Genomic DNA, 576,716 nt, shown 5'->3' with positions numbered 1-576,716 from the left:
CTAAGTTATGAAAAGGTTAAGAATTTATAAAGAAAAGACAAAGAAGCCTCTAAGATTGGTTATGAAATGGTTACTTTCCTCTTAGGAATTTTGGATCTCAAACAAAATGAGAAGAGTGGGCTTATGTATGCCAGGAGGTTTACAGGTCTACAACACGTGCAAGACACAGAGGGAAAATCTGCAGAAATGGGACCAGCTCTCAGTATTCAGAGGGCCAGTCCGATTCTATCAATAGCACAAATATTTCTGGACACATATCCTAAAGTGAATTAAACATATAATGACAAGGTATTAAGTTCCTTAGATACAAGCAATTTTGAGAGGAATGGGAAAGGGGAGGCATGGAGAATGTATCCATAAACACAGCTCTAAAAAATACAAAAGAGCTCTTTCGTTTCTAAGAGGTAATTATTTAATGGAAATATTCATGAGAACACAGCCCAAGGATTATTGTCAAAATATAAAACGTACATTAATTATCATAAAGAATCTATTCAGTGCCATGAATGCAAAATGGCTATTTTTATGAACAAAGCCAAAAGCAATTTAATTTTCCCTCTTTGAAAACAGGGATTGGTATTTGAGTACCTGATTTAGCCTGGGTCCTGAGCAAGCTGCTGAGAGAGTTGCAGTGGAATTCACGGGTTCATTAGAGATTGCTTATTTTAATAATAGGCATCCCCTTGCTTTGTTTGTACTAACTATTCTTAATATGTAAGAAGGCCAAAACATTACTGGATAATCAATTACCAAGCCTCAGAAACAAGTGAAATAGGTGAAGTATACAGTCCAATTTTTTTGAAAGTGTTTCCTTTACAAAATTGCTTTCTCTCATGCTCTGACTGATGTTTTTAATTCTGTAATTAGAAATATGCCACCTTGGGTTAACGTGTTGATGTTTATTTAAAAGTAAACAGAATAACTATTATAGTATATTAAGCCTTTTCTGTCAATTGAAATATGACTTAATGTATTACTGCAGTAAACTGTTTCAGTTACTGAAACTCAGGGGGATGAATTTACCAGATCCCTTCCTAAAACCAGGCTTTGACAGGGAAGGGGGTAGAGTGATCTTGAGGACCATGAATGGTGAGGAATTCCCAGAAATAGGAGGTGAGAACGTCTAAGGCCATCTTTCCTGCTTCACAGTATTTTTCCAACTGTGCTTATTATAAATAGTTTTGTGCCCTCTTTATAGAAGTTGACTCTAAAAATTCTGTAAGATTGCAGCGCAATTGTACATTTTCAGAGCCATCATATTCTCAAATCTTCCCAAGTAGCACCAGTATTTTCACCCAAGAAACTCTTTAGATCCCCTTAGTATCATTCTGTGCCCGGGGTTTTCCACATTTCTGGACACTGCCATTCATTCAACAAATTCAAGGACGATAAGACGCTGCTGTAGCCCTCCCGCCTGGAGTGTGGAAGACAGTGGGCAAGACAAACTCAATAGCAATGCATTGCTATCTTTATAGACCCAATATCTAGTTATCTCTGAAACTACAGTATGTGGCTCTTTGAATGTTCTATTTTGTCTTATTTTGCTTTGGAAGTGCATTCTTTCAAGTCTAATTAGACTATTTGTGGCTTAAAGAAAAATACAAAGCTTTTCCCAGGACACTTTGGGCTTTCATGTTTACCATCAAATTAGCAAAAAACAAACACACACAATTCTAAGGAATTTATTTTGAAATTTAATTGTATACACACTTGCATATAATTTCAACTTCACAGTGAGTTGTCCCATGGGCATTTTCTGCAGAAAAATTTTGGAAAGACCAAAAGAATGTTTGTGCCTACTGGCTAGATCCAGTTCCCTCTGGGAGGACATTACAGCCTCCAATTCATGTGAGATGCTAGGCAGGCTGGGACTGGGGACGCCCAGGAATCCTCTCGCTGAATTTCCTGGTTTGGAGCTCATTTGACAAACGTGGTTTCCATTTATGAAACTGCTTAGCAAACATTCTGAATTTTAAATTCTGCTAATGTCAAAAATCACAAAACTGAGAAAGAGGAGGAAATTTGAGGCTTGCTTGATTGATGAAGAAACCAGGGCTCAAGTAATTGCATAACCAAAACCATCAACTGGGCCTAAAGCTAACACAACTTGTTCATGCAAACCAGCATCAACAAACCCCAGAGCCACACAATTTGCCACCCAGACTTCTGGTTAACGTCCAGCAAAGAGGCCTTGATTCCTGAAGGTTGCAGGCTGATAACTCCAATAAGACCAAGAAACCTTGTGTAAGTACCACTCAGCAACTGATTGTATTGCTGGAGCTCCCAGAAACCATGTAGATAAAGAAATTCAACTGGCAAATAGCAAACTGCCTCAATGATATTTGAAAATTGATTTAGTGTTATTATCATTCCCTGAATAACCAAAGATCACCTGGTTAAGGGTAATCACTACAGAGGGAACATATGTTGTTTTAAAAGTTATGTCACAAGCTGTAATTCTTTTAACTCTGTTTGTAAAATTAGGTTATATCCCTGATTTTACATATCTTATTCTTCCTTTCTCCATGGGAACAAGATATCTTTAACTGTCCTTAGGACTGGAATGATTTTGGAATGATTTTGAAATGGAAAGGTTAGAAGAAGAATAAGAAAGAGGAGGAGGAGAGAGGAGGAATGGGAGAGGAGGAAGAGGAGGGAGCAGGAAGAAGGAGAAAGAGGAAAGGGAAGCAGGAGGAAGAAGAGGAGGAGGAAGAGAAGGAGAAGAGAAAGAGAAAGAAAAGAATAACAGCAACAACAACACTCAAGAGAAGAGCACTAAAGGATGATTGAACCTCCCTGCAATACTGAAACACTGGCCTTAGGGTAAGTAGAGTGATTTTTTTTCTTTTAATCCGTATTCTTCCATTTTTTCAGTCTTCACATCCTAATGCTGAGTCATCAGCATGGGTGAGGAATTCAACTGTGGGGTAGTTTCTATGAAATTAGGGTAATGTACTACTTGTCAGGGGTCTGTGAGAGAAGTAAATAGCAATCTAGATACTCTAATATTAATTAGAGGTGAAGATAATAGGGATGGATTTTGAATTTGATTTTTTGGGTCCTTTGGATAAAGATGCAAGAGAATCCCTCAGGCAATCGCTCCTTATGTTCCTCGAGGATTTTCTCACATGGATTCTAAATTAGGGTTTATCTTAGCAAGCAGTCTCTAAAATCTTGGATATTTAAAAAATGTTCTGTAAGATAATGTTTCCCATAAGTTTCCAGCAGATAAATAAAAGGAATGCTCCAGAAGACAGTTCAGGTAGTATGGAGCCAGCGAGATTTGGCTGTCCAGTCTTTTTTCTCACTTCCTGGTTTCAGACTCATTTCCTGGTTTCAGACAAAATTATTTCCTCTCTCCACTTAACTGAAGAATACTTATCACATGTATACATATTTAACTAACCTGCATGTTGTGCACATGTACCCTAAAACTTAAAGTATAATTAAAAAAAATAAAAAAATAAAAAAAAAAGAATCCTATCTGAGGTTGCTTGATGCAAAGTTGATAGTATCTTTTCATTATTTCCTTAGTATCTTTTATTTTGTTTTTGCTTTTTCTTTTTTGTTTATTTCATCTCTTAAAATTTGTATTAATCTTGAAATTTTTAGCATTTTAATAGTTGGCTTTTTTTTTCTTTTGTGGTGGTTTTTTGTAGAAGCACCATGAGAAATGGCTAGACATTGAAAGCCTTATCCCTATCATAGCCTGGTTTTAATCTTATTTACTCCATGTTTTCCCAGTGTGAATGCTCTGTTAAAAGACTATTTACAAGCAAGACAGGACAGTGGCCCACCCAGGAATGACACAAAGCCAGGGGAGCCTCCCCCACCTAGGGAAGCGGTGAGTGAATGTGCGACCCCGGGAAACCACGTTTCTCCTACAGATCTTCACAACTCTTGGGTCAGGAGATCTCCTTGTGAACCCAACAGGGCCTTCAATCTTGAGTCGGAGGGACAGAGCTAGGTGGAGTTTCGGCAGAGCTCAGGCATGCGTGCAGACCCTGGAGCCTTAGAAAATTCCGCTTTCCAGCAAAAGTAGCTGCAGCTCTGGCAAAGTGGAAGGTTAGACTCCCACACATATTTCTAGGAAAGAGCCTGAATCCCGGGAGCTGAGCAGCAACAGCCCGCAGATCCCACTTCCACAGCATCTCACAAGATAAGACCCACTGGCTTGGAATTCCAGCCAGCTACCAATAGCTGCATTGCAGCCCCATAAAAAGAAGCTCGGCAGGGGGGTGACATCTTTGCTGTTCGGATGCGTTAGTCATTCCAGCTTTCAGGCTTTGGAGAGTCTGACCCAATCCAGGGTGGAAGGGATCCCCCAGCACAGCACAGCTGCTCTACCAAAACGTGGCCAGGCTGCTGATTTAAGTAGGTGCCCGATCCCGTTCCTCTTCACTGGGTGGGACCTTCCAATTGGGGCCTCCAGTCCCCCGGCTCAAGGCCTCCAGCAGACAGAGATCTAAATTCCCCTAACATGGTACGCCCAGAGAGAGCGGGGCGGGGCCGCGGGGGTGGGGTGCTATCTTTGCTGTTTGGGTGACAGCCATTCCAGCCTTTGGGTTTCATAGTGTCTGAGGCGACCAGAGCCTGAATTTTTTTTATTTATCTTCTCTACTGATTTCCTATTTTAAATGCCATCTTCAATTTTATGATTTATTTTCTCCTGCTTATTTTGGATTAATTTGCTCTGCTTTTTCTAGTTTCCTAAGGTGGAAGCTTAGATGATTGATTTTAGAACTTTCTTCTTTTCTAATATATGCAATCAAGGCTGTAAATTTCCTTCTAAGCACTGCTTTTACTGCATCCTACAAATTTTGATAACTTGCATTTTTATTCTTATTTAGTTCAAAAATATTTTAAACTTTTTCTTGAGACTTCTTTGACCCATGTGTTACTTAGAAGTGTCTTCTTCACATATTTTCAGATTTTCCAGCTATCTTTCTGTTAGTGATACGTAGTTTTAATTCCACTGAGGTCTGAAAGCAACCGTTTTATGATTTGTATCATTTTAAGTTTCTTAAGGTTTGTTTCATGGCCCAGAATGTGGTCAGTCTTGGTGAGTGTTCCATGTGAGCTTCAGAAGAATGTGTATTCTGCTATTATGAAGCAGTCTATAGATGTCAACTATATGCAATTGATAGATGGTGTTGTTGAGTTTAGCTATATGTCCTTAGTGATTATCTGCCTGCTAGATCTGGTCATATCTGATAGAGTGATGTTAAAGTCTCCAACTATAATAGTGGATTCATCTGTTTCTCTTGGCATTTCTATTAGTGTTTTCCTCATGTATTTTGATGCTGTGTCGTTAGATGCACACACATGAAGGATTGTTATCTTGAAGAATTATCCCTTTGTCATTACATAATGCCCCTTTTTATCTCTGGTAAGTTCCTTGATCTGAAGTGTGCTGTATCTAAAATTAATACATAGTTACTCCTTCTTTCTTTTGGTTAGTATTTACATGGCAAATCTTTCTCCATCTCTTTACTTTTAATCCATAAACTTCTTTAATGTGTAAAGTGGGTTTCTTATAGATAACATATAGTTATAGATCTTTTTTAAAAATCTACTCTGATATCTTTATCTTTTAATTTGTGCATTCAGACCATTGATACTGGGGACTTTTTGTAATGGAGATTTCATTGGTTGTGCTGAGGGTCAGTACACAGGCATTTCAATTTGTACACAATTCTTAACATACATACTGAAAATCTAAAAAGCCGTGTATTGTAATTCTTTTTTAAACAGTTATTCCAGTGACTTTACAGCTTAAAATTTAAAGGCAAATAGTCCTTAAGAAAATATCAAGTACCAGTATCTTCGATGTTGATAAGCTGTTACATAAATCCCACCAATTCACAACTTGGCATCATATAACTACATACTCAAATTTTCAATCTGTCCCATTAACAAAGTTGTTATGAAAATGGGACTACCATAACCAAAGATGTTACAGAGGGCACACACTTCTGAGAGGGAGAGTCATAATCAAGGAGTGATTTTCTTTAGGAAACAATCTATTAAGAAACAACAGGGGAACGGAAGTAATTTAAAATGTTCAGGACATTAAATCAGGGTTGTGACTCCACACTGCCACTTGGCATGCTTTGTATTATAGAGTAAAAAGAAAAAAAAAAAATCTATGGAATGTTAAGCTGATACCGAAGACAATCAAAGCCTATGTAATTCAAAATCCTATACTATTTTCTGGTGGGATTCTCTCCTTCTTAAAAATGTCCCTACAGCTGCTAAAAACTTGCATTTACAAAATAGTTAATAAAAATATTTCTCTGGATTGTACAAGAAGGGAGACAGGGACCACTAGTAAGACATGGTATATGATGTTAATCAGACTGGGCTTCTTTCTCTAACGCTTCATCAGAGGCTGAACTCTCCTTGTTTAGTTTCTCCATTTTCTGCAGGTAAATCGTCTTTAGTTTTTAGATTAGCCTGTTTTCCCTTTGCTCCCCTTTTCCCTTTTGTTTGCACTTTTTTTTGTCCGAAGGTTTATCCTTTTCTGCTGCCTTTTTGGCCTTGTTTCCACTTTTGCAGGAGCAGGTTTAGTTGACAACCGCACCAATCTCCTCTTGGGCTCTTCCTTCACCATCCCTTCAGTTGAGCTCCCCTTCCTCTTGGGCATCTTGACATGGAAAATATATGCTGGGTGCCTGTGGGCCGAGGCATGCCTGGAGCCTTCCTGATGCTGGACTGCCCGGCTGCTGCCACTCCTCCTGCCCTAGGCCATTGATATTGAAAGTGCTTACTGATAGAACTGGATTAATATTTCCCATGTTTATTACTGTTTTCTGTTTGTTGCCTTTGTTGTTTTTTCCTATTCTTGTCTTATACTCTTTTTCTGCCTTTTCTGGTTTTAATTGAGCATTTTATGTGATTCCATTTTCTTGCCTTTCTCAACCTATCAGTTATACTTCTTTCCTTTTTTTAGCGGTTGCCCCAGAATTTGCAATATACATTTATGACTTATCCAAGTAGTCCACTTTCAAGTATCACTATACCATTTCATGGATGGTGTACTTTATAATAACAAAATAATCTGCCAGGCGTGGTGGCTCATGCCTGTAATCCCAGCACTTTGGGAGGCTGAGGCAGGCAGATCACGAGGTCAGGAGATCAAAACCATCCTGGCTAACACGGTAAAATGCTGTCTCTACTAAAAATACAAAAAATTAACCAGGTGTGGTGGCGGGTGCCTGTAGTCCCAGCTACTCTGGAGGCTGAGGCAGGAGAATGGCGTGAACCTGGGAGGCAGAGGTTGCAGTGAGCCGAGATCGTGCCACAGCACTCCAGCCTGGGCGACAGAGCAAGACTCCATCTCAAAACAAAAAAAAAATCCTAATTCCTCTCTCCTATCCCTTGATACACATAATACGTACATAAATAAATTGTTGCTGTTATTATTATTAATGAGAAAGATAAAAGGTTTTATTTTACCTTCACTTATTCCTTTTCTGATGCTCTTCCTTTATTCATATAGATCTAAGTTTCTGATCTATATCATTTTCCTTCTCTCTGAATAATTTTTTTTCTTGACAAGGTCTCACTCTGTTGCCCAGGCTGGAGTGCTGTGACATGAGCACAGCTCACTGCAGCCTTGACCTCCCAGGCTCAAGTGATCCCCCAACCTCAGCCTCCTGAGTAGTTGGGACTACAGCCATGCGCCACAATGCCCAGCTAATTTTTTATATTTTTTGTAGAGACAGGGTTTCATCATGTTGCCCAGGCTCATCTTGAACGCCTGAGCTCAAGCAATCCACCCACCTCAGCCTCCTAAAGTGCTGGAACTACAGGTGTGAGACACTGCGCCTAGTCTTCTTTCAATATTTATTACAAGGCAATTCCACTGACAACAAATGCTCTCAATTTTTGTCTAAGAAAGTCTTCATTTCTCCTTTACTTTTTAAAAGATAATTTCACATTGTACAGAACTCTACATTGCTGGGTTTTTCTCTCAACACTTTATATATTTCACTCCATTCTATTTTTGCTTGCAAAATTTCTGAGAATTCAGATGTAATTCTCATATTTGTTCCTCTACCGTCACCAGTAAGATATTTTTTCCAGTGACTTCTTTCAAGAATTTTTTTTTATCTTTGATTTTCTTCAGCTTGAATACAGTAAACTTCTAGGTCTAGTTTATTTTGACATTTATCCTGCTTGATGTTTTGTGAGATTTCTGGATTTTTGGTTTGGTGTTTGACAAACCAAATTCTCAGTCATTATTGGTTCAAATATTTCTTCAGTTCCTTTCTCCCTTCATTCTCCTTCTGGTATTTCCATTGCATGTATGTTATACCTTTTGTAGTTGTCCCATAGTAATTGGGTATTTTGTTCTGTGGTTTTGTTTTTTCATATCTTTTTCTTTTTGCTTTTCAGTTTGGACATTTAAATTGAGATAGCCTTAAGCTCAGGGATTCTTTCCCCAGCTACTTATGTCTTCAAAAGAGCCCATCAAAGACAGTCTTCGTTTCTGTTACAGTGTTTTTCATGTCCAGTATTTCTTTTTCATTCTTTTCTAGAATTTCCATCTCTGTGCTTACATTGTCCATCTGTTCTTGTATATTGTTTACTTTACCCATCACTTCCCTTAGTAGAATAATCATAGTTGTTTTAAATTCAGTCTAATTCTGGCATCTTTCCCATATCCAAGTCTGTATCTGATGCTTGCTCTCTCTCTTCACACTGTGTTTTTGCTTTTATTACGCCTTGATAGCCAGACATGATGTACTGGGTAAGCGGAACTGCTGTAAATAGGTCTTTAGTAAGGTGGTAGTAAGTTGTGAGGAGTGGGTAGTGTTCTACAGTTCTATGATTAGGTCTCAATCGTTTAGTGAGCTTGTGCCCCTGTGAACTTCACAAATGATCCTTAGTGAGCCCACCCTGCCCCATCCTCAGGTGGGGCAGGATGGGTAGTTGGGTTGATACTGCGTATTTTCCTTTTCCCACGTGGAAGACCAGAAGGGGCCGGAATTGAGTATTTCCTTTCCCCCAGGTCAGTTAAACTCTGCAAAAACAAAAACAAAAACAAACAAAAAAAACCAATAGTTTAGGCTCTCATAAAATAGGTTACTCTGAGGGCAGGCCTTGTTAAGAAAAACAAAATCCCCTGGCATTTTTCAAAATGGTTACTTCCTCCTTCCCAGGCTGGAAGCATGAGATAATTTTTTACTATTATTCACTGTGAAGACCTGTTTGAGCTCCTGGAGGTAAAACTCACAAAAATACAGGAGATATCTCTCTAATCCTCAGTCTCCCTAGACTTTTTAACTCTCAGACTTGTCCACACTGAGCCTCCAACAATTTTTCAAGTGTAATTTAGTTTTTCCTACCCTAGCACTGGTTCCCACAGTTTTCTGCTCTAAGGTTTTTGCTCCAATTAAATTAAGATTCTCAATATTTACCTGGAGAGAACATTCTGTCCAATTTTGAGAGCAATGATTTTCCCTGTGACCTCACTTCTCTGATGGATCTGAGGAGAGTTAAGGGTTCTTGATTTTTTTCAGTTTGTTCAGCCTTTTACTTGCTGTTAGAATGGAGTGATGACTTCTAGCTCCTTAGAGGACAGAATGGAAACAGAAAGACTTGAATATGTTCTTTCTTCCAGTTTGGATAGTAAACTCACCTGGTGATGTTTTCAAGATGGCTGCCTAAGGGGACAGTTTGAGGCCATGAAAGAGAGAAACTAAGAGACCCATATAAGCACCAAACTCATGACCCTTGACTTATCGTGGTCTAGCCAAATGAGTTTTCAGGTAAAAACAAAAACAAAATCTTTTTATATAGTGCCTTTAACAGTGGTTTATCATTAGAGATTCAGTTATTATGGGATCATTAGTTTCATCATCAAATTTAGTCAAAGCACTTGGTATGGCCTTTCTCTCTGGTTCAGCTGTATTGAACTCCATTTTGTTTTTCCTAATTAAAAAAGAAAAATCTCAACCGTGACTAGAAAAGGGGAGAGAGGAAGAAATCAACCACTGAAACTTTCTAATATCTGGGCAAAATTCAAATAACTTTTCAGATTATAAAATACATGTATATTGCTGGCTTGATTAAGGATGTGTGTAGTTTAAAGCCCAAAGACTTGAAGTTGTAGATGACAGAAAAAAGGGGTGGATGATAAGCCTGTCTCTGCTTGTTCCATATTGAGGTCTGATACCTGGCACTTTCTTTGACTATGACAAATTCTTATTATTCAGGCTTTAACTCAGCTTCAGAACATTTATGTTTCTTATGTTGGAAATGTGTTTCCCTTTCCTGTCTTCCTTTCCTCAGCTTCTGATTCCTACATTGTAGTCTGACAATACGGCAGGAATAATAGAAAAAAGAGTTACACTTTTGAAGCTCTGTTGCCTAACTATGCTTTACAGAAACTGGGCTGGCGACATATTCTCTAGACATCACCCATAACACCCACAACACTGGATTGCCTCTCCATGAATAGTCACTTGCAAAGATTGGGCTTCCCTAGAATTAACCAAAATGTGCCTGGAGCTTCTATGTGGCTTATTTGTTTTTTAATTGGGATAAAATTCACGTAACATAAGATTTACCATTTTAAATATTTTTCAGTGTACAATTCAGTGGTTTTCAGTACATTCACAAGATTATGCAAACATCACCACTATCTAATTCCAGAACATTTTTCATCACCATATAAGGAAGCCCAAGGCTCCTTAAGCAGTCACTCCTCATTGCCCCTTTATTCTAGCCCCTGGAAACCACTAATATGCTTTGCATCTCTATAGATTTGCCTATTATGGACATTTCATAAAACTAGAATCATACAATACATGGCCTTTTGTGTCTTGCTTCTTTCACTTATCATAATGTTTTGGAAGGACATTCATGTTGTAGCATGTATTGGTACTTTATTCCTTTTAATGACTGTAATATTCCTTTGCATAGATATACCACATTTTATTTATCCATTCATTAGTTGATGAACATTTGGGTTGCTTAGACCTTTTGGATATTGTGAATTGTGCTGCTGGAAACATTCACACACAAGTTTTTGTTTGAACATCAGTTTTCAATTCTTTCATATATAAACCTAGCAATAGAATTTCTGGGTCATATGGTAATTCCATGTTTAACTTTTTGAGGAACCTCTAAACTATCTTCCACACGGGCTGCACTATTTTACATTCCCATCAGCAGTGTATGAGAGTTCCAATTTCTCCACATCCTTGTCAATACTTGTTAATTTTTGTTTTCTTGATTATAGACATTTTAGTGGCTGTGAAGTAGCACCTTGTGATTTTGATTTGTGTTTTCTTAATGATCAACAATATTAAGCACTATTTTCATGTGCTTACTGGTCCTTTGTATATCTTCTTTTGGAAAACGTTCATTCAAGTCCTTTGCCTATTTTTTAACCATGTTTTTGATCTTCTTGTCGTTGAGTTGTAAGAATTTTTCATATATTCTGGATACTAGATCCTTAGCAGATATGATTTTCTCCTGTTTTGTGGGTTGTCTTCTTACCTTTTTGATAGTGTCCTTTGATACTTTGATACAAACAGGAGGCTAGAGGGCGGGGTCTCTGGCAAGGGCTCACCCTCAAGTCTGGACCTGCAGCCCTAAATGCGAACAGGCATTCTTGTTTTCATGCCCAAATGTTGTCTTTTTTGCCCACCATGTCCCCCTATCCTGTACCCATGTAAACCCCAAACCCCAGGCTCCATGAACAGAAGAGCAGCAGAAGGGCAGAGCAGCAGAGTGGCAAGGCAGAGAAGAAGAAAAGAGAGGAAGCATCTGAATGTCGAGAGGAGAATGTTGAGAGGAGTTTAGCTGGGGACAGTCATAGATGAGATAGGCCATGGGACAGCCAAACTCCAGGGGAAGATCATCTTCCCACTCCATCCCCTCTCCAGCTCCCCATCCCGCTGAAAGCCACCTCCATCAATCAGTAAAATCCCTGCATTTACCATCTTGATTCTTCTTGGATGCTGGACAAGAATTCAGGACCCACTGGGTGCAGGAACTCAAAAAGGCTGTCACACTGACTCTTCACTGAGCTGTTTAACACTTAAGCCATCCCTGGACGGCAGGGCTAAAAGAGCATTGCAACACCCCTAGTACTGCTGTGGGGCCAGAGCCCAAAAGCACTCACCCCAGCTCACCTGCATGTTCCTCCTCCCTTAAGGGGTTTGGGCATGGTGACCAAGTAAATGAGCCATACCCCTGTCCTACATCCTGTGATGGGGTCAGAGAACTTTTCCATTTCACTTTGATGTGTTCCTATGTGGAATTTGAATTAGAGTCTTTAGTCTCTTTTTCTCTCCATCTTTTATAAAAATGCCTTTGCCCCCTCTCATTTCTCTTCACTCACTTTAGGTTCTTTGATCTCCCTTATACTATATTCTCCAAGGGCCAGAAGAAAATGCTTTAGGATCAATTCTTTCACACTGGGGTACATTCACAACATGTAAATGACTGATAAGGCCTAATGACTTATTCTCCCATTCAAGGTATCAGAATCTCAGTAGTTGTCAAAGAACCAAAGGAATTTATGAAATCCCAGGCATGGATGAGCATAGTCAGCTGGAAGCACGGATGCCTTGCTGTTGCTTCTGCAATTGCACTAAGTTAACGCTTCCAATTCTACTTAAAATAAATATTTTAATCCTCCATCTAAAGTTTTAAAAGTCAATGATGCACTCTGTGAAACTTCCTATTTAGCCTCTGGAGTCCTTGTGGGCAGCCACTGTGCCAAGCACATTAGTAATTAAAACTGCACGTGTTCTGTTCTTAAATAGTCTGTAGTTCTGGTGCTTTTGGAAAATGAATTATCTCCCTGAGACTTACCTGTAGGACTCCTAAGATAACCTCCAAGGTATCAACTGTATGTTAGTCAGATATGCTTTCAGAGCACCATAAACTCCACTGAACATGATTGCTTTTTCCCCCCAATATTTTTGAATTAAGTTGTTCTGGGGTTGAAATGAATCCACTGCCTCTTAGCCTTCTATGTTCGCACAAGCATTCTTTTGGATCTTCTGTGTCACTCTCTAAATATGATTCTTCATTTTAGCGTCACTGATGCTGCTGACAGCTCTAACAGTTATGCTTGAAGACAAAAACCTTAATTAACCTAATCAGCCGGCCATGGGGCTGACAGGTATGCTATGCTGTCACTGGGGTTCACAATGTACAATCTGTCATGAATGGAGCACTTTTTCAGCTGCTCTGGCAGGGCCACCTGCTGTCTGTGCCCCATTTCCTGCCAGGCAGCTCTATGACCTTCAGCAGCCAAAGCCGAGTGATTAGCGAGGTGGTCACAGTTGTGCCAGGAGCTCAGTCTCCGTGGCTTTTGTGTGGATGGCAGAGAATCGGGAGGCTCCAGAAAAGAACCACATGGAAGTGTTGTCTTTATACAAAGATATCAGGAAAGGATTCTGCTTGCATGAAGGTAGTGAAAACAGACTCAGGTCCAATCTTTCCTTTCCCAGGCCCGAGCAAGTAGGATTTGGCCAATATGTTTCTAAAAATAAATAAGCACCCTTTAGCTGCTCACCCAGTAGTGATGAGAGAGGACACAGAAATATCTAATAAGACAAATCGAAAAGTTGAAGCCCAGACCAGCTTAGCAATGAATATTTGGAAATATAAAATTTTTTAATTGCCATTATTAGCATGAAAAATATGAAATGCATAAGGGTAAATGCAATAAAATATGTACAAGATATATGCAATAAAACCATAAAACATGGTTGAGAAAAAATAAATTTTGAAATAAATGGAGAGATACATCACATTCATCAGTCAGAAGACTCAATATTGGTAAGACATCAGTTCTTCCTAAAATGACCTATATATTCAAAGCAATCTCAATTAAAGTTCCAGTAGGCTATTTTTGTAGAAATTGACAAGTTGATTTTTAAATTTATATAAAAGTACAAAGGACCTAGAATAAGCAAAGCAACTTTGAAAAACAAGAACAGCATTGAAGGACTAATGGTCTCTGATTTTAATTTATAAAGCTACAGTAATCAAAACAGTGTGGCAATGGTGTAAAGATAGGTCAGCAGAACAGAATGGAAAGTCCAGACATAGACTCACACACATATGGACAACCAACTTTCAACAAAATTACAAAGGAAATTCAGTGAAGAAAGAATAGTTTTTTACAACAAAATATGCTGTAATAATTAAATAATCACACAAAAAATATAAATTTTGATCCACATTCTGCACAATATACCAAAGTTAATTTAAATGGATCATAGGCCTAAAGATGAAACCCACAAGTACAAAACTTCCAGAAGAAAACACAGGAAAAATCTTTGCGATCTTGCGTTATGCAAAGATTTCTTGGATATGGCACCAAAAATAGGACTCGTTTTTTAAAATTGATTGTTTGAATTTCATAAAACTTAAAACTTCTGATTTTTGAGTATGCTGTTAAGAGAATGAAAAGACAGGCCACAGACCAGGAGAAAATATTTGAAATCATATCAGATGTCATAAATCTGATAAAGGACTTGAATCAAGACTCTATAAAGAACTCTCAAGCTCAATAGTAAGAAAGTAAACAACCCAATTTCAAAAATGCACGAAAGATTGAATAGATGATAAAGCCCAAAACATTTAAAAAGAGGGTCTTTATCATAGTCACTGTCAAGAAAGAGCACACCCACACTCAGCCCTTTAGTACCATTGTCTAGAACAGCTGAAGCAGGAAACTTCACAAGTAGCTCTGACTTTGGGAGAGTTTTTACCCAAGCCATTGTTTCACCTACATGTCTTCAATCTTCCCAAAGAAGATACAAAGATAGCACATGAAAAAATGCTCAACATTGTTAGTCATTAGGGAAGTGCAAATTAAAGTTGCAATGAGATACCACTGCACACCTATTAGAATAGCTAAAGTTAATAAGATTGACCACACCCAAATGATGAGAATATGGAAGAAATGAAACTTTCATACGCTCTTGGTTGGAATATAATTTGGTATGTCCACTTTAGGGAAGAGTTTAGCAGTTTCTTAAGAAGTAACTGTATACTAACAGATATTTCCACACCCATGTTTATAGCAACACTATTCACAATAGCCAAGAAGCGAAGCATCCTAAATGTCCACTGATGGGTAGATGGATAAACAAAATGTGATATAAACAGACAATGGAATATTATTCAACCTTGTAAGAAAGGAAATTCTGTCACATGTTACAACATGGATGAACCTGGAGAATATTATACTAAGTGAAATAAGCCAGTCACAAAAAGACAGATACTGTGATTCCACTTATATGAGGTATGTAAAGTTGTCAAATTCATAGAAACAGAGAGTAGAATGATAGTTACCAGGGGATGGGGAGGAGGAGGAAAAGGAGAGTTGCTGCTTAATGGCTATAGAGTATCTGATTTGCACGATGAGAAAAATCTGAATATCTATTATATTTCACAACAATGTGAATACACTTAACACTTCTGAAGTATACACTTCAAAATGGCTAAAATAGTAAACTTATGTTATATATTTTTTGCCACAGTAAAAAATGCAAAAAAAGGTTAAACATACACTTACTATATGACAAAGCCATTCCACTCCCATGAGAAATGACAGCATGTTCATATAAAGACTTGTACACAAATGTTCACACAAGTCTTATTTGTAATAGCCAAAAACTAGAAGCAACCCAAATGTCTGTGAACAGATGGATGCATTAACAACTTGTGGTATAATGTATGGGTTTCTTTCTGGACTCTCAATTTTGTTCGTAAGTCTGTTATTATGCCAGTGCCACACTGTCTTGATGACTACAGCCTTGTAAGTTTTGAAGTCTGGGAGTGTGAGTCCTCCAGCTTTGTTATTCTTTTTCAAGATTGTTACCTATTCCAGGATTGCATTAAATCTATACATCAATATATAACCAAAGAAAGAAATCCAATAGTATCTCCCAGGAACCTCTCTAAGTATTAAATAAGCTCTTTTACATTGAATCGCTCTATTAATATGAGCCATTTTCTTTTTACTTTGTCCCTAAATGGAATTGAAAATGACAAAGCCCCAACTTCTGGATAATGCCCCTCATGGACTTAAAGAGCTTTCTTAAATTGACTTTTATCTATCTCGTTTCGGATGATTTATCTCTATTACTTTCCTATTTCATTGAAAACCTAGTCTTCGACTTTTAGTCATCTTTGCATTTCCCTTGTGTATTTGTTCTTTCTCGCACTGCTATAAAGAAATACCTGAGACAGGGTAATTTATAAAGAAAAGAGGTTTAATTGGCTCACTGCTCCACAGGCTGTACAGGAAGCACGGCAGCGTCTGCTTCTGGGGAGACCTCAGGGAGCTTTTTCTCATGGCGGAAGGCAAAGTGGGAGCAGGCATCTTACATGGCAGTAGCAAGTCCTAGATGGGGTCGAGGGGGCACACACTTTTAAACAACCACATCTCGTGATAACTCACTCATTCACTATCACGAGATCAGCACGGAGAGGATGGTGCTACCTTATTCATGAGAACGCTGCCCCCATGATCCAGTCACCTCCCACCAGGCCTCACCTCCAATGATGGGGATTACAACTGAACATGAGATTTGGGTGGGGACACAGATCCAAATCGTACCACCTTGGAATTGGTCAGAAAACAACATGTTAATAAAGAACACGTTAAAATAGACCTCTGAAACCCAATACCAGAGTTTCTTCTTTGTAGCTGTGTTGCCTTGATTTGAAGCCTTTAAAGAAAAGGATAATCTGAGAAGAGCTCTAGCAAATCCAGCTCAGATCTTGCAATGTTACTAAAGAACATCTAGAGAATACCATACTGATGTCTGCCAATCCTGGCCTTGCCCAGGCTGCTTTGTCTTTCTGGAGAAGCCTTTTGACAGCTTTCGGCCATAAAAGTCACTGGGCTGTAAAGGGAGTTGGTGAGACAAGGATATCTGCACTAATGGGGACATTCTCTTGAAGTTTTTGTTCTTCCTTCATCCACAAAGCTGCAGTGTCCTTACTATCTGTCCTGTGTCAACAGAAACCACAGGACAAAGCAGGCTGCCTAACCAGGAGGCTGGAGTAGCAGAGGGGCGAGCTCAGAGCTGGGGGAATGAAGGGAGCTGCATGGACAGAAAATGAGCCCTTGTGAAACAAGAATACCACCCCTGCCTCTGCTATGTGGGATTTCAACCCAAGCCATGAGGCAATTGTGCAGAAATAAGAGGGCTTGTTGTTGGCTAGAAGTCACCAAAAATAGAAAATTCAAGAATGATAATGTGCAAAGCATGATGATGAAGTCCAAAACATTTAAAAAGAGGCCCTTTACATAGTCAGGGTCAAGAAAGAACTCACCCACACTCAGCCTTTCAGTACCATTGTCTAGAACAGCTGCAGCAGGAACATTAACCACAAGCAACTCTGACTTTGGGAGAGTTTCCACCTAAGCCGTTGTTTCACTTGAAGGTCCTCAACCTCCCCAACCCGGAATTGCACCATCCCTTGCTCAACCTTCATCTTAGCCTTAAAGAGGCGAGCTGCAGTCTGGGACGTGGCCTGACAGCATTGCTTGGGGAAGATGCACTCAGAGCCCACAGAAACCTGGTATCCTTTCTTTCCCTGCAGGGGTTTGCCAGGCTTCCATGGTCCCACCACACCCTGGGCAGACCCTAAGCTAGTCTTAGGTGGCACGTTGCCTCTACTCTGGATCAGCAGGCCCTGAGCAAAACTTAGGAGTTTAATTTCAGTGCCTGTCTTGCTGCCCAGCTACTTCCCCCTTTAGGGCCTCAGTTAACCTAAGTCCGCTGTAAAGTGCATGGCTCATCATGTGTTCTGTGATATTTGTGAAGTGCCAGGCTATTTATTGCCTGGCTGCCCCAATCAGCTTGATTTACACCCTAAGCTTCTGACCTGCCCCCACTTTCCCTTCAAAACGTATTCCTCTTGTGGGCCTTTCTTTCAGAGTCTTATTTAAAATATCCCAGTAACTTATTACCGATGCCTTCTTCATCCTGTCAATGGGTTATCCAGACAAGAAGCAGATCAGAATATAGCAAATATCACTCTTTTGACAAGTATGTAGTTGAAATCCATTTTTAAGTTAGTTAAGGACTAACTTAAAAATACCTACAAAATCCAGGGAGACTGACTTCAGTATTTGTCATGGATCTTCAGAATACTGAATCCCAAATTTCAATAATCGCTTCTCAAACAGGGAGAACTGTTCTAAGGTGACCTAGGAATGCCAGCCATACAAATAGGCTCAAGACATAGAAAAGACATTAAAATGGATTTGCCGCAACTGATATTCTGCGTTCTGCAATGCTAGGTGTGCCCTTGTAGTCCAAGAACTAACACTGCAGACTGCAACTGGAATGTGGTCCCCGGTCATGTCACTTCCAAGAAATATCAGGTTTAAGAACTAAGCAGTATGTGTAAGCTGAAAAGGGATTAAGAGTGAGGGATGAAGGAAGGAGAGTATAAAAGGCACATTACCTCCTGTACCTTTGTGCAAGAAAGAACTTGCTGTTCCCCATTTCATTAATCTAATTAACAAATATTTCTAAGAACCTTCCAAATGCCAGTCTCTGTTCTAAGCACTGAGAATACAGCAGCAAAAAAGGAATAAAAAATCCTTCCCCTCATTGATCAAACATTCTAACTGGAGAGGTAGAAAATAAACACAACACATAAATAAAATACACAGCGTGCTGGCATTACCATGAAAGATATAAGGAAGGGTTGAGGAGATAAGGAATTGGGGGGCATCACCATTTTAAGTAGGGATGTCAGGGTAGGCCTGATTGGAAGAGTGACAATGGAGTAAATCCCCACGGGAAGGAGGGAGTAAGTTGTGTTGTGTGGACGTTTGGGAGGAAGAGCTTCAGAGAGAGGAATGTGCAAAGGCCCCGAGGCAAGAGCATAACCATATTTACGGATCAGCAAGGAGGTGGGCCAGGATGCGGCACATGTGGTCAAGAGGGAGCCTGGTAGTAGATGAAGACAGAGAAATAATGAAGAGTCAGTTTATGCAGAGTTTTAAAAGCCTTTGAAGGTGCGTGGCTTCTGTTGAGTGAAATGGGGGACCCTTGGGGGTTAAAGTAGAGGAGTGACCTGTTCTGACTTACATATCAACAAGATTAAACACCCCAAAGTGGGATACTTGCTATATTCTTGCCTTTGGCTGCAGCGCAATAATTGACTAAAGTGGGCAGGGGCAGAAAGCCCAACAGTGAGGCTGTTGCAATACTGCGGGTCGGCCCTGCTAGCAGCTTGGACCAGAGCTAGAGCAGTGGAGATGGCCAGAAGCAGTTAGATGTGGGATATAATTTAAAGGGGAGTAGCTGGGTGAAAGAGATGTTAACAAGAGAAGCCCTGGCATTAGAAAATTGAGAGCAGCCTCCACGACCACTTTAGCTGTTCTCTAAGGAGGGGAGAATTATGCCCAAGTGTTATGGAACTGAATGTATGTGTTTAAATTCAAACTCCCAAAGTGATGGAATTAAGATGTGGGGCCTTCAGCAAGTAATTAGGTCATGAAAGGAGTTAGTGCCCTTATAAAAGAGATCCCAGAGAGCTCTCACACCCTCTTTCTGCCATGTGGAAATATAAGAAGTCAGCAATCTGCAACCCAGGAGAGGTCTCTTACTAGAACCCCACCATGCCGGCACCCTCATCTCAGAGATCTAGCCACTAGAATGATGAGAAAGGAATGTTAGTAATTTAAACCATCCAGTCTACGGTAATTTGTTATAGCAGCCCAAATGGACTAAGACACCAAGAGAAGAGCACTTACTGATTTCCCACAAAGCAGAGGAAATTATCTTTAAAAAAAAAAAAAAAGTGCACCATCAGGCCAGGCGCAGTGGCTCACACCTGTAATCCTAGCACTTTGAGAGACCCAGATGGGCGGATCACTTGAGGACAGGAGTTTGAGACCAGCCTGGCTAACACGGTGAAACCCTGTCTCTACTAAAAATACAGAATTAGCTGGGCGTGGTGGTGGGTGCCTGTAATTCCAGCTACTTGGGAGGCTGAGGCAGGAGAATCACTTGAACCCGGGAGGTGGAGGTTGAGCCAAGATCATGCCATTGCATTCCAGCCTGGGCAAAAAGACTGAGACTCCATCTCCAAAAAAAAAAAAAAGAAAAAGAAAAAGAAAGAAAATAAATGCACCACCAAACAGAGGTGCCACTGCAGTGCTAATGATGGGCGGTGTATTAATACATAACAAAAGAAATAGATTTTTTGTTTCCCTGGATAGACACAGATCCATTTTGCCGTTTTTGCACATATAGCCACTGTGTTTGAGACTAAATTATTCACACTTCAGGACCCCTCAGAAAGATTGCCAATGACTATGATTCCACCTTTATTTATGGGTTTTCAGAAACAAAGCTAAGATCCTCTGGGGACAGGATGCTGGAACTATCACATAAAAATGTGTTCATCCTGAACAGTTACCCTCATTGATAATAAAAGACATTTTAAAATGTCATGTTATCAAAAACTGCAAGATTTAACTTTCATGTTACTAAAAACTTACAGAAAAGAACGGTCTTTATTACACTTTCTTGCATCTTCCAAGGAGCAGGGGCCATATCTCAGTAATCATTTTAACCCTTACAACTCTGGAACAGGGCTTCCTTTGTCCACAGTAAAATTACATTTGGGGCCCAGGTTGATTCGTGCTCACAACTCTCTTCCCTTAGTTCCAAACACTACTTGTTTATCTTCAGCTTTCATCCTCATCTTCCAATAGCTAATAGTATGAGGGAATTAATGGAACAGGGGATACACAGATTTTGTTTCTGAATTAAGTCAACTTTATGGTCTTCGAGAGGATATTTTTCCCTACACCATATTTATATTTTCCTCTTTTGCTGATGATGAAAAAAAAGTTGCTTGCCAGGAAATGCTTGTCTTCTCATATGCCTTATTGTAGTTGTAATGAAAATGGAAATTAGAATGACCTTAAATCCCTGTACCATATTGTATCTTTACTTCAACTACATATGGTATCAAGGGATAGGGGAGAGGGAGAGGAAAGTTGTTAGAGTGATGTGAATTTGGGATAGACTTTCCAATATAAACACCTTTTGATTTCTTCTACACTGACATGAATTATTTGAAATAAATTACTGTTATAACAAATGTTTATTTGACCAGGCTACATAGAAGAGATTTATTTTCAAATTGAGATAGAAATGTGGGGCCATAAACAAACCTTAGGAACGTTTGGTGCCCTTCAGAACATTGCTGATGCCACCTCTTCGAACTCCTATGACCAATACAATACAGCAAGTCCTTGGATAACATCATTTTATTCAATGTCATTTTGTTATAATGTCGATGAGAAAAAAAATCAACTCTCAGACAGGGCCACTGTTTGTGTGGAGTTTGCATGTTCTCTCCATTTCTGGAGTGAGTTTTCTCTGAGTCTTCCAGTTTCCTCCCAATCCTAAAGATGTGCCCGTGAAGTGAACTGGGAGTGAGTGTGGGTGCGTGTGAGTGTGCCGTGCAATTAATGGCATCCTGTCCAGGGCTGGTTCCTGCCTTGCACCCTGAGCTGCAGAGACAGGCTCTAGACACCCTTGACCCTGAACTGGAATTAGTGGGTAAATAATTATCTTACTTGGTTTTTTTCATCTTTCTTAAATGTTTGAATAGCTCACATTTATTTTAATGTTTAATATTGGAAACATTTTAGGTCTTTATTTATAAGTTTAGGGATGTTTTTGTGACCAGAAATGACCAGAACTTAACTCTTGGTTATATCAACGAGGCTATGGTAAAATTGGTTTCATTCTACCTAAGTTTTCCTAAAGTCACAGTTTCCAAGAACATATTGATAACGTTAAGTGAGGACTTACTGTATATATTGAATTCATATAGTCAATATATTTCAGAGAATCTTGCCCTCATATATACCTATATACAAGCATCCACTTCTAATCAGTTGCCTTAAGGCAGGAATGGGACATCTATGGAGCTGCTTTCAATGGAAAATATTTGCAAAATAACTTTGCTTTGGAAGTAGTAGAAAGAGAAATAATCATTTTCTTTTATTTAGTAAATATTGGGGTACCTATTATGAAATAGATACAGTGCTGGGATTAAAAAATAATAAATAAGACATGATGCCTGCCTTGAAGAACTGTTATCTGAGTTGGTCTTGGAAGATTGGTAGGAACTAACAGCAAGCAAAGAAGAAAGAGCATTCCAGATGGAGGAAATATCATTTTCAATGGCACAGGAAATGTAAAAAGCCCTAGAAAGCAAGGAAAATCTTCAGAATAAGTTGAGCACATGGTTCATGTAGGAAAACATAGAAGTTGAGGCCAAGATGATTCAAGAGGTACCTGAGTGTAATGGTCAGTAGACAAGAGCCTGGCCTGGGTTCAAAGCCTAGCTCCTTTATCAACTCCATCACTTAATTTCTGTGTACCTTCATTCTTCATCTCTAAAATGAGGATGATAATACCTCATGGGTGCTAAGAAGAGTTCCAGGCATGGTTTGCCAAGAAGAGTTCCAGGTATGGTTTGCTAGAGTTTGTCCTGAGAGATGATGAGGACCAGTGCTAAGAGTGTCAGTGGAGACCAATGGCTAGAGATGTCTCTCAGATGTATTTGAAAGATATATCACATGATTGGATTGGGGTAAGTGAGGAAGAGAACAGGGAGGAAAAGATCAAGCATGGTGTATTAGTCCATTCTCTTGCTGCTAATAAAGTCATACCAGAGACTGGGTAATTTATAAAGGAAGAGGTTTAATGGACTCACATGGCTAGGAAGGCTTCACAATCATGGAAGAGGATGAAGGAAGAGCAAAGGGACATTTTACATGGCGGCAGAAATGAGAGAGTTTGTGCAGGGGAGCTCCCATTTATAAAACCATGAGATCTCATGAGACTTATTCACTACCATGATAACATGTATGGGAAACTGCCATAACATGGGAAACTGCCCCCATGATTCAGTTATCTCCAGCTGGCCCGGCCCTTGACGCATGGGTATTATTACAATTCAGAGTGAGATTTGGGTGGGGACATAACCGAAACATATCACATTGCAATCATGTTTCTCACTTGAGAAAACCTAGATGGTAGGGGCTGTGATCAAGATCAGAATATAGGAGGTTCAGAATATTAATTTTTAATTTATTGTGTTTAAGATTCCCAAATGAAAATCAGGTAGAAGTCCCTGTTAGGCAGTTAGTAACGAGACTCATGGAGCTTTGGAAATAGCAAATATAAATTTAAAAGTTGCCAGCATAAAGATAGTAGTTGAAGTCAAAGAGAAATTTTAAAGTGAGAATATATAGAGCAGGATTTCTTAACCTTGGTGCTGTTGACATTTGGGGGTGGATGATTCTTTGCATGTGTGCAGGAGGAGGGGGGTGCTATCTTGTACGTTCTAGGATGTTTAGCAGTACCATGGCCTCTACCCAACATAGGTGCCAATGGCACCTTTTAGTTGAGACAACCAAGAATGTCTCCAGATAGTCCCAAACTTCCCCTGGGGGGCAAAATCATCTTTCCTTGAGAACCACAGGTATAGAGTGAAAACGGTAGAGAGGGAAACTTGGGCAAATCACACACACACACTGAGCCTCAGTTTCTGAATCCATTAATTGCAAATAATTCTAGAAATAGCACAGATAATAAGCAGTGGGGGGAAGGACTCCTTATTCAACAAATGTTGCTGGGATAACTGGCTAGCCATATGCAGAATAATGAAACTAGACCCCTTCCTTATACCATATAAAAAAGTCAACTGAAGATGGATTAAAGACTTGAATGTAAAACCCAAAACTATAAAAACCCTGGAAGACAATCTAGGCAATACCATCTTGGACATGGGAACAGGCAAAGATTTCATGATGAAGATGCCAAAATCAATCACAACAAAAGCAAAAATTGACAAATGGCATCTAATTAACTTAAGAGCTTCTGCACAGCAAAATAAACTATCAACAGAGTAAACAGAAAACCTACAGAGTGGAGAAAATTTTTGCAAACTATGTATCAGACACAGGTCTAATATCCAACATCTATAAGGAACTTAAACGAATTTGCAAGAGAAAAACAAACAAAAAAACATTAAAAAGTGGGCAAAGGACATGAACAGACACTTTTCTAAAGAAGACAGGCTGGGTGCGGTGACTCACACCTGTAATCCCAGCAGTTTGGGAGGCTGAGGCAGGGAGATCACTTGAGGTCAGGAGTTCAAGACCAGCCTGGCCAACATGATGAAACCGCATCTCTACTAAAAATACAAAAATTAGCCAGGTGTGATGGCACACGCCTGTAGTTTTGGCTACCCAGGAGCCTGAGGCACAAAAATCCCTTGAACCCAGGAGGCAGAGGTTGCAGCGAGCCGAGATCCCACCACTGCACCCCAGCGTGGGTGACAGAATGAAACTCTGTCTCAAAAAAAATAAATAAACATGAAAGTTAACAAAATAAAGACATACATGTGGCCAAATATCATATTAAAAAATATTTTTAAAAAGCTCAATATCACTGATCATTAGAGAAATGCAAATCAAAACCACAATGAGATATCACCTCACACCAGTCAGAATGGCTATTAAAAAGTCAAAAAATGGCCAGGCACAGTGGCTCCCACCTGTAATCCCAGCACTTTGGGAGGCCGAGGTGGGCAGATCACCTGAGGTCAGGAGTTCGAGACCAGCCTGGCCAACATGGTGAAACCCCGTGTCTACTAAAAATTAAAAAAAAAATAGCCAGGCATGGTGGTGGGCACCTGTAATCCCAGCTACTTGGTAGGCTGAGGCAGGAGAATTGCTTGAGCCCAGGAGGCAGAGGTTGCAGTGAGCCAAGACTGCGCCAATGCACTCCATCCTGAGAAACAAGAATAAAACTCTGTCTCAAAAATGAATAAATAAATAGTCAAAAAATAACAGATGCTGGCCAGGTTGTGGAGAAAAAAGAACCCTTATACACTGTTGGGGGGGGTGTAAATTAGTTCAGTCATCATGGAAAGCAATGTAGCAATTCCTCAAAGAGCTAAAAACAGAACTACCTTTCAACCCAACAATCTCATTACTGGGTATATACCCAGAGGAATGTAAGTCATTCTACCATAAAGACGCATGCACTTGTATGTTCATTGCAGCTCTATTCACAATAGTGAAGACATGGAATCAACCTAAATGCTCATCAGTGACAGATTGGATTTAAAGACTGTGGTACATATACACCATGGAATATTATGCAATCATAAAAAAATGAGATAATGTCTTTCGTGGGAACCTGGATGGAGCTGGAAGCCATTATCCTTATCAACTAATGCAGGAACAGAAAACCAAATACCGCATGTTCTCACTTGTAAGTAGGAGCTGAATAATGAGAACTCATGGACACAAAGAAGGAAACAACAGACACTGGGACCTACTTGAGGGTGGAGGATGGGAGGAAGGAGGGGGGCAGAAAAAATAACTATTGGGTACTAGCCTTAGTAGCTGGGTGATAAAATAATCTGTACAACAAACCCCCTTGACACAAGCTTATTTACATTACAAACCTTCACATGTACCATCAAACCTAAAATAAAAGTGGAATATAAAAGAAAATGTGATATATATATACACAATGGAATACTGTTCAGCCACAAAAAAAAATGTAATTCTGTCATTTGCAGCAACACAGAGGACATGATGTTAAATAAAATAAGAGAAGCACAGAATGATAAATACCACATGTTCTCACTCATGAGAGAGCTAAGAAAAAGTAGAGTACAATCGTGGGTATTAGAGGCGGAGAAGGGTGGCGGGGCGGGGAGGATGGGGAGATGCTGATTAACAATTACGGAATTACTGTTGGATAACAGGAATGAGTTCAGGCGTTCTGCAGCATCACAGGGGGCATATGGTTAACCAGAATTTATTGTACATTTTCAAAAAAGCTATAAGAGAGGATTTTTAACGTTCACAACACAAAGAAATGATCCAAGTTTGAGGTGATGGATGTGCTAATTCCGCTGAATTGATTATTATACGTGGTATACACATAAGGAAATACTACTCTGCATCCCATAAATAAGTACAATTATTATGTGTCAACTAAAAATTAAAGAAAAAAGTGGAGACAACTCAAATGTCTATCAACTGATGAAAGGATAGATAAAATGTGTTATATCCACACTATTATTGGGTAATATGATAAAGGACTGATGCATGCTACTATATGGATGAAATTGACAACATTATCCTAAGCAAAAGACAGACCCAAAAGGCCACAGCTGTATGATTCCATCTATATAAAAAGTCCACAATAGGCAAATATATAGAAACAGAAAGTAGATTAGCGGTTGCCTAGGAAGGTCTGAGTGTTGGACAGGTATCGAGAATGACTGCTAATGGAAAGGGCTTTTCTTTTGGGGGTGATGTAAATGTTCTGGAATTAGATTGTAGTGGTGGTTACACCACAAATATACTAAAAACCATGGAATTGTACACTTTAAATTGGTGTGTTTTATGGTATGTGAATTATATCTCAATTAAAATGTTTTTAAAAGTTGAAAATACAAAAGAAATAGCACAGATATCGTTGTGAAAGGCATTCTGAAGCAGTCAAGTGCTAAGCAAATGGTACTCATCACTGCTAGCCAAAGTTTAAAAATTTATGTATGAAACTGGTGAATGGTGGGATTTTTGAGATCCCTTCTAATTATTCGTGTAATACAAAAGGTATTCATCCATCTCCACTGATGTCAGCAGTCACTCCTCACATCACAGGCAAATTCTCAATTTCCCAGATGACAAAGCCAAAAATCCCATGCAGTTTTACAGGAGGATCCTCTGGCTGTTTTATGAAGTACAAGTCCCACTCACATTCTGATTTCTCTGTTCTTTCTGCTCTTTCTTTAGCCCCAAAGGGAGAAAACTGATGTTAATGACAAACAACACATTCATGGCTATTCATGAATCTTGGTTGTTACAATCATGTGAGACTTGAGGTATCATGTATTCTGGAGTTACTTGGAAACATTTTTTAAAAGGCAAACAAAAGCAAAGTCTGAACCCTGGGTCCTGTTTTCAGCAGCAGTAAATAATTCCCTGTATTCTCTATACTGTCTTTTGCACTGGGCCCTTTACTCATATAGTCTAACTGTATCTCAAAGGAGGTGCCTAAGCATCGAATGATTCCTGTAAATCAAGTGAACTTGCTTTAGAAAATGGCACAATCTCTATGTAGAAACTATTCCTCACAGCCCTTTAGGGAATAATCCATTCATGAAACTGAAATATTGTTGGGCTTATTTTATGTCTGTTGCTCCTCTTGGCTGTATCTGAGAGTTGGCTCTTGCTCTTGCTCTCTCTTTGTCTCTCTCTCTCTCTCTCCTCTCTCCCTCTTTCTCTCCTCTCTATTTTTCTCCCTCCTCTTCTCAACCAAAAGATCTTGAGAAGCAAAGATTTATTGCCTGGAACTGAGAGCCACTGCTCACTCAGCCAACAAAATCTGGTCTCCAGTTAAGGCTTAGGGCAACTGGCTGTGAGTGCCTCAACCTGCTGAACCTGCAAAAGTCCCCACCTCCCACACTACGGCCTGCTCATGGAAAATTCCTGGACACAGAAGGGTCAGCCCACGGACAAGGAGTCAGCCAACCATGCTCCCCTGGGCACAAGGACCTTGGCGCCTTTCCAACCACTGTCATTAAAAGTGGGGGCTTTTATGTTAGTTTTTCTTAAGTTCACGTTTCGGGCAATTCTTTATTATGATGGTGATTATTTTTTCTCCAAGGCCAGGCCTCCACCCTCACAACTTTGGTGGAATGTGTTAATAATTTGCTCTAGGGAGATGAAAGCCTCTTTGATACAAGTAGAATAAACACATGGAACGCTGCTCAAAGTTCTAATTTTCACAATAGGAGCATGGTTTTTTGGACTGAGAGTCGAATGGGGAGAGCAGTCTCATTCCTGAGTCACTTTCCATCCTGGTGTCTCTCCTCTGCCTCTGCAGCTCCTCCTCACTTGCACCCCTGAGGAGGCCTCAGGGTCGCTCCAGACAGCTGGTGGCCAAGAAAGACCGTCACTCACCATCATGGTGAACACTGAAGTCCTGAAACAGACCTGAAGGGCATTTTCCTTCTGGATGATATCGCTTTGTTTGGGCTGAGGATCTTTTCTAGATGCCAGGCAAAGACTTGCTTGGTGAAACCAGAACATATTAAAGCAGAAAAGACATCTTTGAATCCAACCTCTTCCTTTTATAGATAAGGTTCCGGAAGCCCAGGGAGGTTATGTAACTTCTCTAAAGTCAATAGGTTTTCCAAATCCCAGCGCAGCCTGTTCTCAAGCACCTGTGCTGCCATATTCTCCTGGTCCCCAAGGACTGACAGAAGTAAAACTCAAAAATGAAAGAAACCCATTTTCAAAATTGTTTTAATTTTCTTTCTGCACCTACTCTTATTTTGGGGTGCCTCTCCCTACCAGACTCCATTCTTAATCCCCTTTGCACTTGCGGCTTGTTCAAGTTTCATTTTAATATTCATTCATTGATAGATTTGGTTACTTCAGAAGAATCGGTTTGGGGGCAACTCATGGTCTGGTTTTTAGAAGAGGCCCAGTTAGGGTGCCCAAAGGTCAAGGTCCAGGGCCTGTCAATTAAGACTTGACCTCTGAAGCTGCTTCTCCCTCCCTCTGTGCTACCTGCTCTACTCAATTTCTGGAATGGTAGAGACATAAGTAAACAATAGATACTAAAGCCATTACTTTTGTAAGTGGATGATAAAGAGTCCTACATATTTAGAATGGTATAGTTTTCATCTAATAATTCTATGGATTTGTAAACAATGGATAAATATTCCTATTTACGGTGGCTAGTCTATTAACATAGACTCATGCTTACTTATTCCTACTTTAAACTTCTTTCATGCAACATAAATTAAAGGGTTTTATTTGCATTATCATAATTTTCTCTGTATGTATTTGCAAGATTCTTTTTTTGTGAGATACTCAAATCTTCACATTCAACCATGTGATCTAAAGATCATTCCATCATGTATTTTGCAAAACTTGAAACATGACAGTAGTGTTCTTTTCATCCAAATTGTGCAGCTTTGATCTTCATTATATCAGCATTCAAAATACATAGATTTTTTTCTATCATCAAAGTCATAAAACATGTTTTGGCCCAGACACCTCAAGAGATGGAGATTGGTTCCTAGGTCAGATTCCTCCTTTGTAACAATTTATCTGAGTAGTCCCAGGCCACATTCCTCAGACTCCTCCTCCTCCTCAGCTCCTCTTCTCATCCCCCTGCCTCCACTCAGTACATACAGTCCTTTCTAGAACACACAGTTCACAGATTACTTGAGAAAAGTCCTTCTTATTGGTGAATTGTCTAATTCCTTCAGGTTTCATTTCATCTCAAAGATGGTATTTAATTTGTGTTTCTAAACTGACACTCTTTCCAAAATTGAAATGTCCCTGAGAAAAACTAGCAGTATTTTTAATCCACTGGGAATTAGTGGCATCTTGCCCCTTAATACTTGGCAGTTACAACAGTTTGAAACTTCTCCCGGAAACTTCTTGCTGAAATCAGCTCCTTGGTCATTTATGTTCAAAGAATTATTAATATTCTTAGATTCTACTGTAAAATCATACTCTGGCTGCATGTCCTTTGGGAGGAAGCTTCCTTCCCCAGTTATCCCCATAGAGAGATGACCCACAACATGCTCTTCTGGGAAGGCACCATCCAGTCTGCATTTGGATGTCTAAAAAGAACACCCAAAAGAGATGGATGACCTCTTTTAGCTGCAGGATCTCCATTCAGGTTCTGGGGAAACCAGTCTTCTTTTTTTTTTCTTTTTTCTTTTTTTTTTTTTTTGGTAAGTCATCCCTACCTCTAACTGTCTGCTCCAGTTTGGTGAGCATCAAACTGTGAATTAACATGTGACTAGTTAGTGCTTTTCCACAGAAACAGAGAAATCACACTGACCTCCAAAGAGGCTGTGTGAATTTATTCTTGCCTTTTATCTTACTGAAAAGGATCAAAGCATTCTGTAAAATGTTAACACGGCTCAGCATTTGGGATTTACAGCTGTTTACCCAGCTCTGTTGCTGCCACTGCTAATACGTCTCGTCACTTGCCCAAGTCTTGCCCTTGTCTTGCTTTCCTCTGACCACATACAATATGGGAACATAAATATGATTTCTCTAATAATGGTTCCTTTGTGTTTATATCACTGCTTTTCACTCAGAGATGCTTAAGTGTACAAACTTGCAAAGCCAGGGGCTCAGTTACACCAGTATCACATTCCTGCTGGCTTCTGGAGCGTGGTATCACAGGCTTGTAAACTCACTGATAACAGAATATATTTTCTACATGTGGCATTGCAGGAGTTAAGTGATTGGTCTGCGACCAGGAAGGTAGTAAGATGTGGCAGAATTCAACCTGTTTCACAACAGGCTCTGTCTGTGAAGTTACCTCTGGATGTCATCCCCTGTTAAGCACTAGATAAAATAGTTGTTGATACTATTAATTGATAACTGACTGGGACTTTCCACTACCAGGAAATGGCAAAACAATAAGCATTCCAATGAGCTGTGTGAGCTGTATTTTCTCCTGAGTCAAATCAACTCTAGGGTTATCCCTTTGAAACAAAGTGCCTTCATCCATTCAATATGCATTTATTAAATGTCTGCTATTTGTCATTCTGCAGGGACTCATATGTGGCAAAACAAAATTACTTCCATGTAAGAAACCGGTTTTGTCACTGGAAAGAGAAGCTATACATACATGTAAATAATAAGTAATAGTTCAGGCAGTACACAATTAAATGCCAAAAGTAATGTTTCACTTAATAAGTGTTGTAGGTTTCCCAAGAAAGGGAAATGAATGGAAGCTGAAAAGGTCTGGGAAGATTCATGGAAGAGGGAACTAGGATCTGGGATTTAAAGAATGATTAAGGCCCGCACAGTGGGCTGGGGAACAAGATGGGCATGCTAGCCAGGAAGCGCCACTGTACATGGCATGTCTTTAAAAGAGGTTAGCAAATTTGGAAAACTTAGGTTGACAAAGGTAAAAGAAATCTGTAAAGCTGAGAATCAAAAGCAAAACCCTTTGCCTTGGTAATAGGAAAAGCTAAAACTGTCAGTGTTTGTCTGGAAACACTGGGACTCTGAGAGTCCAGACATTTTTCTAAATGCATTTTGGTGTATTTCTACTTTATCCCAGGTGAGTGATTTGGCCAAACCAAGTGAAGAGCATTAGTGGTATTTGCTGTCTCTTTGCTGGATTGCATATATTTTAAATTGATTATCCAATTTGAAATTTGTAAAATGTTCCCAGAGAGAAGCCTTATTAACGTACTGGAAAACCTTTGGTAAAGAGAAGGTAGTGTCTAATGACACTTTTCTTTATCAAAAACTTTATACCTAGAGATGGATAAAAATAAGACAGGTGGTAGAGAGAAGTGCTTCAGGATATTAGATAAGAAAATTGATACTTAACCAACTGAAATAAAGATAACTATACTAGAAAATATTAAAATATACCTCCATGGATCTTGAAGCAGAGAGGAAGGAGGGGAGATGCTGGCTTGCAGTAGGGCCCTGAGAAGATGAGGTGATGAAGGTTTCTCCTGTACCCTACACTACTGGCTGTGAGCCACATCAACATAGAACCTAGAAAACAGAAAGCCCAAAAATTGAACTTCAGAGATACCAGAAAGTTCTCTAAAAGTGTCATCTTCAAAAGAAGCTTGAAAATAGCATGGCGGAATGGAAAAAAACATGCATAGTCTTTGGAACTATTAATACATGGCCCTGATTCTTGGCTTAAATACTTACTTCATCTGTAAGCCTCAGTTCCCTCATCTTTAAAATGGGGATAATATTAGTATGGTTGTTGCAAAGACTGAATATGATCGTGTAAAGCATTTAGTAGAGAACACTGAGTACTTAACGTAGAGTAAGCTTAGTAGATGCTCGCTGCAAGTAATGATGGGGATGGTGATGGTGGTGGAGAGTGTGCCTTAGGTCGTTTTGCAAATCACATTTTGGGAGGTGGGTGTCTGTGTTCAGAAAGCACTGGTTAAGGTCCTCTGGTTTGACTCTGCCATGAGGAACCAGTGAGAAGTGAGATATTTAATGCTAAAATGTCTGATATAATTGCCAAATACATTTATACTTTGGGATGTTTCCTACAATTTCATTTTAGTGGGACTCATGTGTGACTGAGTATGTTCCCAGTGAAACTATATTTTATTCCTTTCCCCACCACACCTACCACATCTCACACACACACATAAACACACACTTAGCCATTCATGAAACAAGAAGCAAATGAAGCAAAATCCACTCATGCTACAGTCCATAAGCACAGCTAGATAGAAGGTAAGATGTGGCTTCTTTTCCTATAGCTAATCTGACAAGATAACTCATTTCTGTTGCACACCTTTAAAAATTTAACATTTAGCCCTATCTGATTTCGGACCTAGCCTTAACTTGTCATGTAAACCGTGTCTTTGAGTAACAGTTATTCCTGGGCACAAATTCTCAGCCTTCTAGAAGGCTTCCTCCTTCCTTTCCTGTTCCCACCACTCTCCCTCCCCATCTGTTTTTCCCCCTAAAGTGGTGAATGGAAAAGAGGGAGAGGAGAAGGTGGTTGTAGCTTAAGGTTTCCATGACCTCCTGGAGGTGCAGGGGGAGTCCTCTGGCTCCTGGAATCTCTGACACAGGGATCCTTGCCCACCTGGGGAACTGTGGTGCTGGTGAACTGGTGATCTGGTCTCTCCCTCAGGCTGGCCAGGGCCTGGTGGAGATCCAGAGATGCATGAGTACTACTCTACTCTAGATAGGGTGAAACCTATCACTTACCCTTCCGCCATGAAGTCATAGCCTTACTGTCCTGAGAAGCATGAGGCTTCTCTACTCTATGGGGAGAACCAATAGGGTCTTCAGTCTTGGTCTTTGGTTTCTTTTTTTTTCTTTTTTTTTTTGAGATGGAGTCTCGCTTTGTCACCCAGGCTGGAGTGCAGTGGCGCAATCTCAGCTCACTGCAAGCTCGCAGGTTCACACCATTCTCCTGCCTCAGCCTCCTGAGTAGCTGGGACTACAGGCACCCGCCACCACGCCCGACTAATTTTTTTTTGTATTTTTAGTAGAGACGGGGTTTCACCGTGTTAGCCAGGATGGATCACGATCTCCTGACCTCGTGATCCACCCGCCTCAGCCTCCCAAAGTGCTGGAATTACAGGCATGAGCCACTGCGCCCGGCCGGCCTTTGGTTTCTTGACGGAGAGATTTAAATTTGTTCTTGAAAATCCTCTCTCAGAACAATAGCCTAATAAATAGGCCCTATATTGAACACAAGAAGCTGAATGTTACCAGGGCTTTTACAATTGACAAATTCTAATTTTTTTGTCCAACCCCTCCCATCTCCCCACTCCCCCAGCTCTACTCACATACAGACGTATATACATACACCACTTGAGCCTGCCTATGTCCAAAGGGAGAAGGTAACAAAGTCTGAAAGCAAGAAAATAGCACGTTCATATTTTCCAGTTTTAAATTACACATGAAAGAAAAGTTAACAAGCCTTCTTCGATTAACCAAACCAGCCCCAGTGATATTTCTGAGATGATACGAAAACTTGGTCTACATAGTCATCCAAAATACCTATGTGTTTTCTCTAACATGAAAGCGACATAGGAAATTATGCAAACCACTTGGAAAGAATGTGTTCCTTCTGCAGAATAGTCCCTTTCCTTTCCAGATCTAGCTTTTACTTTTAGGCCCTGTTTACGTTTTAAAATGCCCTCAGTATTAGCAGCACAATAGCCACCAAGACTTATTTTTAGAAAGAACACCACCACCCTGTATTCCAAGACTCTGCTTTACCAAGGGAGCCTTATCTGTTACATTTCATCTGTTCATGTTCTACAATAAACACCTGATTCACAGCCCTTTGGCAATTACTGTTCTAAAGATGACCACATGGAAAATTTGAATGATTAATAAATGATTCTCTCAGATACATAGGCCCCAGCATAAAAACAATCCAGCCTCAGCCAATTTCTGTACACTGAACTGAACTCTGTACCCCCAAAATTCATATATTGAAACCCTACATTCCAATGTGACTGTATTCAGAGATAGGGCTTTTAGAAAGTGATTAAGACTGACTGAAGTTGTAAGAGTAGGTCCTAATCTGATAGGACTGGTGGGCTTATAAGAAGAGGAAGAGAGAGAGAGAAAGGTCTCTACATACATGTATTAAGGAAAGGCCACGTGAGGACATAATGAGAAGGTGGTTGTCTGCAAGCCATGAAGAGAGCCCTCAACAGAAACCAAACTGGCCAGCACCCTGATCTGAGGCTTTTCAGCCTCCAGAGCTGTGAGAAAGTGAGTTTCTGTTGCCTAAGCTACCCAGTCTGTGGTATTTTGTTGTGGTAGCTGAACAGTCTAATACACCAACCAAGATGAATAGCAACACTACTGGGTAAGACAGCTTTGCTCAACGCCACCTTCAAAGGCAGTTTGAACATCTGAGTTGCATTGTGTGTGTGTGCATGCATGCATGTTTGCATGATGCGTGTGTAGAGAAGAGATTATATTTTACTCTGAAGTATGCCCCTAGATTTGTGAACGAGTTCACGGAAAGTAAGCTTTCAATGGTTTCCACATGTTTATTTTAGTTGATTGAAAGTATAGAGCAGTTTCTTGAACAAAGCGGAGGGATATGTCCTAGCCTAGTATCAGATGTTGCTCACAGCTGTCTTACAAATAATCTCTATGAATTTTGAAAACTTTGTGTTAAAAAATAAAGAATACTGTGAATTACTTGTGCATAAGATGTTGATAACAGACAGAATCACTTACTTATTTTAAAAAGTCAATGGCAGCCGGATACCGTGGCTCACACCTGTAATCCCAGAACTTTGGCAGACCGAGGCGGGCAGATCACAAGACCAGGAGTTCGAGACCAGCATGGTGAAACCCCGTCTCTACTAAAAACACAAAAAATTAGCTGGTCATGGTGGCACGCACTTGCAGTCCCAGCTACTCTGGAGGCTGAGGCAGGAGAATTGCTTGAACCTGGCAGGAAGAGGTTGCAGTGAGCCGAGATCACGCTACTGCACTCCAGTCTGGGTGACAAAGTGAGACTACATCTCAAAAAAAAAAAAAAAAAAAAAAAAAAAAAAGGAGATAGCAATTGGGACAATTAGAAAGGGAATTCCCCCTTCCTTGTCTTTAGTTTGAAAAAAAAATAAGCATATATACTGTTGTACATTTACAGGGAACTAATCTCTTTAGCTGCTTTACCTTGAGTAAGCCTCATAACAATCTGAGGAGGGAGATATTTTGCTCCTTTCTAATTGCGTGACCTTGAGCAAGTTCCTTCAGCTCTCAGTGACTTGGCTTCCACACCTATAAAATGGAGACAATAGTACTACCCATATTTTAGTTTGTTGGAAAGATAAAATGAGATAATATATGTAAAATCCATAGATCAATGTCTGGTACAAAGTAGAAGCTTAATCAGTGATAGACATGTTGGCATTATCATTGCTGCTATTTTTTTATAATTGTTATTTTATAGATCTGAAAGCTAAGTCTCAGAGCACTCAAGGATCTTGCTGAAAGTTGCACAGCTAATAAGTGACAGATCCATAATTCCACTCCAGATCCATCTGATACCAAAGTTGATGCTTTTAAATCACCCACCCGTTTATCCTGTCTCCCAGCCATCTATACACAGGCACCATGTGATTACAAACACAGCTCTGTAAATACTCCGCACTTACTCAAATGAAGAGTCCTTTCTTATTAGTGAAGAGCTAGACCATTTACCCTTTCTGTCTGTGGGTGAGCAGCTTAGATCACTCCCTCGGGGGAGCAATGACTGAGCCATCCTAACCTTTCTTTGTCTCACTTAACAGTCTTTCTTCTCCTCACTCTACCTTCTGAATGTTGATAAATCAAAGAAATGTCAACAAAATGAAGACTAAATAAACATTTTCTGTAAGGATCATATGACAGGGGAATTTCCTTTTTCATCAAATATTTGATAACATCTTGGACTTTTTGATGTTCCTTTCTCATACTTGGGACTGAATGAAAGTGTATGAGTCATAGACATGACCAAGGGAGGAAAAGCAAATGAGTCACTTGCCTGTTTGGACCTTCCGGCCTGGATGCTCCCTGGGATCAGCATCCCCAGAGGGCTGGTCTGGCCCATCCCACCTGTTGCAGCTGCCGGCTGAATGGGAAAGGGATTTCTTCAGGAGACGCTGGGACTCCTGGAAAACAAGTGAGTCAGGAAAAGTGAAAAACATCAGAGCCTCAAGGAGTTGCCCTGTAACTCTTCCAAAAACCATTTTCTGCTATCAGTTTAGAGGTTTCTTATCCACATTTCGTCACTTTCCACTCCTGGGTGTACTCCTGCTACAAGCTAATCACTCCTTAAATGCAGACACACACTTCAAAGAGTTGCCATCCATCGTCCTCTCCTCCCCATTACTGCAAGCTACAAGTGCTTGGACTCATGCATCCTTTGACAGATAAATCTCTGTTTCCTTTACTGTTTTTATTGCTCTGTTGGAATCTGTCCAGCCTGTATCCTTCTGGTACCAAAGTGCCCCTGGTTGAAGCCCATGCTGCTGGACTTAGTCTCTGGGAGTTGGAGGGAGAAGAATTGCAGTGTCCCTCAGCCCACTGTGCTACAGACCTTTTGAAACTTCCTCTCAGTCAGCAGGTCATTGAATCACATTTAAAACCCAAGCTCACTGTCCACTTCCTTTCAATGGGTCTCTCTCTCAGAATGCCATTTCTCTATGTTCACTCTGTTTTTCTCAGTGAGGACTTTGGTGCCTGGAAGCCATGAGTTTGAATTCCTACATCCTCTATTATTTTGCTTATAGACCTTGCCAAGTTTATCAATCCATCTGAGACTCAGTTTCCCCATCTTGGCAAGGAGATAATTCCCATTTCTGGGTGTTGAGTGAGGATTTGGGGCTGGGTAAGACAGCCAAGAGTGCTCAGGTGCTCTTCAGTCAGCCTCTCTCAACCCACACGATCCAATGACTTATTTTTCCCCAGGGGCAATCCCCTTACCCCCCACCACCAAAAGTGATTTTGTGACAATTTTTCACTCACTTTTTGTCACAGGAGATCTCTCTATATTTTTTCCTCCATCTTCACCAGGATCATGATTCTGCTGATAGCCAATTCTGAATCATCAGCAAATTATGTCAGCAGTTTATTCCCCTCATCCAAATACACAATAAAAATGTAAAACAAAAGTTCTTCTGTAGCTTGTTTCACAAATGTGCTTAAAGCTTCTCTCCACAGAATTTTTGTCACTTGTATGTGTAGTTATGCACTGCATAATGACATTTTGGTCACTGACAGATCGTGACCCCATATGATATGACGGTGAACCCACAGATATGACGGTGATCCCATAAGATAATAACACTGTATTTTTACCTTTTCTATGTTTAGATATGTTCAGATACACAAATGCCATTTGGGTACTGTTGTGTTTCAATGACCGACAGTTTTCAGTACAGTAAAATGCTGTGCAGGTTTGTAGTCTAGGAGCAATACGCAATACCATATAGCTTTGATATTGATGTATAGTAGGCTATACCATCTAGGTTTGTATAAGTACACTGTATGAGGTTCACACAACGACAAAATCACCTAATGATGCATTTCTCAGAACGTATCCCTGTAGTTAAGCAAGGCATGACTACAAATCCAAACAGGTAAACTGAAAAGTGCTAGAAAGGCTGCCATTATGAGCATCAGTAATTTTACCAGAAACATTAAAATACCCTCAGGTGATTTTTGTTATTATTTTTATTTATTTATTTATTTTTGAGATGGAGTCTCGCTCTGTCGCCCAGGCTGGAGTGCAGTGGCGTGATCTCGGCCCACTGCAACCTCCGCCTCCCGGGTTCCCGCCATTCTCCTGCCTCAGCCTCCCGAGTAGCTGGGACTACAGGTGCCCACCACCACACCCAGCTAATTTTTTGTATTTTTAGTAGAGACGGGGTTTCACCATGTTAGCCAGGATGGTCTCGATCTCCTGACCACGTGATCCACGTGCCTCGGCCTCCCAAAGTGCTGGGATTACAGGCATGAACCACTGCGCCCAGCCCTGATTTTTAAAATTAACACTTCAAGCTCTGCTCATTTTTTTAAAAAAGCAAACAAAAAAGATAAAGCTGTCAGTATAATGTACTTTCATTTTATAAGTGTTAATTGCCCTTAGGTGTGTTCACATTTATTTTCTTTGCTTTTCTAGGGTGTTAAGAGATATTTTCTTTGCAAATAGTTTGTTCACTGTAAGTTTGATCCTCTATTTCCTTCTTTTTAGAATAGTGTACAAACTTCTAACACCAAATTCTTAGACATTTATAGACAGTGTTCTCCAACAAAACAAAACAATTAAATCTGTCATTTAAATTCAGCCAACCATTCCTCCCTCCACCTTCAATATAACTTGATTTTCCAAATTTCAGTTGTGGAACAGTTTCAAATCCAACTAAAAGAACTACAAGGGAACTATATTGGGATGTGTTTTTTATTTAAGTTGATTATTTTAATAGCCATGTCAAATCCACCTGACACCATTCCCAAAATAGCCAGTGGTCAACAACAAAGTAGAGTACGTCTCTATTAACTGTTCTGCTGTCAACCTAAGGATCATTCTGTTTGCTTAAGATCTTTGTCCATAAAAAGGATCTTAAAATTACAAGCCCAGCAAACATTATTAATCCTAGGAAGAAAAAAGAAAAATTTTCACATTCAACAGTATTTCTGATAGATTACCATTTTAGTTCAGAATATAAATTATGACTAAGCATACAATTAGGCTAAAAGTAAAACATCTCAATTCATTCATAATTGGACATTAGCCATTACTTCTACAGAAAAAGAGAGTTTCAGGGTTGGCAAGTAGTTTTCACTATGATCTAAAAAGTAATCTAACAAATACACACTGAATCAATCCATAGCAGTCAATTGTTGGTATTGACATATTAATGACAAGATCTAGAATATAAAAAAGAATAACGCCTGTAATCCCAGCACTTTGGGAGGCCGAGGGGGGTGGATCACGAGGTCAGGAGATAGAGACCATCCTGGCTAACATGGAAAAACCCTGTCTCTACTAAAAATACCAAAAATTAGCCTGGTGTGGTGGTGGGCGCCTGTAGTCCCAGCTACTCAGGAGGCTGAGGCAGGAGAATCACTTGAATCCGGGAGGTGGAGGTTGCAGTGAGCCGAGATCGTACCACTGCACTCCAGCCTGTTAGACAGAGCAAGACTCTGTCTCAAAAAAAAAAAAAAAGAATAAATCATCATGCAGACCAGAGAATGCAAGTGTAAGCATCTCCAAAGGCCAGGCAAATGAGTGACTGAAACAGGCTTCAGGGTGTAGGAGCCAGGTGAAAGCTTCCCTTCTGCCCTCTGAAGGTTTGCTGAAAATGAACTGACAATAAACAGATTAATAAGAGGAAAGGCATACTGCTTATTTAACATGCATAGCACATGGAAATCGCAGAATGATTGCTCAATAACCTAGTGAGGTCTAGATGCTTATATGCCCTTCTCCCTAGGGGAAGCAGAGATGGGGTGTAGCAATTTTAAGGAGTAGTAAATGATTTTTTGAGGGGCAGTATGGGAGACAGAAATTAACTTGTAAATTATTCTCTTCGTAATTTGAATGAGCCAGAGGGGCAGACATTATCTTGTGAAAAAGTCTTTCCAAGTGTGATTGCATTTCTCAATCTTCTTTTCTGGATTTTAGGGAGGGGATGGAAGGCAACTGTGTTTCCTTTGGCAAGTCTGGTCTTAAAGTAGATAAGGGAATATCAGAGTAAAGCCTCATCCTGTGCTTTGGGAGAGACATAAGGCTGAGAGACAGGGCAGAGTTGAGTGGGAGGGAAGAGGATCATAGAGACCTTGAGGCTATGACTTTTGAAACCACCTTTGCAAAGATTATGACAGTGAGAGAAGTCCAGCATGGCTGGCCCAATCTAGCCTCCCAGGCTGGCTGTCCTCACTCATTCCTGGGCATAGGCCAAGCTAATCATGGGAGAAATTTAGTTGATAGTTTAACTTTGAAGCAAGGATGATAATACTCCCTCTCTTAAACTGCGTCCTCCTTGTTTGGGGGCTGAAACTGCCTTTGTAAAACTGGTGAAAGGCTACAAGATTAGTATTATGGGAGGGGCCCAAATTCTGCTAAAATGTATGCATAGTTTCTATAATCGCTTACTATTCAGGAGTCATATGGCCAGAGGTCACAAGATTTGTGGCTTTCCCAATTGCTCCTATAGATCACTATTATAGAACCTAAGATTGGTCTTTTGAGATGTTTTATAGACTGTTGCATTCTGGCAATTGACTGACCCCACCCAGACTCGTGACTCATCATTCAACTGGTCCCGTAACCCCCGCACCCACCCAGAGGCAGACTCAGTGCACAGGATCATTTTCCACACGCTTATGATTACATCCTCAATCAGTCAGCAGCACCCATTCCCTAGTCACCTGCCCACCAAATTGACCATAAAAACCCTAATCTCTGAGCCTATGGGGAGACTGATTCCAGTGATAACTCCAGTTCTCTTGCATGGCCAGCCTTGCATTAATTAAACTGTTTCTTTACTGCAATACCATGGTCTCAGTGAATTGGTTTTGCCTGTGCAGCAAACAGGAAGAACCCATCAGGTCAGTACACTTTAGTTCAGCATATCAGAGCACCATATTTCGGGGTATCATTTTCTGAGCCCCAACAAGGGTGAACTGGAGACTGTAGACCTAAGCTGAGGGTCAGCTGCTACTTAATTTCAGCCATTTCGTGACAAAAGAAAATGCAGGCCCACAAGATTTTCTGATTTGTTGAGAGGAACCAAAAATACTAGATTTTCTTTTTATTTTTAAGTGTGAAATCTTCCCATATTAAAGTTTTTGAACAAAATTGACTTTTTAAACCACTTGATGCAGGCCAAAAGGAAACGCATCTGGGGACAACATTTAGCTTGCCTGCTGCTAATATGTGACCTTTAATTTAGATTATATGACAGAGACTGGATGAATACTTATCAAACCTATATGCTGTTCTTTCTGAGCACACAGCTAAATTATATTTCCCAGTCTCTCTTGCAGTTAGGCCAGAAGAATATTGGTGGGAACAATGGACACTGCTGCCAAGCCCGATCCTCCACTCCCTCTCTCTCCCTTCCTCTCTGCCAGCCAGATGCAGGGGAAGTAGGAGGACTCCAGGGTACTGAAAGGTGACAGAACCTCAAGGTGTAAGAAGCCTGAATGACTGTAGAGGAGAACTGCCCTGCCTACGCACCACAGCAGAGACCTGCACTGCCCTGTGTTGAGAGAAAGAAAGAAACTTTTTCTAAAGCCCCAAGATTTGGAGGTTATTTGTTACAACTGTTAGCAGAACCTGATTCGTACAGGTTGTTAGGAATTTCTTTTTTTTATGTTTTTCATAATTATGTTTTTCAGCCTCTTTTATTCTAAAGCAGTGAAACTTCAAAAATAACAATTTTTTTCATGCTAAAGTAGTAGGAAAATAATACTGACAGTATGTTTTATGTCCACTTTTTTTTTTTTGAGATCACAAATGGGCGTATGTTTCCAAACTGCTTTCATTAAGAAGCTTTACTGCTGGAGAAAGGAAGCCTTCCCTGCTAGAAAGCACTCTAACAGCAAAGACAGGGTGAGGTAAAGAGATGTCTGCATCCCACTACCATACCTTGGGCCCTTTTCCCCATCAGTCTATCTTTCATATTTATGGGTCATCTAAAAGCCTGTTTCTTCTTGAATAGCCTGAATGGTCATGCGTTGAGTAGAAATCACAGTGCTTCCTTCCTCTCCCTCTTACACTTTAGTTTTTCTGTCTATACCTTCACTTTTAGATGCTTGAAACTCCTGTTTTTAACATTCATTCACCCCTAACAGAAATACGACTACATTAGAATATTTTAACCATTTTATTTAAAATCATTTACTCTTTTGGAAACTTGAATAATTTCTAAGTCAGGAAGATGTGCATGAATAGAAAATAGAAAAAATACTGCAGAATGCAATTTTTATGACCCCCTGTGGTTCATCCTCAGAGTGGAGAATTCTGTTTTCAACAGCAGATACATCCATTGGGACACAATAAATTTTTCTGAAATAGCAAAACAGGCTTTGTAATCATGATAGACATTTTTCAAATGATTTAATATACAAATACTTGAATATCAGAAAATAAGATAGAAAAACTCAGGAGTAATATATACTTACAGTTAGACTGGGCACCAAATGGGATGCTAAGGAGGCTTCGTGGGACAGGAACAGCCTTTTTATCATGGTCACTGTGAGACCCTGGGGAGTGCATCCCATCCAGCTGTGGTCCACAGCATGGAAGAAAATGCAGTACTTGGAGAGAGTTCAGAGGAGTATCATAAATTTGATGAAAAGGGATGATAACCAGATCTCCTTAGAGAAATAAAATCTGTAAAGTACATAAGACACAGTTTCCAAGGACATAAAGGGCTTTGCTTCTTCTCTTTGGAGAGGGGAAAAAATACAACAACACAACAAGGAAAAGTTGACTCAGTTTCCATTCTTTGGAGACTCGATTAGACAGTGAGCCAGAGAGTGCAGGGGGAACATTTCCACAGCATTATTACCATGTCTGAAGAGGATACCTCTAGTGATGTGACCAGACGGTTCTCTGCTCATCACGCTGCCCACCTCGTATTCAGATTATTCTCTACTTCTTCTGGGGATAGGCCCTCTCCCTACACAGCTGAGTATTATCAGAAGTAACCTGCCTCCTCACCTATTCAGCGTTAACTCCAAAGTGGGCAGCACTGATAAACTAGGCTCGGAAAGAATTAATGATATTTTTTAAGTGGCAAATAAGTCTTGATTCCTAATTCTATTTTGTTTATCTTCCCAATGGATACTCATCATGACCTTGCAAGGTAGGATTTTACAAGGTAGGCAATATTATTATCCTCATTTTACTGATGAGGAGACTGAGGCAGGGAGAGGTTAAGTAACTTGCCCAAAGTTGTAGAGCTAGCAAAGGTAGAACTAAGACTTGAACCCAGGGTGACTGGCTTCAGAACCATTTCACCGTAGCTACCGTATCATACTGACAAAGCTAGGTAATGACTGGGAATGGAAGGTGTCAACCACCACTATGCTTTAAGTAATTTATGCACTAGGCTTGTTGCTCCAAATGGACCTTGAAGTAAGGGCAGACTCTACGATATCTGGGAGTTCGAGTCATGAAAAAGTTTAGTTTTTAAGGCATTGGGTGCCAGTCCTCGGATGGGGCAAAATACTAAGAAATGTCCGGGAAGAGCTACATCAGTTTCTAAGTATTGGAAAACCACCTGGAGATGACACAGATCAGAGAAAAAATATGGGTCAAACAGAAATGGAGTGTCTTGTTAATAATTTTGGCAAAATCGGATCAGAAAGCTGGGTTTTATAAATCAGTCAATCAGGGTTTTATATTTTCCTTGATTATGCTGATTTTTGTATTCCATTGCTTTCAGAAGAGGCCCTTTTGCCTCTTCTGAAATATGAAATAAGAAAGTTCGTCAATTTACTACTTTGTTTTGAGGCCAGAGGACTTAATTGGGTAGAGGATCTTGGGAGATACGGGAGGTAAAAGAAACAAGGAAAAGAAGGGGGTTTTGATTTTGCCCACACTTGAGCCCTAGGGGGAAAGCGGAAGCAATGGGGTCATAAATGGTTGTAGCAGAGGAGGTCAAAGTGGAAGAACCCCAATGGGAGAGGGACACTCTAGTCAGGGACCTGTTTGACCCACAAATCATCCTACAAAAGGCTTTGCCCAGAGCACTCATCTGTAACAACCTTCCTTAGAGGGCACCGAGTTTTAATAAGGCAAGTTGCTCTCTTCCACCTTCACCTGCCTGCAGCCCTTCATCAGAACTGAATTATGTCCCAGGAGCTGTGCAGTGAAGATCTGTCTCCTCTCCTCGTATAAACTCAGGAAGGAAATGAGTCTTCTGAGCTGGGACTTTCTCAAAGGTTAGGAGCATGAAGGAGGAGAAACAAAGCTTAGAAAAACACCACCGGATGACAGGGCCCTAAGCAGCCCAGCTTAAGTTTAAAAATGACAGTATTAGTTCTCGAAGATTGTTCTTTCTCAAGACTGTCAACTATTCTAGGTTCTTTGCATTTCTGTGCAAATTTAGAATCAGCTTGTCAGTTTCTACACACAAAAAAATCATAAGGATTTTGACTGAGACTATGTTAATGCATAGATCTTGAATTCACAAACTTTTTCATTTAAGAGTCAGATCATAAATATTTTAGGTTTTGAGAGCAAAAGCAGCCATAGGTAATATGTAAGTTAAGAGAAGGAAATACATTTTAAATAGCTTTTACTCCACAGAAAAAGCAGTAAACAAGATCATGTTTTAGGGTATGGCTGTGTTCCAATAAAACTTTATTTACAAAAGCAGGCAGTGGGCTGCATTTGGTCCATGGGCCATAGGTTTTTGACCTCTGTTATGGACTAATTGGCATATTTACAATACTGAATCTTCTAATCCATAAATATAATATATCCCTCTATTGATTTAGGTCTTTTTTTATTTTGACTGAACAATATTTTATTGTTTTCAGTATACAAGTATTGTACACTTTTGTTAAATATATACTTTTTTATGTTCTTGTGAATGGGCTCGAATTGACTTTTTATCAGTGAGGTCTATTTCAGGGAGTACAGGACTTATAATTTATTCTCTATTATCAAGGATACAACTAATATTTTGTTACTAAATGATGTTCAAAAATAGAACTAGAATAAAATTTAAAAATCAATCTGGACAATCTACCTTTAAAAGCACATTGACTTTTTCCCCTTCAATTTAGTACTTCCAAATAAAGACTTTTCTAAAAAGCAACTCTGAGGAACAGATAATGTAGAATTAAAATTACAGAGAATCAGCTCTCCACAAGTTACTTGTAGGTAGGGCAAGAATGGCTCTTTTAAGAATGGCTTACTTAAAAAAAAAAAAAAAAACAGGTTTACCATCATAATTATACCTTTCTTAGAACAACCTTAAGTTTTTGGACACCTATTTGCTTCTGGGTGGCCAAGAAATTAGGTCTGGGGTTAAAAATGCTACCACTAAAAGTTCTCAAAGTACAAAGCCATCAATAATGAAAAGTACCTGGTGCTGAGTGTGAATGTAAGCACAGAGGTGAAGAACATGGGCTTTGGTACTCACCCTGCCTCTTCCGCACTCTGAGACCTTGGGCAAGTCGTGCAGGCCTCCTATATCCCAACTTCCTTTGTGTGCAAACTGAAAACAGTACAACCCATTCTTGATATAGAAGCTGGAGAAGAAAGAAAGAGAGAAAGAAAGAGAGAGAGACAGAGAGAGAGAGAGAAAGAAAGAAAGACAGAGAGAGAGAGAGAAAGAAAGAGAGAGAGATAGAGAGAGAGAGAGAAAGAAAGACAGAGAGAGAGAGAGAAAGAGAGAGAGAGAAAGAAAGAAAGACAGAGAGAGAGAGAGAAAGAGAGAGAGAGAAAGAAAGAAAGAAAGAAAGAAAGAAAGAAAGAAAGGAAAGAAAGAAAGAAAAAGAAAGAAAGAAAGAAAGATGGGAAGGAAGGAAGGAGGGAAGGAAGGAAAGAAGGAAGAAAGGAAAGAAGGAAGAAAGGAAGGAAGGTAGGTTACCTATTTCACAAAGTTGTGGTGAGTATTAAATGCGATGTGTATAAAATTCTTCTGACAGCACTAGGACACAGCAAATGTTCAATGAGAGAGACTATTAGAATGTTTCTATTTTTATGAAGATAAAATTGGTGATGATTATGAGTTTTGTTATAAAGCTTATGTATGTAGCAAGTATGTTCTAACTTCCTTCATCATCAATATAAGCAAAAAAAAAAAAAAAAAAAAAAGAACACCAATCTAATAAATGGCTCAGCTTCCAGTAGTCAGCTGGAGAAGGGAGAGTAGAAATGGGAGAGATTGGTGGTGTGGAAACAAATAATAATTCCTCCTCACCAGGCATCAATCTAAGAAAGGAAGGACCAGAAAAGAACACTAAGGTCCAGCTCTGTGACTCTTTCTGTTCTATTACCATTGAAAGAATCTCCCTTAAGGGCCGCTGCTTCTGGTCTTCCAGATCCTAAATACGCTGTTCTCTGTTTCATGTCAAGGCCCAAAATGAAGACTCTGAGATTTTTCCTAAAAAAATACAGCACAGTGAGCTTCCCAGGAGGTAGGATCTCCCCAGGGGGAAGTGGTTCACCTTCCAGTAAGACCAACAATAAGCTGATTGTTAATATCCAGGGTCCAACAAAGACAAGAGGTGAAGTCTGAAAGAGTTAAGGGAAGGAAATACATTTTAAATGGCTTTTACTCCACAGAAAAAGCAGTGAACTAGATCATGTTTTATGTAGATAAATTTGGCCCCTTTTAGTATGAAAAATGGCCTGCCATGCAGCATAAACCCTCTTTTGTACCATTACTTTTAAAAATACACCCATTTATCTTTCGTTATGTTTTATTATTGCTATATTTTATTATAAACATTATGAAGAGAGTCATTCGTAGAGGAACAGAGTCAAGAAAGCAATACTTACTCATGACAGGCAGTGATGAAATTCTGATACAAACTGTGTGTGTGTGTGTGTGTGTGTGTGTAGATTTTCACATTTTTGTCTGCTTTCTCATGTTCTAGGTTAGTAGATTTCCTTATGTTAAATTTCTATTAAGAAGCTTATTGTTTCTTTAGAACTCTTAGAGTTCTTTACACTCTAAGTCAAGCAGTGTGCTAAGCATGGTGCCTGACACATTTATTTAAATTTTCTTTATCCTTTCGGCTTTCCATCATTCCACCTCATATGCACTCAGGTTCAAGTCAACAAAAATTTTGGCAATGGTTACAAAGCACTAGCTCTTTACATCTGCCACCCAACTTCCAGAGAACCTCAAAAAAATTGATGGTCATCTCTGAGCTCTTTATAGTCCTGCAGGATTCAAAGATGGCACTCCTGAGTGTGCCATGTCCACATGGTCTATGAGTAGCTCCACCTTCTGCTGCTCTCTGCAAGCCCAGTGATGTTTCTTCTGACTCACAGGCTGCTTCACACCTTTCAGAAGTCTCTTATTCTGCTCCAGAAATGTGGGACTTTCTCAGGAGAATCCTGAGAATTGGCTCCTAATCTGTTCCCTGCGAACCCCCACCATCACCATTGGTAGTTATTTACTGAATGCCTACTGTGTTGTAGACATTGTACTAAGCACCAAGAACATCATAAGACCTATTTCAGGCTCTCAAGGATATCACAGAACAGTGGGGGCACATGTGAAATCAACAATTGTGTGATAAGATTTGTTATGTAGGAGTACGCATCTAAATATGGGTGGAAAGGAGGAGGTTAAAAGAATGGTTCTCAGAGAAGGTGATGTTGAAGAGACAATGTATTGAAAGATTATACAGGAATTAGTTAGCTAGAAGAGGAAGAAGGAAGGAGGATGCTACAGGCAGCAAGATCAGTATGCACAAAAGCATGGAGTAACCAAACAGTGGGGTTGGTTTGAGGAAATGTAAGAAACTCGGTATGACTGAATGAAAAGGGATTTAAGGAGTGGATGGAGATGAGGATAACATATAACATGTTGATTGCATAACTTATGGGAAGTAATCATAGACAACTTCATTTTTCCGTACAAATGACTCTTCCAAATTTATTTAGTGTGGTGATTTTCTCCTGCTCATCAAACACATAAGATCTGAAATCATGACTTCATTGCCTACTTATTTGTAGGACACGGATGATCTTAAAGCCCCTCTAAGTTTCCAATAATAATCCCTATTAGGAAATTAAAAAGTCTAGTCCAAGCTACTTTCAAAGGCTTTAAAATTCATTGAAAGGTGGAACTTCTCTGCGCTCATCATGCTAAGGCCTGATTAATAGCCACCTGCCTCTGGCAACATGGGTGTGATTGACTTCAACTCTCTCTGCATCCCCACTTCTCCCCCATTTATTAGTTATGGTTTCTGCCCCAACCAGGATGAAAAAAGATATGGAAGAGAGAGTTAAAGGGATAAACCAGTTCTAACTTTGCCAGATAACATTGTATGTTTGCTTTTCAGCATATAGTTAAAGCTGACTCTGTCTTATGGGGCATCTTCATGGGTTATTTGGATGTTTATGTCCCTGGGGATTCCTCCCTATGTTTTCTTAATTCAGACAGATGTAACTCTATTCTTATCATCATTTGCAAATCCTTCCTAAGTCCTCAGAAATTCAGCGTTTAGCTTGAGCTACTTGCCAGGGTCCCTCCAGCCATGTACGTGATCTTATTGGACAGAACCTGAGCCAGGGCCCACTGGCTAGTCCATGAGGCATATTCATACAACCTTTGTTCCCACTCTGTGAGTGCAGGTCCAACCTATCATCACTGCTTCTACACTAACACCACTAGTTAGCTTTCCCTGGGCATGAGGGAAGCATCACCCCTTAGAGCTCTGAGAGAGCTCATGAAAAACATCCTATTATGGGTTGAATCATGTCCCCCCAAAAGATATGCTAAAGTCCTAACCCTAGTACCTCAGAATGTGACTTTATTTAGAAGTAGGATTAGTGCAGATGCAATTACTTAAGATGATGTCACACTAAAGTATGGTGGGCTTTTTTTCCAATAAGAGTGGTGGAAGAAGAAAGAGATTGAGAAGAAGACGACGATGAAGAACAGATGAAGAAGGAGGAGGAGGAGGAGGAGGAGGAGGAGGAGAAGAAGAAGAAGAAGAAGAGGAGGAGGAGGAGGAGGAGGAGGAGGAGAGGAGAAGGAAGAAGAAGAGGAGGAGGAAGAAGAAAAAGAGGAAGAAGAAGAAGAAGAAGACAGAGGAGGAGGAGGAGGAAGAGGAGGAGGAAGTGGAGGAAGAGGAGAAGGAGCAGGAGGAGGAGGGGGAGGGGGAGGAGGAGAAGAAGGAGAGGAGGAGGAAGAGGAAGGAGGAGGAGAAGGAGAAAGAAGAGAAGGAGAGAAACAAAGACAAAGGCAGGAAATTGAAGTGTTTCATCTACAAGCCAAGGAATACCAAGGACTGCCATCCATCACCAGAAGCTGGGAAACAGACATGGAACAGATTTTTCTTCAGAGCTCTCAGAAAGAACTAACCCTGCTAGCACTTTCATTTCAGATTTGTAGCATCCAGAAATGTGAGAGAATAAATTTCTGTTGTTTTAAGCCTCCCAACTTGGAGCGTTTAGTTACGACAGCTCTGGGAAATTAATACATATTCTCATACCCTTGAGTTGAGAAAAATTGCACGCATGCTCTCTCTCTCTCTCTCTCTCTCTCTCTCTGTCTCTCTCTCTCTCTCTCTCTCTGTCCTCTCCTCTCCCTTATTGGCAAGTGGAGCTTAGAGCATAGGAACAACTCTCTCCAAACTGCCCTCTTCACAAAATCCAATCTCTACCTTCCAGCCTTTTTTGATACTTTTAATCAGACTGAAAGGGTATAAGAATTACAGATCCAGTGGTCTTGAACAGATAAGAATTCAAGCACAGGTTGATTTGGAAGAAGACATCAGTGAGAAAAGGAGAAGTAAAATGAAAGAGAAGACAATAAAGGGTGTGTTGTCAGGCCAGCTCCTACTTGGGGTGACTGGAGCTTAATCTCTTAGGGAAGCTCTGGGAAAAAGTATAAAACATACATCAGAGTTATTTCAACCCACCTGAGGGTGAGGGAGCTGGGGTATTTATACATCAACTCTTTCTGTCATTGGTTGAGAGCTGCTACCTTGGGGAGTGGGATAGAACCATAGTTGTGCTGGTAAATGTTTAACAACCATAACAGGGCACTTTTCATGAGGCCTCTCAGATAATCTGTACCTGAGGGGCACCCTCTGGCACTTTTGTCCTGGGAGCAGAGTAGCCTTCTGCAAGGATATGTAGATACTGGTGAGGGCTAGAGCCAGTGGTCTGCTGGTAAATATTTAACAAACAGCTTTCTGGCTGGGCAGGTGGGGGAAGACTATCAATATATTTTTAAGAAATTAAAAATATATTAAAAGTATTTAGAGAAAAGTTTATTATATTTTCTAATATAAAGGTTCTGTATCACATAATTTATAAATAATAATAAGATATATAAAGCTCTTTATTATAAATTGGATAAAGCCAATTGATGTTCACAGAATACTTTCATTGCTTTTTTGCTGAATTCTTGTTTCTGTAGCCAACCAATGATGAATGCGTATAGTTCTGATAGGAATGTTGGTTGATATTTTTATTACGTTAACAAAGTGAAACTGTGAAGATGTGTTGTGGGCATTCATTAGGGAATGATGTCTTTGCTGAATTAGATAATAGTTACGGAATACTGGAAGAATTTTCCTCAAAGTTTTTGTGCTATTCACAATGTAATAGCTACAGACATACTTTGATTTTAATCTGCCTTACTAAATAATGATAAGGTTCAGTGCTGTAAGCCTGTAAATTTTCTAAAAATTAACCTGTAAGTTCAATGCAATTCTGATGAAAGAAGCAAGAGAATATATAATGAAACTAAACAATTCTAAAATTCATTTGGAAGTTTAAAGGTTCAAGAATAGACAAAACAACATTCAAAAAAGAGAACACTAAGAAGGAGACTAGTCCTGACATATAAATCTAAATCATTGAGACAGTCTGGCACTGACACAGGCATATGGATCAGTAGATTGGAAAACTAAATAGAGACGCATAAAGCACAAGTTATGTGATTTGTATGTGATCCAGGTGGCATTACAAACCAGTGTGAAAATGGTAGAAGTGACTGTCATGTAGGAAAAAAAATGAAGTTATGTTCCTACTTCATAATATTCTAAAAAATAAATTTTATATGGTTTGGATTTGGTCCCTGTGCAAATCTCATGCCAAATTGTAATCCCTATTCTTGAAGGAGGGGCCAAGTGGGAGGTGACTGGGTCATGGGGGTGGATTTCCCTCTTGCTGTTCTCCTGATAGTTAGTGAGTTCTCATGAGATCTGGTTGTTTAAAAGTGTTTAGCACCTTTCTCTCCTCTTCCTCCTGTTCCAGCCATGTAAGATGTGCCTGCTTCCCCTTCACCTTCTGCCATGATTGGAAGTTTCCTGAGGCCTCCCCAGCTATGCTTCCTGTATAGCCTGCAGAACCGTGAGCCAACTAAACCTCTTTTCTTTATAAATAAACCAGTCTGAGGTACCTCTTTATAGCAATGCAAGAACAAACTAATACAGTAAATTGGTACCTAGGAATGGGGCATTGCTATAAAGATACCAGAAAATGTGGAAGCAGCTTTGGAACTGGGTAACAGGCAGAGAGGTTGGAACAGTTTGGGGGGCTCAGAAGAAGACAGGGAGAGGAAGGAAAGTTTGGAACTTCCTAGAGACTTGCTGAATAGTTTTTACCAAAATGCTGATAGTAATATGGACAGAGATGGCCAGGCTGAGGAGGACTCAGGTGGAGATGAGGAACTTACTGGGAACTGGAGCAAAGGTAACTTTTGTTATGTGTTAGCAAAGAACTGGGCAGCATTGTGCCCCTGCTCTAGAGATCTGTGGGAAAGCCTGGATGTTCAGGCAGAAGTCTGCTACAGAGGTGGGGCCCTCAAGGAGAACCTCTACTAGGCCAGTGCAGAGGGAAAATGTGGGGTTGGAGCCCACACACAGAGTCCCCACTGGGGTACTGCCCACTGGAGCTGTGAGAAGAGGGGCCACTGTCCTCCAGACTCTAGAATGGTAGATCCACTGATAGCTTGTGCTGTGCATCTGGAAAAGCCACAGGCACTCAACACCAACCCTTGAGAGCAGCTATGGGGGCCAAGCCCTGCAGAGCCACAGAGGCAGAGCTGCCCAAGGCTGTGGGAGCCCACTCCTTGCATCAGTATGGCCTGGATGTGAGACACAGAGTCAAAGGAGATTGATTTAGAGCTTTAAGATTTAATGACTGCCCTGCTGGGTTTCGGACTTGTATGGGGCCCGCAGCCCCTTTCTTTTGGCCAATTTCTCCCATTTGGGATGAAAGGGTTTACCCAATTCCTATACCCCTATTGCATCTTGGAAGTAACTAACTTTTTTTTTATTTTACAGGCTCATAGGCAGAAGGGACTTGCCTCGTCTCAGATGAGACTTTGTTTTCGTTTTTGTTTGCTTTTTTGGTTTTCTTTTGAGAAGGAGTCTCACTCTGTCACCTAGGCTGGAGTGCAATGGCATGATCTCAGCTCACTGCAACCTCCACCTCCTGGTTCAAGCAATTCTCCCTGCCTCAGCCTCCTGAGTAGCAGGTATTACAGGTGCCCACCATCATGCATGTCTAATTTTTATATTTTTAGTAGAGATGAGGCTTTGCCATGTTGGCCAGGGTGGTCTTGAACTCCTGACCTTAGGTGATCTGCCCACATCAACCTCCCAAAGTGCTGGGATTACAGGCATTAGCCACCGTGCCCAACCTCAGATGGACTTTTCAGTTAATGCTGAAATGAGTTAAGACCTGGGGGACTGTTGAGAAGGGATTATTGTATTTTGCAATGTGAGTAGGACATGAGATTTGGCAGGGGCTGGGGTAGAATAATATGGTTTGGATTTGTGTCCCCTTCCAAATCCCATGTCAAATTGTAATCCCCAATCTTGGAGGAGGGGCCTGCTGTGACGTAATTTGATTTTGGGGTCAGATTTCCTCCTTGCTGTTCTCATGATACTGAGTGAATTCTCATGACACCTGGTTGTTTAAAAGTGTGTAACACCTCCCCCTTGTCTTCTCTTTCTCCTGCTCCAGCCATGTAAGATGTGCCTACTTCCCCTTTGCCTTCTGCCATAACTGTATGTTTTCTGAGGCCTCCTCAGCCATGTTTCCTGTACAGCCTGCAGAACCATGAGCCAATTAAACCTCTTTTCTTTATAAATTATCCAGTCTCAGATAGTTCTTTATAGCAATCCAAGAACAGACTAATACAAAGTTCTGAATAAATTAAAAGTCAAATGTGAAAAATAGGACTTAAAGACAGTGTATACATTTAATAGGAAAATCTTCATGAATTGAAGGTAGGCAATGATTTCTTAGACAAGACAAAAAAAGTATGACTTATAAAAAACAAGTTTGGTAAATCTTTAAACTTTTGATAAAACTTTAATTAAAAGTTTTGATGAAAACTTAATTAAAATGTAGAGCTTCTCTCCCTCAAAATACATCATTGTTAAAGGACAGTCTACAGACTTATAGAAAATATTTGAACCATAAGTGACAGACTGAGGATTAGTATTCACAAATGTAAAGGACCACTGAAGTAATAAAAAAACATAAACAACCTAACAAACATGGGTGGAGACTATGAACAGGAAACTCACCGAAGTGGAAATCTAAATGACCAAGAATCATACAAAAATATTATCAGCTTCACATGTAATAAGGGAAATGCGAGTAAAATAATAATGAAATACTACTTTACACACTTTGGATTGGCAAAGACTTTAAAGTCCAACAGTATCAACAATTGGCCAAGATGTGGGAAATGGAAAGGAGCATACACTGCTTTGGTGAGTGTAAATTAACACACTCATGACTAGGAGTGGTGACTCACCCCTTTAATCCCAACACTTTGAGAGGATGAGGTGGGAGGATTGCTTGAATTCAGGAGTTTGAGACCAGCCTGGGCAATGTGGTGAGACCCCCATCTCTACAAAAAATACAAAAATTAGCCAGTTGTGGTGGTGTGCACCTGTGGTCCCAGCTATTTGGGAGGCTGAGGTGGGAGGATCATTGAGCTCAGTAGGTCAAGTTTGCAGGAAGCCATGATCATGCCACTGCACTCCAGCCTGGGTGACAGAGTGAGACCGACCATGTCTCGAAAAATAAAATAAAATAAAATATTAACATACTTGCTAAATATCTTTTTTAAATTTATTTTGCACTCTTTTTAGCTCATTTTATTTTATTTTTAAAAATTTTTTTTTATTTCAATGGGTTTTTAGGAAGCAGGTCATGTTTGTTTACATGAGTAAGTTCTTTAGCGGCGATTTCTCAGATTTTTGTGCACCCATCGCCCAAGCTGTGTACACTGTACCCAATGTGTAGTCTTTTATCTCTCATGCCCCTCCCACCCTTTCCCTCAAGTCCCTAAGTCCAGTGTATCATTCTTATGCCTTAGAATCCTCATAACTTAGCTCCCACTTATGAGTGAGAACATATGATGTTCGGTTTTCCATTCCTGAGTTACTTCACTTAGAACAGTAGTCTCCAATTCCATCCAGGTTGCTGTGAATGCCATTATTTTGTTCCTTTTTATGGCTGAGTGGTATTCCATGGTATATATCTACCACATTTTCCTTATCCACTTGTTAATTGATGGGCATTTAGGCTGGTTCCATATTTTTGCAATTGCAAATAGCGCACTCACTAAATATCTAAGTAAAGTGGAAACTGCACATGCCCTGTGACTCGTAAGTTTAAATCCGTGGAGAATTACTGTACAATGTAATGCAGGACTGTATTAGCTTCTGTGGCTGCCATAACAAATTACCACAAGTTTGTTTGGCTTAAAACAACAAAAATTTATTCTCTTAGAGCTCAGGGGGCCAGACGCCTGAAATGCAGGTGAAGCAGGGTTGAGTTCCCTCCAAAAGCCCTAGAGGAGAATGCATTCCTTGTCTCTTCCACTTCTGGTGTCTGTTGGCTTTCCTTGGCTTATGGCTGCATCTCTGCTCTGTGCTCACATTGCCTTCTCCTCTGTATGTGTGGTATTGAACCTCCCTCTGCCTCTCTTTCTCACATGTGATTGTATTTAGAGCCCACCCAGATAATTCAGACTAAGCTCCTCCTCTTAAGATATTTAACTTAATAACATCTTTCACCATATAAGGTGATATTCACAGATTTTAGGCATTAGACATGAACATATCTTTGAGGTCATCATTCAGTTCACTACAAGGACATACACAAGGATATTTATTTTTTTAATTCTATTAACAGCAAAAAACTAGAAACAGCATAAATGCCCCACCCACAAGATAATGCATAACGTATAATGTAATAAGAGAATATTATATAGCAGTATAGAGTCAATTTCATCTTCATCTATATCAGCACACAGTTATCAAACACTTGTCATAAAGCAAGTTGCAGAATGACATATACAATATTATACCATTTATTTAATTCTTAAACAGGAATACATATATTTAGTAAAAGTACACAACATGAGCTAAATAGATATATACAAATATATGACAGTGTTGGAAACTGGGGAGCACCCATGGCATAGAAGATAGGAAGTAGAGCAAAGATGGTTCCATTAAAAGAGAAGTTTCTTTTATAATAATACACAAAAGAGAAATTCCAAAACGTGAACAGTCCTTAATCCTGGGTTATAGGCACCGAGGTGTTTGTAATTCTATGCACATTTTAAATGATTTTTAAAATATTTTATAATTTTGTTTTTTATATTTAAAGATGGAAAACATTTTATGGTTATTCTGAAAACAGTACAAAGGATAAATTAGAATAGTCAGGAAATAGAGGGAAGGAAACCATTTAGAGACTACTACAAATAAGAAATAGAAAAGATGTATGAAAATTGGACCTAATAAAGCGACCATGACAATAGTGAGAAAAGGATGATTATGAATAAAATTTAAAAGGTAGACTCTTTAGGGCCTGCCTACTGAGTCAATGGGGGCCAGGAGCGAGAATGAGAAGGAAGATTCAAGGTGATGCCAAGTTACTGACCTAAGAAACAGGTTGAATGGTGGCAGTGCAGTCACAGACAACTACTAATTTGCTTTCTGTCACAGTGGAATAGTTTCCATTTTCTAGCATTGTATATAAATGAAAGGCAGTAGGCACTATTTTTTTTTTTTTTTTTTGGTCTGGCTTCTTTCTCTCAGCACATTTATTTTAATATCCATCCCTGTTGTGTGTATAGCAACAGCTCATTGCTTTTTATTGCTGATTAGAATGGCAAGTTTCATTGACTGTCAGTCACCCTGTAGTGTCATTCCTGGCTGAGCCTCTCCCTGGCATGTGGACACCCAAGATTCATTCCCCCATCACCTGCCTACCTCCCTCCCACATCTGAATCTGCAGCTGTTTGCCTTCCCCAAATCCTCTTGTCACTGTCTGATGAGCAGTTACTGTTAGAGTGATTTCCTGGTGGACTGCAAAATGTTGCAATGTAAGCAAGTATTAAATAAGCAATACTCTCAAAAGAATTGGAGGAGGTTGTCTTCAAAGTTGAATCTCAAAAATTCTGATTTTTCTACGTTTCTGCTTAGTTCATCCTTCTACAAAGACACCGTCATTTCTAATATGGACTCACTAAAGACATAAAGATGGCTAGTACAAGTAAGCTAAGACTACTGAATGAACACTCCACTTACCTTGTTTGAGGTTGGTCCCAAATTTATCTTTTGGTTGGCCTGCACAGATAATAAATAAATAAGCAAACAACAATAGAATAAATACCAGTGGCCTAAGTTCCACATCATTAGCATTTTGTGTTCCCAGAGCTACCATATGGATCAGATTCAACTGGTGTCCTGAGGACTCCAGTGCTGCCTTAGAAAAATGATTAGTCTGGTGTACCAACCTCTGGGAAGTCTGCTAAAGCCAGATTCCAGGAAATAGGCACTTTGACAGAGTCTTCAGCATGAATGCCCAAGGGAAGGAGAAGCTCTGAAAGAAAGTTGTTTTAAATAGCTGCCTAATGATTGAGCGCCATGAAATGCTTTCACTTGGCAGGGCAAAATTGCACTACCTAGAAATGTCTGGGTGGCATTTAGAATTGACAGACAGTAATGAGTGCTGGTTAAAAAAAAAAAAAGAGGTATTTTAGTGCTCTAGTAATTGCTAGACCTTCAGAAACACATCTCCCTTCTATATTTACACCTGTATTTTATAAAGAAAAAAGAACAAAGAGAAGGAAAGAAAAAAAGGAAGGAAAGAAAAAAGGAAGAAAAGTATATCTATCCTTTTATCTATTTCTAAAGACTCTTACATCAATTTAAAAGCTAACCGTAATTGATCTTTTACTATGAACAATGTTTTGTGCTAAGTGCTTTACAAATATTAGCTAATTTCATCTTCACAACAACTGTTTAAGGCATACAACATTATTTCTCCCTTCTTACAAAGAAACTGAAGCTTGCCTAAGGTCATCATCTAATTGATAAGTCGGGGTTCAAACCTAGATGAGTCTAGCTTTAGAATTTGGGTTTCAATCGCTGTATGGCATTGCTTCTCTTTCCTAACCTGGACTTAGTGATTGTGCAAACAGTGATGTCAACCATCTCACCTTGCCTGTGTAGGGATGAAGAGAATTTCCTTCCCTCTTGCTTCTGAAGTTTAAATAATTTGAGTCTATAAAACAAACTAACAATAGGCAGATTAACAGGAAAAAAAAGTGTACAAATTTTATTCATGTGCATATGGACACAGAAGCCACACACAAAGTATGAGACTCAATGGAAAGCCAGATGGCTGAAGGTCATATACCATACAGCAAGGAATAGAGGCTTGGGGCATGGCAAGACAAGTTATTGGAGGAAGAGGGGAGAAAAGGCATGGTAAGCAAAGGCTATCTTGTTATGCAGATAGAGCCCCACGGATAGCAGCCCTCAGAAAGAACAGACAGTATCCTGCTCTTATATGGTAAAACTTTATCTATCAGACCTTTTGAAGTGTCAGAATTTTAGTCCCTCTTTCCTGTGATTTAATCTTTCCTAGGTCTGGATAAGGGAGGCCTTATAAAACCCTGTTTGTGTCTGCTGTTAACTTCATTTCACTAATGTAGATTTCCTTTGCAGATGCAAATCTCCCCGCCTCCCCAAAAGACAGCTTTTCAAAGCTTTTCCTGTGGTTTGCAGTTCCTGTGAATAGTCATATCAAAATATACCAAAGAAGTGTATTTTGGAGTGGCATATTTTTGTTTCCTTTACCTGAGACCCACAGGACCTAAAGTGCTAAAACCTGGAAAGTCCCAGGCTAACAAGCATGAGTTAGTCATCCTCCAAGAATGCAAAAATATGAAAGAAACCTCTCTCTACTCAGTGATAAAGCTTCTCCAACTTAAGTGAAGGGACATTATAGTGTGCAAAGAGACCAGGCCCTAAAAGAACTGAGTCCTTGTCTCAATCTGCTTATAGCCAGCTCCAAGAGACCTTGACCAAGTCAGGTGACCTCTCTGGGCCTCAGCTCCTTCCTTCTTAAAATGATGAAGGTAGGTTAAATAAACAGCTCTCCACTCGGCTGTACATGAGAACCACCTGAGGAACTTTCAATAAATGCCAGGGCTCAGACCCCACCCCACCCCTGACCAATCAAATCCCAGAATATCTGGGGTTGGGGAACTGAATTTACTGCAGAGAGCAAAGCATACATGTCCCACTTCTTAGAGCTAACAATTTAGTGGAGGAGCAAAAAGGCAAACTATGATTCATATACATATATATATATATATATACACACACATATATATGATCCTCCCTTCTATATTTATGCCTGTATTTAAAAAAAAGAGAGAAAAGAACAAAGAGAAGGAAAAAAGAAAAGGAAGGAAGTAAAAAAGGAAGAAAAGTGTTTCTAATCTGTTTGCCTGTTTCTAAAGACTCTTACATTAGTTTAAAAGCTAACAGTAACTGATCTTTTAATATGAATATATATATATACACATGAATCATACACACACATATAATTTGTAGTAAGAGCTATTAAGGTGAAAATCATGTTATGAGAATTATGAAAAATTAATAAGGGGAACATAATTAAAGGGAGAGAGTCTGAGAAGGCTTCTGTGTGTGTCGGGAGAACAAAAAATTGCAGTTAGGCAAACACATTACAGGGGAAAGAGATTTCTAGTCAAAGGGATATCTAACTTGGTTATCTGCTTCCATATATGTCTACATACATACATACTTATACTATATGTACACGAATGAATGACTTACTTGAAGACTCTGAGCCAGAATAGAGGGTGGAAAGGAGGGTGGAAAGTGATGGGGAGAGAGGCACGCAGAGTGCCTGGGGAGGTCGGCAACAGCCAGAGCATGTGGCAGACCATGCTAGGGACTTGAGGTTTTATCTTAAGTACAACAGCAATAGCAAGCCAGTGGAAGGTTTAGGCAGGGGAGTTACACTTTCAGATTTGTCTTTTTAAAAAATCACTTGTGCTTAAGTGTAGAGGATAGTTTGGATGGGGCATAAGGAAAAGAGAAGTTACAAAGTTATTGCAATAACATGAGTGAACGTTTTGTTCCTTGATGATGCCAAATTTTAGCAGAATTCTGGGTACCTGTGGAGACTCACTGGAGTAAAGGAACAGGAAATAAATTTGATAGAATGCAAGTGGCATAACTCATGAAAAATCAGGAAATCGCTTTATACTGAATGTAGATGAGTGAGTGCCCTTGGCTTACTGTGTGCTATTCTCAACTGCCCGAGTGTATTCTGTCCCTCATAAAAGCACACCAAGTTGCCCTCCCCCCATTCCTCTTCTCTCTCCCACTGTGTCTCTTCTTCCTTGTCATTGTTTATGTCTCTATTCCTAGGCTTACGGTGGCATTCAACCTTGGAGCTCCCATTTTCTATCCTTGCAAGGGTTCCCTTTGTGCACTAAAGCATGGTTGGAGGAGCACACTAATTGTGCAGAGTTTGGCCACGCATTGATTTTTTAGCTTTTTGTCCCCTGGTGGGGTGGCTGGTCCCTTGGCCTCAGTCCATTTCCTAATGGATAGGTGTCAGCTTCACAAAACCATCACCTCGATTAGCACTAATTACCACCTTTCAGAGCCATCATCACCCAAATGCTCTGGATTGAAAGGTCAGCAGGAAAATGAACTTCTACTCACACCTTCACGGGTGGTCCCTGGCTTCTGATCATGTAGAGGACAAGGGCTAATAGGGAACAGACCTTTCCGCCTTTCTGCTCTTAGACCAAATGTTTCTTGAGAAGCCAGCCTTGGGACCCCAAGCCTCAGCTCATGAGATGACTGAACCCATGGCAAAGCACAGTCTTGTTAAACTTCCTTCCCTGTCCTGTCTCCCAGTGGCCTTGGGCTCTCCACACCCAGCCCTCACCCTCAGCCTCACACCATGCTGGTGAAGGAGGTGGCAGAAGCATGCCCACACTCCCTCTAGGTGTGTTTATGGTGCCCATATCCTCTTCCAGGCAGTGAGGGAGCTGTCACCCAAGGATAGGTAAAGAGAGCTCAGCATCAAATACAACTTGTCAGTATAGCAAGTCCACGGGCATGTCCTTCCATTTAATCTTCACAGTACTTTGGTGGGGGACCCAGTGCGAGCATCATTACCTGCCTCATTTTACAGATGAAAAGATAGAGGCCAGAGAGGTTGATGACTTGCACAAAATCCCACAACCATTTCATGGTGGATCTGGGTCCCCAAACTAAACCATTAGGGGGTACAAATGAAGCCATGTGTGCATGCCAAAGCATTTTAGAAACCAAAAAAATACCATACCAGTATATAATATCTGTGTTAGTTTCTTGAGGCTGAAGTAGTAAATTACCACAAACTAAGTGGCTTAAAATAACAAATGTTTTCTCTCACAGTCCTGGAGGCCAGAAGTCTGAAACACAGCAGGGCCATTCAGCCTCTGGGAGGTTTTGAGGGGCAATCTGCTCTTTGCCTCCTCCAGCTCCTGGTGGCTGCCACCATTTCTTTACTTGTGGTCTTATCACTTCCATCTCTGCTTCCAGGGCCACATTGCCACTTCCTCTTCTCTGTGTTCTTCTCTTCTTTCTGCCTCAAATATCCCTCTGCCCTTCTCTTAGAAGGATACTTCTCTTTGGATTTCAGGTCTCCCTGTCTAATCCAGGATGGTCTCCTCATCAAAAGATCCTTAATTTAATTATATCTGTAAATATTCTTTTTCCAAATAAGGAAGGTCACATCCATAGGTCCCAGAGTTTAGAGCATGGACATATCTTTTGGAAGGCCATGATTAAACCCACAACAGTATTTAAGGCTGCTGCTGGTGAGGGTGGTGATGGTGATGCTGCCGTGGGGGTGGCAGAGCCCTGGCTCTATCCGCTAGTCCATGTTACCCCCATCCTTCTAGTTCTAGTGATCAATGTGAGGCAAAATAGAATGGTAGATAAGAACACAGACTGTGGAGCAGCCTGCTTACAATTCAAATCCTAGTTCGGTCACCTGATGACTCCGTGACATTGAACAACTTTCTTAACCTCCCTGGATCTTAATTTCCTCCCCTGTAACATGAAGGTAACAAAACCCTCTCTCATAAGGCTGTTGCAAGGATCAAATGATTTAATTATGTGTAAAGTGCATAGATCAGCATCTACACTACAGAAATGCTAACTGTAATTATCCCTTGGCTGGCATTGGGACTAATGCTAAGTTCTCTTCTCTCGCCTGTTTATCACTAAGTAATGATTTGGATAAACAAAGAATGAACTTTCTCCTCTAGAAGAGCACTCCTGAATCATTCATTAATTCCCAGGTATATTTTCTGAAATGCTCTAAATTCTATGTAAAAGGGGGAAAAACATGAAATGCAATGGGAAGGGACCACTGCTTTAAAATCTTCCATTAGCTTCCCGTTTGATCCTGAAGGTTTGGAAGTCTTTTGAACCCATTATTCAATCTAAAATTTTGGTTAGTTTTACAAGTACTTGAAAGAGTTCTGCAGGCTTGGTGAATAAAAAATCAAGTGTTTTATAGAAAGGACTAGGAGTTTGAGCAAAATGTTACCAAACAAGAATGATGTCAAATAGAGTGACCTTGTATAGCTGCAATCCAAACGAGTGACATCAGCTTGCCTGGGATAAGATTGAGTACTATTTTATTTCTTTTCAGTTTTAGCTTGCCTTAAACTCTGCTTTCCCTGGTATTTGTTCAATTGTTTCTATATCTCAACCAAAGACACAAATGTCTGTCCAACAGATTGAAGCCACAATATCAGAAGATAAGTAAAGTTTGGAGATTTTTTACTCTTGAAATTAGGTTTAGTAAGACAAGCATTACATTTGGCAAGGACATTAATGTAGCCAAAAGAAAATGATGGAAAAACACCCATCCTATCATCAAAAGAAATGTTGGCAGAACAGAAAAGCTGCCCACGTGCAGCTGGTCACACCTGTAATCCCAGCACTTTGGGAGGCTGAGACGAGAGGATCACTTGAGACCAGGAGGCCAAGGCTGCAGCAAGCTATGATCCCACCACTGCACTCCAACCTGGGTGATAGAGCGAGACTGTGTCTCCAAAAAAAATAAGGAAAATAAATAAATAATAGAAAAGCTGGATGTAACTTTGGATGGATGTCAATTTATCCAATTTCAATAACTTTATTTTTTATAACTTTTAAATTGTAAAGATAAAGTATATTCAGTAAAGATTTTGAAAATTATGGAAAAGTACCCAAAAAACCCCTAGAAACCTAAAATAAAATATCACTATCCCATGATAACTGCTGCTAACATTTTTGTTTATTTCTTCCTATGTAAAATGCAGTTTTCTTTCTACAGCTGAAATCATGCTACCAAAGTCAGGAATGCCTCCTGTCTCTAGAAATGCAGTACTTTTGGTGCTTTTTTTTTTTTTATCATAACAAGATGATAACTTTTATTACAAAACAGATGCAGCAAAAGAATCTCATTCTCCCTTGAGTTCTAGCTCAGTACAATGCTAAGTAATACTCAACTACTGTCAACACTAATGCTGTCCTCTGCCCAAAGACAGGACTATTCAACTATCCTACCAGATCTTTCACAGCTACCTCAAGTGAATGACACATACGTTGTCTTTTTTCTTTTTTTCTTTTTTTTTTTTTTTTTTTGAGAAAGAGAGTCTCACTCTGTCACCCAGGTTGGAGTGCAGTGGCATGATCTCAGCTCACTGCAACCTCTGCCTCCTGGGTTCAAGCGATTCTCCTGCCTCAGCCTCCCGAGTAGCCAGGATCACAGGCCTGTGCCACCATGCCTGGCTGATTTTTATATTTTTAGTAGAGACAAGGTTTCACCATGTTGGTCAGGCTGGTCTTGAACTCCTGACCTCAAGTGATCCGCCAATCTCGGCCTCCCAAAGTGCTGGGATTACAGGCATGAGCCACCTTGCCTGGCTGGTTGTCTTCTACTTGCAGCTGAGCAGCAATATCAGAAAGCAGACACAGATAAGTTTTTCCAGGAGAGTAGAAAACATTTTTAATTGTCGTAGCTAAAATTCACTGAGGGCTCACTGTTCTAAATGCTTTGAATCTAGTAACTTAATTCTTCACAACAATCCTGGGAGGTGATTCACCCTCAATAGGTGGCAGAGCTGGGCTGAGAAGCCACAGTGTGGTTCTGTAGTCTGTGCATTTCATCACAACAGGGAAACAGCTCTGAAGCTGCCGACAGGGTGATTGCTGATGCTGCAGAACATTCTAGTGCTATAGTCAAACTGGAAGAGATGCCCAGCAAAAGATTTGAGAGTGAGTTAGAAATTCACGTTCTATTCAAGTGTAAGATAAAATCATACTTAGAGAAAATGAGCGAGTTAATTACATTAAGTCCTCAATTTTGTTTTAAAATTAGTATCTTCCGTGGAAATGACATGACAATATTCTATAATGCTTAAGTTTACCTTTTTAATGGTTTTCGGTTGATAAAAAGTATAATCAAGTCAAAATGCTTCTTAATTTTGCCTCAGCTCATTCCCCCGAGGGAAGGCCATCACGAGGCCGTAGGCCGTGACCCATAAGGGAGAGTCAAGAGGTGTAAAGCCTATGGACTGCAGATTCAAATTCCTGCTCCATCATTTGCTAGGTAAGTTACTTACTAGGCACCTCTTTTGCATCCTTAATTTCTCAAATAGGGAAATGGAATTAAATCTCCTTTGCCATGTTTTTCTGAGGACTAAATAAGATATTGTATGTAAAGAGGCTGGCAACAGAAGTCACTTAAGAAATGGTAACTTCTTATCTGTGCCTCCTCATGGCAGTTTATTGAGTTCAAAGAGTAACACAAAGGAGAAAGAATATCCTCATATTCCAACCTTGCAAATGCAAAATTGGTCATGATGGATGTGTAAGAGCAAGATGAATACACAGGGGAGAGGGAAATAGCACAGGCCCCTGCCCTAGCCTGGTGCCCCAGGCGCCCAGGCAGGGAGTGACACTGGGTCAGGAGGCTGGGAGTCAGCTGGCCTGCTGAGGTCCACTGGGGCCAGAGGAGAGGAGAGCAGCGAGGAGAAGAGAGTCAGCTCCTTTTAAAGCCTCTGGCCCAGCCGGGTGCAGTGGCTCACACCTGTAATCCCAGCACTTCGGGAGGCCAAGGCTGCCGGATCTCCTGAGGTCAGGAGTTCGAGACCAGCCTGACCAACATGGTGAAACGCCGTCTCTACTAAAAAAAAATACAAAAATTAACTGGGTGTGTAGTCCTAGCTGCTCAGGAGGCTGAGGCTGGAGAATCACTTGAACCCGGGTGGCGGAAGTTGCAGTGAGCCGAGATCCCACCACTACACTCCAGCCTGGGCCACAGAGTGAGACTCCGTCTCAAAAAAATAAATAAATAAAACCTCTGGTATTTCCCAGGCCCACCATGAGTCTCCACTCTACAACCCCTGCATCCCTTGGTGATGCAAACAAAGACAGAATAGCTGGAAATATGGCTCCATTACATTATACTATTACAGATTAGAGGTCTGTAATCTGCAAATAGGCTGTAGGGTGGTTGACAATAAAGTAATTCCAATCCCCATAGAAACCTGCCTTTGATAGCTCTCGTTTGAGGGGTCCAAACAGTCTTGAAAATAATAAACTCATTATTGCTCCCAATATTGCTAAAAAAAAACAAAGAAAAGGAAAGGGAGAGAGAGAGACTGCTCCAGGGCCCCAGTTGGTGGACACAGTTATTGGGCTCTGTTGAGCACTAAAGGCCAAGGAGGGGTGCACACATTACAAGTGTACAAGGTGCTTGTGAGGGCAAAATTCACCTAACAACTAAATGGCAGAGATCAAGCAATAGTGAAGTAGTTGGGCTTTCCCTGAGGGTTAGGACTCCAGCAGGATGAGGGGAGGCTTGATTACTTTGTTTGTAAGCACTGCTTGAACTTTTCTGAGGGCTGTGGGGGCACGTTTACCTGAGGACCTCCTGGGGACCTTCTGTGAGGAAAGGGATTAAAAGGATTAAAGCCCCAATACCTCTTCCCCGAGATTCAAAGTTATTGAAATTCACTGAGGTGAACTAAAGGTGAGTGGGTGACCACAGCCATACCCAGGCACAAGAAAGGCAAGGAAGCCCCTGAAACAAAATCACCGTGAAGGAAGAATGTGACAGGACTAAAAAGAGAACAGCAGAGGAGCCTGTCCCCTAATGCAGGGGTCCCCAGCCCCAGCCCACGGACTGGTACCCGGTCCATGGCCTGTTAGGAACCCGACCCCACAGCAGGAGGTGAGTCGCAGGCGGGTGGGCATTACTGCCTGAACTCCACCTCCTGGCAGATCAGCGCTGGCACTAGATTCTCATAGGAGCATGAACCCCATTATGAACTGCGCATGCTAGAGGAATCTAGGTTGCACAGTCCTTATGAGAATCTAACTAATGCCTGATGATCTGAGGTGGAACAGTTTCCTGCCGAAACCACCCCTCCCACTCACACCCCACTCCCCTATCCGGGCAGTGTGTCTTCATGACTGTCAATGACTCTACGATGGTGTCACTAGGAGTCTGGCCCATGTCCATGGGAAGCCCTCCTGACGGCAAGTAGCACCTAAGTGGGTAGAGGGCCAGGCTGGGTGGGCATCCGCCTTTCCTTCTGAAGAGCTATGAGCATCACTGAGGACCAGAAGCAGAGCTTGAGCCATACCACCTCCAGCAAGCCCTCTTAGCTATGCAAGGAGAGAATCTCTCCGGACCCTTGGATTTCAGCTGCTTCTGGCATCCATAGGAGCACCTGACAGCTGGTAAGAGTTAAAAAGTCCCTGCCCCAAGGGGCACCCCTAACAGAAGAGCTGGTTTTCCTGCTGGCTTGGATGGGAGTGGGCTTGAGAGTTGTATATTTGGAGGCCATCTGGGTGGCAGGTATTTCTATTCCCAAACCGCAAAATAGTTTAAACATGAAAGTCATTCACAGAGGAAGACAGGGTGGCCATGGAATGGTTCGGAGCATGGTCTTTGTGGCCAGACATGCCTGAGTTTGAATTCTGTTTCTCCTACTTTCTAACACCTGTGTGTCCTTGAGCAGATGGCTTCTACCTTCTCAGCTCCAGTTTCCTCATCTGTTATCATCCTTAAATGGGGATAATAACAATCCCTACATCATAGAGCTGTTATGAGAATTAAATGAGATAATGCTGTAAAGTATTTGGCACCTAGTGGGCCTCAATAGATGTTAGATTAAACAAACAAGCCAAAACCCAAATAAGCACCAGGGCAAGTTGTGTGTAAGCGACGGGGCCCCCTATACTTAGCGAGCACTCAGAGATACTGCTGAGAAATGATGAGGAGTGATTTCTTACCGTAATGGAGAGAAAAAGGCAAGTAAGTTTGAGACAGGCCCAAAATAGTCCCAAGAAGAATTCTCATGGTGCCTGAATTCAGCCAGGCATCCAGGATTCCTGATTCCAAAACAACTATGCTGTTTTTGGTGTAATTTTGGACCCTCCCTGGTGATTTTCAGTTTTGTACAAGAACGGTTTCTATTTTAGTTTATCTCCACTTGGTTTTTCTCCCCCTCCAATTCTCTCCTGAGGGTTCTATTTCCATTACTTCTTTACATCTTTTGATTTAAATTCTCATTTGAAAATAATTATATGTGCTATTATTCATCGAGTGTTTCTGTTAAACGTGCTTGCCCTCCTTAAGACATGGGAACACGCTTCTCTGAAACAGCACAGAGGTGAAGCCCAGGCAAGGCCTCTAGGTTGGTGGTGGAAGGGACATAAAACTTCGTGTGTCAGGGATCTTCCTGACAGGCTTTACCAGGCCTGGGTCCAAGATGAAGCTGAGAAAAATGAAAAGGGATTTGGCTGACAAAGCAGATGACAAGCGGAGAGAGTCAGTAAAAGGGAATTGGCCAATGGCAAAAGGGGGAATTGGCAAGGCTTTGTGAAACCCCTTGGTGGAAAACCATAAACCTCAGCTTGTCCGTCTGGCGCATCAGTCCTTAGAGGCAAATCATTTTTGCCTGTGGAAGGTGCCTGCCAGGAAGCTGCCCCTCAGGGGGCGCCTTTGGAAAAGTGGATCGTGTCTGGCTGCGTGCCCAACCCTAAGTGCATGGGGATGAGAAGAAAATGCTCACAATGAGATCTCTGAGGGCTGGGAGATGGGGAGTGCTCCAGCGGCTGACACTCGTGAGTCACAGAACGATGGGAAAAAGAAGTTGAGAAACAGAGGAAGAGGACGCGGGATGGGAGGAGGTGGGAAGCCGCTTTGTTTCTGCAGTCCGGGACTGTCAGGGCCTGCCTGTCTCCCTCTTTGACCGGTCCCACTTGGAATTACTCATCGACGCTTTCGAAACTCAAGCCTGTCTTCTTCCAGGTGAAGAACCCACTTGTCTGGGTCTCCCAAATGAGCACTTACATTGTGAAAACTCTATTTCAGAAACCATATCTGTGTTTGTGTGCATGACCTTGACAGAGGCTGAGCTGCTGCCTGGGGCACCGGGCTGAGCTCTGGGGGCTGGGAGTTGGCAAGGGCGTGGCCTCCTCTTCCGTACCCTCCTAATGTCTGCTTTCTCTTGTCTGAGTGCTGTCTTTTGTCTCCAAGCCATCCAGATTTCTTCACCGGCTTCCTCCCACTCAAGTCTGGTTTCCCAGGGAGGGCCAGTTGATGACCTGTATTTTCACCATTTCCTCTACCAAGATTTGTCTGACATATAGTTCCCTTTCATAGAAAATTGGCAGAAAAAAAGTTTGTTAGAAAAATTCCTGAGGTGTTTAATAACTAGTCATAATTGAGGGTGATAGCCTCTATCAGAGGAACAATGCCTCTATCAGAGGACAATGCCCTAATCTGGGGGCTCCCTAACCTTTTCTCATGTCTGCAGACAAAAAGTCGCATGCCTATAATCCCAGCACTTTGGGAGGCCAAGGCGGGCGGCGGATCACTTGAGGTCAGGAGTTCAAGACCAGTCTGAGCAACATGGTGAAACCCCATCTCTACTAAAAATACAAAAATTAGCCAGGCGTGGTGGCACATGCCTGTAGTCCCAGCTACTTGGGTGGCTGAGGCATGAGAATTGCTTGAACCTGGGAGGTGGAGGTTGCAGGGAGCTGAGATCGTGCCATTGCAATCCAGCCTGGGCAACAGAGGAAGACTCTGTCTCAAAATAAATAAATAAATAAAATAATCAGCATTTTACCACACACTGTAACAAATCAAAGTGAGAGACAATGAGGCCTAGCCCTACCACCACCCCACTTGGACCCCCAAGCCACACTGCAGAGGGCTGAAGGGATCCATATCTTCCAACATCTCTAACCCTGGTGTGCACATTGACTGGGAAGCTCCGTCTTAACCCAGTGGAGCTTTTGTTTTGTTTTTTGTTTGTTTGTTTGTTTTTAGTAGAGATAGGGTTTCACTATGTTGGCCATGCTGGTCAATTCCTGGCCTCAAGTGATCTGCCTGCCTGGGCCTCCCAAAGTGTGGGGATTACAGGTGTGAGCCACTGCTCCCAGCCCCCGTGGGTTTTAAAATGTGCTTCGATGAGCCCTGGTAGTTTGCCCTTGTGCCTCAGAGGGAGTGGCCAGCTGGGCCAATGGGTCACCTATTTCAGCTACAGCATCTCTGCTTGTATCTATTTTATTTATTAGATCACTGAAAGAAAGAATGTTGTGGCTTAAAGGAGTTAGAAAATTACTATCTTAAGTCCAGCAAATAAAATCTTTAATGGCAGAAGCTCACTCAACCATGACAGGGTAGCGAAGGATGTATTCTGAGGACAGAGGGGTTTTCTGGTACCCTTCCACCGTATCATTCAGGAAATAGTCAACCACAGACAGACCTATGTTGGCCCTGTCAATAATCTGCACACATCCTGCCTCACAGGCCATAGGGGTTTTGTTTCTTTAAAAAGTCTGATCCTTGGGCAAGGCATTGTAGCTGATGCCTGTAATCCCAGAACTTTGGGAGGCCGAGACAGGACAATCGTTTGATCCCAAGAGTTCAACACCAGTCTGGGCAACATAGCAAGACCCGGTCTCTTAAAAAAAAAAAAAAAGGTCCAATCCTTGAAAAATGATTATAAGTAAGTATAATCAAGTAAGTAAATACCAGAGACCGCTAATGTCTTGGCTCAGTGAAACATAAACACAATCACCATCCTTGCCTTTGCTACCTTTCCTATTGTAATAGATTTATTTCTGCTATTTTTCAGACGGCATACATCTGGGAAATCAAAGCTGCTGAAAGAAAGCCTAGCAAAACTAAGTACTGAGATATTTCACAAGATTGAGGCATTGGTTTATTTACTATTATTATTATGTTATTGTGTTGCTATTATTACATATATTTCTACCCCATTTTGTTTCACAAAAGGCTTATAATGGGAAAGACTCATTGAATAGTGTTCCATAGAAGAGGTTTAATCTCAAAGTTCAGGTTATTTGGTATTTGCTGGGTGACACCATTTCAAAACTATCAAGGTTTAATGTGAAATTAATTTAAGATTTCAATGATCTGGTTTTTATTTTAAACCTTGTATTAAAATAAAGTATCAATCAGAGTTACTGCTTTGCGTGTGCATGTTTGTGCATGTATGCATGTTTAATTTCCATTCCACATTGTTCCATAAAGGATCTGAGGGCACAAGTACTATAATTTTGCAAGTTAGTGAGAATGCCTAAAATACTAGTAAAGGCTTATCTTTCAGTAGGGATTCACCAATTGTTGTCTGCCATTTTTCCACTGATGAATAGAATTTTGATAATATGCCTTTTTAATATAATTTCAACTTTTATTTTAGATCTAGGGGGTACATGTGCAGGTTTGTTAGTTGGGTATATTGCATGTGCTGAAGTTTGGGGTATGACTGATCCCATCACCCAGGTACTAAGCATAATGCCCAATAGTTTTTCAATGCTTGCCCCCCTCCCTCCTCATTCTAGTAGACCCCATTTTCTATTGTTGCCATCTTTAGTCTATGAATACCCAATATTTAGCTCCCACTTGTAAGTGAGAACATGCAGTATTTGGTTTTCTGCTCCTGCATTGATAACACATTTAAAATATGCTTCTTCACCCTTAGATGTTTCACTACTAGAGTTTTATTACCTTTCAGCACAACAGAGGAGAGTGGAGATACAGCCTTAGATAGAGGAGCAGACTCACTTCTGTGGCTCTTGCCTCAAATTTTCTTTTGAAGGTTCTGAAAGCTCCGAATACAGTTATCTGATTTATTCTAGGTACACTTGGGCCAGTGAAATTCTAGGCTTTAAAATAGAAAGTTTTAGAAAGAGCTCAATGAAGCTTTATTTCTTGTACAATAAATCCATCTCAGCAAAGACAGCCTGCCCTTACATGGAACTCAGCATCTACTGAGGCAAGCAAGATTCACGCTCCTGAAGACAAAGCAGGAAGTCAGCTCATTAAAGCTGTTATCTTGCTTCTGACTCTATCTTGCTTTGTGCAGTCTTCACTGTCTCAAGTGCTATATTGTCTGTGTGGTATTTCATTTTAAAATTCTTCCGTTTGCTGCTGATTGGTTGGTTTAATAGAAAAATAAATAAATAAAATTTTTCAGTTGAGACATTGTGATGTAGTTGTATATACAAGTTAACTCTAATCTAGCCTCCAAGAGGGGAGGCCAGAATTTAAAATATCCTGTTTGGGGGATCCAGCAGTTAACTACTGCTGGAGTTGGTTAACTCAAATGAAGTACCCTAGCCAGAGTCAACATCTTCTAAGATGATCCACTTAGCATTTGAATATAATTAACTAAACCTATGCCGGGAGGCTTACTAACATAATGGATATTTAAAATAGTTTCTAATTGGTGAGGTGAGTAGTAATCAAACCAGATGGTTGGTTAGGGGTGTTATACCAGAAACTCTGCCCTTACCTGAATGAAGCATAAGCATTGGCAAGCCCAGCTTTCTGAATACAAATGGTGCAAGCTTGCAGTCTAGACCCCCAAGTTGGTTCTACATCCTCCACTTCACAGAGCACCCTGTACCTGACCCTGTACAAAACTGGACACACCTGCCATCAGAATACGCTTGCCCTAAATTCAACTAAGCCTTTTATGGGGAATGCTGAACAGATGACTCGAAGGTAAAAGAGGGCCCAAGGATAAAGACTGGGACTTTCTTAGCTACATGCCATGTTTAAGACTGTTTTTGAGACTTTTTGTGAATAAATGTCTAGGTATTGTCAGAATATTTTCTAAAACCTGACTCCTGGTAGCCAGGTTGTGAAGGAAGGAATATACTGACTCCTCCAACACTCCCTCACTTCTGATGGTTGGAGGCTATTAATATATTTACCAGAAAAATTTTTATATTTGCCAAAACGATTGGCTTGGGTAGATTGCCATGCCACGCAAATTTCAAATTCATGTTTTAATATAGAGAATTAAGCTAAAGATGGTTAGCTTAAGGTTGTGGGGTTTTTCTTTGAATTTTGGGACTCCGATTGCATTCTGTAAATGTCCCTTAATGAAGGAACTATTTGGTGGGCCTTATACTTGTCCCTGAACACCCTTTAACTGTGACTTCTAGGATAATTTCTGAACCCATTTAAATTCTGGAAACCTGAGAGTTGCCTGTCTAAGCAGTAGCTGTGCTCCTTCTGTGGCATCTTCTTGTAAAATATTGGATTCTAAACTGGTTGCAGTGGAAACCCAGGGCCACTGAGGGAAGAGTGGAAGCCAGATAGAGTGTCGCCTCCTTCTGTGCTGGCTGGGACAGGCGATCTCAGCCCAGGGGTGGGGGAGAGGAACCGGGATTCATACTCGCAGGATTTTGTTTGAGATTTCATGCGTATCAAGTTCATCCTCAAAGAACCCAATGCCATTCTGATTTATTATTATTATTTGAATGAGAGTCAACCACTGACTAATTGTGTCTGGGATATGTCAGCCCGAAGCCTGCCTTAGGGCAAAAGGTTGGACAAGATAATTAGGACTGTGAGGAGGAGTTGAGAGACTTCCTGTGGAAGTATCAGAGTAGAAGAAAGCAACACAAAAATCTGGCATCAATAATGGTCTTTCTTTTATTCTCCTCTCAGGACGGTTTGGAACGTTGGGATCCTTGAAGGACCCCGTGGCCTAGCAGATGAGCACCCTGCCTGCGGCTGCAGGGCAATGTCACAGAGAACCCCTAGGGGGCAGCACTCAGGCACAGGTCTCAGTGAGATTCTCAGCGGCAGGGCTGTGCAGGCATCCAGGGGACACCATCTCCTGTTTCTCACATAAAGATTACTGCACATGGAAAGATAAGGAACATTTTCCTAACAGTAAGAAGGTTTTGAATCCAAGAAAGCAACAAACCAGAGCAGACTCATTTGAAACACGAACAGAGTGATGTGGCCAAAGGAATCCAAGCCAGGTTTCACCAGGTTCCTATTGTGAACACACTGGATGTTTATATGAGAATCCCAGTGTGTAGCAATTATAACTAGATAATAATTATGCTTAAGATTTGGTCCTCTTTCCATATATGGATTCAGTCCTTCTCTGTCATTTTGTCATTTTCATGGAATCTGGAGTTATGGAACCATCCAATGTTTATTACAGAGAATGACCATCCATAAGCCTCTGCATGCTTATGGAAGCAACAGTTCTGGGGCCGCTGGCTGAATATTCCTTCCAGGTGTTTATTTCTGAGTCTACATCATGCCCCTCACTCATCAATTTAACTCTATCCAGAGAATTCTCTATGGTCTTCATCAGATTAGGAAGTAAATCATCAGTCACTTCAAATATTTCAAGCTTGGTTTTCTCTGACATAAGTCAGTTCTCCTGACTACAATTCCTGGAAAATATTGTAGAACCCAGCAGCACTGCAGTATTTCAACCTTCATTTGAGTTGCCTGTGACCCAGATGTGAGCTAGTGCTTCCACGGTTTCAGATGTCTGGGTGAATCCACCAGTTCTACACCTGTGAACATCCCTGCCCTTGATTCTTTCTAATTGTCAGGAAACTTGCACTCATAATCCCTCCTGCCTCTGGCTCCTGGGTCCATATGTACTGACTCTGTATCAGCCTCTCTCAACCCAGGTGGAATACTCAGCCCTTTGTCATTTTATACAAAACAATTCACACTTTAAGCATTTCATGAGTAATACTTTGTACAAGTAATACCTTGGGATGCAGAGTGAGAGTGTGTGGGTGAGTCATGTTATATAGTTCCAGGCTTCCCAAGGTCCTCTAGGCTCTCTGTCCTCTCCTTCTTCCTTCCTTATTTACCCTGGGAGCTCCATGACCTTCTCCCTCTATCAGAGAAATTAGCCCAGTTCCCCTTAGCTCCTACCGCTAAGTGTCCATCAACGCCCTCAGCGGAACAAAGTGTGCTCTGTTTAACAAAATCTATGTTCCTTAGAAGATAGCTAGAATATAAATAACAACAAAAGTTCAGGTGCATATATGTATTAGTTGATGAAATCAAATATAAATCTCTGCCTCCATTGAAAGATAGCACAATGTTTTAGAGAAGGAACTGAATTAGGAATCAGTCTATTCGAGTTTGAGGTTCAGCAGCACCCTTCACTAGACAGGTGAAAAAGCCAGCAATTCATTTTCGGTCTCAGTTCATCATCTGAAGAGTGAAAATGTTACAAATATTTTGAATCATTATGCCGATTAAAGGAAATAACTTATTCACATGCACTCTGAAACATTAGAGCAGCGTTTCTCAGGACTTTCTTAGTTTTACGATGACTGAGAGTGCTGCTGGCACTTTGGAGGAGGTGCCGGGGATGCCAGGTGTCTGCCAATGTGGAAAAATTTTGTATAACACAGTACTGCCTAATTATCAATAACATACCCATTGAGAAATGCTACATCTGAACACAGTATAAATGAAAAGTACGTTACTTCTGACCTTCCGTCTTTTACACAAAATGCTGATGAATTTCTACAAGGTGTAGATCATTCTTTTAAACAATTCTCCTCATTCTGGATTATTTTAGCCCAATCTTTGTTCCAAGGTGATAGTTTCTCTGCCTTCCAATGATGCTGCCAACATTTTAATTACAATCTTGAGCTTTCTTCTATACAGAGTGCTTCCATTTAGGGTATCTTTGTTTGATCTCTCAGTTGAAACTACATTTTACCCTCCAGAAAACAAAAAGAAGAAAGACAAATTATGGGATAAAGGCTGAGAGAATTTTCCACATGGTGAAGGCAAGCAGTATGAGGAAGCAGGTGAGCTAAGTTCCCACGGGGCAGCTCTTCCGGCCAGTAGTTGTTTTCCCAAGGCAAGCGTCACCTGGTGTAAACAGCTGGTGGGCTTTTAATCAGGCTTCAAATCTCTTTCGCACCCCTCCTCTTCTGATTGCAATAAGCAAGGTAGCCCTAACTAGGGTCCAGGCTTCCAGACTGCAGACTTCCAGGAGCAACATAGTTCTATCCCCATTCTCTGACTCGCCATTTGCCCATGAAGCCTTGAGAGGGTCCATCATCTGCAGGCCTGACTCCTGATTTGCTCTCCTGGCTGTGGTGAAGCACTATGGTCACCCACATACACTCTCCCTTTATCCTCAGGCAAGGACTCAGGGCTGCTACTCCTACCACAGAGGTAGATAGACCCCATGAGGTGGGTTTGGGGGAGGATTAGCATGTACTTTCTTTGGGCCAAGAGCCAGATGAGCATTTACACTCATCTTACCAACACTACATCCTTAGGGTTTAGAGAGCAGTTTTGAAGTGCTTGATATAGTGAGGGTGCTCAGAGATATTTCATCACTTATATAAGAGCGGGGGATCCCTGCCTCTATAGGCTTATGGAGGAATGTGATTCAGATGAGAGTAGCAGGGCCTAACTGGCTGGGAAGGTATGGAATCTGTAAGCCAGTTATACTCCTATTTCCAGTCAACAGGCTGAACCCATAAGTTTTTGTTTTTAGATGGTATCTCTGATTATTTTGACAATGTCACTTCTCTGAAACTTTCAATGACTCTCTTTGCTGATAGAAAAATTCCAATTTCCTTAGCCTTTCATTGAATCTATCCATAATTTGGGTCCAACCTACTTTTCTAGTCTTCTATTTTGTAACTCCCCTCACAAATCTTACACCCCAGCAGTTTTGAATTAAAAACAAAACAAAACAAACTTTTTCTTCCCCGAAAACAGGTCCTCCAGCTGGTCCTACTATTAGTTAATGAGCAAAATGACCCTGGCAAATCATTAACATCTCAAAATCCCGGCAGCCTAGCTTGTAAAATCCAGTGGAAAGGCCTTGGCTGATGAATTTTTCACAAGTTGCCCAGGTGAATCTAACACATCAAACATCTGGACCTAAAACCCTCTTCAACTATGATTTTCCCACACATTCCCCATGCACTGCAATTCTCTGTCTCCATGTGCTTATTTATCAAAGTATCTTTTCCTAGAATGCTTCACTTTCTCTCTGGTTAACCCTGTAAACTCAGGTGCATACACACATGCACACCTGTGCACATACACACACACCAAGGACCTTCAAGATCAGCTCCAACACTGCCCTCTCCAGAAAGTCTTGCCTAAGGTTGGAGCTCACCTTTCAATGCCCTCTTTCTTCAAACAGCTTTACATAGCATTTATCATGATTATTCCTTGGTGGGTCTTAGCTCACCACCGGTAGACTGAAACTTGTTGAGAGTATTCCTTCTTGTTCACCTTTCATTTTCCACATTAATTGTGAAAGTAGCTTGGGAGAGTTGGTTGAATTGAGTTAAGTTAACCTGACATGAATTAATTGAGAGACATCTTGCTGAAGGTGACAAGTTGGAGGCTCTTGGGAGGATTACAGATAAGGGTGGAGGGCTTGTGTCTCCTGACCTATGTCTCTGCCTATCGTGGAACTCTTACCAGGCACAGCCCCTATCTGTCTCTATCCACATGTGATTGTGGACTCAAAATAAAAAGAAGGGCTGCAGCTGTTTTTTGTCAAAATCGGACAATTTTATATCTGTAATCTTGCAGCCAGAGCGGTTGAGCCGATATATTTCATGACTCACTCTAGACAGATTAAAGTCTGTCCCTGAGAAACGAGGAGGGGGAACCATTAATCTTTTCTAAAATAAACAGAGAGTTATAACAGCTCTTTAATCTGAAGAGTGGAGATCCTGAGCTGGAACACAGCACCCAAGGGCGCGCCAAATTCCACGATGAGTGAGTGAAGAGTGCCCAGATAATAATTGATTGTGGGATCCTCTTCCCTGTGGTCCCTGAGGGGTGTTCACAGTGTCACCAGCATTTAAAGAGGCTTTGGTGAAGTATCTGTCCCAGCTCCATATGAAAGAAAGACTTGTCATCATCTGAACCCTTTGGGACACTTGCTTTTCTAAGCTTGCATGGAAGCTTTGGGGTGCCTATGCAGTTAGTATTTCACTCTTGGTGGCCTACTACTGTGTCCCATCCATGCGTCTCCCACCCAGCCACCCCCATCCACAGGAGTTCTTGCTTCTCCCCAGGCATGGCAGAGTTTCTCACCTACTTTCCCAGTACTCCCTCACTAAACCCTGAAATTTGGCCAATTCCGCCTTCAGGGTCATCAAGCGTCACCTTTCTTTACTGCCAGTGAGGCTCAACAGTCTCTCTCAACTGCATCCTGCTCCACCTCCCAGGACACGGCAACCAGTGGATTCCCTTTCCTTCCTTGGCTTCCAACCTGATTCTCCTTTGCTTCTCCCTCTAACCTTCTCTGATGCCTCTTCCTTGTCTGTCATTTAATTATCAGTATCTCCAAACTTCTTCCTCAAGTCAGCCTCTCTTCTCCCTCTACATTCTCTTTCTTGACAATGTCATTTATTCCCACAGAACCTCAATGACAAAGACTCTCAAACCTATTACCTGTTCCCAAGCTACAGACTCATTCTTTGAATGGCCTGATAGACATCATTTGTACATTTTACTGGTATCTCACACTTACCATTTCCAAATCCAATGGATTACCTGTGATTCACCTCACCTCCAGCCCCTCTTCAAATAAGCTCTAGTGCCTATTTTCCTTATTTCCTACAGTAGCACACAATTACTCAGTCACTTTATACTTTAACCCATGGAGCATGTATAGCTCTTAGGTTCTTCTCCATTCCTCTCTCTGACATGCCTCTGTTTACCAAATTTTTAGAGTACAGTCCTATAGATTCTGTCTAAATTGTTTCTGGTAAGTATTTTTTCCTGTCCACATTCATGACCATAACTCAGGCTCTTACTATTTTTTGTCTCATAATAGCTTTGTTACTGGTTGTCCTGCTTCAAACATTGTTCAGTTTATCACATTCTTGCAGAAGAATTTTTCTAAACCACAGATAGGAACATATTCCACTGCATAAAAACTTTCAAAGACTGAGTACTCCCCATTGCCTGCTGATTGTATCAGAAAATCTTCAGCCCAGAATCTAATGCCCTCCATAATATGACTCCCACCTACTTTTCCAATCTCATTTCCCACCAGAGTCAAGTGTGACTACTCACTGTCCCATGTAAACACACCAACTTTCATGCCTCACTGCCTTTGCACCATTCTCTCATTCTGCACTGCCCCAAATATCCCTTTTCTGCCACCTAAGTCTTTCTGTGACGGTTTTACCAAGGACCAAGGCCATCTCCAAGCTACCTCTTTCCTGAGATCTTTCCTAATCTCTCCAACGTTGGAGAGCACTCTTCCTTTGAGCCCATGCCGTACTTTTCTGTGATTTCCTTCCTTCCTTCCTTCCTTCCATCCTTCCTTCCTTCCTCCCTTCCTTGCTTCCCTCCTTTCTTTCTTTTTCTTTCTTTCTTTTTTTGACAGAGTCTCCCCCTGTCGCCCAGGCTGAAGTACAGTGGTGCAATCTCAGCTTGCTGCAACCTCTGCATCCCAGGTTCAAGTGATTCTCATGCCTCAGACTCACAAACAGCTGGAATTACAGGGGTGTGCCACCATGCCCAGCTAATTTTTGTATTTTTAGTAGAGACAGGGTTTCGCCATGTTGGCCAGACTGGTCTCAAACTCCTGACCTCAAGTGATCTTCCAGCCTCGGCCTCCCTAACTGCTGGGATTAAAAGCGTGAGCCACTGTGCCTGGCCCGTTTCTGTGATTTTTCATTGTAATTTATGTGCTCTTATTTTATTCCCTTCATTAAGTGGATAGTTATCGACCTTTTTCACCTTTATGAAGGATGACAATCATATTCTCTTCTTTTTTTTTTTTTTTTTTTTTTTTTGAGACGGTGTCTTGCTCTGTCGCCCAGGCTGGAGTGCGGTGGCGCAATCTTGGCTCACTGCAAGCTCCGCCTCCCAGGTTCACACCATTCTCCTGCCTCAGCCTCCCGAGTACCTGGGACTACAGGCGCCCACCACCACGCCCGGCTAATTTTTTGTATTTTTGGTAGAGCCGGGGTTTCACCGTGTTAGCCAGGATGGTCTTGATCTCCTGACCTCGTGATCCGCCCGCCTCGGCCTCCCGAAGTGCTGGGATTACAGGTGTGAGCCACCTCGCCTGGCCGACAGTCATATTCTCTATACATTCTTGTGTCAGGGTCCAGCAAAAAAGCTGTAACTTAATCCTTTTCTATCCCAATCAAAAAGCATATCAAAAGGCAAGATGGGGATATGCTTAAATCTATTTTATTTACATAAAAGGCACATGCACTGGAAAGGGTTAATTCAGAATCCGTAAGTTGCTCAAACCCTTCACATTCCAAAAGAAAGCCTCTCTTCAGGACTGACCCTTGGCTTGGGCAAAACCTCTGAGCTCTTGGAATATTCTGCATGATAAGAGTGTTTTTTGTATGCCTGAGGCCTTGGGCCAGGCTGTACCAGTATAACCAGATAAGTTTATGCTAAAAATGTGATTTTTGATAAATGCCTGTTTTTGCTCTGTGGAGCTAGAGACTGAGTAGCTGAGGGCAGTCACATGGGTGCTGAATGCCTATGTAGCGGAACCCCAGTTTAAAAAACCCTAGATACCAAGGCTGGGGAGCTTCCCTGATTGGCAGTACTTCATGTGTGTTTTCTCACATTGTTGCTGGGAAATTAAGTATGGCCCCTATATGACTCCACTGGGAGGGGACATCTGGAAGCTTGTTCCTAGTTTCTCCTGGACTTTGCCCGATGTGCCTTGCCGTTTGCTGATTTCAATCTGTAAACTTTCACTTTAATAAAACATAACTATGAGTATAGCAGTTTCTGAGTCTTATGAGTCCTTCTAATAAATCATTGAAGCCTGAGGGTGGTCTTGAGGTCCCCTGACACAGCACATCATTCACAAACTTCAAAACTTTAGGTTGTAAATTGCTAGTGACTAACTTCACAACTGATTACAACCTACCACCAAGTCCTAACACATGGGTTGTCCTTTGCGGTAAGAAGGAATATGTCTTTTTTATCTTTTCATCCCCTGCTGTGCTTTGCACAGAGACTGGCCCTCAGTAGGTGCTCAGGTAACATTTAATTGCAAACATTAGAATCAAGATCTTGACCAAATATTAGAAAACATCTCTCAGCCAGGTGTGGTGGCTCATGCCTGTAATCCCAGCACTTTGGGAGGCTGAAGCAGGCAGATCACTTGAAGCTAGGAGTTCAAGACCAGCCTGGCCAACATGGCGAAACTCCATCTCTACTAAAAATGCAGAAAATTAGCCAGGCGTGGTGGTGCATGCCTGTAATCCCAGCTACTTGGGAAGCTGAGGCATGAGAATCGCTTGAACCAGGGAGGCAGAGGTTTCAGTGAGCTGAGATCTTGCCACTGCACTCCATCCTGAGGGACAGAGTGGAAAAAAAAAAAAAAAGAAAGAGAAAATATCTCTCAAGTTTGGGTATCATTTACAAGCCCAAGATGCACCATGTAAGGCTAAGCTGTGGTAACAAAGAGACCCAAACATACAATGGCTTAAATAAGCCAGGTATTTGTTTTTCTCATCAACAAGTCTTGGGGGAATGGTCTAGGTTGGTGGGCAGTTTTTTCCCATGTGTTCATTCAGGAACTCGAGTTCCTTCCTTGTGTTACTCAGTCATCTCTAAGAGCAGAAATCAGCAGACTACAGCCTGCAGGTCAAATCTGTCCTGCCACCTGCTCTTGTAAATGAAGTGTTGTTGGAACACAGCCATGCTCACTTGTTTATGTGTTGTCTATGGCTGCTTTTGTGGTCCAACGACAGACTAGAGTAGTTGTGACAGAAACTCTATGGCCCACAAAGTCTAAAATATTAACTATCTGGTACATTACATTAAAAGTGTGGTAAGCCTACAGGAAAAAGGAAGAGGGATAGAAGATATACATCAAATATTTTAAAGTCAAAGCATAAAAGTGACAGGTATCACCTTCACTCATATCTCCATGGACCAAGGCTAGTCATATGATTTCACATAGCTGCAAGAGAGGCTAGACACTGTAGTCTTTAGCACAGGAGTCAGCAAACTTTTTCTGTAAAGGGCCAGAGAGTCAATATTTTCAGGTTTGAAGGCTGTGTGGTCTCTGTCACAATTATCCGGCTCTGTCACTGTAGTGTAAAAGCAGCTATAGACAATGTACAAATAAATGAGTGTCACTGTGATCCAAGAAAAGTGTATTTACAAAGAAGGCAGAGGGCCAGATTTAGCCCACAGGCCATAGTTTGCCAACCTATGTGCTAGCTTGATGGCCATGTGTCTATCTTAAACTCTGGGGGTTTCTATCATTAAAAGGAAGAAGAAGAGAATGGCTATGGGGCAGGGGGCAAGGGATGTCAGTCTCCGATACAAATACTTTTTTGTTCCCAGGCAAATTTTGAAAACAGATAACCCCATTCTTGATTTATTTGTTGGTATATTGCATGCTGACTCTAATTGCAGAAGGCATATATGTTGGAAAAAGTTATCCATTTACCATTTTTAAGAAATGATCTCCACTGGGCCTGAGTTCAACTCCACACTAAAGAAACCTGAAGCCTCAACATTCAGTGTTCCCAGCGGTCTTCACTGATTCATTCTGTTTTACTAATTAAAATCCATGTAACCCAAGGTATAACTTTGCTGGGTATGGTTGATTGACACTCTCCATTCACTCTACCTCTTTCTATGTACTTTTCCGTACTGCAGAGTCTGGAAAGCTAAAATCTGCATTTCCCAGACTCTCTTGGATCTAGGGTTCTGGATGCACTTAGGCAAGACCTAAACCACAGCAGTAAGACGGCAGCTATCTCCCTGCTGCTACTTCTGTGGACATGAAAATGTGTCAGAGCAGTGGTGGCAGCTGGATTCCTGATTCTGTGATTTGATCACGAGCTTTGAAAGTATGAGGAGGCAGCTGTGGCTGCCATGCTGGGACCAGGAAGTCAGGATGAGGAAGCTGCTGCCGGCCCTGGCACAGGCAGAGTCCACCTCAGCAGACAGCCACATCACTGCTGGAGAGGCAGCCCGGGAACATTGCAGGTGGGAACTCCAGGATTCAAGGAGATAAGTCACCACAGAAAAATTACCAATTTGCAGGACGATAACTAGGCTTTCTTCCATGAGTACATTTCCTGGCCACAAAAATACAATCATGGTTTTATCTTGGCTTTATATGTAAGAATATGTAAGTAGAGTAGTTTGCTTCTGATGAAGTTCTGACCATATGCCTCACCCTCAGGTCATCATCCGATGCCAGTTGTATATGTTTAGGGATGTCACATAACATCTCTGGGCTTCAGTTTCTTAATCTGCCAAATAACAGCATATGATGAGATGACCTTTCCAAGGACATGTTCTGTTCTAAAATCCTGTGAGCTATTAGTGTAATTAAAAACAGATATCTGCTACATCCTTTTTTGCCCTGAAGGACTGAGCCAGCCACAGATTCATTTCAGTGCTATTAGTGACTGTTATTGCTGAACTTCAGGCCTCTCAAATTTCTTATGTTGAAGCCCCCACCCCCAGGGCCTCAGAATGTGACTGTATTTGGACACAGGGCCTTTACAGAGGTATTAAATTAAAATGAGGTAAATATGGTGGGCCTTAATCCAATACAACCGGTGTCCCCACAAGAAGAGGAGATTAGAAAACAGAGAGAAAATCATGCAAAGGCAGAGGGAGAAGCCACCCATCCACAAGCCAAGAGAGGAGACTCAGGAGAAACCAAACCTGCCAACATCTTGATCTCAGATTTCTAGCCTCCAGAATCATGAGAAAATAAAGTCCTGTCTTTTAAGCTACCCAGTGTATAGTATTTTGTTAGGGCAGCCCCAGCAAACTAATACAGTGATATCAAAATAAAACTTTCCAGAAAGCTTTCTGACAGCAAGAGAAAAAAGAACTAAGAAATTTTGCCAGCCAAGGTATTTGCTGTAGAATTAATGACCAGGAATGTAGCTAAATGTCCACAGGTAGGAGGCAGAATATCCTACCAGAGAAAGTGGAGACAAATACTGGACAATATTTGCATTTAGTAATATAAAATGTTGTTAGCTCTATAGAGTATTTGTAAAAGGTCCCTTGATGTTAAAGAATTGTTGGGATATCAGAAATAATGGCACAGTCAAAAAATATAGAGCTCAGAGAATATGTACATTTTCTTTGAGAAAATTGACAATCACTTTATTGGCTATAATTTGAGATGTAGTCTAAGTTACTCTGGTCACTGCTTCCCAAATGTGTGGAGTTCCTCCCTGGGCTTTCCACTGGGTAAGTGAATAACCAGCTCGTTGTTTTTGCCCTCTTTAAACATTGCTACCAGCCACTCTCCTCTCAGAGCCCCCCAAGTCTGACAAATATGAGCACCAAGAGGAAAGGGTCTGATTTCTGTTCATGCTATGACCCACTTGGTTCTCTGCATCTGCAGTCCAGCAGTTAGTTCCACACCTGGGACCATGTGGATCCCACTTGCAGGCCTGGCACTGCCTTCCCTCATAAGCTCATTTTAAGCCCAGGTGGATGTAACTTCGTTGATTCAGCATGAAATAAGCTTTGGCCCACCTGGCTTAGACACTGAGCTTCTGAGAGTACAATGACCTGCACAAGGGTGCCAACACATACATAGTGGTACCCTGATTTCCAGGGCCATTCCACTATCCTAGGGATTCTCAGCTTTTTTCATATTGTGAGACATCACTGTGGGGCAGGAATGACCTAAAGGTTCCAGCCATCTAGGACCTACCTGTGTTCCCCAAGGGTTGAGAGGATCAATTACTTGGACACGCCTGTTACCCAGTCCTATGGAAGCACATAAGCTGGGAGCTATGATGCTCTACTCCACTGCAACCATTAATGGCACTAAGTAGAACTAAGACTGCACCTTATTGTCTACACCAGGGGTCTCCATCTCCCAGGCCTTGGACCAGTATTGGAACCAGGCTGCACAGTAGGAGGTGAGCAGTGGGGGAGTGAGCATTACCACTGAGCTCTGCCTCTTGTCAGATCAGCCGCAGCATTCAATTCTCATAGGAGCGCAAACCCTATTGTGAACTACGCATGCGAGAGATCTAGGTTGTGTGCTCCTTATGAGAATCTAACTAATGCCTGATGATCTGAGGTGGAACAGTTTCATCCCAAAACCATTCCTTGCCCACCCTCTCCATGGAAACATTATCTTCCTTGAAACTGGTCCCTGGTGCCAAAAAGGTTGGGGACCACTGGTCTCCACTATAGTAGTACTTGAGGGTGACCATGAGATGCCTACCAAGAACTTAGAAAGAGTGACCTGGTATTGCCTTCTACACATTAAACAGTGAGAGCAGTTTATATTAGGCTGTAATAAGAATATACAAATCACTTTAAAAAGACAGCATGTTACCCAGGAAGCACTGTTGATTATAACTTGATTAAAAGCATAGAAAATGTAAAGATAGCATGAGCCATCACCATCAAGATCTAGAAAATGGGAGGGTGAATATTGGCTGAGACTGTTCAGGTGTTCAGGGACATGCAGCTTTAGCTGCTAGGCTCCAATTTCTCCCTTTTTCCAGACCTTGGCTGAGACTGTTCAGGTGTTCAGGGACATGGAGCTTTAGCTGCTAGGCTCCGATTTCTCCCTTTTTCCAGACCATCCTGATGGCAGGATGGATACGTCCAGCCATCTCATCTTGATGCTATGATACACATATACCTAAATCTCCTCATCTTGATTCCATGCACACAAAGCATCCTTCTCATTTTAGTTTTGCCTTCCTTGTAAGTCTGCCTTGGGAAGGGGAATGAGGGAATGTACTACTTGCAAGGACTTTCAAGAGTTCTGGTCCCCAAGATGGGGATGTCTCCTGATAAATCAGAGAGATGACTTCCGATTACAACTTGAGTTACCATGAAGATTTTTACAGGGAGAAAATTTTCTGGAACAGGCCAAGAGGAGCTTTCCTGTCCATGTGATGGCTATAGATTTCATGCAGATTAATTGTTTGACATTCTTAAATCTCATGCAAACTAATGTTTATTTTTATTGGCATGGATAACTTACCACCTGATCACCAGACACTGCCAATGATGAGAATCTGAGTATTTGAGGAAGTGAGCGGACCCTCACATGAAGGAACTTAATTGAGGGCCTGTAAAATGTGGCCATGCCCAGCTGCAGTGGGTACTTCCTTGGGCCATACCACCACTATTTCCATTTCTCTTCTGTCTCCCAGTTTCTGTATAACTCATGTCTATTTCAGAAGTAATATATAATCTTGAGGCAAGTGATTGTGCTGGGTGATTCTGATCTCCAAGTTCAGATGACTTTGAAAGAATTACATTTATTTATTCAACAAACCTAGTTTACCCCCAGATCTCCATAGCCAGATAAAAAGACAAAATGAGAATTTTTTCCTTGTGACACTGTGCTTTGTGAGCTATTTATCTAGCACTAGAAAACTGACCTTTTTTGTTTGTTTGTTTTTGAACTCCAGCAATTCCACATCCTCTGAGGCTGTGCTCCTCAAACTTAATGTGCATATGAGTCATTTGGAGATCTTTGTTAAAGTGCAGGTTCTGATCCAGTGGGTCTGGACTGGGGCCTAAGATTTCGTATTTTTAAAGGATCCCTGGTGATGCCAGTACAGCTGGTAGACCACACTTTGAGTAAGAAGGTTCTGGGGAAAATGTATAGGTAAACCAGCTAGTAGTTACATGCAGGCATTGAAGAGGCAGAAATCAAGGCCCCTGGCCCTCTGAAAAGTACTAACCCCAATATCTGTCATTCAGCCATTATAGTTTTATGCCTTTATCTCCAGGAATTATTTGTTAAAATCCAAGTATTCATTGATGAAATCATGCATTAAGTCCAGCTAATATCATGATCTTCAGTGGTACCTTAGCAGAGATCCTGGGCTATCAGGAAGGTTGCAGTATGGCACTTCAGAAAGAAATGCTATTCAAAAATAAGAAATATTAGATAAGAATGCTTTTAGTTGCAATTGACAGAAAATCAAATTATGAGTGATTTAAGCAATGAAGACATTTACTCATCTCACCTAATAAGAAGTCTAGCAGTTCAGGACTCTGTCATGTCATATCATCTAGGTTCATTACACCCTTGATTCTCCATCTTTGGTTCTTGGCTTTTTATCCTTGTGCTTATTGCCTCGTGGCCCCAAAATGGCTGCTGTGGTTTCAAGCATCACTTCTACGTTGAAAATGGAAGGAAAAGAAAATATTAAATAGCATTGCAAGCCACGCGTCTGTCTTTTAACAAGAAAGCGAAATCTTCAGCAGAAGATTCAAGCAGACTTCTCCTTGCATCTGACTGGTTGGAATTGGATCCCTTGCCTTTGGCTTAAAGTAACAATGACTCATTCTCTGGAGGTTACGAGAGGGACTTGCCCTTCCCAGTAGGAAGGAAAATCCTCCTGTTACAAAATCAGGGAGTGAAACATGGGGCAAATGCCACCAAGTAGGCCATGAACATTGCCTGCCCCAGGAAGAAACCAGTTCCTACTTGTAGAGAAGGCAGCAGAATGCCAAAGCCCAATTTCACCTATGCCATAGTGCAGCCAAGTCCAGCCCTTCCACCCACCCCCTAGTATCTCCCCATGATTTCTTCACTTTACAACAGGAACAGTAATTTGATGTTTACCTTGAGATCAGGAAGGCTGTGGGGGCGCAGAATGTGCAGTGGGCATTGTCAGAAGAATGATTTGAGGTGTTGAGAGAGAGGCAGAGACATAGAGAAAGATGCTCAGAAGCAATGGGTAATAAAGCAAAGTGTTTAATATAAACATTATTTCATTTAAATCTGAAAACAATCCTATGAAGTAGGGTCCTTTTCCACAGTTTATGGATCAGAATGCAGGGAGACTAAGTTTTGCCCAAAACTACATCGTTGGTTCAGTATGTCCTCACCTAATGTCATCAATAGGTTCTTAGAAATTGGGACGGGGCCAGGCACGGTGACTCATGCCTGTAATCCCAGCACTTTGGGAGGCCGAGGTGGGTGAATCACCTGAGGTCAGGAGTTTGAGACCAGCCTGGCCAACATGGTGAAACCCCATCTCTACTAAAAATACAAAAATTACCTGGGCATGGTGGCGGGTGCTACTCAGGAGGCTGAGGCAGGAGAATCACTTGACCCTGGAGGCGGAGGTTGCAGTGAGCCGAGATTGTGCCACTGCACTCCAGCCTGGGCAACAGAGCAAGACTCCATCTTAAAAAAAAAAAAAGAAAAGAAAAGAAAAGGAAAAGAAATTGTGACAGGAAGCTAAACGCTGTACAGCAGGTGCTGAGATAACATCATTTAGCTCAGTGTCATTTCATTATAACATTGATGAGGGAAAAAATGGTTATAGGCCTTATTGCTTAAAGTCACAATTTCCAAGAACTTATTGACCATGTTAAGTGAGGACTTTCTGTAATTGGAAGACTTGAGATTCCAGTGGGCCCATGGATCCCAAAGCTCTTGTTCCCTCACACCCATACTCGCACATTCAGATAAGGGTCTTGCTCAAAGAGGTCACCCCGTGAGTTTTGTGCACTTTGCTTAAGGACTCTGTTTTGCTGAGAAAGTCTTTAGACCCCTCCTGTGGAATTCATCTAAAAGCAGGTCACTGGCCACCCAGTCAGGGTAAAAAAATAGCCTTAAATATAGATATATATGGCTATATTACTTTATGACAGTCACATCTCAAAACATGAAGTTCCATATCTACATCATAAAACATACATCTCTAACTCAGAACTCATCCCTCCTCTCCTCTCTACCACCACCTCTGCTCCATCAGCCATTGTTATCATTCTCCTCTCACAAAAATATTACAGGTTTATTGGGGGAAACACAGCACTTTGGAACAGAAACAAAAGTACCACTCTAAGGCTACTTTAAAAGTTCTACCATTGTATTGTTTTCCTTAATTTTCTAGTAACTTTCCTGCACTGGGTCCCTATTCACTCCAGATACAAAAACTTTCACCCTCTCATTGGGTATCTTTTCTGATGGGAATCCAATTCAGGCCATTACAGAATTCTGGTGGAGGGCATCTTATTTGGGCCAGCTTGTCTACTAATTTGTTTCTGCCTCCATTGATTCAATTTCTTTTGAGTTGCCTCCAGCAACTAGGCATTCAGATCCTTGAGGCAAGGATCAGTGCTACAAATCCCAAGAGAAACAGATGTCTGGGAAACTTGTCCTTTCTTTTAACTTCTGGCCCTTTGGTTCTCCCTGGTGGGGAAATGACTTGGCTTCTGCTACTGCTGTTGACCTTCCTTGGCCTGTGTGCACCTGGCCTGGGCTGCCTTTACCCTTTTCTGAGATGCAGCGAGTGTTCAGCTAGGATGAGAATGTCCCATTCCTTGGCACAGTTCTCATAAACATCATTATCAAGACTCCGGATAATTATCTAGACTATAGATGCTAGATTTGTGCAGCCTTTTCAGAAGAAATGAAAAGCAGATATTACCTTCTCTAAAGTGTGAGCTACAGCAAAAAGAAAAAGAGATGAATGAATATGAGGGGGTCGAGAGAGGAAGGAAACCAGCTCTGACCACCTACTGGGAACAGGCCTAGGCATTTTTCACATATATTATGTCATTTCATCCTCACAAGCCTGGAAAGCAGGCATTATTTTTTACATTTTACAAGGATATTGAGGCTCAGGGCGGCTGAGAAATTTGGCCAAGGTCACCCAGCTTGTAAGTGGAAAATCTGGAATTCAAATAGTCTCTCTGAGTCCAGAGACTCTTTCTATAACATTTGGATGTTTTGGCACCTAGAACATTGTATTTGAAAAAGACATGGGAAGTGGAGAGATGCCATCCTGCTACTTTTGCTACAGATTTCAAACTGTCTCAGTGTCTCCAGCAATAACATGTAGATGATGCTTGTGGGAATAAAACAATTGCTCCACCATGCTGTGGAAAGCAGAGATGTGGTGTTTTTAATCCTTTGGCTACAAAGAGGAGAGCATGGAAACAGGCCTAAGATGAATGAAGATAGCCCTGGAGATCCCTTCTCTCATTGATAAGGAAGTCCATCTTAACAAACTTCCCAGACTCCAAAACTCTGAGAATCCCTTTTCTTGGCATTTGAGTGGTTCAGTCTCTGACCGGGCCAGACCTCTGGCCCAACTTCAGGCATCTTCCTACCACAGACAGGCCAAGAACTGGAGCTCTGTTGGGCCAGGCGTCACAGGGCCAAGCTGGGAACAGAGGCAGCCCCGGCCTTTCTGTCTACCCCTCACATGCCTGGAAGCATCCTCTTCTTCTTCTTATGTTACTTATATTACATCTTCTTCTTATGTTACTCCCTTTCAATTCTAACTTCTAACACTATGGGTGGAACCTTCAAGTTGCCAGCAGTTGAAGCTATTCAAGCAGATCTGGCTCTAGAAATGAGTTATTTGGGGAAAACTTTGATGCTAAAAATAATTATTGCTGTGTTTCACCTTTCTCCTCCTCCATGCTAGTACCTAAACTCATTAGCACCAAACATGGACCTGTATTACATTATCCAATTTTGGAAATAGATATTTCCTTGTGTTTCGATCAGTACGAACAATCTCAGGCCAGGTGAGTGCTCAGCACTCTGCAAAAGCTATTTGGTTGTGAAGTCTTATTGGATAAATGAGGTTGTAGGTGGTGGAAAGATAAGGTACAGAAATTAAAGAAAACTCATTGCAACACTCATTGAGTAAGCAGGGCAAAACTCCTCAAGGAAGCAGTGGGAGGAAGGGTAAAAGCATTGTGCTTTTAAGTTGAAGAGAGACAGGTTCCAATCCTAGTCCACCACTGATCATCTGTATGGCTGGGAACAAGCTCCATAACCTCTCTGAGCTTTAGGACTCCCACCTTTTAAATGGAAACTGTAATCTCTATACTGTATTGGGAAGATTAAATAGAATAACAGTTGTATGGCAGCTATGATCATTGTTATGATAATGAATATTTTATGTCATGTGACTAGAGGCAGCAGGTCACTATTGTCCTGCACCTATGGGTTTCCATTTCCCCTATAAAACCCTGAAAACAGGCTGGGTGCAGTGGCTCACATCTGTAATCCCAGCACTTTGGGAGGCTGATGGGGTGTATCACTTGAGGTCAGGAGTTTAAGACCAGCCTGTTCAACATGGCGAAACCCCATCTCTATTAAAAATACAAAAATTAGTTGGGTGTGGTGGTACACCCCTGTAATCCCAGCTACTCAGGAGACTGAGGCACAAGAATCGCTTGAACCCAAGAGGTGGAGGTTGCAGTGAGCCAAGATTGCACCACTGCACTCCAGCCTGGGCAACAGAGTGAAACTGTATTTCAAACAAAACAAAACAAAACAAAAACCTAAAAAGCATAGACAGTGCAGATATCTTCTTGGGTCCCATGGCAAGTGCCCAGTTTTCCTTTTGTGGGGAGAAAAGCCTTACCTGCTTTGCAGAGTTGCTTGTCAGAGCCTAGAATAAAATGATACTTGAGATAAAGTAGATGGGAAGGTGGGATCTCCTAGTGACTCGAAGCCATTCACAGTTCACGCTACCAGAGAGCATTGTTTTTCTATCCTCATCCTTTCTTTCCATATCCATCCAGTAAATGGCCTGTTGGTTGAGGTACAGCTCAGTGGGGCAGGACCACTGGACTTGCAGCAGGAACCGAGCTTGAGGCACCATCAGCACTCCTCCAACCCAAATGGTCTCCTTGGCATGGGGAGACCCATGGGGAGACCCATGGGCATGGGGAGGGCCCAACAGCATCCACATCCATGGCAAAATGAGGGAAGGGCCTCCTAGCCTGGACACAAAGACCCTCATGGAGATGGCAGACCTTACCAGGATGATCCCTGCTGTCAATGTCCAACACTATTCTAGGGAGTCGTAATTCAGTATCTGCTAAGTAGCTCCATGACATCTGGTTGGAAAATACAAAATAAGCTTATCTATGATTCATCCACACAGACCACTTGCAGCTACCTGGGACCAACACAAGTCAGTTCTCTTGGCTAGGTGAGGTGTCTGTTAGGGACTAGGAGCACACACAGAAATGACAGCACTGCTGGCTAGAAGTTGACTTGGGACCCATGCACCTTCCATTCCCAAAATATGGGAAGCTCTAAATGTCCAGGTAGGAGTGGCTAGGCTATGTTTCAAGGAGAGATGGTAACATCTGGAGCCCGACTCCTTTCTCTTCCACAAATGTGGGTTGGAATACATTTTCTGCTGTGCTCTGAATTGAAACAAGGAAGAATTGCAAGAGTAAAACCAAGAATAAATGCTTCAGAGGCATCTTTAAGACCATGCAGAAGCCCCTGAAAATAAAATTTGGGGTTATTCTGCATGGGGACATAAAAAACACAAACATAAATGCCCTCCGAGGACAAACATCTCCAAAGTAATATAATGAATAGGGAGTTCAAAAGTAAGAGAAGAACAAATCTCAGCCTCAACACATGGCAACTTTGCTGTAAATTATAACAAAGTGTGTTAGTTTTACATTTGTTTCACTAATTCTTTTAGGAACTAAAAAAGTTGCCATGGTCTCTTTGCCACCATCTCTCCTTGACACATAGCTTCCCATATTTCGGGAATGGAAGGTGCATGGGTCCCAACAGGCAAGGAGGCCCTTCCCTTCTTTTGCCATGGGTATGGAGGCTGTTGGGCCCTCTCTCCTCATGCTGAGGAGACCATTTGGGTTGGAGGAGTGCTGATGGTGCCTCAAGCTCGGTTCCTGCTGCATGTCCATGTGGTTCTGCCCCATTGAGCTGTACCTCACCCAACAGGCCATTTATTGCAAGGATATGGAAAGAAAGGATGAGGATAGAAAAACAATGTTCTCTGGTAGCATGAACTGTGAATGGCTTCGAGTCACTAGGAGATCCCACCTTCCCATCTACTTTATCTCAAGTATCATCTTATTCTAGGCTCTGACAAACAACTCTGCAAAGGAGGTACGGCTTTTCTCCCCACAAAGGGAAAACTGGGCACTTGCCATGGGACCCAAGAAGATATCTGCACTGTCTATGCTTTTCAAGTTTTTGTTTTGTTTTTTTTGTTTTGAATCCAGAATCTACAAAGTACTTAAACAAATTTCCAAGAAAAAAATCAAACAACCCCATCAAAAAGTGGGCGAAGGATATAAACAGACACTTCTCAAAAGAAGACATTTATGCAGCCAACAGACATATGAAAAAAATGCTCATCATCACTGGCCATCAGAGAAATGCAAATCAAAACCACAATGAGACACCATCTCACACCAGTTAGAATGACGATCATTAAAAAGTCAGGAAACAACAGGTGCTGGAGAGGATGTGGAGAAATAAGAACACTTTTACACTGTTGGTGGGAGTGTAAACTAGTTCAACCATTGTGGAAGACAGTGTGGCGATTCCTCAAGGTTCTAGAACTAGAAATACCATTTGACCCAGCCATCCCATTACTGGGCATATACCCAAAGGATTATAACTCATGCTGCTATAAAGACACATGCACATATGTTTATTGCGGCACTATTCACAATAACAAAGGCTTGGAACCAACCCAAATGTCCAACAATGATAGACTGGATTAAGAAAATGTGGCACATATACACCGTGGAATACTATGCAGTTATAAAAAAGGATGAGTTCATGTCCTTTTTGGGGACATGGATGAAGCTGGAAACCACCATTCTGAGCAAACTATCACAAGGACAGAAAACCAAACACCACATGTTCTCACTCATAGGTGATAATTGAATAATGAGAACACTTGGACACAGGGTGAGGAACATCACACACTGGGGCCTGTCATGGGGTGGGGGGAGCGGAGAGTGATAGCATTAGGAGATATACCTAATGGAAATGACGAGTTAACGGGTGCAGCACACCAACATGGCGCATGTATACACATGTAACAAACCTACACATTGTGCACATGTACCCTAGAACTTAAAGTATAATTTCAAAAAATTTAAAAAAAGAACTAAAAAAGAAACAGTCAGACAAATCCAACTGAGAATCATTTTGCCCAGTAACTGGCCCAGATGCTTTAAAAATGTTGATTTCATAAAAGATAAAAACAGCTAGGGAGTATTGTAGATTAAAGAAATCTAAAAAGACTTGATAAATACAATATTTGATTCTACATTTGCACCAAGATGTTTTTAAAAAGCTATAAAGGACATTTTTGAAAAGCTATGAAAGACAACTGGGGATATTTGAATATAGAATGAATAATAGATAATATCCTTAATTAAATATAATCCTTAAATTTTCTCAGTGCCATATTTACAATTATTTATAATATGACTTTGTATTTGAATGCCCTTGTTCATAGGGGAAACGCACTCAAATGGTTAAGCATAAAATACCACAATGTCTGCAACAAACTTGAAAGCTCTCAAATGGTTCAGCAAAATAATGATGATGATGACAATAATAAGCTCACCCCCAACACACACGTAGAGAGAGGAACTATTAAGAAAATGTGTAAAATGTGAAGATAAGTGGGAGTTTATTGCATTTGCCTAACAGCTTTTCCAAAAATGTTTGACATGTTTCCAAATAAAATAGGGTAAGAGAGAAAAGGGAATTGTTATAGACTAAAAATACTTAACAAACATATCAAACAAATGTAATATGTGGGCCATATGTGAATCCTAATTGGAATAAACCAACTATTAAAAACCGATATTTTTGAGGCAATCAGAGAAAACTGAACATGCATTAGGTATTAGATAAATATTAAGAATTAACAAGTTGTTAATTCTGTTGAGTGTGATAATGGTACATTGTGGTTATGGAAAGAAGGCTTTATCTGTTAAAGATGCATACTGAAGTATTGGCAAGTAAAACAATATGTCATCTGGGATTTGCTCTAACGTGATTCAGAAAAGAAACGTTTTAAAATGAGAGAAGTGAAACAAGAATGACAGAATGTTCACTGTTGAAGCTGGGTAACGGATATATTGGAGTTATTTACACTATTAGCATCTCAACTTTGTGTCTGAAAATTCTTCATAATAAAAAATTGTTTTAAAAAACTAAAACTCACTCACTCTGCTAGAGAATAAAAGAATTCTTTCTGAAGGTTAGGGATAAATCATTTATATAGATTTGTAAATTGCAGCCTTTATATCTTACCCTTAGGAGCTTAAGCTTTGGCATGCACGCACATACACATACGCATGCACAAACATACACTTTTCAAAAAAGTACTCTGAGCCACTGTTGGCCAAGTCCCAGTCCCAGAGGTGATGCTGTGATGAGTAGTTACTTCCCATTTGCCAGCTTATTTAGCAGGTCAATAACCTTCCAACTTCAATATCTTAAAATTCATTTTATGTTAGAATTGCTCTCCCCCTCACCCCATTTCTTCCATCTCACCCAGCATCAATAACGAAGTATGTAAATATCACTGCCCAAAGGGCCACATCAAAGATATTTTTTGCTCCTCATTAGCTAAGGAAGAATTTCAGCATGGGGAGTGAGTTATGGACAAGCTCTCAGTAAGTCTGTGGTTGGGCTAGGACTAGGACCTTGGACCTTAGACCTCTGCTCTAACCATTAGTCAACATGTCCTCTCTTGAACATCCAGAATAAAGGCAGCTCTAGTCTCTATAGTAACCAATCTTCTTAAAATAGGAATTATGTGGAGAACAAAACATTTAAAACCAATTGGATCCATTCATGCCTAAACAATGTCAATTTAAGGGCTGTTACCCAAGTTGTTGGCTTTTTGAATGGTCTCCCACCATGTGCTCAACTAAAGGAAGTGGGGTGGCTGTATCAAATGTTCCATTCCATACAGAATCTTGCATGCTTTTATCCCCTCTCCCTTCTTCAAACATTTCTTTATGTCTCTGAGTCATAGCCCTTAAAATAAACTTTTGGTAAAGGCAGTTTTATGGCCACAAGACTCAGACAAAAGTGGACATCTGAGAAACCCTTATAGGCAAAGAAAGCTTCCCAAGATGAAATGGGACTGAGTCCAAATCCCACACAGAAACCTTGCAACTTCATGCATTATTTTCAGTTTATAAGGTAGACCTTTGAACAACTCTCCTACCCAGTTAGCTTCCCCGTGGGTCTTTGGGGAGGAAGTAGAATAGCTCTTGAAACCAAAGCTAACAAGGCTCACCACTGGAAACTGAAATTATCCAGTCTCTGGTGGTGAGTACCTCCCTCATAGGGCTTTGTAAGGCTCTGATGGGAATGCGCTTAAAATATATTGGCACAAGTTCACAATAACTAATATTATTTCATTGTCATTATTATTATTACTCTATATGTTAGCCATAACTCTTGGGTTCCACAAAAGAAAATATTCATCTACTCTGCCTATATCATTTTTATCCCTTATTTTTGGAAATGCTTTTGATTTTTCAAAATATTGCTGGGGCTGGGCACTGTGGCTCATGCCCATAATCCTAATGCTTTGGGAGGATGATAAGCATCTCTTGAAGCCAGGAGTTTGAGACCAACCTGGGAAACATAGCAAGACCCTGTTTCCACAAAAAAAGAAGAAAAAATAGCTGGGCATGGTGGTGTATCCGTGCAGTCCCAGCTACTTGGGAGACTGAGGCAGGAGGATCACTTGAGACCAGGAGTTTGAGGCTGCAGTGAGCTATGATTGCACCACTGTACTCCAGCCTGGGTGACAGAGTGAAACCCCGTCTCTTAAAAAAAGAAAATGCTGGATATAGGGTGCACTATTACTTGGATCTTTCATGTAGCCTGACATTTTTTTTTAATTTTTCCAAATGTAAAAAAGACAAGTAGTGACATTTATTTATCTTTTGATCTCTCTCTTTTTTTCCATCTTTTTTTCTATTTGAGTAACATTTATCCCATAGGAGCTTGTAGTCTGGTTTCTCACTTGGACACAAGTGCCTTCCAGCAGTTCACAGCGAAGTGTAACAGACACGTACACAGTGAATTACAACACAGCTAGGCTTGCCAGATTTAGCAAATAAAAATTAGAATGCTCAGCTCAATTTGAAGTTTAGATACATAACAAATAATTGTTTCATATATGTTCTAAATATTGCATGAGACCTATGTGTAATACAAATTATTCATTATTTATCTGAAATTGAAAATTAATTGGGCATCCTCCATTGTACCTGATAACCCTAATTTACATGACATAGTAGCTACTACCCATGAATATAAATAGAAAGGGCTGTGGGAACACAAAGACCTGAACAAACAAACAACGACCTGTCCCCTTCTCAGGGGAAGGAAAATAAAGAAGGCCTTCAAATAAGGAGCAATGTTGCCAGGTAATGAAACCAGGAACTGCACCTGCCAGTGATCTGAATAAACCAGATCAGAATATTTGGGAAACTGTGAAATGCTTATGCAGGCTGGAGCATAGGGTGCCATATTGTAGGTGCCTTGAGATCAGCTAAGGAGGTTTGATACTATTCAGTAGGCCCTGGGAACCCTGAAAAAAATTTATGCAGGGGAGTGACAGGGTCAGACTTGTTTTTAGGGTAAGAACTCTGGAGTAGGGAGTGAACTATAGGAAGAGAGGAAGGTTAAGATGAGCAGTTAGCCTGCCTGCCTTCCTGCCTGCCTGCCTGCCTGCCTGCCTGCCTGCCTGCCTCCCTCCCTCCCTCCCTCCCTTCCTTCCTTTCGACGGTCTCCCTCTGTTGCCGAGGCTGGACTGTACTGTTGTGATCTCGGCTCGCTGCAACCTCCCTGCCTCGTGCTCCCGTGATTCTCCTGCCTCGGTCTACCGAGTGCCTGGGATTGCAGGCACGCGCCACCACGCCTGACTGGTTTGTGTATTTTTGGTGGAGACGGGGTTTCGCCGTGTTGGCCGGGCTGCTCTCCAGCTCCTAACCTCCAGTGATCTGCCCGCCTCGGCCTCCCGAGGTGCGGGGATTGCAGACGGAGTCTCGCTCACTCAATGCTCAATGTTGCCCAGGCTGGAGTGCAGTGGTGTGATCTCGGCTGGCTACAACCTCCACCTCCCCACTGCCTGCCTTGGCCTCCCAAAGTGCTAAGATTACAGCCTCTGGCCCGCCGCCACCCCGTCTAGGAAGTGAGGAGCGTCTCTGCCTGGCCGCCCATCGTCAGGGATGTGAGGAGCCCCTCTGCCCGGCAGCCCCGTCTGGGAAGTGAGGAGCGCCTCTGCCCAGCCGCCACCCCGTCTAGGAAGTGAGGAGCGTCTCTGCCCGGCCGCCCATTGTCTGGGATGTGAGGAGCGCCTCTGCCCGGCCACCCCGTCTGGGAAGTGAGGAGCGCCTCTACCTGACCGCCACCCCGTCTGGGAGGTGAGGAGCGTCTCTGCCCGGCCGTCACCCCGTCTAGGAAGTGAGGAGCGCCTCTGCCCAGCTGCCCCGTCTGGGAAGTGAGGAGCGCCTCTGCCGGGCCGCCCCGTCTGGGATGTGAGGAGTGTCTCTGCCAGGCCGCCCCTTCTGGGAAATGGGGAGCGCCTCTGCCCTGCCGACCCGTCTGGGAAGTGAGAAGCGCCTCTGCCCGGCCGCCCCGTCTGGAAAGTGAGGAGCGTCTCTGCCTGGCCGCTGTGCAGTCTTCCAAGTGTGAAGTGACAGCCTTTCTGCAGGTGTACCCAACAGCTCCGAAGAGAAGAGACAGCGACCATCGAGAACGGGCCACGATGATGATGGCGGTTTTGTCGAAAAGAAAAGGGGGAAATGTGGGGAAAAGAAAGAGAGATCAGATTGTTACTGTGTCTGTGTAGAAAGAAGTAGACATAGGAGACTCCATTTTGTTCTGTACTAAGAAAAATTCTTCTGCCTTGGGATGCTGTTAATCTACAGCCTTACCCCCAACCCCCTGCTCTCTGAAACAGGTTTCAACTCAGGGTTAAATGGATTAAGGGCGGTGCAAGATGTGCTTTGTTAAACAGATGCTTGAAGGCAGCATGCTCGTTAAGAGTCATCACCACTCCCTAATCTCAAGTACCCAGGGACACAAACACTGCCGAAGGCGAAGGCCGCAGGGACCTCTGCCTAGGAAAACCAGAGACCTTTGTTCAGGTGTTATCTGCTGACCTTCTCTGCACTATTATCCTATGACCCTGCCACATTCCCCTCTCCGAGAAACACCCAAGAATGATCAATAAATACTAAAAAAAAAAATAAAATAATTAAAAAATTTTAAAAAGAGATGAGCAGTTAGGAGGCAGTTACAGTAATTCAAGGAAAGTTCCTGATAAGGGCTGAAACTAAGCCAATGGCTCTGGAGATAAGAGGAGAAGCCAAATTTGAGAGATGATGTCTGTTAGACATGTCAGAACTGTTGACGGGCAAGGCATTTGGCAGTGACAAGCATGACTTTGAGACATCTAGCTTGGGAGATTGGGAAAACAGTGATGCTGTATTTGGCTATGAACAGTATGCTGCAGTGTGTATATAAATTAACTCTTTGCAGCAGTTAGCAAACATTTAGCAGTAGTTAGCAAACGTTTATCAGCAGTTAGCAAACATTCAAAATATCCTAATCAGGAATCTACCCCTACCCTTCAGGGGCAGTTCATTAGCTATTAGGAATCCCAATCAGGAATCAATAACCTTCAGAGGTGGTTATTTAGCACTTCAAATAGTTTGTCAAAATCTAACCCAGAGGGTTTGTTACTTGGCCTAAGGGATAGGTAGGAGGAACACAGCTCTACCACCCTGGCCGGCAGAATCTGGCACACCCAGCAGTTTATTACCATCTTCAGGTCTCGCTTCCCAATGGTCCTGCATTTTTAACTGCATGAAGATTTGATCATTTTCCTAGGCTGGTCCATTCTGCCTTCAAAATAGTTTTGCATTTGTTTTCATGTTTATGAATAAATATTAGTTTATGTGTCTGCCAAAATTCAATCCAAGCCTTACTTTCATTTTAACATGCCATACTCTCTAGTAGTGAGGTTGGGAATAAGGGGACATGTGGTCCCCCCCACACCTTTCTCTTGCCACTGGATGCTACTGTATTATTAGCAAGCATCAAACAAACATGAAATGTTTGCTGGATTGTTAGCAGTGGAATGTATCTGAGTCACATGGCACCAAAGTCTGTTACCATCAGTGAATCCCTACAGGTCTGCAGCAACCTGAGTTCTTGCTTCCTTAGAAGAAAGAATTCAACTGAGGGATATAAGGCAGAAGGAGAGACAGAGGCAAGTATTAGAGCAGAGTGAAAGTTTATTAAAAAGCTTTAGAGCAGGAAAGAAAGGAAGAAAAGTACACTTAGAAAAGGATCAAGCGGGCGACTTGAGAGATCAAGTGCATGGTTTGACCTTTTGATTTGGGGCTTTATATGTTGCCATGCTTCCAGGGTCTTCTGTTCCTTTTCCCCTGACTCTTCTTTGGGGTGGGCCATCTTCATGTGCAGTAGCCTGCTAGTGATTGGGAGGGGAGCATGCACAGTGTTTAATGGAGTCACATGCATGCTCACTTGAGGCTTTCTTCCCTTGCCAGTAGAATGTTCCCGGAAGGTCATATACCAGTTAAACTCCGCCATTTTACCTCTCAATCCACATGCTTGAGCCCACTCACCCAACTCCTGAGATCTTATTGAGAAGCTGCTAATCACTAGTTTCAGGGGTTTTTTGGTGTTTGTTTGTTTGTTTGTTTGAGACGGAGTTTCACTCTTGTCACCCAGGCTGGAGTGCAATGGTGCATTCTCAGCTCACTGCAACCTCAGCCTCCCAGGTTCAAGTGATTCTCCTGCCTCAGCCTCCCAAGTAGCTGAGATTACAAGCACGTGCCACCACAACCAGCTAATTTTTGTATTTTTAGTAGAGACAGGGTTTCACCATGTTGACCAGGCTGGTCTCGAACTCCTGACCTCAAGTGATCCACCTGCCTCGGCCTCCCAAAGTGCTGGGATTACAAGCATGAGCCACCACATCTGGCCCGGTTTTTTAAATCTATTGGGAGACTGCCTTTCCCTGGCGCTGGCTGCAACCAATTATTATTTTAGAGAGGCAGTTTAACAACCGCCAACCATCACCTGATGGTCGCCTGACATTCCTAGTGGGAGGTAGGGGGCCCTTTCCTGCCCTGCTCATATCTGACTAGCTACCTACTCCAACAGGATGACCAAACTGTTCAAAACAGAAGCCACTGGAAACTGACTCTAGGTAGAAATAAGGAGTTCCCTTTAAAAGTCATGGCACTCATCTGGGTGCAGTGGTGTGTCACACCTGTAATCCCAGCACTTTGGGAGGACAAGGTGGGAGGATTGTTTGAGGTCAAGAGTTCAAGACCAGCCTAGGCAACATAGTGAGACTCCATCTCTACAAAAAAAGAAAAAAAAAATAGCTAGGCATGGTGGCACACACCTGTAGTCCTAGTTACTCAGAAGGCTGAGGCAGGAGGATTGTTTGAGCCCAGAGGTTGGAGGCTGTAGTGAGTTGTGATTATGGCACTGCACTCCAGCCTGGGTGACAGAGCAAGACTCTAACTCAAAAAAAAAACAAAAAAAACAAAAAAAAACAACCTGGAACTCATACCTCTGCCCAATAGACACATCCAGAATATGCTGTTTACTTCATGCCTCCTGGGAGATTCCCCTTCCCCAACCCTCAGTGAGCCAGATTGAATTGACCACGTTCAGCTGAAGAAACATGATCACACATGATGACTTTCTCAAAAGTCTGGAAAAACTTAAAAAATAAAGTAAAATAAACCCAAGCATCCCATCGCAAATGTTGGCTCCAAATAGAAGATTTTATTGTAAACCTTCCAGACATTTAGACTCCACTGTTATTTTTGAAAAGACATTCCAATAACAGATGCCCCTTCAATTGGGGTATGGTTTGATAGAAAGCAGCAGGCACAATTTAAAAGAAAAAAAATAGCACTCTTGGGATGTCAAAATAAATTAGCTGTGATGCTGAAATTATTTCCTGTTAGGTTTAATGAAGTTAACAAGATAAGTAAATATGAAAAACAGCATTAGCAACCAGAGGCTAATCTCCTCCCAAACATAGAGCACTTCCAGACATTGATAACAATGTATGTGGAATTTCTTTCATTTATTTTTATATATCACAATGCCCTCATTCCATGTCTATTTTTCAAAATCTTTGAGATTTCTTTTGAGCTGAACTTATTTGTAATTCTCTTTTAAAACATAGTTAGAAATCTGTGACTCAAGCATTTTGCTATTTTTCATGTTCTGTTTCTACATTGTTGTAGTACCTCCAACAAACAGATAAATGATGATTAAAGAAAAGGTTGAAGTTGTTATTTAAATGGCATTTGGAGACTATATGGACTTTTCATTTAACCAAGTTTTCTTGGTCCCAATTAGCATAAATAATTAAGACTTGACAGCAAGTTAGAGACATGACCCCTTCCCGGAGGAACTTCAGATATAAAAATAAACCCCTCCAAAGATGGTTTTCTTACTGTTTCCAATCATTACTCCCTAGCTTATACATAAATTGCCTTAAAAAATGTAGGTAGGGCTGGGCACGGTGGCTCATGCCTGTAATCCCAGCACTCTGGGAGGCCAAGGCAGGCAGATAACCTGAGGTCAGGAGTTCGAGACCGGCCTGGCCAACATGGCGAAACCCCGTCTCTACTAAAAATACAAAAATTAGCTGGGCATGGTGGCACATGCCTGTAGCCCCAGCTACTTAGGAGACTGAGGTCGCTTGAACCCGGGAGGCAGAGGTTGCAATGAGCCGAGATCACGCCACTGCACTCCAGCCTGGGTGACAGAGGGAGATTTCATCTCAAAAAAAAAAAAAAAAAAAAAAAAAGTAGGTAGGCACACAGATCTTGAAGTCATCAGACACGTTTCTAGTCCCAACTCTTTCCCTGTTATTCACTTATCTCTTCAGTCATCAGTTTCACCATCTGAAAAATGAGTGGGTAGTATCCTTGATAATAAATATTATTCATTGAATATTTAATAAGTGCTAGGCCCTTTACTGAGGACTTCACATACATCATCTAATTGATGCTAACAATAACCTTTTAAGGTATTATCTCTATTTTACATGTGTGAAACTGAGGCACAGAGAAGTTAAGTAACTTTCCAAAGGCCACTCAGCAAGCAAGTAACTAAGCCAGCATTCAAATACAGATTGACCCAAGTCCACAGGCCACACCTGCCTATAGCCACAATGCCTCCCACTGTGAGATACCACCTCTGGGATCCCTTTCAGATGAACTTCTCCAAGGTGCTATGATTCTTTTAGAGTACAGTTATTTGCAAAAAAAAGAGAAAATACTTTGAGTGACAGGAGAACAATGGTTCCATGGATAGAAATATGAAACAGAGAGGGATAACAGGGGAAAAAAATGCATTCTGGTTTGCAACTAGTGAATTTCCTAGCACTGGCAGAGATGTCCAACAGGCACTTGGAAACTTCAACTAGAACAAGGGACAAAAGTCAGAACTGAAGATAAAGAACTAAATCCCTTGCAAGGAGGTAATGACTGAAATTAAGCAACTGAAAGAGAGTGCCAAGGGATGAGCCCTGGAAAGAGGAAGGGTCCATCCTTGGGATCAACTGTCTGAGGATGCAGGAAACAGAGAAGGACATATAGGGGCTGAGTAGGACAACCTCAAGGATGGCGCTTCTGAAGCAAAGTTAAGAAGAATCTGGGCCAGGCGCGGTGGCTCACACCTGTAATCCCAGCACTTTGGGAGGCCGAGGCGGGCAGATCATGAGGTCAGCAGATCGAGACTCTCCTGGTTAATGCGACGAAACCCCGTCTCTACTAAAAATACAAAAAATTAGCCGGGCATGGTGGTGGGCGCCTGTAGTCCCAGCTACTCGGGAGGCTGAGGCAGGAGAATGGCTGAACCCAGGAGGCCGAGCTTGCAGTGAGCCAAGATTGCGCCACTGCACTCCAGCCTGGGAGACAGAGCAAGACTCCATCTCAAAAAAAAAAAAAAATCTGCAGAGGTGATGGCCCACAATGCCAAGTGCCACTCTCTCTGAAGTCAAAGAGATCAAGACCAGGTAAGAAGCCACTGGGATGGACCATTTGGAGTCACTTGCAGTTCTCAATGGGCAGATAGGTTGTGCTGGGGATGAAAGCCTGAACACGATGGGTTAAGAAGTCGGACTGGGAAGAACTGATCTGGAGGCAGTAGGTGTCTGTAAACTGGGGCCCAGAGTGTTAAACCTGCCCAGGATCACAAGGTTAGTTAGTGACAGAGCCAGGACCATTATTTGCATATGTTAATCTTTTTTCCTTCATACCACACTCCTTGTAGATATGCAAAATTTTCTTTCAAGTTTCTTTCAAATAATAGATCCATTTGGTTTTGTGTGATATATAGAGGAAAGGATGGCTGTCTTAAGTATGTCTGACTTGGTGAAATTAATATTTCCCTTGGACATATGATGCTTAACAATCTCACTGAAACAACCTCAACAGGTTGTTTCACTGTCACCTGCCTCAGGCCTGAAAAACCACAGTAAGAAGCTTATTTAGTGCAAGATCTAATCAATGCAAAAATCAATCAAGACTAAACCGATGCAAAATCAATGCAAGACTAGCTGGATGATTGGATCCATGTAAGCCCTGGATCTCCTGAATACCAGGAACTCTACTGACCTTCAGCTGCCCACCCACAGGTATGGTGACACTCTGGGCTTGATCATCACCTGAAGCTTCCCCTCATGAACCCCTGACCCCCCATCTCATCTCCTCATCCCTCCATATCTGCTCTTCTACCCCACAGATACCACAAGCCCCTGCTCCTCTGTCTTCTCCTAATCATCAGCCTGCTCCAGCCTGAACTTCATTGTTGATCACAAGTCCTCTTCTCTCACAGATTCTTCAGCTCCCTCACACCACAATCCTCCTACTGCACCTGCCCAGCAAAACATACAGGCTGGGCAGCAGCACCATAACCAGCCTCATCTGCTCTTTTCACCCTGGCTGTGAAGGCCAACACAGCATCCTGGATCTCCAGCATCAATCTGCCCACTAATCCTTTGATTCATCCAGCGTGAACTCCCTCACCTTCACCAAGCCTCAGCTCAGTCTTCACGTGACCTCTCTCTCCTTCTCTTACATAACACCTGGCCTCCTAATGCACCAAGAGACACCAAGGTGATCAGGAAGGACTCCCTTCACCTTCCTGCCCGCTTCACTGTAAGTACATTTACATTCACACTCATCCATTTTTCCTTTTCCCTAGCTGCTGCAGCTCAGATCTTCCTCTTCTTGTTCAGAGTTAACCTTTGCCCTGAGCCACATTCCTTTCTTTCCAGGTGCTACACGCCCAGCCTCTTCCTCCCTCTGGGATACTTGCCCCCAAAGCTTATAATTATGAGAGCTTCTCCAGGCCTGAAACATCCACCCCTTGACCAGGTGCTCCTCTAGCTTCTATCAAATCCCTTTCCCCGCCTTCTTACCCAAACTTTCAAAAATGTAGCCTACACTCTTTCTTCTTCCCCATTGCTCATTCCTCAGTTGCTACAGCCTGGCTTCTGCCCTCCTTCCTCAGCTGAAACCAGTCTCCCAGGCTCCCATATGCCAGCTAATGGGCACTTCCCCTCCTTCCCTCACCAATCCCTCTGCTTTGTCTATGTTGTTAATGACTCGTTCGTACTAAAAACTCCCCTGGCTTCTATGACCCTACACTTTCATGATTCTCCTCCTCTTTCATTCATTCATTCATTCAAACAAAAAATCACTTATTGGCACTTACTATGTGCCAGGGGTTGCAGGGATCTAGGGGTGAGGAAAGCAGACACAATGCCTGTCCTTGTACATCACACTGTCTAGTGGGAGAGACAACAGTAAACAGGACAGGAAACAGACAGTCAATTCTTGTTATTCAGCCTAGTTATGGTCTAGTCCATAAAGTCTCTGCAGACAATGAACTAGTGAACACTGAATCACTGCTCCTGGGAAGAGCCAGGCTTCTTCCAGCCTCTGGTCACAACATTTCATAAATCAAACAATACATGACCTTGTTTTATGTGTGTTTCTTTTACAGACACCTTATTTAATGTATATTTATGAGTAATTAATTATATGCAGCATTTTTTAATAATAAAACACTAGCTGAGAAGAGTTTAACATTTTCCTGATCCTGAGTAACAAGATTTCTCCCAGGTCAGAGTCTCTCTGTTCATTATAATCACTTCCTGAGCTGCTTTCTCATCTTGCCCTAGCATTCAGGACCAGTGGTCTTAGATTGATGCTTTTATTAATTTGCTGGATTTATTTTCTCTCTCTCTCTCTCATTTTCTTTCTCTCTCTCTCTCTCACACACACACACATGCACACACACGCCCCAAAACACAAAATACACACACATTTAGCATTTTTCAACTCAAGTCATTGGAGCTTGTGTCTCATCTCATTATCATCTTACAAATCATCTTGACACATTTATTTCTGCTTCTCCAACTTTAATTTCTAGGATGCTGATATGGTTTGGCTGTGTCCCCACCCAAATCTCAACTTGAATTGTATCTCCCAGAATTCCCACACGTTGTGGGAAAGACCCAAGGGGAAGTAATTGAATCATGAGGGCTGATCTTTCCCGTGCTATTCTCCTGATAGTGAATAAGTCTCATGAGATCTGATGGGTTTATCAGGGCCTTCTGCTTTTGCTCCTCTCTCATTTCTCTCTCGACGCCACCATGTAAGAAGTGCCTTCCTCCTCCTGCCATGATCCTGAGGCCTACCCAGCCATGTGGAATTGTAAGTCCAATTAAACCTCTTTTTGTTCCCAGTTTCTCATATGTCTTTATCAGCAGCATAGAAAGGGATTCATACAGATGCTGTGTTTAAAATTCAACCTGACACATCATATTTTCCTAAGAATCAAGATGGAATTGCATTAGCCAGAGGTGAATGTGAAGATTACTGTGGATTCAGCGAGGGGCAGAAGTGTAGAAATGAAAGTGACTTCAGAGTCAGACAGACTGGGAAAAGATTATGACTGCCATTCACTAACTGAGGCCTCAGGTTAAGCACTTACCTTCTCTGAGCCTCAATTTGCTCATCCGCAAAGCGGTAGTTAAGTATCTCAAAAGAATGCTGTGAAGATTAGATGTATATTGCATGCAAGTTCCCTGGCACAGAGTTAGGGCTCAATTAATGCCACTTTCTCCCCCTTCAGACTTATTCAGTTCTCAGGATGATCTCTGTGCCCACTTGCCTGGAGGAATTTTTCGGGCCCACTGGAGTAGGAGCTGGTATTAAGAGCATCTTTCGGTACAGCAGAGAAGGAAATTCTCATGGCTTAAACACGGAGTGAGAGAGCTCGAAGAGGAGGCAGGAATCTTGGGAAAGAAGAAAGGGGTGGTGAGACAAGAGGCAGTTTCCAGCACCATGGGGAGGGGAAGAGGAGATCATAACAAGGCATTGTGATGGGGAAGAAAGAGCTAGGAGGAAAAGAAGGGAGCAGGCAGAGCGAGGCAACCAACCAAAGCAGGGAAAGCAAATGACTGTCACCACGTGGGCCACCGTCTCTACACGGTGGGAGAAGCCAAGCACCTCCTCAGACTCAGCTCACAAGAAGGTGACACTGCAGGGGAAGGCTCTGGGCAGCCCTCATCAGGGTCCAGGGCCCCCAGCCAAGAAGAAGGAGCTGCTATGAAGTCCATTCCCATGGCTAGGCTGCTGAACCCCTAGTGTGGAGACATATGGGGCAATAGAGAGCATCAAATGAAATAGGGAACCCAACTATCGGGCCTGGCTGTCATGTAGGTCTAAACTCCAACTACTTTTAATATAAGGACCCAGATTTAAGTAAAAAATGGACATACCTCCTGCATGATAGTACTTACACTTACAGCCACATGGCACACAAAAACTGCTTAGTGCAAATGGAGATATTTGAGGACTCCTTTCCATTATATCACCACTCCTCAGGGATCCACAGCCATGGGATTCAGAGCAACTCCATGAGGGAGAATGAAAACCCCAAAATTTTTCTAGGGGCTCTGTTTTCCAGATTTACAAAGGGAGAATTGGGGTCCTCGTGTCAATTCTTCCAAGGGAAAGGACCACCTCCTCCCTTCTCCCTCTGTGCTCCAGAGCAGCAGAATCTGGCCCTCCTAATTACATTCCTGCCTCACTTGGATTTATTCACATTTATTCCCCACCCCCATTCCCCTCTTTGCCAAATTCCTCTTCCTGATGAGTCAGGGATTAAAAATGCTTGGCATCCTTGCGGAATAAATAGTATTTGTCCAGAGTGACACTGGTCAGTGGCAAACTGCCTTTGTTCTGTGATGAGGAGCATGAGCACACAACTTGCAAGTTGTCTGTCCAGGACTCTGGTCCTATATGGGCATCAAACTCATGCCCTTGGCCTCGTTTATGTCATGTTCCAACTAGCTAGGCTGGCTTGCACAGAGGGAAGGAGTGAAGGTAGAGGGAGAAAGGGAGAGAAGGGGTGGGGGGGAAACAAACTTGTGCTGGTTTTATACAAATCTTCTCCAGTTTAATCAAACCTGTGATGTAGATAGAATTAGTCCCATTTTATAGATCCAGAGGAATTCAGTCAGTTGCCAGATTTGCAGGCGTTAGAAAAGCTAGAATTTGAACTCTCCTATTCTGAGTGGGAGCCTGTCATTCTTTGCGCCACATCAAGCCACTGATGGAAGTGAGCAGGCAGTTGACTGAAATTGATTGCCATTCTGCCAGCCTCCAAGCCTTAGGAAATGGCCTGCCTCAGACAGAATGGAAGTTGCAGTGGGCATCAGACAGCACTTTCCTCTTTCCCTTCGGCCTCTGGCGTCAGGCTGCCCCAGAGGGAGATCTGTTGTGTTTTCAGCGGCTCTGGAAGAGACATTTCTCCCGGAGTGGTGGACACAGCAGTGTCCTGTTGTTCCCCTGCAAGTCCCACTGGGGTGTGGCAGCCACAGCAGGAATTGCTTACTTCCCTTAGCAGCCCCTGACCATCGCATGTGCTCACATTAGCTCAGGAAACTCTGCCATATGGGCTTCTTATGTCTCCTGCCTTCCACAGCTTCAGGCACCTCTTCAAATGCTTTTTAATTCAGCCGGCGTGGTGGCTCACAACTGTAATCCCAGCACTTTGGGAGTCTGAGGTGGGCAGATCGCTTGAGCCCAAGAATTTGAGACCAGCCTGGGCAACATGGTGAAACCCTGTCTTTAGAAAAAATATAAAAATTAGCTGGGCATGGTGGTGCATGCCTGTGGTCCAAGCTACTCAGGAGGCTGAGGTGGGAGGATCACCTGAGCCCAGGAGGTCGAGCCGTGATGGTGCCACTGCACTCCAGCCTGAGCAACAAAGTGAGACCCCATTTCAAAAATAAATAAAATAAATAAACAAATTCAGACTGTCATGAGCCATTCATTCCCAAAGATTCCATTTGTGCTTAAGCCCAATATTTTACAGACAGGATGAACAAGACTCAGAGAAGCAAAGAGACTTCCTGAAGGTCACACGGCAAGTGAATGACAGAACTAGGGCCAGAATCAAGGTCCCTGACTATTCTTCAGTCACTCAGCAGACATTCATTGAGTGCCTAGAATCTGCTAGGCACCACTCCGGGTGCCAGGTGTCCATTGCTGTCCTTAGAAGCAAGCTGCACTACTCTGCTGGGGCTTCCCTGCTCCCCTCTCCTGGATGCTTTTCATTCCCAGACCCAGAGTCTAACCCCGAGACCTCCAGGGCCACTCACCACAGCATTCCTGAAGACTTAGAAGGGGTGCTTTTGTGTGCAGCCCTTTCCTCCAAGACCCTGGAATGCACGTTCGCAGGACTTGCTGATTTATAGCCATGTTGCCTTTCAAAGAATTCCTTGGCCTGCGTTAAGTCAACAGATTTGAGAAAAGGCTTGTTAAAAGTTCTGTCACGGGAGCCAGTTGTTCCTTGTGTTCGCAGGATGCTTTCTTTAACGCTGGGTCCTGCTCAGGCCAGTAACAGCACACCCTGGGCCTACAACTGCTCAGGATCTGTGTGTAAGACATGGAAACTCTGTCATATAAATGTATTTAGTGCTCCTCCCTCAAATAGCCCTAAGCCCTGTCATATAAGTGTATTTACTGCCCTTCCCTCGAATAGCCCTAAGCCCTGTCATATAAGTGTATTTACTGCCTGTCCCTCGAATAGCCCTAAGCCTCTATTCTCTCATTTATCCTTCTTTGTTTTTTACTGCCTTAATGGTTTTTGTGATCATATTAGCCTGTTTTCTATTTTTATCCTCTTGTCATTCTGCGCATCAACTGAGAGCAGTGGCCATATCCTGTTTGTACATGCTGACCTTTCTGAAAACCATTCATTCATTCATTCATTCATTCATCCACCCATCCATTCAACAATCCTGGCCCTGTCCTGGGAACTGAGGATGCAGCAATAGAGAAATAAAGATGGCTGCTGCCTGCCAGGTGCGCTGCCCAGATCCTTGTTCAGAGTCACTCTGCTCATTCCCCAGCTGCCAGGATTGTTACTGGCTGATGACCCACACTGAGTCCTCCCTATGAATTGCCCTTGGCCAAAGGGAGCCGTGTCCCCTTCCTGGGGACACTCTGCGTCCAATGACTGGCTGATTTGGGCCCCACCCCCTTTGTCTCAATTCAGGACATCCCTGAAGCACTTCCCCAGCTTCAGGGCTCCCCTGGGAATCAGTGGAGACCTCTGTTGCAACTGAATCACAGTTCAAGTCCTCTCTGTGCACAGTCTTGCTTCCTTCACACCCTATGGCTGCTGTGCCTGAGAGCACCCGCCGCCATAACCCTCCTTGCACACAAATCTCCAGCTCAGAGTTTTGTTCCCAGGGAAGTCATCCTATGACACCTGCTATTATGAAGTTTATATACTGGGAGCGATAGAAAATAAACACAATAAATAGTAACACAGTTATGTGAAAAGTGACATTGCTGTGGGAAGAAATAGAGTGGGGTCGGAGGATCAGGGATACAGAATGGGAAGGTGATTGATTTTTCATATTCAATAGAATGATTGGAATAGGCATCTCTGAGAATGTGACACTTGAGCAAAGACTTGAAATTAGCAAGCTGAAAGTCCAAAAGCTTCTGAATCCAAAATTGAGCCTGGATCAGTCAGGATTTCCCAGAGAAACAGCACCAATAGGATGTGAATGTGTATATGTGTGTGTGTACATACATGTGAATATGTACATGCATACACACTCAGATCTGTTTCAAGGAATTGGCTCATGGGATCGTGGAGCCTGACAAGTCTGAAGTCTGCAGGGAAGGCCAGCAGCTGGAATAGGTGGGAGTTGATGCTTTAGTCTTAGGGCAGAATTTCTTCTTCTCCGGGAAACCTCAATTTTTGCTCTTAAGGCCTTCAAGGGATGAGGTAAGGCCCAACCACATTATGAAAGATAATCTGCTTTACTTATAGTCTACTATTTGTGAATGTTCATCACATCCCCAAATACCTTCACAGCAGCACCTAGGTTAGTATTTGATTAAGCACTGGGTACTATAGCCTAGCCAAGCTGACACAGGAACCTGACCATCACACCTACTCTGTCCCACATGTACATATCCCAACACCTTTCCCTGCTTTACTTTTCTCCTTAACACCCATCAAGAGCTGACATTCTGTGTATTTTACCCTCCCCAGTGTCTTACACCAAGCCCACTTCATTTATTTATGTAGTACCTGTTTATTCTCTTGAAAACATATAAATTGGTAGCCTTCCAGTGTGAGTATCCCCAAGAGAAAATACACATCAAAAATTAAGAACTTAGAAATGATAGTTGAGGTGGAGGAACTTCCGGCAGTGGCAGCTCAAGTGGCCAGGACAAGATGGGTCAAAGTCAGGGTGGTGGTCATGGTCCTAGACGTGGCAAGAAGGATGACAAGGACAAGAAAAATAAGTACTAACCTCCTGTACCAACTAGAGTGGCGGAAAAAGAAGAAAAAACAAAGGGACAAGATGTTGCCAGTAAACTGCCACTGGTGACACTTCACACTCAGTGTTGGTTAAAATTACCGAAGTTAGAGAGAATTAAAGACTATCTTCTCATGGAGGAAGAATTCATTAGAAATCAGGAACAAATAAAACTATTAGAAGAAAAGCAAGAGGAGGGAATATCAAAAGTGGATGTCTGAGGGGGACCCCGATGTCAGTAGGAATCTTGGAAGAGATCATCGATGACAATCATGCCATTGTGTCTACATCTGTGGGCTCAGAACACTACGTCAGCATTCTTTCATTTGTAGACAAGGATCTGCTGGAACCTGGCTGCTTGGTTCTGCTCAGACACAAGGTACATGCCGTGATAGGGGTGCTGATGGATGACACAGGTCCCCTGGTCACAATGATGAAGGTGGAGAAGGCCCCCCAGGAGACCTATGCCAATATTGGGGGATTGGACAACCAAATTCAGGAAATTAAGGAATCTATAGAGCTTCCTCTCACCCATCCTGAATATTATGAAGAGATGGGTATAAAGTCTCCTAAAGGGGTCATTCTCTGTGGTCCACCTGGCACAGGTAAAGCCTTGTTAGCCAAAGCAGTAGCAAACCAAACCTCAGCCACTTTCTTGAGAGTGGTTGGCTCTGAACCTATTCGGAAGTACCTAGGTGATGGGCCCAAACTCGTATGGGAATTGTTTCAAGTTGCTGAAGAACATGCACCATCCATCATGTTTACTGATGAAATTGAGGCCATTAGGGACAAAAAGATATGACTCCAATTCTGGTGGTGAGAGAGAAATTCAGCAAACAACGTTGGAATTGGAACTGTTGAACCAATTGGGTGGATTTGATTCTAGGGAAGATGTGAAAGTTATCATGGCCACAAAGCAAATAGAAACTTTGGATCCAGCACTTATCAGACCAGGCCGCATTGACAAGATCGAGTTCCACCTGCCTGATGAAAAGACTAAGAAGCACATCTTTCAGATTCACACAAGCAGGATGGCACTGGCCAATGATGTAACCCTGGACGACTTGATCATGGCTAAATATGACTTCTCTGGTGCTGACATCAGGGCAATCTGTACAGAAGCTGGTCTGATGGCCTTAAGAGAACATAGAATGAAAGTAACAAATGAAGACTTCAAAAAATCTAAAGAAAATGTTCTTTATAAGAAACAGGAAGGCATCCCTGAGGGGCTTTATCTCTAGTGAACCACCGCTGCCCTCAGGAAGATGGCTGGGAGATTTCCCAACCCCTGAAAGGGATGAGGTTGGGGGAGTTGCCCAGAGGAATCCCTGTTCCCATTGATTTTTATTAGCAAAACATCGTGTGTGTATTTTGGAGTACGACGTGTACGTGCCCAATGGGTGGCCTTCATCTGTCGGTCACTGTGCAGCACTCTGCTTCCAAATAAAGCATGCTCTTTCACAAAAAAAAAAAAAAAAAAAAAAAAGATGGTTGATGCTAAACAAGAGGTGGTCTCAGGTGGGTAACATGAAAGTGCTGGTTAATGTCCCTAGTTAATGGGTTCAGAGATTTCAAAGGAAGATGAAAATTTGACTTGAGAAGGATTTTTTACCTTTCCAAGGTTTCATCTGACAGAGCAAGCCACTTGGACACAAAATGAGTTTATAAGAGCAGCAAACAGAACCAAACCTGAAAGCATCACCAGTCTCTGTGTTGGGTCTATTTGAGCACCTTGATGCCAACTCTTTAAGCCTGGGTGGGAGGCAAGACTACCTAGAGTTTCTTTACTTTTTAAGTATGTGCAATCTGATGACCCCTTCTCTCTCATCAGGTTCAGCTTTGTCTGACCAGTACCTAAGTCAAATGTTGGCCTCACAAACTTTTCCAAACACCAAGCATTTAATAAGAGTATCAACTCTGGCTCATGTAAAAGTGGGTGACTAGTAGAAATAATGGGGACAGAAACAGAGGTGTTTTTGTCATCTGATCATCCCTTTTCCTGGAAAATTTGAATATTTTCCATAAAATTATTATACAATTATTCACTTTAAAGCTGTTCTCAAATGTCCATAGAGGCTCAGTCATGAACGAATATTCATTGAGGCTTCACACTGTCTGGGCATGTCAGGAAACATCCATGTAATAAATAGACATGAGCACACATCTATGAAAACTTAGCTGGTTACTCAACGCAATGTGTGTCCAAGCATAACCTGGAAATTTGTCCCATGAGGACTCAGAAGCAGGAAAGAAAATGTCACTGTTAACTGATGTGCATAGAAAAGGCTTCACTGATGGAAGAAGAATAGAACTCAGGCAGAGAAGAGGAAAGAAGGGCCTCTGGGTGGGAAGGCACCCAGAGCAAAGGCACCCAGGTGGGAACGCGTATGCATATTAGGAGGCAGAATTCTCTCAGTTATACCTAAGGGTCAAGGAGGTAGGAGCAATGTAAGAGCTGAAAAATGTTTTCAGATGTAGAATTAGCATATATAAAGAAATAAGATTTTTTTCCGATTTAGAAAAGTATTCCTGAAGTTCTTCTAAAATTAAGCAACATTTAGTTTAAGATCTAACAAATCACTCTTTTAGAGAAGAAAATAATTATATGAGAAAAGAATCCTCTCCCCTCATTGTATGAGCTGTTAATTCTCCATTGTTCTCTGTGTGTTGGTTATTTATCTATTGTCTCTTGGATCCAAGCCCACCTTTCTATACTCTGCTCTTGGATATGGTAAGCCATCTGGTTCATTTCCCCTTAGATGCTGCTGGCAGAAGCCTTAGAGTGTGACTGGAGGTTGGGAGGAAGGAAAGGGACCCTCCTTCCTGGTCTTTGCACTTTCTGGGAGTGTCTCTCCAGCAGCAGTATTGCTCCAGCAGCATAGTTGGCTCCAGCTTTCAGCAGCCCCAGAACCAGCCTCCCATTCCCCCCGGCAGGCACTAGCAACAGCCAGGCGATGCCCATCTCCAGGGGGTTGAGCTCAGTCAATGGGTCCCCCTCTGAGCCACTTGGTTCTGCTAACTCTACCTCTTGACGGTTGTTTCCCCAGGCCTAGAGTATGTAACTGCTTTGTCAAATTTTGTCAAATTAATTTTCTTTTTTTAAAGATAAGTTCGTGTAACATAAAATTCACTGTTTGAAAGTGTACAATTCAGTGATTATTAGTTCATAAATTCATAATGTTGTGCAACCATTACCATGATCTAATTCTACTATGTCTTCATCACTCCAAAAAGAAACCCTGTATCTCCCAGTCACCACCAACTACCTTTTTTTATTTTGCAGTCAACAAGTGTTTCCTGGAAAGACACTCCTAGACTGTGTAAATATCCCATTCTTTACTCAACTTTCACCTCCAGCTTTCAAATCTATTGATACATTTTGCCTAAAATAATTACTATGGTTCTCAAATTGCTCTAAGTCCTTAATTTTTTCAACATTCATTAGCTGGCATTCTACTTTAGGAAAGAGCATTCTCTTTCCATTTATGTGTTCATTTGCTCATTATATCAGGATAGACTCATGGATATCTATTTTAATCAATGGGATATAATCTAATGCTGTGGTTACTTGGACACACAAATCATCCCAGATTGGGCTAGCTGGCACCGCTTCCGGCTGTCCCATGTCCTCTATGTTGCCATCATTATTTGATTACTTTCTTACCTTCTGGAACAACAAGATATTCTAAACTTGGCATATTTTTCCTGGTCCATCTGTGAGATCAGCCATTTCTCCAAGGAATTCTGGTCCATATTCATGGAAAAATAGTATAATATTTAGAAACTAAATTCTAGGTAGGATCTTTGTTATTGGATTTCACTACTCCCAAGCTGTCTCTAGTACAAAGCTAGGAAATGTATGTATTTGTGTGCATGTGTGAATGTGTATACATACGCACACACGAAGATATAAAGTGTATGCACAGACTCACAGAAATGTACATCAACGTTTTGTTTCTTTATCTAACCCCACATAGTGCAAACTCTAAATTTACACCAAAACTTCTCATCCTAATCCCATAGACCACAGCGTTCATTATAGCTTTCTCCTTTTCTGTATTTATTACTCTTTTCTTGCAGTGAGAAACCTGGCTCCCACCGCCTCATTATAATGACTTATTTCCTCAGCCCTCCTGCCCACAGCTTTTACTCCATCTCCCAAGCCCAGAGAGCTACCACCCCCATTTAGCCATCTTCCTTGCATGGCCAGAAACCCCATGGGTCCGATAATCTACTTGAAAACATTTCATTAATGATACAAATATATATCGTGATCTAATGACTTAAACCTATTTCCTTTGCAGAAAGTGTTGCAAATGTTATAATACAGCAAACTCCTTGAATGTGTGTGTCTTCCAGTAATTTTGATAGACTGGCCAGTGTGAAAGTTAGTCCATGAATGTGATAGAGTGTTTTTTCTGAGAAAAGCTAACCTTATGCCTTTAAATCCATAAGTTGTACATGAACATGACATGAGCAAACATGTCTTGTTCAATGGTTCCTGGTGGCCACTGTTTTTATTCTGGAGTTTTGCTTCATAAAAACAATAAATCTGATGTTATAAGCTTTCTAAGAAAGCTCACATTTTTCCTAAGGCTCAAAATTGAAAGGAAAAAGAGGGTGCATAGCTTCATGAGCCACTTAGTATTGCAATTCAACTGTTAAAAATTACAAACAAAAACTTTATTTAATTTCTTGCTTGCCCTTAATAGGAAAGGCATCTTTACAGGATTGTTGACTATAGTTTCTGGAATGGTCCATACTAGAAGATCCTCTCAGCTAATCAAACACTGCTCCGTTTTCTTTTCACTAGATGCATTGTGGCCTGAACATGAACGTACATGGGGCTAAGTAATTTTTTTTTTTTTTTTTTTTGAGACAGGGTCTTGCTCTGTCACTCAGGCTGGAGTGCAGTAGCACAATCATGGCTCACTGCAACCACAAGGGCTCAAGTGATCTTCCTGCCTCAGCCTCCCAAGTAGCTGGTGTGTGCCACCACACCCAGCCAATTTTTTTCATTTTTTGTAGAGACAGAATCCCACTATGTTGCCCAGACTTGTCTCAAACTCCCGGGCTCAAGTGATCCTCCCACCTCACTTTCCCAAACTGTTGGGATTATAGGCATGAGCCACCAGGCCTGACCAGCAATTTATACCTTCTCTGACTCTTAAACCTGCCCTGGGGTCATTGGTGTACTCATTGTATTTAACAACCAGCTTTCTGGGGTGCTGCGGGGAGAGGGGTAGTCCTGATTTGCAGTAAATGGCCATTTTTGTAGCATAAATACTCCCGCCATGGCCAACGTCAAGCCACCAACATGACATCACTTAACTAGGGGCAAGGAAGAGATTACACAACTGGCTCTCATGAGCTTGTGTGAGCCACCTCCAGCCCGGATGCCCATGTGTACCTATAAACCAACCAGAAGCACCCACCCACTTAAGCATTGTCTCCAAACTGCCAGTGACTTAAAAAAAGTTCTGTACACTAGAGAGATAAGGGTTCAGGAAACAGGCTATAGTCCTTGGTTTTGGGTGTTCACATGATTAACTCAGAGAGTTGACTGTCCTGTATCCATGATCAACAGAGAGGTTCTTGCTGGGAACAAGAGAAACAGGAAGAGAATAAGTGAAAGAAAAAATAAAATCAGCAAACTGTCTTGAAGTCAAAACTGAGCTTGTGGTAAAGCATATGAGATCAACCACCTCCTATGTTTTCACAGTTCTGCTCTGCCTGGAGGGAAGTACCAGCTCCAAAGGAGGTCCAGCTGGTCTCCTATGAGCAGGATTTGCAGGCTGAGGGTTAAAGGCGCTCTAAGCCATGGAGCACCTCTGCCCCCCACTGGCTGCTGTGATGCATTGCATCTCAGGGATGGCCAAGGCCCCTCAGTACATTGCCCTTTCCTAACCACAAGTGACTAGTTTCTCCTTTGCTGTAGTGTCAGGACTTTCCACCAAGTGCCATCTATTTCTCATCCATCTCCTTTGAAATATTTTCACTCTTTATCTACTTCTCCTCTGGGCTGGTAGATATTTCCAAGTCATTGTATAGTGCATGGATTTTATTTTCATTTTCGTTTGATTAGAAAATGAGTCAAGAGAAGATATGACATTGTTGCATATGCGGTTGATTTTCATTTCTCTTTTTCCCGTCCTTTTGGTGACAAACACCAGGAGCTGCTTCTTTTTGTATAAGAAGTCCTTCAGCACCTATACTGTGTCGTCATCTGAAGCGCATGCTCTCTTGTGGTCCCTTTGATAGAGCAAGAGCACCACCCACAGCAACAAAACATGCCCTGAGTCTCTGGAGGGAGCCTGGGCAGTTAATGAAACCCAGGGCCAATAGACCACAAAGCCCAGTCCCATAATCAGAGCGCTGCATCAATTGCGCACACTCAAGTGTCTGATTCCATAGGTTCACTTTGGTATCTGTATGGCGTCTCTCTATTTGTATGATACCTTGGTAATCTGACTCATGAATTAGACCAGACCAAAGCAAGCTGGGGGAAAGGCGGACTATTTGTGGATAATGAACATGCCTTGAAGTGGGTTTGCTCTAACCTTAGCAATCTCCACTGATTTCCAGCCTTGTTCTAAAAATCAAACATTAGTTGTACATTCCAGGTATTCCTCAAAGGAATTATTTTTTTCCAGTACCCTGTATTAAATTAATTTTGATTTTGCACTTAGTCTCACTGCTTTAGATCATAACCTGAGTGTGACTTCCCTTTGCTGAGCAGGAATAGTCTTGCCTCTCTACATCTCTATGTATCACTTTCAAATACAAAATTCTGGGTTTCTTATTCTAAAGAACTGCTTTCTGCTCTTGTTTCTCATGGCCAGCAGAGGGACTCCAGAGAAACCCTCAGATAGAGCATGAGATTAGGCCACTTTGTGGTGGTGAAAGATCCCCCAGCTCTCTAGAGAAGTGACATTTAACCCTAGGGTTTCCCAGCACACATACAAAAGGCTTGAGAAATAGAGCCAGGTCTCTCAGGACCACAGGTAACAATAATCTTTACCTGAGGCTGAGAAGAGCTTTATAATCACATCCACCCCTGGCAGAGAGAAAGAAAGCAGGTTAGCACTTAAAAAAAAAAAAAAAAAAAAAAAAAAGAATTGTGAGAACTGAAGGAGAAAACAACCAGAACCGTGGACGCGAGCCATTATTCCTCGTTGACCTCACAGCCCTCCAGAGCCGCGGAGACGGGATATTTGGGAGACTAGGGACCAACTCAAGTTTATTATGTTTTGTTGGCTGATAAACTTCACAAATGTCCTAGTCATCACTGAAATTATTTAGTCACTTGTCACACTTTTCTCCTTTATTTCCCAATCTTATATACAATGAGCAAATTGTATAGGAAATAAACTGTTTTGCAACAGATGCTGGAGAGCATGTGGAGAAATAGGAAAGCTTTTACACTGTTGGTGGGAGTGTAATTTAGTTCAACCATTGTGGAAGACAGTGTGGTGATTCCTCAGGGATCTAGAACCAGAAATACCATTTGACCCAGCAATCCCATTACTGGGTATATACCCAAAGGATTATAAATCATTCTACTATAAAGACACATGCACGCGTATGTTTATTGCAGCCTTATTCACAATAGCAAAGTCTTGGAACCAACCCAAATGCCCATCAATGATAGACTGGATAAAGAATGGATAGAATGGACATAGACACCATGGAATACTATGCAGCCTTAAAAAAGGATGAGTTCATGTCCTTTGCAGGGACATGGTTGAAGCTGGAAACCATCATTCTCAGCAAACTAACACAGGAACAGAAAACCAAACACTTTCATGTTCTCACTCATAAGTGGGAGTTGAACAATGAGAACACATGGACACAGGGAGGGGAACATAACATACCGGAGCCTGTTGGGGGGTGGGGGACTAGGGGAGGGATAGCATTAGGACAAATACCTAATGTAGATGACAGGCTGATGGGTGTAGCAAACCACCATGGCACGTGTGTACCTATGTAAAAAACCTGCACATTCTAAACATGTACCCCAGAACTTACAGTAAAAAAAAAATAAATTTTAAAAAGGATATAAACTCTTTGTTTTAAAAAAATGTATATTATAGCCAGGCACAGTGGCCCACACCTATAACCCTAGCACTTTGGGAGGCTGAGGCAGGCAAATCACTTGAGCTCAGGAGTTTGAGACCAGACTGGACAATGTGGCAAAGCCCCATCTCTAAAAAGAACAATTACACAAATTAGCCGAGTGTGATGGGTGTGGTGGCGCATGCCTGTAGTCCCAGTTACATGGAAGGCTGAGGTGCAAGTGTCATTTGAGCCCAGGAGGTCGAGGCTGCAGTTAGCCGAGATCATACCACTGCACTCCAGCCTGGGCAACAACGAGACCCTGTCTCAAAAAATTAAATAAAATGTATATTACAGTCAGACAGGCTACTCTGTGAATTCTGAATGGGCCACTGTCTCTAATCGGAAAGCTTTGTAGATATTCTTGGCACATGGCAATGGCATCCTCAATCAGTGTCTATGTGGCTTTACTAAAAATTAACTTGAAGATCAGTTTTATTTCTTAATACTAGACAAGACTGATCAAGCAATAAGAAGTTGTGGTGTACTTACCATGTTCAGGGAGTATATAAGGCAATGAATGCAAGGGTTGCAGCAAAGAAACATGGGACACGTACCTGAATATAAGAAGCTATCTACCTAGGAAGATGAGACCCAATCCGATACAAGCAATAAAGAAGTATCAAGTAATCTCTTTACTGATAATACTGATCAGGATAGTAATAGCAACAGTGTATTGAGTGTTTACTCTGTTCCAACCACTGTGCTAAATGCTTTATGTAAATCATGTTGTTGAATCTTCAAAACAACTTTATTAAGTAGGTACTATTACTATTGCCACTTTAGGGATAAGGAAACCAACCCACATAAAGTTTAAATCATTTGCCAGGATTTGATTCCAGGCTGTCTGACACCAAAGACCATGCCTTTAAATATCCAGCAATCTGTAATGCCTCATAAGAGCAAAGGGAGTTCAAAGTGGGGAGATCAGCATGGGCTGTATGAGACCTTCACGGAAGAGGGATCCTGGAGATGTAGATGTGGTTCGGGGTAAAGAGAGGATGGAGAAGACCTTCCAAGGAAGGAGGGAGAAGGAGAGGGAGAGCACACACAGGCTGAGAAGTGAAAATGCACAAAGCTCATCGGGGTCCCAAGAGTTACCCTGCTGCCACTGCACACCCTTTGTGCATGCATGTAAGTGAGTGGATAATGGTGGTTAGGTGAAAAAAGTACATGGAAGTTAGGTTTATGGAAGGGCCTCCTTGAGAAAAGCCTTCAGAAATTAGAGGGAAATAAAAACAATTGAAACCAAAACAAAGTTGATGAGTGGAACCTAATTAGACTAAAGAGCTTTTACACAGCAAAACAAACTATCAACAGAGTAAATAGACAATCTAGGGAACGGGAGAAAATATTTGCAAACTATGCATCTGATAAAGGTCTAATATCCAGACTCTATAAGGAAATTAAACTAATCAACAAGCAAAAACCAAATAACCTCATTAAAAAATGGGCAAAGGACCTAAACAGACACTTCTCAGAAGACATGCAAGTGGCCAACAAACATGAAGAAATGCTCATCTGGCTGGGTGCGATGGCTCATGCCTGTCATCCCAGCACTTTGAGAGGCCTGGGCAGGAGGATCACTTGAGGTCAGGAGTTAGAGACCAGCCTAGTCAACATGGTGGAACCCCATCTCTACCAAAAATACAAAAAAAATCAGCAGGGTGTGGTGGTGCACCTGTAATCCCAGCTACTTGGGCGGCTAAGGTGGGAGAATCATTTGAACCTACCTACTTGGGAGGCAGAGGTTGCAGTGAGCTGAGATCGCGTCACTGCATTCCAGCCTGAGCAACAAAGCGAGACTCCATCTCAAAAAAAAAAAAAAAAAAAAAAAAGTTCATCATCACTAATCATCAGAGAAATGGAAATCAAAACCACCATGAGACACCATCTCACACCATTCAGCATGACTATTATTAAAAAATAAAAAAAAACAAAAACAAAAACAGATGCTGGCAAGGCTGCAGAGAAAAGGGAATACCTATACAATGTTGGTGGGAATGTAAATTAGATCAGCCACTGTGGAAAGCAGTTTGGTGACTTCTCAGAGAATTTAAAACAGAGCTACCATTCGACCCAGCAATCCCATTATTGGGTATATGCCCAAAGGAAAATAAATTATTATACCAAAAAGACACATGCACTCATATGTTCATTGCCATACTACTCACAATAGCAAAGCCATGGAATCAACTTAGGTGCCCATAAATGATGGACTGAATAAAGAAAATGTAGAACATATACACCATGGAATATTCCACAGACATAAACAAGAATGAATCATGTCCTTTGCAGCAACATGGATGGAGCTGGAGGCCATAATCCTAAGTGAGTTAATGCAGGAACAGAAAACCAAATGCTGCATGTTCTCACTTAAAAGTGGGAGCTAAACATTGAACATACATAGACATAAACATGGGAACAACAGACACTGCAGACTACTAGATGGGAGAGGGTGGGAGGGAATGAGGTGAAAAACTACCTATTGGGTACTATGCTCATGACCTGGGTACAGTCCATCTATGTAATAAACCTGCGGATGTACCCCTGTATCTAAAATAAAAGTTGAAATTTAAAAAAAATCTTTGTAAATTTAGATAAGAAATTGTTAACTTTTCACCACTTAACAAAAGTAAATGTCTTACAAGAAAAATGTTACAAAGGGATAATCTACTGTCTAGAAGAAAGATGACAAAATTATATTTAAAAAGAGAAAGAATGGGCCGGGTGTGGTGGCTCACGCTTGAAATCCCAGTATTTTGGGATGCAGAGGCAGGAGGATCACTTAAGGCCAGGAGCTCGAGACAAGCCTGGCCAACATGGCTTTCTACTAAAAACACAAAAACTCACCAGGCGTGGCGGTGGCACCTGTGGTCCCAGCTACTAGGGAGGCTGAGGCAGGAGAATCACTTGAACCCAGGAGGTGGAGATTGCAGTGAGCTGAGATCATGCCACTGCACTCCAGCCTGGGCAACAGAGAGAGATTCTGTCTCGGGAAAAAAAAAAAGGAAAGAAAGAAAGAAAGAAAGAATGAATGAATGAATGAATGAACGAAAGAAATTGGAGGTGAAGAAGGCAACATTGGAGCCAGGAAAAACCATAAGTAAATTACTTCAACAATTATCCATGTGAAGTGACAAAGGTACGTACTTTGAGCAGAGGGCAGGAAATTCCAACCAGAGATGAGGTGTCACCAGTGGGATCTGGCTAAATTCTAGCCCCAGACATTTTATATTATAATCCCAACCAGGAGGTATCAAACACTAACATATTTTACAACTTTGGTCTGGTCACCTAAAAATAATAACCATCTCTGACAAGTATTATACCAAGTCCTTTTCATATGCCTTTCATTCCCACAACAAGTGAGCTTAGGAATTATCATCATGATTGATGTTACAGATGAGGAAACGGAGATTCAGAGAACATCTGACTTACTAAAAGCTTCCCAAATAGGAAATAACCAACTCAAAGCTCAAATCCAGATCATCTTACTCCAAGTTGTTCACTAATGCATTCTACAAACATCAACTGAGAAGTCACACGCACCAAGCACTATGCTACATAAATAATTCATACCCACCACATTAGGAAGCTTATGGCAATTGTACAGATAAACATCATAGATGTGTTAGCTATAGGTGCCAATACATTCCCTAAGTGCCTCAACATTTGTCATTGGGAAAAGTGTGTATTAAATATTTGAGGGCACGTTTCATAAGTAAAATTCCAATTCAAATGCAGTTTATTCCATCTTCTTGCATGGGGGTAGCTGAAAAGAGCCAGCTGCCCATCCTACAGAATGAGTCCAGAAAGTGATGCATCTGATGTCTACAGTTTGCCAACGAAGTCATTCTCCCCACTTTAGTCTCTTGGCAAGGAGGAGGCAAGCGCTGACTGGTACAAACCTGCCACCTGCAGGAGCCAAGAGGAACAAACCGAAATTCCAAGGAAGTACGGTGACCAGAGGGGGCCATCTAACAACAGACCATCCTGGGATCTGGCTTCACCCCTGAGTGTAAGCCAACACCCTGTCACTGCTCCCACCCACTTCCATTCTTAACGGGTGAAGCCTGGTGAAATTGAACACTGAGGAAGCTCTCAGGAAACGAAGGCATGAAGACTTTGCATGGAGTGAAGTCAGGCTGACCTAAGCACAAATCCCAACGTGGCCACTTACCAGCTATATCACTGTAAACATGTGAGTCAACCTCTGTAAACCTCCATTTTATTGTCTGTAAAATGAGATTACTGGCAATCAAATATATGTTGAATGAATGAATGAGAAGAACGCACCAATACATTTTTGTTGGTAGGATTAGAAAAACATGTATATGTAAAGGACCTACTGTAGTGCATGGCATAGTCAAAAAATAAATGAGTATAAAATCGTTTATTTAAATAATCCGAACTTTCTCTGCATCGAACACCCTGCAGTCAGCTCAGCTCATATATGTGTAATGCAGAATGTTTTTGTGACAAAAGCAAAACAAAACTTTGTCCCGAATCCCTTTCTCAGACTTATATAAGCCAGGACCAATCCAGCTTCAACTCATCCAAGACATGAAATCAAAAAATAAAAGGTATTATCAATATGTGATCTGAGATATTATCAATAGAGGAGGAGATCTATAGAAGAGAGGCTATTCTGCCAATTTGACTGTATAAACTTTGGTGAGATTTGCCATCCATTCCTATATATATGTATGTGGTACTCAAAGATTTCAAAAAGCAAGTTTTGGAGCAATTCTCCTTAATCAACTGCTTCTCATGATACTATCCAGGAGCTTAATAATAATGACAACTGAAATAATAGCTAGCATCATGTGCCATATAGGCAGATACTATTCTTACTCCATGTTGCAGGTAAGGAAGATGAGGCTCGGCAAACTTAAGTGTAGCAGACATGAGCGGTTTTCTACCCAATACGCTCTCTCCTCATTGACCAATCTCAAATTTTTTCAAATGTCCACCCCTCCCCAAGTGGCTCTGGCATGCATACAAATTAGGGAGGCCCATCACAGAAACCCACTTTCAATAGCTGGGGTTTGGCTTACGTAGGAACAAGTGACCTAGTTATGTTCAATAATTCATGAGATGAGGTCTGCTAGTGGAAGGGGGGAGGCTTTTGGAAAGGATTACTAGATAATAAAGAGACACATGGGAAGAAAAGTTCCTGTTTCTTCCATCAGATGTTGTGTCCAGACATGACTCAGGGCACCAAGAAGAGTAGCTAAAGATACTACTGGTATGTTGAAGATGGCAGAGTAGAAAGATGGCAAGAACCTGAGTTCTCCCTTATCGGGCCATTGAATTAACCAACTCTAATGAAATTCTACATCAGACTTCATAATATATGAGAAAATACATTGTTCTTCTTGTTTAAGGCTTTCAGGCTGGGTTTTTCTGTTTTGTTTTGTTTGTTTGTTTTGGCTACTTCCAATAAAAAGCTTCTTTCTGGATTCACTAAGTAAATCGGTGAAGGTCACAGACTCAGCAAATGGCAGATCCAGCTCTTAACCTTCCCACCCTCTCACCCCATCCCCAGCCCCAGCCAAAGTCCCTTGGCTTATGGCAGGCCTGAGATCACAGGAATGAAAAACTTCAGATAAAGAAAAAATCAGAAATATGAGTTTATCTGTCACAAAGCAAAGAGCATCTAAGTAGAAGTGTACTTACCAGCAAGATTGAAAGCTGCAGGAAAAAATATGAAAGCAAATATATTTCCCCAGAAACTATTTTCACTAAACTACAAATTTTTTAACCATTAAGACTTTCTCTACTGCCAAATAAGAATCAATAGTCATCTTTTCATGGATATTAAAAACCCCTTGTTTTTAAAAGAACAGTAAATAAATAAGTTTCACCAGAAAATTATTGACCAAGTATTCTCAAAGTGTGGTTTGGAAACTTTAAGCCTCTTTCAGGTCAAAACTAGTTTTCATGATAACACTGAGGCATCAATCACCTTTTCTATCTCATCCTCTCAAGTGTGCATTAGTGCTCTCCAGAGGCTACATGATGTGTGATATCAAACAGACTAGTGCAGAAACAGATATGAGAATCCAGCTGTCTTCTGATAGAAAGCATTTCTCAAAGAGAGATTTGCCAGATATCAAAAAGATTTGCAAACATTTCATAGAAACATACATCAGTGTCATTCTTTGCTAATTTTTTGTCTTGGAAAATAAGTCATTTTCATAAATATGTGGTATTTATGTTAATTGGTATTAGGTTTATTATTGGAGTTTTTTAAATTAATAAACTTTTTTAAGTCCTCAGGTTTTATTTCAAGTATAGTAACTATAGGTTGATATAACTCACACATACCAAAGTTCCTTATGGTCCTCAATCACTTGTAAGAGAGTGAAGGAGTCTTGAGACCCAAACACTTGAGAATCTCTGTTCTAGACCAACATATGTTGATGTTTCTTCTTCTCCCACTTAGACGCTTCCTCTTGAGTGGCAGGGTTTACATGCTTGAAGCATCTTTCTGCCTCCCTCTGATGAGGGACAGATTTAAGGTTTCATCCACAGACTATGGGCCTGAGGTCTGTACTGTCTTCAAACTCTGCCACTTTAAACTTTGGTAGAACTTGGGTTCCCCCAAGGAGACGTTAAGACAGGCTCTAGCCTTGGGAAATTAGTTCGCCTCTCAGCCATCCCTCCTCTCTTCCCATGGAACCCTAGAGCCAGTTTTCAATGCCAGTCTCTCAGAGACCTTCACCTCATTTTCTCTGCCGACACTTTTGCAGATAAGTCTAGCACTGACTAGAACACAGGTTGTAGAGGGTACAGCATAACATTTTTATGTAGAAAGATACCCACAACAGAATATTCAGGCCTTCCGCATGAACACCCAAGAACTCACCCTGGAATGGCACAGGCAGGAACATTCCAGAGCCCTTCACATCCATTTCTCAGAAGATCTCTATAATGTGCAAAATAGGCACAAACCCTCCAGTTAGGGCAGGCCGTCTGCTTTCATGCCTTGCTGCCCCAAAACTCACTCTAACCCACCCAATCCAATTCTCACCTCCGTGGCAGCAACTGTGTGACCTGAAGTTTCATCAGTGCATGCCAGCAGGCGGTCAGTAAAGGGCAATCCTCCTGCGGCTTTCGTGGAGGGACTAGAGTGGGCAGATATGGTCGCAGGTTCCTCTGCAGGAATTGCCAGCGATAATCTCCAACCAGCAGAAAGATGGTGATGGACCTCGATGGAGAGAGACTGGGCACATTGCGTATTCACACAATAGGGCTCCTCTCACCTTGCAACCAAACAAGGAATACTCTAGGAGGGGCAATTTTCTGAAAGGTTAATTCCTTCAGGAGCTCTGTCTGTGTTTACTGGGACATGGGACAGTGTTTGAGTGATAGGCTTCTTGCCTTTATCTCTCTGCTTTGTGAGAATGAGAAGGAAGAAGGAGAGAAGGAAGAAAAGGAGATTTTGTCAGGTTCTTCACAAAATCATTCAGAAAAGAATGGGAAGAGTAAGATCCCTTTCAGCTATATATAACATTCTATAATGTTACAATTTTACTCTTTATGTTACAGGAATCTATTGTTTAAATTTAATTGAGGCCAAACCCTCAACCCAAGAACACATCCCAAACCAACCCTCCACTGAGTAAGTTCACTGATTTGAGGAATGCTGAAAGAACAGCCTTCCCCAAACTATTGCCACTGCTGGCTTCCCATGGGGCTGGAAGCTTTCCCCATGACAGTCACACTGTTGGGACAAAGAAAGCATTACCTGGTGTAATCTGAAAGCCATTCACATGAATGATCCACATACTGCAGGTACTGTCCACAAGTCTAGGAAGATTAAAGTGAAAACATCTCCAGTCTCTGTATTGGACATAAACCTTGCCCTTTTTCAAGATTCCCTCAATTGCTGTCTTCTCTTAGTTGGTGCCTCATTCCCAGTGTCACAGATGAAATGCTACATAGTGGGGCATGGCACCTGAGCAGCTGAGAAGGGGCTAGATGATGCCACCCAGAAGTGTAAGGGGCCTTAACTTTCCATGGAGTAAACCTTGACCATTGGGAAACAGGAAATGAAAGAGAATCAGAGTCTGGCCATACCACCCTGAATAAGCCCAATCTCACCTGCTCTCGGAAGCTAAGCAGGGTGGGGCCCAGTTAGTACTCAGGTGGGAAAAAGAGAATCAGGCAGACATATGTCCTTCCTTTCATCCATTCATAGTATGACTTCTCTTTAAAAACTCTCCAAAAAAGGCAGGGCGCGGTGGCTCAAGCTTATATTCCAGCACTTTGGGAGGCCAAGGCTGGCGAATCACCTGAGGTCAGGCATTCCAGACCAGCCTGGCCAACATGGTGAAACTCTGTCTCTACTAAAAATACAAAAATTAGCCAGGTTTGGTGGCCCACACCTGTAATCCCAGCTACTTGGGAGGCTGAGGCACGAGAATTGCTTGAACCCAGGAGATGGGAGGTTGCAGTAAGCCGAGATCGCACCACTGCACTCCAGCCTGGGTGATAGAGTGAGACTGTTTCAAAAAGAAAAAACAAAACACACACACTCTCTCTCCAAAAAAGTCGCATGTGCCAAATGAAGACAGATGCCCTATATCTCTTTACAGCTCATTGGGAAGTTGAAGCCAGCATCCTGCATCACACCCCATAGCTTCACCTCTTTCCTTAATTAACTTCTATTTGTTTTCAACATTTTCACACCCCTGGCTTGCACCTCTTAAACCAACTGTCAGATCTTTCCCTTAGGTGTTGTTTTCTAGGAGATGAAGACTAAGACAGTCCATATTAAGATCTTTGAGAATATCCCAACAAATAGCACCCCTCTTTTCATCTAGGTTCTAAACAAGTTGAGGAGAAGGGGGAAAAAACACAATACAGGAAAAATAGCAACTTTTTGATAGATAAAAGCAAAGTTCTAAGGGTCTACATTGAGAATTATATGTTCCTGCTGAATGAACTCGAGGCTTGCACACCCTGTCCCAGTGTCAGATTCAAGGAGACTTTGCCACGTGGAAGGGGACTACCCAAATTTGTCAGTATTATTACTGACAATAAGTAAATTCGTGTTTTCTGTGGGCAGTATGAGGACAGAGTTGAGCTCAACATACACCACAATTCTTCCCATATTTCTCAAACAAATGAGTCATTCCACCTCCCCAGAGACACAGTGAGTAAAGAAACAGAGAGAGACCCAGAGTTGTGATAAATGGGCTCCCTTTAGAGGAAGAAACATATGAGTAGGAAAGAAAAATTCTCACTAAATAGTTCTCATTCCATGTGTGCTGGCAATGCACCAGCTCCCAGTAATCTGTGCATTTCTCCCAGGCAGTACTTGCTTTGATTTTCTGCTTTTGCTGCATTTTTGTCCCCTCATATCTCATCTTCTATGACTGGTATCTTCTGTTCACCCTGTGCCAGCCTAAACATGAAACAGTCATTTTCCTTTTAATTCTCCAAAAAAACTATGAAAAGGAAGCCATTAAGTTTAGAAGACTTACTGAAGATAACAGACAGCTCAAGGCTAGATACTTTAATACTTTAATACTTTAAGGCTAGATACTGAGAAGATTTAGGACTCCAGCTATGATAAAATAGCTTGCATCATCTAGCCCTTTCTTCAAAAATAACTATAAACGTTGCACAAAATACATAAAGCAATTGTCTGAAGGCACTGGAGACACCAAGCACAAGCAAGATTTAAAGAAAACCCTGTGGCATGAGGTCCACATACATTCCAGATATTCTCTTGAGGACATGTACACACTGCAGAATAGGGATATACAAATACAACAGTCTTAGTGGGCTGAGAAAGTAGAAGTAAGAATTTGGAGCTGCCAAAGCAGCCAGGACTTAGGAAAGTCCTGAAGAAGGGAAACAACACCTTTGTTGAAGGGAAACAACAAAGGTGTTGTTTCCCTACAATTCTGCCTACTTATTCTGCAAACTTATTTTGTCTGTTTGCCTACAATTCTGCAAACTTATTTCCCTAAAGTTGATGGATTCCTAAGCTGGCACACAAAATATGAAACAAGAAATAAAGAAACAGAAGGAGAGAAAGAGAGAAAGAAAGAGGGGGGAGGAAGGGAGGGAGGAGGGAGAGAGGAAAAGAAGGAAGGAAGGAAGGAAGAGAGGGAGAGAGGGAGGGGAGGAGAGAGAGAAAAGAAAGAAAGAAGAAAGAAAGGAGAGAAAGAGAAAAGAAAGGAAAGAAAGAAGAAAGAGAAAGAAAAAGAAAGAAAGAGAGAGAAGGAAGGGAAGGAGGGAGAGAGGAAGGAAGGAAGGAAGGAATGAAAGAAGGAAGGGAGGGAGGGAGGGAAGGAGAGTAGCTGAAGATCTGATCAGAGATTTCAGTACTAGGGAGGCAGAGGTCATAATTAAAGCCTTTCCAAAATAGAAAAACCTTGGCGAATGTTACAGGCTTTCAACCGTCCAGGCTTTGAACCAAATTATGGAAATCCAAGTGGAAATTTATTTAAAGTAAACAGATTTATAGGTGAATCAGACTTTGACAATAACTGACAGGGAGTTTTAAATAACTGTGATTAATATGGTCAAGAGAATGGAGAAAATGATAGACAAAGTGGAAGAAAGGTTGGAGAATTTCAATGGGGAAATGAATCTATTTTTAAAAAGAGACAAACAATTGGTAAAATTTTTAAAGCACCAAAAACATCAATTATGTAGAATAAATCTGATAGAAGATGTATAAGATCTCTACGATGAAAACTACAGATAGTTGCTGAGAGAAGTAAAAGAAGATCCAAGTAAATGACAGGTAATATCATGAACACGGAATTCAAAGATGCAACTTTCTTAAGATATCAAGTCATTCCAAATGGATATATAAATTCAATGCAATCCAATAAAAATCCTATCAATTTTTTTGGCAGAAACTGATAAGCTATTTGTAAAATTGATATGGAAATAAAAAGAACTCTGAACAGCTAAGGCAATACTGAAGAAAAAGACAAAACCTGATATCAAAGCTAGAGGAATTAAAACAGTATGGTACTGGAACAAGAATAGACAACAGGTCATGGAATAAATTAGACTTCAGAAACAGACCCACATCCATAGGATTTATGATAAATCTGATTTATGATAAAGACATCACAGAAACTCAGTGGAGAAAGAATTATCTTTTCAATAAATGGTGGTGGCTCAAGTATATATTCATATGGGAAAAAAAGAATCTTGTCCCTTACCTCACATTATATACAAAAATTAATTCAAGGTGGATCATATATCTAAAGAAGAAAAGTAAAACAATAAAAATTCTAGAAGAAAACATAGTAAATGTGTTCAGGGACCTCAGATTAGACCACAGTTTCTTAGAACACATGGAAATACTGATAAATCGGATTTAATTAACATAAAGAAATTCTGTTCAATGAATGACATGGTTAAGAGAATGGAAAAAGCAAACCTCAGACTGGTATAAAATATTTGCTATGCAGACATTTGCATGCACACACACATATGGCAAAGAATTTATATCTAGACTATATTCTTCTATAAAAGTTCTATAAATTGAAAAGAAAAAGATATACAGCACAATTTTTAATGTTGAGCCAGAATCCTGAACAAGCACTCCACAAAAGAGGATATGAAAATGATCAATATGCAAATGAGAAAGGTGTTCAGCATCATTATTTATGAGAAAAAAAACACATCTTGATACCGTGTGCTGCTTTGTAGTCTAGAAATGCCAATATCTCCCCTTGAAAAAGCAATTACAAAGCCACAGTTCTGAATACCAGAAAGTGAATTAGAATAAGTGTCAATTATTATAAACAGCCTTGTTTAATTTGGGGAATGGGGTTTCTGCTAGGGTTTTTCATCTTGCAGTGAAATGGATTTTGATTCTCTATTGCAGTTATTTAAGTCACTCTTGCCAGCCTAGTGCAAAAAGTGAAAAGTCATAACAGAAACCTTACTCTTGGAATTAAACAGGGCTGCTCACAATTGTTGAAATCCATCTGAATTCACATTCTCATATTCAAAGCTGTGGTTTTGCAATTGCTTTCTTACAAAGAAACTGGAAAAATAAGGCTGCAGGGGTTGAGAATTGTGACCATTTTTGCAATCTAGCATAATGGCTACAAGCACAGGTTGAGGAGCCAGACAACCTGGGTTTTAATCCCTGTTCTGTCACAGTAGCTGTGTCTTAGTTTCCTCACCAGATATTGAGGACAATGATGGCACATACCTTGTAAAGTTGTGGTAGCTTACATTCTGTCTCACTTTGGTTTTAGCCTAATTTTCTCATTACATTCTGCCTTTTGTTCTAAGCATGTTTTTTAAAATATCATATATTTGTATTTTGCTTTTTAAAAATCATTCTGGGAGTTTTTATACTTAATAGGGGAATTTAATCCATTTACATTATTTGAGAACACTATTATGTTTATTTTTATTCAGATATTCTGTTTTTGTTTTTATTTGTTTGGTTTATAGCTGTTTCTTTTTGCTGTTTCTTATTTTTCCTGGATTTTTGTTGCTTCTTTCTTTCGTATAATAATTTGGAAAATTGCTTACTCTTTCTATTTAACTAGTGAATAGGTTTAATTTTTTGATTATCTGACTTTGGGGATGCAGATATTGAAAATAATGCATTCTTTCATAAAAACTACCAAAAAAATAAAAATAATATAGAAAGGCACGAAATAAAATACAAAGTAAAAGTCTTTCTATTCTCTCTCAATTCACTTCCTCCATGTTAATATTGTGAATAATTTATCATTTTAGTACTTTTGATGGTTGCCATTATTACTCAGAATAATGTATTTATCAATATATTTTTAAATTATTCTTTATATTTTTTCTTTAATGGTAACTGATGGTACTAATTATCAATTTATTGCCTCTCTGCTCCAAATTTACTTTTCAATATACATTCTGAGGTAATAGAATTCCTTTAAGCATTTCTCCTTTAAAGAAGGCACTACAGGGACAGTGCAGGAGACAAGAGGCTCTCCTGAGGTTTCCGACTCTAGCATGAGAACCAGTAGTGTGGGTATGAAGACATCTGCACCAACCTTAGGACAAGAAAACTCAGACAACTCAAGAATCCTTGCGGCCTCAGACTGCCAATAACATTTCTGTGGCCCTCTTGACACGGAAATGAACATCTTGAAGGCCTTCTGAGCATGGTGACACCTGGATTCCCTATGCAGGCCCCTGTGCTGCCCGGCTGCAGCCTAAAGCACTCTCCTACCCCTGCATGTTCATACCACTGGTTACTGATGACATTATCCCACCTGCACTCTGAAAGGTGGCTTCACAGTGACTGCTGACTGGCACCAGCCTGAACATACCAGCAATGAACTTCTCTGCTATCCAGTGGGTTGAACTAAACTTTCTCCATTGAGGTCTGAACCTCTTTCCGAGTTTGTCTTTCCCTGAGTACTCTCCTCTAGTTTTCGGGCATCACAGAGAGTTTCCTTATCTCTTATAGTTACTCTTTTATGATACTTAATATTTATATTAAACTTCCTTATTCAATCTACTGCTTGGTTTCTATCTCGTCATTAGACTCAGACTGATATACTAATATAGGCTAGTTTGAGAGGCAAAATATAATTATTGTTTGAAATTTTAATGTTTTATTACTACCAATATTGCACCCTTTTCCTTTACTAATGAATTTCTTCATTTATTCAATAAATATTTATTGAATAGCTACAATGTACTAGACTAAAAAAAATGCATCTTTTCATTTCCTTATTGATGACTTATTTTTCTTTCTCTATAAACTATTCACTTGTACCTATTTTTCTGTTATGTTGATGTTTTTCTTATTGAAGCATATTATCTTTAAATATGAAAGATATTAATTCTTTGGCATATTTGTGGAAAATATTTTCCCAAGAGTATAGCTTACTATTTATTTTATCTCACTGTTGGTGTATTTTTTTAATTAGCCATATATATTGAGAATTGGATTTTGAAAAATGAGAAGTATACTATATAGGCAGCTATTCTTGTCAGAGAAAAAGAGATTCTATATGTTTATCTTTGTTCCAGCCAAAAACAATTTTGGCACAGGTTTGGGGAATTGAGAGTGCATCAGATCTGAGCTGGGCTGCTAATTTATGAAGCATTTTGGAATAACAAATAATGACACTCAGCATCGGGCCAGGCACTTAATGAGTGTTCAATACCTACTTCTTAATCAATGGTTGATGGATGAGTTGTTCTAATACACCATTCTAATTCAGCTGTTGGGTTTTTTACTAAGAGAAAAATAAGAATTCTGATTTGGATTCCTACTTGTGCATGGTAGCCATGAAATTTCATATACAGGAGCCTGTTGCATGTAGACAGAACTACATGAACATTTCTTCAAGCATTTAAACAGGCTGATATCCTGGTGTAGAGTTTATCATTGACAAAAGGGAATTCAGAGATTACCATAACAACCTTTATTCCCATCAAATATTATTAATAGCCTGATGTTGAAAATCATTTCTGACATATCTTAGTTTATCGAGCAAATAGCCAAAACCTTTCCTAGTATGTTATTTTTATCTTGAATTATAACAAAGAAAATATTACAACAAAAGAACAATTATGTATGTAGGTATGCCCATAGAATTTTAGTTTGTTTGTTTAAATGGATGAATGAAAGCATAAACCTGTTTGATTAGAGATGTAGAGATTAATTCAGATTTAGCTCTTCAAACTTGTTTTTTGTCTCCCTAAGCCAGTCATGCCAAAAATTTCCTGCTGCAAATTGAGATCTCATTTTTTTCTCCATTTTTCAATTTGGATTTTAATAGAATTTCTTTCCCTGAGGGAGAAAGAGGGAAATGTCAGAATATAAACTCCTGGAAGCTTAAATCCTACACATAGCTGAAATATTTCATCTAAACTTGCCTAAAGGCTGCCATATTGCTACATGTATAACTCATACATCAGATCTCTCACAGGCAAATAGGACATATTAGGCCAAAGAAAGATTCAGTCACCATTTCACCAAGAAACATACAGGCTGGGTCTATAACATACCAAAAAATGGTCACTTTTAGGGGCCCAAAGTGAATCAAACCAATTGTTTAGCATAATGCAGACCAAATAATATATACCATGGTTTTGCAAAAATTTTAATTTTCTGCTTCGTAAGCTTAATGTAAATCTGCTTGCTCTATTTCCAGCGGGAAGGAAATAGATTTTTTTTTTAATTCTGTCTTACAAAAAGATTGTGAAATCAAATAGAAAATGTGCTGGGTGTCACTCAACATTTCAAAACTGTTATCTGAAACAACCACATGTGAAAACATCCTTTGGGAGAGCGTGTAAAGGAAACCTCCCGTTTCTTGATGTCATTAAATTGTTGACACTGCATTCATGCAATGGGAGTGTCGCCTTAACCAGCCAAATGATAATTCAAACCTCCTTAATTTTCTTCCTACAAATGAAAGAAAATTATTTTCTCTGATGATTATTGGGTTAATTAGCAGCTCTCTGGGTCTCTGTGTAAACTGAAGGTGATTAAGATAACTTCTTGCTCTAACATAGTTTGTGATTCTCTGAATATTGGGACTTTTTCTCAAGACACATAACAAGAGGAATTCAGAGGTTAAAATTATCTTGAAATAAAAAAGAAACTGGAGGCAGAACTAGATAGTGAAAAGCTAGATAGATGATACCAGAGAAATACCAAGCTGGCTTAAAGCAGGAGAGGATTTTGCTTGAGCCCCATTTCTCTGCCTAAAGGGTCAGATCTGGGTCCAGCAGCCAACATCAACAACCCTGCATCTCCCTGTCTCAATCTTCCTTCAAAGACAAACTCCTTTCCAAGCCCCTGGGCTTACTAACTCCTGCCTGTGGACACCTAGGTTATAGGCCCAGATGCCTAACCTCCATTTAGGCTCTCTCAGTGTTTGACCCAACCTGGATAGCAGATGCATTAGCATAAAACTAAGTAGGCAAGAGTCCTGGGTGGTTTGCTGGGCAAATAATTATTTCAGTTAAATAAGTATTGATTGAGCATCTAACATATGCAAAGAAGAATGAGAACTTGAGCCTAGTTCTTGTGACACCACGTTCACGATTCTTCCCACCATTCTATACCACCTAGGCTAAAGTGCCAAGGCCCCATTCCCACCCCCAAAATAACAGTGAATGCTTAGATATTGGGAACTCTGAGATTTGCGGGAAATATTATTTAAGTCTGTATGTTTTTCATAGCAGGTGCTATCAATCAATTCCTCCAACCATTAAAAACTTCAGTGTGGCCCTAGGTGACCTGGATCCTAACAGTTCCATCAGAACAGTTGTCCATCAGAGCATCTGCACAGTAGTACTTGCTCTCAGCAGCTAGGGAGCTAAAGCCAGATTACGATGGATCAAGCAGAGATTGGATGGTCTGGAAAGGAAATAGCACATGTAGACTTTTTATTCCCAAAATCATGTCAAGAAATGAAGAATAAATCTGTTTGAAGAAACATCACATCATCACAGTTTTGTTTTGTTTTTATTTTTTTAAGGCCTGAAGAACGATGTATGTGTAGGCTAAGGAAAAGTATCTTGAGGAGGGAAAAAGATGAAGTTGCAAAAGAGATGGAATAACTTGGCCAGGCGCAGTGGCTCATGCCTATAATCCCAGCACTTTCGGAGGCCAAGGCGGGTGGATCACCTGAGGTCAGGAGTTCGAGACCAGCCTGACCAATGTGGCATGGTGAAACCCCACCTCTACTAAATACAAAAATTAGCCAGGTGTGGTGGTGAGTGCCTGTAATCCCAGCTACTCAGGAGGCTGAGGCAGGAGAATTGCTTGAACCTGGGAGGCGCACGTTGCAGTGAGCCAAGATCGCACCACTGCACTCCAGCCTGGGCAACAGAGCAAAACTTCATCTCAATAAAAACAAACGACAACAAAGAAATAGAATAACTGATGGAAATCGTAAAGGTAAATGTCTATCAGAATTACGATGTAAGGCATTGCCCTAAGAACTTGACATATTTAAGTCAATTTACTTCACTCAAAAACCTTATGAAGAAAGCACTAAGATATTCTCATCTTACAGATGAGGGAAATAAGGCGTAACTGAGATAGCATCACGTTATAAAACTGGGATTAGAATTTAGCCAGTCAAGCTCCAATGTCCATGTGCTTAATGGACTCTAGGTTGTAAATCTACCACTCTGGGGAAAGTTTTTGTGTCAAAGGAGGCACACTAATTGTGGCCTAGCATTCTCAAAAAAGAAAAGACACTTCTTTCTTTCCACCACAAGGCATTGAAGAGGAGTCAGGGGAAGGAACAGAGAAATGTAGGGGAATAGAAAAGAACAGTTAAAGAAGAATGAAAGATCTATACGTGTTGGAATGGCTAGGCTGATTGTTAATGTCCCTTATGTTCAAAATAGTAAGCCCATGTTTTCAGCACAAATGCACCAGAGGGAAATTACCCCCCTACTTGCTACGGGAGCTGCCATCTTCCAATTAATCTACCAGCTATGATCATTTAGAAAAATGTATGAAAGCTGTAACTGGGTCACAGGCTCATTTTATATTACCTATATACATACATTCTGTTCTTCCCCACGCTAATTTTGGCATATTCATTATAGTACAAACTTTAGAGAGACAATAATATCTTGGGATCTATCCTGAAACTGTACAGCTTGGAGTCCTGCTTCTTGTGATGGAGGTCAAAACGGATGGAGCAATGAATTCCCAAAAGTCTGAAATTATGCTCAGTGGTTTCCTTGGCAAGGTGAAAGAGCCAAGCATTGACCAATCATGGGATAATGACAGAATATGGTCACACCTCACGTAACATCCAGTTTGAGAGACCCCAATTTACCATTTCTTGAGAAAAACCCAATTACAAAATTTTTTGATAAGGAGGTTCTCTAGACAGCTCTACACAGTGCTAGTGAGAGGTAAAGCAGGCTGGGCTTTTGGGGTGGGTGGAGACTTGGAGAATTTTTCTGTCTAGCTAAAGGATTGTAAATGCACCAGTCAGCACTCTGTGTCTACCTAAAGGCTTGTAAACGCACCAATCAGCACTCTGTCAAAACAGACCAATCAGCACTCTGTAAAACGGACCAATCAGCACTCTGTAAAATGGACCAATCAGCTCTCTGTAAAATGGACCAATCAGCAGGAAGTGGGTGGGGCCAAATAAGAGAATAAAAGCAGGTCACGTGAGCCAGCAGCTGCAACGCTCTTGGGTCAGCTTCCATGGTGTGGTGGTTTTGTTCTTTGGTTCTTCACGGTAAATCATGCTGCTGTTCACACTTTGGGTCCACATGGCTTTATGGGCTGTAACACTCACCGGGAAGGTCTGCAGCTTCACTCATGAAGCCAGCGAGACCACGAACCCAGTGGGAGGAATGAAGCTGTTAACACTCACTGCGTAGGTCTGTGGCTTCACTCCTGAAGTCGGGGAGACCATGAAGCCACCAGAAGGAAGAAACTCCAGACACGTCTGAACATCTGAAGGAACAAACTCCGGACACACCATCTTTAAGAACTTTAATACTCACCATGAGGGTCCACGGCTTCTTGCTTGAAGTCAGCAAGACCAAGAACCCAGAAGGAACCAATTCCGGACCCACTAGCACACCACTGCCTTGTTACCCCATTTTATTCTCCCAACAACGTTTCAGAATGGGTACCATGATTATCTCCAGTATACATACTGGAGAAATACTTAGAGATGTTCAGTAATTTGTCTGTGTGTGTAGAGCTAGAATGGGGCAGAATTCTGAGGAAGCTCTGACATGTATGGCCCTGATAACATCTAGCCATCAGCTGACTCCATTTTTACCTGAAAATAGACACGGAGATTCAAGGTGGTCATAGTTGCCAGTAATTAACCAGTCTCCACCTCTGTTAGAGATTGATTTTTCTGAGGCTGTTTGGGAGCTTAGTTTCTGTTTATGAGTTTTTACTGTTCAGTAGTGAACGTCCGTGGAAAAGCCTGTAAGTGTATTATTTTTTATTCAGTAATTGAGAAATATTCTAGCTCGTTGCTGCACAAAGGATGGACCAACTACCAACATAATCTGGGAACTTGCCAGATATCCAGAATCTCTGCCCGTATCCTGGTCTGCTAAATCAGAAAGTTCATCTTAGGTTGATCCCCCAGATCACGTTTGTGCCCATTGAAATTTAAGAAGCATTGCTTTAGCCTGCCAGTGATCAAAGTGGGGCTCACGTATACCAAGAGTGTCACATTGTAAGTTGCTTTCCTTGCAATTGGGAGGGATTGGCATTGATGCAGCAACACAATTTTCTCCTGGACCTTTTTGGCTGGTAGGGGTACAGTCTGTGGTCACAAAACAGAACGACTCTACAGAGTGAGGCTTTTGCCCCATTAGCAACCATTTTAAGCAAACAGCCACAGGCTTCTCTTCCATTAACCTTCTTGGTAACCTCACGTTTTGTTTTCCTAACTCTACAAGAAACTTTGGAGAGGTTCAAACTTTGAACAAGTTCAATTAGATTCCTTGCAAAGACTTCCTCTCAGAAAAATTAATGCAAAGAATAATGTTATTCTAAACCCTCCAGAGTCTGCCAGGAAGGAGCAGCGGGGAGGAGTGAGATTGCTGGAGCCAGATCTCTATGATGTGCTAACTTAATTCAAACCACAGGACTGCATCTAAACTTGGCCAATCATTCACGAGTTAAAAATAGAAAGGATATGTGGTCCAACTTAGAAGTTTTCAAAAACAATTTTGAGATGTTCAGCAAATTCACCATTCACACAGACATTTAAAAGCATCGTGGGTTGTGTTTTTGTCACATTTGTCTCTGTTATTTCCCAAATCCATTGGATTGCCGTGGAAGAGGCCACAATCCAGATATGATTTAATACAATCCCCAAGGTTTCCAGTTGAGATGGAAATCTAATAAAGCAACAAATGCAGTTCGGAGGAAGAAACAAGTTCAAAACTATCTATTTGAGATTTTTAAAGGAAAGGCTAACATTATTCAGATCTGTGGATACCCCTTGTAATAGCAATGCCTACTAGCCAGTATGAGCCTAAATACGTCCAAGTGTAAGAGGATGAGGAACCTCTTTACATCTTTCATCTAGGCAAGGTAGGCTAAGAAAGTTGCTTGTAAGACAGCAGCAAGAGCAGCATTTGTTAGTGGGCTAGAGGGATGGGAGGAAGAGCCCTGTGTCTGCCCAGTTATGGGGAGGACTATTATATTCTTATAAAGGTAATCATTAAGAGATGTTCCCTCAGCATCTAAGGACTCTGAGATGCCAAAAGACCACAACAAGTGCCCACATAAGTTACCTCTAAAGTAAAAGCTTCTTGTGAATAAGGACGGCACGCTTATTCTAGTCACCACAATGTCCCTAGCACCAAGGCCGTTGCCTAGTACATAGTTAATTCTCATTAAATATTTATCATATGATTGAATGAATGACATCATAGTTCTAGATCAACCTAAGCAAGCTAGATATAACTGATAAGTATGATAAATACTCAAACAACTTTCTATCATTATATGCATAAAAATAAAGTTTCATAGAAGCCTAGAAACCAAAAACAAAAGGAAAATATATAACAAAGTCGTAAAGGGGTGGGTCTGCACTAACTAGGATGGGATCACACACACTGGGAAGGGGGCGGGGAAGAGGAGCACGCATTGTGGAGCCAGCAGGCTTCCATCACCTTCTTCACCATTTTTGCAAAAAAAAAATATATATATATATATGATTTTTCCATTCAGGCATTTAACATTTAGCATGTAACAAACCACTATCTATTACTGGCTGACTCTGTTACTGCTACTTGCATAGCACTGTTTTAGCACTGTGAGAGACAGAAGACCTCTTATTCAGCTCCTGCTTTCTGAGAACTTAGAAGTTCAGAATTCAGTTGTGGATATTAAGACTAACAAGACTAGCTGGGCACGGTGGCTCACATCTGTAATCCCAGCGCTTTGGGAGGCCAAGGCAGGTGGATTGCTTGAGCCCAAGAGTTTGAGACCAGCCTTGGCAACATGACGAAATCCCATCTCTACAAAAAATACAAAAATTAGCCGGTTGCCGGGTGCAGTGGCTCACTCCTGTAATCCCAGCACTTTGGGAGGCCAAAGTGGGCGAATCACCTGAGGTTGGGAGTTTGAGACCAGACTGACCAACATGGAGAAGCCTCATCTCTACTAAAAATACAAAATTAGCCGGGCATTGTGGCACATTCCTGTAATCCCAGCTCCTCGGGGGGCTGAGGCAGAAGATTCGCTTGAACCCGGGAGGCGGAGGTTGTGGTGGGGTCGAGATCACGCCATTGCACTCCAGCCTGGGCAACAAGAGCAAAACTCTGTCTCAAAAAAAAAAAAACAGTAGCCGGGAGTGGCGGTATGGGAGAATTGATTGGGCCCAGGAGGTTGATGCTGCAGTGAGCTGTGATCACGCCACCACGCTCCAGCCTGGGTGACAGAGCGAAGCCCTGTCTTAACAACAACAACAACAGAAAGACTAACGTTACAAAACAATGAACAATATCAGTAGGAAAGGTGTCTAAATATAATTTTTGATTAAGAGCCAAATAGGGCAACAAATGTTGAAATGGTCAAAAAATCTCTATAAAAGACATATATTTTGAGCTATCAGAGTCTGTAATGCAGAGTAGGTGCCAAATGTTTGTCTGTTGAGTAAATAAGTGAATGAATATTAAAAGGTAGGAATTGTAAGACCAAAGCAATATGAAAGTTGTCTTATGGGTATAACAAATATATACATAAAGCATATGGCATATTTTATAGGGAAAGAGTTCATAGTGTTGCTTCATGAAATGAGGTATAGGTATAGTATAAATAAACAGTTGGAAATCTGAAGTGACAGATGGCATCAATATTCAGTAGTGTTCTTCCAGGATTTTATACAAGAATATGGCTCTTAGTAAAACAGTGGGACCCTTAAGTATATGGGCTATCCTTAGAAAAAGTCCAAATTAGCTCATGAACAGTACTCACAGATTTTTAAAGGAATGACCTTGGAAGTAGTTTAGAAACCCCTTGATTTCAAGGATAACAGCAAGGACTCTTTTGTCATATTGTCTACAGTTCTGTTTTAAATTGATAATATTCTTGAGCAGCCACTGCTTTTTCATCTCCAACTGTGATAGTCTCATAAGAAACATCCAATCAAGGATCAGGTAGGGAAGGAGTATCAAGGTGAGAAGTGGTCTGGGATTGGAGGGGTAAGAGGTGAGCAGGAAGGGCTAAGAGTGGTGAGGAGAAATGCATGTGACCAAGAAGCGGCTCAAATTCCACAGGGACACAGACACATAAAGCAACTTATATGTTGATACACAAAGAAGGTGGGTGCTTGAATGATGGGTGATTGGCTTGAGTTATATAGCAAGGATAACAATAATGAAAATAATGATAATGATGACCTTCTAGTTTCCCTGGGCCCTTCAGTGTTTCTTTCTACATCAACCACTGCTGAGCCACTTCTTCATGGTTCACACTTGATTGAAAGTTTCTTCTTCCTCACAAGTACCAGGAGATAGATGAATGTAGAATAATCCAGAATTTTCTTTAAACTGTGTTCTGTTCTGTACATCATGACCTCATCCAAGCCTGTATATAAGTATGACACATTTGATTTACTAAAGGCTTGAGGCAACTAGATAGATAGACAGACAGACAAACAGAGAGGGAGAGAGAGAGACAATTAGATTTATTATAAAGAATTGACTTATAAAGTTATGGAGGCTGAGAAGTCCCACAATCTGCTGTCTGCAAGCTAAAGACCCAGAAAAGACAGTGATAGAAATCCTGGCACTAGTCCAAAGACCTAAGAATAAAGGGCTGATGGTATAAGTCCTAGTACAAGAACAGGAGAACACTTATGTCTTAGCTGAAGCAATCAGAAACAGAGAGAGGTTTCAGGTTTCCTCAGCCTTTTTGTTGTATTCAAGCTTTTGAGATTTTGCATGATTCCCCCCAGCACTGGGGAGGGCAATTTTTTTCTCAGTCTACTGATTCAAATGTTAATCTCATCTAGAAATGCCCTCACAGAGACACCCAGGATAATGTTTGGCCAAATGTGTTGGCATCCCATGGCCCAGTCAAGTTGACAGATAAAATTAATCATCACATTTCCACCCCTCATCAACCTGGCACCTATACACCTCTCCATAAACCATACTTAATCTCCAGATAGGACAATAACCACATCATATATGCACCTAACATGATACAGCCATCCCACATACAACTGAAAATGCACTAACTCCTTCCCTGGAAGAACATGTAAAGTCCTTAAGTGATGCTTACTCTTCTCCTTGATGTCATATAACTTAAATACTATGTGTAAGTTAATATGTAAGTACTATGCTATAAAGTCAATACATCTCATGTTGAATAATAAAAGCAGAAAGGAAACAAAAAAAAATAACAAAAGCTTAGTTTTCTTTAAACACACACACACACTTTTCTTTCTTCTTTATAATATATATATCACTAGGTATGTGTATTAGTCCATTTTCATACTGCTATAAAGAACTGCCCAAGACTGAGTAATTTATAAAGGAAAGGAGTTCAATTGACTCAGTTCAGCATAGCTGGGGAGGCCTCAGGAAACTTACAATCATGGCAGAAGGCAAAAGGGAAGCAAGGCACCTTCTTCACAAGGCAGCAGGAAGGAGAAGTGCTGAGCAAACGGGAAAGAGCCTCTTATAAAACCTTCAGGGCTGGGCACAGTGGCTCACGCCTGTAATCCCAGCACTTTGGGAGTCCAAGGCAGGTGGATCATGAGGTCAGGAGTTCGAGAACAGCCTGACCAACATGCTGAAACCCCATCTCTACTAGAAATACAAAAAGAAGATTGGCTGGGCATGGTGGCACACACCTGTAGTCCCAGCTACTCAGGAGGCTGAGGCAGGAGAATCACTTGAACCTGGGGGGTGGAGGTTGCAGTGAGCAGAGATCAAGCCACCGCCCTCCAGCCTGGGTGACAGAAGGACAATCCGCCTAAAAAAAAAAAATCAGATCTTGTGAGAACTCACTCACTATCATGAGAACAGCATGGGGGAAAGAGTGCCCATGATTCAATTACCTTCCTTGGCATGTGGGGATTATGGGGATTACAATTCAAGATGAGATTTGGGTGGGGGCACAAAACCTAACCATATCATTCTATCCTTGGCCCCTCCCCAAATCTCATATCCCTTTAATGTTTCAAAATCAATCATGCCTTCCCAACAGTCCCCCAAAGTCCTAATCATTCCAGCATTAACTCAAAAGTCCAAGTCCAAAGTCTTATCTGAGACAAGGCAAGTCCCTTTTTAGATAAATTGGGGGTTCAGGCATTGGGTAAATGCACCCATTCCAAATAGGAGAAATTGGCCAAAACAAAGAGATTACAGGCCCCGTGCAAGTCTGAAATCCAGCAGGGCAGTAATTAAACCTTAAATTCCCAAAATGATCTTTGACTCCATGTCTCACATCCAGGTCATGCTGGTGCAAGAGGTGGGCTCCCATGGCCATGGGCAGCTCTGCCCCTGTGGCTTTACAGGTTACAGTCCCCCTCCTGCCTGCTTTCATATACTGGCATTGAGTGTTTGTGGCTTTTCCAGGCACATGGTGCAAGCTGGCAGTGAATCTATCATTCTGGAGTCTGGAGGATGGTGGCCCTCTTCTCACAGCTTCACTAGGCAGTGCCCCAGTGGGGACTCTGTGTGGGAGCTCTGACCCCACATTTCCCTTATTCATTGCCCTAGCAGAGGTTCTCCATGAGAGCTCTGTCTCTGCACGCAACTTCTGCCTGCGCATCCAGATATTTCCATACATTCTTTGAAATCTAGGTGGAGGTTCCCAAACTCAATCCTTGACTTCTGTGCACCTGCACGTGCAACGCCACATGGAAGCTGCGAAGGCTTTCACCCTCTGAAGCAATAGCCTGAGCCGTACATTGGCTCCTTTTAGCCATGGCTAGGACACAGGGCACAAAGCCCTGAGACTGCACAAAGCAGCAAGGCCCTGTCCTGGCCCCAAAAACCATTTTTTCCTCCTAGGTCTCCAGGCCTGTGACAGGAGGGGCTGCTGTGAAGACCTCTGACATGCCCTGGAGACATTTTCCCCATTGTCTTAGCAATTAACATTTGGTTCCTCATTACTTCTGCAAATTTGGCTTTTTCTTTTTCTTTTTCTTTTTTGTTTTGTTTTGTTTTTTGTTTTTGAGACAGACTCTCACTCTGTCCCCCAGGCTGTAGTGCAGTGGCGTGATCTCAGCTCACTGCAACCTCTGCCTTCAGGGTTCAAGTGATTCTCCTGCCTCAGCCTCCCAAATAGCTGGCATTACAGGCATGTACCACCACACCTGGCTAATTTTTGTATTTTTAGTAGAGACAGGGTTTCACCATGTTGGTTATGCTGGTCTCGAACTCCTGACTTCAAGTGATCCATCTGCCTCGGTCTTTCGAAGCTCTGGGATTACAACCATGAGCCACCACACCTGGCTGGAAAATGGGTTTTTCTTTTCTAGTGCATCATCAGGCTGCAAATTTTCCTAACTTGTGTGCTCTGCTTCCCTTTTAAACATAAGTTCCAATCCAAACCATCTCTTTTTGAATGCATAAAACTGAATGCTTTTAAAAGCACCCACACCATCTCTTGAATGCTCTGCTGCTAAGAAATTTCTTCCACCAGATACCCTAAATCATCTCTCTCAAGTTTAAAGTTCCACAGATCTCTAGGGCAAGGGCAAAATGCCATTAGTCTCTTTGCTAAAGCATAGCAAGAGTCACCTTTATTCCAGTTCCCAACAAGTTCCTCATCTCCATCTAAGATACCTCAGCCTGGACTTCATTGCCCATATCACTATCAGCATTTTGGTCAAAGCTATTCAACAAGTCTCTAGGAAGTTCCAAGCTTTCCCACATTTTCCTGTCTTCTTCTGAGCCCTTCAAACTGTTCCAACCTCCACCTACTTTCCAGTTCCAAAGTCGCTTCCACATTTTTTGGTATCTTTATAGCAGCTCTCCACTCTCTGCAGTACCAATTTATTGTATTAGTCCATTTTCACACTGCTGTAAAAAACTGCCTGAGACTGGGTAATTTATAAAGGAAAGGAGTTTAATTGACTCACAGTTCACCATGGCTGGGGTGGCCTCAGGAAATTTATAATCAAGGTAGAAGGCAAAGGGGAAGCAAGGCACCTTCTTCAGAAGGTGGCAGGAAGGAGAAGTGCTGATCAAAGGAGGAAGAGCCCCTTATAAAACCATCAGATCTCGTGAGCACTCATTCTCTATCACAAGAACCGCATGGGGGAACCACCTCCATTATCCAATTACCTCCACCTGGTCTCTCCCTTGACGTGTAGGGAGTATGAGGATTACAATTCAAGATGAGATTTGGGTGGGGACACAAAGCCTAACCATATCAGTATGTTATTTGTACATCTACATATGAGGGGTCTTCAAATAGTTCATAGAAAATACGTTTTATGAAAAAACTATGTATGAATTTCAAGTTTTTTACACTAAAGTAAATTCATACTAACTTGTTATAACATGTCCGAACAAGATCTAGTTGAAGGCACTAAGAAGCTTAAGATTTCAGTTTGAAAAGAGCCTCTATCAGAGCAACATGAATTCTGCTAAAAACAAGAACAAATGTTAAATTTATAGTCAAGCTTGAGTGGAAGAATGGTGAAATCATTGATCCTTTATGAAAAGTTTATGAGCTCAATCCTGCTAAAATTGAAACAAGAACAAATATTAAATTTATGGTGAAGTTTGAGTGGAAGAATGGTGAAATCATTGATCCCTTATGAAAAGTTTATGAGCTCAATGCTCCCAAAGAAATCAGTCGTTTATCAATAAATAACTCATCTTAAGAAAGGACGAGACCATTTTGGAAATGAAGCCTGAAACAGCAGATTATCCATTTCAATTTGCAAGGAAAAAATTCAACTTGTTTATACCTTAATTGAAGAGAAATGACGATTAACAGCAGAAACAATAACCAATAACATAGACATCTCAGTTGGGTCAGCTTACACAACTCTGACTGAAAAACTGAAATTAAGGAAACTTTCCACTTGATAGATGCATCAAATAGTAGTTCTGTTTTAATTTATTTGAGAAATCTCCAAACTACTTTCCACAGCGGCTGCATTAATTTACATTCCCACCGATAGTATATAAGTGTTCTCTTATATACTGTATATAAGTGTTTTCTTATATACTCTTTTCTCCACAACCTCTCCAGCATCTGTTACTTTTTGACTTTTTAGTAATAGCCACTCTGACTGATGTGAGATGGGTCTAATTGTGATTTTTGATTTGCATTTCTCTAGCGATTAGTGATGTTGAGCATTTTTTCATATGCTTATTGGTTATGTGTATGTCTTTTTAAAAGTGTCTATTCATGTCCAAGCACAGTGTCTCACTCCTGTAATCCTAGCACTTTGGGAGGCTGAGGTGGGCAGATTGCTTGAGCTCAGAAGTTCAAGACCAGCCTGGCCAATATGGTGAAACCCCATCTCTACAAAACAGTACAAAAAGGTTAGCCAGACATGATGTCATGCACCCATAGTCCCAGCTACTTTTGGGGCTGAGGCAGAAGGATTGCTTGAACCTGGGAGGTGGAGGCTATAGTAAGCTGAGATCGCACCATTGTGCTCTAGCCTGGGTGACAAAGTGAGACCTTGTCTTGAAAAAAAAAAAAAAGTGTCTGTTCATGTCCTTTGCCCATTTTTTAATGGGATTTTTTCTTGCTTATAAATTTGTTTAAGTTGCTTGTAGATTCTGGATATTAGACCTTTGTCAGATGCATAATTTGCAGACATTTTCTCCCATTCTGTAGGTTGTCTATTTACTCTGTTGATAGTTTCTTTTGCTATGCAGGAGCTTTTTCATTTAATTAGGTACCATTTGTCAATTGCTTTGGTGTCTTTGTCATGAAAGACAGCATAGGCATAGGCATATTTGTCAGGGCCTATGTCCAGAATGGTATTTCCTAAGTTATCTTCCAGGATTTTTTATAGTTTTAAGTTTTACGTTTAAGTCTTTAATCCATCTTGAGTTGATTTTTGCACATGGTGTAAGGAAGGGGTCCAGTTCCAATCTTCTGCACATTGCTAGCCAGTTATCCCAGCACCATTTATTGAACAGGGAGTCCTTTCTCCATTGCTTGTTTTTGTCAACTTTGTTGAAGATCAGATGGTTGTAGGTGTGCAGCATTATTTGTGGGCTCTCTATTCTGTTCCATTGGTCTATGTGTTTTGGTACCAGTACCATGCTGTTTTGGTTACTGTAACCTTGTAGTATAGTTTGAAGTTGGGTAATGTGATGCCTTCAGCTTTGTTCTTTTTGCTTAGGATTGCTTTGGCTATTCAGGCCCTTTTGGTTTCATATAAATTTTAGAATAGTTTTTTTCTAATTCTAAAAATTTTTCTAATTTTTCTCTAATTCTGTGAAAAATGTCATTGATAAATTGATAGGAATACCATTCAACCTGTAAATTGCTTTGGGCAGTATGGCCGTTTTAACAATATTGATTCTTCTTACCCACAAGCATGGAATGTTTTTTCATTTGTTTGTGTCATCTCTGATTTCTTTCAGAAAAGAATAATAAAAGAATTTATTTGAAAGATAATTCTCATTATAGAGCTCTTTCACCTCCCTGGTTAGCTGTATTCCTAGGTATTGCTATGTGTGTGTCTGTGTGTGTGTATATGTATGTGTGTGTGTATGTGTGTGGCTGTTGTGAATGGGACTGCATTCTTGTTTTGGCACTCAGCTTGGATGTTGTTGGTATATAGAAATGCTACTAATTTTTGTACATTGATCTTGTATCCTGAAACTTTGCTGAAGTTGTTTACCAGATGTAGGAGCTTTGGGGCAGAGAGAATATGAGGTTTTCTAGGTATAAAATCATATCATCTGCAAACAGAGATAGTTTGACTTCCTCTTTTCCTGTTTGGATGCCTTTTATTCCTTTCTCTTGCCTGATGGCTCTGTCTAGGACTTCCAGTACTATGTTGAATAGGAGTGGTGAGAGTAGGAATCTTTGTCTTGTTCCAGTTCTCAGAGGGAATGCTTCCAGAATTCAGTACGGTCCTGCCTATACTGGGTTGCCGATTCAGTATGTTTTTGGTTGTGAGTTTGTCATAGATGGCTCTTATTATTTTGAGATATATTCCTTCAATGCCTAGTTTGTTTAGGGTTTTAAACATGAAGGGATGTTGAATATTATTGAAATTCTTTTCTGATCTAGTAAGATGATCATGTGGTTTTTGTTTTTAGATCTGCATATGTCATGAATCATATTTATTGATTGGCATATGTTGAATCAACCTTGCATGCTAGGGATAAAACCCACTTGATCATGGCGGATTAACTTTTTAATGTGCTACTAGATTCAGTTTGCTAGTATTTTGTTAAAGATTTTTGCATTTATGTTCATCAAGAATGTTGACTTGTCACCTGAAATAAACTGTTTCTGGTGGTCTTTACTAATAGGTATTGAGAGAAAAGCATTTGCCAGAGCAGTAACTGCATACTATGTATCAGAGAGTGTTTTAATTTGCTCAAGGAATAAAACCATATCTGAACAACAGCTGCAATTGGAGTTGCCACCTGGTTAAGCTTACAGTAATCCACTGTTATTCTCGAAGATCCACCTGTCTTCTGCCAAATTGGAAAGCATATTGGAGGGTTGAATGGAGACGTGGTAGGAATCACCACCCCTGCATCCTTCAAGTCCTTTATGACCTCTACAGTTCCTCCAGAAATGTTGTATTGCTTTTGGTTTAGTATTTTCCTAGGTAGACACAGTTCTAGTGGCTTCCACTTGGCCTTTCCCACCATAATAGCCCTTACTCCACAGTTCAGGGAACCAAGGTAGAGATTCTGTGAGCTGCTAAGTATGTCTATTCTAATTGTGCATCCAGAACTGGGAAAATGACCACAGGATGGCATTGGGGCCCATTAGACCCACTGTGAGATGGATCTGAGCTGAAACTCCATTGACCACATGACCTCTGAAAGTCCCTCCTCTGACTGGCAGTCCACAGTGATATTTTGAGTCTCCTGAAATTAGTGTCAGCTCACAGCCAATGTCCAGTAAGCCCTGAGAGGTCTGATTATTTCTCTTTTCTCAATGCACAGTTACCCTAGTAAAAAGGCCATACATCTCTTTTGGGGAAAACTGAGAGAAAGATTAACAGTATAATCATTTAGTAGGGTACCAGGGCCTTTCCCCAAGGGATCCAGCCTCCACTTCATTTAAGGGGTTCTAGGTTTGTAAACAGGCTCAATTCTGGGAATTAATTGAAGGATCATGATTCTCTGTTTTTATGATTCATGTTAGACTTTTGTCACTTAACCTAGAGCTTTTCTGCTTATACAGATTCAGAATTTCATAGGCTTCCTATCTATTTTACTTTGAGAAATGCCATGATCAACTAGCCAATGCCATAGGTTTCTAAGACTCAGACAACTCTGATTGCTGCTTGGACCATTGCTGTCCATTACAGCATAAACCAAAGAGTGACTGAGGTAGATCTCAACTGACTGCAGGTTTATTTTGTCAAGGTTGAGGATGCAACCAGGAAAAACAAACACAGGTCACAGTGGGATCTGTGACCTGAGATTTTTCCAAAGAGAGTTTTAGGAACTTCAGTATTTAAAGAGGACAGAGCAAGCAGAAGAGGAGGGAAATAAAGGAGAGAGGATAGGCAATGAAACAAGTGGTCACCTTTTTGTGAGGCTCTGATTAGCACTCAGTGAGTCCACATATTACATGTGGAAAGAGGGAATAGAGTTGGCCGGGCATGGTGGCTCATGCCTATAATCCCAGCACTTTGGGAAGCTGAGGTGGGCAGATCACCTGAGGTCAGGAGTTTGAGACCAGCCTGGCCCATACAGTGAAACCCTGTCTCTACTAAAAATACAAAAATTAGCTGGGTGTGGTGGTAGGGGTCTGTCATCCCAGCTACTCGGGAGACTGAGGCAGGAGAATTGCTTGAACCGGGAAGCAGAGTTTGCAGTGAGCAGAGATCACACCACTGCACTCCAGCCTGGGCGACAGAGCGAGACTCCATCTTAAAAAAAAAAAAGAGGGAATAGGGGAAAAAGCAATTACACATTCCTCTCATGCCCAGTAACTCTACATATGATAAAGTCAGCATGTGAAAATACAGCTATCTGTTTGGGGACGAAAGAAGACAGCTTTTTGCATGACTCAGTTCTCAAGCTTAAATTTCCCTGTGGCATAGTGAATTTTGGGTGCCATGATTCTTTTTTTTTTTCACAACAGTAACTATGCCCACCTTGTCTTTGGCAGTTGAGTACCACCACTTGGCCCTACCATCCTAGGATCCAATTATTCCCACTGCATTTAGGCTTCCCAATTCAATGACTGCAGTTCTCACCATCTGCAGAGAAGAGCAATCACAGAGCTCTTCAAAGATGCTGGGGTTCCCCTCACAGATTTATTCCTATTCCTCACAGTACTGCTAAAAGTATGTCTTCTAGACCCTCCCGTGTGGGTGAGTAGTTCTTAAATGACAAATCCACTCTGACATTCCAGTCTCCCTAAGCCTTTGAATCTCTTCCACATTAAACCAAGGCAAGTCCAGTATTTCCAATTTGCTCACCCTGGGCCACTTTGTGGTCCATGTTTCAACCAACTAACCCGACTGTTAGAACCCTTTATAACTGCCTGAGCTGAAACAGTGAATGCAGAATTTCTGCTTAATGAGTTAATATCAATAAATTCAACCTGATCTAACTTTATGTTCCTTTCACCATTATCTCACTCCCTTAGTATCCATTCCCATGTTTCCTGGATTTTTAGGAAGCTCAAGTAATTATTTTGGAATGTAATGTACTTCTTCATGGGTCACACTTTGCACCTCACCTTTAGGGGCTGCTGGGACTTGAGTCTAGTTATAGGTCTAGAAGCAGAGGAACAATGGTGGTGGCTCCTGAAGAGAATCAGCATTGTCGTGCATGGCAACGGTGTCAAGGAAGGCCAATACAGTTTCCTCAGGCAATTCAGGGTCAATCTTCTCAGACTGAGGTGAAAAGGCTGCTACTACTGGAGATGGGGAGGCTGCTTCTACTAGGGATTGGGAGTCCACTTCCACTGGCAAAGAAGACTCCTCAGAGTTTAGATGCTCAATGTCCCCCAGCTTCATCAGGGTCTTCTCACATGTCTCTATCCAATTTCCAGTATCCTCTACTTTCCCAATCGATGTCCTCACTTTAACAGCAGACATCCTGTGAAGCTGGGAGTTTGACTTGCGCTGTAACTCAGGAGTTCAATTTGCATTGTAATTCACGCAGTTGCAGCATGAGAGCCTGCATTTGATTTCAGCGTCCTCAGCCTCATGGCTACAGGAGGTAAGACTCTCCTTCAGGGTACACATACATACCTCCAGGTCATCTATATGGCACCTGAGCTGGGAATTAGAATCCGTGAGCTAATCCTTTTCTTTCATCACTTTGTCCAGTGACATTAGGAGCAACCAGCCATATTCAATAAGTTTCCAAAAATGTTTGAGGGTATCATCTACACAGTCACCCAACTCCTTGCCTGTTGTGTCTAGTGATTAATTAGGAATATTCAGTGCAGCTTTTTGCGTATCTCTGTTACCACTTCACACCATGGACAATCAATGCTCTCTTTACTCCTGGAAATAGAGCTACTAGAATCCTTAAATTTAATCCGATTTGAGAGCCAATTCCAGAAACCCTAGAACCAATCCTCAAATACATGGTTTCTTGTTTAGACTAGAAAATTACAAGGACTACAGAAGTTCTTGTCAGAAAGTTCTTACCCCATGAAGGATGGTTAATTGGGTTCCAATGTTACATTGTCAGTGAGCAAGTTGTCAGCTTGGGCAAGGAAAGTTCTTCAGTGAAGTTTCACTCATGCACTGAAATGTATTGAGCACCTCCTTTGTGCCCCTCTCTGTGCTAGGCTGTAAGGACATGGAGTGGACAAAGCAGACAAGGAAAGAGTAGACAAAGACCCTGTCCTTATGAAATTTACCCTCTTGTGGAGAAAAGTTTTAATTTGGGTTTCCCTAGAAGCAGACGCTGAGACAATGATTCCAATGCAAGTAACTTTTTGAGAAGTGCAGGAAATATCAGTAGGAAAGTGGGAAAGTAATACAGGGAGGGAAGAGCAGCCCATAAAAAGAATGTTATTAGACCTATTCTCACAGGTGGCAGTGGAGTTTAACCCTGAAGGAGTTTAATCCTGAAAGGGAAATAGCAAATGGAGTAAAACACCATGCCTCAGAATCATCCTGTCCAAGGGCAAAGGAAGCTGGTGTTTATAGACCAGCTCCTGAGAGTCACTTGTTGAGGATTGTTGTGGGCTGGGGAGGGGGTTGACTAATTCCCTGGCACTTCTTGCCCATCCTCAGAGCTGGTAAAGTGACCTTCTGCATTCTGAAAAAATACTCTCAGACCAAAATGTACATGCTGACCTTTCAAAGCCAGCTGAAGCACATTAACAGGTCTGGGGACTGACAGTATCTGCTACAGAAAGACAGACGTGAGTTCATGTCCTTTGTAGGGACATGGATGAAATTGGAAATCACCACTCTCAGTAAACTATCGCAAGGACAAAAAACCAAACACCGCATGTTCTCACTCATAGATGGGAATTGAACAATGAGAACACATGGACACAGGAAGGGGAACATCACACTCTGGGGACTGTTGTGGGGTGGGGGGAGGGGGGAGGGATAGCATCAGGAGATATTCCTAATGCTAAATGACGAGTTAATGGGTGCAGCGCACCAGCATGGCACATGTATACATATGTAACTAACCTGCACATTGTGCACATGTACCCTAAAACTTAAAGTGTAATAATAATAAAAAATAAATAAAATAAAAAGAAAGACAGACAATGAAGACACAATGAATTACAGATAGTGATAATTATAAGAAGGTAAAAATGAGGAGATTTTATTAACTATAATTGGAATTGAGAAGGAAGGCACTGACCCCTTTAGACAGAATAGGAAAGTCAGGGAAGGCTGTCTGAGCAGAGACCTGAATGGTAAGAAGAAGCCCACCATGGGATGAGTCAAGGAAAGAGAGATTTAGAGCAGCACTACTCAAAGTGTGGGCTGTGGCTGCTGCCAGTCCAGGAGATGCTGGTTTATCACCAGTTTGTGACAAGTTAAGTATACAAATTGAAAGAAATTTTAAATGTAACCACTTAGAGATGGTTACAGCAATTTGACATTGCCACAACCTTCAAGCCTCTGATGGCAGGCTTGTCTCATTGTGGTGTAGACCAGCTGGGCATTGTCAAATGTACATGAAAAGTCGTGCACAGTAGGACGGTGTTACATATGTGACGTTTTAGGGTTAGTTTGTCAACCATACTCTAAAATTATATAAATGTATGAGAAAAGTAAGCATTTATTCATTTTCTAAATCTGCTAGTTTCAATTTTTAACAAACAATTGTTCATTTTTTACAAACAATTATTTTAAAATCTAGGTTAAGAAGATTCATATTGCTGATTCAGGTTTATTGAGGTATGATTTACATTTAGTAAAATGCACCCTTTTGAGATGTTTAGTTCTATGAGTTTGACAAATGAATACAGGATATGTAACCATCGCCACATTCAAGATATAGAATATTTCTGTCACTCCAAAAGTTCTATCCCGTTCCTTTGTTGTCCATTCCCTCCCCTTGGAAAGCACTCATCTGATTTCTGTCTCCACTTTTTGCCAGAATGCCATATATGTGGAATCATGCAGTATGTAGCCTTTTGTGTCTGGGTTCTTTAACTTAGCATAATACACTAAAGATTTATCCATTAATTGCACATATCAGTAGCTCATTCCTTTTCATTGCTGAGTAGTATTCCATCATATAAATGTACCATAGTTTGTTTATCCATTCACCAGTTAATGAACATTGAGGTTGCTTTTAGTTTGGGGTGGTAATGGAGCCACTATAAACAATTATATACAAGTGTTCGTGTAAACATATGTTTTCATTTCTCTAAACTAAATACTTGGGGGTTGCATTGCTGGGCCATATTTATGTTTAACTTTATAAGAAACTACAAAACTGTTTTCCAAAATGGTTGCACCATTGTGTCCTCCTTCAGCAGCAATGTATGAGAGTTCCAACATCCTCACAAGCACATGGTGCAATCTTAGTTTCTTGTTTCTCTTTAAAGCTATTCCAATTGGTGCATAGTGGTATTTCATTGCGATTTTAATTTACATTTTTCTAATGACAAATGATGCTGAGCATTTTTTCATGTGCTTATTTACCTTTGGTATTTATTCTTTGATGAACTATTGATTCAAATCTTAGCCTTTTTTAAAAATTGGGTGCTTTTATTTTACTATTAAGTTTTAAGGATTTTATATATTCTGGGTGCAAGTCCTCTACTGGCTTTGTGTTTTACAAATATTTTCTCCCTGTCTGTGGCTTGTCTTTTCATGACTTACCAGCATTTCTCAAAGCACAAAAGTTTGCAGCCATAGGCCGAGTGTGGTGGTTCACACCTGTAATCCCAACAGTTTGGGAGGCTGAGGCAGGCAGGTCGTTTGAGCTCAGGAGTTTGAGACCAGCATGGGCAACATGGCGAGACCCCATCTCTATCAAAAAAAAAAAAAAAAAAAAAAAAAAAGGCTGGGCATGGTGGTGCACACCTGTAGTCCCAGCTACTTGGGGGGCTGGCAGAGGAGGATCACTTGAGCCTGGGAGGTCAAGGCTGCAGTGAGCCATGTTTGCGCCACTGTACTAGAGCCTGGGCACCCTATTGAGACCCTATCTCAAAAACAAAAACAAAAACAAAAAAACACTACTAAAAGCTTGCAGCCATGAAAAAGAATAAAATCATGTCCTTTGCAGCAGTATGCAGCTGGAGACTGTTATCCTAAGCAAATTAACACAGGAAGAGAAAACCACATACCACATGTTTCTGCTTTTAAATGGGAGCTAAACATTGGGTACTCATGGACATAATGCTGGGAACAATAGACGCTGGGGACTAATGGAGGGGACTGAGGGAGGGGACTGAGGGAGGGGAGCAAGAGTTGAAAAGCTATTGGGTACTATGCTCACTACCTGGGTGACAAGATCAGTTGTACCCCAAACCTCATCATCATATAATATTCCCGTATAATAAACCTGCACATGTACCCCCTGAATCTAAAATGAAAGTTAAGAGGAAAATATTTTAATCATGACAGAGTAAAATCACAGTGGCAACTGCGATTAAGGAATTGAATTTTTAATTTTATTTCATTTTAATTAACAAATTTAAATAGCCACATGTAGCTAGTGGCCATTGTATTGGACAGCACAGATTATTAATACTGAATTGCACTTTCAGTGAAAAATGTGCACAGTTTTTTGTTTGTTTGTTTGTGACAGAGTCTCGCTCTGTCGCCCAGGCTGGAATGCAGTGGCGAAATCTCAGCTCACTGCAACCTCTGCCTCCCAGGTTCAAGCGATTCTCCTGCCTCAGCCTCCTAAGTAGCTGGAATTACAGGCGTGCTCCACCAAGCTTGGCTAATACTTGTATTTTTAGTAGAGACAGGGTTTCACCATGTTGGTCAGGCTGTTCTCAAACTCCTGACCTCATGATCTGCCTGCCTTGGCCTCTCAAAGTGCTGGGATTACAGGCATGAGCCACCACACTCGGCCCCACAGTTTTTATAATTCGTTGTGTACTATGTTTGTTCTGATTTTCTTTTCTTTTCTTTTCTTTTCTGACAGAATTTTACTCTATCACCCAGGCTGGAGTGCAGTGGCGTGATCATGGCTCACTCCAGCCTCAACCTCCCAAATTCAAGCAATCTTCACATCTCAACTTCCCCAGTAGCAGGGACTACAGGCACATGCCATCATGCCCAGCTGATTTTTAAATTTTATTTTGTAGAGACAAGGTATCACCATGTTGCCCAGGCTGGTCTCAAACTCCTGGGTTCAAGCAGTCCTCCTGCCTTGGCCTCCCAAAGTGCTCGGATTACAGGCATGAGCCACTGTGTCTGGCCCTAATTTTCTTTATATATTTTAGAAACATGATCTCATTCTGTTGCTCAGGCTGAAGTGCAGTGGCGCAGTCATAGATCATGGCAGCCTTGAACTCCCGGGCTCAAGTGATCCTGGGCCCAGCCTCCCAAAATGCTGGGATTACAGGTGCAAGCCGTCATGCCCAGCCCGATTATATTTATTGACAGGTAATATTATGCCTGTTGAATCTAATAATAAAAATTAGGACTTGTATTCTGTAACTCCTACTTTTATGTTTCTATTATTAATTTTTATCATATTTTCAGAATGCATGATGCATGATGGTTTGGAAATTCAAAAACCAGATTTTTCACTACAGCTAGCCTCAGAAGCATTGGGCTAGACAGTTGTCACAGTATGGGCAAAAGCCCTGTTTTCCTAACAGGGCTATTTCTCATTGTAAATTCACAAAGCAGCATTCTGGAAAAGGGAGTGACTGGTGGGACATGAAAGTGGAGGACTATTTTGGATAATGTGGTCAGAGAGAGCTCAGCGGTGGCACCGAACAGGGGAAACAGCATTCCAAGGAGAGACACAATAGCAGTCTTTAGGGCATGGAAAAGGGAACTGTGTGTAAGGACAGACAGTGTGGCTGGATGTTGGGAAGGGAGGGAGAGTGGTGAGGAAAGAACTGGAAAGGAAGGAAAGAGTCGGATTTTGCATGACCACAGACCTTGTCCTCTCCTCCTCTCCTGCATTGTAGATCAAAGTTAATAATAATAATCAGAATAAGTGCTCTAATCAAAATGAATGTGAAGGCTGCATGCGGTGGCTCATGCCTGTAATCCTAGCACCTTAGGGGGCCAAGGTGGGTGGATCACTTGAGCTCAGTAGTTCAAGACTAGCCTGCGTAACAAGATGAAACCCCGTCTCTACAAAAAATACAAAAATTAGCCCAGTGTGGCACGTGCCTGTAGTCCCAGCTACCTGGGAGGCTGAGGTGGGAAGATTGCTTGAAGCTGGGAGGAGGAGGTTGCAGTGAGCCGAGATCACACCACTACACTCCAGCATGGGTTCCTGTCTCCAAAAAAAAAAAAAAAAAAAAAGCACTTGAAGAAACAACCATATCTTATTGTACACTGGCCTTGGTTGTATAGAAAGAACTATCTCGGCCAGGCACAGTGGCTCACGCCTATAATCCCAGCACTTTGGGAGGCCAAGGCGGGTGGATCACCTGAGGTCGGGAGTTTGAGACCAGCCTAACCAACATGGAGAAACCCCATCTCTACTAAAAATACAAAAAAAATTGGCCAGGCGTGGTGGCACATACCTGTAATCCCAGCTACTCAGGAGGCGGAGGGAGGAGAATTGCTTGAACCTGGGAGGCGGAGGTTGAGGTGAGCTGAGATGGCGCCATTGCACTCCAGCCTCAGCCTGGGTGACAAGAGCGAAACTCTGTCTCAAAAAAAAAATAAATAAATAAAAGAAAGAACTCTGTCTTATGTTTGCAGCCCAGGAAGTGGACTGAATAATAATAGTCAACTCTCACAAGAAGTTAGAGAGTGGGATTCCCATGCCACAGGTTAAGACACTGAGGCTCAAAAATTATATTACTGTGAGGTAGAGCAGCAGGACTTGTTTTCCAAGCACTGGTCAAGACCCCTGGTTGCAACCCTGCTGCTCAGAGCAGGATCTGGTTGAAACAGGGTGCAGTGAAGAAGCCAGCCAAAACCAGAAGACGGTAATGAGAGCAACCTCTAGTTGCCCTCACTGCTTAGTAGCATAAAGACACTCCCACCAACACCATGACAGTTTACAAATGCTATAGTAAGGGCCCAGAACTTACCTTACCTGGTTCCAGAAACTCCCTGTTCCTTTTTCAGAAAGTTCTGAGTAGCCCACCTCTTAATTAGCGTGTAATTAAAATCGGCCTAAATACAGCTGCCAGCATCCCATACACTGCTCCTCCGGGCACAGCACCCATGGGGTAGCCCTGATCCACAGGAGCAGTACCTCTGCTGCTGCTGCTGTAGTGTACACCTGCTGCTTCAGTAAAAGTTACCGTCTCCATCACGGGCTCACCTTTGAATTCTTTCCTGCAAAAAGCCAACAATCCTTCAGGCTAAGTCCCAATTTGGGGGCTCACCTGCACTGCATCAGCTTGTCCTAATCATACACCTAACAAGAGACAAACCCAAGTTCATGCCCTTTCCATTCTCTTTGACTGCCCTTCTTCAAAATGAGCCCAAAGCAACCCTTTTCAAAACATGAAAATGTCTGTGTACTTTAATTTGGTTTTGTAATCATTTTAGAGACTTTGCATTTATTTTGAGAGTTCCTCTTTTGTATTAGTTTCCTGAAGCCATTGTAACAAATTACCACAAGTTTGGCGGCTCAAAACAACAGATATTTATTCTCTCACAGTTCTGGGGACTAGAATTTTGAACTCAAGGCGTCAACAGGGCCTCCTCCTTCTGAAGGCTCTAAGGGACAGCCTGTTCCATACCTCTTCCAGCTTCTGGTGGCTGCAAGTGTTCCTTAGATTGTTGCTGCATCATTCCCCTCTCTGCCCCTGTGCCCATGTGGCCTCCTCCTCTTCTCTCTGCATGTCTCTTATAAGGGCATTTGTGGTTGGACACAGGGCCCACCAGTATAATGCAGGATGATTTCAACTTGACAGCCTTAACTTAATTATATCTGCAAAGACTCCTTTTCCAAATAAGATCATATTCACAGGTTCTGAGGACTAGAATGAGGACATTCCTTTCTGTGGGCCCTTCCACAAACCATTCAGCCCTCTATCCCCTCCATGGGCTGCAGCCTGGAAACTCTCCCCAGATAGCAAGCTGGGGACTCACACTGACCTCATTTGTTTATCTTCTGTCAAAGATCCCTGTCCTGTGCTTCCTGCTGTCCAAAAACTGTTCTACTTATTTTGCCCAATTTTCCAGTTGTTTAAGGAAGGAGAGTGAATCCAGTCCCTATTACTCCAGCATGGCCAGAGGCAGAAGTTGCGCCCATGAGTGTAAGCTCATTGAGTGTGGGAACATTTCCTGTCTTGCCTCTCTGGTGCCTGTAGAAATGATTGGAGCACAGTACTCCTTCCTTAACAGTTGATGAATTAATGAACAAATGAATGAAAGGGAAATTCATCTAAACCCTTTGTTTTTCTCCTGCTTGGGACTGAATGGCAAAAACCCTTTTACCTCCATCAGCCAGATGAGCTTGAGCCATCTCTCCTTAGCTGAGGATCTGCTGGTGTAATTCTCAGTTTCCTCCTCAATCCACTCGCAGCCCCTAAATCTGGCTCTCATGGTTAATGCAAGAAACTGGTGTTGGGAAATGTAAGAGATTTACCTAAGGAGCACATTTTGGGTAATGATTTGTAAGACATATGTTCTGCCTGTGTTTTTAAATAAAAAGAACGCAAGGCATGTTGAGGGGAGGGGCTAATGTGGGAAAGGAGAATGAACAGTATTTTTGAGTGAGTAGCAGTATTGTCACAAAGAAGAGAGGCTCCCCAATATGTTGATGGAAAATTAATGATAGGCACTGAGAAAATATGAGGCAGGAGAAAAGCAAGGAGCCTGCCTATCGATGAACACAAATTATACACTAGATCAGTCCATATCAAAACAGAGGTGGCCATATACGGAGAAAAATGATTTCTGCTTTTATTTCCACAATCACACACTAATTAAGTTAAAAAGAAAACAGTTATTACCGCTATCAATAGCATTTATGAAAACATCTACTATATGGCTGTTTGACTTATCCAAAAATCTGGTTGTGCCTAGAATATAGAACTTTGTTTGAATTTAGTATATCATATTTTTATTACAAATATAAGATAATAGATACTGGTTATTAACAAGCCAAAAATACAGAGATTGATACAGAACAAGTTAGAAATCTCCTACTCTAATCACAGTGGCCTGAGGGAACCAATATTAGCAGTTTAGTACGTATCTTTCTACATCTTTTTCAGTGTTCCTCTGAATATATAAAAATAATGTATACAGTGAGTGGTTTCTGGTTTTATTAAAATGTGAACAAATGAAATATATAACTTGTTTATTTCATTTAACAATAGATTAGTGACATGTCACCAGATAAATACACATAGATTTATTTATGTCAGATTTTTAAATCTAGAGTACGAATTTACTACCATTTACTTAGCTGCTCCCTGAATGAGGTACATGCGGGTGATTTTTCAGGTTTTACTACATGTAATGCTACAATAAACATCCTTGTGACTGCAGACTGTCTTAATTTTATCACCACAGACACTCGAGCCTTGACATTTGAAATGTCGCCTTTCAAATGACACCTTTCCCTATCCTCCCTGTCAATTGGAGAACGGAGCTGAAAGGGGAGTGAAGAAGACTGCCAACATGGATAATTACTCCACACAGCACATGGCCAGCAGCCTCCTGCTACAATATTTACGTCCTATTCCATTGAGATGGCACTTTCTGCTCACGTGACCCAAATGCAGTTCTCACTCCACCAAGAGCACAGCCGAATGCGAACTGCATTGGCAGCTTTGCACATGCTCTGTCTGGCCCTGTGAATCCTCACTCACCCATTCAGATTTCTGTTGGTGTAAAGCGACATTCCAGCCGCTGAAGCTCCGTGATCTGCTGTGTTTTCCCAGCCCAGATCCAAGGCAGGTGGCCCATACAATTTTACTATCTTTTTGGAGTTTGAGTAATTGTGTTTATTTATTTGGGGGTGGAGGGTGTATTATGCCCATGTACAGCTGATGAATGAGGCCATAGAGTAACTCTTTTCCTAGCAGGTATTTACAGGAATAGCATTTACCTATTTTCATCACCTTGCCTTGACAACAACCTGCAGCTCTGATGCATGTTTAATCCTGAAACAGAGGTCTTGGCAAACGATGCTGCCTCTGACTGTCGTATTGACTGTAATGTTTGAGATGGTGTTTTCTCCTCTCTAGAGACCTGGATGCTTTTTGCCATTCTGATGGTAAATGATGAGACAGGCTACCATGGATTTCAGCACCCCTTCTGTGTTTGATCAGCAAAGAGGTAAAATGCTGCTTTAACACATTCTTTGGTTGTTAGCATCCTTAGTCTCATGGTATGGATTTACAGTTGTAAGGAGAGAAAGAGAAGTGTGCGTGTGTGTGTGTGTGTGCGTGTGTGGGTGTGCATGAGTATTTGCTACGTAGGATATGGAAAGAGAATTTCACCTAGAAAACAAACCTGTTCAAAATGTTCACTTCTAGTTTGATAAGCATCTGAAACAGAAAAATAAGCTTATGATTTGTTGTATAAACTTATGATCTTGTTGAAGTATTCCTACCTTCAAATTTTAAAAACTGGATTTCAAGCACACCAACTATTTCAGATAGTGTCATCTTTATTCTGTTTTTTCCAAATCTTTTTTAAAAATTACAGTAAGCAATGTAAGAACACATCACATTTTTTTAATCATTCTATTAGCCCAGTATCTCATTGCTGTATCTTCATAAGCATTTTTTTATTCCTTTCAGGAATAGATGTTGCCTGTATTTATGTCGGGTTGATATGTTATCTCATCCAAGGTTGTGTAGTGACATATCCCTATGCTATTATTTGCAATGACAGGGTATATCTTCCTTACTTATAATTTCTGGAGTGGAGGTAATTTTCCACATCAAAATGTTGCTGTGAGATCAACTTATCCTTATAATATCACGTATTTGGCCATGTGGTCTATGTGTATACATTTTGCATATGCAATCTGTTTATATACATCTTCGTGTAATACTTATGTGTAATAGTAAATCTTTTTTTAGTATAAACATGAAATTTCCATTTTATAAACATAATAAATATTTTTTAGAATCTTTTCTTAAATATCTAATATTTAAACCACTTTCTACAGTCTCTGAATATTCTTCACGATCCTAAGTTCCTTTGGTGATTTTATCTGTTTTGGCTATAACATGAAATGGTGGTTTGAAAAAGCCTCATTAAGAAAATGTTCTGCTTCATTCTTTTTTCCCTTTTCCTGCTCTAGGCCATAGCATCTTTATTACCCCTCAAGCTACATCTGGCTTCGTGGGTGAATTATTTTGGCCCAGTGGGTTTCTCCAAAAATAAATTTATATTTAGATTCCTGAGTTAGCTAATGTAGATATGTATATAGTATGTTCTCCAGGTCTTAGCTCATTTGGAATAGTGTTTGTGTGTTTGTGTGTTTGTGTGTGTGTGTGTGTGTGTGTGTGTGTGTGTGTGCGCCTTCAGAACGTGCTGGCTCATACCGTGTTTGGATCTGAACACCATAGAGAAAGGGGTTGTCACAGCTGTACCCACCACCATCCTCTCCTCCTGGTACATTTTATATCACTGATGGCAGTCAGTGAAAGTGAAAATCTGCTAAGAACCAAAGAGCTCACACTGGCTGAAAAATGACGTTGCTGAGCCACAAAACACAAAATGGGTTTATTTTTGAAGACTAATTGGAGGGAGCTGGGACTGACTGAAGAACTAGCTCTTCGTAATGAATTTACATGTTCCAGTGCTGTACCTTCTAACAGGATTGAGCCCCAAACATAGTTAAGATACAGAATTACAAGACTGATTTTCTTATAACACCTTTCATGTGAGCAATTCACAGCAATTCCTCCACCTGGGCCAATTCTCTCCCATGGAAGTTAACCCTCTCCCTGCCATCTTTATCTCTATTTCTCAATCCTTTCTCTCTTTCTAGAGGTTTTATCATATGGTGGAAAGAGCATGGGATTTTAAATCTTATAGACATAGATCAGAATGGCAGATCAGCTACTTCTTAGCTGTGTGACCTTGGCAAGTTACCTAACCTCTCTGGGCCTTAGTTTCCCCAGGAATACAATGAAGGAAATGATGCTTACCTAGCAGGGTTGTTGTGAGGATCTAAAATAACATATAAAAAGCACCTGTTAGCAATGCCTGATATTCAACAAGTATTTTCCCATTTTGGCTGCAGCTGTTATTATTATTGCTGTTGTTATTACCTTGGACTGGGAGTTTCTGAAGTGCAAAAGACTACTCATCTCTCTACCTTCAGCCTGAATGTAGCAGTCCTCAGATCAAATGAGGGCTTAGTGCTGGATGACTAAATTACATTCATTATTTTTTTCAGAAACCTAGGATACCATTTATAGCAAGACCTAGAATAATAATTAACTAAGCCATTCCTGAATAGTTTTATTACCCCATTAATCCTTCCTCTTTCTTAAAAGCATGAAAGACCATGAGGGTTGAGACCATTATACAGATTTTAAATATTATATTGTTGGACAAACCAAAGGGAGGTGACTTTCTCGGGAAAAGTTGAGCGTGGGGCTTTAGTTGAAGGTTTTTCATGAATCGTTACTGTCTGGATAAGTGAACCCTAGTAGCACTGGCTTTACATGCAGATGGGGACAGAAGACATTGCAGCTGGAAGAACCTTAGCAATCAGGTAACCTGCTGGTTCTCACATTGGCTGTACTTAAGAATCATCTGGGCCGGGCGCAAGGCTCACACCTGTAATCCCAGTGCTTTGGGAGGCCGAGGTGGGCAGATCACAAGGTCAAGAGATCGAGACCATCCTGGCCAACATGGTGAAACCCCGTCTCTACTAAAAATACAAAAATTAGCTGGGCATGGTGACACACACCTGTAGTCCCAGCTACTCAGGAGGCTGAGGCAGGAAATCACTTGAACCTGGGAGGTGGAGGTTGCAGTGAGCTGAGATCAGGCCACTGCACTCCAGCCTGGCGACAGAGCAAGACTCTGTCTCAAAAAAAAGAAAAAAGAATCATCTGAAGAAATTCTGAAAATGCTGATGCTTGCATCCCACCCAGGGAGATTCCAGTTTAACTGCAGTGGTTGGCCCAACCAATACTCCTTGGGAAGTTCTCATGGACAGCAAAGATGGAGAACCAGTCATCCAACCTACCCCTCTTCCACATTTCAGATGCGGGAACTAAAGCACAGAAAGGTTCAAAGTTGGGTTCTTCCTAATAATAATAACAACAACCCACTAAATAGCAACAGAGGGGACTGAGGCCCAGGTGTTCTCCATCCATACAACAGGGCAATAGGAAGCTTCCTGTACATGGCCAATCCCAGGCCTAGCACTGACTCTGGGTCATGGTGGCCCAGAGAATGGTGGAAGAATATGATGCAGAAGGACCTTCAGGGCTCCAACAAGGTGGATTTGGTAAGCCTGAATCCCTCCACATGCATTTTCCTATATTTCTCTTTAGCTAGAGGCAATGAGGCATGCCAGGGTCTTGGTGACAGATGGTCATTTGCTCGAGTCCTGTCTCTGCCCTCTTCCTAGTTACATGAACTTGCACAAACTAGTTGATCTCCACTGGCTTCTGTCTCCTTGACTGTGAATGTGGATAATACTATATTACATATTCACAGAGCTGCTGGAAGTCCTAACAATCAGATCATTTGACTGGCCAGGGGCATGGTCTCTGGCTGGCTTTGCAAAACTGTGAGGGAGGAAGCCTGGGTCTTCAGAACTCTCGACTCTCTTTTGTGCTTTCAGCTTTCACCATAGCAACATCTCTTCTGGTCCCACGTGTGCTTTCTGGTTGTGTTCCCTCTCAAAGCCCACACACACAGGAAGCGACCTGTAGTAAAGCCATTTACTACAGAACACAGAGGTTCCTGCTAAAGTCTACATATTATGTAACTGAAGATACTTGCATTATAAGCTTTGTCACGACTTGTGGAAAGAAAAGTTTTGCTGCACCTGAAAGAATCCCAAACCTGAGAGAGAAAACAGGAAAAAAAAAAAAAAAAAAGGCGAGGGATCGGTGGGTGGAGGGGGTAGCCTCAGGGCCTCACCCACTCCTCTGTGTTGTTGGGGGTGAGGAGGGCCTGGCCCTGCCAGGGTCTCTGAGGAAATATGCCTGACCAGGCTGAGTGGTGTGTTTGCACGCACCTGTGTGGCCTGTGGACCACCCTCTTGCACAGGTCGTTTCTCTTGTCAAGTTGCTGGAAAAGGAGAGGAAGGGCTTTGTCTTCTAGCCCAGATTAATACAGTGTGTGATTGTCTCTGGGCTGCTGTAACCAATTCTCACAAGCTGGGTAGCTTAAAACAACAGAAATTTATCCTCTCACAGTTCTGGTGCCCAAAAGTCTGAAATCAAGATGTCAGCAGCAGGCCAGGCGCAGTGGCTCATGCCTGTAATCTCAGCACTTTGGGAAGCCAAGGTGGGCAGATCACCTAGGATCAAGAGTTTGAGACCAGCCTGGCCAACATGGTGAAACCCTGTCTCTAGTAAAAATAAAAAATTAGCTGGATGTGGTGTCACGCGCCTGTAGTCCCAGCTACTTGGGAGGCTGAGACACAAGAATTGCTTGAACTTAGGAGGTGGAGGTTGCAGTGAGCCAAGATTGCGCCACTGCACTCTAGCCTGGGTGACAGAGTGAGACTCCACCTCAAAAAAAAAAAAAAAAAAAAGTCAGCGGGGGCCTACTCCTAGAACCTTTAGGAAAGAATCTTCCCTGGTCCTTCCAGCCTTGGCTGCTGTGGCCTCATCACTCTGGTCTCTGCCACCATCTTCACTTGGCCTCGTCTGTGTGCGTCGCTCCTCTGTGTACCTGTCTCACAGTTCCTCTGCCTCTCCTTTAAGGATGCATGTGATTGCATTTAGGGACCACCCAGATAATCCAGGATGAACTCCTCCTCTCAAAGTCCTTGGCTTAATCACATCCTTTCAGATATAAGGTCATATTTACTCTCCTGCCATATAAGGGAATAGCCACAGGTTCCAGGATTAGAGGTTAGAACATATCTTTAGGGCCACCATTTAACCCACTGCAGGGAGTGAGAAGAGGTCAGATCCCAGAAAGCACGCAACACTGTGACTCGGTTTTTGGTAAAATCCATTCTCATTTAAGCTACAAGAAAAATTGGCAAGTAAGAGGTGGGGGAAGGGAGGGGAGCATCTGTTCGGTGCAGACTCTGTGCAGGGCTTTACATGGATACATATTGACAAGAGGGAATGTTTATGGAGCATTTAGCAGAGCCAGGCTCTGTCCTAAGGACTGCACACAGACTAGCTCATATAATCCTCATATCAGCTTCAGAGTATGACCCCCTTTTATCGATGAGGAAATTCAAAAAGGTTATGACCTACCCAATGTTACCACAAAGTAAAACAGCAAAGCTAGGATTCCAAGCTAAATCTGTTTCACTTAAAACCCGTATTCTTTCTACTGCAGAATGTCTTTTCCTTGGCCAGCAATAAGGTTTAATAAAAAAAAAGACATCAATGAAGAATCAAATTAATGAAACATTTATTTTCACAATCCAGCTCTTATTCCATTGTGTTGTGGATTTTTAAAGTTCCCACACACAGATGTGCAGGGGTTTTTCTGTTTGTTTTTTGTTTTTTTTATACTTTAAGTTCTAGGGTACATGTGCACAATGTGCAGGTTTGTTACATATGTATATACATGTGCCATATTGGTATGCTGCACCCATTAACTCGTCATTTACATTAGGTATATCTCCTAATGCTATCCCTCCCCCCTCCCCCGTCCCCCCACCCCACAACAGGCCCCGGTGTGTGGTGTTCCCCACCCTGTGTCCAAGTGTTCTCATTGTTCAATTCCCACCTATGAGTGAGAACATGCAGTGTTTGGTTTTCTGTCCTTGCGATAGTTTGCTCAGAATGATGGTTTCCAGCTTCATCCATATCCCTACAAAGGACATGAACTCATCATTTTTTATGGCTGCATAGTATTCCATGGTGTATATGTGCCACATTTTCTTAATCCAGTCTATCATTGATGGACATTTGGGTTGGTTCCAAGTCTTTGCTATTGGGAATAGTGCTGCAATAAACATACGTGTGCATGTGTCTTTATAGCAGCATGATTTATAATCCTTTGGGTATACACCCAGTAATGGGATGGCTGGGTCAAATGGTATTTCTAGTTCTAGATCCTTGACAAATCACCACACTGTCTTCCGCAATGGTTGAACTAGTTTACAGTCCCACCAACTGTGTAAAAGTGTTCCTATTTCTCCACATCCTCTCCAGCACCTGTTGTTTCCTGACTTTTTAATGATTGCCATTCTAACTGGTATGAGATGGTATCTCATTGTGGTTTTGGTTTGCATTTCTCTGATGGCCAGTGATTATGAGCATTTTTCCTGTGTCTGTTGGCTGCATAAATGTCTTCTTTTGAGAAATGTCTGTTCATATCCTTCACCCACTTTTGGATGGGGTTGTTTGATTTTTTCTTGTCAATTTGTTTAAGTTCATTGTAGATTCTGGATATTAGCCCTTTGTCAGATGAGTAGATTGGAAAAATTTTCTCCCATTCTGTAGGTGGCCTGTTCACTCTGATGGTAGTTTCTTTTGCTGTGCAGAAGCTCTTTAGTTTAATTAGGTCCTATTTGTCAATTTTGGCTTTTGTTGCCATTGCTTTTGGTGTTTTAGACATGAAGTCCTTGCCCATGCCTATGTCCTGAATGGTATTGCCTAAGTTTTCTTCTAGGGTTTTTAAGTCTTTAATCCATCTTGAATTAATTTTTGTATCAGCCATAAGGAAGGGATCCAGTTTCAGCTTTCTACATATGGCTACCAGTTTTCCCAGCACCATTTATTAAATAGGGAATCCTTTCCTCATTTCTTGTTTTTGTCAGGTTTGTCAAAGATCAGATGGTTGTAGATGTGTGGTATTATTTCAGAGGGCTCTGTTCTGTTCCATTGGTCTATATCTCTGTTTTGGTACCAGTACCATGCTGTTTTGGTTACTGTAGCCTTGTAGTATAGATTGAAGTCAGGTAGCATGATGCCTCTAGCTTTGTTCTTTTTGCTTAGGATTGACTTGGCAATGTGGGCTCTTTTTTGGTTCCATATGAACTTTAAAGTAGTTTTTTCCAATTCTGTGAAGAAAGTCATTGGTAGCTTGATGGGGATGGCATTGAATCTATAAATTACCTTGGGCAGTATGGCCATTTTCATGATATTTATTCTTCCTATCCATGAGCATGGAATGTTCTTCCATTTGTTTGTGTCCTCTTTTATTTCGTTGAGCAGTGGTTTGTAATTCTCCTTGAAGAGGTCCTTCACATCCCTTGTAAGTTGGTTTCCTATGTATCTTATTCTCTTTGAAGCAATTGTGAATGGGAGTTCACTCATGATTTGGTTCTCTGTTTGTCTGTTATTGGTGTATAGGAATGCTTGTGATTTTTGCACATTGATTTTGTATCCTGAGACTTTGCTGAAGTTGCTTATCAGCTTAAGGAGATTTGGGGCTGAGACGATGGGGTTTTCTAAATATACAATCATGTCATCTGCAAACAGGGACAATTTGACTTCCTGTTTTCCTAACTGAATACTCTTTATTTATTTCTCCTGCCTGATTGCCCTGGCCAGAACTTCCAACACTATGTTGAATAGGAGTGGTGAGAGAGGGCATCCCTGTCTTGTGCCAGTTTTCAAAGGGATTGCTTCCAGTTTTGGTCCATTCAGTATGATATTGGCTGTGGGTTTATCATAAATAGCTCTCATTATTTTGAGATACGTCCAATCAATACCTAATTTATTGAGAGTTTTTAGCATGAAGGGCTGTTGAATTTTGTCGAAGGCCTTTTCTGCATCTATTGAGATAATCTTGTGGTTTTTGTCTTTGGTTCTGTTTATATGATGGATTACATTTATTGATTTGTGTATGTTGAACCAGCCTTGCATACCAGGGATGAAGCCAACTTGATCATGGTGGATAAGCTTCTTGATGTGCTGCTGGATTCGGTTTGCCAGTATTTTATCGAGGATTTTTGCATCAATGTTCATCAGGGATATTGGTCTAAAATTCTCTTTTTTTGTTGTGTCTCTGCCAGGCTTTGGTATCAGGATGATGCTGGCCTCATAAAATGAGTTAGGGAGGATTCCCTCTTTTTCTATTGATTGAAATAGTTTCAGAAGGAATGGTACCAGCTCCTCTTTGTATCTCTGTTAGAATTCGGCTGTGAATCCGTCTGGTCCTCGACTTTTTTTGGCTGGTAGGCTATTAATTATTGCCTCAATTTCAGAGCCTGTTATTGGTCTATTCAGGGATTCAACTTCTTCCTGGTTTAGTCTTGGGAGGGTGTATGTGTCCAGGAATTTATCCATTTCTTCTAGATTTTCTAGTTTATTTGCATAGAGGTGTTTATACTATTCTCTGATGGTAGTTTGTATCTCCATGGGATCAGTGGTGATATCCCCTTTATCATTTTTTATTGCATCTGTTTGATTCTTCTCTCTTTTCTTCTTTATTAGTCTTGCTAGCGGTCTATCAATTTTGTTGATCTTTTCAAAAAAGCAGCTCCTGGATTCATTGATTTTTTGAAGGGTTTTTTGTGTCTCTATCTCCTTCAGTTCTGCTCTAATCTTAGTTATTTCTTGCCTTCTGCTAGCTTTTGATTGTGTTTGCTCTCGCTTCTCTAGTTCTTTTAATTGTGATGTTAGGGTGTCCATTTTAGATCTTTCCTGCTTTCTGTTGTGGGCATTTATTGCTATAAATTTCCCTCTACACACTGCTTTAAATGTGTCCCAGAGATTCTGGTATGTTGTGTCTTTGTTCTCGTCGGTTTCAAAGAACATCTTTTTTTCTGCCTTCATTTCGTTATGTACCCAGTAGTCATTCAGGAGCAGGTTGTTCAGTTTCCATGTAGTTGAGCGGTTTTGAGTGAGTTTCTTAATCCTGAGTTCTAGTTTGGTTGCACTGTGGTCTGAGAGACAGTTTGTTATAATTTCTGTTCTTTTACATTTGCTGAGGAGTGCTTTACTTCCAACTATGTGGTCAATTTTGGAATAAGTGCAAGGTGGTGTTGAGAATAATGTATATTCTGTTGATTTGGGGTGGAGAGTTCTGTAGATGTCTATTAGGTCTGCTCGGTGCAGAGCTGAGTTCAATTCCTGGATATCCTTGTAAACTTTCTGTCTCGTTGATCTGTCTAATGTTGACAGTGGGGTGTTAAAGCCTCCCATTATTATTGTGTGGGAGTCTAAGTCTCTTTGTAGTTCTCTAAGGACTTGCTTTATGAATCTGGGTGCTCCTGTATTGGGTGCATATATATTTAGGATAGTTAGCTCTTCTTGTTGAATTGATCCCTTTATCATTATGTAATGGCCTTCTTTGTCTCTTCTGATCTTTGTTGGTTTAAAGTCTGTTTTATCAGAGACTAGGATTGCAACCCCTGCCTTTTTTTGTTTTCCATTTGCTTGGTAGATCTTCCTCCATCCCTTTATTTTGAGCCTATGTGTGTCTCTGCATGTGAGATGGGTCTCCTGAATACAGCACACTGATGGGTCTTGACTCTTTATCCAACTTGCCAGTCTGTGTCTTTTAATTGGAGCATTTAGCCCATTTACATTTAAAGTTAATATTGTTATGTGTGAATTTGATCCTGTCATTATGATGTTAGCTGGTTATTTTGCTTGTTAGTTGATGCAGTTTCTTCCTAGCATCAATGGTCTTTACAATTTGTCATGTTTTTGCAGTGGCTGGTACCAGTTGTTCCTTCCCATGTTTAGTGCTTCCTTCAGGAGTTCTTGTAGGGCAGGCCTGGTGGTGACAAAATCTCTCAGCATTTGCTTATCTGTAAAGTATTTTATTTCTCCTTCACTTATGAAGCTTAGTTTGGCTGGATATGAAATTCTGGGTTGAAAATCCTTTCCTTTAAGAATGTTGAATATTGGCCCTCACTCTCTTCTGGCTTGTAGAGTTTCTGCCGAGAGATCAGCTGTTAGTCTGATGGGCTTCCCTTTGTGGGTAACCCAACCTTTCTCTCTGGCTGCCCTTAACATTTTTTCCTTCATTTCAACTTTGGTGAACCTGACAATTATGTGTCTTGGAGTTGCTCTTCTTGAGGAGTATCTTCATGGCATTCTCTGTATTTCCCCAATTTGAATGTTGGCCTGCCTTCCTAGGTTGGGGAAGTTCTCCTGGATAATATCCTGAAGAGTGTTTTCCAACTTGGTTCCATTCCCCCTGTCACTTTCAGGTACACAAATCAGATGTAGATTTGGTCTTTTCACATAGTCCCATATTTCTTGGAGGCTTTGTTCATTTCTTTTCACTCTTTTTTCTGTTATCTTGTCTTTTTGCTTCATTTCATTCATTTGATCTTCAATCACTGATACCCTTTCTTCCAGTTGATCGAATCAGCTACTGAAGCTTGTGCATGTGTCACGTAGTTCTTGTGCCTTGGTTTTCAGCTCCATCAAGGCATTTAAGGTCTTCGCTATGCTGTTTATTCTAGTTAGCCATTCATCCAATCTTTTTTCAAGGTTTTTAGCTTCTTTGTGATGGGTTCGAACACCTCCTTTAGCTCAGAGAAGTTTGTTATTCCCGATCTTCTGAAGCCTTCTTCTCTCAACTCATCAAAGTCATTCTCTGTCCAGCTTTGTTCCATTGCTGGTGAGGAGCTGCATCCCTTTGGAGGAGAAGAGGCCGTCTGATTTTTAGAATTTTCAGCTTTTCTGCTCTGGTTTCTCCCAATCTTTGTGGTTTTATCTACCTTTGGTCTTTGATGATGGTGACATACAGATGGGGTTTTGGTGTGGATGTCCTTTCTGTTTGTTAGTTTTCCTTCTAACAGTCAGGATCCTCAGCTGCAGGTCTGTTGGAGTTTGCTGGAGGTCCACTCCAGACCCTGTTTGCCTGGTATCACCAGTGGAGGCTGCAGAACCTCAAATATTGCAGAACGGCAAATGTTGCTTCCTGATCCTTCCTCTGGAAGCTTAGTCTCAGAGAGGCACCTGGCTATATGAGGTGTCAGTCAGCCCCTACTGGGAGGTGCCTCCCAGTTAGGCTACTCGGGGGTCAGGGACCCACTTGAGGAGGCAGTATATCTGTGCTCAGATCTCAAACTCTGTGCTGGGAGAACCACTACTCTCTTCAAAGCTGTCAGACAAGGACAATTAAGTCTGCAGAAGTTTCTTCTGCCTTTTGTTCAGCTATGCCCTGCCCTCAGAGGTGGAGTCTACAGAGGCAGGCAGGCCCCCTTGAACTGAGGTGGGCTCCACCCAGTTCGAGCTTCCTGGCTGCTTTATTTACCTACTAAAGCCTCAGCAAAGGCACATGCCCTTCCCCCAGCCTCGCTGCTGCCTTGCAGTTCGATCTCAGAGTGCTGTGCTAGCAGTGAGCAAGGCTCTGTGGGTGTGGGACCCTCTGAGCCAGGCACGGGATATAATCTCCTGGTGTGCCATTTCCTAAGATGGTTGGAAAAGTGCAGTATTAGGGTGGGAGTAACCCAATTTTCCAGGTGCCATCTGTCACTGCTTCCCTTGGCTAGGAAAGGGAATTCCCTGACCCCTTGCGCTTATCGGGTGAGGCGATGCCTCACCTGGCTTCGGGTCACACTCGGTGGGCTGCATCCACTGTCCTGCACCCACTGTCTGACAAGCCCCGGTGAGATGAACCTGGTACCTCAGTTGGAAATGCAAAAATCACCTGTCTTCTGCATTGTTCACGCTGGGAGCTGTAGACTGGAGCTGTTCCTATTTGGCCATCTTGGAACCTCCCTCAATGTGCAGGTTTTAAATCCAACTGCTCATCTAAAATGGGAATGCTAGACAAAAAGATCTGTGCTTTGCTGAAAAAGCAAAAGTTAAAAATCTGGCATGACAACCAGATGCATCCAAAGGAAGAATAAGCAAATTTTGAATGGTGTTTTGGACAAAGGAGTCCTCTGAAAGGAGTTTTGAAAGGCAAGCATAGGAGATAGGAAAGGAAAGGGAATGATTTGGGCTCAGTTGCTGAGTTCAGGCTCAGAGATCTTGAATGGGAGCCTGGAGTAAACCCAGGAACATTGAGGATAATTCTGTGATTGATTTTCAGATTGACAGTCCAGATAAATAAAAACTAGCTGGCAAACCAGCACTCGTTTAGAAGCAAATTATATGTTGCCTTTGAGAAAATGCTTAGCCTTCTCCTTCTCTTGGTCAAGAAAGAGGATCAGAGGGAAAGAGAGATGGGAGAAGAATCTTTTTTTCCTGTTCTTGACCACTCCTGAACAAGTCTAGGCAAGCATGTTTGTTTCAGTGTTTTGTTTTGTTTTGTTTTGTTTTTTGAGATGAAGTCTCACTCTGTTACCCTGGCTGGAGTGCAATGGCGTGATCTTGGCTCAACCTCTGCCTCCTGGGTTCAAGCAATTCTCCTGCCTCAGCCTCCGAAGTAGCTGGGATTACAGACGCCCACCATCATGACCGTCTAATTTTCGTATTTTTGTAGAGACAGGGTTTCACCTTTTGGCCAGGCTGGTCTTGAACTCCTGACCTCAGGTGATCCGCCTTCCTCGGCCTCCCAAAGTGCTGGGAGTACAGGCATGAGCCACTGTGCCCAGCCTCTTTCAGTTTTCTTGATCACTCCTGAATAAGTCTAGGCAAGTGTGTTTGACCCCCACCTTTCTCTGCCTCCTTCTTTGTGATGCTGCCTTCTTCCAACCAACCAACTCCTGAGAAAGTGTGTGATAGACCAGTCCATTCTGGAGTGTGCTGTGGCCTCCATCTGTTATCCCCTAGGACAGGTTGTGCCCCCAATAACCTGAGCATCCCTTTCCTTCCACCCTTTATGGCTCCTCTTATGGACTCTACAGAAGGAAGCCCCTGGCTGAGCTTATCCAAAAAATTACCCTTCACAGCCATCAGTATTCTTCACCACAGGACCACCTAACTGTCCTGGGGGAGGGGGCTTCTTGCCAGAGTATGCATCCCAAGAGGAAGGACCCTTGAGTGGTATCCGGAGAGAATAGAGACTCACTTGGGCAACCACATCTGAATCAACCCTGATGTTTCCCACAACTCATTGGATCAGCTTCAGGAGGCTCTCCCTCAGCTCAGCCTCCAGTGCAGCAGGCAGCTGGGCCACCACACTGAGCTCTTCCTGTCATCTCTACTCACTAACTCCACAGTTCCAGAACTAAGTAACTGTGCTGGGTACCTGATATTCATGGATTTTCCCTTTGATACCACTATTTTGATACAAGGATATTTTAACCAAAATGGATATGGAGTCTAAAAGAAAATACAATAAACTTGTAGCTGTTTTTTTATTACAAAATAAGCATGAGACAAACATCTCACTCATCACCAAATGTGGGACAAGATGAGAAGGTGAAGGTATGGATGCACTGAGGTCAAAGGTGGGTGCAAAAGGTGGCATATGGGTGGGGCTAAGACCACTAACCAGGAGTCACATGATTAATGCACTTGTAAATCTCTGTTGGTCATTTAATGCAGGGTCTGCTGAATTGTGTTTTAGAATTCCCTTATATCATGAATGATCTACATGTCAGATTTTCTGATTTATCTTTTAAAGTCATGAACCCTAATATTTACCTTCAATCAATATGTAGGTTTGTGTGCTTAATAAGGGCTCTTTGTTTTCTCTTTGTGAAACCTAAGAATGGCACTTGCTCATTAATGAGCCTATTCTTATTTTATCAGGTATATTGAGGGAGGAAGAGAAGGGAAGTCATTCCAGTATACATGGAAAGTACTTCCATTTCTAATTGTGCTCTCAGAACTTAAGATATATGCATATAATATTCAACAGTATTCAAATTATTTTAAATTTTTCTTTTTTTTTTTTTTTTGGAGGCAGAGTCTTGCTCTATCCCCCAGGCTGGAGTGCAGTGGCACAATCTCAGCTCACTGCAACCTCCACCTCTGGGGTTTAAGCGATTCTCCTGCCCCAGCCTCCCACTTAGCTGGGATTACAGGTGCCTGCCACCATGCCTGGTTAATTTTTGTATTTTTAGTAGAGACGGGGTTTCGCCATGTTGGCCAGGCTGGTCTCGAACTCCTGACTTCAGGTGATCCACCTGCATCGGCCTCTCAAAGTGCTGGGATTACAGGTGTGAGTCACTGCGCCTGGCCTAAATTTTTCAAAAATAATTTCAAACTTATAGAAATGTTGTAAAAATAAGAATCATATAAAAAAAAACACTTGTATGCCTTTTACTCAGATTCATCTAATGTTAACATTTTGCCCCATTTGCTTTATCATTTGCTCTTTCTGTCTCTCTCACTCCTTCCCTCCCTCTCTCTCTCTCCCTCTGTGTGTGTCTCTCTCCCTCAACATGTGTGTGTGCTTTCTATTAATCTAGCATGTGCATTCTAATTTTGTCTATTGACCTAATACAGGTATACCTTGGGGATACAGTGGGTTTGTTTCCAGACCACTGAAACAAAGTGAATATTGCAAAAAGTGAGTTATACAAACTTTTGGTTTCCCAATGCATGTAAAAGTTAGGTTTACGCTGTACTGTAATCTATTAAGTATGCAATAGCATTTTGTCTAAAAATGTGCATAACTTATTTTAAAAATACTTTATTGCTAAAGAAAAGCTAACGATCATCTGAGCTTTCAGCCATCTTTTTGCTGGTAGAGGGTCTTGCTTCAATGCTGATGGCTGCTGACTGATCTGGGTGGTGGCCACTGAAGGTTGGGGTAGCTATGGCAAGTTCTTAAAATAAGACAAAAATAAAGTTTGCTCCATCAATTGACTCCTTCTTTCATAAAAGATGTATCTGTAACATGTGATACGGTTTGATAGCATTTTACCCACGGTAGAAATTCTTTCAAAACTGGAGTCAATTCTCTCCAACCCTACCACTGCTTTATCAACTAAATTTATGTGATATTCTAAATCCTTTGTTGTCATTTCAACAATATTCACAGTGTCTTCACCAAGAGTAGATACGATCTCAATAAATCACTTTCTTTACTCATCCATAAGAAGCAACTCTTCATCCATTCAAGGTTTATCATGAGATTGCAAAAATTTAATCATATCTTCAGGCTTCACTTCTAACTCTAGTTCTCTGCTATTTCTGCTACATCTGCAGTTACTTCCTCTACTGAAGTTCTGAACTCCTCTAAGACTTCTTCAAAACTCCTGTTTGGAGAGCTGAAATTAACTTCTTCCAAACTCCTATTAGTGTTGATATTTTTACCTCCTTCAATGAATCATGAATTTATTTATTTATTTATTTATTTTTTTGAGATGGAGTCTCGCTCTGTCACCCAGACTAGAGTGCAGTGGCACAATCTTGGCTCACTGCAAGCTCTGCCGCCTGGGTTCACACCATTCTCCTGCCTCAACCTCCTGAGTAGCTGGGACTACAAGCGCCTGCCACCAGGCCCGGCTAATTTTTTTGTATTTTTAGTAGAGATGGGGTTTCACCATGTTAGCCAGGATGGTCTCAATCTCCTGACTTCATGATCCGCCCGCCTCAGCCTCCCAAAGTGCTGGGATTACAGGCGTGAGCCACGAATCATGAATGATTTTAATGGTATCTTGAATAGTGAATTATTTCCGGAGTTTTTCTTATTTTTTTATTTTCTCTGGCAGAAACTAATAGAGCAAAGGTTTTCAACTTACTTTGCCCAGATCCATCAGAGGAATCACTATCTATGGAGGCTATAGCCCTGCAAAATGTATGTCATAAACAACAAGACTTGAAAGTCAAAATTACTCCTTGATCCATGGGCTGCAGAATGGGTGCTGTGTTACAGGCATGAAAACAACATTAATCTCCTTGTACATCTCTATCAGAGCTCTTGCTTAGAAAAAATGATTCATTTCAAAATATTACTGCTCATTGACAATGTATTGTCCATATTGTTTTGAAAGGAACTTTTCTTTCTGACCAGTAGGTCTCAATAGTAGGCTTAAAATATTCAATAAACCATGTTGTAAATAGATTTGCTACCATCCAGGCTTTGTTATTCCATTTATAGAGCTGAGGCAGAGTAGATTTAACATAATTGTTAAGAGACTTCAGGTTTTGGAATGGTAAATGAGCACTGGCTTCAACTCCAAGTCATCAGCTGCATTGGCCCCTAACAAGAGTCCTTTGAAGCACTGAAGCTGGGCAGTGACATCCCTTCTCCAGCTATGAAAGTCCTAGGTGGCATCTTCTCCCAGTAGAAGGCTGTTTTATCTACATTGCAAATCTGTTGTTTAGCATAGCCACGTTCATCAATGACCTTAGCTAGATCTGCTGGATAACTTGCTGCAGCTTCTCCAACAGCACTTCCTGCTTCACTTCCATTTTTATGTTATAGAGATGGCTTCTCTCCTTAAACCTCATGAAATAACCTTTGCTAGCTTCAAACTTTTATTTTGCGTCTTCCTCATTTCTCTCAGACTTCACAGACTTGGAGAAAGTTAGGGGCTTCCTCTGGATTAGGCTTTGGCTTAAGGAAATGTGGTGGCTAGATTGGTCTTTTATCCAGGCCACTAAAACTTTCTCCATATCTGCAATAAAGCTGTTTCTCTTTCTTACCATTCATGTGTTCACTGGAGTAGCACTTTTAATTTCCTTCAAGAACTTTTCTTTGCATTCACAACTTGACTAACTGACACAAGAGGCCTCGTTTCTGGTCTGTTTTAGCTTTCAACATGCCTTCCTCATTGAGCTTAATCATTTCTAGCTTTTGATTTAAAGTGAGAGGCTTGTGACTCTTCCTTTCACTTGAATACTCAAAGAACATTGTAGGGTTATTAATTGGCCTAATTTCAATATTGTTGTGTCTCAAGGAATAAGGAGGCCTGAGGAGAGGGAGAGAGATGGGGGACTGGTTGGTCAGTGGAGCAGTCAGAGAACACATTTATCCATTTAAATTCATCATCTTCTGTGGATGTGGTCCATGGGACCCAAAACAATTACAATAGTAACGTCAAAGATCACTGATGACAGGTCACTATAACAGATATGATAATAATATATATTATATAGAGTATAAAATATTCATATCTATTTCCTTACACTTATTTGCTAATTATGAAATTAATACTTTTTCAAAAAATTCAAGCAATACATAAATGAATACAGCATAGAAAGTGGTACACTCCTTTAACTAGCAAAGAGCTATGTTGTTCAGCATCTCTTAACCCCAGCCTATTCCCAGCTTCTCAGCCACCAAGATGTATTCATGACAATTCACTCTCCATGCCAGGGTTAGGGAATCACCTCCAAAGAGAAACAGGAGATCTGGCCAAGAATACTAGCCAGTACTCCTAATTAAAAGAAGAGCTATCACTCTGGGTTATTGAGCAGCTCCCATATACCAGGCACTGTGCTATACTCTTTCTTCCTATTATCTCACTTAATCCGTGCCACAGACTTTGAGACAGATTCCATTTTTAGTCCATCTGAGGTTACATAACTTGCCCAAGGACACATGGACAAAGGACAAGGTTATCATGTTAACTCAGGCTTCTGACCCCCAAGCCCTCCCACACTCCTCTTCATACCAAGACATACTTTCTAGATTCTGACAGTCCACCTGATCAACCCCTTTCTGACATCTAGCATGAGAAGGAAAAGGTGATGTTGGCTAGAGTCCTCAGCAGAGTGCCCGACTCCCTCTGTGATTTGCTTAAGGTGGGCTGGCAGGGACAACAGCCACCACTGTGGCTCCACTGGGCTGGGCTTCCCTTTGGAATGAGCCCTGCTAAGAGGCCTCAGCTCAGTGTGACAGCCCCACCTCTTCCAGAGAGGATTCAGTCTCCATGGCAGTCTGCCCTTGGAGCAAAGAATGGCCCCAGCATCCCAGAAGGAGGAGAAAGAGGTTAAAAGGGTGAGATTACACTGGAATATAACCGGAGGAACTGATGTGATGGGAACTAGAGATTGCCAAGGCCAGGGCTTGGCTTTTACACGGAAGCTTCTGAAGGTAGGCTGTTATTTACCTACTCAGCCCATTTGTTCTATGCAGCAACAAGTGGACCTTTCTCCAAGAGAGTTCAGAGATCTCCAACCCTGTAAACAAGGTCACACAAAAACAACAGTTGATTAAAAAAAAAAAAAAAGAATTCTTTCAGCCTTGGCATCTTGCTCTTTGGTTGTGGGCACATCAACTTTACCCTTGAGACCACTCCTATGATCTTTAATTCACCACAGTAAATCAGCACACAGTCTGCTATTTTAAAAAACTGTAAGAGGTGCACCTGAAATTCACCCAGATTGACACTATTATCCTTCTGATCACTTAATATTATTTTTAAAATGGCATCCTAGAGTTATGGCCACAACTGGGCTGGCCCAGCAGGGGCCACTGAATATATAGTGGAGTTCAGATAGGTTGGTTGGTTTCAGGTGGCCACAGCAGGAACCAATTTAAGGATGGATCCTGGAAGTGTTTCATCTTAGAATAGCAGTCCCTTTAGAATTAGAAGGAGTCTCAGTGAATATATAACCCAGCTCCTTCACTGTTTATATGTGAAGACTGAAACACAAAGGGATTAGCAGTGGTACAGTGGAGTAAACCCTGTGGCCGCTGGAGCTGACTGGACGCTCAGATCCCAGTACTGCTGCTTACTGTGTGCTCCAGCTGGTGATATATTTATCCCTTGCTTTCCTTACCTTGTAAGTTAAGATGATTATACTACAAACGATTGTTTGAAACTGTTGGTGTGGGTTATAGGATCGTTATAAAGATGATTACAACCATCCTCAGAGGATTGTTATAAAGATTTAATGAAGTAATGCATACAAAGTACCTGGCACCATGCCGGGCCCACAGAATCACTTAGTAAGCGCTAGTGATTATAATAAATGACTCACCTAAGGTCACATGGATGACTGGTCTCCCCAGGTCAAGAGAACATCCCACACTCCAAGCCTTTGCTTCCTCTGTAATGAATTCATGGCAGAGCACCCTGATATTGTTTGGCTGTGCCCCCACCCAAATCTCACTTTGAATTGTAATAATCCCCATGTGTCAAGAGCACGGCCAGGTGGAGATAATTGAATCATGGGGGTGGTTTCCCCTATACTGTTCTTGTGGTAGTGAATAAGACTCACAAGATCTGATGGTCTTATAAATTTGAGTTCCCGTGCACAAGCTCTCTTGCCTGCCACCACGTAAGATATGCCTCTGCTTCTCCTTTGCCTTTCACCATGATTGTGAGGCCTCTCTAGCCATGTGGATGAGTCCCTCAAACTTCTTTCCTTTATAAATTACTTCAGTCTTGGATATGTCTTTATTAGCAATATGAGAACAGACTAATACACACCTCTTTTTCATTTGGAAGTTGGAAGAGACAGAATTGCCTGAGCAGGTGAACCACATCAGAAGGAAATTAATCCTTCAGGGACACTCGTAGGCTTTGCAGTGCTTCTGCTTTCCCTGCCCTCTGGTCCTGGTGTTCTATCTTCTGAGTCTACGATGCCTTCTGGATAAAACTCTCCCCTTGCTCGTAAGCCAGCCTATCTGTTTACTTCCATCTGCCATGCTAGTCTCAGGCAAGTTTCTGGGCTCTTTGCTGCTCTAGTAATCTATCTAGTTTTGAAGCAGAATCTCACTATTTTAATTATTACAGTTTTATATGTTGTACTATTCGATAGAGGAAATCTCCCTCAATATTGTTTTTTTTTCAATTTTATTGGATATTCTTACCTACTTTTTGTTTGCTGTTTTATTTGTTTTTGCTTTTAGAATGGTAATATAGTCACACGCTTTTAAGGTATTAAAAATGTCCGATGAGTAATCCATCCCCGCTCCTACCTTTAGTGGTCCAATTCCCTTCCCTGGAAGCAAAATAATGTAACCAATGTCTTATGCATCCTTCCAGAGAGATTCAGTGTACTAATAAGCAAATACTTAAATATATTCTTTTGTTTTCTTTAAAACATAATTATCTATTTATTTTTACAAATAAAAGTTAATGCTTTCCTGACACCTCCTCCCAAACAATTGTTGGAACTTTGATTGAAATGAGATTAAACATATTTTAATCTGGTAATAATTAAAATTGTATATACTCTTTAGTCCTCCTATCTAGGACTATGGTATGCATGTCCATAAATCCAACTTTTCTGTTATATCCCACAATAAAGTTTTTATCCAGAAGGCATCTTAGACTCAGAAGATAGAACACCAGGACCACAATATAGTTTTTCTCATTTAAATTACGATATTTTGGTGAGGTTTATTCCTGGGTATTTTATATTTTCATGTAATGAATTATTTTCCCCCTTATGTTATTTAATATAGAACTATCTAGTTTTATATTTATTTTTAAACCTGACTAACTTAATTGAAGCTTATTAATTCTACTTATTCTATGGATAATTCCCATGTGCTGTCTGATAATTAAATCATTCAAACCCTGACGGTCAGTGCCACATAGTGGGTGAGAACCCTGGCTTCAGGCCTGGTGGACTGCTTTCAAATCCTGTCATTTAATAGCTGTGCAACTCTGGGAAAGTTGTTGAACCTTTCTGTGCTTCAATTTTCTCATCTTTAAATGGAGCAGAGGGGTTAAATACTACCTACTTCATAAAGTTATTGAAACAAATAAATGGCCTAATTCCAATGAAATTGTTAGGACAGTGCCTGGAAGAGAATTCATCTGTAAAAGTTAGCTATTAATAAATTATTATTATTTTGCTCTTCCTTTATGATTATTACATTTCATTTCTTTTTGCTTCATATCTTACTGCATTTGTTAGAATTTGTCTTATTTCTTCCCTTCTCTATTGTTTCACTATTAGGTATTATGTTTGCAATTGGTTTGAAATAGATAAGCACTTTTTATCTGTTTATCTTATAGGGGTCAAATTTCATAAATGCCTTTCTGGTGTTTGCTCATACAATCACTTATTTTTCCTTTGTTCTATTGGTATGACATATTTTATTAATAGATATCCTCCAACTAAAGTATCTTTATATTCTAGAATAAACTGTATTTGGCCATGATGCATTATTTTATTTCCATACCCAACTGAAATTGATCCAGTAGAATTTAATTTAAAACTTACAATTTTGTACTCACAAACTGAATTGGTCTATAGGTGTGTGTGTGTGTGTGTGTGTGTGTCTGTGTGTGTGTATGTGTCTTTACCAGTTTATGCTAATCTTAGAAAATAAATTTTAAAAATTTTACTTTTTTTCTGTGCTTCAATATGAGAACTATTTGTCCCTTGGCCATTTGATATTTATCTTAATGTTTTAAAAGAACTTGTTCAACCTCACTTTAGAAAATTTGTCGTATTACCACTAGCCTTAATTCCCTCCCTGTTGTACAGCCAGCCAATTTTTCACAGGTGTGCTTCCAATTTTGGGTTAATATTTAAAGCTTATTTTTGCTACAGTGAGTATAAACTCTAGCACAGTGATGTGTCAGGCAAAACGCCATGCCACACAGCTTGTGCAACAGGGTGGAAAGAAGGGTACAAGCTGCCGTGAGTCAGTGAGAATGGAATGTGAAAATGTGGAATGTCCATCCAGCACCAAAAAGAGGTCACAAGTTCACTGAAATATATGAGGGCTTTGTCTCTGAGTGAAAGAGTGCTTCCAGACCACAGTGCACAGGGGTCAGAGGGTGGGATCCAAGGCCTGACAGGCTGCAGCCTTACCTGGGTTTTACCAATTGCCAGCTGTGCAAGTTTGGATAAGTCACTTTGTTTCTACTCTGTACCTGTTTCCTCATCCATAAAATGGGAATAATTGTAGTACCTACCTCAACCTCATACAGTGAGAATTAAAAGAGTCAGTTTCTAGGAAGTGCTTACACAGTGCTGGGCATACAGTGAGCTCTATGTTAAGTGCTGGCCATCATTAAGACTGTTACTCAGGCATTGAAACGGTCCTGAAAAGATCACATGAGCAATGCAGTACCAGTGGGTGCTTTTAAAGAGACTCAGAGATATTGTTGTTCTGTAGAAGTAATCGTGTGGCAGTCTTCACTAACTTTAGGGTAATTCTGAGTCTTTTAATTCCTTCAGATGTGCTACCAACAATTCTAGAAGCTAAGAACTTTGACTGGGGACCTACCACAAGACTTATGGAGTGTGCCTGAAATGGTCTTTGGCTGTACCCCCAAATTCATGCACACCACTACAGAGAGGGTATATCTGGGGTCCCTGCTCCCCAAGCCACAGTTCCAGTGAATAGGCTATAGGAGGAGCCTCCTCTAGTGAACAGGATAGGAGCCTCCTCTAAAGTGTCAATAATGATTGAGTATATATAAGGTTGCCATTACAATTAAGCAAGGAAAGGGAGAATTAACTAATAACTGACTATTTTGAAAAAAATTGATTGCAGAATACAAAAAGAAAGTTTACAAATTTATATTAAGTACAATTCAATATCAAATAAATAAGCACAAGGTTTCATAAAGTTATTTCTAATCATAAAAGCAATGAAATCAATTTTAAAATGCAGTATCCATAGATTTTTGACTATATAAATGCTGAAAAGATATTTTTTTACCAACAAAACCAAATTGAGAACTTCATTGGCAAACAGGGAAAGGTAACTGTAGCATTATAACAGATGAAGGGTTAGTGTCTTTACTGTACATAAAGCACTTTCTTTTTTTTTTTTTTTGAGACGGAGTCTCGCTCTGTCGCCCAGGCTGGAGTGCAGTGGTGCAATCTCGGCTCACTGCAAGCTCCGCCTCCCGGGTTCACGCCATTCTCCTGCCTCAGCCTCCTCAGTAGCTGGGACTACAGGCGCCCGCCACCGCACCTGGCTAATTTTTTGTATTTTTAGTAGAGACGAGGTTTCACCGTGGTCTCGATCTCCTGACCTCGTGATCTGCCTGCCTCGGCCTCCCAAAGTGCTGGGATTACAGGCTTGAGCCACCGCGCCCGGCCTATAAAGCACTTTCAAATCAATTGGGTGGAGACAATAGAAAGGATACCAACAGATAATTCATAAAATGGACATAAACATAAAAATACTTCTCTCTCAGGAATAAAAGAAAAAAATGACCATTTCGGGGGGTGGTGGCACACGCCTGTAGTCCCAGCTACTCAGGAGGCTGAGGTGGGAAAATTGTTTGAAACCGAGAGGCAGAGGCTGCAGTGAGCTGAGGCACTCCAGCCTGGGCGACAGAACGAGACTCCATCTCAAATTTTAAAAAAAGAAAAAAAATGACCATTGAAAATAATACACTATTCTCCTTTCACATCAGCATTTTTTTAAATTATAAAGCACACTATCACTGATAACGGGGTGAAGTGTGCTCTCAAGCCCTGCTTGGGAGTGTGTATTGGTCCAACCAACCTTTCTAGAGGGCAGTTTCACAAAGAGTCAAATCCATTGACTTCCAAGTTCTCTTCTAGGAATGTGTCCAAAGGAAATAATCACAAATGCACAAAAAGATACACATGTAGCCGGGCACGGTGGCTCACGCCTGTAATCCCAGCACTTTGGGAGTCCGAGGCGGGTGGATCACGAGGTCAGGAGATCGAGACCATCCTGGCTAACACAGTGAAACACCATCTCTACTAAAAATACAAAAATTAACCAGGCGCGGTGGCGGGCGCCTGTAGTCCCCGCTAGTCGGGAGGCTGAGGCAGGAGAATGGCGTGAACCCGGGAGGCGGAGCTTGCAGTGAGCCGAGATCGCGCCACCGTACTCCGGCCTGGGCGAAAGAGTGAGAATCCGTCTCAAAAAAAAAAAGATATACATGTAAAAATGTTTTGGTATTATTCAGAATAGCAACAGAACTTATAATCACAAAAAGTAAGCTATTGAAATGCCCAGTAATGAGAAATAATTATATTAGTAATGCTGAATCCAGTCCATGGGATTTTATGTCACATTTTACAGGTAACATTTTCAAATTTTATCTTATGACATGGGTAAATGTTTATAATCTAATATTAAGTGGCCAGCAGCGATGGCTCATGCCTGTAATCCCAGCTCTTTGGGAGGCCGAGGCGGGTAGATCACTTGAGGCCAAGAGTTTGAAACCAGCCTGCCCAACATGGCACAACCCTGTCTCCACTAAAAATATAAAAATCAGCAAGGCTGGTAGTGCATGCCTGTCATCCCAGCTACTCAGGAGGCTAAGGCAGGAGAATCGCTTGAACCCAGGAGGTGGACGCTGCAGTAAGCCAAGATCACACCACTGCATTCCAGCCTGGGTGACGGAGCCAGACTCTGACTCAAAAAAAAAAAAAAAAAATTAAGTGAAAAAGAGCAAAAAACAAAACTATACAGTCGTGTACCTCATAGTGACATTTCGGTCAACAATGTACTACAAATATGATGGTGGTTCCATAAGATTATGATGGAACTGAACATTTTCTGTCACCTATTGATATCGTAGCCATCATAATGTCATGGCACAACACATTATCCAGGTGTTCGTGATGATGCTGGTATAAACAAATCTACTGCATTGCCAGTTGTTTAAAAAAAGCACACACAGGACTGGGCGCGGTGGCTCGCGCCTGTAATCCAGCACTTTGAGGGGCCAGGGCTAGCAGATCACCTGAGGTCAGGAGTTCAAGACCAGATTGGCCAACATGGCAAAACCCGTCTCTTCTAAAAATACAAAAATTAGCTGGGCATGGTGGCGGGCGCGCCTGTAGGCCCAGCTACTCGGGAGACTAAGCCAGGAGAATTGCTTGAACCCGGGAGGTGGAGGTTACAGTGAGCCGAGATGATGCCACTGCACTCCAGCCTGGGTAACAGAGTGAGACTCTGTCAAAAATAAATAAATAAATAAATAATTTTTTTTAAAAAGCACGTACAATTATGTACAGTACATAATACTTTATAGTGATCTGTGCTACTAGTTTATTTATTTACTATACTATAGTTCTATCATTATTTATACTCCTTTTACTTTTTTTTCTTTTAAGCTAACTATTTTTTAAGCTAACAGGAAGTTCCCTCAGGAGGTATTCCAGAAGAGGTCATTGTTCTCATAGGAGATGACAGTTTTGTGCATGTTACTGTCCCAGAAGAGCTTCCAGTGGGGCAAGATGTGAAGGTGGAAAATAAGTTATTGAAGATCCTGACCCTGTGTAGGCCTAGGCTAATGTGTGTGTGTTTGTGTCTTAGTTTTTAATGAAAATATTTAGAAAATGAAAATAAATAAATCATTTTAAAAATTGAAAAAAACTTAAAGGATAAGGATATAAAGAAAGAAAATATTTTTGTTCAACTGTACAGTGTGTTTGTTTTCAGTGTTATTACAATAGAGCCAAAAAGTTTAAACAAATTTTAAGAGTTAGTAGAGTAAAAATGTTATAGTAAGCTAAGATTAATTGATTATAGAAGAAAGAAAACATTTGTTTATAAATGTAGTGTAAACTGAGTGTGCAGTGTTTATAAAGTCTACAGTAGTGCACAGTAATGTCCTAGGCCTTCACATTCAATCACCACTCACTCACTGACTCACCCAGAGCAACATCCCGGCCTGCAAGCTCTATTTATGCTATGTGCCCTACACTAGTGTACCACATTTTATCGTCTATACCATATTTTTGCTTTACCTTTACTATGTTTAGATACACAAGTACTGTGGTACAATTGCCTGCAGTATTCAGTACAGTAACATGCTGTACAGGATGGCAGCCTAGGAGTAATAGGCTGTACCATATAGTCTGGGTGTGTAGTGGGCTATACCATCTAGGTTTGTGTAGGTACACTCTATGATGTTCTCATAACAACAAAATCACCTACTGACAGGTTTCTCAGAACTATCCCTGGCATTAAGTGACTTGTGACTATACATAGTGTGATTATATTTTTGTAAATAAAAAATACATGTAACTCCAGCACTGTGCTCAGAACAGTTGGTGGTAGTTAAATGTTAAAATCTTTCTATGCCCTCAGATCAACAGGGATTTCTCCATTCTCGCTGCTCTAATCATTCCTCAGGAACACACACATAAGACCAGCAAGTACAAAGTCATCTACCCTGCCCAGATGTTTCCATCCTGTTCCAGGCCCCTGAAAAGGCAGTTGTTAAATGCTCATAATATCATCCTTGACCCAGTCCCTTCTCATGGAAAGGAACTTCCAAGCGGAGAAGGGGAGGAGAGGATAGAAGGGCGATTCACTTAGTAAGTGAGCAACAAAATGGCCTTAGTGTTAGCCAAACTCACACAGCATCTCCGAGACTTTCAGTCATTTCTTCAGGTTCTATCATTGTATCCCAGCCCATAGGAAGATCACACTGTGGGAGATTTAAGATTTGCACTGCTAGCCGGTCCACCAGCCCTGCCACCCCAGCAGACACTACCTGCCACTGTCCTAATCCCTGAGGGCTGTACCCACCTCAGGCAGTAGCACCTTTCAGAGCTTCCTCCTCTTCTTTGTTTCCTGGCCTTGCAGCTGTGAGGACCTTTTAACCATTTTGCCTTCTCCTCAGGAACTTGCCTTGTCCTTTTTGTGGCCTTTGGATTAGGTCACCACCCATTTTCAGCCATGCTCATTTGGAGTGCAGGATGGGGAACAAGAGACAGTTCAGATTCTGCTGGCGGGGCTTGTGGGGGTGGATGGAAAGAGCAGAGGTACACAACTATGCACTATGAAACAACCAGACCCTTCAGGCTTCTAAGCTCACCTACTGCTAACACTTCTCCCCACTCCTCCATTGCATGATGCAGGGGCTCCATAAAGGAGGTGGGGTAGGATGCAAACCCATCCTGCAGCATAAGTCAAGTGTATGCAACATACCAACATTTCAATGATCACTTTTGAGTTTATATTTTCTTCTTATCTGTGTTTTCATAATTTTTGTAATCCAGTCATTCGGGAACTACTGCCAATCTATGACTGTACAGAAACCATACTCATAACACTTTAAAGGGTCAGTAAAATTTTTAAGACAATTTAAAGAAGGAATGTGGAAATGCATCATTGAGGCCAGAAGCAGTGGCACATGCTTGTAATCCCAGCACTTTAGGAGGCTGAGGGAGGAGAATCACTTGAGCCCAGGAGTTTGAGACCAGCCTGGTCAACATGGTGAAACCCCATGTCTACTAAAAATACAAAAAATTAACCAGTCATGGTGGTGCACGTCTGTAGTCCCAGCTACTCGGGAGGCTGAGGTAGGAGGGTCATCTGAGCCCAGGAAGTTGAGGCTGCAGTGAACTGTGATTGCACCACTGAACTCCAGCCTGGGCAATGGGAGGGAGACTCTGTCTCCAGGAAAAAAAAAACAAAAAAAAACAAAAAAAAAAAAACAAGAAAGAAAAAAAATGCATCAGTGATGAAGAAAAAACAGAGTTCAGAAAAGGAAGGGACCCCTGGAAGACCAGCTGACAGAATGCAGCCACTACAGGGTGTCAGGGATAACTCAAAGCTCAGGGACTACAGGGCAATAGACTTGTTCGATCTCTAACATTTGAGCCAGCCACCCAAATTACACTTGTTTTCTTAAACTATTTTCAGGAGACCAAGGCACTACGGGCAGTTTTATAAGTGGGCACAGTAGAGGGCCACAAGGAGGGTGTCTTTTAAAAGATCCAAGGAAGACCCCCTTCTCCAAATCTCCCCCAGCCCAACAGTCTTTGTTCATGAATGATGGGTGATTCACTGTTTGGTTCTCCACAGATGTTAGCTAGACACGTGGAATATCAATCATGAAAGGAAACTTAGAGATCAACCTTCTACTCAATATAGCTGTCTCCTCAAGAACACTGCCAAGATGGGTTTGGTCAGAACCTGCTTAAACACAGATAGTGATAAGGAGTGCACTAGCTTGCAAGGTAATTGCCTCTGTATCTGAACAGCTCTAGTCATTCAAAAGTCTTATTAATTCTAACTTCTACCCACCAGAACTAGTTCTTCCCTGTGGATTTACAGAAAACAAGTCTAGCCCAGGTGCAGTGGCTCACACCTGTAATCCTAGCACTTTGGGAGGCTGAGGCAGGTGGATCACTTGAGGTCAAGAGTTCAAGACCAGCCTGACCAATATGGTGAAACCCCATCTCTACTAAAAATACAAAAATTAGCTGGGCGTGGTGGCAGGCACCTGTAATCCCAACTACTCGGGAGGCTGACGCAGGAGAATCATTTGGACCCAGGAAGCGGAGCTTGCAGTGAGCCAAGATCGTGCCGATGCACTCCAGCCTGGGCAACAGAGTGAGACTCTGTCTCAAAAGAAAAAAAAAGAAAGAAAAGAAAAGAAAACAAGTCTAAACTCTCCTCCAGCTTTTTCAGAATTGAAAACAGCTATCATGTTCAACTGAACATGAACATTCTGCTCTGCTCCAGACTAAACAAACCAATTCCTCATTTTCCAGAGTTGGCAGTTAAAATGGCAAATGCCTGACTCCAACACCTGCCATTCCTGGAAAGTAAGAGGTAAGTGGAGTCATATATTTGATTCAGAAGAAAGTAAGGAAGATTGGAGGAAGGATGGTTTCATAACAACACTTAACTAACTTTTCAATTTCCAAAAGCCAGCAAGGCTAGCATAATACTTCATAAAATTAAAGATTTCTACCTACCTGTATTAGTCCATTCTCATGCTGCTACAAAAAAAACTACCCAAGACTGGGTAATTTATAAAGGAAAGAGGTTTAATTGACTCACAGTTCTGCAGGGTTGGGGAGGCCTCAGGAAACTTACAATCATGGCAGAAGAAGCATCAAATGCATCCTTCTTCACATGGCAGCAGGAAGGAGAAGTGCCAAGCAAAGGGGGAAAATCCCCTTATAAAACCTTCCTTACACCTTATACAAAAATTAATTCAAGATGGATTAAAGACTTACATGTTAGACCTAACACCATAAAAGCCCTAGAAGAAAACCTAGGCAATACCATTCAGGACATAGGCATGGGCAAGGACTTCATGACTAAAACACCAAAAGCAATGGCAACAAAAGCCAAAATTGACAAATGGGATCTAATTAAACTAAAGAGCTTCTGCACAGCAAAAGAAACTACCATCAGAGTGAACAGGCAACCTACAGAACGGGAGAAAATTTTTGCAATCTACTCATCTGACAAAGGGCTAATATCCAGAATCTACAATGAACTCAAACAAATTTACAAGAAAAAAACAAACAACCCCACCAAAAAGTGGGTGAAGGATATGAACAGACACTTCTCAAAAGAAGACATTTATGCAGCCAAAAAACACATGAAAAAATGCTCATTATCACTGGCCATCAGAGAAATGCAAATCAAAACCACAATGAGATACCATCTCACACCAGAATGTGTGTGGCGATCATTAAAAAGTCAGGAAACAACAGGTGCTGGAGAGGATGTGGAGAAATAGGAACACTTTTACACTGTTGGTGGGACTGTAAACTAGTTCAACCATTGTGGAAGTCAGTGTGGTGATTCCTCAGGAACCTAGAACTAGAAATACCATTTGACCCAGCCATCCCATTACTGGGTATATACCCAAAGGATTATAAATCGTGCTGCTATAAAGACACATGCACACGTATGTTTATTGCGGCACTATTCACAATAGCGAAGACTTGGAACCAACCCAAAAATCCATCAATGATAGACTGGATTAAGAAAATGTGGCACATATACACCATGGAATACTATGCAGCCATAAAAAGTGATGAGTTCATGTCCTTTGTAGGGACATGGATGAAGCTGGAAACCATCATTCTCAGCAAAATATCTAAAGGACAAAAAACCAAACACCGCATGTTCTCACTCATAGGTGAGAATTGAACAATGAAAACACATGGACACAGGAAAGGGAACATCACACACCGGGGCCTGTTGTGGGGTGGGGGGAGGGGGGAGGGATAGCATTAGGAGATATACCTAATGCTAAATGATGAGTTAATGGGTGCAGCACACCAACATGGCACATGTATACATATGTAACAAACCTGCATGTTGTGCATATGTACCCTGAAACTTAAAGTATAATAATAATAAAATTAAATTTTAAAAAAACCATCAGATCTCATGAGAACTCACTATTATGAGAAAAGCAGCATGGGGGAACCACCCCCATGATTTAATCACCTCCCACGAGGTCCCTCCACCAACATGTGAGGATTACAATTCGGATTACAATTCAAGATGAGATTTGGGTGGGAACACAGAGCCAGACCATATCACTGCGTAATTACCAAAGTACTTCTTGACATAATATTTTAACATCAGAAAAGTTTCAACAAAACCCCAGTGGGTGAGAAAGCCCATCTGAGCAGCATATGTATACTAAATTAATCAATAAGTGTGTATATTGCCTCCATCCTAAAGGCCCCGTACATATTGAGATATTTTTAAGAATTAATATTATTAAAATAAAGATGCATTCTATAAAAGTGCATTCTAAGAGGCATCTTCACTGAATTTCAACACAGACACACTCCTTAAAACAGAAAATTCCATTCCCCAAGTCCTCTTCATGCAGGAGAGGCGCTCAACATGAAATGCCATTCACAGCTCAGAAAACCTACCCCCGCGAGAGCACAGAGATGCTAACATTCAAAGAAACACAACATGTGTTGCATCACAAATTTGATTAGGAAGAAAGATCTGATTGCAGTCAGATATTTACCCTTGAGATAATACTGTTGCAAGACTTCCTCCCCACAGAATGAAATCTCTTCTTTTCCACTCCCACGGTATGAAGGTCACTTTGCATATTTGTTCCCTCAGCTGGTACATGTGGAAAGCTCGGAGCTATTTTTCCCTTTAAAATGTTAGAAAGAAACTCTCTTCTTCTCATATGACTGACACTTTCTAAAACACTCTTATCTTCTCAGGCAATACACCCTGAGGGACTGGAGAAGACATGAGAAATGGTAAAAATGTTTCTGCTCACAAAATTACTACAGCCTGCGGCACAAGGCAAAGGGTCTCGTCTAAGAGCAAGAAGACACAAGTGCCTATCTATGTCAAAGTAGTAATTTGGATAATAATAACAGCAGACACACTTTTTTTTTTTTTTTCTTTAACTTTTATTTTAAGTTCAAGGGTACATCTGTAGGATGTGCAGGTTTGTTACACAGGTAAATGTGTGCCATGTTTGTTTGCTGCACAGATAATCCCATCACCTAAATATTAAGCTCAGCATCTATTAGCTCTTCTTCCTGATGCTCCCCCCCTCCCCACACCACCCCCTCTGATAGGCTCCAGTGTGTGTTGTTCCTCTCCATGTGTCCATATGTTCTCATCATTCAGCTCCCACTTATCAGTGAGAACATGTGGTGTTTGGTTTTCTGTTCCTGCATTAGTTTGCTGAGGATAATGGCTTCCAACTCCATCCATGTCCCTGCAAAGGACATGACCTCATTCTTTTTTATTGCTGCATAGTATTCCATGGTGCATAGTATTCCATGGTGCGTATGTATCACATTTTCTCTATCCAATTTATCATTGATGGGCATTTAGGTTGATTCCATGTTTTCGCTAACAGTGAACAGTGCTGCTATTGTGATATGCATGCAAGTATCTTTATAATAGAAAGATTTATATTCCTTGGGGTATATACCTAGTAATGGGATTGCTGGGTCAAATGGTATTTCTGCCTCTTGGTCTTTGAGGAATCACCCCACTAATTAAAGCACTTTGAATATTTACTCTGGGCCAGGCACACTGCTTTAAGCACTTCATATGAATTAATTCATTCAGCTCTCAGAACAGCCCTAAGGGGGAGGCACTATTCTTATCCATTTGGCAAGTGAAGAACGGACATAGAGATGTTAAGCAACTTGCCTAAGGTCACATAGCTAACAGGTAAGTGGCAGTGCCAGAATCAGACTCTACAGGTGAGGCCCCAGAGCTTGTGCTCTTACCATTTTTCTATATGTATGCTTTGCGTCACCTGATATATTTGAAAAAAGTCACATGAGACTAATTTTGTTTCAATGCCAGCCAGCTGTGTCAATGACCTTTAACTTGTTCTTGCATGGCCAAAGAGTTCCAGATTGACTCAGGGCCCAGGTGAAGGTCCACAGAGACTCTTCATTACCAGTGGGTGGCAATGTTGTCCCATGAAGCCATCGTGGTGCGGTGTAAGGCCTGGCATGCTCCTTAAAGGTGGAAAGACGCCACTTTGTGGATAGGTCATTCTGGGTACCCCTAAGAATGCAGTTTCTTCAAAGCATTCAGGATAATCCCGCAGGAGGAGAGAGGGAATTAGAGGAATGCCCAGAAAACTGTTCACTGAAGTGATTCTTCCCCTGTCCTGCCATAATATCTCCAGTATGTCTCAATCATAAATAAGACATTTGTCTTCCCACTAGGGCATGTCTTTCTTAGGGACAGAAAACTCTACAGCCTTTGTAACTACAATTTTACTAGCCTGTGGTAGATGAGTAAATGGATGAATGAGTTCTTCAGAGGCAATCAATTCTATGTCAAGGAACAATCTAAGAAAGATCTGCAGAGTCCTCTGTGGTTGTCCAAAATGAATCCAGACATCATTGGTGACCCTAGGATGTGTTTAGTCACCCAAGAATCCTCAGAATAGAATAAACCAAAGAAAGCCTCCCCAAATTACCCTGGTCTGAACTCTTGAAATTGCAATACCCAATGTGCCCTTCCACTGACCTGGCCCTTTTGCAAAAGGGTCACAGCTTAAGCAGAACAAGTGTCAAGCTAACTTCTGGGTAATTTCAACAAAATGGGCCCAGGAACCGATGCAGTCAAGGGCTTTCCCAAAGAGCTCCATAATAACCCAAGGACAAAGCCACCATGTGAAGCTCTAAAAAAGGAATCTTTTTGTAAAACCTGAGATACTGTAAGGAAGGTCCTCTAATCTAAAACATCTTTAATAGCCTATTACATGTCTGACATACCAGTATTAATGCAAAGCCCTTGACATTGGATAATTTATGATACATCCAGAAATCAGTTAGGTTTTTTGACCATGAAAAATGAAGGAAAGAAATGATCTTAAGACTGTTTATCTTTCCAATTTTTAGGTAAAAATTAATAAAAATTAAAATACATACCTGTTTTTTTTAAAAAACCTACTAGAGTATTTATAAAGGTCAGAATTAGCAAAATACATACTTTTTTCTTTTTTAGGATGTTATCAAACAACAAGGACTTGTTTTCTTAGTTATAGATATGCTAGGCTCTGTGTACCCCCTTAGTAATGGTTTATTAAAGCTAGTAAGCTTGACTTCTCTCTTACCATGTAAGGAAAAAAACTTGGTTTATTTTGACAGGTATAAAAGAACATAAATTCATTATAAAGAATTTGAAAACTATAGAAAGTTCTGAAGAATATCCAAGAGATTATCTCTATTGACTTTTTGATGCACGTTCTTCCAGGCTTTTACAGACTTTTACACATTTCATATATATATATTACAGTTAAAACACAATTGTAGAGATGAGGTCTTGCTATGTTGCTCAGGCTGGTCTCCAACTACTGGTCTCAAGTGATCCTCTCACTTCGGCCTCTTTATTTTTTTTTTTGAGACGGAGTCTCACTCTGTCGCCCAGGCTGGAGCACAGTGGCATGATCTCGGCTCACTGCAAGCTCCGCCACCCGGGTTCATGCCATTCTCCTGCCTCGGCCTCCCAAGTAGCTGGGACTACAGGCGCCCACCACCATGCCCGGCTAATTTTTTTGTATTTTTAATAGAGATAGGGTTTCACCGTGTTAGCCAGGATGGTCTCGATCTCCTGACCTTGTGATCCGCCCGCCTCGGCCTCCCAAAGTGCTGGGATTACAGGCGTGAGCCACCGCACCCGGCCCACCTCGGCCTCTTAAAGTGCTAGGATTATAGGCATAAGCCACCAAACCAAGCCACACCCAAGTTTTTTTTTTTTTAACTTTGAACATGGTAATTTATCTTATGCATTATTTAAATTAACTGTTTAAAAATGTTCAAAAGCCACTTTGAGAAACATTTAAAAATACGTTTTTCTGACTTAATGGTGATCACTTAAAATAAGCAAGTCACCAGACATTTTTAAACCATTCATAACACCATTACCTTAAATAATTTTTAGATTCCAAAACACAAACATTCACTATGTAGTACAACACACTGCTTAGCAGTAAGATTAGTTTCCCTCTGATAAAATACTTCATGTAGGTTATTAATTTGCCAGGCCCTGCAAAGTTATTAAAATTTAACTAATATAAACTGAAAACTAGAGAGGTAAGGGAATTGAAATAGAGCACAATTCAACCCTAAAACTTTAGAGCTGGTTTCTCTAAAGGGAAATTGTAAAATTCCTTATTCTACCCTTTGTTAAAATTTTTATTTCAACTCTTATATATAAACACGTGTTTGGGTTTTTTTGGGTTTGTTTGTTTGTTTGTTTGTTTGTTTTGAGACAGAGTCTCACTCTGTCGCCCAGGCTGGAGTGCAGTGGCACGATCTCGGCTCACTGCAAGCTCTGCCACCCGGCTTCACACCATTCTCCTGCCTCAGCCTCCTGAGTAGCTGGGACTACAGGCGCCCGCCACCACACCCGGCTAAATTTTTTGTATTTTTAGGAGAGACGGGGTTTCACCATGTTAGCCAGGTTGGTCTTGATCTCCTGACCTCGTGATCCTCCTGCCTCGGCCTCCCAAAGTGCTGGGATTACAGGTGTGAGCCACTGCTGCCCAGCCCCTAAACACGTGTTTTTAAATCAACAGAGGTAACATTAACATTTAGCATAGGATCTACCACAGATTGTCTCCCAGATTGCTTCAGTATGTTTCTGTCAGGCCTACTATAAAGCAGAAAAATAAAGCAAATGGGTTTTGGTTTTTTTTGTTTTTGAGAAAAGGGTGAGTGGAAGAATCCAAATAACTTTACTTCCTTTAATAATTGTAGATGTGGCTAGGCGCGGTGGCTCACGCCTATAATCCCAGCACTTTGGGAGGCTGAGGCAGGTGGATCACCTGAGGTTGGGAGTTCAAGACCAGCCTGACCAACATGGTGAAACCCCGTCTCTACTAAAACTACAAAATGAGCTGGGCGTGGTGGTGCATGCCTGTAACCCCAGCTACTCGGGAGGCTGAAGAAGGAGAATTGCTTGAACCCAGGAGGCAGAGGTTGCGGTGAGCCAAGATCACGCCTGGGTAACAAGAGTGAAACTCCGTCTCAAAAAAAGAAAAAAAAAAAAGTAATAATAATAATTGTAGATGTAGAATTAATTTAAAATTCTAGAATTTTAAGCAGGGCAACTATCTTGAGAGCCAGCAGGCATTATTCTTAGACTTTTACTTTCAATCTTATAGGGAAACCCAGTTCGTAGGTTTAAAATGATCAATTAAGTCATAAAAATTTTAATCACTATTAACAGCCAAATTAACCCTGTGAAGGCAGCATTTAAGAGTAACTAGAAAATGGGAATTAGTAATAAAACAAATAAAGAAGGGCAATAAATACAAAGCAGAAACTGTCAAAGAATATTAGTTTAATGAACTGAAAACAAATGGAGAATAAAATGTTAGATGTAATTTAATCAATCAAGGGATTCTTTCAAGTACAATAGTGCATCAACCTGCTAATAACTATGGTTTGACAGTCTCAAAGAAGTGAAAAATTAATACTCAAGAAAACAATTGTGAAAATAACCAGTTAGCAAATTTAATGCTCAAATCCAATTCCATATTCAAATAATATTAAAAGCCCATCAGTGGTTTATTTTCATATCTCATTACAGTAAGAAAAACTCCTCTGAATTTATGATATTTGAAAACAAACTGGGACAAAAATCGGCTTTATCTATTAACTTTCCACTAGAAAATACAAGCATACCATCATTAGAGAACATAAGACATCAAAAGCCTTATGTTTTAAAACCATACTAAAATAATTTATCTAAATAACAAAGATCTTAATCTAAAAGCTAGTGAATACATCATCATCATGAAATCTGGTTTTATGTGCTCTATGAAATACTCGGAGAATTGTTTTTGTTTTTGCTTTATTAGGTCACACAAAACAGAATGAATTGGCAGAAAAATGCTCTGTATGTTATAAAATAGCATTTACTACTTCAATTTAAATTTTTTTTACTAACAATTGTAGACCTTTTTGATGACACTTATTTTATGTATGCTTTTAATAAATTTGGTACTTATTAGTACTTAATGAACCCTTCCTGCCTCAATATAAAATTACTAAACTTGGAGCATTACAGATTTTATCGTGGGCCCTGATATTAGTCACTTTGGAGAAGCTACAAATTTGGCCAAAATGAATGATCCAATGACCCTTTAAATTATCTTTATTTCATATTTAATATTATGTGATCCTGGACTACACTGATTTAAAACATGCTTTTTGAAAAATGTCTTAATAATGGGGCAGTAATCTTCAGTGTGTTTCAAACACTATTTGCACCAAAATCATGTAGGTGTTGGCAGTGGTTCTCAAACTAGGATGAGAAAGACACCTGCAGAGTTTGCTTAAACACAACTGCTAGCCCCTGCCCCTGCTCCTAGAGTATCTGATTTAGTAGATCTGAGATGGGGCCCTGAGAGAGGTTGCATTTCCAACAGGTTCCCAGGTGATGTTGATGCTGTTTGTTGGGACCACACTTTTGACAATCACTGTCCTAGGGTATTTGGTAAGAATGCATACTCTTGGGCCCCATGCTTAAATTAGAATTTCTGAGACTGGGGTCTGCAGATCAGCATTTTAACAACATCCTAGGCAAGTATGCTAACCACAGTTTAAGAATCACTATGATAATTTGGCTGGGTTAATTTGCGTATTACTGGCCAATGTATCAGATGTCATATATCATATAAATAAAAATGGAAATAATACTAAATGACTAACCCTAACCCTGATACAGTTCAAATGAACACACAGGGTTTGAATATAAATCCTGCCTCTGTTACTTACTAGCTTTGTGAAAGTGACAAAGTGACTTTAATTCTCCGAGCCTCAGTTTCCTTATCTGTAACATGGGAATAACACCCAAATTTTGAGGATTAACACTATTATACACAGATTATCTAAGCACAATAGTTAGCACACAATAGGCACTCGATAAATACTAGCTATTACTTATTAAGAAATATATGAAATATTTCCTTCAGTATCTGGTCAAAGCAAATTTTTTATTCACTTAAATGCAATAGTTACACTCTAAGGTAATAGAATAATAATACAATCTTGTATTTATTGCTCCCTATTCTGGGACAGACAGTGTTCTAAGAACCTTACATTTATTTAACCCTCACAAAAATCCTGTGAGGTAGGTAGTATTATTATCCCTAATTTACAGATGAGAAAATTGAGACACAGAGAGATTAAATAAAATTGCTCAAGGTTACAAAAACAGTAAGTGTTGGAGCAAGAATTTAAACCCAAGCAAGTCTGACTCTAGAGCCCAGGATTTATCACAACATTCATTTCCTATGAGCAAATCTTAAGGTTTTTGGATATTTATAGTAAACCATTTATACTTCTAGTCAAGTAACACATATGAAAATTCATGTCCACACTATGGTAAAGAGTTGTTCAAAGAATAAAACTAATGCCTTGAAATTTTGGCAGATGATACTACCACGATAATAGGTAAAAATTGGTGCATGTTTTTACTATGTGGACAGAGTAATCCATGGTTAGCCAATGAAATGAACATCCTCTCAAATAAACCATTCCAAGAGTCATGATTTTGACATGTTTTGGCACAATAAATAGAAACTATTTAGCTAGCCAGGCGCTGTGGCTCACAACTGTAATCCCAGCACCTTGGGAGGCAGAGGTGGGTAGATCACCTGAGGTCAGGAGTTCAAGACCAGCCTGGCCAACATAGCAAAACCCCATCTCTACTAAAAATACAAAAATTGGCCAGGCGTGGTGGCGGGTGCCTGTAATCCCAGCTACTCGGGAGGCTGAGGCAGGAGAATCACTTGAACCTGGGAGGCAGAGGTTGCAGTGAGCCAAGATCACGCCACTGCACTCCAGCCTGGGGGACAGAGTGAGACTCTGTCTCCAAAAAAAGAAATTATTTAGCTAAACAGCAGAGTCAGTGGCATGACAGCCATGTAAAATTGGCATAATGATAAACATAAGAGAAATGTAAATCTTTTGTGCCATTAAAAATAATCTCATAAGGCTGGACCCGGTGGCTCACGCCTGTAATCTCAGCACTTTGGGAGGCCGAGGCTGGTGGATCACTAGGTCAGGAGATCAAGATCATCCTGGCTAACATGGTGAAACCCCGTCTCTGCTAAAAATACAAAAAATTAGCCAGGCGTAGTGGCAGACGCCTGTAGTCCCAGCTACACGGGAGACTGAGGCAGGAGAATGGCATGAACCCGGGAGGCGGAGCCTGCAGTGAGCCGAGATCGTGCCACTACACTCCAGCCTGGGCAACAGAGCGAGACTGTCTCAAGAAAAAATAATAATAATAATAATCTCATAGAAAGTCTGTAAAATATTCTGTTATGACACACTCAGTATTGCTAAAGATAATAAAAATTAAAAATTTTCTTTCCTTTCAGAAAGTCTTTAAACAGAGTCACTAAAAATAGAATGAAACATTTGTGAATGCTTTTGATGACAGCCTTGAATAGGTATTCTGCGTTGTTAGAATTTTCCATTGGCAAGACAATTATCCCAAAATAGTAAGTCAGCATCAACCTTCAGACTGTTATTTATAAGTTAAATATCTACTCTTTCAATATATAACATTTTTGTTTAAGCACTCTGCATTTTCCATTGTTTTTAATTAATTCCTGTGAAAATCTTGCATTCAAAATAATCTTGCCAGTGTAACTAATAGCCACCTTAGATCCTAAAAATGAATTTTAAAACTCTGCTTTAAACAAGTTATGAAAGGCACAAACACGTTCTCATCTGTCAACAGGATGAGAATGAAAGAAATCATAACTATGTAGTTAGAAAGAGTTTAAAATAATCAATTTAAAATGTCACTTAGTAATTTCTGAGAGTCGCACTGATACAAGAAAAGCATCCTCAAATAGCATTAAATTTATTATTAGTTACACATAATTAACAATGGGTAAATTTGGGAACAAATATTATAAAATACATGTTTACAGAATGCTATGAATACTTTGAGTAAATTAATATTAATAGTGGAGAATGGTATTCAAGGGTGGCTAAACATATTTAGAAAAGAGACAACAGAGATTCTGTAAAGGATTACTAATTAGAATCAAATATATAATACAGTCAAGGCCCACGATAATTTTAAAGCACAGTTTTATTAAGGTACTTCACGATAAGTGCCAGTCTTATTTTAGCTTCTTCTGGAAGAAATACTGCCAATTATAAATAATCACAGCAAAATTTCCATTAGACAATAACTATATGTGTTGGGGGGGTTGGATCATTTATATCATCCTGCAAATATAAACTCAACTCTTGAGCTGTATTAACAACACTGAGCAACAATATTTCTGTCTAAAATTTTCTTTTTTTTTCTTTTTTTGAGACGGAGTCTTACTCTGTCGCCCAGGCTGGAGTGCAATGGTGCGATCTCGACTCACTGCAAGCTCCACCTCCCCGGTTCAAGCGATTCTCCTGCCTCAGCCTGCCAAGTAGCTGGGACTACAGGCGCGCGCCACCACGCCCAGCTAATTTTTGTATTTTTAGTGGAGATGAGATTTCACCATGTTGGCCAGGGTGGTCTCGATCTCCTGACCTCGTGATCTGCCCACTTCGGCCTCCCAAAGTGCTGGGATTACAGGCGTGAGCCACTGCACCCAGCCCTAAGATTTTCTTTAAGGCAGATCTGTTTCTTACTAACATGGTGCAGTGTAGTTTTAGCAAATTCAACTGTTTTAGTTTCTCAGTGACAATAATACAGATGGTCAAAAATAGACAACAAAATCTCTTTTCTAGTTCCTCTACCTGGCCATCATTTTAAAAACACAAGTTCTTCTTATATATATAGATATATTTTTATATTACTGTATCAAAACACATTTTAACAGACTTCGCAGCTCATTTAAAGCTTCAGTTTATAGTCATTCAAGTGAAAGATTTCTATATGGAATGTTCACTTAGAATTCCTCACTGGGATTCCAGTGCTCTATGTCAGAAATGCAGAAGTCCTTCTTCAGGGCAATGCTAGACATTTTACCTTTGTTCATTCATGGTTTTCTTTCAAGGGTTTCCTAACTTCACTTTTGTGCCTTCATTTTTGTTTGCTTGACTAATTTCCTTTAGCATATTTTCAGGTAAGTTAGCTTGATATCTGTATAAATAACCATACGGACGAAGATGATAAACAAGGTATTCTAACACATACACAGTTGTAAAATCAACATAGTGAAAAGAAACTGCAAGATCAGAACAGCAACCAGGACGCTCTACAGAAGGATAATAGTTGTAATTCCAGTACCAAAAGCTTCTAGGTAGATAACCTTTATTAAATGGTGTTCTGGCACAAAGGGATGAAAAATTTCTTTTCCAGTGGGATCTCTGGAATCTCCTGCTTCTACATTTATAATTTCCATGCATCTCTCCAGTGCTAAGTCTTCAGTGGAGGAATTATGTGACACTTGTCTGTTTTAAATGCATCAAGAAATCTTTTCAAGGCTTTCTTTGCTTAGTAAATATCCTGCTCCTCCACTCATACAGCCTTGCTTTACAAAGGGCTTAAATCTTCTCCCAAAGTAAATGGGTTCTTTAGAATCATATTTTGAAAGAAGCCATCTCAAATTGTCTAGTATGAAATATGTGTCATCATCTGCTTTCAAAAACCAATCAGCATCTTCTAAATGATGTTGATGAACAGACTGAAAAGGTTTAATTGTTTTCCAGTATAGCTCATCTCTGCCTTCTTTGGTTTTCAATCCCACAGCAGGGAAGTCTTTATTTTCTTCTGAACTCATAAAAAATACTTTTAGACGACGCTGGGACCATGTAGCTTTGACATGTTTGGCCTTTTTCTCTAGGTTTTCAGAGCCTGTCATAACCCAGCAAAGAATTTTTACTTGCTGATAGAGGTTTTCAGCGATGTCTGTGTTCTCATCTTTACGTTGGCTAGAATCTGCATTGAAGTTCATTTGTCCTTCTAGATGATTCTGTCCATTATCATCTGAATGCCTCGCATGAGGATCATTATGAAGAATTCTAGATGATTCTGTCCATTATCATCTGAATGCCTCGCATGAGGATCATTATGAAGAATTCTAGATGATTCTGTCCATTATCATCTGAATGCCTCGCATGAGGATCATTATGAAGAACATTAGTCTGGGTGTCACCCTCTTCTCCCAACAAAATACTAAATAGCTGAGAAAATAAAAGAAATCCTATTGCCGATCCATAGAGGAAGGTTAAAAAATTCAGCCAGGATTTAGAGGCCATTTCCGAAAGTGTATTTCTGACATCGGCCGTGGCTCCCTCTTGCCCCTCCTGGGGGGCAGAGAGGACGACGACATGAGACCGGTGACCTTTGCTTCTCTGGGCACCCGTAGAAGTGGCTCCTGGCCGCTAGCCGAGGCCACCAGCTGCCGCCCAGATCATTCTCCGGCAGCAGCGGCAGAGTTTTAAATAAAATATAATCTGCGTGTCTTCACATGCTTCTTTCTTCCTATTTCTTCATGTTTCTTCCATTTTCTACCCTCAGAGTCTCTCACCCTGTGTGTATTCTGGAATCTCTCTTTATGCACCCGTACAGAAGTCTATCTGTTTAAAGCAGTTAGAGAGGCAAGACCATTCAAAACATGCTCCTCATGTAAGCAGTGTGGAAAGAAACATAGATGACGAATAGATGAGAAAGAGAGAGAGAGAGGAGCAATAGGAAGGAGACAAGGAAGGACTGAGGTGTTGTTTGTTTATGTAGATCTTTTAGACATCTTAATAAGTGGGTTTCTGATTGTCAGTAGAAAAAAACTTTCCCGCCCTCATTTTAGATTCCATTAGGACCGTAAGTCATCCTTTTCTTTGTACTTGTTATTTCTACATCATGCTTCCTCATTTCTATAGAAATTCTCTGTACAGTTTCTAAGTTTGTGCCCAATTATTTGCATTGACCGCAACTTAGATTGGCTCTTTGTAAATAACTTCTAGGGAAGCTCCTTCATTTCCTATTTCCTTGTTGTACTGTGGTTTAGCGTACATCGCAGGGCCAGAAGGAATTCTGAAGTACATGCTATTCTGCTTCACACGTCTTCCTTTTCCCCCTACACTGTGCTTCATTCTATGTCTAAATTCCTTCTAAACAGGTTTGGTGGTCATCTAGCCAAGAGAGGTCATCTTCAGTGACAGGAAGCTCACTACTTCTTGAGGTGACCCAGTCCATTTTTATAAGCTCTAATAATAATTAGAATACCTGTCTCTCTGTCACTCTCACCCACTGCTATTTCTAACTACTGGAGTCTCACACAGCAATTTAACCATAAAATTGTTTGCATAAAAGCCCTTCGAAAAACAATTCTATTTACAATAGTATGAGAAAGAATAAAATACTTAGGAATAACCAAGGTGGTAAAAGACTGGTACACTGAAAACTACAAAGCATTGCTGAAAGAAATTAAGGGAAACACCAGTAAATGGAAAGACATTTTATGTTTCATGAATTAGAAAACTTAATATTATTAAGATGCCAATACTACACAAAGCAATCTACAGATTCAATATAATCTCTGTCAAAATCCCAATGATGTTTTCTACAGAAATAGAAAAATCATCCTAATATTCATATTGAATTTCAGGAGACCCCAAAATAGCCAAAAAATCTTCAAAAAGAAGAGTTGGAGGTTTCACACTTCCTGGTTTCAAAACTTACTACAAAGCTACAGTAATGAAAACAGTGTGGTACTGGCATACAGACATATAGATCAGTAGAATAGAACTGAAAGTCCAGAAATAATCCCATACATTTATGGTCAACTGATTTTCCACAAGAGTGCCAAGACCATTCAATAGGGAAAGAATAGTTGCTATGACTTGAATGTTCCCACTGAAAGTTGTGTTGAAATTTAACTGTCATTGTACTAGTATTAAGAGGTGGGCTTTTTAGAGGTGATTGGAGCATGAGGGCTCTGCTCTGATGAATTGATTAATACTGTTATATTAGGAGTGAGTTAGATATCTTCTGGCGTGGATGCCTGATAAAAACAATGAGTTTGGCCTGATTTCCTCTTCTGTCTCACATGCTTGCTTCTGCCTTTCACCCTTCTGCCATGAGATCATCCTCACCACATGTTGGCATCACGCCCTTGGACTTCCTAGCCTCAAGAACCATGAGCCAAATAAGTTTATTTATAAATTACCCAGTCTATAGTATTGTGTTATAGCAGCAGGAAACAGACTAAGACAATAGTATTTTCAATGAATGATGTTGGAAAAACAGGATAGCCACATGGAAAAAAATGTATTTGGACCCTTACTTTACACCATATATAAAAGTTAACTCAAAATGGATCAAAGACCCAAACATAAGACTAAAACTGTAAAACTCATAAAAAAAAAGCCTAGGGAAAAGCTTCATGACACTGGATTTGGCAATGATTTCTTGGCTATGACATCAAATGCACAGACAACAGAAGAAAAAATCGAAATTAGACTACATCAAAATTAAAAGCTTTGTCATCAAAGGACACTATCAACAGAATGAAAAGGCAACCCACAGAATGAGAGAAAATATTTGCAAATCATATGCCTGATAAAAGTTTAATATTCAGAATATATAAAGAACTCCTACAACCCAGCAACAAAAAGCCAAACAACTCAATTAAAAATGGGCAAAGGATTTGAATAGACATTTCTTGAAAGATATGCCTATAGCCAATAAGCACATGGAAAAATGCTCACTGTCACTAATATTAGAGAAATGCAAATCAAAACCACAATGAAATATGACTTCACCCTCATTAGGATGGCTATTATTTTTTTTAAAACCCAAACAATAAATAATAAGTGTTAGCAAGGATATGGGGAAATTGAAACTCTTGTGCACTTTGGTGGAAATACAAAATGGTGCAGCCTTTTGGAAGACAGTATGGTGGTTCCTTCAAAAATTAAAAATGGAATTATCACATGATCCAACAATTCCACTTCTGAGTATATACCCAAAAGAATTAAAAGCAGGAATGCAAAAAGATTTGTAGACCCATGTTCACAGCAGCATTATTCACAATAGCCAAAAGATGGGAACAACCCAAGTGTCCATTGACAGGTAATGAATAAACAAAATGTGATGCACACATACAATTAAATATTATTAAATCTTAAAAAGGGAGACAATTCTGACACATTCTACAACATGGATGAACCTTGAGGATATTATGCTAAGTGAAATAAGCCAGTCACGAAAGGACAACGTTTATTGATTCCACATACATGAGGTGCCTTTAGTAGTCAAATTCCTAGACAGAAAGTAGAATGGTGGTTTCCAGGGACTGGGGACGGGAAAGAATGTGAAGTTACAGTTTAATGAGTACAGAGATTTGGAAGATGAAAAGATGAGTTTTAGTGATGGTTACACAACAGTGTGAATGGACATAATGCAATTGAACTGTAAGCACACTTAAATGGTTAAAATTTCAAATTTTGTGTATCTTTTACCACAATTTTTTTTTTTTTGAGACAGAGTCTCACTCTGTTGCCCAGGCTGGAGTGCAGTGGCGTGATCTTGGCTCACTGCAAGCTCTGCCTCCCGGATTCGCGCCATTCTCCTGCCTCAGCCTCCTGCACAATTTTTTTAATTAAAAAAAACTCTTTAACTATCTGAAAACTACTATCATGACCCCATGGAATAATCTTCAGAGTAGACACATTTATTTCCTTCAACCATTCTTCACGTGACATGATTAAAGTCCATTCATACCTCCAGTCACTCACCTCTGAATGTTCTCCAGCCACTATACCCCTGTTTGAGACCATAGACCTCAATATGACACTGACCAGTTAAGAATGGAAAAGGCCTATCAGTGCCCTCAGTATGGCTACTAGATTTGGTAATTCAGCCAGACTTCCTACTAATTTATTACAACGCTGTTTATTTCTATAGAGCTAATTTTCCAACTAAAACTCCAAGTTCTTTTTTAAAACGTTTTATCGGTCAGAACTTTTTCAGTGATTAAAAAGAAAATCCAAATGAATACACAAAATCTATGTAAATTGGCTTAAGCTGGAGGCATCACATTACTTGACTTCAAATTATACTACAAGGCTATAGTAACCAAAATAGCACGATACTGACATAAAAACAGCCACGTAGACCTATGGAACAGAACTGAGATTCCAGAAACAAGTTCACACATTTACAGACAACTCATTTTTAACAAAGGCACCAAGACATACATTTGGGAAAGGACAGTCTCTTCAATAAAAGGTGCTGGGAAGACTGGATATCTATATGCAGAAGAATAAAACTAGACCCCTATCTCTCACCATATACAAAAGTCAAATCAAAACGGATTAAAGATTTAAATATAAGACATGAAACTACCAGAAAACATTGGGGAAATGCTTCGGGACATTGATCTAGGCTAAGATTTCTTTTTCCTTTTTCTTTTTTTTAGGGGGGCGGGGTGCGAGGGGCGGGCAGAGAAAAGCTCTCCACCTTTCTCTGGTAAGAGAAAGATGTCACCAGGTGGCTTCCAGGTTCATGGGTGGTAGAACAAAGCGACAGTATTGTTCTCGACAACCCCAGTCAACATATCAAACGTATCATTGCTTTTCATGGGCTCTAATTGGGTCACATTTCTGAATCCATCTCCATGGCCAGGATAATGCTAGTGCTGAGTGGCTTAGTTCTAAGCCACATGTTCTGCCCCTGACCAGGGATATAGTCAATTCCATTGAATCAGCCTGTGGGCTAGAAGAGGAGAGGACGTAGTCCCTAGAAAATAATCAGGTTAATCTTATCAACAGGGAGAGGGGAAGTTGAGTGCAAAAACTACATACTTAACCACCCTTCAATCAGTTCAAGTGGATATTTTGTGGACTAAGATATTGTTACCGGGGGTCCTTGTTCTTAGAGCTCCCAAGATGGTGGCAGGGGGGCTTCCAAGATGGTAGCAAACCTCGTGTTATCTGACCTGGGGTTCTTGGCCTCACGTATTCCAAGGAATGGAATCTTGGGCCATGCAGTGAGTGTTATAGCTCTATTAGAAGCCATGGGTCATGGAAGAGAACCTAGAACCCGGTGACTAGCGTTCAGCTCGATTAGGACGAACCCAGGCAGTTAGCCGTGCAGGAACAATGGCAAGCCTTTAGCCCGATTGGGAACAGCAATGGGTGCCTCGCTGGATCAGGAGCACAGTGGACACCCTGCTGGATCCAGAGGGATAGAAGTCAGTGGCGGGTCTGCGACAGCAGCAAACAGCAGTGGTGGACAGTGAGCGAAAGCTCAGCTCGAGACGTAACAAACACGGACCAGAAGAGTATGTGCAGTTGCAAGATTTAATAGAGTGAAAACAGAGCTCCCATACAAAGGGAGGCGACCCAAAGAGGGTAGCCATTGCCAGCTCGAATGCCTGGGTTTAAATCCCAGTCATTGTCCCTCCCGCTACGCTCTCAGACAACAGATGATTGGCTATTTCTTTACCTCCTGTTTTTGCCTAATTAGCGTTTTAGTGAGCTCTCTGATTGGTCAGGTGTGAGCTAAGTTCCAAGTCCTGTGTTTAAAGGTGGATGCAGTCACCTTCCCAGCTAGGCTTAGGGATTCTTAGTCGGCCTAGGAAATCCAGCTGGTCCTGTCTTTCAATATGTTACTCTACCTTTAGCTCTATTAAATACCATCTAATTAGATTTCTGGCAAGATATTTTGGGGATCATAATTCTATCAGGCAATGCAATCATTGTTTCTCTCAGCTGTATGTGGTCTAGTGTGATGAATGTGCCTTGCATATTTTATTGCACTCAGTGATGAATGGATTGTGAATACATTTATGTCTGTTATATAGGCACATTATATAACATATGAACAGGCTGTTAAACACAGAGCTCCTCAGCCCACCACCAGGATCTTCCTCCTGAAGTAATACCACCAGCATCTTTGGATGTGGTCACACAACCAGATACCAGCTCCATCTTTGTCCTATTTCTGGGCCCTCTTTCTTGTGCCCAAATATACTGTGCGAAATCTTAACAAAATGTCTAGAGTCCTGGGAAGGTTCTTAATGGAGACTAATGTTCTGTGCAATGTACGGACTTTTTGTCTAATCATCATCAACAAGAGACTATTTTCTCTACATGTCCCAGATTTCTAATGCTTTCTAAACACATCAAAAAAAAATTTTTTTAAGTAGCAGTAGTCACAGCAAATATATAAAATATATACACTATTATATGCCAGGCCTTGTTCTAAAAGCACACAGAATTAAATAGTAACTCATTTTTTTCCTTCCAACAAACTTATAAGAGAGGTAGGTAGTTATCATAATTATCATCATGATTACCTTCATTTTAAAGACAAAGAAACTGGCCAGGAACAGTGGCTCATGCCTATAAATCCCAGCACTTTGGGAGGCCAACATGGGAGGATTGTTAGAGATCAGCCTGGGCAACATGGCAAAACCCCATCTCTACAAAAAATACAAAAATTAGCTGGGCATGGTGGTGCACGTCTGTAGTCCCAGCTACTCAGGAGGCTGAGATGGGAGGATCACTTGGGCCTGGGAGGTCAAGGCTGCAGTGAGCCAAGATCACGCCACTGCACTCCAGCCTGGGTGACCCAAAGAGACCCTGTAAACAAACAAACAAATGAAAACAAGGAAACTAAGGCCTGGAGAGGGGACAGCCCAAATCCACACAGCTGGTCAGTGCAAGCTGGGACTGATACTGAGGTTGTCTGGCTCCACAGTCCTTGTGCTCATCACAGGAGTGGCATTTGACCTGGACACCCCTCCTCTCTCATTTCTGGCCCCCAGGCAAATGTGCAAGTGAGTCTGCCTAAAACAAACAAACAAAAACAACAAAATACTACAGTGGGTAAGTTAAGGAACAACCACTCACTTTACAAAACATTTTGTTGTCATAAATGAATCATTTCCAATAACAAGTTCCTTTGCGGACAGACAGGTCAACCGGCTAAAAGACACTTATGACTTCCCAAAAATACTGGGACAGAGAAACCGAGGCAAAGGGTTAGGACCACTGCCAACTAAAGATCAATTAGAACTGAAAACTAAAAAGTACCTTTGACATAATGTCCACATTAGCAGAAAAACACAACTTAAAAAACCTTTTTCTCTTTTTTTACTTTTTTTTTTTTTTTTTGAGACGGAGTTTCACTCTTGTTGCCCAGGCTGGAGTACAATGGCGCCATCTCGGCTCACCGCAACCTCCGCCTCCCGGGTTCAAGCAATTCTCCTGCTTCAGCCTCCCGAGTAGCTGGAATTACAGGCATGCGCCACCATGCCCAGCTAATTTTTTGTATTTTTAGTAGAGACGGAGTTTCTCCACGTTGGTCAGGCTGGTCTCAAACTCCCGACCTCAGGTGATCCACCCACCTCAGCCTCCCAAAGTGCTGAGATTACAGGCGTGAGCCACCACACCTGAACAGTGGCTATGCTTGGGGAGCAGAGGAGGCGTGCATGGGAAGAACTGTGTGAGTCGATCAACACAGCCTCTCCCTGGAGGCCTCCTCTTGAGCAGAACTCACCTCCCAGTCCTCCCTGTTCTCCACTTGACCCACAGTTCTTTTGTTGTTGTTGTTTTGTTTTGAGACAGAGTCTCGCTGTGTCGCCCAGGCTAGAGTGCAATGGTGTGATCTCAGCTCACTGCACCCTCTGCCTCCCGGGTTAAAGCAATTATCCTGCCTCAGCCTCCCAAGTAGCTGGGATTACAGGCGCACGCCACCACACCTGGCTTATTTTTTTGTATTTTTAGTAGAGGCTGGGTTTCTCCACACTGGCCAGGCTGGTCTTGAACTCCTGACCTCAAGTGATCTGCGCGCCTCGGCCTCACACAGTGCTGGGACTACAGGCATGAGCCACTGCACCCAGCCCCACTTGACCCATAGTTCTGTTGTTGCCTTTTTTTTTTTTTTTTTTTTTAAGACAAGGTCTCACTCCATTGTCCAGGCTGGAGTATAGTGGCATGATCATAGCTCACTGCTTGAATTCCAGGGCTCAAGTGATCCTCCTGCCTCAGCCTCCTGAGTACCTGGGACTACAGGTACCCACAACAATGTCCAGCTAATTTTTAAATTTTTTGTAGAGAGAGGGTCTCACTGTGCTGCCCAGGCTGATCTCGGACTCCTGGGCTCAAGCCTTCCTCCCACCTCAGCCTCCCAAAGTGCTGAGATTACAGACCTGAGCCATCATGCCTGGCCTGATGTTGCCTTTGACCATGCTATTAGTTGGTTCAGTCATGCACAAGGCATAATGCAGGTGGCTACCAAATTCAAAGGAGTTGCCTACAGTTCTGTTTCTTCTGGGAATTCCCTCTCATGAAATCTCAGGTGGTTGAAATGAAGAGACTTTCATGAAGGGACAGCTTGCAGAGATGAAGCAGGGCTGAAAGAATGAACTAGGGATGCTGAAGCTCCACAGACTAACATCAGTGGGAAGCCAATCCCATACTTACAGCTAAAAAGGATGGGAGGGGACCGTTTTATCAGGGAACCCAGAGAGACTAACTCTGCAGAGGAAGAGACTGGCTCTGCCAAGAAAGAGCCTCCTGGTGGGAGAGAAGTGGCTCCTGCCGAACACTGCACTAGGGGAAGGCAGGAAGAAATGTCACATCTGTCTCTTCTCCCCATCAGGCTCCTGCCCGTGCCTCTCATGGGCAAGCAAGAGGGTGAGGGAGCCTGGGTGGAGCACTCGGCAAGGGTCAGTCCTCAGGGTACAGAATAGGGTGGGAAAGGCTGCCTCACCCTCTACATCTGGAGAACGGAGAATGGAGAGCACAATGTCTCTTTCAAAGGTAGTAAACTGAGTCATTGGGAGGACAAGGAACATGTTCCAGATCAAAAAGGGCAATGCAGAACCAAGATGAGGGCCCACTTTCCTCTCTGGGCTCACTGGCTTTGAGAAGCCTGAAAGCCTGGAAATAATCAGAAAATCTCAAATGACGTCCAATCCCTCAGGTTCCTTTCCAATACACGGCGGTGTTACAAACGGCATGAGTGATCCACCTTTCTTCAGAAGTGGTGAGGGAGTGTGTAGCCAGGATGACTCAGTCTTCTGCCTGGATTCACTTGAGAAGTTTTAATGAATCACTTGTGTGGGTGACTACTTGGGTATTGTTATTCTTTCAGTGAACTGGCTCCACACACTAACATTGTGTCTGTTTGATGCATGAAGGTGACTCATCTGAGGAAGTTGACCTGACCATGGTTTATCAAGCAGCCTCTAATGGAGATGTCAATGCTCTGACTGCAGTGATTCGGGAAGACCCTTCTATCCTGGAATGCTGTGACAGTGAAGGTGAGATATGTATGCATTTTGAATCCAGAATGTTCTGCTCTATTTTTTTAGAGATGGCCTTCAGACATGAACAATGTTAATAAATGTATATCTGACCAGCCATTTTGATACTGTGGCTATGTGCAGATACCACATCGCCTCTTATAATGAAGTCATCAGTTCGAGTTTGTTTTCAATATCCTTGTATGAATGACCAAAATAGATAGGTCAAGTAGTTAGGAAAGGGTACGGAAAGAGCAGACTACTTTTGGTAGCAATGGATGTTGAGAAAATGTAACTGTAAAAGGCAAAGAGCAAGGATTTCTGCTTCTGGGAAGATGGAGTAGATGCATTTCTTTCGTATTATTTCTGCTAAATGCAACTAAAAACGCTGGACGTTATATATAAACATAAAAAGACTCTGGAAGATGGAGATAAGATGACATATGAGCTGAGATCTTCTGACTCAAGGAATGACATGGTGTAAGTGCCCAGCGTTTTCTTTTTGCCTTGTCTCTCCCAGAGCTGATGCTGAAGAAGCTGGCAACCCAGAAATGTCAACAGGCACAGACTAAACAGCAAGAAAAACAACAAAAGCCTTCCCTCTCTGGCTAAAGGACCAGGAAAGGAACAGCCTAGAAAGACAGAACACTTTTTAGACAATAAGTCCCTACTCCAGCCAAACACCACAAAAAGCCATGGGGCTCCAGCCCCACTCATTCCAGCAAAGACTAAGTAGGAAACCTGGATTTCTAATGCCACCTTGCAATAATGAGGTGGCACCCATTTACTTCCCCTTTACAGCAGTGCCCATGGAAGCCAGCTAAAATAAAGGGTTTAAGATCAGGAATCTCATAATATAATACCCCAAATGTCCAAGTTTCAATCGAAAATTACTTGTCATACCAAGAAACAGGAAGATCCCAAACTGAATGAAAAAATAATCAACAGATGCCAATGAAAGAGATGTTAGAATTATCTCACAAAGATTTTCAAATAACCGTGACAAAAATGCTTCAATGAGCACTTTTTTCCATTGAAAACATGCTTAAAAGTAAAGAAAAAAATAGAAAGTCTCAGCAAAGAAATAATAAAAGACATAAGGAAAAAACAAATGAGAATTTTTAAAAATCAAAAATACAATCATCACAATGTTAAAACTCAGTGAATAAGCTCAGCAGCAGAATGAGGATGCAAAGGAAAGAATTAATGAACTTGAAAACAGAACAGTAAGAAATAGCCAATAAGAAACAGGTAATCTGAAGAGCCCTATAATTAGGAAATTGACTTCATAATTTTAAAATCCCCCCCAAAAAAGATATCTTCAGGACTAGATTATTTCACCAGAGATTTGTGATCCTCCCACCTTGGCCTCCCAAAGGGCTAAGATTATAGATATGAGCCACCTCACCTGGCAGATTTCTACAAACTTTTAAAGAATAACCAGCATCGATTCCACATAATCTCTTCCAAAAAAAGAGATGAGAAAACACGTTTCAGTTATGTTTATGAGCTAGTATTACTTCACTATCAAAACCAAAGACGATGTAAAAAAAAATAAGCCTATAGACCAGTAGTCTTCATGAAAGTAGAGATAAAAATCCTTAACCAAATATTAGCAAATAGAATTCAGTAATATACAGAAATAGGCTCGACACAGTGGCTCACGCCTATAATCCCAACACTTTGGGAGGTCGAGGCAAGCAGATGACTTGAGGTCAGGACTTGAGGTCAAGACCGGCCTGGCCAACATGGTGAAACCCCGTCTCTACTAAAAATACAAAAATTAGCTGGGTACGGTGACATGCGCCTGTAATCCTAGCTACTGGGGAGGCTGAGGCATGAGAATTGCTTGAACCTGGGAGGTGGAGGTTGCAGTGAGCCGAGATCACACTACTGCACTCCAGCCTGGGTGACAGAGCAAGACTCCATCTCAAAACAAAAACAAAAAGAATCACACACCATGACCAAGTAGGGTTTGTTTTAGGGGTGTTAGGGATGTAAGACTGGTTCAATATTTGAAATTCAATGTAATCCACCGAATTAACCAACTAAGGCAGAAAAATCACATGTTCATATCAATTAATACAAAAAAAGCTTTAGACAAAATTTAACACATATTAATAATAAAAATCTCAGAAAAATAGGAATACAGGAGAGCTTCTTCAACATAAGGAAGAGTATCAACAACAACAACAGCAACAACAACTCTAGAGCTAAGGTTTTACTTAATGGTGAAAGTTTGAGTGCTTTGCCCCTAAGACCTGGAATAAGGTGTGAATGTCCACTCTCACTACTCCAATTCAGCATAGTTTAATATGAGTGCAAAAGGGCAAGAAAAGGAAATAAAAAGCATACATCTTTTATTTTTTTGACAGAGTCTCACTCTGTCACCCAGACTGGAGTGCAGTGGTGCAATCTTGGCTCACTGCAACCTCCACCTCCCGGGTTCAAGCAATTCTGCCTCAGACTCCCGAGTAACTGGGATTACAGGTGCCCGCCACTGCGCCCAGCTAATTTTTGTATTTTTAGTAGAGACAGGTTTCACCATGTTGCCCAGGCTCTTCTCAAACTCCTGACCTCCCAGGTGATCCGCCCACCTTGGCCTCCCAAAGTGCTGGGATTACAGGTGTGAGCCACTGGCCCGGCCAAAAGCATACATCTTGAAAAGGAAAAAAGAAAACTGTTACTTTTTGCACAATTTGATTGTCTTCATAGTAACTCCTAAGGAACCTACCAACATACTCCTACAACTAAGTGAGTTCAGCAAGGTCACAGGGTACAAGACATAGATTTTATTTTTGTATACAAACAATGAACATGCAGACATCAAAATTTTAAACTATAATACCATTTAAAATCACTCAATAAAAAGAGACATTTAGGTGCAAATACAATAAAATATGTACAGAACTTGTATGTTGAAAACTATAAAGTGCTAATTAAATAAATCAAAGATCTTAATAAATGGAAAGGCATACCATGTTTGTGGACTAGAAGCCTCAACTTAGTAAACATGCAATGCTCTTCAAATTTGTATACAGGTTTAGCGCAAATTCTGAAGAGACATCTTGGCATGAGATGGAGACCACAATTTCTACCAAACCCCAGCAAGATTTTTTGTGCATAGAGACAAGATTAGCTAAAATGTGTACAGAAATACAAAGGAACTAGGATAGTTAAAACAATTTTGAAAAAGAATAAAGTGGAAGGAATCAGTATACCCAATTTCAACTACATTCAAGCTACATGCTATAGTTTGAATGTGTTCCCTCAAATTTCATGTGTTGGGAACCTGGTCCACAATGCAGTATTGTTGAGAGGTGGAACCTTTGGGAGATTATTGGGATTAATCCACTCATGGGTCATTGTGGGAGTGGGTTAGTAATCATGGGAGTGGGTCTGTTATAAGAGCTAGTTGGGTCATCTCTCATGAGCTCCCTTGCCATGTGATACCCTGTACCACCTCAGGCCTCTGCAGAGAGTTCCCACCACCAAAAAGGCCCTCACCCAATATGGCCCCTCAACCTTGGACATCCCAGCCTCCAGAACTGAAAGAAATAAAATTCTTCACTTCATAAATTACCCAGTCTCGTGTATTCATTTATAGCAACAGAAAACAGACTAAGGACAGTACAAAAATCAAAACTAGCTGGGTTAATCCATCTAGAGTATTCAGAGTTATGCCTGATACATAATAAACACTCAATAAATACAAGCTATTATTGTTGCTTTTGGAATTTCATAACCTTACTGTAACTACTTTGCACCACCCAGGACAAGACAATGAGTCTCAAAGTGGCTAAGTTTCTTAGCCAAAGTTTCATAGCTAATAAAATAGCTGGAACTGGAACCCAAATGTTCTGTGTCCTTGGTTAGTGCTCTTTCTGCTCCTTATCTTATAGTGCAGATGTCTTAAAGTTCTTGAACACTTTACCATGTGGCAAAGTGGATCATTTAAGGACACAAGACGCTGAGGCTACCTTCCTGCACAACTTACCTAACCAAGTTGCTCCACCCTTTATTTTGCAGAATTTAACAATTTTGACAATTTGCAATCTTTTCCTTGGATTTTTTTAAAGGAAAAAAGTTACAGAGCAGTTGAAGGCCCTTTTTATCCTTTTCTGATTCCACCCCTTTTCCCTTCATTCCTCTAAAATAACTAACCACTATTCTGAAGTTGGTGTGTATCTTTCCTTTTTCTGTTTTTGTGCTTTAACTGGGTTTATAGCAGCCTGTTGTTATTTTGATTTATAAAATTTACATAAATAATAGTGTGTATCTTTGCAATTGGCTTTCTTCACTCAAAATTATGTCTTCAAGATTTATTCAAGTGGATCTGGATTAATTTAACTCTGACATTTTAATTGCTCTATGACACTTCTTTGCATAAATATAACATAATTTATGTATTTCTCTATTAATGTTCATTTATGCCATTTCTTGTTAGTTTAATTCTTCATTATCATCTTTGATTCTATCTCTTTGTTCATCAATGTGAAATTTTCTTTATGAAATAAACTTGGAAGTGGAATTACAGGGTTATAAGGTATAAGCACCTATAATTTTATTAAATGTTGCCACATTTATCCCCAAAAATGGTTGTCCCAGCTTATACTTTAACCAACAGTATGTAAGAGTTTCCCAAATCCTTGACAACACCTGGCATTTCAGACATTTTATAATTGCTAATCCAATATGTATGAAGTGGTTTCTCAATGTCATTTCTCAATGACATTGAGAAATATAGAAATATGTATTCCCTAATTATTTGAGAGATTTATAATCTTTCATATGTTTATTGGCTTGTGTCTGCTGTCTCTCAAATTGCTCCTACATTGTTTATTTCTTTCTGATTGAATTGTTGATGTTATTTATTTAGTTAAGCTCATAATTTTTTCTTGGTTTTATGAATTCAAATAACCTCCCAATCTGTAACTGGCCTTTTCATTTCGTTTATGGGACCTTATGTAATACAGAAAATTTTAATTTGAATATAATTGAATTTAATAAAATGTTTTCTTTATAGTTTGCAGTTTTTATGTCTTCTTCAGTAAGGCCTTACTAGTCTTAATGTTATAAAATATATTCGTCTATATATTTTATAAGTTGTTAAATTTTGCTTTTCATATTTGGTGTCTAATCCATTTGGAAAATATTTATGTATGATGTGAATTTTAGATCTAATTTTAACGTATCCCTTTTGTATAACCAGTTTGTCAGCACCATTTATTGAATACCTTTTTTTTTCCTAGTGATTTGTGATGTCACTTTGGTCATATATTGAGTTCCTCCATAGGTCTAAGTATTTCATGGACTGTTTCTTCTGTTCTGTTGATATATTTATTATTTTAATTACCATGGCTGTATAATCTTGTTGGTTCAAAAAGCAATAATCCTCTTTCATTCTACTGTAAAATTGTCTTGAAAATTTTTTTGACACTTTAAACTTCCAGATAAATTTTAGGATTTTTTTCAAGTTTCACAACAGCTTTGTTGAGTTTTTATTAGACTTGCAATGAATGTATAGATTCATTTTCAGGAAATTGATAGCTCTACTATATTGAGTCTTTTCCTTCATAAACATAGTATCTTCCCATGTTTAGTTCTTCTTTTATGTCACCCAGCAAGTTTTATACTTTTTATCCACATATGTCTTGCTCTTCTTCGGTTAAATTTATTCCTAAGTACCGTATTTTTGTTGTTGTTGCTATTGTTTTTTGTTACTTTTCCCATTGCTTTTGTTTAAGGAAGACCTTTTCTTTTATATATGAATTTTACATACAGGAACAATGCTGTACTGTCTCATTTGTTTTATTTTGAGGGTTTTTTTTCTATTTTCTACAAGGACAAATGTACCAACTTAAAATAAATTTTGGAACCCCATTTGAGATGAATCTGTCATTCCTCCCTAAACCTCAGTTAGAGACACCTCAGGAAAATTATTTTAAGCTTAAGAAATATTTGGACCAGATGCAGTGGCTCACGCCGGTAATCCCTGTACTTTGAGACATTGACATGGAAGGATTGCTTGAGCCTGGAAGGTCAAGGCTGCAGGGAGCCATGATCACACCACTGCACTCCAGCCTGGGCAACAGAGCAAGATGCTGTCTCAAAAAAAAAAAAAAAAAAAAAAAAAGATTCGTTCAGTAATCATTTGGTTATGCATTTCAGAATTGCTGTTTAATATCTTCCCGGTACCAGGTACAGTGGTTGGTACCGAGGATTCAGTGATGAGCATGAGAGATGTGGTTCCTTCCACTTCGAATTTATAGCTTAGAAGAGACAAGTTTTAAACACATGATTATGCTCAATCAATACATAATTGTAAAATATTAAAAGAATTACTAGAGAAAAATGAAGGATGATGAAAAATTATAACATGGACATCCAGTTCACAATGGAGGGTCAGGAAGGTGTTCCCTGAAGAAATTTATATGTAAGCTAGGCTCTCAAGATAGATGTAAATTAGCCAGACATAGCATGTAATTTTATGAAAACAGTATCTAGGGATTCTGTTTTTGTTTCTCTGTGTGTGTGTGTTTTTTTTGAGATGGAGTCTCACTCTGTCACCCAGGCTAGAGTGCAGTGGCACAATCTCGGCTCACTGCAACCTCCACCTCTCGGGTTCAAGCAATTCTCCTGCCTCAGCCTCCTGAGTAGCTGGGATCATAGGTGTGTGCCACCACGCCCAGCAAATTTTTTTTGAATTTTTAGACAGGGTTTAACCATGTTGGCCAGGCTGTTCTCGAACTCCTGGCCTCAAGAGATCTGCCCACCTCTGCCTCCCAAAGTGCTGGGATTACAGGCAGGAGCCACCACACCCGGCCTATCTAGGGATTCTTTAGCTTTACTTACTGAGCATTTCAGATTCACAGATTGCTTCAATAATTGCCTTTTGCAGCATGTCCTTTTTTTCTCTCAATAGTTATAATTACCACTTGTTGACAGGAAGAAAGGAAGGGAGGAAGGGAAAGGAAGGAAATTTTGCAACTATTTTAAGACATAGCACTTCATTGCTGCTTTTTCCCAGTACAGATGACTGAAAGAGTTTTAGAAGGAAAAAAATTGGAGAGAAATTGAGTTGCCGACTGCAATTCAATTTGTGGTGTCCTAGAGACTGCACTGCAAAGCTCATCACTCCCTCCTGGCAATGTTCAAATTCAAATACTAAAGACAACTTTGGCAAAAGGGACACTTAGAAGTTAAGACTCAGCCACAACTCTGAACTCGGTGTTCTTTCAGTGAAAACAGAAATCTTGGGATTTACCCTTTCTCAGGGATTTCTCAGGGTCATAGCTTGCAGTTCATCTGGAGAAGAATCACAATCTCCAGTCCAAAGACATCTACACAAGTCTCGTCTGGGCAAGGGGTGAATCTGAGGTTTGATTTCTTCACCTGAAGGAATAAGAAGCACCTGGATCCTGCCTCATGAGGCTGGCTTGTTCCAACAGCCCTGCAAAGTTCATCAAAATGTGTAATTTCATCTCTATTTTTATTCAGGAAGAAAACACATAAAAAACTAAATGCCTTGACCTATATTGATTATGAAAACAGAGAAGCATTTCAGTACAGGTGGCCACTTTTTCAGCAAGAATTTGTACAATCCAAGGCTGGGTACTGTTCCTGCCCCTTAGCACCTGCCACCCCCAATAAAAGTGTGCTGAACCCATCTGCCCGGATAGAGCGGCTTTCCAAAGGCACTCCTAGATTCTACATGGTTCAAGCCAAGTCAAGATAAATCTGCCTGTTATGTCTTAAATTATGCTGATCCCTGACACAGTCATAAGCAATTTTTATCATCTACCCAAAATGTTTTACTCAGCCAATTATTGCAAAATTGCAAAAGATTGAAAAGAGCCAGTAAAAAAAAATACATAGTTTATAGAGATGTAGCAACAATCAGCTTCATCTCCCTTCAGTCCTATACAAACAGCTGGGTTTGTATTGCAAACAGCAAAACAAATGAACAGGCCAATAAAGCCTGCTCATCAGTTTCATGGGTCAAACATGTTTAAAGGCTGTTGAAATGTCTCATTCCAGGATGCACGCCCTTGATGCATGCGGTTTCTGGACGTCAGGTGGACACAGTGAAGCTGCTGTTGAAGATGGGAGCCAATATTAACATGCAGGATGCTTATGGCCGCACAAGTTTATGCCTGGCCACCTACCTGGTACTGACTTGTGCCTGTCACAGGGTCTAAGGAGCAGGGTAGGCTAAGGGTGTCATTATGGGGTCCCAGTTGCAAAGGAGCATTCTTGGATCTATGCAGCGGGCTAAAGGAGCTAGAACTTGAAGCTTTACTCCAATGATCTTCAACGTTTATATCCCCACTTAGAGTTGGTTTCATGAATTTGGGCCATTTTGGATCTTCCTAACAATCCTCTAAGATAGAGGTGATATGGCCATTAGGGAAACATTCTTTTCTATCTTAATGGCATCAGAATTTCTCTTGGGATATTTCTGGACACACTTGGGGCTTCTAAAAACAATCTCCCTAAATAACCCCAACATAGTGGGAATACTGTGAAGATCCAGTTAATATCTGTAGGGTAGGATTTGTTGAGTAGAAGCTTGAGGCTGAGGAATGTGGAGAACAATGAGAACTGGGGAAGGCGGTGGGAGGGACTGGAAGATAGAGAACAGGGGAGACATAGCAGGCTCTTAAAGGGACAACACCAAGCAGAGGACTCAGCCCACAATCAGGGCTCAATTTAACAACTGTGTCGTAATGCTAGTCCTCACCAGTAGAGATTTCAGTTCAGCATTTCCCAACATTAGAGCAAGCTTGGTTGTTAAGCCTTACTGAAAATCCTCAAGACCCTCTCCTCTCAAACTCTTCCTGCAATCCTTTTGGGAGGTCCTAGGGGTGCCTTGAGTCCATGTCAAACAAGTCCTAACCACCACATGGAGGTCATCCTTTTTCTACCTCTCCAGAGAGGTACCCAGAAATCTTCACTATGACCACCGTTGCTACCAGGGCAACTTCTTGCATTTGCTATGGCTTGCATTTGCTATTGCTGCCCACTGATGGTGGTGAATTCACTCTGACCAGCCCCATTGAGGGTGTCCTGCTGAATTAAATCACTTCCCTTTCCAAAACACCACCCCTTTCTGCCATGATCTATCAGAGATTGCAATGAAGCATTGCCCAAGTCTCACAGAGATTTCCTTTAGAGCCTACTTTTTCATTTTCTATTTGTGCTCTCTCTCTAGAACTCATATGCAAATCTGGGAAGAAATTTTCAAACTGTGGTCCACAGATCTTTTGCGTCAATACCCTTGGGGTGCTTGTTTCAAATGCAAGTGCCAGGCTGGTCTGATGGTAGAGGGTTATCAGAACTTATTCACATTAGTGTCAAATGCAGGTACCAGGGGTATACCCCAGACCTTCTGAGTCAGATACTCTGGGAGCAGGACTGGGGTAGTTGGTGTTGGGGGAGTCTGCATGTTGAAAAAACCTCCTTGGCAATTTTTTTTTTTTTTTTTTTTTTTTTTTTTGAGTCTTACTCTGTCACCAGGCTGGAGTGCAGCGGTGCGATCTCAGCTCACTGCAGCCTCTGCCTCCCGGGTTCAAGCGATTCTCCTGCCTTAGCCTCCCAAGTAACTGGGACTACAGGCATGCACCACCACACCCAGCTAATTTTTGTATTTTTAGTAGAGACAGGGTTTCACCATGTTGGCCAGGATGGTCTCGATCTCTTGACCTCATGATCTGCCTGCCTCAGCCTCTCAGGCAATTTTTAAAAACTTGCCCATCAGGTTTAAAAGCCACTTGTCTGTGCATATTAGCTGAAGTCCCATATCTCAGACAGACATATGGCTGTCCTCCTAGCCCCCTCCCTTCTAGCACATGCCTTAAGAACTGCTCTTGCTATGGACTTTTCCAGTGTCTGAGCTGAAGAAAAGAGAAAACTGGGATAAGGGGGTAGAGGAAGGGGATAGAAGGGGTTTCTAAAGCTGACTGCCGCTAGCAAATAGAATGTAGTGAAAGCAAACTGTCCCCCTTTCGAAGTTCAAAAATTCAAAATTTTACATTTCTTTGACTAGAGAGCTATGCAAGGGACTGGGAAGAAGTACTCCTCTAAATCACGGTGAATAATGATGGACACCCTTGGAGCCTAGAAAGTTGGCACCTTTGCAGACAACTCTTTCTAGGAATATATTCTAAGGGCTGCATGAGGACAGTCTGCCAGCAGGACACCATGTGGTGCCACCTTTTTAACTCTGCCCCCATCTCCGTGTGGCTCCCCAAGGCAGGCCCCTCCATTGTTCTGGTGAGGCTCATGGGAAGCGGTTGTCCTGGGGACTGCACTGTGAAGCTTATCCCTCCCTCCTGGCAATGTTCAAATTCAAGAATTAAAGAAAAATTTCGCAAACAGGACACTTAGAAGTTAAGTCTCAGCCACAACTCTGAACTCAGTGTACAAAAAAACTTACCACAGATGTGTCAAACTCAAATAAAATATGTAGAGTTGAGGCCAGGTGCGGTGGCTCACACCTGTAATCCCACTACTTTGGGAGGCCAGGAGGCTGGAGGATCACCTGAGGTTGGGAGTTTGAGACCAGCCTGACCAACATGGAGAAACCCTGTCTCTACTAAAAATACAAAATTAGCCGGGCGTGGTGGCACATGCCTGTAATTCCAGGTACTCCGGAGGCTGAGGCAGGAGAATCGCCTGAACCCAGGAGGCGGAAGTTGTGGTGAGCCAAGATATATATATATATAGAGAGAGAGAGAGAGAGAGAGAGAGAGATACGAATCTCTACATTTAACATATTATTTGATATATAAGAATTGCAGCTGGGCATGGTGGCTCACGCCTGTAATCCCAGCACTTTGGGAGGCCGAGGCAGGTGGATCACCTGAGGTCAGGAGTTCAAGACCAGCCTGGGCAACATGGTGAAACCCTGTCTCTACCAAAAATACAAAATGTAGCCAGGCGTGCTGGCGCATGCCTGTAGTCCCAGCTACTTGGGAAGCTGAGGCAGGAGAATCACTTGAACCCAGGAGGTGGAGGCTGCAGTGAGCTGAGATCGTGCCACTGTACTCCAGCCTGGGTGACAAGAGTGAGACCCTGTCTCAAAAAACAAGAAAAAAAAGAATTGCAATTCAGGGCATACACACAGACCAGGTGGTCCTCGATATGTCCAAAGAATGAAGAGGAAGTTGTAGGTTTTATTAGAAGGAGAAATGTTACATATTGTTTTTCCAGAAAGTTCATTGGCACTAGTCGAGTTTTGGGGAGCTGGCAAGCTCTGACTGGTGAGCGACCATGGTGGGTAAAATTTGTCTTTGAGTTGCAGCAGGTTTTTCGGAAGCCATTAGATAAAACTAGTTACTACGGGCAGTTTCAGCAGCCAGGCTCACAGATAATTGCATTTTGGGAGCAATGTTACTTGCCCTGCCTGCTTTTTTCCCTGACTTCTCAACTCTGGTTTAGTAGTTGGATACAACAAGAAGGACCCAATTCAAATGATCAGATTTCACAGGTGTGTGACGTTGGTTAGGCAAATCACTGTATCTCTTTGTGCTTTCTCCTTCATTTGTAACATGTAATTAAAAAAATGCTCATCACAGCTGACGAATAAACACTTGGGGAATCAGCCAGCACATAGTAGGTATAAAACTCATTTGTTGGTTCTTAATAGTGACTGACCAAGGGTTTCAGATAGTATATTCAATGGTTTTCTTCTTTTTATCTTCAGGAAAAAAAAAAAATCAGAAAACCATTGACACACACAGAGTTCCAGGAAATGTTGCAATATGATTTTTAAAAGTGTTTCAAACTTTCCCCCACCAAAAGATCTGCTTTTCAAAAACTGTAAATCTTTGGCAACTCTAAAATTTGCCCAGCATGCCTTTCTTTTGGGTCTCTGGGTCTCATTTCTTTTAATCTGAGAACTTGATGATTTAGACATTAACAACTAGAAACAGATTTAATGCATCAGTAAACTATGACTCAAGACTGGAAATGCCAGAAAAATACTTCCTTCTACTTAAGACTTAGATATTAATGGTCAATTCTACAAAATCATATTCAATATTTATACTCTGAGTTTTGATGCATTTTTGTTGATTTTCCTTCCAGACTTTTCAAAACCAAAAGGTTCTTCTCTTATGATTATCTTCCTTCTTCTCCATGCATTTATTAACATTTTGATTTTTTTTTTTTTTTCTTGAGACAGAGTCTCGCTCTGTCGCCCAGGCTGGAGTGCAGTGGCGTGATCTCGGCCCACTGCAAGCCCCACCTCCCGGGTTTACGCCATTCTGCTGCCTCAGCCTCCCGAGTAGCTGGGACTACAGGCACCCGCCACCACACCCAGCTAATTTTTTGTGTTTTTAGTAGAGACGGGGTTTCACCGTGTTATCAGGATGGTCTCGATCGCCTGACCTTGTGATCTGCCCGCCTCAGCCTCCCAAAGTGCTGGGATTACAGGCGTGAGCCACCCTGCCCAGCCAACATTTTTATTTTTATTGCTTTCAATAAAAGGAGGAAAAATCTTCAGTCATCTTTCTCATTTTACTGGATAATTTTGAGGTTTACCTAGATGCGAATGTAGGAAGGTGGGAAGCCTGCTTCTGAACAAAATAGAGGGTTATCCTATTATTCTTCATAATAATAATTTCATCTATTTTTAAGTATACTTATAATTGGGCAAATAACCCAAGCCATTCTGGATGAACGTAGGAGACATCCTCTTTAGCACGCGAGCCAAACTTGGTTATCAATAGGTATGGGTCAGTTAAAGTAGCATGGGAGGGAGGGCTAGCCTGAAATTACACCTGGCCTTTGAAATGGGAGAGACAATGAGAAGATGACCCAGCAGTAAATGTTGACCGAGGAGGAGACAAGCATGAGATGTGGCCATATCAGGTCTCAATCTGGACAATTGTAGACAGCAGGTTTCAGCAGTTCACATAAAGTTTCTTGAGGAATTTACAGGTGGATAAAACATAGCAATGGGAAACCTTTGGAAGGTGCTGGTGATGCCCTTATATTTAGGGATTCAAGCTTTCAGCATCAGAAAGATCAGTCAACAAGGTGGCAGGGTCCCAGCCATTGCAGTGAAGCTCAGGTTAGACTGCTAGGCACTGGGAGGGGGACTGACTTGAATAAGCAAGGTGCTGTCCTTGTGGTTACTAGAAAAGTTTTGCTTGCAATAGAAGACCAAGGCCCATTTATCATGCGTCTGAGCTTATACATGTAATACCAGTGAGCGGCCCTAGAAATGGGGAGGGGGAGATGGAGAGATTCTAAGGTCAGTCTGCATCTAAAGGGGAAAGGTTCTCCCATAAACCTGGGAATCTGTACTTCAAGACCTTCGGCCCTCTGTTGAGGCATCTAAGATGGAGTTGTGGTTCTTAACCACTTCAAGTCAAATAAAATATGTTTTTAGCCAAACCAGAGAAAGGGAAAAAAATCTAGAGAAAGTTTGTTGGACCATGTTACATGAGCTTCTGTTATATAATGATGTGGTTGCTCTTGTATTTCAGGGCTGGCTTGAAGGCTGTGTGAGTTTACTCAGAAATGGTGCCAAGCACAATATCCCAGATAAAAATGGCCGCCTGCCACTGCATGCTGCCACTGCTGAGCCCGATGTGAGGTAAGTGGCCAGGTTTACATGATGCTCAAGTTGGGAGTGACTCAACTTGTATGAGAAGGTCATCTAATCCATCCCTCTGTGGCTGATAAAAAAGAAAAAGAAAACCATCTTTTTTTTTTTTTTTGAAGTTGCAGCAAATAGGACCACAACAAAATATTCTAGAATAATCTCAAACTATCTCCTCCTACTTCGATAAAAGTTTTGTCTCCTAATCTTTAAGAAGACATGCTGTTTGTTATCATCAGAATTCATATATTCATTCATTCCATTAATCAGTCAGTCAATTATGCATTCAACAACTATTTTTTGAGCACATGTTATGGACCAAGGACTGTTCTAGTCCTTTGAAATTCTGTAGTAAATAAAACAGAGTCTCTGAGGTCACAGGGCTTATATTCTAGTGAAGCTCTTAAGCATACCAGTTAACACATAAATAAGATCATTTCTAATAATGATGAGGGCTATGAAGAAAATTAAATAGGGCAAAAGAGCAGTGACTGGGCAGAAAGATTAATGTCTAAACCCAGGGCGGCCGGACACAGTGGCTCACGCCTGTAATCCCAGCACTTTGGGAGGCCAAGGCGGGCGGATCACGAGGTCATGAGATCGAGAACATCCTGGCCAACATGGTGAAACCCCGTCTCTACTAAAAATACAAAAATTAGCTGGGCATGGTGGCGCGTGCCTGTAGTCCCAGCTGTTTGGAAGGCTGAGGCAGGAGAATCGCTTGAACCTGGGAGGCAGAGGTTGCAGTGAGCCGAGATTGCGCCACTGCACTCCAGCCTGGGCGACAGAGCGAGACTCCGTCTCAAAAATAAATAAATAAATAAAAATAAAAATAAAAAAAACCCAGGGCCATGCCAGCCTTTAGGAGCTGGGAGGAGGCAAAGGAGCCAGCAGCAGGAAGATCAGGGGTTAGAAGGAAACCAGAAGTGTGTGCTCCTAGAAGCCCTGTGAAAAAATACATTCAAGTAAATTGGATGATCAAGAAGGCCACCTTTTTGTAAGATAACTGAGCAATGAAGGAAAAGGTTTTGTCCATACCAAGGGTAGCTTCTCCATTTCTCTGTGTCTACATGGCCTCGATCCCCATTCTTTAGAAAGCCTCTCAGAGCAGCTGCTAACAGCATTTCTACTATGGAATCAGTAATAGGGTGGACGCTTTCTGCTGTGCAGAACATGCCTCTGACAGGAATTGAGCATTTCCAAGCCTAGGTCATAGGCCAGCAGCACAAGGAGTGTATTCTATATACTTCACCCTCTCAACTCTGTGTCCAGAACTAAAACCTGAAGCTCTGTCTAGGATGAGGAGCCCAAGGCCATAATCTTCCAGGCTGAGGAATAACAAGATTTCTTTACTTCAATCTCTTTTACAGTAAAATAAAAGGTCCTGGGAAATTCCAGGACTATTCCCAAGGCTTGACTCTTATTATATTGGACTATGTCCAGAAATAACAGAAAACTAGGATTTACCCAAAGCCCAACAAAACAAGGATGTTTAGAAAAGAAACAGCAAACCCAGACAGTTAACAATCAATAGACATCGTGAGGAGATGACTCCCTCTTGATGAATTAGGAAAAACAAAAAAAAAAGAATGACCCCACAAAAATACTTAGTCACAAAATCATACTGTTTTCCCAAAAGTGGTCTTTAGAAAATAACTTTAAAATGTACCTTTTCTGTTTCTTCTGTCTTAATTTACTCTATGTAATTGCTTTTACTTGCCTCACTCGGAGTGGTCATTTCAAAACCTATTAACTGATTCTGGAAGATTAAAAGAGCCCATTTAAGTTATGGTAATTATAGCTGTTGTAGCACATAAAATCCAAAGCTTCAGTGTTTTAACACACTAAAAATTATTTCTGGCCGGGTCCCATGGCTCACACCTGTAATCCCAGCACTTTGGGAGGCAGGTGGATAACCTGAGGTGAGGAGTTCGAGACCAGCCTGGCCAACATGGCAAAACCCCACCTGTACTAAAAATACAAAAATTAGCCATATGTGGTGGTGAGTGCCTGTAAGCCCAGCTACTCAGGAGGCTGAAGCAGGAGAATCGCTTGAACCCAGAGGTTGCAGTGAGCTGAGTTTGCGCCACTGCACTCCAGGCTGGGTGACAAAGTGAGACTTCGTCTCAAAAAAAAAAAAGTTTCTCAGACATGTAACCATCCAATGTAGGGGGGTGGTAGGTGGCTCCCTGCCACATGGCGATTCAGGGACCCAAGCTTCTTCCATTCTGTAGCACCTTCATCCCCTAAGAGCACAGAATGCCCTTCATTCAGCCTGCAGATGGGGAAAGAGGAGCACAGTAGTCCCCCGTCACCCTGGAGGGGATACGTTCCAAGACCCACATCGATGTCTGAAACCTCAGATAGTACCAAAGTCCATATATGCTATGTTTTTTTCCTCTACATACATACCCATAAAATTTAACGTATAAATTAGGCACAGTAAGAGATTAACAACAATAATAATAAAATAGAACAATTATAACAATATGCCAGTATCACTACTCTTGCACTTTGGGGCCACTGCTAAGTAAAATAAGAGTAACATGAACACAGTGCTGCGATACAGGGACAGCCAATCTGTTAACCGAGATGGCTCCTATGTGACTAATGAGAGTGGAGTGTAGTTAGCGGCAGATTTAATCATTCTACTCAGAATGCTGCACAATTTAAAACATGAATTGTTTATTTCTGGAATTTTTCATTGAATGTTTTTGAACCACAGTGAACTGTGGGTAACTGAAATAATGGAAAGCGAAACCGCAGATTAAGCAGGGACTACCCTATAGAGAAGCCACACTCAGTTCTTTAAAACCTCAGCCTGCAAATGACACAATTCATTTCTGCTCATATTCCATCAATAAGGACTAGTCATTCGACCGCATCTGGTTATAAAGTGCTTTGGGGAATATAGTTTCTAGCCAGGAATCCATCTCCCAACAATGCCTCCAATCCAGGAAAGGGGAACATGGATTTTGGTGAAAAGCTTGCTGTCTCTGTTCTTAACCCATTGCACCTGAGGGGTAAACTAAGCCTTGTCAGTCAAAATTACATTCAATGTCAATTGGATCAGTTGATTAGGTTCATTCTCTGAAATCACTGCAATAATAAATTGAAAATCAACTCAAGTGTACTTCCTCTTTGTGGACTTGTGTTTCTATTTCTTATTATGCTTATCAGTACTCCTCGACTCTTGAGGATCTACATTAAGTTGCTATAACTAAGAGAGCAGAGAGTCGTGGCTTCCCCTCTCTTGAAACTGTACCTAATGGCCCAGCCACCACCCTTGGATGAGTTGAAATAAGAAAAATAAACATCCTTCTGTGTGCAGATGACATAGTTAGTTATATTGTCCAAAAAGCCCTTAACTGATTCTGAAAGATAAAATTCTGCTTTAGTTATGGCAATGCTAGCTGCTTTAACTAATAATCCCAAAAAGTTAAGATTGACTATTCCAAAACCAAAATTGTTATTTCTAGTAAATGCTCTCCAAAGATTAACTGGGTTAAGTCCTAACAACAATACAGCAAATCAAATACAGTCACAAGCTGCATAATGACATTTCAGTTAATGGCAGACTGCATGTGTAATGATGGTCCCATAAGATGATTACATCATATTTTTACTGTACCTTTTCTATGTTTAGATACATAAATACTTACCACTGTGTTACAATTGCCTACAGTGTCTAGTACAGTCACATGCTGTGCATGTTTGTAGCCTAGAAGCAATAGGCTCTACCATATAGCATAGGTGTGTAGTAAGCTCTACCATCTAGGTTTGTGTAATACACTCTATGATGTCCACACAATGATGAAATCACCTAACGACACATTTCTCAGAAAGTATTCCCATCATTAAATGATGCATGACTGTAGCTTGGTTACCTACAGAATATTGGAAACTAGTCCGCCCTAAAGGATTCCCTATGGAATTACATTGTTAAAATTACATATTTTATAGTTGTTTGAGAAATTTTAGGTCCATGGCAGAGTTTGATACATCTGCATTAAATGTTTAAAGTAGAAACCAAATTTATTTTAATGGCCGTATTTTGACATTAAGCCCTTGGTCTCCGTTGAGAAGCCTTATAAGAAACAGTCTTACTGGCTCATCGTTCATTAGCACCTCCGAAAAATTCTATATGAGAAACCACAAGAAATATTTCTACTGAAGAAGGAATTGGTGTGCTGCTTCTGATAAATCATTTTTTTTTACTATACAGACACTGTGACTTCAGAGCATGTTTCTGTCTTTATATATTTAGAAAATTCAAAACTCAATTTGTGTCCCACCTCTGGCATACATGTAGGACTATAGATCATGTCTTTTTTTTTTCCTGCCCTTGTTTTCTCTTTGTCTTGTTTCTTCACTCGTTATCTTATTTTATTATATTTATCTGAAAACAATCTAAAATCCCTGAAGGGGCCAGGCATTGTGGCTCACACCTGTAATCCTAGTGCTTTGGGAGACGGAGGCAGGAGGATAACTTGAGGCCAGGAGTTCAAGACCAGCTTACGCAACATAGTGAGGCCTCATTTCTAAAAATGATTTTTTTTTTAATTAGCCAGGCATAGTGATGTGCTCCTGTAGTCCTACCTATTCAGGAGGCTGAGACTGGAAGATTGCTTGAGCCCAGGAATTTGAGGCTGTGGTGAGCTATGATCGTGCCACTGTAATCCAACCTGGGCGACAGCACAAGACCGGAAGGAAGGAAGGAAGGGAGGAAAGAAAGAGAGAGAGAGGGACAGAGAGGGAGAGAGAGAGAGAGAGAGAAAAGAAAGAAAGAGAGAGAGAGAGACAGAAAGAAAGAAAGAAAAAGAAAGAAAGAAAGAAAGAAAGAAAGAAAGAAAGAAAGAAAGAGGAAAGAAAGATCCCTGAAGGGTGGCCAGGAGTGCCAGCTCATGAGTATGAGTCAGACTGACTGAGTTTAAATCTGGCTCCAGCTCTTATTCTCTTGGGCAAGTTAACATGTCAAGGCTCGGCTTCCCCTTGAAATAAGTACTATTTTTTTTTTTTTTTTTTTTTTGAGACAGAGTTTCACTCTTGTTGCCCAGGCTGGAGCGTAAAGGCATAATCTTGGCTTACCGCAACCTGCGCCTCCTGGGTTCAAGCAATTCTCCTGCCTCAGCCTCCCGAGTAGTTGGGATTACAGACACGCACCACCATGCCCGGATAATTTTGTATTTTTAGTAGAGATGGGGTTTCTCCATGTTGGTCAGGCTGGTCTTGAACTCCCAACCTCAGGTGATCCACCCACCTCAGCCTCCCAAAGTGCTGGGATTACAAGAGTGAGCCACCACACCTGGCGAAGTAAGTACTATTAAATATATTATTCCTGCTTACTTCACAGGGAAGCAGGCAGAAGTAAAGGAGAAAATGTGTGGAAACACTGAACTCAGCACCTAGTACATTGTCCATGTTCAGAAAGTGAACATGGTGATGATGATGGGGTGATGATATGATAATGTTGATGGTCATCAATGATGATGATGATGGAAGACAGAAACACCATAAACATCATAAGAAGCTAAGGAATGAAACACTACTACTGCCACCCCACTGGTGCTCATCCTGGCCTTCTTCACCTCAGCACACTCAGGTCCACAAAAATGTGTGCACAGACACAGGCCCATGGAAATGCAGTCCTGCATCCTACTGCCGGGCACACAGGTTTACTGCAATGGTTGTTGGGGTGTGTTGTATGTGTGGATCTATACACACCTTTGTAAGTTGGCATATGTCTGCATTTTCCCCTAATCATAAACAGTATGTACAGGCCACATGGTGCCCTTGTGCTCAGGTTTTTATACTGATTTAAAATCTGCTAACACTTAGATTTCCAAACAGCAAGCTCCTTCTATTTGGTGCTCACTGGAGGTTATTCAGAGAGAAGCCTCAAACTGAAGCTGCTTATAAACAAGCCAAGGGACGCTTCAATTAGTCCTTTGCCTCCAGAGGGATTTTAGTGCTCGGATGGAAACAACTCCTGAACAAACCAAACAGTATGAATCTGCATCCTTAGCTAAACACCCGCTCAGTGGGGATGGAGGCTGATGCAGGGATAAGTGGTTTATAATCATGAACATGAGGGCACATTGGGTTTACAAAAGCAAAGACGCACAGGTTTCCTCTCATGATTCCCCTTCCTACTTTGAACCCTCTGCTTCTCAGCAGGTCCAAGTTTTCTCCCTTTCAGCTCCCCATGGCTTTTCTTGCTTCCTTGGCTGGGACATTCAGAGGGCGCTGGTGTGAAAGAGGGGGCATGATCATTAAAACAAAGCTCCAAAGAGAACAGAGTTGTGTTTGTACAACGCTGCACATGCTAGTGTTGGAAGGCAAGCAGCAATTTTCTCTGAAAGCAGCCACGGGGCTCTCTGAAGTTCTTTTTCGTGGTCTCCATGGCTACTGGCAGACTTTTTTTTCCTCCCTGTCAGAGTGCCAGCCACTCTGCCTCTTTTCATCACTCTTGACTGCAGCCCAAGGGAGGAAGAAAATCATTTCCTTGGGGTCCTGTTCTCTAGTTACCAGGTGGTGTGTTCTGACCTGCGGTGGTTGTCTCACTGCAGCACACTCTAATACAGGCAGCTCCAGGGACAGGAAGGGGAGACGGCTGGTTGCGGGACCATTTTTTCCCACCTGTCACTGCGCTGGCCAGCTCCAAGTCTGGGAGCATCCAGACAACTCACAGGGATGAGTTGTCCCCAGGATGCTTCTAGCTGATCCTTCTCTGAGACCCGCCATTCACCTAATGGTAATCAGTGGAGACCCAGAAAATAGAAGGTAGGAGCTATTAAAAAATTAATCATTTTATAGATTTTTTTGTTTGTTTGTTTGTTTTGAGACAGAGTCTCAAGCTCTGTTGCCCAGGCTAGAGTGCAGTGGCATGATCTCGGCTCACTGCAACCTCCGCCTCCCAGATTGAAGCAATTCTCCGACCTCAGCCTCCCTAGTAGCTGGAATTACAGGTGCCCACCATCATGCCTGGCTAATTTTTCTATTTCTGTTACAGACACGGTTTCACAATGTTAGCCAGGCTGGTCTCAAATTCTTGACCTCAGGTGATCCGCCCACCTTGGTCTCCCAAAGTGCTGGGATTACAGGCAGGCGTGAGCCAGCGCACCTGGCCATATAAAACTTTATTCTGGCATGTAAGGGCTATTCCAAGTGCTTTGTGTGCATGGACTCAAAGTCATGACAGATCTTGAGGAAGTAGGTATTATTCTCTGCATTTTATGGATAAGAAAATGTAGGCACTGGGAGCTCACCCAAGGTCACTGGCTGGTTGGTATGGAGCAGGGATTCTAACAGCGGCAGTCTGGCCCCAGCCTCGGTGCTCTTATGACTCACACACCACCTGTCTGGGACTGCTCTTGCTGGGGTCCAAGCCTGCTGTCCTGGCACCTGAGATGAGATGGGTCTTACATCACTGACTCGGAGATCCGAGGACAGGTGGGAGTCTGAACTGGGCTGATGGGGGTGTGGAAGGACTCCTGGGCCACGGTAACACAAAATGAGAGCTCGGGGGAAGCACAACAGAGGGCTGCAAATCATCTAGGAATTGAGAAAGATGCTGGACAAGTATCTCACAGGTGACCTCCGTACCACAGAACAGCAAGGAAGTCCCAGGCTGGCAATGAGACACCTGGTTTCTGGTTCAGGCTGTATCACTGAGCCACTGTATGGTGGTCTTGGCAAGCCAGGAAGGGCCTCAGGTTCTTTGTTCTCACAACATGTGAGAGAGGGCAAGAATGCAGGAGAGGGCCTTGATCTGTCTATTTGTGTCCAGCTTTGACGATCAATGGATCTCAGAGACTTCACAGTCAAATGGAGTTGGGCCACATAGATCATCATGTATCAGTCACAGCCATGACAGAGAAGACATGGGAATTAAAGGGTGGCAACTGGAGAAAGTCTAGGGAAAGACTATTTAAACTTGGCCAACAAGGCTGGATAGGGTGATTCTCGCCTGTAATCCCAGCACTTCGGGCGGCTGAGGATCGTTTGAGTTCAGGAGTTCAAGATCAGCCTGGGCAACATAGTGAAACCCCATCTCTACTAAAAACACTAAAAAATTAGTTGGACGTGATGGTGTACACCTGTAGTGCAAACTACTCTGAAGGCCGAGGCAGGAGGATGAATCGCTTCAGCCCAGGAAGTCCAGGTTGCAGTGAACTGTGATTGTGCCACTGCACTCCAGCCTGGGTGACAGAGTGAGACCTTGTCTCAAAAAAAAAATTGACCAAAAATTGACCAACAAGAGATGATGGATGATGTTCTAACCCCCTACCCCACCCCCACTTTCCCCAAAAGAGCAGGAAAATGTTATTCTCTAGACCTAAAGGGGCAAGGAAGGGGCTGTTACTGGAAACTTCTGAGAGCTGCAGTGGTAGCTTAGCTGTAGGAGAGGGGCCACCTGGCAAGAACTGAGGCCTTTGGTAGAGAAATACAATTATTGCCAGAAAGGGAGCTGGCTTCTCTCCCTTCTCCTGCCAGTTCCCCCATCAGCAAAACCCAATAGGAAGCCAAGGGAAAGGGAGCCTTGTTGATGCCATCCCTAGAGGTCAGCCTCAGAGCAGGGCAGTATAGAGAAGAGAATGGCTTTGAAAGCCAAATATCTAGGCACACGGTTCATCCCAGAACCTTGGGAGGCCACCCAGGATGTGACAAGAGGTCTTGCTCTCCCTACCCCCATTCTAATCTGGTTAGAGCCCCAGAAGATCCTGTCTGGCTACAGATAATCTCTGTCTGCTCAGGACTAACCGAGGATAACCACACTGGACCACAGCTGACCTCCTGCCTTGCCCTCCCCTCCTCCCCGAGTCCCTCAGACCAAATGGGCCCTAGAGAGTAAATAATGGCCAATAATGAGCCAGAGAAGACAGAAAGGAAAGAGAGGAAGGAGAAGCACAGTCACCAGTTAAGCCCTGCCCCCACTCACAAAGCAGCCACAGGGAAATATAACCAGTGGTGAAATAATTGCAAAGATAAAAATTGTGTGACCCAAAATGCAATTATTTTTATATGTCTTCCTACCAAAGGCTACATCTAGAATTCAGAGAGCATAAAAGAGATGTACTGTATGCAGTCATAGCCATTGTCCCTTTGGTGTATGTGACCCAGGGTCTCTCTGCCTGCTGGATCACTCAATCCTTTACACCACTGCGTTGCTACCCCTCTGATATACATGAGGATACAGAAACTCAGATCGTGCAGTAGTGAGGTCAGAATTAAATCTGAGCATTATCCTGGCTCCCCAAAAGACTATGATAAAACAAGATTGAAACCACAGGCTTCCTGGTTATTTCACCTCCACCGCAAATAACCAGCAGTCCATATCTATTTAAGCTCTCTGTGTATTACATTTACTGCTAAGGCAATATGATTAGTGGATCCTTCTTTTCTTCTATTGTAAGTAACAATTTAATACTTAGGGCTTTAGATGTCTTCCAATCTGAGAGACGATAAAGATTTGATTGGAGAAGAGACTAAACAATTTCATTTTACAAATAATTCTTCCAAAAGCAATTTCTGAATTTCCTCCATTGACTGCCCATACACTATTCTTTATCATCTTGATGAGTATCCATTGATTAATTCATTCAGCACTTTTCTTAATTGTTTCCAAACCTGGTTGTTTACCATAATTTCCTGAAGAGCTTTTTTTAAACAGTAGAAGCTGGGCTTCTCCAGACCTACTGAGTTAGAAACCCTGAGTACAGAGTCCAGGTATTTGTGTTTTAAAAAAAAAGTCTCTCCAGGCAATTCTGAGATGGAGCCAGGGTCCAAACTTCTGGGGTTAAGTGCTCTAGAAATAACAGCATGTTCCAGGCATGCTCTATATGTTGTATGCATATTAACTCATTTAATCCTCACACTGAGCTGTGTGATAGGTAGTTTTTATCACTCCTATCTCACAGATGAGGAAGTTTAGGCAGGAAGAAGGTAAGTAACTTGGCTGAGGTCACAGAGCTCATCAGTGGCAGGGCTGGGACGTAAACCCAAGCCATCTGGCTGCAGAGCCCGGGGCCCCTCTCCACTATGCTCGGCTGCCCCCTCTCCCAGATGGAGCGCTGACTTCAGTCAACTGAGCAGGAGATCCAAGTCAGGTAAGAGCCTGAATCTGAGAATCATTGATAGCTGTTTTACACTGATTACTGTCATCTTGTGCTTAGGCATGTGTGTATTTTACAAAGAATGAGCAAACTTGCAAATACTGACAACCTCCTGGTATAATCTATGCATTAAAAAGGCATGACATATGCAGCTAGGAGTGAAGCAGGTCGAAAGCACTCTGTAAGTTTCTATAAAGTGAATAAAGAATAAGTGGCCAGGCACGGTGGCTCACACCTGTAATCCCAGCACTTTGGGAGGCTTAGGCAGGCGGATCACGAGGTCAGGAGATCCAGACCATCCTGGCTAACACGGTGAAACCCCGTCTCTACTGAAAAATAGAAAAAATTAGCCGGGCGTGGTGTGGGGCGCCTGTAGTCCCAGCTACTCTGGAGGCTGAGGCAGGAGGATGGCGTGAATCCAGGAGGCGGAGCTTGCAGTGAGCCAAGTTTGTGCCACTGCACTTGAGCCTGGGCAACAGAGCGAGACTCCATCTCAAAGAAAAAATAATAATAATAATTGCTACATGATTTTGGATCTTAAAGGGCATGGCTAGGTGACAGAGGCCTGGTGAACACAATGAGCCTAAAGTTTCTCCATCCCCCTGTGCCCCTCGGGAGTGCTGAAACGGAGAGACGGTGGGAGAGGCAGACAGTAGCCCTCCACACAGGTGTCTTCTAACCTGTCACGCTCTTGCTTCTTTTCTGTGGATCTTTTTCCCAGAGAAACGGAAAGGGCCCTCATCTTCATTCGGAGCCTTTCAACTGACGCTTTTTCTAAGGTCATGATTTTATACTGATTCCAAGAGCACCGTGACTGCCTGTTCTTTTGAGCCATTTCTCCTATTTTTTCCTTACAGGCTCCTCACGGTCCTGTTGCAACAGTCGAACATCAGCGAGATTAATCACCAGGACAATGAGGTGAGCCACACTCTCAAGCAACAAGTGGTCATTTTGCACGTGAGGGTGAAAGAAAGGGGGTTTCTGAACCATTGTGCTCCCTCTTAAAAGCTACGGGGAGACATGAAGCATGGTTTTGTGTTCCTACCCTGAAAGGGAGACCTGTTTTCACTATTAATCCTCAGCAGAAACTTATCCCCACCAAGAGTGTGTGTAGCTTCTGATAGGGAAGGACTTTACTGCATTAAGTACTTCAGCATTTACCATATGACTGAAATTTTGTAACTTCCCTCTGGACATTGAGAAATAAATATTGCTCTCTCCTGTCTTCTCAAGTCCCAGAAACTTAGTAGCAAGCTATGGCTCAAGACATGCTCTCTCTCTCTATTTTTTTTTTTTTAAGATGGAGTTTCGCTCTTGTTGCCCAGGCTGGAGTGCAGTGGCGCCGTCTTGGCTCACTGCAACCCCCGCCTCCCAGATTAAAGTGATTCTCCTGCCTCAGCCTCCCCAGTAGCTGGGATTACAAGCAGGCGCCACCACACCCGGCTAATTTTGTACTTTTAGTAGAGATGGAGTTTCTCCGTGTTGGTCAAGCTGGTCTCGAACTCCCAACCTCAGGTGATCCGCCTGCCTCGGCCTCCCAAAGTGCTGGGATTACAGGCATGAGCCACCGCACTCAGCCTAAGACATGCTCTCTAGTGAAAGATGGCAGAGAGGTGAGTGTAGTGGCGTGTGACAGTGGTCACAGCTACTCAGGAGGCTGAGGTGGGAGGATCACTTGAGCCCAGAAGTTTGAGAGTCCAGCCTGGCAACAAAGCGAGACCCCCATCTCTAAAGAAAAAAAAGAAAGAGAAAGGAAAACAATGACAAGACTGAACACTGGCTCGTGCCTGTAATCCCAGTGCTCTGGGAGGCCAAGGTGGGAGGCTCACTTGAACCCAGGAGTTTGAGACCAGCCTGGGCAGCAGAGCGAGACTCCATTTCTACAAAAAGTTTAAAAAGTAGCTGGGTGTGGTGGCACATGCCTATAGTCCCAGCTACTCTGGAGGCTGAGGCAGGAGGATCACTTGAGCCCAGAAGTTCAAGGTTACAGTGAGATATGATCACATCACTGCACTCTAGCCTGGGTGACAGAGTGACATCCTGTCCCCCTCCCCTCCAAAAAGAAAAGAAAAAGATGACAGAGAGATAATATTAATAATTCCAGGTTACCTGCTCCAGGCATCACATTATTAATCCCAGTGATCGTAACTGCTGTTTAATTCATGTTGCAAGTAGAAGGCTTCCAGAAAGGTCGTTCAACATTCTTCAACAAAGTTCTTGAGGGAAGGTGGCTCAGACACTAAGCAGAGCTGCCCAAGAGTAGCTTAGAGTCTTGTTAGATGTGCTTAACTCTTTTAAAATGCAGTACAAATTTTCCTTAGCCAGGCTGATTTCCTTAACAAGGTTCTTAAAATCAATTTAAATACCTGGTTTTCAATGGAATTTTAAAGTAAATATGTGCTTGGTTTGGTTGCATTTCACTAAGAAAGTCTGATAACATTAAAAATGTACATACACAAAGATGCCGATTACATTATTTTCAAGGAAGCTAGGTGACCATAGGCAAGGGGGCAGGAGGTAAGCCTCCTAATCACTTTCTTCTGGGGTAGATGCCCCCGCATCTGTCTTTTTTTTTTTTCAAATAGACAGATTCTTACTCTGTCGCCCAGGCTGGAGTACAGTGGTGCGATCTCAGCTCACTACAGCCTCCGCCTCCCAGATTCAAGAAACTCTCCTACCTCAGCCTCCCAAGTAGCTGGGACTACAGGTGTGCACCACTATGCTCGGCTAATTTTTGTATTTTTAATAGAGACGGGGTTTCACCATGTTGAGCAGGCTGGTCTCAAACTTGTGAGTGAAGGGGTGGCCTGCCCCTCCATACCTGTGAGCGTTTCTCATCAGGTGGAATGAAAGACTTGAGAAAAGAAAGAGACACAGAGACAAAGTATAGAGGAAGAAAAGTGGGCCCACGGGACTGGAGCTCAGCATAAGGAGGATGCGAGCTGGCACTGGTCTCTGAGTTCCCTCAGTATTTATTGATCATTATCTCTACCATCTTAGAGAGGGGGATGTGGCAGGACAATAGGGTAATAGTGGGGAGAGGGTCAGCAGGAAAACACGTGAACAAATGTCTCTGTACCATAAACAAGGTTAAGAAAAAAGTGCTGTTCCTTTGATGTGCACATACATAAACATCTCAGTGCCTTAAAGAGCAGTATTGCCGCCAGCATGTCTCACCTCCAGCCCTAAGGCGGTTTTCTCCTATCTCAGTAGATGGAATATACAATTGGGTTTTACACCGAGACATTCCATTGCCCAGGGAGGAGCAGGAGACAGATGCCTTCCTCTTATCTCAACTGCAAAGAGGCCTTCCTCTTTTACTAATCCTCCTCAGCACAGACCCTTTACGGGTGTCGGGCTGCGGGAAGGTCAGGTCTTTCTCTTGCCATGAGGCCATATTTCCGACTACCACATGGGGAGAAACCTTGGACAATACCTGGCTTTCCCAGGCAGAGGTCCCTGTGGCCTTCCACAGTGTTTTGTGTCCCTGGGTACTTGAGATTAGGGAGTGGTGATGACTTTTAACAAGCATGCTACCTTCAAGCGTTTGTTTAACAAAGCACATCCTGCATAGCCCTAAATCCATTAAACCTTGAGTCGACACAGCACATGTTTCTGCAAGCACAGGGATGGGGGTAGGGTTACAGATTAACAGCGTCTCAAGGCAGAAGAATTTTTCTTAGTACAGAACAAAATGGAGTCTCTTATGTTTACTTCTTTCTACATAGACACAGTAACAGTCTGATCTCTCTTTCTTTTCCCCACAGTGAGTTCAGGTGATCTGCCCACCCTGGCCTCCCAAAGTGCTGAGATGACAGGTGTGAACCACTGCGCCTGGTCCACCCATCTGTCTGGAGCCTTCTGATTAAAGGCCTCCCTCTGACTGGCATTAATGACCACATCAGAAAGCCCCTGCTGCTTTCACTCCCCATATCTTCAGTGGTTTAAAGCAAAACCTCAGAGGAAAGAGGGTTGCACTGTTAGAAACTTCTGCTTTAAAGATGAGAACCAGAGATGAGGTAGCACACTCTCGTCACTCTGCCCATGGTGTGGAAGCAGGGAGCTGGAGTGGCAGAGTCCATGTCAGCAGACTGTGAACCTCTAGATTTCAGGGCAAGTTGCCAACTACTTCCTCCACCTCCAACCTCTGGGGTAATCCCTAAACTGGGTCTTATTTAGAAAGATGACAAATTTGCTCATTTATACCCTAAAGCTAAATTCCACTCATAGACCTACAACTCAAGCACTCCTCAGTAGAACTAGCAACCCCCCAGCAAAGACATAGTTCCCTGTTTTTCTCCACTCCAGGAGGCACCTGGCAGTGCAGACAATGAAAGCAGACATGGATCTTTCTAAGAGTGGTAATTGTAACACCTTACATAGAATATGTGGTAAATATCGGAAAAGTCCCTGGTTCCTCCTCGTGCAAACGGACTTCTGCAAAAAGATTTCTCCTGCTATTACACCAGCATATGGACCCGCTGGGTTTTAAGCCCAGAAAGCAGACTCAACAGAGTAAGGACCTCAACAAGGCACTTCCTACCCACGGTCACAGCTTCCTCTTTGGTCCATTCACAGCCTGCTGTCTGGAAACCATCTGAAACCATCTGCTAATGCTTGCCTGTGTTTTTCATACACATGGACTCCGCCACTCCAGCTCCCTGCTTCCACACCATGGGCAGAGTGACCAGAGTGTGCTACCTCATCTCTGGTTCTCATTTTTAAAGCAGAAGTTTCTAACAGTGCAACCCTCTTTCCTCTGAGGTTTTGCTTTAAATCACTGAAGATTTAAAACAAAATGTATGGATATATATGTGTATGTATATATTATGTATCCATATATGTATGTGTATGTGTGTATATATATATCTGTATATAGATATATACATGGTTTTGGTTTTGTTTTTTTTTTGAGGCAGAGTCTCATTCTGTGGCCCAGGCTAGAGTGCAGTGGTATGGTGCCATGTCAGCTCACTGTAACCTCCGCATCCTGGGCTCAGGTGATCCTCTCACCTAGCCTCCTGAGTAGCTAGGACTACAGGCAGACACCACCATGCCAGGCTAATTTTTCCATTTTTAGTAGAGGTGGCATTCATATAACTCTGAGGCACTCATATAATTTTGTTTTTGACTGAGCTCCTGTACTAGGTCAACAGACTAGGCCAAATATCAAAATGGAGTCCCTCATACTTAAATTCCAAGTTACCAAACTGAAACCGAGTTGTTATCTGACCTTCTGAGAAATCAGGAGAGAGATAACAGCCAAATTTCCCAAACGGGCCAGTTTTACTTAGCATAATAATGAAATTTCCTCTGCCTTTAATCCTGACAACAAAAAGTAACCTGAAGTAACCTGATGTTAAGCAATCAGTTTTTTCTCTGTTGTTCTGTTTCCCTGTTCTCATCTTTCATCTTTCAAGGAAAGTAACTTTGAAATAACCAATCTGCTTTTTGTTCTTTGCTTCTGCTTTTTTCAGTCCTTCTCTGTCTACAAAACCAACCTCCTCTGCTGGGCTCATTGGAAAATTTTTTTTTTTTTTTTTTTTTTTTTAAACAGTCTCACTCTGTCACTCAGACTGGAGTGCAGTGACACGATCACAGCCCACTGCAGCCTACTGCCTCAGCCTCCAGAGTAGATGGGACCACAGAAACCCTGCACCACAGGCATGCACAACCATACCCAGCTCATTTTTTGTTTTTCGTAGAGATAAGGGTCTTCCTATGTTGCCCAGACTGGTCTAGAACTCCTGGGTTCAAGTGATCCTCCCGCCTCAGCCTCCCAAAGTGCTGGGATTATAGCTGTGCACCACCATGCCTGGCCAGAACATTTTGGAATGAAGCCCAGTTCTAGAATTGCAAATGAAGCCAATTAAGATCTTTGAGGCCCGGCTCCACGGCTCATGCCTGTAATCCCAGCACTTTGGGAGGCTGAGGCAGGTGAATCACTTGAGGCCAGGAGTTCAAGACCAGCCTGGCCAACATGGCCAAACCCCGTCTCTACTAAAAATATGAAAATTAGCCGGGTGTACTGGCTCATGCCTGTTGCCCCAGCTACTCCAGAGGCTGAGGCAGGCAGTGGAATTGCTTGAACTTGGGAAACGGAGGTTGCAGTGCTCTGAGATGGCGTGACTGCACTCCAGCCTAGGCAACAGAGCAAGACTCTGTCTCAAAAAAAAAAAAAAAAAAATCTTTAAAACTAAATCTTTTGCTGTAATTCAGTTTTTGCCAATTATTTATTTTATTTAGTTATTGGTCATTGCTAGTGAGAACCAATCACGATAAATTTATAACAGCAAAAGCTCTTGGCATTGAGAAATAAATACAATTCTGAAATGGAAAGAACACAGCCCAGGCTTTCTTTTTCATTCATTACTTTGGTGGAGTTCCTGTATTTGGCTGCTCAATGTTTTGAACAAGTAATCTTCTCTCTTCTGTCTTTTTTCAATGACTTCCAAACATGATGTAGCCTCCATTGTATGAGGGGTAGGGGGGAGTAACAATTAAATTCATTTTTTAAAAGAAGATATCACTCTATGTGTTCTGCAACTTTTTTTTTTTTTTTTTTTTTTTTTGAGATGGAGTCTCGCTCTGTCGCCCAGGCTGGAGTGCAGTGGTGCGGTCTCGGCTCACTGCAAGCTCCACCTCCTGGGTTAATGCCATTCTCCTGCCTCAGCCTCCCAGTAGCTGGGACTACAAGCATCCGCCACCACACCCGGCTAATTTTTTGTATTTTTAGTAGAGATAGGGTTTCACGGTGTTAGCCTGGATGGTCTCGATCTCCTGACCTCGTGATCTGCCTGCCTCGGCCTCCCAAAGTGCTGCGATTACAGGCGTGAGCCACTGCGCCCAGCCTTTTTTTTTTTTTGAGACAGAGTCTTACTCTGTTGCCCAGGCTGGAGTGCAGTGGCGTGATCTCGGCTCACTGCAAGCTCCACCTCCTGGGTTCTGCCTCAGCCTCCCAAGTAGCTGGGACTACAGGCACCCGCCACCACGCCCAGCTAAATTTTTTTGTATTTTTAGTAGAGACAGGGTTTCACCGTGTTAGCCAGGGTGGTCTCGATCTCCTGACCTCGTGACCCACCCGCTTCAGCCTCCCAAGGTGCTGGGATTACAGGCATGAGCCACCGCACCCAGCCTAACTTAGTTTTTTCAACTAAAGCATTTGTCTTAGAATTTTTGATAAATATAGATCTGGCTCATTCCTTCTTTGTTGTTGTTGTTTTGTTTTTTCGAGACGGAGTCTCGCCCTGTCCAGGCCAGAGTACAACGGTGCGATCTCGGCCCACTGCAACCTCCACCTCCCAGATTCACACGACTCTCCTGCCTCAGCCTCCCGAGTAGCTGGGATTACAGGCACCCACCACCACGCCCAGCTAATTTTTGTATATTAGTAGAGACAGGGTTTCACCATGTTGGCCAGGCTGGTCTCGAACTCCGGACCTTGTGATCCACCTGCCTCGGCCTCCCAAAGTGCTGGGATTATAGGCGTGAGCCACGGCACCCAGCCTGTGGCTCATTCCTTTTAATGGCTTCATAATGTAACATAATATCAAAATACCTCCATTTATTTTGTCATTCCCCTATGAATGGATATTTAGGTTGTCTCAATTTTTCGCCATCATAAACACCAGTCTAAAGAGTGTTTCCTGTACAAGCCTCTTTGCATACTCTATACAAGCATTTCTCTTAAAAGAATAATTGCTGGGTAGTAGAGAGTGTATGTTTTTATTTTTAATACACACTGCCTAATTATGCCCCCAAAATAGCTGGGTGTTGTTGTTGTTGTTGTTGTTGTTGTTAGTGGAAGTACTGGTTTTTTCCCAGTTGTTGCTGGATTTTCTTGTTATTTGCATTTTCCCTGATTAATGAGATGAGCATCATTTCATAGATATAATGGTCTTTATTATATCTTCTTTTGTGACTTGCCTGTTTACATTCTTTGTCCATTGATCCATTGGGTTGTCATTTTCTTATTGATTTATAGGAGTTTAGTTTATATTCTGAATATTAATGCTTTGCTGTTGGGTTATAAATACTTTTTCATAGGCTGTTGGCTATTTTGAAACAGTTCATAGTACCTTTTCTTATTCAGAAATGTAAAAATCTGATATAATTAAAATGATCATTCTTGTCTGTTTCTGCTTTTTCTTTTGACGTCTTTTTAAAGAAGGCCTTCTCTACCCCAAGAACTGGATTACGTTATGTTAAATTATGTTTTTGTTTGTTACCAGATTTTTTTTAATATATGGTTTCATTTTTTAACTCTTTGTTCTGTTCCAGTGATCTGGTTTTTTTTCCTGTTTCATTAACCACACTGCTTAATTATAAACTGACTTATTTAGAAGCTGTCCACACTGCAGTTAACACTGAAAAAAGCAAGATAGGTCAGATTGTCCTTTGTGCTTTTGTTCTTCAAAACAGGACCTCAGAAGAATCATTAACATAGAGTGAGGCTTGTCTATTGCAGCTACCGGGAGTTAAATGGAAACTAACCTCTCCTGCTCTCATTTTAGCCTTGACAGGAAGAGTGTTCTATCAAGAGGGGCTCTGAGCTGTTGGCATCTGGGTTAGAACTTTGAATGCATTTATCCAGAGAAGCACTGTTATGCACAGCATTTAGGATATATATATTGTTTAGGATATATTAAATGCACACTCTTATGTAAGTAGATTTTTGTGAGCAGTCTGACAAACCAAACTTCAATTGTAGAACCACTCTGAGAAAATAAATTTAAGTTGCAAAAACAGATGTGACCTTTTGGACATAATTCTTAGCATCACTTCTACTTACCACATTCCTGAGATAGAACCAAAAGCAGAAAAAACAGTCCCTGACTCTTGAAATTTTTAACTTTACAGTTAGCAAAAGGTAAAATAACAAACAAAAGTTTTTAATGAATCAGAAGTTTTAGCCTAAGACCGAAGAGCTAAAAAAAAAAAAAAAATGGAGTAGGGTCACCACTACTTAGGAGCCCCCACTTCCCTCTCCCACTCTCCCCCTAACCCTATAAACTTCTAGAGGCAGACCATGCCTTTTTTATCTTTGTATCCCTAGGTTCTAGTTCAGTAGCTTGCACAAAAGCTTTAGTGAGGCACAAAAATTTATATATATATATATACACACACACACATATACACACATATATACACATAATATACACATATACACATATATACACACACGTGTGTGAGTATACACGTATACACACACACACATATGTATAGATTTTTTTTTTTTCCGAGATGTGGTCTCACTGTGTCACCCAGGCTGGAGTGCAGTGGCACGACTTTGGCTCACTGCAACCTCCGCCTCTTGGGTTCAAGTGATTCTTCTGCCTCAGCCTCTTAAGTAGCTGGGATTACAGGCGCCTGCCACCATGCCCGGTTAATTTTTGTATTTTTTGTGGAGACGGGGTTTCACCAGGTTGGCCAGGGTGGTCTCGAACTACTGTCCTCAAGTGATCCACCCGCCTCGGCCTCCCAAAGTGCTGGGATTATAGGCGTGAGCCACCACGCCCAGCCTAGATATATATTATATCTAGATATGTTATATCTAGGGAGAAAGAAATAATTAAATTCAAGAAAAAGTCATGTTATTTTATTTTATGGCCCTTTCTTCTTTTGTTTTGTTGACTCAGCTATCCAATTTATTTCCCAGACTTGACTCCAAGTGACTGTTATTTCCAAAACCTACTCTCAAAAAAATAAGATTTTCATGGTATTAGAGGTGTTTATGAGATATAAATAAGTAAATAAAATTTTACACCAATTAGAATTTTTAAAAAATGTCCTGTAGACTTTAGAGCAGGAGTCCTTACCCATATTTATGACATGGACACATCTTCATGTGTTTGTGAAACCTATGGATAACTTCTCAGAAACATACCTGAAATTAGGCTGGGTGCAGTGGCTCACACCTGTAATCCCAGCCCTTTGGGAGGCCGAGGCAGGAGGATTGCTTGAGCTCAGGAGTTCAAGATCAGCCTGGGCAACATGACTAAACCTCATCTCTATTTAAACTTCTTTTTAAAAGGAAAAAAAATCACAAAGGAAAAATATCTGAAATTACAGAAAATAAAACATATAAGATTGCAAAAGAAATCAATATATTAAAATACAGCTATCAAAACATTCTTTTATTTATTTATTGAGACGGAGTCTCGCTTTGTCACCAAGGCTGGAGTGCAGTGGTGCGATCTCAGCTCGCTGCAACTTCCACCTCCAGGGTTCAAGTGATTCTCCTGCCTCAGCCTACCGAGTAGCTGGGATTACAGGCACCCACTGCCACGCCTGGCTAATTTTTGTATTTTTTAGTAGAGGCGGGATTTCACCATGTTGGCCAGGCTGGTCTCGAACTCCTGACCTCAAATGATTCATCCACCTTGGTCTCCTAAAGGGCTGGGATTACAGGTGTGAGGCACCACGCCCAGCCTATTTATTTATTTATTGAGACGGGGTCTCACTCTGTGAGGCCGGAGTACAGTGGTGCAATCTCAGTTCACTGCAACCTCTGCCTCCCAGGCTCAAGTGATTCTCCCACCTCAGCCTCCCAAGTAGTTGGGACTACAGGCACATACCACCATACCCAACTAATTTTTTTTTTTTTTTTTCTGTAGAGGCAGAGTTTCACCATGGTGGCCAGGCTAGAAAACATTTTAAAGAACAAATTTATGATAATAACATATAAGATTGTTTATTAATGCATTAAATAAGATTTGATGGTAGGACCACAAACTACTACAATTGTTGAAGTAGTGAGACATATAGTGATCTGCAATCACTAATGTAATAGCACTGTACCTATAACTTATAGAGGTGGAAAGTCACAGGTACTGTTTATACTACTGTGGGTTGTTGCCTATATTCATAATTGAAAAAGATGTTAAATTTCAATTAGAAGTTAGTGAAAATAGGCCGGGCGCAGTGGCTTACGCCTGTAATCCTAGCACTTTGGGAGGCCAAGGCGGGCAGATCTTGAGGTCTAGGAGTTCAAGACCAGCCTGGCCAATATGGTGACGCCCATCTCTACTAAAAATACAAAAATTAAACGGGCGTGGTGGCTCGCACCTGTAGTCCCAGCTACTAGAGAGGCTGAGGCAGGAGAATCTCTTGAACCCAGGAGGTGGAGGTTGCAGTAAGCCGAGATGGTGCCACTGCACTCCAGCCTGGGTGACAGAACGAGACTCCGTCTCAAAAAAGAAAAAAAAAAGAAGTTAGTGAAAATAAAGATGTAATTATTTCTCTGATGAAACTCACATATCCTTATTTCTATCCATGGATAGAGCTCTTGCTCTAGTGGCAATTTCAAAAAAAAAAACCTCCCAAAATTATTTTGAGCAATGAGTAGAATAATTGTATAGCCTCCCAAGGTGATCTCCTTGGAACAGGAAGATTGTTTCATTTTAATTATTCAACAAATATTTGTTCAGTACCTGCCATGTCTCATGTGGGCTTCATCCCTGCTATGATGGAGTTCACAATTTAGTGCAGAAGAATGTAGATGTTCTTTTTTTGTTGAAAAATAAATCTATCAACTTAGGCTTCTATTCTGAAGGCTTTGTTTTGTAAGTTTGTTCTTGTTAGAATTGGCTCCTAGACTTCCATGGCCTAAGTTCGTTTTATTGTTTTTCTTGTCTGATTTAAATTATGAAAACTCCCATTCTAAAGTCTTTTTTTAAAAATGTCAGACATATTATTCTTATGATTATTACAGGGAGAAAGTGAGAGTTTTTAAAGAGTGTCATTATCAGCAGCCCTTCCTAGTGCCCTAAAATCCAACCTCAGAGTATTCTTGGCCTTCAGTTATAGTCTTTGGCTATTGTGATGCTCACTGTCTATCTACCCAGTTTAGGAAATTCCAAAACAAAGACAATGAATTAATTTACTAAGCTTTCTGATCTATAAGATTGTTTTCCAAATAAAAATGAAAGAAAATGGCTTTCATTACTGTACTTGTAACACCATCTAGTTTTTAAAACTAGATCTACTTTTAAAGTACATATTAATTCCAATTTTTTATCTAAGGGAGATCCTCTATCACTTTTGTTGGGGGTGATCATATATGATTAGAGGATTAAGTATGTTAATTTTTAAATGTCAACCAGAGCCAATCTGCTGGAAATTCTAGATCCTTCAAAGCATCTGGAATTGTTTACTGACCTCTCAGCCGCCAGACACCTGCTATAATTCTTAACCCTCCCCCTCCACCACCCCGCCCCGAACCGCCAACCAAGACAGAACAAACCAAGCACCCAGCCACATCAACATTTCTCTCTGTGTGCCTTTCAGTGTTGGCTAGAGACACTCTAAAAGTACAGTTCTGAAACATGAAACCTGCTAAGCACTAAAGCAGATTTCTGGTTCAGAAAACACAAAAGTGGTTTTGAAAAAAAAAAATGTTCTGAGAAGCTGATAGGACTTGTAAGCTTTTAACTGAAATTGTGGTGGCACAGGTTCAAGGCACAGAATTACTCATCAACACAAGACACTGTTCCAAAGCAACCCTACTATGCATCCAACAGTTAGAACATACATTTTGTGTTATCAGCAATCTAAAATCGGATCCCAAGTCAATCAAAACTTAACATTTCCCCTCAAAACATTCTGGAGAGCTTATATTTTTAACTGAATATGTGTTCCTCCTCACTCTTTGAGCCAATCAATACTTTCTGATTTTCAGAAGAGTAGAATTCTCCTGTCACCAGGGCCATCTGGGTGTTTGTTGCAACATGCCTGATGCTGACTGCTAGATCGTCAGCTCCTAGATGCTTCGAAGGCTCAGTTTAGCCCTCAATGAAACTCCAGGAAGTAACTGGTTGGAAAGGTCTCCATAACTTGGACACAGATGGCTGTCTTATCCAACAGACTCTGATTTTATATTCCCTATGAGTCCAAGTGATCTTTGATAAGCTGCAATTCACTAATTAATTCTTCCAGTAAGCTTTTTTTGAACACTTACTGTGGGCTCAGTGCAGGGAGCACACCATGGTGAATATGCCACAGCATCTGCCTTTATGTGCGTCACAGCTTAATCGTGATTTCTGTCACTGCTTAGTACAGATACCAATTGCTAAGCCTGATGTTTGCCCCTTAACTGGTCACCAGAAGTTTAACATAAGACAACTACAATTTCTGCGGGCCCAACAGAAGTTGAAGAAAGAAGAAGAAGAAAGGAGAAGGAAGCAGTTGTAGGAAAATGTTCCTAAATAAAGTGTGCAATACCAACCTCTGCCTTTGAGCTGCTTTTGAAAGTTTTGGTTTTCACATTATTAACTCTAAGAGGATTTATTCTTATTTCTCATCAGCCCAAATGAAAAAAAGAAAAAGAAAAAAAAGCAGCAGGAAATTTCCCTTTACTTGACTGAGTGTTCACAACCCATTTATATTGCACAAGTATTTAGAAAAGTAATGAAGTAATTTGGGTCTTGATTTGGAGCCATTCAGAGGATCACCAGTTATTTTCAAGATGTTCTCAAGTTTTGTGGTGATGGTGAACTGGGTGGGAGAATACGTATTATGTATGTGTATATATCTTATAAAAATAAATGTTTGCCAACTGCACTTTCAGGAGGACCCTTGAGGCAATGCCAAATGAAACAAAAATATAGGGTACCAATCCTTACACTAGTAAGAACCATCATTTTAGAAAGTAAGACAACCTTGAATCCAGCTACAATTACAAAGAAAGGAATTTTTTAGCATCTGAGCTCATTCCCAAAATGAAATTCTACCACCATGAAGTGTGGAAAGAGCATTTTTTTCTCCAGAGTCAGAGAAACAAGTACTGAACCCTACCTCTACCATGGACTCAGTCAATGGCCTTAGGCAAATTACTTAATCTGTATTTCAGTTTCCTTGCCTGTAAGATAGGCCTAAAACTACTAACCCCTTAGGATCATTGTAAAGATTCTATGAGATAGCATATACAAAGCTCTTGGCACCAAGTAGGTGTATGAAAAAGGATAGCACTCCTCCCACCCCACCCCTTCACCAAACTATGCAAGAGTTGGGTTTTGAGGGGGGTTTTCTTGTGGTTGTTTAAAGAGAATAACTCTTAAAGCCTGAAACTGTATTTAGGAGACAATAATTAACATTGCATTACCATAGTTTAATTCACAACCACTTTTTCGCACGGAATTCCCACATCTCTAAATCATACTTCTGCATATAGTCATTGCCATCTACCTCACTTTTGACAGTGCAGTGGTCTATGGCCAGAACCACCCTGAACGAACCTGACCTCAGAAGCTAAGCAGGGTTAGGCCTGGTTAGTAATTGGATGTGAGATAGTACAGTAGTACAAAGGACAAGATTGTTTGGAGCACTCATCAAAAATCCTGACAAGTTTCAACTAATGAGTTGGTAACAATGATCATATCAGACAAGCTCATTGTCTATAAAGGAGAAGTCATGTTCTGCCTTTCTTCTGTGTATGATTTTAAAAAGCAAAGCCAAATTTTTACAAAGAAATTCGGCCGGGTGCGGTGGCTCACTCCTGTAATCCCAGCGTTTTGGGAGGCTGAGGTGGGCTGCTAAGGTCAGGAGCTCAAGACCAGCCTGGCCAACATGGTGAAACCTGTCTCTACTAAAAACTACAAAAATTAGGCAGGCGTGGTGGCGGGCACCTGTAATCTCAGCTACTTGGGAGGCTGAGGTAGGAGAATCACTTGAACCTGGGAGGTGGAGGTTGCAGTGAGCCAAAATTGCGCCATTGCACTCCAGCCTGGGCAACAGAGCGAAACTCCATCTCAAAAAAAAAAAAAAAAAAAAATTTCAATGGAGCACAGTAAGTCATTCGTTCAGTTAATAAGTATTTACTCAGCATCTATAATGTGCCTGGCACCATTCTAGGATCTAGGAATTCAGACTGGCAAATAAAGGCCCTGCTGTCATGCAACTTACACTCCAGTAACTTGAAAAGTTTTGGCACTTTGTGATGAAGCCAATGACTTCGTTTCATCACTTCATTTGCAATGAAGCAAATGGGACTAAGAACTGGGAAACGGGCTATCCATGCATTATTTTTAAAGTATAATTTAATTTTAAAATGTAATTCCCTTGTGTTAGATTTCTAACCCCAGTGTGCCCAGTTAAAAATGAAGAGGACCAATTAGAATGTACTGAGGTATTCTGATTTCCAAGTAAATATTCAGCTATTGGAATAAGAATAAGAAGTTCCATTGCTTTTATACCAGCATTCTTTTTCACATGGAACCAATTTCTTGAAATATCCTCAAGAGTATCTCTGGAGGTTCACTGTCATATGATACTTGAAACTTGAAAGCAAACCATAATATAGGAATTTAAAATATGGAACTGGTTGAAGGGATTTTCTAATTCTAGTGTCCCACAAACCTTAAACCCTAGATTCAGTTCCATGCCTACTCACAAACTCAGGAATTTCTCTAGAGCTCAGCTTCCTCTTCTGTTAAATGAGAATTACAATCGCACCTATCAGAGCTGGCTAACTGCTCTAGCAAATGACTTGAAATCTCAGTAGCCTGACACAATAAAAGCCTATTTCTTGCTCGTATCATAGTCCAGTGCTGTTTGGCAGGGTGGTCCTATTCTCCCTCATTGATCAGAAACCCAGGGTTTTCAATCACATGGTTCCAGCATCTTCTAGAGCCTTGTCCTCCTCTGCATTCTGTTGATATATGAGGAAAAAAAGAAGATGTGGAGGACCACATGGGCTTTTTTTCTAGCCCAGGCCTGGGGAAGGTTTCCATCTCCTCTGTCCACATTCCAATGGCAAGGACTCATTCATGTGACTGCACCTATCTGCAAGGAGGCTGGGGAATGTAGTTTGACTGTGTGCCCTAGGGGAAGAGGAAACAGCTTGGTGAACATGTAGGAGACATCACCACAGTACTTACTCCAGAAGACTGTTTGGAGGATTAAGTGAGACAATAGATAAAAGAACTCATAAAGGTCTCTAGATCAATAAATATTAGCTCTGGGCTATTATTAATGTGCTCCTGTCTAGGCTGAGGCCCATCTTCTCCATGCAGCTCACCCTGGAAGGAACAGAGAAAGCCAAGGTGTTGTCTCCTAGCTTTATACTATCAGCAGAGTTAACTATAGGGAGTCTTCAAAGCTGCCCATGCCCTTTGCCCCCTTTATGAGGCATCTTCATTTCAATTCATTCTAGATACATTTCATGGAATTGAGATGAGTGAGCAAGGAGAAGAGCCAATCTTTTCATCATATATACTCTCAGATAATGCTGGCTCTTTTTGGCCACCATTTCTCAGCATAAGCTCACTTAATGTTAAATTATACCTAATCCATATGACCCTGAACTCTGAAAGAAGCTGGGATTCACCATTCATTCATCCAGCTCTGTTCTCCAAGCTGCCACAGTGATTTCTTCTAAACAGTGTACATCTGATCATGCCAATACCTGCTTAAAATCTAATTCATTGTCTCTCCACTGAATTAGAATAAAATCCAAATGTGTTATGCAGAGACAGTTATCCCCCATCCCACCCTCCCAGGATCAGCTCCTGCCTCCCTCTCCAACCTCACTTCACATTGCTGTCTTCCCCTCCTACCTCATTCATTCATTCAATAGCTATTTCTCCAGCCTTTAGCCTAGGCATTAGAGATAGAGGAAAACAGACAGCACCCCTGCCCTGGTGGTGGGGGATTGCACTCCAGTCACAGGGGCCTCTTTAACTTACTCTCTGCCTCTGTGCTTGGTGTTGGCTGTCCTCTTCCTCCATTTCTTCTCACAGAGGCCTGTTTAGAACAGTCCCTCCACCCTTGGTTACTCTCTCACCAGCATCCTATGTGCATTCTTCATAGTATTTATCAATCTGGAAGATTGTTTGACATGTTTTTGTGCATTTAATATCTGCCTTCCTTTACCACAGAGCAATTTCCATGAGGGTAAGGATCTCATTTATCTTATTAACTTTTGTATCCTGAACACCTGCTTGCCTGGCACAAAGCAGACGCACAATAAACATCTATTGAATGAATGGATTAATGAATGAATGAATGAACCAGCAGGAAACAACCAATGCATCTGGTGATGGCCCCCAGGCCTGAGGAGAAAGTGTGAGCTCCAGTTTTCTTCCTGGGAGCCTGTGCTCATCTCTGTCCTCTCTGACTGTTGTTTTGCAGGGAATGACACCACTCCACTGGGCGGCTTTCCACAATCAGCCTCAACACACCCAAATGCTGCTGAAGAAGGGGGCAGACCCCACCCTTGTGGATAAAGACTTTAAAACCGCTCTCCACTGGGCAGTCCAGGTGAGAAATTGACCTGTGGACTGGTCTCAGGTTTAAATGGTGGAAAGCAGTGTTAACAATTTTCTGAGTAGGTCAAACTTTAAAGATGGAGGTTTCAGCTCTTCATTCAGCTCCACCTCTTGTTGAAAAGAAACGCTGCCAAGATGCAAAGGGGAGTAGTTATAAAATATCAAGCAGAGCCTACCTTGGGTGTCACAAACAGACACACACACACCCCCCTCATTCTCTCTCTTTCTCTCTCCATCTCAGTGTTTGCTACTGGCTTACTGTGTCCCAGAGTAAACCTTCAAAGAATTGCTGGGAAAATGCCTTCAAAGTCTTTGGACCATGACTCTCTGACTCTCTTCTTGCTTCCAAATCCTCCCCAGCAGAGTTGTTTCAGGTGATCCTGAATTCTACACCCGACAGTGAAAGTAGTGGCTCATGACCCTGCATCACTATCACATAAGGGAGTCCACGTCAATACACACAACCAAACAAATCAGAATAGGCTCAAGAAATCTATTGTCCAGAGAGGGCAAAACCAAGAGTAAGGTGAAAGAATAATAATCACTCATGTGTAACAGAGTGCTTTCTATTTTCAAGGGGAATGATTAACTAAAAGTTATCTATTCCTTTTTTCAAGGAAAGCATCCTTTGCATAAACTTGCCAGCCCATCTCTGTCTTCAGCACAGACACCCCCACAGTTGATTTCTGTTGGCCCAGAAAGGGCGCCTGTCTGAGCTACTGCCAGGACCCTGTGAGAATAGTTTCTGCAGCCCTGACTGTGGTTTCAGTCAGCATTTCCATGTGCCAAGTACAGCAGAAGTGGGCACCTGGGACTTTCAGGATTGACATGTGTGCCTGATGTAAGGGGAAAACAGAAGTGATCTGGAAACTGCTCTGTTTTCATCCCTCTAACCTTGGCTTCAGTTTCTCTGCACCAGTTTCTCTGCAAAGCTATGCAGTGAGCAAGGCTTGTTTTGTCATCTCCACCTGCCCATAGCACCCTCCTACATACTTTCAGTATCTAATCACCTGCCCTGCCACCATCGCTGCCAGTCTCTGCCCAGGACTCCATGCCCTGGGGCTGGCCTCTGGCTGGTCAGGGGTCACCACTGTAGCAGTGGCCACAGAGGAACCTGGCTGGGCTCCCAGGAAGCTCCTCATGTGTTGGTTCAGCTGAGATGAAAGTGGCACCAGAAGCAGGCATTTTCTATATAGTCACCTCAACACCACTGCATTCTGATTCCCTAGATCCAGGATGCATGTGCATTTTGAAAAACCTCCCCAGGTAATTCTGACTGACATGCATCCCCCTTCCACCATCCCAGCCCCAGTGTAGAGCTGCTGTCTTTAGACCTGGCCTTGCAATGGAATCACCAGCAGTGCTTGTAAAACAACAGATTCCCAGACCCCCATTGGGCCCTCACAAGGTGGGAATCGCTGGGTTTTTGTTGTTGTTGTTGTTGTTTAGTTTTGTTTTGTTTTCTGAAACGGAGTCTCACTCTATAGCCCAGGCCGGAATGCAGTGGTGCGATCTCAGCTCACTGCACCCTCCGCCTCCCGGGTCCTGGTTCAAGCAATTCTCCTGCCTCAGCCTCCCAAGTAGCTGGGATTATAGGCACATACCACCATGCCCAGCTAATTTTTGTATTTTTAGTAGAGATGGGTTTTCACCATGTTGGCCAGGCTGGTCTTGAACTCCTGACCTCATGATCCGCCCCGCTCGGCCTCCCAAAGTGCTGAGATTACAGGTGTGAGCCACTGCACCCGGCCGGGAATCCCTGTTCTTATCCTTTAAGAGGCACTTTGGCAAAATCATAAGAACAACCTACTCAACTCTGAATATCTGAGTTTGCATTAATAGACTTGGGCTTGATCTAAGGCAAGTCAACACTTGCTTGGCTTAACTGATAAGGGTATCTTTGGTGTCAGAATGAGACCATGCATATGATAGTGATATGTAATGTACTATGTAATTGGACGAAATGGTCATTTTTATTAGGGTTCCTGATTTTCTCCACGGAAACTTAGTTATTATACCTATGCCTTCATATTCTTTCTCTTTTTTTTATGTTTACCAGTTCGTTATAAATTATATAGCAAAGGATGAAGATGAAGAGACAGGTAGGGCAAGGGTATGGGGGAACAGGCATGGATCTTCTATGTCCTCTCTGGGTGTGCCACCCTCCAGAAACCTCCACATGTTCAGCTACCTGAAAGCTCCCATACTCTTTGTCTCTACTAAATGTCACAGCTTTTAACCTACTACATTGATTTCAGCCCTGTATGCACAATGGAATAATCTGAAGAGCTTTTAAACAATACTCATGTCCAGGCCTCACCTCTTAGATTTTCATTCAGTTGTTCTGGGGTGGGGCCCAGCCATCAGTATTTTTCAAAACTGGAGCTGGGCATAATGGCATGTGCCTATAATCCCAGCTACTTGGGAGACTGAGGCAGGAGGATCACCTGAGCCCAGGAGTTTGAGACCAAGCTGTGTAACACACTGAGACCCTGGGCTCATAAAAAAATATATTTGTATTGACTGGGAGCTGTGGCTATAATCTCACCACTTTGGGAATCTGAGGCAGGAGGATCACTTGAGACCAGGAGTTCAAGACTAACCTGGGCAATATAGCAAGACTATATCTCTATAAAAAACAAAAACAAAAACAAAAAAACTGTGTGTGCATGCATGTACACACACACACACACACACACACACATATATATATAGATATATTTTTTTGAGATGGAGTCTTACTCTATTGCCCAGGTTGGAGTGCAATGGTGCGATCTTGGCTCACTGCATCATCTGCCTCCCGGGTTCAAGCAATTCTCCTGCCTCAGGCTCCTAAGTAGCTGGAATTACAGGCACGCACCACCATGACTGCCTAATTTTTGTATTTTTAGTAGAGATGGGGTTTCACCACATGGGTCAGACTGGTCTCGAACTCCTGACCTCAGCTGATTCACCCGCCTCAGCCTCCCAAAGTTCTGAGATTACTGGCATGAGCCACCACGTCCAGCCACACATACATTATTTAAAGCTCCCTCCTTTCCATAGAAGACTGTAATATGCAGCTAGGGTTTAGAAGCACTATGATAAATGAATTCATATTAATGGGTGCTAATACTTTACCTACTATTGGAGATGTTTGCATTTTGACCATGATTGTATAAGCATAATGCCTTGTTCATTTATTTACTCAATCACTAAATAAATACTTCTTGAGCATCCACTATGTGTCTTGCATTGGAGGTAAAAAGATTAAAAAGATAGGTCTCTCTAGAACCCCTACAATTGTATGTAATACCGTATATATGGTGTGTGAGCATGTTTGCATTCATTTTTCTGAGGAAGGAGTCCACAACTTTCTTGACCTCCTCAATGAGGAACAGTGACTACCCACAAAAGGCTAAGAACCCCGGCTCTGGAGAAATTGTGTATTCTCCTTCCCTATGGTTAGCAGTAAAATTCAGAAGTGGTGTATTCTGCCATTTACACTGCAAAGACTGAGGGTAATTCCAAATGTCAGCTGAAATCATTATTACACTTGCCTTCTTTAGACTTCTTGTTCATTTATAACACAGGGCTAGCATTGTGCTCGTTTTAGAGTTTTTCCATACGAATGAGTCTATTTCCCGTTGTCATTTATTCCTTTTTCTGAATTTCCTGCTTTTCTCTTGGACCATATAATGAGATCACATTTAAAGCTATAGTTCATTGAAATAATAAGGCCTTTGTACTTCACCAAAATAAACAAAGCAGTAAAGATTGGAAACAGTAGGCCTACTAGGTAAACTAAGTTTAATCCTGGGCTCAAGCAATTCTGCCACTCGGCCTCCCTAGTAGCTGGGACTACAGGCACACACCACCATGCTTGGCTAATTTTTTTTTAAGTTGAGACAAAGTCTCACCATGTTGCCTATGCTGGTCTTGAACTCCTGGACTCAAGAGATCCTCCCACCCAGGCCTCCCAAGTGTTGGGATTACAGGCATGAGCCACCACACTTGGCCTTCCAATCTATTCTTACAGAGCTCTCCCAACAAATCACAAAGACATGTACTAACATAGCTATTATTATACCAAAACAATTATGGTCACTGTTGGTCCTTGGTTCCCCACCCCTGACCTTTCCTCTCAAGCTCACGTAATCTTGGCTCTAATCACACTGGAATATTAGTAATCCTCACAATACATCATAAAGATTCCTTCTCTCTCCCCTGCTGTCGTGCTCTTCCATTTGGGTAAAATACTTCTTTCTTCTTGCACTCCCTGCATCATTCCTTCTGCCTACAGAATATCTGCTTATTCTTTCTTATTTCTCAAAGCCCAACTAAGTGTCACCTTCTTTGTTGAGCTCCCTTTCCAAATTCTTCCCTCCACATTACTTCTAGGACTTTGTTAAAATTGGTGAGGTGCCTGTGTCTTCCCTTCTGGACTGTGGACCTAAGGGCAACGTGCCTTATTCATCCAAATGTCTCAACACCCAGAACAGAGCTTTGTGAACCGTAGGTCCCTAAAGAGGTGTTCATTGAATTCACTCCAATAAATTTATTCATCTCAAGCCAATGGGGTTAATGGCTTATTGGGTTCTTTCTCTCTGTGGAAAAAAACATTTCATGTAAAGACTTTAGTTTTCTAGAGCAGCTTTCAGTTCCCAATAAAATTGAGAGGAAAATTGCAGAAATACGTCACCTATTAATATCTTCTGCCCCCCCGCCCCACTGACAATAAATTGCCTCCCCCGTTACCAACATCTCCCACTACAGTGGTACATTTGTTACAATTGATAGCCTACACTGACAGGTCATCAATGCCCAAAGTCCATAGTTTACCATAAGTTTCACTCTTGATATTGTACATTCTGTGGAATTGGACAAAGGTATAATGACATGTATCCATCATTAAAGTATCACGCAGAATACCTTCATTGCCCTAAAAATCCTCTGAGCTCCCTTTATTCTTTCCACCCTTATCCTAATCCCTAGCAACCACTGATCTTTTTACTGTCTCCATAGTTTTGCCTTTTCCAGAATGTCATATAGTTGGAATTGACTGTATGTAGCTTTTTCAAATTGTCTATTAATATGCATTTACATTTCCTCCATGTCTTTTCATGACGTAATAGCTCATTTCTTTTTAGCACTGATTAATATTCCATTACATGAATATACCAAGGTTTATTTATCCATTCACCTATGCAAAGACATCTTGATTGCTTCCCAGCTTTGCCAATTATGAATAAAACCATTATAAACATCTGTGTGCAGCTTTTTGTGTAAACATAAGTTTTCAGTTCCTTTGGGTAAATATCAAGGAGCACAATTGCTGGATCTATGGTAAGGCTATGTTTAGTTTTGTAAGAATCTACCAAAATGACCGGGCACGTTGGCTCACACCTGTAATCCCAGCACTTTGGGAGGCCGAGGCGGGCGGATCACGAGGTCAGGAGTTTGAGACCAGCCTGAACAATATGGTGAATCCCTGTCTCTACTAAAAATACAAAAATTAGCTGGGCATGGTAGTGGGTGCCTGTAATCCCAGCTACTTGGGAGGCTGAGGCAGGAGAATCGTTTGAACCTGGGAGGCAGAGGTTGCAGTGAGCCAAGATTGCGCCATTGCACTCCAACCTGGGTGACAGGGTAGGACTCTGTCTCAAAAAAAAAAAAAAAAGAAACCACCAAACTGTCTTCAAAAGTGGCTGTACCATTTTGCATTTCCACCAGAAGTGAATGAGAGTTCCTGTTGTTCATTATCCTCACCAGCGTTTGGTATTGTCAGTGTTCTGGATTTTAGCCTTCCTAATCAATGCACTGTGGTATCTCGTGGTTATTTTAGTTTGTGTTTTTCTGATGGCATATGATGTGGTGCATCTTTTCATGGGCTTATTAGTCATCTGCAAATTTTCTTTGTGAGCTATCGATAAAGATCTTTGGCCCATTTAAAAATCATTGTTTGTTTTCTTACTGTTGAGTTTTAGGAGTTCTTTGCATATTTTGGCAATAGTCTTTTATTAGATACGTCTTTTACAAATATTTTCTTCTAGGTTGGGGCTTATCTTGTTATTCTTTTGGCAGTGTCCTTCACAGAGAAGTTTTTGATTTTAATGAAATCTAGGTTATCAATTTTTTCTTCCATGGATTATTATTTCAGTATCTAAAAGTCATCACCAAACCCAAGGTCATCTCAATTTTGCTCCTGTTATCTCCTGGAATTCTTTTTTTTTTCTTTTACTTTTAATTGCATTTATTTTAATGCTGAATTTACTCTCGTGCCATAAGTTTGTGTTTCTTCAGTTTCTTCTGGGATATCTTTTTCTTCTGGGCAATCTCCTCTTCTGGTTTAGGAACATTTTGTTCCTTTTCAGTAAGGATCATCTTAGTGTGGCAGGGAGAGCTCATGTATGGGTTAATCCAACCATGAGCTCTGTAGGTCCAGCGGCACATCTTATGTGCTTTGTTCATGTGGATATGCTCAATGACCAGATAATCTACATCGAAACCCATAAGTTCAGCATTACTCTGCATTTTTAAGCATGTGCAGCAAAAATTCAGCACTCTTTTTGGGCCACCGACCTTGTGTCCAGCCCCACTGCTTGACCTGGGCACACTTGCCAACTCCACCATTGTAACGTCAGAATGGTACACACTGTTTCTGTAAAGTGACATCTTTCAGATACTTTATGGCTTTTCATATATGCCTACCCTGATGGCCTGGGCAGTTTCACAAGTGTTCGTAAAGTGAACATGAAGACTTGAACCTCTTGATTTGCATGATTTTGTGGGGCTCTCTGGGTCAAGTGAATAGCGAACCATTTTCACAGATTAGCTGAGGCCACTTAGGGAAAGAGCATCTCCTGGAATTCTTATATAATTTTAGAATTCACTCTGTCTCATCCAGGCTGGAGTGCAGTGACATAATCACGGCTCACTGCAGCCTGGACCTCCTGGGCTCAAGTGATCCTTCCACTTCAGCCTCTTGAGTACCTGGGACTACAGGCACATGCCACAATGCCTAGGTAATTTTTTGTATTTTTTTTAGAGATGAGGTTTCACCATGTTGCCTAGGCTGGTCTTGAACTCCGGGACTCAAGCGATCCTCCCACCCTAGCCTCCCAAAGTGCTGGGATTACAGGTACGAGCTGCCTTGCCCGGCCTAATTTTAGGTTTTACATTTAGGTCTGTGATCAGTTTTGAGTCAATTTTGTGAAAGGTATAAGGTCTGTGTCTAGGTTTATTTTTTTGCATGTAGATGTCCAGTTGTTTCAGCACCATTTGGTGAAACAATTACCTCTTCTTTATTGTATTGCTTTTACTCTTTTGTCAAATATCAGTTGATTATGTGGGTCTATTTCTTGGCTGTCCATTCTGTTGCATTGACTTACTTGTCTATTATTTTGCCAATATCACACTATCTTGATTACTGTAGCTTTATAGTAAGTCTTAAAGTTGAGTAGTGTCAGTCACCCAACTTTGTTCTCCACTATCTTGTTGACTATTCTGTGTCTTTTGCCTCTCCATATAAACTGTGGAATCAGTTTGTTGATATCTACAAGATAAGTTTCTGGTATTTTGATAGGGACTATATTGAATCTATAGATCAAATTTTGAAGAACTGATATCTTAACAATTTTAAATCTTCTTAGCCATGAACATGCAATATCCATTTATTTATTTTTTATAATTTTTATTTTGCTCTTACCCTTACCGTATGAAGATCTCCATTTATGTAGTTCTTTGATGTTTTTCATCACACTTTTATAGATCTTTTCATATAGCTCTTGTATCACATTTTGTTACATTTGTACCTAAGTATTTAATTTTGGGGGGTGCTAATGTAAATTGTATTGTATTTTTAATTTCAAATTCTATTTGCTCATTGCTAGTATATAGAAAAATCATCAACTTTTGTATATTAGCCTGTATCCTGAAATCTTGCTATAATTGCTTCTTAGTTTCAGAGCTATTTTTGTCTATTCTTTCAGATTTTATACATAGCCATGTGATCTGAAAACAGACTGTTTTATTTCTTCCTTCCCAATCAGCATTCTTTTTACTTCCTATTCTTGTCTTATTGCATTAACTAGAACTTTGAGTATAATATTGAAAAGAGGTTGTGGAACTGGGTACAGTGGCTCACGCCTGTAATCCCAGCACTTTGGGAGGCCGATGCAGGCAGATTGCTTGAGGCCAGGAGTTCAAGACCAGCCTGGCCAAATGGCAAAAACCTGCCTGTACTAAAAATACAAAAACTAGCTGGGTGTGGTGGTACGTGCCTGTAGTCCCAGCTACACGGGAGGCTGAGGCAGGAGAATCGCTTGAACCTGGGAGGCGGAGGTCACAGTGAGACACGATCGCACCACTGCACTCCAGCCTGAGCAACAGAGTGAGACCCTGTCAAGAAAGAAAGAAATAAAGAAAGAGAGAGAGAGAGAGAGACAGAAAGAAAGAAAGAAAGAAAGAAAGAAAGAAAGAAAGAAAGAAAGAAAGAAAGAAAGAAAGAAAGAAAGAAAGAAAAAGAAAGAAAGAGAACAAGAGAGAGGGAGGGAGGGAGGAAGGAAGGAAGGAAGGAAAGGAAAGTTGTGAGAGGAGACATTTTTACCTTCTTCCTGATCTTAGTTGGAAAGCTTCTCATTTTTCACCTTGAAGTATGATGTTAGCTATAGGTTTTCTATAGATGCTCTTTATCAAGTTTAGGAAGTTCTTCTCTATTCCTAGTTTACTGAGAGTTTTTATTATGAATAAGTGGTGGATTTTCTCAAATGCTTTTCCTGTATCTGTTGATACAACCATGTGATTCTTCTTCTTTAGCCTGCTGATGTGGTTGATTACATTAATTGATTTGAAAATGTTGAGCTACACTTGCGTACCTTGGATAGATCCTATTTGACCATGATGTATAATTCTTTTTTTATGTTGCTAGATTCTATTCACTAATATGTTGTGGAGGACATTTACATCTATCTTTATGAAAGTTATTGGTCTATAGTTTTCTTTTCTTATAATGTCTTTGTTTTGTTTTGTATTAGGGTGATGCTGACTGATAGAACGAGTTAGGAAGTTCCCTATGCTTCCATCTTCTGAAAGAGATTCTTAAAAAACCGTTATATTTTTCTTGAATGTTTGGTAAAATTTACCAGTGAATATATCTGAGCCTCATATTTCCATTTTAGAAGGTTATTAATTATGTATTCAATTTATGTCTTTTTTTTTTTTTTTTTTTTTTTGAGACAGAGTCTCTCACTCTGTCGCCCAGGCTGGAGTGCAATGACGCGATCTCGGCTCACTGCAACCTCCACCTCCCGGGTTCAAGCAATTCTCTTGCCCCAGCTTCCCAAGTAGCTGGGATTACAGGCGCCTGCCACCACGCCAGGCTAATTTTTTGTATTTTCAGTAGACACCAGATTTCACTATGTTGGCCAGGCTGGTCTTGAACTCCTGACCTCAGGTGATCCACCTGCCTCGGCCTCCCAAAGTGCTGGGATAACAGGCATGAGCCACCGCGCCCAGCCTATTCAGTTTCTTTAATAGACATAAGCGTGTTCAGATTATCTATTTCTCTTTGTGTGTGTTTTGGTAGATTGTGTCTTTTAAGGAATTGGTCCATTTCAAATATGCTATCAAGTTGTGAAAATAGAGTTGTTTAAAGTATTTCTTCATTATTCTTTTAATGTCCATAGGATCTGTAGTGAAGTACCTTTTTTCATTTCTGATATTAAGTAATTTGTGTCCCTCTGTTTTTTTCTAGCCTGGCTAGAGGCTTATCACTTTTATTAATCTTTTCTAAGAACCAGCTTTTGGTTTCATTGATTTTCTCTATTGATTTTCTGTTTTCTACTTCATTGATTTCTTCTCTAATTTTTATTTTTTCTTTTCTTCTGCTTACTTTGGATTTAATTTGCTCTTCTTTTTCTAGCTTCCTAAGATGTAAGCTTATATAATTGATTCTAGATCTTTCTTCTTTTTTAATATATACATTCAATGCTGTAAATTTTCTTCTGAGAAACTGTTTTTGCTACATCCCACAAATTTTGATGTTCTCTTCCTTTTGTTCAAAGCATTTTTTTAATTTATGTTGCGATTTCTTCTTTTGAACCATGTGTTAGTTATGTTGTTTAATCTCCACATGTTCAGAAATTTTCCAGTTGTCTGTTATTGATTTATAGTTGAATGCTACCATGGTCTGAAAGCATGCATTGTATGATTTCTATTCTTTCACTTTTGTTAAGGTTGGTTTTATGGCTTAGACTGTAGTCTATCTTAGTGAAGGTCCCATGTGAGCTTGTTAAAAATGTGTATTTTGCTGTTAGACGAAGTAGTCAGTAGACGTCAATTGTATCCAATTAATTAATTGTATTTTTTTTTTTTTTTTTTGAGACGGAATCTTCCTCTGTCACCCAGGCTGGAGTGCAGTGGCACAATCTCAGCTCACTACAACCTCCGCCTCCTAGGTTCAAGTCATTCTCCTACCTCAGTCTCCCCAATAGCTGGGATTACAGGCACGCACCACCACGCCCAGCTAGTTTTTGTATTTTTAGTAGAGATGGGGTTTCATCATGTTGGCCAGGCTGGTCTCGAACTCCCGACCTTGTGATCCGCCCGCCTCAGCCTCCCAAAGTGCTGGGATTATAGGCGTGAGCCATCGTGCCTGGCCAATTAATTGTATTTTTAAGTTCAACTATATTCCTACTGATTTTCTGCTTTCTGGAGCTGTCCATTTCTGATAGAGGGATGTTGAAGTCTTCAACTATAAAGTGGACTCATCTGTTTCTTCTTGCAGCTTTATCAGGTTTTGCCTCGCATATTTTGAGGCTGTGTTGTTGGGTACATAAGGATCGTTATGTCTTCTTGGGGAACTGACCTCTTTATCATTATGTAATACCCTTCTTTATCCCTAACAACTTTCTTTGTTTTGTAGTCTGCTCTGTCTAGAATTATAATATATAGCTACTCCTGCTTTCTTTTGGTTAGTGTTTTCATGGTAAATCTTTCACCACTCATTTACTTTTAATCTATATGTGTCATTATATTTAAAGTGGGTTTCTTATAGACAACATATAGTTGGGTCTTATTTTTCTATCCACCCTGACAATCTCTGTCTGTTGATTGGTACATTTAGACCATTGATGTTCAAAGTGATTATTCATATAGTTAGAGTAACATCAATCATATTTGTTACTGTTTTCTATTTGCTGCCCTTATTCTTTTTTTTTTTTTTTTTTTTTTTTGAGACAGTGTCTCACTCTGTCGCCCAGGCTGGAGTGCAGTGGCGCGATCTCTGCTCACTGCAAGCTCCGCCTCTCGGGTTCACGCCATTCTCCTGCCTCAGCCTCCTGAGTAGCTGGGACTACAGGCGCCCGCCACCACACCCGGCTAATTTTTTTTGTTTTGTTTTGTATTTTAAGTAGAGACAGGGTTTCACCATGTTAGCCAGGATGGTTTCGATCTCTTGACCTTGTGATCCGCCCATGCCCTTATTCTTTGCTCCTATTTTTTCTTCTACTCTTTTTCCACCTTTTGTGGTTTTAATTAGCATCTTGTATTATTCCATTTTCTCTCTTTTCTTAGAATATTAGTTATACTTCCTTTTTTATTTTTTTAGTGTTTGCCCTAGAGTATACCAAGTATGTTTACAACTAATCGAAATCCACTTCAAAATAACACTATACCACTTCATGGGTAGTGTGAATACTTTATAATAACAAAATGATCCTAATTCCTTCCACCTGTCCCTAGTATGATTGCTGTCATTCATTTTACTTATATATAAGCATATATAAGCTTATACATATGTATATAGATATAAAGATAGATGCATTAGCATACATTGTAGCTATTAGTATTTTGAACAATTATCTCCTGGGTTAATTAACAATAAAAAAATAAAAGTTTTTATTTTACCTTCACTTATTCCTTCTTCAGTGTTCTTCTTTTCTTTATGTAAATCAGAGTTTCTGGCCTATATCATTTTTCTTCTCTTCTAAGAAACTACTTTTTTTTTTTTTTTTTTTTTTGAGACGGAGTCTTGCTCTGTTGCCCAGGCTGGAGTGCAATGGTGCGATCTCGGCTTACCACAACCTCTGCCTCCTGGGTTCAAGCGATTCTCCTGTCTCAGCCTCCTGAGTAGCTGGGATTACAGGCATGCACCACCACACCTGGCTAATTTTTGTATTTTTAGCAGAGAGGGGGTTTCTCCATATTGATCAGGCTGGTCTCGAACTCCTGATCTCAGGTGATCCACCTGCGTCAGCCTCCCAAAATGCTGGGATTACAGGCATGAGCCACCACACCCAGCAAGAAATTACTTTTAACATCTAGTGCAATGCAGGTCTACCAGTAACAAATTCCCTCAATTTTTGCTTATCTAAGAAAGTATTTATTTCTCCTTCACTTTTGAAGGACAGTTTCATAAGGTACAGAATTCTTGTTGATGGGAGGCTTTCACTCCAGTCTCTTCTTGCTTGTATGGTTTCTGAGAAATCAGAGGTAATCCTTCTCTTTGCTCCTCTATAGGTAAGGTGTTCTTTTCCTCTGGCTTCTTTCAGGACTTTTTCTTTATCTTTGGTTTTCTGTAATTGGAAAATAATATGCCTAGGCATAGGGTTTTTTGTTTGTTTTGTTGTTTTTGTTGTTGTTTTTGGCATTTATCCTGCTTGGTGTTCTCTGAGCTTTTGTGTCTAACAATTTTTTTGGTAAAATTCTCAGTTGTTATTATTGTTTCAAATATTTATCCTGTTCCTTTTTCTCTTCTCCTTCTGGTATTCCTATTGCCTGTATGTTACACCTTTTGTAGTTCTCTCACAGTCTGTGAATATTCTGTTCTGTTTTTTTCAGTCTTTGTTCCTTTTGTTTTCCAGTTTTGGAGGTTTACATTGAGATATTCTCAAGCGCAGAAACTCTTCCCTCAGCTGTGTCCAATCTACTGATAAGCTCATCAAAGGCATTCTTCATTTCCATTACAGTGTTTTTTATCTCCAGCATTTATTATTGGTTCTCTCTTAGGATCTCCATCTTCCTGCTTACATCGCCCATCTGTTCTGACATGTTGCCCACTTTATCCATTTACAGCCCTTAGCACATTAATCACAGTTGCTTTAAATTATTTATCTGATAATTCCCATATCCCTGCCGTGTCTGGAACTGATGCTTGCTCTGTAGATATTGTGTTGTTCACCTTTTGGCATGCTTTATAATTTTTTCTCAATAGCCAGACATGATGTAGTGGGTAAGAGCAACTCCTGTAAATAGCACTTTAGTAATGTAATGGTGAAGTATGGGGGGAAGAGAAATGTACTATATCGTCCTATGATTTGGTCCCTGTCTTTTAGTGAACCTATGCCTCTGGAATGTGAATATTCCAAGTGATTCTCAGGATGTTTTTTCCCCTTCTTAGGTGGGACAGGATAGCTAGAGTGGGCTGGAGTTGGGTATTGTTCTGCTCCCATGTGGAAAGATAGAGCTAGATGGAGTTGAGCACTTTCCTTCCCTAAGGTCAATTAGGCTCTGATAAAACCTCGGTAGATTAGGCTCTGGTTAACTAGTTTCTCCGGAGGACAGATTTTATTAAGAGGAACAGAGTGCTCTGGTATATTTCAAAAAGGTTCCTTTTCCCCTCCTCCTGCCAGAAGCCCATGGGAATTTTTCTCTGCTATATACTGTGAGAAGCCGGTTGAGCTGCTGGAAATAAAACTCACAAAAGCATGGCACCCCATACCCAATGTAACTGGATTACTGAGTTTGTACTCTCAGATTTGTCCACACTGAGCCTTTGACAATTCATTAACTATAGTTTGAATTTTTCTACCCTGCAGAGGTAGCAATGATTCCCTCAGAGGTTTCTGCTCTAGTATGTTGTGAGTCCCTGTAACTGCCTGTCTGTCTGTCTGTCTCTCCAATTTGGGGGCAGCAGCTTGCTTGCCTTGTGACCTAACTTCTCTTATGGATTTAAGAAGAGTTCTGGAATAACACTGGCAGCTTAACCAAGCCTTGTAGGAGTACAATGCCTTAATACTAGGAGTGTTTCTAGCAATATGAATTCTAGGCTTTACGGCTGGTCACTAAGAGGGGCAAGCATCTACCTTCCCTCAAATTTCGCTACCCTCCCCAACTTACTAGAAAATGTGTTTTACTTGAGATCTTCTTCAGCAGCATACTTTTCAAGGAAGGTTAGAAAGAAAATAATTGCACTAATATAAAATGATTATTTCATGCTTTTTCAATATGGGGGGCAAAGAATTACACACACACTCACACACACTCGCAGTTGATCTGTGGTCAACTGTTTGGACTATGTCAAAGTCCCATGAATATATTTTAACTCTCAATGTATTCAAAATGCTAATGTATAATTATAAATGCTGTATATCAGTGGATCCAGCTCATAAGGTGAAAGAAGCTTAGAGCTGGAAGAGACCACAGGTCATTTTGTCTAATCCTGCAGTTCCTAGGTGGGGAAACTAGTACAAAAGCTTAGCATTTGCCCAAGTGCATCCAGCACCCAGGCAGGAACTCAGGCCACATGGTTTCCAATACTTGATAAGAGGACAACCATCAAGCTGCCTAAGTCCAGAGTAAACAATGAGAAAGTCAAATTTAGGAAATTAGCCCCTATTACCCTGGGAGCAAAGACTCTGACCTGTTTGGGAAGCTGGAGCTTCAAAGGGTAACCTAAGTTAAAGTGGCTTTCACATGTCAGGTCCTCAGTGCCTAATTGTAGAGAGAAAGGGAGTGGGTAGAATGAGGGAAAACAGGGACTCACCTAGGAGTAAAAACAAGTAGAGAAAGAAGAGAAAAGGTAGAGAATGGAGAAAGATAATGAAGAGAAGAGAGAGAAGAGGCCAAAAAGGATGGGTAAAATCCAACCTGTTTGGCTTTGCCATAGTTTGTAAGGTCTATTTCACTTATTTATTTATTTATTGCTCAGCAAATATTTGTTGAGAATTATTCTTTGCTAGGCTTCATTTCAGCAGAAAGATTCTTAGGCATAGGCTTAGTAAGGACAACACACAGATATCCTGGAGACTTCATCTTGCCAGACAGCTAGAAGCCCAAGCCAGACCCTTTCTATACATCAAAGCATGAAAAACATTTTCCCCCATTAAGCATTAGCACCTCTATGAAATGAAGTAGTTTGGGCAGGGTGTGGTGGCTCACACCTGTAATCCCAGCACTTTGGGAGGCTGAGGTGGGTGGATCACTTGAGATCAGGAGGTTGAGAGCAGCCTGGCCAACATGGTGAAACCCCGTCTCTCCTAAAAATACAAAAAATTAGCCAGGCGTGGTGGTGCATGCCTGTAATCCCAGCTACTCGGAAGGCTGAAACAGGAGAATCACTTGAACCCGGGAAGTAGAGGTTGCAGTGAGCCGAGGTCATTCCATTGCACTCCAGCCTGGGCGACAGAGTGAGACTTTGTCTCAAAAAAAAAAAAAGAAATGAAGTAGTTCAGCAGCAGTGGGTCACTATACCTCACCTCCTCCCACTATTTCTATCTTCTGCTTTCTCTCCAGAAGAAGCAGCCCCAGGCTTTTGGGCTTGGCAGCCTCTGGAGTCCAGGCCAACCAAAAGCTTGTTCCAAAGGGGCTAACCATGAAGGCAGTCCAGATTCTAAGCCAGGGATATTAGGCACATTTCTTTCTCTAGTTAGCCCCAGACCCTCAACCCTCAAACATTCACATGGAATAGACTCTAGATGTTCCTTTTGTCTCCATTCTAGTCTAACATGTCTGGCTCCAGCCGATGAGCCAGGATCATCTTCTCACATCACAAAAGCTCCCAGCTTTTTAGGAGGGATAAGCGGCTGCAACACGGAGGCTAAAGCACTGGCCTCTGCTTTATATGGTCACCATCACAAGACAAGCAATGCAAACACATCCCAGTGTTCAAGAGAAGGAAGGAGATTGGAGTTCCTGCCAAGAAGAAGCCACCATAGAACATATTCCTTAGACATATGTTAGCAAATGAGCAGCTAGTCCTAAATCGCCCACTAGACTCCTTTGAAGGTCACCTAGAATGTCTACAGTTAGGATATCTAGATCTTATTGTTGTTGTTGTTGTTGTTTTATCAATCTGCCTGTAGCAAAATTATTACACATTAACTCGACTTTCTTCTTGGCAAGGCTTCTTATGAGTCAGGCTTCCCCAACTCTCCCCACTCATGATGGGTAAAGAGAACACGACTAGGACTCAGTTCCCAATCATTTTCAGAATACATGAAGGCAATGTTATGGATTACTCATGAACAAAAACAAATAAATACAACAAAAACAAACTCACAATCATCATCTGGCAGCTCAGTGTAGAATTCTAGAGCTCCTTAAGAATAGGATACGTACAATACTGTTTCTTTCCCTATTTAATAACATTTCTACCCAATGTAAACCTACTCTCCATTCTTCCTAAGGACCCACCTGGACCACAGTCCCATTTCTTCTTGTCTAGTGTCTCCTGGTCTCTGTGACTTTCCCTACCTCCCAGGCCTAAGCATATTTTTGGCTGACACACAGTCTAGATTATTAAGAAGGGAATTCTGTCACCAGGAGGCAAGTGATCCAGGGCCTTGACTTACAAACTAGTGTTTTCTAAGGCTCCCTGAAATTCTCCTGAGGGTGCACCACGGAAAACTTACTAGGAGAAACTCTTAAAGTACCCGAAGATTAACTGTAAAGGAGGTCTCAGTTGGCGAGGCACACATCACTGGTACTGATGTAGGTCTAAACAGTTTTCACTTTAGTTCCTCCAGTATGAACATGCAGGATCAAATTAATAGACCACTCTTTTTAATCACAGACAGAATAGTATAGTGGTGAAGTCCAACACCTCCACAGTCAATCCTGGATCTGCTAATTCTTAGCTGTGACAGAGGGCAAATTTCTTAATCCCTTATGCCTTCATTTTCTCCTATATAATATGAGGACAATAATAGTACCAACCTTGTGGGATTGTTGTTCATGAGTTAGTACATGAAATGGCTTAGAAAGGTGCCAGGCCCAGATGATCACACAGTAAACACAGCTGTCACCATTCTTCCTGGGAGGATCTTCTTATAAAGAAAAGTAAAATACAAACAATTGTGCTATAAGTGAGATTCAGGTATAGAGACAAAAGAATTGTTTGGAGAATTTAGGACAAAAGGAAAAGAGTAAAGGTGTGGAGTCTGTCTTTACTTATCCAGAGAGGCTGTTGACAGTACCCCAGCTGCCAAGAGACCTGCTGCCTGGGACTGGCTGGCAGGATCCCAGAAGCAGCAGCCTCTATTTCAGTTTACCACTTCCAAAATGACTCCACCCCAGGGGCGAGGGAGGTGAAAGGAAGAGAGTACGAGTGTGGGGTTTTGTTTTCTCCATCTGCACTTAATGCTTCTTTTTCTACCAAGAGGGGAAACTATGAACAGGGTGTTTTGGCCTTTGAACCACCTTGACAGCTTGAATTCCTTTACTCTTCCAGGAAATTGTAAACAAAAAAGAATTGTTGTGCTGACACTCTTTTTGCTTCTATTTTCCTTATTGAATGGCTACTGCTTTTAAAAAAAAGTGTCTCTTGACTATCTAAAATGTATTTCAGACTCCTTCGATATATGTCTAACTAGCATGAAGTGAAACAAACATAGAAAAGTTGATAAAGGCATGAAAGCTTAGGTGTGCTTACCTAAGCTTTAGGTGACTTCTAAGTCACCTAAGTAAGCTTTAGGTGACTTCTAAGTCACCTAAGTAAGCTTTAGGTGACTTCTAAGTCACCTAAGTAAGCTTTAGCTGACTTCTAAGTCACCTAAGTAAGCTTTAGCTGACTTCTAAGTCACCTAAGTAAGCTTTAGCTGACTTCTAAGGACAGGCATCCCATAGAATATAAACAATTGGTCAAAGTTATTTAAAATCATTGTTAGACAAAGGAAAGATGGATGGAGGAAGAAGACGCAAAAGGGAAGATGATAGGAAGAGAAAGAAAAAGTTTGTAGCCAGAGATTACTTTATGTATATGTGACCAGTGCAGCCATAGAGGGTCTGGTACTCAGATGGGACCCTGTGCTTAAGGCATAATGTTCTGTTGTCCCCATCTGGAAATTCTCACTTTATCTTTTAATTGTTTTTGTAAACGAAGTCTGATACAAGATTGTAGCCTCTGCTCAGACAGTTCTGCTTCCCAGGCTCCCTGGGACAAATTCTCAGCCCCCTGCTCCTTGGCCCTACCCAGAAACAAGCTTTTTAAATGCATCATCGCGCCACCAATCAGTACTCATCATAGCCACTTCTTTAACATTAAGATGAACTCTGTCAGTTTCTTGGTGGTCAGCCTCTACAGCAAATGGGGACACAAATGATCAGACCTAATGAGCAAGTTGTTGTCTGGGTGGCCCATCCATCACTCTAGCTCTGATGTCAGTCCATTGCACCTGTATTTAATTTCAATCCATCCTTCATTCACTAGTTATGGAAGACAATTTAGCTCCTGTGGGAGACAAAAATCTCTGCAGTGACTTGAGACAAGTGGACATTTGTTGGAGAGCTTAGACAGAATGTATTTTTATTCTTTTTTTCCATTTCCTTTCCTCTTTTCATCTTTTTTCTTTCTTTCTTTCGTTTTTTTCCTTTGTATTTTTATCTTAACATGCCTAGACAGAGAAGAACACTGGATTGTACATAATGGGCTTTCTTTGACTCTCTTTTCCAGAGTGGAAATAGGATTCTGTGCTCTACCATTCTGAGCCATCATCAGGGGCCGTCCATAATCAACTATGATGATGAGAGTGGGAAGACATGTGTACATGTCGCAGCGGCAGCGGGCTTCAGCGATATTATTCATGAGCTGGCAAGAGTCCCTGACTGTAACCTGCAGGCTCTGGATGTGGATGACAGGTATCTATGGCAACCAGAAAGTGCTGGGAAACTAGTCATTTCCCCCTAACTGAATCTTAAAATAAAGAAGATGTTTAAGGAGGTGTCCTATACAGCTATATCCTTATTGCCAGTAATACACATGTGCTTGTGACAATAAAAATTGCTCTATTTTAGTGAGAGGAGAAAAAATTATTGTTATGGAGAGGAAGACTGCGACTGCACAGTGTTGTCAGATTTTCCACTTTTTGCTAAATGTTCTCCGTGTTCTCAGAAAGCGTTCTGTATTTCAGCTTCCTGCTATGTGCCCTTTTTGTTCCTAAAGGTAGGTTTTGGTTTTTTTTTTTTCTTCATTCTTGGATTATGTTATAAAGTCCACAAGTTCTTTTATCCAGAGAAGAACATAATAGAGACTTTGTATTCTGGACTATTGGGCTCTTAGAACTACAAGGAACTTTATCAGGTTGTTGTTGTTTTCGATCATCAAAGATGTATTGTCTGAAAAAGGAAGCTGGATCCAAAAAGGTAAAAAGACTTCTGTCAGAGCTAGTTAGATACTAAATGAAGATTTGTACACCTGTCTTTCAAACTTGCAGCTTTTCACCTACAATGCCCTGCTTATCTAAACTGTTTTGGTTAGGCATTGAGTCAATGGAAATGTAAGAAAAATATAACAACAAATAAGACTATCAAAAATAAGTATAGACTTGAGCACTCTGGTTTCTTTATCCTCTTGTATTGAAGTGCAAAATTAGCCCCTTACTTATAATTATTTTATTTTATTTATTTATTTTTTTGAGATGGAGTCTTGCTTTGATGCCCAGGCTGGAGTGCAGTGGTGCAACCTCAGCCTACTGCAACCTCCACCTCCCGGGTCCAAGCGATTCCCTTGCCTCAACCTCCCAAGTAGCTGGAGCTACAGGCTCCTGCCACCACGCCCAGCTTACTTTTGTATTTTTAGTAGAGACAGGGTTTCACCATGTTGGCCAGGCTGGTCTTGAACTCCTGGCCTCAGATGACCTGCCCGCCTCAGCCTCTCAAAGTGCTGGGATTACAAGCGTGAGCCACCGTGCCCGGCCTACTTATAATTTTAGATGCCCCAAGAAAGCACCTCCTACTCCCAGATACCTGAAATTCTTTTTTTTTTAAATTATTTTATAAAATATGGAATACTTCACAAATTTGTGTGTCATCCTTGCACAGGGGCCACGCTAATCTTCTCTATTAATACCTGAAATTCTTTTAACTCGGGGAAAAAATGGGGAGTTCTACATAGGTCTCAGAAGTTGGAGATGGTTAAATGACTTTAAGTAAAATTAAAGTATAAATCATTGAAAGTAGACATTTTCCAGCCGGTGTGGTGGCTCACACCTATAATCCCAGCACTTTGAGAGGCCGAGATGGGTGGATCACTTGAGGTCAGGAGTTTGAGACCAGCCTGGCCAACATGGCGAAACCCATCTTTACTGAAAATACAACAATTAGCCAGGTGTGGTGGCGGACACCTATAATCCCAGCTACTCAGGAGGCTGAGGCAGGAGAATCGCTTGAAACCAAGAGGCAGAGGTTGCAGTGAGCCAAGATCACGCCATTGCACTCCAGCCTGGGTTACTAAGCAAGCAACACTCTGTCTAAAAAAAAAAAAGAAAAAGAAAAGAAAAAAGTAAATGTTTTCCTAAGAGCAGATGTTGATCCTAAGCAAGTAAGAAAGTAGAAGAACATAAGCTACATGAGGAAAAAAGTGAATTAACCATTTTTTAAAAAAAGAACAAATTTCAGAAAGGTAGGCTGAGGGAAAGTTCATCTACTTCAAAACACCCCTAGAGCCAGCTTTCAACAGAATAGTTCCCATTCTGCAATACCACCTACTTAGCAAAGAAAATCCAATTCTCTAGGCCTCAGGGTGGAAAGTAAAACTAAGGGGAGAAAAGAAAGTACAAAAGATAAGGAGAATTCAAAAGGAAATAAATATCCAGAAGAGTCCTTTCCATTCCAGTGCTCAACTCAGAGGCCTCATGTACTGATCAAATCCTAGCCTCCATTTTTTTTCCACGTTTTCTGCAGGAAAACATGAAATTCTGCCTTCATGCTGAAGCTATAAGCTTCTGTTAATAGTTGAATTTTTCAGGGCCAGGCACAGTGGCTCACATCTGTAATCCCAGCACTTTGGGAGGCTGAGGCAGGCAGATCACGAGGTCAGGAGTTCAAGACCAACCTGGCCAACATGGTGAAACCCTGTCTCTACTAAAAATACAAAAATTAGCCGGGCATGGTGGCGCACGCCTGTAATACTAGCTACTCTGGAGGCTGAGGCAGGAGAATTGCTTGAACCTGAGAGGCAGAGGTTGCACTGAGCCGAGACTGTGCCACTGCACTCCAGCCTGGATAACAGAGTGAGACTCCGTCTCAAAAAAAAATTAAAAAAAAAAAAATAAATAGTTTAATTTTTCAAAGTTTGCATAGGTTTATGTGCTTTAAGCATTTACAATAATTGTGATTTCCCTTTCCTTCTTCTCTTTTTTAGTGAAAGTTTTTCCTACTGAAAGTTTTTGTGAAAAGGAAAGAAAAGTAAGGTAATAAAATAATAAGTAAATAAAAGTAATAAAAAGAGGTAGAAGGAAAATATGAAGAACTAGGCCTCCCAGATAGTAAAACACATCATAAGTCTATGGTACTTAAAACATTGTAGTACTTACCTAAGATATGACACAGAACACATAACCCAGAAGCAGCATATGTAGCTTAAGTGTTTCAAATTTCATCAGTCTATGAGGTCACAGTTTGCTTTAATATGCAGTTTACTTATCTTCAGAGAGGAAAGTCTGTTATCAAGTTCTGCTCGCTGTGTATTTCTGGGAATTCTCTGGGGAATGTTTACATGTTTCATTAATCATTCCTCAGTCACTGATAGCTCAACCAACGCTGCATCCTTGGACCCATCATCTCCTGCCATTCAGCAGGATCTGCCCACCACATCTGCCCACTCATCTCTGCTGAATTCCTTCTGAATCATGGGCCCTGCCCTTTAGCCCCCTGCTGTGATAGCTGAGGCAGATTGGCTGTGTTTGCAGGACATCCTGAAGCTTAGAGATAAGAAAGGAGCTAAAGTTTAGACAACTTGAAATTAGGTACCACAGACTGGCCCCAAGGACATGAGTATATTAGAGATTATCTATATGCTCCCCTCGTTACTCAGCAAAATCCTATTCTTCTGGATCGCTTCCATTTGAAGGTCAGAGGAATTTAAACAGTCGGTCTTAGTAATTGTCATGAAGGAGTATTTCACAAAGCTTCTGAGTGAATCATCACATGTTGGTAAGCCTGACTAGATCAACATCCAGCCCTCCATCTGCTGAATTTATTGGCAGAGGCCATAATCTGCTGGGGACCTGTCTTGTTTCAGAATAAATGTCGCCTGGAGACCTCTCTCACATAGAATGGAACTAATCACATCTGCCACATTCAAATACGCCGTGTGATTGATCACTGTGTTGAAAAATACATGGCCCTATTAGGTGTTATAAAATTGCTGCTTCTAGCATAACAGGAAAAAGGTGTTTAATTGACAGAAGATACAATCTGTACCTGGTAATTCTGGGGCCACACAATATACATACATATACGCTCTCCAAATACTCATGTCCAACCCCATTCACAGATATACCCAACCCCACCCTTCTCTGTCCAGCTCCCAGGCTGCCTCCAGGCCTGAGAGACCACCTGGCCCTCTCAGGAGTGCCCTTCTGCCCAGGGTTCAGGCCCTGCACAAGGCTGAGGAGAGATCTTCCACGACTTCCTTTCCTGCCCCAGGACTGCCCATTTCCCGAGTGACTTACCGGAGTGATAGTCATTCTTCACACAGAAGACCCCATTCGTAGGAATGTGGGCCAGGCTCACACCTGTAATCCCAGCACTTTGGGAGGCTGAGGCAGATGAATCGCTTAAGCCCAGGAGTTCGAGACCAGCCTTGGCAACATGGCGAAACCCCATCTCTACAAAAAATACAAACATTAGCCGGACATAGTGGTACATGCCTGTAGTCCCAGCTACTCAGGGGGCTGACATGGGAGGATCGCTTGAGCCCGGGAGGTGAAGGTTGCAGTGAACTGTGATTGTATCACTGCACTCCAGCCTGGGTGACAGAGTGAGACCCTATCTCAAAAAAGGAATGTCAACTTGCCCTTTGCCTCTCCCTACACCCCCAGAAAAAAATCAGAACATAGTGTTGTGATATCAGTACTTAATCCAAAATATAGTGTATTCAATCTTTTATTTTTGGAGACAGAGTCTCACCCTGTCACCCAGGCTGGAGTGCAGTGGCACGATCTCAGCTCACTGCAACCTCCACCTCCCTGGTTCAAGCGATTCTCCTGCCTCAACCTCCCGAGTAGCTGGGACTACAGGTGTGCGCCACCATGCCTGGCTAATTTTTTTTTTTTTTTTTTTTTTTTTTTTTTTTAGTAGATTAGGGGTTTCACCATGTTGGCCAGACTGGTATTGAACGCCTGACCTCAAGTGATCCACCCGCCTCAGCCTCCCGAAGTGCTGGGATTATAGGTGTTAGCCACCATGCCTGGCCTAGTTTATTCAATCTTGAATACAACTATGTGTAGAATCAAACGTCCAGTGCCTTTTACAGTATTTTCCAGGATGACCTGATGGCCAGGGCTAATCGTCTTTAGGCCACCTCCAAGCTCTCAACTCTGATCTCCTGCTGGCAACTGCCTAAGCAACTATAAGTCCACAGCTTCCAAAAATAATAATGCATAGGCACAGAGCAGCTATAAATCTACACTTAAGAAACATTTTTTTTAGAGTAAACATAATCTTCAGAGATGCAACTCTATCTCCCAGCAAGTTGACTTTTTATATGCTTCAGCTAAGCTTCAGCTTCTCAAACTTCTGTTTTAGATCGAAGTATTTGCTGTACATTAGGCACACTTAAAAACCCACTGGGACAGATTACCAAAACACAGGCAGAGTCCTTCATCCAAGACAAATCCAAGCCTTGACCTCCTAGAAAACAGTAGGTGCTCTTTAAATGAATAGTTGAAATTCTTATTTCTACTCACAGAGTTAAAAAAAATCAGGGTCTAATACTACCCAGAATTATTTTGTCTTTGGTAAAATAAAGAAAGCAGTATCACAAAAGTATCAATTTATTCAACCTTCTTATTGAGAGCCTCTATATGTGCCAGAACCACACAGTGAGTGAAAGGCTCCCATTCCCCTCCCACATGGAGCATACAATCTATCTTTTTCAAAAAGTGGTGGAACACTGGCCGGGTGCGGTGGCTCACTCCTGTAATCCCAGCACTTTGGGAGGCCCAGGCGGGTGGATCACGAGGTCAGGGATCGAGACCAGCCTGACCAACATGGTGAAACTTCATCTCTACTAAAAATACAAAAATTAGCTGGGCGTGATGGCGGGCGCCTGTAGTCCCAGCTACTCGGGAGGCTGAGGCAGGAGAATCGCTTGAACCCCAGGGGCAGAGGTTGCAGTGAGCCGAGATTGCGCCACTGCACCCCAACCTAGTGACAGAGCGAGACTCCATCTCAAAAAAAAAAAAAAAAAAAGTGGTGGAACACTTACTATATCAAGTATTTATGTTATTTTACAACCCAGAGTTTTAAAAGTTATAATGATTTTTATCTATAATTTAACCTAATTTCTATTTTTGAGTTATCTCACTAGATTAGCAGGAAACCTAACCTCGTCTTTTAAAGGCCCCCACCCCACTTGCCTTATTGTGTGTGCCTTGGTTCTGGAATTTTATACAACGGGTGTATAGGAATAGAGATGGAGAGTGGCCCCTCATCTTCTGTCCTTATCCTTTCAGGTCGGATGATGTTCAGCTGTGTCAGTGCTGTGCTTGGGCACGGGCGCCATCTTGGCCTGCCTGTGGTCCCATTGCCTAGACAAACCACAGAAATTCCCCATCTCTCGCTCCTAGTATCTCTACTAGTGAAGCAAGGTTCCTGACCCCTTTGCTCGTGAGTCCAGTGGTCCTTTATGCTCTTGTCACACCATCTTTTTCGAGACAGAGTCTCCCTCTGTCGCCCAGGCTGGAGCAGCAGTGGTGCGATCTTGGCTCACTGCAACCTCTGCCTCCCAGGTTCAAGCGATTCTCCAGCCTCAGCCTCCCGAGTAGCTGGGATTACAGGCATGTGCCACTACGCCCGGCTAATTTTTTGTATTTTTAGTAGAGACAGGGTTTCACCATGTTAGCCAGGATGGTCTCGATCTCCTGACCTCGTGATCCGCCCGCCTTGGCCTCCCAAAGTGGTGGGATTACAGGTGCGAGCCACCGTGCCCAGCTGTCACACCACCTTGACCACTGAAGGGGGACCGCCTTTCCGGTGCTGGGGAAGCCATTTCCATTCAGATGTTTAGTTAAATATTTTGCCTTTGCTCTGAGGTTGCTCTCAGTCCCAAGCTTGGCTTTTGAAAGCAAAAAGACTTTTCCCTTCCTGACTTTGCAATATCCCTCCCCTGAGGTTGAGCACAAAGTCAACCATCCCCTTAAATAGGGGAAAGAGGTGAGGTAGAAAATATGTATAGAGATCAGGATCTTAAAATATAATCCCACCACACGAAGAAATGGTGTTAAGAGGGCTTGGTGCGGTGCCTCACGCCTGTAATTCCAACACTTTGGGAGGCCAAGGAGGGCGGATCACGAGGTCAGGAGATCGAAACCATCCTGGCTAACATGGTGAAACCCTGTCTCTACTAAAAATACAAAAATTAGCTGGGTGTGGTGGCCCGTGCCTGTAACCCCAGCTATTCGGGAGGCTGAGGCAGAATAGCTTGAACCAGGGAGTCGGAGGTTTCAGTGAGCTGAGATTGCACCACTGCACTCCAGCCTGGCAACAGAGCAAGACTCTGTCTCAAAAAAAAAAAAAAAAAAAAAATGATGTTGAGAAAAGTTGGCTATGTAATTATAAAAACAGTCAGATTGGCTCTGACCTCACTGCACATACCAAAATACGCATATAGACACACACACAGGTTTTGTTTGTTTAGTTTTTGTTTTTTGAGACAGGGTCTCACTCCATTGCCCAGGCTGGAGTGTGGTGGTAGGATCTCGGCTCACTGAAGCCTCAACCTCTCTAGGCTCAATCAATCCTCCCACCTTAACCTCCTGAGAAGCGAGGACTACAGGCACATACCCATCACATCCAACTAATTTTTATATTCTTTTTGTAGAGACTGGGTTTTGCCGTGTTGCCTAGGGTGGTGTCGAACTCCTGAGCTCAAGCAATCTCCCACCTCTGCCTCTCAATGTGCTGGGATTTCAGGCGTGAGCCACAGTGCCCAGCCATGGTTTTTTATTTTTAAACCAAATAAATCTAGAATACTGGTGTTCTTTTCATTTACGTTCAGTAAAATTTACTTTTATGGTGTACAGTTCTATCTCCCATCCCTAAGCCCTGGCAACCACTCATTAGTTATCGGTCTGTATAGTTTTGCCTTTTCCAGAAGGTCATGTAAATGGAAATATACAGTAGGTCATCCTTTGAGACTGATTTATTTGATTTATTTCACTCAGCAGAATGCATTTGACACTCATCTATGTTGTTGCATATAAGGGCAGTCTGTTCTTTTTCACTACTGAGTAGTATTCCAGTACTACTGGAATAGGATGAACCACAGTTTGTTTGTCCATTCACCCACTGAAGGACATTGAGTTGTTTCCAGTTTTTGACAATTACGGTAATGCTCCTACAAACATTTGTGTACCATTATTGCTGTGAATGTAAGTTTTTATTTCTCCGGCAAAATACTTAAAAGTGGGATTTGTAGGTTATAAGTATGTGTTTAACTTCGGAAGGAACTGGTAAATTATTTTCCAGAGCAGCTCTTACCACTTTACCTTCCCACCAGGAATGTATGAAAGTTCCAGTTGCTCCGTATCTTCACCAGCACCTGATATTGCCAAGCTTTGTTCTCTTTGGGTTTTTTGGTTTGTTTGTTTGTTTGTTTGTTTTTCTTATTTTAGCCATCTTCATAGGTGTGTATTGGTATTTCATTGTGGTTTTAATTTGCATTTCTCTAATGACAGATGTTATTGAGTACCTCTTCATGTGCTTATTTACCATCCATATATCTTCTTTGATGAAAAGTCTATTCTGATCTTTTGCTAATTTTTAAAATTGGTTTATTTTCTTATTGTTCACTTCTGAAAGATTTTATTTTATTTTATTTATTTATTTTTTGAGACAGAGTCTCGCTCTGTTGCCCAGGCTGGAGTGCAGTGGCATGATCTCGGCTCACTGAAAGCTCTGCCTCCCCGGTTCACACCATTCTCCTGCCTCAGCCTCCCGAGTAGCTGGGACTACAGGCGCCCGCCAGCACGCCCGGCTAATTTTTTGTATTATTAGTAGAGACGGGGTTTCATCGTGTTAGCCAGGATGGTCTCAATCTCCTGACCTTGTGATCCGCCCGCCTCAGCCTCCCAAAGTGCTGGGATTACAGGCATGAGCCACCGCGCCCAGCCAGTTCTGAAAGATTTTATATACTAATTACCAGTATTAGTAATACTTTGTTGACTATGTGATTTGCAAATATTTTCTCCCGGTCTATGGCTTTTCTTTTTATTCTCTTAAGAAAACACTGGTTATACAGTTTAATAAAGGTTTAAATACTGGTAAATATTTATATACCTTTTGGCTAATGAAGGACTTTTTTTTTTTTTTTTTTTTTTTGAGACGGAGTCTTGCTCTGTCGCCTATGATGGAGTGCAGTGGTGTGATCTCGGCTCACTGCAACCTCTGCCTCTGGGGTTTAAGCAATTCTCGTGCCTCAGCCTCCTGAGTAGCTGGGACTACAGGCACGTGCCACCATGCCTGGCTCATTTTTGTATTTTTGATGGAGACGGTGTTTCACCTTGTTGGCCGGGCTGCTGTTGAACTCCTGACCTCAGATGATCCGTCTGCCTCAACCTCCCAAAGTGCCAGAATTACAGGCGTGAGCCACTGTGCCCAGCCATGAAGGACTTTTTAAACATAACATCATGAAAGAAAGAAAAAATGAAGAAGGAATTAAATGTGATTTTTTTTTAAGTTTTATAGAAAAATCACTTAAAAATTGAAAGTCGGCTGGTCATGGTGGCTCACGGCTGTAATCCCAGCACTTTGGGAGGCCAAAGCGGGTGGATCATGAGTTCAGGAGTTCAAAACCAGCCTGGCCAACATAGTGAAACCCAGTCTCTACTAAAAATACAAAAATTAGCTGCGTGTGGTAGCACGTGCCTGTAGTCTCAGCTACTCAGGAGGCTGAGGTGGGAGAATCACTTGAACCTGGGAGGCGGAGGTTGCAGTGAGCCAAGACCACACCATTGCACTCCAGCCTGGGTGACAGAGTGAAACTCCGTCTCAAAAAATAAAATAAAAATAAAAATAAATTAAAAGTCAAGTAACAAATTACAGAAAATGTTTTCATAAACATAACCTATAAAAGATCAATGTCTTTACTATAAAGAGCACATACAAATTAGTAAGAAAAACACTTACACTTTAATAGAAAAATGACTAAAGGCATTAGTCATTTCAATGAGGAAACTCAAATGGCAAACAAACTTATATTTCAAAAGTTCAAACCTTACTGTAAATTAAATAAAAAGGAAAACGACAGTGAAGCATATTTTGCCTACCAAAACGGACAAAGATTTTTAAAGTTAGTAACAATACTCAGTATTAGAGAAGGAGGTGAAACATAGCTAGTAGGAGGACAAATTGACTCAATCTTCCTGGAAGGCAGCTTGGCACTATGTATAAAGAACCTCAAAACTGTTCATACCCTTTGACCCACTACTTCCTCTTCTAGGAAATTGTTAGAAAGGCCAGAGAGTATAGATGGCAGGGAATACTTAGAGCTAGAGGAGAGGCCCCTACACATGTCCACCATCATCCTTCAGGCTCATTTAACACTTAACTATTTCTATACTGTAAGTGGCAACAAGATTTTCCCTACCTCAACCTGACTTTGAGCAGGAGCTGTTGCTGGCTAAGCAGCCTGAACAATTCACGTGCTCAGACGCTTGTGCTTTTTTCACATGGCCCCTCCAGGACACCTCTGCACTGGGCTGCAGCTGCAGGGAAGGCCGAATGTGTCCAGTCACTGCTGGAGTTGGGAATGGACAGCAACCTGCGGGACATCAATGAGAGCACGCCCTTGGCCTACGCCCTGTACTGTGGTCACACGGCGTGTGTCAAACTCCTCTCCCAAGAGAGCAGGTGAGTACAACAGGAGCCACTTATTTTTCTATTCTTCTCAAATATTTATAAATTTGGATGAAATGTTTTAAATTGCCAAGGTGCAAACCAATAATAATATTATTATGCTTTTATAATATAATTAATGTTACATAGTATTAAAGACATTAAATTATTATATAATTAATGTTTGCCATTATCTAACACAGAATAAAGTGTTCTTGGAGCAAAATGATAGTAGTGAGCCCGAATCCATCAGCCTAATATTCACTGAACTTGAATCTCTTCTTTGCTTTTCTCTCTTTCCTCTTCCCTTTTTGGCACATCCTCTAAATCCCCCTTTTGTCTAATTTGGTGAGTCTCAAACTTTTGTTCCCAGGACCCTTTTACACTCTCAAAAATTATTAAGGGCCCCCAAATAACTTTTGTTTATGAGAGTCAAACCTGTCAAAATTTATGGCATTAGAAATTAAAACTGAGAGGCCAGGCGCGGTGACTCATGCCTGTAATCCCAGCACTTTGGGAGGCTGAGGCAGGCGGATCACCTGAGGTTAGGAGTTCGAGACCAGCCTGGCCAACATGGTGAAATTCCATGTCTACTAAAAATACAAAAATTAGCCAGGCATGGTGGTGGGTGCCTGTAATCTCAGCTACTTGGGAGGCTGAGGCAGGAGAACAGCTTGAACCTGAGAGGTGGAGGTTGCAGTGACCCAAGATCACTCCATTGCACTCCAGCCTGGGTGACAGAGCGAGACTCTGTCTCAAAAATGTTAATTAATTAATTAAAATGATAAATTTCTAATAAAATATGCATTGTTATCCATTTAAATTAATAATAAACATTACATTTACATGTGAACATAAATAGTATATTTTAATTAAAAATAAAATGTTTTATTTCATATTTCTATTTCCCAAAACAAAAGTATTGTCATGAGAAGAGCAGCATTGTTTTATATTTTTGGCATATCTCTTTGGTAGCATAATACAAGCTTAATAGAATACAGCTGGGGGCTGGGCATGGTGGCTCACACCTGTAATCCTAGCACTATGGGAGGTCGAGGCGGGTGGATGACCTGAGGTCAGAAGTTCAGCTGGACCAGTCTGGACAACATGGTGAAGCCCCATCTTTACCAAAAACAGAAAAACTAGCCAGGCGTGGTGGTGCGTGCCTGTAACCCCAGCTACTGCGGAAGCTGAGGCAGGAGAATAGCTTGAGCCTGGGAAGTGGAGGTTGCAGTAAGCTGAGATAGCGCCACTGCACTCCAGCCTGGATGACAGAGCAAGACCCTGTCTCAAAAAAAAAAAAAAAAAAAAAATAGAATAAAGTGGGTTCCACGTCTGCTTTTTGCATTCTCTCTTTTGCAATATAATGTGTTTTGTTTTTTGGTTTGGGGGTTTGCTTATTTATTTATTTATTATTATTTTTATTTTTTTAGAGCCAGAGTCTCACTTGTCATCCAGGCTGGTGTGCAGTGGCATAATCATGGCTCACTACAACCTTGAACTCTTGGGCTCAAACGATCCCCTCACCTCATCCTCTTGAGTAGCTGGGACTTAAGGCATGTGCCACCATGCCCAGCTGGGTTTTCTTGTTTTTTGTTTTTTTATTTTTTTGTAGAGATGGCCTCACTATGCTACCCAGGCTGGTCTCAAACTCCTGGCCTCAAGCAGTCCTCCCACCTTAGCCTCCCGAAGTGCTGGGATTAGAAGTGTGAGCCATCATGCCCAGCCACAGTGTCATGTTTTCATTGACGTATATGAAAACAATCCGGCCTTATATAAATACGTAGTTGGAAAAGGCGGGTGTATCTCAATAGGTTTTTCAGATAATTATGTGTATTTTTCTTTGATACGATACCAAAACTTAACAAGTAGTAGTTTCTTAAAAGTTAATTGCAATGTGGATTCTCACCATATCAATGAATTTTTTGTACTCTGTCACATTAGAATACATTACTATACCTTATACTTTAAATGGGTCTTACACACACGCATGATTTTATTAACACCTTGCATTGGTCATTTGGAAAATATTGGTTCACTTAATTATAGAGATCTTCCAAATGACACATTTCATTATACAATATCAAGAAGTCACATTTGTTAGCGTCACCACCAATCTATTGGACAAGTTTTATATACTGAGATGGTGTCAAGCTTACAATGTGAATATAAGTTTTCCAAAATTCTAGTTTTTGCTTGAAAGCTAGACTTTTGTCATTGGCTACAATAAGTGTCAATTATTTATCTTGAAATGAAATATTCACTGTATTCATTTTATTTTATTTATTTATGTATTTATTTATTTTGAGATGGAGTTTCACTCTTATTGCCCAGGCTGGAGTACAATGGCACGATCTCGGCTCACCGAAACCTCTGCCTCCCAGGTTCAAGTGATTCTCCTGTCTCAGCCTCCAGAGTAGCTGGGATTACAGGCATGTGCCACTATGCCTGGCTAATTTTGTATTTTTAGTAGAGACAGGTTTTCTCCATGTTGGTCAGGCTAGTCTGTAACTCCCAACCTCAGGTGATCCACCCGCCTCAGCCTCCCAAAGTGCTAGGATTACAGGCGTGAGCCACCGCTCCTGGCCCACTTTATTCATTTTAATATATTTTTATTTTATATATATATATACACACACATCTATAAGGTATACATATTTTGATATAAATATACCTAGTGAGATGGGCGGGGCGCAGTGACTCATGCCTGTAACCTCCACATTTTGGGAAGCCAAGGCGGGTAGATCACTTGAGCCCAGGAGTTCAAGACTAGCCTAGCCAAGATGGCAAAACCCCATCTCTACTAAAAATACCAAAATTAGCTGGGCGTGGTGGCATGCACCTGTAATCCCAGACACTTGGGAGGCTGAGTTAGGATAAATACTTGAACTTACCTGCAACTTTGTATCCTTTGACCTACACCTCCCATCCCCCCGCCTCACCCTCACTTCTGGTAACCACTGTTTTACTCTCTGTTTCTGTGTATTTCACTTTATTTATTTTGCAGAAATTTCTGCAAATACTTAGCTCTACATAACCATAGTTTATCTGTAAGGCATAAAAATGGTGTTCCGTGAAAAAAGTGTCTGGTTCAGCCCGCGACTCAAACAATTGCACAGCTGCTTTACCCCAAGACAATCATCACACCTCCGTATATAGTAGAATTGTTTACGGGTGCTTCTTATTTTATCAAACAAGTGTACTCAAGTTAATATTTCATCAAATTAATAACTTGTACTGCCTAAACAAGGACATTATTAAGTTAAAGGACTTTTTTTTTCTGCAAGTACATTGATGCCACTATTGTCCTGATCTGTACTGAGGCAGCCACCATTTTACCCACCACCTCTATTGCACCATCGATGCAAGGCAGCACAGTGAAAAAGACAAATAACTTTGTGGTGTTATTATGAATAGAGTTTAATGCCATAAACCCCTGAAAAAGTCAGGGATCCCTCTCCAAGGGTTCAGTGGACCTCATTTTGAGACCCAGAGGCCTAAAGCACAAGCTGTAACAGGAGGAGGAGATGGCTTACACAAGATGCTGCAATAGCATCAATTCACACAGACATATTCTTTATAGGGAAACGAGTGTCGGAAGTGCCCTGGGGCTCTCTCTCTGGTGGTATTAGGAGTCTAGAATTCAGTATTTCAAAAAGCCCATTGGAAGGTGAAAGAATAAAGATAAGACTACATCATGGAATAAAGATTCAAAGGATGCACTGTGTGACCTGTACAGAAAACATTCGTTATATGTATCCAAAATAAGTGGTGATGTTTTTCAAATTGCAGATTGCGATATCTCACTCCAGAAAGTAATGTTGCAATCTGACTCTTAGGGGCACACACACGGGTCAGGTTTCATCGTTAATTCATACCGCAGAAAGCATTAAGTCAATTGGAGCCTCAAAAGAGAATCACACAGAATTTTCCAAGGAACACAAACAGAATAGTGCCTCGGGGAACCTCTCGACAACTGCTGGCCTTTTTCCTTTATAATTTGCCTGCGCATTGGGCATTGCTCACTTTCTTCTGCAGCCACGCCCGACTTTGGTCATGCACTCCTCCTCTTCTCTCACTGGAGCCCAGACTAAAGCTTCTTTCCTTGTTTTTTGGTGTTTTTTTTTCGATAGAGATGAGATCCTGCCATGTTGCCCGGGCTGGTCTCAAACTCCTGATATCAAGTGATCCTCCTGCCTCAGCCTCCCAGAGTTCTGGAATTATAGGCGTGAGCCACCGCACCTGTTCTTTAGCATACTTTTTTAAAAAGTACTTTTCGATAGAAAAGTTTTAGTTTAAAATGGGGAAGGGGTCCCTGAGGGGGATAATGTCAGTTGGTCAGCACTCGGTCCATGTTTTCTAGGATCTCTGTCAGAGAAAGCCTAAAACCACACTCCCCCCACCTCAGCAACCTCCTCTATCCTTCTGCTCATTGAAGGATACTCAAACCCTTAGGCTTCATCTCTGACTTCCACTTGTGCTCCTACTGACTGTCCTTGAGATGTGAGAACAACAACACTTTCAGCTAATTTTCAGTTTAGTTAACCTCTTGTTGAAAACAGATGATCTAGGTGTAAATTTTGAAAGGATATCCCCGAAGGAGCAAGAAAAATCTAAGAAACGTCCTCCTTGGGCAAAGACTGCCCATGGTAAAGAGCCTCTTCTGGGAGGGATTGCCAGGGGTACTGTGAGTTCTTCACACTGTCTTTAACTTGAGAAGGCTTTGGGGGTATCTAGGAAGGATCTCAGAAAACCTGCTGAAGCATGTGGAATAGGGGGTTGGTATTTCGGTGAGTGATGTCTCTACTATACTCACATATCATCCCTGCTCTTTTATATTCGCATAGAACAGAGCCTACTCGACCCCCTCCCTCTCAGAGCAGTCGGCCCCAGAAGAAGGAGGGACGGTTCAACATGCTCAACCAAATATTCTGCAAAAACAAGAAAGAAGAGCAGAGAGCCCATCAGAAGGATCCCAGCAGGGACCGATACAGAGAGGAGGACACCTCGGAAGTCAATGACATCATCACCACCTTTGATAGCATCGTGGGTACCAACTGCCAAGAACAGCCTGGTGATCAGGTGGCTATGGTTGAATTTAAGAAAAAAACCTCAGACAATTCAAAATATCTCTTACCAGAAAAGAAACCGCTGGCCCGTAAGGGGCTTCCACCAATCAGAACGCAGAGTCTCCCACCCATCACCCTGGGCAATAACTTCCTAACAGCCTCCCATGGGGCCACTTCCCATGCAGGCCTGAGTTCTGGTCCTCATCATATGGCCCAGCGATCTCAGAAAAGTCGAAGTGAGCAGGATTTATTAAATAACAGAACTGGCTGCCAGATGTTACTAGATAACCCCTGGAGGAGTGATTCTAATCAGGTATTTTCCTACAAAGTTTGGACTGTGTCTTCTTCTGATAAGCTGCTGGACAGATTGCTCAGTGTCCGGCCTGGTCACCAGGAGGTCTCAGTGCCACCACATCTTCGCCATCTACATAATCCGTCATCAGGTAATGTCCTTGATTTTGTCTTCATTCTCAGCAGGCTCTATACTGGAAATGTCCCGAGAGTTTTAAGCTAGGAACTGGAGTGGCAATAGCCTAGAAGGCAGGGTGAGAATAAAATGAGTGATTAGAGCCACCTTTTCTCCCAAAGTGCACTGGATTTGAGATTTCTGGACTGTGAAAACATTCTGCTTCTCCCCTCTTCAAGTAATCATCAAGTACAAATATGTGCCTTCTCATCTTCCCAGCAAATGTGTGGTATGTACCAGATTGGAGCAAGAATATTACTATTTCCACTAGCAAGGATTCTTAACTAGTGTGTGGCAAATGCCTGTGAGGAGTTTGTTTGTGTGATTGTTTTTAAATCAGGCATTCAATCTCCACCCCAGACCTACTGAACCAAAATCTTGGTGAGGGAACAGGGAAAATGGCCATGCCTTGTGTGGACACGTGTAGAAAGGTAACACATTTGCACATTTATGAGTTAGATCTCAACACATACCAAAGGGTTGCGAAGCAATTCTCCCTCTTGCGTCTTCCCCAGCTATCCAGTGCCCCTCATCCAAAGCTAAATGTCAAAAAAAAAAAAATGCATTTTTTGTTTATCCTTCCAGAGATATTTTACCACATATATATCTCCATTTTTAGATATGAAATATGTACATATCCCACCTTTTAAATAAATGTATCACACTAAACAATGTATGTATGTATTTATTTATTTATTTGAGGCAAGATCACACTCTGTCACCCAGGCTAGAGTGCAGTGGCACAATCATGGCTCACTGCAGCCTCTTTCTCCTGGGTTCAAGCGATCCCCCTGCCTCAGCGTCCTGAGTAGCTGGGACTATAGTTGCGCACTCCTACATCTGGCTTTTTTTTTTTTTTTTTTTTTTTTGTAGAGATGGAGTTTCACTATGTTTCCCAGGCTGGTGGTGAACTCATGGCCTCAAGCAATCCTCCCTTCTCGGTCTCTCAAAGTGCTGAGATTATAGGCATGAGCCACCACACCAAGCCTAAGAATTTATATAGATAGATAGATAGATGATAGATAGATAGATATAGATAAAGATTTTTCTTTTTTGATACGGAGTCTCGCTCTGTCGCCCAAGCTGGAGTGCAGTGGTACAATCTCAGCTCACTGCAACCTCCACAGTGGCACGATCTCAGCCCACTACAACCTCCGCTTCCTGGGTTCAAGCGATTCTCCTGCCTTAGCCTCCCAAGTAGCTGGGACTACAGGCACATGCCACCACGCCCAGCTAATTTTTTGTATTTTTAGTAGAGATGGGGTTTCACCATGTTAGTCAGGATGGTCTCGATCTCCTGACCTCGTGATCCACCCATCTCAGCCTCCCAAAGTGCTGGGATTACAGGCGTGAGCCACCGCACCTGGTATGGAATTTATGTTTTTATACAAATGTATATGTAGCTATTCCCCACCTTATAAATAAATGTATTGCACTAAAGAATTTATTTTTATTTTTTAAATGATCCATAGGCTGGGTACAGTGACTCACACTTGTAATCTCAGAAGTTTGAAGGGTTGAGGCAGGGGGTCAATGTAGCAAGATCCCCATCTCTACAGAAAAAAAAATAAAAGATCCACAGGTGATTCTTTGAACCATTATTCAAAAGCAGAGGCTGCAAAACAGCTTCCGAAACCTGTTCGGTGCCACAGTACCTTAGCTTGTTTTTAAGTGAATTGTCAATATTTTTAAATTATGAAATTTTATATAAAAATCTAGAATTCTAGCTTCTCTCGAAAAACTAGAAAATCTGGCAACACTAAACCCAAATTCCCACATGGCAATAATTGGTTGGATCTAAGTAACCACTGTCCACTTAGACACCACTGTCCCCAGTTTAGTCCAGTCCACACCACTCCACCGTCTCTCCACGGAGTGTCAGACAGGCTTTATAAACATCTTTCAGTTGTTGTTTTTCTTACAGTAGGATTAAGAGAGAAAATAATTTATTTCTTGAAGCCATTTTTCTCTAAGAGTAGAAAAGTGAAAGACCAAGACAGCAATGGGGGATTTTGTTGGGGGTGGTGTGTGTGTGTGTGTGTGTGTGTGTGTGTGTTTTGAGACAGAGTCTCACTTGTCACCCAGGCTGGAGTGTAGTGGCATGATCTCAGCTCACTGCAACATCCGCCTCCTGGGTTCAAGCAATTCTCCCGCCTCAGCCTCCCAGGTAGCTGGGATTACAGGCATGTGCCACCATGCCTGGCTAATTTTTGTATTTTTAGTGGAGACGGGGTTTCACTATGTTGGTCAGGCTGGTTTCGAACTCCTGACCTCGTGATCCGTCCGCCTCAGCCTCCCAAAATGCTGGGATTACAGGCGTGAGCCACCGTGCCCAGCCACAATGTGTTTTTTAAAAAGTAGAAAAGGGACACATATTTTTTTAGAATGAGCAAAATTCCTTTGCGTTTAATATGCAGTTGATTTTGACTCTCTTCACCCTTTGACATGTGCCCAGTGCCTGAAGCCTTTGAAGTAGAATGTGGCTCCCTCACTCATATTTTTATACATATTTAGGCACAGGATAAATATGGATAAGCACATTAAGGCTGTTTCCTGATGTCTGAGAAAAACTCCATTCAAGATTTTGCTTCCTCCACAAAGCACTGAAGCACTTGGCTGATGGCATGGGTAGTGTTTGCATTTTTTTCTGCAGAAGGATCAGGAAGGGAACACAGTGGTCTGCCACCTTTTGACACTTCAGGGCCTCAACCCATCCTGTTTTCCAAAGTTAGGCCTGTCCCAGCCAAACAAATACCTTCTGTTATGAAAATTATGTGAAAATCTGAAAGTCTTGTTCTTTTTCCGTTCCAAAGACAGCCTTGGCCTGTCTCTTTTATATCAGTTAGGATGGGGTTCAGCTTCCTGTAAAAGAAACCCAAAGTCACAGGGGCTTGAACAACAAAGAAGTTTATTGCTATCACGGCCAGGTGCAGTGGCTCACGCTTGTAATCCCAGCACTTTGAGAGGCCGAAGCAGGTGGATTGCTTGAGCTCAGGAGTTCAAAACCAGCCTGGGCAACGTGGTTAAGCTTTGTCTCTACAAAAAACACAAAAAAAAATTAGCCAGGAGTAGTGGTGCTTGCCTGTGGTCCCAGCTACTTTGGGGGCTGAGACGGGAGGATCACTTGAGCCTGGGAGGCAGAGGTTGCAGTGAGCCAAGATCACACCACTGCACCCCAGACTGGATGACAAAGTGAGGCCCTGTCTCAAAAAAAAAAAAAAGTTTAATGTTATCACATGAAAGAAGTCTGAAGTAGGCAGTTCCCAGACATTTGGTGGCTCCACAATCACAAGCAACATAGGCTCTTTCCATCTATGTGCCCCATCACCTAATGTATGGCTTCTGTCCTCGAGGGGCTGATGGAGCAGGAGGAGGGAAGTAGAGAGGGGGAAAAATGCATGTCCCCATGTGAATCAGCTCCCATTAAGAACTCATCTGGCTTAAGTGCCACACTTCCGCTTGCATCTCATTGGCCTCTAAACTTTGGTCATATATTCACAGCTATCAACAAGGAGTCTTTTAGCTGGCCACGTTGCTATCCCTCCAAAATTGGATTTCTGTTTCTAAGTGAGGGAGTAGATATTGGATAGAGAATTAGTACATTCTGACACATGTGCCACCCAGAAATTTCCATCTTATTTGAAATAAAAGGAAATTCAATAAACATGGTTTGGGGATTTGCTAACTTACACAATGAAATAACTAGAAAAATCCTGGGACAGCAGAATAGCAGAAAGGGAAAGGTGAATTTCTCCAATGGAATCTGCCTATATCAAATATTTTTTTTCAACCAATTTTTCTGAGTGCTGATTATAACTAGGAGCCATTCTAGGCAACTGAGTCATGATAAATTTCCCAAGTGTCTTCAGCCTATAAATCAGCTTTAAGGGGTATAGTTTTACTAAAATGCTTCTGCAACTGACTTTAAATTGACTTTCTTCTCATGTTTAGATACAGTCATAGGTTTTAAAAATGGAAAGGAGCTTAGTCATTTGATCATGCATTAAATGATTGCTGAGTGTTTATCATAGTGATTTATCAAAAGAGAGTGAGGGATTTTTTTTTTTTTTTTTAGAGAGAAATAGGATCTGTCACCCAGGCTGGAGTACAGTGGCTTGATCATAGTTCACTTCAGCCTCAAACTCCTGGGCTTAAGCAATCCTCCCATCTCAACCTCCCACGTAACTGGAACTACAGACACATCTCCTCCTCTGGCTAATTTTTTTGTCATCATTTTTTTGTAGAATCAAGGGTCTCACTTTGTTACGCAGACTATTCTAGAACCGCTGGCCTCAAGCAATCCTTCCATCTTGGCCTCCCAAAATGCTGGGATTATAGATATGAGCCACTGAGGCTGGGTGTGATGGCTCAAGCCTGTAATCCCAGCACTTTGGGAGGCCAAGGTGGGCTGATCACCTGAGGTCAGGAGTTCGAGACCAGCCTGGCCAACATAGTGAAACCCCGTCTCTACTAAAAATACAAAAATACAAAAATTATCCGGGTGTGGTGGTGGGTGCCTGTAGTCCCAGCTACTCTGGAGGCTGAGGTGGGAGAATCACTTGAACTCAGGAGGCAGAGGTTGCAGTGAGCCGAAATCGTACCACTGCACTCCAGCCTGGGCGACAGAGCAAGACTCTGTCTCAAAAAAAAAAAAAAAAAAAAAAAGCTTTCCTAGCCTTACGGATTTTATATTTGTGATCATTTTTAACAATAATTGTTTTGAGATCACTGAGGCTTCTGCACTACACTGAAGGGGTGTTGTCATTGTTGTTAGTCTAGGAGAGTTGAAACTTTATGTGAAAGTTTAATGTGGTAAAGCAGTTGGATAAGTCATCCCACTGTAGCACTGACTTGAACTTGGATTGTCCCTTTATCTTTGGATTTCCTCCTTTCCTGCCCTGGGTTTCGTAGAAATAATATGAGTTAGCAGTGCTGCTGTTAAAATTCCAGGCAGCCACTATCCAATGCTTACATCAGCAGCCCTGAACATTTAGCTGTAATGATTATTGCTTAACATTTATTGAGACCTGTCAGGGGTTGGATGCAGCAAGATGGGGGATGAAGCACTTATCCTTGAGACCTGGAATTTGGAGCACATCAGCTTAATTCATTGCAGGCAGCTTTCAGAGAAAATGGAACAGAAAGCTCTGTGGTGTTGTCTGCTAGCCTGGTTATTTATAAGCCATCAGAAGAAGAGTAAAAAAGTGTGCACTTCCTTTCTCCCGCAAAAGAGAGCTTCCTTCTCTAGAATTTTCTAGACTGTCTCAACAACAATGCACTCTTCTGGCTGGTTAGGTCTGATCCTGTGATCCCTCTGTCTAAACCCATCAAAGGTTTTGCATCTTTTCAGGACAAAGGCCAGGGTTCTAAACTGGGCAAACAAAGCCCTCACGGCATGGTCGGGCCTCACGGCATGGTCATGCTCAGCTTCTGCACCGCCCATCTCAAATCCCTACCCCTACCTCTTCAGAAGTTCCTTCCTTCAGAAGTTCCCCACCTCTACCTCAGTTTCTTGACAATTTCATACCTTTTCATTCTATGACATCTTGGCCCTTGTTATTATTTTGGGTTCTCTCCTCTGTGTGCTTGACCGATTCCTACAATCTTTTAAGAACCAGCTCAAAACTCACCTTCTATAATACGTGAAGGTCACCCTGATCTCTGTCGGAAATATGGCTCTTTCTTAGGACTCCTAATAAGAACAGCTCCACCTGGCCGGGCACGGTTGCTCATGCCTGTAATCCCAACACTTTGGGAGGCTGAGACGGGTGGATCACCTGAGGTCAGGCGTTCAAGATCAGCCTGGCCAACATGGTGAAACCCCGTCTCTACTAAAAATACAAAAATTAGCCTGGTGTGGTGGCGCACGCCTGTAGTCCAAGATACTCAGGAGGCTGAGGCAGGAGAATTGCTGGAACCTGGGAGGCAGAGGTTGCCATGAGCCACGATGGCACTACTGCACTCCATCCTGAGCAACAGAGCGAGACACTGTCTCCAAAAAAAAAAAAAAAAAGAATAGCTCCACCTTGCTGACCTACACACCTACACACTTCGCTTTCCACAACATTGCAGGAGAGATTTTATCCTCTTTATAACCGAAGAAATTGAGACAGAGAGGTTAGCTCATCTGCCTAAGGTCACAGAGCTAGCTAGGAAGTGGCAGAGGAGATATTGGAACAAGGTCTATGGGATCCAAGAAAACCTCAACTTCTCTGGACTATTCCTTCCTCTGCAATGCCCTCACAAACTCTATCACAGCACTACTCATGGAGCTTCAAAACCATATGTTTACCTGTCTCTCCTCCCACATCAATTGCAATCCCCTCCTGAATGCCTTGCCTTCTCCTCTTTGTACTCTAGGGTCTGGAATATAATGAGTGCTCAATGGATGATTGCTGAATTATCTATTTATTATTATTATTATTATTATTATTAATCCTGCAGTCACCTCGGGTTCCGTCATGTAACTGTGAAAACATTTGCTTTCCTTTTTTTCTAGGACAGTGGTCCTTGACCCCGTCCCCAAAGCTGAACACTCCCTGGAGTTGCCTGCAGCACCAGACAGCTTTGGGCTATGCATGGCTCCACCCTGTCCCTGAAAACTGAGCAAAATGCCAACATAGAATAAAGTTTAACTCCCCTTCATCTCCGAGTCACTGCTGTAGCCCTTCTTTGCCCACTGCTCCCATCTGCTTAGAGGAGGCAGAATAATAGAAGTTACAGGGTCAGCCCTATAGGGTTGAAGTCTAGGCTGTGTCCCTTCCTAGCGTGTGACTTGAGCACTTTTAGAACTCCTCCAAGTCACAAGGTCCTCATTTGTAAAATGAGGATGATAATAGAATGTATCTCACAAGAAAAAGTGATTGTCAGAGTTAAATAAGATTATGCCTACAGCATTTATCCCTATTCCTGACAAAAGTAAGTGTTCCATAAACATAACTCATAATTGTTATCTCATTGTTGGTTTTACAAATTTCTGCTCAAGTGTTCATGGATAAATAAGTTGTTCGCTAATATAAATTTTAATGTTAATTCTACTCAGGAATTTTTCTCTGTAAATAATGGCTCCTGAAGTTATTTGATGTTCATTGTTCAAAAGGATAAAATATAATGGCAAAATATCTACCAGGGAGACTGGAGATTTAATCTCCATCAACTAACATTGCTGAGGTGGCCGCTTCTGCACAGACCATCCACCATGAGATTCACTTAAACAGATGCAAGGTGTTCTTGGCTAATCCTCTTGTTTTTTCTTTTTTTCTTATGCTATTTTGCTCTAACAGAAGACCGTTAAAGTCTAGGAGCATTGCTATAGCAATTCTGGTTCTTTCTTACTAGACTGATAGGCAAAAGATCAAATAATCTTTTTTTGTTAAGGTCTATTGAGTACTTTACCCTATAAGCTAAATGCTTTACTCTTGTTCTCCAATTTAATCCTCATGACAAGTGGAAAAGATATACAATTATTTTCACCATTCTGTATATGAAAAAATTGAGGTGTTGAGAGGTAATATCATTTGCCCAAGGTCATATAACTAAAAAGTGGGGAAGCAGGGAATCAAGCCTAATTCTGTTTGACCCCAGAGCCCAACCAAGCTGCTATTCATGACACCATCCAGTCCATTTTAAAATGGATTTAAATCACATTTTTGTGTTCCCTTCTATTTTCAGGTATCAAACATCTGTATCTTAAAGTCAGTAGTACATTGATGAATGTTTAACAGCTGGCTTTCCAGGAGAAAAATCTGTGCTTGCTGATTTTTCACGGTGTAAATACACCCACCATGGCTGATTTCAAAACACTGGTGTGATGTCAAACAGTTCACAAAATTTCTGAAAATGTAACCATCAGCTCTCAAGAGCTGGCTCACATGGTCCACGCACACACCACTGCTTTCTGTCCAAGTTAGAGAATAGGTTTCCCGAGTGCATCCACCCCATTCCGTCTTCCAGGTCAATGATTCTCCATCCTGGCTGCACTTGAATCAGCTAGGAGCTGATAAACATCTGACACCATGCGCCACCTCCAGTGATTCTAATTTAATAATCTGGGATGTGGCCAGGAAAGCAGTATGTTTTCTAACTTCTTAGATAATTCCTATGTGCAGCCAGGATTGAGAAACTCTGCTTTAGAAGAAAATACTCTACTCATCACCCACTCATTTCATCAAAGATTTGATGAATATATGAGAGATGCCATATCTATATTATTTTCATTTTTTTTCAACTTTAACTTTTATGGGGTGAGTAACCCAGTGTGTTTCTTTATAAAATTTTATTTAAACTAGTACACTCAAGAAATGATTTCTAGTACCTTTTTCTATCATTTAAACAGTGACTGGTATATAACAGAAATGCAATAAAGTGTAGCTATCATTGTTTTCATTGTTATTGTTACCACCTTAAATTTAGTGATCTGTAACAACTTTGATGATTCTCTTATCCATTGCATTCTGTAATTTGCACTTGGTTGAGTCTCAAGTAATTGATGCAAATATGTTTATCTTCAGGACAAAATTTGCAGCATCTTTCCCCAAACAGACACAAAATCAGGGATCTTCCTTTCACTCGGAACAACCTAGCTCCCCTACCAGATCAAAAATGTAAGTATTATGAATCTTCTGCAGCTTCCTTTGCAAATGTTAACACATCTAGACACAACTAAATGTGATTTCAGTTTACTTTCATTTTTCTTTTTTTTTGAGACGAAGTCTTGCTCTGTCGCCCAGGCTAGAGTGCAATGGCATGATCTCAGCTCATTGCAACCTCCACCTCCCAGGTTCAAGCGATTCCCCTGCCTCAGCCGCCCAAGTAGCTGGGATTACAGGCGCCTGCCACCATGCCTGGCTAATTTTTGTATTTTTTTTAGTAGAGATGGGGTTTCGCCATGTTGGCCAGGCTGGTTTCCAACTCCTGACCTCAAGTGATCCACCCGCCTCGGCCTCCCAAAGTGCTAGGATTACAGACGTGAGCCACCACGCCCAGCCCTACTTTCATTTTTCAAGGGAACATCAGGTGCCAACACTTATAAATTACAGGAAAACAGAGACCATCTTTAAAGCTTTTTTTAAATGCTTATTTAAAAAAAAAATACTAATACTCCCTCCTTTTAGGAATTTTTGTGTTTGAACTATTGAAACAATAACCAGTTTATTTTTACATGTATTATTTAATGTCTTTAGGAAGGTGCTTTAAAAATTCTCTCTTAAGACTGGCCTCCTGATATCGGTTTCCTTACTATACTGGACAGATAGAAATGTACATCGCCTCTGTACTCACAGTCCATGCATTCCTAAGCAGAAAAAAAAATGCAGTTCATCAGGATTACTTTTGGTATTATTGATTTATTTTATATGAAAAAAACTCTCCTAATATAAAATATTAATATACTCCATTGGGCCAGTGATCTTCAAACTTTAGTGTGCCTAAGTATTACCTGGGGTGTTTGTTGTGAAGTAGATTCCTGGGTCCCCCACCCAGAGATTCTGAGTTTGAATATTCTCATATCTATACTCTGAAGCACAATAACAATAAAGCAAGTTTTATTATTATTCCCGTTGTAGAGCCAGGAGCAAAACTACAGGACACTGAGTCTACTGCCTCATGAAATAAGCAATACTTACTGGATTCTATTTTCTTTTTTTCTTCCAATTGCACCCCACTGCATTTATCACAGACAGACACACACAGCCCCTCCACATCCTCCTAAGTGCAGGTTAGATGATTTAGGAGCTGTCCTATTTCAGATAAGTTTCACAACCTTTCTGTACTTTAGTTTCCTCACTGTCCATAACAATAGTGCCATTCTAATAAGATTTATCGGAGTACTAAATGAGATAACATATGTGAAACACTTGGCACACTGCACAGAGTATATATCCAGTATGTCTTTCTCCCCTAGGCTAGGGTTTGAAGGAGACAAACCAAGAGCTCTAGAACTCTTTAAGTAAAAACAATGAACAATAGGGTCTTAGTACAACTCTGTCTTTTGGCAGATAAGGAAACTAAGAGGTAGAGGGATATGTCCAAGGTCACACAGAGAGTTAGTAGCAGAAACCAAGACCTCTTCCTTGACAGATCAGTTCCTCTGCCCCTTACAGATGTGTGGAAAGTGAACGTTTTGGATGGTGTCGATTCTATCATTGAATGAAATTCAAGCCCGAACCTGTCTTTAAGCAGAACTGTAGCCACAAAAACATCTAGTTAAGGACAGAGCCACTCAGTCTTGAATGCTTTTGGAGCTTGGAGAAGCCAAAGAGAGGTTTTCTTTGGCAGGGCCCAAGAGCTTTGCTTTTCACAGTTAAGTTTCAGGAGAGAAGGAAAGATAAAGATCTTTGATCAACTTAGCTCTACAAAAAAGAAATGAAAGGGCCCACAGTGCTTTTCCTAAAAGAAGCCTGAGAGCCTTTTGAGGTTTGCATAAAAGCACAGTACAAATGTCTTGGGCCTTCTTTAGAGCCTTGTGAGCAGTTTTTGAACATCAACAGCTACTCCACTCCAAGGAAGAGCTCTGCCAGGCATGCACAGCCCAATCATGTTTGATCAAACTTAGTACAGTCTTCTATGTGGGCAAATTTGAAATCCCAGACTTCATGCAGCAAGCCTGAACAGATACATATACAAGATATACATATACAGCTTCTCTCTGCAGTCTAGCTCTCACCAAGACACACTTCTTAGAAATGCCTCCACTCCTAAAACACAACACAATTAATTCTCCTGCCACCTTCCTGTGAGAGAAGCAAATCTTGAAAGTGTCTTGTTCTATTCTTTCTTCCCAGTTCTATCTGGAGAACCTCTGCGGACAAACCGAGTGCTTCCTGCTATTCCAAGTCAACGAAGACACAGTACAGCAGCAGAAGAGAGTGAACATTCTGCCAACCCCACCAGTGATGAAAATTAACTGTGGGCCACTTGCTGCAGAAATGTAGATGAATATGTATTTTCAACTCTCAAAGGACAAGATTACTCTAGTTTGTAAGAACGAAGACCAATTTAGTAAGCTGCATTCTATAAGCCATCAGTTTTATAACTCAAAATTCTTTATTCCAAATAAAGATACTTCCTAAATAAGCACTTAGAATATTTGGGTGTGCATATTAAGTCTGTGAATTTCTGTGACTTCGACATGCCAAAATTAAAAGACAAAATACGTTATCAGTAGGAAAACTGAGCTATGTTTGGTTTGCTTTGTGGCATGTGCACTGTTTTTTTATTATTGTTCTTTGGTTGGTTTTTTGCTGAATGATTTTGTTTTGGAAAAAAAAAAATGTATGCTTTGCTGAATAAAAGCAAAAAACAAACAAAAAAAACACATCCCAGACATGTTCTTCACATTTATTGTCATTCTAACTTGAACTAATGAAACCTATTTAAATTCCTATGATCAGTCACAGTTTACAGCTTCTAAATGTACAATCTTCTGCAAAATATTTTTTAACATTGTCAGTTCCTGGCTACAGCCCAAGTCACTTGACAATGTTTATCTCTCTTCTTTGTTAATTATTTCCATATGTCATCATTTTCAGATATGATTGATCGTGCCAACAGGGAGAAGGTCATGTGATTTGGAAAGATCTACATCCTGGCCCAACAGAGTTGAACAGGCAGTTCTCACACATTTCTCAAATACTCTACGTATTTAACTATTTTTCTGTTTCAAAATAATGGTCTCTTGCCTACTCAAGACTTTCACAAACTTAAGACTTAGCAAAGTTTTGAATGACTACTACTAACTGCAGATCTTACTAAGATAATTATGTGTTGTTTGGATTGATTTGTGCTAGAGGTCTGCATAAAGTTCAAGGCTTAGCCACATAAGATGATGGCCACTCTATGTTATTTGGGAGCCTAGATGTTATTTTGTGAATATCTCAAGTACCTGTATAACATTCACCACTTTATATTAGTAGTATTTGTTTAGAAAGGTTAGACTATACCATTAACTAGATACAAGCTCCTCTGGGGCCAAATCACAATCCTTTGGCTTTGCACTTCTAGAAATTTATACAATGCCTGGCACAAAGTAGGCACGCGATCATTTCATTTTTTTTCAGGAAGGAAGGAAGTAGAGAGGCAAAGAGGGAGTTGGCAAGGAAGGGGGATGTAGAAAGCAATCATAAAAGATGTCATTAGTCCACAATCTCTTTTTTTTCTTTTTTAAGATGGAGTCTCCCTCTGTCGCCCAGGCTGGAGTGCAGTGGCACAATCTCAGCTCACTGCAATCTCTGCCTGCTGGGTTCAAGGGATTCTCCTGTCTCAGCCTCCCAAGTAGCTGGGATTACAGGCACATGCCACCATGCCCGGCTAATTTTTTTGTATTTTTAATAGAGACAGGTTTTGCCATGTTGGCCAGGCTGGTCTCGAACTCTTGACCTCAGGTGATCCACCCACCTCAGCCTCCCAAAGTGCTGGGATTACAGGCATGAGCCACCACACCCAGCCTAGTCCATAATCTCTTTTTGACAATGATAGTTGCATGAATCAGAGATTGTAAAGGAGAAAGTGTATGGATCAGCCTTCCATGCTGGGCAGTAGCTAGAGGGAAAGAAAGTCCTGTTACAAACAGAAGGGCTTCAGGACATAGCTTCTGAAGAATTTTCCTTTTATGTTGTTTTGTTTTGTTTGTGGGCTGTTCTCATCTTTGAAGAGTCATTCTTTAAGCATCAACCTGTTAAGTTGTTTGGCATCAGACTGTTAAGTTGTTCAGCTGTGTCACAGGCTACTTCTGAATCCATGTCCATCCACAAGTAGATTACCTAGCCCTACACTGCCTGCATCAGTCAGGGTAGGCTAGCTTCTACTTTAACAACAAACAACCTCCAAATCTCACTGGCTGACACGGTTTGTTTCTTATTCACAATACATGTCTCCTACCAGCCGGCAGAGTCGGCTGATGTAGATTCCATTTCAATATGTTCTTCTTCGGTGACCAAACCAAACCAAAGGAAATGAGAGGTCAATCTCATGATTTACTCTCACATTTCATTTGCCAAGTCAAATTGTGTGGACATGCCTAACTTCAAAAGAAGTAAAGAAATGTATTCTGGCCGTGCACGTTGGCTCACGCCTGTAATCTCAGCACTTGGGGAGGCCGAGGTGGGCGGATCATGAGGTCAAGAGATCGAGACCATCCTGGCTAACACGGTGAAACCCCGTCTCTACGAAATATACAAAAAATTAGCCGGGCGTAGTGGCGGGCACCTGTATTCCCAGCTACTCCAAAGGCTGAGGCAGGAGAATGGCGTGAACCCAGGAGGCGGAGCTTGCAGTGAGCCAAGATGGCGCCACTGCACTCCAGCCCGGACGACAGAGTCTCAAAAAAAAAAAAAATTAGCTCGGCGTGGTGGCGCTCGGGAGGCTGAGGCAGGAGAATCACTTGAACCCGGGAGATTGTGCCACTGCACTCCAACCTGGTGACACAGCGAGACTCCGTCTCAAAAAGAAAGAAAAGTGAGGTCTCTCTAGTCCCATAATTCACATATATAATCCCCAAACCATCATTTTCCTGTTCCAGAAAATTCATTCACATTTCATAGTGTGGTATACCCTGGGCAAAGCCTTCTTCCTGAATTTGTTTATTGGGTTTGTACATCTATACAGGCAATTTGTGGAAAGTGCCCACCAACTCAGCACTTTGTGCTAAACCAGTTAGAGTTGTTGGAAGTTAGGGTTGCTAATTTTTTTTCATTTTTCTTAGTTCCCTTTAGTAATCACCTGGTTTAACATAGGTGTTATTTCTTCCAGTAAACACTGAATTCCGATGTTCTCATCTTGCTGGAAGTAAACCAATATAAATAGATTGCTGTGGCTCCAGCTTATTAACCTTTTCAGCTCTACCACAGCACAACTTGGCACTCAGTCTCATGTTAGAAAACCCCACCATGATGAGAAATATGCGCATGCTTCTCAACTTATGATGGAGTTATGTCCCAATAAACCCATTGTGAGTTGAAAATAGCGTTGTCGAATTTTTTTTTTTTTTAGTTTTTTGAGACAGGTCTCACTCTGTCACCCAGGCTGGAGTGCAGTGGTGTGATCATGGCTCATTACAGCCTCAACTTCCCAGGCTCAGGTGATTCCCCAAACTCAGCCTCCCAAGTAGCTGGGACTACAAGGTGTACACCACCACATCTAGCTACTTTTTTATATTTTTAGTAGAAATGAGGTTTTGCCATGTTGCCCAGGCTGGTCTCAAACTCCTGGGCTCAAGCAATCCTCCCTCCTCGGCCTCCCAAAGTGCTGGGATTACAGGCATAAGCCACCACGCCCAGCCCAAAAATACATTTAACACGCTTAACCTACCAAACATCATAGCTTATCCTAGCCTACCTTTAATGTGCTCAGAACACTCGTAGTAGCCTACAGCAGAACAAAATTATCTAACACAAAGCCTACGTTATAACAGTGTTGACTATCTCATGTAATTTATTAAATACTATACTGAAAGTGAAAAACAGAATGATTGTATGGGTGCTTGAAGTAAAGTCAAAAAATCATAAGTTGAATGATCATAAGTCAAGGACCATCTGTAATGCCTTCCAGAAAGACAATCATAAGTATTAATTTTACTTTTGCCTCTACATTTTTTTTTTTTTTTTTTTGAAATTTACAAATGCATGTCTCTAAGCATGTGCATCCTGGCATTTTAAAGGTAATCTTTTGAAAACAACCTTTTGGAATCCACCCTAGGTTTAAATGGGGTAACTAAGAAGCAACATATTTTACCTTAGCATAAAATATAATGCCCAAGTCAAAAACTAAATTAATAAAGAAATATGATAGCACCTCTGACATGTAGTAGTGAGACTCTCTGATGGTCTTTGAGGGAAAAATGATATTTTGAAATCAGAGAATTCTGTTAGAATCACATATTTCCTAGATATTGACAAAGAAATGTAAATACTAGTGGACGAAGACTGTCAACAAACTGTATGTTCCATTAGAAACTATAGTCTTTCAGAGCAAATGCCTTTGTATTCTGACCCCTGTTCCAGTCTAACCCTGGTTTTTTTGGACAGCTGAATGAGTTTTTGAAAGCTGAACAGTTTCCATTCAGTATGTCACACCAGCACAATTGTCACTAGAGAGACAAAGGTAGTTTTCACATTGATGTGTGAAAAACAGGAAATAACATGTTGATTATTAAACCCCTAGTAAAATGTTTATTAATGGTGAATGGTAAACCACCTTGCCACTACTAGTGGTCTACAAACTGGGGAAAATGAGAGCAAAAGAAAGATTCCCAGTTCCCTTCAAAGGATGAGGTACAATCTAACTGGCTGACATGAAAGATAGGGAACTGAAATTTTTGTAGACTGGAAGACTGGAAGGTGGGAGGAGGACGGAGGAGACTGCAAATGACCCCACATAAGCAGTGAATCCAAGAACTGAACCCAGTTACAAACAGATGACCACGAGCAATGTCTCCGGTGTGCTGAAAGTGAACCTGGGCCAAAGACATAACAGTGAATGAAGGTGAAGGAAGGAAATTATCTCCATTGCTTCTATTCATGTGACGTAAAAGTACTTCCAAAAGGCTTTTAAGAGAAGCCAATGACACTTACTGACTACTTAGACACTGATAATAAAAAACGACAGGTTATGAGGAAGAAAAGCCACATCTTAGAGCCCAGAGAATTGTCCTCTGCAATGGGCAAGCTAAGGCCTGGCCTCAGCCTCAGAAGGATGAGCTCCGTTTCCCTTGACTAACACTTCAGACATTGCTCACAGATCTCCTAGGACAGGGGTCCCCGACCCACAGGCCACAGACTAGTACCAGTCCATGGCCTGTTAGGAAGCGGGCCACACAGCAGGAGGTGAGCAGGAGGTGAGCAGTAGGTGAGTGAACGAAGTTTCATCTGTATTTACAGCTGCTCCCCATCACTCGCATTACTGCCTGAGCTCCACCTCCTGTCAGATCAGTGGCAGCATTAGATTCTCACTGGAGCACGAACCCTATTGTGAGCTGTGCATGAGAAGGATCTAGGTTGTGCACTCCTTATGAGAATCTAATGCCCGATGATCTGCCACTGTTTCCCATCACCCTGAGATGGGACTGTCTAGTCGTAGGAAAACAAGCTCAGGGCTCCCACTGATTCTACATTATGAAGAGTATGTGATAACAATAGAAATAAAGTACACAATAAATGTAATGTGCTTGAATCATCCTGAAACCATCGCCCCCCACCCTGCACCCCGTCCGTGGAAAAATTGTCTTCCACGAAACCAGTCCCTGGTGCGAGGAAGGCTGGGGACTGCTGTAATATATGTAAGCATGATTCAGCTACACCCAGAAATGGGATTTCCCCTCAGAGCTCATCATGAGCTTGGACGATCACTGCTTCTCCCTGCTACCTTGTGAGCCTATTAACAGCTCACCACTCAGTTTAGCCAGTTTTTCTATTCAAGGTAGGTAGCCTGGTCTTAATGCAGGCAGAAATGACTATGGCTTCATGCCTGCTCTTGTTATCACTCCCTGCACACTATAAACACTCAGGAAATATATGTGTGCCCCCTTCAACCCCCTTTGTAACTAAGAAATAAACACCAGCCCCTAGAAATGGGTCCAAGTCAGGAAGGAAGTAGACATGACAGTGTCTTCCCTTCCACCAGCTCTTCCAGAATTAAGGGGATGGACAAGGGTTCTACAACCAGGCAAAGTACAGATCTTTTGTGCAGAAAATAGACATATATGGGTCTGAATTACTTGGCTATTTATATAACCAATCACTGTTTGTTGGTAAGGAGTAAGGTTAGTTTAAATCACACGTCCTAAGAACTTAGACATCACTCAGATAGGCAGGAAGGCCTCTAAGGGGTTCAGTCCTAATGTCAAGAGGAAATTATCTCCTTTTCTGGCACCTAGTCTCAGGCCTCGGCTTATCTTGTTCTGGACCAGTAATAGCTGATTATAATGCATTCATTCATTCATTTATTCATTCATTCTTCCAACAAATATTTATTGACTGCTTGCCCTGAAGCTTAGAGCCAAACAGTCTTTTTGTAGTTTGTACAATTTCAGAGTATGAGAAAATCTGGACTTTTTGTTGTTGTTGTTTGGTTGTTTGTTTTGTTCGTTTGTTTTTGGAGACAAGGTCTCTCTCTGTTGCCCCAGGCTAGAGTGCACTGGAGTGATATCTCACTGCTGCCTCAAACTTCTGGGCTCAAGCAATTCTCCTCCTTGAGCCTCCCAAGTAGATGGGACTACAGGCATGTGCCACCACACCCAGGTAATTTATTTTTATTTTTATTTTTAGTAGAGATGAGGTTTCACTATGTTGTCCAAGCTTGTCTTGAATTCCTGAACTCAAGCAATCCTCCCACCTTGGCCTCCCAAAGAGCTGGAATTACATGCATGAGCCACTGCACCCAACCTGGACTGGTTCTTACAAATCAGTAAACTTCCTGGTTAGGCAAAAAGAAACCTTAATATATCTGGCAAAGCTGCCCCAGTCTCATAAGTGTTGGTATCACTGTCTATTTCTTTGTCATAATGATATTACATGTTAATTTGGCCTCACTTCTTCATCAGTAGGTCTATTCAGGAAAGATCTGACTTGTGAGACTGTAGGAAGTGGGGAAGAGAATGACGGATGCTGATTCTTCTCAACGAAGCACAGAACAGCAAGTAGTTCCTCAATTGTGTTTCATCTTCAACATTTAATTTGTTCTTTTTCATTTTTTTCTTTCTTTCTTTCTTTTTTTTCTGAGACAAGGTCTCACTCCATTGTCCTGGTTGGAGTGCAGTGGCACAGTCACGGCTCACTGCAGCCTCTGCTTCCCAGGCTCAGGTGATCCTCCCACCTCAGTCTCCCGAGTAACTGGGACTACAGGCGTGCACCACAACACCCAGCTAGATTTTGTATTTTTTCTAGAGACAGGGTTTTGTTGTGTTGTCCAGGCTGATCTCGAACTGAGCTCAAGTGATCCACCTGCCTTGGCCTCCCAAAGTGCTGGGATTACAGGTGTGAGCCACCATGCCTAGCCATTTTCAACATTTAAAAATTAACCTTACAAACTATTTTAAAATCAGAAATCAGAATGAACACAATATAATGCTTTGTTCTGATTTTTTGTTACTTCAGAATTTAACTAACATAAACATATGAAGTAATTGCTTTTTTTCAATTAAACTTGATCTGGAGAATGTGTCTTCTCAACAATTTTCTTTCTCTCTTTTTAAATTTTATTTATTTATTTATTTATTTATTTTTTGAGACAGAGTCTCTCACTCTGTTGCCCAGGCTGGAGTGTGATGGTGTGATCTTGGCTCACTGCAACCTCTGCCTCCCGAGTTCAAATGATTCTCCTGCCTCAGCCCCCCAGGTAACTGGGATTACAGGTACGTGCCACCACGCCCGGCTAATTTTGTATTTTTAGTAGAGATAGGGTTTCACCATGTTGGCCAGGCTGGTCTCGAACTCCTGACTTCAGGTAATCTGCCCACCTCAGCCTCCCAAAGTGCTGGGATTACAGGTGTGAGCCACTGCACCCGGCCTCAACAATTTTCAAGAGAAAAATTAATAATCTGGTGAATCAGAATGACCATTGAGATCCTGAAGTCATACATTTTCATGAAATATGCTAGCTCTTCCAATATTGCTAGTGTCCTTTCTTTTCTTTTTTTTACAGAAAGATTTCATCTAGAACTAATGTACTTTCTTTTGTTTTTCTTTGTTTTCTTTTTAATTTTTTTAGAGACAAGTTGTCACTCTGTCACCCAGGCTGGAGTGCAGTGGCAAAATAGCTCATCGCAGCCTTGACATCCTAGGCTCAAGTGATCCTCCCACCTCAGCCCCTGGGACTACAGGCACACGCCACCAAGCCCTACTAATTCTTTTTTTTTTTTTTTTTTTTTAATAGAGACGGAGTCTTTCTATACTGTCTTATCTAATGCAAAGAAAAATATTTGTTAATGATAACTTTAATCCTTTAATTAAAAATACCATAAAAAGTAGTGGTGGAGAATATCAGAAGAAACTAGTTGAGTAGGCTTTAATGAATCTATTCCCTTGTCCTCATTTCTCTTCTGCTGCTAACTCTCCTTTCTTTAAGTAATCACTGATGTTTTTTTTAAGCAAGCCAGTTGTGAACACCTATTATGTGTACTGTTCCAGGGAGCTACAGTTATGAATAACAAAATGCCTACTCTCATAAAGCTCTCTATCTATGAGGATGTGCCAGCCAAAATTCTCCAGATTGCACAGATAAAACAATAACAGAAACTTATCTCAGGTTCTATTTTCTGACTTTGTCCCATCAGTGTGCCAGAGACTCCATGCACCTGATTACTGGGGCTGCTGCTAATAGCCCTGATTTTCCTGGGTTTTATTCCCTGTGAGAATTGATACAATGTAAGGGAAAAAATAGAAAATCAGAGGGGAACACTCCACTTCATTTAGAGAGATTCTTTAAATGTACAATAAAAACAAGGTTTCATTAACAGGAAATTGTCAGGAGGTATTTGATAGAGGAGAGAGAACTGGAGTCCACAGGCTGGGGCATAAGCCAAGAAGACTTTCACAGCCAGAGGTTGTATGATGGAGGAGAGAGAAACAAAATCAGGAATGGAACCAGACACTTAAACTTGCAGCAAAGAAGAGAACAGGAAAGCAAAGAAGCAGATGGAGGACCTTGAACATCAGAAAACAAGGTTTTTAGGCCAGGTGCGGTGTGGTTCACACTTGTAATTCCTGCACTTTGAGAGGCTGGGGCAGACAGATCAATTGAGCCCAGGACTTTGAGACCTACCTGGGCAACATGGTGAATCCCTGTCTCTACAAAAATACAAAAAACCCTCTGGGTATGGTGGTGCACACCTGTGGTCCCAGCTACTTAAGAGGCTGAGGTGGGAGGATCACTTGAGACCAGGAGGTAGGGGCTGCAGTGGGCCGTGATGGCACCACTGCACTCCAGCCTAAGCAACAGAGTGAGACCCTGTGTCAAAAAAAAAAAAAAAAAAAGGAAGTTTTCGCTGAAGTCATAAATAAGGGAAAGGAGGAACAATAACAGCTGAGGTTCTGTGCTGCCAGGCTTGGTCTAAAGGCTTCACATTCATTGCAAATAGCTAGTGTTTCTCAAGTGTTTACTATGTGCAGCCACTGCTCTAAGTTTAGGACTTACAGGAGTCATCTTGTTTAACCCTTAAAGCAACACTTCGGGTAAGTAACATTATTGTGCCCAGTTTACAAAGGAGTAGGCCATATGATGAGGAAGTGTCTGGGTCAGGATTCCAGACCAAGCAGCCCAGCTCTAGACCCTGGCCTCCTCATCCCTGTATATACTGCTTCCCCCAGAGAGGTGGGCTGCCACCAAGACAGCACTCACCAAAACCATGGGCTCCTCTTCTTCCTGAGCAACACATGGCAGAACTACATCTCCCAGCCCCTTGCAGTGAGGTGAGGCATGGGCTGATTCTTTTTTTGTTTGTTTTTCGTTTTTGTTTTGTTTTGTTTTTTTGAGACAGAGTCTCAGTCTGTTGCCCAGGCTGTTGCAGTGGCGTAATTTGGGCTCACTGCAATCTCCATTTCCCAGGCTTAAGGGATGCTCCCATTTCAGTCTCCCAAGTAGCTGGGACTACAGGCATGAGCCACCAATGCCTGGCTAATTTTTGTATTTTTTGTAGAGATGAGGTTTTGCCATGTTGCCCAGGCTGGTCTCCAACTCCTGAGCTCAAAGCAATCTGGCATGGGCTGATTCTGAATGTGAGTTGCTGCGATGTGCCTGGCTTCCCTAAAACCTCTGATAGCATAGTTCACAAGCTCTTTCTTGGGAAGTCAGATGCAGAGGACCCAGTAGAGGACTCTGAGGCCCCCAAAGATGGTGGAAGCACTAGGCATAAGCCATCTGAGTCCAGTTGCCAAGCATCCAATTGGACTTTAACATTTTCAAGAAATAACCTGTCTAGTATTAAACCAGTAAGATTTAAAAGATATTACAGGCCAGGTGCGGTGGCTGACGCCTGAAATCCCAGCACTTTGAGAGGTGGAAGTGGGCAGATCACCTGAGGTCAGGAGTTCGAGACCAGCCTGGCTAACATGGTGAAACTCTGTCTCTACTAAAAAAATACAAAGATTAGCCAGGCATAGTGGTGAACACCTGTAATCCCAGCTACTTGGGAGGCTGAGCCAGGATAATCGTTTGAACCCAGGAGGTGGAGGTTGCAGTGAGCCAAGATCACACCACTGCACTTCAGCCTAAGAGACAAGAGCGAGACTCTGTCTCAAAAAATAAAATAAAATAAAATAAAAGCTATTACAGTAGTTATTACTTCTGATTAATACAATGGCTGAGGTCAATAATGATTCTATTAAAAGGTGATTTTTATCAGTATGCTTTAGAGCAAGAAGTTAGGACTGGAATTACAATGGGAGATAACTAGAACGCCATGAGAATAAACATATGGGCATTGTTCAATTGATTCAGTCATTGCATCACCTCACATTCTAAGGGAAGAAAGTTTTTATAACAACCTCTTTTTTTCTAGAAAAGCTCCTTATCATCTGTAAGTGTGAAGGAGAATCTCAGCAAAACAAAGTGGTTATTGGCTTTGTTGTAGAGCTGACACACCTCTTTGGAATTCTTAGAGACAAGCAACCTGGGCTAGTGAGGGAGGAATCTATACTCTTGGAGGCCGAGGAGGCATGTTAGCCCAGAGCTGGTCTACAGTGTGTCTCTTAGTGGAGTCAACCCGAAACTGTCAGTGGGGATCCCCAAGACTGAAGCAGAGATCTCTGTGTTGCAGCCATCTTCTCCTTCAGTCTCTTAGTTGCAGAGAGGTCAGTGAGAGGCTGAACTTTGGGTTCTATCCATGCATATCACCCAGGGGATTTCTCCAGGCCAAGTTCCACAGACTCCTCACTGCTCTCAGCGTTTGCCTAAATATCCACTTTCAACTCCAGACAATTGCCTCTTTACTTTGATGTTTGAACCACTGAGTCACTGCTGTTACTGGGAGCTGTGACCACTGGGAACACAGGAGGAGAAAGGGTGTGGAAAGGGGACCTATAAGGATCTTTGGTGCTCTATCAACCACAGAATGCTTGCCAGGCTGTACTGGGAGATGTCTCTCTTCCCACATCCTGCCGATCATTGTAATAATACACATGGAAATGGTTTATGAGCAGTAGGGGAAAGGCAATTTGATGCTATTAAATGGAGAACTCAGAAGAAAAGGAGACGATGAATGGGGCGTGGCTATTGCCTTCTCTGTTTTCCTCCCTCAAGGTGCTTGAAAGATCCTTCTGGATTCTCCCCTGCCACGGGGGTGGGAGAAAAACCAAGGTATGCAGAGCCACGGCTCCATGAAAAGACTGGCATCTGAGAAGCCTGCAAGCCTAAATCCCTGGACAAAGTAGGACCTAAGTGTTCTCTGAAGGCGAATAGAAATCATCTTGTCTAAAACAAGGGCAATCTTTGAACTCTGTCTTTGGCCTTCTAGGCTTGGCTCTTGGTCAAGCACTGCAGTTATTTAGGCTGGCAGGTACCCCAGTCTAATTTTTTTAAAAAGCAATCATTCTTGTATGTCCTGCAGAAGCAATGAACCAGCTAGTATCCTTAGTGCCTTGCCTGAGCCAGACAGTTCTTGATTCTTGACTGTTTTTTTGTTTTGTTTTTTAAGAGACAGTATCTCTCTCTGTCCCCCAGGCTGGGGTGCCTCACTGCAGCCTCAAACTCCTGGGCTCAAGCGAGCCTCCTGCCTCAGTTTCCAGAGTAGCTGGAATTACAGGTGCATGCCACCACACCTGGCTTAGTTTTAAGATACTCTTAATGTCTATCCCTAAGAGAAAAGTATGATTTCTTTCAATGTCTTCTATGACTACCTGTCAATACCATAAAATCCTCAAACTTTGGAACTGAAAGAGATCTTATGAGAGTTCATTTCCTCGTTTATAAAATGAATATGTTGGACCAGAACACCTCTAAATATCCTTCCGGCTGTAAAACCCTATGATTATGTATATATGATATGTGTGTAGACGACACATACATGTAAAAGGAGACCATAAATTATTGTCACACTTTTTTTAAGCAAAACATTGCAAAACGTATATGTAACCCATGTTTTAAAGAAGTTAGTCTCAGCAGAATATGAACATGAAAACAATTTTAATCTTGTCCATCACACCATAGTAAACTTACTCCATAGATCATTTTTCCAGGCTATAGATACAATCTCAGTCAGGTCCCATAGCCTTTCCAGGCCAGAGAACAGTCTTTGTTTTAAAAAGTTGAGAACAGTTTAATATAAAACTCCAACCTTATTCTCTTATCTTATTCTCTTAACTTCTAGCTCAGGTTTGCTTCAGGCTTGGAGCCCTGCAGTGGAGGACTAGGTATCATTGGCTTCTTCTCTTCCCTATCCACCTCCTCTCCAACTCGCAAGCAAATGTTTTAGACCTTCAGGGTCAGACCCAAGGAGCAAGGGTAAGAGGGAGAAGGGTGTAGTCTCGCAAGGCCAGTAGAGTTGCACTCTGGCCTCAGTGTCCTGCAGGTGCCAGGCACAGCAATGCTGCCTCTTTCTCCAATGGGACTTTTTTTTTTTTTTTTTTTGAGATGGAGTCTCACTCTGTCACCTAGGCTGGAGTGCAGTGGAGCAATCTTGGCTCACTGCAACCTCTGCCTCCCAGGTTCAAGCGATTCTCCTGCCTGAGCCTCCCTAGTAGCTGGGATTACAGTGTGGCCACCAAGCCCGGCTAATTTTTTTTGTGTTTTTAGTAGAGATAGGGTTTCACCATGTTGGCCAGGCTGGTCTTGAACTCTTGACCTAAAATGATCCACCCGCCTCGGCCTCTTAAAATGCTGGGATTACAGGCGTGAGCCACCATGCCTGGCCTCCAATGGGACTTCTTAAAGAGCATCTTGGCTGAGCGTGGTAGCTCACTCCTGTAATCCCAGCAACTTGGGAGGCCAAGGCAGGCAGATCACCTGAGGTCAGGAGTTTGAGACCAGCCTGGCCAACACAGTGAAACCCTGTCTGTACTAAAAATACAAAAATTAGCTGGGCGTGGTGGCACATGCCTGTAGTCCCAGCTACTGGGGAGGCTGAGGCAGGAGAATCGCTTGAACCTGGGAGGTGGAAGTTGCAGGGAGCCAAGATTGCGCCATTGCACTCCAGCCTGAGTGAAGAAGCGAGACTTTGTCTCAAAAAAAAAACCAAAACAAAAAACAAAGATCTTCTCACTTGGCCGGGTGCAGTGGCTCATGCCTGTAATCCCAACACTTTGGGAGGCCGAGGCTAGCGGATCACCCGAGGTGAGGAGTTCAAGACCAGCCTGGTTCCAACATGGCAAAGCCCTGTTTCTACTAAAAGTACAAAAATTAGCCAGGCATGGTGGTGTGTACCTGTAATCCCAGCTACTTGGGAGGTTGAGGCAGAAGAATCGCTTGAACTCAGGAGGCAGAGGCTGCAGTGAGGTGAGATCACAACCATTGTACTCCAGCCTGAGTGACAGAATAAGAGACTCCGTCTCAAAAAAAAAAAATCATCTCACTCAATCACCCATGCTGGGAAAAATTCCTCTCTGGCTGGCAGCTTACATCTCCCACTAGTCCCTAGATTCTGACTATTCGTGCTTCTGTTGGGGCCCTTTCTCTGTTCTGAAAGTTTTCTTGGGCAAGATTCATTTTAAGATGATATTTGTTCCTATTTGGTGTTCAGGAGATACGCACTATTGCAGCTTGCTCCTGAGACACCTTCTTTACTCCCAGGTGAGTCTCTCCTGATGGTCATCTCTTAGAAACCCTTCTCGGGCTGAGGTTGGTGGTAGGCGGGAAGTAGGGGCGGGGAAGAACTTGAAACTTCTCTGGAGAATGAGGGGGAAAGGCCCCAGGAGTCCAATTTACCCCAGGGCTTTCTCTCCATCAACTTTTCAACTTCCCAACCTCACAACTAGTTCATTTGAAGCATAGAGGGGATAATGGGCTAATTGGTTCATACCTCCTCGCATGTCCTGCCTGGCTGGGAACTCTAGCATCTCAGTTTAGGATGAAGGGACTTTCGACACCTACTCTATCATTCTTTTTTTTTTTTTGAGACGGGGTCTCTGTCGCCCAGGCTGGAGTGCAGTGGCGCCATCTCGGCTCACTGCAAGCTCCGCCTCCCGAGTTCACGCCATTCTCCTGCCTCAGCCTCCCGAGTAGCTGGGACTACAGGCGCCCGCCAGCACGCCTGGCTAATTTTGGGGGGGGGGGGTTGTATTTTTAGTAGAGACGGGGTTTCACCATGTTAGCCAGGATGGTCCTGACCTCCTGATCTGCCTGACCTCGTGATCTGCCCGCCTCGGCCTCCCAAAGTGCTGGGATTACAGGCGTGAGCCACCGCGCCCAGCCCTGCTCTTTCATTCTTGATGATACTCACAAACAGGTAAGCAGCTGAACCCCAGAGAAATTTAAATTTCCAAAGGGTCATTTGTCTTCAGTTATAACCAAGATTTCACATAAAACAACTCTTCAAGCTCTATTTAAGAAACATTTGAATATTTTGATTTTATTCCAATTCAAACATTTCTAAGGGAAAAAAATGTTTGACGACCCAATTTTGAGTTTATATGATTCCACTGAATGCGTTTTTTAGTTTAAGAATAAAAAGTAACTAAGATCTAGTAAAATAAAACAAAATAAAAATAATATTTTGATTTGGCTCAGAATATTAATTTTGTTTATTCAGCTTTCAGTTCAGATCCTGACTATAGCACTGACCTTATTGACACCTTTCTCCTTGGTCTGAATGGTGGTTTAAGTAAGAAGCTTTGCATGGTACAATTTCCTCTCTATGAAGATGGAAGTGGAGTAGCTTAATCCAGGGAGGCTGGCTGTTCCTGTTAGGTCTCTGCATATTGTTCTATGGTAAGTGTGGGAAAGGGCCCCCTAGATGTCAACCACAAAAGTCAGATGTGTAAGATACAATATTATTTACAGCCTCTGCCAGATAATGCTCAAAATATCAGACATATAAACATCTATTTGCTCCAGGAAACCATTGAAAATTCCACTAACTCATAAATAATGACTTCACTGTGCCCTACAATGACCCCCTTTTACCCAGTACATACTAGCAATTGCATTCCCACAAGCAAACCAAAAGACAGCTTATTCGTTTATTATTCATTTAATCACTAGAGATAGGAAACAAGTAGACCAGCTCAAAAATTTTAAAAACAATCCCTAAACAAGTACCGTTGTTAAGTGATGCTAATTTTGCATTAACATTTCCAGGCATCTAGTGAATGGCTAGATGTATATTGTCAACATATGTCAAGGATAACCAGGAAACCTATCACCCTGAGGTCAGCGTAGCTTAATATCATTGAGTAGTCCTTGGGGCTTTTATGTACCAATCCCTGGAAAAGTGATTTCAGTTTTAATCACCATGGGAATAAAAGGAGGAAACAAATGAAAGTGACCTTATTTCAATATCATTTCAATGGAAGAAACAAGGAAGTGGTTTGTTTGGCTTCTATCCCTATCCCTGGAAAATGGAATGGCCCCCAGTAAAGTGCTCTATGAATATTATTCTTTATGATGAAAAGAACATGAGGGATCCCGGAGCGCAAGCTCACACCTAAAATCCCAGCACTTTTAGAGGCCAAGGTGGGCAGATCACTTGAGGTCAGGAGTTCGAGACCAACTTGGCCAACATGGTGAAACCCGGTCTCTACTAAAAATATAAAAATTAGCCAGGCATGGTGGCCTGTGCCTGTAGTAGTCCCAGCTACTCAGGAGGCTGAGGCAAGAGAATCGCTTGACCCAGTAGGCAGAGGTTGCAGTGAGCCAAGACTGCACTACTATACTCCAGCCTGAGCAACAGAGCGAAACCCGATCTCAAAAAAAAAAAAAAAAAAAAGAAGAAGAACGTGAGGGTAAAAAATTTAATGTTTCAGGACAGACCATGTCATTGAACCACTTTCTCCCCACAAGCAGTGGTTGGAATCACAATCATATATTCAGTAACTATTTGTCTATTTGTGCTGCACACTGTGCAAGGTGTGGGAAATGATCCCATCAACCAGACATATTCCTTTCCTTGGGGGCTTACAATCATTAGCAGACACGCATTGATGATAAAGCATAAGACTTTTGGTAGGGGCCCTGGGAGCACCTAAAATTCAGGAAAGACTTTAAGAGAGGTTCATATCTCTAACCTGAAATCCAAAAAATGAGTTTCAGTTAGCCAGGAAGGGGAAAAGAAAAATTTCAAGAACTACACATAAAAAATTGGGAGATGAAGCTGGGCGCGGTGGCTCACACCTGTAATCCCAGCACTTCGGGAGGGCGAGGCGGGTGGATCACGAGATCAGGAGATCGAGACCACCCGGGCTAACATGGTGAAACCCCGTCTCTACTAAAAATACAAAAACAAAATTAGCTGGGCGTGGTGGCAGGCGCCTGTGATCCCAGCTACTTGTGGGGGTGCTGAGGCAGGAGAATGGTGTGAACCTGGGAGGCAGAGCTTGCAGTGAGCCCAGACCGTGCCACTGCACTCCAGCCTGGGCAACAGAGTGAGACTCCGTCTCAAAAAAAAAAAAAAAAAAAACTAGGAAATGAGAAGGGGCACTTAGAATAGTACAATTAGTTCAGTGTGGCTGAAAGGGGTGGGGATGGGTGTGATGGAGAAAAGACCAAAGAGGCAAGCAAAGAACACAATATGTAGATCCTTGAAGGTTACATTGAGAAATGTAGACTTTGTCCTGAGGATTACCCTCTATCAAAGGGTTTATGTAATAGAGGGGTGGCGGGGTGACAAGCTCAGATGTGACTGTTTACAAAGGAGGCTGTCTGTAGTAAGAAGAATGTAAAGGAATGGGGCAAAAAATGGAGTCAGGAAGACTAGTTAGGAGGTTGTTAAGTTGACTGGGCGAGAAAGAGAGGAACTCAAACTAACACAGAAGCAGTAAGAACAGACGCAGTGGCAGCCGGGCACTGTGGCTCCGTCTGAAATCCTAGCACTTTGAGAGGCTGAGGTGGGCAGATTGCTTGAGCTCAGGAGTTCGAAACCAGTCTAGGCAACACAGTGAAACCCCGTCTCTAATAAAAATACAAAAAAATTAGCCGGGCATGGCAGCGTGTGCCTGTAGTCCCAGCTACCAGGGAGGCTGAGGGAGGTGAATGGCTTGAACCCGGGAGGCAGAGGTTGCCGTGAGCCGAGATCGCCACTGCAATCTACACTCCAGCCTGGGCGACAGATTTTAGACTCCATCTCCAAAAAAAAAAAAAAATAAAGAATAGACTCGGTGGCTCACGCCTGTAATCCCAACACTTTGGGAGGCCAAGGCGGGCGGATTACCTAAGGTCAGGAATTCGAGACCAGCCTGGCCAACATGGTGAAACCCCATCTTTACTGAAAATACAAAAATTAGCTGGGCATGGTGGTGCACGCCTATAGTCCCAGCTACTCGGGAGGCTGAGACAGGAGAATTGCTTGAACCTGGGAGGCGGAGGTGGCAGTGAGCCAAGATAGCGCCACTGCACTCCAGCCTGGGCGACAGAGACCCTGTCTCAAAAAAAAAAAAAAAAAGAAAATACAGTCTCAAAAAAAAATAGAAAGTACAGTTGTCCTTCCATACTTTCCATATACGTGGGGGATTGGTTCCAGAACTCCACAATTCCATACCAAAATCTATGCATACTCAAGTCCTGCAGAACCTGCATATATGCCCTCTATGTGAGTGGGTTTCACTTCCTGCAAATAATGTATTTTCATTCTGCGTTTGGTTGAAAAATATCCACGTAAAAGTGATCCCCACAGTTCAAACCTGTGTTGTTCAAGGGTCAACTATAAATGGATTTGGAAATATTCAAGAGATAAAATTGATGGGTCTTGATGATTGACTGGGCATGAGAAATATGGGAGAGGGAAGAGTCCAAGATAACATCAGGACTCTGGCTTGAGCAACAGGAGAAAGGATGGAGCCATTCACTGAGAAAGAGACTGTAGTTGGGGAGCAGGCTTGGGAATGGAAATGATGAGCTCTATTTAGGATGTCCGCATTCTAAAATGCTGCTAAGACTTCCATGTGGAGGCCAGCATGGCGGCTCATGCCTGTAATCCCAGCACTTTGGGAGGCCAAGGTAGGCAGATCGCTTCAGCTTAGAAGTTCAAGACCAGCCTGGGCAACATGGGGAAACACTGTCTCTACAAAAAAAAAAAAAAGAAAAAAAAAAAAGAAAGAAAGAAAAAGAAAAATTAGCCTGCATGGTGGCACATGTCTGTAGTCCCAGCTACTCAGGAAGCTGAGGTGGGAGGATCACCTGGACCTGGGAGGTTGAGGCTACAGTGAGCCATGATCATGCCACTGCATTCCAGTCTGGGTGACAGAGTAAGACCCTGTCTCAAAAAAAAAAAAAAAGACTTCCATGTGGAGATAACAAGTAGACTATTTTTTTAAATTTCCCAAAGGTTCTATAATGAACATATTAACAGAAAAATAGCCCACAAAGGATTCTAAGAAGTGGTGGTGAAAAGATAGATGTCACCAAACCAAGGAAGACAGTTTCTTTTTTTTTTTTTTTTTGACAGGGCCTCACTCTGTCACCCAGGCTGGAGTGCAGTGGCACAATCACGGCTTACTGCAGCCTCGGCCTCCCAGGCTCAGGTAATCCTCCCACCTCAGCCTTCTGAGTAGTTGGGACTATAGGCGCATGCCACCATGTCTGGCTAATTTTTTTCAGTTTGTTTCTTAGTAGAGACGGGGTTTTGCCATGTTGCCCAAGCTGGTCTTGAACTCCTGAGCTCAAGCAATCCACCCACCTCAACCTCCCCAAGTGTTGGGATTGCAGGCATGAGCCACTCACCCAGCTAGAAGACACTTTCAAGAAGGCCATGGTCACCGGTATCAGCTACTTAGAGCTCAAGTCAGATAATGCTGTGAAAACAGCCTAAAGTTGAGCAACAAGGTTGTTAGTGATCTTGGCTGGACCAGTGTCAGAGGAACATTGGGGCAGCAGCCAGATTTCAAGGAGAGTTTCAGGGTAGAGGGTAAGGAAGTGGTGGTGAGTGTGGACACCTGTTTCAATAAACTTAACTGTAACCAAAACAAGTCAGATAAAGAAGTGAATTAAAGGGGTGGGGAAGCTAGGGAGGGTACGATTTTAAGGATAGAAGACACTTGGGCTTGTTTAAACGCTGATGGCAATGAATCAGCAGCAAGTGAAACATCAGGAGAGAAAAGGAACTTGCAATGCAGCAAAGTCAATGAGGCTGCAAGAGAGATTTAGAGCCTCAGAACTGGCTTTTTCAATGAGATGTCTCTTTCACTATGATGGAGGAGAAGGAGGAAATGATGAATTCCTCTGCAGGTAAGTTTGTGGCAAGAATTTGAGTGAGTTCCTGTCTGGTGGCTTTTAATTTTCTCTTATAAAGTAAAAGAAAAATTCCCCTGATTAAGAAAAAAAAAAGGTATATGTGCCAACTTTACAATCACAAATTATCCCTGATTGTAGTTTCACTTAGGAGTAAAAACAAAACTTGTCATTAAATTGTTCTCTTTCCTTTCTTCAATAGGTAGGTGTTAACTCCCAGCCATCAGCTGTGGTCCCAGGTGGTGTCTTAGCCAAGGTCCAGTGAGCAGTGTGGGAACCACCACTGCTACTGCTGAATTCCGAGTGCCACCTGGATCACAGGTTTGATTGCTGTATGCTCAGTGAGACTTCATTCATTGAAACGTTGGGGAAGGACAGTGAGAGGAGGGTTTTCTGAAGCTCAAGGAGATCTGGTGGCCCTGGGACAGGATTATTGAAGTGGGTGCTGACCTCAGAGAAGCAGAGGCAAAGGAAAAGGGGAAAAGAACCTAAAGGTCGAAGTCCAGAGAGGGCCAGTGCAGTCTACTCTCAGATTCCCCTAGTCAATTTCCTGAAGCCCACACTGCAGGTTATCCAGAACCTGAAGAAGCTAACTAGTTGCCTTGCTCTTCTCACTTAAAAAAAAAAAAAAAAAAAAGTGTAAGTTCTGTCTTTCATTGCCATTCTCAGCAATCTGCTTTCAAAACTAACCATATAATAAAGTGGTGGCCAAGCTATTTGCCAAAATGCCCCAACCACCAGATCTTTTTTTTTTTTTTTTTTTTTGAGGTGGAGTTTCACTCTTGTTGCCCAGGCTGGAGTGCAATGGCCAAGTCTCAGCTCACTGCAACCTCTGCCTCCAGGGTTCAAGTGATTCTCCTGCCTCAGCCTCCTGAATAGCTGGGATTACAGCTCTATTTTAGTAGAGACAGGGTATCACCATGTTAGGCTGGTCTCAAACTCCTGACCTCAGGTGATCCACCCGCCTCCGCCTCCCAAAGTGCTGGGATCACAGGCACGAGCCACCACGACCAGCCCCCAACCACCAGATCTTAAAGAGTAAACAGAGAAACTTCTCCTACTCCTGGCCTTCTGCCCTTACTCTGGGGATCAGGTTTTTGTGTCTCGCAAGGAGGGGGTGCCTTGGGTTCCCTCACCCCCTCCTATACTCACACACATGTGGACACACACCCTCCCTAAGCTGCTGCAAAAAGGACAGGCTCAGACCCACCTTACTCAATGTTCTAGAGAAAAAGATTGCCTAAGCTTCCACAGTGACTCTTTCAAAATCAAATACAACACTCTGATTTTGCCAGCCACTGAAATAAAAGTAGGAAAATAAAGTGGAGTGTGGGGGACAAAAAGGGGAGCCTTGCAGGGAGAGAAAGGAAAAACAAGAAACAGAATTAAGAGGAAGAGCCAGAAAATGCAAAGGTTTAACTGAACCATAAATTGAGAATTTAGTTAAAATGATAAAGTTCTCTCTTCTCTACTCTTAATTGCCTATGAAGCATTTTACCACGTTCAGGAATAAAATGTGATCTACTCCACCCATAGAAACATAGCTGTTGGAGAGTTTTTCCTTGTAAAAATAAATAAATACACACAAATAGAAATCCAGGCCAAGCACAGTGGTGCATGCCTGTAATCCCAGCACTTGGAAGGGTGAGGTGGGCGGATCACTTGAGGCCAGGAGTTCGAGACCAGCCTGGCCAACATGGTGAAATCCCATCTCCACTAAAAATACAAAAATTAGCTGCACGTGGTGGTGCACACCTGTAATCCCAGCTGCTAGGGAGACTGAGGCAAGGGAATCGCTTGAACCCGGGAGGTGGAGATTGCAGTGAGCCAAGATCAAGCCACTACACTCTAGCCTGGGAGATAGAGCAAGACTCTGTCTCAAAAAAAGAGAAATCCAGTGAGCCAAAGTAAACAGCTAGACATTCATGTCAAGCTGGAGGAAACTGTCCTTTTAGGGTTTCCAGCCCACGCCCCTGATGGCGTAACTCCACTCCTCTTTGTGTTGGAATATTCATGTTTTCTTGCTGATCTTAGCCCAAGTCCTCTGATCTAAACACACAGCTATCTGAACCTTCCCCTCCTCCATTCTCTCCCTGCCCCAGCCTCCCACCCACTCCCTTACCTATGAAATGAAAAGTAGATCCCTGCTTTTCCTGGCTGATTTCCTAGGGCACCTCAGGCAAGACAATTCTCTATTGACCTTGTAGCAGGGACTACAGCCCCAAACTCTTACATTTCTCAAGCAAATCAATGGAAACTTCTTCTTCTTTTTTTTTTTTTTTTTTTTTTTTTACTGGCAGGAGCAGCCACTGGTGCGAAACATCTGCCTGGAGATCATCAGTCCCAGGGGCAATAGGGTAGGGGTGGTGCTGCTGAATCTAACGTCACTTGGAAAACAGGTTATTTTTCTGGGATGAATTTAAGAGATGTATTGAGTTAGAAGGAGAGGATTTTAACTTCATTTTGAAAAATGGTGGCTGCTGTATGCTGCTACCCATAATGAAGCCCCAGAGCCCCAAGCTCAAAGGCTTTGACAGCAACTTAAGTGAAGGACCCTGGGGCTTCCTGAGGTTGTTGCTGGCAGCTATAGGGAGAGCTGTCCAGGCCCTGCTTTATTGGAAAACTCACACCAGCTGACTGCAAGGCCAAGAAATTGACCTCCAAGCAAAAGATGAGAGAGCATGGGATAGATGAGCCTTTAGCCTTGGGTTTCAATGCCCTGGGGATTTGCTCCTGGATGAAGGGAGCAAAGAGGAGGATAGAAATGGAGGGTTCTTAAGCACTCAGGAGACTGAGGCAGGAGAATTGCTTGAACCCAGGAGGCGAAGGTTGTGGTAAGCCGAGATCACACCATTGCACTCTAGCCTGGGCAACAAGAGTGAAACTCCGTCTCAAAAAAGAAAAAGAAAGAAAGAAAGAAATGGAGGGTTCCTAGAGTGGAGGAGACTCCCACAGTGGTGGCTACGATGTTTCCTTAAGTGAGCTCTACCTTGGGAGTCTGGTGAAGTTTAAATAGCACCATGAAAATGGGACTTTCAAAAGTACTGGCCTGATTGCTTCAATAAGTCAATAACATAGCATGGAGGAAAAGGGGAAGAAAAACTAGAGTCAAAACAATTAAATGCAGTGTGTGGCCCCTGAGAAGATTCTGTTTTGAATAAACCAGTTATAAAAGACCTTCTGAGGGCAGTTGATATTTAGGAACTTTTTTTTTTTTTGAGACAGGGTCTCGCTCTGTCGCTCGAGCTGGAGTGCAGTGGCACGATCATGGCTCACTGCAACCTCTGCCTCCCAGGTTCAAGCAATTCTCCTGCCTCAGCCACCAGAGTAGCTGGGACTACAGGCACGCGCCACAATGCCAGGCGAATTTTTGTATTTTTAGAGACAGGGTTTCACTGTTGTCCAGGCTGGTCTCGAACTCCTGAGCTCAAGTGATCTGCCTGCATTGGCCTCCCAAAGTGCTGGGATTACAGGCATGAGCCACTGCATCCAGCCAAGAACTATTACATTAATTAATTTACTTATTTATTTTCCTTTTTGGGACGAGGTCTCGCTCTGTCCCCCAGGCTGGAGTGCAGTGGTGCGATCATGGGTCACTGCAGCCTTGACCTCCCAGGTTCAAGTGCTCCTCCTGCTTCAGCCCCACAAGTAGCAGGGACTATAGGCGCTCACCACCACACCCAGCTAATTTTTTATTTTTTGTAGAGACAGGGTTTCGCCATGTTGCCCAGGCTAGGAACTTTCATTTATTTTATTAGGTGTGATAATGTGTGATAATAATATAGAATACAGTATTATGGTTCTGTGGGGAGACATCCTTATTTTAGAGATGCATACATGAGTATTTAGGGGTAAAATATCATTATATCTGAAATTTACTTTTAAATATTTGGGCAAAAAGAACAGATGAAGTAAATATGGCAAGTGTTGCAATCAAGGGAAATCTGGATAAAGGAGTATTCATTATACTATTCTCTATACTTTCTGTTTATTTGAAAATGTGCAATCTTAAAAGTTACAAATAAACAAAAAAGTCAAGGACAATATAGGAAGTTGGGGAAAGTTCCCATGCAGGTCCCCGGGCAGATCCCCAACACCAATTTACAGGACTATGGGCCAGGCTCAGAGCCAAGAATGGAGGGATGAATAAAATCCAAGTTGTTTTGTTTTGTGTTTTGGAGACATGGTCTCACTGTTGCCCATTGGATTGCAGTGGCATGATCGTGGCTCACTGCAGCCTCAACCTCCTGGGCTCAAGCAATCCTCCCACCTCAGCCTCCAGAGTAGCTGGGACTAAAAGTGCACACCAGCACGCCCCACTGATTTTTTAACTTTTTTTTTGTAGAGATAAGGTCTCACTTTATTGCCCAGGCTGGTTTTGAAATCCTCGCCTCAAGCAATCCTCCCTCAGCATCCCAAAGTGCTGGTATTACAGGCATGAGCCACCTCCTCTGGCAAAATCCAGTTTTTTTTCTTCAGGAGATAACAGTTTAGTGTGAAAGGCAGGCAGAACACATGGAAAAGGGGACACGGGAAAGAGAGTCATCAGAGGAGGTGGCAACCTAGCTTAATATACCCCTGGAGTGGTGTAAAATCTGAGAAGGGGAGAACAAGTTTTCTGAGGGTCTCTGTGTAGGGGTCACTGGCCAACAAAACCTTTTCTTTTCTTCTTTTCTTTTTTTTTTGTTTTTTTGAGATGGAGTCTCCTTCTGTTGCCCAGGCTGGAGTGTAGTGGTGCAATCTCGGCTCACTGCAAGCTCTGCCTCCCAGGTTCACGCCATTCTCCTGCCTCAGCCTCCTGAGTAGCTGGGACTACAGGCACCCACCACCTCGCCCGACTAATTTTTTGTATTTTTAGTAGAGATGGGGTTTCACAGTGTTAGCCAGGACGATCTCGATCTCCTGACCTCATGGATCCACCTGCCTTGGCCTCCAAAAGTGCTGGGATTACAGGCGTGAGCCACCGCGCCCGGCCTCAACAAAGCCTTTTCTCCAAAAAGCCAAAACTGGGTCACCACGAGGTGAAGATGGCCTTAACAGTGACACAGAGACTGCTGGGCAGGCCCAAAGTTTAAGGCAGGGGCTGGTAGCCCTCCCCAGCCAATCTCATCACCCATCCTGGTGCCCCACTTTCCTAACCCAAAGGCCCTGGCCTTGAGTTCCAGATCCCTGTTCTGCTTTCAGGAAAGGGCTCCACAGTAAATCTCTACCCCTGCTTGGGGCCCCAGGGTCCAGATATTTTTTCAAACAACACTTAATTCTCCTTAAATGCAACTAATCCACTTCCTATGAGTGCCTTGACCTAATAAGAGGCAGGCAAGACCAGTGAGGAACTAGAGACATTCAAGATCAGCAGGTTAAATATGTCCTCACAGTTCCCAGGCAGTGGTCCCCACAGCCCAGCTAATGATCCAGGACCCTACTGCTTCCAAAAGGAATAACAGAGACATCTGGAGATCATCTAATGTGCTTGGTTAAAGGAAAAAAGAGGCCATAAATTACTCAGAAGACCTTTCACAATGGCCTTAGAACAGTTGGAATACTACCACAGAGAGGTTTGAAAGGAAACTTGGAGAACTTCTGGCCCAACCTTCCACCCAGCATGGAATCCCTTTTACTTCACAGTTTATGCCAAATTGATCCATCAGAGAGTGTGTTGCTGTTTCTCCTAAGGAGAGGCCACACATGTAATTACAGTTAGTCTGCAAACTGAGACATTGGCACTGGAGACTGATGATCAAGAAAAAAGCAAAACAAAACAAAATGAACTTCATTTCACACCCAGATCTTTCTTTGCTAAGGAACATACTTTTCAAGTTTATTTTCCCAATGTTGGAATGTGAACTAAAGGGATCTGAAGTTTTTCTGGCTAGGGACAATCCTTCAACTTTAGGTAAAATGTAGCCACCTTAGATTGGGTTAGGTCCTAAAGGTAGAAAATATGTATGCTCAATTTTAAGATCCCTTTAATTTCCCTAAAAGTAAGATATAGAGTCAGAGTTTCTTCCAGCGTTTGAACCTAGTTCCATGTCCTGCTTGCCCTGTGTTGCTGTTGTTGTTGTTTTGGAGACAGAGTCTCAGTCTGTCTCCCAGGCTGGAGTGCAGTGGCATGATCATAACTCACTACAGCCTCAAACTCCTGGACTCAAGCAATCCTCCTCCCTCAGCCTCCTAAGTAAACTGGGACAACCAGCATGTACTACCATGCCCAGCTAATTTTTTTAAAAATTTTTTGTAGAAACTGTGTCTCACTATATTGCCCAGGCTGTTCTAGCACTCCTAGGCTCAAGTGATCCTCCCACCTCGGCTTCCCAAAGTGTTGGAATTACAGGCATGAGCCACCTTGCAGCCAGTGTTGTATTTTTTAAAAAGAAGCAGGGCGTGGTGGCTCACACCTGTAATCTTGGCACTTTGGGAGGCTGAGTCAGGAAGATCGCATGAAACCAGGAATTCCAGACCAGCCTGAGCAACATAGCAAGACCTCCATCTCTACAAAACAAAAAAATTAGCCAGGCATGGTGGCATGCCCCTGTGGTCCCAGCAGCTCAGGAGGCTGAGGTGGAAGGATCACTTGAGCCCAGGAGGCTGAGGCTGCAGTAAGCCATGATTGTACCCTGCACTCCAGACTGAGCAAGAGAGTGAGACAAGAAAGAAAGAGAGAGGCCGGGTGCGGTGGCTCACCCCGTAATCCCACCAATTTGGGAGGCCGAGGCAGGCGATTACCTGAGGTCAAGAGTTCGAGACCAGCCTGACCAACATGGAGAAACCCCGTCTCTACTAAAAATACAAAATTAGCCGGGCGTGGTGGTGGGCGCCTGTAATCCTAGTTACTTGGGAGGCTGAGGCAGGAGAATCGCTTGAACCTAGGAGGTGGAGGTTGTGAGATTGTGGAGCCGAGATTGTGCCATTGCACTCCAGCCTGGGTAACAAGAGCAAAAGTCTGTCTCAAAAAAAAAAAAAAAAAGAAAGAAAGAGAGAGAGAGGAAGGAAGGAAGGAAGGAGGGAGGGAGGGAGGGAGGGAGAGAAAGAGAGAGAAATTCATCTTGAAGCAATAGAGTCACACTCAGAGACAGGTACTTACGTACTCTGAACCCATGGAATGGAGAGCCCATCCAGCAAAGGCACGTGCCAGCCTCCTGGTGCATACCCTGGGGCATGAGCCTGGGAGAGCAATGGCAGACAGTACCACCTCATCAAGTTGCCTTTTTCCTCTCTCACTTATTCTAGTGCACATGTATTTGATTTTTCAAAAGCTAAATATGCCAGTGATGTAATTCCAGACTGAAGTTTAAAGAGTTCCATTTTCATTAGTCCATTTTCTTGTTCTATTTTGTAAGGTCTCAGTAGGATTTGTACAATTGCATTATGATTGAACATTACAAATAGAGTCTTTGCTTTCTAGGAGTGGACAGCAAGGTTGAAAGAGAAGAATCTAGGAGGTTAAACTGCCTAAGAACAATACAGAACAATTTGCAAGCAAATACCATCCTGGTTTGTGATAAGAAGTGCTAAGGCTATTCCTAGAAGTGAAATCACTGCAAGCTGGGGAGAACTTTGTGAGTGAATGGGCTGGAGGTGGGAGGTTAGGGCCTCAGATCAGATCAGCATGGCAGTGTTACGCTGCCACTTACTAGCTATGTGGCTTTCTAAGTCTCAGCTTCACTTCTCTTAAATGGGGATAATAATACTTACTTACCTCCTAAGGCTATTATGAAGGTTAAATAAGATAGTGTATGTTAAGTTCCTGGCACATAGTGAGCACTCAGTAAATGCTGTCATTATTCTAAACAAGGCCTTAAAGCATGAGTCAAATTTAAACAAGCAGAGGGGTGGGGACAAGAAAGTAGAGACCAGGCTTTGTGGCCATCTGGAGTGAAGATAATGCGGAGGATGTAAAGCAGTGATGCACTGGCGCGGGCTCTGATCCTGGTTCTCTTATTTCCTTGTGATCTGGGGCATGTATGCTCTGTGCTTCAGTTTCCTCATCTATTAAATGAAGGTGACAATATGTAGTCAATTACCACATGGGATTAAATGAGATATTATATCTTAAATGTTCAGCACAATATCTCCCATGGTGAGCCGTGGGGGACTCTGGGGGAAAAGGTTAGGGAACAAGAATGGAAAGGAGACTTACTTTATGTACATCTCACTTCGTGCCCTTTAATTTCTTTTAAATGTTTTACTGGGTTTCTTCAATTTCTTTTAAATGTTTTACCAATTCAAAAAAAACTTTTAATCTCAAAAAACATATGCAAAAAAATAAACACAAATAGAAATCCAAGCCGGGCGCGGTGGCTCATGCCTGTAATCCCAGCACTTTGGGAGGCCGAGGCGGGTGGATCGCTCAAGGTCAGGAGTTCGAGACCAGCCTGGCCAACATGGTGAAACCCTGTCTCTACTAAAGATACAAAAAAATTAGCCAGGCATGGTGGCAGGCACACTGTAATCCCAGCTACTCGAGAGGCTGAGGCAAGAGAATTGCTTGAAACAGGGAGGCGGAGGTTGCAGTGAGCCGAGATGGCGCCACTGCATTCCAGCCTGGGCGACAGAGGGAGACTCAATCTCAAAAAAAAAAAAAAAAAAAAAAGAGAGAGACATCAGTACAGAGCCTAGTACATATATGGCTACAGTATACTTATCTATCCCACATGGAATAAGACCACATTCTTTCTCACCCTGCTAAAAGAGTACAGAATAATTTATAATTTCAGTAGAAAGCCAAAATCTGCCAAAGCAATATTTTGAAAAATAAGATTTGCAAAGCAAATGCTGAAATCATGTTTAGCTTCTTAAGGAAACAAAGTTTTCAAATACTTAAAGTAATTTTCGCAGCATCTATTTAGATAAGAACAATTAATTGTCCTCATTATAATTTTTTTCCTTAAGGCATTTGAGCAATCCCAGGAGGATTTCTACTTGTTTTCTCAGCTATTTAACTATTAAGGAATATGCCTTAAAATAATAAATTTATATTTACCTTAAAAATTATTGTCTAGTTTACATTTTAATTCAGATCAGATCTCTTTGAGACTATTCTGAGTTATTGAGAGTTCATTGTAGTTGTATGCCTCAAAACAATTAGCAAGTGTTTCTTCTCCCTACGTTGGACCTGAGCTTAGGTTTGCTTTCCCTTCCTTCTTTTCTTTTCTTCTTGTATATTCCTCCCCATTTCTTTCCCACACAAAATTTCCTATAAAAACACATTTGTGGATAAGCTTGCTATGTTCTTATCGCCAGCTCTGTGGTCTCCAAGCAAAGATGTCAATTCTAAAATGTTTCCCCAGAGACCCATGGATCAGAAGGTTAAATCAGCCCTGAGGATCCCAGGCGCTGCCTTCCAGCCCTGGATCAGAGCCCTGTCCCTACTGGGTATTCACACTTACCTGGTTCCCCAGCACATACAACCTTTTGGGGGTCTGGGAGGGAATCACTGCCAGGAAGCAACTGCAAGGACTCAGTTACTACAAGGCACCATAGCACATTGGGGAATCTTTCTGTATTCAACTGATACTTTACTTTAAAAAAATCTGATCACTTTACATTCTGTGTTAAACGATCATCAGCGGGCCTTGCCTTTTTTCATATAAACTCAACCTATGACTCTTTCCTCCTACTACAGGAAACCTATTGTGTGGCAAATATGCCAACACTGCTTCAATCTCAGAGTAAAATTACAAGAAAAAAAGAGGAAACACCCTAAGCCTAAACCACATGCTTGAGGTTTCATTTTAAAATAGGCAGATCCTATTCTAATTTTTCTCCAAGTCACATGCAATATTTTTCTAGAAGTACATTTTGCTTTTTACTTTTCAGGTTGGAGATTGTTTTTTCATCTGGCTTTTCCACTTTCAACTCAGTTACAAAACTGTAGTCAACATTTTCACAGCTTGTCAATGGAAACCTGATTATGGCTCCTCATCCAAGAAGAAAAAATAAAATTGATTTGAATAGAGGACAAGATAGCACAGAAAATGCATTCAGATTTATCAGACTTTCCCAACTTCCTGCTGTTTGCTTTACAAAACAGAGCAAATCTCACATTCTTCCCGTTTAGTCCCAAAACACTTCTAGGGAAATTCTGTCACATGACAGCCGAGGATACCCAAATTTAGAGCCCTGCGTGCTGAATGGGGACACATGATCACTTTAAAAAGTATGAGACTGGGAGCTATTATTTCTTCCAGATGGACATGAAGTTATTTTCAAAGAAATAAAGGCATTGATTTATTTGGGATCTTGTCAACAACAGTTCAAAGTTTGCAGTATCAAGGAGAAGGAAGAGGCTTAGTCTTCTAGGAAATGATGATGGACTTAGTATGGGAATTGAGACGATTTTCTATATAGCCATGAATTAATGAAACTTAAGCTTAGGTGGGGGGCCTCACTTGCACAGGCCCCCACTAGTGCTGGGGGTTAGTTGCTTGTAGGAAAGGGATAGCAAGTTACAATCAGGAAGTGTTTCTTTGTAAGCATTTCTGATAAAGTACTTAATCTCAGAAGAAAAAGATGTAGATCTCTGTGGCTCCAGTCATTTGTTGTGATTTATTTCCTCTTTCCATATATTTATTTTCATACCATCTTTTATGTTCATAACTGTATGTTCTTTTCCTTAAAGAGAGTGCCTAAAATTGTATAAGTTTCAGGCCTCACATAAAATCTGGCTCCACCATTATTTAAGAATGAATAATTTTTAATTTCAATTTATTGCCTACTCTCAGGTCCTCATTTCCTTAATTGGCGGCTCCCATATTACATTAAAACATTTCCTTCATTCAGCCAAGCTATGGATTGAACATTCAGAGGTGTGTGTGTGTGTTGACAGGGAATCAGTGATATTAGGGCTTTGAAGGCAGGGCTTTCTCCTTCTACTAGAAAATAGACTGTTATATTTTTTCCTTACTAAAACATTGACATGTCCTAAACTGGCAGTATGTTTGTGGTTCTTCAAAGTTATGGACACAGACTGATACTTCAAAGAAACCACCACCTCTACCCAACCTGTCCCAGGAATTTGCCAGACCAAGAGATGCTGTTAGAAAGAACTTGTCACTGAATCTCCTCTAAGGATATAGTTGAGCACGTTATTCAACATTTCACCCTGTCTTTTTCCTGGGAGCTCTCCAAAGAATTTTTCTAGTCTTCGTTCCAGGAATGATTGTACTTCTTTTGGGCCACTGGCCTTTTAATCGTATCAACTATGTGAATTGTATAACCAGCCACAGTTCTCACTTTGAATTGTTTGTTAGTAAGCCCAAAGTTAAATCTGCAGCCAGGTCATGCTTAGTAATTATGGTGTGTTTTTGTAGTCACATTCCTGATTCCATTTTATTCCTTTATTTCTAATTATTATTCTTGATATGTTGTTACATTTTATATATCCTTTCCCAAGAGAGTAGGGATATGATTTAATAAACCATTCATAAAGGCTTTCTGGTTATAGTTTTATCATGGGTATCTGAATTTGTAGCAAAAAATTTTTGCATACCACACCAAAAAATAATAATAATAATAAGATTTTGAAAGAAGGTGACTGCCTGAGGTCAGGAGTTCGAGACTAGCCTGGCCAACATGGTGAAATCCCATCTCTACCAAAAATACAAAAATTAGCCAGGCGTCGTGGCAGGTGCCTGTAAACCCAGCTACTCAGGAGGCTGAAGAAGGAAAATCACTTGAACCCAGGAGGCGGAGGTTACAGTGAGCTAAGATTGTGCCACTGCACTCCAGCCTGGGTGACAAAGTAAGACTTCGTCTCAAAAAAAAAAAATAAAGAAAGAAGGTGACTGTGACCTGATGTTATCCTCCTGTTCCTTCCCACTTGCCTTGTTCACACTCATACTTCTGCCTGCTCACTGGGAGTGTCAAGTGTGCCAGCATTTTGTCACTAATCTCAGAGAATATTAATGATGACAACTGCTTCTAACCCATCTTTGCCACACTCGGAATCTACTCCCCCCGTATCTCTCCCCACCCTCATTTCTAATAAAGCCCTGATGCTCTAAGGGCACCTACAGGATCCCAGTTGCGCTTAGGATATCAATCCCGTGTACCCAGGTTCAAGTGGATACAAATGAAGTTTCAGGGAAGGTTCTCAAGTCTGGAAGAGTGTGAAGGCACTCTGGCCCTACAAATGGCATCTTAAGTAATTCAGACAGGAAAGAGATCTGACCGTGGGAGGGGGAGGCTCAAACCCCCTGGATGTGCTTCAAGACTTGAGCTATGTTTGTGGGCACAGAAGACCTCCTGGAAGAAGCAGGCAAGGACAGACGTTAGGGTGGGGAAAGCAGCGGCCTAGCAGAGGAATGAGTAACTGGGTTAACCTGGGTCAAGCCAGTTTTCCTCTGGAGGGTCCAACCTCACTAGCCCCCATCTCAAACTTCTCATTAGTCAAGATTTCAGATTCAAGTCAGAGTGAGAACAGTCTCATCATGACCCCTGAATTTCTCGTTCTAATGTGCTTTTGCCATGTGCCCCTATGACGTAAGTGTTCAGCCCCCAAACGCCTTTCAGAGCATCCTGCACCCACTCCAGCTGCACTCTCTTAGAAGCCTTCTCATTGATACCGCTGATTATTTCTTTGTTTATTTCTTTTTTTTTTTTTTTTTTGAGACGGAGTCTGGTTCTGTCGCCCAGGCTGGAGTGCAGTGGCGCGATCTCGGCTCACTGCAAGCTCTGCCTCCCGGGTTCTCGCCATTCTCCTGCCTCAACCTCCCTAGTAGCTGGGACGACAGGCGTCCGCCACCACGCCCGGCTAATTTTTTGTATTTTTAGTAGAGATGGGGTTTCACCGTGTTAGCCAGGATGGTCTGGATCTCCTGACCTCGTGATCCGCCCGCCTCAGCCTCCCAAAGTGCTGGGATTACAGGCGTGAGCCACCGCGCTGGCCCTCTTTGTTTATTTCAATCAACGATCCCTTTCTCGGATTTTTTTCTCCTGTTTTCCAAAAGAGGAGGCAGGTTGGCTGTGGGTAAATTTGAGATTCCGCATAAACCAGAATGATCTAAGTGTTTTATTTCCACCCACAAATTGAGATGACTACTACTAAGTTGTATCACCTAAGAAAGAAAAGTCAACATTCAAAAAAGTACTTTAAGGCCGGGCACAGTGGCTCATACCTGTAATCTCAGCACTTTGGGAGGCTGAGGTAAGCGGATCACTGGAGGTCAGGAGTTTGAAACCAGCCTGGCCAACATGGTGAAACCCCGTCTGTGCTAAAAATACAAAAATTAGCCGGGGATGGTGGCAGGTGCTTGTAATCCCAGTTACTCGGGAGGCTGAGGCATGAGAATTGCTTGAACCTGAGAGGCGGAGAGGTTGCAGTGAGCTGAGATCGCACCACTACACTCTAGCCTGGGCAATAGAGGGAGACTCAGTCTCAAAAAAAAAAAATAATAATACTTTTAAGACTCAGATGGAAGGAGATAGTGAACTGGCACATTAGAGATTAATACACTGAATCTGCCTGGTAGAATGTAAGCTCCATAGGGGTTGGGGAGTTTTCTATTTTATTAACTGCTATGTCCCCAAAAGCTGGCCCATCATAGGTGTTCAGTAAAGGTTTATTGCTGTGTTAATTTTTGGTACAAATGGGTCTGCATTCATGATTTAAACTGAACGTCTTTGTCCTTTCAAGCTGCTATAACAAAATACTATAGATGGAGTCATTTATAAAAAACAGAAATTTATTTATCACAGTTCTGAAGGCTGTAGAGTCCAGAATCAAGGCACCAGCAGATCCAGTGTTTGGATGAGGGCGCCTTCTCATTCCGTCCTGACATGGGGAAAGGGTAAGGCAGTTAGCTCTCTGGGCCCCTTTTATGAGGGCACTAATCCCATAAGGGCAGAGCCTTCATGACCTAATCACCTTCCAATCATCTCGTAGTACCATCTTCTTGGGAGTTAGGATTTCAGCATAGGAATTTGGTGGAAACGCATTCAGATCATAGCACTGAGCAAAGTCTCATGGAAGCTGTGACTTTCTTTCTCCATCTCTCATGCCCCTAGAAGACACATCATGTTGGCTTGCAGTTTTTAGAGGAAGAAAAGGAGGAGTAAAAAAGAAAGGAAGTCTAGTCATTTAGATTTCCTCATTTATATATGCACATCACAGGCCAGAAGAGGTGGCTCACGCCTGTAATCCCAGCACTTTGGGAGGCCGAGGCGGGCAGATCACGAGGTCAGGAGACAGACCATCCTGGCTAACAGGTGAAACCCCGTCTCTACTAAAAAAACAAAAAATTAGCCAGGTGTGGTGGCGGGTGCCTGTAGTCCCAGCTACTCAGGAGGCTGAGGCAGGAGAATTGCTTGAACCCAGGAGGCGGAGGTGCAGTGAGCCAAGATGGCACTACTGCACTCCAGCCTGGGCAACAGAGCAAGACTCCATCTCAAAAATAAAATAAAATAATAATATATGCACATCATTTTTACACACCTGTGCTTAGTTAAAATGGTGAACACCACAACTGAGGTTGCAGACATCAAGTTATGGCTATGGCAGACACCATTTGTTACCTCCCACATTCATTCATTCTCCCACATTTTTTTTTTGAGATGGAGTCTTGCTCTGTTGCCCAGGCTGGAGTGCAGCGCACGAGCTCAGCTCACTCCAACCTCCACCTCCCGGGTTGAAGCGATTCTCCTGCCTCAGCCTCCTGAGTAGCTGGGACTACAGGCACATGCCACACACCCAGCTAATTTTTGTATTTTTCGTAGAGACAGGGTTTCACCATATTGGCCAGGCTGGTCTCGAACTCCTGACCTCAGGTGGTCCACCCACCTCAGCCTCCCAAAGTGCATTACAAGTGTGAGCCACCACATCCATCCCCCCACATTTTTCTTTGCTAGCAAAATCCCAGTTTTGTTCAAGAATTAGGTAACTCTGTGTGTTTCCGAAATATTGGGCCCCTTACCTTTTTTTTTTTTTTTTTTTTGAAATGGAATCTCACTCTGTCGCCCAGGCTGGAGTGCAATGCCACAATGTTGGCTCACTGCAACCCCCACCTCTCAGGCTCAAGCAGTTCTCCTGCCTCAGCCTACCAAGTAGCTGGGATTACAGGCACGTGCCACCATGCCCAGCTAATTTTTGTATTTTTAGTAGAGACGGGGTTTCACCATGTTGGCCAGGCTGGTCTTGAACTCCTGATCTCAGGTGATCTACCTGCCTCGGCCTCCCAAAGTGCTGGGATTACAGGCGTGAGCCACTGGGCCTGGCCCCCTTTTCTATCTAGGGATGAATTCTGATTAGTCTAGGCCTTATCATGGTATTCTATTCCCCTTACTAAGGCTGGAAGAGGTATGGGAAGTAATTCAGAAAGGAGGTCTGTAGGGAACTTCTGGAATAATTTTCATCACATCATGTTACAATGGAACACGAAGAAAAGGACAGGCCTCTTCCCCTCTTACACTCTTAGGTCACGATGAACTACCACAGCCACATTGAGGACATGGGGTGTGAACCTAAGAACAAGCTGCAAATGGCAGAGCGGAAGAGTGGAGAGAACCTGTGTCCTTGGTCTCATCTTTGAGCTGTTGAATTAAGCAGCTCCGGAATCCCCTTTCTTCTAAAATTGTAATGAGGGGTATTACAAATTTCTAAATTTAAACTACATTTAGTCATGTTTTCTGTTACTTGCATCAAAGCATATCCATTGGTACAAAGGCATGGGAACCAAAAAGCACAATACTCAATACTCGCCCTGGTGAGAAGAGCTAAGCAAATGCATCTTGGGAACAATCAAAGTTCCCAGCAAGGCCAAGCAGCACCAACCTAAGTTTCATAAATACCACTCTTGACAATTTACCATTTTCATTATGATTCACTTGCCCAAATTTATACACGTTATCCAGTCATTTCCCTTAAGTAATTTTATACTCACAACCTTTTTTTTTTCTTTTTGGCAGCTGATTGTACTCTAGAACAGAGGTCAACAAACTGTTTCTATAAAGGACAGATAATAAATATTTCAAGCTTTATAGTTTTCTGTCCCAACTACTTAACTCTGTCACTACAACACAAAAGTAACCATAGAAAATACATAAATGGGCTGGGCGCAGTGGCTCATGCCTGTAGTCCCAGCACTTTGGGAGGCCGAGGCGGGTGGATCACCTAAGCTTAGGAGATCGAGACCAGCCTGGTCAACATGACGAAACCCCGTCTCTACTAAAAATATGAAAATTAGCCGGGTGTGGTGGCATGTGCTTATAATCCCAGCTACTCAGGAGACTGAGGCAGGAGAATCACTTGAATCCAGGAGGCAGAGGTGCAGAGATTGTGCCACTGCACTCCAGCCTGGGTGAGACTGTGATTCCGTCTCAAAAAAAAAAAAAAAAAAAAAGAAAATACGTAAATGAAGGAATGTGGTTATGCTCCAATCAAATTTTATTTATAAATACTGAAATTTGAATTTCATATCAATTTTATGTGTCACAAAATATTACTTTTTATCATTTTCACTAATTTTAAAATAAAAAAACACAAATGAGCACATGTAAAACTGAGGCTGTCTGAATAAGATTTGGGTTTATGTAACTGTCAATTTCCTGGATTACAGGCAGGTGCCACAACGCCTGGCTAATTTTTGTATTTTTAGTAGAGACGGGGTTTCCCCGTGTTAGGCAGGCTGGTCTCAAACTCCTGACCTCAGGTGATCCGCCCACCTCGGCCTCCCAATGTGCTGGGATTACAGGTGTGAGCCACTGCGCCTGGCAGGTTGTGTATTATATTGTATAATTTTATAAGATGTTACCGTTGGGGAAAACTGAGTAGAAGAGCACATGGGATCTCTCTGTATTACTTCTTTTTTTATTGTGGTAAAATATACATAACATAAAATTTATCATTTTAACATTTTTTAAAATTTATAATCCACTGGCAGTAAATACATTCGCATTATTATGCAACCATCACCACCATCCATTTTCAGAACTTTTACATCACCTCAAAATAAAACTCTGTATCCGTTAAATAATATCTCCTTATTATTCCCTTCCACAGCCCCTTTTCAGTATCTATGAATTTGACTACTCTAGGCACTTCCTATAAGTAGAATCACACAATATTTGTCCTTTTGTATCAGGTTTATTTCACCTAGCTTAATGTATTCAAGATTCATCCATGCTGTAATATGTATCAGAATTTCATTCTCTTTAAGGCTGAATAATAATATCCCATTGTATGTATATACCACATTTTGTATTTCCATTCATCCATTGGTGGACATTTAAATTGTTTCCACTTTTTGGCTATTGTGAATAATGCTGTCATAAACATTGCTGTATAAATATCTGTTCAAGTCCCTGCTTTCCTTTTATTTTTGAGATGGAGTCTCGCTTTGTCACCCAGACTGGAGTGCAGTGGCGCAATCTTAGCTCACTACAACCTCCTCCTCCCAGATTCAAGGGATTCTCCTGCTCCCGAGTAGCTGGGATTACAGGTGCCTGCCACCACACCCAGCTAATTTTTGTATTTTTAGTAGAGATTGGGGTTTCATCATGTTGGCCAGGCTGGTCTCAAACTCCTGACCTCAGGTGATCTGCCCGCCTTGGCCTCCCAAAGTGCTGGGATTACAGGTGTGAGCCACCGCGCCTGGCTCAAGTCCCTACTTTGAATTCTTTTGGATAGAAGTGGAATTGCTGGATCATATGGTAATTCTATGTTTAATTTTTGGAGGAAATGTGATACTGTTTTCCAGAGCAGCTGCACCATTTTACATACCTCCAGCAGGGCACAAGCGTTCCCACTTCTTCACATCCTCATCAACATTTGTTATTTTTGGTGACAGCCACCCTAATGGATGTGAAGTGATTTTGATTTGCATTTCTCTAATGATTATTTGTATTTATCATCTCTTCATTTGTTTATTGGCCATTAATGTATCTTCTTTGGAGAATTGTCTATTCAAGTCCTTTAACCATATTTTAATAGGGTTGTTTGGCTTTCGTTTTTGATTTACAAGTATTCTTTATATATTCTGGATATTAACTCCTTATTGGATTATTATTTGCAAATATTTTCTCCCATTCTGTGAATTGCCTTTTCACTCTGTTGATAGTGTCCTTTGGTGCACAAAAATTTTTAATTTTGATGAAGTATATTTTATCTGTTTTTTTTTTCTGTAATGTGTCTTCTATAAGTTCAAGTGAATTTAGAATTACCTCAAATTTAAAAGTTTTTTTTTTGTTTTTTTTTTTTGAGACAGAGTTTCACTTTTGTTGCCCAGGCTGGAGTGCAATGGCTCAATCTTGGCTCACTGCAACCTCCACCTCCTGGGTTCAAGCGATTCTCCTGCCTCAGCCTCCCGAGTAGCTGGGATTACGAGCATGGGCCACCATGCCTGGCTAATTTTTCTGTATTTTTAGTAGAGGTGGGGTTTCTCCATGCTGGTCAGGCTGGTCTCAAACTCCCGACCTCAGGTGATCCACCCACCTCAGCCTCCCAAAGTGCTGGGAATACAGGTGTGTGCCACCACGCCTGGCCTCAAATTTAAAAGTTTAATCAAACAAAATATAAGCATCATTCTTAGTTCATGGGTCATACAAAACAAGTGCCATTTGGCCCACAAGCCATAGTCTGCGAGCTTCTTCTGTGGAATAGAAAAAGGAATCGATGCAACTATCTCCTTATCCAATCTCTCACTCTGCTCTTAACCCACTACCTCTGGGACTCAAGAAATTAAAATACCTCCACCACATTTGTTGCTATATAAGTGAGTATATGTATGCACATGGTTCCATCTTACATGTTCCAAAAATCAAAGGACTCACCAAAAACAGGAGCTACAACTCCACATTTGATTTTAAGAAACCAACACCCCAGGTTTTCAAATGCCCCTTAAGAGCTTTGCTTGTAACAAATATTTATGCTCTTTTTTTGCATTGTGGCGGAGGATTTTAGGATCAGCACATTTGCAGTCAACTACCCAACCTCTCTCCTCTCCTGGGAATCCTTCTTCCGCACCCTTACACAAATTGTCAACAGCTTGGCCTCCCGTCACCTCCCAAGCCAGCCTCTTCCAATGCTTACAAGCTCTAACCATTAGAAAGTCCTGATACCGGGACGGGCATGGTGGCTCACACCTGTAATCCCAGCACTTTGGGAGGCCAAGGCTGGTGGATTACTTGAGGTCAGGAGTTCAAGACCAGTTTGGCCAACATGGTGAAACCCCGTCTCTAGGAAAAATACAAAAATCAGCCAGGTGTGGTGGCATGCCTTTTGTCTGTAATCCCAGCTACTCAGGAGGCTGAGGCAGGAGAATCACTTGAACCTGGGAGGCGCAGGTTGCAGTGAGCCGAGATTGTGCCACTGCACTTTAGCCTGGGCAACAGAGCAAGACCCCAAGGGAAGGGGAGGGGAGGGGAGGGGAGGGGAGAAGGAAGAAAGGAAAGAAAGTCCTGATTTTTTTTATGTTATTTAATTTCCCTTAATATCACATAAATTCTTTTTTATATATGGAGTATTTTATAATCCGTATTTGAAAAGAAGTGATTCATTATTCTTGTTTCTACTAGAAATATTATTATATAAAAGACATCAGTGAGGCCGGGCACGGTGGCTTACGCCTGTAATCCCAGCACTTTGGGAGGCTGAGGTGGGCGGATCACGAGGTCAGGAGATCAAGACCATCCTGGCCAACATAGTGAAATCCCATCTCTACTAAAAATACAAAAAGTTAGCTGGGCGTGGATGGCGGGCACCTCTAATCCCAGCTACTTGGGAGGCTGAGGCAGGAGAATGGCATGAACCCGGGAGGCAGAGTTTGCAGTGAGCTGAGATGGCACCGCTGCACTCCAGCCTGGGTGACAGAGACAGACTCCGTCTCAAAAAAAAAAAAAAAAAAGACATCGGTGCAAACCTTCGCAGGGGTATTTGGGGCATTAAAAGAGAACATCTCTAAGGTTACAGCCCTATCCCAAGCCCCATCAGGAATTCTCCCAGACAACTCAATGACCTCCCTGGGCATATTTGCCTCCCTCTAGTCCACTCTCCACACTGCAGCCAGGTTGATCATTTAAAAAGGTACATCTGATTATGTCACCCTCTTGCCTAAATCATTTTAATGGTTTCTCATCATTCTCAGAATAGAAACCAAAATCCCTACCACAGCCCACAAAGCCCAGCCTGCAGCCTCATCTCGTTGCCTCCCCATAAGCTTCCATCTATGACAATGCCTTGTCTCCTCACCTCCTCAGAGTTATCACGCTCCTGCAGGTGGTCCTCTCTGCCTGAATGCTCTGTACCTACCTCATACCGTTCCCTGCTCACTTCTCTTGAGTAAATACCTAGGAGTGAGATTGTTATGTTACATGCTCTGTGTATGCTTAACTTCATAAGAAACTGCTGTCAATCAAGAAAAATGACAAGACAAGTCTCAATCATTTTAGGAGGTTTATTTTGCCAAAGTTAAGGCTGCACACCTGGGAGACAGGTCTATGCCTTTCTCTGAAGATGATTTTGAGGGCTCCAAATTTAAAGGGGAAAGGGCAGGATATTGAGATGTATACAATTTTCATGTAAGAGCAGGGTAAGGAAAAATAGCCATTCATGCCTTTGTGAATCTGCAGTTTTTACATAAGATGACATAGACAAATGGGGCAGAGGAAAAACGCAGGGAATCTGCTTTTTTTTTTTTAGACAGAGTCTCGCACTGTTGCTCGGGCTGGAGTGCAATGGCACAATCTCGGCTCACTGCAACCTCTGCCTCCCAGGTTCAAGCAATTCTCCTGCCTCAGCCTCCCAAGTAGCTGGGATTAGCGGCGCCCGCCACCACGCCCAGCTAACTTTTTGTATTTTTAGTAGAGACAGGATTTCACTGTGTTGGCCAGGCTGGTCTCAAACTCCTGACCTCTTGATCCACCAGCCTCCGCCTTCCAAAGTGATGGGATTACAGGTGTGAGCCACCACACCCGGCTGGGAATCTGCATTTTCCATAAGATAACATAGACGAAAATGGGCCAGGAGAACAATCTGATATGCATTTGTGTCTGGTGGGCCAGGGGTGACTGCATCCATAAAGATAAGCTATCAGTTTACATTGCCATAGTGAAATTTTAACAGAAACACCTTAGAAGATCTTGCAGCTCACAAGCAATTTCCTTGTGGGAAAACTATGGGGGAAGCTTGTAGCTTTTCATCTTGTAGCCATCTTATTTAGGAACCAAAAATGGGGAAGCAGGTTTGTGTGACCCAGTTCTCAGCTTGACTTTTCCCTTTGGCTTAATGAGTTTGGGGTCCCAAGATTTAATTTCCTTTCACACTGCCAAATTGTTTTCCAGAGTGGCTGTACCATTTTGCATTCCCGTCAGCAATGTAAGAAAGTTCTTACAAATATCAAGTGCTCCAAATCCTTGCTAGCACTTGATATTGGTAGCTTCATTGTATGCTACATTTTTTTTAGACAGAGTTTTGCTCTTGTTGCCCAGGCTGGAGTGCAATGGCGTGATCTTGGCTCACCGCAACCTCCGCCTCCCAGGTTCAAGCGATTCTCCTGCCTCAGCCTCCAGAGTAGCTGAGATTACAGGCATGTGCCATCACGCCTGGCTAATTTTGTATTTTTAGTAGAGACTGGGTTTCTCCATGTTGGTCAAGCTTGTCTTGAACTCCTGACCTCAGATGATCTGCCCGCCTCGGCCTCCCAAAGTGCTGGGATTACAGGCGTGAGCCACTGCGCCCAGCCTGTGTGCTATATTTTTAACAAAGCACAGAGTAAGTGCTATCTGATTATGAGGTTCCACTAAAGGGAATAGAAGATGAGTAACTCCTTTGAACCCATTTCAGCGAGAGCTCTCTGGTCGAAGTTATCTCCCACTCTCCCTCCAGCCTTCATAGTAATAACCTTTAGCCAAGCTGCTATGAAAGCACAGGGGATTTAACGGGCTTAACCACAGAGACTGTTTTTCAGACTGAATTGATAAAAGTACAGCAGCTTCAAAGTCTTACCTTACTATCTCTACCCAGCTCAGTCTTACTCCCAACCACGACTTCGCTGTTGGAATCAAAGTGGTGAGTGTGAAGGTCACATGTGTGAAAATGTCACAAAGGGCATACACAGAGGGCTTGAAGACTTCTGGGAGCGGAAATACTTTTGAAGGTTGGTTAACATATTTTCCGGATCAACTGCGAGTTTAACTCTTCAGAAGACTACAAGTGGATTCTTTTTTCTTTCCCTTAACACAGAACCTACATGTTGGTAAACACTTGTAGACATGGGTACCTTTGACAATTGTAGCTTCCAATAAAGTGTGCGAGGGTGCTAATATCACACCAATTAAAAGGCTGACATGCAAATTGCTAGAAGTGTTTTACAGTTTGTTTTTCATTTTATCAGAATACCCCAGTGAGAATGTTTTTGACTAATACAGTAATAAAAGGCTGGCTCTGGAGCTACCCTTTGCTAAGGTAACATATTAATGAGTCACCAGAAGCTATAAATAGAACTCAATATGAACTTCTGTCCACAATTACACCACTATTCCCACAAAGAGAGATGTTACTAATGATGGAACATGGCCTGCTAGCGACTATTACAACCAAGGCGGGTGAGGACACGGGGAACCACAGCCTTGTGGGAAATGTGCACTGTGCTACGATTTGCTGAGATGTCATTACAGTGTGTGCTTTCCCTTACAGCCTGTGAGGCAGTTTTATTGTTTTCCTTAAGAATCATCAATGTGTATGCCAGCCAAGTTTGTCAAATTCTCTCTCTCTCTCATTAAATTCCAGACAATAATTGCCTTGAGTCAGTAATTTATAGGAGAGCTCCATAACCATTTACTGGATGGATATAACACTCTGGAATTTTGTTTTGTTTTGTGTTTTTTGTTTTTGTTTTTTTTTTTTGAGATGGAGTCTCGCTCTGTCACCCAGGCTGGAGTGCAGTGGCATGATCTCTGCTCACTGCAAGCTCCGCCTCCCGGGTTCACGCCATTCTCCTGCCTCAGCCTCCTGAGTAGCTGGGATTACAGGCGTCCGCCACCAGGCCCGGCTAGTTTTTTGTATTTTTAGTAGAGACGGGGTTTCATCGTGTTAGCCAGGATGGTCTCAGTCTCTCCTGATCCATCCGCCTCGGCCTCCCAAAGTGCTGGGATTACAGGCGTGAGCCACCACGCCTGGCCAATTTTTTTTAAGACTCAGGGTCTCACTCTGTGGCCCAGCCTGGAGTAGAGTGGTGCAATCATGGCTCACCGCAGCCTCAAACACCTGGGCTCAAATGATCCTACCACTTCAGCCTCCTAAGTAGCTGGGACTACAGGTGCACAACCCACATGCAATAGTTTTTATTTATTTAGTTAGTTAGTTAGTTATTTGAGACAGAGTCTTGCTCTGTCACCAGGCTGGAGTGCAGTGGCGCAATCTCGGCTCCCTGCAACCTCTGCCTCCTGGGTTCAAGTGATTCTCCTGCCTCAGCCTCTGGAGTAGCTGGGACTACAGGCACCCGCCACCACGCCCAGCTAATTTTTTGTATTTTAGTAGAGATAGGGTTTCACCTTATTGGCAAGGATGGTCTCGATCTCCTGACTTTGTGATTCGCCCGCCTTGGCATCCCAAAGTGCTGGGATTACAGGCGTGAGCCACTGCGCCCAGCCTATTTTTTAGTTTTTTAGAGACAAGTTCTCACTATGTTGCCCAGGTTGGTCTCAAACTCCTGGCCGCAAGCCATCCTTCTTTGGCCTCCCAAAGTGCTGGGATTATAGGCACAGGCTACCACACCTGGCAATACTCCAGAATTTTGATCAGTTATATACACAGGTCAATATATTCAAGCCAATTTCCTTCAAAATATCCATTTAAATGTTCCCCCTATCAAAAGATATCTCTGCCAACAGCCCTACTATGTTTCCTCATACCTTGCTTAGCTCATTTCTTCAGGCAATAATGAGGAGAGAATAAAATGTCACCTGGAAACTGAGAAAGGGCAAACATGTCAAGACCTTGCTATTCACCACACCTTAGGTCTAGTTTCACACCAACTCTAGAGGGAGGATAGGAGACAGAAAAAGTAATGTTGAGAAAAGAGAAGTGGTCAGAAATGGTCCAGTACACAAAGTCCTACTAGAGTAGAGAGCCAGAGCTCTCTACTGTGGAAATCTATAGACTCCAGGTTCTCGGTGGAGAGATTCAGAAAGAGAAATAAAGAGACAGTAAACAAATCGTCTTCCCTGCAAGTTTGCCTGGTGGTCTCTCATTTCCCATGGCCAAGTCCTCAGTAAATGCTTCCAGTACCTGAGTCAGTCTGAGAAATCAAGGGAGGGTAGGAAAGGCGAGTTATTTGTGGTAGGCAGTAACTTTCTCTTCTTACTCACATTCCAATGCAATCTAGGCAGATGGCGGAACGTTCAAATCAATGATCTCTTCTTCACAAGTTCAGGTGAGAACTATAAGCTCTCTGTGGTCCCACTACTGGTTCCCTCATCTCTTCTTTCCTCCCCCCAGCATCATACACAGTACCCTTCTTCTCCAGGACCCTCCCTCCATCTCTGTTTTATTTTAACTAGAGTACTGTCTGCTTTTCTGCCCTTTCATGATTCAAGTCATGAAACCTAATGGGAAAAGGCAAGATGACCAAGCAAATGGAAAAGACAAACGTCTAAAATTCTGCAACAATGAGATGAATCTATCTGAAGAGGCTTCCATTCCAGAGGGCAAGAAAAGGGGAGAGAAAAGATTCCCCTTAGATGCTAGGTCCTCTGGAGGTAGTAATAAGGAGCCCAAACTATGTCTTCCTCATAGTCTAAGACTCAGTCCTACCTGAGATGCACGGGGCTTAGGATGATGCCTGTCTTTCAGAAGCACTCCCCACACCCCACTGTGGTGCCAGCTTAGGAAATTCCACAGGGACAGGGCTCAACTCTGAGCTCCAACTCCCAACCACCTTCTCCCTTTGGCTTATTCCCTCATCCTCAAAGTGGCTAGGCATACACAAACATCCCAGAAGAAGAAAGTGTTCGGATATAAGGATCCCCTGGTTTGACAGATGGCTCAAAGTTCAAGTGGTACAGAAAAGACAAAAACAGGAAGTGTAAGGACATAGGGGTGTCTATAGCAGCAGAAGCTGAAGAAAGACTGGAATGGAGAATGGATGCACATAGAGAACAGGGAGTACTCTCTCTGTGCCTCTGCTTTAGTCTTTAAAGACAAAGAAACTTCCAGAACCAAGGTATTGACTATCATAATCCTATGCTCTTTCTATATCACAACTCTGCCTCGTAAGGATGTCTGGCTAGTTTTTCTCATATCTGCAAGCCTAGCCATACTCTTAACACGGCCAGGGTTATGAATATAAGGTCTTCTATGGTGTAACTTGTGCCAATGAATGAGATGGGATCTATTTCGATGCTGCAATAACCAGTTGTATATCTATTGGTAAATAGTAAAAACCCCAGAGAGATGCAAATTGATAGCCAGTCAATCCCAAGCACTCAAAATTATTCTGTAGACTGTCTCAACAGACTCTAGGACTAATCTAGCCTCGCTAATCCTCTGGTAAGAAGGATCTCACCCACGCTACTCCACTCAGAGAGAAATTGGATCCAGACCCATGCTGAGCCCTCAGAGTTCTGGTTAGACCACAGCAGAGATGATGACCTCAGAACTCTGGGTCCATGTGAGCCAGGAGTAATCTCCAAGACAGCACAAAAGCTACAGGCTTACCTGCTAACCATCAACAATTTTTTAAGATTCCTCAAACTTTCTAAAGAGAATTCAGTTTGTTACAGATTCACAAGGAGAAGATTGGACCAAGACCCAGAGGCTGAGATCAGTATAGAGATCTTTTAAAATTAGCCGGGTGTGGTGGTGGGTGCCTGTAATCCCAGCTACCTGGGAGGCTGAGACAGGAGAATCTCTTGAACCCAGGAGGCAGAGGTTGCAGTGAGCTGAGATTGCACCATTGCACTCCAGCCTGGGCAGCAAGAGTGAAACTTCATCTCAAAATAAATAAATAAATAAAGATCTTTTAACATAAAGCCCAGCCAGGTACAACCTTCCAAGATCAGATCTTCCAAATATCAGAATGACCTGGGAGCACATTTTTTTAGGTTTTTTAAAAATTGAGATAGAATGTATATGACATAAAATTAACCATTAACCATTTTAAAGCATACAATTCAGTGGCATTTAGTACATACACAATGTTGGGCAATCATTACCTCTAACTATTTCCAAGAAGTTTCACCACTCGCAAGGACATTCCTTACCCATTAAAAAATCACATTTGGGCTATGGCTCATGTCTATAATCTCAGCACTTTGGGAGGCTGAGGCAGGCAAATCCCTTGAGGCCAGGAGTTCAAGACCAGCCTGGCCAACATGGTGAAACCCCGTCTCTACTAAAAATACAAAAATTATCTGGGTGCAGTGGTGTGCATTTGTAATCCCAGCTACTTGGGAGGCTGAGGCATAAGAATCACTTCAGCCAGGGTGAGAGAGGTTGCAGTGAGTGAGATTGCACCACTACACTCCAGCCTGGGCAACAGAGCAAGACTCTTGTCTCCAAAAAACAAAGAAATTACACTAGAGGAGCATTTTTAAAGTATATATTCCAAGGCCCCATACTGAAGAAATTGCAAATCCATGGGAAGGGGAATATTTTTCAAAACTTCTCAGGTATCTCACTTTTAGGTATTTACCTAAGATAAGTGGAAACATGTTCCTACAATGAACTATATACATGAATAGTTATAATATTTTTATTCATAATCACCCAAACCTGGTAAAAACCCAAATGTCTCTCAGTTGAGTAACACTCAGACAAACAGTGATACATCTGTACAATGGAATAGTACTAAGCAATTAAAAAGAACAAACTTGCAACAGCAAGGATGACTCTCCAGTGTATTATATGCAGGAATACAACCCATTTTCCATACTGTATTCCATTTATATGACATGCTGGAAAATGCAAAACCATAGTGAAGGAGAACAGATTAGTGGTTTCCAGGATTGAAAGGCTGAGGCTGGGTTTTGAGCACAAAGGGGTAGCACAGGGCATTTCTGGAGGGGTGATGGGCTGTTCTACAACTTGATTGTGGTGGTAGTGACAAGCATATGTTAAAACTCATAGAGCCTCTAAAAGTGTGAATTTTACTAGATTTAAATTTTACAAAGTTTTAGACCTCTCTGTTGGTTTCTGATGAACAGCCTCTTTGGGGAACCAGTGCATAGGACTGAGATGGGATCATTCCCTTGACCTTTTCACAGGACTTGCAAAGGGGTGGCTCGCTTACTCAGTCTGCGGCACTCAAACTCCTTGCTGGAGGCAGAGCACACAGGTGGGTGGGTGCAGGAGCCACAGTGAGTGTCTTTGGGCGCTGGTGGTAAGGAAACCCCTACCAGCCCGTGGCAGCATCTAGGGATTGCCCGTGACCCCTGGAGCCCCAGAGGGTGTTTGTTACAGTGTGTTCCTTTAACTTTGCAATCTGTGAACGGCTTAAGCATTAACCAGCTTAGTGGAGGGTCAAGGTGACAGCCTTTTATACCCTGCCCTCTTAGTACCTAAGTTCTTGTCTGGCATCCAGGAAGAATCAGGTTACATAAACAGATGGAAGGGTTGTGTACAAGGAGGATTTTATTGGGTGGTGGAAGTGGCTCTCAGTGAGAAAGGGAGCTGGAAGGGGGATGGAGTGGGAAGATAATCTTCCCTTGGAGTTTGGCCATCCTCAGCCAAACTCTTCCCCAAAGTCCCATCCATCAAGCCATCCCTCTGAAGTCAAACTGCTTTTCTCCAATGTCCAGCTGCTTCTTCTCTTCTCTCCTTCTCTGCCACTCCACTCTGCTCCTCTGCCAGTGACCCTCGGGGTTTTTATGGGTACAGGATTGGGGGTGTGGTGGGCCAGGGTGGTTTTGAAAAGGCAACATTTGGGTGAGAAAACAGGAATGCATGCTCTCATTTAGGGCTGTGGGTCCAGGCTTGAGAGAAGAGCCCTTGCCAGGGACCCTATCCTTTTCTACATAGTATTTCCCTGCCTCCTGTCCATATCAGGATGACGTTAGACAACCTAGTTATTCTTTAATCCATTCAAGTTACACTTTGGACACTCGGGACTCATTGACTTATCATTACTATTTCTCTGGTCATTATCATAGCATTTGAATATTTTCCACAGAGTAGAGGTACAAAAGTAATCTGGCATGCTGACACAACACATATGGTATGTATTTGAGTATATGACAGACCACAGGGCATTGGCTACATAATGGTTTTGTTCCAGTGTTTGCCAAGCTGAAATCACCACACCATATGTAGTGACTTTAGAATTTTCTTTAAAATGAGTTATATTTTATCTCTTCATCAAATTAATCTTGATCCATTGATATGAAAGACATTCCCACTGATGTGATCAAAATACAATCTATGAATTTAGCACAAAACATGTTGAACAACTGAAACATGTTTAACAAAACGTAATGTTTTACCAACTGATTTTTAAGATCAGTCCTGCTATAGTTTGAATATCTATCCCCTCCAAAGCTCGTGTTGTAATTTTTTTTTTTTTTTGAGACGGAGTTTCGCTCTTGTTGCCCAGGCTGGAGTGCAATCATGCAATCTTGGCTCACCACAACCTCTGCCTCCCGGGTTCAAGCGATTATCGTGCCTCAGCCTCCCAAGTAGCTGGGACTACAGGTGTGCCACCATGCCCAGCTAATTTTTTGTATTTTTAGTAGAGATGGGGTTTCACCAGGTTAGCCAGGATGGTCTCAATCTCCTGACCTCATGATCCACCCGACTTGGCCTCTCAAAGTGCTGGGATTACAGGTGTGAGCCACCACGCCTGGCCTTGTGTTGTAATTTAATCCCCAATGTGACAGTATTGAGAGCTGAGGCCTTTAAGAGGTGATTGGGTCAAGAGGGATTAATGGATTAATGGGCTAATGGATCAACAAGTTTTCATGAGAGGGGACTGGTGGCTTTACAAGAAGAGGAAGAAGATGAGCTAGCATGCTCAGCCCCTGTACCACCTCAGGACTCTGCAGAGAGTCCCCGTCAGCAAGAAGGCCCTCACCAGATTCAGCCTCTTGACCTCGGACTTGTCAGCCTCAGGCTTGACCTTCTTGCCAGCCTTATAAGAAATAAGTTCATTTCTTATAATTGTAAAAATAAATTCCTTTTTTTAAATCAACTACCCAGCTTCATGTATTCTGGTATAAGCAACAGAAAACAGACTAAGACAAACCCCAAATAAAAAACAAATAAACAAAAAAATCCAGAAGCTTTTATGTGATAAAGCTAATGATCCTAACCAACTCCAGTGAAGATCATTTTGGTTCTTTTCATAAAGTTCAATACCTATTTTATAGAAAAGAAAAGAGGTTAACTTAGACAAGATTCAAAGAGAGTAGATAGCATATTTTTTAATAGACTCCTCATAGAATCATGGATCTCTTTGTGAAAATTTACAACTATGGAAAACATTAAAATAATGTGCAGATATTTATGTATACAACCAGCCTCACTGATTACCATCTAACTTCATGTTTAATCTCACTTAAAAAAAAAAAAAAGGCATATCCTGCTGTGGCTGATCATCCACTCAAAACAACATGACTAAAATTCAAATAGAAACTCCCACATAAAATAAGAAGAAAAGAAACAAAAAGTAGGCAATGTTTAGATTGGAAGATAAAGATCATTTCAACTGTGGAACAAACAAAACAAAGATCTCTCCATGCCTTGAGGTAGATCCTATCTGATGTTTCTACCCCCTTAGGTATACTTTCTACTTTGCAATTCTCCTTGCTTGCACTGTTTTCAAACGATTTCTGTTAATATTATTGCTTTGCTTCCTCCTTACTTTGCAAACAATAGCTGCAACTCTTTCTGAGACGCTCTGTTCACATTGTGTCTTTTTTTAGAGCTGCTTGTGCCTGAGAGGAAATAGAGCTACAAGTGTTTCCTTTCCATTCAAAACTTGCATTTTTTTTTGTAGTGGGGGAGGTAGCTGAGGCTTATAATTTGCTCCAGACAGTTTGAGATAGCACTGAGTTTTCCAATATGCCTCTCTTGAAGTCCTTGTGTTATAAATTACTTATAAATTTTATCACAACTTCCTGGAAGCAAACTAAGCAAATTCTCCTGAAGCCAGATGGCTCAGCAGACTTTTCAGATGTTGCTGCTCTCTTGCAGGCTCCTGCTTCTGTTGCCCCACATCTCAAAAATGCATCCAATTAGAAAGTGCATAAAAAGCTCATCATTTCACAGGTTCCCAGCAAAAGTTCCTCCCCCATGAAGGAATATACAAGAAGGAAAAAAGTAATTTGACACTGTCTTAAGCTTAAAACAGTGACAGCAGTCCTCCAACTTTCTCACCTAAGTGCCTCTAGGTAGGAATGCACAGCCCCGGAGACCTAGAATCTATCCCGACATTCTGTTTAATAATATACAACTGGCAATCCGTATCCATGGGTTCTGCATCCATGAATTCAACCAACTACCAATGGAAAATGTCCAGGAGGAAAAAAATGGTTGGCTGCTAGGCGCGGGGGCTCACGCCTGTAATCCCATCACTTTGGGAGGCCGAGGCAGGCAGATCACGAGGTCAGGAGTTCGAGACCAGCCTGGCCAATATGGTGAAACCCCATCTCTACTAAAAATACAAAAATTAGCCAGGCGTGGTGGTGGGTGCCTGTAATTCCAGCTACTCAGGAGGCTGAGGCAGAGAATTGCTTCAACTCGGGAGGCAGAGGCTGCAGTGAGCCGAGATTGCGCCACTGCACTCCGGCCTGGGCAACACAGCAAGACTCTGTCTCAAAAAAAAAAAAAAAAAAGGATGGCTGCATCTGTACTGTGTACTGAACATGTACGTACCTTTTCTTCTTCTTATTTCTAAACAATATAGCATAACAACTGTTTGCATAGCATTTGCATTATATGAATACAAGAGGATCTGCATAGAGTGCATGCAAATACAACACCACTTTATATTAGGGACTTGAGCATCATGGATTTTAGTATGCATAGGGGGTACTGGAACCAATCTCCATCATGGATTGAGTAACAACTGTGTATCTATGGTTTAAAATAAAAATTACATTGGGAGATTTGCAAAAATTTGATAGTAAAAAATGACTCTTCAGGAAAGTTGCTATGTTTATTGTATGAATCAGAATTCTTTTGGTTGCGACAGACCACATTTTGAAGTTAAATACGATCTTAAATAGCTTACAAAGAAAAGGGCACCTATTGTTTCATATAACCAGGAAGGACAAGGGAAAGGATGATTGAAAAGCTTATGACTAGCCGGGCGCAGTGGCTCATGCCTGTAATTCCAGCACTTTGGGAGGCCAAGGCGGGTGGATCACAAGGTCAGGAGATCAAGACCATCCTGGCTAACACAGTGAAACCTTGTCTCTACTAAACATACAAAAAATTAGTCAAGCGTGGTTGCGGGTGCCTGTAGTCCCAGCTACTCGGGAGGCTGAGGCAGGAGGATGGTGTGAACCCAGGATGAGCTGAGATCACACCACTGCATTCCAGCCTGGGCGACAGAGCAAGACTCCGTCTCAAAAAAAAAAAAAAAAAATTTGTAGGCCGGGTGCGGTGGCTCACGCCTGTAATCTCAGCACTTTGGGAAGCTGAGGTAGGCAGATCACAAGGTCAGGAGTTCGAGACCAGCCTGGTCAACATGGTGAAACCCTGTCTGTACTAAAAATACAAAAAATTAGCCGGGAATGGTGATAGGCGCCTGTAGTCCCAGCTACTCAGGAGGCTGAGGCAGACGAATCACTTGAACCCGAGAGGCAGAGGTTGCAGTAAGCCAAGCTTGAGCCACTGCACTCCAACCTGGGCAACACAGCTAGACTTCGTCTCAAAAAAAAAAAAAGAAAAAAAGAAAAGCTTATGACCACAAGAAAACTTTTCCTCTCCACTTCTTGTTTTTGTTTCTTTACACAAGCAGTGGATTTGTGGGCTCATATTTCAGTTTTAATTAATTAAAATAATTAAGGTAATATACATATGCAAACACACCCATCATATTTAGAAGATTCAAGTTGTGTATTAAAACAGTAGGGTGCAAAGGAACAACACCCCCAAAAGGGGACAGACACGGCACAGACATGGCCCTGGGGGGAACTGTTCTAAGCTAAAAACAGGTTGTTTTTAGCTTGTGGCTTCAGGAATTTCCAGGCATAAAGCCCCACAGTCCGAAGAATATATTTTACATCAGTTTGAGAAATACAGACATATGCCATATGTCATATAGGCCTCAGAGGGTTTCAAATGTGATGTCCTATAAATGAATTCTCTAGTGAAGAACTGCCTTTGTTCTCTGATAATGAGATGGGAGAGTTCCCTTGACCCCTTCTCCGGCCTTGCTACAGAGGTGTGGCTTGTTTACCTCCATACTCAACTCCCTTGTGAGAGAGGGAGCTGGGGTGAGTGCCTTTGGGTACTGGCAGGAACAAGCCCCGTACCAGACTACAGCAGCATCTAGGTGTTGCCCGGGACCTCTGGAACCCCAGAAGGCACGTGTTATAAACAATGCTCTTCTAGCTGTTGCCATCCACGGAGGGCTTAAGGGTTAAACACCTCAGTGAAGAGTCAGTGTGACAGCCTTTTTGGGTTCTTGCACCCAGTGCGTCCCAAATTCTTGTCCAGCATCCAGGAAGAATCAGGATTGAAGGGTGGTGTATGTGGAGAATTTTACTGAGTGATGAAAGTGGCTCTCAGTGGGATAGGATGCTGGAAAGGGGATGAAATAGGAAGATCATCTTCCCCTGGAGTTTGGCCGTCCCCAGAGGAACTCCTCTCTGACCGTCCCTGGCCAAACTCCCCTCCAACCATAGTCTCTGGTGTCCAGCTGCCTCTTTTCCTCTCGACATTCAGACACTTTTCTCTTTCTCTGCTGCACCATTCTGCTCCTCTGACAGGGGAGCCTGGGGTTTTTATGGGTACTGGGCCAGGGACATGGCAGGCCAGAGTGGTTGGGAAAAGGCAACATTCAGATGGGAAAACAGGAATGCATGTGCTCACTTAGGGCCATGGTCCATGCTTGAGGGTGGAGCCCTCACCATGCACCCTGCCCTCTTCTACCCAGTATTTCCCACCTCCTGCCTACATAAATAAGACAGTTAGATGGATGGTGAGAGTCTCAGTGTAACTCAATGCAGGTTTGGTCGCTTGTCGTTTGCAGAGTACAGTTAACATGAGTGGGGTATGGTAGAAAGAAAGTGACTTCATTAACCAAATCTAGCAATGGGGAAGTAGCCTGATGCCCTCCAAAGTAATCACTTTGATTTTTGGGGGAAAGGCAAGTGCTTAAAAAGGGGAAATTTTGCCGGGCGTGGTGGCTCACGCCTGTAATCCCAGCACTTTGGGAGGCTGAGGCGGGTGGATCACTTGAGGTCACGAGCTCGAGACCAGCCTGACCAACATGGTGAAACCCCATCTCTACTAAAAATACAAAAAATTAGCTGGGCGTGGTGGCGGGTGCCTGTAATCCCAGTGACTCGGGAGGCTGAAGCAGGAGAATCACTTGAACCCGGGAAGCAGAGGTTGCAGTGAGCCAAGATTGCACCATTGGACTCCAGCCTGGACAACAGAGCGAGACTCCATCTCAAAAAAAAAGAAAGAAAAAAAAAAAAGGCGGGGGGGAACCTTGATATGGAAGGCAGGCAAGAATTGTGCTGAGTACAATGTCTACATGTCTTGTTCAGTTGGATATCTTGGGTCCCAGTCTACCTGGAGCGCAGGCTGGCATCATCTCAACAATGGTTGGGTTGTTGACTAGTTGCCTTGAAGTAATCTCTCAGATTTTGCAGCTGGGTCTCAGGCTTGGTCTGCCTGTCTCAAGATTAGCCCCAGGAACTTCTAAGAAGGCACATAATTAGATACTAGCATACAGTTAGGTAAATGTGAAGGGAGTATATATGGTGAGAAGGGGAGGGACATGGATATCTTAAGGCTAAGGGAAAAAGGCTTCTGCAGTTTGTGTCAAGGTTATATCTTGAAACCCAAGAGAAAGGAAAACAGGTTTTAAGATGCGTGTTGAAGTTAAGCTGCCCAGTTACATCAGTAGCCTGTTGGAGACAAGGCAATGAGGGGTCACTGAATACACTCTGCCAGAAAAAAATAACAAAATATTAGCGTATGGGAAGACAGAAAGGGAAGGAAGGAAGGAATAAAGTGGAGAGGGGAAGAGGAGTTGGCATGAGTCTGAAAATTACATTAAAAATCCGTAGAAGTAGGCTGGGCGTGGTGGCTCACGCCTGTAATCCCAGCACTTTGGGAGGCAAGGTGGGTGGATCACAAGGTCAAGAGATTGAGACCATCCTGGTCAACATGGTGAAATCCTGTTTCTACTAAAAATACAAACATTAGCTGGGCATGGTGGCACACGCCCGTACACTCAGCTACTCGGGAGGCTGAGGCAGGAGCATCACTTGAACCCAGGAGGTGGAGGTTGCAGTGAGCCAAGATCGCACCACTGCACTCCAGCCTGGTGACAGAATGAGACTCTGTCTTAAAAAGAAAAAAAAAAACAAAAAAATCCATAGAAGTGAGGCCAAGGACTTCCTAAAAACTAGGAGATTAAATGTTAAATTTTAAGTTGTTTGTGCTACTACAGAATAAATCCTGTGGCAGAGACAGATTACAAAAGCTGTTTTCATCCTGGCCTCAAATCTAAACTATATTTCCCAGCCTCCACGGCAGTTAGGTATAGCCATGTGACTACGAGTCAATGGAAAGTGGGCAGAGGTGGTGTGTGCCACCTCCAGATGTGGCCAATATAACTCCCAAAGTATCTCGTTGCAGCCTTCCTTGTCTCCTCAAACACTTCTCTTCAAATCTGGCAGTTCTTCCACATGCCTTTCCCTCTCCTGCAGGCTGATTGCAGAGGATCAAGTTGGGGACTCTAATACCCTAGAAGATTCTGAAGCCACTAGAGAAGAGCTCCAGTCTGTGAAGGACTATATGGATCAGGCCCTCTCCAACCCCCACTGAACAGTGATATCAGGAAGAAAGAATCCTTTTGTTGTTATTGCTAAGTTACTATAATAGGGCTTGTTTGTTACAGCAGTTGACTTATCCTGACTAATACAAACCTATTCTTCACTTCATCCCCTCTGAAGTCTTTTTTTAAAAAAACCTACTATACATACAAATGTCCTGTAAGAGCTCTGGCCGGGTGCGGTGGCTCACACCTATAATCACAGCACTTTGGGAGGCCAAGGCGGGAGGATCACAAGGTCAAGAGATCGAGACCATCCTGGCCAACATGGTGAAACCCCGTCTCTACTAAAATACAAAAATATTAGCTGGGCATGGTGGCGTGTGCTTGTAGTCCCAGCTACTCAGGAAGCTGAGGCAGGAGAATCACTTGAACCTGGGAGGCGGAGGTTGCAGTGTGCCGAGATCGTGCCACTGTACTCCAGCCTGGCAACAGAGCAAGACTCCGTCTCAAGGAAAAAAAAAAAAAAAAAAGAGCTCTGTGGCAATCAAAAGGAGACTATGTTTCACATCTAGGCTAACATGGCATGAAACACAAACCACATTTATAGTAAAGCAACATGTTCCATGATCTAAACCCATTTGCAAAAGCAAAGAGTTCAGAGTCAGAGCCACTCCTATGGAATTTGCAGAAGTATTGGAATGGGCCTTGACTTCTACTGAGCATAGGATGAGGGAGGTTTTAGGAAACGTCGTCTAAATCTGAGGGAACCAGCAATCTCCAAATGATATATGGTTTACATTGTTATTTTTTTGTGGTTCAGGGTGCCATGAGGGAGAGTAGTTTTTGACTCACCTGTCAAGGATGGAGATTTTAAAACTCTTGCGACCACAAAACCCTGAAATGATACTTAAATCCCTTAGATACTTAAAGAATTGTTTTATGGCCAGGTGAGGTGGCTCACTCCTGTAATCCCAGCACTTTGGAAGGCCAAGGCGGGAGGGTCACTTGAGGCCAGGAGTTCAAGACCAGCAAGACCCTGTCTCTACAAAAAAATCTTAAAAACTAGCCGGGTGTGGTGGCATGTGCCTGGTGTCTTAGCTTCTTAGCTTCTTGGGAGGCTGAGGTGGGAGGATCACTTGAGCCCAGGAGTTTGAGGTTACAGTAAGCTATGATTATGCCACTACACTCCAGCCTGGGAGACAGAGTGATACCCTGGTCTCTTAAAAAAGGAATTGTTTTACTCTTACTCTGAAAGTTACACTGAGAAATTCCTGGTGGACAGCTGAATGGATCTGTTTAACTGTCAGGGAAGAGAGTAGCCAGGGTCTCTGCTTTCCTGGCTGCCCTGCCCTGAATTAGTTCCCCACCACCCCCGATCTTTGTTGTTTTCCTTTAAGGCATGAATGAAATACCTATTATGGTGTTTATTTTATAGGTATGTTGTCCCCACCAGACTCTAAGCTCCGTGAGGACAAGGGCTGTGTCTGTTTATCCTCCAGTGTATATCTGGCACCTAGCACAGTGCCTCTCCCACACTCCATGGATATTTGTTGAAATAACATAAAATCTGTAAATGTGGGAGCCTCAGACAGTCACCAGTTGGCGTCAGAGAATTCATCTTCTAATACAGTTTTGACCAACCAAAATTATTTTAACTAATTATCTGAAAATGCATTATTACCTTTCTTTATACAAATAACATATAGCATTTATCGTGTATGAATATGACATGAGTTCTCATACTCAAATTTTGCAATAGCAATATAGATTTTTTGGGCTTTTTGCTTTGTTTTTTATGGGTAACATCTGTTTCTTCCTAGAAAACACATGAAATCCCTTTCCATGTGTTATAGACTAGATCGAGTTTGAAACTAAAAGTGATTATCTCTCTTCAGTCCAGGCAATGGAAATGTTAAGTAAATAAACAGCCTTCCTGGCTGAACCTCCGCTGACCTGCCTACTGGAATCTTTCTTATCAGAGTTCCAGGAATGATCACTTTTGTTTTTTAAGAACAAGATATTGAAAGAGCATAATAATATCCTTTTTCTGATTGCTTTGTACAAATCTGGCAGTCCTTACTCAAAACAAGCCTCTTAGATTCATATTTGACTTTTCCTTACCATGTCCCACCCTCTCCCAGCCATTAGAATTCAAAAGTTCAATTAGCCAGGCGTGGTGGCGGGCGCCTGTAGTCCCAGCTACTTGGGAGGCTGAGAGGCATGAGAATGGCGTGAACCCGGGAGGCGGAGCTTGCAGTGAGCCGAGATCGCGCCTCTGCACTCCAGCCTGGGCAACTGAACGCGACTCCGTCTCAAAAAAAAAAAAAGAATTCAGAAGTTCAAACTAACACCTTAATATCTTCTTAGCAGTTTTTAATTGTTTTGTGCAAATTGACAGTGAATATATACTTATCTCCTTTCTTTTGTCAACTTACTAGGGGCAGATTCAGTAAGTACCTGTTGATTTTCTTCTTTCCTTCATTCTGAGAATAAGCCCTTGGTATTATTGTTGCTTCTTAGAATAGTGGAGAGGATAAATAATACATTCTACATCAACCTCTTCATTTTATAAATAAGGCAACTAAAACCTAAAGTAACCAAGCTTACTTGCCCGAAGTCAGATAGCTAGTTAGCAGTAGATCACTTTCCCTCTGATTTTACTTCAGTAATATAATATGCTGATATTTTCTTGACAGATTAACTTATATATGCTTTGAGTTCATCATGCAATGGCAAAGTAATTTACAATGTACCATTATAAGTAGACACATGTCACTCCAAGAGCAGAATTTCTAGTGTTGGTAAATTACACTAAAACACTTGCCCTTTCTGAAATATTCCATATGGTTTTGTTGTGTTTATGCTATTACACATAATTTTACCTCAGTCTAGAATCTCCTTTCTTACCTGGTGAATTCTTTTTATTCATCAACACTTAGTTCGAAGGCCACCTTCTCTTTGCAGCCTTCCTTGTCTCCTCAAACTCTCTCTTCCCTGTATTGCCATGGCTCATTATGCTGCGTTTATAGTCCACAAAGCTGAATGTCTTGAGGCCAGGACCTTGATGTCTATGTGGCTTCCCGGAACCTAGCACTGCTTTGTGCACTTACTGGACACTTAATTAATATCATTGACTTAGTAAATGAATTAATAAGTAAACTGAATTAAACACCCGCTGACAAAATTCATTACTCACTTCTTGTGAGGCACAGCAGAAAAGGACAAACTAAAGATGCTTTATAGATCCTGTCCATGTGGTTCCTATAGCTGCTAAATGACAAAAATGTCTAAAGCATCCTGCACAGCGCTGACATTGACACGTAGTAAATGTTCTTTTACTTTGCTTTCCCCATGTCCAGTCTCCATTATGAACATACAATTATTGTAGTGGAATGAAGATGGAAAGATCAATGTTTTAAGTTTTGTCAAATATTGTGAGGGGAGAAATAAACTCCTTTGTCCTTTGAATGATTGATTGGTCTGTCCCATGGAGGTGGCTGAGCAGGTTGACATCCAACCCAGTTGGAAGAGTATCTTGGTTCCCAACACAAAGAAGACAATGCAGATCTGTGTGGTTGGAGGGACTGGGATTTACTTCTAACATAACTTAAAGTACTTGGCACGCAGTAAGCCCTCAATAAATAAGAGTTTATTGTTACCCCCTCTCAATGAGTAGTGGCTTTCCAGATCCTCACTGTGAGAAAGATGACAAAGCTACTTCTAAACTCAGAGAACATAAAAATGCCATGGTCAATTAGCTATGTCTGCCTTGGACACAAGATAGGGAAATGGAACTTTTTTTCCTGGATCTAGAATCCATTGCCTTAAAATAAAGCAGGCTTGAGATAACTCACTGAGTTAGTGGAGCTTACAGAGGGACTGAACAGAAGACTTGAATTTTACCATTGGTAGAATGTACAAGTGTCGTTTACTATCAATAGCTGCACTCTGCAATACAGTAGCCACTAGCCACATGGTGCTTTAAATTTAAATGAATTAATTTTTTAAATTTAATTTAATTTAATTTTTTTTTGAGATGGAGTCTTGCTCTGTCACCCAGGCTGGAGTGCAGTGGCGCAATCTCGGCTTACTGTAACCTCTGCCTCCCAGGTTCAAGGGATTCTCCTGCCTCAGCCTCCCAAGTAGCTGGGATTACAGGTGCCAGCCACCATGCCCAGATAATTTTTGTATTTTTAGTAGAGACGGGGTTTCAGCACATTGGCCAGGCTGGTCTCAAACTCCTGACCTCATGATCTGCCTGCCTCGGCCTCCTAAAGTGCTGGGATTACAGGCGCGAGCCACCGTGCCTGGCCTAAATGAATTAAAATTAAATAAAATTTAACCAACAGTTCCTCACAGGTCAAGTGCTCAATAGCTATATGTGCCTATTGGCTACCATATTAAACGGTGTAGACCTTTTTCATCATCACAGAACATTCTATTGGACAGAGTTTCTCTCTAAGATGTCTTAAAAAATTGTGAACGGGGCACAATAACTCACTCCTATAATCCCAGCACTTTGGGAGGCCAGAGCAGGCTGATCGCTTGAGCTCGGGAGTTCAAGACCAGCTTGGGCAACATGGTGAGACCCTGTCTCCACCAAAAAAAAAAAAAAATTAGCCAGGAGCAGTGGTGTGCATCTGTGGTCCCAGCTACTTGGAAGGCTGAGGTGGGAGGATTGCTTAAGCCCAGGAGGCGCAGGCTGCAGTGAGTCAAGATTGTGCCACTGCACTCCAGCCTGGGTGACAGAGTGAGATCCTGTCTCAATTAAAAATAATAATAATAATAAGGAATAGGGCTTCTCACATAGGAAATATAGTCATTTAAATCAATACCATGATCATACTCAATGGGAAAGCACAAGAGTTCCATCCATTAGCATCATCAAAACTACAAGAATGATTACTCTCAAAATTACCATTTAAGTCTTCTGGAATTTTAGGCAAATGACAGTAAGCCGTAGAAACTCTAAACTCATTTATTGTTTTGGATATCTTGATATCTCAAGTGACAAGGCCTGACATCCTCTCAGTCCACCTTTTGCTCCAACCACTGCTGTACAGCCTGCTTCCTGCAGGTGTAACGTGACAGCACCTGATTCAGCCATGCCTCATCACTCCAGCTCTCATGCTCTGGGGCTTCTCTGACACATCAGTGGGATGCTGCAGGAAGCTGCCTGGCCTAGCGCATGAGGGCAAGGGCACGAGGCCTGTGTAGTGGCACAGGACCCTGTGCTCAGATGGGCCTCATTCTTGGTTTGGGGCTCTACTATCTCTATCTTGAAATTATGAATACTTTTTGAACAATGACCTGTAATTTTATTTTGCACTGAGCCTTGCAAATCATGTCGCTGGTCCTACATGCATCCATGGAAACGTAAGCCCTTGACCCAAAGCTGAAACAGAATCTGGTGGGTAGATACACCTTCCACTGCCCCTGGAATGCACAGTTCTTAGACACATGGCTTCACAGAAGATGCCCATCATCACAATCCAGTCTTAAGTAGTCCACTGCAGTGACCACTTACAACAGATATCTGTATTGGCCTTCCCTCCTTCACTGTTTTACTTCCCCAACCTCATTCCTCTTGCATGATTCACTTCCCAAAATGCATGCAACCCCTGATAACAGACTATTTTATAGAGGGAACCCAGGCAAAAACGGTATTTTTCTAGTGTTTTCTATGTGCCACAGTTCTCGATTCCAGGAAATCAGAAGTAAACAAGACAAAATTATCTGCTGTCATAGAGTTTACATTCCAGGTAGCAAAGACACAAATAAATGAACAAATAAACAAGATCATTACAGATTATGGTAAATGACATGAAGAACACAAACAGTGTGCTCTGAGAGCAGAAAGGGTGGGAATATGGATATTGCATATGAGGCCTGAATAATGAGGAGGCAAACACACACCAAGGGCTAGGAGAAGATGTTCCAGACAGTGGGAGTAGCAAGTCCAAAGGCTCTAGGGTGAATACACTCTTGATGTGTTCCAGGGACAGAAGAGAAGACAGAGTGGTGTTCCAGAGAACAAGAGGAGAGGTAGTACAAGATGCTACGAGAGATTGGAAGAGACCAATCACACAGGGCCACGTTAAGGAGTTTATGTTTATTCTAAGCGCTATGGGAAGTCACTGAAAGGTTTTCAATAAGGGAGTGTATTCTGATTTATGTTTTTAAAATATTGCCCTGTGAAAAGAATGTATTGGAGGAGAGCCATTTAGAAAGCTATTACAGGAGTCAAGGTGATAGCTGATGATGGCTCAAAGGAAGGTGGGAGCAGGGAAGATGGAGAGAGGGAGGAATTACATCAGGGTAGGTGCACTAAGCAGCCCATGCCATTGAGCCAAGGTCTGATCTTGGCCACAGATGAACAAGCTCCTACTGGAGCAAAAAGCACGTTGGCAAGTTCTCTCATCAGTGCAGAGGCTGTGGCCACTGCCATATCCCTACTGAGGAAGGAGACAGAGAGGAGCAGAGCTGAGGAGGGAGGTTGGGGAGAGAGGGGCAAGGCTGAGGCAGAGGGCAAGAAAACAAGGGGAAGGAAGGTGGCAGATCGCTGATACAGCAAATCAGTAGCTTAGACCACAGCTGCCTTGGGAAGCCCCTGGCCAGCACTTAGATCTACAGAAACTGCTGCTTGCAGCCGGAAGGCATCTTCTGCGCTTCCCGGATAAGCACCAGCCCTGCTCCTCTCCTTCTTCCCCTCCCCCAACCTCATCCTCAGTTCACTGTATTTGTTGTAGGAGTGAAGAGAGCAGAAAAGAGAGATTGCTTTAGACAGTGCACTTTTCACACATTTTCAGCAACTGAAAATATTCATGAAACGGAAATAAGAGACATAATGATTTGGAAAAGATCAATGTTATTTCCAGATGATTGGATTATGCACTTAGAAAACCCGGCGTGGCTCAACTACAAGCCTTTCAGAATTCCTAAGAAAGTTCTTCAGTGTCGTCAAATACAAAATATCCAGAAATCTATAAGTGTTCCATATACCATCAGTAAGTTAAACAACCTAATAGGAGTAATAAGCCCAAATATAATACAAAAATATTTAAAACTATAGAAATAACCCTAGCAAGAAATGAGTATGCCTATGTGAAAACAACCACAAAAACAACAGCAAACTTGCAAAACTTTAAAAAATAAAACTGTAATAAATGAAGAAATACTCCATGTTCCTAAAACAAAATTAATACGTAGGTTTAAGTCAAATCTAATTTAAGGCCGGGCATGGTGGCTCACGCCTGTAATCCCAGCACTTTGGGAGGCCGAGGTGGGCGGATCACCTAAGGTCGGGAGTTCGAGACCAGCCTGACCAGCATGGAGAACTCCCATCTCTACTAAAAAAAAACCACAAAATTAGCCAGGCGTGGTGGCGCATGCCTGTAATCCCAGCTACTCGGGAGGCTGGGGCAGGAGAATCGCTGGAACCCGGGAGGTGGAGGTTGCAGTGAGCCGAGATCACGCCATTGCACTCCAGCCTGGGCAACAAAAGCGAAACTCCGTCTCAAAAAAATATATATATATATAAAATATAATATATATATTTTATATATATTATATTATATATATATTATATTATATATATTTTTATATATATATTTTATATATATTATATTATATATATTTTATATATATTATATTATATATATTTTATATATATAATATAATATGTATGTTTTATATATATTATATAATATATATGTTTTATATATAATATAATATATATTTTATATATTATATATATTTTTTATATATTTATATAATATATATTTTATATATTATATAAATATTTATATATAAATATAAATATATTATATATATTATATATACATATATATGTGTATATATACGTATATATGTATATATGTGTATATATGTGTGTATATATACGTATATATGTGTGTATATATATACATATATACTTGTATATATATACGTATACGTGTGTATATATATACATATATACGTGTGTATATATATACATATATACTTGTATATATACGTGTATATATATACATATATACGTGTATATATACGTGTATATATACACACATGTATATATGTGTGTATATACACACATGTATATGTGTGTATATATACACGTATATATACACACATGTATATATACGTGTATATATACGTGTATATATACACACATGTATATATACGTGTATATATGCACACATGTATATATACGTGTATATATGCACACATGTATATATACGTGTATATATGCACACATGTATATATACGTGTATATATACGTGTATATATATACACGTGTATATATACACGTATATATACACGTGTATATATATACACGTATATATACGTGTATATATATACATATATACGTGTATATATACACGTGTATATATATACATATATATAATTTAAAAGATTTGTCAGCCAGGCGTGGTGGCTCATTCCTGTAATCCCAGCATTGTTGGAGGCTGAGGCAGGAGGATCACTTGAGGCCATTTCGAGACCAGCCTAGGCAACATAGCAAGACCCCCATCTCTACAAAAAGTTTTAAAATTAACCAAGTGTGGTGGATTGCACCTGTGGTCCCAGCTACTCAAAAGGCTAGGGTGGGAGGATCCCTCGTGTCAGGGAGTCAGAGGCTGCAGTGAGCCGAGATCGTGCCACTGCACTCCAGCCTGGGTGACAGAGCAAGGCCCTGTCTCAAAAAAAAAAAAAAAAAAATTCATGTGTGGGAACTTAACATGATGTTAAAATTTAACATCTTGTCAAGATGTTAACATCTGTCGATGCTTAATAAACTGAAAGAGGCCAGACGTGGTGGCTCACGCCTGTAAACCCAGCACTTTCGGAGGCCAAGGCAGGCGGATCACAAGGTCAGGAGATTGAGACTATCCTGGTTAACACGGTGAAACCCCATCTCTACTAAAAATACAAGAAATTAGCCAGGCGTGGTGGCGCACCTGGAGTCCCAGCTACTTGGGAGCCTGAGGCAGGAGAATTGCTTCAACCCGGGAGGCAGAGGTTGCGGTGAGCCGAGATGGCGCCACTGCACTCACACTCCAGCCTGGGCGACAGAGTGAGACTCCGTCTCAAAAAAATAAATAAATAAATAAACTGAAGAATAAGCATTCAAGAATTTTTAAGAAATATTATAGTGTAATTAACTATTTATAATTTAATTTAGAATTATAATTAATAATAAATTATATATTATTAAGAAAATATAAATATATAATCTGTAATTTAACAGTTAATATTTAACTATTTATAATTTTATTTAATTATTTATTATTTAATTAACTATTTAATTATTCTAAACCTAGAATAATTAAAGTAGTACTGATTAAAAATGGAATCTTTTAGGGAACCTCAAAACAAACTTCAGACTATATAAAAATTCAATTTATGAATAATAAATTATGTATTATAAACTAACATGGGGCTGGCTATGGTGGCTCATGCCTGTAATCCCAGCACTTTGCAAGGCTGAAGTGGGAGGATTGAGACCAGGGGTTCAAGACCAGCCTGGGCAATATAGCGAGACTTAGTCTCTACACACGTACACACAAAACAAAAACAAAAAAACTAACCTGGGAAGAGAGCTGGATTTCTAAATAAAAAAGCAATTAAAAAAGCCAAAGAGCCGGGCACGGTAGCTCACGCCTGTAATCCCAGCACTTTGGGAGGTAAAGGCGGGCAGATCACGAGGTTAGGAGATCAAGACCATCCTGACTAACACGGTGAAACCCTGTCTTTACTAAAAATACAAACAAAAATTAGCCAGGCATGGTGGCGGGCGCCTGTAGTCCCAGCTACTCGGGAGGCTGAGGCAGGAGAATGGCGTGAACTCGGGAGGCAGAGCTTGCAGTGAGCTGAGATCACACCACAGCACTCCAGCCTAGGCAACAGAGCAAGACTGTCTCAAAAAAAAAAAAAAGTCAAAGAAAACTTTATCATATTTGATTTCACTTTTCACTACATAGAAATTTAAGCATTTATATAACCCCCAAAATCATAAAGATTAGAAGCAAATTAAATACTATGAAAACCATTTGTGTATATAACATGCATGAGATTAATGTCAATATATAAAGAGCTCCAACAAATCTATAACAAGAAAACACCAGCCACAATTAGGAGGAGTCAATGGAAATGAATAGTCAATTCACACACATGCACACACACAAATCAGCCAATAAACATTTTTAAAGTTTATAATCAGTAGTAATCAGAGAATGCAATTTAAGGCAACAATGAAGTACAGTTTTTCACATGTCAAATTGGAAGATAATTTTATTAATGTAATAGACTAGCCTTTATTGAGTACCTGTAATATATTATTTTAAACTTCATAATAACTATGAAGTAGGCAGTATTACTATGCCCATTTGAACAAAGATAAACCAAGGTATAGAGCAGCTAAGCAACTTTTCCCAATCCACACAGCTAGGAAGTGGTTGAGTTGGAATTCAATTCTAGACAGGCTGATTCAGAAGTCAGATCTCAGTGCTACACTAATAGGCAAGAGTCTATCCAGGAGGATGTAGTGAAACAGGCACTATTCTACACTGCTGTTGCTGGAATTAATGGTAATGCCTCTTCGAAAAGCAATTTGACTTGAAGTATTAAGGCTCTTTCATAGTAACTCCACTTCTAAGAATCAATTCTAAGGATATTAGAGTTAGAAATAGATAATCATATTAAGAATATTTATTGGACAGCCATGGTGCCTCATGCCTGTAATCTCAACACTTTGGGAAGCCAAGGTGGGAAGATCACTTTAGCTCAGTAGCTCAAGATCAGCCTGGACAACATAGCGAAACCCCCTCTTTACTAAAAATTTAAAAATTAGCCAGGTGTGGTGGTGCATGCCTGTAGTCCCAGCTACTTGGGAGGCTGAAGCAGGAGGATCACTTGACCCTGGGAAGTCAAGGCTGGAGTGAGCTATGATAGTGCCACTGTACTCCAGCTTGGCTGACAGAGCAAGACACTGTCTCAAAAACAAAACAAGGCTGTGCACAGTGGCTCACGCCTGTAATCCCAGCACTTTGGGAGACCAAGTTTGGGCAGATCACTTCAGATCAGGAGTTTGAGACCAGCCTGGCCAACATGGTGAACCCTGTCTCTACTAAAAATACAAAAATTAACTGGGTGTGGTGGCGTGCACCTGTAGTCTCAGCTACTTGGGAGGCTGAGGCAGGAGAATCTCTTGAACCTGGGAGGCAGAGGTTGCAGTGAGCTGAGATGGCACCACTGCACTCCAGCCTGGCCATAGAGCGAGACTCCATCTCAAAAAACAAAACAAAACAGAACAAAAATGTCTTTTATAATGAGAAAAAGCCAATGAACCTTATATTGTTTTGAGAGAATTATTTGGAACATTATTTTGAGCCATTTTTACTCTTTTGGGGAGATAAATGGAATACCAGTTAGATACCCCCCAAATCTTATCTGCTCAAACCTAAAAGCAGTGGCAGTGGCCCTTGATCATTTCTGTCCAAGGCAGAGCTACTGTGAAGGAAAAGGGCCACAGCTCTGTCTTGGAAATAGAAGAGAGAGGTTTGGAAACTACCTGGGCTGCCCAAGCCGTAAGCAGAAAACATCTACAAACTTAGAGCTCTACTGAGAAAAGATAAAATATATCTGCTTTCTATCTTTTTTTTTTTAAGACAGAGTCTCACTCTGTCACCCAGGCTGGAGTGCAATGGTGTGATCTTGGCTTACAGCAACCTCCACCTCCTGGATTCAAGCAGTTCTCCTGCCTCAGCCTCCCGAGTAGCTGAGATTACAGGCGTCCACCACCATGCCCAGCTAATTTTTTGTATTTTTAGTAGAGATGAGGTTTCACCATCCTGGCCAGGCTGATCTCCAACTTCTGACCTCAGCTGATCCACCCTCCTCTGCCTCCCAAACTGCCAGGGTTACAGGCGTGAGGCACCGTGCCTGGCCTGCTTTCTGTCTTAAAAATAATTTCATTGGATAAGCATAGGCAAAGTCTGAGTAAGATATGTTCATACTTTCTGATCATTTTTTGATACATAATTATGGGGTACATGTGATATTTTGTTACATGCATAAGATGTGTAATGATCAGGTCAGGATATTTAAGGTATTCATCACTTTGAGCCTTTATCATTTCTATGTATTGGGAACATTTCAAGTCCTCTCTTCTAGCTATTTGAAATATGCAATACATGGTTGCTAACTATAGTTACACTACTCGGCTCTTGAACATTAGAACTTATCCCTTCTATCTAACTATATGTTTTCACCATTAACCAACCTCTCTTAATCCTTGCCACCCACCCACACACTCTTCCCAGCCTCTGGTACCTATCATTCTACTCTACTTCCATGAGATCAACTTTTTTAGCTCCCATATATGAATGAAAAAAATGCAATATTTATCTTTCTGTGCCGGTTTATTTCACTTCACATAATGACTTCCAGTTCCACCCAAGTTGCTGCAAATGACATCATTTCATTCTTTTTATTGCTGAATAGTATTCCATTGTGTATATATATATGTGTGTATATATATATATATACACACTACATTTTCTTTATCCATTCATTTACTGATGGACACTTAGGTTGATGCCATATCTTTGCTATTATGAATAGTGCTTTGATAAAGAAGTACAGGTATCTTTTTAATATACTGATTTCTTTTCCTTTGAATAAATACCCAGTAGTGGCATTGCTGGATGCTATGGTAGTTCTACTTTTAGTTCTTTGAGAAATCTCTGCATTGTTTTCCATAGTGGTTGTACTAATTTACATTCTCACCAGCAGTGGAGATGAGTTTTCTTTTCTCCCCATCCTCGCCAGCATCTGTGTTTTGTTTTTTTTGTCTTCTTAATAATGCCCATTCTAACTGGGGGAAGATAATATCTCAGTGTGGTTTTGATTTGCATTTTCCTGATAATCAGTGAGTGGTGTTGAGCATTTTTTTTTCTTTTCTTTCTTATCTTTTTTTTTTTTTTTTTGTGAGATGGAGTCTCGCTGTGTCGCTCAGGCTGGAGTGCAGTGGCACGATCTCGGCTCACTGCATCCGCTTCCCGGGTTCACGCTATTCTCCTGCCTCAGCCTCCTGAGTAGTTGGGACTACAGGCACCCACCACCATTCCCGGCTAATTTTTTGTATTTTTAGTAGAGACAGGGTTTCACTGTGTTAGCCAGGATGGACTTGATCTCCTGACCTCGTGATCCGCCTGCCTCAGCCTCCCAAAGTGCTGGAATTACAGGCGTGAGCCACTGTGCCCGGCCAGAAATGGGGTTTCACCATGTTGGCCAGGATGGTCTCGAACTCCTGACCTCGTGATCCACCTGCCTCGGCCTCCCAAGGTGCTGGGATTACAGGCGTGAGCCATTGCGCCTGGCTTTATGTATAATTTTTTAACCAGATGCTTTGTTTCATCAGCTCCAGGTTAGGCAAACACAAGTAGCTCTGGCCTGCAATGAGGCAAGAATTCTTAATGCATTCTTCAAAGTTCTCCTCCTAGCAAATTCAGCAGGCCTCTGAAAGTTAATCCACTAATTGGGAAACTTTTATAACCTAACACAAACAAAGGTATATGCCTGAGATTTTAGAGAGCCATGATCTCAACAAGTTTCTGTTCAACCTTTGGAAAGTCCCTGGAGCTCAGTTCTCTAACTGTATGAGGGCTAGATGACCTCTAAGATAATTTCTAGCCAAACAGCCTGTGACCATAACTGTCAGGTCCACTTAGTTCTTGGCTTAAATTTCCACATTGAGTCTCTCTGCCTAGGCCAAGTATACATGAAATTCAACATTTCTCCACTTCTCCCTGAGCACCTTTGAAGAGCAGTTCCGTCCTTGCAGCTCAAGGGCGTCCCTACACCAAGGCCTGCTCTTTAGAGGAGACTCTAGCTTTTCTCTGGTTGCCTTTCTTCCTCACAGACCAAGGAGTCTGCAGGGGTGTGTCCTCCAGGAGCCAGCCCCACACTCACTGTCAGCTTAGGCTGCCATAATGAAGTACCACAGCCTGGGTGGCTGAAACAACAGAAGTGTATTTCTCACTGTTCTGGAGGCTAGGAAGTCCAAGAGCAGGGTGCCAGCATAGTCCATTTCTGGTGAGGACCCTCCTCCTGGCTTGCAGGTGACCCCTTCTCACTATCCTCACATGCCTTTCTTCAGTGCCTGTGCATAGACTGCTCTCTGATGTCGCTTCCTATAAGGACACTAAGCCTATCAGATCAGAACTTCACCCTTATAATCTCATTTAATCTTAATTACTTTCTTAGAGGCCCCATCTCCAAATACAGGCACACTGGGGGTTAGGGCTTCAACACAGGAATTTTGGGGGACACAAGCATTTAGTCCATAATACTCCACTTCAGAATGCATTCCTGGACTCTGGAATTTTTTATTTATTTATTTATTTATTTATTTATTTATTTTAGACAGAGTCTCACTCTGTCACCAGGCTGGAGTGCAGTGGCATAATCTCAGCTCACTGCAACCTCTGACTCCTGGTTCAAGCGATTCTCCTGCCTCAGCCTCCCAAGTAGCTGGGACTACAAGTGTGTGCCACCACACCCAGCTAATTTTTGTATTTTTAGTAGAGACAGGGTTTCACCATGTTGGCCAGGATGGTCTCGATCTCTTGACCTCATGATCTGTCTGCCTGGGCCTCCCAAAGTGCTGGGATTACAGGCGTGTGCCACCGTGCCTGGCTGACTCTGGAATTTCCTTTGCCCAAAGAGCCCACACCAACTTCCAGAGCATCTACCTGGCACTTCCCTGGAGATTTCCAGGTAGCACACTGTTACCACAGGTATGTGTATGGGACGGGGGCTGGGGAGTCCTGGATACTAGGGCTGGATGCAGGAAGAAGCTGGGTAAGAGAAGTAGCTGGAGGCCAGAACCCAGTGTCCAGGGGCTGGCTCCCTCTGTTCCTCCAACCTCTGGTGTGGAACTCTAAAAATTCTACATTTGAACCTGAACCTAGTTTGCTATGAAGGTATATATGTCAAGATAGGAGAACAGAAAACATTTTATTTAAGAGTTATTTAGCTTGATGTACAACTTCTAAGTATTTAAAATACGATAGGTGGGCCTCATTTGTACTCTCTCGTAGTGTGCTATGAGAAAGCAAAAGAAATTTGCATCTGAGGCATGCAAGCCCCTTTAAATTATCATGCTCAGAGAGGCATTTGAAATGTGACAGGAGTATCACTCTTCCCTTAAGCTAAAGAATCACTTCTTTTATTTTGAGATGGTGTCTCACTCTGTCACCCAGGCTGGAGTGCAGTGGCACGATCTCAGCTCTCTGTAAGCTCTGCCTCCCGGGTTCGTGCCATTCTCCTGCCTCAGCCTCCCGAGTAGCTGGGACTACAGGCGCCCGCCACCATGCCCGGCTAATTTTTTGTACTTTTAGTAGAGACGGGGTTTCACCTTGTTAGCCAGGATGGTCTCGATCTCCTGACCTCGTGATCCACCCACCTTGGCCTCCCAAAGTGCTGGGATTACAGGCATGAGCCACTGTGCCCGGCCCAAGAATCACTTCTTGAAGCCACTTGCTATATGAGCTCTAGACTGACACAGAGGAGCCAAAAAATGCCATATCCTGGACACCATAACTCATAGCCTACGGTTCAGCAATGTATAGCCAATCACTATTCAGTGTTATTCCTGTAAACTAATGAGAATTCCTGATGAACAAGTTTTGCATTCAATCCCTTTTCCGGAGTTGTCCTTTTTTCTTTAAAAACTGGAGCCTCTGCCAGGTGCAGTGGCTTACGCCTGTAATCCCAGCACTTTGAGAGGCCAAGGCGGGTAGATCACCTGAGGTCAGGAGTTTGATACCACCCTGGCCAGTGGTGAAACCCCCATCTCTACTAAAAATAAAAAAATACCTGGGCGTGGTGTCAGGTGCCTATAATCCCAGCTACTCGGGAGGCTGAGGCAGGAGAATCACTTGAACCTGGGAGGCAGAGATTGCAGTGAGCTGAGACTGCACCATTGCACTCCAGCCTGGGCAAAAGAATGAAACTCCGTCTTAATAAATAAATAAATGAAAATAAAAATTGGAGCCTCTCATTTATTCTCTGGAGCACTTCCCAGTGTTTCCCAGGCACCTGTCCTCAACCTTGGCCCCAAGTGATTAGGTAACTTTTACAAAGTAAGTGGCAGAATTGGGATTCGAACTAGACAATTTGGCCTTAAAATCCTCCTCCTAACCATTATACTATTACCTCCTTAAATAAGAACTAATATTTATTGACCACTTTTATACCTGACCACCTTTATACCAGATCCTGTGCAACTGCTGATACTGTGACGTCAGTATTATTGCTTCTCCATTTTCCAGTTGAGGGAATTGTAGTTTAGGAAGGTTAAGAGATACATCCAAAAATACCAAGCCGTATTGGTAGATTCCAACACAGGTAATCTGATTCCAAAGCACAGGCTCTTAACTAGACCAATTGGGCTTGCTCAATGGCCTTTCCTTGAAGGAGAGCTCACAGGTGGTAAGGAGGGCCTAGACATATCCTTGGGTCAGATGGTGACATTTGCCACAGAGGAAATTCATCTATGCTCAATGAAGAAATCAGCTGTTTTGAGTAATACAGCAATTTGAGGAAGTTAAATGGATTAAGATTACAGGTTGTGTTTCGCATTGGGAACTGTACTTGCATTTTTAGTTCCTGTGGCTTGAAATGAAATCCCAGAGTGAATCATTACTATCACATTCTGACTTGAAGCATGTCTTCAGGCCTAGTAAGAGTGATTTACTCCTAGGGAATTTATGAGCTATTTCTATCAGGTGACCTCTGAAGCAATCTAACTCCTTGGATTTGTTTCAGGCAAATTCAACATGATCCCAGTTTGTTTTCTTTTTTTTTCATTTTTTTATTTTTTTTGAGACGGAGTCTCTCTCTGTCGCCCAGGCTGGAGTACAGTGGCGCGATCTTGGCTCACTGCAAGTTCCACCTTCCCGGTTCACACCATTCTCCTACCTCAGCCTCCGGAGTAGCTGGGACTACAGGCGCCTGCCACCACGCCCAGCTAATTTTTTTGTGTTTTTAGTAGAGACGGGGTTTCACGGTGTTAGTCAGGATGGTCTCGATCTCCTGACCTGGTGATCCACCTGCCTCCGCCTCCCAAAGTGCTGGGATTACAGGCGTGAGCCACCACGCCCGGCCCCCCAGTTTCTTATAATATAATAATTATTGCCATTAGAATGAAGTTTGACTCTGTATGAAAAGTTTGTCAACTAGGAAGCTTCTTTCATAATAAAACAGTACTCCTGCTTTAAGACATTGTTCAAATCCTCATCAATATGCTTCAAAGCTGGAAATATGATGATTCACATGATGTCCAGAAGCACGTATCATCCCACCTACAAAGGTTCTTCTCTAAAGATTGTATGAGCTGACTGGGCGCGGTGGCTCACGCCTGTAATCCCAACACTTTGGGAGGCCAAGGCGGGTGGATCACGAGGTCAGGAGATTGAGACCATCCTGGCTAACACGGTGAAACCCCGTCTGTACTAAAAACACACACACACACACACACACACACACACACACACAAATTAGCCAGGCGTGTTGGCAGGCGCCTGTAGTCCCAGCTACTCGGGAGGCTGAGGCGGGAGAATGGCGTGAACCTGGGAGGCGGAGCTTGCAGTGGGACAAGATTGCGCCACTACACTCCAGCCTGGGCAACAGAGACAGACTCCATCTCAAAAAAAAAAAAAAAATTTCTATGAGCCAGGTACAGTGGCTCATATGTGTAATCTTAACACATGGAGAGGTCAAAACCGGCAGATCACTTGAGCCCGCGAGTTCAAGACCAGCCTGAGCAATATATGGTGAAGCTCCATCTCTACCAAAAAAACAAAAACAAAAATTATCTGGTCGTAGAGGCACATACTTGTCATCCCAGCTACTCTGGAGGCACACTTGAGCCCAGGAGGCAGAGGTTGCAGTAAGCCAAGATTGCACCACTGCATTCCAGTCTGGGTGACAGAGCCAGACCCTCTCTCAAAAAAAAAAAAAAAAAAAAGATTCTATCAGAGCCAAAGGGGTCACTGAAGGACCAAATGGATCAGTGGATCAGAAAACCTCTCTCTTCTGCCCCTACTGTGGTGACCAAGAGTCACCAGACATCATGCCATGATGTCATCAGAGTTATTTACTATCCTAGTGGTGGACCTGCTGGGTTACCAGGGAGACATCTTGGCTCAAGGTTGCTTTTAGTGTTTCCCAGCCTTTCTGTCTAATGCAAGGCTTTGTTTGCTAATCTTCACTGTCTTTGAAAACTTTATTTGATTATGGGGAAGAGTTTGCCTGGAGTAGGTTAAAATATAAACTCATGGTCAACACAAAAAGAGCTTTAGCTCAAGGAGAGAAGATGGCTGACCACATGGTGTGATTTTTCTGGGAAGGATCCTGTACCTCAAAAAGAAAATCATAAACAACCTCTGCCCCTATTCCCAGATTCCTTTCTAGTTAATGTCTAACATTCCTATCATAGCACTTTAATTTCTTTAGCTAAACAAAGCTCCCTGCACCTGCTTATAGACATAATGTTCTTTTCATCAGAAAAGAAGGTATCTAACTCAATTATATTCAGATTATCAGTTCAGAATACTACAGGTTAGATTAGGACAGTGGTTCTCAAATTCAACATGCATCAGAATCACCTGAGGGCTCCTGAAACCCTAGATTGCTGGGTCACACCCGGAGAGTTTCTGAGTTAGTAGGTCTGGAGTTAGGCCCAAGAATTTGCATTTCTAGTAAGTTCCCAGGCGATGCCGATGCTGCTGTTCTGCAGACCACCCTTTGAGAAACACTGGATTAATGGTTCTCGAGTTTTTTTCTCCACACTCCAACACACCTGGGGGCAGCACACCAGGATTAGGACACACTCTTGTCAGTAATTCAGGATCGCCAGGGCAGTGATCCTGGCTGCACCTTAAAAGTACCTGGTGCTTCAGTACAATATCAGCAGGATTATATCCCAGGACAATGAACTCAGAATGCCTCTTAGAGGTAGGCTGTATACCTGGGCATTTTGTGAATGTTCTCCAGGTGATTTTAATGTGTAGCCAAGACTGAGAACTTTTGCTAGAATGAGATCCTGGGAGAGGGGGGAGATTCATATTTTGACAACCTCCCTTCAGTTATTTTTATTTTTTTTATTTTTAAAATTTTTTTGAGACGGAGTCTTGTCTAGCTCTGTCACCCAGGCCGGAGTGCAGTGGCATGATCTCAGCTCACTAAAATCTCTGCCTCCGGGTTCAAGCAATTCACCTGCCTCAGCCTCCCAAGTAGCTGGGATTACAGGCATGTGCCACCACGCCTGGCTAATTTTTGCATTTTTAGTAGAGATAGGGTTTCACCAGGTTGGTGAGACTGGTCTCGAACTCCTGACCTCAAGTGACTTGCCCACCTTGGCCTCCCAAAGTACTGGGATTATAGGCGTGGGCCACCATGCCTGGCTCCCTTCAGGTATTTTTAATACATCTCCTTCAAATTGCTTGAACCCAGGAGGTAGATGTTGCAGTGAGCCAAGATCACGCCACTGCACTCCAGCGTGGGCAACAGAGCGAGACTTCGACTCAAAAAAAAAAAAAAAAAAACTCCTTCATAGGGTAATACTTCTGCTCATTTTGTAACCAGGTTGAAAATCGCCTGCTAAAAATGTCCGAAAGTTAAGGCTAGACGTGTCATTCCCAAAAGCTAAATGGTCAAGGTCACATTTCTAGAATCCCTTTATGATGATCCTTTCTCTTTTTTCTGTAATTGGGAAGGAGAAGAATAATTAGTAAGCTGCGAGCTGCAGGAAGATGAAAGAGCTGAAATGAACATGGTAGCTTCCCTCTTTTGGCCTTTTCCTCTGCCCCTTTCTTACCCCTCCACCTTCCTTCTGTACTTGCTGACACCTAGACCAGAGGGAGGCCTCAACCCCATTGGTTGAGACAGAAGACCTGAAGCACCAAATAATTTTTGAAATCTGAGGCCTTTTGGCATCAAAGATGTAGAACCCAGAAAGGTGGGTGCTGTGGAAGGGGAGCTCTGGGTGGGCACATTAAAGGATCCCCATCTCCCAGAGAGATAAGGAACCAAAGGTACGTGTCCTCTTATCCCAACTGGCTCAAGATCAGATGTTGCTAAACAATGACCCCTGAAACCTAAGGTCCTCGTTGCAATATTGACACTATACTCCCTAAGTGACTAAGGATAAGGCATCTAACTTCCTGGAATCTCAAGTCTCCCTATGTATACAATAAGGAAAATACGCTACCCTATCTACCAGAGAAGTTTTATGAGATCAACTAACCTGTTCTTAGATAATTGTAAAGCAAATTAACAAACAAATACAGCTATATTCTCTGGGTTAAAAATATTGCCGTTTTTAACTCTGTAATACTTCACAGCACCTAATTCCACCTTTATAAACACTCAGGAATTCTAGAGTTAATAATTCTATAGCTATAACTTTAATACATGCACATATAATTCAGCCTTCTGCATAACAAGCAATCCATAAATATTTATTGACTAAATGATAAATGATTAATCAATTCATTGAATTAAGGCATTTTCAAAATCAGATATACCCCTAATAAATAAAATCACAAGCTGTTAATCTAAATAAATAACTCAGTGACAATTTCCCAAGCTGAATTAATTACTATGATCTACAACAACCCTGCATTAGAGATATTAAATATGTGAAATAAGTAATAAGTTTCTAAATTAATCAATTTACTCATGGCTAGGTTTGAGGCAATAAGTAGAAGCCAAAAAATGTGACTATCATGTTAATGAGATCCAGTGCTCCTTGCTGTGCTGTGACCAGAAAAATGTCCCCAAACTTCCTGCCTACCTTGCCTGCTCTGCTTTCTCTCGTTTTCCATGGCAGTCAGCATCCTCCAAAGTAGTACACTGTATATAATTGCCTTTTTTTTTTTTTTTTTTGAGACGGAGTCTTGCTCTGTCACCAGGCTGGAGTGCAGTGGCACAATCTCAGCTCACTGCAACCTCCGCCTCCCAGGTTCAAGCGATTCTCCTGCCTCAGCCTCCCAAGTAGCTGGGACTACAGGCACGTGCCACCATGCCGAGCTAATTTTTGTATTTTTAGTAGAGACGAGGTTTCACCATGTTGCCCAGGATGGTCTCGATCTCTTAACCTCATGATCCGCCCACCTCAGCCTCCCAAAGTGCTGGGATTACAGGCATGAGCCACCGCGCCCAGCCCGTAATTGCCTTCTGTTTTATGTTTACTACTTGTTTTCTGTCTCTTCCCTCCAGTATATAAGTACCACGAGGACAGGCATTTTTGTCTATTTTGTTCATTGATATATCCCAGCTTTTAAATATATGGCACATAGTGGGTATTCAATAAATATTTGTTGATTTAACACATGAATGGATTATTGAATAACTTTACACCCCCAAATGTGTCATCTCACTGCTATCCAGTGTTCAGAAGCCCCACACCCAACTTGAGGGTCTAGACAAGACCTTAGACATGATCTAGTTCAGTAGTTTCCAAAAGGTCCTTTAGTAAGTGACAGTTTTCACCAGGACTTAAAGGAAATGTGCATGTATATTTGCCAATTGTCATTCTGAAATTCTGCTGTTTCTCCTTTTTTGGTGTTAAAATGTTTTTATTTGGTAAAATAGTCATGAGAGTAGATGGTAACTGGTGGCATGTGTTTGTGTGTGTGTGTTTTCCTGTATGTTAGGAGAGGTATGCTACAACTCCTTACAGGCAAAGAGATAAGGAGACTCAGGCTTAGAAAGAGTAGGTGACTTCCCAAGAGCCACTTAGCTCATCACTTATAAAGCTGGGATTTAAATTCATCTCTTCTAACACTCAGTCTAACGTTTTTTATACAGCATCAATTTTTGAGTAGGAAGTTATGTGTACTAGGCCAGGTTTCAAATACAGAATTCATTTTACCATTAAACCAACTAGCTCTTGGAGTTAACATCTTATCTCTCTTTTTTTTTTTTTTTTTTTTTTTGGTTTTTGTTGTTGCTTCTTTCTTTTTTTGGAAGAAAAATGGTTCCTCTAAACGTTCGCACTTTTTCATATGTTTCGTACTTGGTAATCCAAAAGCCTACTGGATTACAAGGCCCAGAAAAAAAGCTCATCCTAAAAATATGCATATTTTATGTGACAACAAGTTTAACCTGCATATAATGTGTTTTCTGAAAAAGCAAAACCAACACTATATTATGTGTGGCCCACAAGAAGATATGGAATTCAGCTCATAGAAAGTAATGTTTTAATATATTCTGCATTAATCAGAGTTCACTTAAAATACTATGTTCAGTTCTAGACACCATCATTTTGATGAGGTAGACACAAACTGATGTGATCTCAAAGTGGGCAGCAAGTTGGAACAACAATCTGGAAATCGTATCAAATAAAGAAAAATGGAACTCACCGTGAAGTTTAATTTTTTTTTTTTTTTTTGAGATAGAGTTTCACTCATGTCGCCCAGGCTGGAGTGCAATGGCGTGGTCTCAGCTCACTGCATCCTCTGCCTCCCGGGTTCAAATGATTCTCCTGCCTCAGTCTCCCGAGTAGCTGGGACTACAGGTGCCCACCACCACGCCAGGCTAATTTTTGTATTTTTAGTAGCAACGGGGTTTCACCATGTTGGCCAGGCTGGTCTTGAACTCCTAACCTCAGGTGATCCACCCACCTTGGCCTCCCAAATCCACCCACCTTGGCCTCCCAAAGTGGTAGGATTACAGGCATGAGCCACTGTGCCTGGCCTGTGAAGTTTAATTTTAAAGAATAGATGTGTTAAGATGGGCTTGATAGCTGAGAAATGTAGTATAGAAAAGGCAGTACAGGCTGGGTATGGTGGCTCACGCCTGTAATCCCAGCACTTTGGGAGGCCGAGGCGGGCGGATCATGAGGTCAGGAGATGGAGACCATCCTGGCTAACACAGTGAAACCCTGTCTCTACTAAAAATACAAAAAAATTAGCCAGGCATGGTGGTGGGTGCCTGTAGTCTCAGCTACTTCGGAGGCTGAGGCAGGAGAATGGTGTGAACCCGGGAGGTGGCGCTTGCAGTCAGCCAAGATCATGCCACCACACTCCAGCCTGGGTGACACAGCGAGACTCTGTCTCAAAAACAAATAAATAAATAAATAAGAAAAGGCAGCACATATAGCCTATCTCAGTCTACTCATATTGCCATAACAAAATACCACAGTGGTGGCTTAAACAGCAGAGGTTTATTTCTCACAGTTCTAGAGGCTGGAAAGTCCAACATCAAGGTTCCGGCCAATTTGGTTTCTGATGAGGGCTCTCTTCATGGCTTGCAGATAGCCACAGTTTCTCACTGTGTCCTCCCATGGCCTTTCTGTGGAGAGATCCCATTCTTTTTTTTTTTTGAGACGGAGTCTTGCTCTGTCACCCAGGCTGGAGTGCAGTGATGCAATCTCAGCTCACTGCAACCTCTGCTTCCCAGGTTCAAGCAATTCTCCTGCCTCAGCCTCCTGATTAGCTGGGATTACAGGTGTGTACCACCACGACTGGCTAATTTTTGTATTTTTAGTAGAGATGGAGTTTCACCATGTTGGTCAGGCTGGTCTCGAACTCCTGACCTCATGATCTGCCCACCTTGGCCTCCCAAAGTGCTGGGATTACAAGTGTGAGCCACTGTGCCTGGCCAAGATCCCATTCTTATGAACTGATTTAACCTTAATTATCTCCTAAAAGGCCTATCTCCAAATACTGTCACATTGGGAGTTAGGGCTTCAACAAATCAATTTGAGGAGGGTATGGTACAGTCTACAGCATAGTCTATAGTCCTCTAACACAAACTGTACTGGGAGACACTGCATAACTTACTGTAAGAAAACCAGCTAAAGTGGTTCAACAATAAAACCAATGCCACCCCTCCCCGTCAGGCTGCAGCCTCTCTATTACTGGAATTAATAATTCAGTTTAAAGAACCATCTCTCTCAGGGATGTTGAGGAGGTTCCTACAATGAATGTAAGTTTAGAACAGAAGACTGCTAGATCTCTCTAACTCAAAAATTTATCTCTACCATATAAACAAAACAAAACAATTCTACCATATTTGAACTTTTTAAATGTTGCTATCCTATTAGACTCACCCCAAATTGTCCTTATCCTGAAGGATTGGAACCATATGTGGTTATTTTGGCATAAGAAGAAAATCTAATAAAAGGTTTAAAACAACAACATTAAAAAATTCTTGGATTAACTAAAATTTCACAATTCATGCTGTTGCAAAGAGCAATGAGATGTTTATGATTCTCATCTGGATTGTGCCTGGGTTTGTGATTTTTTGTGGGGTTGGGAGGAAGTGGTTTCAGCAAATTCTTAAGTGGCATCCCAAACTGCTTGCAATCAATTTCTGAAGAAAGACCTTAAAGAGATTACATCTAATTCCATGACAAGATTGGAGGTATCTAATATGTAAGATAATTTCAAACTTAGTCTTTGGTAACTTTTAGTAGAAAAAGCCAAGAAAAAGAAACTAGATTAAGAAAGAAAAACAAAAATATTTATTCACTATTTGCTTTCAGAAATACATGGCCTCTACTAAGATTGCCAGATATAGTTAATTTTCAATAAAAAACTCTTAGTTCTGGATGAACCAGAAATACTTGGCAACAAACACTATTTCTGAACTCTGTTTAACTGTGACTTGCATTATAACCGAAGTGTGTTTTTGTTTTGTTTTGTTTGCAGCCAAGGTCTTACTCTGCCACCCAGGCTGGAGTGCAGTAGCACAATCAAACCTCACTGCAGCCTGAAACTCCTGGGCTTAAGTGATCTTCCTGCCTCAGCCTCCCAGATAGCTCAGAATACAGGCACCTGCTATTTTTTTTTTTTTTTTTTTTTTTTGGTAGAGACAGGGTCCTGCTATGTTGCTCAGGCTGGCCTTGAACTCCTGGCCTCAAGCAATCCTCTCACCCTGGCTTCCCAAAGTACTGAGATTGCAGGTGTGAGCCACTACGCTCAGCCATGACCAATGTTTTAAAACTATGATTATTTAGCTTAATACATGATGTTTCACATTTTTGTAAAACTATAAGTCAATGAACTTAAGACATAAAATGAATTAGTTGCAATCAATGCCTTTTTTTATAAATCAAATCATGCTATTAAGAATGTTAAGCAAAAAGGATAGCAAAAGCTATATTTACAAGAATAGTTTCCATATAAATCAAAAGCAATGCCCTTAAAACACATCAGTCAGGATACTTAATGTGAAATATGATTGATACTGATGGCTTTTTTCTCTGTCTCTTATAGATCCTTGGACATGAAACAAAGAAGAGATCTCCCAATTGGAATCACACATTTTATTGACAAATACTGGTTCACTCTCCTGTGTTCACTTGTAGTGAAAGAAACTTGACTTGAACTCAAAGCCCTGTGTGGTAAGGTGATCACATAATTTATATATGAAAATAACCAGCAGGGCGCAGTGGCTCACACCTGTAATCCCAACACTTTGGGAGGCCAAGGCGGGTGGATCACAAGGTCAAGAGATCGAGACCATCCTGGCCAACATGATGTAACCTGTCTCTACTAAAAATACAAAAATTAGCTGGGCTTGGTGGCACATGCCTGTAGTCCCAGCTACTCGGAAGGCAGAGGCACGAGAATCGCTTGGAACCCAGGAGGCAGAGGTTGCAGTGAGCCAAGATTGTGCCAATGCACTCCAGCCTGGCAACAGAGTGAGACTCCATCTCAAAAAAAAAAAAAAAAAAAGAAGAAGAAGAAGAAGAAAAGAAAAGAACCAGAACACTTTTGACAGTAAAGGGGGACATAATTACACCAGCTCAGCCAGGCAAACCAGGACATTTATAGGAGACCATGGATTGATATCCCAACATCTATTCCACCTCAATTAATTATCCTACAATAGTGGTCTTGAAAGTTGCGGTCTGGGAGCAATGGCTCACGCCTGTAATCACAGCACTTTGGGAGGCCAAGGCAGGCGGATCACAAGGTCAGGAGTTCAAGACCAGCCTGGCCAACATGGTGAAACCCAGTCTCTACTGAAAATAAAAAAAATTAGCCAGGCATGGTGGCACACGCCTATAATCCCAGCTACTCAGGAGTCTGAGGCAGGAGAATCATTTGAACCCGGGAGGCGGAGGTTGCAGTGAGCAGAGATCACACCACTGCACTCCAGCCTGGGTGACAGAGCAAGACTCCATCTCAAAAGAAAAAGGAAAAAAAAAAAGGGCTGGGCGTGGTGGCTCACACCTGTAATTCCAGCACTTTGGGAGGCCCAGGTGGGCAGATCACAAGGTCAAGAGATTGAGACCATCTTGGCTAACATGGTGAAACTCCGTCTCTACTAAAAATATAAAAAATTAGCCAGGCATGGTGGTGGGCGCCTGTAGTCCCAGCTACTCGGGAGGCTGAAGCAGGAGAATGGCGTGAACCTGGGAGGCGGAGGTTGCAGTGAGCCGAGATCATGCCACTGCACTCCAGCCTGGGTGACAGAGCAAGACTCCATCTCAAAAAAAAAAAAAAAAAAAAAAAGTGAACTTGTGGCCCCAGACCTGCAGCACCAGCATCACATGGTAATGCATCATAAATGCAAATTCCAACCCTAGGCCCACTGAGTCAGAAACTCTGGAGTAGAGCAGGCAGCAATATGTTTTTACAAGCCCTCCAATGAAGGCTAAAGTTTTAGTCCACCAGTCTAAGCCAATTAAAATATTTCATTTCCTTTATCAATGATTGGTTTAGGAATAAGCAGGTCCCAAGCCAGCCTGAGCCAATGAAATACAGAGAGGGGCTAGTTTGTGATTTCTGGGAAAGATAAATCAATCTCTCTCTTGTTGGATGTGAACAAGGGAGCGTATTGCCTGACTCTGCGATGACTCTGTGAACTGCAGAGCAGAGACATGAAAAGGACTTGGTTCTTTCATGGCACACTTTGACTGCTGGATCAAGCAATTCAGAAGCCCATTTTACCTCTGGACTATGTGAAAAAATTAATTGGTTTAAGCCATTTCTATTCCAAATAGCTGAAAGCATTCTAACACACCAGTGCTCATTCTCACTTATTTTGAACCTATCTTTGCACTAGACCTTCTCCCACAATGTCATCTCTTCTGACATTTCTCCTTTCAATCCCATCCCTTCTCATTTAGTCAAGTCTCACCCATCCTTCAAAGTCTTATTCACTCCCTCCTTCATGAAAGTTACTCTGACTACTCCATCCCAAATTGTCACCACCTGCTGTGTTAGTCTGTTCTCACGCTGCTAATAAAAACATACCTGAGACTGGGTAATTTATAAAGAAAAGAGTTTTAATTCACTCACAGTTCCACAAGGCTGGGGAGGCCTCACATAAAGGAGGAGCAAAGTCACATCTTACATGGCAGCAGGCAAGAGAGCTTGTGTAGGGGAATTCCCCTTTATAAAACCATTAGATGGTGTGAGACTTATTCACTATCATGAGAACAGCGTGGGAAAGACCTGCCCCCATGATTCAATTACGTCCCACCAGATCCTTCCCACAGCACATGGGAATTATGGGAGCTACAAATCAAGATAAGATTTGGGTGGGAACACAGCCAAACCATATCACCTCCTCTTCAGAATTCAATTTCATGTACTTTCTGAAGCACCAATCTGTTACTATTATATACTTCCTTCTACTGCTTTTTCTCATGTCAAAGTGCCTTATCATGTGTACGTTCCTGGCACCTGACGTTGAGCATGGCACTCCACAGATGCTAAGTAAACATTTGCTGTAGATGGAAATTCTGTTATCTATGGAGATGAGGGATTGGGTGAAGTACCAGTTGCTGCCGCTGCTAGCAACAACGGCATTCCCAGATCACAGTGGCACCTTTGGCTGTGATCACCTTACCACGTCCTGCCTTAATTATAACTCTAATTCTGGCCAGGCGCAGTGGCTCACTCCTGTAATCCCAACACTTTGGGAGGCCGAGGCGGGCGGATCATGAGGTCAGGAGATCCAGACCATCCTGGCTAACATGGTGAAACCCCGTCTCTACTAAAAATACAAAAAATTAGCTGGGCGTGGTGGTGGGTGCCTGTAGTCCCAGCTACTTGGGAGGCTGAGGCAGGAGAATGGCGTGAACCCAGGTGGCAGAGCTTGCAGTGAGCCCAGACTGAGCCACTGTACTGCAGCCTGGGAGACAGAGCAAGACTCTGTCTCAAAAAAAAAAAAAAATTATAACTCTAATTCTGCTGTGGCCTAACTAGAGTTAAATAACTTTATGACAACTATTAGCCAGACACTCGAGGCACAAACATTTTCTGCTCTCCTTTTCTTTACCCATTGAGAAGATACAGATTACCAGGTAAATGCCTGGTCACTCCTCAAGTTGTACCAAGGGAGGTCTGCGTGGTGAGTAGGAAATGGAGTTGCCCGGCCAGCATCAGCACCCAAACTCCTTTTCTGTATTTGCTCTCTTTGGAAACTGGATACCTCCAATGGAGTTGTGTTTGGTGGCAGGAAGCTGAGCATGTGAGGTTGCAACCAGAGGTTGCAGTATAGCTTAGTGTTTGAGGATGTGGGTTTTACAATCAGATATCCTGGATTTGACTCTTGGTAGAGACTCCTGTCTAATTACAATCCTGGGCAAGTCATTTGACTTCTCTGACCCTCACTTTCCTCATCTGTAAAATGGGGATAATAATCAGACCAGCCTTATTTTCTGATATGAGAAATAGATAAGATCATATATGTAAAATGCTTAGCATCTTGCCTGACACATAGTAAGCATTTAATAAATGGTAGTTTTTATTAGTGACTCAGCCTTTCTGTGGCTCAGTGCTGGCTTCTTCCCTCCTGCCTGTGATTGTGGGAGGTGAAGGGCCTTACACTTCCCTGCTTGTAGGCAGGGCAGTTAGTGAATAGTGTAGAGGAAACTGGGGTTTCAGGTGCAGCTAGAGAGAGCAGGCTTTGCCCTGGCTTTCTGCCTGCCCAACAGCTGTGATTTAGCATCTGAATATAAAAACTGCCAGGCTCCTCCTTAGCACACCACCACCACCTCCACAGCCTGCCACCTTCTCACGCATAGTAATACACAAAGCTAGGATGTTCTCCAAAACTGACATTAACTCTTAACATCTGCCCAGCACTTTCCAGTTTAGAGAGCCCTTTGCCATCTCTTCTCCCATTTGGCCCTCATGCTATCCTTCTGCAGTAGTCAGGGACAGCTGTTGTTAGTCACAGTTTACTGATTAGGAAAGTGAAATTCAGAGTGATTATGTGATTTGCCAAAGGCTGCATAGTTAGGAAGTTACAGAGCTCAAATAGAGACGTTCTGACTCCGACTTAGTCATCTGCCCACCCTGTCACATCCCAAATTCCCTCCATGTGGAATGAGGTTTTCCAAATAAAAGCATGATGTGTATGTTCTACATGTAAGATTATTTCAGCAAAATTGTAGAAATGTGAAAAACTTCTTACCTCCCTCTCCAGGACCTGTTGCTTAATGTTCAAGTATGTATATGGTTCTCAGGAAAATGAGAGGACAGACCTGTCTTTCAGTTAGTTGTCTAAAAAGTATTTATTGTCATGCTTTAACCCTAAGCAGTAGCCATATCCTATTTAACCTGAGTGTTTGCCCTAATCTCTACCTCTCATGTTTATTCAAACAAAAGGTATCCATATTTGACTCTATATAATGATTTTTTTTTTTTTTTTTGAGACGGAGTTTCACTCTTGTTGCTCAGGCTGGAGTGCAACAGCGTGATCATGGCTCACTGCAACCTACGCCTCTCAGGTTCAAGTGATTCTCCTGCCTCAGCCTCCCAAGTAGCTGAGACTATAGGTGCCCACCACCACGCCCAGCTAATTTTTTTGTATTTTTAGTAGAGACTGGGTTTCACCATGTTGGCTAGGCTGGTCTCGAACTCCTGACCTCAGGTCATCCGCCCGCCTCGGCCTTCCAAAGTGCTGGGATTATAGGCGTGAGCCACCGCGGCTGGCCTATATAATGATTCTTTTCCTCCCCTTCACATTCAAGAAAGGAATCTGACATGCTTCTGAAAATTGAAAACAGAAAACAAGATCAAATAGAAAGCTTTGGAGAGCTGGGGTCAAACTGAGTGTGAATTCACTGTAAAAGGGAAGGATCGAAAGCCCTGTTTGCAGTAGAGAATCTTAACAGTGTGGACTGTGTTGGGCAAGCAGCTCCGGTTAAGGACACTAATCTTTGTGCAGAAGTTTTGTTTTCAGATTGGCAGAAATTAAAGACGTGGCCATGAAGGAAACAATCTTAGTCTCTGGGTCATCCACACTCATTAACTGTAAGTGATAGAAAGGGCCTGAGCTTCAGTGTCATACAAACGTGAATTAGAATCCTGGCTCTGACATTTACCCGCTGTGTGACCTTGAGCAAGTTCCCTAGTGTCTCTGAGCTTTGATTTCATCTGTAAAATGGGACAGTAGTGCCACTTTCCAGATGGTCGAAGGGATTAAGTGACATGATTTAAGTAGAATGCCTGGCATGTAATGGGTGATTAATAATAAATGGCAGGTATTATTTATTATCCTAAGCAATTAACAAGAATTATATGATGGCAATGTTTTCTAAACAATACCTTTACAGATTAATAATATCATTAAAATGACAAAAATCCATTGGTGATTCGTAGCCTGAACAATCTCTCTGTGTCTTCCATCAAGCTTAGTTATCAAGAACTTCAGTTATTTGCCCGCAAGCCTCTGTGTCTCCATGTGATAGGTCACCATAGGATTTAATGTCAGATCCAGGCTGCTTCAACACTCAGTCCTATTTCACATTTACTTGAAATAGTGGTTTATCATTTTTTTGCTGTTTTTTTCTTTTTGAGACAGAGTCTCACTCTTTCGCCCAGGCTGGAGTACAGTGGTGTGATCTTGGCTCACTGCAACCTCTGCCTTCCGGGCACAAGTGATTCTCCTGCCTCAGCCTCTCAAGTAGCTGGGATTATAGGCGCCCGCTATCAGGTCCAGCTAATTTTTGTATTTTTAGTAAAGATAGGGTTTCACCATGCTGGCCAGGCTGACCTCAAGTAATCCACCCGCTTCGGCCTCCCAAAGTGCTGGGATTACAGGCATGAGCCACAGTGCCTGGCCAAAACAGTGGTTTATCATCTTGATCCTGCCATTAACTAATTGTTTGAACCAGAAACTAATTGAAACCAAGTCCCAATGTCTTCAGTGAAACAAACTGCAGTGTGTGTGTGTGTGTGTGTGTGTATAAAATAAAGGTCTGGGCCAGGCGCAGTGGCTCACACCTATAATCCCAGCACTTTGGGAGGACAAGGCAGGTGGTTTACCTGAGGTTGGGAGTTCAAGACCAACCTGACCAACATGGAGAAACCTTGTCCTGACTAAAAATACAAAATTAGCCAGGCGTGGTGGTGGGCACCTGTAATCCCAGCTACTCAGGAGGCTGAGGCAGGAGAATTGCTTGAACCCGGGAGGCACAGATTGCGGTGAGACGAGATTGCACCATTGCACTCCAGCCTGAGCAACAACAGCGAAACTCCGTCTCGGGGAAAAAAAAAAGGTCTGACATTTAGGCTTTCATTGTTATTTTGAGATCCCAAACCACAGATCCCCACTAAGTTATCCTAGTTTACTAGTCAGTCCATAAGTCTTCCATGATTAAACTTACTAGTAATGATAATCATAACAACAATAATAATATACCTTAAAAATTATAAAATATTTTTCCATGTCTAGCACTTTTACATATATTATCTTATTTAGATTTCATAACAACTTATTGAAAGAGATTGTATTTCCATTTTACAGATAAGGAAATGGAGGTTCAGGTGAGACAAGTAATCTGTCTATAGTTATAGAACTAATAAATGGTAGAGCCACCTGGTTTTCTATCTCCATGTCCAGAGATTCCTATCAAACCCATCATCACAAACAACAAAGAATTACCAATTGTCTAATACATTAAGGATAGTGTGCCTGGCTCTATTTGCCTAACTGGTTGCTTCCACCAAGGCCCAGCAGAACAAAAATCAGAGCCAGCAGCCACATACCCCCTTGATCCAAGCCTGGCCCCCTTGCACATATGTGATCCTGTGAAATTCACTAACACATAAAGCATCATGCCATCTGAAGGCACAAAATAGCTATTAATAATCCCCTGCATTGGTAAAGTCCCCTCCCTTCTGGAATGTTAGTTTTACAAAGACTATCATATAATTTCCTCCAGGGTAGTTTTAATGATGTGCCCTGTTTCCTTATGTGAGAAAGACTCAAGAAGAATTATTGAAACTTGTTAGTTGCTTCCAAAAAGAGAAATATTTTGGTTGGCATAATGTCAACTGTTGATCCACAGGTTCAACCTGACTATTCTACTTAGAAAAAGCACAAATTAGTTTGGGCCTATTCAAGATCTGAAACCTTCTGGCCAAAGCTTAAAGGTACTTGTGTTCTTACCAGTGAAAATTCCAACCAACATGAAAAACACCTCGCACAGAGGTCATCTTGTGTTTCCTCAGAGATCCATGCCAGAGTATGCTGAGGGCTTTCAGGGTCATGCCATGGTATCTCCTTCCACCCATGATCTCCATATTTCTAATTAATTTTTTCCCACTTTTTGGTCTTTTTACCCAAACTAGAAAGTTTCTCCAAGAGGGAGCATGTGTCGGTGTCCAAAGTGTTTCTGCTGGAGAATGGCAGTGACAGGGAAAAGTGGGCACAATGCTGCCATGAAGTTTGAGTTGACTTTATCCTCATCTTCTTCCCTCACAAACCAAACCCTGGAAGCCATGCAGAAAAGCCTCTCCTGAGGCTTGGCTACAGGAGAGGCAAAAGTAGAGGGAGCAGCAAGGCAGTTCCCTCCTTCCAAGATTACACCCAGGCTAATCTGAGGCTACAATACCCTCTGCTATGTCTACTCCCAATATATCTATGAAATGTATTGGAAAATTTCAATGAGCTATTAAAAACGTCATGAGTGTAGTCAGTAAAATAAGCTTTTAACAACATAGGAAATTGTTTAGGCCATGGTGGTAACTGAAAAAGCAAAAATTATACGCATCTAAAAGATATTAGAAATACACCAAAATAGCTGTGTGTAGTGGCTCATGCTTGTAGTTCCAGCAATTTAGGAGGCTAAGGCAAGAGGATTGCTTGAGGCCAGGAGTTTGACACCAGCTTGGGCAACATAGGGAGACCTCATCTCTACAAAAAATTTTTTTAATTAGCTGGACGTAATGGCACACACCTGTAGTCCCAGCTACTTAGGAGGCTGAGGTAGGAGGAGCACTTGAGCTTAAGAGTTTGAGGCTCTTAAGAGTTTGAGGCTGCAGTGAGCTATGATAGAGCCACTGCATGACAGAGAGACCGTGTTTCTTTATATATATAATATTTATATATAAGAAATATATAATATATACATTTATAATATATAAGGAATATATAATTATATAAATTATAATTATATAATTGAATCATATATTAAATTATATAATTATATAATTTAATCCTATAATATTAAATTATATAATTGTATAATTTTATTATATAGTTTAATTATATAATTTAATTATATAATATTAAATTATATAATTATATAATTTAATTATATAATACTAAATTATACAATTATATAATTTAATTATATAATACTAAATTATACAATTATATAATTTAATTATATAATACTAAATTATACAATTATATAATTTAATTATATAATATTAAATTATACAATTATATAATTATTATGTAATTAAACTATATAATAAAATTATATAAATAATTATATAATTATGTAATATAATTATATAATTATATATATTAAATTATATAATTATGTTATATAACATAATTATATAATATTAAATTATATAATTATATTATATAACATAATTATATAATATTAAATTATATAACATAATTCTATAATATTAAATTATATAATTAAATTATATAACATAATTCTATAATATTAAATTATATAATTAAATTATATAACATAATTATATAATATTAAGTTATATAACATAATTATATAATATTAAATTATATAACATAATTATATAATTAAATTATACGTGATATATAAGGAAGATGTACAATTTACATACATATATAAATTAACACTTCTCGGTCATAAGAGTGTGACTACAGTGAACAACTGCTATTTCCTGCCCCATTTGTTGCAAAAATTAATTGGGATATAAAGTGAGTTCCTGTCACATAGCTGGCACACAAAAAAGGGTGGCACTTAGGATAATACTTGTTATCCAGGCATTGAAAATTTGTCTCTGATTAGAGAAAACAGCTTAACATATTCCTACTTGGAAAAAAAATTCACTTTTTATTGAAATCAGAATCACAGTCTAAGTGGTTTACACTGGTTTTCTGCATTTGGGTTGGACCATTTAGTCCATCTGTAGCTAGATGCTCCAGGGGTTTAAAGACATATTCAGTTTCCTTTCTACCTCCTGCCATGATATCTAACACACAAGACAGATGATTCATTCTTCATTTATTTTTCTGTCTTTATAAAGTTAGAAAAAGGTAGGGAGTATATGAAAAAAAATTCATGAGAATGATGTTAAGAGGTAAGAAGGTGGGCAAAAGAAGGGAAGGTGTAGTGGTATGTCTGGGCATTGGTGACCCTCTCCTACAGCTCCACAAGGCAGAACCAGAACTGGACAGAAGGAGAAGTTCGACACCTGGCAGCTTGTTTAGTTTTTCTCTTTTCTTACACAATAGAGTATGGGCTTCCTTTAATGTCACTGGGAAATTTTCTATGTGACCCCTGAGGCTCAGTACCTAAATCAATCAATCCTGGGAAAATATCTAGTTTTATGCTCTGGCCCCTGGTACCTGAAAGCAAGTTTTCAGAATCTGGTTGATCCTTCGCCTCTTCTCATTATCTGCACACAGAAATCAGATCAAGGAAGCGGATACTCTTTATTCTAATTTGAGGTTTCTTACCTATGACTGTCTTGGCAGATGTGAGAAGAGGATGCATATATTTGGAAGAGACAAAAACTTTATTTCAGTATATCAAGATATTTAAGTAAAGTATTTGTTCCAGAATTTTTTTTTCTCTCTGCACTCTTCACTTAACAACTCTCCCTGATTGCATTAGAAAGACAAACAACAAAAACCCACTGACTAGCAGAGAATGAAGGTGCCAAACTCCTGGACTCTCAAATTCAAAAGCCTTAGTAGTAAGAAAGAAAGATTTGGGGAGATACTTGCTGACCCATCTTAATTGCCCCTCCCACTAATATCAACCCCCCTACCCCACCCCACCCCACCCCTAGGCTAGATAAAGACTTTCCAAGTTGGGGAGGGCAAAAGTAGAGAAATGAGTGTTAAGCAAAATAACTTTAGGTAGTAAAGATCTAAGAAAAGGTCCTCCACCATGCCCCTTACTTGGGGTTAGCTGCAAGTTGGGGAGACATGGTGGAGGCTCATGACAATGTTGGGAATATACTAACATCTGAAATCCTGGGAGGCAGCAGCCTAGCAGATGTTTCCTAGACCACAATGTTGTCACAGAAGTAAGGTAAAGATGACCACATATAGTGCCCTAGGTAGGGAAAGTCTGAGGCAGCCCCTCTGAATCTTTTGCAGCCCCGAGAGTGGCACAGAAAAGCTAAAGGACCCCCAAGAAAGACACATAATTTAGCTGACAAAGGGTCCAAGGGGACTTACAGTCATGACCATGAGACACAAAAGTGGAAAGTAGCATGGAATGTACATCCAGAGCCCAGGTGGGGACAAGGACATACCTGCAGGTGCCTAATGTGGGGGTGATGACATCCAAGAACCACAAAGGACACAACTAGAGTGAAAGCCCGGGAGTTTGAGATCAGTCTGGGCAATAAAGTGAGACCCTGTATCTACAAAAAATCAAAAAAATTAGCCACACATGGTGGTGTGTGCCTATAGTCCCAACTCCTTAGGAGGCTGAGGTGGAAAAGTCGCTTGAGCCCAGGAGTTTGAGGCTGCAGTGAGCTATGATCACATCACTGCACTCCAGCCTGGGCATTAAAGCCAGACCCTGTCTCAAAAAAAAAAAAAGGAGAGGCGAGGACAGGGGAGGGGAGGACAGAGGAGGGAAGGGGAGGGGAGGACAGAGGAGGGAAGGGGAGGGGAGGGGAGGGGAGGGGGAAGAAATTACTTAAGAATATACAGCTCATCCGCAATGATTAACTCAGGCTTTGATCACAGATCTGTCCATACATTTCTTACCATATCCCACTGTCAAGTCTTGCCATGCTATCTCCCTGGCATTATTCAGAACAACCTCTTCCTTCTCTTCCAAAATAAGGAGCTATTCTAGTTCAAGCTCTCTTCCAGTTTCTTGTTCCCCCAGTTCATCCTTCACAGTATTAACATAATTTGTTTTCTGAATCACAAATCTGTTCCCAACAGTATCCTGCTTTAAAAACTTTAATATCTCTCTACAAAATAAAGTGCAAATCCCCTGTGTAGCACGGCTTTTAAAGAAGGCCTCCACTTTCTTGTCTCATTTTATTTCTCACCCCGCACTCCCTGATCTACTCTCACCAGACCTCTTGGTAATACCTTGTCCTTTCACATTCCCACTGCTTCCTCTTGCTGTTCCCTCTGCCAAGAACTGCTTCCCTCCATTATCTCCCTTAGTGAGTTCCTACTCATCTTTCATGAACCTGCTTCAATGTCACACTTCCTCTAGAAAGCATCTCCAGTCTCTCCAGGGAAAATTAATTGTCTCTTTTCTGAATTAACATAGCACTTTGTTCAAATGACTAATACAGCATCCATGACATTGTATATGTTGGGAGAGACTAACTTAAAGAGCAAAGAATTTTTTCAGTCTGCCATTTTATCTGGGTTCCCCCATTCCCTTTTTGCTCTGTGGTCTAGAAATCTCTTCCTCAATTCCTTTTCTTTCTTTTTTTTCTTTTTCTTTTTTTTTCTTTCTTTTTTTTTTTTTTTTTTTTTTTGAGATGGAGTCTCGTTCTGTCACCAGGCTGGAGTGCAGTGGCGCAATCTCAGCTCACTGCAACCTCTGCCTCCTGGGTTCAAGCGATTCTCCTGCCTCAGCCTCCTGAGTAGCTGGGACTACAGGTGTGCACCACCATGCCCAGAAATTTTTTTGTATTTTTAGTAGAGACCGGGCTTCACCATGTTGGCCAGGATGGTCTCAATCTTCTGACCTTGTGATCCTAATGCCTCGGCCTCCCAAAGTGCTGGGATTACAGGCATGAGCCACCACGCCCGGCCCATCAATTCCTTTTCTACAGTGAATGACCATCTGGAATCATTTGCACTTTTGGCTGAGTTTCTCATGGCCTAGAGCAGACTTCTGAGAGGAAATAACTACTTAGATGAATATTTTTACACGGTGAGCAAGTTAGGCAAAGCAAATGAAGAAGGCAATGACTGGCCAAGGAAACAGAATAAGTTGTCTCTTCTTGGCATGGAATGAGGGAACAGTATGTTGGATGTTGGCCCAGGAACCATTAGCAAATAGGTAATATGAGAGCCTGGAGTTGGAGGCCATGTTAGGAGATAAGACCAGAGAAGTAGGTAGAGGTCACGTAATGAGGGACTTCTATGACATACAAGAGGGATTTGGGTAATGGGAAGGGATTAATGGAGTTTTAAGGAGAGTGAGATGGTCAGATTTTCAGCATGGTACATGATAAAGATTAGAATTTTATTCTGGTTGCTTATTACTCCTAACAAAACAGTGACTTAAAACAAACATTTTATTATACCATACAAATTTTTGAGTCAGCAGTTTGGAAAGAATTCAGTTAGGCAGTTCTTCTGCTCTATGTGGCATTGACTGGGATCAGTTAGTATTATTCATCTCGTGGCTGGTCTGGTATGGAAGTTCCAAGATGGCTTTACTCACATACCAAGTTCCTGGGCAGGGTCACTAGGAAGACTGGGATCAGCCGGGCCACTCCCCCTCTCTCTGTAGTCTCAGCTCTCTCCAGATGGTGTAATAAGGTAGATGGACTTTGTACACAGTGACTCGGGACTTCCACAGACCAAGGTGAAAGCTCCTCTTAAAAGCCAGACCCTGAACAAGCCTGCCTAAATTCAAGATGAAGGGAAATAGCCCTCAAATCTCTCCATAGAAGAGTATTGAAGAATTTGTGGCCATTTTAAATCCGCTACAAGGTACAAAGATGTAGAACTGAAAGTAGAGAGAGGCAACTGAGTTCTTATAATGCCCAGTTTCTGATGTATTCATGTATGAGTACTTCCAGAATATTCTCTTAACATCTTCCTCATAGCACTGTAACATGGCTATGATTTTTGTGTGATTATTGGTTTATGTATTAGACTTTTGAGGTCCTCAATGAGGACAACATGTGTGTCTTCCTTAGATTAATATCTCAGTGCCTGGAACATAGTTTATGCTCAATACTTATTGAATAAATAAATTGAATACATTAGAATGGTTGGATCCCGTCTTCACAACACCAGAGCAGCCTTCTGCTTGATATAATTTCCTTCTCCAGATTCATATCTTCTTAAGAACTTAAGAAAAGCTTGATTTGAATGTGTAGAAATAATATCCATTATAAATATTTATGTGAATAGCTTTTAACTTTTCCCTGTTGTATTAGTTCTCCACTACATAACAAATTATCACATACTTGGCAGCTTAAAACAACACACATTTATTATCTCAGTTTCTGTGGTCAGGAGTCTAGGCACAATTTAGCTGGGTTCTCTGCTTCAGTTCTCATAAGGCTGCAAACAAGTTGTTAGCTGAGGATGCTGTCTCATCTGAGGCTTGACTGGGGAAGGATCTGCTTTTGTTGGCAAAATTCAGTTCCTTGAGGCTGTAGGACTGAGAGATTTGCTTGCTTTCTTTCTTTTTTTTTTTTGAGATGGAGTCTCGCTCTGCCACCCAGGCTGGAGTGCAGTAGCGTGATCTCGGCTCACTGCAACCTCTGCCTCCTGGGTTCAAGAAATTCTCTGCCTCAGCCTCCTGGGTAGCTGGGATTACAGGTGCCTGCCACCACACCCAGCTAATTTTTGTATTTTTAGTAGAGATGGGGTTTCACCATCTTGGCCAGGCTGGTCTTGAACTCCTGACCTTGTGATCCGCCCACCTTGGCCTCTCAAAGTGCTGGGATTAAAGGTGTGAGCCACTGCGCCCGGCCGAGAGATTCAGTTTCAAAGCTAGCTGTTGGCAGAGTCTGCCCTCAGTTCCTTAACATGTGGTCTTTCCATATCAAAGCTCAAACATGGCAGGCAGCTTGATTTTTCAGAGCCACAAGAGAGTGAGAGACACTAGCAAGATGGGCACTATCTTATATAACCCAATGACATACATCCCTTCACACTCAAGAGGAGGAAATCACACAAGGAATACCAAGAAGCAGGAGGTCACAGCATCCTTACATCCAAATAATTACTCTCATAATTTGACATATCACCAGATAAGCTTTGTTTCCAGTTTCATTTGACCCTGACATTAAATTTTATTTATTTATTTGTTAATTATGGAAGATGGCCATTCCCTAAATCCTGTGAAAAATCAGAGGGGACAATTTTCAGAAAATTCCAGCCCTCTCGGGAAGTATATCCATTTCATTTTTACTTTACAGTAGGGACTGCCTTCCTCTCTTAAGGAGACAGATACACATTTGCCTAAACCATTATTTAATACAATTAGTACTAGATCTTTCTTCAGATCCTATGTAGGGGGCTGGGAATTCTTAGCTATACAAGCTCACACAATATATTTTTTAAAATTCATGTTGATACTTTTTCATCTATTTGGTTTTAGCACAAGTATCAGACTTGCAACCAAGGAACCTATTTTGTAACTGCAGAATATTCTTTCCAGGAAGACTGGTGAAAGGAGAATCAACAAAGGAAAGCCCTTGCTTCTCAAACTCCCCATGATAATATTCTGAAGCAAGTATAGTCCATTCCAAAGCTACAGTCCCAATACCTGACTTCCTTATCCTATGTATGTGTCTAGGAATAGGATGCACCTAACTGCTGCTCACATGTCTTGCACTGGCCTTTCCTTCTCTGAAGCCAACCTTCCCTCTGAAAGAGTAACTCAAGATAATTGACCAGCCCATGGCTATTTGACCAGGGTTTTCCCCAGAAGTCCACAGTATGGAGATCTCTGAGCTAGATCCCTTCCTCTGTGTTTAACCTTTACAGAACAGCGCTTCTTTCTTTCTTTCTTTTTTTTTTTTTTTTGAGACAGAGTCTTGCTCTATCACCCAGGCTGGAGTGCAGTGGCGCAATCTCGGCTCACTGCAAGCTCCACCTCCCGGGTTCACACCATTCTCCTGCCTCAGCCTCCCAAGCAGCTGGGACTACAGGCGCCCGCCACCACGCCCAGCTAATTTTTTGTATTTTTTAGTAGAGATGGGGTTTCACCGTGTTAGCCAGGATGGTCTCGATCTCCTGACCTTGTGATCCGCCCGTCTCGGCCTCCCAAAGTGCTGGGATTATAGGCGTGAACCACTACGCCCGGCCACAGAGCAGTACTTATTTCATTTTAAACTCTCTTGGCTTAGTATATTCATTAAAATAAAGTAAGTAAATATATTAGGTTGGCGTAAAATTGTGGTTTTCACCATTAAAAGTAATGGCAGAAATTACTTTTGCACCAACCTAATATTAAGACTAAGAAGTTTCAGATTCTTCTGTAGTTTATAAGCCTGATGATTGGGTTTTCATGTGCATGTGTGAGATGTGCCTCCCTCAAACCTTGTTACGACGTTGGCACATTACCCATCTGATGTGAAAAAATTTTTCTGTACACTTTTCAAGTTTAAAAAGACAGCATAAAACTATTGTAACGCCCAACCTTGTTTTTACCAACCCTGTTTTTAGGCTTGTTTCCACCTGAATTGACTCTTCCTCAGCTAAGAGAGCCAGACAGACTCCATCTTGGCTCTTTCACTGGCAGCCCCTTCCTCAAGGACTTAACTTGTGCAAGCTGACTCCCAGCACATCCAAGAATGCAATTAACTGATAAGATACTGTGGCAAGCTATATCCGCAATTCCCAGGAATTCGTCTGATTGATAACGCCCAAAGCCCCGAATCTATCACCTTGTAATAGTCTTAAAGCCCCTGCACCTGGAACTGTTTACTTTCCTGTAACCATTTATCCTTTTAACTTTTTGCCTACTTTATTTCTGTAAAATTGTTTTAACTAGACCCCCCCTCCCCTTTCTAAACCAAAGTATAAAAGAAAATCTAGCCCCTTCTTTGGGGGCGAGAGAATTTTGAGCATTAGCCGTCTCTCGGTCGCCGGCTAATAAAGGACTCTTAATTCATCTCAAAGTGTGGCGTTTTCTCTAACTCGCCTGGGTACACCACTATGACATTAGAATAGTGGTCAGTTATGATCTTCCAATAACTGGATGGGAGGAGGGCCCTTTTGGGGTACTGGTCATTTTCTGTTTCTTTTTTTTTTTTTAGACAGAGTCTCGCTTTGTCACCAGGCTGGAGTGCAGTGGCGCAATCTCAGCTCACTGCAACCTCCGCCTCCCGGGTTCAAACAATTCTCATATCTCAACCTCCCGAGTGGCTGGGACTACAGATGTGTGCCACCATGCCTGGCTAATTTTTGTATTTTTAGTAGAGAGTGGGTTTCACCACGTTGGCCAGGATAGTCTCAAACTCTTGACCTTGTGATCTACCCGCCTTAGCCTCTGGCCTCCCAAAGTGCTGGGATTACAGGCATGAGCCACCACACCCAGCCTATTTTCTATTTCTTTCTTTTTTCTTTTCGAGACCAAGTCTTGCTCTGTCACCCAGGCTGGAGTGTAGCGGCTCACTACAATCTCGGCTCACTACAACCTCCGCCTCCTAGGTGCAAGCCATTCTCCTACCTCAGCCTCCCCAGCAGCTGGGATTACAGGCATGCACCACCAAGCCCAGCTAATTTTTGTATTTTTAGTAGAGATGAGGTTTCACCACGTTGGTCAGGCTGGTCTCCTGACCTCGTGATCTGCCCGCCTTGGCCTCCGGAAGTGCTGGGATTACCGGTGTGAGCCACCGTGCCAGGCCTTCTGTTTCTTGATATAGATGATAAACATGAATGTGTTCATTTTGTCAAAAATTTTCAGGCAGTACTCTTATGGTACGTTGATTTTTCTGAATATACATTCTTCAAAACATTTTTTGAAATAGCAGTCATAATGCTTTTGAGTTTTGTTGCTATGAAATGAATTTCTCTTGTCTTCTAGTTTGGAAATTTAAGTTCATTTTTCATTCTCACCTCATTTTGTTAAGTGAATTTCAATGTAGCTTAACATTCTTCATTTTTAGACATTTAATTATTTTTAATTTTGGTGAATTCGGTGCTATCAGGTTACAAAGGTTTTAACACATGCAGAGAGGCTGTCCTGAACTCACCACTGAGTTAATATTTAATTTTTAAACATTTCAAAGTCATTTAGTGTTAATAATGAAAAATATAAAACTAGGGGACTAGACTTAAAGTAGTACCAAGAACAGAGGAGGAGGAATTAACCTTTTAAAAGTAAAGGGGCCTTTCTTCCTCTGAGTGGGGAAAAGAGAAAGAGGATAAATATCTATTTGCTTCCTAAGTTGGAGAAAAGTTAAGGATGCTCACAAATGATGGCCTTGATTTTAAGGGAGTAAAACAAGGTTCTGTACTAAGAATAAATGTCAGGGTGGGGCTGATAGCTCAAGGAAAAAGGAAACAGTCAGGAAACAGCCTGATAAGGTAAACATAGCTGAAGGTCAAGGGAACTGAAGATAAGTGCAGTTAAAATGGTTGATAAAAGGGTTCTTGGGGGGCGGTGGCTCACCCCTGTAATCCCATCACTTTAAGGAGTTGAGATCAGCCTGGCCAACTTGGTGAAACCCCGTCTCTACTAAAAGTACACAAATTAGCCGGGCATGGTGGTGAGCACCTGTAATCCCAGCTACTCATGAGGCTGAGGCAGGAGAATCGCTTGAACCAGGGAGGCGGAGGTTGTGGTGAGCCAAGATCGTGCCATTGCACCCCAGCCTGGACAACAGAAAAACTCCGTCTCAAAAAAAAAAGGGATCTTACTGGTAAGTATGATAAAAAATGATAGGAAACAGCTGATAAAGTATGAGAAGAAAGACTGGCTGTCAGGCTGTCACATTGAGGACAAATTACAGATTCAATGGGAGTGACCACAAAATAGAGGTAGATGGTGGTAGGTGGCTGTAGGTACAGAGAGGGAAACTCACAATCCAACATTTTGGAGGGGAAGTAATTTCATTGATGACTAGGTTGAAGGTGTGGCTCCATCTGTGGGTTGCTGATACAGAGTGAAGTTGAAGATGATTGGAAAAGAAAAGGATGAGAAATTGTGAGGTCAGAGTGCTAACGAGTCATGAACATGGATGCTGAAATCATTAAGTTGATGCAGAACATGAGGATAATTCCAGGGCTGACACAGAGTTTCAGGAACGTAACTGGGCACAGACAAGGAAGTAAAGGGATACCCTAGTCAGCGCCAGATTTAGGGAATTAGAAATGCAAGCAAAGTTTGTCTTTGACATTTATCACCTTTGTTCCATGGCCCAATTTCCTAAGCTTTGTTCACTTACTCCCAAGTAATTGTAATTTTGGTGCCTTCATGTTACTTTCTCACTGTACAGGTTCCTCAATCTCTGCTTTTTTTTTTTTTTTTTTTTTGAGAAGGAGTCTTGCTCTGTCACCCAGGCTGGAGTGCAGTGGCAGGATCTCAGCTCACTGCAACCTCTGCCTCCCGGGTTCAAGTGATTCTTGTGCCTCAGCCTCCCAAGTAACTGGGATTACAGGCACCCACCACCATGCTTGGCTAATTTTTGTATTTTTAATAGAGTCGGGGGGTTTCACCGTGCTGGCCAGGCTGGTCTTGAATTACTGGCCTCAAGTGATCCGCCTGCCTCAGCCTCCCAAAATGCTGGGATTACAGGTGTGAGCCACTGCACCCGGCCTGCTCTTGACATATCTAAAATCTCAGATGGTCACAGGACACAAATGGAGAGTTCCCCATTAATACACCACTTTCCCCTACTTACCTTTGCATTTTGACAAGGCTTTCTAGTAACAAATCCTTAATCTGAAATTGGTAATTTCAAGGCCAATACTCTACAGAGGTGTCTGCAAAGTCATGTAACTCCAGCACAGCAGAGGTCTCCTGTCCTGTTGTTCTGAAAAATACTTCTCCAATATTGATTCATCCTTTTGGCCTCAGACTTTAACTACTCCCATAAAATGTGACTTTCTTGGGAGCAGGACCTGAGCTGAGCCAATAAAAAGACAAATATAAAAGCACTAACTCAGTCATTTGTTTTCCTAATGGTGCCAAGGCAGGCTGGTGTGTTGTGACATATCAATCCACTTCTGTGTACCTGCCCTTCCCCGACCAGCAAAATATCATCATTTTTAACATATGTTGTGATACTAAAATATTTCAGAAGCGTTGACCGAGTAGACCTTCAATAATGATTATAGCTGATACTTACAGAGCACCTACTACGTGCCAAACACTGTATGTATTTTAACTCATTTAATCCTTGCAACAATCCCATTAGGTTGGTATTGTTATTCTCATTTTGCAGATGAAGAAACTTAAAAAGACTTGTCCAAGGTCACAGAGATGGGAAATAGAGGCATCAGCATTTAAACCCAGGCAATCTAGAACCAGAGGATACATTTAACCACTATACATCTCCCCTAAATACATCTTTGCATCACACCTGTTATCTCAGCACTTTGGGAGGCCACTAAGGCCGGAGGATCGTTTGTTGCCAGGAGTTCAAGACCAGCCGGGGCAGCATACCAAAATCTTGTCTCTCCAAAAATTTTAAAAATTGGCCAGGTATTGTAGGGGCACCTGTAGTCTGACACACTTGGGAGGTTGAGGTAGGAGGATCGCTGGAGCCCAGGAATTTGAACGTGCGGTGAGCCATGATCCAGCCACTGCACTCCAGCCTGGGTGACAGAGTGAGACTCTGAACAACAACAAAAAAATCAAGTTTCCTGGATCTATACAAAATTTTCAATTTAACAAATTTTTATAAAAATTTGTTTTAAAATAAACACCCCTCTAAATGGCAAAGCTAGAATAGAATCTGGTCACAATCTATAGGTTAGATATAGGATGACAGGGAGGAGCAAGAGCTGAACACATCAGCTGCAGCACCATCTACTTGGCCTGCGACTCCATTAGCAGGCCCACTTTGCCCTTTTATAAATTATCTGATCAACAACTAAGAGATTATAATTCGATCTATGTTTTACTCTAGCTGAATCCTCAATATAATGAAGAACTTTATAGTTGTTAATTTATAGATATAATTTAAGTTCAATAAGCCATTATTTCCTTCCTATATCCTCTCATTCTTCCACAAAAGCCTCTACCTTTGGGTGTTTACTTTTACAGACACCTACGCACACACCCCACATGCACGCACGCACGTGCCTTATCTTTTAACTCAAGATTCTCATCTTCCTTTGGGGAGAAACAAACATCATGAGCCTTTAGGTCCATTTTCTGAGGGAAACGGGGGGCGGAGGCGGGGAGGGGGGATGAATAGGTTTTTACCCGGTATTTTTTATCATAAACGGTGAGGTACAAACCGCAAACAACTAGTCGCTTGGTGGGCCACCAGCTCTGGGGCTCACTTATCAATCGCACCCAAACTCATTTACTAATTTAAACAAGTACTGTGGCAAGGCTCGTTTACATAAGTCTTGGAGCGAAGCCGCCGCCACAATCTGCCGCAGTCTCGTGCGGAGTCACGGCCACGGAGCTCTTCACTTTCCCCAAGAGGCTCCCACGCCTCCCCCATCCCCAGGGGAGCTAGGCGGTCCCTCGCAGCTCTGAGTCCCTCGGGGAAGGCCGCGAAGAGAGGCCGCAGGCGCCCTGGCGAGAAGGGAGGGCGGGGGCAGCGGGCGGCGGGCAGCACCCGGACTTCAGTTCATGACCCCGTTATTCCACAGAAAAATGGAACATTCCGCTCTTTCCGCCCACAGAGGGGAGGTGGGGGGAACCCTTCGATCTAGTCTGGGAGAGGCGACGCGGGCGCAGCCACCGGAATCCGGGACGCGGGGAGCCGCGTTACGGGAATCGCTACCCCTCGGAGTCCCGCCCCCTCGTCGACGGGCGGCCGCTGGACCAATGCCTGGGCGCAAAGGGTCTCTCAGGGGCCAATCAGCGCCTAGGTCCCGGTAGGGGGCGGGACGCAGCGGTGGCCGGCCGGGGGCGCAGCTGGGCGGGATTGGGGAGCGCCCCGCCCCGCCGCGGGACTGGGGTGGCGCGCTACCTCCGCGGAGAAAGATCCGCGAGCGTTCCGGAGCCGGGGCGAGCAGCCAAAAGGCCCGCGGAGCCGCGCTGGGCCGCCCCGGCGCAGCTGAACCGGGGGCGGCGCCTGCCAGGCCGACGGGTCTGGCCCAGCCTGGCGCCAAGGGGGTCGTGCGCTGTGGAGACGCGGAGGGTCGAAGCGGCGCGGCCTGAGGTGAGGAGGGGCCGGGTGCTGGGTCGCGTAGCTGGAGGGAGATTGTCGGTGGTTTCGGACGGGCTATCTGGCACTCGAGGAGACCTCCCTTCCCCCTGAGAGCAGCGCCCGGAACTTGTCAGCCCAGCCTGGAAATCCCCACATTCCTTCCCCTTCCTGCTCCCGCACCTCCGAATTCTACTTCCACAACTTTGTCACCTCGATTATCTCAGCCCTGAGTACAAACTTCACCCAGGCGTACGCACGCACCCCTCTTACGCCCGCCCTGCAGAACGCCCTTCAAGAACAAACCCCCCTTTTTGTTACCAGATCCCACGTTTTTCCCAATCCCGTTTCCATCTCCCCTGAAATTCTATTCGCTCCGCACTTGTCTTCATTCTCGAGGTGGATTTCCCTTCCCCAAAGCCATTTTTTCATCTTGAAATCGTAACGTTTCAACATTGTTGAAAGTTCACAATGCTTATAAACGTTATTAACGTTTCTTTCCTTCTTTTGATCTCTTCTATTAATAATTATCATTCCGAATGAATTCCACGTCTCACTGTATCCCAAGGAGAACAAATCAGTTTTTAAAATTTTACCTCCTCCGACCTAAGCTTTTGAAGATAGTCCAGGAAGCAAGGGTCTGTCCTTCAGTGGATGAACAGCATTTTATTTCATAATCCGAAACTGAAAAAAAAAAAAAAATTACAAGTTAAAAATAAGACTTGTCACCCTTTTCTTTTTTTTTTTTTTTTCCTTCAGAAGGAAACGCATTTTGGCTTAGTTCGTGAAGTATTTCAACAATTATACTGCCTTAAAATAACTAGTTATTAGAATGCCAGGGTGAATTTTCTGAAAGATTGTGGTATTTGCTTTTGTCAGTGCTGTAAACAAACCCTTTAAACTGTGTATGACTGCCAGCTTCAAGTTGGAACAACTCTTAATTTGAAATTACGAACTCAGATCATCAGTTTAGTTGTTTGCCATTATGTTAATTTCTTAAATTCATGTTAATTCCTATTTGGAAGTATTTTTGAACTATGAACTGAAATACTGCATTTATAGAACCAACTTGCTATTGTGCTTTCCAGCTATTTCTTTTTAGGGATAATCTTGAACATTTGTTTTAATCTTGAGTGAAAGAAAAAAATTACAAGAAGGAGAAAGTGTCAAAAAGGACAAACTTTTTAGTGGAATTTTTTTCTCATTTTAAGTATGTACCAGTTTAATTTTCTCACAGGCAATTTAGCTTATTATAAATACTGCTGCCACCTAATTTAATATAATATAGTCTTATGTAACTAAAAACGTTCTCACTTTTATTTGTGAATTGCAGTATTTTCAATTTATTTAAATTTGTTTCCAAGGCTTTGCACTTCAGTTCAGTGTTAGGGTGAAAGTTAAATACCTGTGAAGTAGGTGTTAAAATGTCCCCTTTATAGAGAAGGAAACAGGAGTCTCTCTGAAACCTAGATCTGTGTGACTCCAAATCCTCTGCTCTGAATCATTTTGTCATGTTGACACGTTTCTCATAAAAAAACCCAGTGCCACAATTTGGTTTGGGAACTTAAGGGCAACCTATAAATCCTCTACAGTGGCAGGGAGGGTTTCCCCCGCTCCCTTCTTTCAGAGCTGCTCATTTTAATGGGAGTCAGAATTCTCTGGCCCTAATACATTTGCACCTTGGCTCCTAGAGAAGCATGGAATGTTCTCACCGCTTCTCCCTTTCTTTGATTGCAAAGGCGGAATGATCAGAGTTGAGGTTCCTATTGTGCTTTATTATTTTACACAGCAAATACTAAGCAATTACTACCTGCTGCAGGAACTCACAAAGGTGCAGGAGATGTAATCAGGACCTTCAAAGAGTTTCTAACAATTGGATTGACAAACTTATATGAGAAAAACTACAAGGATGCAAAGCAGTTTTAATTAAATGCAGAGTGATGCAGAAAATCCTGTAGATACTAAAATTAGGGAATGATCGTTTAAGGATTGGAATGAGCATGTAAGGATTGGAATGAGCAAAGGATTTATATAAGTTGGCCTTGAAACCTGGGTAGGATTTGGATAAAAGGAAAAATGAAGACAGCCCATTAATAATAGCGAATGGAGGACAAAATATAGAATGGAGAATATAGAACATGATATAGGACTAGCCTGTGGAAAGGATCAGCAGTAACTAAGGTCTGTTAATTAAAGCAGGCAATATATATTTAGTGCTTATGTTGTGCCAGTCACTGTTTTGAGCACTTTGCCCATATTAAGGCATTTAATCTTCACAATATTATGAAATAGATCTAATAATAATAAGATAATAATCCTTTTTTTACACATAGGGAAACCCAGGCACAAGAAAGTTAATTAATTTGCCCAGCTAAGTGGTAGATCTAAAGGTCATACATACATAGCCTGGCTTCAGAATCTGACCTCTTAACCATGATACATCCTGCTTCTCCATACAGTATACTTGAGTGACAGTGAGTAGATAGAAGAAGAAGATCATACCAGAAAGTATATAAAAACCCACCCTTAATTGTCCACCAGGTGCCTCAAACTATGTTAGATTCTGAGGATATCAAGATATGTGAAACAATTACTGTGCAGTGTTCTGAATCCTATTAGGGAATGATGTAAGAGTACACTGAGAGCAAAGATGTTTGTGAAGTGGGGGGAAATTCCATAGAAGAGATGATATTTCAAAGGCAGTTTGTAGTGCACAGCAGAGTCAGGAAAGACATTGGAATAATATATGTAGAAGCACAGACTGAAAGAACAAGGTATGTTAGAGGAAGTCTAGTGGTTTGCTGAGTCTACAGGGATGGTTAGTAGGGAGTGATGAAAAGATAAGACCGAATTATAAATGGCATGGTGTGGTCAAGCAAAATGAGGAGCTTAAGTATTTGCTTTGCAGTTTGGAAACTACAAGAATAATTTCAGCATTATTGGAGTGAAAGCCAGATTGCTTGCAATTGCAAGCAGTTCTCTCTAGAAGTATAGTAGTAAGGTAGCTTGAGGGAGAAGTCTGAGGAAAGGAATTTTTTTTTTCTTTTTTTTTAGAATAGAGAAACTTGAATATTGGAAAAGATAGATTGGATAGGCACACCAAAGCCAAAATTTTAGGTTCTTAAATAGTTAAAATATTTGGCATTATTATTCACCTTTTAAAAAGCTGTTGAGGAAAAGAATGACAGGTTTAAAGTTGTGTTTTAGAGAGAGTGATCCACCAACAATGTTCAGAATGCTTGGTGGGGAGGAAAGACTGGAAGCAGGAACACAGTTGAAATTATTGAGGTGATCAATGTCCAAATTAGGTTAGTTTGTGGTGGAGAGTAAAAAGAAGAGACGGGTGGGAAATATATTATGGGAGAGAAGACAGGGTAAGATTTGTAACTGAGAAAAAGCTAAAATGTACTGCATAGATGAGAGAAACGACGGACTCCATTGACTTGGGCAGTTGAAGAGGATGAGTTGTTCGTACATAGGGAAAAATGGTAAGTCCTTGTGACTTTTTAAAAAGTGTGTGGGCATTCATCCCATTACTCGGCATATACCCAAAGGATTATAAATCATGCTGCTACAAAGACACATGCACACATATGTTTATTGTGGCACTATTCACAATAGCAAAGACTTGGAACCAACCTAAATGTCCATGAATGATAGACTGGATTAAGAAAATGTGGCACATATACACCATGGAATAACTATGTAGCCATAAAAAAGGATGAGTTCATGTCCTTTATAGGGACATGGATGAAGCTAGAAACCATCATTCTGAGCAAACTATTGCAAGGACAGAAAACCAAACACTGCATGTTCTCACCCATAGGTGGGAATTGAACAATGAGAACACTTGGACACAGGGTGGAGAACATCACACAGCAGGGCCTGTCATGGGGTGGGGGGAGGGGGGAGGGATAGCATTAGGCGATATACCTAATGTAAATGACTAGTTAACGGGTGCAGCACACCAACATGGCACGTGTATACATATGTAACCTGCATGTTGTGCACATGTACCCTAGAACTTAAAGTATAATAAAACAAAAAAAGTGGGTGGGCATTTATGTGTATATGTGTTCATGAGCATGTACCTGTGGTGTATTGTTTTTAGACCTCTTAAATTGATAAGACTCAGAGACAGAGTATCTAAGAAGATGAAATGTAACTGGAATTAAAAGAAAGATCCAAGCCAAAATTCTTGAAATTATTTTGTTTGAAGGTAGTAGTTGAAGTCATGTCTTCAAAGAAGTTGGTATTTAAAAAGAAAAGTCGATGCCCAATACTTTATCTTTGGGTACCTTCATAACCTGGAGATAAAAGCTAGCAGAGAATTCAGTAAAGGAGACAAGAAAGAGGATAAAGGAAAAAATTCAACTACGTTATCTGGTTACATGGAAACCAGGATATAGGAGAAATTCAAAAACCAGGGATGGTCAACAGTGTGAAAGGCTTCAGAAACACTTGTGATATATGTAGTCAAAATGGCTACAGTCTCTTTTTTTTTTTTTTAACTCTGCGGCTATCTAATATATCTTAGTAAGATTTAATAAGAAATTAGTTCGCTGATTGATCATGAAGAAGAGAGCTACATTGGTTGAAAAATTGCTATAGTATATAGATGATTGTTTTAAAGCTGTGTGTTTACATATCCAGAGCAGGAGATTCATTCCTTTCAGCACTGTAAATCTGTTACCCTGTTACATTTGGAATGTTCTGCCTCCAAATTTTCATTTTCTTTTAAGCAGTCAGCTTCACCCTTTGCTCTAAGGTTGATTGATCTGCTCAATCTTTTTTTGTTTGAATGTTCTGTTTTATGTATTACCCCCAACCCCACCCCCTAGTGCAAAGTGAGTTAATCAGAGCTATGTTTCAGACAGCATAGCTCTGGTTAGACTGGCATGCTCTGGGATTTTGTCATTGGTAATCTTCACTTGACAATTAGAGTCAAAGATGATGTATAGTTCATATGTGTGCTATTTTCTCTATCTAGGAACCCCTACACTTATTTTATGACTGGGCACTCCTGGCCCCTGTCTGAACTGGGTATTTTCTGTGCTCTTGTGGCACTTTGTGCATATTCTACATCTCTAAACTTTGGACTCCTTAAAGGCAAGAACTATTTATATGGCTTCAATTATGTTTGTAACAATAAAAATTGAATAAAAACTTGAGCTTTTATTTCTTAAGCAATGGTGAGAACATGGATGTTCATCAAAGTGCTCTGTAAATCTTTTCATTTGGCTAAAATAGTCTAATTTTAAAAGGCCCTAAGGTCATAAGCATATTCTATATGTTTTTCAATATGCTTATAATTTTGCTTTTGCATTTAGGTCCTTAATCTGGAGAGAGAGTGTATGCTTATACATGCATGTGCACGTGCATGAGTGTGTCTTTTTGTCTGATGAAATGGGGTTCTTTTTTTTTCTTTTTTGCTTATGGAGCCAGTTGTCCCAATACTATTTATTGAATAGTCCTTTATCTTCCCAGCAAATGAGCAACCTTTGAAAAAATCAGATACTAAATTCTTATAAACACTTGAGTCTGTTTTGTTTTGTACTGTTGATTTACTTGTCTGTTCATTTGCCAATCAGTGCTATGTTTACTCTACCTTTAGACTGCCTTTTTTTTTTTTGGCGAGACTTTTTTTTTTTTTGAGACAGAGCCTCGCACTGTCACCGAGGCTGGAGTATGATGGCACGATCTCGGCTTCTTAGCTTGCTGCAGCCTCTATAAGCCCAGGCTCAAGTAGTCGTCCCACCTCAGCTTCCTGAGTGGCTGGGATTACAGGCATGCTCCACCATGCCCGGCTAATTTTTTTTTTTTTTTAATTTTTTATAGAGATGGGGTTTTGCCATGTTGCTTAGGCTGGTCTTGAACTCCTGGGCTCAAGCAGTCTACCTACCTCGACCTCCCAAAGTGCTGGGATTACAGGCGTGAGCCACTGCACCCAGCCTTCTGTTACATTTTCTAATTAGTTATTACTGGTAAGTAGGAGAGCTTTTTTTTTTCTGGAGACGGAGTTTTGCTCTTGTTGCCTGGGCTGGAGTGCAATGGCAACATCTTGGCTCACTGCAACCTCCGCCTACTGGGTTCAAGTGATTCTCCTGCCTCAGCCTCCCAAGTATCTGAGATTACAGGCATGCGCCACCACTCCCGGCTAATTTTGTATTGTTATTAGAGACGGGGTTTCTCCATGTTGGTCAGGCTGGTCTGGAACTCCCAACCTCAGGTGATCTGCCTGTCTCGGCCTCCCAAAGTGCTGGGATTATAGGCGTGAGCCACCACACCAGCTGGAGAGCTATTTTTTGATGATGTTTTGTTTGACTATTATGTTAAACTCTAAATAGACCTATTATTTTTTGATGATGTTTTGTTTGACTACTATGTTAAATTTTCAATAGCCCTAATAGTTTGTCATGTGAGTCTCACTCTTTCTTGATAGATAATCATATCATTCACAATTTATTTTGCATTTTTAGATCTTATTTATTATATTTTTGCTTAAGCCCTTTAGAGCAGTGGTGAATAACTGATGACTTCAAGCATCTTGTCTGAATCCTGACATTAATAGGAACGCTTCTAATTTTTACCTTTAAACCTATAGATGCTTATTATAGGTTTCTTTCTTCCTTTTTTTTTTTTTTTTGGAGGCAGAGCCTCACTCTGTCGCCCAGGCTGGAGTGCAGTGGTGCAGTCTCGGCTCACTGCAACCTCTGTCTCCCGGGTTCAAGCAATTCTGCCTCAGCCTCCCAAGCAGCTGGGACTATAGGTGCCCACCACCACCACCAGCTAATTTTCGTATTTTTAGTAGAGACAGGGTTTCACCGTATTGGCCAGGCTGGTCTCAAACTCCTGACCTGTGATCCACCCGCCTCGGCCTCCCAAAGTGCTGGAATTACAGGCGTGAGCCACCACGCCTGGCCTTGTAGGTTTCTTATAGTAGTACCTGTGGCAGCAACAGCAAGAGCTGCACTAATAATAACAGCTGTTAACCTTTTATTGAGTAGTTACAATGAGCCAAATGATTCTAAGCACTTTATGTATATTGAGTTATTTAATCATCATAACATTCCTAGATGGGTAGGTGGTGGTGGTACCCCATTTTTGCAGATAAAGGACATAAAAGTGAAGGCTATTTAAAAACTTGCTTAAGATGTTAAAATATAGGGGCTGAAATTTGAACACAAGCAATCTGGTTCTAGAGTCCCTGTATCGTCTTTGTCATCCTTCACCAAGGTAAGGATGGTCTCTTTCAGTCTTAGTTTTCTGACACTTTGTTGTTATTTTTAAGTTTTAGATGAACAGTTGTTGAATGTTATCAGATGCTTTTCAAACATCCGTTGGAATGACCCTGTCATTTTCCTTTGATCTGTTAATATAGTAATTAGTAGTATCTTTTCTCATTTTGAACTGTGCTTGTTATGTTAGGTTAAATACTTGTTAGCATTCACACTTTGGTTTTGTTTTCAAATCTGTTTAGGCTTTGCTCTACCCACACTACAGAAAAATGTTAAAGGCAGTTTTTCAGGCCCAAGGAAAATGATACCAGATGGAAATATGGATCTATACAAAGGAATTAAAAGCTCTAGAAATGGTAACCACATGAGTAAATATGTGACAGTCTCACTCTGTCATCCGGGCTGGAATGCAGTAGTGCAACCACAGCTCACTGCAGCCTCGACCTCCAAGGCTCAAGCAGTCCTCTCACCTCAGCCTCCTAAGTAGCTGGGACAACAGGCATGCACCACCACAGCTATCTAACTTTTTATTTTTTGTAGAGGCGGGAGTCTTACTATATTGCCCAACCTGGTCTTAAACTTCTGGGCTCAAATGATCCTCCTGCCTTGGCCTCCCAGAGTGATGGGATTACAGGTGGGAGCTACCAATGTGAAGTTTTAATATATGCAAAAGTAAAATATATGCTAAAATAGCACAAAGGTCTAGGGGGAGAAATGGAAGTATATACTATTGTATACTGTGCCTGAGGTAACATAATATTACTTGAAGATAGATTGTGAAAAGTTAAAGATGTACATTATAAACCTAAAGCAACCAATAAGAAAACAAAGAATTATAGCTTATTAGCTAACAAGGAAAAGAGAATAAAAAATAATTAACAAAAATAAATGCAGAAAAGTAAACAGGAACAAAGAACAGTCAAGAAGAAAACAAATACGAAGCTGATAGCTTTAAACCTAATCATATCACAAATTATATTAAATGTAAATGGTCTGAAGACCCAATTGAAAAGCAGAAAAGCAGAGATTATCAGATTGGATACAACCACATGCTGCCTACCCCCTAAAGATGCTACTTAAATATGAAGAAACATACAGATTAAACAAAAAAGAATGGGAGAGGATATGTCGTGATAACACTAATCAAAATAAGACAGAATTGGCTATAGTAATATCAAAGTAGATTTCAGAGAATGTTACCAGTGGTAAAGAAGGGCATTTCCTAATGTTAAAAGGGTCAATTTGTCAGAAGGATCTACCAAATAACATAGTTTCAAAACACACAGGGTAAAAACTGCAAGGAGAAGTAAATCCACAGTTATGTTCAGGGATTTCATTATCCCTTTTTGAACAATGATAGAAGTAGTCAGAAAATCAGTAAGGATATGGAAGATTTGAACACTATCAACCAAATTCATGTGATGGCCATTTATGTAACACTCTACCAGCAACAGCAGTGCTTTTTGAGTGCACACAGAATGTTGATTTCAAGATTTATAAGGCTACAGTCATCACGACAGTGTGGTGGTAGCATATAAATAAGCAAATTGATCAGTGGAACAAATAGAGTAGGAGTCAACCTACCTTCTGTTTCCATAAAGTACTGTTAGAACACAGCCACCCCTGTTTGTTTGTGTATTTTCTATGGTTGCTTTTGTGTCATAACAGTAGATTGGTAGCTCCAATAGAGACCTTATGGCTCACAAACCTAGAATATTTACCTCATAGCTCATATATGAAAAGCTTGCCCACCCTGGAATTGAGAGTACCCAAATAGACCCACACCTATGTGAACAACTGATTTTTAAGAAAGGCGCAAAGGCAATTCACTTGAGAAAGGATAATTTTTTCAGCAAATAGTTTTGAAACAATTATCAATATATACGAAATGAACTCAAATTTCAGCATGACACCATACATAAATATTAACTTGAAATAACTGAGACCTAAATGACCCTAAAACTATAAAACTTGTAGGAAAAAACCTTTTTGACTTTATTTTTATTTTTTATATTTTATTTTTTTTGAGAAGGAGTCTCACTTTGTCACCCAGGCTGGAGTACAGTCGTGCTGTCTCTGCTCACTGCAGCCTCCTCTGCCTCCTGGGTTCAAGCAGTTCTCCTGCCTCAGCTTCCTGTGTAGCTGAGATTACAGATGTGCGCCACCACACCCGGCTAATTTTTTAAATATTTTAGTAGAGACAGGGTTTCACCATATGCCCAGGCTGGTCTCGAACTTCTGAACTCAGGTGATCCCCCCACTTCGGCCTCCCAAAGTGCTGGGATTACAAGTGTGAGCTACCGCGTCGGGCCCTTTGTGATTTTAGATTAAGCAAAGACTTCTTAGATACATCAAAAACACAAATTGATGAATTGAACTTTATTAAAATTAAACCTCCTTCAAAAGATACTGTTAAAAGAATGAAAAGACAAGCATACAAGAAAATAATGCATAAATCCATTTTCTAATAAAGGCCAGAATATCTTCTTAGAACTTTCAAAACTTAATGAGAAAACAGGAAACCCAGTTGATCAATATGTTTGAACAGACACATCACCAAAGAAGATATAGCCAAGCACACAGCTGCCATAGGGCCTAGCCATTCCACTCTTCACACCTTCTATTTTGGGGACACACACTATGTGTTAGTTTCCTAGGGGCTACTGTAATAGAGCATCCTTTTGTTACAGTATCCCTTATCTGAAATACTTAGTAACAGAAGTATATTGGATTTTGGATTTTTTTTTTTCAGTTTGTGTTGTATTTGCATTATATACTTACAGTTAAGCATCCCAAATCCTAAAATCTGAAATCCAAAATGCCAGAGCTCAAAACATTTTGGAATTAGAGCATTTCAGTTTTCAGATTTGGGATGTTCAACCTGTACCACAAATTGGGTGGCTCAAAATAACAAATTTATTCTCTCAAGGTTTTGGAGGCTAGAAGTCCTTTTGAGACTTTGGATAGAATCTTCCTTTGCCTCTCCTAGCTTCTGGTGGTAGCCATCGTCCTTGAGATTCCTTAGCTTACAGCTGCATAACTCCAGTCTCTGCCTGTGTATTCACATGGTATTCTTCCTGGCTCTGTCTCTTTAAAGACACCAGTCATATTGTACTAAAGGCCTATTATACTCCACTATAACATCCAATTAAATCTGCCCATAGAGTAACATTTTGTGGTACTGGGGTTAAGACTTCAACATATTTTTTTGGGGGAACAGTTCAGCCCATAACAAACAAAAAGAAAATTAATTTAATTATATTGTATTTAGAACAGGGGTTGGCAAACTATAGCCCATAAGCCAAATCCAGCTTGCAGCCATTTTTGTAAATAAAATTGCATGGGAATATACCTATGCCCACTTATTTACATATTGTGTATGGCTGCTTTTGCACTTTAATAACGGAGTTAACTAATTGCAAGGGAGAACTTAAAGCCCATGAAGTCTAAAATATTTATTATCCGGCCCTTTACAGAAAATGTTTGCTAGCCTATTTTAGAAGGTGTTAAGTGTTGTAGAAAAAAAAAAACAAACAGGAAAGGGGTATAAGCAACACAGGGTGGTTAGGGAAGATCTTTATGAGGAGGTGAATTTGAGTAAAGGCTACAAGGAATTACTGTATATATATTAACTTATGAAGATGTCCACTATGTAGTGGTAAGTGAAAGAAGTTATAAAACATTTCTCACTTATATGATCCCATCTTTGTAAAATAGGAAAGTGTATATTTATACAATATAAAGTTATATAATACATGTATAGAAAATTTTGCAAGAATATCCACCAGAATGTTCATAGTAGTTATCTCTTGGTGGGATTATAGTGCACTTTCACATGGCATTTTTTCAGTTTCTTTTCATTAGACATTTAAAAAATATTTTTATAAATTTAATTCCTTATGTGTTATTAAGTTATATCAAAGGCTTAATGTGTATGAAACAATAATGGAAGAGTCAACTCCTTGCGTAAGTTTGAAGTTACTTGTTGTATTTCAAAGAGGAGCACTAGTACTTAAGCTAGAATTTAAGTGAACAAATCTTAAAATGGATTTTTATCTCTGATTACGTAGAATAGTTGTTAGCAGGCTTAATTTAGTGCTAGTAGAAGAAAAAATATGTGATTGTTAAAGAACTCCTTCTGTCATAAATGTTCCTTTCATGTTTCTGTGACATTACATAGACATCAGGGAAGTTTGCATTAGGTAAGGGTGAGCCAATAATGTTTGCAAGTGTATATCAAATCATAGCACTAGGGCTGGGCGCGGTGGCTCATGCCTGTAATCCCAACACTTTGGGAGGCCAAGGTGGGCAGATCCCCTTGAGCTCAGCCTGGGCAACATGGCAAAACACTATCTCTACTAAAAATAAAAAAATTAGCTAGGCATGATGGTGCCATCTCTAGTCCCAGCTACTCGGGAGGCTGAGGTGGGAGAATTACCTGAGCCTGGGAAGTTACACTGGGAATTACAGTGAGCTGTAATTGTGCTGCTACACTGCAGCCTGGTGATGGGAGTGAGACACTGTCTCAAAAAAAAAAAAAAAAAAGGACTAGGATATTTGAATACTCTTATACAAGTGTTGATGGGTTTATTTTATTCTGAAGCTCAGAACATATCTAAAGTGGGATACTTTCTGCAAACCCGAAAGTCTAAGAGCAGATGGGGATTTTAAAAGCACACATATAATAAAATTATCAAAGCCAGCCTTCTGAACAAGACTCTCCTCTCTTTACAGTGAAACCCAATGGAAAAAGCATGACATTTAGAAGTAGAAAACTGAGCTTCAAATGCCTACTCCTTCACTTACTAATTTTGTGATTTGCGTAAGTAATTGGTCTTGTCTGAATTTTTGTTTTTTTATTTTACAAAGTTCCAATAAATAATCCCTGCCCTCCTCACCTGATTCTTTAGGATATTAGGATACTAAAGTGAAATAATTTATGTGAAAACATTTTGTGTAATGTAAAATAGTATCCTAGTGTTAATTGTTATGAACTCATAATTGATACTAATGGAAGAGAACAGAGTGTGGATAATTTAAAAACTAATTTAATAATTAGTTAATTTAGCGTAGGTGTTACCAACTTCTGGCAGTTTATTCACAGTAACACTGTACTGTGAAAGATATATAGAAATTTTCTTCATCTTGATCCCCACTCAACTTATTCATTCAACAAGCATTATTTTGCCTTCTATTTGGCAATTTTAGTTCATATACTGTTCTACAATTGTAATAGTAATGTTACCATAGTAACAGAGTTTATATTGACATTCTTTTTCACATGAAATGTAAATCTAAATATATTCGTGCTTTTTATTTCATCTTTAGGTTAAGTTAGGAAATGAAAAAAAAATCACAATCCATAGGTGACAAAAATAATTTATAAAGAGCCTAACCATTAAATATTTATCAATTGTAACTCTACTGCTTTTTCTCTCACTTGAGAAAACATATGGAAATGAAAGTAAATCAGAATGAACAACTATAGGGATAATCTTGAATTTATTTTATTTTAAATAAATCATTTATAAACTTTGTTTCTTTAACATTGAAAGTAGCAATACTTACTATACATCATCTAGCTCCTTTTGGCACACTACCATGTTATATCACCGTAGTTGAGGAATGATTCCAGCATTTGGTTTTCAGAAATAATCTTTCCTGTATTTATGGTTACTAGTTAGGTTTTGGCTTCATAGAAGCTTCTCAAGTTACCTGCAGATTTCAAAGAAGGTTAGTGTATGCAATGTATGGTTATAACATATGCATAGAAAACTCTGCAAGAGGTGAGGTGATAGTGCTATTAATATACTTTTAAATTAAATATTAGTATCAACAGAAGGAAAGGAGGGAAAAAATAAGCAAACTACTGTCAATTCTGTCAAATTTTTTTTTAATTTTTTTGAGATGGAGTCTCGCTCTGTCGCCCAGACTGGAGTGCAATGGCACGATCTTGGCTCACTGCAACCTCCGCCTCCCAGGTTCAAGTGATTCTCCTACCTCAGCCTCCTGAGTAGCTGGGACTATAGGTGTGTGCCACCATGCCCGGCTAATTTTTGTATTTTTATTAGAGACGGGGCTTCACCATATTGGTTAGGCTCATCTTGAACTCCTGACCTTGTCATCCACCTGCCTTGGCTTCCCAAAGTGCTGGGATTACAGGCATGAGCCACCGCACCCGGCCATAATTCTGTCAATTTTTAAACAAGCCCCAAGTGAAGTTAACTGTATTGCATATAATATTTTATATAGTGTTACTGTGTCTTCATTTCTTAGATTTGGACTATGAAATCCAGTCCCGTAATAGATGTTTCTTCATCACCTCTCCATTACAATCTTTTAAAAATTAGGAAAGATTACTTTCTAAATGTGAAATGTGAAATCTACCTTTGCCTAGTTTCCTTTGCTTGTGTTCCATGGTACTACTCAAACAAATCTAATTGCTTTGAAGTAATCATAAGTTCTTTCATGGACCTCTTGTTCTGGAGCAGCTTTGTTGCAAGAATATAGTACATTTGGCTTGGCACAGTGGCTCACACCTATAATTCCAGCACTTTGGGTGGCCAAAGGAGGAGGATCGCTTCAGGCCAGGAGTTTGGGACCTGCCTGTGCAACATAGTGAGACCCCCATCTTTACAGAAAAATTTTTAAAAAATTAGCTGGGCATGCTGGCAAGCTGTTACATGATTAGGGAGTGCATAAAATCAAGTTAGTATGTATATTTAATAAAACAATATTGTGTTCCAAGTGTAGAACTAGGAAGCCATTTCTCATCAAGAAGAGTTAATAGTTTTATTTAGAAGAAAAAATTACCCATTAAGTATTTTGTCTTTAATAATTTTAGCTTTTATTTAGGTTCAGGGAGTACATGTGCAGGTTACATGGGTATATTGTGTGATGCTGAGGTTTGGAGTACGATTGAACTGTCACCCGGTTAGTGAGCATAGTACCCAATAGTTTGAAACTTAAGTATTTATTTATTTTATTTATTTTTTGAGACGGAGTTTCACTCTGTCGCCCAGCCTGGAGTGCAGTGGCGCCATCTCTGTTCACTGCAACCTCCGCCTCCCGGGTTCAAGCGATTCTCCTGCCTCAGCCTCCCAAGTAGCTGGGATTACAGGTGCCCACCACCACGCCCAGCTACTTTTTGTATTTTTAGTAGAGACGGGGTTTCACCATGTAGGCCAGGCTGGTCTGGAACTCCTGACCTCAGATGATCCACCCACCTCGGCCTCCCCAAGTGCTGGGATTATAGGCATGAGCCACTGCACCTAGCTGACATTAAGTATTTTTTAATTTAAATTAATTTTTTGCATAAGTACTGAAGATTCACATGGTCAACATAGCAAGGCTGCAGAGTATATGGTGGAGCGTCTCCCTCCCACCCTGATGTCTCAAATACCCTGTCACAGCCAGTATTTGAACTTTATCCTCCTAGAGATATTGTATGCATATATAAAAAAAGAATGTGTGTTTTGTTTTCTTGTATATTGTTTTGCCCACAAATAATAGCAAATGCGTTGTTCTGTACCTTAACAATGTAACAATGTATTTTAGATAACTTTATGTTTCTGTACATATAGAGCTTCCTCATTTTTTTTTAAATGGCTACAAGTATTTACATTTAGATGGTTTTGGTATACCATCATTTAACTAGTGTCCCATCATAATCAGGTTGTTTCAGCCTTTTACTATTAAAAACAATGCAGTGAATAACTTTGTACATGTGTTGTTTTATTCATATCTGTAGGATAAAATAAAGTAGAATCATTAGAATCAAATGTGTGTGTTTTAATTTTGATTGATATTGCCAAACTGGCTCTCTGCCTTGTTTGGATAGAGCTTTTTTCTTTGTTTTTAAGTGAGGTCTAATTTACAAACAACAAAACTGACCGTTTTTAAAGTGTTCAATGTATTGGGAAGCTTATGCCAATTTACACTATAATCTTTAGTGTGTAATGATACTTTCGTTGCTTAGTCTTACAACACCCTGTTGATACCTTTTTGGGTTTTTATATTTTTGCCAACACTAATATGTAAGAATGGTATTGGGATAATTTTTGGTTTGTGTACCTTTTTTTACATACTGCAAAACAGAACTCATAAGTGTACAGCTCAGTGAGTTTATCACTGTCCAGATCAAGATACAGAACATGCTCAGCACCCAGAATGTCCCCTTTTATACCCTTCCTTACAAAAAACAACTGCTCTGACCTCTGTCACCAAACATGGTAGACTTTTGCCTCTTTTTGAACTTCTGTAAAATAAATCATGCAGAGCGTACTTTCTTGCCTTTTTTCTCTTTTAAAATGTTTTTGTAGAGTCAGGGTCTCACTATTTTGTGCAGGCTGGCCTGTTAACTCCTGGCCTCAAGCAATCCTTCCCCCTCAGCCTCCCAAAGTGCTGATATGACAGGTGTGGGCCACTGCACCCAGCCTGTCTGATTTCTTTCATTCTGTTTTATATGTGAGATTCATCCATGATGCATGTATCTGTTATTCTTTTTCATTGCTGTGATTCAATTACTTGAATATACCATAATTTATCCTAGTGTTGATAGATATTTGGTTGATTTTAATTTTCATCTATTTTGAATAAAACTTCTGTAAACATTCTTGTACATGTCTTTGGAGGTATTAAGCACTCGTTTATTTTGGCTATACCTTATCTGGGCAGATTTTGTTTGTTTTTAAGGTCTAATTTATAAACAATAAAATTCACCATTTTTTAGTTACAACTTGATAGGAAACCCATGAGTCTAACATTTCTGCATTTCGTATAAGCAAAAACCCTGATGGCTGCCTTTTTTCTAAACTTTGTTTTGAGACGGAGTCTCGCTCTGTCACCTAGGCTGGAGTGCAGTGGTATGACCTCGGCTCACTGCAGCCTCCTCCTTCCAAGTTCAAGCAGTTCTCTGCCTCAGCCTCCTGAGTAGCTGGGAGTAGCTGGGATTACAGGCGGCTGCCACCACGCCTGGCTAATTTTTGTATTTTTATTAGGGACGGGGTTTCACCATGTTGGTCAGGCTGGTCTTGAACTCCTGACCTCATGATCCACCCGCCTCAGCCTCCCAAAGTGCTGGGATTATAGGTGTGAGCCACCGTGCCCGGCCAACTTACCTTTTAAAGAATGTTGGAAGGTAGACTCTCAGAGCCGTGGAGCAAAGGACAGGTTTACTTACAGTCTTCAAAGACACAGATAATGTCTCCCTCTAGAGTAAAAGGCAGACATGCTTCCTGCATATTTTTCAAGTTTAGGGTTACTTAAGATCTGTCTTTCTTTCCTGTGAAGCAGCCTGTTCAGGTGTCATCTGACTTCACAATGCCCTGTGGCAGTTGGGACTCAAGCAGCTGGCACAAGAAAATGCTGATACTCTGACTACTGTTATGAGTAATACAGTGCTTTGTCTCTGACTCAAAAATGTCATGCCTTTTGCCAGTATCCATGACACTGTGGTAGGCTGACTTGTTAGCTTGAAAGTAAGGTAAAATCTCAGTGCCTTTGAAATAGTTGACACAGAATTCAGTGAATTTTGACAAATGTAGTCTTTTTTTTTTAAAATAGAATTTCGCTTTGTTGCCGAGGCTGGAGTGCAGTGGTGCCATCTCAGCTCACTGCAGCGTCTGCCTTCTGGGTTCAACCAGTTCTTCTGCCTCAAGCCTCAGGATTAGCTGGGACTGCAGGCATACACCACCACACCTGGCTAGTGTGTGTGTGTGTGTGGGTGTGTGAGAAAGACAGGGTCTCACTCTGTTGCCCATGCTGGAGTCCAGTGGCATGATCTGGGCTTACTGCAACCTCTGCTTCACGGGTTCAAGCGATTCTCCTGCCTCAGCCTCCCGAATAGCTGGCATCATAGACGCCCGCCACCACGCCCAGCTAATTTTGTAGAGATTTTAATAGAGATGGAGTTTCACCATGTTGGCCAGGCTGGTCTTGAACTCCTGACCTCAAGTGATCTGCCCACCTCGGCCTCCCAAAGTGCTGGGATTACAGGCGTGAGCCACCGCGCCCTGCCAAATGTATAGAGTCTTATAGTCACCACCACAATCAAGTCATAGACTATTATTATCACGCCAGATTTCCTTTATGCCCCTTTATGTGTGCCTTGTCTACCTCAGCCCTAGGCAACCCTGGATCTGCTTTCTGTCACCTTAGTTTTGCCGTATCAAGAATTTCCGAGGCACAGTGGCACAATAGCTCATGCCTGTAATCCCAGTGCTTTGGGAGACTGAGGCAGGAGGATCGCTCGAGCGCAGGAGTTTGAGACAGCCTGGGCAACATAGTAAGACCCCCATCTCTTAAAAAAAAAAAAAAAAGAATTTCCTGTAAATAGAGTTATACAATATATAACCTGTTGTGTCTGGCTTCGTTTATTCAGTGTGATGCTTTTGAGATTCATTCATACTACTGCATGTATCACTAGTTCATGCTCTTTTTTTTGTTTGTTTGCTGGGTAGTATTCTATGTCTCTACCATTGTTTGGATGTATGTTTATACATTCAGCAGTTGGTGGACATTTGAATTGTTTCCAGTTTGGGACTTATGAATGAAGCTGCTGTGAACATTTGAGTATAAGTCTTGGTGTGGGCATATGTTTTTATTTTAGGGAGTACACTCTTTGGAGTGGAAATACCAAGTCTTATGGTGTGCTTTTAACTTGGTAATGAACTGTCAAATTGTTTACCAGAGTGTCTGTATCATTTTGCATTCCTATCCGAGTAGTTCTCTAATTTATATTTCTCATTTTGAGTGAGGTTGAAAGTATCTTTTCATATGCTTGATTTACTTGTATTTCCTTTTCTATAAACTATTCAAATATTTTTGCCTGTTGTTCTATTAGGTGTTAGAATTTTTTAGTGATTTGTAGGCATTCTTTATATATCAGGGAAAATTTTTGGCCATGCTATGAATTACAAACATTTTTTTCCATTTGTCAGGTATCTTTTAAGGATACATATTATGGTGAGTTTTGCCATGTAGAAATTTGTCACTCTGAAGTTCTTAATCTCACAGTTATTTACTAATATAGGACTTCACATAAGAAAGAAACAAGATATCTCTTTTAATTAACCTTAAAGTATAAATTATGTTTTCTAGCAGTGTTTTCCACAGCCATAACTTCAGTAGAATGAAGAAAAATAATGTGAAGACTTAAGTTTTCTACATTCTCTAAGAATTTTACCACCTTTTAGAAACGCAGCTACAGCATGGAAACGAGATTGTGTCTTAAATTATGTGTATATAAGAGAAAAAATATTAAAAGTAATATTACACGTGTCTGTTGCAGAAATATCCGCGCAAGATGTTGATGTTGCAGACTTGGCTAGTGCAAGCCTTGTTTATTTTCCTCACCACTGAATCTACAGGTAAGGTTCATGAAATACCCTATCTTCTAACTTCACAAATTAGGTTTATATATTTTTATATTATTATATAATTAAGCTTATGTTTAATTGTTATGTTCATATATTATTTCTAGGATAATCGAGAGAATAATATCTTAAATTGATTTTAATAAAAACATTCTTGACAATCTGTTTTTATAATTTGAGTTGTAACAGTCAGTAATCTTAAATGCTGTATATCCATACTAACAATAACTTTAAAATGGGGAAGGAAAAAAGTATGTGGGTTTTTTTTTTTTTTTGTAAATGAATAGGAGAAAATTTGTTAAATCTTGTTAAATTTTATGTCATTCGTACTACATGCTCCTCAAGTATTGAAGGGCTGCTTTCCTGTGTCTGTAAGTCCTCATCCCCAAATTACAGTTACCCAGATATCTAGTCATTCTATAGGATCTGGTTTTTAACCCTGTGCATGCTGATTACCCTACTGACTCTTCTCTTAGTTGCCTGTATTACATTTAAAATAGAATACTGGCTGGGCATGGTGGCTCACACCTGTAATCCCAGAACCTTGGGAGGCATAGGCGGGAAAATAACTTGAGTCCAGGAATTCAAAACCAGCCTGGGCAACAAAGCAAGGCCCCATCTCTACAATTTTTTTTTTAATTAGCCAAGTATTAGTCCACTCTCACACTGCTGTAAAGAAATACCTGAGACTGGGTAATTTATAAAGAAAAGGTTTAATTAACCTACAGTTCTGTAGGTTGTGCGGAAGCATGGTGGCATCTGCTTCTGGGGAGGCTTTGGGAAGTTTCCAATCATGGCAGAAGGCAGAGGGGGAGTGAGGCATCTCACATGGCGAGAACAGGAGGAAGAGAGAGAGAAAGGGAAGGTGCTACAAACTTTTAAATGACCAGAGCTCACAATAACTCATTTCTCATCCACCATCTCAAGGCAGTACCAAGTGAGAAATCCACCCCTATGATTTAATCACCTCTCCACCAGGCCCCACCTCCAACACTGGGGATTATGATACGACATGAGATTTGGGTGGGGACACAGATTCAAACCATATCACGCCTCTGGTCCCAACTACTCAGGAGGCTGAGCCAGGAGAATCATGAGCCCTGGACCTCGAGGTCACAGTGAGCCATGGTCACACCATTGCACTTTATCCTGGGTAACAGAGCAAGACCCTGTCTCATAAAAAATATTTATGTGTACGTGTGTGTGTGTGTATGTATATGAATAATATTATCCCAGCTGTCCCCCTTACTAGCTGTAGGACCTTGATCAGTCATTTTCTGTACCTCAATTTCCTGATCTATGAAATGGTGATAATAAAGGCCACTACCTCCTAGGGTTATTAGTGAGGATTAAAGAAGTTATATAGAGGCCAGGCATGGTGGCTTATGCCAGTAATCCAAGCACTTTGGGAGGCCGAGATGGGTGGATCATTTGAGGTTAGGAGTTCAAGACTAGCCTGGCCAATACGGTAAAACCCCGTATCTACTAAAAATACAAAAATTAGCCAGGCGGTAGTGGCGCACGCCTGTAATCCCCGCTACTCAGGAGGCTGAGGCAGGAGAATCGCTTGAGCCTGGGAGGCGGAGGTTGCAGTGAGCCAAGATCGCACCACTGCACTCCAGTCTGGGTGAGAGAGTGAAACCCTGTTTCCAAAAAAAAAAAAAAAAATCTGGGCTTGGTAGCACATGCCTGAAAGTCTCAGCTACTTGGGAGGCTGAGGTGGGAGAGTCACTTGAACCCAGGAGGCAGAGGTTGCAGTGTGTGGAGATTGTGCCACTGCATTCCACCCTGGGGTGGCAGACTGAGACCCTATCTCAAAAAACAACCAAAAATAAGTTAATATAGAGGAAATATTTGGACAGTGCTTGGCCTACAGTAAGCATTATAAAAATGATAGTTACTGCATATTTATTATAAAGGTTATTGTTGTCTTTGAATGAAAGTTTCTTTATGAAAAAAAGAGTGTAATATACCAAAACCAGTCTGACTACAGTGGCTCTTATACTTACTTTGATCTGAACATCATTTTTATAAAGTTATGTAACTATTTGGTAGCTGAGATACACCCTTGTTTCATGTTAAGCTAGTGATCAGTGAAAATTCTCAGGTGGTTTTTACATGGGTTACTCTTAAACTAGTTCTCCCTCACCCTATATATATTTCTTATTACCTAAATAGGATATATTTCCTTTGTTGCTAATTTCATTTTATCAGTTTTAGCCTGGTGTTCTACTCTTTCAACATAATTTTGAATCCCAACATTTTCATCCGAAGTGTTGGCAGTTGTTTGTAGTCCTGTCCTCTGCTAATTTGATAAGCATGTGTGTCTGTCTTTTCCCAAGTTGTTGATTAAAATGTTGAAAATAACAGGACTGCATTAGTTACCTGTTGCTGCCTCACAAATACTCCAGATCTTCAAGGCTTAAAATGATAATAATATCTCTCATGGTTTGTATAGGACAGGACTATAGATAGGCAGGCACAATCAGACGTATTCATCTTTGCTGTACAATGTCTGGGGCCTCAGCTGCAATATTCAGACTGGGGGCTGGAGTCATCTGCAGAGTCATCTGCAGACTCCTTCGCTTATATGTCTGTTGTTAATGTTATCTGCAGGCTGAGGGCGTTGCTGGGGCCATTGTCCAAAACACCATACATGGCCTCTTTTTATGGCCCTGGCTTTCTTACAATGTGTGGCTGGGTTCTAAGGGCAGATATCCCAGGAGAGAGAAAGAAAGCTAATTGGAGTCTGTATTCTTTTAATGATCTAGCCTCTGAAGTCTCATAGCACACTCCATTGGCTGGAGTGGACACAAGGCATTCTTACAGATCTGATGTGGTTGGGGGAAATGGAGTCCCCACCTCTTCATGAAAAGAGTATGCGTGACATTGTAAGAAAAATAGGTGGGATGGGATAAATATGTAGGTGTGGCCATTCTTAAAATACAGTCTTCTCCAAGGATTGAGGGCATGCACTTCAGCATATTCTACTTAAGACCATACTCTAATTGACTTTTTTCTTAGTCAGTATTTTTATATACGGGTAATCAAATATAAATTTGAGTATGAACCTGTAAAAGTAGCAAAATATCAGCAATTTCATAATGTTCATTGTAATATTGGTTATAGTATATTCTTTTTCTTTTTTTTCTTTTCTTCTTTTTTTTTGAGATGGAGTCTCGTTTTGTCACCTAGGCTGGAGTGCAGTGGCTCAATCTCAGCTCACTGCAACCTCTGCCCCCCAGGTTCAAGCAATTCTCCTGCCTCAGCCTCCCGAGTAGCTGGAATTACAGGTGCGGGTCACCATGCCCGGGTAATTTTTGTATTTTTAGTAGAGACAGGGTTTCACCATGTTGGTCAGGCTGGTCTAGAACTCCTCATCTCAGGTGATCCATCCACCTCGGCCTCCCAAAGTGCTGGGATTACAGACGTGAGCCACTGAGTCCCACCCAGTTATAGTGTATTCTAATTCATATTTCTTCATCTTGCCCTATAAACATTCAAAATAACTTTATCAGATACCTTTCTTAATTAAAATACTTTCTTTTTACAATTTAATCTCAGCCTGGTAGCCCTGTAAAATGGGATTAATTTGACATGGGATGGTATTAGTGAAGCTGTGTCTCACTTTGAAAAACGGAACATTTGCCCTTTTTTTTTCGAGACTGCGTCTCACTCTGTCGCTCAGGCTGGAGTGCAGTGGTGTGATCTTGGCTCACTGCAAGCTCTGCCTCCTGGGTTCACACCATTCTCCTGCCTCAGCCTCCCAAGTAGCTGGGACTACAGGCGCCCGCCACCACGCCTGGCTAATTTTTTGTATTTTTAGTAGAGACAGGGTTTCACTGTGTTAGCCACGGTGGCCTTGATCTCCTGACCTTGTGATCCACCCACCTCGGCCTCCCAAAGTGCTGGGATTACAGGTGTGAGCCACCGCGCCCAGCCCATTTGCCCATTTTTAATATTTCTCTTATTCTATGTGATTAAAAATTATTCATATTGAGTCTCTAATTACATCTTATGTTTTTAGTACTCTAGAATATATTTCACATTTAACATCCCTATAATTACTTTAGAGAAAGTATAACAAGTGATTTTGCCAAAGAATAAAGTGATGTCTAAGGAGTTGTAAGATCTGACCCAGTATCACAGAGTAACTTAGTCTGAGATTCTCCACTGGATGAAGGACCATACTATTGGAAATTGAGAGTAATACTAAGATTTACAGTAGGCATTTATAAATAACAGCAAGATGATATAAACAGCAAGATGATATAAACATTATCAGTCTGAAACAAAGAAATACACATTCCAGCTCTGGGTTTTACAGGCTTTATGAGAGGTCCTGGGATTCTGTTTGGGGATACAATTTTGACTGCAAAAACTGTTTTTAATTTTTTCTGGGCTCACTGCAGCCTTGACCTCTTGGGCTCAAGCAATCCTCCTGCCTCAGCACCGACCCTCACCCCTGAGTAGCTGGGACTACAGGCGTGTGCCACCATGCCTGACTAATATTTGTATTTTTTTCTGTAGAGACGGGGTTTTGCCATGTTGCCCAGGCTAGTAATTTTTAATCTTAAAAAAACTTCATGGGTACCTACCCAGGAACCCCACAGCAAATAGGATTCATTGAGGAAAGCCACCTTATAATTGTGGACATTGAAGCTAGAGAAAAAGAATAAAATCATGTCAAATAGTTGGGACTTTTATCTTGTTAATAGGTAGCCACTAAATAATTTAAAGTAGACAAATGTCTTAATTATTTTAGAACAGTAACTGTGACAGTAGTATGTAAGATAAACTGGAAGGAGGTCAGACTGATATAGTATCCTGTGCTTCAGCAGTCAAAGTAGCATTGGAAAGAAGATGTTGATATGCTTATTAAGCATATAGAACCAACACAGTGCACTATTGTTAAGTTGGAGGTTAGAGGAGGCTAATTAGAGATGTTGGAAGATGACTACAGAGTATCTGGCCTGGGTGTCTGGATGGGAGTGGCGCTGTTAGCAGAGGCAGAGAAATAAGAATAAAAAATAATATGTTTGAAAAGATTATGATACGTAATAGTTTTGGACATGCTCATTTAAAAATAGCTATGGGATATCTCAGGTAGATATATGTCTAATGGGCTATTGAAAGCATGGGGGTTTAGTGCTAGAGATAGGGATTGAGATGTCATCAATGTGGAGTAGGTGGTAGGTAAAGCGTATAGTTGTGTTTAATTTTTTTTTACCCAATCTGATTCTTTGTGTTTTGTTTTGTTTGTTTTGTTTTGTTTTGTTTTTTTTGAGACTCGGTCTCACTCTCTCTCCCAGGCTGGAGTGCAGTGGCGTGATCTCAGCTCACTGCAACCTCCACTTCCCGGGCTCAGGTGATTCTCATGCCTCAGTCTCCCAAGCAGCTGGGATTACAGGTGCCCACCACGACACCCAGCTAATTTTTGTATTTTTAGTAGAGACTGGGTTTTAGCATGTTGGTCAGGCTGATTCTTTGTTTTTAAATAGGGGATCTTATCCCATGCATTTATTTTCACTCTGTTGTCCAGGGTGGAGTGCAGTGGCTCACTACATCCTTGACCCCTTGGGCTCAAGCCATCATCCCACTTCAGCCTCCCGAATAGCTGGGACTATAGGCGTGCACCACCATGCTCGGCTAATTTTTTTTATTTTTAGTACAGATGGCGTCTCCCTATGTTGCCCAAGCCGGTTTCAAACTCCTGAGCTCAAGCGATCCTCTTGCCTCGGCCTCCCAAAAGTGCTGAGATTATAGACGCAAACCATCATACCCAGGGCCATGCATTTATTCTTAAAACTAAACTATTTGGCCATCTTGTTCTATTCTTCCTGTTTTATATTGGTCCCTTGCTGTTTCCTTTGTTGTCTGAGTTTTGATGTGTGGACAATGTATACTGTCTGTCTGTGACCCCAGCTGTACTCCACAACAGCATTCAGGACTGTAGAGGAGACCACCACTGCCTGTTTTCTGGAGAGTTGAGTTTAGACCTGGGATCTAAATGGAGGGACAGGATAGGTTGTGGGGCAAGTATGAATCATGCTGCAGGCAGTTTGTGTTTCTTAAAGAAATAGTTTATACCATGGGCTATAAAGCATGAATGGGTTTTTCTTAATTCAGCTCTATTATCCTTATAATTTGTATATTTCTTTACAAATTCAGGCATTAAATTCTAACCATATTAATTTTCAGTTGTGTATTGTCTTTTTCTGTGTCTTTAGGGATATTTTAGTGAAGGTTGAGGGACTCTACATTGAGTGCTACCAGCTAGATATCATTTTGTACCAGAAAAATTCAGTCCATTTATATATTTTCTATTGTTCCTTTTTAGGTGAACTTCTAGATCCATGTGGTTATATCAGTCCTGAATCTCCAGTTGTACAACTTCATTCTAATTTCACTGCAGTTTGTGTGCTAAAGGAAAAATGTATGGATTATTTTCATGTAAATGCTAATTACATTGTCTGGAAAACAAACCATTTTACTATTCCTAAGGAGCAATATACTATCATAAACAGAACAGCATCCAGTGTCACCTTTACAGATATAGCTTCATTAAATATTCAGCTCACTTGCAACATTCTTACATTCGGACAGCTTGAACAGAATGTTTATGGAATCACAATAATTTCAGGCTGTAAGTTTTGTTTTTGTCTTATTTCAGACTTTGTCATGACTATTGAACTGCATTTTTAATGTTGTCCTTTCATCTTTATAAAATGTAGTAACTTGTGGACTTAGTGACTTGGACATGTTTGGTTTTTAAAGAATAAGCTTAGAAGTGGGAACCACAAGTCTCCTGTCTTTCCTGAAAGTCAAGCAGTTTCAGTTTACTAGAGAAATATTTGACATGAGACCCCCCCCACCACAAGAAAGTATTGTTGAATTGACATAATGATGGTAATTCTCAGTATCCCTTAATTGCTGAGAAAATGCACGTGTAAAGCAGCTACCTGAAGAAAGCGAACAAATATTGGAGTAAATCGTTTTTTTTTTTTTTTTTTGGGTGATGGAGTCTCGCTCTGTCACCCAGGCTGGAGTGCAGTGGCATGATCTCAGCTCACTGCCCTCCCGGGTTCAAGCAGTCCTCTGCCTCAGCCTCCCAAGTAGCTGGGACTACAGGCATGAGCCACCACGCCCGGCTAATTTTTCATATTTTTAGTAGAAATGAGGTTTCGCCATGTTGGCCAGGCTGGTCTCAAACTCCTGACCTCAGGTGATCCACCTGCGTCGGGCTCCCAAACTGCTGGGATTACAGGCGTGAGCCACTGTGCCTGGCCTTGGAGTAACAAAGTAAACAAAATAAATTTACTGTGATCCAAAAGTGGGTTATCTAATTTGTGGATCACCCAGACTTTACTGTTTTGGCATTTGCTTTTCTTCCAATGAGTTTGGGAAAGCAATAAGAAGAGAAATATAAATGAATCATTTTGGCTTCTACTTAATTGCCTCTTACAAACGTATGTATATATTACTTTTAAAAATAAACTTAATGGAGAAATCAGTTGATATTTTTTTCCAGTTATAAATGAAAGTTGATTTTACATAGAAAATTAATGTGAAACAAACCAGTTGATGACAGTTAGGATGGATGTATATATATTACTTCCTGAAAAGAAGTGTAAGAGTTGGGATAGAAAAGAAATTGTCATCAGCCTTTCATTGTGTCCATACTTTTTGCTTGGGTTTGATTTTTTTCATCTAATTTAGATCGCAAATGCCTTGGGTAGTATATAAATTGCATAATATTTGTGGATATAAAGCTTTCTGAAAGATGCTAATTAATCCCTTTTAGTGCCTCCAGAAAAACCTAAAAATTTGAGTTGCATTGTGAATGAGGGGAAGAAAATGAGGTGTGAGTGGGATCGTGGAAGGGAAACACACTTGGAGACAAACTTCACTTTAAAATCTGAATGGTACGTTATTTTAAATTTGTTTCATGTTAGATTTATTAAAGTTTAGTCATTTTTGCTGAAATTTTTATTTTACCAAGTAATAATATTAAATGCTATTTTAAAACATTTAATTTTTTATTTTGTAACATTTCAAATATATGTAAAAGTAGAGGCCAGGCACGGTGGCTCACGCCTGTAATCCCCCAGGCGCGGTGGCCCACGCCTATAATCCCAGCACTTTGGGAGGCTGAGGCGGGCAGATCACTTGAGGTCAGGAGTTTGAGACCAGCCTGGCCAACAGGGCAAAACCCCGTCTCTACCAAAAATACAAAAATTAGCCAGGCATGGTGGCAGGCGCCTATAATCCAAGTGACTCGGAGGTTGAGGCAGGAGAAATTACTTGAATCCAGGAGGCGGAGGTTGCAGTGAGCCCGGATCGCACCACTACACTCCAGCCTGGGTAACAGAGTGAGACTCCATCTCAAAAAAAATAAATAAATAAAAAATTAAAGTAGAAAGAATAGTAGAATACCCATACATACCCATCACTCAGCTTCAACACTGGTCAGCTCATGACCAGTCTTTATTTCGAAGGTACTCTTTGCCTATATTGTCTTGAAGAGAGAATCGCAGACATCATATTTCATCCAAAGATATTTCAGTACACGTCTCTAAAAGATAAGGGCATTTTAAAAAAAGCATAACAACATACCATTGTTACACTCAGATATAAAATACTACATTTTCAGTTAGTGTTGATTTCCCTCATTGTCTCATGAATATGCATATATGTATAATTTTTTTACATTTGTTTCAGTCAAGATTCGAATAAGCTCCCTACTTTGTGAATTTATGTCTTGTCTCTTAAATTATAGGTTCTGTTTGTTCTTTTTCCTTACAATTCAGTTGTTAAACTGTTATACATTGTACATTGTTTAACATATTTCCTTGTCTTTTTTTTTTGAGATGGAGTCTTGCTCTGTCACCTAGGCTGGAGTACAGTGGCATGATCTCTGCTCACTGCAACCTCCGCTTCCCAGGTTCAAGCAATTCTCCTGCCTCAGCCTCCTGAGTAGCTGGGATTACAGGCGTGTGCCACCATGCCCAGCTAATTTTTTTTGTATTTTTAATAGAGAGGGTTTCACCATGTTGGTCAGGCTGGGCTCGAACTCCTGACCTCGTGATCTGCCCGCCTCTGCCTCCCAAAGTGCTGAGATGATAGACGTGGCCACTGCGCCTGGCCCCCTTGTCTTTTTCTTTCCAAAAAATTGCTGTTAGACCTACAGATTTCATCAGATTTGGGTTTGATTTTTTTTTTTTTCCCAAAAAAATATTTTGTAGGAGTGAGGTGTACTTCTATCAGGAACGACCAGATAATGTTTCACTGTTTTTCTTTTTTCTGATATTAAGATTGAGCAGTGGTTTCAGGTGTTGTCAGCCTTATTCCTTTATTTACTAAGTTTCCCATTTGTTTTTTCCAAACAGAAAAACTGAAAGAATTTTACAGTGAACACTCTTGCATACCCTAGATTCTACAATTAACATTTTACTATCTTTGCTTTATCACCTATCTATTTATCTATGCATCCTTCTCTCCATCTCTCAATCTGTCTCTTTTTTATGTATTTCATAGTGAGTTGCAGTCATTAATATACGTCACCCTTAATCACTTCAGTATTTCATAGTGAGTTACAGTCATTAATATACCTCATTCTTAATCACTTCAGTATTTACATGAACTAGAGTTCAGTATTATGTTTTTAAGTAAAATTTACATATAGTGAAAACACAAATCTTAGTGTACCATTCAGTGAGTTTTGACAAGTACAGACACCTGTGTAACTCAAATCAGTATCAAGACATAGAACATTACTAACACACCTAGAAAGTTCCTTCCTGCTCCTTCACAGTCAATCCCGGCAAGTGCCCCACCCCATGAGCAACTACCTGTCTGATATTCTTCACCATAGATTATTTTTTCCTGTTGCAGAATGTCTCATATAAATGGGATTATATAGTATACACTCTTTTGTGAAAAGTTTTATAACTCAACAGAATGTTTCCGAAATTTAACCATGTTGTTTTCCCACTAGTATTTCCCTCACAGCTTTGAGCAGTCATCAGTGATTATAATTTGTATATAAATTACAAAACTGTGGTATTCTGTGTTTTGTTTGTTTTAGCTGAAATACTTAAAGAAAAACTTGCCTTTATCAACTGTGGTTTACCCTGAAGTACAGTTCAGATAAGAGAAGCAAGATAGGTATAATATTTTTCCTTAATTACCAGTTTTATAATGAGTTGATTCCCTAGTATCCTCCAAAGGTAGAATAATGAGGGCTTTTCTTTCTCATTATGAATTTATATTTAAACATATTTGATGTGTTTTAATTCGTTATGGATTGTCCCATCTTTGATCAGTGGCAGTTTATTCAAATTGGCTCATTCATCTTTTTTTTTTTTTTTTTTTTTGAGACAGAGTTTTGCTCTTTTGACCAGGCTGTAGTGAAATGGCGTGATCTTGGCTCACTGCCTCCCGAGTGGCTGGGATTATAGGCACCCACCACCCCACCCGGCTCATTCATCGTCTTGACACAACTTCCTTAGCCTTTGATAGCTGATATAACATGCTTTTACAGGGTCATCTTATGTATTTCCTCACCCAGACCTGGAATCAACCTTTTCCCAAAACTCTCTGGTTTCATTTAGTGTGAAATAATATTTACAGACTACAATCAGGGTGCCACAGGAATTCATCACTACTGGTTTGTCATAGTTTTTAGATTTTTTAGATTTTTTCGGTCGAAAGAGCTAGGATATGTTTTGTGGTTTGAGATATAATACTATCTTTTAAAAATACAAATTCATACTGATATTTTCAGTTTAAAATTAGGGCTATAGGTTTTTACATAATTACATTTACCTGACATCTACATCTTCTTTCTTATGAACTGAAAAACATAGTTCACAACAACACTAATATAATTATTCATTTGCTTTATCCTACGGTTAATACAGCAGCTGCAGAATAATAACACCAGTATTAGCACCAACAAAATGATTACCAAGAATGATTTTAAGATTGTTTTTCTCTATGAAGGATGTGTAATAGTCAGATTACTGTGTTTTAATGTTACTTGGAATAGTTCTTTTCTATGTGGTTATACTACATACTCAGTACACAAGTTCATATGTTTCATTTTGCTTTTGATTCTTAGGAATTTTTCTTAATAATTATATAAAACAATCCAAAAAGTCAAATCTATTAATAGTATTAAGGCATGTTCAGAAAAGTCTATATTCTATTCCTGAATCCTCTACCTTATTTCCTTCTTCTCCTTAGAGACTAACCATTTTTGTTTTGGTTCAATTTGGGGTTTGGTTTATCCTTCTATTTTTAAAAACAGTGTTGTAGATAAATATTTTTAATTGAGGCATAATTTATATAATTATAAATAAATATAGTAATATTACTTGAAACTTTCCATGGTGATAGAAATCAGAAAGTAGTTGCCTAAGTTTGACTAGAAAGAGGCTAAGAGATTTTAGCCCTAAGACTAAAGGCTAAGGGGTGATAGAAATTCTTACACCTAACCTCCTGTCACCTTTTAGCATATTGTGCTTAAAGAAATTTGTGGTACAGTAAGGGTTCTGTTTTAGGAAAAAGAAAAAACAGCACTGGGATCACAAGGAAATAGATAATTTTTGGAGAGGAGTCAGTGGGGATGGAGCATAAAATTTTAAAGCACAATATTTTTAGACTACAAATTTGAAAATAATTTTATGTTTTAAGATATAGATCAAAGTTAATTTTAAAGAATGGTTAATTTTAAAGAAATTTTGTTAGTGACCAGCAGTTTTATTGCAAAGTTTGCTACGACAATCTAGGTCTCATCAAACTCTTTGCAAGTAATTTTTTTCACTCTAATTTTTTCAGATGTGTTTTTAATGACTGATTCTTCAATTTTTTGTATTTAGGGCAACACACAAGTTTGCTGATTGCAAAGCAAAACGTGACACCCCCACCTCATGCACTGTTGATTATTCTACTGTGTATTTTGTCAACATTGAAGTCTGGGTAGAAGCAGAGAATGCCCTTGGGAAGGTTACATCAGATCATATCAATTTTGATCCTGTATATAAAGGTAGTTATAAACCTGAATTTGAGAGTTTATTTGACACTGTAGTAGTTTACAAATTAATTTTTATATTTAGATTTTTTTTAGATTTTAATGTAGATTTTTAGATTTTAATTAATGTTTTTAGATTTTAATTTTTTAGATTTTAATTAATGTAGATTTTAGATTTTAATTAATGTAGAAACAAGCATTTATCTTAGTGATTTTTATGAAGCCATTTTATCAGTAATATCAAATAGAATTTGGAAAAAGGAAAATATCCATAATCCAGCCACACTTAACAGCTGTTTTCACTTTGAATGTTTTCTGTTCTCAAACATCTTACACCATTGTAATTACAGTATGTATGTTCCATTTTTATTCTCTTTTTTAAAAATTTGATATCATAAATATTTGTCTTTTGACATACGAACCTGAAGAGAGTAACGAATGTAGTAAACTAACAAGGAGAACTAAAGATTCTTTAGAAATCTTTTTTTTTCCATTATAAGGTATATAGCATAGCATAATTTTCAGAGAAATTAGTTCATTTGGTAAGGATGAATGAATATTGTAAAATAAAGGAAGGACAATATAAAGAGTATATTTGAGTTTGTATATGAAATTGGAAAACATAATAAACCTTAGGATTTATTTTATTTTTCAGTGAAGCCCAATCCGCCACATAATTTATCAGTGATCAACTCAGAGGAACTGTCTAGTATCTTAAAATTGACGTGGACCAACCCAAGTATTAAGAGTGTTATAATACTAAAATATAATATTCAGTATAGGACCAAAGATGCCTCAACTTGGAGCCAGGTAAATTGAAAGTTACTGTTTATTCAAATAGTCCTTCTTTCAACCCTCTAATCTTAAAAAGTTTCAGTCATTCTCTAAATGTCTTTAAGTTTCTGGGTATGTGAAATATTTTGCTTGATACCTCTTCTGGGTCATTTCAAACAAGGGGAATCAGGAAGATATCCAGATAGAAAATACAGTTTTGCTAAATACAGTAGCCTTTAAGTAAAACATGAAAATGATATAGGGTGATAGGAAATGGCTTTTTTTTTTCTTCCAGAGACAGTGTCTCCATTTGCCCAGGCCGCTGGCTCACTGCAATTTCGAACTCGAGCTTAAGTGATCCTCCTGCCTTAGTCTCACTACAGGTGTGCACCACCATACCTGGCTTTTTAAAATTATTATTATTTTTTGTGGAGATGAAGTCTTGCCATGTTGCCCAGGATGGTCTCAAACTCCTGGCCTTAAGCGATTCTCCTACCTTGGGCCTCCCAAAGTGCTGGGATTACAGATGTGAGCTACCACTACCAGCCTAGAAATGGCATTTTTGATGGGAGTTACAAAGAATACAAGTAATAAGAAGCAAATTAAGTAGAGGAGCAAAAATCAAGAGATTATAAGGATAAGGTAGCTAGTGTAGGGATTGGTGTGCTGCAGTCCACCAAAATCAGCCTGTGACTTGTTTTTGTAAATAAAGTTTTATTGGAACACAGCCACACTCATTTCTTTACATATTGTCTCTATTTTTATTCTACAGTGGAAGAGTTGAGTAGTTGCAAAGAGAGTCTCTGGCCCACAAGCCTAAAATATTAGTAAATATTTTATCTACCTTTTTATAGAAAGTTTGCCAACCACTGAGGTAGAGGAAGGGATTGGTAGGGAACTTGTAAGACTGAAAAGGATAGTATACCCAAAGATGATGCTACCAGCAAAAGAAATACTTGGAGCTTTTAAAAAGGCTATCACCATAGCATTCAGTTATCCATACTCTTCTCTGTTTTGATTCCATTTATCACAAACAGTATGTCTTTGCTTTTGTTGCTCTAGTCACAGTGAGCTTGTTAGGGAATTGGGCTCATGACTTTACTACTTCTCTCCTTACCCCACTTATCTAAAGTGCTCAGAATACAATCAGGAAAAGCAATAAAACAAAATTGGATTAATGCTTCATGTTGTACAGAGAATATACATACCTGAAGTCCTTCAAAATGTGATATTAAGTATAGAATCTTAATTCAGTGCTACAAAAAAGACTGATGTTTATTTTGTATCCAATATTAAATTATCAGAGTAATATGACCAGTTATTTATCTGTATTTAATTTCTTCTTTTTTTCTGAAAGCCAAGTTTAAAAGCCAGGAAAACTTTCGTTTTTCTTGATTGGGCTGGATATCTTCCTTTTGCCTGTCCACATCTATGCTCTACCCTTCTCTTTATTGTGTCATGCTGACCTATATAGACTGCATCTGTGGGTTCCCATTCTTTATAGCTTCCTTGTGACTGTGGTTAATGGAAGGAAGGGACTAGGCAGGAGAGAAGACAGATAGAAGAAAAGTGAAATTGGCATGTTGATTTTCCCTGCTTCCTCTCAGTAACTGGCTATCTTTTTTTTTTTTTTTTTTTTTTTTTTGAGATGGAGTTTAGCTCTTGTTGCCCAGGCTGGAGTGTAATGGCATGATCTTGGCTTACTGCAACCTCCACCTCCCTAGTTCAAGCGATTCTTCTGCCTCAGACTCCCAAGTAGCTGGGATTACAGGTGTGCGCCACCACGCCCAGCTAATTTTTGTATTTTTAGTAGAGACGGGGTTTCACCATGTTGGCTAGGTTGGTCTCGAACTCCTGACCTCAGGTGATCCACCTACCTCAGTCTCCCAAAGTGCTGGGATTACAGGTGTGAGCCACCACACCTAGCCCCGTCTCTCAACTTAGGGTCACTGCCTGTCAAGACAGCCCTCTCTAGCTGACTGGCTTCTTTCAGGTTCTGGTACTTTCCCTCATCCCTTTGGGCCTAGAGGTAGAAACAGCTCTAAGTCCCAGAGTACTAACTGCACTGTCTAAGGATTCCATATACTCTGCATGTAGTCCCTTTATGAAGCCCTCCTTGAATTATTCTAAATGGAGTGTGCCATCTGTTTCGTGTAGAAATCCTAAGTTATATTACAGGCCCTGTGGAAGAAATAAAGGGAAAAAAGGAAAGATAATAGATGTTTCCATACTTCTAAAACCTAATAACTTTACTGATTTGGACTGCTTTTTAACTTACACTTATTTGTCTCCAGAGGTTGAGTTTAATGTATTAGTCTTGTGTCAGTAAAATAGTTTCGAGAGGCTGAGGCAGTAGAATCACTTGAACCCAGGAGGCGGAGGTTGCAGTGAGCTGAGATCGCGCCATTGCACCATTGCACTCCAACCTGGGCGACAGAGGGAGACTCTGTCTCAAATAAATAGTTTCTAGGCTGAGCGCAGTGGCTCACATCTGTAATCCTGGCACTTTGGGAGGCCGAGGCAAGTGGATTGCTTGAGGTCAGGAGTTACAGACCAGCCTGGCCAACATGGTGAAATCTTGTTGATACTAAAAAAATACAAAAATTAGCTGAGAGTGGTGGCGGGCACCTGTAATCCCAGCCACTGAGGAGGCTGAGGCAGGAGAATCGCTTGAACCTGGGAGGTAGAGGTTGTGTTGAGCCAAGATCGCACCACTGCACTCCAACCTGGGCAAAAGAGAGCAAGGCTGTGCCTAAAAAAAAAAAAAAAAAAAAAAAAAGTTTCTAAATTTTAACACAATTTAGAAGACCTTACTAATTGAGGTTTTCTGTTGGTTGATTTGCTTTGTTTCAGATTCCTCCTGAAGACACAGCATCCACCCGATCTTCATTCACTGTCCAAGACCTTAAACCTTTTACAGAATATGTGTTTAGGATTCGCTGTATGAAGGAAGATGGTAAGGGATACTGGAGTGACTGGAGTGAAGAAGCAAGTGGGATCACCTATGAAGATAGTAAGTAAATGAGTATATGAAGAAGTAAAGCTATTGGAATTCCGGATGTGAATTGGTTCTGGTTTTAATAATATAGCCTCATTGCTTCTTAGTTTGTGATCATTTTATTCAAACTGCAATATTTTTACGTTTTCATTTTTAAGGACATTAAGATGTAAAATTGAATATGGATCATTGATAGTGTAAGTCTATTTGATACCTAATTAAATTATCATGGAGGCCAGGTGTGGTGGCTCACACCTGTAATCCCAGTACTTTGGGAGGCCGAGGTGGGCGGATCACAAGGTCAGGAGTTTGAGACCAGCCTGGCCAATATGGTGAAACGCCTTCTCTATTAAAAAGTACAAAAATTAGCCGGGCGTGGTGGTGGGCGCCTGTAGTCCCAGCTACTCGGGAGGCTGAGGCAGGAGAATCGCTTGAAACCGGGAGGCGGAGGTTGCAGTGAGCCAAGATCACGCCACTGCACTTCAGCCTGGGTGACAGAACGAGACTCCGTCTCAAAAAAAAAAATTCATCATGGAATGGTGACTTAGATACTATCAGAAAACCGTTGACTTAACTGTTGATAAGTCTAGAACATTTTATTCAAGGAGACTTCTCCAGAGATACTCCTAACTAGAGAATCATATCCTGAATCATTAAAATCACACTGTCTAGCAAACTATACCTTAGATCCTCACTATCAAAAAGATACTTGTATTATACCTTTTATTCATTTTTTTTCTAATAGCACTTGATAAGCCCCTGGGAAGCGGTTGATCTGGAATTTTGGTTGGTTAGTTTTTATTTTCCTTTTTTCTCCTATAGATAATATATATGGTATAGAATAAAAAAGGCACAAAAAGAGTGTACAGTCTAAAGTAAGATCCTCACTGCAAAGCAGCTGATGTTACTAAGTTCAAGAAATAATCCTGTGGCATAGATTTTTCATTTTGAGACCTTCCTATCACAGACTCACCTCTTAGTTATCAATGGCAGTAGCTGTGGCTGAAAAAATCCCCTACCACCTATATCCCTTTACTTCCAGCTCTTCTAGAGGTTTAGGTCATGTGACTTGAGAACATCAAAGGCAGAAAAGTACCCTTCTCCCTAAGATTTCTCTCATAAATGCTGAGAAAGAAATCAGTTTTGCTATTGCTGCTATGGGAGTCCTCAGCCAGAGTGCTTTGTCTTGACCAGGAATTCTTAAAATGAGATACATGGGGAGGAATTAATGTAATACTTTAAAATGTAGGTAAAATATTGTGGTTAGTGCCTGTGTGCATTTTTAATGGACAAGTGTACATAATCTTTGTCAAATCAATGAGTGAATGAAGTCTCTGGGTTCTCTTTATGTTAGGAAATATTTCCAGCTCATAATTTTTAAAAATAATTTCATGTTTTTTATTCTGTTTGAGTGCTGCACTGTACTCATGTGAATTTATCTATTTTAACTTCTGTACCAGCAGCCTTTTTCCCAGCCTTCCTGGTCTGCCTGTCCTATCCTTTCTGTTTTGTTGTCTGTAATTGCCTCTTCATGATTAACATATCAGTACTTAAATTTTTTTTTTTTTTTTGGAAATAGTGCCTCACTCTGTTGCCTATGCTGGAGTGCAGTGGCATGAACACGGCTCACCGCAGCCTCTACCTCCAAGGCTGAAGCGATCCTCGTGCCTCAGCCCCCAACATAGCTGGGACTACAGGCATGCATCACCATGCCCAGCAAATTTTTGTATTTTTTTGTGGAGACAAGGTTTTGCCATGGTGCCCAGGCTGGTCTTGAACTACTGAACTGAAGGGAACCACATCCCTCGGCCTCCTAAAGTGCTGGGTTTGCAAGCACGAGCCACCACACCCAGCCTCACTGCTTAGATTTTATTCAACTCCTTTCTTATTCTACTGACTAACCATATCTTGTTATTATATTCATAAAAATTTTGAGAAATCAGTTAATGCCATTGATTTTTTTAAGACAAATTTTTTACAAAAAGCTTAACAATGATAAGTAAAAATGAAATGTCAGTTGATATTACTTATTGCTAAAAATTAAATGAAAAATTATATGCTACATTTAATGGCTATTATAAAAGTTTTGAAAAATTAATACTACAGGTATTTTTAAAACTGAATTTAATTACTGGTATTTAACAATTTATGTTTTGGCTGGGTATGGTGACCAAACCCCAGCTACTTGGGATGCTGAGGTGGGAAGATCACCTGAGCCTAGGAGCTGAAGGTTATGGTTCACTATAGTCATCCACTGCACTCTAGCCTGGGCAACAGAGCGAGACACTGTCTCTGGAAAAAAAACACTATGTTTTATGGATTGCTTTTTCAGATGGTTAGTGATTATCACGACAATACTATGAATTAGTTTTTATTACATCCCATCACTGTCAATCATCCTTATATAAAGTAATAAACTTATTTTAGTACATTTATCTTAATTTGTTTTATTATTCCTATGAATATTTAGGGGTAAGCAATGTGTTTAAATAGATTTTCCAGTTTGATTTTTAGCGATAAGTAGTATCAACTTATATTTATTTCATTTTTATTTTTTACTGTTAAAAAGTTTATTTTAAAAAGTTCGTTTTTTCTTTAAAAAATCATATTAACTAACTTTTAAAATTTTTATAAATATAATTAGAAGACCTGGTATTTAATAGAATAAGAGAGGAGTTGAATAAAATCTAAGCAGTGTTGTGTTGATCATGAAGAGGCAATTACAGACGACAAAACGGAAGTGAGGACAGGCAGACCAGGAAGGCTGGGAAAAGGCTGCTGGTACAGGAGATTCAAGTAGATAAATACAGTGCCAGCACACAAACAGAATAAAGAACATGAAGTTATAAGAAAGAGTGATGCCTCTTTAGTTGTTGCTCAGAATACATTTTTACCTTTACAATTTTGAGGTTAGAAAAGAGTTCCAGTATAATTGGAATATCAGGCTATCACCCCGACTAAAGGAAGAGCCAGGTGTTTTGTGCTGGGATGGGAAAATGCAAAGAGGTAGAGACACCATGCAATTGGAGGGCAAGAGTACTAAGAACAAAGTAAAAGAATAATTTGCAGAATTTTATTTTACTGTTAAAACCTTTTTATTTTAAGGAGTTTGTGTCTTTTCTTTAGGACCATCTAAAGCACCAAGTTTCTGGTATAAAATAGATCCATCCCATACTCAAGGCTACAGAACTATACAACTCGTGTGGAAGGTAAAAAATCACATTTATATTTTCTCTCTTATAAATCTTTTTTTTTTTTTTGAAACCGAGTCTCGCTCCATTGCCAGGCAGGAGTGTAGTGGCGTGATCTTGGTTCACTGCAACCTCTGCCTCCCAGGTTCAAGTGATTCTCCTGCCTCAGCCTCCTGAGTAGCTGGGACTACAGGCACGTGCCACCACGCCCAGCTAATTTTTGTATTTTTAGCAGAGACGGGGTTTCACCATGGTGGCCAGGATGATCTTGATCTCTTGACCTCATGTTCTGCCTGCCTCGGCCTCCCAAAGTACTGGGATTACAGGCATAAGCCACCGCGCCCAGCCCTTATAAATACATTTTGTATGGTATTATGAATGGAGGTCTTTTAAATAAATAAATTTTTATTCATCTTAATAGCAAAGCATTTGATTACTATTTTTACTAAATAGAAAGGTAATGCTTTATATGTATTAATATTATATAGAAGTCAGGTTCATAAACTACAAATAATACCTTATAGGTATTTAAGTACAGTTCTGTGAAAGTATAAGTTCTATAAGAAGAGGAATGTTGTTTTTGTACTTTGGAATTTTCCAGAGTACCTCAGAAAATAATAAAAGTTTGTGATAATCAAAATGTATGCTGGTAAGTGCATGAGTAGATCATACTAAAAAAGAAGGTAGAAAAATACTCAAGCATAAAATAAATAATTCAGACCTACATAGCCACAGTGCAGAATTGATACAGAACCAAAAGCTAACAGAATGATGCTACTTACCCTCTTTTAGTTGAGGTCATGCTTTTACTCTTCATTTAGTATGTACTAGTTTTATTTTAGAACCGAATTTAAAATGGAGATTGTGAATCCTTTCCAGTTAAATATTTAGAGATTTGACATAATGGCATGATTTGTGAATATGAAGAACAACTGATTTTTTATTCAAGATTTATGAAATTATTTTTAAAAATAAACTATTTTATTACAGACATTGCCTCCTTTTGAAGCCAATGGAAAAATCTTGGATTATGAAGTGACTCTCACAAGATGGAAATCACATTTACAAAATTACACAGTTAATGCCACAAAACTGACAGTAAATCTCACAAATGATCGCTATGTAGCAACTCTAACAGCAAGAAATCTTGTTGGCAAATCAGATGCAGCTGTTTTAACTATCCCTGCCTGTGGCTTTCAAGGTTTGTATCTATGAGATGGAGCCTGACTCTTGGGTGGAAAAATGGTGGTTAGGTATGGACAGGGCTCCCATAAAAAACACAAGTTATCTAAGACTGTCTCCTCAGTATCAGGGATAATCACTTGTTTATTTTTTAATTTTTTAAATTTTATAAATAATGATTTTCTTTTTTTTAGAGACTGGGTTTCGCCAGGTTGCTCAGGCTGGTCTCGAACTCCTGAGCTCAAGCGATCTCCCCTGGCCTCCCAAAGTGCTGGGATTACAGGCATATGCCACCAAACCCAGCTAGTGATTGCATTTTTAGGAATCAGTCAGCAGACAAATTTCATCAGGATGCAAGAAACATTTCCATCACTACATGCTCACTTAAACTTCACAGTAAGCTACTTCATTCATTTAAGCATATTCTGATTACTTACCTGGTTTTTAAAATATTATTTCAAGATTTTGAGAACTTTGTATACATATGACTGAAATGTTTATCTGAAGCTTTATTTGTAGCTTTCAAAGAAGAAAAGTTGCAATGACAAACTTAGAAAACATTTGAAGAATTTAGGGAAAGCAATTTTTTTTTTTCTTTTTGAGACACAGTCTTGCTCTGTTGCCTAGGCTGGAGTGCAATGGCACGATCTTGGCCTCTGCCTCCTGGCTTCAAGCGATTCTTGTGCACCAGCCTCCCAAGTAGCTGGAATGAAAGGCGCGCACCACAATACCTGGCTAATTTTGTATTTTTAGTAGAGACGGGGTTTCACCGTGTTGGCCAGGCTGGTTTCGAACTCCTGATGTCAAGTGATCCACCCGCCTCGGCCTCCTAAAGTATTAGAATTACAGGAATGAGCCACAATGCCCAGCGGGGAAGCAAAATCTAAGTTTAAAAATTGACTACTTTACCTGTAAGTTATAATAAAGTGCTTTTATGCAAGGAAATATAATGCTACAAAAATTGATAAATCACATGTTTTGGAAATGACTGTAAAATATGGAAATTTCAAATTTGTTAATATTTATTATTTCAATATTCAAACTTTGTTTTAAAGCTACTCACCCTGTAATGGATCTTAAAGCATTCCCCAAAGATAACATGCTTTGGGTAGAATGGACTACTCCAAGGGAATCTGTAAAGAAATATATACTTGAGTGGTGTGTGTTATCAGATAAAGCACCCTGTATCGCAGACTGGCAACAAGAAGATGGTACCGTGCATCGCACCCATTTAAGAGGTATACCTGGCTAGAAACATTTAAATTGATATCCTTTTTCTAACTCTTTAGGCAGCTTTTTCTTTTGCTTATAGTGTTTTGGTCCGTTGAAAAGACTTCCAATTTATCATAGCCTCACTACTTACTAGATGTGTGACTTTCCGCAAGTCATACTTAACCTCTCTGAATTACAGTCTCTTTATGAACAGAGTGGGGTTAATACTTTCTTCTTTTTGTACCCCAATATGATTTTATTGTCAAGGGAAAACTCCTAAAACTATAGAGTATAGAGAAATATAAGAGTCCAACTTTTGCTGCTGATTAGTTATATGTTCTCTGTACCTCATCCTTCAGATGAGAAAATAGTTTCCTAGAGCATCTGGATGACTTGTTTAATGTCTTAGAACCATCAGCTAGAGGAAGCAGAACTAGAACTCAGATTTCCTTATGTCTTTCAATTGGAAGTAGTAACAAAGGACAGAAGTAATGAATCGTAGCGCTCCAGTCTGTGTGTTATGGTGCTGCTTAAGTGGTTATAAAGTGATAAAACAACTTTGAAGAGAAAAAAAACTCAGTTTATATTCTTGTTGATAATTAATAATTAGAATTCAGCTGTGAATAATATGGTTAATTAGAGAAAAGCCCTAAGCAGAGAGATTCCTGCCATAAAGTTTTTGAGCTTTAGTCATAATACAGGCTGTTTGGACTTACCTGTTATTAGTGTACAGTTTTAATAAGCTTGGTTGTCTAGTTTACTGACTTTATCAAATTAAAAACATGGTGGAGCTTAGGAAGTCCTGAAACAGGCTGGAAATAACTATAGAAACTTTAAAAAAAATAAATAAATACAAGGTCTCACTCTGTTGCCTAGGCTAGAGTATGGTGGCATGATCATGGCTCACTGCGGCCTTCAACTCCCAGGCTAAAGTGACCCTTCTGCCTCATCCTCTGGAGTATCTGGGACTACAGGCACATGCTGCCACACTCAGCTAATTTTATTTTTTTTGTAGAGAGGGAATCTCACTGTGTTGCAAAGGCTGATCTCCAACACCTGGCCTCAAGCGAGTCTCTTACCTCAGACTCCCAAAGTACTGGTATTACAGGCGTGAACCACTGCTCAGAGCCAATAGAAACTTTTTAAAGAAGTGGCCGATGCGGTGGCTCACGCCTGTAATCCCAGCACTTTGGGAGGCTGAGGCGGGCAGATCACCTCAGGTCGGGAGTTCGAGACCAGCCTGACCAACGTGGATAAACTCCATCTCTACTAAAACAAAATCAGCTAGGCGTGGTGGCACATGCCTGTAATCCCAGCCATTTGGGAGGCTGAGGCCGGAGAATGTCTTGAAGCCGGGAGGCGGAGGTTGCAGTGAGCCAAGATCATGCCATTGCACTCCAGCCTGAACAACAAGAATGAAACTCCATCTCAAAAAAAATAGAAGCTAGCATAGGTTGTGGAGACATTAAGTTTGGGTAGGTAGTCGTATGTTGGTCAGTAACCCTGAAAGCATCACATTAGAGTAGAATATAAAAATTGTTCATTTTTTGGTAATATTGGATCATTAAGAAAAGGTAAAATCACTCTGTTTAAGAAGGTAAAGGAGCATGTAACTTCATGAGTAATAGTTAAGGAATATACATTCTTATTGAAGGTATAAATTTCAATAAAACATTTTCTAATATGTACAGATAATATGCTGTATAAAAAAGAAAAATTTTAGTGGTGCATGCTAAAAAAGATAAAAATAAAGGAAGTTTGTTTTGGTTTTTGCTTTTTTGAGACAGAGTCTCACTCTATCGCCCAGGCTGGAGTGCAGTGGTGCGATCTCGGCTCACTGCAAGCTCCGCCTCCTGGGTTCAAGTGATTCTCCTGCCACAGCCTCCCAAGCAGCTGGGACTACAGGCTCCCACCACCATGCCCAGCTAATTTTTGTATTTTCAGTAAAGGGGGGTTTCACCATGTTGACCACGCTGGTCTCAAACTCCTGACCTCAAGTGATCCTCCCACCTTAACCTCCCAAAGTGCTGGGATTACAGACATGAGCCACGGCGCCCGGCCAAGGAAGTTTTTTAAGTTACCCTTTTTTCCAATTCGCAAACTAGGGCCATTAGTGCTTTCCCTAGGTCTTCCTACTTTAGTCGTCTTGCTCCTTAGGCTGTTCTCTCTTGTAGGTAAGACATAACAAAAATTGTCAGACTCTATAAAATCCAGAGTAATTTGAGATCATTGTTTTATAAATTCTAAATGTAAATACCATCATCATTCTTAACAATGTATTTTTTATCCACTGCATTGGCAATACTTTTACAGACAGTTTTACCTGATTAAGCTTGAATCCAGTATGGAAAAGGCAATGCTTACTTAGAAAACTGCAGGTTTAATAGAAAATTAAGTGGTCATGAAATTATAATGTAGAAATAAATTATGGTATTAACTTGACTTTTTCATTATGGAAAAACATGCTTAATCTGCTATTCTTGCTTTAGGGAACTTAGCAGAGAGCAAATGCTATTTGATAACAGTTACTCCAGTATATGCTGACGGACCAGGAAGCCCTGAATCCATAAAGGCATACCTTAAACAAGCTCGTAAGTCCAAACTCACTTCTTTGGAAAAAAAAACAGTTTAGGGCTTTGTATTAACAAAAACATTTTATCACTTTTAAATAAAGATGTATCTCATTATGTTCAAATAATTTTATGACAAGGAAATTTTACTAGATTCTAAATGATTTTCAGTTAGCAAATGTGTTCACTCTGTTACAGCACCTTCCAAAGGACCTACTGTTCGGACAAAAAAAGTAGGGAAAAACGAAGCTGTCTTAGAGTGGGACCAACTTCCTGTTGATGTTCAGAATGGATTTATCAGAAATTATACTATATTTTATAGAACCATCATTGGAAATGAAACTGGTAATAAAACTGTATCAGTTATTAAGAATCAGTTATTTTTTCCTTAAGCTTTTAAGTACTAATTTAAGTCTGTTCTTCTTATACATCTTATAGTATATTGGCCTCAGGAAACACCTGAGAATTTGCCTTATGGTTGCTTTCATGGATTTATTGAAAAAGTACTGTGTTGTGCTTTAGAACATAAAATTATGTCAGAACATTATAAAAGTTGTTTTATGACAAAAATACTTTGCTTCTTTTTTAATACTTTCACAATGCCAAATATAGGCCAAATAAGCAAAAGCATTGAATAGTTGAATGAAGCACAGTTCTTTATTTCTTCCAGCTGTGAATGTGGATTCTTCCCACACAGAATATACATTGTCCTCTTTGACTAGTGACACATTGTACATGGTACGAATGGCAGCATACACAGATGAAGGTGGGAAGGATGGTCCAGAATTCACTTTTACTACCCCAAAGTTTGGTAAGAAATAATGAAGTTTGGTTTTTTTCTTTCTCAAACTTAGATTAGAAATGAACTTAGTTTATGTGCTAAAATTGTGTTAAAAAGTACATCTTTGGATTCATGATGATTTTTATATTATCTGGCTTTGGTTGGTGGTTTCTTTATAGAAAGTGTTATTCCTCACCTTTTTGACATTTTATTAACTGCTTCTGACTATTTTCAGCTCTACTGAAAATCATAAAAGAATTTATATATCTTTCCATGTGGGTTCATTTTTTTTCACTGGTTTGGGTGTGTTCTTTCCTTCTTTATCCTCATTTCTTTCTTTTATAGAGAGATTACTTGAAGGACTAGTCCACTTTACAGTCTTCACTTCCGTACCTCCCACTCAGTATTTAACATACTGAAATTAGGGGTCGTACCCCACCCCTGCACTGAAACCTCTCTGGTGTCACTCAAAAGACCTCTTGATCATCATATGTACTGCATGCTTTTTAGTTTTCATCTTTTTTCTACTTTTTTTTTTGGAGGCACGGTCTTATTCTGTTGCCCAGGCTACAGTGGAGTGCAATGGCATGAATATGGCACACTGCAGCCTTGACCTCCTGGGCTCAAGTGATCCTCCTACCTCAGTTTCTCAAGTAGCTGGGACCAGTGCCACCACATCCAGCTAATTTTTTTTACAGAGATGGCTGGTCTCAAACTCCTGGGCTCAAGTGATCCTTCTGGCCTTGGCCTCCTAAAGTGCTGAGATTATAGACATAAGCCACTGCCTCCAGCCTTTTCTGCATTTGACTCTGTTGGCCTTCCATCCTTGAAACTCCCTCCTCCCTTGGGTTTTCTAACCATACTTTTTCTGCTAGCGCAGTCTCCTGAGTCTCCTTGTTCTTTGGTGTGTTGTTCTTCTTCTCCTTTTTTGATTTTTTTTTTTTTTTTTTTTTTGAGACAGAGTCTCGCTCTGTCACCCAGACTGGAGTGCAGTGGTGCGATCTCAGCTCACTGCAACCTCCACCTCCCAGGTTCAAGTGATTCTTCTGCCTCAGCCTCCCAAGTAGCTGGGACTACAGGCATGTGCCACCACGCCTGGCTAATTTTTTGTATTTTTTTTTGGTAGAGATGGGGTTTCACTGTATTAGCCAGGATGGTCTCCATCTTCTGACCTTGTGTTGTGCCTGCCTCAGCCTCCCAAAATGCTGGGATTACAGGCGTGAGCTACTGTGGCTGGCATCTACTTTTAACTTTTAAATGGTTTGTATTCCCCAGAGCTCTGTTCTTGACCCTATTTTCTTTTTTTTTTTTCGAGACAGATTTTTGCTCTTGTTGCCCAGACTCGACTGCAGTGGTACAATCCCAGCTCACTGCAGGTTCAAGTGATTCTCCTACCTCAGCCTCCCACGTAGCTGGGGTAGAGGTGCCCACTGCCGCGCCTGGCTAATTTTTTGTATTTTTATAGAGACGGGGTTTCACCATGTTGGCTGGGATGGTCTCGACCTCCTGACCTCAGGTGATCCACCTGCCTCAGCCTCCCAAAGTGCTGGGATTACAGGCATGAGCCACCGCACCTGGCCTCTTGACCCTGTTTTCTTACTTGCCTATTCAAACTCTGTCCATGGCTTTAGCCATCTTCTCTTTCCTTCCCAAATACATTTCCCCTCCCTCATTCTATGCCACAACTATCCAACTCTTAGCCAAAGCCATAAATTTAGATGTGATTACAATAAATGTATTCGTATATTTTTCTCTCACATAAGCTGAGTGTCAAGTCCTATTGATTGTGCGTACCCTTTCATCATCATTTTCTTCAACTGCAAGCTCCTCATACTAACTTTCTTTTCTTAGTGCATTGCCCCCAATGAGGTCTTCACCTCATCATCTTCCCTAAAGCAAACTTAACCAGCATTCTTTCTTGTTCCCACTACATTTTGAATCATTATAGAAAATTACCTTATTTTACCTTGATTGTAACCCCCACCCCCAAGTGCCAGCCTAGTTAATGATAAGTAGTAAATTCCATGTGCCTTGTTGGTTGAATGCTTGCTGAGTGAGAGAATAAATGAATGAGTGACTACATAAAATAAATGATAAAAGGTTCTGAGCTTTGCTGTTAGGGTCAGTAATGAATATAGTTTCTGGGATAAGGTTGGTCCCATGTGGTGGTATGTTAATAGGTATGTTATTTAAAATAAAACTTTATACCATAATCTTGAGAAAAATTTAAAAATAAACTTAAAAATGTATATTTTATGTATTTCTGTGGAGACCAGCCATCTCTACAGAGGTTTGTATATATGTATGTGTGTGTATACACACATACACATAAAAGCCCATATGTATATTTTTTGTTTGTTTGTTTTTGAGACAGTCTTGCTCTGTCTCCAAGGCTGGAGTGCAGTGGTGCAGTCATAGCTCACTGCAACCTCAAATTCCTGGGCTCAAGCAATCCTCCTGCCTCAGCCTCCCAAGTAACTAAGACTGCTGGTAGGCACCACCATGCCTGGCTAGTTAAAACAAGTTTTTTGATAGAGATGGGATCTCACTGTGTTGCCCAAGCTGGTTTTGAACTCCTGGCCTCAGTCCTCCTGCCTTAGCCTCCCAGAGTGCCGGATTACAGGCATGAGCCACCATGCTCAGCCTAAAATTTTTTTATTACATAAGTGTGTTCATTATAGGGAATTTAGACTGTACGGTAAAATGTAGAGAGGAAGAAAAATTAGTCCTAGTCCCTTACCCCAAAATAACATATTTGTGTATCCTTTTAGTCTCTTCTCTGTATATATTTTTTTCCTAAAATTAAATTATACTTAGTATTATTTTATAACCTACTTTTTTTCAATTCTCTATCTATAGTCTCATGGATCCATTATGGCTTCTTCACATGACATGAGTCTTGTCAGTGAGGACCTTACAGCTTAGTTGAAGAAATTTTGCATAAGTAAATCAGAAAAAGGAGAACCTGTGGACTATGTAGACAGTAAATAGAGTAGGAATTTAAATATACCAGTAACGGATAATTTTACCTTCAGAGGTTTTATGGAGAAGAAAATACTTGAACCTTGAGTTAATATGTGGACAAATAGGAAGAAGGTAGCATCTTAGAGAGCAGCATGAGCAAAGGCACAGGCTTGAAAACATAAAAGCAGATGTTTAATAAAGCAAAGTTTCTGCCTAAATTAGATTTGGCATTTTATATATATATACACACACATACATACATACACATATCAATATATATATACACACATATATCAATATGTATACACACATAATATATATACATACACCCATATATATAATATATATATATATATATATGATGCTTAGCATTTAAGAGTTAATATTTGTCAACCCATAGTTTATTCCCAAGCATTTATCTGATTTCTTGATTTCTACTGAGCTTCATAGGATGGTAGTTACTTACAAAGGGATATGTGTGGTGGAAGGATAAAATTAAGTGAATAGTATATGGCTGCAATATTACTTTCATACATTTTTTACTGTAAAAGACTAAGTAAAATTCAAAATTAATCAGGAAAGTCATTTAAAAAATCTCCAATGTTAATTATCCCAATTAGTGATTAATTTGATGAACAAGTCCTCTTTTAAATTCAGATGAGGATTTGTGTGGTATTTAGGGATCTTAGGCTTGTTTACTTTTTAGTTTATTCCTACTTGTGCCACTCCTCATGCCCATTGAGCAGCTCCTGAAGTTCTTAGCCCTGTATCAGATATATCATCTTTTTGAAAAATGGTAAATAACTCTTAAAACTTCGGAGAGTTGCATTTTTATTTTTTAGAAGGTTAAATGTGTAGTTCAATTATGTTTTTATAGCTTTTCCATTTTACCCAGTATTTATATTTGTTCTGACATAATTTCTCTGTTATACAGTATTAGAACTCAGAGATAAACTTTTACTAAAATTCTACCAAATGCAGATCATAAATATTACAAATGGTTATGTTTGAAAGCTCTAACCCAGTAGATTACCCGATACACTGATCATTTTTATCCCCCAACCGACATATATTTTATGCTATGCGGCCAGGTTAATGTATAAGACATAAATGGTTGGGATGTGATTTACCAAAGAGAGAAGAGGGTAAAAATCATCAAGTCTGAAGAGACCTTGAAAAATAATTAGGATTGTATTTTATCTTTTCAACAGTAAGTCTCGTTGGGAAGTTGTATTATATCTCCTTAGTTCATATGTCAACAATTATTTCCCATGACACCTCTTTCTTTTTTCTTTTTTTCTTTTTTTTTTAAGCTCAAGGAGAAATTGAAGCCATAGTCGTGCCTGTTTGCTTAGCATTCCTATTGACAACTCTTCTGGGAGTGCTGTTCTGCTTTAATAAGCGAGACCTGTAAGTAACCTTGTTCATATTTTTGCATTTTCCCCCAGCTTTATTGAGCTGAATTTACATGCAATAAAATTTATCCATTTTAAGTGTACAGTTTGATGAACTTTTGTAATTACATACAGATGTATAACTACCACCACAATCACAATATAGAACATTTTCATCACTTTTATAAAGCTTCCTTGTTCTCCTTTGTAATCTGTCTTCTCCTCAACCCAACCCCAGGCAGTCATTGATCTGCTTTTCTGTAACTGTAGTTTTGCCTTTTCTAGAATTTTTATTTATTTATCTATTTTGAGACAGAGTTTCACTCTTGTTGGCCAGGCTGGTCTCGAACTACTGACCTCAGGGGATACACCCTCAGCCTCCCAAAGTGCTGGGATTACAGGTGTGAGCCACGGCCAAGAATTTTATATAAACAGAATCAAATAGCATGTAGTCTTTTGCGTATGTCTTTCATGTAATATTTTTGAGATTCATCCATGTTGTTGCATATACTTCTCCCTTTTTTTTTTTTTGAGATGGAGTCTCACTCTGTTACCCTTACTGGAGTACAGTGGCATGATCTTGGCTCACTGCAACGTCCACCTCCTGAGTTCAGGTGATTCTCCTGCCTCAGCTTCTTGAGTACCTGGGATTACAGGCACTTGCCACCATGCCCAGCTAATTTTTGTGTTTACAGTTGAGACGGAGTTGCACCATGTTGGCCAGGCTGGTCTCGAACTCCGGACCTCAAGTGATCCACCCACCTTGGCTTCCCAAAAGTGCTGGGATTACAGGCATGAGTCACCACACCTGGCCTACCTTTTTCTTTTTTATTGCTGAACAGTATTGTGTAGTATGGATATATCAAAACTTAGACTGATCTGTTATGAAAGTTTAGGTTATTTCTAATTTTTAGCTATTATAAATAATGTTGCTATGAATATTCACATACAAAACTGTGCGAGCATATGTTTTCCTTTATCTTGAACAAATAATAGGAGTGAGAGTGCTGGGTCATATGCTAAGTATATGTTCAACTTTATAAGAAACTGCCAAACTTTTTCAGAGTGGCTACACCATCTTGGATTGCCTCCAGCAGTGTTCCATATTATCACTAACACTTATTGCTGTCAGACTTCTTTCATTCTAGTGGGTGTGTAGTACTATATCATTTTAATTTTCATTTCTCCAATGACTAGTAATGGATCTTTTCATGTATCACGTATATATTTTCTTTTGTGATGTGTCTATTGAAATCTTTTACCCATTTTCAAATTGGGTTATTTTGTTTATAATTGAGCTATAAGAATGCTTTATATGTTCTGGTTACAACATTGTTAAATACGTTTTGCAAACTTTTATCCCAGTCTGTGCTTTTTTTGTCTTAACTGTGGCTTTAGAAAAGCAGAAGTTTTACGCCTGTAATCCCACCACTTTGGGAGGTCAAGGTGGGTGGCTCACAAGGTCAGGAGATTGAGGCCATCCTGGCTAACACAGTGAAACCCCATCTCTACTAAAAATACAAAAACTTAGCCGGGCGTGGTGGCACACGCCAGTAGTCCCAGCTACGCGGGAGGCTGAGGCAGGAGAATTGCTTGAACCCAGGAGGCATAGGTTGCAGTGAGCCAAGATCACGTCACTGCACTCCAACCTGGGTGACAGAGCGAGACTCCGTCTGGGAAAAAAAAAAAGAAAAGTATAAGTTTTTTATTTTGATGAAGTTCATTTTATCAGTTTTTTTCTGTGGTTCCTGAGTTTTGTGTCCTGCCAAACACAGTATCAAAATATTGTCTCATGTTTTCTTCCACAAGTTCAATAGTTTCAGCTCTTAGTCTATGATCCATTTCAGGTTATTTTTGTGCATGGTGTGAGGTCAGGGTCAAGGTTCATTTTGTTCATTCAGATGTCTAATTCCATTGTCATTTATTTTGAAAAGAGTGTCTTTTCCCCATTGAATTGCTTTGGTACCTTTGCTAAAAGCAATTGTCTTTATAAGTCTGTATCTATTTCCATACTCTCACTTCTGTTTCATAAATGTATATATGTCCGTTCTTATGCCAATACCACATTGCCTTGGTGAGTATAGCTCTATAGTAAATTTTGAAAATAGGTAGGATTCTTCCAGTATGTTCTTTTTTTAAAGAAGTTATTTTGGCTAGGTTTTTTGCCTTTTCATATACATTTTAATTCAGCTTGTCAATTTTTTTAAAACTATAGTTTTGATTGGGGTTTTATTGAATCTGTAGGTCAGATTTAATTGAATCTATAGGAGAGAACTGCAATCTTAATGCTACTCTTTCAATCTGTGAACCTGGTTTATTTATTTATTTGGGTTTTGGTTAATTTACTTTCGCAGTGTTTTGTAGTTTTCAGTAGACAGGCCTTGTGTAACTAACTTTTTTTGAATTCATGACAGAAGTATTTTTTGTTATTATAAATGGAATGTTTAAAAATATTTTCTAATTCTTAGTATATAGAAATGCAATTGATTTTTTAAAATATGTTCATCATGTATACTGAGACTTTGATAAATTCATTTATTAGTAGCTTTTTGGATTCCTTAGGATTTTCTAGATACACAATCATGCTTCTTGGGAGTAATTATAATTGTTCTAATCTTTATGCTTTTAGTTCTTTTTATTGTCTTAATGCACTGGCTAAGACCTCTAGTACATATAGTACATCTAGACCATATAAGAACATTGCATTGTTCCTAATTTTAGAGGTGAAAGTATTTAGTCTTTCACCATCACATGTGATGTTAGCTGTAGGTTGAAGTTTTTGCTTTGTGGGGTTTTTTTTTGTTTTGAGACTGAGTTCTACTCTTGTTGCCCAGGCTGGGGTGCAGTGGCACAATCTTGGCTCACTGCAGCCTCCACCTTCTGGGTTCAAGCAATTCTCCTGCCTCAGCCTCCCGAGTAGCTGGGATTACAGGCATGCACTACCATGCCTGGCTAATTTTTTTGTATTTTTATTTTAGTAGAGATGGGGTTTCACCATGTTGGCCAGGCTGGTCTCGAACTCCTGACCTCAGGTAATCCACCCACCTCAGCCTCCCAAAGTGCTGGGATTACAGGTGTGAGCCACCGCGCCCGGCCACTTTATGGGTTTTTTTTCCTCTTTACTACTACTTGCAGGGGGAGGTTCTTATTTCTGTTTTGCTTTGCTAGCAATTTTTATCACGAATGAGTGTCACAATTTGGTCAAATGCTTTTTCTGAATCTATTGAGATGATCATACGGTTTTTCTCCTTCCTTCCATGAATATGGTGCATTTTATTGATTTTCATATATCATCTTTGCATTCCTTGGATTTTGCTGCATTCAGTTTAATACTGTTTGCATCTGTGTTCATGAGTGAAGTTAGTCTGTCTTTATGTGCCTTATCTGTCTGGTTTTAAAATCAGCATAATACTGGCCTCATAAAATGAATAGGAACATGTTACCTCCTCTGTTTTCTGAAAGAGTTTGTATAGTATTAATACAATTGTTTCCTTTTGCCCAGAGTTTTGTGGGAAGGTTTTTAATTAAAAATTCAATTTCTTTAAAAATATAGCTTTCTTTTTCTTCAATCTGTTTTGGTAATTTGTGTCTTTCAAGGATTCATTCATTGGTTTGTCTAGGTTGTCAGCTTTACTACTTTTTATATTACTTCCAAATGTTATAGGTATTTCCTACAGGAGAGTCAGTCTGGTAGGCTCTCACTCTTTGAAGCACCATTCTCAGTAGTCACTTTTTTAAATTTGATTTTTGTATTTGAACTTTTTTGGTATCAGTGGGAACATTAATTTGTTATCTGGATTCTTTTAATTGGAATACCACAACATGTGGCCTGGATAAAGATTTTAAGTGGTTTTAATTGCAGAATTTTGAGAGTTTAAAAAAAATTTGAACACTGATTAGATTTAGCTTTGTTAATTCATTATGAATACATTATAATCCTTATGCATTTTCAACAGTATTTTTCTATTGGTTATAAGAAAAATAATTTTTGTTTGGGGTAGAGTAGGTATTTTTTGTTCATTTAGGTAATTGGTTTAGTTTGTAAGAGTCTTTGATGAACATGTTTAGAAACAGGGACTATTCATTGTTTATTATGTGTGGTTTTACATAGGCCATTTTTCTTTTCTCTTCAGAATTAAAAAACACATCTGGCCTAATGTTCCAGATCCTTCAAAGAGTCATATTGCCCAGTGGTCACCTCACACTCCTCCAAGGGTAAGAGAAAATGCTTCTGAGTTGTTTATAATATGCAGACATGTTAGTAGGTATATTGAGTATCTACAGTTAGTAGGTATATTGAGTATCTACAAATGTACCAAAAGATAAGATATTCAAGCTGAATCAAAAAGTAAATGAAGATAAAATAGTACATAAATGAAAATTTTAATCAAAATTTAATATGTGTGACACATTTTTAGGGTTTTATCACCATCATAGTATATTTGTTCTGATATTTTAAATTGATTAGTACACATTACAGATGTTTGGTTGAACTTGCAAACTGAAAACTTGAGGTGCTGAAACTGCTATGTGATGGTAACTACCTCAAGCATTTTGGATTGAGTATTAAAACCAAGTTCAGCAGTTTATCATTTTAGCACTGATGAAATGATCTCTGGGAACCTACTCTAAACTCTGAATTTTAAATATGCCCCAAAGGGGAACTCATTTATATTTATTATCCTCCAGTAGTCCTTAAATTTTATATAACAGATTAAACTGTATTGTGTATTTTTATATTCTACAAAATCTCCGTCATTCAGGTTTGATTTTCCTTAATGTTTTCTAGTTTTCTGTCCAGTTAATCCTAGGCTGCCTAGTCTAGGCATGAAATATTAAATACTACTTATAGATCATTAGCTTATCAAAATGTAACACCAACAATATTGATTTAGACTACTTAGACTCATTTTATAGTATCTGCATTTTGGGTAGTTGACAGTGACTTAGTGACATAATACAGGTTATTTCTGTACCACTGAGAGTTACTGGGAAGTTACAGAGATGCATTAGCTCTGTGGCTTTAACTAATACTTGCCATATACAATTTTCTCTCTTCCTTAGCACAATTTTAATTCAAAAGATCAAATGTATTCAGATGGCAATTTCACTGATGTAAGTGTTGTGGAAATAGAAGCAAATGACAAAAAGCCTTTTCCAGAAGATCTGAAATCACTGGACCTGTTCAAAAAGGAAAAAATTAATACTGAAGGACACAGCAGTGGTATTGGGGGGTCTTCATGCATGTCATCTTCTAGGCCAAGCATTTCTAGCAGTGATGAAAATGAATCTTCACAAAACACTTCGAGCACTGTCCAGTACTCTACTGTGGTACACAGTGGCTACAGACACCAAGTTCCATCAGTCCAAGTCTTCTCAAGATCCGAGTCTACCCAGCCCTTGTTAGATTCAGAGGAGCGGCCAGAAGATCTACAATTAGTAGATCATGTAGATGGCGGTGATGGTATTTTGCCCAGGCAACAGTACTTCAAACAGAACTGCAGTCAGCATGAATCCAGTCCAGATATTTCACATTTTGAAAGGTCAAAGCAAGTTTCATCAGTCAATGAGGAAGATTTTGTTAGACTTAAACAACAGATTTCAGATCATATTTCACAATCCTGTGGATCTGGGCAAATGAAAATGTTTCAGGAAGTTTCTGCAGCAGATGCTTTTGGTCCAGGTACTGAGGGACAAGTAGAAAGATTTGAAACAGTTGGCATGGAGGCTGTGATTGATGAAGGAATGCCTAAAAGTTACTTACCACAGACTGTACGGCAAGGCGGCTACATGCCTCAGTGAAGGACTAGTAGTTCCTGCTACAACTTCAGCAGTACCTATAAAGTAAAGCTAAAATTATTTTATCTGTGAATTCAGATTTTAAAAAGTCTTCACTCTCTGAAGATGATCATTTGCCCTTAAGGACAAAAATGAACTGAAGTTTCACATGAGCTATTTCCATTCCAGAATATCTGGGATTCTACTTTAAGCACTACATAAACTGACTTTATCCTCAGACTAGCTGAATGATTTTGTGCTGTTTCAGGATGTTTGCACTGAAGAAAAACAGAAAGCTTATCTGAAATTTATAAAACTTTTTGTTTTGCTACATAGAAAACAGAAGGTATTTAAATAATAAGCAGTGATATGCTTAGTGAGCACAGCTATACTGATTTTGATTAGAATAGTCATCAAAGTGGCTTAGGGACAGTTAATATAAAAGATTAGAGGAGCAAGGTATAGACTATCTACTTCTGCTAAAATAACTTAAAAAGAGGTCCATAGGCCATAACTATATGAGCCCAGCTTTTGTAATCTGACAAAAAAATGAGGAGCAGCCTCGTGTATATCAATGTACACAGTATTCCTTAGGTCCCTTCCATTGGTAGTGATGCTGCGAGTTATTGCTGGAGAAAAGGAATTCTAGAGCTTTAACTTGGCAGATTAAAAGTACTCATTTTTTATTCATCAATAATTAGTAATCTCACTAGTTTTCAAAAATTTGCATATTATTGACAACCTCTTTAAAGATCCATTTCACAAACTCAACAGAGTGCCATGATAAGAGCTAGGGATCCCCCAAACTATCTCAAGCATCTAAAAAATTGCCATTTTTAAAGGCTTAAATTGTAGTAGTAAAGGGGAAAAAAAAAACCATAAAGCATCTAAAAAATTGGCTTTTTAAAAGGCTTAAATTGCTAATGTTTATATATATATATATACACACACATATATATACACATATCATTGACTTTTAAGACTTCAGAGTATTGGGTAGATGAACACTTTATACAGTATATATCTTCAGCTTAAATTTGTTTTGAGTATTTTTTTTTATTTTTAAGTAGGCAAAGATTTAAATTTTTTTATTTTTAGTAAATGTTTGAGGCAAACTAAGACAACTTGGGCAATATTTACCAAAACAAAACAGAACCCCAAAAAATGTACATCTTGATCTTAGCAAATATCGTTATTGTAGAGACACTTAATAAAGAGATGGTATTTTAATATCTGCAGTTCTGAGGTAGGGTGGAACTTAGTTCTACATTGTGATTTAGGAATTTTTAAAACCTTTTTTCTTCAAGAGAGAAGTGACCCAGGCCTCAAGTTTAGTGCTAAAGCCACTAGTGTACTTACGCTGTCCCCTAACCACCACATGTGATATGGACGCAGATGCTAAATATAGGGGCTTTCTTAAGAAAGTAAGAGGAAATTAGCAAGCGTTATTAGTGATTGACTACTGCTATCAGGTGAATTTAAAGGAAACAGGTTTTTATGCCATATTTAAGTTACAGAAACCAGGCATGCTTAGAATAGTTTCTAGAGGTTATTGGAGAATAGAAAGCTAAGAAAACTTGGTATACATTTACAACTGAAATATAATTACACTTTTTACTCTCAGAATATTGTCCACATTAGACTTCCTGTTTATCTTTTATATTCTTGCATTTATATAATGCCTCATCCTTTCAAAGTTCTTTCACATATTATGTGATCTTCTTTATGAAAAAAAGTAGATGCTTTATTCTGATATATTCAGTTTCCCACTTTAAGCAAAAGTAGATTAATAGAATGACGAATTCAAAGTAGATGAGGAAAATCAGGCACAGAGAAGTAAAGGTAGGGATAGACCCAAATTTACACAACAAGATAATGACATCTCCAGCTTTTAAGTTGATCATCAAAAGGCTGGGCTGGTTTTGTCTTGCTGTATGTGTCAGGAAATTTATACCTATTACATTTTCCATTTTCTCAAAATTTAAGTCACATGACTATAATGTTTAGCTGCAACTTTCCTCATAACAAATAGTGTCATGAAGAATGTTGTAGTGTGAAGTTTGTACATTTCAGGGTCAGATATACAATGTGAACTCTTGATCTACAGGAATGAGAATGGAGGATCATTGAAGGCCATGATATTAACAAATTTGCATGTTGAAGCCTGTATAAAACATGGTACAGTGAGTGAATATACCCCCATCCCCAAGAACACTTTATACATATTAAATGGATATATGATTACTGTGCAAAAATTCATTCTGGAAATGAACATATATTTGAGCACTAATATGTAATGTACGTCTTCTGCCCTAAGGAGAAAATAAATTATAAAACTTTTTACATTCAGAATTACTTTCCCGAGCATGTTTTAGAATAATCTATGTGTTGATGCATGTAAATTGTACTTTAGGTAGGCAAAGAAACAAATCTGGTTATTTATGTAAAAACTAGTCTAATAAAGTTAGTGGCTTTATCACTTTAAATCTTTAGTGTCTAAAAGTGGTGTTTAAAGTAATAGCACATCAGAAAACCTTGTCTGGACAAAACTAGTTCACTTACTGCTTCTGCACCTGCAGTTGCTCCCTTTAGGGTTATGAAATAAGGACCCAAATGTTAAATGTGTTGATACTATAACTTGTCAGTTACTGATGTCTGTGGTATCCGGCCCTCATCTCTGAAAGGGATAATACTGAATAATTATTAGAAAACTATAAAACTTCGCACTTTGTGCAATTAAAATCTAAAATTTTAATCCTGTCCTTTTTTACTATGGATCAGTCGGCACTCGGGAACAGAGCAGCAAGGAAAAAAAGCAAATTTCATTCACATGTTCTGTGTTCCTACCTCTTCTCTACCTAATTGTTCATTTAAATTTCAGCCTTATTCCTTGATAAGGGATTTTACCACATGAAGTCATCCAGTGACCCTAGCTCTTATTGTGAAGTTAGTGGAGTATACTTAGAAATGTTACAACTTTAAAATGTTAAGAAACATTTATTAAAGCTCATATTTAAAGTAGAGCATCTAGTTTGAGAAATAGAAATCAATTATTAAAGATGTATTTTTTCTACCCATTTAACTAGTTAAAACCATGACATGTAAATGTAGAAGTAGAATAATCATAGAATTCCCTAAAATATTTGTTTACTAACATATATTGACCAAGTACATCAAGCAGGAGAGATCTTCATTCTGTTATAGTCCACATCATTCTAATTTTGCTCAGTTGTTATTAAGAGCATATTCCTAAACCATACACTTGTTTCAATAAAATTTTATTTTGTTGAGATGAATAAAATAACAAAGTTACAAGCTACATAAGACAAAAGTTCAATTGTTCAAAAAAATTTACTGGGATAGCTTTCTATTATAGGTATTGTTAGATTATATTGCGTTGATAAGATTACTTTCTAAAAAGTTTGTACTTTTCTGTAAATTAAAAGAATATGGAGTCATAAAATGGCAAGTGTTTTAGGATTAGCCTAAAATTGGACATTGTCATCGATTTCAAAGAAGGTATGAACTAGCAGTCTTACAGCCTAATTCTTCTTTGGACTGGTCCTTGGCAGCAGTTCCTTTTCAGACTCGATAAACAGAATTCAGACAGATGTAAGTCAAAACAAAACTTTACAAAGCCAAGCGTATTATCTTTTGCATTAACCTATTTTTTTTTCCATCATACATGCTACTAGTATGTGCATTAGCATGATATTCTTACATACATTGCATTAAAAATTAAAAGGTGGCAGCTCAGGGTGAGCTCTTCTGTTGCTCATTTGTTCCTAAATTTTTAAGGGCTTTTTCTCAGTCAATAGTTTGTACAAACTGGTTAGTTTAACTTCATTACCCATTTCATTAAAGTTGATGGATCGTGTGATGAGATGCATTTAAGGCTGATAGTGATAGATTTTTTTTATTTCTTGAACACCAGCTTTGTCTGAATGATGTTCTTTTATCTCTTGAACACAAGCTTTGAATGATAACTACAGGTTTTAAGTGCTGTTACATTAATACCATAATGTGATGTGTTAGAAACAAAGGGATATTTCAAAGGTAGATATTTGAAAATTCTCTAGTCTCAATGTATATGTGTATTGAATATACTCTAAAAATAAGTGTGCAATTTGCTAGTAGGACAATGCAGTGACTAGCATTAGGTATGTTTCTTTTATATCTTAGCTATGTCCCACTTTCTTCTAAGTGCAATCCTTTCATGTTCACTTGCTGTTTTACCCCATCTACTCTAACTTCATTTGGAAGGCTTGTCTAGAGTATAGCATGTATTTTTACCTTTGCAGTGAATTGCATGTGCTGATTGTAACCACAGCTATTTTTATGTTGACATAACTCCAAATGTTATATTAAATGTTCTATTATATATTAGCTCTAATCCCTTAAGTAAATTTTAAGAAATAAATTTTTGTTCAAATTTTTTTCTGTATGTGGTTACTATCATCTGACTATGCATATTTGTAACAGCATTTATCATTAGTGGTGTTAGGTAAATAAGCATCTTAGTGTAAATGAGATGCTTCATGTGGATTTTGTGACATTTTAAATGTTTGACATAATGGAATGTGATTTAAAAGAAAACCAGTACACTATCTTGGCCTTAATAACAGAATGGAGATGGCAGATTTATCCACTAGTTTTCCAGATGTACTATTTAATAGCTGAGGTCTGAAATCGTAGCATCCTACCTCCTAGTGGACATTAAAAAGAAAACAAAAACCTACTTGGTTGTCAAGAGCCCAAGTATGGAGGTGCTGCGCCATCTTGTGGCCTGTCTGTGCCCACCCCGCACTCCGCTGGAGTCTCCATCCTTGTTGCAGTGAGACTTGAAGGAGATTGATACATGGCATCCTCCTGCTACTTCTTGAGGTTACTAAGTAGTATATGAAACTAATCAGTCAGCAAGTCCACCTGGAAGGAAAAGAAAATCTCAACGATTAATGTGCCTTCACATTGTGATTTTGTCTAAAAAAATGTAGTGAGTCAAAAAACCCACAAGCCGGCCAACAGTAAGTCCTTCACATATATACCAGAGTTTATAGAAATAACATGTCAGCTTTGGGCTATGTGCTCCTTTGTTTAAAATCTTCTATTTGGTTATGGCTTGTATAGGCTCAAGCCTGATTTCTTTAAGGTGTGGTGGCTCATCTTATCCTAATTTGTATGATAGATACAGTCCATCCTGCTTTGGAAAAGATTATGTAACTCCTTGAGAGCATACTCTTTCCCTAGCCCAAAGGCAGTGAAATAGTTTTCTTGTTCAGGATTGCTTAACTTTCTATTTAAGCTTTTTCTTTTTAAATTAATACAGACTTCTACACTTTCAAAATATGAAACATATTACAACTGCGTATAGGCTCTTCCATACTTAAGTCCAGTGCTTGGGCAAGTTAATGGAGTGAAAAGAATACGAGCAAAGGGGAACTGAGGTAGAAAAAGAAGAATATGTGAAAGCAGCAGGAAGCTCAGCCAACTCGGAATCAGGGTGAACAGCTCGAGTCCTGTTGCTGCTGATTGGGGTTGGCTCTCGGACAACTTAGTAAGATCATGGAAAGGCTGCTTGGGTTCTCCATAGCTGAAAAGTTCTGTCTCCATCGAGGGAGGAAAATGTACCTTTCAACTCAAAGTTCAGTATTTATTTTTCAATACAGCTATTTTCTCCAACTGCTAAAGATTTTCAACAGATACGAAGCCAGAGCTTAGTTTTAGAAACCTGTGGACATTCAAACCTGATTCTTTTATTCCCTGTGACTATGGTTATGTCATTTTACGTGTCAAAAAAGTTTATCTAGAATTGTCATTTCTTATTTTTGAGCTTTTTTTAGTGAGAATTATCCCCTCACTTAAATGGCTTTTTATTTAAACATCTGTGCATTCTGTATGAAATTGTAGTCTTTCTGGGATAACATGGTGAGATATATGGTGGTAATCCACACACACAAAAATAAAAGCCAAAAAAAAAAAAAAAAACCCCTCAGGTAAAGTATTTCTCTCTCTTCAACTGTCTCATTAGCCCTGGCTGTGGATGGTCCTTCTGAGACAGGCTAGCCAGAGTAATTCAACGGCCGCAAGTGGTTTCTCCCCCAGAGTGCTGGTTCAAACTCTGAATAAGACCAGCCTGTTGGTTAGAAATCTAATACCTCAGTCCAGGCCTACTTTCCTAGAACAATCTTCACTTAGTAACAGGTCCAAGACACAACTATTAAGTATACATCTGGGTCCCATCCCTGTAGGGAAGGGTTTTCCCTGCAGTCTTGCCTGTAGTCAGAAGCAGCCTGTTGACTAATGATAGCTTTTAAAGGAATTTATAGAAAATTCTCGGAAATAGGCTCTATAAGCTTTATGAGAGGGATAATGCTTTTAAAGGAATGGCATGAAGGGGAATATTTAAATAAAAAGGCACTGAGATTCTGACAATAGAAACCATAATTCTGCATCAGCGTTCTGAGAATGAAAGGTCAGCCACTCTTCAGGTCAAAGTCAGTGTGGATTTTGCCAGTTGTTCAATCTAGACATACGAACACCAGGGCTACCCAGCCAGCATCAGTACCTAGGAAAGGACCTCCAAGAAACTCTTAACTGCCATGGTCAGAATCGAGACTAGACATTGCTGCTGGAGGTGAGGGGCCGCTCCTCTTCAAATGAACCGGCAGACCTTTCTGATCACCTGCTGGGGGCCACATGCTGGAGCAGGGTGTCCAAAGGTGAGCAAATACATGCCATCTATGAAGTGTTTACTGTGGGTTATGAAATCCTAGAAACTTATGAGGTAAATACCAGCACGATTTACAAACACAGGCTCCAAGAGGTTGAATAACTTGCCCAGGGTCACGTGGTTGACAAACAGTGGAGTTCCAACTCCAGCCTGATCCAAAGTCCGCATTCTTTGATGTGTACACCAATTGTACCCAATCACTTAAGCAAAATCCTTGATGATGTCATGCCCAGGCTAGCTTAAGGAGAATGCACACCTGCTTCCCAGGCCCTTCAAACTCTTCTGAGTTTCTCTTCCCCTCGTCTCCCTCCCCACCACCCTTGTTTGTGAATATGGGGCACCTCATGCCCTCAAGCAGCCCCCTGCACCTGCAATTGCCTACCTTGAAGTGTCCTAACTGAGCCTCGAGCCCAGAGCAGTGCTTCTCCTTATGCCCTCAAGGTTTACTCCGAGGCTAGCTCCCCACCCCTACTAGCACATACATTTACTCTGACCCTATAGAGCAACCCCTACAAAAGAGGTCAATGTGTCCCACTTTCCTGAGAATGCAGCCTCACACGACCCCTGGAGTCTCATTCTTTTGGCCAAAGAAAGACTCCTCTAATGGTGGAATCTAGCCCATGGCAACTAGTGACAGGAGGATCTCCGGCAGGGGCTTTTCCTGGGTGCTCAGACCACGGTCCTGCCCCAGGTCGTTCTGTCCACAGACTTCCCCGGGCCCGCTGCCTAGCACGAGCACCCGTTCCAGCCTGGCTCACCTTCACGGTGCCGCCAGCCGCTCCTCTCCATCTCCTGCCACTCCCGGAGGGGCTGCCTGCTGCTGCCCCGCTGTGCTGACCTCATTCCCCACGTTTGCTTTCTGTCCTTTTGGGCCCTCGCTGGACCTTTCCAACCCCCCATTTGCACACTTTATAGTTTCCAGAACATACTGAGTTTCCTCTAACCTAGCCCATGCGCATGATTTCCTCTCCTAGAATGTTCTCCAGTCCCCAGTCCCTGTTAAGCTGGGAAATTCTTATTGGTTCACCAAAAATCAACTCAAATAGATACCCTCTTAAGGGAAGTCTTCCATTCTTCTCTCTCCTTCCCCGAGTTAAGGGCCTTCTATATCCTGGCACCTACTGCTGGGCCTCTGGAGAGAGGGCCCTGGCTCAGTCCTCTCCTGGTCTAGCATAGTGCTTGGTGTTTGGCAGAACTTGCTTATATGAACAGGTAAGTGGGTGAATAAACAGATTATTTTTAATTTTAAAAAAATGTTTAAAATGTGTCTCAGGTTTCTTCTAATCCAGAGTTGCACAGTGCCATGGGCAGTCAGGAATCTGCCTCCTTCGCACCTCAAATCTGGGATCATTTCCTGATTCCCATCCCACCCTGGCTACAGGCAAGAGCTTCCCGCCACCGAGAGAGAGAGTCTTCTCTGTTGCCCAGGCTCAAGCAATCCTCCCACCTCAGCCTCTCAAGTAGCTCAGACTACAGGCAGCACTGCCATGCCCGGCTAATTTTTCTTTTTTGTAGACACGGGCTCACTTTGTTGCCCAGGCTGGTCTCAAATGCCTGGCTTCAAGCCATCTTCCATCCTTGGCCTTCCAAAGTGCTGTGATTACAGCTCTGAGCCACCGTGCCTCGGCAAGAGCTTTCATTTGAAGCAAAATATATACTCAATCCAAAAGCAAAAATTTAGAGAAAATTAAAGTCAGATGGATCCTTACTAATCATTTTGTCCAAACTCCTCATCCTGGACAAGGAAAATGAGGTCCAGAGAAGAGGGGTCAGCAAACTTTCCAACAGCACAGGAGAAAACGCTGGGTTTGTGGGTTATAAAAGGACAGCCCTGCCCTTTGGGAAGTTAATGTCTAGCGAGGAAGACGGAGTGAACCAGGATCAGGCTCCGCCTTAAGAACACATCAGAAAGTGCAAGTAGGCTCAGGCCATACAAACCAGGCTACGACTAACCCCTGGCCAAACACCAGGCAGCTCCCAATATAAAACAGTCCCCCAATTCCTCAATGAGAAGATCCTAAGAAAAGTTTTTGGACAGCTTAACTGTGTCAGCTTTACAGATGTTGATTAAATAGTCAGATGTCTGCCTATGATCCATATTTTAAATAAGATGTGGAACAATGCAGAAATATAGAATTGATTTTTTCCACTCGTACTTTATGAAGATAGTTCCATGCAACTCTTCACCTGCAATTGGACACTGAGATCCTTCCTCGTCATTACCAGATCCCCTTTGTGAATCATCGGCACAGGTTTTGGGAGCTCGTTCCTAACGTTTCCGTCTAGTTGTGTGAGAGACAGCAGACAATGCTGTCATGGAAAACAGTATTCAAAAGCCTTAAGTATCCACTTTTATCTTAAGAGACTTTCCCTCCATCCCAATAATGTAACCTGTTATGATTTTACTTTTTAAAATGGTCTTTAAAAAACTTTATACTGAAATCTAACCTAGTTAATATTGAGATCGTATCCCAGGAATAATGACTAAATCCCTGTTCTATGACCTTGTCTCCTTTTATGCCAGTTCCTTCTGGTGATCTCCATGTGACTCTCAAAATTAAAAATTAACATTGGATGAGGTCATTTTGGTGAATAGGTCTTTCGCAAACAGAACTTTTGTGTTTAAACAACAAAGAGAGGCCAGGCACAGAGGCTCACGCCTGTAATCCCAGCACTTTCGGAGGCCGAAGTGGGCAGATCACTTGAGGTCAGGAATTTGAGACCAGCCTGGCCAACATGGTGAAACCCCGTCTCTACTAAAAATACAAGAATTAGCCTGGCGTGGTGGTGCGGCGCCTGTAATCCCAGCTACTCGGGTGCCTGAGGCAGGAGAATCGCTTGAACCCGGGAGGCGGAGGCTGAGGCTGCAGTGAGCCAAGGTCATGCCACTGCACTCCAGCCTGGGTGACAGAGCGAGAATCTGTCTCAGAAAAATAATAAATAAATAAATAAGAAGAGAGAAACTGTGATATGAGAAACTTTGTAAGTCCTTTACTAAAGCACTCCCTCTTTTTTGGGGAAAGATTTTTCAGAAAACATTTTATGTTCAGGCAAAAAGCTGTGCTCATCGGGATGCCTTCCTGGAGGAAAAGCATCTTCTGTAGAATTTTGTTGTGCAGGCATGAGCTGGTGACCAGGAGAGCCAGCGGTGTGCACAAACTGTTTTCAAATCAATGTTGCCTCGGTTCTCTGGGTCAGACTAAACTATAATTCTTATTGTTACAATGAGACTTATATTTCAGGACTGGCCAGAAGAATTTTTGTTGACCCCTCTGAGCAACATCCAGATATTCCCTTCCCTCTTTCCAGCCCTTTGCCAAAGATGTGACTTCAAGCAAGGAGGACTCCTCAGTCTCCACATCTCCATCAGCCCCAGCAGGGACACAGATGGATTTATCTACAACCCATGCTCAAGTGCTTGTGGGGAGGTAATCTTACACTTTTTCTACTCCCAGGACAGAAATGAATGCCCAAGGTGGCACCTAATCATACACCTCTGACCTTAATTGAGGCAGGTTCAAAAGAGACGTCTAATCACCACCGTGTTTTTGAGACACAATCTCATGCTATGGCCCAGGCTGGAGTGCAGTGATGCGCTCTTAGGTAACTGCAACCTTGAATTCGTGGGCTGAAGCAATCCTCCTTCCTCAGGCCCCCAAGCAACTGGGACTACAGACGTGTGCCACCAGACCTGGCTAATTTTTTTAAAAAAGTTTTGTAGAGACGGAGTCTCGCTATGTTGCCCAGGCTAGCCTCAACATCCTGGCCTCAAGTGATGCTCCTGCCTTGGCCTCCCAAAGTGCTGAGATTACAGTTGTGAGCCACTGTGCCAGTCCAACCACATTTTTATTACATTTAAGGCAACATCAAACAGGTTTCTCTCTTCTCCAATAGAGTCATGTGTGAATGTAAGCCAGCCCCATTTCCAAACAAGGAGGCTTTCTTTGTGCAGATAATTCTGCAGGTGTCAGATTTTCTACTGATTCCATGGTAAACGAAAGGTCACAATCTGGTGATGTCAAAGGGCCTCCCGTAGCAGAGAGAAGAGTAAGAAACACAATGGGTGAGATAAGAGAGGTACCCAGGGCACACAGTCATGGGAGGCACTTGGTGCCCTTGCCTGACCCTGAAAGTGAGCACCTCCTTCTGTTGGGAGCCCTAGACTCGCCCCAGTCCAGGCGCTGCTTGGTGATGATGTCGCCAGCTGGGGAGCTGGGCTTTCCGTCATTCACCCCATGAGATGGGGACTATTCTAGTTCTTTCTTGTCTTTGAGATCATTGTAACACCTACTTGAGGAATGGACAAGAGAGGGTAAGCCTGAGACAGGACACCACTCAGGAGCACTTTTCTCATCAGGGTGAAGTCTGAAGGGGGCTGAGGCCAGGAGGAAAATAGGAAAGCAAAGCCAGCTCAGGAGCAGCGCTGCCAGACATGGCAACTGGTTAGCTGGAGGGTCCAGGGAAAGAGAGGGGCAATGAGCCTGTGAGGTGAAGGAAGGGTAGCTGCTTCCAAGCCTGGGAACATCATGTCCAAGGAGAAGCATCCTGCGGAGGGTGAGGGAGGCCTGAGGCTCCAGAAACCAGGTGGCACCTCCCCTCCTGAGGAGGCCTGTGCGTTGCTTGCAGGGGGCTCATGCAGTGTCCCTGCCATGACTATGGCTGTGTCTATGAAATGTGGGGAGGGAGGATTTCTAGATTGTGGGACTGGCCTGGGACCCTAACAATGGCATCTCTAGGCAAGCACTAAAGACAAAGAGCTGAGAAATAGCTCTTTTCCTCTTTTTGGACAATTCTAGACAATTCTAGACAATTCCCTGCCCAGCTTCTCCTCCTTGCCTCCTCCTTTATTTCAGCATCGCCGCCTAGCCTCCCCAGGCCTGCCGTGAGGTTCTGGGGTCCTTCAGCCTGGGCAGACCCCTTCTTGTTTGTGGACAGTATCAGGAAGGAGACCCTGAGAGGGGGCTGGAAAATAGGGGACTCTTGCCCTATGCACTCACAGCCAGGTTCATACCTCCCCAGAGTCCACCCCTCCCCTGGCCCCACACAGAAATGAAAACCAAGGCAAAGCCACCCTTTAGAAACAGCATGGGCTTTCCTCACCTCAGTTACCTCATCTGTAATGATGACAGCAAGCCCCATGTTACTCACCCCGCACTTACTGTGTGCCAAGCACTACGTGTAGCAAACAGTGGTAGAACGAAGTGGTACAATCATTGCTTCATTTCACTGCCCCAATTGTTGTGGTGATACTATTTCACCCATTTTACAGATAAAGCAACTGAGGCTTAGAGAGGTTGAGGAACTCGTGGAAGGCAACAGAGGAGCAGGGAGCAAAGCTGGGGCTTAAAATTCAGTCTGACCCCAGCGCTCCTGCTTCAAACGACTACATTCTACCTACAAAACAGGGGTGCACTGGGCTGGGCGCAGTGGCTCATGCCTGTAATCCCAGCACTTTGGGAGGCTGAGGCGGGCAGATCACCTGAGGTTGGGAGTTCGAGACCAGCCTGACCAACATGGAAAAACCCCGTCTCTACTAAAAATACAAAACGAGCCAGGTGTGGTGGCGCATGCCTGTAATCCCAGCTACTCGGGAGGCTGAAGCAGGAGAATCACTTGAACCTGGGAGGCGGACGTTGTGGTGAGCCGAAATTGCGCCACTGCACTCCAGCCTGGGCAACAAGAGCAAAACTCCGTCTCAAAAAAACAAACAAACAAAAAAAACAACTAGGGGAGCACCCACTCCAGAACCAGCCAGGCTGGGATTCAACGAGATAGTCTTTGAAAAACACACAGGACAGTACCTGGTGTGTGTTATGTAAATACGTGCTCTGCATTTTGTATTGCCAAATCTGGCAACAGGATCTGCCCCCATCTCCACCAGCTTCCCTGGGCTCTGCTTTCCACTGCGGGCACCTGCAGTTATCTTTCCACAGCTTCTTTCAGGCTACCAGAGCCTGACTCCTGGCCTCCAAGCACACAGTCAAATGTGCCTGGAGGTTTCATACCCTTTGGGGACAGCTGTTAGTAGACTGAGGAGCTTAGGAGTGTGATAGCCCAGGCCCCTTGCCTGGGGAGGACACGCGCCAAGGACAGAGACACTTACCTCCAGCATCATCTGGGAATGAGACTGGCGCTGCCCTGCAGGGCTCTGCCTGAAATCCCACCCTGCCCTGGCGTCTTCCCCTCCTCTCAAGCATCCCTCATTCGCTCACCAGTTTCTCTTGGGAATGTGCCCTGGATGAATTAGTTACACCTGGACGTTTGTCTCAGGATTTGCTTTGGGGGGACTTAACCTAAGATTCCATTCCTAACCCCATCCCTGTACAAATACAGCATTCAGAATTGGGACACTTTGGGCGTGGTCCATTATCTGCGGTGACAGTGTTCACAGGAGGGTCCAGGTAATAGTTGGACACAGAACCACCCAAAGCGTCAGACTCACTCACCAGACCTCAGTTTAGTAAAGCGAAAGGCCCATCAGGATTACCTGTTAATGCTTCACGTTTAACACCCAGTCTGGGACCAGCTCTACTGGGAAATATGGACGAGGGGAAACGATGGCTGGGTCCTGTCAGCCTGCAGGTGACTTCCTGCCTCTCCACCCACAGCCCAAGCTGACCCCAACCCCATGCCCTCCACCTGGGAGCACCCTGCAATGGTCTCCAATTAGACGCCAGCAGGGCATTTTCATTACAACACTTAGCCAGAGATATTCTATCCACCCGGCAACAGAGAGGCAGGCTCCCAGGCCAGTGAGTTTTTTTGGGGGCCTGCAAAAATATGCTTGACCTGAAGAAAACAATTGATGGCAAATAACCAAGAAAAAAAAATCACAAAATTGAAGAATATTTAATTAAGTGGGTTCATTAGTGATATGATTTGGTGTGTCCCCACCCAAACCTCATCTTGAATTATATTCTCATAATTCCCACGTGTTGTGGGAGGGACTTAGTGGGAGATAATTGAATCATGGGGGCAATTCCCCCAAACTGTTCTCGTGGTAATGAATAAGTCTCACGAGATCTGATGGTGTTTTTTTTGTTTTTTTGTTTGTTTGTTTGTTTTTTGCGACAGAGTTTCACTCGTTACCCAGGCTGGAGCGCAATGGCGCGATCTCAGCTCACCGCAACCTCCACCTCCCAGGTTCAAGTGATTCTCCTGCCTCAGCCTCCTGAGTAGGTGGGATTACAGGCATGTGCCACCACGCCGGGCTAATTTTGTATTTTTAGTAGAGACAGGGTTTCTCCATGTTAGTCAGGTTGGTCTCGAACTCCCGACCTCAGGTGATCCGCCTGCCTCGGCCTCCCAAAGTGCTGGGATTACAGGCAGGAGCCACCATACCTGGCCGATCTGATGGTTTTATAAGGGGTTTCCCCTTTCACTTGGTTCGCCTTCTGTCTTGCCTGCTGCCATGTAAGACGTGCCTTTTGCCTTCCACCATGATTGTGAAGCTTCGCCAGCCATGTGGAACTGTGAGTCCATTAAACCTCTTTCCTTTATTAATTACCCAGTCTCAAGTATGTCTTTATTAGAAGTGTGAGAACAGACTAATACAATTAGCTTTATTATTTTAGAATTTATAAATGTTATCACACTTGTAAACATGCCATGAGTTAAGTTAGCTTCCCACCTGTTAAGTGAGCTAAGCCCTGACTCTGACATGGGACTTAGCCTGAGGCATTAAGATGCTCTTACAGGGACGGTGTCCATCTGGAAGCCCTGTCAGTCCACTCTGCTGTCGGCAGCACAGTGACGGGTCACCCATGCTCAGTCACCTAGGCTGGAGTGCAGGCCTCAGGGGTACCGTCCTGAGCTCCTTCACTCAGGGCTCTCCCAGACAAGGAGGTCAGGAGGACTCGAAGGATGATATTCAGGACTCCTGGGGTTTTCATTTTGTTTTGTTTTTTGGAAGATTTTGTGCCGGGCACAGTGGCTCATGCCTGTAATTTCAGCACTTTGGGAGACTGAAGCAGCAGGATTGCTTAAGGCCAGGAGTTCAAGACCAGTCTGGTCTGAGTAACAAAGCAAGACCCCCATCTCTACAAAAAAACAAAACAATCAGCCGGGTGTGGTGGCACAATCCCAGCTATGTGGGAGGCTGAAGTGGGAGGATTCCTTGAGCCCAGGAGATGGAGGCTACAGTGAGCCATGATCCCACCTCTGCACTCCGACCTGGGCAACAAAGTTAGACCATGTTTCTAAGGAAAAAAAATTTTTTTTTAAATTTCTTGTTTTATATTTTTGATGGGGAAGGGGTAGTGAAGGGATAAGGATCTAGAAAAGAGTGAAAATTCTGATATATGGTGGGAAAACATTGCTTTGGGTTCAAGAGAAGATGTCTTTGGACAGAGCATTCTCCCTTTGTTTAAAGTAAGGTGTTCTCCAGAACCAGCCCCTGAGAAGTCACGAAATCGTCAGTTTAGGAGGCTGCTGTCTTACCATCAGGAAGGAAATCAGCATCCTGCATGCCTGTCATTTTTCCTGGAACTCATATTTTTTCCTGAAGGACAACAAAGTCTGGCTGATAAAACGTCTTGGGAGGTATTTGACGTCCAGAATCCTTAGCATTTGTTGACTTATAGGGAAAAGTGCAATTTTGTTTCTAAGTAAATACATATTATTTGTTTCAAAAGGCCAACTGGACGTGTTTTGTGTCCTGTGGCTTGTTTCCTATGAAGGAAGGTTTGAAGTCAAGCCCCTGGGAGATGTGTGAGGTGCACATATGCAGTCGTGGTTTTGACTAAACCAGCACCCTAGGCTTTTCACTAACTGGGGTGCACCTTCCTGGACCCCTGAGCCCTGCACAAACTCCAGCACTTGCTAATCCTTAAGAATTCTGAATTCAGATGGAAGTTCATTTGGACCTTATTATTATTGGACTTCCCCTTATTCGCCCTTCCATGGGCCTGTGCTTGTGGTTCTGATGGACCGAGGCCAAGACAGCCCCTGGTTCTACCCCTAGAACCTGCCCCTCCCGCTCTCTCAGGATCTTGTCCCTGCAGAGCAAGGCCTGTGGGAATCCAGCTGGGCCAGGGACCTGGGATGTCTAATTCTAGGGGCACTGTTAGTGAGCCCCCTGGGCTATGGATCTAGGGCTAGGTTTTCTAGGCCCTAGATCCTTTGGCCCTATAGCTTTGACAATAAGATGAGATTTTGATGGGTTTCTGGGCTCACTTCCCATCAAGCTCCCATTGGGTTCTGATCTCACATAAGACTATATAGCCACAGTCTTCTATGGGCCAGGAACTCCTAAGAGGACAAACCTGGCATCTCGGGAGAAAGTCCCCACACGGAGACGGAGGCTTTAGTTGGGGCCTTCATGCTGTGCAGCCCAGGTCCTGCACACAGAGCGAGTGTGACTGCAGAACTGAGAGACACAACACTGCTGGCTCCGCAGACGGAGGAAGGAGCCGCAAGCCAAGGAATAAAGGCATCGCCTAGGAGCTGGAGGAGGCAAGGAAGACTCTTCCCTATGGCCTCCAGAGAGGAACACAGCCCTGCCAGCACCTGGACTGTAGCCCAGTGTGACTTCCAACCTGCAGAACTGTGAAATCATCAATTCCTGTTGTTTAAGGCATTGAGCTTATGGAAATGTGTTACAACAGCAAGAGGACACGAATCTTTGCTAAGTCTATGGACTCTTTGAAAGTGTAACTCATGAGCCAATAACTTGTTTTTATTTTGATACGAGTCTCACTTTGTGCCAAGGGTGGGTGGGGGTGGGGGAGGGGGAAGGAGGGGTGGGAGGAGGCACCCACGTGGTACCTTATTCCAACAGTCATGGGACATCCACTCTTCCAGCAGACCTGCTTTTGCCCTGCCCAGGTCCTGGGGGTGCTTACAGATTCTACACTGTCATGGGACTTCCTGCTTCTGTAGCCATCGTAAACCCTTCTGAAGCTCAGGGTCCCTGGGGGCTTCTGTCTTCTTGTCACCAGGGCTGTGAACATGGACACGGTGCCCCTCCCCATCCCTGCACCTGCCGTCAGCATTTCTCTTAGACCTCACTGGCTCTAAAACCAGTCTCAAGAGCTCTGCAGGCATCCAGGGGAGAGGGGAATGGTCTACACGTCTCACCAAAAAGAGGTCCCCTTGGAGTCTCCACTCCTCTTGATCTCCCCAATCCCTTGGTCATCTTACTCACCCAAGGTAGAAAAGCACAAGGAAAGTCAAAGGGCTGGGCTCCAACCCCCCACTTCCCGCTTAGGGCCTCAGAGAGCCTCCGCCAAGTCATCTAGCCTTTCTGAGCACAGCCTCCTCATCTGCCACTGGCCAGAGCTACCTACTCACAATGCGGTTGTGAGGCTTACTGGGTACTGTGTGCCACACCTTGAGCACAGCACCTGGCGTTAAATGCCAGTAAGTGGTTCTTCATAAGCTTAGTGATGAACAGGGGTCTCTGCGGGTGAATATCGCCCTGCCCCAGGGCTTCTCCTAGATCCATGGTGGATGTTTGTCATATACTTGGGTACTTACCAGTCTGTTCTGGTGTCCATATTCCTTGTCCCAAAATTGATCTCAAGGGCTTGCTTTCTACACCCTTTTTTTTTTTTTAAATCTGGCAGTCCCCCGAACCAGAATGGGTTCAGAGTGACTCCCTGCTTTCTACACCTCTAGAAAGTTCTAGCGCTGCAATTCTCTCACTACCAAAAACGGAAACAAGTTCAGCTGCCTGGAGAAGCTGCCAGACAGGCTGTGGACCACGTTCCCTTTAAACCACAGCCTGCGCTGTGACAAGAGTCTGTGGGCAGCCTGAGGGAGAGGAAGATCCAGGGAGCTCTTTATTTCTTTAATGGAAGTGACCCAAGTGTGTTTAGAAGCTGAAGGGAAGGAATGGCTAAAGAAAAACAAATTGAAAGTACGGGAGAGGCCATGGTGGGGTGGGCAGGAGACAGAGGAAACAGCAGGCACCTGCCACTCTGAGGTTTCCTGGGAGCCTGAACAGGAACAGGTCAGGGAGCTGTAGCTGTGGCGTAGCCTCAGAGCAGAGAGCTGAGACCCAGAGGCAGCTCCAGGAGCGGGAAGGAGTCTGGACTAGGAAGACAATGAGAGCCTGGGCGTGGGGCTCGGATCCTCCACAGGAAATGCAGGCAGGAGTCATTTCCTGCAGCAAAGAGTGTAATGAGCTGCTGAGTCCTGGTCAACCGGAGCCCTTTCCCACAGCCACCAGGCTCCCCTCATCTCTCACGTATTTACATTGTGGAGCCTCAGTTTAGACAGCTGACTAGGACTAGGTAAAACTTTAAGACAGGGGCTTGCTCTGCTGCCCAGGCTGGAGTGCAGAGGCACGATCTCGGCTCACTGCAATCTCTGCCTCACGGGGTCAAGTGATTCTCCTGCCTCAGCCTCCCGCATAGCTGAGACTACAGGTGCGCACCACCACGCCTGGCTAATTTTTGTATTTTTTGTAGAGACAGGGTTTCACCATGTTGCCCAGGCTGGTCTCAAACTCCTGACCTCAAGTGATCTGCCCACCTCGGCCTCCCAAAGTGCTGGGATTAAAGGCGTGAGTCACTGCACCTGGCTGAGTAGGTAAAACTTTAATATAGAAGTATAGTATTACATGAAAATAGTATAGAAGTATAGCATTACATGAAAATGGTATTACAGCTTTTTTGTATGAAAGGCCCAAATACAAAAGCATTTTAAAAGCTGTTCCTATTACCATAACCATGTTTTCATACTCTACTTAATAACAGACTTCTCATGCACATGCATCACAGATTGCATCTGTAGGTGGTCCATGTGTGGAAAAGACCACATACCCAGTCTTCAGAGATGGTTCTCTTGGGGCCACAGATTCAGTCTTCCTAGTTGGAAAACGCTGCATGTCCTTTCTAATTTCTCGAATTTTAGTCCACGCTTATGTTGAAGTTGGGCAAGAAGAGAGAATTCTACTCCTAAAAATGAAATGCATAGTACAAGTATCTCACTTCCCTTGAACAGCCACAAGAGCATTGCTGACAGCAGGTTTTGACCTCTTGTGGAGTTCTGCCCTCCCCTGCCCCTCGCCTCTCCCCAGCCCTTTTCATCAGCACACGGCAAGCGTCTTGGTTAGGACAGCCCTGCATAGAGCTCTGTGTTGAGGGCTATTGTGGCCTGGGGTCTCTTCCAGCATGGATTGGAGCTGTTTGTGCTTCAGAGCAAACTCTCTCCCCACTGACCCCTGTGTCCAAAGGGAATGAGGACTGCTGTTATCCTTAGTCACACTCCACTCTTCAGGAACCGCACCCCCCACCCACAGTAAGAGTGCAAGACACTGACCACACTACACATTTTGACTACAAGTAGGCTTGTCATTAATCAACATTTACGTAGAAACAATTAACAAAATACATCAGTGTGAAATTTCTTTTTCAAATGGCCTACAAAAACAAGTATTTTAAATAGTCAACCAAATGGCAAAGTCCACCCGCTGTGCTAAGGGCCTACTGAGTACTTCTTATTTCTAGCTACTCAGCTGGTCTCTCAATGTCCCCAGGAGCATGGAGGCAGAGAACATTCTGTAATGTCAGCACAGGGACATGGCAACAATAAAAAAAGAGAAGTTTAGCTTCACAAGGATTAAAGCTACACAAATAACTATAAAGTTTCAATAACTATTTCCGATAAGTTGACAAAATCAAGTTGACGGGTAGACAGCTGATTCTCAGTGGAAAAGGACAAAGGATCCGTCAGACATGTCTGGTGATACTGTAAATCAGCATAACCTTTGATGGGACACAGTCACGCAAAATGTGACAACCATAAAATTCTGACCCAGCAATTCCACTTTTGAAAACAGCCCCAAAGAGACAGGACAAAGGTAAGAAAAGATAAATGTTTATTGCATTGCACTCTATACTAGGAGGACCTTTAAACGAATCCTATCAACCAAGGGATGCCTTAGCAAACCACACCATGCAGGCACGCCATGGGGTTCTTCGTGGATGTTCAAAATGCTGTGCTCATGCATGAATTTTTATGTATGGGAGAATATAATGTATTCAGTATGATTTGCAATTAGCTGAAAAATGTGTACAAGTGCACACAGATCATGTTAGGAGTTAATTAAGCATGACAAATAATTGCTATTTAAAACTCTTGGGATTACTGTTGTGAAGTTGAATTTAAAACAAATTTTAAATTAGAAAAACGAGGGGACACCTAGAGGTGAGTCTCACCCATGCGAACAGTGTGTGTGGATCTAGAAGGCAGAGGGTAGTTCAGGCCACGACTTCTCAGCCTCAGCACTGATGACATTTTCTGCCAGATAATTCTTTGTTGTGAGGGCTGTTCTGCGCATTGTAAAATAATTTCCAGCATTGCCGGCCTCTACCCACTAGATGCCAGCAGCACCTTCCCAGTCGTGACAATCAAAAATATCTCCAGGCATCACCAAATGTCTGAGGTTTGGAGGCTGGGGGTCAAAATCACTCCTGTTGAAAAACCACTGGTGTAAGCCACCAACTCTCGACCTTAGCTATGGGAAGGGGACAGGAATTTAGGAGGGCTGGTGGGGAACCAGTAAGTGTGTGCACCCTTCAAAGAGGGCAGTCCTTATTTGGTCAGAAATTCAGAATGACATATCCTGATTTCTTTTTAATTTGCAGCTAATTCAAAGTTGAAACATAGTGGCAGTCTGAGTTTCACGTCTGTGGGTTACAGTAGGCGTCCACAAATTTTTTGTGCAAAGGGACAGAGGGTAAACGTTTTCCGCTTTGTGGGAAAAACTCTCTGTTGAAACTACTCAACTCTGCCTTTGTAGGGGCAAGCCACCATAGGGAATAGGTCAACGATGGGCATGGCTGTGTTCCAATTACTTTGTCAACACTACGTGAATTTCTTGGACTTTTCTTGTCACAAAATGTTATTCTTTTTGTTTTCAACCATTAAGTAGGTCATTATAGCTTTTAGTTCATGAACCTACAAAAACAGGGCCTGGATTTGGCCCGTGGGCCACTGCCCTGGGCGGCAGGGTGCCTGCTGCAGCAGGAGTAACTAGGGGCGGGCTGGAAATGGGGACAGAATCAGACTGGGGTGGATTGGCCAGCATAGGCTTTCCTCACACACAGAGCATCAGCAGAGCAGCCGGAAGGATCCATACTGTGGGCCTCTCCTTTTTCATCTCTCCCCATCTCCTGCCTCCTCCAGACCCTTGCGTGGTGTTTTCACACCGCTGCCTCCCGAGACACCAGAAGGAACTTGTGGTCTTTTTATTTAAGCCACAGATTTGTTTCTCTGCCATTCTTTTAAAATTTTCTGCTCTTACTGTTAAAGGCCACTAACCTAGCTGTCTGCATGGATCCCAGGGACTCAGAAAACTGGTTTATCCATTTTTAATGACCTTGCTAAAACACAAGTCTTCCTGTTTGTGTCCTCACAATGTCTCTGACAGTAAACAGGGAAAACACAGATGGCCTTCTCCAGCCACAGAGGCAGTCCCAGGTGTCCAGAGCGGGGACAGTTAGTGACTCGATCCAGGAGAGGAAGTCACCAGCGCTCTGAACTCTGAGGCTCACATCCTGTGAATCTGCTCAGGAGAGCTAAGGTGTGGCCAACCAGTGCGTTTTGGGGACTCATAGAAACAGCTCCTCCCACCTAGAGAGAAACAGAGCCAACCGTCTTCCCACCCCTCAAAGGTAATAAAACCATGGAAAATGATCAAAGGAGGCTGATGGAAGGGGAGAAAGGAATGAAAAGAAACAAGAAAAAAATAGCAAGTGTTAAAAGATGAGAAGCTCTAGCAGTGGGGGAAAACAAAGTATAAGATAGGGGCAAGAGGAGAGAAAGGAAAGAAGAAATGAAACAGGAAGGGCTGGGTGGGGATTTGCAAATTGTCCAGTGGAAGACGCTTCCGGCTTTGATGATGAAGGAGCAGGGGCCAGAGGGCAACATCCTTATCTCTGGAATCCACTCACAGGAGCCACTGGGGATCCATTTTCTCTCCCATCAAATTCTTAGATTTTAGGTTCAAAAGCTTCATCTACATCCAGGTGTGAGACAGCCAAGTTTGGGAGAACTCGTTCCAGGCTCTCCTCTCACCCACCTCCCACAGAATTTGAGAAAATTCCCCCAACTACAGGTGGGCAGGAGGGTTGAAAGAACAGCTGTGGGGGTACCCGTGCCCTCCCCCATCCTCAGACCAAGACAGGAGGCAAAGCTAGAATCTCCCCAGATGTTCATGAATCCGAAGGTGGGGTTGCCAAAGGCCCCATCTGGAACTCTGGGGACAGTGGGCTCACCGAAGAGTCCACACCACACCACCTGGAACTCTGGGGACAGTGGGCTCACCGAAGAGTCCACACCACACCACCTGGAACTCTGGGGACAGTGGGCTCACCGAAGAGACCACACCACAGAAGGGGTGGAGAGCAAGGAGAGCAGGGAGAGCAGACATCGGGGCGGCGTGAGAATTGGACGCATCTCTTTTGTTTGGTCCCTTCCTACACGTGGACTTGAGTGCAGAACAAAGGGACAGGGGCATTGCCCTAGAGTCCTGTTCCCCGGCGCCCTGCCTTGGGCCTCCCTCATTCCTTGGTGTACCAGAAGTCACTGTTCCGTAAACCAGGAGTACTGAGTCCTGGGTGGGTGGTGGGGGGGTAGCTGCAGCCACTGGAGATGTTAATGAGGACAGAGCTTTGAGAGAGCAGCCACACCTTCCTGTACCCACAGTAACAAGGCAGCAATTGGCTAAGGTAAGTGGTAGGTGATCCAACAGGGACAGGAGGGACCATAGTAAACACAGGAGGCCAGAGACAAAACCACGACCGGACAAATACATGACCCAGAGGACGCCACTGAGTGACCAACTCTGCCCCATGGACGCTTCGCCATTGAACATCCTCGGCACTCAGAGCCAGTCCCAGGCAGGACAGGGGAGGGCAAAACCCCAAATGTGACTGAGTCGCAAACCCAAGGCAAGTCAGAAATCATCATACTGGGCTGAGGTTACTTTGAAGTGTCAGGTCTCAGGCTAGCAATTAATTTTAGTTTTAGGAAAGTAAAGTGATGTTTTGCACACCTGAGTGGGTGGCTTGCGAAGTTCACGCCTGCAATCCTAGTACTGATTCCTCAAACTCTCCTAGAAAAAATACCATCAGCCTTCCTGGCTGGCAAGTGCTAGGTTCACTGCACCTTGGGCCACTCACTCATTGCCTCGCCTGCCCTGATCTCACCAGGCTCCTAGTGGCCTCCCACAAAGGTCAAGGGAGTCACAGCTGACTCTGTCACTATAGTTACAGGAGGAGCCCAGTACCACCTCAGTGCTGAAGCCAGCAATCCACACTTTTGTGAAAGGCTCCACTAACTGTCACAAGCTCTGTGCTCAGCTAGAGAAAAGGAGCAGAAGTCCTCCTGTTGGGGCTGCAAAGTTGCTAAGCATTGCATGTTCCCAGGCCCTACCCTGCTGCTTCCGGGAAGAGGCCTTTTAAGAATATGCTCAGTAAGCATTCCTGGGCTCTGAACCAGTGTGAGGGGCCAGCGTCCCTATATGACAACCACTGCAATGTCAGGTGCCTTTCTGCTCCCAGGCTGGGTGCTGAATAGAAGGGCAGCAGCAGCTGGGAAGTGGCCCCCTGGAGACTGGACAGAGCTGCGCCCGGCAGTGTACATTCCCCAGGGCCCTCCCCATTCCTTGATTTTTTAGTAGTCAATGCACTCTAAATTGGGGGTGAGAATTCTCAGGTGCGGTGTTGCTACAGACACTTGAGATCTAAGAGGATGTGAGGAGCCTCAGGCAACCCCTTAGGAAGGTCCACTCCACCTCCAGCCCCAACTGTGGGGAGAGAGGAAGGCTTCAGGGCTACCTCGTAGGGGAAGCCCAGAGCTCAGGCTCCCACCAGACCACCCAAGAGCCAACAAAACAACTGTCCTCTGGCAGCAGGGAAAGTCCTTCTGGAACTCTGAGGCTCAGCCCCAGCAAAGGCTGGGACCATGACCCAATTCCTGGGAGGCCAGATATGTCCCCCTTGGGGGTCCTTTGGGCTCAGAACTTGGGCCCTTCCTCCAAAGTCAATCTGTCAGGAGGCCTCGGTGAGAGCTTGGTATCTGAACAAAAGAAAAGAGATTGCTGTTCCTTTACAAAACTCAGGCTTATCACCATCCCTTCTTCCCAGTACAAGGTCATATCTGTGCTGACCAAGTTCAACTGGCAGCTCAGGGGCAGGGGAGACTTTAACCTAGGCAGGATGTGGCAGGGCCAAGCAAGCGCTGCATGCCGAGTCTTGACATCTTCTCTGGCAAGGGCCATCCACACTGAGGCCCCCAGGGTCTCATGCTATGGTCGCATTTAGACTCCTCCCTTGGTGTGATCTGGAAGTTTTTCAGACACAAGAAATTCCCTGGTTGTCACTGAATTTTTCAAATATGGATTTGGGGCTCCTTCCTCACACAGATGATCTGGTACTAAACTTTGACCAGAAAAGAGAAGCTGCTCTTTGGCTTCCGGGCGGGTCCCCTCTGGCATCCTCGAACGTAGGTATTGCGATTTTCTGGGAGGAATCTCAGGTGAAACTGGGAGCTCCTCAAAACTTTTCCCCAGGGGACAGTCAGGCCGGAAGGCGTAGGTCACGTACTCATTCTTTTCCCCTCCTAAATTGTTTTCCTGACCCGTTCTGGCTTCATCTGTGAAAATTTCTTGCAGAACATTCCCAAAGTTCACCACCAACTTGTCAATCACCAACTTGTCACTGGGGGTGGAACATGGTTTTAAGATCCTGTCTTCTGTGTTCACAGAGTCATCAGACTCCTTCAGGTTTAGCTTATCCTGGAAAAGAAAAAGGGACATCCCAAGTGGTCATTTAGGAGTCACATATGACACAGCCAAAAACTCGTTAGGCTTGGGACAGCAAATGCCCACCTCTGGAACAGCCCCCACCTTCCTCCCAGGCCCAGAAGTGGTGGCCAACGCTCTTTGCATGCCCTTCCACAGAGCTTGGAAGGAGTGGCACATTTCCTGAGAAACAGTGCCCTGGATTCAAACAATTTTTAAAATTTATTTACTTATATGTATATAATTTTTTTTTTTTTTTTTTTTTTTTTGAGACAGGGTCTCACTCCCATTGCCCAGGCTGGAGTGCAGTAGCATGATCACCACTCACTGCAGCCTCAACTTCTCAGCCTCAGGTAATTCTCCCCCCTCAGCTTCCTGAGTAGCAGGGGCTACAGATGCACACCACCACACCTGGCTACTTTTTTTATTTTCTGTAGAGATGGGGTTTTGTCATGTTACCCAGGCTGGTCTTGAACTCCTGAGCTCAAGCAATCTGCCTTCCTTGGCCTCCCAAAATGCTGGGATTATAGGCATGAGCCACAGCACCCAGCCAATTCAAACAATTTCTTCTGCTAGAGTGTGCAAGGCTATTTTCCACACAATCCCATGCTCACAAAACCCCAGTTAAGATGGAAGCACCAAAATTAGAACTCTTAGGGATGGAAAAACCACATCATAGAGACAGACTTGTGCAACCTCACCAGAAAATCAGAGGTGGCCTCATGGCAGGGACAGTGACTTTGTCATTTGTATCCCTAGGGCCTAGCCCAGCACGTGGCATGTAGTGAGTGATTAATAAGTGCTGGCTCTAGAGGCCCAACCTACGGATTATTCGAAAAGCATGTTAGTTATCAGAGAGCACTGCCTGTGAATCCATTTACTCTCTAAATGACATTTAATAAGCAGGAAAGTAAATGGGGGTATAAATCAGTCCAGTATACCGGACTGATAAGAGGAGGAAATAGAAAGAAAGCCCATTATAACAAAATGCCCATGCTCAAAAAAGACTTCTGAGTGGGAACAAAGACTAATATTTAAAATTTGTGCATCAAGGAATAACTGGAAACAGCCTTTCAGTAATAAGGATTTAAAGGTTATATTTGATTGAGATTTTTTCTACGTAAGCAAGAAATTAAACCTTAAAATTTCCCTAACAGTTTTCCACTTAAAAATTTATGCAAATGGAGGGTTTCTAGTTAAGGAATACTCACTAGAAAACCCCAATGCCAGTTAAATAAAGCCTGACTCTGACATCCCCAACCTGAGAAAAATAACCTGAGGCAGCCTCAGACTGCCATGCCCATCAACATTCCCTGGTGGTATTTAGGCAGTCTTTACATTAATGTGCTCTTGGCTGCTTTGTAAATGGCTTCAAATCCTATAGCCAAGGCTCCTCTCTCTCTAATTAGCCCATCAGGTCAGGAAGGGTAGGGCCAGTGTCTTTATTCTGCAGCATCCTTTATGGGACCAGTTCCACCTGGGAACGCACTGAGTCCTCATGAGCCTGGTGAAGCCCTTTCCCCTTGTCAAAGCATGAGGTCAAAGTCATTCCAGGAAGGCTGATTCCATCTGCCCTGCCTGCCATTCCCTGAGACTTTTCAACTCGAGTTCTCTTGATGTGAACCTCGAAAAAAGCTCAGCCTAGGACTCTTCCCCATCTCCATTCACCTTGTCTACCTCCCACAACAATGATTTCCTTAATAAAAACAGGAGAGTTTACCTTGAAATCATCTCCACGCCATGTGGCTATACTACTTTCAGCAGGGTTGGGAACACTGGGCCAACACAGGTGAGTCAATTTGCTAATAAGAGAGAAGATTTTAAGATGGGAAGTGAATCCAAGAAGCATTAGCACCATATGGCTGAGTCAAAAGAGTGAGGCTGTGCTAAAGGGAATTATAAGGTTCCCTCCTAAATAAGGGCATGTCCGCCTGATAGAACCTGGGAAAGTGGAGTTGTTTTTCGTTGTGTGTTGGGGGGTGTGTAAGTTCTCTGTGGGATGTGATCAAAGGAGACTCTTCCCATACAAAGCTTATCTTCCCCTCTCTCCCATCCCAGCATCTCCATACCTGGTCCCGATGCTGTAAATTGCACCATCACAGAGTCATTCCTTTGAGGCTTATCCTCTGGGAAGGACAACGTTTTATAAACCTTATAAGCTACCCACACTTTCCTGCAATGGTTCTTGAAGTGTGGTCCCAACCAGCAGCATCGGGATCACCTGGGAACTTGTTAGAAATGCAAATTTTGGGGCTTTACCCTAGAACCACTGAATCAGAAACTTTGGGGGTGAGGCCTGATTCTGATGCATGCTAAGATCAAAATGATTAGTTAAGTGCATAATGTACAAGAATCTATGCTGGTGGCTTGGTTATTACCTACAGTTGGTAACTGAGGTTGATATTAGCTTGACCATTAACTAAGTGCAGCTGCTTGACAGAGATGACTCACAACTGTCTAATTTGGAGAGACAGCTCAACCAGGGAAAGACCATTAGGGTACCATAAGGCTCACTGCAGAGAGAAAGTGTAAGACCCTGAAGACATGCTTTCTTCCCCACAGTGGCCAGGGCAAGCAGGGTAAAGGCCCCTGCAGCCAGACCCTCAACACTGCACCACAAGCAAGCAATAAGCTTGCACCCACAGACGACTGGCCAGCACTCCAACACCGTGGAGACACTGCTCCCTGCTCTGCCTGAGACAGAAGCTTGCAAGAAGGCCTCTTGCTGCAGCCAGGGGCCCTGCTAGACACTGAGAGAAAGGGCCTGCTCTCCAACTCCAGTCTCAGATGGCAAATAGAGCAGACAGAACCTATGGGACAGCTGGCACTCTCCTGGCCTCAAAAAGGCCTAGACCTGGGCATGGAGCTCTGGGAAACGAAAGTGCTGTTGCTTGGTCAGAATTCTGATGAGCCACTTAGCGTGGCCTTTAATAACCTCAATAAATATGCACCAAGTTAATAAATGAATGAACACCCCTTAATGGTAGAGTGCCCTCTCCTACGAAGCACCTGTGATGACTTCAACCCCTTTTTGTCCCTGATTTTTAAGGCACCCACTGTTGTCTGCAGACTCACTTGGGTTTTTTGAGACCATATGCCACTGTCAGGATAATGAGAATAAGAAGGCCTCCACCAATCAGAGAAGTTATAAGGGTAATCTCAAAGACACCTTTGAAAAAGAAAGAACAAAAGTCAGTAGTGAGTTCCTCACCTTCTTGACAAAAATCAATGATTAACTTTTTCTTCTAGTAGCTTCAGCAACACAATTTCTTACTAGTTTTCTTTCATTAAATTCAATTTCTTTCCACTAAAAAGACCCCAGGTCAGGAGTTTGAGACCGCCTGACCAACATGGTGAGACCCCGTCTCTACTAAAGATACAAAAAATTAGCTGGGTGTGATAGCGTGCACCTGTAATCCCAGCTACTCAGGAGGCTGAGGCAGAAGAATTGCTTGAACCTGGGAGGCGGAGGTTGCAGTGAGTGCTGATCATGCCATTGCACTCCAGCCTGGGCGACAGGGCTAAACTTCATCTCAAAAACAAAAACAAAAACAAAAAACAGAATTTCGTGCCTCCCCATCTAGGTGTCTTCCTGGCAGCATTCATTCCAACAGCATTCATTCAGTGAATATTTATTGAGCACTTACTTTTTAATTTTTATAAATATTTTTTTGAGATGGATCTCGCTCTGTCGCCCAGGCTGGAGTGCACTGGCATGATCATAGCTCACTGTAGCCTCGAACTCCTGGGCTCAAGCAACCTCCTGCCTCAGCCTCCCAAGTGCCTAGGACTTACAGGTGCAAGCCATCATGCCCAGCTAATTTTTAGAATTTTTTTTTTTTTGAGATGGAATCTCGCTCTGTTGCCCAGGCTGGAGTGCAGTGGTGCATCTCGGCTTACTGCAACCTCCGCCTCCCGGGTTCAAGTGATTCTCCTGCCCCAGCCACCCTGGTAGCTGGGATTACAGGCGCCTGCCACCAAGCCCGGCTAATTTTTGTATTTTAGGTAGAGACTGGGTTTCACCATGTTGGCCAGGCTGGTCTTGAACTCCTGGCCTTGAGTGATCCTCCTGCCTTGGCCTCCCAAAGTGCTGGAGTTACAGGCATGAGCCACTGCATCCAGACAGCAACTTTAGCTAAGGTGTCCAAGGAAGGAGTGAAATTCAAGCTGATCTTAATAGTGAGAAGGATCCAGCCATGCAAAACCATGCAGAAAAGCATTCCAGGCAGAAGAAACAGTGGATGCAAAACTTTGAAGCAGGAACAAGGTAAGGAAGATAAATAGAGGCAGAAAGCAGCAGGAAAAATGAGGTCAGCAAGGGACAGATGATGAAAGACCTTGAAAGTTATAGGAAGGAGTTTGGATTTTCTTTAAAATATAATAAAAGTCACTGGTGGCTTTTAAGCAGAGAATTCAGGGTTTGAAACTCTGACTGCTGTGTGGAAAATGGATTATAGAGGATCAAAAATGGAAGCAGGGTGATTTATAATCTATAGACCAGGGTAGGAAACTTCTAGGTTCCAGGGCTGGATCTTGCTTTCATTTAACCCATGGAGAAAACTCCTTGAGCTGATGAAATTTGTGCCTGGTGTTGCAAAAATTCAGTATAGCTTTAAACAATTTTCAACAGCATATCAAAAAGAGTTCCTAGAAGGCAATGTTAGTCCATCAAAACAGAATATGTTTTCTCTGTAAAAAAAAAGGCATACTCACATTTTCCAGAGTCATAAAGCAATTTTATTCTTGAAAAATGTGATGCATAAGAGGCTTTCAAGAATATTTCAAGCAATTTTTAGCTTGCCTCAGTTATTGCAAAAACTTGGCAGTGTTCCTTCATTTTTAATCTAAAAAGTTGTTCATTCTTTAAGACAGTTTTAGCACGTACTTAAAAATCAAATCTCTGTCACTCAAGGACTTAGCAAAATTAACATATTTCTGTTTCTCCTATCCTCCTTCCTTCTTTCTGCTTCATCCCCCTCCTCATTCCATCTGCCTGCCTCTAAATATCTCCCTTAACCAGCCATCATATGAAGCTACATTTTATTTTACATTATTTGTTTTCTCTAGTAAATTTTTCTTGCTATTTTTTAATGTAAAAGTGGGTAAGTTAAATATATGTCTTTTTGCTCAAAAAAAACCTCCACAAATGATGAGGTTAAGCCCCTTCCTATGGGTCAGTAGTCTTGAGTTAACCAAGGTTTTCCCTTGAAGGCCCTGTTGTACAGTGATATGGTTTGGCTGTGTCCCCACCCAAATCTCATCTTGAATTGTAGCTCCCATAATTCCTACGTGTTGTGGGAGGGACCCAGTGGGAGATAACTGAATCATGGGGGCAATTTCCCCCCATGCTGTTCTCGTAGTAGTGAATAAATCTCATGAGATCTGATGGTTTCGCTTGGTCCTCATTCTCTCTTGCCTGCCACCATGTAAGATGTGCCTTTCGCCTTCTGCCGTGACTGTGCGGCCTCCCCAGCCACGTGGAACTGTGAGTCCATTAAACCTCTTTTTCTTTATAAATTACCCAGTCTCGGGTGTGTCTTTATCAGCAGCGTGAAAACAGACTAATACATACCGTAACCTATAACATGCAGAAACTGGTGACTGTGAACGGGGAGACAGCCTTGAGATGGGAGCTGGTTTGGTGCTAAGACTGAAGTTGGCATTAATTTGACACCTCCTCCTCCAGAGGATTTGTGGCTGCCCATGAGAAATGACCAAAATGACCAGCGTTTCCAAATTCGGCTCTCAACTTGCCTGCTCTCTCCCTCCCATCCCCTCACCTATATGCTTTCCAGGAAGGCTGGTGAGCCAGAGAGCAGGATGGCTCTTTTCACTAGGCACTGCCCTTTCATTTGGCTTCCTCCAGCTTTTGGCAGATGTCATTTCTCTCTGATGCAAGGTAAACGTGAGGGAGAGGTACCTAAGGATTGAAGGAAATACTCACTGAATGACAATGTCTTGAAATTTATACTGGTCCCGTTGATTCCCCCAGCACTGGTGCTGGCCATGACCTGAACAGTGTAAGAGGTCTTTCGTTTCAGGGACTCCAGGCCGTACTGCAAGACGCTGGAATTGACTGTCTTGGCTAAAGGGAAAATACAGAGGTCAAACACCACAGCCAAACCAGACTGAAAATTGTGTCCCAGTAGCACCAAAATAAGAGCATTGGAACCTGTGCTTCCAAGCTCAGCTGTCTCATATTCTGACCCCTATTCATGTCCTGCTTAAATATCAAGATGGATCAAGGACCTCAATATAAGAGCTAGAACTATAAAAACTCTTAGAAGACAGCATAGATAAATCTTCACGACCTTGAATTTCACAATGGTTTCTTAGATATGACACCAAAAGCACAAGCAGCAAAAGAAAAAAATAGATTAAGCTGGACTTCACTAAAATTCAAAGTTTTTGTGCACCAAAAGATAATATTGAGAATGAAAAGATAATCCATAGAATGGGAGAAAATATTTACAAATCATATATCTGATAAATAACTTATATCCAGAATATATAAAGAACTCTTATAAATTCAATAACGAAAAGACAACCCAATTTAAACATAAGAAAAAAGATTAAAAAGACACTTCTCCAAAGAAGATATACAAATGGGCTGGCTGGATGCAGTGGCTCACACCTGTCATCCCAGCACTTTGGGAGGCCGGGGCAGGCAGATCACCTGAGGTCGGAAGTTTGAGACCAGCCTGACCAACATGGAGAAACTCCAACTCTACTAAAAATATAAAATTAGCTGGATGTGGTGGTGCACGCCTGCAATCCCAGCTACTTGGGAGGCTGAGGCAAGAGAATCACTTGAACCTGGGAGGTGGAGGTTGCAGTGAGCCGAGATGGTGCCATTGCACTCCAGTCTGGACAACAAGAGCAAAACTCCGTCTCAAAACAAAAAAAGAAGATATACAAATGGGCAAAAACTACATGAAAAGATGCCCAACATTATTAGTCAGTAGGGAAATGCAAGTCAATGCAATAACCACTACATACCTACCAGGACAGCCATAATAATTTTTTTTAATGAAAAATAACACGTATTGACAAGGATGCAGGGAAATGAAAACCCTCATACATTGCTAGTAAGAAATGTATAGTGTGGAGTAGTCACTGTGGAAAACAGTTTGGTGGCTCCTCAATAAGTTAAACTAGAGTTACCGTATGATCCAGTAATTCAGCTTCTAGGTATATGCCCAAAAGAATGAAAAACACAAACTCAAACAGATATGTGTACATAGCAGCATACGTTCATAGCAGACATCTGTTCATAGCAGCCCTATTCACAGTAGCCTAAAGGTTGAAACAACCTAAATGTTCATCAACTGATGAATGGATAAACAAAATATGGAATATCCACACAATGGAATATTATTCAGCCATAAAAATAAGTACAAAATCATGCTATAACATGGATGAACTTTGAAAACATGCTACATGAAAGAAGCCAGACACAAAGGCCACATATTTTATGATTCTATGTATATGAAATATCCAAAATAGGCAATCCATAGAGACACAAAGCAGTTTGGTGGTTGCCAGGGGCTGTGGGAGGAGAGGAATGGGGAGTGACAAATGAATGGGTATAGGGCTTGTATTTGGGCGGAAATAGAAGAGTTCTGGAAATAGTGGTGATGGTTGCACAATATTGTGAATGCTTCTAATGCCACTAAATTGTACATTTTCAAATGTTTAAACTGGAAAAATATTTTACATGTATTTTGCCATAAGAAAAAATTATTTAGCCTAAGCAAGAATCCAAGCCTTGCCCAGTATTTAAGATGTCAGGAGATAAGGTGGACTGAAAAACAAAGCATGATTTGGCAGGGGCAGTAGAAGTCACGGTGACAGGGTCTGTTCCTCCTCACTCTTTAAGCCAGGCACGCCATTCCTGGGAATGATGGTCGGGGAGTTCCCAGGAGGTCAATTCAGGGCCCAACCAGGACAAATTATAACAACTCCTTCCATTTCCTCAGGACTCTCCTCTCAGGTACTATCACTTCACTCTCACTTAACCCCCAAAACCCCAAAAGGCGGGTGCTCTTGGCCCCATTTTCAGAGAGACTTAAAGAAGCTAAGTGATTCATGCCAGGTTGCAGGTCACAATGTGGTTGGGGAGCCATGCCTACGACAGGTCTATCCATAGCATCTATCTGGGGCTTGGGGTTTTTTTCCACTTGGCTATGGGCGTGCTTACAGAATCCTTTTCCACCTTCAGCTTGGTAAAAGATGGTGTAGTTGCAGATGATACCCTTTCTCTCACTCTTGGAAATCTCTTTCCATGCGATCGTGACTGTCTTCACGCCAATGTTCTCCACCTTGGTCTCAGGACCTTCTGATGGAACTGGAAAGGACAGGGGGATAAATGATAATCACTGAACCGCACTCCAGGAGATCGTTCCCCCACAAAGGCTCTGGCCAGTACTCAGACCAAACCACAGTGCTGGAGGCAAGGGGAGAGGGTTGAGTAGGGAATTGATGAATCAGCTTGTTTGGGAAAATTGTTTTCTAGAGCCTCTTAAGCAAGAAGAGAAGTGGCAACAAGACCACTTGAAAAAGTCCTTTCTTATAGATGTCTCACTCCAATTTGGTACCCAGCTTTTTCATTCATATCTGTAAAGTGTAGTTATTATCAAATAGTTGAAGAATATGGCTCCATAGGCTACCTTTGAGTGGCAGAAGATTTTTTCCAGTGTTGAATCTGGAAGACACGAACTTCCAAAAAGATAAAAGTAAAGCTTGAGCAATTCACCAGTAAAGCCTTTGCTTATTGCTACATAATTAAAAATAATTTTTTAACATCCCTAGCTTAGGATGAACTCTGTAGGCTCCCTGATGTGGTCTTAATTCAGCGTTATTGCTGATAGCAGCTCTATTTGCACTGTTTATTTGTGACTTTGGGCAAGTTATTTCACCTCTCTGAGTTTTAATTTTCCATTTGTGAAATGAGGGGATTGGATTCAATGATCTCTAATGTCTACCCCAGCTTCAGAATTCAGCAAATTCATAACATACAGAGCTCACTACAAGATGAAGCACAAATAAGCCCTAAGATGGCTGGGAATGAGCTACAGGTACTTGCAGCCTTATTGGCATGTGGGACAGGTCCCACTCTTTCCTTTTTCCCACAGGGCCTTGTCCATTCATACCGCCTTCTTTGGCATAAGCCTGGATGGAATATGGCTCGCCAACTTTGTCGTGCAACATTGGATACACAGAGATGTTATAGCACCAGAAAGGTTTTAATTTATCTGTAAAAAAGAAAGAAAAAAAAGCATAAGTGCAGAGCATGGCAGAGTGGAAGGAATACTAGACTAAGAGTTATGGCCAAACACTTATAGAAGATATTCCATTTCTCTACAGTTTCCACCTCTGGAAAATAAACAGGTTAGGTTGAATGGTCTCTAATATCTATTGCTTTTCTCAGATTTTCTAATTAATTCTTATTTTTAAATTTAGCTTTTTAGCTTTCTCTTTTTTGGAGGCAGGGAATCCCCAAGTCTGTTCTGACCAAATACTGTTGCAGCAGAGAGATCCATAGGATCGCTGAACATGCTGCCTAATTAAGTCCTAGAACAACATATCATCACCCTGTAGATCTCAAACACTGTGACTTCTATCTCCTCTACTTGCCTGCATCCCTGCATGTGTATTATTCTTAATATGGATGTTTGAAGCATTAAGAAATGATTGTAGTCACAGGATTAAAAGGGTAAAGCCTCATGAGGGAGGCTGAGGCAGGAGGATCACTTGAGCCCAGGAGTTTGAGGTTACAGTGAGCTATGATCGTGCCACTGCACTCCATCCTTGGCAATCAAGCAAGACCCTGTCTCTAGAAATTAAAAATTTAAACAAAATTAAAAATAAAGAGTAAAGCCTCACTTGTATATCTTACATATGGCAGGGACTTTCCTGAAAAGAAGGCTATTCCTATAACAATCACCTGGGAAGGGGGCCTAACTGTTAAACAGGCAACCAGAACTGAAGAAAGTATCCTAGGTAGGCCAGCTGGGATCCACACTCTGGAGTTATCCATAGGATGACCCAGCTATCCGGGAAGGACTCTCTGATAGTGGGTGTTAAGATGGTGTTTTCCACCTGGAGACCAATCAGATACCTGGTCTGCTTGACATCCACAGCTTTCTGTGCCAGCCTTGCCTTGGAAATACCAAGAAGCGTGTCACTTCATTAAGCTTGCACAAGCTTGTCAAATGCTATTAACCACACTAACAGCTTTGAAGCCAAAGTTAAAGATCTAAAAATGGATGAAAATGAAACCAAACCCCGCACTGAGGGAACCTGTGGGTTCCACCCTGGCTACCTTGCTGGATCGTCCAGTTCGTGGCCTGAGACACAGATTCCCAGGAAAGGGTGGTGGGCTCTGAGTCCACATCCGGAAACCATTCAATCATCCAAGTGTTCACGTCTAGAGCAGAGCTTTGCCACTTCACCACTAGCTGGTCCTCAGCAAGGCAGGCCTGCATGACCTCAATGCACTGAAATGCTGAAAGGAGAGAAAAGGACTGCTTCACAGCTACCCAACTCATTCTCCAAATGCAACAACCACATTGGCATCCTCATTGTCTCAGCTGTAAAACAAGGCCAAAGTTCAGGATCTCCACTGCAGCCTCCCCGGATGGGGCTCTTTTCATTCCCCTTATTGCATCCTTTTTCCTTACACAACACCTTTGAGGAGTAAGTGGTTTCTTAATCTTCCTTTACCTACCCCAAATTGACCTGTTTCCAGAAAAGGATCTCACTAGAGAGTTGATGACTAAAAAGACTTACCTTCCACAGGTATCTCTGCAAGTCAAATGGAAAGGAAACCTGAGACAGAGAATCTCCAAAGGTAGACTTTCAGGCTCTGGGGAATTGTGTGGCTGGGAAGCTGGGAGATGGAGACCTTAAAATCATACCAGGGAGATGGCTTTACGCTTTCACTATATAGTCTGGCTCTACACAAACTGGATATGAATTCCTATCCTCAAGGCAGCAAGTATTGCGTTTGTACCAGAAAGATAAACACATTGCCATCCAAATTACCTAGTATGGATCAATACATAAATGGCAACATTTTCTGCAGGACTGGCCAAAATAATCTGGAAACAGGTCACAAGGATTTATTTAATAGAAAAGTTGAGTGTGTGGCTTCAAATCCAATATCTGGAACTTAATCAGAATCAGAGAGAGATCTTATTGAAAACATTCGAACACACAGAGAACTATTGGAGGTGCAGCGAGGCAGAGCTGGAAGGTACAAACTGGGCGGGGCTCAGAAATTCCAGGGCGTGCTCTCCCCTCACCCAATCCTCACCAGCGTAGCACTCCTCAGCCTGCAAAACTGGAATCCATGGGAACAGCGTTTCTTTTTCTTTTCTTTTCTTTCTTTCTTTTTTTTTTTTTTTTGAGGCATAGTCTCACCCTGTCACCCAGGCTGAAGTGCAGTGGCATGATCTTGGCTCACTGCAACCTCCACCTCCTGGGTTCAAGTGATCCTTGTGCCTCAACCTCCCAAGTAGCTGGGACTATAGATGCACGCTAACACACCTGGCCAATTTTTTGTATTTTTAGTAGAGATGGGGTTTCACAATGTTGGCCAGGCTGGTCTCAAACTCCTGACCTCAAGTGATCTGCCCAACTCAGTCGGTCTCCCAAAGTGCTGGGATTACAGGCACGACCCACCACACCCAGCCTGGAAGAGTGTTTCAATGAATGCCAGAGATGATCCTGGATGCGGGCACAAAAGTGTCCTGCAAAAAAAAAACCAAAAAAACCCAAAAGCCTTTTGAAGCTGGAAGCCTAGGCCACATGTAGGAATCTGGGGTGGGGACCCGGGGTCCTGCATCCTGCTGTTCCTTGGCAACAAACCCCAGCAGGCTGTGTGTATATTTAGGAGTCTTGTTCTTGTAAGCCACAGTTGACGGATCCTTTTCCCAAACAGGGTCCTTATGAGACACTCCAGGGGCTAGTCCTAGCAGCAAGGCCAGGTAATTTGTCAACCTGAAAAGGTAACTCTGAGAAGGACAACTGAGGCATGGAGGAAATGTGAAGCCACAGAAGCAGCAGAGGCGAGGGCAAGAAGCACAGAGCCTGGAGATCGACCCCACCTAACCCTAGGGCTCTGAGTTTCTCCTTCCAGCCTTCCCCTGCTCACCGCCTGGAAGCATCCCCAGCCAGTCCTGGCTGAAAGTCCCTGCTGGAGCCTTGGAGATGTAACTAGACTCTTCTAGCAGCCAATGTTGGCGCTCCACCCAGACCCACTCAGCTTCCTTCTTACTGTGTGCGTGTGTTTTGCTTGGCTGGGATGACTATAAGATGTCACTCACACTCTAGATAGAGTCCCCTGCAAGATCCAGTGGGAACCCCCCTCCCTGGGGCTTTTATCTCAGATTGTACCTGTTACAGGTTGAATTGTATCCCCCCAAAGTATATCCCCAGTGCCACAGAATGTGCCTGTATTTGGAAATATGCCATTGCAGATGTAATTAGTTAAGACAGTGGGTCCTTTATAAGAAAAGAGGAATCTGGGCATGGAAACAGAGACACACAAGAAGCTAGCCATGTGAAAACTGAAGCAGAGATTGGATTTATGGGAGTTATTGCAGCTACCACAAGCCAAGGAATACCTGGGGCCACTACAAGCTGGAAGGGGTAAGGAAGGATTCTCCCCTAGAGACTTCAGGGAGCATGGCCAACCAGCACCTCGATTTGGGACTTCTGGCCTCCAGGACCATGAGACAATAAAGTTCTGTTGTTTGAAGCCGCCCAGTCTGCAGTGCTTTGTTTTGGCAGCCCTGAAAGCCCACCTTCATCTCAGCCTCTGCCCTGTCCTGGCCTGCTTCTGCAGCTTCCTCATCTCCCTGGAGGCACTTTTTAAAAAAATGATTGCCCACAAATCCTGGCCTGAAGAAGCCAGTGTTGATGTCTAACCCCACACTCCTTCTCACCAACACTGGAGCTCTGAGGAGCAGGGAGAGCCGGGTCTAAAGCGCCAAGTGCACTGCAGAGACTGCGGAGACCACAGGGGCGTGGCGCCGGCCCCAGGAAGCCATGAGTCAATCTTGAAAGGGGAAAGCCTGGCCACACCAAGGGGCGCCAAAAGGGAAGTTTCCAAGTCATCACTCTACTCAATATAAACGAATCGCCAGGTCTTTCCATCATTCAACAAGAGCTTTCTGAGCAATTACTCCAAACATCTCCAGGTGTGGTAGGAAACACAGATCCTTCCTTGAAGAAGCAGAGAGGGGCTTTGACTGTGAAAGCCATTGATTTCCTGTGATCTGCATGAAGACAGTCACCCGGGGCTCACGTGCTGGTGCTGCTTCTCCTTTGCCAACCGTCCTGGCCCATCCTGAGGTCTGCCCCAACTTGGGCCCATCTTCCTCCTCCGGCCTCAAGACACAGTGCCCGGGCTTTCCCATACCCTACCTGAGACCACGCCGCCTCTGCCTGCTGGCTCAGGTCTCACAAAACCCAGGGCTGAGCAGAAGGAACCTCATTCCAAGCCCTTATTCCAAGAGGGGAACGTGGAGGCCCGCACAGGTCAATAACCAGTTCAGTGTCACACAGCATCTGTGACCGGAATTCAAGTCACTTTATGAATAACACATCTAAGGTTGTGGGATATGGTACAAGTTGGGAATACTGCAGATCCGAGCTGGAATCATCCCACTCCAGAGACCTTGGGCACATTATTAAGCTTGCCTGAATCCCTTTGCCATCTATAAAACAGATCTCACAGCATCTACAACATGAGTCATGTCAAGGCTAAAATGGGAAAACCTATGTTATCTTAGCACAATTCCTGACACATACTAGTAGACAATGTATGATAACTCTTACTTAATGATAGTTATACTTACAAAAATTATATTATTCTCTAGTTATTATTCTCATTCTCCAGTTGCCTCCACTTTAGTAAGCAAAATTCTGTAGAATATTACTTTCTTTTGTTTTTGAGACAGGGTCTCGCTCTGTCACCCAGGCTGGAGTGCAGTGGTGCGATCTCGGCTCACTGCAGGCTCAACCTCTTTGGCTCAAGCGATTCGTCCCCCTCAGCCTCTCAAGTAGCTGGGACTACAGGCACATGCTACCAGGCCTGGCTAATTTTTTTTTTTTTTTTTTTTTTTTTTTTTTTTTTTTTGTAGAGACAAGGTTTCACTATGTTGCCTGGACTTGTCTCGAACTCCCAAACTCAGTGATCCACCCGCCTTGGCCTCAAAGTGCTGGGATTACAGGCGTGAGCCACCACGCACATCCAGAACATTACTTTCTTATATGTCTGGGACTAGCATCTGTAAAGTTTCTCTGTAAAGAGCCAGATAGCAAATATTTTAGATTTTAGGTTTTGTGGGCTAGGTCGTCTCTGTCATAACTATTCAACTTAGCCACTGTTGCACAAAAGAAGCCATAAACAATATGTGAGCAAATATGTGTGGTTGTGTTAGAGTGAAACTTCATTTACAATAACAAGTGTCCAACCAGATTTAACCTGCAAGCTGCAGTTTGCCAATACCTGATCTAGGACCCTTATAATTGATGATCACACAGTTGTATCTGACACAAAGCCAAAAAAAACTTAAGTGAATTTAGCATAACTTTAAAGTGTATTTTATAATATTTTTAAAGTTGATAATCCATGTCTAACAGAAATTTGATCAATCAGAAATTTTATTAAGAATGACAATAAGCCAGGAGCGGTGGCTCACACCTGTAATCCCAGCACTTTGGGATGCCAAGGCAGGTGGATCACCTGAGCACAGGAGTTCGAGACCAGCCTGACCAACATGGAGAAACTCCGTCTCTACTAAAAATACAAAATGAGCTGGCGTAGTGGTGCATGCCTGTAATCCCAGCTACTCAGGAGGCTGAGGCAGGATAATTGCTTGAACCTAGGAGGCGGAGGTTGTGGTGAGCTGAGATCACACCATTGCACTGCAGCCTGGGCAACAAGAGGGAAACTCCATCTCAATAATAATAATAATAATAATAATAATAATAACAATAATGACAATAGTAATAATTACCACCAGACAAAGCATTTTACATACATGATCTCATTTAATCTTCACTACAGCTCTGTGAGGTAGGTATTATTATATAATAGCTCCATTTTACAAGTAGCTAAGCTTCGGATAAGTTAGGTAACTTGCCCAAGGTTAATGGTATCTTGTGAAAGAGCAAAGATTTGAACCCAGGGCTGCTGGACTCCAAAGCCCATGCTTTTATACCCTATTCTTTACCGCCTCCCATCCTGGGGCCACTGGGAAACTGAGGTTACTATTCAACAGCGCCTCTGTTAACAAAGAATGTGTGCCCAATGACACGTACATTTGTTGGGAACTTCATCACTAGGGTGCTGGACAGGTGGGAACTAGGATGTCAGGAAATGAGGACTGCAGGGAGTACTATTAAATGCTAACTAAAATAATATCAAGTGTAGCTCAAAATACAAAAATATAAATATCTAGGAATTATAAAATGAGGGTTTAAGGAGAAGAGATGGAAGGGAACAAAGGCAGGGAATTCTAGAACTGGTTGTGTAAATGTCGGAACCAGTCTAGGTGTAAGCAAATAGAGAAAGGTGGTGAATTGGAGAGAACATTCCTAACTATGATATGTTTCCACAAATAGTTACTGCGCACCTGCTCTATGCCAACTGCTCTATGCTATTTTAAGTGTTGGGAATTAGGTTAAAAAAAAGAAAGGAAAAACAGACAAAAAATCCCTGCCCTCATGGCATTTACATCCTATTGAGGAAGAAAAAGGTAGTAAAATAAATAAGATAATTTATAGAATAAGGGATAGTACTAAGTTTGAAAGAGAAAAATAAGAGAGAAAAGAGGAAATCTATTGTCTGCAATTCTTTGAATGAAAGTTTTTTATTCCAAAACAGGATAAATATGAGTTTGCCTGGGGGCAGTAATATGTCAAAAACTACTTAACCAAAAGTGTAATGAACAATTTATTGGCAAGTATAAACACTAGAATTTTTCCATAGTGACAAATGGAAGGCGAAAAGGAAGAAAACAGGACAGCAAGCATTAAACCAAGGATGGGGATGTGGTGAGTGTACCCATTTGTGGGGAGAAGAGTTCAAGAGCAGCTTCGGTCACGGAGGACAAATGTGAGAAACAGGACAGTTTCATAGGACTCGACCCAGCTTACATTCACTCAGACCAGAACAAATCAAAGCTGCACACAGAACTTCTAGGCGTATGGCTTTGTATTCTGTAATTTATGAAGTCCCTGATTTTTAACGCAGGCTTTGTTCCAAAGGAATATGACTTCAAGTGATTCATTAATTACCAGCAAATTCTCATTGCTTCACCACAACCTAAGAAGTCCCCACTCCATTTTCATTTTGACTCAAGAGAAACAGCCACTCTTGAGAGCACAGGGACTGCTCCTTGGCCAATCGATGGGACCAGGCACCTAAGGAAGAAGTTGATGCTCTACTTACATTTTTCCTGAATAGCTGGAATCCTCAGGGTGGCCACTGGAGACTTCCCAAGAGAATTATAAGAAATCACAGACACCCAATAGCTCTCGCCTCCCAGATGCAGTTCAAGCTGCTGGTTAGTGGTGTTCATTGTTTCTGTGAGGTTAGTGTTGTTTTCTGGATAGTACCACATGTTGTAGCCAAGTGTTTTCTCTAGGACTGGGGTTCCTCTTGCCTTCTGAACCCAAAGAAAACAAAATTTATTGCCAATAACAAAGAAAAAGAAAGGCATTGAGACAGTGAGAAGCAGTGGGGGTGAGGGTGGGGAATAAGGCTAACTATTAGATACTAAACTACAATCAGGTAATTACCCTCCAGGGATGAATAACACATCCTGGGCTGTGATAGTAACACTTCAAGTGCCAGAAGAGGGGATTTACTAAATTTCGTCTAATTCCATGAGGCTAAACTAGAAGAATGCCCAAAACAATGTAAACAAGCCACCCTTATTTCCTTCTGCCTGTATCTTTCGCTCCATCCCACTCGTGTAGAGGAGTAAGGGCTAAAAAGCTGACACATTCCCTCTGAGCCCATCCAAGTCTGGTCTGGCTCTGAGTCATCTCTTGCCTGGAGTATCCAAAGGTTGGAGAGTACCCTATGCCCTAGTCTTTTATTTCCATGCCTCTCCTTCTGAGAAGGGAGCCAGCTTCCCTGGACCAGGCACCCCAGCCAGGCGTCCTAGCTAAGAGGGCTGCCCTGCTAGTCCCAAACCCTTGGCGAGAAGTTTAAGGTGGAATCCTGAGGACTTTAAGCTAAACTCTTATTTTCAGCCTTGAACTTGGGCCCACTCACCAGACATTTGCCTAGGAGACAGCATGGTGAGTATTTCCCAGAATTTATAGGAATTCCGGTTCTGTTACTGATTACACACATAGATGGAGCATAATGCCTGAATATAAGTCCAGGACTTCTAAGTGGGACTTTAGCAGGCACTTCATCCCACTGCCTTCCCAATTCAGGAATTTCCTTTACTTTTACCTAGGCATAAAAGGTCAGCTAGAATCTTCCTAATGACCAGGAGCCTTTTATCTCTCAAGACGACCCATTTTCTTTTTTATTTTATTTATTTATTTATTTTGAGACAGGGTCTCGCTCTGTCACCCAGGCTAGAATGCAGTGGCCTGATCTTGGCTCACTGCAACCTCCGCCTCTTGGATTCCAACAATTCTCCTGCCTCAGCCTCCCAAGTAGCGGGGATTACAGGTGTGCACCACCATGCCTGACTAATTTTTGTATTTTTAGTAGAGACAGGGTTTTGCCGTGTTGTCCAAGCTGGTCTTGAATTCCTGACCTCACATGATCCCCACGCCTTGGCCTCCCAAAGTGCTGGGATTACCGGCCCAGCCCACGCCCAGCCCCATTTTCTTTTTTAAATAACACATATTCTTTTTTAAATAACATGTTATTTAAAATCTTTTTAAATAACATATTAACATTTTAAATAACATTCTTTTTAAATAACATATTCTTTTTAAAATAATAAAAATTGAGATACAATTCACATTCCATAAAATTCACTGTTTTAATGTGAGTTCAATGGCTTTTATTAATAGTATGTTCAGTCATGCAACTATCATTATTACTTAATTTTAGAGCATTTTGGTACATTCTTTTTTAACCAGCTCAATTCTTAGAGAGCTCTTTCCTTTGAAGGTGCGGCAGGGGGGCAGGGGGGTGGGTGTAGAGAAAAAGACCAGAACCAACAGGCGACGGGGAGGAGGCGGGCACTGAAATCCATTTTCTCTACTTCTCAAGCTGCCCTACTTGGCCCTTCGCCACTGCTATGTAGCTAAGACCACATGTGGGCGTGTGCGGTTGTTGGCTTTCCTCCCCCCAAAATGTGTTGCCACAGTCATTTGTTTTCATACTTGATGGCTGAGAAAGACAGCACAGCATCTGGGACTGATTCTCTAGGATTCCCCGCCATCTCTGGCTGTGGTCTCATGCTGCGGCAGCACCGCCTCCGCAACCCAGGGAGTCCCATAGCCCTGCGGGTGTGGAGGGAGTGGGCGATGGTGCGGGAGCCTCCAACCCTGAGGTAATTGGAATGTCATCTGGCAAAGCAGGACACTTGCTCCATTTTCAACGGGATTTTGAACTTGCCTGGACTTCAGCAAATGTGAGCTAACATCATGAGCATTTCCTGGGAGTTCTGGAGGCACACGAAGGAATTCTGGCATCTCACTTGTCTCCTCCTTCTTCTTCCCCATCTTTTCACTCTTTTTTTCTCCATCTGCCCTTTTCCTTTCCTGTTTATTCCCTTGCCCCCCCATTTTCTACTCCTTCTCTCACTTCCCTCTCTCAGGTCCTCTTCCCTCTTCTTCTCTGCATTCCCCACCTGACTTCTCCTGTTCCTCACTCCCAGGCCTCTGCCCTAGAAAGGACCATGTGGTCCCTCTTCTGTTTTTGTGCCCCACTATTTCAACACACATGTGCCATATATGTTGCCAATGACTCGAGGACACACCAGCAAGCTGACCCTGATCAGAGCTCTTCTTAGACAGTTAGGTGGGGAGGGGGGTTCCAGAGACTTACGCTGCCTTCCAGCAGAGGCTGGTCAGCCGTCATTTCCTCCAAAAGGTCATGGTTCCTCCTGCACTTTCACTTTCTACCCACCCTGAATGTTAATGTTTCAGACCAAAGAGGAGGGGGCCCAGTGTCTGTCATGCATGTTTGGGCCATCTGCAAGATGACCTATAGGGCTTTTTTGAGCTGGCTAACCAATGTGAGATTTGGGGCATCATAAAGCCCTCTAGGGAAGGAAATTCTGGAGGTAAAATTTCAAGAATCACAGTTTTTGGAAGGGTAAGAGACCAAGGGCTTTTAAACAGGATAAAGAAACAGGCTGGACATGGTGGCTCATGCTTATAATCCCAATGCTTTGGGAGGCTAAGGTGGGAGGATCTCTCGAGTCCAGGAGTTCAAGACCAGCCTGGACAACATAGCAAGACTCAGCCTCAACCAAAAAAATATATATATATATATATAATATATGTATATATTTTTAATTAGCTGGGTGTACTGGCACACTTCTGTAGTCCCAGCTACTTGGGAAGGTGAAGTGGGAGGATCACTTGAGCCTAGGAGTTAAAGGCTGCAGTGAGTTATGATTTCACTACTGCACTCCAGCCTGGGTGATTGAGCAAGACTCTGCCAAAAAGAAAGAAAGGCGGTGGCGGGGAGGGAGGGAAAGAGAGAGAGAGATAGAGAAAGGAAGGGAAGGGAAGGCAAGGCAAGGCAAGGGAAGGGAAGGAGAGGGAAAGGGAGGGGAGGGGAGGGGAGAGAGTGGGGAGGGGAAAGGTGAGGGGGGAGGGGGAAGGGTAGGAAGGGGAGAGGAGGGGGAGGGGAGGGAAGGGAAGGGAAGGAGGATGGAAGGGATGGAAGGGAGGGAAGGGAGGGAAGGGAGGGAAGGGGAAGAAAGAGAGAGAAAAAGAATCCAGAGGGAGGTCACCTTCCATAACAACCGCACCAGCCTTCTTCCATCCGCCTCAGCTGGTTTCAGGACTCTCCACAGTTCCAGGCCACATGGAGCTGTAAGGAACAAGAATGAGGTACTCAACCTAGAGAGAAGAGAGTTGCAGAGGAGATGGGGAAGGTTAGCTGGGCAGTTGGGAAGGATTTGCTTGAGGGAGCCAGTGGGAATAAGGTGAGGAGTGGAGGGATGGCAGCCTTGCAATGACCAAAGATGTCTTCATTTTGTGGTCAAGGAACTGGAATCAACCAAAGATAAAAAAATAAAACTGCTCTTGAGTCTGATGATTTAATGTAAGATAAAGGAAAAGTATAATAGGCCCCATTGTAATATAATTTGTCACCCAAATCTAGATCAAAATGTCACTATCTCATGTCCTCTAGATCTAACATATATATTATAGCTGGGAATGACACAGATAACTCACAAGGAGATATATGTATATAAAATTTATACCAAGTCTACTTCCAAAAAAATAAAACTACATACTTGAGATGTTATAAAATAAAAGAAGAAATTAAATGACAAAGGAATAAGAAAATAAGCTTCACTAGGTCCCTCCTTGAGCTCTAAATTTAATGCTGGTTTTCCCAAAATAAAAAAGAATCACATTGAGGTGCCTATTTCTCATGGCCCAATAAAAAGGAAACTAGAAATTCATATGAAGGGAAACTATTTTCTGGCTACGAACACTGAAATCATAAATGGAATTTATCACGTGGATCTTTTCAAAAAGGACACAGAGTAACGTAAAAGCCAATATCTGCAATCCCAATAGAGCAAAAGCACAGAAATATCATGTATGTGCATTTTTCATAGTTGTTTTCCATAAATAGCCAGGGCATAAATCCTGACACATGCCTTTTTCCAGTAAACAACACAGTCTGAGACAATAGTCTAAGTGTACAGGCTTCTGATGATCTAACCATACAGGGATGAAACTTACAAAAAACAAGGAATTTACATTTCACTTGATTTCTGGACTATATGTCTCAAATATCCTGTCTCAAGCAAGTTTTGTCAGGAGATGGCTCACTGGCAATTTATAGTTGAACGCCCTGACATGCACCTGAGATATCAAAATGCTGAGCTACTGATTAGAGAATGATCCACCCACCTTAGCCATGAGAGGAAAGCAGAGAGTTCTAAACAAATGTTGAAAAGGCTAGTGGCCCACGATTTGGAGAAGAGAGTAAATGTCCCTAGTCAAAGCTGCAGTAGTTGCACTCTGAATTTTTCCTTGAGGAAGTAGCATGGCTGGAGATAATGTAATTAGGTCCACAAAGAATGAGTCTACCACTCAGACCAAGATCTAAACTATTTTTTTAGAAGTAAGAGATTGTCTTCAGGGATCTTTTAAACTGTAGGTGATTAGATATCTTCAAGTAAAATTACTGGCTGGGCACGGTGGCTCATGCCTGTAATCCCAGCACTTTGGGAGGCCGAGGCAGGTGGATCACTTGAGGTCAGGAGTTCAAGACCAGCCTGGCCAATGGTGAAACCTTGTCTCTACCAAAAAATATAAAAAATTAGCTGGGTGTGGTGGTGTGTGCCTGTAATCCCAGCTACTTGGGAGGCTGAGGCAGGAGAATCGCTTGAACCCAGGAAGCAGAGATTGCGGTGAGCTGAGATCGCGCCATTGCATTCCAGCCTGGGCAACAGAGCGAGCCGTGTCTCAAAAGAATTGTTTTAAAAAAAGTAAAATAACTGAACTCCAACTAAAGACAATCTTATAATGAGGAAAATGTACCAAGTACAATTGAGTTAATAACTTGTTTTGCCTTTAATGGAGAGTCACACTTCTACAACTACTCTTGCAGAAGCCAAAGTCTAGTTAACACAGTCTAGCTGTTAGGCCCAGGATCTCCCAATGAGATAAATGCAATTCCATTAGAATTGCTTACAAGGAGATTGAACTGTGTTGACTTTACATATTATTGACTTTACATATTATTTCATCTGAATCCCACCAAGGTGTTGTCTCAAAAGCTCTGCCATGAGTTTTCTGATTTCTCAAAGGCTTGTATTGAATCAGAAGACAGGACAGCCGGTAGTCAAGTTTCTCAGACAGGAAGCAACAGGCTGGTTTCACCCTGTCTACAAGCCAGTGAGATGTAAGCAGTGGCCAAGTTCCTCCCAGAAGACAGCCTTTGTACAGGGCTACAAAGTCATTAGACCTTCCAAGGAAACCCACAGGATTAGAGGGACCTTCACTCCATCTCTCACATGCAGAATCTCTCTGTTCCAATCATGTGGAGAGTCAAACTCAGGGCCAGTAATATTGACAGTAAGAAAAAAAAATCTAAAGACAAGGTGTTCATTACTACCCAGTCCTAAATATTCATCTCAAGGATAGATACAGGCAAAACTAAACTGATTATTAAATAGTCATTCCAGGCACTTGACTAGCAATATGAGTGAAATTCTTCTTGGATTTAGCCCATAGGCAAGCCGGGCATGGTGGCACATGCCTGTAATCCCAGCTACTCGGGAGGCTGAGGTGGGAGGATCACTTGAGCCTGGGAGGCGGAGGCTGCAGTGAGCTGAGATCTCACCACTACATTTCAGTCTGGGTGACAGAGTGAGACCCTGCCTCAAAAAAAAAAAAAAAAAAAAAAAAAAATCCCATAGGCAGCCATTTTGTTTTCGTAGATGGTAATAATAAATAAGTTTAAATTGATATTTTCTTCTTTCATTGAGGCCACTATTTCCTGCAAATATGGTCCAAAGAGAGACAGTCTTCTCAGTATAGACTTCCCACAGATGCAGCTGTTAGTGAAACTGCTGCTTCACTACCATATAAGTCTTCTATAGTTATTATAGCCAGCTTTCCATTAACCATAAATTGATAATGGATTTTCAGTTTAATCAAAGGGGGAAACATAAGGACTCTGAAAAAAAAATTAAAATTTTCCAAATCAACCAAAATATCCACATATTCAAAGGCATCAATTGTCTGGACTGATACAGCAACAGTTGATGCTATACTATTTCTATTACAATATGGGTATCCCCACAACCACCACCAGTTAGACATATACAGGTACCCCTGCTAAAGACCAACAATAATAAAAGCTAACTCTTAGCAAGTGTCAGTTTCTCTGAATTTTCTCATTTAATGCCCACAGCCCTGTAATTAGTTACAGCAATAATGTTACTAATTATCATTTCTGAAGCATAGAGAAATTAAGCAGGTATTCAATATCACAAGCTTTTAAGAAATAAAGCCAGGATTTGAATCAAATTATATCTGTATCATGTAGTGAGTAGATATTTAAATGCCTAAATATAGGTAAATAACTCTAATAATCAGTAGATTGAAATCCAAAAGAAAATAGGCAGGGCTTCACATCCAACTTAGAATACTTAAACTGTAGGTGATTAGATATCTAATTGTTTTCAAACAATTAGAAAGGTTTGAAGTGGTACGCATTAAACAAATGGCATTTCACTGAAATAGGAAAACACACGCTTTATAAATTTGAAAACAAGAAATGAGGATTGGCTGGGGGGTGCATTTTAATCAGTTTTTTCTGGGATCCTGAAAAAATGAAGAAGGACAAAAGCAAAAGTTCTCTAGTGGTGACTTTGATAAATAAGTGTTGATTTGGTTTAATTAGCAAAAGGCATAGGTAACACCAGCATCTGGTGTTTGCTAATTAAATCAAGCTAGCTGAACTAATAAATCAGATGAAATAGTAAATCTTGTTTCTGGCAGCAAAACAAGCTGAGAAAACTGACACGAGGGACTGGCTGGTCTGTGATAAGCTTGAGACTCTGAGCCACGATGGCACCAGGAGGTCACTTGAAAAAAGAGTGACAGCCATGGCAGGGGAAGAGCTAGGCAAAACACAATGGCACTCAAGGGAGCACTTAATCATCAGCTTGCCTGCTGAAAAGTGAGGCAAAGGAAGAGAACTATTTGCTAAATGATACTGCATGAACATCTCCAGTGTGGAGCACAAAATTCAGAAGGCATCAAATTGGTTCCAGGCATCTGACCATAGGGGCGAATGCACCAAACATCTGTTAATACTAGTGTTAATACTGGAAACTCAACCAGGATCCAAAGGAATAAATCATTATTTTGTGGATGAGGTAGCACAGAAGTTGACCCCAGATGCTATCTGAGACCAGTCTGCAACTTGGGTATGAGACTGAAATCTAATTTTCTATTACAATATGGGTATCCCTAAACCACCTGAAATCATGAGGCCTGAAATCATGGTCATGGGGGAATTCATATTCTAAAACTCATCCCTTATAAATAAATAAGGTTAAAGCCTCAGAGGAAGGTTAGAAGGGTGGGCATTTTAAAATTCCTTGTCCATAATTCAGAAGAAGATGTGTGGCCATCACCAACTATTCATCCAATTAGTCATTCATTTACTGTTAGGCTGAAAAATGGCCCTCAAAATATCTCATCCAGGCCAGGCGCGGTGGCTCATGCCTGTAATCCCAGCACTTTGGGAGGCCGAGGCGGGCAGATCATGAGGTCAGGAGATCAAGACCATCCTGGCTAACACAGTGAAACTCCGTCTGTAGTAAAAATACAAAAAATTAGCCAGGCATGGTGGTGGGCGCCTGTAGTCCCAACAACTCGGGAGGCTGAGGCAGGAGAATGGTGTGAACCTGGGAGGCGGAGCTTGCAGTGAGCGGAGATCGCGCCAATGCACTCCAGCCTGGGCGACAGAGCGAGACTCCACCTAAAAAAAAAAAAAAAATCTTGTCCAAATCCCTGGAACCTGTAAATGTTTCCTTATATGGTAAAAGGGACTTTGCAGATGTGATTAAGTTAAGGATCTTGAGATGGGAACATTATCTTGGATTAGCCAGGTGGGTCCTAACTGTGATCACAAAAGTCCTTATAAGAGGGAGGCAGAGAGGTTTGACACACAAGAGTGGGGAAAGGTGATGTGATGATGGGGGGATAAGTATTGTAGATGGAAGAAGGACCACAAGCCAAAGAATGCAGGCAGCCACTAGAAGCTGGAAAAGGCAAGGAAACAGATTCTCCACTCAGAGTCTCAGAAGGAAATGGCCCTGCTGACATCTTGACTTTAGCCAGTGAAACTGATTTTGGACATCTGACTTCCAGAGCTATGGAAGAATACATTAGTGTTGCATTAAGCCACTAAATTTGTATTGTTACAGCAGCAATAGAAAACTGATACATTCATCACACATTTATTGATCATCTACTGAGGGTCAGATTCTGGTCAAGGCTCTTGATAAAAGTAACACATGCTGAGTGACCCTGAGCTGTTTATTAGCGTCTCTGAAACTCAGTTGCCTCATTTCCAAAATGGGAGTGACTCTACATATTTTATAGTGCTTTTAGGAGGATTAAAAATAATAATAGGAGGATAAATAATAAGAATAGGAAATCTAGCAGTTAGTGAATATCTACTATGGGCTAAACACATTATTTCATTTAATCTTTAAAATAATACTAAAAAATAGGTACTACTATAAACTCAACTTACATATTCTATTTCAATATAGAAAAGTGGAATAAATGTGAGGAAACTGCTGAGAATGAACTGAGAGATTAGGTATCTTGCCCAAAGACACCTGGCTTGGGATTTAAGCCAAACCCACTGACTGGAAGCTTTGCTCTTAATGACCGTACTGACACTTAGTAAGCACTCCATCAACCTGCAATCCACGCCTCTTTCCTTTCCTCACTGTCATTAACAATGTGATTTTTTTAATTGTATTAGTTATACCTTTATTTATTTTTTGAGTAGTAGCTCCAGGGTTCACAATATGTATCTTTAATTTATCACAGGATACCTTCAAATGATATGATACTGGCGGGGCACAGTGGCTCACGCCTGTAATCCCAGCACTTTGGGAGGCCAAGGTGGGCAGATCACCTGAGGTCAGGAGTTCAAGACTAGCCTAGCCAACATGGTGATACCCCTTCTCTACTAAAAATACAAAAATTAGCCAGGCGTGGTGGTGGGCTCCTGTAATCCCAGCTACCTGGGAGGCTGAGGCACAAGAATTCCTTGAACTCGGGAGATGGTGGTGGCAGTGAGCCGAGATCGTACCACTGCACTCCATCCTGGGTGACAGAGTAAGACTGCATCTCAAAAACAAAACAAAACAAAACAAAACAAATGATATGATACCCTTTCATGTATAGTATAAGAACCTCATGAGTATTAAAATGTGATCCTTTGCCTTTGGGGCACAAAGTTGTGCCGGCTCACTCTTGGGGGTACAGGGGGCCCCTGGGGTCATGAGATTCCATGATTCCCAACCAGGACACTTGACAAACCCCACCAAGTCTAGCCCAAAGCAGCCCTACACAAGAGCAGACAGGACGGGAATCGCAGGGAGTAGCTCGCCTTCTTCCTCAGTCATTCCCATTTTTTCTTGGCTCCAGTCACTCCAGAACTTTGACTCCTTGACCGCACATCGCAGAGCTATGACATATTCTGTAAAAGGCTGCAGCCCCGTGAGGTTGTAGGTTTGGTTTTTATCTTTACGGTTCTTAGCGAAGTTGACTTCCATCTACAAGACAGAGACAATCCTAAACTGAAATGGAGACCACACATATTATCCTCCCATTTTCCTCTTCACTACCCAGTGTACTTTTACATTTTTAGAACTAGTAACACTCTAAATCAAATTTTAAAATATATCATTTTCATTAACAGACTTCCATATGTGCCTGGGAACAATTGGTACCTACACAGATATGAACATCCCCATGAACCACCACCTCCCTTCCCATTTCCTGTATCTAAGCTTATGGGGCAGAGATTCCTGCCTCTGGCCTGGTCTGAGTGAGCAGAGCTCTGCTGCTTGCTGTTCTAGAAGATGCAAGCCTTATGACCCAGGGCAACCTGGGCCTAGGAGGTGACTCCAACACCTAGAGATACTGCCTCATGGAACAGCAGAAACAGAGACCTTAGCTGCATCAAATGCAATCCTCATGTCATCCACGAGACCCAGGAAAGTTAAATAACCATTTAAATGAAAGTTAGAAGATCTACAGAATAGGATCAGAACACAGATTTCTTCACTCCTCGGCTTTTTCGTTTTACCCAAATCTTTCACTTCAAAGCACTGGTCTTTGGGTGACCAGTCAAGCTGCTGAAAGTCTCAACGGCCTGAATGTATAAATTAATTTTGATACTCTCTTGGGGAGGAAAGAGGTAAATAAATCAGTTATTTTCTCTAGATGTCAACTTCTCATTGGTAAAGTGAAGATGTTGCTTTATATAATTTCTGGGACTCAGCTCTCCAAGAGAAACTAAACATTTAGCTCTTCCTTTTCTGAGCACAGTCATTGTTGCTGCAATATAAACCTTTAGTTCAATATAGACATTTAGCTCAATATTAGCTTTATAAACCTAAAGTTTATAAAACCCAAAACCTAAAGGTTTATAAAGCTTATTTTGAGCTGATTAATAAAAAATAAACTGCACTAATAGGCATGTCTATTTAACTAGTATGCACACAGCATAGTCCCATGGATCTTGCAAGAGAAGGAAGTCCTGATACTACTTACATCTATGTCCCAGCCATGAAAATTAGTACCTAATTGCAGCTCCTGTGCTTTAAGGAAATTGGGCAGAGGGAGGATATGTGTCTATGGCAGAAAGCTGACAGCCGCAGATGGACTTTGGAACTCCCAGCCTCGTGAGACAGAGGTGGAACAAGAAGAGGCAATGACACTTTGGGGGCTAAATCCCAGGTTCCCTGAGCATCCTCTTCAAACAGGCCCTGGAGATGCTGTGACGGCAGACTAGGGTTGTGGAGAGTAACTTGAGACAACCTGTTGTTAGTTAGGGATCCAACTAGAAGAGGATTAAGACTGCCAGGAAAGGCCCAACCACATGGTGCCCTCCATATGTAATTTAAAATAAAAATACTAATCCATACAGCAAGTGTAAGGAAGTCTAATAAAGCTCTATTTTACTTGTCATGCTTTAAAAAATATATAATATTCTTCTTTTTAACCTTTCAATTTTTCCTCCTGCTTTGTTGTACCCTTAGCACATGCTCAGCCTGTGTAGTGGTTCTCAACACGTTCATACTCAGAAAGTTCTGCCTAATGCAGCCACAGAAGCCTCTTCCTCCCAGTCCCGGCCTCAGAGAAGATGAAACCGCTGCTCAGTCTTTTAATCAAGGCACCTGTAAGGCTCCTTTACGTTGTTATTTTGTCCAGCCAAGGTGCCTCTGGCCCTGACAGGATCCAGGATCAATTGATCCTTTATATACAGGCTTAGATCCAAAACTTCCCCAACTCTGCACAGGCAATGGAACCCTACCAAAATATTAATTAGCTTCATCAGGTTCGCTGTTAACAATCTATGCTTTGTTCCAAATCCTAATTCACCCAAAGTGTTTGTCTTAATAGATGAGTCAGAAGTTCTGATACAAAACCTAAATCAAATTCTGTGTGTGTGTGTGTGTGTGTGTATGTGTGTGTGTGTTTTCTGACTCTGTTGCCCAGGCTGGAGTGCAGTGGCACGATCTTGGCTCATTGCAACCTCTGCCTGCCGGGTTCAAGCGATTCTCCTGCCTCAGCCTCCCCAGTAGCTGGGGCTACAGGTCCGCACCACCATGCCAGGCTAATTTTTTTTTTTTTTTTTTTGAGACAGAGTCTTGCTCTGTCACCCAGGCTGGAGTACAGTGGCGATCTCGGCTTACTGCAAGCTCCACCTCCGGGGTTCATGCCATTCTCCTGCCTCAGCCTCCTGAGTAGCTGGGACTACAGGTGCCTGCCAACACACCCGGCTAAATTTTTGTATTTTTAGAGGGACGGGGTTTCACCGTGTTGGCCAGGATGGTCTCGATCTCCTAACCTCGTGATCCACTCGCCTCGGCCTCCCAAAGTGCTGGGATTACAGGTGTGAGCCACCGTGCCCGGCCATGCCCGGCTAATTTTTTGTATTTTTCGTAGAGACAGGGTTTCATTACGCTGGCCAGGCTGGTCCCTAACTCCTGATCTCAGGTGATCCACCCACCTCGGCCTCCCAAAGTGCTGGGATTACAGGCGTGAGCCACTGCACCCAGTCCATAAATCAAATTCTTAAAATAGTTTTGAGATCCCTTCCTAAGAGGCTCACATGGCTTTATTATATAAAGGTGCAAACCCTTTAGACTAGGGCCACAGAAGAATCTGGAGGGTGTTGAGGTATGGTCACATGGATGGCAAACCTGGGAGACAGAAAACCTGAGCTTAGGTTTGCAACTTACAAGCCCTGTGATCTTGAATGGATCATTTAAGCTTTCAACATCTTGATTTCCTAATCTGCAAAAACGGGGATAGCAAGGCCTCAATTACAGGATATTTGCAAGGATTAAATAATTTGGAGTATAAGGAAGCTCTCTGTTACTCATAGTATCATACAAATATGGGTCTTGCTATATGGACATGTTGGAATTTTAGCATTAGTTTTACATGGCTACATTTAAACAAATATTTATTGAGCACAGGCATGCACCAGGCAAAGGGAAAACAGATGAAAACTAAGGTCCCTGCATTTGAAGAACTTACAGTGTAACTGGAAGAGAAAGTTGAAATGCATTGCTGTTAAGTGCAATGACAGAAGCATGCAGAGGAGGGACCAGGCCCAGGCCCTCAGAAGGAAATATGTCAGGCCTGAGTTCTGAAAGGTGAAGAGATTGGGGCAGGAGAGGTGCAAAAGCAGAGGGTGTTCTAGGAAGAGGCACAGAAAGAGTGAGAGAACATGATGCAAGGGAAACAAGCCATTCAGAATGACCAGAGAGGCAAGAGCAAGAGCGTGAAGGGGTCGGCAGAGGCTAGGTCTCACAGAGTTAATAATTTGGACCCTTTTCCATCAACAATGGAAATCTTTGATAGAAGGTTGGGAAGAGCAGAGTTGGGTTTAGCTAGGATTGCAACTGAGGATAACTGCTTGTATTTGAAAGCTAAGGAGAAGGCCAAGCATGGTGGCTCACGCCCACAATCCCAACACTTTGGGAGGCTGAGGGAGGTGGATCACCTGAGGTCAGGGGTTCGAGAGCAGCCTGACCAACATGTGAAACCCCATCTCTACTAAAAATACAAAAAATTAGCCAGGTGTGGTGGCACGAGCCTGTAATCGCAGCTACTTGGGAGGCTGAGGCAAGAGAATCACTTGAACCCTGGAGGTGGAGGTTGCAGTGAGCCAAGATCATGCCATTCACTCCAGCCTGGGCAACAAGAGTGAAACTCCACCTCAAAAAAAAAAAAAAAAAAAAAAAAGCAAGCAAGCAAGGAGAGAGAAAGAGTACTACAGACTTCCACCTTCCTTCCTGCATCCTCCAGGAAAACAGGAGGCAGGACATTTTACCTTCGGGACTGGCAGGAAGCAAAGATGAGTACAGATGTGGGTGAGTTTGTCAAAGAGACAGGGTACAGGATGCCAAGGGTTAGGCAGTTTATACTTGTTGCCCTCACTTAGTGTTATATGCGGTATACTAATTTTCCAGAGGGACTCTGGTCCTGGTTTATTTTTCTTGTTGAATCCTATCCCAGGAGCTGTAGTGACTCTGCACTCAGCCAAATAGAAGGAATTAAGGGTTTATAGCCAGTAGATTATCCCAGAAGTTTCTCAGGTTCACAGAGACCATGACATGTGGTATGAAGAGGAGCTTGTGCTGTGCTGGGGACTGCCCTGCTTAGGGGTTCCCCAAACTACAGTTAATGAATCTAATGTTCCATGTAGGCAGGTTCAAAGAGAATGGTTCCAGAGCTGGCTTAGAAAGGAAGCTAGGGGGAGAAGTGGCCATTATCATCTCTCTGAACACAGTGATAGAAGCAGAAGGCAGATAAGGGGGGTTCCCAGAGAATCTCCGACCTGCCCAAGTGTTCACATCAGATGCTTTTGTGCAGATGAGGAAACCTGCCCAGGGTCTTGTCCGCGCATGTCCACAACAGACTGGGGACCCGCCTGTGCACTGGGAGAATGGGGTGGAGCCACGGGAAGTTCATGCTTTGTGCAGGGGGGAAGGAGCCTGGCCTCTTCAGCTCCTGTGTGGTGGCCTGGTATTCAGTCTGTGAGGTGGTAGCCTGTTAGCAGGAGCCCATCTCGCTTTGCTGAGAGTTTTTTTCTCTTTTTTCCTTTTCGCCCAATAAATTCCTCTCTCCTCACCCTTCAATGTGTCCACATGCCTAATTTTTCCTGTTGACACAAGAACCCAGATTTAGCTGAACTAAGGAGCAAAAATTCTGCATCAATAGGACAAATAATGCTTTTCTGAAAGAGTTCCAGACAAGCAGAGGATGCTGCAGTAAACAGGGTGTCTATGGGTTTCCACAAGGGAAAGGGTCACATGATAGCCTCCTGGACAAGATAAAAAAAAAGTAGGCTGAATGATGATAGTGGTAATTAGGTATATTCATAGAAACCTGAATAAATGACCATATCCAAAGGAGGGGTTGATCCTCTGGATGGTTTCTACTGGTTTACCACAGGGCTCTGATGTAGTCACCATTTTTATTAATAATTAGATAAAGGTATAGAAGGAAGTGTTATCAAACCTGGGGATACTGAAAAGTTAAAAAGTAAAAAGTTAATCATAAGTTTTGGGTGACCAAACAGGATTCTAAATAGGCTGGAATGATAGATAAGACCAACATGAAGAAATTCAATAAGAATAAATAAAACACCTGAACTTAGGTTAAAAATCAACAAATGATAAGATAGTAGAGGTATGTTTTACTAGCAAGTGTTCAGGAGGTAAGAAGTCTTAAAGATTTAATTGGCTAATAGTTGATTAAAAGTCAATAATGTGGCTGCTCATGATGGCTCACACCTGTAATCTCAGAACTTTGGGAGGCTGAGGGAGGAGGATCACTTAAGACCAGGAGTTCGAGACCAACCTGGGCAACACTACAAAAAAAATTTTAAAATCAGCCAGGCATGGTGGCATATGCCTGTAGTCCTAGCTGCTCAAGAGGCTGAGGCAGGAGGATCGTTTGAGCCCAAGAGTTCAAGGCTGCAATGAGCTGCAATCACACCACTGCACTCCAGCCTGGGTAACAGAGTGAGACCCTGTCTAAAATTTATAAAAAGGCAATAAATATGAGATGATTACAAAAAGGTGATACAATTTCAGGCTGCATTGATGGAAACTGCAGAATATTTTCTTGTCTTTGAGGTAAGAAAACATTTCCTAAGACACAAAAGGCATTAAGCATAAAGGTAAAGACTGATAAAACTTTAACCATATTAAAATTAAGTGACTGTTCCTCAAAAGTCACCATTAAGAGAGTGAAACATCATGCCACATAGTGAAAGATGTTTGCAATACATGTAACAAATAAAAGACTCATAAATAGAATATATAAGGAATGCCTACAAATCAATTGAAAAATCAGGCAGACCAGCCAATAGAAAAAACATGCAAAAGGCTTAAATCAGCACTTCCAGAAGAAGGAATCCAAAGGGCCAATAAACATGTGAAAAGGTGTGTAACTTCATTAAAGGTCAGGTAAATGCAAATCAAAGCCACCATTCCATCATATTCATACGATGGGATACTACACAGCAATGAAAATGTATAAACTACAGCATTATATAGCATGAATAAGTCTTAAAAGCACAATATTGAGAGATAGAAGCCAAACATTAGAAAATACAAAATATATGGATTCCCTTTATATACTCCTCCTCTATTTCTACTGGGCGCTTCTTCATCCTGGGACTCAAGGAAACAGGGCATAGTCTCTTAAACTATGTTCTTCAGTGATGCAAGCTTAAATGGTAAAAAATGAAAGCAAAGAAGATTACCATGAAAATCAGGGTAATAGCTCTAAAGGAGGTCATGAGCAAAGGGCAAGCAGAGGGCTCTGGCATCCTGGAGATGTTCTATTCTTGACCGCAGTGGTTTCTACATGAGCACTGACTTAATAATAATTTGTTAAATGTAATATTATGTTTTGTTCACCTTTCCCAATGTATGTTATACCTCATGATTTTATAAAAGGTCAGAAAAATAAAAAATAAAATGGCCAAACCATAGACTCTCTGGTAGCCAACATAGCCAGACACAAACTTGGATATAATGCAGAAGTAAATTTCTCACTCTTTATTATGTCCCTGCACTCAGAAGGCAAAAATGCCTATTGTAGAACACTCTTCCAATCTAAAAGGTCCAGATGGAAAAATGGAAAACTGGGAGGAGAAGTACTTAGCAATGTCTCTCTTCTATTCTTAATGTAAAAAGTGAAATAGTGATTCCAGGTCAACAATAGTTGTCAATGATTCTTTTCCTCTGAGCCTCTAATAGGAATATTATTATAACAGCATAACTTACCCAGCTGGTACTATTGACTGTCCTGAATCGAAGTGTGTATTTTAAATCAGATGAAACAGGTGCCAACTCAGGCTTTGTCCATTCAATTTGAATCATTCGTTTGATGCCCAAAACTGGTTTCACACTGAAAATCTTAGGTGGTTCAGTTTTCGCTGAAAATAAAAATCATACAACTCTCATATTTGCAAAAAGATAAGAATTTTCTAATAGCATCCACCCAAAATTGAAAAAAGAAAAAACCCTAGAAAGGAAATGATAGTGCATTGTGGTCTGCTATATGAACAAAGATGGCATTTGCAAGGCAGTACAAAAGGAATGTCACCCCCCAAACCCCGACACCTCTGAAAAAGGAATACCCAGTGAGAGAAGGATGCATTCCTGTGATTTTTCAGCAAATCAGCCTCTTATTGATGGGTCGTATGCTATGCCAAGCAGAAGGGAGGTAAAAAGAGACCACACAACCAGAAAATAGGCTGTCTTTCTTATTTACTCTTACCTCCCCAAGGCCTCTCCTTCCTTGACCCCTAGGATGATGGAATACCCACTATAAACACTGGAAAATAACTCTCATTTTCCTTGCACACTGCAAACATTTTAGCCTTAAATTTCTCTCTTTGAAAATAAGCATTTTTCTAGTTATAAATGTAGCATATGCTTATTATGCAACATTTTTTAAGTGTAGAAAAATACAAAGAAAAACTAAAAATCACTATCCCATCAACCAGAGATAACCCTTATTACCATTTTGGTATATTTCCTTTCAGCTGTTTTCTGTATAATTATTTGCATTATCTTTTTTTAATTTTTTTTATTGTTTTTTTTATTTTTATTTTTTTTTATTTTTTATTATTATTAGTATTATGCTTTAGGTTTTATGGTACATGTGTGCAATATGCAGGTAAGTTACATATGTATACATGTGCCATGCTGGTGCGCTGCACCCACTAACTCGTCATCTAGCATTAGGTATATCTCCCAATGCTATCCCTCCCCCCTCCCCCCACCCCGCAACAGTCCCCGAAGTGTGATGTTCCCCTTCCTGTGTCCATGTGTTCTCATTGTTCAATTCCCACCTATGAGTGAGAATATGCGGTGTTTGGTTTTTTGTTCTTGCGATAGTTTACTGAGAATGATGATTTCCAATTTCATCCATGTCCCTACAAAGGACATGAACTCATCATTTTTTATGGCTGCATAGTATTCCATGGTGTATATGTGCCACATTTTCTTAATCCAGTCTATCATTGTTGGACATTTGGGTTGGTTCCAAGTCTTTGCTATTGTGAATAATGCCGCAATAAACATACGTGTGCATGTGTCTTTATAGCAGCATGATTTATAGCCCTTTGAGTATATACCCAGTAATGGGATGGCTGGGTCGAATGGAATTTCTAGTTCTAGATCCCTGAGGAATCGCCACACTGACTTCCACAAGGGTTGAACTAGTTTACAGTCCCACCAACAGTGTAAAAGTGTTCCTATTTCTCCACATCCTCTCCAGCACCTGTTGTTTCCTGACATTTTAATGATTGCCATTCTAACTGGTGTGAGATGGTATCTCATTGTGGTTTTGATTTGCATGCATTATCTTTTAACAAAATTGGTATTATGCTAAATAAAGCTTTTGTTTTTTAAAAATAACATTATGCAATCAGCATAATGTTGATTGTACTAATAATTCTTCAAAACATGATTTTTAAGGTTCATAATATTCTACTTTATGGATGAACATAATTTTTTGACTTATGTTCTATTATCGCACAGTCATGGTATTACAGCAGGTAGCTAATCAGGCATGAGAAGGACAGGAGAGGGCTCCCCCTACACCCCACCAGGAAAGTCAGGTGACCATCAGGTGATGCTCAGACCGTTGTCATGCTGCCTTGCAAACCTAACAATTGGCTGTAGCCAGCACCAGGGAAAGGCAGTTTCCCTATATATAAAAACACCTGTAACGGGGGTGATTGGCAGCTCCCCAATAAGATCTTAGGAATTGGGCTGGACGCAGTGGCTCACATCTGTAATCCCAGCACTTTGGGAGGCTGAGGCAGGCGGATCAGGAGGTCAGGAGTTCAAGACCAGCCTGGCCAACATAGTGAAACCCCATCTCTACTAAAAATACAAAAGTTAGCCGGGCATAGTGGCGGGCGCCTGTAATCCCAGCTACTCAGGAGGCAGGAAAATCACTTGAACCCAGTAGACGGAGGTGGCAGTGAGCCACCACTACACTCCATCCAGCCTGGGCGACACAGTGAGACTCTGTCTCAAAAAAAAAAAAAAAAAAAAAAATCCCAGGAACTGGGCGAGTGGGCTCAAGCATGGCCATTAAAAGGCAAAATGGCAGAGTTTAACTGGTATATGAGCTTCTGGGGGCATTCCACTGGAAAAGGGAAGAACGCCTCAGTTGAGCATGCCTAGGACTCCAGTAAATACACTGCGCATGCTCACCTCCTAAGTGCTAGCAGGCCACCGTGCAAGTGGGCAGCTCACCGTAAGGGAAGAATCAAGGGAAATGGGATGCAAGATGCCAGAAGTAGGCCGGCGTAGAAAACCCAAGGCGTAGAAAAGTCCAAGGTCAAACGGGGCGCTTGACCTCCAGGATGCCCACTTGGCCCTCTTCCAGGTGTTCTTTACCTTCTTCCTTCTTTCCATTCCTGCTCTAAAGCTTTTTTGTCTTTTACTTTTTATTTTTGTTTTTTGAGATGGAGCCTCCCTCTGTCACCCACGCTGGAGTGCAGTGGGGCGATCTCGGCTCACTGCAAGCGCCGCCTCCTGGGTTCACGCCATTCTCTTGCCTCAGCCCCCCAAGTAGCTGGGACGACATGCATCTGCCACCACGCCCAGCTAATTTTTTGTATTTTTAGTAGAGACAGGGTTTCACCGTGTTAGCCAAGACGGTCTCAAGCTCCTGACCTCGTGATCCGCCTGCCTCGGCCTCCCAAAGTGCTGGGATTACAGGCATGAGCCACCGCGCCCGGCCTCTAGAGCTTTTTAATAAACTTCCACTCCTGCTCTAAAACGTGCCTCAGTTTCTTCTTCTGTCGTATGCCCCTCAGTTGAATTCTTTCTTCCGAGGAGGCAAGAACTGAGGTTGCTGCAGACTCATACGGATTTGCTGCCGGTAACTCAGATAACTTCCACCGCTAACAATAGTGTTTCTAATTTTTCATTTAAAACTCCTTGAGGACAAAGGCTGGTCTTGATCACAGAGTCTAGAATTAACACCTGACATTTAGCAGGTATCAAATATTTGTTAAGTGAATGAGTAAATGGATGATGGTTGAATTTTCCTTTACATCTCTGGTGGTTTCCTTAGACCCCTTAGCATAGGCTGACTGGGTAAAAGGGCATGACCATTTTTAGGGCTGCTGTCACACAGGTCCATTTTGCTTTCCAGAAAGGTTATACCAATTTCAGTTTCCATCAACATTGTATGAATACCCATCTCACCAGACTCTTGCTAGCTAGAATTGAATAGTATTATCTTTTTAGTCTTTGTAATTTTTTTTAATTTTTAAAATTTTTAATTTGTGAGTACATAGTTGGTGTGTATATTTATGGGACATACGAGCTGTTTTGATACAGGCATGCAATGTAAAATAATCACATCATGGAGAATGGGGTCTTTATAATTCTTGAAGAGTTTTAGAAAGCAAAATCCCTACTTAGAGACATGGACTTTAAAACATTAACTGGGTAAAAATATTCAGAAAACTCTTGGTAGCTACTGAAAAAATAATTTGTACTGATGCCCGGACTAAAGGGTGGTCATGAATCCGTGTGGCCACTAGTAAGTAGAGCCGTATACAATAGACATATTAAATATTTCCATAAAATTATTGATACGTATTGAGTACTTTATAAGTATTTTTTTAGGTGAATCATTTTGTTGAATCCTCTCAACCACCTAACATTTATTATATCCATTCTACAGAAGATAAAACTGGTATTGGAAAAGGGAAAATAACTTTCTAATAAGAAGGCAATCTAAGACTCATTTGTATCCACACCAAAGTTCCTGCCCTTGCTCATTGCACTAAACCACTTCCAGTCAGAATAAACACAAATACCTACTGTAGTTCCACTTAACTCTAATACTCCATCACCAAGGAGATAGAAAGTATTAGTTATTCCTCTGAATAAAAATAGCCCTCAGAATATCTCATTAAGAACTGATTTATATCAAGTGACATCAGCAAAATGGCAGACTAGGTAGCTCTAAGTTCTTGTTCTCCCATGAAAACATTGGAAAAAAAAAAAAGACAGGGCTGGGCGCGGAGGCTCATGCCTGTAATCCCAGCACTTTGGGAGGCTGAGGCAGGTGGATCACAAGGTCAGGAGATCAAGACGATCCTGGCCAACATGGTGAAACCCTGTCTCTACTAAAAATACAAAAATTAGCCGGGTAGTGTGGTGCGTGCCTGTAGTCCCAGCTGCCTGGGAGGCTGAGGCAGGAGAATAGCTTGAACCTGGGAGGCGGAGGTTGCAGTGAGCCAAGATTGAGCCACTGCACTCCAGCCTGGGTGATAGAGCAAGACTCCAACTCAAAAAAAAAAAAAAAAAAAGGACAGAAACTGGCTGAACTAAACTTGTAGGAGCTCTGGAAATCAACCCAGGGTTTATAACCATTATAAACACCAATTCAAGACAAAGTCACCTTCAAAGTGGCAGGAAAATAGTTTTGTGGCTGTCTTACTTGCCCTTGCCCCACCCTCTCCCTGAAACATCAGTGGTCTTGGTTTGAAGAAGGTGGCATCTCAGCTCCTATTTCCCTTCTACCAACTGGAGAGAACAGAGCACGCTTACTTACATTCCAGCCTCTCTGAGGGTAGACTAAACGACTGGTGTCTGTTTTGCCTAACTTTAATCTCAGGCAGGAAAAGAGCCAGGCACTGCTCATAAAAGCTACAGGGAGACTACAGACACATGGAAGCCTGGAGCAAGAGATTATGTATGCAGACATACAATAAATTATATGAAATCATAAGGAGAAACTGGGTAAGATTCTTTGGGAAATTAAGACATTCAAAAGCAGCTGTGGCCAGGCACAGTGGCTCACACCTGTAATCCCAACACTTTGAAAGGCCGAGGCAAGCAGATCGCTTGAGCTCAGAAGTTTGAAACTGGCCTGGGCAGCATGGTGAAATGCCACCTCTACAAAAAAATATAAAAATTAGCCAGGTGTGGTGTGTGCCTGTAGTCCCAGCCACTTGGGAGGCTGAGGTGGGAGAATGGCTTGAGACCAGGAAGAGGAGGTTGCCATGAGCTATGATGGCATCACTGAACTCCAGCCTGGGCAACAGAGCCAGACCCTGTCTCAAAAAAAGAAGAAAAAAAAGCAGCTGTGTGTATATACAGTGTAACTGAGAAAGCACCATCCAGGCCTATGCAAGATGTATACTCAGAAAAGAACTGAGAAGACTTTAAATTTTCACCTTGGGCTGATCCCTAGGCTCAGAGTAAGCCCAGCTAATCTATGAGGAACAGCCCCAGCACAGAGTCAGTCTGCAAAGACTTGGAGAGGTAGCTGTTTTTTCCAAGGCCCAATTTTTAACAACAACAACAAAAATTGCAAGGCATACAAAGAAACAGGAAAACATGGCCCATTTAAGTAAACAAAATAAATCCACAGAAACTGTCCTTGAGGAAGCCCAGCCATCAGAATTTCTAGACCAAGACCCTAAAATGATCACCTTAAATATGTTCAAAGAGCTAAAGTTAAACATGGACAAACAACTAAAGGAAATCAGGAAAATAATACATGAACAAAATGAGAATATCAACCAAAATATATAAATTATTTTTTTAAAAGAAGCAAACAGAAACTCTGAAGTTGAAAATCACAATACCTGAAATACAAATTCACTACAGGGGTTCAGCAGTAAATTTAAGCAGGCATAAGAAACAATCAGTAAATGTGAAGATAGAACAACTGAAAGTATTGAGTCTGAGGAACAGAAAGAAAAAAAATAGGAAAAATAAACAGAGTCTAAGGGAGCTGTGGAACAGGATCAAGCCAACCAATAAACACATTTTGGGAGTTTCTGAAAGAGAAGAGAGAGAGGAAGTGGTGGAGAGATTATTTGAAGAAATAGTAGCTAAAAAGTCCCCAAATGTGATGAAACACACAAATCTGCAAATCCAAGAATCCCAATGAATACCAAGTAGGATAAACCCAAAGAGACCCACACTAAGACACATTACAACCAAAACCCTAGAAAGACAAAGACAGTATCTTGGAAGCAGCAAGAGAGATACAACTCATCACATACAATGGATCTTCAATAATATTATCAACTAATTTCTCAGCAAAAACCTTAGAGCCCAGAAGGCAGTGGGATAATACATTTAAAGTGCTGAAAGAGAAAAAAATTGTCAACTGAGAATTACATACCTGGCAAAACTGTTCTTCAAAAATGAGGGAGAAATTAAGACATTCCAAGAAAAATAAAAGTTGAGTGAGTTCATTACCAATAGTCCTGCCCTATAAGAAATGCTAAAAGGAGTCCTTCTGGTTGAAATGAAAGGACACTAGACATTAACTTGGAGCCAGATGAAGATATAAAGATCTCTAGTATAAATACATGAGCAAATATAAAAGCTAGTATTACTGTAATTATGGTTTATAATTCCTCTTTTTATTTTCCAAAGAATTTAAAAGACAAATGTATGAAAAACAATTACAGCTTTATGGTATACAATGGATACAGATGTAATCTGTGACATCAAGGATATAAAATGGGGGTGGGGAATGAAGCTGTGTAGGAGTAGAGTTTTATATGCAATTGAAGTTAAGTTGATATCATTTCAAATTAGATTGTTATAACTTTAGATGCTATTTGTAGTCCCCATAGTAATCTCAAAGAAAGTATCTATAGAAAATACACCAAAGGAAATCAAAACATGTCACCATAAAGAAATCAACTAAACACAAAAGAAGACAATAATGGAAAAATGAGGGATAAAAAAGCTATAAAATATAAAGAAAAATTTTTTAATGTCAAAAGTAAGTCCTTCCTTATCAACAATTACTTTAAATGTAAATAGGTTAAACTCTCCAACCCAAATACACAGATCAGCAGATAATTAAAGAAAAAAAAATCCAACTGGCTGGGCACAAGGGCTCATGCTGGTAATCCCAACATTTTGGGAGGCCAAAGCAGAGGGTTCATTTGAGGCCAGGAGTTCAAGACTAGCCTGGGTAACATGGCAAGTCTCTATAAAAAATAAAAAATTTAAATTAAAAAAAAGATCTAACTATATGCTATCTACAAAGACTAACTTTAGATCTGAAAATACAAATAGATTGAAAGTGAAAGGATGAAAAAAGATGTTCCATGCAAATAGCAAACAAAAGCGAGCAGGGTGGCATACTAAAATCAGACAGAATAGATTTTAAGTCAAAAACTGATGCATATCAAACATAGCTAAAGTTTATTTATTTAGATACCACTAACTGTAATAATTTATGACAGAGGCTGGACCAAAGTAAACTCTGGCATTATCTGTGAAAAAGGTTTAAGCAAATTACCACTGTAAACTGGGGGTAGGGAGGACATATTTCAATTAGAGATCAAAATATATATATATTTTGAGATGGAGTCTCGCTCTGTCACCAGGCTGGAGTGTAGAGGCATGATCTTGGCTCACTGCAACCTCTGCCTCCCAAGTTCAAGTGATTTTCCTGCCTCAGCCTCCCGAGTAGCTGGGACTACAGGTGCGCACCACCACGCCCAGCTAATTTTTGTATTTTTAGTAGAGACGGAGTTTCACCATGTTGGCCAGGATGGTCTCAATCTCTTGACCTCATGATTCACCTGCCTCGGCCTCCCAAAGTGCTGGGATTACAGGCATGAGCAACCATGCTAGCCCAAAATATTTTTAATTGCTCTTAAAAGCACTGTCATAGTTCTATCCACTTGAATTTAAATAAGAAAAGTTCCATTGAAAGTAATGTCAAAAACCACAATTACTTTTGTACTAACCTAATTATTATAAAATTATTATGCTTATTATTCTGATATTAAATGCTTTCATTAAAGGATTCCAAAAAAAAAAAAAAATCTTAGTACTTAGCAACACTTTACCAGGTCCTAGAAACATATTATAAAGCAGAGTTTCTTCAGAGATTAATTTTATAATTCCAGTATTGTATCAATTTAGGCCAAAATTCCTCCTCAAAGTTTTAAGCAGTGGCAATTACAGAATATTTAAATAGATACTAAATCTAGTTGAAAGAGGGACTAGAAAGTTTGTTTTGTTTTGTTTTGAGTTTTCTTTGTAACTGAATTTGCTTTTTAATATTTTAATTGCTAAAGTGATAATACACTTATTTTAAGAAAGTAAAAATAGTAATAATGAGGGTTTTTGAGAAAAAGTGAATAATCTTGTCCCCTTCCAGGTCCATCATCATGAATTAACACCAATGTTTACAGTGTGGAGTAAGTCTTCCAAAGGGAGTTCTTAAGAAAAAAGTTTTATAAAGAAACCAAGTCAAAAACTTCCCACAAAGAAAGCCCAGGCCCAGATGGCTTCACTGAGGAAATCTATTGACAGGTTTAAAAATAATTAACACTAGTCTTTCACAGACTTTTCCAAAAAAATAGAAGATGAGGAAATACTTACCAGCTCATTCTATGAGGCCAATACTGCCCTGATACCAAAAACAAAGATATCACAAGAAAGCTACAGACCATATCCATGTTGAATATAGGAGCAAAAATTCTCAATAAAAACCTAGGAATCCAAATTCAGCGACATATAAAAAGAATTATACACCACAACCAAGTGGAACTTATTACAGAAATACAAGGTTTGTTTAACTTATGAAAATCAGTCAACGTAAGACACCATTTTAATAAAAGACAAAACCATATGATCATCCCACCAGATAAAGAAAAGGCATGTGACAAGATCCCACACCTATTCACAATAAGGAAATGCTCAACAAACTATGAGTGGAAGGAAATTTTCTCAATGTGCAATGGGTATCTACAAAACCCATAGCTAACATCAAACTTAAATGGCGAAAGACTGGATGCTTTCCCCCTAAGATCAGGAACAAGAAAAGGATGTCTGCTTTCAACACTTCTATTCAACGCTATACTAAAAGTTCTAGACAAGGCAACTAGACAAGAAAAATAAAATGTATCCAGATCATAAAGTAAGAAATAAGATTATGTTTGCAGATGACATGACCTTGTATACAGACAATCCTAAGGAATCCACCTAAAAAACCTATTAGAACCAATAAACAAGTTCAACAAGGTTGCCAATTACCAAATCGATGTACAAAAATCAATTGTATTTATATACACTAACAATGAACAATCTGAAAATAAAATTAAGAAAGCAATTCCATTTACAATAGCATTTAAAAGAATAAAATATTTTGGAATAAACTGAACCAAAGAAGTGTACAACTTCTACACTGAAAACTGTAACAAATTAATGAAAGAAACTGAAGGCAGCCTAAATAAATGGAAAGATATCCCATGTTCATGGATTGGAAGATTGTATATTATGAAGATGACAATATCTGTATTGAAATTGCAGCTGACTTCTCTGCAGAAATTGACAAGCTAATACTAAAATTTATATGGAAATGCAAGGGACCCAACAGCTAAAACAATCTTGAAAAAGAACACAGTTGGAGGACTCATTTTCCCAATTTCAAAATTTATCATAAGGCTACAGTAATCAAGACAGTGTGGTATTGGCCTAATTACAAAAATATAGTTCAATGGAATAGAATTGAGGATCCTGAAAAATACCTTACATTTATGGTGAAATAATTGATTTTTACAAAGGTGCCAAGACAATTCAACAGCATGGGGTGGGGCCATGGGGGCAGAAATCATCTTTTCAACAAATGGTTCTGGGATAACTGGATATCCACATGCAAAAGAATAAAGTTAGACCCCTATTTAACACCATATACAGAAATTAACTAAAAATGGATCAATAATTCAAATGTAGGAACTAAGACTTCAAAACTCTTAGAAAAAACTACAGCAGTAAATCTTTCTGACCTCAGGTAAGGCAATGGTTTCTTAGATATGACACCTAAAGTACAAACAATCAAATAAAAAATATATACATTTTTGACTTCGTATAAATATTTTTCTACCTTAACCATTTAAAAAGTAAAAGAAAACCCACAAACAGGGAGGAAATATTTGCAAATTACATATCTGATAAGGAACTTGTGCCAAGAATATATAAAGAATTCTTAAAACTCAACAATAACGACAACTCAATTATAAATAGGCAAAGGATCTGAATAAGCATTTCTCCAGAGAAGATATACAAATGGCCAATAAACACATGAAAAATGTTCAACATCATTAGACATTGGATAAATGCAAATCAGAACCATAACAAGGTATCACTTCACACCCACTAGGATGGCTATAATTAAAAAAAGATGGACAATAACAAGTGTTGGTGAGGGTATGCAGAAATCGTAACCTTTATAAATTGCCAGCGGGAATGTTAAATGGTGCAGCCACTTTGATAAAGTTTAGCAGTTCTACCAAAAGTTAAACATTGAGTTACTATGTGACTCAGCAATTTCACTAGGTATATATCTAAGAGAATTGAAACATGTCCACACAAAAAATTGTATACAAATATTCACAGCAACATTATTCATAATAATCAAAAGGTAGCAACAAGCCAAATGTCCATAAACTGATGTATGGGTAAACAAAATGTGGTATATCCATCCAGTGGAATATTATTTAGCTATAAAAAGAAATAAAGCACTAATACATGCTGCAACATTGATGAACCTTGAAAACATTATGCTAAGTGAAAGAAATTAGATACAAAAGACCACATATTATATCATTATATTTTTATAAAATGTATAGGCAAATCCATACAGGCAGAAAATAGATTAGTGGTTGCCAGAGAATGGAGGAAAGAGAAAACAAAGGATTAGGGACTGACTGCTAATGGGTATGAATTTTCTTTTGAGGGCAATAAAAATGTTCTGAAATTAGACAGTGGTAACATTTGTACAACTTTGTGAATATGATAAAAACCACTGAACTGTACACTTTAAAAAGGTGAAATTTACATAATGTGAATTATATCTCAATACAGTTATAATTTTAAAAGTATATGGTGAAAATGAGTCTTTGAAAAAGATTTTTTTTAAGTCAGAAGTGGTGAGGCATTTTAAAAAATAATAATTTTATGCTCTTTTCCTTTATGAGCAATGACATTGGCAGGGTGGGGTGGTGGGGAGAGACCTTTTTGTTTCTTTGAGTGCAATTACAAACTACAAGGGGAAACCAGCGGCCCACAAAATAGCTTTTGTTTCTCATTCCTTTTTTCTCATTCGGTGAATCCCTCCCTCCCTCCCTTCCTTCCCTCCTTCCCTCACTTCCTTTCTTCTTTAATTAGAAGATGAATTCTCTGTATACCCACAACACATATCCTTGAACTTGATGAGCCTACTTTTGAGTCCACAGATACCTCTTTAACAAAGAAGGAGGTAAACATTTAATAAAGAGTATATACGAGTATCAAATAATACTTACCTATGTTCTCTAATCTCCAATATGTCATATCAGATTTAATTACACCATCTCCATTTTCAGCTTCCACCTCAATGGTATAATTATCTGGGATCGTTATTCTTGGAAGGAAAAAAGAGCACGAAGCACGATTTTCACTTGTAGAACTATTGGCTGTACAATTATCATGTTTTTCTCCAAAAGCGCTTTGCAGGAAAAAGTGATTCAACATGAGTTTAGTACAATGGTTTGGAAACATAGCCATATTTAATGTATTAAGCAGTAATTTGTTAGTTTTTCTCTGGGTTTTCTTGAGAACTGTATAGTCCAGGATATTTGGTTATCCTCTTTCCAAATTCTTTCCTCACCTCCAAGGAAAGGTAAAGGTTACCTGCTTTCTGCCGCCTGAGATGCTTTAGGAGCCATGAAAACCTCTTTGGATCCCTGTAAGCCATGAAAAGCTATAGTTGCAATGCATGTCCTATTGGCAAGAAATCATGAGTAGGTCCCTGAAAACTCCAGATTCTAGCCTTAAAAATTTATTCTTTTACATATGTATGTAAAAATATATTCACATATGTAAGGATTTGTTAAATACATTATGGTAGATACATAAATAGAATTTAAGTGATGGTTTTTAACATACTGTATTTATTGATATGGAAAGATGCATCTACGGCTGATAAAAAAAAGTAGGATGCATATCATGTATAGAATGATCACAGTTACATAAACATGAAGATATTTACATAACTTTGTGGAGATATCTAGAGAGATCATCAAAATGTTCAAGCTGTTACCCTTGGCAGTGGGATTCTGGGTAAGTTTTTACATTCTTTATAATTTTTCAGGTTGAAGTTTTGCACATTGGTATATACTGTTTTCAGAAAAATCTTTAAAACAGATAGATAGATGATAGATTAGATAGATACTATCAAGCTGTAACTTAACGAAAACAAATACACATATTAGTGGGAATCAGATGGGTGGTTCTAGCTATAGTCCACATGGTTCTGGGGATTGTGGAGGAGATAAAGTAGGCTGAGAACAGAAAAGAAGGCCCACCTTGCAAGGTACCAGTGTTTGCTGGTGTGCAGGAAGACATATACACATGGAATACATACAGGGAGACATAGACACATAGAATCATGGAATTTTGAAACTAGAAAGGACCTCAAGAGTGGTTGATGGTTATTTTACAGCACAAAAATGGCCTCCAGGGCAATGTGTCGTGGTTATAAGCACAGGTTCTAGAATCAGACCAGGTTTGAATCGTGGCTTTGCCCCTATTAACTGTGTGACTTGGGCAAGTTCTTTAACCTCTCTGTGCCTTAGTTTTGTCATCTGTAAAATGAAGACAGTAATATATCTATAGCATAGGGTTATGAGGATGAAATGAGCTAATGCACATAAGGCACTTTTAAAATGTCCAGCATAGAGTCAATAAATGTGAACTGTTATTACTATAATTGTAGTTGAATATTTCTGCACTTATTCATGCTGTGACCTTTGAGAAATAACCTTTCTCTCCTTTTCCATACCTCTAGACCTCCTTTCAGTCTCAGTTCAAAAATCACTATCTCCATGAAGGCATCCCCAACTCCCCAGGAAAAATTCTTTCCTATTGTTTCTGGACATCAGAAGGTTTTTGGCTTATTCCATGACCCACTGAAAAGTGCTCCCAGGTAGGCCATCCACAGGGAAACCCTTCCACTTTGCTTGGAAGAGATCCTCTTGGTGATAAATTCACAAAAATGCAAGCAGCCTAGGAGTTCTAGAGAGCCTAGCTGGCCTGAGGCCATCAAGGGGAGCTGGGTATAGGCCTGGGGATGCCCAGGCGTTTTCTATTTCTCCATGTCCAACTGGTGATAATAGTAACCCAAAGGGAAAGATGGAGGAAGAGGGGAAATGTCTCTATAAGACAGAAAAATAGGAGTAAACCTATAAAGGTGCCCAGATTCTCATTCTACTAGCAATTGATATTCAACACTGGGACTAGAACTGACAAATCTGGAAGAAAAGTCATTTGGATCATGGGTTATTGGGCCTTTATCATGCTTATTTTCTAAAACAGGGATAAGCAAACGACAGCCTGTAGGTCAAATATAGCCCATCTCTTGCTCTTGCACAGCCTGTAGGCTTAAGACTATTTACATGCTGTTAATGGTTGAAAAATAAATAAAACGAAGAAAAACACTTTGGGGCGTGTGAAAATTATATAAAATTCACATTTCAGTGTCCATGGATAAAGTTTTATTGGAAAGCAGCCGCACCCATTGGTTTATATATTGCCTATAGCTGTATGAGTGCTATAACAGTAGTGTTGAAAAGTTCTGACAAAGACCAATCTCCTTCTCAATATTACTATATTTACCATCTGGCCCTTTAGAGGAGAAATTTGCTGACTCCTGTTTTAAAGCATCTCTCTGACATAGGTGCTCATAGCTATATCAGTGCTGCAGAGAATACTGCTTGCTTTTTTTTCATTTCTTCCACTGAAAACACAAAGTGGACTTCCCTTGCAACGTGAGATTTTGCTTAAAAACAAAGAATTTGGAATCACAAACTGTTTTGAAATGAAAAAGGCTAAAGATCATCTTACAATGCTTCCCAACATGGGCCCCCTTATTCATTATTCACAAGAAGGAAGTAATGAGCTATGTTAAAAAATTTTTGTTAAAAAGGACAGGCATGGTGGCTCATGCCTGTAATCCCAGCACTTTTGGGAGCTGAGGTGGGCGGATCACTTGAAGTCCGGAGTTCGAGACCAGCCTGGCCAACATGGTGAAACCCTGTCTCTACTAAAAATACAAAAGCTGGCCAGGTATGGTGGTGTGCACCTGTAATTCCAGCTATTTGGAAGGCTGAGGCAGGAGAATTGCTTGAACCTGGGAGATGGAGGTTGCAGTGAGCTGAGATCACGCCACTGCACTCCAGCCTGGGTGACAGAGTGAGATTCTGTCTCAAAAAAAAAAGTTGTTTTTTTTTTTAACCTGCAAATATTTACTTAAAACATCTAGCTTTTGACTAGAATTATAATTAAAAATTATAAAATTTTCATTCTACAGAATTGGAATAAAGAGGGATGCTTGAGGTAGTAAAAAAAATTGGGGAATCATTGTCCTGGGGAATACTGTTCGACAGAGGTCACACAGCAAATTAGTGGCAGACCATGGTCAATTGCCTCTTAGTTCGGGGTTTACAACCTTACTTACTATATCTGGATCCAGAAAGAATGAACAGTTTTATAACACATTCTGGAAAGAGGCAGGGTACAGCTGGGTGTAGTAAATAAACAGATTTTTCCACTGTGCTTATAACTGGTGACTCATCTCAGCCAATGGGGAATCCAGGAGGAGGTCAACACTGGCTATGCCTCCCCTCCCTCTGCAGCTCCAGATCCTGTCCACAAGCCACTGGCTGCACACAGTGATCACCCAGAAACTGTCATTGAGGAAACTTTTTGCTTCATATGGGATGTGAATCATGAATGAATCAGAAACCTCTGCCTCCCCCATGCCCTGACTGATAAAACACAAGCTCCTGTACTTACTAAGTTCTCTTAGCTGTGTACTGGGTATAACTGGTTTCCTTTCGTGGACTCCAAGTGCAGGTTAAATTTTTCCTATAGTAGTAGACACAGGAAATGTTCTCAGGCTTAGCTGGCAGAGCTAAATAAATTAAAAACACACACACAAACACAAAAATTTCAGTACACAATAAATATTGCCAGCATTGAACATTTATAATGGAAAATATGCTGATCAAAAGCTAGATTTTTTTGGTTAGTTGCTAGATGTAACCTAGCAATCAGGTTCAATGGAAAGAATCTAACTTCATCTCTTTAATTATTCCCTTTCAAGAGCTAGATTTCTACTTTTTAAGAAATCCTTTTTTACATTCTTACTTAAAGTAACATTTGAGAAGCAAGCATTTTTAAAACACCAAGAAATACATACAAAGTATTTGTGATATACTCAGTAAACCATCAAATGGTAGAATCACTCTGGATAATTCATGGGTAACAGATGATGTGGGCATAAGCAAGAATACAACCATGCCACACTTCAACCATGTGTATCAACAATTTTCTTTTCCAGAAGATTGTACAATAGAGAAATTCATGAAATATCTTCAACTGTATCTTCATATCTTAGAAATCTTGCTCCTGAGAGCTCCCCACCCCATAGCATCCACACTTTCATAGGGAAACCAGATACTACCATCTAGAACAGGGACCTAGACCTTTAGGGGGTCCATGGGTAGGATTCAGTGGTCCATGAACTTAAATGGGGAAAATTTACATCTTTAATTTTCACTAACCTACTGTTGAAATTTAGAATTTCCTTCCATTGTAAGTGTAATCAATAAACTACAGTAATAGCATCACTGCCTGTGACTTTGTCACCATTATAAATCACAAATATTTTCATATTATATTTTGGTTGCTGCAGGTACCTTAAAATATTTATATGGTTTGGTTGTGTCCCCACCCAAATCTTAACTTGAATTGTATCTCCCAGAATTCCCATGTGTTGTGGGAGGACCCAGGGGGAGGTAATTGAATCATGGAAGCTGGTTTTTCCTGTGCTATTCTCATGATAGTAAATAAGTCTCACGAGATCTGATGGGTTTATCAGGGGTTTGCGCTTTTACTTCTTTCTCATTTTCTCTTGCTGCGGCCATGTAAGAAGTGCCTTTTGCCTCCCACTGTGATTCTGAGGCCTCCCCAGCCATTGTAACTGTAACTCTAATTAAACCTCTTTTTCTTCCCAGTCTTGCGTATGTCTTTATCAGCAGCGTGAAAATGGACTAATACAAATATGAAATACTATTATCACTATTTCTGAATTAAGGTAATTATTAATATTAGACCTAAATTAAGGCAATTATTAGGTCTTCTTATTTAGTGTGTTAATAAAGAAGACCACATATTACCAGATCACAAATTTGTTTCTTTAATATTTTGATGATTTCATTTCAGTATATTTTGGTATCTTTGTAATGCTATTTATTTCATTTGTGCATTTACAAACATTGTTTTGAGAATCAGCCCATAGACTTCACTAGATGACCAAGGGGTTGATCCTAAACATACACACACACACACACACATACACGTGTCTACACATGCACAACTAAGAACTAAGAGCAATTTTAGACTAAGGGCCATGTTCAGCTCTGAGGCTTATACTAAATTCTTTGTTGAGCCTTTGGCAAGATCATAGTCTTAAGAAGCAGGCATTTTTGAGAGAGGAGTGCAACTTCTTAAATTACCTTTACATATCAAAGGAAGGTCTAGTGCTTCCTAGGAAGGAAGTCTCTACCAGACAAGAAGTAGGAAAAAGCTGATCACTTCTAACAAGTAAATATGGGGGCAGGGATGGGGAGGGAATGAAAGGAAGGTAAAGCAAAGAATTCTGACATCAGTGTTCTTGATAGAGCGGTACAAACATGCGGATGGGTCCCATGCACCAAGGTCATCTGGCTGGTAGCCTATTTCACCAGGTACAGCAAGCCTGGGGGAGGTTGCCAGGCTGTAGTCTAGCAGGATTCCTCAACCGCTGGGCAAGGTACGGGTCCGTGGCCTGTTAGGAACTGGGCCACACAGCAGGAGGTGAGCAGCAGGTGAGCGAGCATTACCGCCTGAGCTCCCCGCCCCCACCCCTACCCCTGCCTCAGAACACCAGCAGCATTTGATTCTCATAGGAGCTGAACCCTACTGTGAACTGTGCACGTGAGGGATCTAGGTTGCTCACTCCTTATGAGAATCTAACTAATGCCTGATGATATGAGGTAGAACGGTTTCATCCTGAAACCATCCCCCAACTCCCAACCCCACCCCCTGTCCATGGAAAAATTGTCTTCCATGAAACAGGTCCCTGGTACCAAAAAGGCTAGGGACCACTAGTCTAGGGGAAGCCTCATGTTCCACTAAGCACCAACTCTATGGCGGCATGGAAGTCCTAACAATGTGCTGGCAGAGGGTGGCCTGGTGCAGCTCCTCACGTGAGCTCTATGCAGGGGAATGTAGCACACAGGGATCCAGAAATTTCCCTGTGCCCTCAAAGTGGGGGGCGAGGATACAGCTGTGAGACTGGACCAGGCCTGGGATGAGGATGAAGCAGCTTCCATCCACAGAGGAACTTCAGGACCATGGGCAAACAACTGGAGCATAGGCGGTGGCCCAAAACACAGGCAAAGCCAGCTATCCCATGGCAGATGGCAGAGGCGGATCAGACCACACCAGACAGTTCAGGGAAGACAGAGGGCAACACAAGGACTTGTTCCCACGCATCCAAGACTGCAGTCACATAAGCATTGCTCATATATTCAGACACCATCTTAAGGAGGAGCAGAGGGCAAGGCAGGAACCCCAAAGGGACTGAGCTAGCCAAAGACATCTTAAACCAGAAGAAATGACACAATGTTAATAAATTTAAGTGCTACCCACACCCTCCTCTTTCTCACCCTTGCCTGACTTTCCAGTGGTAAAGGGACTTTAGAAATTGACTTGTTTGATCATAGAAAATAGGGATGTTCCGTTTCTCTGCACATCTGAATAATATTATATATATTTCAACTCTGTCAGAGGTATTACCCTATAACAAGAAGGTGGTGTAAAGGGGTTCCAGAATGGGTAGCATTCGTTGTTGTGTTTTGTTTAGGTTTGGGATTTTAAAAGGGCTGTAAATGTGTGTGTTTGTATATACATTCATGTATTTGGTCTATGAACTGAGCATTGTCTACATGGGTAAAGGAGCCACTGAGAATGACAAATGATGGTGAGGGAGCGCTAGATGGCTTCCTGTTGTGTCAACATTTCTCACTCTCTCCAGAGAAGCTGCCTTCCTCCTAGTCCTGCACATGAGCCCGGCACCCACAGCACCCATCCAACAAGCAGTTCAAAGGCTTTCTATCTTTGCTACTTGCATGCTGAAAACCATGGGAAAGCCAGTGATCTCCAGATCCAAATGCTTAAAAAGATCACAGTTAACGGGATCTGAATCAACTAATACTGCATGTTACACAGAGATTGAAAGCTACACCATTAACACATTTCTCAAAGAGCCCACGCAGCTTGGAACCCTCCCTGATGATTTTTGGGGTCAGCAAGCAGAATGTTAACAAACCCCATGCCTCCCAACTGTCAGGAGGAAGTGCAAAGTCCTACAAGAGTTGAACCAAGGGTTAGCTTGCAACACCCAGGAGGAATAACTCACACACTGTCCCACTTACTCCCGGTCCCCATGGCTCAGAGATACGGGCAGTGCCTGTACAGTGTATGTGTGTGTATGGGGGTGTGTGTAGTGTGCGGTGTGTATGTCATGTGTAAAATGTGTGTGGGGTTTGTGTGTGATGTGTGTGGTATGTGTAGTATGTGTGCATAGTGTATGTGTGAATGGTGTGTGTGTGTAGTGTGTGTGGTATGTGTGTAGTGTGTATGTGTACATGGTGTGTGTGTAGTGTGTGCAGGGTATGTGTGGTGTATGTGTGGTATGTGTGTAGTATGTGTGATGTGTTTATAATGAGTATATAGCGTGTGTCCACTGGAGTGTGTGTGTTGTTGGTGTGTGCATGTGGTGTGTGTGTGTGTGGTATGTATGGTATGTTTATGGTGTGTGTGATGTGTTTGTGTGGTATGTGTGACATATGTGTGGTGTGTGTGGTATGTTTATGATGTGTGTGTGGTGAGTGTGATGTGTTTGTGTGGTATGTGTGACATATATGTGGTGTGTGTAGTGTGTGTGATGTGTTTATACTGTGTGTGTAATGTGGTGTGTGTAGTATGTTTATGGTGTGTGCATGGTGTGTGTGATGTATATGTGCAGTATGTGTGGTGTGTGTGTGTAGTGTGGGGTGTGTGGTATGTTTATGGTGCATGTGTGGTGTGTGTGATGTATATGTGTGGTGTGTGTGTAGTGTGTGTGGTATATGTGTGTGTGTAGTGTGGTGTGTGTGATGTATATGTGTGGTATGTGTGGTGTGTGTGTGTCTGTGTGTATATATGTGGATCTATCCTTAGTTTCTGGCCAAGTTTCTTACAAATATTCACAAAGGGGTAGGCTGCCCCACCCCCATTTCGCTCATACTCGTCACACTAACTCGCCGGAGGATTTCAAAGTTGATTCTTGGCCAGAGAACAAGGAAACAACAAGCCTTTCCCCGTTTCCCCAGAATAGTCTCAGTCTTATACTATTCTCATTACGGCCTCCTGCAGTCATATTTTATTTTATTTCCTTTTCATTTTTGCTCTCCCTTGCGTTGTTTGAATCCAAAGCCAGCCACCAAGATATCAATGGAGGAACAGATTCTCGTGGATCTAAATACACTCCAGTCAAACCTAAGTGAATCCTGCTCTTTCCTGTTCCTCCTTAAATACACTCTCCTAAGCGTCTTCAAAAGCTTTGGTTAACATATATTAGAAGCCATAAGCTAAAAAGAGAGTTAAATATCTGTTTTTCAGAACCGTTAGGTGTCACCAGGTGTCAATGATTTTTGGAGCCACCAGGAGAAGAGTAAGTGGCTCCAAAAATGATTTTCCACTCAACCCAGGCTGTTCTTATGAGACTACATTTGTTTTTCCCTTACTGGTTGGCACGTGGTAAGAGAGAGCAATAGTCTTACAAAGGCTCTCTTGATAGTGGTGCTACAGAAGAGATTTGTGGTAGATAAATGAATGCTCGCCAGTATTTCCAGTGCTCATCAATAGGGTGGCCATGGGATTTGCCTTGGCCTTTGCCATGTGAGAGGAAGCGTCCAAGTGCTGGCGCATGACTCTCTTTTCTCTCCTCCTCCTGTCACTGCACGCCTTGAAAACGGATGCTGACATGGTGTGTGTGAGGACAGCAGAGCCCCACCAGCCTGAGCCCCTGCTTACCTGTGATGGACATGTAGTTTGCTGTTTTAAATACTAATATTTTAGGTTTGTTTATTATTACAGCATAAACAACTCTCCCTGACTAATATCTAAATAACCTGCTCTCTCCAGTATTCTCAGACTTGGAGGAGGAATTTAACAGTAGCTTTCCCTAGTTTTGTGTCCTCATGACATTTTAATTCTGCATACAAGGATTTTAGATTCATTTTATCACAGATTAGGGGGTTGAGGGAAACTGGAATAAAATTGAACCAAATCAACAATGTTAGACTTCACTTCTACTTTCTTGCTTTTCTTTACCATTTCCAGTTTCAGTTATCTGGAGTGATTCCACGTAGCTGAACGACCTTGGCTCTATGTACTAGAACTGCCTTGGCTGGCAGAGCCTACAAATCTGTTGTCCTGCCTTCCTCCTTGTTGGCAATCAGTGTGCCTATTTTAAGTCTTATTCAATTCTCCCTCAGAAGATGGTCACAAACATGGGTAAAATTGTGACGCACAATGAAGAACACTTCACCTCTGTTGCCTTTTCCCCCCTAAACCCAGAAATACTTGCCAGTACTCCTTAAGACTGCCACGGTCATGGATAGTAAGGAAAGACTAAGAACCTGTAACAGACCAGCAGAGACCAGGGAGACATGACAATTCAATGCAATATGGTACCCTAAATTGGGTCCTGGAATAGAAAGAAGTCATTCAGGCTGGGCATAGTGGCTCACGCCTGTAATCCCAGCACTTTGGGAGGCCAAGATGGGCGGATCACGAGTTCAGGAGTTTGAGACCAGCCTAGCCAACATGGTGAAACCCCGTCTCTACTAAAAATACAAAAATTAGCCAGGCATGGTGGCACACGCCTATAATCCTATCTACTCAGGAAGCTGAGGCAGGAGAATTGCTTGAACCCGGGAGGCAGAGGTTGCAGTGAGCTGAGATTGCGTCACTCCACTCCACTCCAGCCAGGGCGACAGAGTGAGACTCCAGCTCAGAAAAAAAAAATTAAAAATAAAATAGAAAGAAGTCATTCATGGAAAAAACTAGTGAAATCCAAATAAAATTTGGAATTTAGTCAATAGTAATATGCCAAAATCAATTTCTTAGTTTTGGCAAATTTTTATTGTATTATAAGATAGTAACAATGGATAAACTGGATGAGGGTAGAAAGGAACTCTCTATGCTATTTTCACAGTTTTTCTATAAATCTAAAATTAGTCAAAATACAATTTTTATTTTATAAACACAAACAACTGAAGGTTAGGCTTGCTGGTCACTCCCATCTGTCTTTCCCTATACCCTCAAAATACGAACCATAGCAATATTCCCCTATTTCTAGAAATAAGGGGAAAAGCATTCATCACTTTCCTCTAAGAAAAATTGGGAGAATGTTCTTGCTTATCAGAGAATCTCTCATATGCAAGAGGAACGTTTTCCAAAATTATAGAGATGTTCTCCATCTCCCTCCTTCTCTCTATACTCATATCACTTTGGTGCTGTTGCAAAGTCAGTGTTTGGAAAAATATCTTGACATAGAAGAAGAGGAAGGCTGAGCAGGACCAAGGGAAGGATATTCTAGATGAAAAGAATGGTGGATATTGGAGTCAGTTTTGTAGGAGCTGGTATATGTACAACATAGGAAGAGTGGAAAACAGAGATAGAAGACAGAAAAAGACAAGTTGAGGGAAAGGGTGACTTGATAGGCGCCACAGTGTCTGTAATTAGAAGTTTAGATTAGATAACTGGGAGCAATTGCTGATGAGAGGGAGAGCAATAGTCCTGCCTTCCTATATCATCTATTTTCTATCACAGCAGTCCCCTACATTTTGGCTCCAGGGACCAGTTTTGTGGAAGATAATTTTTCCATGGACCTGGGGGACGGATGGTTTTGGGATGAAACTGTTTCACCTCAGATCATCAGGCATTAGATTATCATAAGGAGCACACAACCTATTAATAGATCCCTCACATGCAAAGTTCACAATAGGGTTCGGGCTCCCGTGAGAATCTCACGCCACTGCTGATTTGACAGAAGGCGGAGCTCAGGCAGTAACTCTGGCTCACCAGCAGCTCATCTCCTGCTGTGTGGCCCAGTTCCTAACATGGTCTGCAGCCTGGGGGTTGGGGACCCCTGGTCTATCAAGCTCCTGAGTGCCACAGGTGTAACCCCAAGGGGCTAAGGCAGGCCATGCCAGGACAGAAGTCTGAGGGCATTCTTATTATCTCTGGGTCATGACTGCCCTCTTGGTGACCCCAATTAGTACATGTTATAGGCTAAATTATGTCTCTCCAAAATTCATATAATGAAGCCCTAACCCCCAGTACCTCAAAATGTGATTATATTTGGAGATAGAGCACTTGAAGAGGTAACTAAGTTAAAATGGGACCATTACGATGGGCCCTAATCCAATCTGACTGGCATCCTTAGGAGGAGGAGAGACACCAGGGTTGTGTGGGCACAGAGGGATGACCATGTAAAGAGGCAGCAAAAGGATGGCCACCTGCAAACCAGCCCTGCTGCCACCTTGACACTGGACTTCCAGCCTCCAGAACCGTGAGAAAATAAATTTCTGTTGCTTAAGCCACCCAGTCTGAGGTATTTTGTTATGGCAGCCCAAGCACACGAATACGCTACATGACGCCTTCCCCGCCTTCCCACTACCAGACCAGTGCGCCTCTGCTCTGAATGTTGTTTTAAACATAAGATATAATCAAACAAATGGATCTTAGATCTACAAGCTATTGTATGGATATCAGGCCTGTAGTCTTGAGTTGGAACACTATAGAAATGTTGTTTCATTATTTCCCTTTATGGCAAATAGTATGAAAACTGCTTATTTTTGTATTTATGTATGTGTATTATATGAAGCCATAACAACAACACAAAAACTATGGAGATAAGCACTTCCTATTATAGTTGTTCCTTCTTATCTATGGTTTTACTTTCTGTGGTTTCAGTTACTAGTGATCAATGCCATCTGAAAATGGGTGAGTGCAGTACAATGAGATATTTAGAGAGAGACCACATTCACATAACTTTTTTTTTTTTTTTTTTTTGAGACAAGGTCTTGCTCTGGCCCAGGCTGGAGTGCCATGGCACAATCTTGGCTCACTGCAACCTCTGCCTCCCAGGTTCAAGTGATCTTCCCACCTCAGCCTCCCAAGTAGCTGGGATTACAAGCGTGAGCCACCACACTCAGTTAATTTTTGTATTTTTAGTAGAGACGGGGTTTTACCATGTTGGCCAGGCTGCTCTTGAACTCCTGACCTCAAATAATCTGCTCACCTCAGCCTCCCAAAGTGCTGGGATTACAGGCGTGAGCCACTGTGCCAGACCTCACCTAACTTTTGTTATAGTAAACTGTTATAATGGCCCCATTTTGTTATTAGTTATTGTTTTAATCTCTTCATGCCTAAACATACCTAAACTTCATCATAGGTATATATGTGAAGAAAAAAATATAGTATATATAGGGTTTGGTACTATCCACAGTTTCAGGCATCCACTGAGGATCTTGGAACATATTCCCCCACAGATAAGGGGAGACTAATATATTCTAAAACAGTAGATCTCAGCATTTTTGGGGTTGTATCTCCCTTTGAAAATATGGTAAGCCATCTTGCCACATTTGCACATGCATGAGTATATGTGAAATTGCATGCATGTGTGCACACACAGACACACACACAAATTCAGGGTGTTCACAAGTCCCTTTTCTGTGGATGTCCATAGTCCAGGTGTCGCTTTAAAGTTAACAACTCTTGTCCAAAGAAGGCAATAATAATCACATGATCTGTAAAATGGCCCAGGTCAACCTACCTGCCAGACTGAATTTGCAGAGTGAAGGGAACATCCACAGTGCCCAGGTCCACATCATCCCCAGCTTAACACACGAAGGCTGGGGAGAGAGCTGAAAATGACATCAGTCAAGAGTTGGTTTGCTTCATATCTCTTTTCAAAAGCTCTATTTTCAATGGCAAATAGATTCTGGGGATTTTGGAAGGAGGAAGGATCCTATTTTATTTTATTTTGTTGCCTATCATCACCTAGATCCTTCATAATTACTCCATCAACCCCAGGCAACATTTTAAAGATTTGCAATTACAACACGTTTTCCTTTCATCCATAGTCCACTCCACTATGTCTTATGAAAAGTACACCAACTACCAAGAATATGCTCCAGAAAAAAAAATGAGTATGTGCAGCTCTGAGGCCATCCTCTGGCCCTTGCCTCAGTGCCTAGGCCCTCCAGCCAAATGGAACAACTCACAGTTTTGCCAAGCACCACGCTATCTTACATCTCCATGCTCTATGCATGCCCACAGTACTTCTTTCCCCTTATTTCTGACAAATTAATCACCTTTCCAGACTCATTTCAAGGCTCTCCTTCCCTAAGACGCCCTCTCTGAATTCCCACACGGAGTTGCCAGTTGGTCCCTCCTTTGTGCCCCACGCCCCACTATATCATGTGTCCTACAGCATCTGCCACAAGAATGGTGGTCAGCAATTTACCTGACGGCTTCCCTACATACAGGGACCTTCTTAAGAGTGGAACCTCTCTTCTTCCTCTTTGAAGCCTTGGTATCTAAGGCAGTGCCTGGTACCTGGTAGACAATACTGTTTGTGGCATTTACTTGTTTATTGGAACAAAAAGAATGCTGGCCCTTCATCTCATCTAAGATGAGATGGTGGGATAGTCTAAGAATAAAGCAAATGTAAAACCAGCAATTCATTTCAGGAAGAAATAAATGATGTTACATTTTCATCTGCCAGATCATTATAGAAAAAAAAAGAAAAGGGTTCTTTACAACATAAGTTACTTTAGAAAAATGTGCATGCAGGATTTCTGGAGAAAATTAGAGGGATAACGTTTTCTCACATACGAACCAACTGAAATCCTTAGCAAATTGGAAATGCCTAAGATAATAAAGATAGCCATTTTGATTTAAATGGGTATATAACTCAAAGGGAAACATTTCAATTTTTCAATGAAGAAAAAAGGTGTCTTTAAAAATAACTATAACACTAAGAACATTCTTTTTGTGTCTAATTATTCAGAATGTTGTCTTAATCTTCTCCATCTGTTAAGCAGAAGACACACCTTTAGTCCTAGCTCACATTATTTAGAAGTCCTAAAAGCACATTAAAAAGGAAGGCTATGAAAGCCAAGATGCTGGTAGTCTTAATAAATGAATCAATGAATAATGATAGATGCCAAAACTAAAATTGCTATTATGACAAGTGGTTTTGCATTTAAAATCCTATCAATATTAAATGTTGAATAAAATATTAAAATATTTTTAAGTTAATGGTAATTATTGCTTGACTCCTTTACAATAAAAATACTCAGCTATTATTTGTGAAACTTAAAAAAAAACCTTAGAAAAAAATCAACAGTACTAAATCATCCCAGAGACAAAACTGGAAAAGTTACAGTAGTTGAAGAGTGTAGCATTCTAGAAATTGAGACTGCCTGAGTTGTGGTCCTGGCCCTCTCACAAACAAACTGGTGACCTCAGGCATTCTTCTATGTGTTCAGCACTGTCCCAGCCATGTGTTAGGTGGTTGGAATCAAAGAAGAGCACATCTCTGACCTCAAAGAGCTCATATTCTAGTTCAATGATTTTTAACAAAGGGAAGGGAGAAAAGGATGGAGAGGATAGCAGGAATATTTTTGGAAACTACCAATTTCAGAGTGAACTGCTGTTACTGAGGACTCTCATGTCATATTTCTGCAGTAGGTTTGAACAGAAATGGGTTAAGAACCACTGGTCCACTTGCAGAGACAGAAGCCTGGACAGTAGTCTCATATATCACATAGTAAGTATAGTTACAATAGTGAAATGAGCGCAAAGAGCATCTAAAAAGAAAAATGAGCTAATGACTGTGGGAAGTCAACAAGCCTTGCCATTAGGATGAAATCTCTCATTCTAATACTTGCTTGTCCTCCACAGCCTTTCCCACATTCTCCTCTCACCACAAAAAGGACTGCTTGCTGGTAAAAAATGTGAACAAAGGCTGGGCATAGTGTCTCACAACCTGTAATCCCAAGACTTTGAGAGGCTGAGGTGGGTGGATCACTTGAGGTCAGGAGTTCAAGACCAGCCTGAGCAACATGGTGATACCCCATCTCTACAAAACACACAATAAAATCAGCCAGGTATGGTGGCATGTGCCTATAGTCTCAGCTATTTGGGAGGCTAAGATGGGAGGCTGGCTTGAGCCTGGGAGGTTGAGGCTGCAGTGAACTGTGATCTCATCACTGCACTCCAGCCTGGGCAACAAAGTGAGACCCTGTCTCAAAAAAAAAAAAAAAAAAAAAAAAAAAATTGCAAAAAGGTGAGATGCCTCCCAGGGGCTTAGAAATAAGTCCAGTAGAGAGTTCAAGGTGATCCTAGTTATCTGTGGTAGGTAGATGTGCAGTTGATAAGCTTGAGTTCATTCAGGACTCCAGCCAAAGAAACCTGTGTATAATCTCAAAGAGTTGGATTTGGAAAACCTTCATTATCATTTAGTTGCAGGAATCTACTCAACTAATTGTATCCTAAACAGAAGACTTTGAGGAGAGAAAGGAGAGGTCATCTTAGAATGTAAAACATTGATGGTTAAAAACGACAGAAGTTGGCAGTTTTTATCCAGTACTAGCTATGAAAGGAAATTATGAAATTTCCTGTCACTGGAGCGAAAGACTCTGACAGGGAAGCCACAAGACCTCACCACGAACCTGATGAAAGATACTTCAAAACCCTGAATCTCCCTTTCTGATTGCTCTGATTCTCTGATGCCCTCTCTGATTACTAATTTAACAGAAGAAGGCCCTGAACAAAGAATATGAGCCTTCCAGGCATTAGAAAGACTATTTCTTATTGGTTTCAATATATCAGTCTCTTGAAGACTTAAATGAGGTGAATCAGCCTCCCCAAATCTGGGCCATAAGAAATTCCCAAAGATTCTGCTGTGCTCTTGAGGAGAACCATCAACCATTTCCTGCATTCCTGGGTCATCAGCTTTAACTTTGAAATGCAGCAGTTTTGAATAACTGGTCTTCAAAAAGGGGTCACTTCCTAGAAACAATCTCACATTGGTGGGATCTCATTTGAGTACAGCATTTAGCAGAGCTCTATAAAATCTTCTAACAACACTACAAATATGCCATATTGAACTAAACGACTCTTAGAATATACAGTGATGCCACTTAAGTAACTAGTGGTGTCCTATGTTTAAAGATGTTGGCCAGGCGTGGTGGCTCATGCCTGTAATCCCAGCACTTTAGGAGGCCAAGGCAGGCAGATCATTTGAGGTCAGAAGTTTGAGACCAGCCTGGCCAGTATGGCAAAACCCCATCTGAACGAAAAATACAAAAATTAGCTGGGCAAGGTAGCCCACACTTGTAATCCCAGCTACTCAGGAGGCTAAGGCAGGAGAATTGCTTGAACTCAAGAGGCAGAGGTTACAGTGAGCAGAGGTTGTGCCACTGCACCCCAGCCTGGGTTACAGACCAAGGCTCCATCTTCAAACAAACAAACAAACAACAACAAAACCAACAACAAAAGAGATGTAAACCTAGTAGCAGCTACTGCTTGGAGTAGAACGACTGCAAACAAATCCAAGCACTTATTACTGGCTACCAGCAGTGGCTGGGAACACGGCGAGAAGAAAGCAAACACGGGAGCTACTGCCTCTGCTGGGAAATGCTACACATTTCAGCATGTTAAATTATCCCTGCCTCCCCACATCCTGTCTCACAGGACCAAAGCAAAGGAAATAGAGTGTGGCTGTTTTACTCCCTCGCAATCCCCCATCAAATGGATACTTCACAGGGTGCTCCCTGGCCATTCAGCTCCCACTCAAGGCTGCGTCCTGGATGCTGAGCTTCATCTCATTTCACTTGTACAAGAATGTACCACTACGTGATTTTCCCAGGGCTTGCCTTCCTTTAGTTCATTCATTCATACGTTCACTCAACTATTATTTGTTGATTCCCATTCTGTGCCAAACACTATCTCCTGCAGTATAGAACTGGGTTTTTAAAGAATGGCAAACCAGGAGTTCAAGACTAGTCTGGGCACCACAACAAGACTGTGTCTCTAAAAAAAAAAATTTTTTTTTTAATTATCTGAGTGTCATGGTGCACACCTGTAGTCCTAGCTACTCGGGAGGTTGAGGTGGGACAATCGCTTGGGCCCAGGAGTTTGAAGCTGCAATGAGCTATGATCACATCACTGCACTCCAGCCTGGGCAGCAGAGGGAGACTGTCTCAAATAAAAAAATAAAAAATGGCAAAGAAGAGGGCCAGCACTTCTAGGGCCAGCACTATGGCCATAAGATCAAGCACCTGTAGACTCATAATACTGAGAGGGACGTAGCCAAGTGATGCGCTGCTCAGCCTCTCTCAGTGCCTCAGAATTCCTCAAGACCCACAGGACTTGGTTTATAGTTTTAGTTTCACTGATCAAGTAGAAGGGTGCCCTGTTCTCAGTCTCTTTTAAATGTTTATTTGGAGCTTGCAGTAATGATAATAGTTGCAATAATAATGGCCTTAGATTTACAAGCACTTTCATGTATATTATCTCCTTAGATTCTTGTCACCCTTCAGGTAAATGAGACAGATATTTTTATATTTTCTATTTATATATTTTATATTTATAGTTGCATATTTTATATTTTATTTCTTTTTTTTTTTTTTCTGGAGACAGAGTCTCACTCTGTCACCCAGACTGGAGTGCAGTGGTGCGATCTCGGTTCACTGCAACCTCTGCCTCGCAGGTTCAAGTGATTCTCCTGCCTCAGCCTCCCAAGTAGCTGGGACTACAGGTGCCTGCCAACAGGCCCAGATAATTTTTGTATTTTTAGTAGAGACAGAGTTTCGCCATGTTGGCCAGGCTGGTCTCAAACTTCTGACCTCAGGTGATCCACCTGCCTTGGCCTCCCAAAGTGGTGGGATTACAGGTGTGAGCCACTTTGCCCGGCCTGCATATTTTAAATTTTATTTCTATATTACGTTTTGGGTTAAATCAAATGAAATTGCTATTTTTATTAAGTTAAAAACAGTTAAATATTGGCAATTTCAGCCTAATAAAATAATGACATCCTTACTTTTTGGATGAGGATATTGATTATATATACATTGCCCAAGATGAGATTATGAGCTGTCAGATGACTACCTCCAGTTTCAAAGTCTATAAATCCATTTGGGTTGTGGGCTGCCTTCATTTAAAGAACATTCTGAGACAGCCAGCAGTGAGACTGGCAAAAGCACTATCATGATGGAACAGTGAGAGCCTGCAAAGTGCTAACTACACTATACAAATTATATCCTGTATTTCTAAAAATCCGTCTAGGGTTTGTATTACTCATCTCTAATTTACGGATATGGAATCTGAGGCCAAGAGATATCATGTAAATGGTCCAAAAATAATAGTTTGTAAGCAACATAAATGAGATTCAAACTCACGACTATCTTATTCCAAACCTGGACTCTTTCCACTAAAATCATGTGGTAGCTATCAGCTCTCCTGTCATGAAATACCAGTACACGCAAGGATTTTCCTCCGAATCCTCTAGGTCTAATTTTCTCTAGCTTAGAGTTTCCTGAAAGATAAATCCATTATTTCAGATATTTTCCCCAATCCTTCACCTCCAACACTCATGATTCTCCATTCTGATCTCAGCATTTTAAAATATTGCCTGCCAAAAGATTAGACTCCCTTAACTATCAACAACCAGTTCAAGGAGAAATTCACGTGATGGGTCTGACCCATAATTTCACTGAAGAAAACAGAAAAAGACTTTTATAGAGTAGAAAAAGGTGATCAAACTATCACTATTCTAAATGAGTTAATACTCACCTTCACGTATCAGGGGATGTTCCACAGATGTTCTGCTGGCTCATAGGATTTGCATCAAAGGCAACTCCATCTCCCACAGCACAAGTCAGGACAGGAAGAACAATCTCGACTTTAATTTATCCACACTAAGATGTGGGAGTGTTTCCACTCTGATTGTCTGGGAGCTTTTCTTGTGCTTTTAAGCCCAGCCCAAGTCAAAGTGGCACTTACCCACTTATGCTGGGAAATGGATTGCATTATTGTTAACTAAAAACAAAAGCAAAAACAAAAACACTCAACTTTACAAAAAAAAAAAAAAAAAAAGGATCATCTGAAAGACCAGAAACAACTAAAAGAAGTGACTAACTTTTAAATTTTCTCTTCAGGACGTCCTTACAAATGTGGTAATAGCTGAAACAGTGAGAGTATCTTTAGCTTGAAATGAGAAATACGCAATCATATAACTGTCTTTAGACAATGAAGGAGATGAAGGAAAGAAAATAATGGTAGCTGACTCCAAAAAGAGGCTTACAAATTCTTATTTATGTCTAAAGGAAAACACATTGAACTGAGAAACCAGAGCTTCAGCTTAGCCACTAGTAATAATCATCATTAATAATTTGTGGAGCTCTTACTGTGTGTCAGGCATAGTACTAAGAACTTCACATTAATTATCTCTTTTAATCTTCACCACAATCCTATAACATCAGGAGTATTTTTATTCCCACTTTACAGGCAAGGAAACTGAGGTCAAAACAATAAGCAACATGTCCTACATGGGTGGTGGAGCCAGGACTTGAACCAAGGCAGCCTGACTCTCAGTTTCCTAGCAATCAAAGGTTCAAATTAGATTATTTCTAGGATCCCTTCTAGTACCACAATTTTGCAACCTTTTGTAATGGACTGACAAAACCACGAGAAATAAATAGACCAGGGAAGAGATTATGATGCAAAAGGAAAGAAAACTAAGTTTTAAAACAAGCTATGCTTTCCAGCCCCACATTTTAATTTTTAACCCATTCCCCATCTTCCTTAGGCAATGTTCCACTAAGTAGGAGGAATAAGGGGGAGAAAGAGAGCTAGTCTTTTACTTAGCAGATTATAATTATGAGATATTTAAAATTCCAGCCAGGGGTGGTGGCTCACGCCTGTAATCCCAGCACTTTGGGAGGCTGAGGCAGGCGGATCACCTGATGTCAGGAGTTTGAGACCAGCCTGACCAACATGGCAAAACCCCGTCTCTACTAAACATACAAAAAAATTAGTCAGGCGTGGTGGCAGGCACCTGTAATCCCAGCTACTCGGGAGGCTGAGGCAGGAGAATCGCTTGAACCCGGGAGGCAGAGGTTGCAGTGACCCAAGATCATGCCATTGCACTCCAACCTGGCGACAAGAGCGAAACTCTGTCTCAAAAAATAAATAAAATAAAGTAAGATAAAATTCCATTATAACATACTACATAGAAAAGCTAAATGCTAGCATAAAAATAGCAAGCATTTCTTGAATTTATTCAACCAATACTTAGTAAACACCTATTACATGCATAACACCTCACTAAAGGTGTTGTGTATTAAATAGAATTCTGGTTAAGACAAGACCAATTGAGCATATACCTTTATCTCCACTCTCTCAGGAAACTCCACAAAAATTATAGCAAAGATATAGAACCACAAGACAAAACAAATGGGAAGAGACAACAGCAGTTAAGAGATGTCAACAAATCTTTGGAAAAAGATAAATGAATCAAGCCATAACTGAATTGGTAAAGATGAGAAAGCAGAAACCTAGAAGTGCCTAATAAGGTTGCCAACAAGAAGCAAACATAATAACATAATTATGCCACGGAATCTCATATGGCTCAGGATTTGAGACACTAGGTAGGTACAATCAACCCTCATTACTCACAGCTTCCTTATTTGTGAATTCACCTACTTGCTAGGAATTATTTGTAACCCCCCAAATCAATACTCACAATGTTTTGTGGACATTCACAGACACATGCCGTGGTGAAAAACTTGAGTTGCCTGATGCACATTCCCAGCTGAGGTGGAAAAAGCTGACGCTCTGCCTTCCTGTCTCAATTTTCATACTGCACACACATGTCTTTTCGTGGTCTATTTAGTGCCATGCTGGTTATTACTATTTTTTTTTTTTTTTGCAATTTTTTGCCTTTTACGAGTGATTTTGCTGTTTCGAATGCCCCCCAAGCAGAGTGCTGGAGTGCTGTCTGGTGTTCCTAAGCAGAAGAAGGCTGTGCCTCATGGAGAAAATATGTGTGTTAAATAAGCTCTATTCAGGCATGAGTCATAGTACTGTTATTAGCCATGAGTTCAATGTCGGTGAATCAACAATGTATATTAAATAAGGTGTCTTTAAACAGAAACACACACAAAACAAGGTTATGTATTGATTAGCTGACAAAAATGTTGTGACCAGAGACTCACAGGCACCTAACTCTACATTTCCCCTACAGAGAATAATTCAGTATTTTCTTTTTTTCTTTTTTTTTTTCCTGAGATGGAGTTTCGCTCTTGTTGCTTAGGCTGGAGTGCAATTGTGCCATCTCAGCTCACCGCAACCTCCACCTCCCGGGTTGAAGCGATTCTCCTGCCTCAGGCCAGCCTCCCATGTAGCTGGGATTACAGGCATGCGCCACCAAGCCCAGCTGATTTTGTATTTTTAGTAGAGATGGGGTTTCTCCATGTTGTTCAGGCTGGTCTCAAACTCCCGACCTCAGGTGATCCGCCTGCCTTGGCCTCCCAAAGTGCTGGGATTACAGGCCTGAGCCACCATGCTCAGCAGTATTTTCTAATCCAGTGTTTGCGGTGACTTTATTACACACAATTGCCAGAAATAATGAAAATTGACTATACCTCTGAAACAAAAATCATAAGATTGGCTGAAAATCTGAAAAAGAAACAGACTACCTAATCCTAACCCCACAAAGCCAAATTCATTAAATTTCTCCTATCCCAACAGCAGATGGGGGGAAAAAACCTGAAAGAAAGGCAATGCAGAAAGCAGAATATTTTTTAAAAGAAACTATTACTTAAACCTTCATAGAAAATAAGAAAAAATGTTGTACCCACAAAATATGAATAGGATGCTATGATAAAGGCATAATTACAGAACAAGAACTCTTGGAGATTCAAAATATGACAGCTGAATTCTAAAGACTAGGAAATAAAGTTGAGGAAATCTTCCAGAAGATAGAAGAAAAGACAAAGAGATGAAGAATAGCCAACATCTGACTACCAGCAGTCTTGAAGCACAGAACAGAGGAATGGAGGGAAAGAAATAACGAGAGACATGGATGAAATTGGAAATCATCATTCTCAGTAAACCATCGCAAGCACAAAAAACCAAACACCGCATGTTCTCACTCATAGATGGGAATTGAACAATGAGAATACATGGACACAGGAAGGGGAACATCACACTCTGGGGACTGTTGTGGGGTGGGGGGAGGGGGGAGGGATAGCATTAGGAGATATACCTAATGCTAAATGGCGAGTTAATGGGTGCAGCACACCAGCATGGCACATGTATACATATGTAACTAACCTGCACATTGTGCACATGTACCCTAAAACTTAAAGTATAATAATAATAAAATAAATAAATAAATAAATAAATAAATAAATAAATAAATAACAAAAAAAAGAGAAATAACAAGAAGTGGTATAATAACATTTCCAAGAATTGAGGAACACTTGTTTCCAGATTGAAAGGGCCCACTGTAAACAGCATAATAAATAAAAATAAATCTACACTGAAGTACAAAACAGTGAAGTTTCAGAATATCAAGAATAAACAGAAAAAAAATGTTTCCAGATAGGAAAAAAATAAGTCACATACAAAGGATCAAGGATGAGAATGGCTTTAGACTTAATAACAAAACCAGAAGCTAGAAAGCAATGGATCAATTCCTTTATAACTCTACTGGAAAATTATTTCTCACCTAGGATGCTCTACCCATCCAAATGATCCATCAGAAAGAAAGGTAAAACAAAGTTCTTGAAACTTTGCATTTTCCAACATGCCAAGTTTCAAGAACTTTATCTCCCATGTGACCGTTTTCAAGATGTTATTGAAAAAAGTGACTACCAAAACAAGAGCATAAGCCAAAACAAAAAGGAAAAATGGGCTCCCGAAAACAGGACATTTCAAATAGAAGAGAGAGAATTCCAAGAATGGTGGCCAAGGGAGATCCCAAGATGACAAGAGTGCAGCAGGCTTGGAGAGCAACTAGCCCAAGTGAGTGGCAGACGCCAGGCTCAAGGAGGGATATTTCCAATGAAAAAATACATGGAGGGGACCCAACGGATCTGACAGATGTTGAAACTTGAAAAGTTTTGCAGCTCTCTTGGAAAGTTTGGAGAAGGATGAGTAATCGGCTCAGTAAGTTAAGGAAACCAAAAAATGGCATAATTATTAATTCCACGAAAAAGAAAATGTTATATAAGAAAATATATTTAAAGTCCAATATGTGGCTCAGCTATGAATAACTGTAGAGTCACAACAATGAAAACATTAATGGATTTAACAAAAGTTATAACTATATTGAAAGAATGGGGTTAGGAAAGGATGCACATGTGTGTGTGTTTGTGTATAGGATTGGTAAGAGACTTCAGTCTTTATCTTCCATAGTTAGTAAGAAGTCAATAGATAATGTCTAAAATTGAAAAAAAATTTAAATTGCAGTATAAACATGTTCTTTATAGATATGGAAATAAACCCCAGGAAAAAAAAAAAAGCTAAAAGAAATGAAAGTGATTTTTTCTGTGAAGAAAGTTTGGCAATGGGAAGGGATGTAGCACTGTATTGCCGTTATTCATTGTAAGTCTTAAAGTGCCACTTGAATGTTTAAACTATGTATATGTATTACTTTGATAAAATGTAAAATTATATTTTAAAAGTGAATTAATAGGTGAATTAACAAGTGCTCTCCCCATGAAGGGAAATAGATGTCATTCTCAGTCTGACACCTCAACCATTTCCTCCTAGGAGGAGCAATGTGATTTGTTGGGTGGTTAGAGAGTCTAGATGAGAGGTCTTTTGTTTACTTGTTTCATTTTTTTCTTTCTTTATTCCTTGTTTGTTTTGAAAATAAGAAAGTCATAGAAAGAGAGTTCTAAGATAGATAAATTGATTGATGGATGGATAGTGTTTCCCATTTGAAGTGGTCTTTGAGTTGCAGCCCCTGAGGCAGCCCCCCCATCTCATGCCTTGTTAGTGGAAAACATAGTAAAAGCATTTTAGATGCCTTTGATCCAGGAATTCCACTTTTAGATATTTATCTAAAAGAAATAATCATGGAGTTTTCCAGAGATATACCATCAAGGATGGTCATCATGGCAATGCTTATAAAAACCAAAACAGATAAATTCTAATTTGTTTTAAAACCCAGAGCTTTTTGGAGAAAAGGTTGATTTTAGGACTTGGGCAAGGAAAATACAAAATGTGCCTGGAGTATCTTGTAGTACCAGAAAGTAAGGAAATGTTGAAAAAGCAAAAGGATAGAGCATGTCAAAGGGACACAGGAACCAATCTGAAAGAACTTCCAGCCAAAGCCAGAACAATTTAAGCAAAAAAGTGAATAATGTATACTGGATTATAATATCCAAAGTATAAAATAAATATACATTACTTCATATTAATATTAATAAATGATTGCATAAATAAATGTGGAAGAAGAGACTAATTTTCCTTATAGAAAAATTCTAAGTGATCTGTAGATACTGCTATCTTTAAGAAGTGAATGAAGTTTAATTCCCTCTTTTCTCCCACCTTCGGGGTATGCTAGACTTAATGACTCACTTCCAAAGAACAGAGTTGGGAAAGACAAAAATAGTATTTTACAGTAGAGAAACCTGGCAAACACTACCTTAACCAATTAATGAAAGTTAGCATCACCAGTGATGTTATATAGATATAACCAATCCCTGATATAATGTGACAAGAAAGGTATTTCATCTTTGTGGTTTCTCTCCAAAAACCCACAAGCCCAGTCTAGTAATGAGGAAAACATCAGAAAAACCCAAGTTTGAGGACATTTTATAGGATATCTAGTCAACACTCTTCAAAACCATCAAGGTAATGAAAACCAAGGAAAGATTGAGAAACTGTCACAGACCAGAGGAGATTGGGAAGACATCACGACTCAATGTAGTATGGTAGCTTGCATTGGATCCTGGAACAGAAAAAGGACATTAATGGAAAAACTGGTGAAATCCAAATATAAGCCTAGAGTTTGGCTAATAGTAATGTACCATTCATGATCTGCTTTTTAGTTTTGACAAATGTACCATAATAATATAAAATGTTGCCAATGGGGAAAACAGTAAGGGATATTCAGGAACTCTGCATTATCTTTGCAACTTTTTTTTTTTTTGGTGGATGGGACAGAGTCTCGCTGTGTCACCCAGGCTGGAGTGTAGTGGTGCGATCTTGGCTCACTGCAACTTCCGCCTCCTGGGTTCAAGTGATTCTCCTGTCTCAGCCTCCAGAGTAGCTGGGATTACAGGAGTGCACTACCACGCCCACCTAATTTTTGTATTTTTAGTAGAGACAGGGTTTTGCCATGGTGGCCAGGCTGGTCTTCAAGTAATCCACCGGCCTTGGCTTCCCAAAGTGCTGGGATTACAGGTGTGAGCCACTGCGCCCAGCCCTATTTTTGTGAATTTTCCTTTCTTTGTTTTTTTAAAATTTTTTTTATTTTTTTTTTTTCTGTTGCCCAGGCTGGAGTGCAGTGGCGTGACCTCGGCTCACCACAACCTCTGCCTCCCGGGTTCAAGTGATTCTCCTGCCTCAGCCTCTCGAGTAGCTGGGACTACAGGCGCACACCACCATGCCCAGCTAATTTTTGTATTTTTAGTAGAGACGGGATTTCACTATGTTGGCCAGGCTGGTCTCAAACTCCTGACCTCGTGATCTGCCTGCCTCAGCCTCCCAAAGTGCTGGGATTACAGGTGTGAGCCACCATGTCTGGCTAACAACTTTTCTATAAATCTAAATTTATTCCAAAATAAAAAGTTTATTTTTAAATTCCAGAAAGTATAATAGGGCTCCTGCTTGAGCACACACGTTTACCCAGAGTACTGGTACTAGTGTTCAAAATCAGAGAATATTTTGTAACATCATAAAATATAGATTTTTTTTCCAAGATGGAGTCTTGCTCTGTCACCCAGGCTGGAGTGCAGTGGCACGATCTCAGCTCACTGAACTCTGCCCGGGTTCAAGCAATTCTCCTGTTCCAGCCTCCCAAGTAGCTGGGATTACAGGCGCACGACACCAAGCTTGGTTAATTTTTGTATTTTTAGTAGAGACGGAGTTTCACCATGTTGGCCAGGCTGGTCTCAAACTCCTGACCTCGTGATCCGCCCACCTCAGAATTTTAAAGCTAGAAGGAGACTTAGAAATGAGTCTGCACCCTTCACTTTTATAGATGAGAAAACTCAGTCTCTGATTTGCCCAAGTAACATCATTAGCAGCAGAGCCAAGATTAGAATTTATCCAGGTCTTAACATTCCCAGTTAAAATGTACAGAAATACTATGGAGTCACTTCCTAATTTGGAAAGGCAGAGAACCAAACAATATGAATCAGAATATAAAAGTCAAGAAATCATTACACCTTCAATATTGACAGCTGGGACTTCCAGGTTCTGGTTCCCCATGTAAGGAGCTTAAATGGCATCAATCTGTCCTAACAACAAGTAAAAAGCTAAACAAACTGAAAATCAACAATTCTTCTTAGATCCATCAGAGAAGTGAGGTTACAGGACAAACCACTGTCCCCAAAATTGGAGAGACAGACAGGTGGATATACAGAGAATCACAGCTCCCCAGAACACAAACTCATTTCCACAGGAACCAGTGCCAGGGTAGGAAAACCTGAACTATCATTGTTAAATCACTCAAGGCTCAGTGTGGACAAGCATAAGAGTCAAAAACTCCAGGGAGCCCGAGTCATAAAGAGGCCCTCACCCTTTGTGAGTTTTACCTACAGGAGCTCGTATGAGAACCACCAAGTTCTCATAGCAAAGATTAGAGAAAAATAGCAGGTAGCAGAGGGACAGAGGGGAGTAACCATTTTGAAATATACTAGAGCATTTCATTCTTCTTAACAAGGCCTACTGTATTAGTCCATTCTCACACTGCTATGAAGAAACACCTGAGACTGGGTAATTTATAATGGAAAGAGGTTTCCTTTATAAATTCCACATGGCTCGGGGGTTGGGGGGGGGGGGTCTCAGGAAATTTACAATCATGGCAGAAGGCAAAGGAGAAGTAGGCATCTTCTTCCCAGGGCAACAGGATGGATTGGGTGCAAGCAGGAGAAATGCCAGACACTTAAAAAACCGTGAGATCCCATGTGACTCACTCATTATCATGAGAACAGCATGGGGGAAATAGCCCCCATGTTCCAATTACCTCCACCTGGTCCTGCCCTTAACACGAGGGGATTACAGGGATTACAACTCAAGATGAGATTTTGGGTGGGGACACAGCCAAACCATATCACCTCCCCTCAAGAGAAACTATTTTACAAGAGCCTAACCTAATGGGAAAGAAAATACCCCACTACAGCCCCCTCTTGCCATCCTGTACCACCTAAGTGAAATCCACCTGTACCACAATTAACACAATTTGTGAAGTTCACAGTCCAGAGGCACAGGCTCACTAAAAGACTGAGACCTAATCATAGGGCTGTCAAACACTTCCTCTCCCTTCACATCTTACCATCACCTCACTAAAGGTCTGTTTACCCCAGTTCCTTTTACCTAGTACATCATGTTCACATTTCAACAAGATGTTATAAGGCGTACTAAAAGGCAAAAAACACAGTTTAAAGAGACAAAGCAAGCATCACAACCAGACCCTGATATGGTATGGATGTTGGAATTATCAGACTATAAATATAAAATAACTATGATTAATATGCTAAGGGTGAGTGGAAAAAGTAGACAATTTGCAAGAACAGATGGATATCATAAGCACAGAATGGAAATTCTAAGTAAGCATAAAAAAGAGACGCTAGAGGTTAAAAACACGATAACAAAAATGAAGAATGCCTTTATTAGGGTCATAGGTAGACTGGACATAGCTGAAGAAATAATTTCTGAGCTTGAGGATTTGACAATGGAAACTTGCAAAGTGGAAAAGCAAAGAGAAAAAAACTAAAAATAAATAAACAACAGTATCTAAGAATTTCAGGACAACTGCAAAAGGTGTAACATACTCATAATGGGAATACCAGAAAGGGAAGAAAGAAAAAAGAACAGAAACAATATTTAAAGCAGTAAAAACAGAGACTTTCCCAAATTAACATCAGACAACAAACCAAGGATCCAATAAACTCAGAGAACACCAAGTGAGATAAATTCCAGAAAAACTACACCTAGGTATATCATTAAAACTGTAGAAAATGAAAAATAAAATGACTGTTTTTCACTTACACATAAACTATATTAATCAGATACATTGTTATAATTATTATTACTTTGAACAAACTGTTATCTGTTAGGTCAACTCACAATAAGAAAAACAGAAGTGTTTCTTTTACCTTCACTTATTTCTTCTGTGATCTCTTCCTTTCCTTATGTAGATCTGAGTTTCTGACTCATATTATTTACCTCTCTTGGAAGAACTTTTAACATTTCTTGCAAGACAGGTCTACTGGCAACAAATTATCTCAATTTTTGTCCGAGAGTTTTTATTCCTCCCTCACTTTGAAGGATAATTTTATAGGATAAACAATTCTAGGTTGGTGAGGTTTTTTATCTCTTAACACTTTAAATATTTCATTCTACTTTCTTCTTCCTTATATGATTTCTGAGGAGACATTGGATGTAATTCTTTTATTTGTGCCTTTATAGGAAAGGTGGTTTATTTTCCCCTCTGGCTCCCCAGCATCACACAATATACCATGTAACAAACTTGCACATGTACCTCATGATTCTAAAATAAAAGTTGAAATTACAAATACATAAAGTAAAAAAAAAATTCATGAATTAGCAATGGCCATGCTAGCACCAAATATATACCAAACACTTCAATAAAGAAAGCTGCAGAAGGAAGACTGCATTTTATATACACAAACAAAAGGAAATAAAAGAAACCAACTTTAAATATAAAGACACATATAGATTAAATATAAATGGATAGAGAAAGAGATATCATGCTAACACTAATCAAAAGAAAGTTGAAGTAGCTGCCTTAATTTCAGAAAAAGCAGACTTCAGAGCAAGAAAAGTTATCGGGGATAAAGAGGGACATTATATAATGGTAAAGGGGCCAATTCTCCAAGAAGACATAACAGTCCTTAATTTGTATGCATCTGTCAACAGAGCATCAAAATACATAAGGCAAAAACTGACAGAACTACAATGGGAAATAGAAGAATCCACTATGATAGTTGAAGATATTGACACCACTGTATCGGAAATGGACAAACCCAGTAGGCAGAAAATCAGCAACTACATAGTTGAACTCAAAATTCATAGCTGCAGAATATCATTATCTTCATTCTTTAAATAACAGCAGGAACTCACTGGCAATATGTAAGATCTGCCACAGAGAACTTAACAGGGAGTGGAGGACATATTTCCCACCACTGACTGCACTATTTCCTCCTAAAGTACTCCAGAAAAATATGACATTTCTCTCTCTGGAAATCATTAGAAAACATTGTTCACTTCCTGCAGAATCAAGCAATGTTTTCTGAAATCCCAATTTTCTTTCCACCATGATTTTTGGGACCACAGGAAACACTGTGACAAGATTTCAAAAGAAAGAAATGCTCCCTCTCCTTTTTCAAACCTAATTTGGTACTGATAATGTAATTTGGAAATCCTAACTGCATCGACCATGGCTAAGATAAACATGTAAAGTGGATCCCCATGTGTGGGCACATGCATGCAAAAGGCAAGATTAACCTGAACAGAAGGGGTGGTGGGGACAACTTGAGAATGCAGGGCCTGAAGAAGTTGGGCAGCAGAAGTATGCTGATGAGGGCTAACATAGGTTGTGGCAGCAGGAAAGACAGGGCAGAGCTGAGCATGTAGCAGAGAGCACAACAGAGTACAGTCCCAGACGAAACTGGCTGGAATGGACAATTAACACAATTGAATCAAGTAACACTAAGGCTGGAAGGGGAGAGATTCAATCCATGAAGCCCAGACTTTCAATGCATTTCCACAAACATAACTCAAAGTTGGATCCTGTGCTTGACACTGTGGAAGCAAAACTGAGTAAGGAATGGGCTCCACCCAGGAAAAGTCCACAACTTAAGTGGGAAAATGGACACGTAAACAAAGTGCTATAAATGAAAATGGCAAGTGCTGTCAGAGGTGTGTATAAAATGCTATGGGAAATGGGAAAGGGAAGTCATTAATTCTGCCCTAAGGGATGTGAGTCCCTGAAAGTTATTTAGAGAAAGGGACATTTCAGCAGAACATGTTAATTGAAAGTAAATGTTCAAAATGATAGTGACAAGTATTCCTGGAAGAGGTGTGGAACAACTAGGCATTTACTGGCACCTGCAATGGGGCCTCAAAGCCATGCTGGTAGCCTTTGACTATACCTCTCATATACTCCCATACACCTCCCATAGTGGGTCCAATAGTGGCCCACAGAAGATATGTCTACCTGGTACCCTAATATGACCTTACTTGGAATTGAGTCTTTGCCGATATAATTAAGGTAAAGATCTCGAAATGTGATCATCCTGGATTAGGGTGGCCCTTAATCTAATAATCAGTGTCCTTGTAAGAAACAGAAGAGACAGACACAGAGAGACACAAGGAAAAAGCCACGTGACTAAGTAGAGATTGGCATGACGTGTCTACAAATCAAGAAGCACCAAGGATTGCTGGAGCCACCACAAGCTAGGAGAAGGAGAGGCATGAAATAAGACCGGGGCAGTGGCTCATGCCTGTAATCCCAGCACTTTAGGAGGCTGACGTGGGAGGATTGCTTGAGGCCAGGAGTTCAACACCAGCTTGGGCAACATAGCAAGACCATCTCTTAAAAAAAATTTTTTTTTTTTTTAAAGAAAAACATGGAACAGATTCTCCCTCAGAGACTCCAGAAAGAACCCTGCTGACATGTTGATTTTGGACTTTTGGTCTCCAGAACTGTGAGAGAATACATTTCTGTGGTTTTTTAGTCACCAAGTTTGTGGTAATTTGCTACAACATCCCTAGGAAATGAAGAACACACCCTTTCATCGAGATAGGATCCCAGGTTACATGTGGTTCATAGACCTGGCTAACTCACCGGATCCTCTCACATGGGAATGTGAAACAAAGTCGGCTGAGTGGAGCTATCAGGTGATGGGTTCTGGCAGCCCTGTTTTAGACATGCGAGAAAAGAAAGATGGCTAAGAAGAGAGTGAAAAAAAGCAAAGAGAGAATCAAGGGTGAGAGTCCATGTGATGACTGACAGTTCAGTACAGGTGCTCATGTGGAACAAAAGAGACCCTGTTGTATTAAGTCCCTGCCTGTGGATGCCCATGACATTGCCTATTATATCAATGCAATAAACTACTGCTTATTAAAGTAGATTGAACATGTTTTTGTTCCTTGCAACCAAATGATCCCTGATGTAACCATGATGCTAAGAAGTAACTTAGTTTTAAGAAAACATGAGGAGGTGAAAATAAAATGGAAATTGCTAAACAAATGAATAAATTCACAGTGTAAATTGATTGAGAAAGAAAAGGTAACAAGTGGAAAATATTAGCAATAAAAGATCTCCGAATAGAAAAGCAAACAAGTTTTATTTTATAATATAGCACATTGATTGTTTCAGGCCCCAGATTAGATATTCAAATCAGGAGAGAGAATGATAAAGAGAGAGAGTCAAATGGTCCAGAGACAGAAATAAGCACAGTTCTACTGACAACCATTTACATCCCCCCATAGAGTAGGTCTTGTGGTCCCTCTGCCTTGGATCAGGTCTCAATATCTTAATCCCAGATTAATTACTTGATTCCTTCAGTCTCTAAAGAGTAGAGAGACATAGCATCTACTATGTGCCAAGGATGGTGGCAGGCCCTGAGATACAAAGATGAAGATCACAGCCATTATCAGTCAGTGGGCTCATCAAGGAAAGATGTAGAAATGGGCCATCATTACAGCAATGAGAAAAATACAGGCATAAGAAAAACAGGAATATTCAGGGGAAGCATTTAATTTTGCCTGCAAAGTTCACAGACAGCTGCCCAAAGGAATACACATTTGAGCTGAATCCTAAAGAAATGAGTAGACAGATGTACACCAGCAGAATAAGATAGCAAAGGGCAGTCTAAACACAGAGAACATACAAAGCTTAGAAGGTGGAGAGAATGAAATTTACTATTCCAAGAACAGCAGGTCCTTCAAAATGCCTACTACATCCCAATCCATGAAGGCAGGACATTTTTTTTCTGTTCTATTTGCTATTAAATTTCCAAGTCAATCATCAGAATGTAAGTTCCACAAACGCAGTGATTTTGTCTTTTTTAGTCCTTGTGAAATCCATGGAGGTTAATCCAATGTTCAATTCCCAAACCTTATGTTACTAACCTCATCTTACCAGCACTTGACACAACTGATTCCTCTCCCCTTGGTACTCCATCTTCTCTTGGCTTCCAGGCAGTAGTGTGCTGGTAAATGTTTAACAACAGGTTCTCCAGAAAAATTTTCAAAAGTTCCGATTTGTTGCCTTTGTTGATTTCTGTGATGTAAGTACTCCCACTATGTCCAATTCAGTCTATCAGCGTGACTGCTGAGTTAGAAAGAGATGAACAGTAGTACACACCATTATGTAGTATTTCCACCACACAGATGCAACAGCCATAATCTCAACAGCATAGATACTAGTAAAGTCTACCAAAATAACGAAGAACTGGGCCATTTCTTTTTAGCCCTGCCGAAGTCGGTTGTCTGGTCTGTTTTGACACCAGACCACGTAAGAGACAATAATGTTGGGCACCAAAGGTGGAGAGGAGTTTATATTGAAGGTCCACTGCTTGCCCTGGTCTTGCTTGGCCGATGAAGTGCAGCGTTTTTTTCTGACTGCAAAATTCAAAATAAGGCTCAAGGTATTCGTTTCATCTACACCAGAGAAGGCAGGCTGGCTGGCAAGGCTTTTGTTGAATTTGAATCAGAAGATGAAGTCAAATTGGCCCTGAAAAAAGACAGAGAAACTATGGGACACAGTTTTGTTGAAGCATTCAAGTCAAACAACGTTGAAATGGATTGGGTGTTGAAGCATACTGGTCCAAATAGTCCTGACACGGCCAGTGATGGCTTTGTACAGCTTAGAGGACTTCCCTTTCAATGCAGCAAGGAAGAAATTGTTCAGTTCTTCTCAGGGTTGGAAATCGTGCCAAATGAGATAACATTGCCAGTGGACTCCAGGGGAGGAGTACAGAGGAGGCCTTCGTGCAGTTTGCTTCACAGGAAATAACCGAAAAGGCTCTAAAGAAACACAAGGAAAGAATAGGGCACAGGTATATTGAAATCTTTAAGAGCAGCAGGGCTGAAGTTAGAACTCACTACAATCCACCATAAAAGCTTATGGCCATGCAGCGGCCAGGTCCCATGACAGACCTGGTTCTGGCAGAGGGTTTAACAGCATTGGCAGAGGAGCTGGCTTTCAGAGGATGAGGCATGGTGCTTATGGTGGAGGATATGGAGCCTATGACAATTATAATGGCTATGGCTATGGATTTGGGTCAGATAGATTTGGAAGAGACCTCAATTATTGTTTTTCAGGAATGTCTGATCACAAATATGGGGATGGTGGCTCTACCTTCCAGAGCACAAGAGGACACTGTGTATACGTGTGGATTACTTTACAGAGCTACTGAGAATGACATTTGTAATTTTTTTTGACTGCTCAATCCTGTGAGGGTACACATTGAAATTGGTCCTGATGGCAGAGTAACTGGAGAAGCAGATGTTGAGTTTGCAACTCATGAAGATGCTGTGGCAGCTATGTCAAAAGACAAAGCAAATACGCAACACAGCTATGTAGAACCTTTCTTGAATTCTACAGCAGGAGCCAGCGGTACTGCTTATGGTAGCCAAATGATAGGGGGCATGGGCTTGTCAATCCAGTCCAGTTATGGTGGCCCAGCCAGCCAGCAGCTGAGTGGTGGTTATGGAGGTGGCTATGGTGGCCACAGCAGCATAAGTGGATATGACCAAGTTTTACAGGAAAACTCATGTGATTTTCAATCAGACATTGCATAGGAAGCCAAGGAGCAATGAACAGCAGCTACTACAGTAATGGAAGCCGTGCATCTATAGGTGTGAATGGAATGGGAGGGATGTCTACCATGTCCAGTATGAGTGGTGGATGGGGAATATAATTGATCACTGACTCTTGCTCAATTTTTTTTTAAGAAAAACCCAAAACTTCAGTTTAACAGTTTCTGCAATACAAGCTTATGATTTATGCTTACTCTCTAAGCAGAAATCAGGATTGTTATGAAGACTTAAGGCTCAGTATTTTTTAACACAATACTCATCTAGGATGTAACAGTGAAGTTGAGTAAACTATAACTGTTAAACAAGTTCCAGCTTTGCTCAAGTTAGCTATATTATAGGATGTTCTTAAGCAATAAGTGTATTGAGGTAAAAGGAGTTGAATTATCTTCACTGTTGCCCTTTGCTACATTGTATTGAACACTGTGTAGATGCATGCTGAAAGACATGTTTTTTGTTGTTGTTGTTGTAAAACTCAATGTAGGAGCTGTGTCTGTCTACAATTAAAGTGAAACATTTTGGCATCTTTGTTAATTCTAGTTTTATTTAATAACCTGTAAGGCACGTAAGTTTAAAGTTTTTTTTTTTTTTTTAAGTTAATGGGAAAAATTTGAGATGCAATACCAATACTTTAGGATTTTGGTCTTGATGTTTGTATGAGATTCTGAGGCCTTGATTTAAATCTTTCATTGTACTGTGATTTCCTTTTACGTATATTGCGCTAAGTAAAACTTGTCAAATAAATCCTCATTTAAAAAAAAATTAAGAAGAAATGAATTTTGAGTACTTTTTAAAAGTACAATTTATTTAAGTTATATAATTTTTATTAATGACCATACTTCAACCTGTTTACTAAATTCCAGAAAATTTACCAATCAGCCCTCATGAACTGATAGAAGCTGGCTCCAGGGTACCATGGCTTCTGGAGCACCACACTCTCCTGGTTCTCCTCCTGCCTCACCGGTCTTTGTTCAGTCGCTGTACCGAGGCCTCCTGTTCTCCCTGACCTCTCTATGTTAGAGTGCCCCAAGGCTTAGACAGAAGGAATGGAGGGAGAAGGAAAGATGGAAGAGACAGAGGAAAAAAAGAGAAAATCTACAAATGACTTATTTTTACTTTTAGCATATTTGTATTTTATGACATTTTGAAAAATACAACTTTACTGTTTAATTATAAATTACATCATCTTTGTAGTGATATGGCATCCAGAGCTGTGCTGTCCAATGCAGTAGCACTAGCTACAGGTGACTACTGAGCAACTGAAGTGTGACAATTCCAATCTGAGACGTGCTGGAAATCCAATACATACAAGGTTTTGAAGATGAATACAAAAAAAGAATGTAAAATTCTCATTAAAAATAATTATATTGATCATAATTTAAAAACAACACTTTGGGTTAAATGATATATATTATTATAGTTAATTTTATCTTTTTTACTTTTGAAAATGAGGTTCACATTGTGATTTTTTTTTTTTTGATATGGAGTCTTGCTCTGTCACCCTAGCTGGAGTGCAGTGGTGTGATCTTGGCTCACCGCAACCTCCGCCTCCCAAGCGATTCTTCTGCCTCAGCCTCCCGAGTAGCTGGGATTACAGCTACCCGCCACCACCCCTGGCTAATTTTTGTATTTTTAGCAGAGACAGGGTTTCACCATGTTGGCCAGACTGGTCTTGAACTCCTGACCTCACATGATCCACCAGCCTCAGCCTCCCAAAGTGCTGGGATTACAGGCTTGAACCACCACTCCCGGCCCCACATTGTATTTCTATTGGACAGCGCTGCTCAAGATCTTTACTCCAGACTTGCCTCTACCTTGCTCCTCCTCTACTCCACCTCTGAAAATCTTCACCTGCACTATACTACTTTTTGGTGTTAAGTCAAAGACTATTTTCCTCACCCAGCTCAAATGGAGGTTGCAAATATGTTACTGTTTCTTTAAACTTCTGACTCCCTCCTTCTTCCTTCAATTTAATAATTATTAAATTATTGTAATTAATAATTATAGCAGGAACTAATTACACAGCAATCTGCCAGTTAATAATTATAGCTCTATGAAAACAATAAGAATCACTGGCAGCCTTTCCATCCAGGTTCCTTATCTGAACCACAAAACACAGAAAAGAATTTAAGTGACTCTTTTATTTTACCAAGAATGGAACATAATTAGTACAAATCTAAATGTACAGAAGATAATCTAATTCCTATCACATACAATATGTACTATATACAATGGATACCTTTAGGGAATCAGGCTTAATTCTTGTACAGAGCCCTGGCTGAGAAAGGCCAGTTGACGTGGATATCCAAAAGGGCAGACAGAATTACTGAATGTTGAGCAACTGCAATATCCTTGAAATACATTTGTGGTCTTATAAGCAGACACCCTGATGGATAACACTCTTTCAGATTACTAAATTCCAGTTTTTTTTCAAAAAATAAATCTCTAGACTGTATAGTTATGCCTTCTGCAGTGCTCACCTCCAACTCTATACCTTCAAGAAGAAACAATCCCATTCCCAGGGCTTGGGAGCTTAATAGGCTAATCACGGAATATGGTTGTGGTTACACTAACTCAGCAGGGAAAGCTGCAGTAAAATGCCCAGACCTCTGTGCACACGGTCCCTAAGAACAGTGATGTGAATAAGAAACTTTCAAATGCAGTTTCTGAAGTCTCCTTTTCTGAAATATAATAGAATCACATAACAACTTTCCGAGGAAATACTCACATGTGGACTCCACTACATATTCATGCCAAGCACTAAAGCAGTACCATGCTTTCTAGAAACTCTACCAGCCTTCCAAGCATTCACCTCATTAATCTTCAAAAACATTTCTTTAAGACCATGAAGAGAAAGTATTATTTGCATTTTCATCACGTAATTAAGCGTAGCTCACAGTTTTTCCACATCATTATAATTAAAAAAGAAACCATGAAGAACCCATAGACACAGTTAGCAGTTGTTCATTTCTTCCTTCATTGTTTTATTATCAGCTGAAAACCAGTCAGTTTGCTACAGAACTTTGCTATTCAAACTGTGGCCATGATCAGTCACATGGGCATTAACTGGAAACTTGTGTAGAAATGCAGATTCTGGCCAGACGTGGTGGCTTATGCCTGTAATCCCAGCACTTTGGGAGGCTGAGGTGAGAGTATTGCTTAGTGCCAAGAGTTTCAGATCACCCTGGCAGCATGGTGAGACCCCCATCTCTACAAAAAATAAAAATAAAATAAAACATTGGGCCAAGTGCAGTGGTTCATGCCTATAATCGCAGAACTTTGGGAGGCCGAGGCAGGCAGATCAGTTGAAGTCAGGAGTTTGAGACCAGCCTGGTCAACATGGTGAAACCCCGTCTTTACTAAAAATACAAAAATTAGCTGAGCATGGTGGCACATGTCTGCAATTTCAGCTACTCAGGAGGCTGAGGCACAATAATTGCTTGAACCTGGGAGGTGGAGGTTGCAGTGAGTGGAGATCGTACCACTGCACTCCAGTCTGGGTGACAGAGTGAGACTCTGTCTCAAAAAAAAAAAAAAGTTAGCTGGTACTGGTGACATGCATCTGTAGTCCCAGCTACTCAGGAGGCTGAGGCGGAAGGATCACTTGAGACCAGGGGTTTGAGGCTATGATTGTGCCGCTGCACTCCAGTCTGGGCAACAGAGTGAGACCCTGTCTCTAAAAGAAGAATAAACAAATAAAAAAGAAATGCAGATCCCCAGGCTTTGTTGGACCTGCAACTCAATTCAGAGTTCTCCCTCTGCCCAAGCCTGCTCCTGCCCCTTCCCATTCACAGGCATTGATAAACACCCTATGTCCCAAAAGCCCCAAAGTAAAGCAAGCACAGGAAATTTCCACAATACAAGAGGAAGTTGGCCATGCAGCTTGGCGTTTGGCAATATATTAGGCCATGAATATTTATTGAATGAAGGTATAGACAGACCAATCACTGTCTCTTGCAAATCTCACAGCAATCTTTCATATCCAAATTTGTATCTCTTCTAGAGCCATGTTTCTCAAAATAAAAAGTTCACTTTTTTTTTTTTTTTTAGACGGAGTTTTGCTCTTGTTGCCCAGGCTGGAGTGCAATGGCGTGATCTCAGTCCACTGCAACCTCCACCTTCACGGTCAAGTGATCCTCCTGCTTCGGCCTCCTGAGTAGCTGGGATTATAGGCATGTGCCACCATACCCGGCTAATTTTGTATTTTTAGTAGAGATGGAGTTTCTCCATGTGGGATCCCCCCACCTCGGCCTCCCAAAGTGCTACGATTATAAGCGTGAGCCACCATGCCCGGCCCACTCTTCTTATCAACATAAAAACCTGACTCATTCCTACTCTCAGAGATAGCACACAGTCAGTGACTTTCTCTACTTGAAAATCTCTGACTTATTGACGATAGAGTCAGTTCTCTGTGCATCCCATGAGACCAAGAAGATTTAGTCTAACATGACTCTGTAATTTTTATTGGGAATGTAATAGGCTTTTTTGGTTTTGATTTTAAATAAAGAAATCTTTATTTTTGGTGAGTCACATTCAACCTTCTGTCACTTACTTGTTAATCTTTTATAGACAAGATGTGCAAGCTGCACAATTGGGTCACTTGGGGCCTTACAATGAGAAGGTCCCTGAATTTGGTTTAATGCCTTGCTATTGCTGTCTTGAAATTCTTAAGTTTCTGAGCCCAAGCCCCATATTTTCATTTTGCACTAAGCTCCACAACGTATATACGTATATAGCCAGTCCTGTCCACAGGTCTGGGTTTTTGTTTTGTTTTGTTTTGTTTTGTTTTTTTGAGATGGAGTCTCGCTCTGTCGCCCAGGCTGGAGTGCAGTGGCGCGATGTGGGCTCACTGCAAGCTCCGCCTCCTGGGTTCACGCCATTCTCCTGCCTCAGCCTCCCTACAGGCACCCACCACCATGCCCGGCTAATTTTTTTGTATTTTTAGTAGAGATGGGGTTTCACCGTGTTAGCCAGCATGAGTCTCGATCTCCTGACCTCGTGATCTGCCTACCTCAGCCTCCCAAAGTGCTGGGATTACAGGCATGAGCCACCGTGCCCGGCCAGGTCTGGTTCTTAATGAGGGGTGCTAATCAGAATCATCTAATTCCTTTCCCAAATACACATAGCAACCATAACTAAAATTCATCATTGCAGTTTGCATTACTTTGTCTCTACTGTCAGACACATTTTCCGTGCTTCCTAGGCTTTTGTCTCTGGTCACATCCTATCTCTCCCATGGCTTTCTTTCCTGGCACAAAGGACGGAAGCTGAGCCCACAGCAGTGAGTGGAATGTAGCATTAAGTACCAAGGGGATCCTGGCACAACCAGCCAGCAACCATTTATTGGGCACCCACATATTAACATGCTAGTGCCACACAGTCCCTTCTCATGAAAGGCTCACAGTCTCAGCAGAATGTGAAACATACTTACCATCAAATCAAAGTGAGCCAGTAGGGAAGCCTTCCTAGAGTGATGGGTCTCAAACAGAATTTCAGAAGAGGAAAAACATGTGGCTCCACAGAGTGAGAGCATTCTGAGTAAAGGATGGACAGGTGCTACATCCCAGAGCACAGTGGAGAAGGAGTGTTTGAGGAGCAGAGAAGTGTTTTTGCCAAGCCAGAGCAGTAAGCTTATTGTGAGCTATGTTGGAAAGGCTCTCCCATAGCTCATGTGCTGGATAACTGGGTCTCATAAATTAGATGAAAATTAAGAACCATTGTGAACCTCAAAGAAAGGAACAACAGCATCAAAATGCTATTTGGGAAGGATAATTCACTGGGAATAGCCATTTTCCAAATGGTGCCCTAGAAGAAGAACTCACCATTCTCTTTCTCTTTCTTCAAATAGTTCTTGAAATTCATCTTCTTGTGACACTCCCTCACTTAATGAACATGGAATGAATCATGCTTACAATGGTACTGATGTGGTGCAGGTAGGCTCCTCAGTGGGCACTGAGCTAAGTATTTGAAAAGGCTTGGGGACTGTGATGAGAGTTCTGCCAGTAGGGCTGCCTCAGTGTAGCGTCAGGCTTTGTCACATGTGTTAGTCCATTCTTTTTTTTTTTTTTTTTTCAAAGTACAACTTTTAATACACCATTAATACTAATGATTAAAAATTATTGCATAGTCTTATGCATTTACCCTAAAACATTTTCTGAAAGTAAACGAATTATATAAAAGACAAATAACCCTTTAAAATGTGGATGGCCTTTACTACCTCGATCTTCTATCCTTTTTTTGTCTTTTCAGTACTTTTGTCGATGCTTTTCTCATTATCTCCCCTGCACTTTGGGCAATACCATGTCCCCTTTGGTTTATAGGTAAGTGAAACACATGAAAAGTGAAACCATTCAACTGGACACTGTTCATTGTCATCCTATCATCTCCCCATAAGACACTTGGTTGCATAAGCAGTATGTAGGTTCATTAGGATCTATTGCAAACTCAACAGGTGAAGCTTCCCTTTCCTGCTTGGCCTTGGAGTGTTTCTTTTCTTTGCCGACTTGGATTTCTTTTCTTTAGGTGGCTGATCATCACAGTCTTCAATCCCATTTGCCATGTGACATAAATCACAGGTTTCACTGGTCCGCTGTCTGCGGGGTCTTCTTGAAGATCTTTCTGGTTGGCTGGAATCCATCTTTGCTTTATCTGAGGCTCGTTCACTTTCAGCAGGATCTTGGAAACACTGTGAATGTAACTCCATTTGTCTTGCCCGATTTTCCACCAATTCGAGCAACAATCTGTATTTTTTCATCTCGCAATTCTTGACTATTAATTAGTGCTCTCTGGAGAAGCTGCTGCAGACGTTTCTTCTGGTTTAAATCATCTTCTTTCTTATATTTTTCATAGACATCATCAATTTCCTTTAACGTTTGTGGAGCCAGGATCCGTGACCCTCCGAGCTACTGACCGCCGTCCTGATCCATTGGTTGGGAAAGAGATTGGAAACATCACCGCAAAACATGCTGCAAACCCCGACTCGGACTCCGCTGGGGCCGAACCAATGCCCCCGCACAACCCCGACTCCCTCCCCAGCAGCCAGCTCGCCGCCACCCCTCTCGCGAACAGCCATTTTCCAGGCCTGTGTTAGTCCATTCTTGCATTACGATAAAGAAATGCCCGAGGCTGGGTAAAGAAAAGAGGTTTGATTGGCTCATGGTTCTGCAGGCTGGACAGGAAGTATAGCAGCATCTGCTTCTGGGTGGGCCTCAGGAGGCTTCCAATCAGGGCAGAAGACAAAGGGAAAGCAGGCACATCACATGGCGAAAGAGGAGCGAGAGAGAGAGAGTGAGGGGGAGGTGCCACACAAGCAACCAGGTCTCATGAGAACTCACTATTAGGAAGACAGCACAAAGCCATGATGGATCCACCCCCATGACCCAAACACCTCCCACCAGGCCCCACCTCTGCCTCCAACACTGGGGATTAAATTTCAAAATGAGATTTGGGCAGGGACAAATATCCAAACTATATCACCACATGAGAATGAAAGCATCCGTTTCCCCGAACAACACAGAGCACAGAAGCCACCTACCTAACTTCTCAGGAGAGGATGACAGAATCAAAGCCAAGGTTTATAAAAATCAAAACCCCTACCAGAAAGGGGTTTTGTCCCTGAGACTAACCACTGCCTCTGACACAGATCTGCCCCAAAGCTGGGACAAGGGATACATCACTGTATTAGTCTGTTTTCACATTGCTATAGATACAACCTGAGAGTGGGTAATTTATAAAGAAAATAATTTAATTGACTCACAGTTCCACATGGCTGGGGAGGCCTCAGGAAACTTAAAATCATGGCGGAAGGCGAATGGGAAGCAAGGCACATGTTACATGGCAGCAGAAGCGAGCGTGCTAGAGGGCGGCGGGGAAGTGCCTCACTTTAAAACCATCAGCTGTCATGAGAACTCACTCACTATCACAAGAACAGCAGAGGAGAAATCTGCCCCCGTGATCCAATCATCTCCCACCAGGCCCCTCCTCCGACATGTGGGGATTACAATTCGAGATGAGATTTGGGTGGGGACACAGAGCCAAACCATATCAATCCCACACTGGTAACTGCAATCTTTTCCTTCATTCCTTAGAAATCTGCAGGATATATAAGGTGAAAGGGAAGAGTGAGTTAATTTGTTACAAAGTAAAGCCTGTCATAAGGTGGAACATGAGAGCTGATTTAAAACATACATGTACTCTGTATTTATCCCAAGGGTCCAAAGGAGCAGATAAAAATAAATCAAGGTCTAGGTCTACGTGGTATGGAACCACCAGATCCAAACCCAGCCTGCACTATTACTGGGGTGCTTATTATAATGCATGAATGGAAATCAGCCTTGGCCAAGTAGAGCTAAAGCCAGAGAGCACAGGACTTATATTGCAATTTGTCAAAGAATTTTGAAAAAATCAAAAGACAGTTGACACAGATGGCCATTACATCTTGCTATATGGATAAACTAAAAAACCAAAAGATATGTATGCACACAGAAGGTATCCTGAAGACACTAAGAATATAAACATCCCATTAACCAAGTTGGGATGAAGCTTTCTTTCTTGGAAGATTATGTGTACTCTTCATTTTGTTATCATTGTGTGTGTGTGTGTGTGTGTGTGTGTGTATTGTTGTTGCTGCTGTTGTTTTGTGAGAAACAATTCTGTAAGATTCTACATTAACTACAACAAGGACGTTTTGTGTTCTGCTTTTGTAATATAGCTTTTACGTTGAAGATTACTTATAGTTATATTTGTGGAAAATGTCTTGCTTATTCTAGGTCATAGAACGTTGAATTCAGACTTCGGCTTAGAATGCAGAAAACTGCAAGAGAATGTATGTCACTTCTACACTAACAACAAAAGCCAGATTACGTACACATATAGTTTGGTGGCCTGTGTTCCTCTTAGTAGTCATGCTCCAAAGAGGGTGACTACAGGGTACACTGAGGGTGGCCAGGTCTTGGGAACAGGAGCTCTCAGCCTTGACAAAGACTCCCTGCCCCAGGACGGCACAGTAGCAGCAAGGCTACTGGCCCCGAAAGCACTGCCTATGGAGCTGAGAGCACCACAACTAACTTGGAAGTAAGCAGTGTGGACAGGCAATTGATAACTGAAGAGTTTCCCCAGGGCTTTGGTGGTGCTCATGACCCTGGAACCTCAACACAAGCATGAGTGTGTGTGACAAGGTGAGGGGTTCCCCGCTAATGACTGAGATAAAACTTACAGCTAGTCCAGTAGGATGGGGACTGTCAGATTCAAGTTGAATTTTTAACGCTGTGACATTATTACATTCAAGACATGTGGAATAGGATTCACACCCATACCCTTGTTCTAAATGGTATATCATTCATGCAATAATTTGCATCCTGTGGTAGACAGCTTCTAAAATGTCTCCCAATTTGCACTCTTATATAATGTTCTCTTGAGTGTAGGTTGAAACTAGTGAGTGAGTCATTTCTAACAAACAGAGTACAGTAAAAGTAACAGAATGTCACTTCTGAGATCAGGTTAGGAGACTGGAACTTCTGTCTTTCTCACCCTCCCTCCAGCCCTCTCACTCGCCTGCTCTGATGAAGTCAGCTACCTTGCTGTAAACTGCACTAGGGAGAGGCACTTATCGTAAGGAACTCAGGGCAGCCCTTGGTCAACAGCTCATAAGAAACTGAGACCTTTAGTCCAACAACCCAAAGGAACTGAACCTTGCTAAAAATCCCAAGTGAGCTTGGAAGCAGATCATTTCCCAGTTAATCCCTGAGATGGGTGCATCCTAGCTAACACCTTGATTGTATCCTGCGAGAGACCTAGAACCAGAGTACCCAGCTAAGCCATGCCCAGGCTCCTAATGCACAGAAAGAGATAATACATGTAGTTTTTCTGCCACTTAGCTTTGGGGTAACTTATTATGCAGCGATGAGTAACTAAAACAAATTTCAAGAAGACAGAAAATGAACAGAAGGTGTTACTATACATCTATCTAAACATGCTGTCTATATCTAAAGTCTAGCCAGTGGTTCTTGAGCAGGGGTGCACATCAGAATAATCCAAGGCTAAGGGGAGTGTTAGAAGGGAGAAATATATGGAAAAGGTAAACCAGGGTCACACAAAAGAAGGAAGGTAGAGTCCATTTCAGGGAGTCCAGTGCCTGAGCCTCTTGTTCAGTCGTTGGCAGAGAGGGCTGTCAGGACCACTATCCCAAAATCTGGTCTCCAAATCTTTTTTCTATGAAAGGGCTTTTGCTTGCCACATGTTTTATGTGGTCCCTGAGGATCCTTTGGTTTCCTCCTCCTATCTACCATTTGAATTTGGTTCCCAAATTGCATTAAAGACAAATAACAGTGCAGATGTTCACCATTGGAATGTCATCAGAATCTTATCCCCAGTCCTTAATCCTAGACAGGTTTAACAGTTGGATTTGGGGAAAATGGTTCCAATTGGGTGCTGAAGCCCACAGAACATTCCACAGTTTAATTCATTTGTTCTGCCCTGGCAGAGCTTATGACAGTTCACAGCAGTCCCAACAGAGTCAAGCGAGAGGATCCATTGCATGTGTGAAGGGTCTTCCCAACTCCTTCCACTTTAGACCCATTAGCTAGCCAAATGAGTGAAATTTCATTTTTAGTCATGTCACTTATTTCTCAAAATTCTTCAAGCTATTCCCAGAAAGGCTTGGCATGATTTAAGATTCCAAAAATCCCTGAAAAAGGTAAACATCAGTAAGGGAAAAAAAAAGGATATATGATCTGATAGGTTTTTTTTTAGACTATGCTGACCTTTACAGAACAAGAGCCTTTGGTCAAAGAAAAAATAGAAAAGAAACTGTATCCTTCTCAGCTGGCAGAAAAAGAATTTACATAGTCTTGGGAAGCTCACTGGAACATGTTAGGAAGGCCTAAAATGGAGATGCCAAAGACAAAACCTGCCAAACTCTAGATGTGATGTAGACACTGTTTATGATGTAAAAGAATACTGTATCTCATCAAACCTAAGACTTTTTGATGCCGGTGTTTTCTTGACTTTACACAAGTGTCAAAAGAAGCTTTTCATAGAACTAGATCATAAACTGTTACCTGACACTACAATTGTAGGACATCAATTGTAAAATGCATCCTGCTTTCAGAGATGTTAAAGTGTGAGAAAATGTGCCTCCTAGAATAGATAAGAGTAGTTTTGGGCCTTGACAATAGAAGTGATTTCCTACTTGAGGAGCCTGGTTCCTGGCAAAAAAAAAAAAAATCTGAGTGATTTTTCAGGCCTGATCATAGGCAATTACAAACACTTTATCTGACAGGCCTCACGGGTGAAAGCTGCTCTCTCCACATCAGACTTAGTGGCACTGCCAGTGCACTGCAGTCTCTGGAAGTCATTACAGTCCCCTGGCCCACCATGACCTTACACGTAGCTGCATTCCTGGCTCAGCTGCCTCCATTTAGAGGTATCCTTATCGGGAAAACTTGAAGACGATTTGCTCCACCTGACTCAGTGCTTTTGCACTCCTAGCCCTTCCGTCTGCCTCCTGCTAGGCCCTGGGCCCATAAAACTGCCCAAGCCTTTTGTTTGGAGCTCTCAGACAGTGAGACGACTCCTCTCTCTCTGCTGGTCTACTTGACTTTCAACTAGTGGGCCATTCCATGGGGGCTGCGGGAGGAATGGAATGGAGCAGGTGCTTTCTCTGGTTTAGACTCTTGTTTATACTATTGCAATAAGTGATGAAAAGCTTGACTATCACTTTCATTTTGATTGTCCTTTAATCCCGTATTCCAACAACACCTGGCAGTTCAGCACTCTCTCTCCAGTTGAGTCGAGCTCCTGACACTACTCAAGACAAGAGAATGCAGTAAAGCAATCTGAGCACAAAGCATGGAACCGTCAGAGGTTCTTATGTTTATTACCCAGGATTTCCATGGTGTTCTTGTTTTCTGTGTACTCAAGCAAATGTTGAGCAACTGCCACTTATCAATGACTGAGTTGGATGTGCTAGATGTGACGAAACTCAATAATCAAATGGGAAACAATTCACAGCATTGTAGATACATAGTATTTGGTTGACAAAATATTTGGTTGTTACCATGAGTGAGAAAGAAATTCAGGGAAGGGAGGGATCAATGTGAACTACAGTAATCAAGGAAAGCTTTGTGAAAGAAGGTCGACTTGAGTAAAGCATTGAACTAGTAAAATTTGGGTAGTACAAAAGATGTCTGGGCATTAGGGTAGAAGAGTCCCATTCTCAAAGAATAGAGTGCTTTTTTCACACAGGATATTTGACAGGTTAGATTTTCAAAATTAGATGTGCATGCCCCTATAACAAGAAAATTGTTTCCTCTGCAGAGTGACATGGAATATGGAATGGGACATAATTATTTTCAGAATTTCAACCCTAATTGTTTTGACTACATTCATGTTTACTTTATAATGCCCAAATGCAAACCAATGGATTACAGAAATGACAGCTTAAAATTTTCCTCCACAATTGCTTAGCTAACCGTTATGTGGCAATTAACATGCAATTTGACCAAAATTGCCAGCCACTGGGCTAGAAAGAGGCATTCTCCAAAAAAAGGTATAGCCATTCTGATCTAAGTATCTGCACTTTGCATGTTTACTAGGAATAAGTTTTTGAAATAAAGGTTTAGCTTTGGAAGTCTGGCTTCCCTCCAGCTATTCAATTACATTAGCTTATTTATTAAGCACTACTTTCAATTCTATTTTAGACATTTTAAAACTACGTTAATATTTTCAATCCACAAACATTTTTTGAGCTTACAGTCTAAACTCAATCTAGACTCTAGAGTTGTAGTGTCAATGCGGTAGCCACTAGCCACATGTGGATTGAGCACTTGAAACATGGCTAGTGCAATAAGAAATTGAATTTTAATTTTATTTAATGTTTCTTAATTTAAATTTAAATTTAAAAATTGAGACTTGATTCAGCTGTTGGAAAACTTTCAAGTATGTTTGGACAACTTGGGTGTGTGAATCTACTCTATAACTACACATTTCATACACTCTAAATACAGATCAAGTATTTCCAATGATAATTTAGCATCCAAATTGAGATGTAAGCGTAGGCAAAATATGTACTGGGTTTCAAAGATTTAGTACATAAATGTAATATACCTCAATAATCATTACATTGACTACATGTTGAAATGACAGTATTTGGGATATATCGACTACATATATGGCTCACATTATATTTTTACAGGACAGTTCTAGAGTAACGATTTGTCCAAGAAAAGCTTAGACAACACAAGGCCACTTTATTACAAGACATAAGAATTGGAGAAGCTCTACTGCACCTCAACTCATGATCATTTTCTGTTCCCCTTTTACCTTCTTCTTCCTCTCCTTCCTCTAACAATGACGTGTACTGAACTCTTAAGAGCTAGAAGGATTGCTGACCCAAGGTTTAAATGATTTACAGTAATTTCTCTCTCATTGATAGAGGATTTTAAGACAAAAGAACAGTACAATGACTTGGCAACTCAAATATAGGAGCATATTAGTAGCCCAATGGAAAAAAAGGTGTGAAAGAAACAGCTTTGCTTTTCCCCACGGACTGTCTTAGAAGTCATTTTCTAATAAGTCACTAAAACTACTTAATCACTTTTTTAAAGTTTTAAAATCCTAAGTTCTGGATTATTTATGAAAGATGAAATATGATTACTTTATTCCAAATTGCATTTATTTTATAAATATTAGATACTAGATTTTAAAAATCATCATGAATGGAGAAGAGCTTTCAGCCAAGCATTCTGCACCATCACAGAATGGATTTCAGTTATCATTATCTATATTTCCATGGTCACTCTCCTTCATGCTGCAGAAAGCAGAGAATGGGAAGGTGTCTTATTTAAGAACTCTTAGCAGTTTACACAGATTCCTTGATACGTGAAGATCAAGAAGTCTTGTCCTGACTCAATTTACTACAGAAATCCATTGACCATCCTGGAGAACAACCCATTTCATCAGTATTGGCAAAAACTGCTAGCTGATTCCCAGCTTTCTGAGCACACAGATAAGGCCACATTTCCCAGTCTCTCTTACAGTTACATGTGACTAAGTTTGTAACAGTGGAATCTGAGATGTATATGCTTATTTCTTTGCCTGACCCATACAAATGTTCCACAAGTCCACTTTGTCTCTCCTCCCCAACTCTTTCCCTTGCTCTGGCTTGATGAAGAGAAGCATGAAGGTCCTGGAAGCCGCCAGACTGCAGAGCCACAGGATGGAAGGAACCTGGATTCGTAAGTAACGACTGGGAAGGACACCTACCTACCAGGAATACCCTTTTTGGACAGTCAGGTGAGCAAAAAACATACTTCTATTTTGTTAAGCCACTGAAGTTTCGGGGTTGTAACAGCAGCAAATGTCACCCTAAAGATATAATGAGCAACCCAAAGGACTGTAATTTAGCCTAAGGATAAACTAGTTTCACAACTCTTGGTATCACCACTGAATAGCAAGACAGCACCTCATCCTTTGATCCCAATGATATAGGAGTTTAAAAAAATTATTTAGGCAGACAGTGAGGGTAAGGAAGTCCTTGATCGGTTTCCCTTTTAATAAAAAGCAGCCCTCAAATCATTTCTTTTCTAACAAAAAGCAGCCTGTAAAATTGAGCTGCAGACATAGAGAAGCAAGCTGGAAGCTTGCACGGGTGAAAGCTGGCAGCTGTGACAATAGGAAAAGGCTACCTAGGGGCTAGGCATGTTCAACATGGCGGCTCCATCTTCCCTTTTCTTTGTCAGCCATATGTACAGTAGGGAGCAGACAACATGGCACCAGCCAGGTAGAAAATCTGTTTGCATAATAAAAGATTAGATTGGGGTGGCCAGCTTCTTCGACTATAAACATCACACCTGGTTCAACCAATCTTTGGGCCCTATGTAAATCAGACACTGCCTCCTCAAGCCAGACTATAAAACCCTGTGCACTTCACCATGGTACCAGAAGACCCACTCTGGCATCTCTCTCTCTCTGCAGGAGAGAGAGCTATTCTCTTTTCTCTTTTGCCTATTAAACTTTCTGCTCCTAAATCCACTCCTTGTGTGGCCGCATCTTTGATTTCCTTGGCATGCAACAATGAATCTCAGGCATTACCCCAGACAAACACCACCGCTTCACCACCTTTTCTCCACCCCCTTTTATGTGACTGGACAGGCATGTAAACAGGTGAAGAAAGAAGGAAACTGCCAATGAGCATATGAAAAGGTGCCCAACATCACTAATCATCAGGGAAATATAAATTAAAACCACAGTAAATGGCTAGAATTAAAAATAACAGTAACACATAGTGATGGTGAGGATGTGGAGCAAACAGAACATTCTTATAATGCTGGTGGCTATAGTAAATGTTACAACCATTCTGTAAAACTCTTTGGCTGTTTCTAATAAAAAGTTATACCCTATGTTCCAGCAATTCCACTTCTAAGTATATGCCCAGAAAAATGAGTCCTTGTGTTGACCAAAAGACTTGTAGTAAAATATTAGTAGGAGCTTTGTTCAAAATCTGGAAACAATCCAAATGCCTGTCAATACGAGACCACAAAAATAATTTGTAGTTATTCATATGACACAATAAAAAGAAACTATTACACAAAACAACATGGATGAATCTCACGGCTATTATGCTGAACAAAAGAAGCCATATACAAAAGAGAGATACTCTATGATTCCATTTATATGACATTCAAGAACAGGCAAACCCAATTTATGGTGATAAAAATCAGAATAGTGCTCTGGGACAGGGAGTTGACTGTAAAGGGGCAAGAGAAAACTGTCTAGGGTGATAGAAATGTTTCACATCTTGATTTAGGTGATGGTTACAAGGAGCACACATAGGTAAACATTTAAGCTGTAAACTTAAGATTTGTGCATTTTATTGTAGGTAAGTTTTATTTCAAATTTAAAAAATTAACTTCCCTAAGATCACACAATTAGTAATGGGATTCAAACTTTGGTTAATCTGAGTCATTTCACCAGAGTAGTGTTCATTTTCCTAGTGAATTATATACACAGATGAGAAAACTACAGGTTTGTTACTATTTAAATAAGCAATTAGCATTACTCTCAGTACATATTTTACAGTATTCACACTATGATAAACTGAACTTATTTTGGCACGTATACATTCTAAATTCTACTCCAAATGATAGTGTTTTCTTTGTGGCATCATAGCAACAGTAATTCTGTTTATAAAACTGAAGTAAATTATTGGAAACAAACTTTCCACCTATCCAGATGATTGCTAGCCCAATAAAACACCTCAGCTGAACAACAAACATGTTAAGATGAAATTGCCAGAACTTGTATTGCAACATTTAACTGGCATGAACACACTGGGAAGTATGCTTAGCTGATTGGCATCAGTGGATTATCATGAATAAATCTCCAGTAATGGAACAATCTAAGATTGATGAAACAATTGCTAGAGGAGGTATATAATAAGATGCCAAGATGGTCAATTAACAAGCATCACTCTTGCTGTATGATATCCCAAGGGCAAACTGTATCATAATAGAGAGTCAACCACTAGAGCTGGCAAAGTGATCAATGACTTAAGAATCAACTCTCTAAATTCGACAAAGCAGTTAATGTAATACCAGAATAAGACCTGAGCATTAAAATCCAAGCGCACCAGCATTCAGCTATGATACCGAGCCTTCTTACACAGGGCTGCCTCTTAAAAATACTTTATGTAACTGTATGGACTGTGTGACTTCATCAGATGGAGATGTGGGGGAAAAATCTAGTTATTGTCTTCCTTTTACACAGAAGCAAATCAAAGCCTAAAGCAGGTCATTGATAAGCTAGGTACTACACAAGTCGGCAAATACAGCCAATGTTAAGGCTACTCCAACTAGTATCAGGCTTACTTTGTTACATAGAAGCAGCTTCTCCTGCTATCCATAATTTTTAAAACTATTTTAAAGTGCTTTGATTTCTGTTGAGAATTCTTCAATCTCCCACACGGTAAGCCTCATCCCAAAACTAAAACTAAAACCAAGTTAAAATATCCAAGATGGTAGGATAGTAAGTTCCTATGTTCAGAAGGAGAGATAAAAGATTTTTGATTCTGAAAAAGAATCCCACAGAAATATGAGACTCTAAATCCAGAAAACTCTGATGGAGACAAAAAAATCTTTTAAGAAATCTCCCAAAGTATCTTCCAGATGACCTATTTTGATGATTTGATAAACATGCCCAAAATTACAGCAAAACAATGAATCACTTAGGTAAAGATCAAAGAACTGGGACAAATCTCATTTGCTCACTTCAGTGTCCAGCGTCAGTGTCCCCACAGGCCAACCCCTGGTCCCCTGTCCCCTCCTGGCATGGAATCCCTCATGGCACCATCTGTCTCTAGAGCAGGGGTCAATGTGCAGTTCTTGGCTTCCTTGGGTGGGTCTGTTAATGGATTTCAAGGAGGTTAAAGGTTAAAGCCCCTGCAATTTTATGTAAAACTCGGTTCTATAATTTATGTGATCCAAAGAGATCAGAACTGCTATTCTAAAGTGAGAGCCCGAGGAAAACCCGCGGGGCCAGCCTAGCTGCGCCGCGCCCCACAGTGCCACTCACCTGGGTGTGGCCAGCCCGGGCTCCCGGGGCAGGAACCTCGGTGACTCTCGGCTCAGTCCCCCGATCCTACTGGGCCAACCTCTCGCTCTGCCCCTGGGAAACCTCCCGCCGCTCGCTGGGAGAGCGTCAGGACCACCGGGTCAGGGCCGCCCGTGGAAGCCCGCCTCCGCGAGCTCGGGACGAGCGGGCGGAAGCAGCTTCGCCGCGGCTCCCCGCACGCAGCCACCCACCAGCCCGCCCCGCGAGGCGTTCTCCCGGCCGGGGCCCCGGGACATAGGCGACTCCTTTCTGGACTGTTTCACGCTGGAGGTACTAGGTTCGCGCTTCGGTGTGGACCGGGGAATCTAAATCCAACAGTGAGCATAAGCACATACTGGCAAGTCGAAGTTTTTAGAAAATGCTTTAGAAAACGAAATACCACCCTATTTCCAATACACTAAAAAAATCGATGAAGGCCACACCAAACAAAATGAAAAAATGACTGCTCCCAAGTTAGGGCACTAATGAGAGAGAACTATGCAAACCAGCACAAGTGTGAAGCTATGGGGAAGGTGCGAGGGGAAAACTGATCACTGCTGCCGTCCTATATAATAAAAATGTTATCAAGGCCAGGCACTGTGGCATGCACCTGTAATCCAGCACTTTGGGAGGCCAGGAGTTCAAGATCAGCCTGGCCAACACAGCAAGACCCTGTCTCTAGTAAATAAATAGGGGAAAATGTTGTAAGTGCAAACAATAAAATCAAAAAAGACATACCTACTCCACCCCCAAGATCCCAGGGACTGGTGGAATAGGTAGGTTATCCAACCTGTGTGAAATCAGGTACCCCCTGACGTTCCTTCCCCACTACATCACCGTTATTCCCAAACTCTCACATATGTAGCTGGTGTTTGCGACTCCACATTTTGAGCTTCCTTTTAGCTAAGGCCACAGTCTTTCACTCCTATTAAAATGCAAAGAATTCAAGGAAGAAAAGCCTTATCAGTCACATCTCAACCTCTGCCTTGAGAGCAGACCTTGAAATAATTAGAAAAAGGGCACTCAATTCTAAGGGCGGAGGAGAAAAGTACAAAAATGGAAGAGCTTGCAGAATCTGATGAAAGCTGATCTTGAGTTGCATTAAATATACCAAACGGACCCTTACAGTGGTTAAACTTACATGACTTTCTGACTTTATGATGGTGTAAAAGCGATATGCATTCAGCAGAAATCGTACTGTGAATTTTGCTCTTTTCCCAGGCTACAAGTATGTGGTGGATGGAGACTGCGATGCTGGGCAGCAGCAGCCAGACGCAGCTTGTAGCCAGCCATGAGACCACGAGGGTAAACCACCCAAACTCTACAGCGTTCTGTGTGGATGCCCAAGTGCTTATTCTCGAGCCTCACCAGAAGAGAAATTGATTGCCCTGTCACCGTGGCATCCCTGTCATCCAGCAATTTTAGATGTTTCAAACATTCTTCGGCTCAGTGTGCTTTCAGCTGTGTACGTTAATGGTGAGTTTCAACAACCAGTTTTTCACTTTCAGTACAGTATTCAATAAATTAGATGAGATATTCAACACATTACGAAATCGGCTTTGTATAGATGAATTTGCCCAACTTTAGGATAATGTAAGTGTTGTCAGCACGTTTAAGGCAGGTCAGGCTAAGCTATGATGTTCAGCAGGTTTAGGTGTATTTAATGGATTTTTGGCTTACTGATATCTTCAACTTACAGTGGGTTTATTAGGATGTAATTCCATTGTAAATTGAGGAGCATGTGTACCTACAACTTATAAAATGATCAAGGGTTAAGATATCTGACACCAAGCAGCAGAAAAACAAATGATCAACATAAGACATGATTTCTTAGGTTAAATTCCAGGAATTTAAAAAGTACTAGTAAAGCAGAAAATTCACTATTATTAAGCAACATTTAAACATATATAGAGTGAGCGAGCAAGTTCTGGAGAATTAAAAACAATTGCTAATAAAAGGGTTGAAAGTAAAAAATATATACTAGAATATAAAAGATGAAAAAAACACGAAAGATACTCTATTAAAGAATTCAGTTCTAGAATCTAATACAAGCTCCAAAAATAGAGAACAGAGAAAACTTGGGAAAAAAAATTATCAAATACAAAAAACACTCCTAGGGACCAAGAAAAAAAAAAGACAATTTTCAAAGCACCCTGAGTATCACACAAAATTAAAAGTCCCATTCATCATAAAAGTGAAGACGACCAATATCTTTTGGGATCTTTTAAGAAAATTAACATCAAATCTGGGAAGGTAATATGAAAAAGGCATGATTTGTCTCCCGCAAAACAAAAAAACACTACAAACAGGGTAAACAAATTGCTCAAAAAGTGTATGATCCAAATTCAAAGCAAACTGGTATGTGGAATGGCTTTGAGCAGTTTTCATTTGACCCTGACACTTCCCATTCTCCCTGCAGACACAGAAGTCATAAAATTAGGAAGATAGTAAAGGTGAGGCAATCAAGACTGTGTGAATTGGCCCATCCAGTGAACAATATTTATATAAACACTTGCTTTTGATTTTCAATTTTAGAATCTGCGTATATAAGGGAGACTTTATGGTTATAGAAAATGCAAATGTTAACTTGGGAAATGTAAATGTGCAGTTTACAGATGTTATGACATACAAATAAATAGAGGAAAGGAAAAGGTGCCTTTAAAATCATCTCACAAAGTATACTTCTAAGGCGAGTCAGAGATGTGAGTTAAATCTTTATATATCAATGTCAACAGACGTCTGGTTGGTGAGATAAAAATACAGGTTGAGCATCCCTAATCCAAAAATTCAAAATCCCAAATGCTCCTAAACCTGAAACCTTGAGCACCAATGTGATGCCACAGATTGTCCACATGGGTGACTGAGATAGTGACACCTTAGTTTTCGGACGGCTCAAGGTACACCAACTTTGTTTCATGCACAAAATTACTTAAAATATCAAAACTTATCTTCAAGTTGTATATGAGGTATAATGAAACAAATGAATTTCATGTTTAGGCTTGGGTCCCATCTCCAAGATCTCTCATTATATATTATGCAAATATTCCAAAATCCAAAACAAAATCTGACATCTGAAACATTTCTGGTCCTGAGCATTTCAGATAAGGGATACTCAACCTGTATATGATGGCAGTGAACAGAAATTGTTAATAATACTTGATTGTTGGATGTGGAATGGCAATTTGGAAGGGGAGGGGCAGAAGAATATTGCTATTATAAATACTTCTATGGCATTTTCTTTTCCAATTTATGCATGTTACTTTGATAATTTTTAAACAGATGATTCAAACCTATACCTAGAAATGAGGAGAATAATGAAACATAGGGACATTTACAGTTCATCTGTAATGGTGGTAGATGTATGATACATTTCCTTTCCTTTTTTATATTTGATTGAGTAATGCTACTATGGTAATCTGACAAATCAAGCAAAAGCTTAAAAGGAATCAGTTCAGAGGGAGCAATCTGTTAAAAAAAAAAAAAAGCAATGAAAAAAATGAGACAAGGCTGGCCTATACTCTTCCTAAACGAAACTAGAAAATTAAGACATACAGATACTACAAATAACAATCCAAACACCTTCATTCATTTAGCCTTTCCCAGAAGTGAGATAACAGAATAAAGGTGAAATATGTCCCATATTTTTATTAATTGAACTTCCCTTTTTGAGTTTTTTTTTTCTCGTTGTCAACATTTTTTATTATTATACTTCAAGTTCTAGGGTACATGTGCACAACATGCAGGTTTGCTACATATGTATACGTGTGCCAGGCTGATGCCCTTTTTGAGTTTCTATATTCTTTGTATTCTTCTATTAGTATATCCACATATAAAGAACACTGATAACCACTGTGGTCAGAGTAATATTTTTCCTTGTCTACTTTTCACTGTTTTTTATGTAGGCAACTAATCCTTCCTTGAGTGATCAAATCTGTTGTTTCCTTTTTGATTTCTGTTCCTTAGCTTAAAGTCAACCCTTCAAAGGGTTAATATTTAACTATTAGCTTTAATATTTTATAATTCACATGAAGTTAATTTTGAATATGGCATGAGGTAGGCATCTACCCAGTTATCCTAACACTATCTGTTGACATGCCTTCCTTTTTCATATGTGATGCCTCATTTATTAACTAAATTCCTATAACAAGATATACATCAGGGACATGTCACTTCGGATTGTTTAGGTGAACAGTAACACTTAATACCAATCATTTTTGTCTCCCCAGTATTTACACCTCACTGGGTCTTAAATATTTGGGTTCGTTCATTTAACAATTAATTAATAACTTTGGGCTGGGCGTGGTGGCTCACGTGTGTAATCCCAGCACTTTGAGAGGTGGAGGCGGGCCAATCACGAGGTCAGGAGTTCGAGACAAGGCTGGCCAACATAGTGAAACCCGTCTCTACTAAAAATTAGCTGCGCATTGTGGCGCGTGTCTGTAACCCCAGCTACTCGGGAGAGGTGGAGGCAGGAGAATTGCTTGAACCCGGGAGGCAGAGGTTGCAGTGAGCCAAGATCATGCCATTACACTCCAGCCTTAGCAACAGGGGCAAGACTCCGTCTCAAAAAAAAAAAAAAAAAGAACTTCGTATATTCTAGGCACAGTAAGTTCAAGATATATAATAGAAAATGAAGAAAGACAGGGTTCTTTCATCAATCTTAAAATATGAATCAAAAACTTATGGAAAGAGTAAGCAGCATTGTTTTTTGTTGATAAATGGGTTTGAGTCCTAAGATTGATTTTCATTGCCACATCTGTGCAGTAATGTATATTATACATTAATATTTAATTTATGTAAAACTTTGTTCACTGCACTGGTTACACAAGACACAAAAAAACAGTTTCAAAAAATATAGGAGTTTGGGCTAGGATATGCAACAAAGAAAAATTTAAAGTGCTGATGGAAAACTTAAGGGAGAAGTGTTCCATCCTTTATTTCAAGGAAAGATTGTATATTATAAAAACAAACATTGTTATGCCACTGAGTACAGAGCTCCCATCACAAACATTTAACCATTTTCATCATAC

General features: G+C 41.5%; 3 protein-coding genes, 1 long non-coding RNA gene, 1 other non-coding gene and 6 pseudogenes across 14 annotated transcripts; 5 read left to right on the top strand and 6 right to left on the bottom strand.

The window, feature by feature from the left end:
• The first annotated feature begins 110,094 nt into the window (after positions 1–110,094).
• LOC129037248 (26S proteasome regulatory subunit 4-like) lies at positions 110,095–111,420 on the top strand (annotated as a pseudogene).
• Positions 111,421–160,199: 48,779 nt separating this feature from the next.
• ANKRD55 (ankyrin repeat domain 55) lies at positions 160,200–296,839 on the top strand. The gene is made up of 11 exons (XM_054487992.2): positions 160,200–160,290; positions 210,092–210,214; positions 218,237–218,367; positions 223,693–223,802; positions 234,781–234,841; positions 251,051–251,179; positions 269,837–270,021; positions 280,069–280,236; positions 285,069–285,733; positions 294,267–294,359; positions 296,538–296,839. Exons 1-11 carry the CDS (start codon positions 160,233–160,235, stop codon positions 296,657–296,659), a joined length of 1,845 nt encoding a protein of 614 aa, XP_054343967.1. The 5' UTR covers positions 160,200–160,232; the 3' UTR covers positions 296,660–296,839.
• LOC129036607 (glycoprotein-N-acetylgalactosamine 3-beta-galactosyltransferase 1-like) lies at positions 199,989–201,197 on the bottom strand (annotated as a pseudogene).
• On the bottom strand, positions 257,437–257,988 carry LOC129037078 (large ribosomal subunit protein uL22-like; annotated as a pseudogene).
• LOC129037669 (U6 spliceosomal RNA) lies at positions 271,159–271,258 on the bottom strand (annotated as a pseudogene).
• On the bottom strand, positions 285,523–415,288 carry LOC129036609 (uncharacterized). 2 transcript variants are annotated; one of them, XR_008502606.2, is made up of 5 exons: positions 413,739–414,916; positions 410,188–410,334; positions 397,978–398,065; positions 286,230–286,295; positions 285,523–285,823 (listed from the first exon to the last, which is right to left on the bottom strand). It is a non-coding gene; the product is annotated as an uncharacterized LOC129036609 (long non-coding RNA). The 2 variants fall into 2 exon arrangements; XR_010126384.1 differs by having other exon boundaries at positions 285,709–285,823; positions 410,188–415,288.
• Positions 391,577–391,680, top strand: LOC129037729 (small nucleolar RNA U13). The gene has a single exon (XR_008502952.1). It is a non-coding gene; the product is annotated as a small nucleolar RNA U13 (small nucleolar RNA).
• IL6ST (interleukin 6 cytokine family signal transducer) lies at positions 397,134–469,237 on the top strand. Of its 8 annotated transcripts, none has more exons than XM_063664828.1 (18): positions 397,145–397,396; positions 409,354–409,441; positions 415,910–415,988; positions 422,335–422,640; positions 423,799–423,919; positions 427,877–428,043; positions 428,684–428,838; positions 431,656–431,815; positions 434,927–435,009; positions 435,982–436,192; positions 437,229–437,411; positions 439,875–439,976; positions 440,154–440,300; positions 440,626–440,766; positions 445,014–445,110; positions 449,228–449,309; positions 460,912–461,030; positions 465,974–469,237. In XM_063664828.1, exons 2-18 carry the CDS (start codon positions 409,406–409,408, stop codon positions 465,999–466,001), a joined length of 2,217 nt encoding a protein of 738 aa, XP_063520898.1. In that variant the 5' UTR covers positions 397,145–397,396; positions 409,354–409,405; the 3' UTR covers positions 466,002–469,237. The 8 variants fall into 8 exon arrangements, with proteins under 8 accessions (XP_054343957.1, XP_063520898.1, XP_054343961.1 ...); XM_054487986.2 differs by lacking the exon at positions 465,974–469,237 and adding an exon at positions 464,677–465,108; XM_054487982.2 differs by lacking the exons at positions 460,912–461,030; positions 465,974–469,237 and adding an exon at positions 450,159–455,308 and having other exon boundaries at positions 397,134–397,396.
• IL31RA (interleukin 31 receptor A) lies at positions 469,130–541,097 on the bottom strand. Of its 2 annotated transcripts, XM_054487991.1 has the most exons (16): positions 540,815–541,097; positions 532,835–532,925; positions 523,696–523,813; positions 520,167–520,348; positions 508,618–508,769; positions 501,687–501,852; positions 495,310–495,389; positions 491,820–492,036; positions 485,679–485,861; positions 484,507–484,608; positions 483,555–483,701; positions 481,299–481,439; positions 478,430–478,523; positions 477,075–477,156; positions 475,158–475,348; positions 469,130–469,502 (listed from the first exon to the last, which is right to left on the bottom strand). In XM_054487991.1, the coding sequence occupies exons 1-16, from the start codon at positions 540,875–540,877 to the stop codon at positions 469,466–469,468; spliced, it is 2,046 nt and encodes a 681-aa protein (XP_054343966.1). In that variant the 5' UTR covers positions 540,878–541,097; the 3' UTR covers positions 469,130–469,465. The 2 variants fall into 2 exon arrangements, with proteins under 2 accessions (XP_054343966.1, XP_054343965.1); XM_054487990.2 differs by lacking the exon at positions 469,130–469,502 and having other exon boundaries at positions 474,658–475,348; positions 540,815–540,877.
• Positions 541,098–552,989: 11,892 nt separating this feature from the next.
• Positions 552,990–554,085, top strand: LOC129036608 (heterogeneous nuclear ribonucleoprotein H-like; annotated as a pseudogene).
• Positions 554,086–560,197: 6,112 nt separating this feature from the next.
• On the bottom strand, positions 560,198–561,026 carry LOC129036603 (inhibitor of growth protein 2-like; annotated as a pseudogene).
• Positions 561,027–576,716: the final 15,690 nt, after the last annotated feature.

Source organism: Pongo pygmaeus, chromosome 4 (assembly GCF_028885625.2).
Source record: "Pongo pygmaeus isolate AG05252 chromosome 4, NHGRI_mPonPyg2-v2.0_pri, whole genome shotgun sequence".
In the NCBI taxonomy this organism is placed as follows: Eukaryota; Metazoa; Chordata; class Mammalia; order Primates; family Hominidae; genus Pongo; species Pongo pygmaeus.
The sequence above is the reverse complement of the archived record's forward strand: the minus strand, read 5'-3'. Positions and strand labels throughout refer to the sequence as shown.

What these genes read in the sequence shown, in the direction of transcription:
- IL6ST (XM_054487982.2), top strand. Translation starts at nt 409,406, where the DNA reads ATGCCTACTCCTTCACTTACTAATTTTGTGATTTGC. An exon ending in CCTCACCACTGAATCTACAG is followed by an intron (nt 415,989 to 422,334) that starts GTAAGGTTCATG and finishes GTTCCTTTTTAG; the next exon opens with GTGAACTTCTAGATCCATGT. An exon ending in AATCACAATAATTTCAGGCT is followed by an intron (nt 422,641 to 423,798) that starts GTAAGTTTTGTT and finishes AATCCCTTTTAG; the next exon opens with TGCCTCCAGAAAAACCTAAA.
- IL31RA (XM_054487990.2), bottom strand. Translation starts at nt 540,877, where the DNA reads ATGTGCATCAGGCAACTCAAGTTTTTCACCACGGCATGTGTCTGTGAA. An exon ending in TATGGTCTCAAAAAACCCAA is followed by an intron (nt 477,157 to 478,429) that starts GTGAGTCTGCAG and finishes CTCTCTTATTAG; the next exon opens with CAAATTGACTCACCTGTGTT. An exon ending in GGCGTGGAGATGATTTCAAG is followed by an intron (nt 475,349 to 477,074) that starts GTAAACTCTCCT and finishes TTTCTTTTCCAG; the next exon opens with GATAAGCTAAACCTGAAGGA.
- ANKRD55 (XM_054487992.2), top strand. Translation starts at nt 160,233, where the DNA reads ATGATGAGACAGGCTACCATGGATTTCAGCACCCCTTCTGTGTTTGAT. An exon ending in TATGCCTGGCCACCTACCTG is followed by an intron (nt 218,368 to 223,692) that starts GTACTGACTTGT and finishes CTTGTATTTCAG; the next exon opens with GGCTGGCTTGAAGGCTGTGT. An exon ending in CTCTCCACTGGGCAGTCCAG is followed by an intron (nt 251,180 to 269,836) that starts GTGAGAAATTGA and finishes TCTCTTTTCCAG; the next exon opens with AGTGGAAATAGGATTCTGTG.